We start from the raw sequence: 576,716 nt of genomic DNA, 5'->3' as shown, positions 1-576,716 counted from the left end.
CATAGGCCTTGTACATTTTCTCCAAAATTGAGGCAGGATCCCAGGGGAGGGTGGGCTTAAACAGATCCCAGAATTGGAGGCGGAGTGAGTTGGAAGAAGGAACCGAGAGGCAGAAGGGCCCCACAGGCGCTCTTCTGAGGCGTCTTTGATATTAAACAAAGTGACCTGGTGGGGAAAATAAGGAGTCACTGGATATTCATGGTTGGCCCAGAATAAATCAGTTTTCTTTCTGCTATTTGATAGGCCTGTATATCTTTGCAGACACTGTGGTCAAAATTGAGGTTTGAGAGAAGACAAAAAGCAAATGGATCTATTTCTGTTGTCTTTTGTTATGTAACAGACTATCCCAAAAGTTGGGGCTTAAAATAACAATGGTTTTGTGATTCTTCTTGCTCCTCTGGTAGGCTGGACACGGCTCACGTGGACGAGACAAGAGAAGTACCCGGTGCCTACAAGACAGGAAATGGACTGGACATGCAGGCAGTTGCATTCAGCTTGTGGCCTGAAGGATCTAGAAGGGTGTGTCACAAAGCCTTTCATCCTCCACCCGACTTTTCTCACTCCCTGGTTTCCTCTTCCCCCAGGGCAACCTGCATTTCCTTACTACGCGGTGGCTGGATTCTGAGACAGTGAAAGCAGAAGCTTCCCGGCCCAGAAGTGGCATGGTGTCACTTCTGCCATATTGTCTTGGTCAAAGCAAGTCCCCCAGACTCCAGTAGGGAGGAAACAGACTCCACTTCTCCCCGGGAAGAACTGTGAGTGGCCACACTTACAGGCAAACTTCTGTAAGAAGTTGATACGGATCATGGAACCCAGATGGAATGTAAGATGTGAAGTACAACAAATTTGGCTTATGCACAACTTTACAGAAGCACATTTGGCATGCAGAGTGAGGCTTATGGTTCATCTGCATGGGGCTGAAGCTGGGGTTCTACACGGCTGGCTTGGCTTGGCTTCCACCACCCTGCTTTCCTCTTCTTCAGATAGCCCCATCAGCAGGAGACCACTAAAGGAAAGAGAAATACACCAAGGCCAAGGTTATTAGCATCCCAGAACATTGGATTCTATTTCTGGCAGATCTGAGGTAGTTGGCAAACCTCTACCACCTGCTTCCCAGCTCAGCACTCAGAGGTAATGAACCCACTGTATTATGTGGCATTAGCAGAAGTGCCGGGTACCAACCAGGAGAGGAAATAGACTCCCCACTCTCCACGAGCATCACTCTGCACCTGGGGCTTGGGGTTCAGCTCTGGGCTCAGGGAAAGGCAACTCACATTGATCGAGCACCTACTGTTTGCCAAATGCTGCTCAGCACGTCCGGCCCCTCCTTTTCTCCTGAGCCTCATCTTGTACTATTTTCCCTCTCCTGGCTTTCCTGCCAAACTGAGTGTATTTCTGTTCTTCCACTGGGCGACTTTTTCTCATCCTTTGCCTGTCCTATTTCCTCTGCTTGAAACTCACTCTGGTCAACCCCAGTGCATTCCACAAATCACAGGCTCTCTCCAGGCTCCTAGCCAGGTATTCTCTAAGTGTCTGTTGAATGACTGAATGATGGCATGAATGACTCCTCATAACAGCCCATTTGACAGATGAGGAAGCTGAGGCAGATGCCATAAGCAAGGAACTAGCTCATCCAAGGTCCAGATATGGCAAGAGGCAGAGTCAGGATTTAAATCCAAGATCACTTGGTGGCCAAGCTTGTTTCCTTTCTACCACACCTGGCTCAAGGGTTGAATGAAGGGGTGGACAGTGATGGGGAATGGGGAGTGGGTGCCAGTGGAAAAAATGAGAACTCAAGCACCTCTCTGCCCCATTGCTCACAGGGAGTAATGCTAGAATCAGAGGTGAAAACTGGTCGCAGTGTTTGGCTGAGTCTCTGTGAGTTTGGCCTCCCGTGATCTCTCTTGAGTTGAGGGTTTAAAGGCTCTTCTCTGTAGACAAGAGGTGCTAGACCAGCAGCTCAGCTGACTGTCAGGATCCAGAGAGCCATGCTAACTCCCAAAGTCTTTGGTACCCTCTGGTTAAAGGGGCTTCACATCTTTGAGCCTCAGTCTTTCTTGTTCAGAAGATTAATGGTTGTTGAAAAAGTTAAAGCAGTTAATTGTGCAGCATGCTTAGTTAGGCCTGCCCACCCCCAGCTTGAGACTCACCTAAGAGAAGCAACTGATAAATATTAAGCTGGAAGGCCCATTGTTCTTCCATTACCATTGAACCTCTTCTGTCTCAACTTCTCTTCTGTGTCATGTTTTGTTCTGTTTCCCAGGGCTGTGGGAGGATCAGACGTGATAGAGGATGGAGAAGACATCAGTGGAGTCCTATCCAAAGGACAAGGCTAAAGGAAGTTGCGTTGCTCTTCTGCTTCCACCTGGACCACACCAAGTCAAGGCTAAGGGGCCCAATAAATACCTGGAGAAGAGCAGAAGTTCCATGAGCTTGGGAGATGATGATGATGATGATAATGGTAATAGGTATGATAACAGAGATGATGAGGGAGGAGATGATGGAGATGATGATGATGGAGATAAGCAGACAATGATGATGCTGATGAGGATGATGACAGATATGATGGAGGAGATGATGATGACAGAGGAGATAATGGAAATGATGATGAAGGAGGAGATGATGGAGATGATGATGGAGGAGATTATGGAGATGGTGATGATGGAGGAGATGATGGAGATGGTGATGATGGAGAGGGAGATGATGATGATGATGGGAGAGGTGCTAGAGATAAGCAGATAATGGTGATGACGATATGATGATGGGCAGATGGGTGCACAGATGAGACAGCTTGTAATAGCATGTTCAGGCCAAGCCTTAAGAAAGAAATAAAGGTACCATCAAAAGATCAAAGGACTAATTGTTCAAAGGCCTAGATATCTTTCAATCCAGGCTCTGCATCTTACTTGTCAAGTGACTTTGGGCAAGTCATTTGACATCTCTAAGCTTCGGTTCTGTCACCTATAAAACAGGAACAAAACCCCTTCCCTGCTGACCTCACTGGGAGCATATGTGGAGAGCAAGGCCATGGTCATAACATGCACACAATCAGCTGTGGTTGTTGCTATTGCCGTAACTGAGAGCAAACCTCGCCCATAGGCACACACTGCCACTCAGCGGACTTAGGGCCAGTACAAGGTCTTCCTCACCCACATGTCTTTAAGCCTCAAGTCCTCATTTACAAAGGAGGATACTAGTGCCATCATCCCCACATAGTGATGTGGCCTAGTTAAGTTGGGTTCTTTTGATAAAGGGATTAACCCAGTACCTGCGAGAATTGGGGGCTGTATAAACAATCCTTGTTGTGATTAATGTCTCTGGTTCATTCTAGTTTTTTCTTTTCTAGCACAGCCTCAGCTTGGCCTGACCTGGTATAATGATCACACCCTCCTGGTCATCACTGCTCCCTAAAAAACTTCCACAAGGGGCTGCCCTGTATGGTTGCGCAGGTTGCTCACTGCTCAAGTGCACTCAGCTAAGGAAATTCATCTTGTGTTGTTCCCTCCCAAAGCTGTGAGCCTCAGAGAGGGGCTGCCTCTGCCTAGAAGATGTGCCTTTTTCTAAATCTCATGAAAACTATACATGCTAGAAGGCACCTGAATCACCTTATAGTGGGATTTATTCAGCTTAGAAATGTGGAATCAGATGGAGCTTCAGAGGGGATCTGACCCAATATTCTTGTTGTAAAAAAGAGAACTATTCATTCAGTCATTCATTTATTGAACTTTTACTGGATATCTGCTATGTGACAGGGGTCCCCCGGTGCCTCAGTGGTAAAGAATCCACCTGTAACGCAGGAGCCACAGGCGACGCGGGTTCGATCCTGGGGTTGGGAAGATCCCCTGGAGGAGGGCATGGCAACCCATTCCAGTATTCTTGCCTGGAGAATCTCACAGACAGAGGAACCTGACAGGCTACAGTTTATGGGGTGGGTCGCAAAGAGTCAGACACAACTGAAGTGACTTAGCACACATGCACGCTATGTGACAAGTAGCATCTCTACGCTTAGCAGGAGGCAGAAGTGGTCAGAGGCAGAAGGTCAGGATGTGACTGGTCCAACTGTGCTCCTGCTGACCTCTGACCTGGGGGACACCCCTCTGTCCTCATTCTCCCACCTCCAGGGCTGTCTGGTGGGATCCTGAGATGCCAGGTGTGGTGCCAGTTGACTATTACTTGCTGTTCTCTGCACTTACTGGCACCTGACCCAGTGCCTTTGACCTAGCTGGGCTTGTACACTGGTACCCCACTGTCCTCTGCTGAAGGCTCAAGGCTGATTTAGATGCCAAGGTCTGCCAGGACCAGAGACCCAGTTAGGGGTCGCGTGGCCCTGAATGGTGCATTCAAGCAGGAAAGAGGAGTCAGAACCTGGGCTCTGGGTTTGCCTGTCATTAACATGTGTTGCGTTTTGTCAAGCCACAAACTCTCTGTTTGCAAGAGAGGTCTGAGCCACACGACATACAAGGCTTTGCCAGTTCTAATCTTCTGGTCACCGGTTCTCAAACTTTGGCATGGCAATTACCAGGCGGGCTGGTTAAAATCAGCCCTAGAGCTTCAGATTTGGGGATCAGGGGTGGGGACTGTGTTTGTCACAAGTCCTAGATGCTGTGATTCTGCTAGTCCAACCACTGCTCTAGCAACTCTGCACATTAGAATCACCTGGGGGAGCTTTAAACAGTGTGGATCTCAGGCCCAACCCCAGAGCAATTAAATCAGCATCTCCAAGTGGGAACTTGTGCTTTGTTATCATTTAAAAACTCCACACGCCCCCCCACCCCCACCCCGGGTGATTCAGGGATAGAAAACACTGTTCTAGAAAAGTGGCCAAGGATGTGATAACACACTGATTGGGTAAATGTGCCTTTGAAGAAATGTCTCTGAGATCCCAGCTCAGCCCCTTATTAGCTGCCTGGCTTTGCACAGTCTCCCTGAGCCTCCATTTCCCCTCCTGTAAGTGGTAGCTGTTAGGACCAAACTAATCTGCCTCCCCATGTCTGCCCTCCCCTTCCTCTTGTCTCCAAGGAGAACTTGTGCATTTCTTCTGCTCTGAGGCTGTTCAGCTGAGCACAATTCAATAAGCATTTATTAAAAACTCACAGTGTGCAAGATGCTGGCCTTAATGATGTGGGAACACAAAGATGAATCAGGCTCTGTCCCCTCTCCAAGGAGCTCACATGCAAGTAGGGGAGATGAGGCATGTGTCCAAAACATGAGGCAGGATGTGTCACAGGCCATAGAGGAAGTAACTGTGATGAAGACCACTATATGCACTCCCCCGTGGTGGGAGACCCTTTATGGTACATTGCATGATCCTCCCAGTAAGCCATGAGGTAGCTACTAGTATAACACCCACTTTGCAGATGAAGAAACTGAGGTTTAAAGGATTGGCCAGTTACCCAGGGTGCAAGAGCCAGGTTTTGCTGCCACAGGAGCCCAGAGGAGGATGAGAGTCACACCATGAGAAAGGCAAGGAGGCTTTGTCAGAAGAGGTGTGGACACTGTGGTTTGAAGGATGTGTAGAAGTTCAAAGGGTAGATAGGAACAAAAAGGTAGATAGAGAAAAAGGTAGAAGGATCAGCATCCCAAAAACTGGAGGAGGGAAATCCAAGCTTCTTTAGGGACCCAGAAGTGGTTTGATTAACTGAAATTCAGGCTAATGGTGAGGCATGGTGAGACTCAGATCCTGGTTGGAGGCTTTATGTACTGGGCTAAGGGGTTTAGATTTTGTAGCTCAAGAAGTGGGGAGCCACTGAAAATTCTTGAGCAAGGGATGGCATTTTTAGAAAAAGATGAAAGTGGTCGCGGGTTATGGGAGAGGGAGGGTGATAGAGAGCCCAGTAAGGAAGGAGATGGCTACAATAAGTGGTCCATGTGAGACGGTAGTACAAATGGGGGTTCGGGGGGTGGGCAAGGAAGCCTAGGAAAGTGAGCACATGGAGAAGGTGTCCTGTTGCCACATGAAACTTCCTTGGGCATCAATTCCTTATGTGCACCTGTTTATTGACTGAGCCACTCTGCACTGGTGAGGGGGGGGGGCAGGGGCAGGGGGGTCTCCTGGGGCCCCACAGCTCCATATACAGCTCCCCTCAAGATGGGGACATGGTCAGTGGAGCATGACCCACTCATGGAAGAGAACTGGGTTGAAGCAGCAGGTAATGGGTTCCTGGGCCAGGTCAGAGCTGGCCGCCTGCCATGTTTCCGGGATGGGGATGAAGGAACCAGCCCTGTGGCTTAAGTCCTCCTGACCCGAGCTATCCAGGTGAAACGTACCACCCTGCCCACCTCCTGCTGTGAAGTTCACAGCCAGCTCAAGGCTCACAGCCTCTGCATCAAGCTGAGCACAAACCCTCCTGGGCTAAGCCAGTTCTACAAGCAAAGCCTAGGTGAGGAAAGAGCACTGGGCTGGGATTCTGCCACTTGCCAGCTGGGTGGTCTTGAGTATGTCCCCAAAGCCTTTCTGAGGTCTGGATATTCCACATCCTCCGGATAGGGGACTGATCACAGTCAAGGAGTGTTAAGTGCTGAGTCCTCCATCTGGTCCCTCCACCTCCATCTACCCCATCTTCTCTGGTTAACTTCCCTGAAGAATCCCAAGACCACACAGAGACAAGAAGAGCAAGCCACTATTTACAGTCAAAGTCCAAGACCAGTTTGTACATTTGTCAGTCTGTGGACCTAGCATAGCATACCCATTTTAGAGATGACATAACCAAGCCCAGGTAATTTCCATAACTGGCCCAACTGGGCTCAAATATTTGAGCAGACATAGAGGCAGACTGAACACTAATGTCTCACCCAAAGAAGCTGGACCCTCACCTTGGTGCCCCCAGACCCCTCTTCCTCTCATGAGGTCTGAGAGCAGATTAGCAGACATCCCCCAGGTCCAGGGTTCTGGAAGCGAGGCTATAGCTCCCTGGCTGATACAAATGATGGTTGGACAGACACAGAACTGCATCCCTTCATTGTCCCTATACCTCGTCACACAGAACATTTTCTTTTCAGCCTCTTGATAACACTGGAGGAGAACATCACTGTTGGGCTAAAAGGTCTTTAACACCTCTCCCAAGCTGGCCCACCTCCCTTTTACACTGAGGGCACATCTCAAGCCTTGGAAGTCTAGTTTCCTGCTAGAATTTAATAACCTTGGTTTGTTTTCCTTGTGTTTATTTTTGTTCTTATCTTCTATTTATGGCAAGTGATACTGGTTTCCCATTTAAGGCAGTGATATAACAATTCTCCAGAAAACGTGTTTGGGGCAAGGAGGGGAGGAGTGGGTCGTGGAGCCAGTGACAATTCTAAGTAATAAAGATTGAGATCGGTCCTGGTTCAAGGTGGGGAGAAGCGAAGAAAGAGGTGCTCCTCAAGAGCACTCAGTATAGTATGTCCCCAGACCTGCGTGTCGCGCAGACCTCCATTCAGGCGCGCTTAGGCCAAGGTGACTCCGCGGCCCCTCCTGATGGCACGTGCGCGGCCCATGTGTCACCCTGCGGGGTCTCGCGGGCCCGGCGACCTGGGGAGGAAGGCGTTGGCTCGGGGCGGGCAGGCCAGGCGCCCGGGAGGGCCCCTGGGGTTTTCGGCGGAGGAGGAGGGCGCGGGAGCCGTGGCGCGAGGGCTGCCACCTGACCGGGAGCGAGAGGCTGGGGTCCCCGGCCAACCCGCCGCGGGATCCTGGCGGGTCACCTGCGGCCGGAGCGGTGTGCGTGTGAGTGCTTGCGCAGACGTCAGCCTCCCAGGCCCGCTCCGCCTTCCGCTCACCGCGCGCACCCCGCGCCCCCTGCCGCCCCCACCCTCAGCTCCCTAGCCCCACGCGCCGGGGCACGCGGAGCGCCAGGCTGCGGCGCCCGGGCGGCAGCGGGCGGGGCTGCGGGGCGGGGCCAGGCCGCGGGGCCCGCCGCCATTGGTCGAGCGCAGCACCCGGGGCGGGGCGCCGGGCGAAGGCGGGTGGGCGCGCTGGCGGAGGCAGAGGCGGGCGCCCGGCTGCGGGACTGGCTGATCCCTTGCCGCGGAGACGGCGAACGGGAGCCGCTCGACGGGTCCGGGGAGAACCGCTCGCAGAGGCGGCGAAAGGCGTCCAGGCCTAAGCTGGGCTTCTGCCGCTGGAACCGCCATCCGGAGCCTGGGCTCCGATCACTTTTCGGAGGGACTATTGACCTCGCCCTGCGGGAAGAAGAGGGGCGTCCGCCTCCAGGAGCAGGAAAGACGGAGGAGCCAGGGCCCCGCAGAAAGTTCGCCTCCTCTGGGGGACAGAGGGGGTGAAGTGGGAGGAGGAGCCTGTTTAAGGCGAACTCAGAGCTGCGAAATCTTAGGGCGGCGTTCAAGGCCCCCTCCCACACGCGAGCGCAGCAGAGCGCCCTGCTCCTCCTTCAGCCGCTGGCTTCACCTCGCAGGGAAAAAGAGCATACCCTCGGCGCCGGGGGAGCGGCAGAGCTGAGATCGAGGTCGAGTCGGGCAGGCACCCTCCACCCGAGCGATCCCCTTTGGAGCGGGCCGAGCAGGTGGCATAGGCAGTCGGGAGGATAGGTTCGCCCGCCCCGGACACGCACATACGCAAGCACCCGCAATCACTTCCAAGGGACCCTCCAGGAGTCTCTAAGGACCCGGAGTCACCCCTTCTGCCCTCTCGCCCCAACCCCGGAGCCCCAGGCGGGGACCCCGGGATCGGACGTCCCCACGCCTCCGGGCACCTGGCTCAGCCGGAGTCCCCCGGCTCCGGGCAGGGCAGGGCCGGCGGCGGCGAGCCGGAGCCCGCCCAGCGCCCGGGCCCCGCCGAGCCCTCGGAAACCGCTCATGGGGCACCGGCTCCCTGTGTCCCCTCGCCCGGCCGCGCCCAGCCCGGCGCCCCGAGACGCGCAGAGGAGGATCCCGGCGCAGTGACCCGGGAGCCGCCGCAGCCCCTGGAAGCCTCGGCTGCCGGAGAGGAAGGCTGCTCCCCGCACCTCCAGGCCCTTCCAGGCATCCCTCTGAGCCGCGCCAGAGGCCCGGCCCGCCATTCCCAGGTAGGAGGGAGACACCCCAACAGAACTGGGGAGGCGGGGAAGCCGGGGAGAAAGGTTTGAAGCTTTGGGGGGGAAGGTTAGGTGAAGCCTTACAGGAAGTGGGAAAGTCAGACTGATTGAGCCTGTTATGTGCCAGGATCACCCGGCAACTTCACTTACCTAGAGAAAATGGAATTAGTTGAGCACCTACTCTGGGTCAGGCTGGATGCTTATCCCAGGAAAGAAAGACTTAACTGAGTTTTTGTTGAAAGAGATCTGGAGTAACAGCATGTTTGAATATAAGGAAACTGAGGCTTAGAGAGGAAGAGGCACTTCCCTTCCCCTAACACTCCCTTCCTCCTTCCCAAGCTGGCTGCAGCCGGCAAACCTGGCTGAGGGTGGGGCTGGGGTGGGGCCAGCGGGTGGTGCCCTTGGTGAGGACCTCCTGAGAGAGCTTAAGGAGCGCCTTCCTTGTTTAGAGTTCTTTGAGCTTTGGGGGGAATTGGTGCAAGGAGTGAGTTTCCTGGGCGATCCCCTTCCCAAGATGGGTTTTCTGTGCTCAGCTGGCCAGAGGGCCTCCAAGCACCTCTGCAGGGCTCTCTCCTCCCTGCGCCCCCAACCCGGGGAGGATGACGAAGGGTATAGTCCTGGACCTCAGGGGAGGTGGGAGGCTGTGCTGTGAAGGGGCAGCCAGGTCAGAAGCCCATGATTCAGGTTTCTTCTGGCGTCAGAGGGCCATGATGGGGTCCCCCAAGACCTCTGCCTGCACTCCAGTCCCTCTGCCCCTTGACTGCCAAGAGGAAGTGTCACAGAGAAAGGAACCCGCTTGCTGTGTGCCAGGAGCTGTGTGGGCCTCTGGCTTCTCACTGAGCTCTCAGGGCCACGCTGTGGGTTTGTTTCTACCGTTTGATAGATGACCAACCCCCCTAGGTGCAGTCATTTGCCCAGGGCGACTGGACTGGTGAGAGGCAGATCTGGTCTGCCTCCTTTCTGCCACCTCAAGGGTGGTGAGATTGGCTTTGCAAAGCACCCAGGACTCCTCTCAGTGGGGGCATGGAGGCCAGTGAATACATGTGTGTGCCCAGAGACTGGGATGTGCCCTAATGGTGGAGGCTTGGGGTGTGTGGGAGGGAAGGAAGGAGGGAGAGCTCAGGGTATCACAAGGAGGAAGATGTGGCTGGACTCTCATCCTCTGTTCTTGCCCCTCTGACCCTTCCATCTTCCAGGCAGGCCCTGGGAGAGGGGCACGATGGAGAAGAAGGGGTGAACCCACAGATGCGTGGGGCAGGAGCTGGCTGCTGAAGGTCTGGGGGCGTCCCGGGCAGGGTGCTTGCCCCCAGCTATCTGCAGCAAGAGACAGAGTGAATTAGAAGGGACCTCTGGGCTCATTCCCCCAACCCGATGCCAGCTGAGGCTTCACTGAGTCAGACACTTTTGTAAAAGCCTGATTTTGGCCAGAGGGTGGGTTTTTTAGAGGTAAAAGCCCAGACTTTGGAGCCAACAGCCTGATTCTAATCCTGGCCCGACCAGTCATCTGTGTAAACTGGGGCAAGTGACTCAGCCTCTCTGACCTCCCATGTCCCCATGGGTCCAGCAGGTTGATGGTGGTCCGTTCTTCATGGGACTGCTGTGAATTCACTCGGATAGGGCACTTAGGCACCCAGCATGATGAAGATCTGCCAGGCTGTGGCAACCATTCCCCCAGCATGGCCCCACCACCTCTGCTCCAGGCCCTTCTGCCTCCCAGGTGCCCATAGAAAGACCCTGGGGTGAGTCACAGAGCTTGCATTCGGGTACCCATGTGCTACTACTGGTGGCTCCCACTAACCATGCTCGGGGCCTCCAGGGGAGGAATCTACATTCTCAAAGGGCCCTTTGAACTCCGACCCCTGCTTGCTCCTCACTGTAGGGTCAGCCTGGCTGAGGATAGAGAGAGGGGAACAGGAAGTGGAGGAGAGAAGCTGTGCCCACAGCACCGCCTGCAGAGCCTCCTCTGGGGGAGGAGAAGGGAAGAAGGATGCGGGGATGGGGGGCAGAGCCCATGGAGGTGCTGTCACCTGATGGCCAGATGTCTGGGTGCTTCACACAGCCCCACGTGGCTGGGGCCGTGTACAGACTCACAGCCTTCTCTCGGAGACGAAAGCCACAGATTTTTTTCCTCCATTGCCCTTTACAGATCCCGTATGTCCTCTCTCTGACCCCCTGCCTCCTCTCTCTGACTTCCTCATGTCTATTCAGTTGCTGATGTTAACACGTCTAATACCAAGAACTCTGAGCTAGAGGCTGGAGCAGGCAGTGAAGGAGACACACTGTCTCTGGGGGCTGCCAGCCTTCTTCTCTCTCTGTGTAGACAGAGATGACCAGCAGCAGAGTCAAGCTCCCGGCAGAGGGACTTGGGGAGGAGGCTGTCCTGGTGTGGGGCCTCTTCCCCCCCGCCCCCCCCCGCCCCGATCCTGGCCTCCATTGAAGGCCCAGGCTGGCTGTCTCCCAGCCTGGGAGGAGACTGAAGAGTTCACTGCTGTTGGCTTACACCTTCCTCTCCCTTGCTGCCCACCCAGGTGTGTGCTCAGTTCACAGCGACCCACCTCGGTGTAGCTCCTGGGCCAGCTAGACAGGGTGGAGGTGGAGGGCGAAGACCCCAGAAGGAAGCTCTGAATGATCTCCGGAAGGAGAGCCATTTGCTTCTTTCACACACAGGTCATTTATTGAGCACCTGCTGTGTCCATGGCACTGAAACCCTATGGTATAAGCTCATAGTTGGTTTCAGGCACAAATTGGGTGGGGTATGTAGGAGTTGTACGTTTGGAGTCACCATCCTGCCTCCCTTATTAACTAAAAGGGCCAGTCGTGTAGACTTTTAAGCATCAGGTCCTTACAGGGAAGGGAGTGCATACTTCATAGAGAGGTGGTGAGCAGAACCCCAGGGCATGGGGCAGAGTGCCTGAGACTGACGCCCTCCTTGGCAGGTTACTGGCTGTGTAACCATGAGCAAGGTACTAAACTTCTCTGTGGTGCTTCAGTTTCCTCATCTGTAAATTGGGGTAACCACCTACCTTCTGGGGATCCTGAAGGATGAAGTGGGTTAGTACACATTCAACTTAGAGCGCTCTGCATATATTAACTGCAAGATAAATGTCAGCTGTGATTATTGTTCTATACTTAGCACAGTGCTTGGCACACCGCAGGGCTTGTTACTGCTGATTGTCGTCACAGCTCCAGGGTCAGCAGTATGCTGAGCTGGCTTTTTGTGTGCATCCCTTTGCAATGCATTCATTGAGATCATCTTGGGAGCTTGGAATCGGCCATGGCGGGAGTTTGACACCATGAAATTGACAAATGCTGCCAATCAGAGCTTCTGTGAAGGTCTTTTTAAAAGACCACTTGACTGCATGGTGGCTCTCAATTGGGCAGGGTGATAGCACTGAACAGGTTGTGTGTGATGGCAACCCACTCCAGTATTCTTGCCTGGAGAAGTCCATGGATGGAGGAGCCTGGCGGGCTACAGTCCATGGGGTCACAAAGAGTCGGACATGGCTGAGCAACTTCACCCGCTTGGTGGGGTGGGAGGCAGAGGAGCCTTCAGAGAGGAGGTGACATTTGAGCCAGACCCTGATAAAGGGAAGAGGGGTTCTGGGGGAGGGGCTGGCATGAGTTGAGGGCTGGTCCCAGCAGAGCTCAAGCTCACTAGGGGTTCCAAGTTGGGGGGGGATTCTGGTGCGTGCTGAGAGAGGAAAAAGGAGGGTGGCTGGGCTGTGAATGGCCTTTGGGTGGGCCTGAGGAGCCCTTGGAAGTTACTTATCTCTAATTGGGCTTTGGAGCTTGGATCCATTTCAGCCTCTCCCACAAGGTCAAGAGGTTCCTGTAGAAAGTTTTCGGTATCCCCCAGAACCATAAACCCTTGGAACTATAGGGACCTGAGTCATTCTTGAGTCATCCCCTAGTCCAGGCAAACTCCCAGGACATGGAGGTTGAAAAATTGCTGGGCAGCCTGGTCCCCGGGCATGGAGGATGTGGTCTGGACCTGGCCTTTCTCTTCTTTCTGGGAAGGCCAAATGGCCATGGCACCCCCTTGCTTAAGAAACGCTCTCTAAAACCTTCCCCATGTCATGTCCCAGAGTCACAGGCTCCCGGGAAGCCAGAACTGCAGAGGACAGATGGTCCAGGCAGAGAACAGATTCTAACAAGAGTCAGCATCTTTGAGACCTTGCCACGTGCTGAGCCCTTTACAACAGCCCTGTGAATCAAGTCCACTTTATAGATGAGAAAAGCGATGCCTAAGGAAGTTAAGCTCCTTTCCCAAGAGGAGTAGCGAGTTAGGGGTAAATCGAGGAGTCCAGCCCCAGCAGTCCCATCTGGGAATAAATAAGTGGTGAGAGAACCCAGGGGTGAGTGAATGAGTAAGAATGGGTAGATAAGTGAAGGAGGAAAGAAGCAAGACAGGGATGTTCAGGCAGAACTCCACGGCCCTTAGAGAGACCCCAGTCCAGCTTTCCCATTGTACAGACAGAAAAGTGAGTGAAAGGCGCTCAGTCATGTCCGAGTCTTTGCAACCCCATGGACTATACAGTCCGTGGAATTCTCCAGGCCAGAATACTGGAGTGGGTAGCTTTTTCCTTCTGCAGAGGATCTTCCCAACCCAGGGATTGAACCCAGGTCTCCCGCACTGCAGGTAGATTCTTTATCAGCTGAGCTATCACAGAACCAAGTAGGAGGCTAACAGGGGAGGCCACAGCCTCCAGCACAGGCTGCAGGGCCAGGCCCCCGGCTTCCTGACACTTGGCCCCCTCTCTCTGCTGCAGTCCCGAGCCATGATGAAGACCTTGTCCAGCGGGAACTGCGCACTCAGCGTGCCTGCCAAGAACTCGTACCGCATGGTGGTGCTGGGCGCCTCGCGGGTGGGCAAGAGTTCCATCGTCTCCCGCTTCCTCAACGGCCGCTTCGAGGACCAGTACACGCCCACCATCGAGGACTTCCACCGGAAGGTTTACAACATCCGCGGCGACATGTACCAGCTGGACATCCTGGACACGTCCGGCAACCACCCCTTCCCCGCCATGCGCAGGCTGTCCATCCTCACAGGTGGGTGCCGGGGGGTGGACACGGGAGCGTGAGTATGGGAGTGTGTGTGCTCGGCGCTTTACAACTTGCAAAGTGCTGCCTCCATCTGAGATGAAGCTCGTGAGCCCCCGTGCACCACCCCGTGAGGTCGGAGAGGTATTGCTGCTTGCCGACAGAGGATGGAGCCAGGGCCCCGGATCCCTTCCCTCTGACTCTGGTTTGATAGATCGTGGCTGCCAGTGCTGCCTTCCAGATCTGTGGCTTTACCCAGGAACAGAGGGGCTCCTGCCTTCTTCCTGCCGCGGGTGACCCAGCAGAACTCCGGGGCCCAGGGTCAGTCTGTCAGGCTCAGATCTATTGACACCCGAGGCCTTTACTGCCTCTCAAAGAGGCAGGGACAGGACCCAGACAGTGATCAGCCAGAGAGGCTGGTGGGGACCTATGCATGCTGGGAACTCAGTAATAATCACAGTAGCGGCCATGGTGATTGCTAACTCTTACCAGGAGCTGCATGCCTGGGCCTCTTTCTAGAGCTTGGCATGTATTTAATTAATCCTCACAACTAACCTAGGAGATGGGTATCTGCCTTCATTTTACGTGTGGGGAAACTGAGGCCCCGAGAGGTTGAGTTACTCCAGATGATACACAGCTGGGAAATGGCAGTCTGGCTCTCCTGTAGCCTCTCAGCCAGGCTGGGAGTTGGGGGAGGGAGGGGAGCTTGTGGGGTATTAAGCGAGGGCAGATGGAGATGTGAAACTGGGCCATGCTTTTCGTCACTCAAGCAGTTTTGTGTGGTAGCTAAGAGCATAGGCCCAGAAACTGGTCTGCCTGGGTGCAAATTCTAGTTCTGCTGTTTCCTGGTTTTGTCCCTCTGAGCAAGTAACTTAACCTCATTGAGCCTTGATTTTCTTATCTGTTTCACATCTGTACCCATCCTAGAGGCCTTCATGAAAATTAAATGAGTTTATGTAGAAAAAGTGCTTGAGGAGTGGAAGGTGAGCACTCACCAAATATGGGTCTTCTGTGAAACCTGCATTTGCAGTGTGCATGGAATGGGCTGTGCAGTCATTTCCTAAGCCACGCTCTGCCGTTGCTGGGCAGCTGATGAAGGAAAGGAATCAGCAAGTAGTCCCCCAGCCATCACTAAAACAACTCCACAAATCAAAATACTTCTGCACCAAGAAACCCTTCCTATGCCCACCCCTCCCTCTACAGCCCAGCCAAGACCCCTCCACGAGTGCCCTGGGCATATGGCTTCCTTTTACAGCTGTCCTCGCTGACCATCTGACCCAGATCACACTCAGCCTGACCCACTCCACATTTTGGAGAAGAAGTTTGTGGACAGAGGGAGTCTGGGCTGACCTGGGTTCCAGTCCTGTCTCCACCACTTGGCAGCTTACACATGGGACCAGAGGTTCAGATCTCAGTCTTCCCAGCTGCACAATGGGTATAATGTTGCTTCGTCCCGGGGTGACTCCTCAGCCTACAGGAAAGTGCCAGGGGAGGGGGGCGTGGGGGTGTTTCCAGGACACGGTGAGGATTGCAGGAATGTCAGCTCCCCCTACTATGGGGAGGGGACACAGTGCCCACCGATAGAAATAAAGCTAACAGAGGGAGGGAGAGAGAAGATATGGAGAGGAACCATGTGCATGTTCCCAAACTTAAGTTTTAATTACACAAATAACACACAAAGGCATGCTCCTCTAAGCATATAGATAAGGGTAAAAAGCCCCCTTGACCCTTGCTTCCACCCCACCAGGCTCCTGCCCCCTCCACCAAGGTAGCCACCTCATCAGTCTTCCATACCCTCCATGAACATAATTGACATTCATGTTTGGGTCCCCAGAACAGAGTATTTTCGTCTTTTTTACGTGCATGTGTCATTCTGGGCACATCTGTCTGGCCACCCGTATTTTTGCTCGCCAGCCTGTGCCTCATTTTCCAACCTGGTGCTGATGCACAGCGCATTCTGAAAGCCATTAATTCTGCCGCCAGCTCTCCTTCCAGCTGCCAGCCAGGCGCCTCTGAAACTTGGCATGCAGCTTTGCATTTGAATGTGTCAAGGCCGCGGAGTCCTCAGGGGCCTGGGATTAGCCTACCAGGGTGGGTTTCACAGCCCAAGCAGAAATGGTTGCCAGGCCGGCACTGCCTTGCAAGTGCCTTTCTCAACAGCCCACACCACCTTTCATCATATCGCATCCCGTCCACGCGGCCAGCTTTATGAACACCCACCGTGCATCGTGACGAAGCCTCCCTTTGCTCCGGAGCGTGTCATTGGCAGGAACGCAATCCTGAATGTGCTGTGTGCTATTTTGGGGGGACAAATGGTATGCCCTGGGGGTCCAGAGAAAGGAGGCCGTGGGGCTACCAGAAGCTGGAATTGCTTGATTCTCCTCTTGAGAACATGGGCTGGACCCCGGCGCCTCTGAACCTCAGTTTCCTATAAAACAGGGATCTTAGCATCTCCCCACAGGTTCTCAAGAGTTTAAGCCAAACTGCAAAAGGTGCTTTGAGTGTGAGATTGTGATCACTGTAGTGAGATCTGAAAATCAAGGTAGAGGCACTGGTCTTCTCTCACCCTCCCCACCTCCCCATCATCCCTGTTTCAAAGACCTACACTGAGGGATACAGCAAGTTGTAGCAGGGGTAATGTGGGCCTCAGAGGGTAGTGTTCACTTGTTCATCCACCATGTATTCAAGAAGCAGCGGGCACCTGTGTGTGCCAGGCACCAGGAATCGGGTCCATGTCTCGGCCCAGCCATGCCTGAGCTGTGTGATCTTGGGCCAGTTGCTCACCCTTTCTGAGCCTCAGCCTGCCCACCTATCACGTGAAGGTAATGAAATCTCCGTCACAGAGGTTTCATGAGGAATCCAGGGGTACTCAGGTGGGTCTTAACACGTGCTTGTTCTCATTATCCTTTTGAGATACAAGTCACTGAGCCCATGTCACTCTCCACTTATTATCTCATCAGACCCTCAAAAGCATCCTGCATGGGACAGGTGGGGAAACAGGTTTAGGGAGGTGGCATGACCCGCGCGAGGCTGAGTGAGGGGGCAAGGGATAACCTAGGCCTGCCTCCTGCCAGCACTCTGGGTTCCTGGCTGCTCCAGGCCCCGGGGATGTACACTGAACAGCAAGAGCCCTGCTCTTGTGGAAAGTGTAGTAATTACTATTCTAACACAGTCCACACAAGCTCAAAATCACTCACTCTGTCTACGGCCCTGCAGGGAAATGTAGGGTGGATCCATTGTGTTTGAACCAGGCTGTGCCACGTATTAGCTCCGTGACAAGCGATTTAACCTCCTGGGCCTCAGTCTTCTGCTCTGGAAAACGGGAATAATAGCAGCTCCCCTAAAGAGTCACTGTGACAGTCAGGTCAAGGAGTGGGGAGAGGGCAGAGGAGCTGCCTGTAAACTTACCTCCCGGGGTTTCTGTCTCTGCAGGCGATGTGTTCATCCTGGTGTTCAGCCTGGATAACCGGGAGTCCTTCGATGAGGTCAAGCGCCTCCAGAAGCAGATCCTGGAGGTCAAGTCCTGCCTGAAGAATAAGACCAAGGAGGCGGCAGAGCTGCCCATGGTCATCTGCGGCAACAAGAATGACCACGGTGAGCTATGCCGCCAGGTGCCCACCACCGAGGCCGAGTTGCTGGTGTCCGGCGATGGGAACTGCGCCTACTTCGAGGTGTCGGCCAAGAAGAACACCAACGTGGACGAGATGTTCTACGTGCTCTTCAGCATGGCCAAGCTGCCACACGAGATGAGCCCCGCGCTGCACCGCAAGATCTCCGTGCAGTACGGGGACGCCTTCCACCCCCGGCCCTTCTGCATGCGCCGTGTCAAGGACATGGACGCCTACGGCATGGTCTCCCCCTTCGCCCGCCGCCCCAGCGTCAACAGTGACCTCAAATACATCAAGGCCAAGGTCCTCCGGGAGAGCCAGGCCCGCGAGCGGGACAAATGCACCATCCAGTGAGCGGGAGGGATGCTGGGCTGGGGCTTTGGCTGGGCCTTATGGGAGGTGGCCCCAGCGCCCGCTGCCCACATCCCCCGGACAAAACCTCAAGAGCAGTCACATTCTGAGACCTTTGGGGGGCCAGACCGGAGGACCCCAGCCTCCAACCTCTGTATAGTCTCCTGCCTTGAACCGCTTCCCTCTGATTCCTCCTTTCTGCCGCTCCCCTTGGGTTTCAACTTCTCCGTGGGGGGTGGATCTCTGCCGGGCTGGAGGCAAAGCTGGGTGACATCTGGACTTATGTCAGGACCCGAGTCAGAGCTTGCCTGTCCTTGCAAGAAACGCTGATGCCAGACGGGCCAGGGTGCCAGCTTCCAACGGAGACTCCTGGAACATCAGAGGATGAAAACAACACCCCGAGTCGGCTGGGAGGGGGCTCTGCACTCCTGGTGTAAGACACAGCTTGGTTTAGGTGGCAGCTGGAAGTCTCCCCCTACCCCATCCTGAACCACTAACCCTCTGGCTCAGCAGTTTCTATCGCCTGCCCCCTGAGTTGGCCCCCAGCTCTCCCTGACACTGAGCCAGGGGCGTCTCTGTGTTCAAAGTGGGTGTGGCCACATCTCCTGGACCACGTCCATCTCCTGGGCTGCCTCCCTCAGCCTCCCCTCCCAGGTTCCTCTCGTCTGCTGGTTGTGCTTTGTTGTTGCAGCTGTTGTGGCGTTCCTAGTAGAAACGGAAATTGTTGTACTGTAAAAGCCTAGTGATCCCTCGTTGGCCAGGACCTCCCCCCAGATTCAGATCCGCTGCCTCCATGGGGGACACCTTCCTCCTCGGCTCCCAGATGGGGTTCCCGTGGCCTGTTCGCAGCTGGACACTGCCCTCCTCCCGAGCTTCATGGTTTACACTTACATAGACGGGGCAGGCAGGCCGGGGCTGCGTCTCCTCCTGCCCCCATTTCACAGAGGAGGCAGCTGAGACTCAGAGGGCCAAGGAGCAAGCCCCAGCTCCGCCTCCTGGCTAGTTCAGGATGGAGCTCCGTCTGGAAGCTGGCTGTCCTCTGCTGTGCTTGTTCCTCAAGCATTTATTGAGCACCTCCTGGGTACTGGGTCCACTGTGCTAGAAAACAAAGAGGGTAAGCGATGCACTTGATGCCCCTAAGGCCGAGGCTCCGTGGCTCCAGCCTCTTTCCCTCCCCCAGCCTGGCCTCTGACTGCCCCTGCTGCCCTACTGCCTGTGTGCACGCAGCTGTGGGGAGATGTGGAAGAGTAGCTGGGAGCTAGAGCTGAGCCCAGGAGAGGCAGATGAGAAGAGCTCCCAGGGGGCCTTTTCCTGGCGCCTGGGATGGGGTTGTGCTGGGTACCAGGCATGGTGGGATTTGAACTTGTGGACCAAAGGCTCTTGTCATCAGCTCTTAACAAAGACATTTTGTATTTAAATCCTTGAAACTATTGAAGTTTAGAGCCACAAGGCGCCTTAATGATTGTCTAGTGAATCCGAGGCCCAGAGAGGGTAAGTAACTCGCCCCGGGTCACACAGCAAGCCTATGAGTGGCAGAGGCAGGGTTAGGTCGGGGCATTCAGCACACACTATGATGTGCCCCTCTCCTGATCCTGCCTCAGCCCCTGGGGCCTTCGGGGATTTGAGGTGTCGTCCTCCTAAGCCTCTCCGCAGATCGGCCTTTGAGGGCTCCTGTAGATCCTGTGTACATTGTACCCACGTGTATACCTGTACACACACGTGTACACACACGTGAACACCCAGAGAGACACGTGCCCTGGCCTCAGCTCTGCACACCCCACACCTCCCACCCGGCCCTGCTGCTTAAGGCAGCCGCTCTGACCCTGCTTCCGTACCCCCACCTGGCCCCAACCTGAACCCTCTAAGCAGACCAGGTACCCTGGCCAGGACAGATGTGTGGCTTGCTTCCCCGTATCTCTGTGTACACTCTCAATTAAAGTGGGTTTGTTTCTAAGCCGTGTCCTTGACCACGTGTGTTTTCTGTATTTCCAAGAGGAGGTGTGGCTCTTCTGCAAGCATAGCTGGCCTTTCCTCCCCAGACGGCACCTGCCTGGTGCCCTTGCCCTGCGGGTCAGCGCTGAGTCAGCCATCAAGGTTAATTAAGTACGTGGTGGGAGTGGGGAATAAAGCCCCCAGACCGGAGGGAATAACAGCCCCGACCCTTCTGGGCCCTCTGAGGGCTGTGTGCTGAGGTGTCTGTGTACCTCTGAGGAGTGACCAGGTCAGACAAGAGACGCCTCCTCCCCGTGGACCATCAGCCCTTTGTGATCACCACGCGTCGACTTCTAGGTGGCACCCAGAACCATGCGGAGAACATTTGGCAATAACGGGAAACAGTTGTGATTACCAGAACTGCGGAGAGGGGCGGCATGCTATTAGCTCCTGGTGGGGGATGTTGCTGAACACCCTCCAGGGGCCAAGGGCAGCCCCCACCATAAAGAGTTACCCCATCCTGAAGGTCGGCAGTGGGCAGCCTCCCCGCTTGGACTGTCAACCCTTGAGACCAGGACACGGCCCATATCTATGTGTGGTTGATACAACCTACACCTTTCTGGATGGTACTTCATAAACACTGGACATGCAGAACATGCCCTCGTGTGAAATGAGACAGGATGAGGGTGGGGATGGCAGGTGGAAGTGGGGGGAGGTGGAATGGAGGGAGGTTACATGTCCCTGTGTAACCCCAATGTGGCACCTTGAATGGAAGGTCTCCTTGGACGGAGGGGAGGGGATCAACCACACCCCTGCTGTGTGAATGACATCCCTCCTCTCGCTCCATCTTCTCTTCCAGCCCCATGAGAAACATGCTGCTCGTGTTCACCCTTCTTGTGGTGGGGAATTAGGCTCAGAACGCTCAATATCTTATCCAAGATGGCACAGCAAAAGGGGTGAAGTGGCAGATCATGGACTTGAAACGAGGGTTCATCTGAGCTCCATGGGGAGGAAAGGATTTTGCATCTGGGAGACGGAGACAGGTCTGTGCTTTTGATGGGTCAGCAAGTACCACTGAGCAGGAGGGCCAGGTCTGGAGAGGGAGGTTCAGAGAGAAGGAAGACAAGGTCCCTGTGGGCCAAGGGCTTGTGATCCAGAGGGAGAGACCCTGTGCGGGCATCCGGGTGAGCCTGGCTGCGGTGGAGGAAAACCAGCCTGGGAGAGCTCCCGGCCTCCACCTATGGAGGAGCCCAGCTTCCCTCCCATCCTTTGCCCACGCCAGCCAGAGAAGGTCCATGTGGGAGGCAAGTCATTGTGATGCTCTATCAGTTCTGGGTTTTGTAAATGTGAGATGTGGAGGTGAACATTCCTTTCTGCATTGCAGGTCAGAACCGCACCCTAGGAAGGGCTAAATGGGGAGGCAGCTGGGCGCACCCACACAAGGCTTCCACGGTGCACCAGAGCCCAGGGACCTCTGTCACACTCTGTCTCCATGGCGGAGGCGGTTGGGGGGTGGCTGTGAATACATCCTATCTCCTCCCAGACTTCAGGTTCTTCAGTTCTTAATGGGGAGTGGCGAGGAGGACAGCTGGATCAGACAGCACATTAACAGCCCCTTACAGCTCTATGTTCTCCGCAGGAAAGAATTAATATTCCCACTATATAACCCACAACATTCTGATCATTACTAAACAGAACACGTTTGCTCCAGTCCCGGCCCCAGCCCCACTCCGCGCATCCCACAGATTCACCCTGGAATGGGGTTAGCAAAAAGCTGTGGCAGAGGAGGCAGATGTCCCAGAACAACAGCCCTGGGATGGACGGTGGAATAGATTGTAAGAAAAGTTCCTCTCATGCAGAGAGCATTCACAAATAAGCCCAGGGCAGCCAGTTTAACTTCCATCCTAGGAAGTGAGCACTGGAAATCTGATTTCTGAGAATTCTGAACAGCAGACTCTAAGGACTTGTTCTGTTCCACCTCCCTGAACCTGTCACTTACTCCAAAGAAAAACTTCAGTCTGCATCCTGGCTTGGTGGGGGGCTGATGAGAGGCCACCGGGGCTCAGTGGCAGAGGCTACTGGGAATGCGGAAGGGAAAGGGAGCCGACCTTTGTTGCAGGCCCGCTGTGTGCCAAATACCATGCTCAGCCTGTCCCCACATCCTCTGATTGCATCCTCGAGGCAAAGCTATATGAATCCTCACAGGAGGGCCCTGAGGCCCAGAGAAATAAGGCGTACACCTGGAGTTGCACAGCCAGTTAAGTTGCAGAGCTGGGCTAGAATTCACGTCTGACTGCAAAGCGTGTTTTCTCTCTAGAGCTTTCATAGCTGAGCCAGATAGAAGCTGCTCTCTGGAGGGAGAAGCCAGCAGGTTGGGATGTGATATGCGAACATGGTTCAGAGAACTTGGGTCGATGTCATTCACAAGGAGTGAGAGGCCTGCCCCTCATAAACAAGGGCACAGCCACTGCAGCTGAGAAGAGCTTAGCTTCTCTCTCATGGAGAAGCCCGAGGTGGGCGGACTAGATCAGAGGATGGCTCTGCTCCACCGGGTCATTCAGGCATGCGGGTCTCAGGCTCCTGCATCTCTAGGATCGTGTCACATCTGCAAGGTCAAAGCCACTGCGACGTTCCGGTTCAGCCGAAAAGTTCAGGGAAGAAAGCGCAGACGTTGCACCTCTGCTGTTCTCAGATCCCTGGACACATCCCATCTGCTCACTTTCCACCGGCAAAACTCGGTCTTGTGTCTGAACCTCCCTGTGAGAAGGGCTGGGAAACACTGTTCCTTGCTGGCTGGCCCCGTGTCCAAGGGTGACTCGTAGAAGAAGACGGGGAGCGATTGGCCGGCCAGCTAACAGTCTCCACCCAGCCACCCTCACACAGTGGTCCAGACCTCAGGACTCATGTCCAACCTGTCTTCCAACAAGCTCCACACTGCAGACATGATCAGAAAGCAGCTCTGACTTCCCAAGGCTTCTTTCAAGTGTCTCTGGGTCTTACTTTCCCGATCCCTCCCTGAGAACTGGGACTATCCCATGACTTTTCTCACCTGTACCGGAGAAAATTTGGATGGCAACAGTCTCAATTTGGAGAAGGAAATGGCAACCCACTCCAGTATTCTTGCCTGGGATAGTCCATGGACAGAGGATCCTGGTGGACTGCACTCTGTGGGGTTGCAAAGGAGTCAGACATGACTGAGCAGCCAAACAACAACACAGCCTCAATTAAAAGTCGTTGGTCATGTGATGATCGACATTTCTGTCTTCATTCCAAGGAAAGAACTTCTCCCCTTCCTCCAGCTGAGCTCCGCTGTGCACAGAAAGCTAGAATTCAGGGGAAAGAAGGGTAGGCAGGTTCTCCTTTTTTTACTCTCCATCTTCCATTTTAGTGAATTGCAGTTTCTTTTTCCTCTGTTCTTGGGGGATGGGTCTGGGGAGCAGGGTAGGGGAGAAGTGGGGGAGGGATGTTCTTACTTGCAGGGCTCTCTGATATTGAGGAAAGACTGTCACGCTTAGAGCTTGGGGAATGCTTAGTGATGGTATTAAAGTCTAAGAGATTATTCTGTAGATTTTTCAGAGACCAGCCCACCATCACTGGGAATCTCTCATGTGTGGGAGCCTTGATGTAGTTCTGTGCATCTCTGTTTGGGGTACCTGCTTAGCCTTTCTGCAGGCCCTAGGACCGTTCTGGCATCCATGGATTCCCTCCTGCCCCTCCAGGATGCTCACTTGAGAAGGGTTGAAGGCATCCCCACAGCAGTGTTCTCTCATGGTTATCCCACATTTGCTCTATACCAAACTCACATCATTTGCCCCAATTAGCTTGACTGTAAGTTGATCTTAGTTCAGGCAGCTTTTTTATTTGGCTGCGCTGCTTGGCCTGTAGGATCTTAGTTTCCCAACCAGAGACTGAACTCATGCCTCCTGCAGTGGAAGTACAGAGTGCTAACCACTGGACAACCCGTGTTGTCACTTTAATGTTTTTTTAATTTTGAACTTATTTTTTATTATTTATCTTTTATTTTTGTTATTAATTAAATAATTCATCTGACTTCAGTAAGGATCATTAGCATCTAACTCAGACAGTCTATCACCCACTGGATTTATCAGGCAGGACAGGAGTCCACAGAGCCCTGGGCTGCAGGGACATGCGTCAAGCACTTGAGGCTTGAGATGAGGGCAGACACTCTCACAGAAGACCATAGCACTCTCCAAAAATTCTCTTTACCAAGAAATCCTCTCACTACCGACTCTTTCACATCTTTGACATAGGTAAGAAGTATGAGTGTCAAGTAGCTGGCTCTTGGCCATCTACATTGAAAATGTTGCTATTTATTTACATCTTGTTTTAGAATCTGAGAACAATCTTGTTGGGTCTCAACCAAAAAGAAAGGGAGAGGCCAGCCTCATCCGCCAGGAGAAAGGGGACCGGGAATGACACACAGGGAGGGGTTCCAGCCTCATCCAGGAAATGGAACAGAACAGAACAGAAAAGTGAGTCAGATCCCAGTGCAAAGACTGAGCCAGCGCAGGTATCCTGGGGACACATCTTAATGTGTGTCTCAACAAGAGAGGCAGAGCTTCTTAACAGTTAACAAATAGACTCTGATCTGGGGCTTTCTGGGTTTCCCTGGTGGCTCAGATAGTAAAGAATCTGCCTGCAGGGCAGGATGTCTGGCTTTGATCCCTGGGTTGGGATGATCCCCTGGAGAATGGAATGGTAACCCTCGCCAGTATTCTTGCCTGGAAAATCCCATGGACAGAGGAGCCTGACGGGCTACAGTCCATAAGGTCCCAAAGAGTAGGACACAACTGAGCGAATAACATGCCCTCTCACTCACTGAGACTTTCTGGGTCCAAATCTCAGCTCTGCTATTTTCAAGTTGAGTGTCCTTAAGAAAACTACTTTTGTATTGGTCAGCTTTCACTGCAATAATCCTGTGTAACAAACCACTACCAGATTCAATGGTTCATAACAAACATTTCTTCTTATACTCACTGGATTCCAGGTCAGTTGCAGTCTGAGTGGTTTAGGCTGGACGTTGCTGGTCCTAACTTAAATACTGATCCTGTTTTAATTTAAAATTTTGATGTTTTGCAATGTCTTATTCCATTTAAGCTGCTATAACAAAAGTACCATAGGCTGGGTATTAACAACATGCCCATATTACAAAATAAATTGGTTTATAAGCAAATTACATATTGATCACATAAACTGACTTATAAATAATGAACATATATTTTTCACAAATCCAGGATTAAGTACCGGCAGCTTCAGTGTCTGGTGAGGGCCTGCTTATTTTTACATAGATGACCATCTTCTCACTGTGTTCTCACGTAGCAGAAGGGTCAAGGGCGCTGTCTAGAGTCTCTTCTATAAAAGCACTAAGTCCATTCATAAGGGCTCCACCCTTATGACCTAACTTCCCAAAACTGCACCTTCAAATACCAGCACATTGGAAATTAGGTTTTAAAATATGAATGTGGTGGAGGGGGACACAAACATTCAGGCCAAAGCAGTGGCTATCTTGCATAACTTTTTATTTTTAAAATATTACATTACAAAATTACATTACAAAATTACAAAAATTACATTAAATGTCATTTAGCTTGGGGACTTCCCTGATGGTCCAGTCAGTGGCTAAGACTTTGAACTCCCAATGGAGGGGGCACCCAGATTAGATCCCTGGTCGGGGAACTAGATCCCAAATGTTGAACTAAGAGTTCCCAGGCCGCAGTGAAGATCGAAGATCCTACATGATGTAACTAAAACCTGGAGCAGTCAAATATGTAAATAGACAAATATTTAAGCTGAGCGCCGAGTAATTGATGCTTTCAAACTGTGATGCTGGAGAAGACTCTTGAGACTCCCTTGGACAGCAAGGAGATCCAACCAGTCAGTCAATCCTAAAGGAAATCAACCTGAATAGTCATCAACTAGTCATTGATGACCCTGAATAGTCATTGGAAGGACTGATGCTGAAGCTGAAGCTCCAATAGTCTGGCCACCTGATGCAAAGAACCAACTCTTTGGAAAAGACCCTGATGCTGGGAAAAATTAAGGGCAGGAGGAAAAGGGGGTGACAGACGATGAGATGGTGGGATTGCATCACGGAGTCAGTGGACATGAGTTTGAGCAAACTCAAGAAGATAGTAAAGGACAGGGAAGCCTGGAGAGCTGCAGTTCATAGAGTTGCAAAGAGTCAGACACGACTTAGTGACTGAACAGCAAGCTTGGACCCTGAGTTTATTGGTATCTCCTTAAATTTTTGCACCTGAGGCAATTGCCACCCTTACCTTATGCTGGCTCAGGTGTCCAGATAGGTTCTGGTCTGCCTCATATGCTTATTCTAGGACCAGTCCCCCCTCCCCAGGCTGAAGAACCTGTAGCTACTGAGTGTATGCACTCCCAAGATGAATCATAGAGCACAAAATGATGGAAATGTGAGACCCCAGCCTGGAGCTGGCCCACTGTCATTTCATCCACACTTCACTGGCCAAAGCAAGTCATACAGCCAGCCCACAACCCTTAGAGTGGGGAAATACTGTGTCCACTCTAGGGGACTTACATGGCAAAGGGTTTGCATGTATGTTCTAATACAGGGAAGGCATGAAGGACTGTGAATGTGACAATCTGCTGCACCTAGCCTCGCTGAGACTCGCTGCGGGCCCACCTAGGGCGGGTGCACTCCCGATGTGGTCCCTGCTCTGCGGCAGCAGCCCTGGCTGTGTGCCTCTTAGGAGCCAACCTCGGATGCATCACTTCTCTGCATCTCTGTCCTTCATCCTTGAACTTAGGGAGGACCACACAGGGAGGCATACACAAAAGCACTTGGCAACTTGTAAAAGGGGTGCAAACACGTGTTCACTGCAGGATTTTAAAACACAGCCCCCAAATACTTTGACACCCCTGTCTGCGAGAGGTAGGGTCTTTGGCCCCCTCCCCTTGATCTGGATAAGCATCTGACTGCTTCCACCGGTATCGTATGCTGGAGTGATGCTGTGTGTCTTCCAAAGCCAGCTCAGAAAAAGTCATGCGGTTCTGCCTGGTTTTCTTGGAACCTTCTCTTGCTCCCAGGATGCTCCCCTGCAGAGCCCAGCTGCTGTGCAGTGAGAAGCCCACTCCTTGTGGAGAGGCTGTGTCGGGGCACTCCGGAAGCAGTTCCAGCTGAACCAAACTGAAGGTCAGGCATGTGCAGACAGCAACCTTCAGGTGGTTCCCACCCTAGCCACCCCAGCCTTTCAGACTGGGCAGAGAGAAGCCATTCTTGCCGTGCTCTGTCCAAATTTCTGATCACAAGATCTGTGGGTAGAAGACAATAGTTGTGATTTTATGCCACTGAAGTTGGAGGGGCTTGTTAGCAGCAATATATATTTAAGACATTCACCAAACCCCTCCTCACGGTCTGGGTCTCAGAGCATAGAAATGAATCAGATGTGGTTCCTGCTTCGTAGAGAACCAGAAAGCAGCCCAGAGAAGCAATTGCACTGTATCCCGTTGTGTGCTATGTTAGGGGCTGTGGATGTCCCAGTGTGTCTGGACAAGGTTCTAGACTGCCTTTTCTGGAAGAGATGTTGCTGGAATTGAATCTAAGGGATTAATAAAAGCTACACAGGAGGACAAGGGAGTGTTCAAGGGACTAGAGCTGAATGCATCTTTGGCTCAGAGGGCAAAACCCACTGTTCCTGGAAACACCCCAAATACCCAGCTGCCGCAGGACCTTAGCACTTGCAGTTATCTCTTCCTGCTTCCTCTATAGTCCCTACTGGCTTGCTTGGTCCTTGCATTCAGAATTCTGCCCAGAGAAGTTTCTCCTTTCTTCTTCTTCTTTTTTTCTCTTTTCTGGCCACACCATGCAGCAAGTGGGACTTTAGTTCCCTGGCCAGGAATTGAACCTGCATCCCCTGCATTGGAATCATGGAGTCTTAATCACTGGAGCACCAGGGATATCCCTTCTCCTGACTTCTTGACCTAAGCTGTGTGTGTGTGTGTATTAGCAGCTCAGTCGTGTCTGACTCTTTGTGACCCCACGGACTGTAGCCTAGCAGGCTCCTCCATCCATGGGATTCTCTAGGCAAGAACACTGGAGTGGGTAGCTATTTCCTTCTCCAGGAGATCTTCCTGATCGAGGGATCAAACCCAGGTCTTCTGCATTACAGGCAGATTCTTTACCATCTGAGCCACCAGGGGAGCTGTCTTGACCTAAGATCCCCTCAATCCATCACTCTTTGCCCTCTTTTCCTGGTTCATCTTTCCTCATAACATTGATCATCACTTGCCGCTTTATAACATATATGTTTGCAAAGTGGGAAATACAGGAGACTAAGGCATGCTTCCCAGAGAAACATGGTTCCTGGCACACAGTAGGTCTTCAATAAAGTTATCAGGAGTGAGTGGAGGAACAAAGAGAGGGACCGGATCAGCCGCACATTTGGAAGCCCACCTTGGCTGCAGGGAATGGGTCAGAGGGACGTGAGAGAGGATGATGAGGAAAGGGTGGATGCGAGGTGATAGAACTGAAGACCTGATGTCCCAAGCCAGCTGTGGAGAGCTGCATTGGGTGGAGAGTCGATGACCAGTCTTGGGCAGCTTGGTATTTGGGCAGCTGGGTGGTGGTGCCAGTCTCCAAAACGGGGCACCATTAGGACAGGGTGCAGGTTAGAAGGAGGCCATGAGCATGGGGGATGGGACAGGAGGATGGGAAGAATGGGTTGAACTGGAGTCCTGTGAAGTTTGGAACCTCAAGTGCAATGGACTGGCAGGAACCTGGAGGAGAGAGTCCGAAGCTTAGGAGAGCAGTCCAGCCTTAAGCAGGGGACCTGAGGGTCGTGTCAGCTGGGGGAGAGCGTGGACTAGACAGACCTGGCAGTAAGAAGAGGACCCAGAGGAACACAGTGTTTAGGGAAAGACAGAGAGTGAAGGATGGCAGAGGGAGAGAGGAGAGGTGGGTGGAAAGCCAGAGTGTGTGGCCATGGCAGCCGGGGACCAGGAAGGTTCCAGCTGGGATAGGTGGGCAGTGGTGTCAAAGCTGCCACGAAAGGGCTACAAAGCACCCACGAGACACTGGAAGAAGCTGAGCGAAGGGACAGACTGTGTGTGATGGGACAGGGTGGTGAGCCAACAGTGAGGGTCCCTTTTCCACTTAAAAAAAAAATTTTAATAAGCAAATCTGGAAAACGGGAGAGAAACTAGAGGGAGAAAAGGGGTTCCAGAGGCTGTTCGTACTATTACCAATTTTGAAGACAGAGAGGCAGAAACTTGCTGAAATACTCTTGAGAAAGATCCAGAAGCGACGGAGGATGATGACACAGGAGAGGAGGAGGGGGTGACTGCTGGAGGGGGGGGTCTCTGGAGACGTGGGGAAGGCAGGGATCCAGGGCACGGGGCGGAGGTGGTGGCTTCAATCAGGAGAGAGGATGCCCTCAGAGGAGGGGGTAGGGGGAGCAGAGCCCACCCTGGATGGAGTGAGCTTCCTTGAAGCCCTTCCCTGCCTGCCGGAACAATCAGGGTCCTGGTGAGCTGCCTGCTGGGGACGGAGGCTGGTCCCCAAGAGAGAACATTCTCAGCTCTCTAATGTTTTAATAAGAAATTAAACCTCAAGAAGAAAAGCCCAAATCAACTTTAACCAAAGTGAGTAACGAGCAGAGAGGATGGCTGCAGTCCAGGAACGTGGGGAGTGCAATTCATAGAGACAACTAAAACGAAAAAGCCTATTTGACGTTGAATATTCACTTTACATCCCCAGATTGGTGCTAGGAGCTGAAGGCAGATGAATAAGGCCCCCAGGGAGTTTTGGGGTGGGATGGAGGGGACACAAATGTACCGCAATTCAGGTAAGTAAATGTTGACAAGGGAGGGAAATGTTCTCAGAAGAATAACAATTACAGCTGCCTCCTAAGGATCTATAGCCTTTTACCAGGAAGAACTTCCTGGAGGTGGAGAATCATATTATTCCACTTAATATAAGTGTAATTATATTTAATATAAAAGCTCTCAGCTCAGCACCTGCCATATCATCAGCCCTTGATATAGTTGAGTCTTTAAAATATTATTACTAATCATGTTCATGCATTTATAAGTTTGACTTCACCCAACTTCCCCTCCCCCATGGTGGTTTTTTTTTTTTTTGATGCTTTCGATCACTGTGAGTCCTTGACATTCACAAGAAATACGACAAGAGAGCTTTAAGAACCCCACCCTGGGAAATACTGTCTCCAGCATAAACTGTCCCTCTAAAGGAGCAGAGTGTTGTTGAAATCTGAAGCTGCTGTCTTGGATGTTTAGCGATGGTGATGTCAAGACTGAAGCCATTTCTGCAGTTATTAACGTGTGTTCCATCACACATCATACCTGCCTCCAGTTCCCACTCACTTGAGCTATTCCCAGAGCTGGCTCAGTGGCCACCTAGAACCAAGTGTAGAATCACTGCTCCTGGTTCCACTGAGAGCCGCCCTTGGTGGGCTTATCTGGAGCCATGGATCTAAGCCAGGGCTGAGTTCCACTCTCCTCTCTTTCATCCACTCCCTGCTTCCATTTTTTCAGACTCAAAGCCAATCGTGTTTAAGATGACTTCGTCTTTCTTTCCTTGATTAGTACTAGCAATTGAATTCTTCTGAGGCCATGCTCCTGAAAGGAACTGTGTTTATCACCAGGTGGCCGGCTAGGCTCACTCATTAGCTCAGTTCCCTGCTGACATCTTTTTTTTTTTGTTCCATCAAAAATATAAATTATTACAAGCCATGGACCTTTGGATCACTTGAAATGAGACCAAATTGCATGCTAAACCCTTGAATGTCAAGGACATCTTGGGGCTTTCTGATTGCCCTCTCTCTCCCAAACACAGCCTTTAAATCCCCTAATGTTCCACACCGCCTAACACATGCACACATGCACACACATGAACACACGCACACACACACAGGAACACCTGGGGCGTATGCCAGATGCACACACAGGCATCCACATTCAAACACAGACATATGAAAACACAGCACACACAACATGCTTGCACACACCAGCTCACATGCATGTTTGAACACACAGACACTGTATTCAGACTCACACATGAACACACAGTCATGCATGTGGCACACGGGCATACACACATCTCCCACCGCATGTGTATGCACATATGCAAATGCAACCACATACATACAGGCACACAGCTGCATTCACAGCCATACATGCTCACAGAAACAGACATGCAAATGATCACATACACATGTACGCACAGCCTGCCTACATGGATACCCCCTCACACACACTTGCACATAGGCAGACACAGCATGCCTGTAGGCAAGGCACACTCTTGCACACTCCCGCACACACATGAATGCACGCCTAGACGCTGCAGGCACAGGCAGGCCCAACACCCTGCCGAGAACAAGTGAAGAGGAGGAGGGGGAGAAGGCAGACACATCATTCTTCCCCTTCTAGTTCAGATGACTTCTTTTTCTTGGCATCAACTTTTGTTTTGATATCTTTTGTTACTTTTTTAGATCACGAAGACACGGGACTGGAACCGAATCCCTAAGTTTTACTGGTGGGAGATGCGATTTCTAGCAACAAATCTGCTAGAACAACGTGACATATCCAAAGAAGAACTTGGAGGCATCTCGGGGTTATTGTTATACCTGTGGAAGCCCAGCACCCCTGCCCTCCTGCAAGGAGGCCGCTCGCTGGACCAGAAGCCTTGCTCTTCCTTCTAGAAGCTCTGCCACTCCTTTGCTGTGTGCACCCAGGCAGTCTGCTCCCCATCTCTGGTCCTTCCAGCTTTGACGTTGGAAGGTTTGAGTATCTCCATGTAACAAGTGGAGGACCATTCCCACGGTTTCCTACGCAGAGCCCAAGTGTGTAGCTTTCATCCTGAAGCCAGTACTACAAGGCTTCTCACATTTGAATGTGCACGTGAACCGCCTGGGGATCTTGTTAAAATGCAGACTCTGAGTCAGTAGGCTGGGGCTGCCCTGAGAGTCTTTCTAACAAGCTCCCTGACGACGCCCATGCAGCTGGCCCAAGACTATCCCTTTACTAGAAAGGCCTTGCACTCTTCCAACACTTTTCATAAAGGTGAGATAAGGCTGAGTTTTGTACCCTTCTCATTACACCCCAAGCCCCTGACTGAAACAGCAGTGATGCCATCGTCTCTCATCTTGCCCCATCCTTCAGCTCTGGGTCTCCCCAGTACCACCCACCTCCCTTTTCGAAGCCAGGCCCTCAAATCGTACCCCTACCTTTGGAGCAGTGGGGTGTCAGAGGGATGGAAAAGGTCTGCATTCTGCCAGCCCTGAGCTCCCTACTACCAGGGAGGTATGCCCCTTCTCTCAGAGCCTCAGTTTCCCCATCTGGAGAAGAGGGGTTTGAACTTGTTCTCAGCCACACTTTGGCTCCAGCAGAGCTTTTCCCAAGTCCACTGTCCAGGTACCACTCTCTAAGATTTTATTTAATTGGATTGGGGTGAGGCCCAGGCATGGCGGTTTCCAAAAAGCTGCCCAGGTGATTGTAATGGATGCCAGGATAGAGAACCCCAGGGTTGGTGCTCATTAAGGGTCAGCCCAGCGCTGACTGCCAGCGTGTGGTCTGGCGGCTGCATCTGCACACCGACCCCTCTGCTCACACTGTCAGATGCAAGGCTTGGGAACAGCGCAGAGAAGCCTCAGAAGGATTTTGGCCCAGCTTTAGACAAGGTCACTTCCCACATGGGAAAGAGTTCTTGAAATGATGTTCAGAATGACGACCCCATCAGCGAGTTGAACTTGCTTTTCTTCTGACGGGCACATGATGTATTTAATTAAAGACTCAACCCCACACGTCAATCATCTGCAGACCTCACCCACCAACGCACCTTCCCACGGGAGGACTGGAAACAGCACTTCTGTGTGCACGTGGGGTGGGGTGGGGGAGACCTGGTCCACGGCTGCTGCGGAGCACCAGAAGTTAACCTGATGTCCTGGCCAAACAGGGGGCCCAATTAGCCAGAGCCCCCTTGGCTTCCTCACAGCAGAGCCCTAAATGCAGCCATGAAAAGGTTTCCTTGAAGCCAGCTGGTGGTACGGCTGGAGAGTCCCATGGTTTTCATAGCTACTTGCCTCTTCCTCAAGCTGACAATGGGTTCTACCACCGGGGGGATGGTTTCGGTATTGGAGAAGCCCAGCCCAGAGTGGGCCAGCTGGGCGCCTCTAATCTCAGCTCCATGACATTTGCTGGTGGCTTGGGAAACATCCTGGAGGCAAGGGAGAGAGAAGCCAGAATGGCAGCAGCCCTGTCCCCATGTCCCCCTCCCCCAGAGTATGGGAAAGCAATCATTAGGATAAGGACAGTCAGCGGGGACCACTGTACGGTCATTGGTGGTGCAGGATGGTGACCCAGCACTGGACGCTGGAGCCAGACTACCTGGGGCTCACATCCTTGCTCTGCCACCTAGCGGCACTAGGTCACTGTGCCAGCTACTTGAGGGCTCTGTGCCTCAGTCTGCCCACCTGTGAAATGGGAAAATAATACCATCTTTTTCTGAGATTCTTCTGAGGATTATGAGTTAATTAGGGGGAGTCCTTTCAACAGTGTCTGGCACACTGTAGCCTTTGGGTTTTCTCTCATTTATAGCCCCACTGTCTTAGACAGCGAGATAGTCTCCAGTCTCTAGGTTAGGAGGGCTCTGCTAGGGCCCCAGGCTCCTCACTGGCCAGGTATTAGTCTAGGGGACTTTTAATTATTCTGATTCCCGGTGCATCACAGGTCTACACCAGAATCTCTGAGGGTGGGACTCATGAATCAGCTTTTTGGGAAACTCTGTGAGGGTGATAATACTCAGTCAAAGTTAAGAATGGGTAGAAATCTGGAAGTATTTGCCCAGATAAGTTCCCTCAACCTGGGTCCCCGGCAAGCTCCTGAAATCAGAGTGGAATCTGGGGATGGGAGAGCAAATGGAGACTTGTATTTGCAGTCTTAAGCCCTCTCTGGGATATGGAGAACTTGCATGCTGCAGTCCCTGGGGTCGCAAAGAGTTGGACACGAATGAGCGAATGAACAACAATAAAGCCCTCTCTAGGGCTTCCCTGGTGGCTCAATGGTAAAGAATCTGCCTGCCAATGCAGGAGACATGGGTTTGACCCCTGGGTTGGGAAAATCCGCTGGAGAAGGAAATGGCAACCCACTCCAGTATTCTTGCCTGGGAAATCCCATGTACAGAGGAGCCTGGTGGGCTACAATCCATGGGGTCTCAAAGGAGTCAGGCATGAATTAGCAACTAAACAACCACACAGGTCCACTCTGCTCATCCATTCATTCCACAAGCACTTAAGTTCTTACGACCTGCTCATGGCATGCACACAGCCAGGAGTGAGGTGGGGACCCTGATCTCACTGACTGCGGGGAGGCAGACACACATCCAGCCATCACATCTGCAATCCCAAGTGGCCATGGGGGCCGTAAAGAGGGACCTAAGTGGCCAGGGAAGGCTTACCATGTGGCTTTGATATCTGAAGAACCCAGACAAGTTAGCAGGTGGGAGGGGGCGTACTCCAGGTGGAAAAATCCCACACGTGCCACAGATCCCGTGGCCAACCCCACATGACATCTTCAGGAAACCAGAAGACAGGTGGTGTGGTTAGATCTGGGAGAGGGAAGGTGAGCAAGGAGAGTGAGGGAGGCCTTGCAGATGATCAGGGTTGGCCCCACAGGAGTGTGGGGAGGCGGGTGCAGGCCAGCTGGGCTCTGCTCCTTTATCCAGGCAAAGCAGCCACTAACAGGTTTTAAGCAAGGGATGGCATGATCGGATTTGCAATTTAAAAGGTCCTTTTGGCTGCGGTGGGAAGAACAGACTGTCAACCTCACAACTGTGCTGTCAGCTGAGTCTATTAGGCAAGCGATGAACCTGAGGCCCAGGAGTCTGAGTCACTTGTCAAGGTCATGCAGCCAGCAAGCGACAGAGACTGGACTGCAGCCCAGGTCTCCACACCCAAATCTGGGTTCTTTCCACTCCCCGCCGTGCCCCCCGGCTCCCTCTCTGCTCCTATACAGCCCTCTCATCCCCACTCTCTCATTGTAAATCCCAGACTCCCTATGAGAACAGCCTGTTAATCCACACTGGATGACATTCTTTCCCAAAACCACTGTGGAGGTGAATCTTCTTTCTTTGGGGGATCGATCTGATTTTGAGCAATAGCCAAAGACCGTGGCAGCCGAACTAGGCAGGATAAAGCGGGTGATCACATTAGTCATCTATCACTGTGTAACAAATTACCCTCAAGCCTAGTGGCTTAACACAGCAACAAACACGCAATATTTCACACAGTTTGTGTGGGTCAGGGATCTCGGAGCAGCTCAGGTGAGGGGTTCTGGCTCAGCATCTTTCATGAGGTCAGAGTCAAGTTGTCAGGCAGGGCTGCCCTTGTCCGAGGGACAGACTGGGTCTGGAGGAATCACTTCCAAGGTGGCGCCCTCACATGATTGATGCTGGAAGCCTCAGGCCTCTCCATGTGGGCCTCTTCAGGGCTGCTTGAGTGTCCTCGCAGCATGGCAGCCGGCTTCCCCCTGAGCTATCAATCCAAGCCAGAGCAAGGGGGACGTGGAGATGTTTGTTATGACAGCCTCAGAAATCACACATTGTTTCTGCAGCACCCACTTGGCTACTCAGTGTGGGAAGAAACAATATAACCGTGTGAATACCGGGAGACCTTCTTGGAGGCTGCAACCATGGCGACCCTCTTGAGGATGTGGTTTGGGCTCTAGAACTGCAGTGACAGAGATGGGTTTGTTGGGCATCAACAGAAAGTATTTCACCTCTTTCTTGAGGACTGGAGGAGTCACACAGAAAATGCAAGCAGTAACTTTTGATGTAATCGCAGATCTGCCAGCCCTGATGAGGCACTTACTCTGTGCCAACCTCATCTCACCCTGACAACTCTGCTTGCAGCAGGCAGTTTACTTTCCCCTATTTTATAAATGAGGGCTTCCCTGGTGGCCCAGTGGTAAAAGAATCAGCCTGCCAATGCAGGAGACCCATATTTGATCCCTGGATCGGGAAGATCCCCTGGAGGAGGGCATGGCAACCCACTCTGTATTCTTGCCTGGAGAATCCCATGGACAGAAGAACCTGGTGTTCTACAGTCCATGGGGTTGCAAAAGAGTCGGACACGACTAAGCAACTAAACAACACTGACAAATTTTACAAATGAGGAATGTGAGGCCCAGTGGAAGAACTGGTCAGGGACCAGGTGACCTCAGGAGCACAGTGGCTGAGACCACCTAGGCTTGGAACTCCTGCTCAGAAAGCAGAGAGAAGCAGATCCCTGGGCACGAGACTATGGGGGAGGAGGTGGGGGAAGCCAGCTGCTGCTTTCTCTCCTAACCCGAATTGGGTGGTTCCCCTCCAGGATGCTGGGCAGAGAGACCTGAGCACAACTCAGGTGGGTCCATCAGCTGAGTTGTTCCAGAAGGAAGCAGAGGTCATACAAATGGGCTCTTAGGGAGAATTTAATAGAGACTCTTGAGAGGTACAGATAGGGTTGAGGGAAATCGACAAGAGATGGTGAAGCACCCAGGGACCGGGCAACAGCTGGGAGCCATTAACACCCCGCAGGACTGGAGGAGCCACAGGGGTTAGTTCCCCAAAACAGAGGGAGTTGTCATTATCATTGTCACTGTGGGAGAAGACAGACTCATAGGAGTTGGGGCCTTGCGGCCTGGGGCTGGGCCATTTATTGTTGCTCTTCAGTCACTAAGTTGTGTCCAATTCTTTGAGACCGCATGGAGCACACAAGGCTTCCCCAGCCTTCACCATCTCCCAGAGCTTGCTCAAACTCACGTCCATTGAGTTGATGATGCCATCCAACCGTCTCATCCTTTGCCTACCCCTTCTCCTCCCGCCTTCAATCTTTCCCAGCACCAGGGTCTTTTCAAATGAGTCGGCTCTTCGCATCAGGTGGCCAAAGTATTGAAGCTTCAGCTTCAGCATCAGTCCTTCCAATGACTATTCAGGGTTGATTTCCTTCAGGATGGACTGGTTGGATCTCCTTGCAGTCCAAGGGCCTCTCAAGAGTCTTCTCCAGCACCACAGTTAGAAAGCATCAATTCTTTGGCACTCTTTATGGTCCTTCTTTTGGACCTTCTTTATGGTCCAATTTTCACAGCTGTTCATGACTACCGGAAAAACTGCAGCTTTGTGGGTCATTTATACTCACTGTAAAACAACCAAGACTCACTGTAAAACAACCAACAACACTGTAAAACACCCCCCTCAAAATCTGAAGAATGTTCAGAACAAAAACTAAAAACAACACTTCCCTAAACCCGTCACCTGTAATTGGTGTCAGTGGGTTACAGAGTTACTATGAATCTGCTTGCAAATTCACTCTTTGCTTCACATACTTTGAAACTCAGAATCTAATAAAGAACATGCACACAGAACAAATCGGCAACTGACGGCAGCCCCTCACTTGGCAGCCTTGTAACCATCCTGGCAACGAACATTCGAGAATGAATGGATTGTCACCATACAGAGCTCCAGTAAGCGATGAGAAAATGCTCAATATCACCGATCACCAGGAAAACACAAATCAAAACCACGGTGAGATACCACCTCACACCCATTAGGATGGCTTGCTGCTGCTGCTAAGTTGCTTCAGTTGTGTCTGACTCTTGGCAACCCTGTGGACTGTAGCCCACCACTCCTCTGTCCATGGGATTCTCCAGGCAAGAATGCCGGTATGGGTTGCTATGCCCTCCTCCAGGGGATCTTCCCGACCCAGGGATTGAACCTGAGTCTTTTATGTCTCCTGCATTGGCCAGCAGGTTCTTTACCACAAGCACCACCTGGGAAGCCCTCTTTGGATGGCTTACTGTCCAAAAACAGAAAATTACAAGCATTGGCAAGGATGTGGGGAAATGGGGCCCTTGCGCCCTGTTAGTGGGAATGTGAAATAGTGCAGCCACTGTGGGAAACAATATGGTGGTGCCTTGAAAAAAAGTTAAATTAGAATTACCATATGATCGAGCAATTCCACTTCTGGGAATATACCCAAAAGAATGGAAAGTAGGATCTTGATAGTTGTATCAAGACATCTCCGTTCATGGGAGTAGTATTCACAAGAGCCAAAAGGTGGAAGCAACCCAAGTGTCCACTGATGGATGAATGGATAAGAAAAATGTGATCTGTCCATTCAGAGGAATGTTATTCAGCCTAAAACAGGGTAGAGAATTCTGACACACACTACAACATGGGTAACCCTTGAAGACATTATGCTGCATGATATAAGCCAGACATACACACAAAAACAAATGCTGTATGATTCCATTTTCAAGAGGTATCTAAAGTAGTCAGATTCACAGGGACAAAAGGCACCATGGTGGTTGCCAGGGGCTAAGCGGACGGGAAAGGGGACCTCTGGCTTCATGGGCACAGAATGCCAGTTCTGCAAGATGATGGATGGTGGTGATGGTTGAGCAGATGAATGTACCTAACGCCACTAAACCATATACTTAAAAATAGTTAAAATGATTGATGTTATGTGTATTTTATACCACAATGAAAAAAAATTGAGGAAAAGAACTCCACCATCATAAAAAAAAAAAAAAAAGAATGAGTGTTTTGTTCCCCAGGAATCCAATCTCAAGACAGGCCCTGGCCAGCAAGTCCTGATCCTCATGGGATACAGGACTTGAAAACACCCAGAGGCAACAGACTCATTTATACAGAGTTATTGGGACTTGGTGGAGCAGGGAAGACAACAGTGACCCATCCCCCCAGCAAACGCCCCAGATGAATGACAACCCTCACAGAGCTCATAATTGAGGGGGACAGATAGACCTCAGTCAAATAATCACAGAGGGAAAGGGAACATTGCAACTCCAGAAGGGCTACTGAAGGACAGAAGGGAGTTGGGGTGGGGGTGGGGGGATGTTCTAAGGGTGGGATACCTGGGGAGGGAACAGTTGAAGCCAGGGTACAAAGAGGGAACCTGGTAAGAATAAAATGAAGAGAAGAAAAGCCACCCCTCCAAGGACCTCATTTACTTTTTCACAGGAGGGAAGAGGCAGGGAAATTGATGGAAAGTGGAAAGGTCAGGAAAAAATTAGCTGGCAGATGCAGCTGGGCCCCGAGCATGGTCAGAATCACAGATGAGGGGCCCCGTCACCCTAAGGCCGGCACCTGGGAGGCACTCACAGCCGAGCTGGCCGCCCAGAGCAGAGCTGCAGCCAGAGAGCCATCTCAGAGCGCTGGCCCCTCCACCGGGAAAACCCAAAGTTCTGCTGTCCGTCACTCCTGGAGGCTGGCCCTGCCCCACTCTCCATCATTGCAGGAGGCTGGCCGCACCCTGCTCCAGCCCCTCAGCCTGATGGACCAGGACCAGTGCCCGCGGTCCTGGCTCACTCCCAGGGCCAGCCCTCCGTGAAGTGGGATCAAGCCTAGGACTGTCTTAACCACATGCTGAAACCAGCCCCCTGCTCATCTGAGCCACCAGCAGCCCCAGAGTCAGTGGCAAGCACCTCACTCCTTCTTAGGGGCCTCCTCTCCCCAGGTTCTCCACATAGTATTTACCTGGACAAGACAGCAGATCAAACTTCGCCCTGGACACAAACCAAGCAAAGCCTCCTGCCTCACTGGGCAAAACCCCAGACTCTCCTGTAGGGCCTCTGAGGCTTGAGCCGCATCCGCAGCCTCATCCCCTCCCTTGTTCCCACTCAGGCCCCCTGCTGCACCCCAGCCTGCCCCTCCTCCCCAGGTATGTGCCCACCTCAGGGCCTTTGTACCTGGTTTGTCCATGGACTCTTTCCAGACACAGGTGGTTTCATCTGTCACTCCATCCAGGTTTCTGCTTAAATTTCATCTATTTGCAGAGGCCTTCCGTAGCTACTCTCTCCAAAATGACCTCTCTGGCAATCTTTAATACTGCTCTCTGTAGTTTTTCCTTCATACCTCTCTTTGTGTGTGTGTATATATATAGTTTATTTTATTATCTGCCTCCCCTAGAATGCAGATTCCATGGGGTCAGAAAACTGGTTTTGTTCCTGCTGTATCACTGACGCCTAGAAGTTGCCCTGGCATAGAGGAGGCCCACTATATGGAGGATCAGATTTTTGCAGGTTTCTGAATGGCTACTTAGGAAAAACCTCCTCTTTGGTAAATGCTGGTTGATGTGTCTATTCTGCCAGAGCTGCTGAGATGAAAAACAGTACCTGCCTCCTTGAAATTTAGGATATCACACTCGGAGAGGAAAGAGTCTGACATGAGTAAACCACCATCCACAACACAGAAAAGCCCTCTTCATCTCAAATTCAAAAAGCATCTGTCATTGCTAGTTAGCAAGGCTGGATAATTTCTGAAATTGATGGATGCTTATAGCATACACAAGAAGAGGATCTTTGCAACAACAGACCCTTTTATCTGGCTTACAGGCAGCTAAAAACATCCCCAACTCAGGCTTTTTAGCCATCGTTATTGAGGCTAATTTTCACAAACATCATTTTGAAAAAGGGCCAAAGTGGGAAGAGCGTGCGTAGGGGTTTGGGCACATATTGCAGCCAGGTGTCCTGGGGAAATTCATTTCTTCTCTTCAAGTCTCAGATTATCTTCATTGTGGGTTTGGGTGAATAAAGAGGGCTGGACCAGATGATCTCTTATTGCTTTAAAGCTCTTAGGCTGAACCCAAAATTTCAAGAGTGTGTCCTTGTCCATGAGCTAAGTCCAAATGGCTTGCTTCCTTTAGGGGCAGGGAACTCAGAGGAGTGACCCCAAAGAATGCCCTTTCTTCCCAGCCCAGAGAAGTAAGACTGGGCCTCTGGAGGGCCTCCTCCCTGCCCTTCAAGTTCAGGATACCTAACCAGCTTCTAAATCACCGCCCTATCTCTACCTCTCCCTCTCTGACTCCATCCGCTTCCTCCCACACGCCAAGTTCACTTGGCCCCCGTGCCTTCTTCTCAAACATGTCAAGCAGGTTACAGCCTTGGGCCTTTGCACTCGCGTGCCCTCTGCCCAGAATGCACTTGTTCCAGAGTGCCGGGGTCTCCACCTGACTTCCCTCAGAGTCCAGGTCAAATGTCTCCCCCAGAAGAGGCCTTCTCTGATCCTCTACCTAACGAGCACCTGGGACACCCCACATCTCCATCGTCTGCTTGCCTCCCTTCAGAGCATTTCCTGACAAATGGAGTCTGACTGCCCGCTCCCGAACACCTGAGGAAGCAGGTATGGTCTCGCTCACAGCTGTACCCCCGACACCTAGAACTTGACATGTGGTAGGTGCTCCAAAGGTATTTGTTGGAGGAGTGAGTGAACGGACAAAGATGCAGAGCGGCAGAAGGGAGGCTCTGCCACCTCCACCTTCCCAGCTCCCGGTCCTGCCCAGCAGACGCCCTGCCTTCAGGCTTTGAGACACCCATCCCAGCCACTGGGCGGTCAAGCCGGGGTTTTCTCAGAGACCCGGTTGAACCAAGAGGAGACTGAAGCCTGAGGTAGAACAGGGGATCCCCTCCCTCGGCCCCGTGATGTCACAGAGCAAGTTGCCCTGAGCCACCTTCCTGTTGTCAGGAACCTGGAGCATCTTCACCTGCAGAGGTCCGCCCCAGCCCGCAGGGGCCGGGCTTCCAGCTGGTTGCCTCTGCTCAACTGTGACAAGATGCCAAAGGATGCTACTTCCTGTCTCAGGCCAGAAGCCCCTCTCCACCTCCCAAGGGGAATAGGGACGGGCAGGAATCGGCAGGGTGGAGAGTCTGCAGGGGGCTGGGTGTTTCACATCCCTGCGCCTTCTCCTATCCCGTGCACCACATCCCAGTGGTGTAAAAGCGAGTGCCCCCGTTTTGTGGATGGGCAAAGTGAGGCCTGGAGAAATGAAGGAGGGTGACCAGGTCACATGAGGCCAGAAGCAGCCCCACAAAACCCAACTCTGTCTGTGAGAAGTTAGCCTGCCAAAAGCCATCTCGGGGTAGGGCTGCAGCCCCCGGAACTCTGTGTCCCAGAGAGAAAGCCGTCAGTCAGCGGGGAGCTCATCCCCTCCTCCCGCCCACTCCACCTGCCAGCATCACATGTCACCGGAGGGCACAGAGCCTACGGGGGCGCCTCCCTGGGGAGGCCGTGCAGACAGCCCTGGGATCTGCACCTCGTGGGTGGCTGGGGAGTGATGTGAACACGTTCAGTGCACACACGTGCTCTCTCGCTTGCTCTCTCTGAAGCACTCTCTGGAGACAGGGCAGGCTGCCGGGTCAGGATGCCCCAGGCTGGGGGCACACAGGGAGAAGCCTGCACTGTCAGAGATAGCAGGAAACCCTGGGGAACAGTCAGGCCAGCCCCTCACCCTTGTCAATCCAATCGAGAGTCTTGTACGGCAGACTTGGGGCCAGCGTGGTATGAGGTTGGGTCTTTCGTTAGTCGCTTATTCGTGTCTGACTCTTTGCAACTCCATGGAGCCCACCAGGCTCCTCTGTCCCTGGAATTTTCCAGGCAAGAATACTGAAGTGGGTAGCCTTTCCCTTCTCCAGAGGATCTTCCCAACCCAGGGATCAAACCAGGGTCTCCTGCATTGCAGAGAGATTCTTTACCGTCTGAGCCACCAAGGAAGCCCCTCCAAGAACACACATTGAGTATATCCATTCAGTTTGAGGGCTCCAGTCAGACCACCTGGGTCAGAATCTGGTATATTTCCCAGCTGGTTGGCCACAGAGAAGTTCCTGGGCCTCTCTGAGCCTCCACTTTCTCATCTGCTTTAAGACAGTATTTACTGAGTTCTTGCTTAGTGACAGGCATGGTCCTAATTTCTGTCTCTGTGTTGACTCTTCTGAGCAGCCCTATGGAGTAAACACTTTTGTCATCTGATTTAAACCTGAGGAAACTGAGGCACAGAGTGGCTAGGTAACTTGCCCACGGTCACACAGCTGGGAAGGCAGTGGAGGCAGGATTTGATCCCAGACACAAGACATGCTATAAATGCTGCATGAATGGGTGGAAAGGCCAATAGACAGGCTGATAAGTTGGTTGACAGAGCAGTGGGAAGTGAGATGGGGAGATGGAGGCATGGGAGCAAGGTGGGTGAACTGGGTGGGTAGGTGGGGAAGTTAGGAAGAGGATTAGATAGATGGATAGACCAATGGACAGAATGAGAGGTTTGGGGGTAAACAATAGGTGGATGAGAGAGAGTGTAAGATGGATGGATGGATGGATGGACAGGTTGGATGCATGAGAGGATGGACCAACAGCAATCAGATAGAGACTGGTGGCTCTTCAGAGCAGTGGATGGATGGACAGACATGTGGGTGAGGTAACTGATTAGATGAGTGGATGGATGAATGCATGGACCAATGGGCAAGAAGATAGAGAGGGGGATGGGTGGGAGTCCAAAGAGTGGACTGATGGTGGACTTCTCCCCCTTGAACTGATGCTGCCGAGCTGGTAGTGGCTGCTACAGAACTACATCGATGCCCACAGATGGGGAAGAAAAAGCGGTCAGTAGCGTCTGGCTCCAACAGGCAATCCTGGAAGGGGGGCAGTGAGAGGTTGCTTATTGTATTCCCACATCTGTGCTTGGGAAGGAAGCCCCAGGGAGCAAAATGACCAGCAGGAGGGCAGGCACGGGGGCTGGACCCTCACGTGCACACATTCCTGGTAACCGAGTGGGAACGCTGCCCAAGGAGGGCACAGCCCCGGCCAGACAGCAGAGCACTGCAGCCTGGAAGGGCCCCTTAGTTGGAGAGACCTTTGGCAAAAGCAGACCCGGAGCATGCCCCTGGAGACTCCTTGGATCTGGACCAGAAGAACAAAATGTCCCTTTCACCGAGGGCGGTGCAGGGTGGGGGTGGGGCTGGGATCTCTTCAGCAAATGGGGAGCCATGGGTTGGATTGCTGACATAGCACCGATGCACAGCGTGGTCTCGGACAAGCCCCCACCCACTCCAGCCTCCTTTCCTCACCTGTAATTGCAGCCAAGCTGCCTCCTGGGTCCCGTGTAGAGCTGACATCTTACAGCGGGGGACCTGATTCTTGGGTTTCTAAGAGCATGGCAGGGAGGGACGGGCCGGGGGCAGGGTCCTGGGTGGAGAGGTGGTACACAGTGGCCATTCCACTCCTCAGAGGGTGACTCAGGGTCTCAGGGCCTGTTTCAATTCATGGGGGTTTATTTGACAGCAAGGACACCCCGTGGGGGCTCCCGTTTCACTTAATAGAGGCCTGCTGCTTAATCTCTTCGGTCGTGTCTGATTCTTTGTGATTCCATGGACTGCAGCCGCCAGGCTCCTCTGTCCAGGCGATTCTCCAGGCAAGGATACTGGAGGGGGTTGCTATGCCCTCCTCCAGGAGGTCTTCCCAACCCAGGGAGAGAACTTGGGTCTCCTGCATTGCAGGCAGATTCTTTACCACTGAGCCACCAGGGACACCAAATAGAAGCCCAGTTTGCCCAAAGGCCACCACCTGCCCAGTGGCCAGCACAGTCCAAGGCTCCATCCTCCCCCAACCAACTCTGCTTTCTCCTGCTGCCACTCCCTTGTCCTACTGGCCTCTGTGGAAGGAGGCACGTGGTCACCCCTCACGTTCTGCAGGACCCTTTATGCAGCACCCTTGCCCTCTCCCCAGCAGCTGCGGGGCCAGAGCTGGCCGGGCGGGGCCTGGCGGGCGGAGACAGGAAGGCCTCAGAGCTTTCCCAGGCAGAAGGCCACCAAGGAGCTGCTCCCGAATTCCTCCAGCACATCTGGACCATGCTGGACGTGGCTTTCCCAGAACCCGCTGGCCTCTGTCTGCTGGGGATAAACATGGCTTCCCCACCCATCCTACCCCTGCACAACGGGGGGGGAGGGGAGGCCCTGTGACAGGGAGGACTCCCTGGGGGGTTGCCACTCTCTTGGGGGGGAGTCAATTCCAGGCCTCAGTTTCCTCACCTGGAAAATGGGTTTGAATAAGACAATCGTCCAGGCTGCCCAGTGCTGGAATCCAGAAGAGAGCGAGCAGCCCCAGGGCCTGCCCAGGGGACAGCTCCCCACCCCACTCCCACGGAAAGGGGACAAGTTACTTCCTAACTCTGGCCGCAGGCTCCACATCTGTAAAATGGGCCTGAGCTGGAAGATCTTGGAAGCTGGTGCCCTCTCTGTTGTTTTGTTACAGCTGAATGAGGAAAGAGGGTTATTGCAGGGAAGGAAAGAGCACTTAGTGAGCACCAACTGTATGCCAGGCACTTCTTGGACATTATCTCATATCTGTGTATTAGTTTCCTTCTGCTGCTGTAACAAATTACCACAAACTTGGTCGCTTGAAACAACATGCATTAATTACCTTACAGTTCTGGAGGTCAGAAGTCAGAAATCAGTCTCACTGGGCAAAAGGTGTCAACAGGGCTGGCTCCTTCTGGAGTCCCTAGGGGAGAGTCCTCTCCCATACCTTTCTAGAATGGATGCTGACTTCATTCCCACATCACATGGCTCTCTTCCCTCTGCTTCTGCTGTCTTATCTCCTTCTTCCCACTTGACACTCCTGGGTAATTCAGGACAGTGTCCTCATCAGGAGGCGGGAGTGGTAAAGAACCCACCTGCCAATTCCTGTTCCATCTCTGGGTCGGGAAGATTCCCTGGAGGAGGGAATGACTACTCACTCCAGTATTCTTGCCTGGAGAATCCCTGTAGCCTGGCGGGCTATAGTCCATGGGGTCGCAAAGAGTCAGACACGACTGAAACAACTTAGCACGCACACAAGATTCTTAACTTTAATCCTAACTGCAGAGTTCCCTTGTCCATCTAAGGGAACACAAGTGTTTTGGGGGTTAGGATGGAGGTGTCTCTGGAGGGACATTACTCCCGTTACTATACCTGTCACCACCAGTTTCAAATCCCAGCTTCTGCCACTTTGTAGCTGCGTGACACTGGGCAAGGACTCAGCCCCTCCAGCCCTGTTTGGTCACCTGTGAAATAGAGATAATGGTCGAGGGCTGTTAGAGATAATGCCAGAAGAGCTCCAAACATAGCCCTACTATCGGTGCTGAGGAATGTACAATATATAGCAACCACAATAATGATAATAGTAATAATGAAATAATAATAATAGCAGCTCTTGTTATGGACTAGTTTTAGGCCCACGCTGTGCTGAGTATTGAATTTATGTAGAGGAACTAAATAGGCATGATCCTGGCCATCATGGAACTTAGAACCAAGAAGGCAGACTTCGAACAAATATCACAAATAATTAGGTAATTACCAGAGAGGCCTGAGGTCACACAGCTGGGAAGAGGAGAAATGGGTGGGCTTCACACCCAAGTCTGTCTGATTCCCAAGCCCTTATTTTCCATGATACTCCCAGTCCCTCTGGGCCAGTTGAGGCCAACAGAGGACCAAAGATGGGAAGGGACTTGCCAAATGCAGACCTAGATCTCTGGGCATCCTGCCCAAGGTTCTTCCCGGGGGAGATTCTGAGACTTAAAGTAGTAATGACTAGTGACAGACAGTGACAGCCCAGAAGGCAGGATGGACATTCTATGTGCCCTGATTTCATCCGATCTCTGTCATGCCCCAGGAGAAGAGACATATCTTGTTTTCCAGATGAAGAAACTGAAGTCTCAGGTCATAAAGCTTGCCAAAGTTCACCTGGCAAGCTAATTGCCAAGCAGAGTCCAGGACACTCATTAGGAGAAGGCTCTAGCGTGGAACCTCCAAGTTCAAGTTTGCCTGACCCTGAACCTGGCCCTTAATTCCGGGATCCCGTGCCTCCTCCTGCTGGCTTGTCTGCAGTGGGAAGATACGGGTCAGTGGTCTTAATCCTGTTGCGAAATGCTTCCTGAAGGCAGTCTTCAGGGCGATGGGTTACCCTCTCGCGCCACCTAGTGGTCTTATGGAAATATACCACTTCCCCCTGGGAGCCTCAAGGACCCTCAGAGGCACTGGGAGAGATGTTAGCACAAATTCCTTATCCTCCATCCAACTGGACTCTTTAGCAAATCAACAAGGCTGAGCTAAAAGTGATCAAAATGGCCATGATCATCTTGCAGCTGAGGATGCTGAGGCCCAGACAAGGGAACTACACACCCAGCCGGAGGGGCAGACCCAGGTGTCAGGAGGCACTGTCCAGTCTCCGGGAGACCAGAATGAATTAACTCTTCATGGTGCCTCTTGGGGTGGACCAGAGCATAGGAGGCCTTCCCTGGGCTCCCACCAAAAGCTAAGAGGCCAGGCTGGGACTCCACTCCACGCCAGGTCTATGTGTGGGTGGGCCATGGTGGACCAGAGAGGGAGGGTGGGTGTGCTCTGCTGGACTTTGCCAAGGGTGGACACCCCAGGGCTGGGAGGAGGGGTTGCCAGTAGGAGCTGATTACAGGCTGGGTCCCCTGAGGGTAGGAGAAAGCCGGCTAGAAAGAGAAACAGTGTCCAGGCTGAAGTGAGAACCAAGGCTCCTCCCACAGAGAGGTCTTGTGATTCTTAAGGACACACATGGCTGGAGAAATCCCATGATTCTTAGAGAAACATAGTACTTGCCCTCAAGAGGTTTGATCTTGCCTTGGCTTATTCAACAGTCACTGACATCTACTCTGCGCCTGCTCTATGAGGGGTGCTTAGGACCCCCAGAGTAACCACACCTGGCTTCCGCTCTGCAGGATCCCTTAGCCCAATGGGGCAGACAAAGAGATAACAGACCATGAGAACAAGATGCATCAATGAGGTCCCCAGGGTGGCCATGGGCTCTGCAGTCAGACAGATCTAGCCAATGATACTAGTAAAAATAGTGGCTAGCATTGAAATTGAATAAAATAGTGCCTTTTGCAACATCACGGATGGACGTAGAGATTATCATGCTGAGTGAAGACAGAAAAGGAGAAATATTGTATGACATCCCTTATATGGGGAATCTAAAAATAAATGATATAAATGAACTTATTTACAAAATAGAAGGAGACTCACAGACTTAGAGAATGAACTAGTGATTGTCGGGGGAAGGATGGGCGGAAGGGATAGTTAGAGAGTTTGGGACCGACATGTACACCCTGCTGTAAAGTGGGTAACCAACAAGGACCTATTGTATAGTGCAGGGAACTCTGCTCAATGTGATGCGGCAGCCTGGATGGGACAGGAGTTTGGGGGAGAATGGATACATATGTATGTATGGCCAAGGTCCTTTACGATGCACCTGAAACTATCACAACACTATTAGTCAGCTATACTCCAACACAAAGTACAAAGTTTTTAAAAAATAGTGGCTAGCATGTATTGAGCATCTACTGTATGCCAGGCCCTGGTGCCAACACTTTCCATAGATTAGCTAATTTGGGAGACTCTTGACTCCTTCTTACTAGCTATGTGACTTTGAGCAAATTACTTAACCTCCCTCATCCTTAAGATTCTCATCTTTAGAATGGAAGCCATAATATTTACCTTGTGAGATTCCTGTGGGGTTTAAATGAGATGGTGACTGTGTGTGTGTGCGTGTGTGTGTGTGTGTGTGCATGTGTGTGTGTACACATGAGTGTGTGTGCACGTGTGTGTGTGTGGTGCCTGGAATACAGCATGTACTCCATAAATGGTTGCCGCAATCAAAATAAATGCTCTAATGGAGGGATGCTGGAGGGGCCGCACCACCTCATGCTTATGCTAAGGGTCCTCTTATGTCGGGGATAGTTGTGTCTGAGGTCAGAAGAGGATGGGAGGGAGCAGGTAAGGGCAGACCCCTAAAAGAAGGGGAAATTTGGCCAGGGTCTGGAAAGGGTGGGGGTCCTGTCTTCTCCTCCTCCTCAACTCCCCCTTCCCCTCTGGGGCCCCCTCGCTGCCCTCATTCCCATAACTACTACCTTGGGCCAGGCCTCCCCATCTCCTGCCTGGGCCCACATTTCTACTGATTTCATTGTCCATCCCTCCTCCCTGCAGCCAGAGGGAGCTTCTAGAACACAAATCTGCCTGTCCCTGTCTCTCTCTGGCCAGCTGATCCTCTGCCTAAGGGAAAGTCTATTCAAATGTGAGGGTCAAGGCCCCCTCCTTCCTGGAACTGGCTTGTTTCCATGGGGACCCAAAGTTTAAGCCGCCTGAAGCCACAAGGCAGTAGCACCGCTCCCTAACGGATCCACGACTTCCCTCCTGGTGGTGTCCTCTGCCCACAACGCGCTCCGCTGGGCTGTTTGTCCCCCGCCTCATCTTTCCAACTCTCACCATCTCTGGGGGGAGCCTTCTCATGAACCCCTCCCCCGTAGTTCTCCCCACCACACACACACATACACACACACACACACACACACACACACACACACACACACACGTTTTGCTCCCTGACCCCAGGCCACAGAGTATTCCCTGCTTGGCTATTCCTTGTATCAGTTCATCTCCCTTACTGGACAATTGCATTATTTTTTTAAATTGAAGTACAATTAATTTGCTTCCCTTATAGCTCAGTTGGTAAAGAATCTGCCTGCAATGCAAGAGACCTTGGTTTGATTCAATCCCTGGACTGGGGAGATTTCCTGGAGAAGGGAAAGCCTACCCGCTGCTGTATTCTGGCCTGGTGAATCCCATGAACAGAGGAGCCTGGTGGAACAGTCCATAGGGTTGCAGAGTTAGACATGACTAAAGCGACTTAGCAAGGGCCTTATATGGCAATGAGTTCAACCCCAAGTTCATATGGGCTTCTCTGATAGCTCAGTTGGTAAAAAATCAGCCTGCAATGCCCGACACCCTGGTTCGATTCCTGGGTCAGGAAGATCCCCTGGAGAAGGGATAGGCTACCCTCTCCAGTGTTTCTGGGCTTCCCTTGTGGCCCAGCTGGTAAAGAATACACCTGTAATGCAGGAGACCTGGGTTTGATCCCTGGGTTGGGAAGATCCCCTGGAGAAGGGAATGGGCTACCCATTCCAGTATTCTGGCCTGGAGAATGCCATGGACTGTATGGTTCATGGGGTCACCAAGAGTCGGACACGACTGAGCAACTTTCACTTTCACTTTTCACAATTAATTTACAATGGTCTGTTTATTTATATATTTATTTATTTTTGGTCTGTTAATTTCTGATGTACAGCACATCAAAATATATTCTGGTGATCCAGAATATATGTATATTCTTTTTCCATATTCTTTTCCATTACAGCTTGTTATAAGATACTGAATATAGCTCCCTGTGGTATACAGTAGGACTTTGTTGTTTATCTATTTTATATATAGTAGCTTGTATCTGTTAATCTGAAACTCCTGATTTATCTCTCCCCACCTTTCCCTTTGTTTTCTATGTCTGTGAGTCTGCTTCCACTTTGTAAATAAATTCATTTGTATCACATTTTAGATTCCACATTAAGTGATATCATATGATACATCTTTCTCTTTCTGACTTACTTCGTTTAGTATGATGATCTTTAGGTCCATCCTCATTGCTGCAAGTGGAATTATTCCATTCTTTCTTATGGCTGAGTACTTTGGCCGCCTCATGCGAAGAGTTGACTCACTGGATAAGACCCTGATGCTGGGAGGGATTGGGGGCAGGAGGAGAAGGGGACGACAGAGGATGAGATGGCTGGATGGCATCACCGACTCGATGGGCATGAGTTTGAGTAAACTCTGGGAGTTGGTGATGGACAGGGAGGCCTGGCGTGCTGCAATTCACGGGGTGGCAAAGAGTCAGACACGACTGAGTGACTGGACTGAGCTGAACTGAACATTCCCCTATATACACGCACCACATCTTCTTCACCCCTTAATCCGAGGATGGCCACTTAGGTTGCTCCCGGGTCATGGCTGCTGTAAATAGTGCTGCTCTGTACACTGGGGCGCTGGTGTCTTTTCAAATCAGAGTTTTGCCAGATATGTGCCCAGGAGTAGGATTGCTGGATCATATGATAACTCTATTTCTAGTTTTTTAAGGACCCTCCATACTGTTTTCCACAGTGGCTGCACAATTTACATTCCTGCCAACAGTGTAGGAGGGTTCCCTTTTCTTCACACCCTCTCCAGCGTTGGTTATTGGTAAACTTTTTAGTAATGGCCATTTTGACTGATATGAGGTGATACCTGATTGCAGTTTTGATCTGCGTTTCTCTAATAATTAGCAATGTTGAGCATCCTTTCACGTGCTTATTGTCCATTTGCATGTCTTCTCTGAAGAAATTACATGATTACTTAAATGAAGCAGAAACAGCTATCTTAGAAATATCTCCATCAGCATCAGGCATTTCGCTTTCTCATGACACTCATGTTCCCAAGTTCTTACTTAGTGCCAGACAGCCTATGCTAAGAGCACCCCTCCTAGTAACACCCCATAGGAGGTAGGAACTGTTATTATTCCCTTCTACAGATGAGGAAACTGAGGCCAAAGAGAGAAGCAAGTGAGCATCAGAGCTGAGGTGCCACACGTCCATCTCATGGGATACAGTCTGTGAAGCACCCTCCCCTGTCTGTTCTATATTTGTTGTGTAAATAGGCATAGAGATATACTCCAAGTGGTAATAATAACTCCCCATCCCTGCGCTCTTTCTCTGTGCCAGGCATTGTGCTAGGTGCTTTACGTGTATTGATTCACGGTAAATGGTTACAAGAATCTTATGGTTGAAGAACCAGGTCAGTCAGTTCAGTCGCTCAGTCGTGTTCGACTCTTTGTGACTCCATGAACCGCAGCACGCCAGGCCTCTCTGTCCATCACCAACTCCCAAAGTCCACCCAAACCCATGTCCATTGAGTCGGTGATGCCATCCAACCATCTTATCCTCTGTCATCCACTTCTCCTCCTGCCCTCAATCTTTCCCAGCATCACGGTCTTTTCAAATGAATCAGCTCTTTGCATCAGGTGGCCAAAGTATTGGTGTTTCAGCTTCAACATCAGTCCTTCCAATGAACACCCAGGACTGATCTCCTTTAGGATGGACTGGTTGGAGCTCCTTGCAGTCCGAGGGACTCTCAAGAGTCTTCTCCAACACCACAGTTCAAAAGCGTCATTTCTTCTGTGCTCAACTTTCTTTATAGTCCAACGCCTTGACTAGACAGACCTTTGTTGACAAAGTAATGTCTCTGCTTTTTAATATGCTGTCTAGGTGGGTCATGACAGTAAGGCTAAGTAATGCCCCCAACAGCACACCAGCAGAGCTCCGACCTGCCCCCTGGCATCTGGGGCCACAGTGAACATCACACTGCCTGGGTGGCTCCTGCCCCATCCTAGTCCCCGCACTGCGCCTCTTGCCAACTCACAGGGGCTCAGGAAGGGGTCCCTCCTGCAGGCTGTGTGGTCCTGCAGACCGTGTGACCCTGGAGTTGAGTGGACACAGGCATCAGAGCTGCGAATGGCAGAGTTCATGACCCGGAGCCGGCTTCTCTTGCCACCTGCTGGGAGCACTGCCTTGTCCCCCCACCATGGATGCCAGCTGGACGGGACGGGAGGGGGAGGGCAGCTTGTGTTGAGTCATTCCCAGTGGAACCGAGTCGCTGTGTGGATGGCATGGGGGTCAGAGAGCTCAGGTTCCAGCCAACTTGTCATCATTGTGCTCTTTAGTAGATCCACTAAGGTGACAGCTCTCAGGGTGCTGGCTGGGCAGATGGAGGACCTCGGAGACTCCGTTGTCTGGATCCTGAACAATATGGCAGGGGCAAAGCTAAAATTAACAATGGGAAGTCACCAGCTCCTCTTGTCCCCTAAGGAAAGGGAGCTAAAAGAGTCTGCAGGCTTCTGGGGAGCATGGAGCTCTCACACCCATGTTTTATAAAATGGGAACCCGGGAGCACAGAGTTAGCCTCTTGTGAGAGGGTGAGATACAAGGGGCCTGGGCGCAGGCAGCCTGGGTCCAGATTGAGTTCTGCCCATCTCACTTACTGTGTGACCTCAGGCAAGTTGCTTAACTTCTCTGTGCCCCTGAAAAATTCATCCAAAAAAAATTGCGGTGGTGACAGCACCTGCTCCCCAAGAAAGAATGGATCTGGCATGAAGCACCAGGACCTTCAGCTTACCCCAGGAGTCTTCCCATGACCTTACAAGACAGGCATTGTGATGGCCATTTCCAATGAAGGAGCTGAGTTTAAGACTCTCTCTCAGGGGCCACACAGAGTTAGGAAGAGGCAGAAGCAGTCAGGGTTCAAACATGAACAATGTCCTTGCTTCTGTGTCACCGTGCCCCATGTTTATTTCTGAACCTTCTTGGCCTGCCACTGTGTGTGGCACCTGTTCGATGCAATCATTATTGTCAAGCAAACAGATAAAATGGTTTTGAGGACTAGTAATGAGCTCCCCATCAATCCAGAGGTATGCAAGCAAATCTGAGATTGGTTGGGGTCCTCAAGCCTTGGATTCGGGGTTGAAAAGCGAGAGTGAAAATCGCTCAATCGTGTCCGACTCTTTGTGACCCCATGGACTATACAGTCCATAGCATTCTCCAGGCCAGAATACTGGAGTGGGTTCCTTTCCCTTCTCCAGGGGATCTTCCCAACCCAGGAATCAAACCAGGGTCTCCTGCATTGCAGGTGGATTCTTTACCAACTGAGCTATCAGGGAAGCCCATATGAACTTGGGCTTGAACTCATTGCCATATAAGGCCCTTGCTAAGTCACTTTAGTCATGTCTAGCTCTGCAATGGACTGTTCCACCAGGTTCCTCTGTCCATGGGATTCTCCAGGCAAGAATACTGGAGTGGGTTGCTGTGCCCTCTTCTTAAGGCCCTTTGCTGCCCTTAAACCTTAGGGCTCATCTCTGTCCTTCCCTGGAACACAAAGAGGACATAGGAATTATTTGGCTTGTTTGACATTGGAGGAAACCGAGGCTCAGAGTCAGGATTTGCCCAAGGTCACTCATCCAGCCCGACATGAACCTGGGTTGGGGCCTCAGTCAAGGCAGGTGGCCAGCCGAGCCCACCTTACATTACACCCCAGCGGGCACAGGGGGTCAGAAAGGTGGGCTCCTGACCCTGAGGAACTAGAGAAGGGGGCTGGTGCAAAGAGGACCTGGGCCCTTGGGCAAGGCAGGGCAAGTTCTAGAACCAAAGGCGAGCCCTCGGGGTACGGGGACAAGGGAGCTGGTGCAGGCCCCCCAGAAATGGGGACTTTGGACTTCTTTTGGTCTCTTGTTGGACAACATGAGCAAATGAAGGCCCAGAGAGGAGCTTCTTTTGTATCTGTAACACCATGCAGTGCCCAGGACCTCTGAGATAGGAAGACAAGGAGGAGATGGGGAGGGAGAGAGACGGGCGGGCAAAGCCTGATGCTCCAGCAAAGGTGGAGGGAGGGTGATTCCCACCGGGCAAGGGTCTTCTGGCCCCACTCATCCCCCACCAACTCCTCTCTCCTACCAACAACAGAAATAGCCATGATGTTCCGAGCACTCGGGATGCACAAAGCCCAGTTCACTCACGTTCTGCATTTATCCTAACACAGTCCTGTGAGGGAAGGCCTGGGAATACCATCATCTCCATTTCTCAGAAGAGGAAGCTGCAGCCAGAGAGGTTAAGTCATCTGCCCTAGGCCACACAGCTGATGAGAGGCAGAGCTTGGAGTTAAGCTCTGGTGGGTGCTGAGTCCCAGGTCTTTAACCCACATCACCCTGGCCCCAGTGGTTGCCTTCTAAGGCTAGAGGATGCCTCCCTCCTTTCCCTCCAAGGTGATCGTTTCATCTGACCTTCAGGATGAGAATATCTCAACCTCAGCCTCCACCTTCTGGAAAATGAGCTGTGCTCTGGCTAAGAAACCACAGCCCTGGCCCAGGACTCAGGACAGATGGCAAAGGACCCAACCAGGTCAGCACTGTAAGCCTTGGGCTCCCATGTGTCACCCACCCAATGGGAATCTCCTTTAAAAAAAAAAAAAAGAACAGCTTTTAGGTGCTAGAACTCACATTCTGTATACTTCACACTGTTAAATTGCACAATTCAATGGTTTCAGCCTCTTCTCAAGAGAAACCATCCTGATGATCCCTGCTAGAACACTTTCATCATCCCCAAATGAAATCCTGCCCACCTGGGCAGTCACTCCCCATACCCCACCCCCGGCAATCACTAATCTACTTTATGTCCCTGGATTTGCCTCTTCTGGACCTTTCTAGAGATGGAGTCTTAAGGATAGTGGTCTTTGCAGGCATCTATTTTTGAAGCCTTGTCATCTCCTTTTGCAGGACGACAGTGTTTTCTTGATTTGATAGGGGAGGGAACTCTGGCTCAGAGTGGTCAAGTAACTTGCCCCAGGTCACCCAGCTTGGCCATGGTGGGCGGATTCGGACCACGTTTGTCTGATTTCTGAGACCCCAGTCACTCTTTTAGTCCTCAAACCCAGAGTGGTGTGACAGCTTCCGTGAGTCTGAGGTTAGGGGTAAGGGCGGGAGGAAGGCTGAAAGGTCAGGTGTGTTTGTGGGAATGGAGGGCCTGGATTGAGGGCCTAGGGGAGGCACTGGGCCCCACCACCAGGTGCAGGACCACAGGGAGGAAAGGAAGTGGGTGGGGTAGGTGGTGGGGTCAGGCGGGGATCGGGATGGTGGCATGTCCCCTGGGGCAGCGGTCTGGCTCCAGCTCTCTGCCCTCCCTGCTGGTTGGCCCAGTCACATACCCCTCAACCCACCTTCCCTGCTGCTGCCTCCTCCCCCTCTGGAAAGAGCTCTCTGCCCTCCTGCTCCCAGACAATCTCCACCCACCCACCACCCTCCGCCCCAAGAGGATGACTCAGCCTGAGCCCAGAACTGGCTGCCCTTCGACCACCTCCTCCCCCACCACCTGTTCCTCTGGCTGGAGCTCCCAGGAGGTATCACCAGTCCCAGGGGGTTGTGCCAGGGCCGCCTCAGCCCACACGTCCTCTGGGCCAGGCTCTGCCCACATGCCCTTCTAGTTAGGGTGCTCTGCCCAGCCTTCACTGGAAACCCCCCTTGGGGTGTGCACAAGAACCTTAGGTCCTCTTGCAATACTCTTTGTATTTTTCAAGTGATTTCCATATCTTGACCAAAAGAAACCAAGCTTTAGAATGTGCTCTTTCAGGCTTCTCTCAGTTTCGTTTCCCCCATCCAATCCATCCTACCAGCCCGCCTTGGGAATCACCAACTTGATAAGCCTCCCCTTTCATGCATAGGGAAACTGAGGCTCAGAGAGGCTTCCCCAAGGTCATACAGCTGGGAAAGGGGCACACTTGGAGCGTGAATGTGTATTCTTACCCCCTGGAAATGACATTCTGAGGGTTTGGTTGTGGGTTCAGCCTGCCAGTGTGTGGAGGAGGACTCCTGATCCCTGGTGGCTTAAGAGTCAAATGAGAGCTGCAGTTTATCATGCATAAGGACCAAACTTTTCTTCACTGTTTCACTCACTGATTCACGTACAGTCAGACAGCCTGGATTGGATCACCAGCTCCAGCAAACTCCATGCTCTGTGACCTTGAGCAAGTCACAGAGACTTGGTCTCCTCACTTATAAAGTGGACATGGTAATAATAGCCCTCTCGGACTTCCCTGGTGGTTCAGTGGCTAAGATTTCTGCTCTCAATGCAGGAGGCATGGGTTTGATCCCTCGTCAGGGAACCAGACCCCACATGCTGCAAGTAAGACTCAGCGTAGCCAAATAAATATATATATTTTTAAAATAATAATAATAGACGTTGTCTCATAGGGCTATAGTAAAGGCTGAATGAGTGAATATGTGTGCATTGCTTCAAAAGTACCTAGCAAGTGTTGATAAATATGAGCTGTTGTTATTATTATTCCCAGAGAGTGCATTACAAGGGTGCAGTTCAATGCCTCCTCCCCTACCTCCAGCCACAAGGAACTCACAGGGAACTGTGGGAAACTGTCTACAAAATAGGGCTGTTATGGTCCAAAGAGGTGGGGCCTGGAGTGAAGACTGAGGCTGGGCTTGCAGGACCTGGAAAGGGGACCTGACCCAGGCTGGGGTCCCTAGGAATTTCCAAGATGCTGTTGTTACTCAAAGAGTATGGCTACTTGCCCCCTAAAAGCCAAAAAACAGGCCAGGTTGGTGGAAAGGAAAGGTTGCTTTATTTCAGATGCTGGCCACTGGGGAGTAGGGTGGTGGACATCTGTCTAAAGGCCCACTCCCTGCACCCTGCCCCTGGCCCCTGACAGGCAGGGGGTGGGAGCTTTTATAGCCAGAGTGGGGAGGGGGCTGCTACATGAAGCATCTCTTAGCAGTCATCTTCAAATTGGTCATCAGTGGTCTGAGCAGCAGCATCTTAGTTGTTTTCAGTTCAGTTCAGTTCAGTTCAGTCACTCAGTCGTGTCTGACTCTTTGCAACCCCATGGACTGCAGCATGCCAGGCCTCCCTGTCCATCACCAGCTCCCGGAGTTTACTCAAGCTCATGTCATTGAGTCGGTGATGCCATCCAACTGTCTCATCTTCTGTCATCCCCTTATTCTCCTCCCTTCAATCTTTCCCAGCATCAGGGTCTTTTAAAATGAGTCAGATCTTCGTATCAGGTGGCCAAAGTATTGGAGTTTCAGCTTCAGCATCAGTCCTTCCAATGAACACCCAGGACTGATCTCCTTTAGGATGGACTGGTTGGATCTCCTTGCAGTCCAAGGGACTTTCAAGAGTCTTCTCCAACACCACAGTTCAAAAGCATCAATTCTTTGGTGCTCAGCTTTCTTTATAGTCCAACTCACACATCCATACATGACTACTAGAAAAACCATAGCCTTGACTAGACAGACCTTTGCTGGCAAAGTAATGTCTCTGCTTTTTAATATGCTGTCTAGGTTGGTCGTAACTTTTCTTCCAAGGAGTAAGCATTTTTTAATTTCATGGCTGCAGTCACCATCTGCAGTGATTTTGGTTGTTTTAAGTACAGTTAATCTTCAGTTCCGGGGTCCATTTGTTCCCATTTCTTTGCAGCCAATTCTAGGAATTATGGGAGCTCAGGTTCTGGGCATAGTCTGGTCATCATGTAGTTAGTTTCTTCACCTGGTGTTTTGGTATCTATAAGACAGCTCACAGGATATGGCTCAGAATATTATCTACAGCCCTTGAGAAAGAACTAAAGACCTTTGACCATGCTTAATGACATCATTATTATTATTTAGTCTCCTTTGACTGTTTTCTTTTGTTTCAGTGTTTCTCACTTCTCTGATGAAACTTGCTCTTTGACTAAAGTTTTCCACAGACAAAAGGCAGGCAGAGGATATAGCGGGGCGGGGGTGGTGCAAAGACCATAGGGTCCTGCTCTGTTTCACTGTGGAGGTACCAGCTGGGAGTCAGAGGCTGGAGTTCCAGCTCCAGCTCTGCTGCCCATCTGCCCTGTGACCTTGGGCAGGTCCCTTGCCTGCTTTGGGCTGCACGGTGGAAATGCTGGACCATCCTCCAGGGATCTGGGCAGTCAGACATCTGGGAGGACAGCCATGTCTCTCGGCTATTTTTACCAGGACCGTGGGCAGTCACATACTCGCCTTGGAATCAGAACCTGGGGGTTGCAAGGAAGCCCCAAGGTCACGCAGCTCAGCCCCTCCTATGTCTGAGGCTGGGCCGACTTACTCAGCAGCCTCTTGGGGCCCAGTCTGGTCCCATCCATAAAGCCCAAAGTGGGAGTATCCCACTCTCTCTGGTCCCCCCAGAACACCTCACAGAGGGGATTACAGCCTGACCTTAGGCACCTGCCATGCCTGGACAAGTTACTTTTATTTGAAGCTGTTTAGAAAGTCACAGACAAGTTATGGGATTGGAGAAGGGGAGAAAAGCTGAGCACAGAGATGACTGACACGGATACAAAGACACAGAGATGGGGAGAGAGAACAGGGAGACGGAGATGGAAACAAACAAAGATAGAAAAGGAAAGAGAGGTACCCAATCAGACACAAGGAGACAGAGAAAAGTAGAAGAGGATTTAAAGAAAGAGAGAAGGGGACTTCCTGGGTGGTCCAGTGGTTTAGACTCCCGGGTTCCATCCCTGGTCAAGGAACCAGATCCCACATGCTACCACTAAAGATCACGCATGCCACAACTAAGACCTGGCACAGCCAAATAGATAAATTAATTTCTAAATGAAACTATAATAGATTAAGAATTAAAACAAAAAGCAAAAAAGGAGGAAAAACCCTGGGAGTGGCGGGGGTCGGGGGGATGGTGAGTGAAGAGAGAGCGGGCCGTGCGGGAGATACAGGGCAGAGGCGGGGCCAGGCACAGGGTCTGGCCAAGCTGTCTCTGCTCTGGGCCTCAGTGTTCCCACCCGTACAACCCCATCTGAGCTAAGTGACCCCTAAGGGCCCCTGGACACTGCTGTTCAGACCCTGTGGTGTGAGGCATCTTGAGAATGGGTTGGGCGATGTGTCCTGCCAGCCTCCTAACTCCTCAGAGTTGGATAATACTTTACTATTCACTCCCCTTATGGCAGAAAGTGAAGAGGAACTAAAAAGCCTCTTGATGAAAGTGAAAGAGGAGAGTGAAAAAGTTGGCTTAAAGCTCAACATTCAGAAAACTAAGATCATGGCATCTGGTCCCATCATTTCATGGCAAATAGACGGGGAAACAGTGGAAACAGTGTCAGACTTTATTTTTGGGGGCTCCAAAATCACTGTGAATGGTGACTGCAGCCATGAAATTAAAAGACGCTTACTCCTTGGAAGGAAAGTTATGACCAACCCAGATAGCATATTAAAAAGCTAACAAAGGTCCATCTAGTCAAGGCTATGGTTTTTCCAGTGGTCATGTATGGATGTGAGAGTTGGACTGTGAAGAAAGCTGAGTGCCGAAGAATTGATGCTTTTGAACCGCAAGGATATCCAACCAGTCCATCCTAAAGGCGATCAGTCCTGGATGTTCATTGGAAGGACTGAAGCTGAAACTCCAATACTTTGGCCACCTCATGCAAAGAGTTGACTCATTGGAAAAGACCCTGATGCTGGGAGGGATTGGGGGCAGGAGGAGAAGGGGACGACAGAGGATGAGGTGGCTGGATGGCATCACCGACTCAATGGACATGAGTTTGAGTAAACTCCAGGAGTTGGTGATGGACAGTGAGGCCTGGCGAGCTGCGATTCATGGGGTCACAGAGAGTCGGACACAACTGAGCGACTGAACTGAACTGAACTGATTCACTCCCCACTGTTGGCTCAATATGACTAACCCCTTCAAGCATGTGGAAAGTTGGGGCTCAGACAGGGGCAGACATTTTTTTGAGGCCACACAGCTGACTGTGGTGGGATGGGCAGAAGTGAGCCCGCCACACACACGTTCTATCCATGCTGGCTATAGACCCTCTCTGAGCAACGGGCAAGGAGAGAACACATGTTCTGCACCTAGGCTTCCTTCTCCACCTTCCTCTGTGATACACAACAGCCTGGAACATCTTCACTAAGGAAAGAAATACAACTCAGGGAGAAGAAATAAAGAAATAAAGCCAGGGCAGGCTTCCTGCTATTGGGACATGACAACGTGCCCTCGCCGAGTGTCCGACACCCCAGCCCTCACGGCCAACACTGTTTGTTCCCTACCCAACAGCCCTCCTCTCAACTCCATACCACCAGCCATCTTCCCTTCCTTAAGAGTATCACATTAGTTTGGGGGTAAACCCCCCCCGCAAGTAGTGCTCAGGAAAGATGACTCCAGGTTGGCCCGAGAGGTGAGTTGCAATTGCTCTCAGGCCATCATGGTGGTCTTGCCTGTGACTGGCTTAGACATGGATATGTGATTGTGTCCTGGGAAAGGAAGGCTGAGAGGGAACTGGTCAGAGCAGAGAGAGAGGCGCTTCTAGGAAGTTCTTCCTTGTTTTCAAAAGGGGACACGAAGCAGAAACTTGCCTTTTCCTGCCTTTGGATGTTGAATGAGGATGTGATGCCTGGAGCTGTGGCAGCCATCTTGTGACCTTGAGGAGAAGGTGAATTAGAAGCAGACCCAGAGCCACAAAAGTGACCTTGAGTCAGAGTCCCCTTGCTGAGCCCTGTCAAGCCCAAGGGCCATGAAAGGCAATAATGAAATATTGAACTTTTGTAGTTTAAAACATTGTAGTTTGGAATGATTCATTATACAGCAATAAAAACCAACACAGTGTTTCACAGATATTTGGTGAGTTAATGTATTGGGTACATGATAAGAGAATCTATCTTTTTTTTTTTTCTAAGAGAAGCTGCCACATAAAAGAATCCAAGAGTTTCCATTGAGTGGCAGTGACCTCAGGTCCCCTGGAGTGACTCACTTCTGCTCCAGAGAGTTCCTCAATGGCCTCTCATGAACACTTCTACGTAAGGTGAGAGGTGAGATGTGGGTGACCCGGATCTGGCTAACCCGTAGCTTTTGGAACATCACCCATCGCTTAGGAAACTTGCCAGCCCAGTCTGCAGACACTTAGCGGGGATTTGGTCACTTGGCTTCAGCTGGCGGTTCAGTGAGTCTTGCCTGGAGAATATCACTGAATGTCAGCGGCTCTACCTCACAGTGCCCAAAGCACAGAGGGCGGGACTCCAGGACACAAGTCACTGGAAAAGGGAGCGTCAGCCTGTCCAGAAGGCACATCAAGATCACAGGCATCTGGCAAGTGACAGGGGCAGCACCAGAGGCCACCACAGGAGGACAGATCAGGGCTTCCAGACCTCTTCCCACCCACATTTGCAGACTGGACATGCCCTCCCCCATTGGACTGAGTTAGCCCGTGGACTCTAGGTCAATTCAGGCAGAAGAAAGGAGGCCCCGAAGGAGAAAATGGACTTCCTGCTAATTTGAAAGTGGAGGCTCAAGCTGGTTTTATCTTGAAAAATGTGGGAGTTGGGGTTCTATGAATCCCCCAGGGAACGAGGCATGTCATGCTGCTTCTGTAAAATCCCGCCATCCCATGAGGAAGGAAGCAGTTAAGAGTGAATACTCTGTGATAGGTTCTGCAGAAATTAACACTGTAAATCAACTATACATCAATAAAATAAATTTTTAAAATTCCATCAAAAATCAATACTGTGGTGAAAGAAAAGAGAGAGTGAATACTCTGGGTGCAATCTCAACTCTACCACTTCTCAGCCGGGTGGTCTTAGGCAAGTTGTTTAAACTCTCTGTGTCTTGGTTTCCCCATCTGTAAGATAGGGATGATGGTTGTACTAGTCAGAGCACTCCTGAGAAACAGAACCAACAGGATGTACAGAGAGAAATTTACTTTAAGAAACTGGCTCACACAATTGTAGAGGCTGGCTAATCTAAACTCTGTAGGGCAGGCAAGGAGCTTAGACAACCCCATCTCCACCACCTGCACACACTTCACCATCTCGTACATCTTAGCTTGGCACAGGGGACACCTGACCTCCCGAATTATCTAAAACCACCACTTCCTCCTTCACACTGGGGCTTCCCAGTGGCTCAGTGGTAAAGAATCCGCCCGCCAATGCAGGAGACCTGGGTTCGATCCCTGGGTCAGAAAGATCCCCTGAAAAAGGAAATGGAAACCCACTCCAGTATTCTTGCCTGGAAAATCCCATGGACAGAGGAGCCTGGTGGGCTGCAGTCCATGGAGCTGCAAAGAGTCAGACACGACAGAGCACACACGCACCACTTTCTCCTTCACACTACGGGCTGCAGCTCCACTAAGTTGCCTCCAGATGGGACCCGGTCCATCCCAGCTCTGCACTATCATACCTGTTCTCTCTTGCCTGATCCCCACCATAAGGATGATAAATTCCTGCCCATCCTTCAAGACCCAGAGTGCCTGATCCCCTCTTGGCAATATTGACTTTGTCTTCCCTCTCTGCTTACACCATACCCTGTGGACATCTCTTTCTTCCCCCTCCCCAACAAGACTGCAAATTTCCTGAAACTGGAAAGTTTATCTTATTCATCTTCTGGTCTCCCCTTGTCCACTTGTCCCTGGCACAAAGGCGTCTGATAAATGTTGCAGATGAATTAAATGGTTCATTCTTGCTTGTGTCTTTTGACAGGGAGTGCACTTCTCCCCAGGCAGCCTGTTCCGTTTTCAGAAACTCTAACCTGCTGGGATGGTACAAAAAGTATGAACATGGGATTTCTACAGAATCTCTGGCTCTCAGACCTGGATGAAGACCATCTTTCAGTTATTTGTCCATTTTTCGCTCTCCTTCTCTTCTTCCTAAAGAGGAAGACAATTTTTAAAATTACTCGAGAGAAGCTAATTTTATATATATAATAAAGTCATGGGGATGGAGAGAAAGATGAGAAAAAGTTGCTTTGGCAAGGAGTTTTAAGAAGAGAGGTGCCCAGACGTCCCTGGTGGTCCAGTGGTTGGGACGTCACCCTCCAATGCAGGGGGTGTGGGTTTGATACTTGGTCAGGAAGCTAAGATCCCAAGTGCCTCAATGCCAAAAAACCAAAACAGAAGCAATATTGTAACAAATTTCATATAAGACTTTAAAAGTAGTCCACACCACAAAAAAAAAAAAAAAAAGAAAAATGAGAAGGAGGGGAAGAAGTAGTGATGTGGCCTATGTTTTGGGGGATCTTTTAAGGGCCTTCAAGAAACTCAAGAATGGAATGGAATTTCTCCTTAATTGTTTTTTGTTGTTGAATGGTCTCATTTAAACACGACATTACTCTGAGACTGAGCTACATGAGCCTCCAAGTTTATCAGGGTTACAGCCAGTTACTGGTAGATTCATTTGTGCTCAGATACTGGTTTCTCTTTGGTGTTGTGACCTTTACTTGTGTGGATGCGCAATCATGTTGATGAGCATCTAGTTTAGAACCTGCACTTTCTGAAGTTTATTATCTAACTGTGCTGTAACTCTGATGAATATTTTCCCCTACAGCTCCCGCCCCAGCCTCCTCTACTACTGGAATATCAGAACAGTCGGCCCCATAGCAGAGGCCTCAGGATCAGTGATTGTCAGCGCTATCAGGTGATACTCTTTCTTTCTAACAAATATTTGGTAACAACTCCTTTATTATCCTAAAATGAACCTCATTGATAATATAATCTACCATATCCATAATTTTAAAAATTTAATATCATGTCCTAGCTATGATATGTATAAAGATAAAAAGAAAGTTTTTTAATGATCAAATAAAATGCTTTTCAATATTTAAATGCTGGGGCATGATGGCACCAGAGGACACGTGGAGCAATTCAGTGTTAGCACCTATTCATAGACTCACCACCTATGCAACACTTCCCAGAGAAAGTTTGTTGGATGGGGGACGGCATAGTTAGGACAGGCCGGGCTATGCTGCAGTGACAAACACTCTTTAATCTTCTCCCAACCCCTCCAGGGGATTTCTCACTCACATTTCACGTTCAGTGTGGTCAGGAGGGGCTCTGCTCGTCCTTGAGACCCAGCTAGACCACAAGCACCCCATCTAGACCAGCATGATCACCGCCGCCTTGACTGCTGCCGAGAAAACTCCTTAGTTCGTAAAACCTCCACCGGCAGTGACGCACACCTCCTCGCATTTCATTGGCCACACAAGCATTATGGCCGTACTACCTTGAAAATACCCTACCATGTGCCTGAAAGAGGGGATGTCAGATTCTGCCCTAGAATCCATAATCCATAGTAATGGCCACAGACACCAGAATCCCTTGGTGGCCCTGCCGTGAGGGGTGTCATTTTTCTGAAATGGTGAAAAGACTTGAAAAGTTCCCAGTAATAATTTTTTTCCCCCAATTTACACAGTAGCTGTATTCCTGGAACATTCTATGTATTTTTAAACAATTCAAAGACAGTGTATGAATAAGAAAAATTTATAAGTTCTAGAGTAAGGGTCCAGAACACAGGATAAACCTTCTCTGTGTGTTTTTTCCTGCACATTCCAAAACACCCAGCACGCCTCCTGCTCCCCTCCCCCCACCAAATGTCAATATTGGTGGAGCAGGAACCACTCCACCAATAGCCAAATGCCACCGCAGGGGACAATACAAGTCCCACTGAGAGCCCCTCCTCTAGGCTGGTGGTTGGGGCAAACCTTTTGCAACAGGATACCCTTATTTGGTATACTTCTAACAAAATATCATCAGACTCTAAATATTACTTGGCTGAAAGTCCTACTGCTCTAGCTGAGGCAGGGGTGCCCATTCTGCAGAACCCCTGCTCTGCCATACCCACTCCTTCCCATACCTGTCAGAAGACCCTGAGTTCCCAGTGCTCAAAACCTGTGCTTGGACTTCCCTGATGGCTCAGCGGTAAAGAATTCACCTGTCCACAGAGGAGACACGGGTTCAATCCCTGATCCAGGAAGATCCCACATGCTGCAGAGCAGCTAAGCCCATGCACCACAACTATTGAGCCTTCACTCTAGGGCCTGGGAGCCCCAGCTACTGAGCCCGCATGCTGCGGCTACTGAAGCTCACACCTCTAGAAGCTGTGCTTCACAGTCAGAGAAGCCGCCGCAATGAGAAGCCCTGGCACTGCAGTGAAGAGTAGCCCCTGCTCATAGCAACTGGAGAAACTCCATGTAAAGCATCAAAGGCCTAGGGCAGCCATAAATAAATAAATATTAAAAAAAAAAAAAACTGGATCTCCAAATAACCCTGTTTCATCATTCACTAGACACACAAGCTCACCTCCCGTCTGTGATGAGTGGGGGGCCGCCCCGCCCTCTGAGTGTTTTGAATTGGATAATTCACGGGAAAACTTTTGATGAGGTGGTTGAACTCTGCATTCGCCACAATGAAGGGAAAGGCCAGCAACTAGAACATGAAACATTCTGTACCTGGGACATGAGATACTCACTTTCCTTTGGTGAGTGGAAATATTTCCAGCAAAGATTCTGGTCTTCTAAATGTGGTAACACAGGTTCAATATTTTTCACTTTCTGTGGGAAATGTCAGCACAGAAAGAGTTTCATATCTGTGGGTAGTATATCTGTATACTTATGTGGTTGGACCAAGGCAACAGAATTGATGTGCAGAGGTGAAGTTTTTGTGGCTACATTTTTTCTTTAAAGATGCACCTTTCACTTGCTTGGAGGCAAAAAATGAAGCTTGTGTGTATGTGTCTGTGAGAGAGAGAGAGAGAGAGAGAGGGAGGGTGCAGAGTGAAAAAGAAAATGCGAGATATAATTTAAATTATGGATTACAAGGCAAATGTGTGTATGATATCTGGTAGACTTTATGAAGCCTGGCCTGTCATTTGTTTGGGCATCACCTGATACCTCCAGCTCTGCTCAGTTAAAGGTTTGCCAAGTCAAGCGCTCAAATGAGTCATCGCATACACAGCCCTTCACGGTTTATCGCTTAGACTTTCTCAGATCTTACCCAAGCCCTGATTTCTTTCATGTCCTCTCCAACGTCTCAGCCTGTCTCCACCCCAAAAGCCACAGTCCTGGCCAGAGACGTTAGAGCCGGATTTTAGAGTCCACAGAGGTCACCTCAGCTGTCCCAGGGGCCTGAGTCCCATGGATTTCAGAGCAGCAGGTAAAAAGTCAAGGCTGGACCTCACAGCGTAGGGGTTAGACAGATGTTCACACACTCAGACTCACACATAGAGCTGCCCACACTTCTGGCATCCTCACAGAACCACACACACACACACAGAACTCAACCTCAGGAACCAGATATTCAAAATCAGGCTCCACTGATGCTGTCTGAGTCATCTAATGTTTCAAATGTTCAAAAATAAAAAGAAATATATAAATGGGACTTTCCTGGTGGTCCAGCATTTAACACTCCTTGCTTCCACTGCAGAGGGCATGGGTTCAGTTCCCGGACTGGGAACTAAGATCCCACATGCCATGGATAAATAAACAAATAGAATGTTCTACAGTTGAGAACATGCCTGCATGTCCAAGAAAGAAACAAGGGTGGCTTCATTCCCATCTTCAATTCACACCATTTGAACTGCCATAATAGAGTGGGAGCTGGGCCAGGGGATAGGTACACAAAATGAGCAAAGCTGAGGGGATCCCCACCTTCTGTGTCTGACTGAGGAAACACAAAAAGTCAAAGGGGACAATCAAAACAGGGGGGAAAAACCCATAATCATAAATTGTAATAAAGATGTCCACTTCTGGAAAGATGGCAGACTAGATGGGGATTAAATACACACTCCTAATACCTCAATAATTCTGGATAAAAGAACATTTGAGAAATTGAAAAAAAAAAAGGTATAACTGCACAAGAAGATAAGGAAAATTCTTCTCAGGATGCAAAATAGCCATGAAATGGAAACTAGGAAAGAGTCATGGAGGAGGGTGTGAGCCAAGTGAGAAACATTTCATGGAGATTCCAGAAGGCGATGATAGAGTATATTCAGGAAAGGTGACACTGAAGAGGTATTTTATATATAAATATACATAACGTATGTATGATTGGCCAACAAATAATCCGCCATCTCTATGACTCGTCCCCAGGACTGGACCCGCCCAGTCTCCCCAGACTCTTCAAGGCTCAGCCTTCCCATATCCATACTTAGGGAAGAGCCCTAAGCCCATAAGCTTCCGGAAGATGGGGCCGGGCCTGTGGGCTTCACCAGGGCACTCTGGAGTGAGCCCAGGACCTGGCATGATGTAGCCCTCAATTGATACATGTCTGATGAATGCATTTTTCTGCTGCCCTCAAAGCCTAGCACAGATTCTTTCCTCTTCGCTTCCACTCCACAGAAGGTGGAGACCATGTTTGCCTTGTTTGAAGCTGGGACCCTTAGTCCCAAACCTGGGGCCTGGTCCATAATATTTGCTCAAGAAATATGCGTTAGGTTAATGCAGAATACGTCCCATTGCAGGATCACATTTAAAAAGTATTAGCCTGCATTTTCCCCTGAAACTTCCTGTCCTCCTTTGCTCTTTCCTTTTGAGACAGCCAGGTGTTTCTGTGCCCAAGCCTCGGGGAAAGACTTGACAGCTGAAAGCAAGAAAATCATGTCCCTCGCCTAGATTTGCAGATTCAAAAGCTCAGGCCTGAGAGGACCAGAAAGAACACACAGAAAGGGCAAAAAAATTGGAGGAAATCATGAGGCATCCATGCTGTCCAGGTTGGAAAATCGTTTTCTGAACCATCAGTAGGAAAGGAGTTGATAGGAAAGAATAAGTTTGCGATTGGTGGAGGTTACCAAAAAAAGTGGTTGTGTCTGTGCTAGAGGCCACTGCAAGCTCACAGAGCACCCTTATGTGAACGAGGACGAGGCATCCTTTCCCAGTGCACAGTTTAGCAACGAGAGCACAGACTGGGTCCAGCTTTATTAGTCCCCTGGTCAGGCACTCTTGTGCAGTGTACACCCTGTACAACTGTACCGGACAGCCAGGCATAAGCCCTGCTAATCCCTGCAGAAGGTAAGAAAGCTCAGGCCCGTGGGGTCTGAACAGAGGAAACTTCTGCCTCATACCCCAGGCGAAGAGCACTTGGGGTGGGTGTGGGCGTCCCTGGAAAGAAGTGGCACCAGGCAAAGGGAGCCTTGGGTGGCCTCAGAATTTCCGTAAGTGCCTGATGGGGACAATAACTCAAGACCAGGTGGAGTGCAGCACCCCTGAGGATACTACTGGGGATCAATGACAGTAGTGACCAGATCGCCACCTCCCTGCCCATATACACCACAGCCCGGCACATGTAAGCTTCTTGGAATTAATTAGTCAAAATCCCAGGGACATTTGGGTTGGGGGGGAGTGGAAAAGGGGGGTTTCTTAAAGAGATTGAGGTTAAGTATTTGCCATCCAGCCACACTGAGGATTCCAAACAAGAATTTGAGTTGTAGAAAAAAAAGGAAGTTGCCTTTTTTGCACATCAAAGGTATAAACTGAGCTTTTCTTACCTGCTGAGCTCCACAAATATTTGTTATGTGAATACTGAAGGTGTGTGACAAATACCTGGTACTTCTCTGCGACCCTGAATTTTGTTCAGCCCTCATTTTATCATCAGAGCACCCTGACAATTGCTTGAGAACAGGGACCAAATTATTCCTCTTTAAATCCCTCATACATATCCTACACAGAAGTATTCTTCGCTTGGGCCATCAGTGGAGTTACTATATAAATGCATGGAATTTTTCTCCAGGCTCCAAGATCCCCCTTCCGCTGTTTTCCCCTCCACTCATCTCTCAACGTATCAGATTGCGTAAGAATTCCCAAAGCCTGAGGCAGAGCAAGAGGACTTTAACTCTGCCCTCTGCTGCTGCAGCAGGGCAGGATGAATGAACGCGTTAAGATTTGAGACATGTCTATTTCTGAAGATGGGCTCTGGTCGGTTCAGTGGCTGTGAAACCTGGCATAGTCTGAGATTTGGGGCAGGGAGGTTGGGCTCATCACAGGGGTCTGACCGCCCGAGGGCAGGGGGCACCAGGTTGCCTGTCCTGAGAGCCCCTGGAGATGTATGCGGCGGAGGACTCAGGGGCTTCCCACAGATGGCGCCCTGAGTCTTGAATGCTCTTCAAGCCCCTCTCAGCTTGGGTACCTGCGTTGATCCAGGCCCCTTTCTGCAGCCTGCTCCAGCCTGCTACCTGGCTGCTGCGGCCACAGGCCAAAGTTTTATTCTAGTTCGCTGCAGCGAAACATACACATTCCACCCATGCGCTCGCTCAGCCTTTGTAGACATGGACTGTGTCTCTTGGCCTGTGTTGGTAAGTTGTTCTCCATGCTTCTGCCCTTTCTCTGTGGCCAGAAGGTCAGCCCTGCCACCGGCTGGCCGCCTAGCTGTCTCCTCAGCCGAAGTCCCTGCCAGCTTCCAGGCCGCACTTTAAACTGAGTTCTGCCATGTACTAGTGTCCTTGAGCATATTTCCTAAGTTGTGGTAACCATGACGACCATCTTCCCCTGAGTGTGCATCTTCCCTGGGCCCCCACTGCGCTAGGGCATTGGTCCCCAGGGATCCGTCTCATGGGAGACGACTTTTCCATGGACGGACATGAAGGGTGGAGGTGGGGGACGGGGAGATGGTTTCGGGATGACTCAAGTGCATTGCTTTTATTGTGCATTTTATTTCTATTGTTATTACATCAGCTCCACCTCAGATCATCAGTTATTAGATCCCAGATGTTAGGGACCCCTGCTCCAAGGGATGAAAAACACCAGACAGAGACTGTGACGTGAGAAATCTTTTATTAAACCAGGTGTCACTCCCCAACCTGAGAAGGAACACTTATGTTGCAGACACCAAGCCTTCACGCCTCCCTAGGGCTGGGTGTAGCTGTCCTACCCGGCCCACACCTCCTTCTCAGGGCAAGCCGACACTCAGCTGTCTTCAAGGGGCTAGGTGATGGGGTCAGAGAATTAGGCTGGAGTTTAGGTTGACAGCTTGGATTGGGGATTTAAGGTGAGTGTAAAGGTGTGGGTCAGTTTAGAGGTTGGTAGGAATTGGGTTGGCATTAAGGTGAAAGTTGAGTTATCCAAACTCAGCCAGCCACAGTCAAGCTTCTCCTGGGTTCCCAAGTTGATGACCCTCCACTGAAAGCCTGGTCCCCAGGCCCCTCCCAAGGCTCCCCCCGCCCCAACCCATCCACCTCTTCCACCCACCTCTCCTAAATGAAGCACACACTCAGAAGCAAACCCTATAACTACTTGGGATTCAGTCCCCGCCCCCGCCAACTAGGTGGGTGGGGTGAGGGGCACGGGGGTGGGGCTTAGCCTTGGAAGCCCAGCACCTTGTACTGGGCGGCCATGTCGTTCCGGAACAGTTCCAGGGCCTTGCTCATGGCGCCCTGGGCATCAGCACCGAAGTCTGAAGGATGCTTGGCATGTAGAACATGGATGATGGCATCTGAGATGAACTGCAGGGACAGGAGCAGAGGGGTGCTGGTCACCGGCAGGACAAGCCAGGGGCCAGATGGGAATCAACCCCAGCCCCAGCTTTGCTTTATTGCAGGGCCATTTACTGAGTACTTACTATATATCAGGTGCACTTAATATATATCAGGCACACTTCTGAGTGGCCTCCATGGATTAACTCCTTTAATCCCCACAACCCATGAGACAAGTACAGATGGGATAATAAAGGCCCATCTTAATACAGAGGAGGAAAGATCAGGCCTTGGGCTTGTGGTCAAAGTCCATGGCTTGGTGGGTTGGCTACCCTCGCCCCCAACCAGGGGCTTCCCAGGTGGCTCAGAGTAAAGAATCCACCTGCAATGCTGGAGATGCAGGAGACATGGGTTCAATCACTGGGTTGGAAAAATCCCCTGGAGGAGAGCATGGCAACCCACTCCAGGATTCTTGCTTGGAGAATCCCGAGGACAGAAATGTGCTACAGTCCCTAGGGTCACAGAATTGGACATGACTGAAGCAACTTAGCATGCACACACACTACCCACCTCTACTATATTCAGGATGCTCAGTCCTGTCAGACTCTGCAACACCATGGACAGCAGCACGCAAGGCTTCCCTGTCCTTCACTATCTTCCTGCATGTGCTCAAACTCATGTCCATTGAGTCAATGATGCCATCCAACCATCTCATCCTCTGCTGCCCCCTTCTCCTGCCCTCAATCTTTCCCAGCATCAGGATCTTTTCCCATGAGTTGGCTCTCCACATCAGATAGCCAAGGTATTGGAGGTTCAGTTCAGGATGAGGACCCAACCTATTACATGGTTTTAATCCAGGATTTTGCAATCAGAAAGTCCAGAAACTACTTCCATGTGTGTGAATTTAATTTTTGCATTTAATGGCTTAGGATGGTGATCTCTTTCAGTAGCCTTTTGGAGGGATGGTGGGGAGAGGGTGGTCAGAACATCTTATTTTCTGTGCCAAGCACGGAGCTGGTACTCAGAAGCATTGGTGGAAGGGAAGGAGAAAAAGGAAGAGGAAAGGGACCAGGCCTGTGCTCGGGCCCAAGACGGATAATATGTTACAGCAGCCTCACCGTCACTGTTGGCTCTACCATCCACATTGTCATGCCCAGAAAGATGGGCACAAACATCTTCACAGCACAGGGCTGCTTTAAGGGACTGAGCAACCTTATATAGTAAGAAGCTACTTGCTTTTTCAACGGTTCAGAAAGATTTGATGCCAATTTCAGCCGTGGCCTGTGGACAAGGGGTGTCATTTTACAGAGGCCCAGACTGAGGTCATGTTGCAAGTGGATGGGAGAGCTGGAATCTGCACCCAGGGGACTGTGGACAAACAACAGCCAGAGCCAGGGAGACAGAGGCCAGCACTGGTGGGTTTGTTCATATTCTCCGGCATCCAGGGTACAAGTGGCCAAAAGCTGATGCGTGGGGGTGAGGGGAGCACGTGCAGTGCAGCCTCAGAAGCACAAATGTCAACACCTAGTAAACCCTGCTTGGCTCAGAAGCCGGGACAGTGCCACAAACACCTACTGCCTGGCATCGAATGGGACATGTGTTTAATTCCCTTTTAATGTCATAAACGTAACAAAGCCAAGTAAGGAGATGAGCTGACCTAGCGAGAACTTGGAGACCCAGGTTCCAGGCCCAGTTCCACCCTGACCTCCACGGATGACCTCACGTGTAAGACAGGGATCCTGACCCCATTGGGTCCCTCAATTCACCCTTTCCTGAGTCAACTTCTGAGTCACTAATACTTAGAAAATTGTGGGCTGGGGCAGCTAGAAGACTGAGAAAGGACTTTAGCACCCAGCACCCTCTGGGGTCCCCTTGCTCATGGGTGAGAAAGAGCAATTTCTCATGAAGAACACAGACAAAGATTCCACAGTGAGGGGAACAGCAGACACGGGGCGCTGTCTTAATTTTTTGCAGTAGCTCAGACGGTAAAGCGTCTGCCTGCAATGCGGGAGACCTGGGTTTGATCCCTGGGTCAGGAAGATCCTCTGGAGAAGGAAATGGCAACCCACTCCAGTACTCTTGCCTGGAAAATTCCATGGATGGAGAAGCCTGATGGGTACAGTCCATGGGGTCTCAAAAAATTGGACACGACTGAGGGACTTCACTTCCACTTTCTTTTCAAACTTCTTTTAAGTAGACCAGGTTCTAGTCTGTTAGCTGGTAGTCCTATTCCTAGACCGCATTTGTTTCTCTCTAAGCCTGTCTGCTCATCCCCAGAGACGGGCTCCATCATTCAAGCTGGGTTGTGAGCCCCCCGCCTGTCACTGGGGTTCAGATGTGGAAGAAGCCAGGGTCTGACCTTGAGGAGCTCCTGTCCCAGGCAGGAGACAGCTGGGTAAAGAGATAAATTACAATACAGCCGGCAGGCGCCACGGCAGGGCTGGAATAAATGCCTTTGCCAGGGAGAGCTGACAGGTGGAGCAGCTGACTGCCTCGTGGGCCAGAACTGAAGAGGTGGCTTCTGAGCTGGGCCTTGGAGAATGAACAGGGATTTGCCGAGAGAAGATGGGGAGGTGAAACCACCACTTGTGCAGAATCCCAGGGGCAGGAACTGTTCCTCATGTCTGTGATGCTGAGATGGGCAGACAGAATTGTTTGTGTGTTATATGGGAGAGCAGATGGGGCTTCCCCAGTGGCTCAGAGGGTAAAGAATCTGCTTACAATGCAGGAGACCTGGGTTCGAGATCCCCTGGAGGAGGGCATGGCAACCCACTCCAGTATTCTTGCTTGGAGAATTCCATAGACAGAGGAGGCTGGACTGACAGGCTACAGTCCAGAGGGTCACAAAGAGTCAAACACGACTGAGCAGCTAACAGTTTCATAGTAACAGTTAGGAGAGCAGTTAGGGGAGCTGGATGGTGAGGTTGAAGATGATGGTGATGGTAATTGTTCATGGGAGACGTTGTACCATCAGGAATTAAGAGCGTGAATTGCAGAGTACCATAGATCAGACTGTACCTCCTGGCTTATAAGCTGTGTGACCGGGGGCAAGCTACTCAACCTCTCTGAGCCTTCAGTTTCCACATCAGTAAAATGGGGATGAGAAGAGTATCTGCCTGGGGAAGAGAATGCTATTTACCTGCCCAATGGCCATTTTCACCTTCTTCCTTGTAAGAGAACACTAGTTTGTGTTTGGAATGGCAATAGACTACAGTTCCCAGCTTTCCACGTAGATAGACGTGATCTCATGACTAACTTCTGGACAATGAGATATAAATAACATTGTTGGGTGAGATGCCTGGGGTTTCTCAAAAGAGAGCCTTTGTCTCTTCCTCCTGCTCTCTGTTTGGAATATGGACCAGAAGGCTGGAGCTCCAGCAGCTATCTTGGACCATGAGTCAACTTTGAGGATAAACACCATATGTATCCAAGGATGGCAACACAGAAAAAGCCTGCATCCCCAGTACCCATGGGCTCCCACACCAGCTCTGGGCTCCTGACCTCTGGACTTCTTTTGTGACAGAAAAAGACAACACTGAATGCAGTTTCTAAGCTCATGGGGGTAATTGTGAAAGTTCCATGCAGTGACCCAGGCAAACTGCTTCTCATAGCCCATCCTAACCGGAAGTTATCATGACTAACCTTACCTTCACGGCTGTACCAAACTGCCTGCGGCCCCCATTCTCAGGGGTGATAGCCACAGGGCCCTTTATCCCCCAGTTCCCTAGTTTTCCTTCTTGCCACATCCCTCCTCCCACTGGGTCTAGACACAGGACTAGAAACTCAGACTCTCCCCCGCCCACCCAAATTCTCAGTCTATCACAGGAGATTCAAGCCAATTGCTTCTGCCTCAGACACCTGAGGCGCCCTCTCTTCATCCGTAAAGATGCTAGAACTAATAATTTCCACCCAGAATTAAGCCCCAGCTACTGAACTGCTGCTTCATGAGTCCTGTATATGTCCGACATGCAGGGGCAGGGAGACTAGGAGCTGGGTTTCTGGAGGAACAGAGACCTAGTCTGAATCCTGGTTCTGCTCTGTGGTGCCTCTGTGACCAGGGGCAAGCTACTTAACCTATCTGTGCCTCAGTTTCCTCATCTGTCGGGCGGGTGTGATAATGGTGCCTACCCGTGGGCAGAATGCAAGCTGTGTACTTCACAGCTACTTCTCCCTCAGTAACAAGATACTCATTTGGGGGAAAAATATGTTTACTCTCAATGATCCAGGAGGAAGGCCAAGTGGGGAGCAGCCCACTTTACAGGTGAGAAAACTGGGGGGATAAAGAGCAACAACATAGGTCACCCAGCAAGTTATTACTGAGCTGGGACTTGAACCCGAATCTCATGTCTTCGAGGCCGCCCCTTCCATCCTCCCAGCCACCCGGGCCCCGCCACTCACCTCCAGGTACTTGACCGGGATCTTGTGCTTGTTGGCGTGTGACTCGGCCAGGTGCTTCACCTCCGCCTCGTGGTGACCCTTCTTCTTCAGGATGCCCCCCAGGGCCGTGAGCACGGTGTTACCATGCTTCTTCAGGTCCTCGGAGGCCTTCATCTCAGCCTCTGTCTTCAGGTGCTTGAACTTGTCAAATTTCTCCAGTGTCTCGGGATGACCTGTGAAGAGCCTGGGTTGGGGGAGGGGGGCGGTACAAGGAGGGCTTGAGTTAGACCCAGGGGTCAGGAGGTGGCCAGACTCAAGTTCAAGTCCACACCCTCCCAGTTGCTAGTTGTGTGACTTTGGGCAATTCACTTCACCTCTCTGTGCCTCAGTCTCCCCATCCAAGGAAGAGGGATAACGAGTCCTCCCTATAAAAGTGTGAGGATTAAATTGAAAGAGATGGTATACGCTGAGGGCCACACGGGAAGTGTCCTATAAATGCTTGCTATTACTATTTTTAGCATCATCATCTGCTTAACTGTTACTGTGAAAGCCTGGAAGGAAAAACATCTGCATGGTACCTGGCCTCACCCCCATTTGCTCTAAGTTGTTGGGAGCCGAGATGCCTAGATGGTGTCACAGTGGAGCAGGGAGGAGCACGGGGGCTAAAGGATTTGTGGAGCATGCGCTGTGTGCCAGGCCCGTGCTAGGCTCTGCACTTGCACTTCCCCTTGGGGATGTATTATCCCCATTTTACAGATGAGGGAACAGAGGCTAAGGAGTATGAGGTCTTAGCTCAATATCACATAGCTGGGATGCAGACGAGCCAAAGTGAAATCAGGTCTGAGTGACTCAAAATATAGTCCATGCAGTCCATCTCTGCAGCTTCCTGCTCGAGGATCATCCTTTGGCTGCTCAAATACTTCCGGCTCTAGGAGGCTCACTATTCCCTGTGACAGCTTTTCTAGTCTGAACAGCTCTCAGGCTCAGAAAGCTCTTGCTTATTTTGCTCTGCCTCCTTGTTCTTCCCAGGCCCCTCACAGTACTGATGGCGAGAATCTCTGGTGGGAGCCATCTGCCAAAGACCAGGTCCCCACTCCTGCCAGGGACCCAGTGAGCTGGCCGCAGTGATCGGAGGAGTCACCTGTTGCCTTGGACTTCAGTCTTTCATTCTGCAGAAAGGTGGGGATCGGTTAAAGAGAGTCGTACCTGCCACGGAGAGGATGGAGAGATTTTCCCCATTTCACTCATGGGCAAAGGGAGGACTGCAGAGGTAGGTGACTTGTCCAGGGTCACGTGTCTGGTCAGTAGCAGAGACCAGACACGAACCCACACTGATGGTTCCATAACTCATGTTCTCTCTTTTGTGTTGCACCCGGAAACCTCTGCTGGAGTGACCCTATCTGCTGGGCTTTCCCTCCTCTTGTCTGATGGCTTCAGATCCTTGAAAGCTTCCTCTTTTGTGGTTTCCTGGCTCTGGAACACCCTTAAACCTAACTGTGGACACACTCCAGTGTGCACAAGTATCTCACGGCACATACCCATAATCGCACGCGTGCTCACCTGCACACACACACACACACACACATAAACAGGGCATAGCCACAGACAGGGAGCGCCCCCTTCCCCCAGGGGCGCGTCCCTCCTGCTTTCCCAGAGCACCCAGCTGCCCACAGCCACGCTCAACGTCACTGCCTCATCTGGGGCCCCGGCCAAGCCTTCTACCTCACTGACAGCTCATCTCCAGCACCTTTCACCCCAGGGTCCCCGAGCTCCTGACTATTATTATCTGGCGACAATGATCCTTGAACTCCTGCCTGACAGATGCAAGACCCAGAACCCACAGGTGAAGGTCGGGACACTGGAGGGAGACTCTCTGGGGAAGAAGAGGACCGAGGACCTGGGACCCAAGGCTGCCAGAGATCTGAGACATCTTGGGAGTCCTCCGGATGTCTGGGGAAGAGATTAAGCACTGAGAATTATGAAAGCTGAGTTCTGGCCCCAGTTCTGCCTCTGCCGTGCTCTGTGATGTTGAAAAAGTCACTCAGCTCCTCTGGGTCTTGGATCAACTATCTGTAAACCAAAAGGTTGATTTCTCAGCTTCCAAGTTCTAAGGCTTGACCCCTCCAACCCGGACCTCACCCTACACTCTTAGCACTTGTCAGCCAGAGAGGGAGTCCCGGATTTACTTTAACAGTGCAGAAAAACCTGGCTCCTGAATGCCCAGCAGATCTTCCTTCCTACAGCTGCCTCCCTCTACTGCCCCCAAGGCCGGCAACTGGGAGTCCCTGGGAAGCCACAGAAGGCCCTACCTGGGTACTTGTGACAGTGGCAGCTCAGAGAATGAGCAGATGGAAGGCCCTCGCCCTGTAGGAATGGGGGGCGGGTGGGGCTTTTCCTCCAGTGTTTCAGAAGCACGCACTTGCCTTGCGCTTTCATCTTCAATCCTATCGTCAGCCTGCCTAGTTTATTACAGGTCAGTGGGAAAGGAGGCCAGTTCCCAGCTGCACTCTGAGCTGAGACCCAACCAGACACCCACATGAAAGACGGAAGATGCTTCCAGGCCTGCATAAATTCTTCTCTGCTCTAGAACCGAAGAACCAGATGAGGATGGGAACGCATCTCTAGTGTGCAAAGACTGTGGGACGATGTGGCATAGGGTTCAAGAGTGGGTGTGCTGATCCAGGCTGCTGGATTTGAACTCCAGCTTTGGGACTTCATGCAAGTCACTTAACCTCTCTGTTAAATGTGGGGATCATAATAACGTCTACCTCATGAGGTTATCATGAGGCTGAAATGAGTTAATATACATGAAGCACTTAAGACAGGGTCTAGCAATCAGTGTGTAATATAATACATATATGCTGTCCTCATCAAAATCTCTAGGACATTATCACCATCACCATCATCACCAGCTCCATCGTCACCATCATCTCCTCCGTCATCATCTGCATCATCCTCACCATCTCCACTATTATCATCCTCACCACCATCATGTCATCACTAGGACTGGGAATCTTGGGTTCTGTCTGTAGCTGCCATTGGTTGACTGGGACTCTTGAGCCAAGTTTCTTCCCGGTGACATGAGACATACTGGCCACCAGCAGTGACTTCCCAATTTTTCATGGCCTTGAAATCCTTTGTTCAAATGCAAAAACAAATAAAGCAGAAAAGATCTGGGGAAAAGAAGGAAAGGCAGGGGCCCAAAGCCCTCTTCAGCTGCCTCCGCCCTCCTAAAAACCCCCGCTTCCTGCAACTGACCTTCCAGCTATTATGTTCTAGGACATGATGATCATGTACTTGCAGTGAAGCCCTCAGCGTTTTATTAACCGACCGAATAGAATTTGCTCTCTGTCATAACCAGAGGAGTGGGAGAAATGACCTTTTCAAGAAGAGTAAGAAAGCCCAGGTTAGGCATCTGGAACAGAATCACAAGGTCATTTCTCACAGGGCACCCTGGGAGTCAGCATCCCCTTCTCCCTGCCCCTGGCCCCCAAACACCAAGAGGGCAGAAGCTGTCGGCATGGTTTCTTCACGTCTTCAGCTTAAGACGTGATGGGGCATCAGGCTCTCTGGGGTCTGCCAGGGGTCAGCAGTCTCCAGCATCACATTCTTGCCCCTGGCTCCTGGCCCCTGGCAGTTTTCTCTGATCCACCCTGGAAAGGGAGGAGCTGTTTCTCCCATGATACAATACCCCCAAGTCTCCTTCCAGACCTCCAAGTCACTGACTTAGGACTGACAGCCCCCAGGTCATCTGGGAAAGACTTCTGTTTGGCAAACTGGTCACCCACCCAGCAACCCTGCCTCCTCTCCAAAAGCAAGGCAGGATCAAGGACTCAAAGAATGCCAAGGCATGAGGGTGGGCAGGGATCTCAGAGAGCATGAAAGGCAATCCCTCCACTCAACAAATAGGGAATGGGACCCAGAGAGGACTGGTGACTTGTCCAAGGTCACACAGCCAAGGGAGAGCTGAGGAGTTGATGTCTACTTTGGAGAGTCTTCTGTCCAATCAAATGGGACCTGTTGCAGTGCCAGGAGCCAACCGACAGAGATGTAAGAGGAAAAGGACACAAAGGAAAACCCCAAGATGCCAGTTAGATTCAACAGGGAACTTGACCATCCTTTCTCATGTGTTTTTGGCATGGGCCACTAAGGACTGAAACTCCAGATAATAGAGCTTATAGCTTATGTCTGGGTCATTCTCCCAGACATGGGAGCTGGAAATGGGTGAAGCCTGAGGGAGGCTGAAAGAGAGGAAAACCTGCTCTGACTCGTAAAGAAGGAGAAATTCATCTATAAAGTGTGAACGACAATCCATTCACTCATGGCAACCAGGGCCCACCTCCTCCCAGGTGCAGAAATGTCGATGTACGCTTTGACTCACGCTGCCCAGAGCATGAGAAAGGGCCAGGAGGAGAGGGGAGTCTATCACCACTTGGGGAGGAAGGCAATGGAACATGAGGTTCTATTTCTGAACCACAAGCCATCCTCTGCATACAAAACTCGGAATTTTGTGGCGGGGGGCAGGGGGTTGTTTGTTTATTCAGGAGTCCCTTGCTAAAAAAGGCAAGATGTGCTTGGAGATTATTCTGAGCTTTCAAAAAGACATACCCAACATCAAAAGTCAAGAATAGGGACTTCTGTGGTGGCGCAATGGATAAGAATCTGCCGGCCAATGCAGGAGACATGGGTTGGATCCCTGGTCTGGAAAGATCCCATGTACCACGGAGCAACAAAGCCCATGCACCACAAGTAGTGAGCCCGTGCTCTAGACCTAAAGCCGCAACTACGGAACCGGCATTCCTGCACCCAGAGCCTATGTTCCCCAACAGGAGAAACCATTGCAATGAGAAGCCCATGCATGGCAATGAAGAGTAGCCCCTGCTCACCACAACTAGAGAAAGCAACAAAGACCCAACACAGCTAAAATAAGAATAATAATTACTATTATTATTATTATACTTTAAAGGGCCCAATCCTAAGCTTCATCTCTAAGAGTTACTGACACCTTTTGGAACTCACTCTATGCCAGGAATTACGCTGGGCCCCTTAGATGCAGCATCTTATTTAATTCTTACTTCTACTGTATAATGTAGACATTAGGATTTCCCCCCCATTTTATAGGAGAAGAAGCTGAGGCTCAGAGAAGTTGTGTGCTTTCCTAAAGGTCACACAACAGCTCGGTGGCAGAGCCAGGTGTAGAACTACATATCTCATCTTGAAGGCTGTGTCTTAATCCTTGACATTTTACAGACTTTAATGAACTTGTGACTCTGGGGTCATCCTTCCCTTCTTAGGTCCTTTGTGTCCTCATCCATTAAGTGAGGTGAGAAAGACCTCTCAGACCTTTCTCGTTAATTCTTGCTATAATTTTAGGATTCTTCCTGGTGGGCTCTAAGCATCAAGGATTTGATCATCAAAGCTCCTCCCAGCTGCTAGCACAGGTGTGAAATGGATTTGCTTTCCTGATTCCAACCTCTGACACATAAAAGCAAAGGAGAACCAAATAGGGGGTTTAACAAAGTTAATTAACACAGCAGCCAACTGGTCAACCCCGGGGCAAACGTTCCACCTTGCAGGCAAACATTCTTGACCTTGAGGAAGGAGGTGACGGGGGCAGTGGGATCTCTTCCTTTTACCTGATGAGGACCTCCTGCCCATGGCCTGCGACATCAGCCTCCACCTTCCCCCAGGCATTCAGCACCAACTGCCATTCCCCGTCGCTGAGCCCCATGGCGCAGTCTGAAGAAGAGAAAAACAAGGGCGGACTGACTGGGTGTCCTGTCTCCGACAGCTGGGGTTTGAGGCTGCCTGGCCCCAAAGGGATTTTATACCTTCCCAAATGTTTGACAGGGATCACTTGACAGCTCGTTCACTCTCTCTCTCCACCCCCCACCACCCCCCTGTCTCATGTAGGGGTCTAATCTTTTCCTTTCTCTAGCCCTCACATGGAAGCTATTTTGAGGCAGGTGCCATTGTGGGGAGGTAGGCCAACTCAGGTCACGGGTGTGGTGGTGGTGGGGTTGTGTTTGCGGAAAGAGTGGGGAGGAGGTTGGGCCACTGTCTGGGCTCTCAGAGGCCAACAGAAAGGGCACGGCTAAGGCCGATGCCAGTGGCCTGAAACCCAACTCCCCCTGCTGTCAGCCGTCCCGAGAGGAGACCCATCATGTTTGTAAGCCAGGGCAGCAGGCAGCCTGGCTTGGCCCTGGGACTCTCCTGGCCTTAGCGGTCTCTTTGCCCACCTTCTAGAAGCCCACTTTGCCAGAATGCCCCTCACTCTTCAGAGTGGGGGGAAGGAACCTTGATGGTTTCCTGCTTATAACTGGGTGAACCCAGGCACATCCATAGCCTCTTGGAGCCTGCATTTTCCCGCTCCATCCAGAAAGCTCAAATATTGCTCAGATATTTCCCTCTGAAAAATTTTGCTTCATATACCCCCTCAAGGCACAATTAACTGCCTGCCCTTTCCATTTATTCATATGTGTTCCTGTCACACTGCTTACCTCATTGCATCATATTTCTTTGTATCCATGCTGGCTCCTCCATTAGTACCCTAGCACCCAATACTCAGAGACTTTGCCAGGTGCCAGGCTCTATTCTAATCACTTTATATGTGGTAACAATATATGTGTGTTGGGTAGTCTCCCAACAGCCCTATATGATAAATATGTACATTACCCACCTCTCGTGGAGGGGAAGTTAAGGAGATGTGCCACGGTCACACAGATAGTTGATGGAAGAGTTGGGTTTTGAACCAGGAAGTCAGGCCCCTGGATCCATGCTCCCAAACACTTTACTTTGGTTATCATGTGCAGGAGCTTTGTTTCCTTCATCTTTGTGTTTCTTGGGCCTTGCACAGTGCTGTATACCAAGTTGAACTGAATAAATGTTCACTGAATTAAAAAGGTGGATGGCCTTCCCAGGAAGGCAAGAGAATGATCAACCTTTATTTTTCATTCATCCATCTTCCCATCCATCCATCATCCATTCATCCACCCATCAACCCCTCTATCCACTCACCCACCGTCCATCCATCTGTCCATCATCCATCCATCCATCTATCCATCATTCCACCATCCATCCAACAAACAGTTATAAGGTACCTACTGTGTGTCAGAAACTGCTACATGCTGAGGACACAAACCAGATAAAACACATCCTGGTGTTCAGTCTCCTAGGGGAGAGAGATAAGTAAGAGGAATAACATTACAGTTCAGTTTACATAGCGCTATGACCAGGGTCTACACAGAACTTTGCAGTTTACAAAGTGCCTCCTTGGGCAGGATTAATCTAGTCTTCCCAATGCCCCGGCAAGTTAGAAAGCATCTTCCCATTTTATATTTGTGGACCATGAGACTCAGCAAGGGTAAACATCAGGTGTCCTGGCCACCCTGGGACTGTATTAGACCTGTCAGTTGTGACTGCCCTACATACACAGCTCTTTCTAAAGATAACTGCCCTGCCCCAGCCCCTGAGGTCATGTCCTCTCCCAAATCCCACGGCTAGTCACAGCTGATTGAACCTAGGCTGGGACCTAATTAGAGGCGTGGCTCTGTCAAACAGCCAGTGTCCATTAACTATACCAATCAGATCGCCTCTTTAAAATGTGAACAGGGATGATTGATAAGAATTGGCTAGGTGGTAGGAAATGCTAGGTGAAAGGGTTCCATGGCTAGCACCAAGTAAGACCCCCAAACTCAGAGCTTCCCCAGACCAACCTTTGGTCTTCCTTCTGATTCTGGTAAAGCCTGCTCCCATTTCAATTCGAGGATGCCCATCACACTTCCTGTGTGACCTCTTGTGTATCACTGAGTGATCCCTATTTAGATATTGAGTCAGCGGACTCCTAACAACCAAAGAGACCAGAAACACATAGGCCCCTTCTGGACAATGTGCTCCTGAAACCACGCATGAGGTTCCATGTTAACCCAGGACACTAAGCTGGTATATCTCCAGTCGTCATTCAGCTTTCACAGTGAAAGTTTCAGTTGTAAAATGAGTAACTAAGGGACTACCCTGGTGGTCAGGTGGTAAAGAATCTGCCTTCCAATGATGGGGACGTGGGTTCGATCCCTGGTCAAGGAACTAAGAGCCCATGTGCCCGCTAAGCCCAAGCGCTGCCACTAGAGAGCCTGCACATTGTGACTACTGAGCCCATGCAGGCTGCAGCCAGAGCCTGGGGGCCACACAAGAGAAGCCCACGCACCGCAACACAGACCCAGCTGAGCATTTGTTCATTTGTCCATTCCCCATCCTGCTACTGAGGGCCGACTCTGTGCCAGGCTCAGGATCAAATAGAAAGGCCACTCTGAGAGAGTTTGCTGAGGTCTCAGCTCCTAGGTCTGGCTCCTTGCTGGAGGGTGAGCCCATCAGTATGGGAGGGAAGCGCAGAAGCAGCAGCTAGCTGCCCCCAGTCTGGACCAACCCCTGGGGCCCACTGGGGACACCCTTGAAAGAATCAGCATCACTGGTTCCGATTTAAATCCCCTGCCCCCTTGAGAACCTCAGCCCATCCCTGAGGGGCTGGCAGAGCCGGGCTCATTGTTATCCCACGTGGCTGTTCAGAAACAAAGGCTTGGAGACCTTGTGCACCCACCCGAAGCTGGTAAGCGGCAGAGCTGGAACCAACAGCCCAATCCACAGCCCTTGTCCCATCTCCAGCCTTCGGAGTTCTCCGAGGACGGCCTGAGTACTTAAAATCTCATCAACTTGTTACCAGCACTAAAGTGTTTAATATGAAGCTGTCACCCCCTTGGCAGGCACCCTCATTAACTGGCAAGTTCATGGAAACCCATGGCTCTGAAGTTGGTGAACCTTTTAAGTTTTACCTTTTAAGTTAATAGGAGGGACCAACATCTGTTTGTACTTACACATCTCTACAACAGAACTGGCGGTACCTAGCAGTTGCTATGGCTACCTGCAGCCGCCAGCTTTGTTTGGGGGCTATAATTATCCCTGTGACAGCCTTCTAATAGCCGGGGCAGGGAAACTGGAAAGGCACAGAATAGGAGAGTCAGGCTGCCTCTGCGTGCAAAGTTTTCTGCAGCCTTACACGCTCATGTACATACACACACACAGGTGAGTTAGTCTGACACCCAGTGGGGCAGAACTAGATCCCACCGAGGAAGACCTGCCTCTTCCTCTTCTTCCCTTTCATATCATGGAATCCTTTGAATGTGAAAATCTGAAATTTGTAGAATCATCCTCAAATCTTCAAATTCTGGGCACTTGAGATCCTAGAGTTACAGTTCTAGAGGGCCAGAGTCTTCAACTTTCACCACTCTGGAAATTTGGGTTCTACATTCCAGAGTCAGAAAGCTAAAGAGAAATCTAGAATCATAGGGACATAGGATCTTGAAACTTACAGAGGCCTAGATGGTATCAAAGTTCCCACTAAATCAGCAGTCCCCAACCTTCTTGACACCAGGGACTGGTTTTGTGGAAGACAATTTTTCCATGGACCAAGGATGGGGGGATGGTTTGGGGATAATTCAAGTGCATTACATTCATTGTGCAATTTATTTCTATTGTTATTACATCAGCTCCACCTCAGATCATTGGGCATTAGATCCCAGAGGTTGGGGGATCCCTGCACTAAATGCAGGAATTTTCCCTACAGATCATAATCTGCTTGAATACTTCTAGGAGCAGTGAACTCACTTTCTAAAAACCAAAGTATGCCTTATGTCAAGCTCACTCCCTTGTCCTGGCTCTCTGATGCTCCTTGGGAATGTAGAGAACCAGCTGAGAGAAGTTTCAGGCTCACTTAAGATTTTTCTTGTCCAGACTGCACATCCCCAAGGCTTTTTAACTGAATGCCCTCCACTGGCAAGGTAAGCCAGGAGCCTGTCTAGTCAAAAAAGGCCGTTCTCCTCTTTGCTCCCCGTGACTCCCACCTCTCCTCACTTACATACTCAGAACTCTCTAGCAAGGGGCTTCCAGCTCCCCCTGCACAAGTTTGAGGCCCAGGTGACTGTGCACCAAGCTCTCTCTTTCAAAGGTGACCTGGGAATTCATGAGCCCTTGTGCAGCTAAAAACTCATACCCCGCCCCAGTGAATCTGGGGGAGGGAAGAGGTGTTACACCTTTAAGACTCCACGGTGGGGAACCAAAGATGGCAAGAAAGAACATTTTGGATCTTCAGAATTGTAGGTCCCCTCAACCTTGGCCACCCCCCCTTCCTCCTCCACCTCCTCCTCCCGGAAGCCGTCCCTTTGGAGGCCAGCCCAGGCAGCGCTTCCCACCCACTCCCAGCTCAGCTTGCTCCTTCCTGGCAGAGTCTGCCTCCCGGACCAGCGCCATATGAGACTCAGAGCAGGGCTGGGGCCTGGAGGATCTGCTGAGGTCATGCATGAGGTTGAGGGCCCCCCCAAAGCTGAGGAACCCCCCCAGACCCCCAGGGGCCCGCCCTCCTCCCAACCCCCAGCAGCCCTTGCACTGACCACGTCTCCCCTTCTGCCCAGCTGTCCTTCTGGAGCCTTCAGCCAAGCGGGCTGGGGGCGGGGAGAGGTGTCTTATAGCAGCTGGGGAGAGGCACAGGGAACTAAAAATATAGTTTATATGGCAAGGCTCCTCCCTCCTCTCCCTGGAGGCCCAGAGGGGCTTATTGGAGGAGGGCTGGCAGGGACACCAGAGCCCAATATCCCAGTGGACAGGTGTAGCCCAGGGACACCTGCCTTCCCCCCACCTTCACCCTACACCCCCAGCCTCTGAGGCTTAGAGTCACCCCACAGCCCCTCCTCCTATCTGTCATCTGCAGGAGTCCCGCACCACCCCCGTGCTGCCCCTCCCTCATCAGCTCTCCCTTCCTCCGTCCTGGTGGGTCTCACAGAAGTGGCTCCCCCTCCAAGAATCCCCCCTCCCCATGCCACCCCTTTCCAAGCAGGTATGCCCTCTTCCTCCCCACCTTGGGCTCCAACGTGGATACAGCCTTCTTGGCTCTCTCTGCTTTGGAGCGCAGCTCCCCATTTCTACCCTGTGAGCTTCTTCACAGGTAGGGATGTAAAAGCCACAGACACACCACCCTTAAGACCCCTCCCAGTAGCCCTTTCCAGTAGACGCTTAAGAAAAAGAAATGGAAGCAGAGTTGCTTTCCAGCATTTCAGGATAGACCCTTTTATAAGCCCCACTCTTCACAAGGGGAGACTGAGGCACAGGGAGGTTAGGTTGCCCAAGGTCACAGGGCTAGGAAATGGGCCAAGCACGAAATTCAAAACTGGGCAGTCTGGTTTCAGAAGTTGTGCTTCACAGATAGGAACTGGTCTAATCGGGGATTCTTCCTCTGCTCCCTCTCACCTTTCTGCAGACCCCCTAGCAAAAAGGGCCAGGTCGATAAACTCTTGTTTTATTGAACTGAGTCCATCCAGGTTCCTGGCGGCGAAGGCAAAGACAGTGTGCTGGGAGGCTAACAATCAGGAGACCCTGCTGCCATCTAGTGGCGGCGAGGAGAAAAGCCTGCATCCCTGGCTCCGCCCCGCTCACTGCGTTCTTTTGTTCGCTCAGCCTGCCAGGCGGCAGGCGAAGAGAATCTTTTTCCATCTTTACTTCCGTGGCACCCACCAAGACTGGCTTTCCACGTTATTTAAATAGGCCATGGTCCTTGCTCTCAAGGACCTCAAAGTTGGGTGGAGGAAACATCCCAGTGGGATTAGAAATACAACAGAGATTTGAACAAAGAGCTGCAGGCAAGTGAGAAGGTAGCCCCCCAGGTCCACATGGAGAAGACCTGTTGGCAGAGGTGACAGCTGGACTGGATCTTAACGTATAAGGGAACTCCTGCAGGGTCTCCTGAGCAGAAGTAATAAACTGTGTATGCAAAAGCCCAAGGGGTTCAGGGGAAAGAGTTTCAAAGGAAAGGAGTGCTATTGTAAGACCCCTCCCTGCCAAGGTCCTCCTGCACCAAAACAGGAGATTTTGAATGGGGACTTAGAACTGACATTCCAGTTCCACGAACACTCGTGCTCACTGAGTGCCTGGTTCTGTGCTGCACCCAAGGAGACCAGGGTGAGCATCAATCGTCCTTGAGCTTTAGAGGGAATGGGAGGAAGGCATGTGTAAACAGATGATGACAGCACTGTGTGATGGGGCAGAAACAGAGGCAGGTCCGCGTAGGAGTAAAGACTTTGGAATCAGACATCTGGATTCGAGGTTTGGCTCCATCAGGTATTGTGTTTGTGATCGGGGGACTGTTTCATCACTTTTCAGGCTTTTGTTTTTGTATCTGTAAAATGGGAACTTTGAAAATAATTACCTGTCTCAAATGTCATAGTAAGGATTAAAAGAAGAGTGCATGTGTAGGATTCAGGGTAGTGCCTAGCACACAGTAAGTGCTCAATAATTGCTCCCTGTGAAGTAAGATGCAAAGGAATTATAAAGGAGGAAATTATTAATTCCATCAAGGAGCATGCAGCAGAGAAGGTGATGTCTAGATAGGAATTTGAAGGATCTACAGGGGTTGGAGCAAAGTGAGGAAAGAATATTCCAAGCACAAGGACTGAAATATTCAAGGACTTGGAAGTTGGTGTATAAGGACTAAGTTTTGGTTGTAGGTGGCAGGAAATCCAAAAAAACATGGCTTTAACAAGAGAATATTCATTTCTCTTTCATATAGAAGTCCAGAGGTAGTGGTCCAGGGTTGGTAGGGCACACAACATGTCAGGAACCCAGCCTCAGTCTACTTTAGTAGCTCTGTCATATCACACACATGGTCTCCACCTCCTGATCCAAGATGGCTGCTTGAGTCCAGTCATCATATCATCATTCCAACCAGCAGGAAGTCAAAAAAGGTGAAGATGCTTGTGTTCCCTACCTTTAGGGACACTTCCCGGAAGTTGTGATCAATACTTCCTCTCCTTAAACATCACATGGTCACACTTCTCTGTAAGGGAGGCTGAGAAATGTAGTGTGTATTTCTGTATGGTTATATCCCCAGAGAAAGACTGGAAAGTCTTTTACTTAGGAAAAACGGGAAATGTAAACTGGATGAAAACTAGACATTTCTGCCACAGGAGTTGTAAAGAACATGTAAAGATACAGGAAACTAAAAATATTTTGGTGTTTTCATGGTGGAAAAATTGATGGAGCAAGTAATGAAAAATGCAGCCTAAGAAATAAACAGAAGCTGAGGAAGGGTTTTGAGCACGATTGGACCATAATCTGATTTCCTGCATTGGAAACACCACACTAGTTGCATGGGGATAATGTAAGGGGTGGGGGAGGTGGAGGCAGGAGACATTTCTTCCCAACATTTCATTCTGAAAGTTCTCATGAAACTAAGTTCAAAATACAAAAAAGAGTATGTCAAGGCTATTTATTGACACCCTGCTTATTTAACTTATATGCAGAGTACATCATGAGAAATGCCGGGCTGGATGAAGCACAAGCTGGAATCAAGATTGCTGGGAGAAATATCAATGACCTCAGATATGCAGATGACATCACCCTTATGGCAGAAAGTGAAGAACTAAAAAGCCTCTTGATGAAAGTGAAAGAGGAGGGTGAAAACGTTGGCTTAAAATTCAACATTAAGAAAACCAAGATCATGGCATCCGGTCCCATCACTTCATGGCAAATAGATGGGGAAACAATGGGAAAAGTGAGAGACTTTATTTTTAGGGGATCCAAAATCACTGCGGAAGGTGACTATAGCCATGAAATTAAAAGACGCTTGCTCCTTGGAAGAAAAGCTATGACCAACCTAGACAGCATATTAAGAAGCAGAGACATTACTTTGCCAACAAAGGTCCATCTAGTCAAAGCTATGGTTTTTCCAGTGGTCGTGTATGGAAATGAGAGTTTGAACTGTGGTGTTCGACAGCCTCTTGAGAGTCCCTTGGACTGCACGGAGATCAAGCCAGTCAATCGTAAAGGAAACCAACCCTGAATATTCATTGGAAGGACTGATGCTGAAGCTGAAACTCCAGTACTTTGGCCACCTGATGTGAAGAACTGACTCATTTGAAAAGACCCTGTTGCTGGGAAAGATTGAAGGCGGGCGGAGAAGGGGACGACAGAGGATGAGATGGTTGGATGGCATCACCAACTCAATGAACGTGAGTTTCAGCAAACTCTGGGAGATAGAGAAGGATAGGGGAGCCTGGTGTGCTGCAGTCCATGGGGTTGTAAAGAGTTGGTCACGACCTAGCAACTGAACAACAACAAGTTAAACAAATTTTAAAGTGACCATCTTACACCCACCACCAAAATTCTACCAACATTTTACTAAACCAGTTTTCTCAGGTGTCAATCCAACCCTCCATGCTTCCGATCTTATTTCTGAGGCCTTTCAAAGCAAACTGCAGACAACTGTCCATCCACTTCTTCCTAAATACTTCAGTATGCATGTCATTAGTGAGAATTCTATTTGCATTTTTTTTCTTTTGATGTAAAATTAACATCCAATGAAATCCACACAACTGAAGTGGACTCTTGCTGAGTTTTGATAAATTTATACACCTGTGTAATGCGAACCCCTGTCAGGATATAGAACGTTATTATCATCACCCCCAAAAGTTCCCACAGGCCCTTTCCTGGTCAGTCCCCCCCCCCCCGCCCCCAGGCAACCACTGTCCAACTAATTTGGTTTTTATAAACTACAGATTGGTTTGCGGGAAAAAGTGAAAGTGAAAGTCGCTCAGTCGAGTCCTACTCTTTGTGACCCGGTGGACTGTATAGTCTATTTCTCCAGGCCAGAGTACTGGAATGGATAGCTGTTCCCTTCCCCAGGGGATCTTCCCAACCCAAGGGTGGAATCCAGGTCTCCCCGCATTGCGGGCGGATTCCTTACCAGCTGAGCCACAGGGGGCACCCTTTAAGGGCCACCTCTGGGTTGAGGGGGAGGCGAGGCGGAGGGGCGGAGGGGAAGAGGGGACTGGCTCCACAAGGGACGCTGAGGTGAGCTGAGAGCCCGGCACAGCGCCGGCAGCCCGAGCTGAGTTTCTGGCTGAATTAACCAGGCAGATGGTGGCGCTATTTACTAAGGCGGGCGGGGTACCGGGGAGGAGGGGATGGAGAATGACTCCCTTGGTTCCGAGGCATTTGGGCGTCTGTGAGACATCTGTCTAGCAGGCCTAAGGCGACACACGCGTCCCCGAGGCTTGCAGTGGTCGAGATGGCATCGGAGAAGTGGTGGCCGGGCCTCTCCAGAATCTCCATCTTTCCCCGGCCCAGCCCCGGCACCCACCAGACTCCGGCCTCGCAGAAAGGAAAAAGGGTCCCTCCGCGGATCCGCAGGCCACAGCCCTGCTTTCCCAGAGGCAGCCGCGGGAGGGCGGTGGGGACGGCACGGAGGCGGTGACTTCTGGTTGGCGGGATCCAGACAGGAACCCTCACTCCCGACTCCGAAGGCGGGCGGAGGAGGCGGGGAAGGCAGGCCCCTGAGCCCACCTGGGCGGTGCTCCCCTTCCCTCCTCCCTCCCAAGCGTCCTGCTGTCGAATACTTTTTCCTCTCTAGGACTGCCGCCCACCTCTTTCCAAATTCCTCTTCCCTCCCCTTTAAAGACTACCAAAGCCCAGGTCTTAGCTACTCAGATCTCCAGGGAGGAGGCCATTCGGTCTGCCTCTCCTGCGAGGACAGTGGAAGCAGAGAAACGAAGTGAAACACTGACCCTCACTCCCAGACCGCAGTCGGGTCCCCTAGCCTACCCAAAATCAAACACAGCTCACCCCAGCAAAGTCATTTCTTTCTTAAAAACCCCCTTGGGCAACAGGAGATATTCCTCTTTCCCCTGACAAGACTTGGACTTAACTCCTTGGGAGTTAAGGAATTCTGATTCTGCTAAGAGAGGCCTTGTCTCCACACCCACCCTCTCTGGGGCTGCAGCACAGAACATCGTGAATTTACCCAGCCATTTGGAGAATCATCTCATCAGACACAGGACCAGAGGGTGAGCTGTTAGCGTACATGAAGTGGCAGGGATCACCCTGGGAGAGAATGTGAGGGAAGAAAAGAAGGACCCCAAGGAACACCCCAACATTTAAAAATTGGGAAGGAGAAGAGGAGCCAGAGATGGAAACTTCCAAGGACAACGGGGACACTGGGAGATTATGGGGGGTGGGGAGTGACAGGGTCAGGATTGCATATAGAGGATGGATGGAAGAGAAGCCTTGTGGGACGCGAGGATGAATATTAAGAACTCCTTATGCACTAGATGTGGGTGAGGGCTGAACCACGAATATGAAGGCATTCATGTATTACAGCACTAGCCACTATAACAAATGTCCCCCAGATCTCGGTGGCTTGTTAGATCTTCATAGTGGCTCAATGGGTTTGGTTCTAATTTACCTCACTATCCAGTGCAAGGACTCTGCTCCACACAGTGATTCAGGGAGCCAGGCTCTGCCCCCAAGGACTTCAGAAACCTCAGATTCCTCCCTATCCAGCAGGCAAATAGATGGGTAAACAGTGGAAACAGTGACAGACTTTATTTTCTTGGACTCCAAAATCACTGCAGATGGTGACTACAGACATGAAATTAAAAGACACTTCCTTCTTAGAAGAAAAGCTATGACTAACCTAGACAGCATATTAAAAAGAAGAAACATTACTTTGCCAACAAAGGTCCATCTAGTCAAAGCTATGGTCTTTCCGGTAGTCATGTGTGGATGTGAGCTTTGGACCATAAAGAAAGCTGAGTGCTGAAGAACTGATGCTTTCAAACTGTGTTGTTGGAGAAGACTCTTGAGAGTCCCTTGGACTGCAAGGAGATCCAACCAGTCAATCCTAAAGGAAATCAGTCGTGAATTGAACTGAATTCAGTTTCAGTTGAAACTGAAACTCCAATACTTTGGCCACCTGATGTGAAGAACTGACTCATTTGAAAAGACCCTGATGCTGGGAAAGATTGAAGGAGAAGGGGACGACAGAGGATGAGATGGTTGAATGGCATCACCGACTCAATGGACATGAGTTTGTACAAACTCTGGGAGTTGATGATGGAAAGGGAAGCCTGAAGTGCTGCAGTCCATGGGGTCTCAAAGAGTCGGACACGACTGAGTGACCAAACTGAACTGAATAGATCCAGCAGGCAGACCACAGGAGTGTGTGTGAGAGGTTTCACAGGCCATGCCTGAAACTGAGGCTCACCATTTCTGGCCATATTCCATCAACCAGGTCACAGCCACGCCATGGGAATGAAATTTGTGTGTCCGGGAGGAAGAGAGACTGGCTAGGTGGACACACAGCATTGTGTCTGCCAGTCATGGCCTGAGATAATAAAATGTTTTTATAATCTAGTGGGAAGATGAGGAAGAGGAGCTGGGAATGAAACATTCCTATAAATCATGTCTTAATAGTTCACAGAGTAGATATTTCAGATTTATTAGGGCTGTTTGGGTCATCATCCTCCAGAAGAATTTTATCACCCCTGATAAAATACTTGGGAAGTGGGAAGGGACTTCCCTGGCAATCCAGTGGTTAAGACTCGGCGCCTTCACTGCTGGGGCCCAGGTTCAAGCCCTGGTTGAGGAACTAAGATCCTCCAAGCCACATGGCATGGCCAGAGAAGGGCTAGCACCCTTTCTGATGATGAGAAAGGCATTCTTAAAAAGGGGGCATCTGAATAAGGAGCTGAAAGATGGTCAGAGAGGGTTAAGGAAGCAGGAATGCATATGGAATCTACAGGAAACCCCGAGAAGACCAGTTTAGGAGGGTCAGAAGTTTCGTGAAGGGGATTGGTCATGGATGAGGCTGGAATGTGGGCTTGGAGCGGCTCAGGAATGACTTTGAACTTGAAGAATTTTGGCAGCTCTTCAGCAGGCCCTGCGGTTGTGGCTTGGGGTGGGGTGAGGTGGGGGTGGGGTGGAGGAGGAGGTTCCCAGCCATCTCGGATGAATCAGCAGGGTCAGTTAAAATTAGTCATGATGGCCCAGCAGAGAGACGCCAAGGCCAACAGTCACGTCGGTTCATGTGGCAGCCGAAGTTTGCTTCTCTGGGGAGTCTTCTGGTTGGGGGAGCCCAGAGCTGGAGCAGGTGCTCTGGGCTGTCAGTGAACCCTCTGGACTGTTGGGGAGCACCTCTGGGTTTCTGACCTTGACTGCAGGATAAGGGGGGTGCAGGTTGGCCCGACTCCCTGGTTGTCCTCTCTCAGACCACCTTGGCATGGAGTGGTCTTCCCTTCACCTTGCCAACCCCTTCTTCATGGAGCCTTCCTCACCAGTAAAACCTGGTTCTAGACTTTTTTGCTTGACCTAGGTAGTATTATTCACAATTATAATTGTGAACTGGATAATGGTCAAAATTTTTAAATAATGCTATTATTCAGCCAGTCATCTCCAAGGGCATGTCTCCCATCTCCTCTCTCCCATATATCTGGGTATCCTCTTAAAGTGGAGAAAGTGTGTGGTAGTTAGTGGTGCATGTGTGTGCGTGTAACCAGAGATACAAGCATGAGGAAAGATTGAGATCGCATTAATTGAATCATCTAAGTTGCCCCCAACACACACACACACACAGAGCAGTGAGGGGTGCTTACAGTCAAGTGGCAATGTGCTACAGGATCAAGGATATGGATTCTAGAGCCAGACTACTGATTCTGAATTCTGCCTTCATTGCTTGCTTGCTGTGTGACTTCAGGCAAGTTACTTAACCTCTCTGTGTCCCAGTTTCTTCACTTACTAAATGGCAATCATAACAGTGCCTGCCTCACAGGGTGAAATTTAGACTAGGTAAAATACCTGTAACTATGCTGGCACAGAATTGAGTAAACACTCCATAACACATGTGGTCTATGGCACCTATTAATAGTAATAAACCACTTTTTTCTCAAACATCTGAGTTGAAATTAACAGACTCTTGACTGTGTTATATAATTGGTGAATGAAGGTCCCTCTCCCTGATGGACTCAGGGGTCCATGAGAACATGTTTTAAATTTCCATTGTCCGGTGCAAGGCCAAGTTCAAGCTGATAATAACAGCTGTACCCCACCTCCCTCCCCCCAGCCCCACACTACTAGCATGCACTGCTGGCCTTCCAGGGCCCAGTGTGACTCCAAATCCTTTATATACGGAGGCCATTTAGCCCTCAGGACCACCCCAGAAGGTTCTTGATAAATATTTGTTGAATAAAGAAATGCCTGCCGCCCAGGAATAGGTAGATCCTGAATGGGAAAATGCTTTGCAAACTGTAAAGCATGCAACTTGTGAGAATGGAAACACTTAGGACCTCTTCCCCAAGGGCCTAGGATCCATTCCATTTTTGACTTCATTGAGTGCCTTGGGAACATATCCTGTGTTATAGAACTTTCCCTCCACTTGCCCCTCTATCAAAATGTAGTTATCTTGGGTATCATTTTCCCCTGTGACCTGTCTTAATGGTTACTAGTGGAATTCAACCCTTCTTACCTCCCCCCCAAGAGATTTTATTTCAACAAAGGCAAGCACCAGCTTGTCATCTAACCTTAAGAAAAACTCCTTACTCCCCTCTGCCCCCACCTGTTCAAAGCCCACCCTTCTCAACGTGTCACTTCCTCAAGGAAGGCCTCCTTGCAGAGCCCCAGCATCATATAGACACCTCCCTCCAGGCCCCCATCCTGTTCTTGCCAGCAGAATGCTAAGTGAAAGTGAAAGTCACTCAGTCATGTCCTATACAGTCAGTGAAATTCTCCAGGCCAGAATACTAGAGTGGGTAGCCTTTCCCTTTTCCAGGGGATCTTCCCAACCCAGGGATCGAACCCAGGTCTCCCACATTGCAGGCGAATTCTTTACCAGCTGAGCCACCAGGGAAGCCCAAGAATACTGGAGTGGGTAGCCTATCCCTTCTCCAGTGGGTCTTCCTTACCCAGGAATCGAACCGGGGTCTCCTTCATTGCAGGCAGATTCTTTCCCCACTGAGCTATCAGGAAAGCCTCAGAATGCTCGATATGCCTTTATTATATCTCCAAGGGAAGATTTTATCCATTTATTGATTCATTCACTCATTTGTGCAGTAATATTTGTGGCATCCCTCTTCCTTATCAGGTACTGTAGCACTTCAAGGATGTAGAGAATTATCTTGGTTTCTGAAGAAGAGGGGAGTATCAGCTACAGGTAAGAAGATGAGCAAAGGCATAGCAGTGTCACAACTTTAAAAAAAAATTTTTTTTTTAATTAAAAGGTTTTAATTTTGGCTGCACTGGGCCTTTGTTGCGACCCGTGGGCTTTCTGAAGTTGCAGTGAGCAGGGGCTGCTCTCCAGTCGTGGTGCGCGGGCTTCTCATCGCAGTGGCTTCTCTCACTGAGCACAGGCTCCAGGGCACTTGGGCTCGATAGCTTTGGTGCTCGGGCTTAGTTGCTCTGAGACATGTGTGTGTGTTCCTGGACCAGGCATCACCAAGTAAGGAGGATGGACTGAAAGGCAAAATCAAACAGAGAGAGAACCATGAGATATAGTGAGGTGGTGCCCAGGGGAATTTTTCTGATCTACTGGATTCAACTATGCCTGAAGTCAGTTGTATCCTGGGCCTCCCAGTTACATGTATTTGATCATTTGTTCATTCAACAAGTAGTTTCTGGGCTTCCCTGGTGGTCTAATGGGTCAGACTCTGCCTGCCAGTGCAAGGGACAAGGTCTGATCCCTGCCCCGGGGAGGGTCCACGTGCCGCGGAGCAGCCGAGCCTGTGTCGCACTGCTGAGCCCGCACGCTAAAGCCTGTGCTCCCCAGCGAGAGAAGCCACCGCGGTCAGAAACCGGTGCAGCCGCAGCTCGGGAGGAGCTTGCCGCGACTAGAGAAAGCCTGCGTGCAGCCACGAGGACCCAGCACAGCCGAACAAATAAATAACATGATTTCTCCAAAGGAAAAAAAAGAGAGAAAAGCCAGAAAAACAACTAGTTACTGAATGCTTACTATACTATTAGGGTTCTCCAGAAAGACAGAACCATTAGGAAATAGATAGATATGAAAAAACTTATTAGACGGCACTAGCTCATGCAATTAGGGGCTGTGAGGTCCATGATCTACAGTCAGTGAGCTGCAGACCCAGAAGAACCAGTGGTGAGAGTTCATTTGGAGATCGAGGCCCGAAAGCCAGGAGAGCTGATGACGTAGGTTTCAATCCAGTGGCAAAACCAAAGTCCCAGCTCCAGCCGTCAGGCAGACCGCACACTCTGCCTTCTCCACCTCTTGTTCTATTCAGGCCTCAACATATAGGATAAGGTCCACCCACGTTGCAGAGGGCAATTTGCTTTACCCAGTCTATGAATTCCAAGGTTAACCTTATCTGGAAACACCCCCACAGACCCAGAAATAATGTCCAGCCAAATATGTGGGCACCCTGGGCCCCTGTCAAGTTAATAAACAAAAGTAGCCATCACACCCACTGTGTGCAAGGCACACCTCTAGGAGGTGGAAATAGAGCAACAGACAAGGAGAGGGTGGTGTCGAGGAGGGGAGACGGTGAGTTAGTGTTTGCCGGGGACACAGTTTCAGTTCAGGAAGGTGACAAGTTTGGGAAATGGATGATGGTGAGAGTTTCACAGCAATGTCAATGTACTTAGTGCTGCTGGACCGCACAGTTAAACATGCTTGAATAGTATGTGTTATTTTATGTGACTTTTACCACAATTTTAAAAAAAAGTTAAAAGAAAGGACGAAAATCCTACAAGTGGAGTTTACTTGTAGTAGTAGGTAGTAGGTGTGGGGTGCAGGTAGAAAGATTTATACATAAAATAAGCAAATCATTAAAGTAGCATGTTAAGTGATAATAAACGTTATGGGGAAAAAAGGACAAAGCGGAGAAGAGTCGTAAAGAGTGTTGGGTGGGGAGTAGGGGGATACATTTTTAAATTTCGTTTCAAAAATATCAGGAAAATTTTAATTTAAATTTATTTGATAACCATCTAAAGGGGTAAAGAAAAAAAAAAAAGAAGAAGAAGAGGTAAAGAAAAGAACCAGGGATAAATATTGAGAATAATCATTCCAACAGAGGGAACAGCAATTGCCCTGAGGCAGGACCATGTTTTGTTTGTTCAGTTAGACATCACTCCTCCTGGCCTCCACTACCTACGGCCTGTTCCTGTCACATTTACTGTCTGTGCTCACCACCTCACACAGTTGCCTTTATTTGAATTCATGTGTGATTCAGAAATACCACCAAATACCTACTATTTGCCAAACAGTAATGCTCTCACCCTGGTGTCAATACGATCTCCCATTTGTGGGTGAGGTCAGGAAAGTTCAGAGAAGATAAGTAATTTTTTCCAGGGCAACCATCCCAGGAAAAGGCTGAGCTAGAATTCAAACCCAGGCTTGTCCACCTCCAAACCCCGCTTTTGCAGCCCTGACTCCCACGGTCGGTGGTTGAAGACGCTGCGTACATACTTGGGAAAAACACTGATTTCTTTGAAACTCATCTGTAATCCAAGCAACTGGCTCTGAGGACAGCCATGCCTTGAATAATAAAACTTCGGCCAACTATTCCATTAATCACTGTGAATATTAGCCCATTTCATTTCGTAAACCCCTTGTAAGGCAGGGATAGCTAAGTCTGTTTTCAGGTGGATAAAGTGAGAATCCAACCAACCTGCTGAAACTCACAGGTCAGCCTGGTTGATGACTGTCTTAGTTTCTGGTTCCCTAATCCCCTCCTCTCGAGTCTACAAAGCCCTTTGCCCTGGGCTAGGCTTTGCCCTCCGCATCCTTTTTCTGCCCTGGCAGACGGTCACCCCCTGAGCTAAGACCCCTGCACCTAGAGGCCCCTTTGCAGAGCCACTGCATCCCCTAGAAAGGATGCTGGCCCAGTGCTGGCCCCGTGGTGCTTTGAGCTCCCTGGGGGTGACCCTGCCAGGACTGACATCCCAGCCGCCCTGCTCTGCACCCTGCGGTGCTGGGGACCAATCCTTTTCCGTGCTTTGAATTCCCACCCACCACTCTCCCTGGCTGGGAGCACCCACCAGCCTGGGCAGCTTGCATTCTATGTACAAAGGGTTCATCAAGATGGCATTTCAGGGAGTTCCCTGGTGGTCCAGTATTAAGACTCCATGCTTTTACTTCCAAGGGCCCAGGTTCGATCCCTGATCTGGGAACTAAGATCCCACAAGCTGCGTAGTGCGACCAAAAAATTTTTTTCTTAAGTAAAGAGGGGCCTTCCCTGATGGTCTAGTGGTTAAGAGTCCTCCTGCCAACACAGGGGACATGGGTTTGATCCCTGGTCTGGGAAGAGCCTCCATGCCATGGACCAGCTAAGCCTGTGAGCCACAACTGCAGAAGCCTGTGCACCCAAGAGCCCATGCTTTGCAACAAGAGAAGCCATTGCAATGAGAAGCCCGAGCACCACAACTAGAGAGTAGCTCCTGCTTGGAGGAGCAAGAGAAAAGCCCGTGTGCACAATGGAGACCTCAGTGCAGCCAAAAATAAATCTTTAAAATATAAAGAGGATTGGCATTAAGTAAATAACTCCACATTTAAAAAAAAAAAAAGATGGCATTTGAAATGTAGTAACTGTGTGCAGGTTTTTTGGTTTCTCAACTCAACTGTGAGCTTCTCAGGGTGGGGGCCAAGTTCAGGTCTCTTACTTATTCTCTTAACCCATGGGAGATGTCCTGGCCTGATCAATAATTTTGGAGATGCTGTATTAGTTTTCTAGGGCTCCTGTAACAAATGGACACAATCTGGTGGCTTAAAACAACAGAAACTTATGCTTTCATAGTTCTGGAAGTCACAGGTTCAAAATCAAGGTGTTAGCAGGGCTGGTTCCTACTGGAGGTTCGGAGGGATGGTCTGTTCCATCCCCACTCTCAGCTTCAGGCAGTTACCAGAAATCTTTGGTTTGCAGCTGCCTCACTCCAGTCTCTGCCTCCATCTTCACACAGCCCTCCTGCTGTGTGTCTGACTTCTGTTTGGTCTCTCTCTCTCTCTTTTTAAACAAACAGCTTTTTTTAGCATTTTATTTTGTTTTAGTTTTCTACGTCCTTGGCCATACATCATGACATATGGGATCTTAGTTCCCTGATCAGGGATTGCACCCATGCCCCTTGCATTGGAAGCATGGAGTCTTAACCACTGGACCATCAGAGAAGTCACTCTTCAGTCTCTTTTAGGGATGCTGTCGTCGGATGTAGGGCCCACCCTAAATCCAGCTTGACCTCATCTTGAGAGTCTTAATTACATTGGCAGAGGATGAGATGGTTAGTTAGCATCACTGACTCAATAGGCATGAATTTGAGCAAACTCTGGGAGATAATGAAGGACAGGGGAGGCAGGCATGCTGCAGCCATGGGCTCGGAAAAAGTCAGACACTATTTAGTGACTGAACAACAACAACAGTGTAATCATTTGCAAAGACTCTTTTCCAAGTAAGATTGCATTCACAGGTACTGGGGGTTAGGACTTGGACCTGTCTTTGTAGGGTCACTAGTGCAGCACTGGAGTGACTTTAAAGAGACACCCCATATCCAAGGGCAAAGGATAAGCCCCAAAAAGACAGTAGGAGGGGAAAAATCATGTTTAGAATCAAACCTCATATCCCCAGAGACGCTCAGAGGACTCAAACAAACTTTCTGCATGCCAGGACCCAGAGACCCCACAGAGACTGAGACAGAACTGTGTTTGGGTGTCTCCTGAGGAGGTACGGGTCAGCAGTGGACTACTGCAGGGGCAGGGGCTCTGGGTGCAGCAGACCTGGGTGTGGCATAAGCCCTCTTGGAGGAGGTCACCATTAACCCACCATAGAGCCGCCAGAACTTACTTACATAGGACTGGGAAACAGACTCTTGGAGGGCACAAACAGAAACTTGTGCACACTGGGACGTAGGAGAAAGGAGCAGTGACCCCACAAGAGACTGACCCAGACTTGCCCGTGAGTGTCCAGGAGTCTCTGGCAGAGGCGTGGGTTGGCGGTGGCCTGCTGCAGGGTCGGGGCACTGAGTGTAGCAGCGTGTGCATGGGACCTGTTGAAGGAGGTCGCCATTATCTTCATTACCTCCACCATAGTTTGGCCTCAGGTCAAATAACAGGGAGGGAACACAGCCCCGCCCATCAACAGAAAATTGGATTAAAGATTTACTGAGCCTGGCCCCGCACATCAGAACAAGACCCAGTTTTTCCCCCTCGGTCATTCTCTCCCATCAGGAAGCTTCCATAAGCCTCTTATCCTTCTCCATCAGAGAGCAGACAGAATGAAAACCACAGTCACAGAAAACTAACCAATCTGATCACATGGACCACAGCCTTGTCTAACTCAATGAAACTATGAGCCATGCTGTGTAGGGCCACCCGAGATGGACGGGTCATGGTGGAGAGTTCTGACAAAACGTGGTCCACTGGAGAAGGGAATGGCAAGCCACTTCAGTATTCTTGCATTGAGAACCCCATGAACAGTATGAAAAGACAAAAAGATAGGACACTGAAAGATGAACTCCCCAGGTCAGTAGGTGCCCAATATGCTACTGGAGATCAGTGGAGAAATAACTCCAGAAAGAATGAAGAAATGGAGCCAGAAAAAAACAACAACACACAGTTGTGGATGTGACTGCTGATAGAAGCAAGGTCCGATGCTTAGGAGCAATATGCTCCTAGAGCAATGTTGCATAGGAACCTGGAATGTTAGATCCATGAATCAAGGCAAACTGGAAGTGGTGAAACAGGAGATGCCAAGAGTGAACCTTTTAGGAATCAGCAAACTAAAATGGACTGGAATGGGTGAATTTGACTCAGATGGCCATTATATCTATTACTGTGTGCAAGAATCCCTTAGAAGAAATGGAGTAGCCATCATAGTCAACAAGAGAGTCTGAAATGTAGTACTTGGATGCAGTCTCAAAAAACGACAGAATGATTGTTCATTTCCAAGGCAAACCATTCAATATCACAGTAATCCAAGTCTATGCCCTGACCAGTAATGCTGAAGAAGTTGAAGACCTACAAGACCTTCTGGAACTAGCACCCAAAAAAGATGTCCTTTTCATTATAGGGTACTGGAATGCGAAAGTAGGAAGTCAAGAAACACTGGAGTAACAGGGAAATTTGGCCTTGGAGTACGGAATGAAGCAGGGCAAAGGCTAACAGAGTTTTGCCAAGAGAACACACTGGTCATAGCAAACACCCTCTTCCAACAACACAAGAGAAGACTCTACACGTGGACATCACCAGATGGTCAATACTGGAATCAGATTGATTATATTCTTTGCAACCAAAGATGGAGAAGCTTTATACATTCAGCAAAAACAAGACTAGGAGCTGACTGTGGCTCAGATCATTAACTCCTTATTGCCAAATTCAGACTTAAATTGAAAAAAGTAGGGAAAACCACTGGGCCATTCAGGTATGACCTAAATCAAATCCCTTATGATTATACAGTGGAAATGAGAAATATATTCAAGGGATTAGATCTGATAGACAGAGTGCCTTAAGAACTATGGACAGAGGTTCATGACATTGTACAGGAGATAGGGATCAAGATCATCCTCAAGAAAAAGAAATGCAAAAAGGCAAGATGGTTGTCTGAGGAGGCCTTACAAACAGCTATGAAAAGAAAAGAAGCGAAAAGCAAAGGAGAAAAGGAAGGATATACCCAGTTGAATGCAGAGTTCCAAAGAAGAGCAGGGAGAGATAAGAAAGCCTTCCTCAGTGATCAATGCAAAGAAATAGAGGAAAATAATAGAATGGGAAAGACTAGAGATCTCTTCAAGAAAATTAGACAAAGGGAACATTTCATGCAAAGATGGGCTCAATAAAGCACAGAAGTGGTATGGACCTAACAGAAGCAGAAGATATTCAGAAGAGGTGGCAAGAATACACAGAAAAACTATACAAAAAAGATCTTCACGACCCAGATAATCGTGATGGTGTGATCACTCACCTAGAGCCAGACATCCTGGAATGTGAAGTCAAGTGGGCCTTAGGAAGCATCACTATGAACAAAACTAGTGGAGGTGATGGAATTCCAGTCGAGCTATTTCAAATCCTGAAAGATGATGCTGTGAAAGTGCTGCACTCAACATGCCAGCAAATTCAGAAAACTCAGCAGTGGCCACAGGACTGGGAAATGTCAGTTATCATTCCAATCCCAAAGAAAAGCAATGCCAAAGAATGCTCAAACTACTGCACAATTGAAACTACTCATCTCACATGCTAGCAAAGTAATGCTCAAAATTCTCCAAGCCAGGCTTCAACAGTACATGAACCGTGAAGTTCCAGATGTTCAAGCTGGTTTTAGAAAAGGCAGAGGAACCAGAGATAAAATTGCCAACATCTGTTGGGTCATCAAAAAAGTTAGAGTTTCAGAAAAATATCTACTTCTGCTTTATTAACTATGCCAACGCCTTTGTGTGTATCACAACAAACTGTGAGAAATTCTTAAAGAGATGGGAATACCAGACCACTTGACCTGCCTCCTGAGAAATCTGTATGCAGGTCAAGAAACAACAGTTAGAACTGGACATGGAACAACATACTGGTTCCAAATTGGGAAAGGAGTACATCAAGGCTGTATGTTGTCACCCTGCGTATTTAACTTACATGCAGAGTACATCATGAGAAATGCTGGACTGGATGAAGCACAAGCTGGAATCAAGATTTCTGGGAAAAAAATCAATAACCTCAGATATGCAGATGACGCCACTCTTACGGCAGAAAGCAAAGAACTAAAGAGCCTCTTGATGAAAGTGAAAGAGGAAAGTGAAAAAGTTGTCTTAAAACTCAACATTCAGAACACTAAGATCATGGCATCTGGTCCTATCACTTCATGGCAAATAGATGGGGAAACAGTGGAAACAGTGACAGACTTTATTTGGGGGGCTCCAAAATCACTGAGGATGGTGACTGCAGCCATGAAGTTAAAAGACGCTTGCTCCTTGGAAGAAAAGCTATGACCACCCTAGACAGCATGCTAAAAAGCAAAGACATTACTTTGCCAACAAAGGTCTGTCTAGTCAAGGCTATGGTTTTTCCAGTAGTCATGTATGGATGTGAGAGTTGGACTATAAAGAAAGCTGAGTGCCAAAGAATTGATTCTTTCCAACTGTGGTGTTGGAGAAGACTCTTGAGAGTCCCTTGGACAGCAAGGAGATCCAACCAGTCCATCCTAAAGGAAATCAGCCCTGAATATTCATTGGAAGGACTGATGCTGAAGCTGAAACACCAATACTTTGGCTACGTGATGCGAAGGAAGAACTGACTCATTTGAAAAGACCCTGATGCTGGAAATGATTGAAGGCAAGAGGAGAAGGTGATGACAGAGGATGAAATGGTTGGATGGCATCACCAACTCAATGGACATGAGTTTGAGTGAGCTCCGGGAGTTGGTGATAGACAGGGAAGACTGGTGTGCTGCAGTCCATGGGGTTGCAAAGAGTCAGACACAACTGAGTGACTGAACTGAACTCAACTGAGTCCGCCCACTGCAGACGGAGAAACACAGGCCCAGAAGAGAAGGGATTTTCTCAGGGTCCCAAGGGCAGCTTGCTCTCCAGATGCTAAGTCAGAGCTCTGTCGCCCTCCTGTATTGGCCTGAATTCCCAAGACTCTCTGGGAAAGCCTTCAGTGAAAAACCGTCTGGAGACTGACTGTCTGGGCTTCAGGGGAGCCTGCCCTTTCCTGCGCAGAGTGGCTGAGAATGTGATCAGAGAGGGAGTTTCCTTTCCTGTTGGCTCTGTGCCTGGGGCCTGGCGGGGCTGGCATGCAGACCCTGCTCTGCTCCTCCTCCCGCCTGCTCTCACAGTCACTGCTCCCTCCCTTCTCTCGCAGGCCTGAACACCACAGGGAGAGGAGAGGGACATGGTCCTTCTGACCTCAGGGTCAATTTCTTTCCAGGAGACAGCTCCTGCCCTCTTTGAAGAGAGATGAGAACATTGCATAGAATTTAAACCTGTAACTGACTCTGAATACCTGATTCCTAGAGGCTGTAGAACATCGTGATTAGGATTCTGGCCTCAGAATTCAGACAGCCGGGCCTAGGTTCAAGCCCCTGCCCTGCCATTTGCTGAATGTGTGGCCTTGGACACACTCTTAATTCCTCCAAGTCTTGCTTCTCTCAGTGGGAAGAGAGAGGCAAAGGCAGACAGACCTCCCAAGTTACTGAAAGGATGAACATGAGCACAGTAGGCTCTTATCCCAAAGTCTCTACTGACATCAGGAGAGATGACTGTTGTCCCCATGTGTGACCTGGAGTGTCACTGGACCTCGGGCTACAAACACGGTCAAACGTCAGCTGTGATCTAATTCATATGACCTCTAGATCTCAACTTTTCCTGGAAGCCTCTCTTCTCCCCAGGGTTTTGCTTTTCTGGCTAAATCACAACTCAAGTCCACACCAGTAGGGAATGGCCATGGGTCATATTAAGCCAATCCCAATTTTAAGAAATTCCAAGACAGAAAGATAGGGAGAGTCGTTTTTAGTCTGACATCATCTAATTCAGCGCTGGCCAGGATGGTGACTTCAATTTCTTGCCTTAATAAAATAACCTATGAGCAGGCCCTGATGCCTGTCATGGAGACCAAATCCTGTTGATAGACCATTTCTTCTGATGCATCCTCACTGCCCTGAGATCTGGGGGCCAGGCTGCTGGTGAGGGCTCTTGGGGTCCTGAGCAGTATGTCACAGTGCCCATCATGGCAGGAAGGAGCAAGGGGCTTTCTCCTTCTGTCCCAGGAGACTTCTTAGTCTCTGCATATTCACCTACCCGCTAGCCAGCAACCCTTGTGCCCTGTGCAGGGTGGGATGTGAGTCTGTGTTGTTCTGTGTCAGGCCAAACATTACCTTCCTTCCTATGGAATTTTAGAATCTAGACTGAGACTCTAGAACCTCAGACGTCAGCCTCCCAGTCGCCCAGCTTTGGGCCTCACCCTGCCAGCCCTTCCTTGTGGCCACATGAAAGAGTTCAGATCCATAGACAGAAAGATCTGCTGTCAACATCTTTCCTGGCAAGGTGACAGGGACCTGGCGGAGACTGTCTTGACAAACAAAAACTCCATTTGCTGTGTTTGTTCAGCCAGAGTTCCACGACAGCAAGTCCTTTCTCTCTGTGCCCTCTGACCTCTCCCCAGCTCCTTCTTCCCCCCTGGCCAGGCCCTGTGAACTTGATGTCATGCCTCAAACCTGCTGCCCCCAAGGACTGAGTTTGGTGTGCAGCCCCACCAGCTTTGCTCACGGAGAACAAGCTATGAGCGGCTGGAGCTCCCTGGAGCGCCACTGGATAACTTCCTCCATCTCGCTAGATTGGAACCACATGGACCATGAACTGTGGGATTTAGGTCACTCTGAGTCAACAAAGGTTCACTGTGCTAAAAGCGAATTGCCAAGGAGAAAAGATGACACAGAGGCAGGCCCCACCCCAGTGTCCGAAAGAAAGGGGCACAAAGATGGGAGAACGCAGTCTCATTTCTTCTGAAGCTCACTCCAGGCGAGGGCAAGACCAAATATATTTCCCATGGGTGGCCTTCTTAAGGTCAAGGGCAGTCTAAAAAAACAAATCTGCAGGACTGGGGAGAGAATAAGGCTTGGATCCAAACCAACAGCCAAGGACACAAAGGACTCTTCAGTTCCTAGGATCTCAGAATCACAGAATGTTAGAGTCTAAGGATCATAGAATCATAGCCAAAAAAAAAAAATCCTGGCTCCTACAATGGGCTTCCCAACTTTCACAGATGGGGCGGGAGTCTGGCAGTTTCAGGGGGAAGCCCAACAGGCTTCTTACTCATTCCTGAAGGCTAAGGGTCCACCCAGTAGAAGACACTCCCTGTGGAAGACACTAAGATGAAGTGATGGGGATCCCCTTCCAGCTAGAGCCCAACTGCCCAGCTTTGCAGGTAAAGTGCAGAGGAGGCAGAACTGGGTCTGCTGGTCCCCAGGCAGACTCCAGTGGCCCCTGGACTTTCATCTTTGGCCACAGTAGTTCTTCCTGTAGACACTCTCCCACCCCTAGTAGTGCCTTGGAGACATCAACAAAAGTCCCAGGTGAGATGACACCACCCCAGCCAAACAAGAGGGCAAGTTCTGGTGCCAGGAGGACCAGCTCTCTGCTAGGGATGTAAGAAGATGCTCAGAGGGCATCTCCCTAAGTCCCAGCTCTAGAGAGGGCAGCAGACATCCTGAAACAGTCTTCTGTTGGAGCAGAGTGGGTGGCTCAGCCAGGGACCTGCAGAGCCGCAGGGCACCCAGATACACACACACACACACACACACACACACACACACACACACACACACACACACACACACACACACACACACACACACACACACACACCTTGGAAGATCAGCTGCTTGGCAAACAGGCTACTTTGCAAAACGCTACCCAGGTGATCTGTGAGCCAAATCGTCAGACCCCAGCTCTTAGACCCCTGACCCTCCTCATGGAGGACAGTCATGAGCTGATTTGTCCAGAAGAGCCCCCCTGCCCTTCCCTAGGCTATAGGGACCTTATTTATTCCTCTGTTCAACCTGAGGGCTTTGGTGAGGACTTTTGGAAACAGCACGTTGTTTTCAGTATGGAAGAGGGAATGTGACCCGGGCTGGGGAACTTGACGATGACAGTCCTCTGGCCACAGGGACCAGCAGGACATGGGACGCAGGGTAACCCAGAGAGCTCTTTCCAAGGAATCTTCTTCTTGAATCTGGTGAGAAAACGAGCTTCCATCTGCACTGCAGGAATCAGAAAGACCTAAAGAAGAATAGGCCTGAGACTGTGTTCTCTCAGTTACGGGAAAAAAAAAAGAAAAAGCAATCTATGGACTTCCTGGGTCGTCCTGTGGTTAATAATACACCTCTCAATGCAGGGGACACAGGTTCCATCCCTGGTCTGGGAAGATTACTCATGCTGCAGGACAACTAAGCCTGTGTGCCGCAACTCCTAAGCCTGTGATCCGAAGCAAGAGAAACCACTACAGTGAGAAGCCCACACACTACAACTAGAGAATAGCTCCTGCTTGCAACAACTAGAGAAAATCCACACACAGCAATGAAGGCCCAGCACAGTCAAAAAAAAAAAAAAAGCCCCCCTGCAATAGGACAGAATGAGGTTGGAGGCTGCCCCTTCTCCCCTCTGAGGGAAGCCCAGAGTTTGGGGAAAGGAAAGAGTGAGCGAGAGAGCATGACCACCTATGATGGACTCCTGGTCTCAGGGCCTGCAGTTCCCGCAGCTGCCTGACACCCTGTAGGTTTTCCTTTGGTTCTGTGAGTGATTAGCACATCAGCAGCTCTGAAACATTCTCTCTATGACCCAGTTCACATGGCAATTCAGAACACACACACACATACGTGTGCATTATGATTATATGTATATCATTTTCATGAAACAATATGTAAGCCCTTATGCTGTATGATACATTCTGATACTTGCCATTCTATGCCATGTCATTTTCCTTTACTACTAGTTGAGATCCATTAAATTGATTTCATGATACACAAAAAGGGTTGTGACCTGCTATATAAAAATAACCAAGCCAGATCAAAAGATCCTTCCAATGGATCCCTGTTTTTGCCAACACTAGTTCAGGTTGTGTTTGTCACTTGCAACCCAAGAAAAGACTGACTAAATTCACTCCTCTGGCATGCCCTCTGCTCCCATTCCAGCCGCACCCATCCCTGGCCAGGCTTCCATAAGGAGCTCACTTTGCCAACTCACTTACTCACCCAGCTATGCAATGAATCCACCCTGGGTTCTGACCCCAGCCCTGGCACTTAGCAGTGGCATCAGATCTCAGGTGAGGGCCTCCACCCACCAGCCTCAGAACTAGGCTTGCGTCCCCTGCCTCTTAGAGGGAGCATGTGAATCAAATGAGACCCTGCGTGAAACGCTTAGACAGGGCTGCCCGTGTGGAGGACACTCTGCCGTGGCCATCCCCATCCTCCAACCCCACCAGCACAAAAATCTCGTTTTAGTGTGAGTTCAGAGCATGAGGGAGAAACACCCCTTCAAGAGTTTCTCAAGGACGTCCCTGGTGGTTCAGTGGTAAAGAGTCTGCCTGCCAACGCAGGAGACCTGGGTTCGATCCCTGATCCGGGAAAATCCCACATGCCGTGGAGCAACCAAGCCTGTGCACCACAGCTATTGAGCCTGTGCTCTAGAGCCTGAGAACGGTGAACTACTGATGTCTGGGTGCCCTAGAGCCAATGCTCAGCACCTAGAGAAGCCTCAGCCATCAGAAGCCCACACCCACCACAACTAGAGAGCAGCCACCGCTTGCCACTAATAGAGAAAAGCCCCTGGAGCAACAAAGGCCCAGCACAGCCTAAATTAATATATGTATGCTGTGTGCTAAGTCACTTCAGTCATGTCTGACTCTTTGTAGCACTGTGGACCGTAGCCCGCCAGGCTTCTCTGTCCATGGGGATTCTCCAGGTAAGAATACTGGAGTGGGTTGCCATGCTCTTCTCCAGGGGACCTTCCCAACCCAGGGATTGAACCCACGTCTCTTATGTCTCCTGCATTAGCAGGTGGGTTCTTTACCACCAGCGCCACCTGGGAAGCCCAAGTGAATATATATAAAATTATATATATATAAAAGAGTTTCTCGTATCTTCCACGAATGGAAAGTCCTGTGTACTTGAAAAGGGTAACAGCGCAAGAGTAACTGTTGACAATTCTTCCCTCTGTCCAGATAAACCTGTTTTACACCCGTAGGAAGTGGGTGAAATGGTGCTGGAGAGTTATTAGGACAGGCAGCCAGAGCCTGGAGCCCAGGGGTCCCAGGGCCAAGTTCAGTGACCCTCTCTCCCCTGAGACCGCTGCTTTCCTGCTCTGACGAGAACTGGACTCAGCTTCCTGGCAGAGCAATGAGGGTGGAGATGGTACTTTTGCTACATTTGGCAAAGTGGTCTCAGACAGCATTTATTCCAACTATCCTAAATGCCAGGGAGACAGGCAGCGATTCCTGGAATCCAAGGATTTGGGGGTCAGAGTGTTCCTTGGTCCCCTTCTCCGCCCCTCATGCCAGGGACTGTCACTGCCCCAGCCAGTGACAATGGAGCTGCCAAAGGGTGCCTTTCGGGGCCATGAACATGGAGTCACAGTTTGGGATTATTATAACCTTGGGCCTGAGAGTCCTGCTCTGAGCCACCCAGTGAGATTCGGGTTGCTGACTCTCCTGTCCTGGGTTGGAGGAGGAGCCAGTAAATACCTGTTGCTCTTGTTCAGTTGCTAAGTCATGTCTGACTCTTTGTGACCCCATGGACTGCAGCATGCCAGGCTTCCCTGTCCTTCACCATCTCCTATAGTTTGCTCAAACTCATGTCCATGGAGTCTGTGATGCTATTCAACCATCTCATCTTCTGTCATCCCCTTCTCCTCCTGCCTTCAATCTTTCCCAGCATCAGAGTCTTTTCCACTGAGTCAGTTGTTCGCATCAGGCGGCCAAAGTATTGGAGCTTCAGCTTCAGCATTAGTCCTTCCAATGTATTCAGGGTTGATTTCCTTTAGGATTGACTGGTTTGATCTCCTTGCAGTTCAAAGGACTCTTAAAAGTCTTCTCCAGCACTACCATTCAAAAGTTAGCAGCTGGGCTGGGCCATTTTCCAATAGCTCAGGGTGGGGAGGGAGCCCCTGTGTTCAGCTCAGGCCCTCGCCTAACAGAGAACCCCAAAGAGCCTAGAGTAGCATGTCCTTTGGGAGCTCTCACACCTTCACCATTTCTCAGAGTACCGTTCAGAGTCATTAAGTACATTCACATCACCACCATCCATTCACAGAACCCTTTCCATCTGCAAAACTAAACTCTGTCCCCATTAAACATCTTCCCCTTCCCACCTCCCCACCAGCCCCTGGAAACCAGCATTCTACTTCTGTCTCTATGAATTGGACTACTCTAGGTGAAATAGGAGGGAAGGGGGCAGGGTACAAACTCTAAAAGAATGACATAGCCCGAGGACATGACATAAACTGATTAGAACCAAATAAATTCAAAATGGCAGACAGGTCAGCTTCCACTAGACCTTGAGCCTCAATATAAACTCATTGTAACACATCAGCAAGCCAAATGCTACACCCACCAGCACCATGACAATTCTGAGGCCACCCATCAAAGGCCAAAAAGTGGCCCAATTCCTGGAAGTCCCAGCCCTTTCCCCAAAATTGTTGGAATAATCCTCCCACTGATTAGCCTATGAGATTACCCAACCTGATAACCCGTAGCCTTGAAGTGCTCTGGCCTTCTGAGCTGGCCCACACTTTGTCCATGGAGTGTGTTTCTCTCTAAATAAATCCACTTCTTACCTATCACTTTGTCTCTCTCTGAATTCTTTCTGCAGTGAGACAGCAAGGACCTCTGAGCTTCATTAAGTCCTGAAACCGAGTGTGGTCTCAGTCAAAAGACCGTAAGTTCAAGTCCCGATCTGAGTTACGTAGTTTCATTGGGACCTCATCAAAGTGGAATTGTGCTGTATTTGTCCCTCACTTATTTCACTGAGCATAATGTTTCCGAGGCTCATCCATGTTGTAGCATGTGTCAGAATTCCCTCCCCTTTTAAAGGTTAAATTATATTCAAGTGTGTGTGTGTGTTTGCTTTCCTTGTGTTGTCAATCCAAATTCATGTGCCCAAAGAAATACGAGGTCAAACAAACTGAAACATTGGAGTTTGGAGCAGAGAAAAGTTTACTGCAGGTCTGAGCAAGGAGGATGGGTGGTTCATCCTCAAAAATCCAAACTCCCTGATGGTTTCTGGGGGAAGTTTTTAAAGGCAAAACTGGGGGGAGGGTTGCAGGGTGGGTGGCCTCCCTCTGATTGGTTGGTGGGAGGTAACAGGGTGGGGCTCCAGGAATCTCAGGCAGCAGCCTTCTGATTCCATCCAGGCTGGGGTCTCAGCGCTTGTGCAGACCTGAAGTCACCGCTGGCCATGTGGGTGGGGGCCCACTCCAGTAGAAGAACTCAGAGTTGTCTGTTGGATTAAGCAAATTCCTTGAGGAGAAACTAGGACTCTTTCTTACTGCTGCACTATTATTGTTTCTTGACTGCTTTCTCTTTGTTTCTGCGTTCCCTCCCTCCTAATTAGTAGTCTAGTAACTAATCTGCCCTTTGGACCTCAGGGAAGATTTAGGAGACTGAAGACTTTTTCCTATAAACAAGAAATAGGGGACACGGAAAGGCTTTTGTACCCAGAAGTGTCCCTTAGGGTCCTGTTTGGTTTCAATCCTCCCCTTTCAGTCTCAAGGATAACAGGTGTGGGACAAGAAAGAGAATAATTTTTTTTGGATAGAGAGGTTGATCGTAAACTTGGCAGAGGAACTCAGTTTTAGGGAGGACTTTGTTTTACATGGACACTTGCTTGCTTCCATCCTTTGGCTACTGCGAATAACACTGCTATGAATGTGGCTGTACAAATATTTCTGAGTTCCTGCTTTCAATTCTTTTGGGTGTATTCCCAGAAGTGGAATTGCTGGGTCAAATGATAATTCTATTTTTACTTTTTTGGTAGAGCTTCCATATTGTTTTCCACAGCAGCTGTACCACTTTACATTCCCATCAGTAATATACGAGTGTTCAATTTCTCCACATCCTTGCCAACAGTCATTTTTTAAAAAATTTTATTTATTTATTTATGGTCGCACCAAGCAGCTTCTGGAATCTTAGTTCCCCAACTATGGATTGAACCCAGGCCCTCAGCAGTGAAAGCACATTCTTAACCATTGGACCACCAGGGAATTCTCCTCATTTTCTTCATTTTAAAAATAATAACCATGCTAATGATTGCAAGGTATCTAGGGAGACATCATGTGGTGGTGACAGGGAGCCCAGCTCTCCCCCAGCTCACCACCAGAACCTGGGACTCTAGTGAGTGCAGGAGGGATGGGGCAGGATGCTACTCAGAGGATCCTGTATAAGATCTAGTCCACGTTCAATTTCTCCCAATAATCAGAACACACGAGCCTGTTACCTGAAAACCAGGGTCACCTCTTGGTTCATGTTGAGCCAATAGATACAACCAAACCAGAGATCAGGAAAGTGAAAGTGAAAGAGATCAGGAGAAGGAAAGATTTATTACTTACAGTAAGTAAAGAGAACCCCAGAGATCTTTCCGAAAGCAGTGTCTTCCTGAACATGAAAATTAGGGAAGTTTTAAGCTAAGGTACATGAATATTCACTCAGAGGCTTGAGCAGGGGAGAATTCAGCATAGCACTGGGGCAAAGGTTGACAAACCAGTCCATCCTAAAGGAAATCAGTCCTGAATATTCATTGGAAGGACTGATGTTGAAGTTGAAGCTCTAATACTTTGCCCACCTGATGTGAAGAGCTGACTCATTGGAAAAGACCAAGACCAATTTTGCTGGGCAAGATTGGAGGCAGGAGGAGAAGGGGATGACAGAGGATAAGATGGTTGGATGGCATCACTGACTCAATGGACATGAGTCTGAAGAAGCTCTGGGAGTTGGTGATGGACAGGAAAGCCTGGTGTGCTGCAGTCCATGGGGTTGAAAAGAGTAGGACATAACTGAGAGACTGAACTAAATTGAACTGAAAGGTTGACAGACCTCTAGTTGATTCATGTCAGTCAGTTCAGTTTGAGTCAGAAGGGTCAGCATCACCATTCTGTCTTCCACGTGGGAAGGGGGCTTAGTGCCTGCAACACTCAAAGATATATTATTATGAAAATTCCTTGAGGAGGAACTGAGATTCAGTTTTATTGCTAAACTATTGTTTCTTGCTTGCTTTCCGTTGTTCCTGCAGTCCCTCACTTTCCTTAAGATCATTGATTACTGAGAACTGTTCAAGGGCAAGTATTGCAGCTAGGCTTACATCACAGAATGGCTTAGGCCAAACTGGTTTCTCTTACATCAGAAAAGCCATTCCTGGTTGTCATCTCTGGGGACTCCGTAACTTATCTGCTTGCTTACAATTCCATGACTTCTGGCTCTATTCCTTTAGAAAATTTAACTTGATATCCCCTCAAAAAAAAATCTCCACCAGTTCACCCAGTTCACCTAGTATATTAGATTGGAAGTTAAAAAAGGAAGCTGGCCTTTGTAAAAACATCACAACTTCACTGAGATAAATTCACATATACCATTCACTCATAAGATGAACAAGTTGGGGGTGTTTGTATGATCATGGATTGTGCAGGCATCACACTATCTAATTCCAGAACACTCTGATCATCCCCAAAGGAAACCTGATACCCACGAGCAGTCTCTCCCCATTCCTCCCTTATGCCTCCCTGGGCAACCACAAGTCCACTTCGGTCTCTACACATCTGCCTCTTCTAGACATTCCGTATAAATGGAATCAGACACCAATATGAGCAAAGGATGAGATGCCCTGAGCACCTGTCGCATTTGCCTGCACAACATCCTCTCTTGGTCTTTTCTGGGATCAGCGCCCTTTCTGTTGAGTAATCGCCTCTCCTCCACCCCACATAGTGGTGGTGGGTGTTCTGACCAACAAATCTCACCTTCATGCCCATCACCCCGTTGTAACCTGAATGTCTGTGTACGCACCACCCCCAACATTCACAAATTGGAATTCTGCATCCAATGTGAGGTTATTAGGGGCAGGGCTTTTGGGGGGTGACTAGGTCATAAGACGAAGGAGATGCTGGTTCAATCCCTGGGTTGGGAAGATCCCCTGGAGAAAGAAATGGCAACCCAATCCAGTATTCTTGCCTGGAGAATCTCATGGACAGAGGAGCATGTTGGGCTATAGTCCGTGGGGTCACAAGGAGTCAGACACAGCTGAGCAGCTGAGCAGGTCACAAGGATGGAGTCCTCCAGAATGAGATTTGTTGTTGTTCACTCACTCAGTTGTGTCCAACTCTTTGTAACCCAATGGACTGCAGCACGCCAGGCTTCCCTGTCCTTCACCATCTCCCGGAGCTTGCTCAAACTCATGTCCATTGAGTCAGTAATGTCATCCAGTCATCTCATTCTCTGTTGTTCTCTTCTCCTCCTGCCTTCAATCTTCTTAGCATCAGGGATTTTTCTAATGAATCGGCTCTTCGCATCAGGCGGCCAAACTATTGGAGCTTCAGCTTCAGCATCAGTCCATCCAACGAATATTCAGGATTCATTTCCATTAGGATTGACTGGTTTGATCTCCTTGCAGTCCAAGGAGAGTCCAAGACTCTCAAGAGTCTTCTCCAACACTATGGCTCAAAAGCATCAAGTCTTCAGCATTCAGCCTTCTTTACGGTCCAACACTCACATCCATATATGACTACTGGAAAAACCACAGCTTTGACTAGATGGACCTTTGTTGGTAAAGTAATGTCTCTGCTCTTTAACATGCTGTCTAGATTTGTCATAGTTTTTCTTCCAAGGAGTAAGCATCTTTTAATTTCGTGGCTCCAGGCACCATACGCAGTGATTTTGGAGCCCAAGAAAATAAAGTCTGTCACCGTTGTTATTGTTTCCCATCTATTTGCCATGAAGTGATGGGACTAGATGCTGAGATCTTTTTTGAAATGTTGAGTTTTAAGTCAGCTTTTTCATTCTCTTCTTTCACCTTCATCAAGAGGCTCTTTAGTTCCTCTTTGCTCTTTGCTATAAGGGTGGTTTCATTTGTATATCTGAAGTTATTGATATTTCTCCCGGAAATCTTGATTCCAGCCCGTGCTTCATCCATTCTGGAATTTTGCATGATATACTCTGCATGTAAGTTAAATAAGCAGGGTAGCAATATACAGCCTTGACATACTCCTTTCCCAATTTGTAAACAGTCCATTGTTCCATGTCCATTTTTAACTGTTGCTTCTTGACTTGCATACAGGTTTTGCAGGAGGCAGGTCAGGTGGCCTGGGATTCCCATCTCTTTAAGAATTTTCATAGTTTGTTGTGATCCACACAAAGGCTTTAGCGTAGTCAATGAAGCAGAAGTAGATGTTCTTCTGGAATTCTTTTGCTTTATCTATGATCCAATGGATATTGGCAATTTGATCTCTGGTTCCTCTGCCTTTTCTAAATCCAGCTTGAACATCTGGAAGTTCTCAGTTCACATACTGTTGAGGCCTGGCATTTAGAATTCTGAGCATTACTTTGCTAACATGCGAAATGAGTGCAACTGTGCAGTAGTTTGAACATTCTTTGGCATCGTCCTTCTTTGGGATTGAAATGAAAACTGATCTTTTTCCAGTTCTGTGGCCACTGCTGAGTTTTTCATATTTGCTGACATATTGAGTGCAGCACTTTAACAGCATTATCTTTTAGGATTTGAAATAACTCACCTGGAATTCCATCACTTCCACTAGCTTTGTTCATAGTGATGTTTCCTAAGGCCCACCTGACTTCACATTCCAGGATATCTGACTCTAGGTGAGCGATCACACCATCATGGTTATCTGGGTCATTAAGATCTTTTTTGTATAGTTTTTCTGTGCATTCTTGCCACCTCTTAATATCTTCTGCTTCTGTTAGGTCCATACCATTTCTGTCCTTTATTGTGCCCATCTTTGCATGAAATGTTCCCTTGGTATCTCTAATTTTCTTGAAGGGATCTCTAGTCTTTGGCATTCTGTTGCTTTCCTCTATTTCTTTGCATTGTTCACTTAGGAAGACTTGTAAAGGAGACTCCAAGCTCCCCTGGTGGCTCAGTGGTAAAGAATCGCCTGGCAATGCAGGAGACTTGGGTTTGATCCCTGGGTCAGGAAGATCCCCTGGAGAAGGAAATGGCAACCCACTCTAGTATCCTTGCCTGGGAAATCCCATGGACAGAGGAGCCTGGTGGGCTTAAGTCCATGGACTTGCAAAGAGTCAGACATGACTTGTTGACTAAACAACAGCAGAAGGAGACCCCACAGAGCATCCTGGTCTTTTCCACCATGTGAGGGAAGTGAGAAGTTAGTTCTCACCAGAACCTCACCACCTGGCTGCCTGACCTCAGACTTCCAGCTTCCAGACTGTGAGCAACAAATGTTGTTTACAAGCCACTCAGTCTACATAATTTCGTTACAGCAGCCCAAATGAACTAAGACATACCCCAACACACAGGGATGGCCATGTGACCTCAGCTAGCCAATCAGATCCTCTGGCAGGAACACAAAACTGGAGTGGAGGAGAGGGACAGGTGACCAAGTCACATGATGCAGACAGCTTGTGCATCAGTCCCGAGCTCCCGACAAGTTCCCAGGCTGCCTGCTTCCTGGTCTCTCCCGGCCTTGCTGGTCCAGCTGTACCTTTGAGGCTGGAGCTGTCCCGGCAGAGGCTTTCCAAAAGGTTCTTAAGTTTAAATGAGCTCTACTAGAATCCTCAAGCTGCCATGACTGAGCCCACATGCCACAACTGCTGAAACCCATGTGCCCTAGAGCCTGTGCTCTGCAACACGAGAAGCCTGTGCGCCGCAGCTAGAGAGTAACCCCACTCTCTTCACCTGGAGAAGGCCTGTGCACAGCAATTAAGACCCAGCACAGCCAGAAATAAGCAATAAATAAATACATAAATAAAAATGAGCCCTGCTGTGCTTGTGATTTAAATGAGCAATTATCTAATATTCTAAAGCAATTATTTCGTGTCCCCTTAAGATTTAGTAAATAAAGGGAATGAATAAAGCATTAAAATAAATAAATAAATAAACAAGCCAAAGAATCAATTTCTCTTGCTTGCAGTTCAAAGGACTTAATAAAATCATACCTCCAGACAAGTGTCTGATAATCAGCTCGATAAAGCTTCAGCAACAGTGAACGGGCCAGGCCCCGGGCCAAGGGAAGGTGACCAGGAAATTCTGATTTCCTGCAATCTGGCTGATTAAACAGATTGGCTTAATCCTATCTTTCCCAGTTAGGTCACAAGAGTGAAAATGTTGTGATTTGTTTGCTTGCTTGTTTGAAGATTCCCTGGAGGAAAGAATGGCAACCCACTCCAGTATTCTTGCCTGGAGAGTTCCATGGACAGAGGCGCCTGGCAGGCTACCGTCCACGACTGAGCAACTAGCACTTTAACAACTTTAACTTTCGTTAACAGAAGAAATTCTCTAAGCGTTTGACAAGTGTAACTAGGATGTTTTTTAAATACCCCCCCAAGGCATGTGGTGGTGGTTTAGTTGCTAAGTCATGTCTGACTCTTGTGACCCCATGGACTGTAGCCTGCCAGGCTCCTCTGTCCATAGGCAAGACTTCCCAGGCAAGAATTCTGGAGTGGGTTGCCCTTTCCTTCTCTACCCCCAATGCATAGTTCCCTTTATTTGTAAATTGTTCCCCTCCCCCAAACCCCGATCCTCTTCAACTTGGCTCAATCTCGTGTTTCGTTTCCCAAAGAATAAGAACGGGAGGACAAGTCCTCAGGGTACGGGAGGGTTGGACAAGGTTTAGGGAGTAGCTTTCCAGGAGAGGGAGGGAAAGAGGCAGAAATCACCTGCAGCTTCTCCCCATTGTGTTCAAACTTGGCGGAAGTGGCGTAAAACCTCCCAGTGGGGGCGGGGGGCATTGGCTGAGAGCAGTGAGGAGTGCTGTTTAGCTGGAGAGAGGGGCTGAAACACCTCCTGCCTCCCCAGCCTGAGTCCAGTCTTCCCCCTGCCCACTGCAGCCCCCAAGGCCTGAGTGAGGCCTGGGAGACAGGCTGAGGGATAGGGGACTTCACAGAGAGATGGGAGCCTGTTCTCAGGGTGGGTTGGATGCTGGGGGTGCAAAGGCCAAGAAGCTTACAGCTCCTCAGAGCCAGGCTGGCACCAGGGAGCTGGCAGAGAGACGCCAGGGGGTGTTTCACCAGCAGGAGGCAGCAGGCACCCAGCTGGAGGGTGGGGCAAAGGGGGCCTCTATGCAAGCCAGCCAGACCCCAGAGGGCCACACAGGCACCCCCAGCCAGATGTCACCCCAGGGCATAGCAAACTGCAGGAAGGGAAAAGCCCCTGTTAAAAGGAAACAGCAGGGCTTCCCTGGAGGCTCAGTGGTAAAGAATTGCCTGCCAATGCAGGAGACACAGGTGCAATCCCTGATCCAGGAGGATCCCACATGCCCCGGAGTAACTAAGTCCATGCACCGCAACTATTGAGCCTGTGTTCTAGAGTCGGTTCAGTCCAGACGCTCAGTCATGTCTGACCCTTTGCGACCCCATGGGCTGCAGCACGGGAGGCTTCCCTGTCCATCACCAACTTGTTCTAGAGTCTGGGGGCCACAAATACTGAGCCCCTGCACCCTAGAGTCTGTGCTCCGCAACAAGAGAAGCCACCCAGTGAGAAGCCCACATACCACACCTAGAGAGTAGCCCCCTCTTGCTGCAACTAGAGAAAAGCTAGCAAAACAGTGAAGACCCAACACAGCCAAAAATAAGTAAATAAATAAATTTTTTTTTTAAAGGAAACAGTAGCCTCCAAATGGAGTCACTCAGGTTAAACCCACAATGGCAAAGCAAGACTTAGTACTTACCCTAACTGCAGCATCAACCCCCCAGGAATGGCACCTGTAATCAGTCAGCCTGGTTGGGTGATTCCGTTCCCTTCAAGAGGTGCCCTTTGCCTGAAACAATGCATTCTCTGCTAATAATTTCCTTTTTCTATCTCTTTCCACCTTGAGAAACCTTTCCTTTTCTACAGTTCAGCTCAGCTTCTATTTGCTAAGTGGGGCACTGTCCAATTTATGAATCGATGAATGAAGCCAATGTGATCCTTACATTTACTCAGTTTTTTTTTTAATGCCCCGATAGGAAATTGGGGCCTGAATTTGCCTGAATACTCACCCACAAATGACTTACTCTGAAACCTCACCCAATAGGGTTAAAAAGCCCATATTGAAACTGTGCCCCTTAGAGTTAATAGAAACTGGTGACTAAGAAATTCCTGAGCTTGCATTTGCAGAACAGCAGGTAAGAACAGCTTGTTAAAAACTCCCCCGCTTGTAACCCGCCTTCCCTGACCAGGCTCGCCTTAATTATTTTCTGACTTCTTAACCCCCCTATGCAGATAAGTCTGCATATGGGTCGTTGTAGTAATAGGCAGATCGGCTTAAGTTGTTTTCCAAGAACTTGCGATTGACTCTGGTCAGTTTCAAGCTGGCTAAGAGTATAGGGACCACCTACCCTAAAACTGGACCTGCTCAGGTGTCCAAAGAACAACATTTTGACATCAAACTACACCCTCAGATCACCCTAAGAGCTTCCACTTTTGAACACACACCCCCCAGAGAAGGATGTGACTCAGATACACATGCACAGAACCCTGATCACCTCACCTTTTCGTCTACCTCCCATCTCCCTGCTTATTCATCCCATAAATATCTCAAGCCCATTGTCTTCAGGCAGGCACATCTGAGATTCATTCTCCTGTCTCCTCACTTGGCTGCCTTGTGAGTAACTCTTTCTCTGCTGCAAACCCCATGGTTGTCAAGAAAATGTTGCCGAAAAGAGTGTGTTTCATATGCAAGAGACGGAGGTAACTTGAGGCCAGTTTTTTTCTTTTCAGCAAGTTGGAGGTGGTTAGGTGAGTTTAAGGAAATGAACTGATTCATGCTCATCTGGGTTATAGGGTGTGCTTTCTGTCTCACCAGAGAAGCAGGTTTCCTGCAGGTGACAGGTAACTGGCTCACCCAGCATCTCTTGGGGCTATGGTTTCATAAAAGTCATTGGAGCAAACACACCCCGCTGCCCCCAATCCAATGGCCGGCCAGTCCCTGAGGCTCGCAGGACTGAGGATAAGCCACACCTGGTGTGCTGCCGGGGGAAACAGCAGAGAGGCTCGGATGGCCTGGTGGCCCAGGATTGGTCAATTCCACCCCCAGGACAGCTTCAGGTCAGAGCCTCCTCAGGTGTGGGAGGCCAGGACTCCAGGGCTACAAAAGTCCCCACGGGTCCCAGCTCAGGGCCCTCCAGCCTCTCATTTCTGCTCACGGGCCCAGGAAAAGCAGTCAGTCCCCACCCTGCAGACTAAGCCCGCAAAGCAAAGCCCCCAGTGTGGCCTCGGGGGTGCTGGGGAGAGGGCCTGGGACCCCTGGACATATAAACGTGAACAAACCACACAGCCCTAGGTTCCAGCTTGTGTGTGACCACACACACACACACACAGACACAAATCTCAGCCCATGACTACCCAAAAGGCTGTTCCCACAGACACAGGGCCTAGAACTGGGGTTGTCATTTCTTAGCTATATAACCATGGGGCAAGCCACCCCACCCTCCTGAGGTCTCAGTTTCCCCATTTGTAAAATGGGAGGGAGCATCAGGACCACAGTCCCATGTCTCAAATCAAAGGGGTCAGAGCGTTTCAGTTTCCAATTTGGGGGATTTTGGAAAGGTGCAGATATTATACATTATGTAACACCCCTGAAGCCCTCTTGTAGAGTAAACCCTAAACCTGGGGTTTTGTTGTTTGTAATGCAAGAGCCTGACTTAATCTTTGATTGCTGAGGCATCCGCTTCGAAGATGGTGATATTGAATAAACACTTTGGTAGCCCCAGCACTCAATTAAAAAGCCAGCTGCCTTCCCCACGGAGGCCCTTGGTTTTAGAGCTCTTGGTTGATTTGAATCCCTGACCATTTGGGTCACTTGCTCCTGTGCCTTCAATTTCCCCTCTTATGTTTAAATTTACCAATAAACAGGGAGCCCTTGAAGACTCAGGGCCCCCATCTCTGACCCCAGTAAAAGCAGAACCCCAGGCTCTTCTGCTCTTTTCTCCATTCCCCTCTTAACCAACACCCTACCCCAGGTCTTGTAAGTAATAAACCTTTATTTAATTAATTAATTAAATTTTTTAATTTTATGTAATTTTACAGTCCATGGGATTGCGAAGAGTTGGACACAACTGAGCTACTAACACATAAGTCTTAAACCTTTATTTATTTTTTAGTTTTTTGATGGTTATTGCTGAAGGGCATTTTGTAAGCATGAGGACCCCAGGGGCAGTCCAAACACAACATGAGTTATTATAAACTGAGACCGGGGCTTCCCTGGTGGCTCAGTGGTAAAGAACCATGCAGGGACCCAGGGTTCAATCCCTGGTGGGAGGATCCCACATGCTGTGTGGCAGCTAAGCCCATGAGCCACAACTACAGAGCTGGTGCTCTAGAACCTGGGAGCTGCAACTACTGAAGCCCATGTGCCTGGAGCCTGTGTTCCTCAACAAGAGAAGCCACTGCAATGAGCCACTCATGTACCCCAGCTAGAGAGGAGCCCCCACTCGCCAAACTAGAGAAAAGCCCACACAGCAATGGAGACTCAGCACAGACAAAAACAATAAATAAATACTGCTTTATATATGTGTGTGTGTGTGTGTGTGTGTGTGTGTATACCCTGAGATCAGCTCCCAAACACCCGCCTTGTTCAAACACTAGGTATATTTCCGCAGGGAAGCTGAATATTTAAAGAGAAGGTGGATACATCAAAACTATAAATTTTTTCCAGCTCAGGTCAGGTTTTACCACCACATGAATTATGAAAAAACATTTCCGTTTTCCAGAGCTTTGCGTTTCACAGTCACAGAAGAGAGGTCTTCGACTTTGAGGTCAACCCCCTCCTCGGAGAGCAGATGAGGGCTCTCATGGCAGGACCATGAATGCATCTGTTAGGGGTTGGTTCCACGCTGGGCGTCGCCTCATTTGCTCCTGGGCTCCTCACGGTGGCTCTCTGCCACAAGGGCTGTTTTACTAAATACCCATTTCACAGACGGGGAATCAAGGCCAAGGGCAGTTGAGAAAGCGGCTCACACAGCTCCAGATGGTCTGCTTGACTTCAGAGTCCTTGCAGGACGTAAGCACCCTCACCCTGCTCTTGGAACAGCTGGGACCAGGAGAGGTGAGACCAGACCTGACTCAGATTCAGCTAGCTCCTTCATTACACATCTGTTAGAGAAAGAAGCAGAAAGGAAAGTAAAAGTGCAAGCCATTGCTCAATAAGCTGCGGGGGGGTTTCCCCCCCCACCCTCACCCCCCCCACCCAAGAGCTGCTTTGGCATTGACACTTCTGCGCCTGCCTCACTGAACTTGAATCCAGTTTTGCAATCAGAGCCTCGGGTCTTTCCATGATGAGCAAAACCAGCTGGAGACTCTGCACTGTGTGTTTGTCCTCCTGCAGCCTAGACGCTCACAGCCCCCCGTTGGATTTGAGGCCCCTGGAGGGGAGAAGAAGGAAGGCCCTTGGGACCTGAGGCCACGGTGAGTGCTTCATTGAGAGCAGGTGGGCCAGGAGACCCAGGAGGAGGGCTACTCTGGGGCCTCACTTCTAAAGGACGATGGGCCCAAGAGGTTGCCCCAGCAGTTGGTTTGGGAAAAAGAGTCACTGTCAGGAGCCCCCATCCCATTCAAATCCCCATCCGGCCAGCTCCTAGCGTGAGCTTGGGTCTGAAGTTCAGTTTCTTTACTTGGTAAATTGAGATAGAAATCTTTTCCTCAGAGGTCATTTGAAGTTTAAATAAAAACTTGATTAAGCATGTGATTAGACCAACCAAGCTGCATCTTCCCCTCCATTGGCTGGGGACCCCTGGATCCTAGACAGAGAGAGAGAGGGGGCCTGGACCCTAGATCATATGAGATATCATGGGCCAAGGCATTTCCCTAGCTGTTCTCTACAAGAGTGGTTTAGGGGTATCATCTTTATAGGAAAGGATGCCAGCTGAATTGTCTCAAAATTGCCACCTGCAGTGTTTCTTGGGTTGTATGCTTATTTAGGGAGTTTGAGGGGCAGGGGCTGGTGATAAAGATTAAGGGGATTATCTCAAAGCTGTGTTCCAGAGTATCCAACTTCTCTGACATCAATGGTATATATGAGGGAGTTGGTTTGAGGGGAAGGGACAGGATACAGCAGAGCTGAAGGCTCCCCAAACAACAAAGTCTCATACATATCAGCTCTCATATGAAGATAACTTCTCTAATCCTCGCCCATCATTTCCATCCCTCTCAAAACAACATCCTCTGACATCCCCCGAGAGAAGGTCAGTAGTGAGAGGATGGGACCCGGTAGGACCAAGGGCTCCCTACTGTCACTCTAGCTCTTCATCCAGTGGGGCTAAAAGGGAAAATGGGGAGCTTTCAGGAGCTGCTGGTAAGGCCTGGGGCTCCTGCAGGGTTTCTCAGCCTCAGCACCACTGACAGTTTGGACTGGACCACTCTTTGCCATGGGGGCCATCCTGTGCGCCGTAGGGCGTTTAGCAGCATCTCCAGCCTCCACCCACTAGGCACCAGGAGCAGTGTCCCCTGACGCCCACCGCTGAATGTCTATGAGCATCACCTACCCCCCGGGGAGAAAGCTCATCCCTGATGGAGATCCACGGCTCGAGGCCTGACTGGAATCACGTGGGGCTCCTCCACTTACCAAGTGCTTGACATTTGCTTTGTGGTGTATCTCTATCATTATTTATTTTGGGCTGTGCTGGATCTTCGTTGCTGCCAGAGCTTATCTCTAGCTGCGGCTAATGGGGGCTTCTCACTGCAGTGACTTCTCTTGTTGCGGAGCACAGACTCTAGGGCATGTGGGCTTCAGTAGTTGCAGTTAGCAGGCTCTAGAGCACAAGCTCAGTAGCTGTGGTGCATGCATGGCCTTAGTTGCTCCCTAGCAGGTGGGATCTTCCCCGATCAGGGATTGAACTAGTATTTACCGCATTGGCGGGCAGGTTCTTTACCACTCAGCCATCAGGGAAGCCCTCTCATTTTTTGAAGTTACTGAATGTTTTTAAAACCATGACAACATGAAAGAATTTCACAGACATTGTATTGAGCGAAAGAAACCAAACAACTGATGCCATTGACGTGAAATTCAAGACCAGGCAGACAAATTAAAGGTCATAGAAATCAGAACAGTGATCACCTGTGTGGTGGGGTGCATGTTGACTGGGTTGGCGTTAAGGAAACCTTCTGTCCTTTATCTCGATCTGGGCGGTGATGACTCGGATGTGTGACGTCAAACTTTATCAAGCTGAGGACTTATTCTATATAAACTCTCCTCAACATCTAATGTAAAAACAACAGTTTTCAAATATTTAGTCCTTTATGTCTTCTTACTATTCGGATTTCACATCATCTAAAATCCCTCCACACTTGAGTTTCTTTTTTGAAGTTTTAAAACTCTTTTTGTCCACACCGCATAGCAGGTGGGATCTTAGTTCCCCGACCAGGGATTGAACCTGTGTCCCGTGCATGGGAAGTGTGGACGGAACCTTAACCCCTGGACTGCCAGGGAAGTCCCCACACTTGGATTTCACGTGATTTCATGGACCCTGCAGTAAGCTTGTTTTCTGTGTCTCCACCCAGGAGATCCTTTGAGTCGTGGTGACAGCTCTCCTTTTCCCATGGACAAAAGGAGCATGGATTTGATGCCACAGAACCTGCTGGGCGGGCAGGCAGGGAAAGCCTGCAAGACTGGTGTCGGTTTGCAAAGGTAATCCAGAGCCCTGTGTCCCTGGGGAAAGGGCAACGTCTGCAGAAGTGCTTAGGCATTCTCACGACATGTGACAAACGTGTCCCAGGAGAACAGTTGTAAATGAGGCCTGCCTTCTCCCTGGTCTCCATTATGTATACGAAGCTATGTCCCTGGAAGAAAAATATTCCATGGTTTACACTACTTTGGAGCACAAGTCAAGTTCTTGTTAGGTACCTGACCCTGGGCAACGGGACTCCAAGGGCAGAAATTGCCCCCTTGGACCTCACCTCTGTGAGGTTAATGTATCACCAAAAAAGCCCTTTAACATTGCCTCATTCATGAATTTAAGCTCCAGCGTGTGTTCACCAGCAGACATAGCAACGCCAGCCTCGCACAGGCCATCAGCCAATGTCTCCTGAGGGAATTAGGTGAGCTACACATGTGTAACAGAATTAGATTGTAGTTCTCTCTGTGTCAGGAGGCATTGCTGCCTAACATAGGATGCAGGCATACTCAGTCATTCAGTCATGTCCGACTCTGCGACCTTATAGACTGTAGCCCACCAGGCTCCTCCGTCCATGGCAATCCACTCCAGTATTCTTGCCTGGAGAATCTCATGGACAGAGGAGCCTGGTGGGCTGCAGTCCACAGGATCCCAAAGAGTTGGACACAATTTAGTGACTAACAATTTCACGCCCCATCTGGGCTTCTGCTTCCACCACAGAAAAGTAAAGGAGGAAGCTTAGATCTTCCCCAGGGCTCCTTCCAGCTCTGATATCCTCCTGTGGGCCAGGGAATCCCTGTCCTCACCTGGCCTTCTCAGCTCGCCCTGAAGGAGTTGCACCCAGGGCGCTGAGCTTGAGGAGAGCACCCGGGGGAGCGGCTTTCTTCCTCACCCCCAGACTGCTCTCCCATGAAGGCCACATGAAGATCCCGGCAAAGATCCCTCAGTACTGCCTAAGGACACGGAGAGGATGGGGGAGGGGAAGGGGTCCTCTCGTCCCTGACTTCTTCCACGAAGAATCAATCTGCTTAAGAGAGCGAGGAAAGCCAGTCAAGTGCCAAGGAGAACACTCAGAACATCAGCGATCATTTATCTCAGCCCCTCAGGGTGCGACTCCTGAGAGAAACAAAGGTACAGCAGAGTAACCGAGTTCCAGGTCATCAAAGTGAAGGATGAACTCTACAGCATGGTGCCTCTTCCCGCCGACTCACCTCCGTGCAAAGGGCTCCCAACCTCCCGCCCAGCACCTGGTCTCCTCTTCCTCCTACGTTCCTCAGAGCTTTCCCTGTCCCCAGTTAGTCCCAGGTTCCTGATCTTGACTAGGATCTTAGCATCTCCCATTGCCCCACCTCAGTTATATCTTCTTAGCCTCTTTGAGCAAGGTTGAAAAAGTCCCCTGATGCTAATCCGTTTCCTCCATCTCTTTGGCCAAGGCTCCATTTCTCTCATTTCCCTCCAGATGCCCCTCTTACATATTTCTTCTCTGAAGCAAATTAGCAGCTCCTAATGATGCTCTGGGACTTTTCTTATTAATGGTTGGGTTAGAGGTAACAGAGATGCTAGGAAGATGCAAGGAGAATGTAGTCTGGACTGGCAAGAAGATCCAGAAACCACGTGGGCTTGGCTAAGAATTTGGCTTTCCCATCTGGGGGACTGGAAATATTTATTTCACTCATCCACAGGGATGCGGATGACATTCTTCCGGGTGACGATGTGAAGCCGCAAGATAGTGACCTGTCAGCTGAAGAAAGAATATTTTTGGAAGAGTTTCCCAACCTGAAAGGGGAGCTGGAAGTGGACATCTGGAAGCTCCAGGCCCTTGCAGACCGAATTGACACAACAAACAAAACACTCACCAAGACCAGTGTGGTGGCCAGTTCCATCACCGTGGTCTCCGGAGCCATGAGCATACTGGGCTTAGTCCTTGCTCCGGCGACAGCAGGGGGAAGCCTGGTGCTCTCCGCTGCAGGTAGAGTTTTGGGGACAGCAGGGGAGGTCATCAGTATCTTGACCAACGTTTTGGAACGTTTTCACAGTCAAGAAGCCCAAGCTCAGGTGGGTAGCCTAATGCCCTCCAGTGGCCAAAAGGCCAGGCAAGCTGGGGTAGACTACATCATGGCCGCTGGAAAGGTGATTCAGAATTGTAGAAACGCCATCGAGGGTGTTCAGAAGAGCATCCGTGCCTTTCAGATCACCAAGTCTCACCCACGCCTGGCCACTGCTGCCAAGCGCCTCCTGACCACTGGCCAGGTCTCAGCCCAAAGGAGCAGGCAGGTGCAAAGGGCCTTTGAAGGTACCACGCTGGTGATGAAAACCAAGGCTCGCTTGCTGGGCAGTGCGATGGCTGGCTTTTCCCTCAGCGTGGACTTGGCCTCCCTCCTTAAGGACTGGAAGCAGCTGAAGGAGGGAGCCAGAACAGAGCTTGCAGCAGAGCTAAGGGCCCGGGCTCGGGAGCTGGAAAGGCAGCTGACACAACTCACCCAGCGCTACGAGATCCTGCAGCAGACGGTGAGGTGTGGTCCCTCATGGGTGGCGCAGAGCGGGGGGAAAGCTTTAACTGGGCTTATGGGCACTGGGGTCTATGGTAAGGGTGATGAGGAAGCCAGTGTGTGTAGTTTGCCTGCCTATTCCCAAGGATGTGGGGTGTCTGGTGGCCCTGGAGGTCCAAACGGTATCAAGTACATCTTGATAGTGTTCTGGACAGACCTGTCATGCCTTCTGTTTTCCCATCAATGCTTCTTTTTGTTTTTTAACTTGTACTTTGTTTAGAAAAACAACTTTTTATTTTGTATTGGAGTATAGTTGATTAATTATGTAATAGATTCAGGTGGACAGCAAAGGGCCTCAGCCATACATACACATGTACCCGTTCTCCCCCAAATTCTGCTCCCATCCAAGTTGCTACGTAACATCCATCAGTGCTTCTTGACGTCCATGTACAGGGAAGAGGATCTTGCCAGCGGTACAGAAGAGGACACTGAATCCTGGGGAGCGTTAGGGATTGAAATGTATCCCCCTAACCTTTATACATCGGAGAAGGCAATGGCAGCCCACTCCAGTACTCTTGCCTGGAAAATCCCATGGACGGAGGAGCCTGGTAGGCTGCGGTCTATGGGGTCGCGAAGAGTCGGACACGACTGAGCGACTTCGCTTTCACTTTTCACTTTCATGCATTGGAGAAGGAAATGGCAACCCACTCCAGTGTTCTTTCCTGGAGAATCCCAGGGACAGAGGAGCCTGGTGGGCTTCTGTCTATGGGGTCGCACAGAGTCGGACACGACTGAAGCGACTTAGCAGCAGCAGCAGCAGCAGCAAGCTTTATACATAGAAGTGCTAAGCCCAAAGGTGACTTTTTGTCGCTGGGGTCTTTGAGGAAGGGTGACTGGGGTTGAATGAGGTTGTAGGACTGGGGCTGTAATCCTCGGGGACTGGTGTCCTTATAAGAGGAGGAGGGAACCCAGGGGGCTCTCTCTTTCTCTGCCTACACCGGCACAGAGGATAGGCCATGTGAAGAAAGGCCATGTCTACAAGCCAGGAGGAGTCCCCTCACCAGGAACCCAACCGACCAGCACCTGAATACAGGGCTTGCAGCCTCCACAACTATGAGGACATACATTTCTGCTGTTCAACCTCCCAGACTGCGGTGTTCATAAGAAGCTTATATAACTTGCCAAATGCTTGCAGCAACGTGGAAGGAGAGTCAGAATGACAGCCAGGGAGCCTGACCTAGGAGCCGGGGCCTGGATCTCCAGGCTGAGCTGCCCTGGTGGCTTCACTCTGGTGTTTTTGTGTTTGTTTGTTTGTTTTTTTTTCAGAACCTCTTGCAAGAAAAAAAGCCTATGAGCTCCTCTTCAGAGGGAACCATGGGGACCGTGCCTCTGCCACCAGTCAGGCGTGGGGAAGCCGGATCCCAGGTGACAGGGGAAGATGAAGGCAATTGAACTCGGGGTCTCTGAGTGGAATCAAAGGGAACCAGGGAGGGGGTGGGCAGGGTTGGCAGAAGAAATGCCTGGAGACTTACCAGCTGGCAGGCCCACGAGGGTCCCCAGGTCTCTGGCAGCTGGTGAGTGTCACACTGCCTGCTAGTGGGAGTCAGTTGGTCCCCCCTCTTCCTTCCCGCATGTAACTCACTCCCTGGACTCCAGCGTCTCCTCCCCTCACACTTACTCTCTTGCACTGTTGACGCCAGGCTCTATGTTAAGTGCTGACATCAGACACAAGGGCTCCTGGGATGGAGGGTATGTTGTGTTCTCTCTTGTGTATCAACTCAGGTCGGGTTGCCCTTCTCTGTCCTTCCCCTCCTCCACCTGGGCAGTAATTGCCAGAGAAGTTCCTGGAGGTTTGCACAAAAAAGGATGTCACTGGAACCTGCTCAACCAGATTTGCATGAGGAAGGGGCCCCTCTGTCCTCCTCACCAGGCACAAGCGCTTGGAGCTCCTCAGGACCTCAGAACCTGTAAGGACTCTTCTCAATTCCCAGTTCACCCATCTTACATCTTTTTTTTTTTTTTTCTTTTCTGTGTTTCAGCTGCTATTTTAGAAGTCGTGCATGGACATTCAGCACAACTTTTTAAAATTCAGGAAAGTAATAAGGGCAGAAAATAGTGCCCCAGTCAAGGCTGACAGCTGCTGGTTATTTTGGTGGAGAATTCTCTTCTGTGCTTTTCTTGCTTTGGGCGTTACTGCCTGCTGGAGACCCTTCTTCAAGGTTGCATTGTAAAATAGATTTTTCCTATAACCCACTGAGTTTTCTTTCTTTTTCATTCTCAATTCCCTCATTTGTCTGCAGAGCTATAACCTTCCATTTTGCTGTTTTCACTTAGGAATATTTTCTACCATTCCATGTTTCCCTGTGTTTTTATAGACATTGTTTTTTTTTGTTGTTGTTGTTACAAACTATTTTTTGACTGTACCTATAACTTTTTAATTAGATATATATTGGTCATTACTGTTAAGTGGCCAAAACCAATTTAAACAGACTTATACAAAAGAAGAGAATTTATTGGCTCATGAACTTTAAAACCTTAAGGGAACAGTGAGCTTCAGGTGTGAGTGTGTGGACCCAGGGGATTAAAGTGATGTCATCAGGCATCTGTCTTTCCATTTCTCAGACAGACTTCTGTCAGGTTCAGCCACCGTGGCCTCATCACCCCCAGATGTGCCTGCTGCCGGCTGGGGGCTCCCACGTGGAAAAGGGCAGGGCAAAGTCTAGGGACGCACTCTGATTGATCAGTGCTGGTGCTGGTTTCTAAGATGGGCAATGGGAACTCTCTTATGATCCAGGGTTTTTAAATAGTTGTCTCCCAGGCTGTGGTTCCTGCTTTTGTTGCTGTCATTCCCTTTTTATAAATTTTTCATGAGCCTAACAATAAGTAAATAGCTTTCACCCCCTTTTAATATTGTTCTGTAAGTGTGCATGAGCATTGTTCAAGTTCTGAATAAATATTATCAATAATAATACCTGCATAAAATACTGTATTCACAAAACTTGGGGTTTTGTTTGTTTTGTGGAAAGTTTGGAATAAAAGAAAAGAAAGAACCAGACAATGGAGACTGGAGATTCACCTCTGAGGCTTATTGGCCTGGTTGCATTTCTGAGTTTTGGTTTGTTGAGCAACGAAATAAGCCATCACCTGAATAAAATCCAGGACTCCATCTGGGTGCAGATATGCAGCATCCATCTGGAAGAAAACACCTTGAAATAAGCTTGAATCCTTACTAGCGCTCCCAGTCAGCATGCAGGGAGGATGGAGGGGTGGGGGGGAGGCAGGGAAAGGGAGAGGTTCTCTGGTTCCTCCACTGGGGCAGAAGCTTCTGGAAAGAAGACTTTCCTCTTCTCCCCCCGCCCATTTCTGCATCCCTTCCTTCCTTCCTCATAGCCCAAGCAGCTTCTGTGCCGTCTTCCTCCCTGAAATGCCTTCAGCAGGCAGCACCCCTGCTCCACACACACTTCCCTATAGGGTCTACATCCCAGAAACACACTCATCTACATCACCTGGAATTCTGGTGAACAGATGCCTTCCCCTCATCTTATCTCCCCACTGGTTACATCTTTGTCCTTTTGGCCAAGAGAAGCCCATCTACTCCTCCTGTTACTTAGGGCAACCCCCACCCCCACCCCCACTGTCCTCTCCCTTCTGGATCGAGTGGGGTTCTTCATGGATGCCCCGGAGGTGGCACACAGCCCTCCATCACAGTCAGGAGTTCTGAGACACCTCTCAGTCCTGAGGCATTCTCTGTAAGATGAGGAAGGTGCAGTTACACAACCCAGTGAGAGCGGAGCCATCAGATACCAGATGTCCCTTGGATACCTACCCCTCTCCTCAGGGTCCTCTGCCTGCCTCTTGTCTGTAGAAAAACTTTAGCCTCCTACGCCTTTCCTGAGTTCCAAAGAATAAATTAGAGAAGTGAGAAAATGCAGAAAGACAGGAAATCAGTCAAGCAAGATAAAATAATAACAGTCTAGCCCACTAAACAAAGTCAAGAACCTTTAGTTCTCCCTCCAGGGCTATGGAGAATACTCTGAGCTCTGAGTCCTGAGTTGTTTTGCAGATACTGAAACCCCCACCAGGGAGAGGAAGTTAACTGTTTGCTGCCTGCAAGCACATGGATCCCAGGCTGGTCGGAACCAGATGGTTGACGATGTTGACAGTTGATTACCTTACCACCCGCCAATCAGAAGACTGTCCACGAGCTGGTCATGCACCCCACAATCCCCCTCCCTCATCCTGTCTTTAAAAACCTTACTCTGAAAGCCATGGAGGAGTTGGGGTCTTTGAGCACTAGCTTCCTGGACTCCTTGCTTGGAGCCCTGCAATACATGCTTAACTTTCCTTGGTGTCTGTACATTGTCTTTATTGCCTGCAGGTGAGTGGACCCAAGTTTGGTTCCTTCCATTACTTCCTAACCTTCTTTTAGAAAGATTAAAAGAGGGCCTTCCTTGGGGGTCCAGTGATTGAGAATCCACCTGCCAATCCAGGGGACTCAGGTTTGATCCCTGGTTGGGGAACTAAGATCCCGTATGCCACAAGGTGATTAAACCAGCATGCTGCAAATAGAGAGAGCCCTTGAGTTTCAACTAGAGAAGCTTGAATTCTATAATAAAGACCTGGCACAGAGAAGACATATAAAAATTTAAAAATTAAAAGAAATAAAAATCTTTTAAAGCTCAGAAGAATCAAAGACCAAAATAAAATTCTCTTCTAGAGTCCAATGCAATTTTTCAAATCAAGAAAGCATCCTCCCCAATGTCTTATTTTGACCAATTTCAGCTAATCGCATTCTTCTAGTATAGTTTTTAAATTTAGGAGTAATTTCAAACATATAGAAGTGTTCAAGAGTAGTGTAAAGAACTCCTGATTCATGACCATTATTTGCCCCTGTGCCAGTTTTCAATGTATTGCCTCTCTGCTCCAAATCCACCCTTGAGTGCACAGCCTGTGAGCGCAAAACTGGACCCTCTTGATGGTTCTCTGTTGCCAGTTGGCTCCGTGTTAAGCTTTGTCAGTACAGGGTGCACCAGAGGGGAAGGGGTGTGGGCTCATGTCCTTGTCCCTATGGGGCTCAGTCATCAGGTGGACTAGTGAATTTAAGATCAGCCCCAAGGCAACTTTCTGTGGGTTCCATGGATGCAACTTCTCACCTGAGGCTTCCCTTGAAGATGGCTTCTGCCCATTTGGATTGAGAAGGTCAACAGCAGCCCCCCACCTTGTAGTGTTTGTCTGCCCCTCAAACAGCAAACATAAGATGCCTAGTCAAGTTTCATATCCATTTTTCTATGGGACTGTTTGTCATTTTTTTTAGTGGACTTGTTGGAGTTCTTTAAATTTTCTGGATATGGGTCTTTTGAGGATCAGGGGACCATGCAGTAATGAAGATGGAAGCAGAGGCTGGAAATGGGGGTCAAGTCAAGCAGACCATAGGAGCCGCAGTAAAAAGCCTGGACTTGGACTTGAAAGCCAGGGGCATCCTGAGAAGGGTTTCTTGTCACTGAGTTTCTTGCCTAGTTTGGTCTAGGACTGGGGGCAGTGGTGCTTCCTGGGAGTTTGATTAGAAACGCAGAATTTCAGCCATCTGAAACCTAGTCAGCCATTGGACAAGACCCCAGGGGACTTGTATGCACGTTATGAGAAATGCTGCCCCATGAAGAAGCCTCAGCATCTCTGGAGCATCCCGTCTCTGTGGCCAAAAAGGAGGAAGTGGGCAGAGTTGTCCTCAGACATGGTTTCTGGTCCAAGGTAAATGCCCTCATTCCTGTGAGCTGTTGACTAGCTGAGCCCTTTTCCTGACTAGAGGGCTGAAGTATGGTGATGAGCAGCTACTCAGTTCCCGAGAGCTTTGTCCGCTGCCCAGGCAGCACTGCGGACGGCAGTCAGCTGTGGCCCAGACCCTGGGAAACCCAGCTCAAAGCTGCCTCATCTCATCTGCCTCGCTTTCCAATGTGAGAGACGTGACTTCAAGTTGTGGGGACCCAGCATAGAAGCAAAAAGTGGGCCAACCTGTGTCCACATGCTGCACATACCAGGAGAGACGTTAGGTGAGCATATTTCCCTTTTTTTTTTTTCATTTATTAGTTGGAGGCTAATTACTTTACAATATTGTAGTGGTTTTTGCCATACATTGACATGAATCAGCCATGGATTTACATGTGTTCCCCATCCCGATCCCCCCTCCCACCTCCCTCCCCATCCCATCCCTCTGGGTTTCCCAGTGCACCAGCCCTGAGCACTTGTCTCATGCATCCATCCAACCTGGGCTGACGATCTGTTTCACACTTGATAATATACATGTTTCAATGCTATTCTCTCAGATCATCCCATCCTCGCCTTCTCCCACAGAGTCTAAAAGTCTGTTCTATACATCTGCCCTGTCTCTTTTTCTGCCCTGCATATAGGGTTATTGTTACCATCTTTTTAAATTACATATATATGCATTAGTATACTGTATTGGTCTTTATCTTTCTAGCTTACTTCACTCTGTGTAATGGGCTCCAGTTTCATACGTCTCATTAGAACTGATTCAAATGTATTCTTTTTAATGGCTGAGTAATATTCCATTGTGTATATGTACCACAGCTTTCTTATCCATTCGTCTGCTGATGGGCATCTAGGTTGCTTCCATGTCCTGGCTATTATAAACAGTGCTGCAATGAACATTGGGGTGCATGTGTCTCTTTCAGATCTGGTTTCCTCAGTGTGTATGCCCAGGAGTGGGATTGCTGGGTCATATGGCAGTTCTATTTCCAGTTTTTTAAGGAATCTCCACACTGTTCTCCATAGTGGCTGTACTAGTTTGCATTCCCACCAACAGTGTGAGAGGGTTCCCTTTTCTCCACACCCTCTCCAGCATTTATTGCTTGTAGACTTTTGGATAGCAGCCATTCTGACTGGCGTGTAGTGGTACCTAATTGTGGTTTTGATTTGCATTTCTCTGATAATGAGGGATGTTGAGCATCTTTTCATGTGTTTGTTAGCCATCTGTATTTCTTCTTTGGAGAAATGTCTGTTTAGTTCTTTGGCCCATTTTTTGATTGGGTCATTTATTTTTCTGGAATTGAGCTGCAGGAGTTGCTTGTATATTTTTGAGATTAATCCTTTGTCTGTTTCTTCATTTGCTATTATTTTCTCCCATTCTGAAGGCTGTCTTTTCACCTTGCTTATAGTTTCCTTTGTTGGAGCACACTTCCTACTGAGCTGGCCTTCCTTTGGCTATAAGATGCAAGGAACATAAATGCACTGACCTTATGTGTTGTGTGGAGCAATGTAGGAGAAAACGAATGTAAAGTCCTTTATTAAATAATACACCCTTCAAAATACTCGTTTGTACAATGGCTGTCGTGGGTGTTGGAAGCAAAAGAGATTTGTGTCTTCTCTCTTGCTTATCTGAAGTGTTGGCATCTTTTATAAAAAAACAGGTGAAAGGTAAATGGGTTCTGAACACAAAGCTGAAAAGATGCATCCTTTGTCAGTTTCCAGATGATTTCTGAGTAGACCTAAGCTATCGTGAGTCAAACATGTTTTCTTCTAGAATCCTGAGAACTAATAGCATACCAAAAATTATCCTGGAAAATGAGAATTACAGAATTGTCCCACGCACACCCACTTGCAGAACCTCTGAAGATTTCTATGTGCTCCGTTTCTGTAGCTGCTGCTCGGTTGTTCTTGTTCTGGGGGTTATTATGGAAAGATTTTTTTTTTTTTTGCATTTATCTTTAGATGGGGCTTTCCCAGTGGCTCAGATGGTTAAGAATCTGCCTGCAATGAGGGAGACCTGGGTTCGATCCCTAGGTCCGGAAGATCCACTGGAGAAAGAAATGGCAACCCACTCCAGTATTCTTGCCTGGAGATTTTCACAGAGGAGGGCTACAGTCCATGAGGTTGCAAAGAGTTAGACACAACTGAGTGACTAACAACACCATATCTTTACATATTTGTTCTGTTCACACTTCTCGGGTTTCTTCCTCAGGGATTCCAAAGAGCATACGTTGGAGTTTTGCCTTTGTTTCATATATTTTTGCCAAATCTTTTCAGCATTTCATTTTCACTTCATTTTGCTCAGTATTCTCATCTCTGTCTTTCGTGTGGCTTTTTTTTTTTTTTTTAAGTAGTGTCTCTTTCCCCTTGTATGAATCCCAATAAGCATTTGGTTCTGTGACAGATTTATTTTTCTTTTCTTTTTTTGAGGGGTTGCATCAAGAGTCATGTGGGATTGTAGTTCTCAGACCAGGGATCTAATCCGGGGCCCCTGCAGTGGAATTGCAGAATTTTAACCACTGGGTCATGGGGGAAATCTCTTATTTTACTCTTCCTAAGTTCTATCAGTCGCCAGTGAATTTCCTCCAGCTGTCTGGCCATGCCTTCCCTCAGCCTGCAGATCTCTGTTTACAACCTTGTATTGTAGAGGAAATTGCTTCAGTAATTTTTTTTTTTTGCTTCAGTAATTAAAAAAAAATTAATTGCAAAATAATTGTTCACAATTTTAATCAGCTTTTAGCTTCACTTTTCTGGTGAGGATTCTTTATCTGTCATCTGTTTTTGTAGTTGCTGTTTACTATCTTCCTTTTTATCATTAATTTTTTTATTGTGATAAAATATATAATACCACATAAAACTGATCATTTCATCAGTGGCATTAAGCAAATTTATAGGGTTTTACAATCATCACCACCATCTATCTTCAGAATTTTTTCATCTTCTCAAATGGAAACTCTGCTCCCAGTAAACACTAGCTTCCCATTCTTCCTGCCCCTCGGCCCCTAGTAACCAACCATCCTTTAATTTTATCTTTTTTTTTTAAATTGCATTGTGTAACTTGCGTCGTCTTAGTTCCCTGTCAAGGGATCAAACCCAGGCCCCCTGCAGTGGAAGTACAGAGTCTTAACCACTGGACCACCAGGGAAGTCTCCAAATTGGACTATCCTAGGTGCCTCAGATAAATGGAATCATACAGTATTTGGCTTTTGAAAGTGAAAATGCAAGTGTTAGTCATATCTCTTTGCAACCCCATGGACTGTAGCCCACCAGGCTCCTCCGTCTATGGGATTTTCCAGGCAAGAATACTGGAGTGGGTTGCCATTCCCTTCTCCAGGGAATCTTCCTGACCCAGGGATTGAACCTGGGTCTCCTGCATGGCAGGTAGATTCTTTACCATCTGAACCACCGGGGATTTGTGACTGGCTTATTTCAATCAGTTTTGTTAAAATAACTTTCTAGGCTCAAGATGCTTCTGCCTAGCGTGCCATGTCAGTGAACCTAAACTTGGACAATTTCCCTGTGTCTGTAAATGGTCTGCTGACCAGAAACACAGTGTATCCAGTCGGCCAAACCCCAAACACCAAGCCATTCTGGGCCTTCTCATCCCAAACAAGGTTGATTATATGGCCCCAGCCAATCAGATAGTTTGCTTTTCTCGTCCTTGTTCTTGATTCTATAAAAGTTTCTTGCCTCCCACCCTGTTTTACACTCCTCTAAAAGGACACTGTCTGCTTCATGAAGTATTAAAGCTTATTTGTATCACCTAAAGTTTTTTCACTAATAATTTTTAAACTGTATCAATACAATGTCCTCAGTGTTCATCCATGTAGTTGTCTTGTCAGAAAATCACTTCTTCTTATGTCTGAATAATATTTCATGCTATGGATACACCACTTTTTATTCAGCCATTCATCCATTAACAGACATTTGGATTGTTTCTACCTGTTAGCTATTGTGAATAGTGCTAATATGAATATGTATATACAAATATGTGTTCTAGACCAGTACTTTCAATTCTTTTGGATATATACCCAGAAGTGGAATTTTGGGATCATATGGTCATTATAATTTTAATTTTTCAAGTCACTGATGTTCCGTTAGCAGTGGCTGCACCATTTTATATTCCTGCCAGCAACGCACAAGTGTTCCAGTTTCTTCACAGTCTTGACAATACTTGTTGTCCTCCGGAATTTTTGCTTTTTGTTTTCATTTTTCTGCCTCATATTGTGGGTATGCGATGGTATCTCATTGTGGTTTTACTTGGCCTTAATGGTTAGTGATGTTGAGCATCTTTTCATGTGCTTGTTGGCCGTTTGTATATCTTCTTTTCATCTATTTATTTTTTTTGGTTTTGCTGGGTCTTCGTGGCTGCTTGTGGGCTTTCTCTAGTTACGGTGAGCTGGGGCTACTCTCTATAGTCGCGATGTGTGGACTTACTGCAGTGGCTTCTCTTGTCGAAGAGCACAGGTTCTAGGGCACGAGGACTTCAGTAATCATGGCTCACAGGTTTAGTTGGCCCGTGGCGTGTGGGCCCTTCCCGGAGCAGGGATGGAACTTCTGTCCCTGCATTGGCAGGTGGATTCTTAATCACTGGACCGCCAGGGAAGTTCTATATATCTTCTTTTGAGAAATGTCTAAGTCCTTTGCCCATTTTTTAATTCGATTGGTTGTTTTTTGTTGTTCTTGGGTTAGTATTTCTGTGTAGACTTTGTGTTGGTTGCTTTTTTTCATGAGCCAGCTTTTTGTGAGACATCCAAATAGAGAAGAAGCCTGGGCTGTGTTCTTTCCAAGCTAGGACCTTCTACATTTCTGATCTGAAAGTGTTAATTGTTCAGTCGTGTCTGACTCTTTGCCACGCCATGAACTGTAGCCTGCCAGGCTCCTCTGTCCATGGAATTCTCCAGGGAAAAATACTGGAGCGGGTTGCCATTCCCTTCTTCAGGGGATTGAACCAACCCAGGGGTCAAACTTGGGTCTCCTGCATTGCAGGCAGATTCGTTAACATCTGAGCCACCAGGAAAGCCCATATTTCTGATCTAGGACCTTCTATTAACACCTTCTACTTTCTATTTCTCCTCAGGCAATGGAATTGGCCAGTTTTCAGACTGTTCACGATGCAGATTCTTCTTCTCCTTCCTGTCTTGAGGACAAACTGCTTCTCTCTTGCTATGTCTCCTCACTTAGTCATTTTTAAAAATTAATTGGAGGATAATTGCTTTGCAGTGTTGTCTTGATTTCTGCCATACACCAATGTGAATCGGTTGTAAGTATCTTGAGTGCTTCTTGGGACCAATTCAGATTTACTGAAAACCTTATTCTTACTATTTTTTTTTAAAGGGATTTTTTTTTTGTAGTTTTGTACTTTGGGAATGCCCTCCCCTTGAAAAGGCACAGTTTTTCCTGAAATCTTCAATCGTCTGCAATATGCAATTTTTTTTCTGCAATCTTCAATTAACGGCATCTTCTCCCCTTTCTTCTCAAAGCCCTGTTCCTTCCCATTGCTTTTGGCATCCTTCTAATCTATTTTACCTAGTTTCCCTATTTTCTAATAGATGGTGCCTGTATCCTTTCTTTGCTGCTTTGGATAATTGCCAAGAAAAGAGATACCGATAGCTTGATCCATTCTTCTTTACACAGAAGAAGTTTCTGAGCCTTATGTCAAAGTGGAGATAGGAAAGACTTGACATCAGAGGAAATACCCTTCCTCCTACTTTTCCTGCTTCTTGGGCAACTTCCTCTGAGTCTTTAAAGGGTTCCTTTCATTCCTTATTTCCCTCCCTAGTGTTTCATCCCAAGTTTTTTCCCTCACAGTTATGAACTCCCAGGCCTGAGTCACTGGGTCTCAGCACTATAGGAAGTCACCACCTCTCTGAATGACTGTGAAGTCTGTTTTCTCTTCCCTGGGGTGAAGCCACATCTCTGGCCCAGGACCCACTGTCATTTGTAGAAAGAGAAGCACCCAGGAACCTCAGAGGCCCCCTGACTGCAGCCCCGACTGGACTCCACTCAGGAAACCCTCTCCTTTTCCTGGCACATTCTTTTCACCACAGTGCACTGTCTCGACCAACAGCGGATGACACTGGGAATTGGGGAGTGAGCGGGCCCTCAGTGTGGGTGATCTGAACTCCTCAAGTGAAGGTGAGGGTCTGACGTCCCGCTTCTGCCCTATTTCCCTGAGGCCCAGCTCCCACTCCTCCTACAGTTACTGACATCTATCTCATCCTGTGTCCCTTAGCTTCAGGGACCGTATTTTACAAACTCTGAATCAGAAGGTATATTCAGAGCAGGATACAACATCTGTGTTACCCTCTCTGGCCCCTGCCACTCTCGGCTGGCAGGCTTCTGTGGTCAATTTGGGGGTCCTCTCCTGGTTGTGCAATCAGGACCCCCAAGAAGTGCTTGAACTTGGCCTTGGTCGAGCCACGCTTCCTTACTCGGTGGTCCTTGACAGAGGTATTAGCAGAAGGACATTGGTGGCGGGAAGGCAGAAAGCACATCCTCTTCTTCTGGTTTGTACCTGAACTTCCAGAGCAGAGTCTCTGGCAAAATGGATTTAGTGATGAGGCTTTCAGTCCAAGAGAGCCTCTCCTTTGCTTTAAATCCAAACCCAGGTCTCAGGAGCATGCTGGCCTCCAGCTAGTGAACAGATATGGGAGGGAGGAGAGACAGGGCGCGAGGCAGAGGAGCTCAGCCAGGGACCACACCCTGGTTGAGGATGGAGGAGGAAGCAGAGAGAGCTAGCGTTCTGAGCATTTGTGAGCGGGTCTTGAATAGAGTGGCCGTAGTTGGGGCTAGATGTGGCCCCTTGGTGTCAGGGAATCTAAGCCAGAGGACTACCATGCTGTCCTTGGGGGAACTGAGGAAAAGCAAGCTTCTTCCCAGGTAGTGGGGTATTCTGAGCTTTCCCAGCAGAAGATACACTGCAACTGCAGAAATGTGATGGAATACAGAATAGGATGACTCCTGAAACCAGCTGGGAAAGTGATGAAACATGGTCAGGGTTCCATCTCATCTCTAATCCTATATGTCGATCACAAACCTCTCAGAGTGTTTACTAAAACAGGGAAGGAAACAGCCTGGCCCATCTCCTGGAGACCAGAACCCCACCCCCACCATTTGACTTGACTCTGCCTTTTCTCTGCCTTAGTCCTGTTCACTCCCTCATCACCCCTTCCCCAAAATGAAGCAGAGTTCTCTCCCCAAGGCCTCTTCTAGGCCAGGACAGGGGAGACTGTCAACCATGGCAGTACTGTGAACTATGAGCCCTTATTGTAACGTGTCCCAGTAGCTGTCATTCACCAGAGGAGGAGATGGTTGGATGGCATCACTGACTCAACGGACATGAGTTTGAACAAACTCCTGGAGATAGTGGAGGACAGGGAGGCCTGGCTGCTGCGGCCCATGGGGTCACAAAGAGGGAGACATGACTTAGCGACTGAACACCACCACCACCAGGAACATGTAGATAAGAAAGCAGAGAGGACTTCTTTGGTAGTCCCGTGGTTAAGAATCTGCCTGCCAATGCAGGGGATGCGGTTTTGATCCCTGGTTGGGGAACTAAGATCCCGCTTGCCACCAGGCAACTAAGCCTATGTGCTGCAGTTACTGAGCGCTCACTAGTGCTCTGTAACTAGAAATCCCAGTGCAGTCAAAATTTAAACAAACAAACAAGGAAACAGAGCCATTTCTATCTTCCAAAAGCTGTTCTGGGCAGCATGCTAAACCACTCACTATATCAGCTGAAACCTACTCACCATGTGCATTTGTGAAGCATATAAAAACCAAAGAAATAAAAAGCAGGATTCTTAAAATAGACTGACCTGAATCAAAGTGGAAGAATTATGACCATTAGTTCAGTTCAGTTCAGTCGCTCAGTCGTGTCTGACTCCTTGCGACCCCATGAACCGCAGCACGCCAGGCCTCTCTGTCCATCACCAACTTCCGGAGTCTACCCAAACCCATGTCCATTGAGTCAGTGATGCCATCCAACCATCTCATCCTCTGTAATCCCCTTCTCCTCCTGCCCTCAATCTTTCCCAGTGTCAGGGTCTTTTCAAATAAGTCAGTTCTTCATATCAGGTGGCCAAAGTATCGGAGTTTCAGCTTCAACATCAGTCCTTCCAGTGACTATTCAGGACTGATCTCCTTTAGGATGGACTGGTTGGATCTCCTTGCAGTCCAAGAGACTCTCAAGAGTCTTCTCCAACACCACAGTTCAAAAGCATCAATTCTTCTGCACTCAGCTTTCTTTATAGTCCAACTCTCACATCCATACATGACCACTGGAAAAACCATTTTTTTAATGACCATAAGTAATAATAATTAATATTAATAGCACTAATAAGTAAAGGGTATCAATTTGGGTGAAAATCGGATTGGAATAATTTTCTGCCTACAAGAGATATCCTGAAATAAAATGCCACAAAAGTCTAAACTAATAGTTAGGAAAACTTATCACAATATAAACTTTTAAAAAGATGACAATATTAATATTTAACAACAATTTATCCAAACTTTATTTGTCTTACTAGGTGCTCAGTTGTGTTCCTTGCACTAAATACCTTTTATCCAAGTTGGAGATTTTATAGCGATAAAAGAATGAGTCATACAGATGTCACATTACTGTTTTTACTTTACTGGTTTTTATAACGAAAGCAGGACATGATTCTTGAGTGAAAGTCACTGGTGTGGGTCCCCCTCCCCCCAACCTCAACACCTCTCTCCCAAGCTGAGGCTGCTCAGCTGTATCTCCTTCCAGAATTTTCCCTTCGTCCTATACCACACATTTAATACTTAAAAATAATGGAGATTATATTCAACTTTTTTCTTTCCTTAATATATTCTGGGTCTTTTTCCAGGTCACTTTATGTAGATTTGCCTTGCTCTTTCTGTGTCTGTGTAAGCCTTTATTATTATTATTTTAAAGAATATATTTATTTGGCTATGCCGAGCCTTAGTTGCAGCACCTGGGATCTTCAGTCTTCCTTTTGGTATACAGGGTCTAGTTCCCTGACCAGGGATAGAACCCAGGCTGTCTGCATGGGGAGAGTGGAACCTTAGCCACTGGACCACCAGGGAAGTCCCAAGCCTTTGTTTTATATTGTTGTCTTTTAATGTAAACGGTTCCCCTGCATGCACATTTCAGATTGCTTCTATTTCTTTTTACCACTTCAAGAAACTGGTGGACATCCTTATATGTGTTTCTCTGTGTACATGCCATTGCAGGATGAATTTCTAGAGGGAGGGTGTTGACTTTCAGGCATATGTACTTTTTATGCTGTGATCACCGTTCCAGAAATTACATCATTTTATGTTCCCATGAGTGTTTAAGAGGGGACACTCTGCTCTTTCTTGCTCAGCAACATAAGTCGCTTTCATTCTTTTTACTTTTGCCAAAGTGATCAAGAAAACGGGGTCTTGCTGAGGTCTAAATTGCATTTTTGGGCAGACTAATGATGTTAAGTATCTTTTCATATATTTATCAGTCATTGTATTTCTTTGGTAAAACACCTTTTCTATGGGCATGAGAAATACCTTTTTACAGAAAATGAGAACCAAGTGCAGTTTGAAATGTCAAGGGTTTTGTTATTACTTCTTAAGTTTTTAAAAAAGAACAGGCGTGGAGACAGGCTGGGAGAGCCAGGCTTCAGGAGTGGGAAGGAGAAGTGGAGTCACGTGTATGAATCACACCAAAATCATAAAAAATAAAAAGTGTCCCATGAAGATGTGGTGAACCTAACTAAGCGAGTCTGTAAGTTTTTATAAGCTTTCAGAAAATAAGCAGTTTTCATGTTAGGAAAATTGTCCCAGAAATAGAAAACATAATATGCTATTGAGTTCATTTTTATGAAGCAAATATAACAGTAATAATAAACCTTGATTACCAAGAAAGACAACTTATTATCATTTGTTGCTCTAAGATGAACATATTGAACACACTGCTAGAAAATAAAATCTATAACAAAATTCTGATGCAAAATTCTGCAGTAACAAAGTTGAGGTTTTCATGAACTATAAGGAAAATTTGATATATGGAAATTTATGCACTAATATACTATATTCATGGGCTAAATAGGAAAGGAAAATTATGGTCATCTCATTGGAGTCTGAAAATTCAGCACCTAATCCTAATACAAATATTTAAATCTAGGAATAAAATATACTGCCTTTTCACAAAGAAAAGTAGTTTTTGTAAACCAGCTGTCAACAATACTGGAGTCAATTTCATAAAATTAAATAATTTAGGAATCAAGCTAATCCAATAAGGTATGGAACCAAAATAAGAAAAATAAATATTAAAAAATAGAAAAGAAAACCAGTATTAGGTATTCATGGAATATTCATTTCATAGTTATTATAATTAGTAAAAATTCAGCAAAGCACAAGGGAAGTATTTAAAATGAATAATATTTCTATAGAGTAACAAAACAAGTTAGAAAACACAACATTATAAGATATTATTCATAGTAGCCTCAAAACAATTCAAAGTACCAAGGAAATAATGTTAGCACAAATGCAAAGAAGCAACAAATCTTAAATGAAAAATTTAAACGAGAAGCCCTGGGGAGGCCATACCAAGAGACTATTATTAATCACACTATATACAGAAATTAAAAGATGCTTGCTCCTTGGAAGAAAAGCTATGACCAACCTAGACAGTATATTAAAAAGCAGAGACATTACTTTGGTGACAAAGGCCCATCTAGTCAAAGCTATGGTTTTTCCAGTAGTCATATATGGATGTGAGAGTTGGGACCATAAAGAAAGCTGAGTGCCAAAGAATTGATGCTTTTGAACTATGGTGTTGGAGAAGACTCTTGAGAGTCCCTTGGACTACAAGATCAAACCAGTCAATCTTAAAGGAAATAAGTCCTGAATATTCATTGGAAGGACTGATGCTGAAGCTGAAGCTCCAATACTTTGGCCACCTGATTCGAAGAACTGACTCATTTGAAAAGACCCTGATGCTGGGAAAGATTGAGGGCAGGAGGAGAAGGGGACGACAGAGGATGAGATGGTTGGATGGCATCACCGACTCTATGGACATGAGTTTAAGCTGGCTCTGGGAATTGGTGATGGACAGGGAAGCCTGGCGTGCTGCAGTCCATGGGGTTGCAATGAGTCGGACACGACTGAGCTACTGAACTGAACTGAACTGATATACTGAAATCTTCCTAATGGCCCACGTTTGCAAATACAACAGCAAATAACTTCCTGCCTCAAGTTTAACTAGAAAGATAAGCTGTCCCCATCCCCTGCATGGGTGTCATTGTCCACAGAAGTGCATGAAGCCAGAAAACAGAGGGGGGACGAGGAGTTGACCACTGGCCTGGTCACTGGTCAGAGTGGAGACATCAACCAGAACAGAATCAGTGCCATTTTATACAAAACCTGAATACCCCAACGGGCCACAACGAAGGAGTGTTTATATAGACACAAAGGTACATCCTCTCTTCTTGAAACAGCATAAAGTCATCAAAAATATCCTCATGACAATTGTGTAGCAATATGAAAAATACTTATAATATTATTACATTAAAAAAAATAAGACATATGGGGACTTCCCGGGTGGTCTGGTGGTTAGGACTTGGAACTTTCACTGCTGGGGCCCAGATTTGATCGCTGGTCGGGGAACTAAGATCCCACAAGATAGGCAGCATGGCAAAATAAAATAAAAGAAAGACACAAAATGATAATTATGTAATAAAAGTCATGAGGAAAAGAATATGCATTGGAAAAACAGGTAAATGAATAAAATCAAGAGTTCTGTTGTGGTCTTAGGAGAGGATCTTTAATTATATTGAAAATATATTTAAAGTGATTTCTGAGCAAAAAAAGGTGCAACAGAAGAGTCTTTAGACAAGGATAACTATGCAACCCTGTGTGCTTTGGGGAGGAAAAATAATTTGCCCTCTACCCTTCAGCGTTCTGGAGTGAAATCCCTGTAATAAAAGACGGGTTAACCAGAGAGAAACAGACAGAAGTTAAGGAGGGGGAGGCTACTGGAAAGTTGAAATCCTAGGTTCTTAGGCTAATTCCATTACTACTTGGCTTATAATCTAGGGGAAGTCACCCTGCCCTTGGGACCAGCTTTTTCCTCTGTGATGGGGAAGGTGGGATTCACTGATGGTGGTAGATAAGCACTTATCTTCTGTATTGGGCCCGCAGAAAGCATCACAGGCCAGCTGCAACATTCTTTCTCAAACAGCCTGGATGCAGTATCTCCTCGTGAAAGTGGTCCAGACACCCTCACCAACAGTGGCAGGGGAGTTCACGTCTCTTTGCCATCTATGTGCAGATGAGCTCTATGATATAGGCTGGAAAGGGGTTGAACTCCTAGGTGTATGGAGATGTCCAAAAGAAAATGCTAACTTAGCCTTTTTAAAAAATTGAAGTATAGCCAATGTAGCAATCTTAAGGGAGATCAACCCTGAATACTCACTGGAAAGACTGATGCTGAAGCTGAAGCTCCAGTATTTTGATCATCTGATGTGAACAGATGACTCATTGGAAAACTCCCTGATGCTGGGAAAGATTGAGGGCAGAAGGAGAAGAGGGTGTCAGAGGATGAGATGGCTGGATGGCATCACCGAGGCAATGAACATGAACTTGGGCAAACTCTGGGAGATAGTGAGGGACAGGGAGGCCTGGCATGCTGCAGTCCATGGGGTCACAAAGAGTCAGACATGACTGGGCGGCTGAACAACAATATAGCCAATGGACAATAGAACGTAAGTTGCACAAATACAATACAGTGATTCACAATTTTTAAAGATTCTATTCCATTTATAGTTGTTATAACGTATTGGCTATATTCCCTGTATTGTACAATATTCCATGTATGCTACTTATTTTATACATAGTAGTTTGTTCTCCTTAGTTCCCTCCCTGTTAATTGCCCCTTCCCCTTCCCTCTTTCCTCATTCATTTGTTCATTCAACAGATTTTAAATAAATGAGGCCTGTGACTGGACATGGAACAATAGACTGGCTCCAAATCGGGAAAGGAGTACGTCAAGGCTGTATATTGCCACCCTGCTTATTTAACTTATATGCAGAGTACATTATACGAAATGCCGGGCTGGATGAAATACCAGCTGGAATCAAGATGGCCAGAAGAAATATCAATAACCTCAGATATGCAGATGACACCACTCTTGGGGCAGAAAGTGAAGAACTAAAGAGCCTCTTGATAAAAGTGAAAGAGGAGAGTGAAAAAGTTGGCTTAAAACTCAACATTCAGAAAACCAAGATCATGACATCCAGTCCCATCACTTCATGGCAAATAGATAGGGAAACAATGGAAACAGTAACAGACTTTATTTTCTTGGGCTCAGAAATCACTGCAGATGGTGACTGCAGCCATGAAATTAAAAGACACTTGCTCCTTGAAAGAAAAGCTATGAGCAACCTAGACGGCATGCTAAAAAGCAAAGACATTACTTTGCTAACAAAGGTCTGTGTAGTCAAAGCTATGGTTTTTCCAGTAGTCGTGTATGGATGTGAGAGTTGGACTATAAAGAAAGCTAAGCGCCGAAGAATTGCTTTTGAACTGTGGTGTTGGAGAAGACTCTTGAGAGTCCCTTGGACTGCAAGGAGATCCAACCAGTCCATCCTAATGGAGATCAGTCCTGAATATTCACTGGAAGGACAGATGTTGAAGCTGAAACTCCAATACTTTGGCCACCTGAGGAGGAGAAGGGGATTACAGAGGATGAGATGGTTAGATGGCATCACCGACTCAATGGACATCAGTTTCGGTAGGCTCCGGGAATTGTTGATGGACAGGGAGGCTTTGAGTGCTCAGTCCACAGGATTGCAGAGTTAGATACAACTGAGCGACTGAACTGAACTGAGAGGGGCCAAGGATTTAAGGAAATGGTGGAATCACCTGGCAAGGCTTTAAGAAGTACTGACGAGTGGGTGGGTCTTACTTCCAGCGATAGGGATTTCATTGATCTGCGACATGACTCGGTGTGGGAAGTTTTCAAAGATCTGCAAGTTTGGGAACTGCTGCATTAAGGCGTGAGGTCCTTTTTTTCTGACTCTACTGCATAATATACTTTTACTCTGTGGATACATGTTTTAGCTTCTTAATAACCAGGGGGCAGGCAGATTTGGGGGGTAAACCATGAGACACAGGATTCAGCTTCTGAAGGGTCTTGCCGGTCTCTTCCCTTGCCTGTCACAGAGCGCAAGCTTAGGGAACATCCCACAGGGCACTGAAGACATCATGGGAGAAAATACAGTCTCTGTTCTATTGGCATTGGAGGCTCAGCAGGGGTACGTACCCCAGGTAAGCTTTTAACAGGAGAGGTAAGTGGTAGGAACAAGGGGAGGCCAAGGGGGATGGGGTGCTGTGGGAACCCCTCAAGGGGCATCTTCTCCTGGGATGGGTGGGCTCTGGGGGGCAGGGAGGGAGTACCTGAGGGTGAGAAGCTGGTGCCTTGCCATTCTGTTTTCACCACATGCAATCCTGGGCCTGGGCCTTTGCCAATCACCTCACTGAGCACTCTCTGCCCATTACCTATGTGCATTTCCAGCCAGAGGGGCTGTTCATTAAGTTATTTGATGCACACGTGTTAATTGAGTACCTCTGCGCTGGGCATCACACCAGATCCAGCTGTGAACTAGGCAGACAAGGACGGGGTACATGAAGGGAGAGCAGTACCTCACCCAGCCATGTAATCTCTGGGCAAGCATGCCAACCTTCAGGGAGATGCCAGTGATGCTACAGAAGTGAACACACTACTTCCTTCTCCTTTACGTCCTAGTCAGTCACCCTGTCCCATGAAAACCTTGTGTGGCAGGGGCGAATGCCAGTCTTTGACTATGCCCACAGACGCTCCCAGCAATGACAACACTGGCAGACCTGCCATGGTTCCTGATCGCCCCTGGGGACACCAGGAACACCTGGGATGGAAGGAAAGTTTGTCAGAGACCAGATTTCCAGTGTGTACAAGTGGGGCTGGAGACCAAGAAGACCTAAATATTCATGTGAATTTAAACTGATATTGGGACATATTCAGAACACATTTTCCAAATTGTATAAAACCGCACAGTATATTTATGACTAAGATGAAAAAAAAAATCCTTTAAAATCAACTGTGCTCTGCGACAGGTCTACATCCTTCCTTGCCCTGCCCCCGCCCCATCTCACATCACAGCCCGCAACACTGCTGAGATCTGATCTACTTTCCTGGTACCCCGAGAGGAAAAGTCAGCAATTTCAGAGAAGCCATTACTGAGAGACAGTTATCCCTTTATCTCAGAGGAATTTAGAACCGTGAAAAATTGGACACAGTTGAAACGTTGCAACACTAGGAGTCAAGACTTGTTAAATACAAACCATTCGTCCAGTGGAGAGAACATGGTGTAGTGATCAAGAGGATGTTCACGAGAGCCATTAACTGGATTCACACAGAAAATGTTTATTTTAGCAAGTAAGGTGGACAAAGCAAGGTGAACATTGTATATGCACTTTCTCCCTTAGGACCCAACCAGGGGAAACACATCTTTCAAACCTGGGAGTAGAGAAAACAAAACAAAAGCTTGCAAGGAAGCTGAGCAAGGTCACACTGCAGCGATGGTGGTGGCTGTTTAGTTGCTAAGTTGTATCTGACTCTTGTGATCCCGTGGACTGTAGTCTGCCAGGCTCCTCTGTCCATGGGATTTCCCAGACAAGAATACTGGAGTGGGCTGCCACTTCCTTCTCCAGGGGACCTTCCCGACCCAGGGATCGAATCCACATCTCCTGCATTGCAGGCCGATTCTTTACCACTTAAGGGAAGCAGGGAAGCTATGGTTATTTAGAGGCTGTTTGGCTCCTTTTTCCCTTTGATGTGATTCCTATGGTGTGAATTAGTTTTATGAACTGGAAATAGATAGTACATCAAAAATACTTTTCTTAAAAAAGAGGACCAACTCAGGGTCTGCTGGTCTTAACTCAGCTTCCTCCATCAGTTGAAGTCTCACCCTCACTAGTGTTGGAGGTCACAGTGGGAGGAGCATGAGTGTGTCTTCTTGGGAGGCCACGCCCATAATGCTCGCCTTGGCTGAAAACCATGATGCCGAGTCTTTTGGGTTTCTGGATCGAATTCTAAGGAAGGGTGGCTGAGGAAGTCCAGGAAAGAAGGAAAAGACTCGGGAGCTCGCGTGGCAGCCAGGGAGCCAGAGGAGAGGTGGCAGAGGGACATCACCTGGAGGCAGTTTCCGAAGCAGGTGAGGGCAGCAGCGAGGACACTTGGAGAGGATGGAAGAGCAAGAAGGGAAGGGGAAAATCTCACAGGGAGAAACAGCAAGGCAGCTCCTGAGGGGCTGGAGAGCAGGTCTCTCATTCTGGGAGCACTGCATCTGCCGCCTTCCTTTATCCGTCTTAGAACTCAAATCCAACCTCTATCTTTGGAGCCTCAGGGGGGAGGCAACAGTGGGATTGCTGAGGATCAACACACGCAGGCAGAAGAATGGTGTTTCTCTCTTTTATTTAAAAACAGTGCTTCATTACCATTTGCAAAGGCAGAGGCAGTGCTCTCCCTTCGCTTAGAGTTTATAAAAGCCAGCAACATGATCAATAATTTATACACATGGATAGTAATACAAAAAAAAAAAATAAGGAATCAAAGCTAAAGATCTAACTACTCCGACCTTCACAATTCCAGCTACTTGATAATAATAGGAGTAACCCAATGAATACTGTATGGTCTAAAAGCTACTATACAATATGATTCTTAACGAGAGGGGAGGGATTAGAGACTGTCACAAAGCCCTGGGTGCTTCTCTGGAGTTGGCAGGGAAACAGGACCCTGGGCAAGCAGCTCGGGTGTCCTAGGAAGTGATTCCGGGGGGCGGGGAGGGGAGGGAGAAAAGGCGAGGCAGTGGATTATACAAGCATCCCATGGGAGGCCCCCATGCCCTGCAGGTACCTGTTTTGCCATGGCAACAGGAGGGGGCCTGAGAAACTGCAAGTAGGGATGGTTCCGTCCCTGCCACGGGGAGCGGGGAGAAGAGGGGAGGTTTGCTGGCGATTTTAGCCTTGCAGAGATTTGGACTGAAAAGCTCAGAGGCTCGGGTGGGTCAGCCCGTCGGGGACAAGCCAGCCCGCCCTGTTCTCTCGGCACTTTGCAGCCCTAGCTTGGTGTGTCAGCCCCAGGTCTGCTCCAGCTGTTCACAAGCAGGATTGTAACACAAGGAGAAAACAATTCATATCCCGTAGGGGGGAAAAAAAGGATCAATTCATCACTCGATATATAATACAGCCAAAATGAGCTGCCAAAACTTTGCACACACACACACAAAATACTGTGAACAAAAAATACAAGAAAAATGAAGAAGCTGGGGGCCTGGTGGGGTATTGATGTTGCTTAAAGCACTCATCGGTCCCCAGAAAAACCAAACCAAAAAACATTTTTAAAAAAATTCAAAAACGTATGTACCCCCTGGGAATCTGGCATTGGTAACAGGGGCGGGGAGCGGGGGTGCGGGGTTGAGGGGAGAAAAGAGAATCGCTGTTCCCTTTTTGCTGGCGGGTGTGAGCTGGGCCCTCGCCACACCGGCTGGTGTGAGTCACTGCCAGGCGGGGCGCCTCCAGCTGGCGGTCCCCTTCAAGGCCAGGTCTGAGTGGCGGCCAACGAGCAGTTCTCTACGTTACCAAGCCCTGCCAACCAGCACTACCATGGCTGAAGTGATCGACCGTTTTCCTGAGTAAACTGTAACTGGCTACAGTTCTGGTAACTTGGAGAACTCAGCCGCTGCGGCCACGGGCCCACGGGCCGTGCTCGAGGGCTCCCCTGGACCCCTCGGCTCCTCCTTCCTAGTGCATTGGAGTTGGGAATTGGAGAATTTGCTGTGGCCTGGTCTGTAAGCCTTATTTTAAAGATGGGGGCCAGGGACTCGATGGCAGCCGCTGGACCGGAGGGCACCCCGCCGGCTGAGGACACCCAGAGTCTACTTGGAAAGGGCCCTGCTCCTCACTCCAGCTCCTGGATGGCTACTGCCTGGTTGATCAGTCAGGCGAGGATGAGGAAGAACACAGGAGAGGGGAAGGGAGGGAAGAGGCTTTCAGACAGTAACATTTCCAAAAAAAATAGTGTTTTATGCAACAGAGCATCAGGCTTCACCGGTGGATACTACAAACGGTCAAACATTTTCAAGAGCATGACAAAAGAAAAACACACAAGCTTACGTTGGATGTTCACCTTGCCCACTATATATTTTTTTTTTCCTATCTTAAAACAGTGCAAACAGTAACTTATGCTTTTAAAACACCACTACCCCTTCCCCACCCACCAAAGTCCCTTTCCTCCTATCTTCTGGGGAAAACAAGTCTGTGATTTTGCACGTTACTGTGCTATAGGGGGTTGCAAGCAGCAGAGAAGCGGCGGGCTTGGTGGAAGGGGGCGGTCCCCAGGGCTCCCCCTTCCCCTCCCTACGGCTCTGCCCTGTCCTCGCTGAGCTCATCCTCCTGCCAGAGGGAAGGGGGCTGCCCAGCCCTTCCTGCAGATAGATCTGGAGGGTGCTCCCGCCCCGAGTTCACACCTCCCTCCTATCTGGAAGTTATGTGACTAGTTAGAAGGTGGCGGTGACTCAAACTTCTCTGCCAGAACTCTAGGAAAGTAGAACCTAAACTAAGAGCAGTTCAGCCCCTGAGGAGTCACTTGTCAGGAAAAGCTGCTATCATTGATTTCTACTGAATAGAGCCCCACTAGCTCCCCTGAAACTAAGAGCTGAGCCCCAGTTCCCTTCTTTTTCAAGGAAAGGTAATATTGGCTCAATTCCACCTGTGGCTACTGGAGGAGGATGGTGCCGGTAGGTTTCGTAAAACCTGAGAGCCTTAAAAATGACGAATCACAACAGGGTCAGTGGGAGTTGAATTATGTAATATAATGGATTCTGGAGAAGCTCTGAGGACAGCTCTCTGGGCTGAAAGACGCATATTCAGATAAAGGTGTTTACTAGAGGATTCCTGGAAGGAGCCCGGCTTCTAAGAGTACGAAGCATGGTGTAGAAGTCTACACGGTGACCTATAGTAAAGCTGTTGCAGTCATTCATGTGATTCAGCGTGGGTAAGTTTTCTAGACTTATCCACCAGCATCCTCTAACAAACTCACGAGATGCCAACTCTCTTCTGACTTTGTTTCTGAGTCCACTGGGAATGAGAGTCAGAAGAAACAAGCACTGATGGTTCGAGGAACCTGCCTCTAATGAAGTTGCCTGTGTGGAGTCTCAAAGTTCAGAAGCTGATGGGGTAGGTTGATGCCAGTAAACTGAGGTGCTTCAAGAGCCCCAGTCAGTGCTGACACTGAAAACCGAAGGCCCTTTAATAACGATTTAGTCTTTCTTAGAAAAGGGAGCTGAAGGAAGCAGTGTTAACACCATCCCTGGAAGTGCAGCAGAGGCCCGATAGGAAACAGAGCTTGCCTACTGAGTCCTCAGCCAGAGCCAGCTGAACTGAAATGTACGAAAGCTCAGGCCTCTGCTTCTTTTTAAAAAGGGCTGTGGAAGCTGCCTTCCCTGCATTTCCCATCACCCTTCCCTCTTTCTGGAAAAAAAGAAAAGAAAATCCTTGAACTCACTGCCCTGTTCTCTTCTGCCATGGATACAACTATTTAGAATTTGGCCTCGTCTCCACTGAAGCAGTGGCCCACCATTTGTAAGAATGGCCCCTGTGTGAACAGGACACAACATTTCTCTCAGCTTCTTTAGTCAGTAAAAGCTCTCCCTCAAAATAAAAGCGAACGAAAGAAAGAAAAATCCTCTCTGCCCCCAGTCCCTCGGACTGTAAAAGCCCCACATCCCATTCCCCCACCCCAAACTGAAATATTTATATACACACAAGAAAAATTGTCTTAACAGCAACAAACCAAACTTTGGCTAGGGGAGGAGAACCCTTAGAAAATGGCCAATGGACTGGGCAGTCTGGCGCCCTCTAAGCGCGCGTTCCTCCCCAGAATCAGTAAGATTGCATCGAGGCCTCTAGCTTCCTTGATGTCTCTCCCCTGGTTTCAGGGAAGCCTCTCTCCCAGTTATTAGGAGAGAAAGGATTCTGAAGGGGGAGAAGATATGTATTATACATGACAGGTCAGCCCCCCCACCCCACCGCAAGACAGATCCCTCTGCTTACAAAGAATGCTTGATGCTGTCATACGTCAGTCATTTTAATTCAGGGACAAGAATCAGGATCAGGCAAGAACATGTGTGGAGGCAGGAGTAAAAAAAAAAAAAAATAATAAAACAACAAAAAAAACACAACAAACCAAAACAAACCCATAACAAACCAGAAGCTCCATGTCTCTGAATTGCTCCCTTTAGCAGCTATCCCTCGGGTGAAAGGTCACCCTAGTACCAATGTGAATAGACCGGGGAGCCAAATGGACCGTGCTTTTCCATTTGCTAATGCCTTCATTTTGGAAATCCTGCAGGACCTTTGCCTTTAACAGCTAATAGCGAGAAGAGAAGCACAGCCCCCCTGCCCTGATGACAGACAGAACATCGCAGCCGGGTAGTGCAGCAGGGACTCACGTGTTGGCCACACGAGTGGCTCTTTCTGGCAACATGTGAGGTCCTGGCCATTTCAGACCCCCGTCCCTGTACGGGAGGGAGGGGGGCAGCCTCAGGGGCTTCGGTTTCACGTCCTGTAGTGTTCACGAATACCAAGTGGTCCAGGTGCTCAGCTGGCTGTCTTTGGAGGATAGTGAAGCTGGGTGAAATGGCCATGAGGGCTCCAGACTGTGGACAGAGAAGTGACTTGTACAGGCTCTGGAAGATGAAAAGTCCTATGGCTTTGGAGCTTGTACAAAGTGCCTTTGCCTGTCCTTACATGCCCTGCTCACCAAACCTCCAGGGACAGTTGATCTAGGGCTCGGTGCTTTATCTTTTGCCAACAGAGCCTATATTACATGTTTTACACTCTGTGCTAACCTTCTGATGCAAGAGAAAGACTGGGAATACCAGGGCACCTTGTCAGACATCATCTAACACCCCTTTACTTGCCCTCATCCTCTTCACTGGTACTCGACAATCTGGACTTCTAGCCTGCAAGCCGTGCCCAGACCTCTGGGGAAATCTGGCCACTGGCTATTTCTTCTTCTATCCCTGGGTCCTAAATTCTTGAATCTTGAGGACATGGGAGCAGGGTGTTAGTAAACGGAGAGATGAGCTAAGCGGTGGTTCAAAGAAAGGGAAGAAGCCCAGCAGGAATGCTAGGGTTTGCAGGAAAGAAAAGAATGATCTTTCTCAGACTCCAAAGTTCATTCTGAGACCGGATGCCTAATGAGGTGTTTATTATCCACAGTCTGAGCGCATGTTTGGAAATATTAATACTATAATTCCAAAAACCATGCCAACTATCTCAGGCTGTGCATGTTAAGATGATTGTAAAAAGAATGGAGAAGACAGGAGGGAAGAGGAGAGGAAAGTGTCTTTGTGATTCTCCTGCTTTGCAAGCACACATTCCTATCATCTATTAGCATGTGGATTCCAGCCACAGCCAGTCAGAACGGCCTGCCAAAGACCAGAAGCTCAGAAGACTAGAAGGATATCCTGCTGCAGAGAGATCTCTGCTACTTCTGCTTGTCCCCCAGCCTGTCAGCACCAGATTCACTTTGGTAATCCTGTCTGCTAATTTCTGATCAGATGCATTTATCAGCTCCTAATGCTCTCCTTCCTCATTAACTGCCTCTTCCGTGATTGATAGAATAAGCTAAGCACGGACATACAGACATGGAAATGCATTTTTTTTTTTTTACCACAGTTAAAAAAAAAGAAAAAAAAAGAAAAAAATGCACAATCTTTGGAACAAAAGAATTAAAGGCAGAAATTTAAAGGAAAAATACATATTCAAAGAACATAGTGAGGTATAAAAAAGTATTCTCTCTTTTTTTGTGTTTTTTTTTTTTGTTTGTTTGTTTTTCCTCTTCATCTTGCTATAGAGTTCCTCTACTAGTAAATATTGCAATAGCCAGGCCTCATGAACTGGGGGGCTGTCCCACTTGCAGGGGTCTCACGTCACTTCAGTAGGGGGCAAATCGGCTGTAGCCACCTCGGTATAAACTCGCCTGCAATAATTAAAGACACAAAAATTATTAAAAGGTTGATGAGAGAAGCATTATGAAAGAAGACATATGTCCTGAGAAGGGATTTGGAAAAACAGCTTCCTTAGAAGCTTCAAAGCAACTGGTTAGATAGTGTCTAGTGCATGAGGTCGGGAAACCAACTTCTGTCTCTAAAATGCTCAAATTGGGACCCAAATATTTATTGCTGACCTGATATTCTCAAGGGAAGGGGATCATAACGATTCATTTCATTATTTACACAAATTAGCACAGAAGAGAAACTCTGTGCAGTTTAAAACCAGGTCTGTAAATAGGTGGATTTTGAAAAGCACGTGTGTTGTTTACCTTGATTATTTCAACATAATTGTGGCCTAAAGCAGAATGCTGACTTTACCTTCCTACCCATCACCTGACAATGGAGAACATGGTACTTTGGATCGCTATCACTGTCACATCCCATGCTTGAGATGGTGCTGGATTTAAACCCGAGTTAATCTTTCAATGAATAAAGCCTACTGCCTCAGTAATTTATAAAAAAAACAACAACCAGGTTGTTTCTTGACATATTTATTTTTATCTTTTATATATATATGTAGCTGGGGTTTTAGCTGGACTTTATTCCTTTAATCATTATCAAATGATTTATCTTTTTCAATCAAAAGTTCCTTAGGACCATATCACTCCTTGGGTCATTTTTTTAGTATAGGATTTATAATATTTGGGCACTAAATAAAACATTAGGGATTCCCATCCCTTTCTTTATATTGCATGTCCCTACCTCAATTCTGACACCTCCCTTCTCCCCCACCCAGACCCTATTACTTCCTCCTACAGATCCTCATCAGTAGATTCAGTGTGGAAAATGGCAGGCTCTCGAACATCCTTTATGTCTTAACTGGGACCCGTCATCTGCGTCCCTCTCAGACACGGTCACCCGTGTTCCCAGGCCCTTGCCTGGTGGCACTGAAGATGGCAAGAGAAATCTGGCACGAGGTGGCATCTCTGTGAACCAGCCACTGCTGAACCCAGTAAATTCTGGTCACTGGACCTGGAGGTGTCCTGGGGGATGAGCTCTATGGACGCTTTGCATACTTCTAAGAAAATACTGTATTTTGCCACAAATGCTACTAATAAAATATCTTTGGAAGGCAATTGCTTGGTGATTTCTAGTACTATTTACTGGAAGGCTTAAGAATAGGGACATCTTTTGGCATCTGCATTTGAAACAAGTCAAGTTTTCTGAAAGCTTTACTGTGGAAACTAGAGAGTCCTATGTCCCCAAGTCTTAGCTAACACCTATCAGTACAACTCTGCTCAGGCATGCATCTAACGTCTGAGGCAACATAAAGCAGCAGGCCCCTTTCTGTTGTCTTTGCCCAGGCCAGGGGCTCACATGAGCACACAAAGGAGCCACAGGAAATTTACAGGTGGTCCTACTGGATTTAATACTTTGGCAATGGAAACAGGGCTGAATTTATCACCTCCCTAGATCTTCTATAATCTGTAGGTAAAAGTCAGAAGTAAAATGTTTAAAGAAAAAAAAAGGGCACATCTACTTACCACAGCGCCAACTCCATAGCTAGCGGCAGGGGCAAGGGCATGGTAGGGGTCGGCTGTGTACACCCTGCCATAACTGGAGAAAGAAATCCAATCAGGGATAAAGAGAAAGGAAAGAGAGTAATCCCCCCCGCCCCAAAAAAACCCCGCAAAAACTTAAACATGTGTTTGACTGTCTAAGGATTTGTGAGTAACTTGGTCTTGGAATGCTATTAGGAAACTAGCAGAATGGAAAAAAAAATCTCTGTCTGCTCCTAAAGGCAGTAACTGAAAACTTCTGAACTAAGTCTATAAAATGGAAAAGGGCGTTGGTGATGAGGAAGTGGGAAACTGGGGTCAGAGCCAGAAGGGCCCAAGAACAAGAGGGAGGGAAGGGTCTGAGCTGGTGGGTTTCTGGCGGGGCAGGGTCTGGGGAGAAGGCCTGCAGAAAACCCAGCTCAGCAGCAGCCCCGTGGCCCAAGTGCCCTTCTGGAAAGGGTGTGGGCAGGGGAGGGGCTGGCGCACGGCGGCGGGCTCCCCCTCCCTGGCACCTACCCGTCGCTGTAAGCGGCTGCCGCGGCGGCAGCGGCGGTGGCTGCAGTCGCGGTGGCAGGCTGTGCGTATCTGTAGGCTGCGTACCCACCCTACAGGAGAGAAGAGAACTCACTTTACAGACACCTCTCCCCCCGGGGGACAGGTGCACACACACCCGCCCACACGCAGACGGACGGGACGCAGAGACAGACATGGACACAGACACACACGTGGGGAGAGAGTGTTTCAAACTGCATCAGTCTGCATGTTGCTCCTTACTGCAAAATTAAGCTCCGCCCAAAACAGGGATTTGTTTTGCAATTTGTAGTAGTAATATAAGTAAACTACACTGGAGTACCTGTTCTCAAATTTAAGAAGTGAAGATATGATTTACAATACTTGTTTTTAATTAAAATACAGTTGATGTACAATGTGGTGTTAGTTTCAGGTATAACGTAATTCAGTTATATATGTAAGTATCTATTCTTTTTAGGATTCCTATTATAGGTTATTACAAGATATTAAGTAGAGTTCTCTGTGCTATACACTAGGACCTTATTGGTTATCTATTTTCATATATATAATAGTGTGTATGTTTTAATCCCAAGCTCCTAACTTATCCCTCTTCCCCCCAAAATGAAGATATACAATTTTGGATCTATCTTTGTTGGAACTTTCAGCAAGGAAAATATTTATAGCAAGTTGGGAGAACTTTATCTGACAGGAAATGGAAACTTTAGAATTAAGACATGTAGGTTTATTTATTTATTTATTTATTTATTTTTTATTAGTTGGAGGCTAATTACTTCACAACATTTCAGTGGGTTTTGTCATACATTGATATGAATCAGCCATAGATTTACATGTATTCTCCATCCTGATCCCCCCTCCCGACATGTAGGTTTATATGTGCTACCTTCAGATTCTCTGACGTGTACTCGAACTGATCTACTGCTAAAAGACAGCAGTTCATAGAGAAAGGGCCCGTACACGTGCTCTGCCGTTTGTGGCCTAGCATGTTCGCCAAGAGGCGAGGACAACCAAATGACATTTAGAAGGAAGAGCCAGTGTAGACCAGGGGCTGGCACACCTCCACACGTGGGCCAGTGTGGTTTGCCACCTATTTCTGAAACTAGCTGTAACACAGACCGTATGGCCAATGAAGATGAAAGGCTTTACCACTTGGCCCCCTACAGAAAAAGTTTGCCAACTTCTGTCTATAGTTCAGACTCAGGCACATCAGATTACAAAGGGCTGGGGGCTCCTTGGGCTAGGTTCAAATAGATTAGGAAGCCCTTCCCACCTCCCCCAAGCATTTAACTGCACTTGCTTTTCTTCCTTAAAAGGTTTTGGGATCCTTACGTCCCAATCTCACAGCAGGCTCTGGAGCTTTTCTTCCATGGGTTCAAATATCCTCTTAGTCCCAAAAAGCTTACAACTCCCCTGTCCTGCTATTTTACCTCTGTTTAGATGAATCGAATACTCAAAAGGGTTTTACTGCCAGGGTGAAGCATGTGTATTTCTTCACCAAGTATTTCAAAGATAATCACAACAAGAAATGGCAAATGAGACAGGCTGCTGGAAAAAGTGGGAAGCCCTATGTTTCCTTCTTTTTCTTTACCTTTTTAGAATTCACCTATTTTGCCTAAACCTAATTCAGCTGTGCACTTATATTTATCGTCTTAGCTCCATCAGGTATAGCAAAATGTAACTATGCCCATCTGGGGGGCGTCTCAGCAGTGAGCGGCAGCCAGTCTCGATCCGTAGACTAGCACGTCTGTTTCTCATGGACACCTGAAGCTTTCGGCCCTGTGCTTTCTACTTTCGATCTCTTCAAATGCTCAATTTTTGCTAAGTCTACAAAAAATTTTTGAATTTTTCTGTATCGTTTCTTAGGATTGAAAACAAGCATTTTCTAATGGGACCTCTGGTCTTCTTAACCACCTTACTGGGCAGCTTCTAGCTTGCTGCTTTTATTTCTGTCCAAATCTTCTTCTAAAAATACCTGTAATTTCTTCTTACGGCTTTTTGCTTCTTTCTTATATAATTTATGCTTTCTCTAACTGAAGACACTGTACTGCGGGGTAAAGTATACTCCTGCTCTTTAAATTTATGCACCTCAAATTCATCAGAAGTAGCTGCAAATTAAAAAAAAATCCCTGATTGGTTTTCAGTGGTTTTATATTATTCCTTCCTTGTTCAAGTGAATGATTTGAACATTGCTTCAATTATAGATCTTTCCATAAATATTCATATAAATAAGAAAATTCTCATTAATATTACCAACACTGGTAATGGGATGGTAATGATAGGGCCATGGCAGGAGCACCCTCAGGGGCTAGCTGTGATCCACAAGCTTCCTCTGAGTTCTAGCCAGGTCTACCAGGACAGGCAGGGCAGACTGACTTGGGTAAAGCCCTATATCCAGCCTGTAATATACACCCTGTCATACATACACGCCTAAGTATCTACATTATATATAAACTAACTAAAGTATCTCCTTCCTTCACTTTTTTACAAAAACTTCTAAAAAAGAAATGAAACAGCAAAAGCAACTGTTAAACAAAACAAGATGTTAATCATTGTAGTTGAGATTTTAAATTTTGTATAAATCTCGAAGGTTCACTTTCCGTATCATTATAAATGGTTCCACTAGTTTAGAATTAAAGTTTGCTAGTGTGAAGTCTACAGCAGGGCCATGTTCAGGAAAACCTCTTTGTAAATGAGGATGATGCGGTAAACAGACATCAGGAAGTCTGTCCCTTCAGCAGGTCTTCAAAATTCAAAATAATCTCTAAAAATGGAAAAAATCAAGCTAATAAAAGCAACTAAAGCCCAATGTATACTACCTGGGTGAAACAACTAAAAACTTAAGTTCTATGCCATGGAGCAGAGGTATACGTTCCCATAAAAATACTAACTAGATTCGAAGTAAGTCCTGGTATGTCAGATATACTGGGGATTGTATTCAATCATTAGATTTGAGCAGTAGTGCACTAATTCTGGAAGAAAAGAGGTTCTGAACGAGGTTACTGATAGACATTTCTTCTTGGTTTCCTCAGCCTGCAAGAAGCCAGGGGAACCTCAGTGGTTTGGGGGCGATGCTACTGCTTTATATTTTTGAACTTTGTATTTTGTGTTGGGGTGCAGCCACCTAACAATGCTGTGACAGCTTCAGGTGAGCAGCGGGGGGCTCAGCCACACACGTGCACGCACCCATTCACGCCCAAGGCAGGAACGCCACTGTTGATCAAGGCAATTTCAAATGGATCAGGCTGTGGGAAAGAGGGCTCCTTCTAAACCAGAAGGAAATGCAGATAATCTACCTCCAGTCCTTTCCTTTTGCTTTAAGTGAACTCAGACTCTGGAGCCTGAATTTGTTGAGGGTCTTTTGCCATTCAAAATCAGGAGTGCAGGACAGAGATGCAAATATTTTATTGATAACAAAAGGCTCAAGAAGAATGTCAACAGAATTTTAAGAAAACGACATCAATTTGTTCTTCTAAAAAAGCAAATAATATTTCCACATGTCTACTCTTCTAATTACTTTACGATAATGGCGCTATAGACAGGCTCTTTTAGGAGGAGGGATCTACGTTTAGGACAGGAAGTAATATCCTAATTAACTTGTTAATTTCATCGATGACTATCCCTAAATTAGACAAGCTAAATTGCATGTCACGGGTTTACTCCTCTTAGATGTATTCTTAGTCCGAAGTATTTCTGATGGTTTTTTCAATTGGTTATTCAACAATGTATCTCACCATAATATAAGCCAATGAACATTCAGGTATATTTATTTCCAGTTTGGATGCTGGAAGGTATAAAGCATCCAGGCAGAGAAACCATTTTCTCAACTTTCACTTCTATGAGCAAATCTGAAGTTGTTTATGGAACATGAGAACAAAGTGCAGTTTGAAACACCAAGGGTTTCATTGCTGTTTCTCAGGTTTTTCAAAAAGAACAAGGGTTGGGGAGGGGGTAGGAGAGACAGGGTTCAGGCGTGGGGAAGGGGTATGGCGCCACATTTATTAATCACATTAAAAACTAAGCATGCCAACATCTGGAGCTAGAACGACCAGCAAAATCACCACGTTCAGACTCGGATTGGCTAACTCTATCTATCCCAGCATTCTCTTGGGACAGCGGTTCGCCCTAGGCTCTACCACAAGCTCGGTGAAGTACACAGCCTCAATTACTAGAGCGTGCAGCCACAACGACCTGGTATTACGGAAACAGTCAGTCACCACTCGAGTTAACATTCCAGACCCTAACGACTGGCCCCTCCCAGCCCAGAGAAAGAGTCAATCTGGCCCGCCCGAGCCCTGGCCCACACCACGATGTTAATAATTATAACAAGCAGTAACCCATCTGTTATATCAGAGAAGGGAACAGAGACTCCACTGAGAGATTTAGAGTGAGATGTTAACATTTCTTCAGCTGACTGCACAAACAAACAAACAAAAAAGAGGAGAAATAATTCATTTGGAGATATGAAGTCATGAGATAGCTGATGTGTATTGCTTTGAACCATGCACCAATGCAAAACTGAAGCAACCATTAATAATAAAAATTAAAAAGGACATATGTATTTACACACAATCAGACCTGTTTGATCTGAAGCACTTTGCAGATTCTATCTGTGTGTGATTTGAAATAAAACAAAAAATGGGGATTAGCATGGCCATAGCACACCCTAATGTCGGAGGGCAGACACGGACAGCTTTTTGGAACCTGACAGCTGGATAAATCTGTCATGGCTAAGCCTGATCCAAATATTCCACACACCCCTTTACAAACAATTACTTTCTTATTCCTTTGTAATGCATTCTGAATGACTCCTAATGCTCCCAACTGGGGCAGCCCAATTACCACTCCCCTAATCAATCTTCCTGATTCACTTCTGACCCACAGTGCTCACTTGTGTGCTTGCCCTCTGTCAACACCCAGACATACTGATCCAGTGTTCTAAAATATTTCCTGTGTTTAAGCCTTCTATCTTTTCACATTGCTGTAACACATCCCCGCCTTCAAATTCTAGCTTTTTCAAATGAAAATGCTGTTACCTTTAAGATCACTTTGTTGTTGTTAAACTCTCACTTTTCCGCTGCTCAATGTCACCTAGGGACTCCGCTCTGAACCAATTTTGTTGTCTAGTGAACTTCAGAGTGCGGCCAAGCAGACCACGTGACTCCTCTGCACAGGCCTGAGCTGTGTTTTAATTAGAACAGAGTGGAGGGTTCTACAGAACCTTTCCTCTTACACCTGGCCTTTCTCTGTCTCCATTTAACCTCTCCTTGTCTTGATTTTAACCTGGCCATTAAGTATATTACTACATTTTTGTTTTAGGATTTACATTAAAACAGGACTTTGGTGAGCATGTGATGTCAAGACACCTTCTTTCTACCTGGAAGACAATGACATTATGTGACACTGAGGAGAAGAATGTATATTTCAAGACCAGCAGACGAATGAAAGCTTGTTCCCTGCATGTGGCGTATGGATTTACAGAGCAAAGGGAGTGGGGCGGGAGTGGGTAGGCAGGTGGGGAGAATGGCAGGTGTGGTGCTTTGAATCACTATAGCAGAGCAGAGATCTAGTCCAACTGGCTTAGGCCTAAGGCTGTGCCTCTGGGGATCACTGTCTTTACATGATTCTAACTCCTTCCTTTCCCTCACCTCCTCCACTGAGATCCACAGCCCTGGACTGAACTTGTATGAGGAGGGGCTCTTCAGGAGATCAAAGATTCTTCGGTGGCAATATGGCACACTGGATTAAATGTGGGTAATACAGATGTGAATACAAAACTTGTAATAATGATAATATTGTTACTGCTTTTGACTGGGAGACCTTATCTACTTAGAAGAGTAGATAATGAAGAATTTTTAAGGAAAATATTTTAAATTTCTATCATTATTAAAATTGGGGTTAAGGAAAGGAATCTTTTTTTTTTTTTTAAGGAAAGGAATCTTTATGACTGATTTGGTATCTTCCACTTACTAATTTTATGATAAAAGATGATCTTCAACTGACTAAGCCTTTCAAACACTCTTCTTCCACATCTCTATAATCGGTTTACCTCCAGAAGCTCACTGGGTGGCCACATAAATAGACTAACTGAATTGTGACAAGTTACCTGCTGCTTCCCCTTTTGCTGAGCACCCAGCCACCAGCAAACTGAACAGGGCGTCGTGATCCACTGCCTTTGCTAATCTGGTTTTAAGGTGAAAAGGAGAAAGGGCCTGGGAAACACATGCTTCCATTTTAGAGTTCTAGTATACCTAGATTTTTAGGACAAGTTCAAACTTACATAGCAGCACAGCCCAACTACTACTATGATTTCACAACAGGGGCCAATTTGGGATTCAGAAATCCTGTCTAGATGGATTCTACTTTCTCTCTTTTCTCATTTCTTTCACAGAAGGAAGATGATGTCCCAAATGGCTAAGCTCTTCATAATATAAAAGACCAGTTTCAACACCATGGATATATGTGATTGACAAACTAAAAGAGGTGGCGGTGATGGGACAGTGCGTGGAACACACCTGGTGTGGATGTGCGGCAATGGGGCGGGAGCACGGAATTTTGGAGGAGGTGCCCTCATGTAAGGAGCTTGACTGGGTGCACTGCTGAGGTAGCAGGCCTTAGATCACACGCTCACAAGTCTTGATTGTCCAAAAAAGCCTCTGTTCCCATCTCTAACGTGGAGCTGGAATGGTTAGTATAATTCAATTTTTTCACTGCAATCCACAATCTGATTGATTGGCAGGTCACACTGGCACTCCTACCTGAGGTATTTTAGCGCTAATGATTGGTTCCTGTAAGACTATTCTATAACAGAACACAGGAAGAGCAGTTCAAAAAACACAGCTGTGGAAGGAAAACAATCATACAAAAAAGCCCGCGAAGGGGCCCACCAGCCTTTTCTTTCCTTTGGATGCAAGCATGCTTTTCACAGGGTGAGAATTAGGAGCAGTTGTTATCCCATTAAAAAAAGTGAACTAGGGTGAACGGTATCTTTCCTACTGATCAGAAAAAGAGGGGGCGGGCAGACACATAATCTACCTGTGACACTCCCAAATCTTAGCATGGGGAATCTCTTTACAAGTCATGGGCACAATTGCTAGATCAGTTCTCCAGAGAGGAATGTGCCATGAAAGACACGAGGAGGAAGAAAGTGGCCAGCAGGGGTTATGGCCTAAGAAGAGGACAGGGAGAGATTACAAACAAAACAAAACCAAAAAAACCTACAAAAAACACCTTCACAGTTAATAGCTTAAATTAATATAGCTTAAATAAAAGCCAGCAATTTAAACTCTTTTCCCTCATGTTGTCTCCTCAAGTTCAGGTTCAGGGCACTTTTTAGACTAGATAAACCAACCTCTCTATTTCTGATCTTCCTTTCTGAGATAACAAGAACTAAACATACATTAATAGATTTTCACAGAAGGGAAAATGTACAGAGAGAAGCAGAAACAAATTCAACATAAAATGATAGGGGTTTTTATTGTTATTGTTTGTGTGTTTTTTAAAGAAGCCTCCTTTGCCACCTCACACATAGGGTGGGGAATGTGCAGTTTTAAAAGCTGTATTCAAAGTTAACTCTGAGCCTCACTCAACAGTTCCCACCTCATGTTTTCTGGTTTTCCATTTGTGGGTTTGGGTATTATTTCAGCACTAGTAACTAACTTTTTCTTCTTTCCTCTAAGTAACTAACTGGTTTAAGATAACTAAGAAATAAAAATACCATTACTATTCAGTCTTTTCATCAACTAGAGGCCACGGGTCAAAAAAATGTTTTGGCAAGGTCGCTGAATTACTTCTGTTCAGCTTGATAAGGTGGTCCAATTTGTAGATGAAAAAAAAAATCAAGAGTATTTTCTCAACAAATGCAGAAAAATCATTTCTCTCTTAATAAAGTCATATATTGTAAACTAAGGAAATGAGAGAACTGTTAATAAATACTCGGTTGGATGACTTAACAAGGTGGAATGAGGCAAATCTTAATAAGGTAGAAGTACATTATACTTAAGAAATCCCCAAATGAGATATCAGAGAAAAAATTCCCAATTCAAGTGGAAGTGTACTCTAATAGACCAGATTTCAAGAAAACTTAAATAACATAAAGGTGAGCTTCATGAGACTATGGATACTAATGTATATGGGAGGATGTACATGCTTATAAGAGCTTATATAAATACATATATTTAGAAAAGTGCACTCTGGTGTAAAAGTAGGATATATTAATAGTTTCCTAATCTTCAAGTTTCACCGTGAGCATAAGAAAAAAAGATCTTTCATTTACTTCTTGAAGACCATCAGAGGAAAGATGTGGATTTTAACTAAATTACTATGAGAGGTAATGAAATATTGATTATTTGGGTTTTATGCTTGGATAAACAAACAATTTCGGTAATCTGGGTAAGTCACAATCTAAGAAACATATCCACAAAGTGAGAAGGTTGGACCAAATCATGGCAAAGGTTCCTTCAAGCATGTGTTCAAGTGTACTTTGAAGGTCTGCTCTAAACGGCCCCCCCCCCGTATCTCAGAGAACCACTCTCTCCTGTCTACTTCCAGCAATACAGAGTGCATACTCCACATGCATTCTGAGAGGGCATTAATGGTTTAATTGCTGGGAATCTCTGGCAGACTGTGGAAACAGTTCATTAAAAAGGTACCCTTATCGACTTTGGAGAAATTAGGGTGGAGAAAGCATTTCCAGACAATTCTACACTGTGCCCGAAGAATCATTTCATGCTGACAAGTTTTTCTCAGGAAACTATTTCTTAACGATGTGGGTAGTTAGACTAAGCATGCATTCAGAAAGAGATCTTTGGAGAGAGGTCCTAATAAAAGACTTGCAAAACTCAAAAACTTTACTCTTTTGTCAGTTAGATCATTTTGCCCATATTTTAAATAACATGTGACCACCAATCATGAGACTCAAATTATAGCTAGACAGTTTAAATCATGGATAGTAATAAAGATGTTACCATGGCTGGTCAAATCAACAAATCTTGTATGAGTCAAACGTTTGTAGAAGAGTGCAGATTGCTAACGATGCCATTTGTTTCCTTCTAGATGGTTTTTAAAGAAAGAGCCCCACTGGCTGTGGACCTTCTGATATAGAAAAGCCTTATGCACTGAGTATTTGGTTTCCTCTCATTCCTACCCACTCTCCACTGGCATCAATTCCTCACCTCACTTTCACAAGACAGTGCTCTCTCAAAGTATGTGAAACAGGAAAACACACATTTCAGGAAGCTTCTTGCCACTACAGAAATCAAAGCCCTAATGATCTAAAGAGGGATGTGAAATGAAAAGAAAAGCAGAAAAGGGAAAGGGCTGGTTTCAGGCTACGCTTGTCCTGTTATTTATGTATGCACATGAGACGACAGGAAGAAAAGACTTTAAACCTGCTGACCATCTCTCAAGTATATTCGTGATACATAGAACATCTGTGGGCATAGGGAAGGGAAAAGAATATGTCCAGTAGACTGATTCTAGCAATGACCAGGAAACCCAAAGGCTTAGTTTTTGCACCCAGGGGCAAGCGCAGTGGCAGAGAAGCATGCTTGCATTCTTAAATATATAAATATATATATATATATCCACAAGGAAAAAGAAAATAAAAATTAAATAAACTATATTAAAAAAAAAAAAACAAAACAAACCAAAGAAAAACAGAAAAAAAAAGGCTGGCTTGTCAGGGGATGGGGACGAGAAGGCCCCGGTGTGTGTACTTACATAGAGGTCAGCACCGTAAAATCCGTCCTGGTAAACCACACTGCAGAAAATCCACACAAAAACAAAAACAAAAAAACAAAAGAACAGAAACACATTCCGGTTATTGAGGACGGCAGCATGCACATGCGCTCTACACGGCAGGTGATGTATGAATACGGACCCTGGGCTGGAGAGGTTGGGGCGGCTCTGGGACAGGCAAGGCAGGGGAGGGTTGCAACCCTAGAAGGAAATGCCTGCCAATCTAGTAGTAACTAGAGTGGGATGAGAGAAATAAAGAGCATACCCAGAGGGCCAAGTATAGCTATGGAGAACCTGCTGGATTGGAAACACCAACCTTTCATATTGAGAGTATTAAAAAAAATAAGCTTGTCCTAAGAGGACGTTTTTCTTCAAAAGGGGTGTGTGTATGTGGGGGTGGGGCAGGGTTTGTGCAGAGAGGGGTTAAATATGAAAAAAAGAAAAAAAAAAAAAAACCCCAAAGAATCCCACTAGGGCAGGACCTGTATGCAAAGTATGCTTCAACATTATGTTTAGTATTTTGTTATCAGTTTCAGAGTAACGTGGAAATTCTTTTCTGATATCCATACATCACCTGCTTTTTACCCTGCACATTAGACATGCGATAAGATTTGGCTGATCACACAAGCATGCAAAGTATTATTATTCAGCATTTTAAGAACCAATGCAACACCTCAGAAAAACAAGTCAATCAATTCTGACCAAAGTAAACAGAGAAATGTAATTAAAAAAAAAACACAACCAAAAATACCCACAATGCATTGCTTTCACAAGCAGAGATAATGAGCTAAAGGTTAAGGTGATTGGTCCAAGGTCCAAGAATTGAAAGGTGCAGTGGGGATCCCAGATAGTAACAATATAATCCAGAGTGGGAGGAGTAACTGGAAGACTTTAAGGGTTCTTTTTTGACCATAAGAATATTCATGGAATTCTGAAAAATACAGTTGATAACTGAGGTTCTGGGCATGACCTGTTTTATTTAAATGAATAAAATCGAGAAGGTAGCTTGATTAGGAATAAAAAGATTTATTTTCCTGTTTAGAAAAATTTGTATTGAACAAAAAAAAAAACCACATGATTCTGTTTTTAATCCTAAGCAACACTAAACTATTATAATGAAGGTATAGATTTCAAGCCTTTTGAGGTATTTTGTGAATATAATTTCCCTAAAATGTTATTTTGGGACCAAGAGACACAGAATAGCAGTAGAGGAAAAAAGATAAAAGTCTTTTCACTAAATCAAGATTTGGTTATTTAAAATTAAAAGATCTGTTTATCATTTATTCAACTAAACAAGCTGGAAATTTTCACTACTACCTTCTCCACTATAATAAACAAGCTAGTAAGTGAGGTTATCAAGTCATAGTTTTAATATGAATATGAAAATAATTTCTTTTTTACAGGTAGCTATAAAGTTTCTGAATTTTACCCCCAGTGAGGTTCTGTTGTATTTACAGGACAGTATGATCACACTTTGTGATGCCCCAATTATTCCGTGCCTTTGTATTATACAATAGGCAAATCAAACTCATCTCTGAGGTCATTTAGGTAAATTCTGTCCATTTTCAGTCTCCAATTGCAGCTAAAATCTGAGGTTAGAAAATAATCTGCCTCTCAATTGCATTTTAGTAAAAAAGAGACTTGTTCATAATGAGAAGGCTGATAAAATGCCAAAGCATTGATGCCAAGTGGTGACTAATTAACCTTCAACTATTTTAGTAAGGGGAAATAGGCAAAGATCGAAAGTATTTCTCCTATAGAGAAGAGTGGTGGTATTAAAAACATGAGTAAATTTTACGCTAAACTGTATCACTCATTGGGAATAGTCACCTAAATTCTAGAAGAATTCCAATATTCCCTATATCAAATGCCACGAGGAGGCTAGAACACAATGATTAATGATGAAATTAGTTCACTAAGCTAAAAAGCAATTTTAGGCCATTCCCCATAAAATACTGGACTTATTCCTTGCCATCTTCCATGTAAACAGGTGGTTTAGTTAATAAAAAATAAAACATGGGAAATTAGTGTTCAATGTAATGCACAGAAATTGATGTGATTAGACATAAAGGTAAAATATCTTTGAGCAAATATATACCTGACACAGACTTGGTAGAGAATGGGTTTTCAAGTTTGGCCAATATACCGAAATGACCTATATTGAATAGGAATGAATTCAACCACTTGATAAAGTAACTCAGGAATATTACAAAATACAGTCCCATGTTTCTGGTGAGCAGTATCTCTTTGCAAACATGACAGTACAATCTTTTGGAATGAAATGGAAGACACTTTGTAAACAATTTTATCCAGGGCTCAGTTTTATGTTTTACTTGAATATAGCTTGATGAAACAATATTGTATCTTTAGTCACTGCTTTAAAAGGAGATGTCAGAGGTTGAAGGTCAAAGGTCAAGTTGAGAGGGGGGAAAAAGGATAAAATTAAAAGTAATGGCAGAAGATGGAGATGATGGAATGCATGGGATTTAAACATCTATAAACTGCAAACAAAGGTTTATTTCTAAGTAGTTCCCTTCCAGTGGCTTCTGGAGCCTGCCAATTTCAACACCCATATTTGTCTTGTCTGATAAAAATGCTTTAATTCTGTGTAATTGAGGACCAAATGGCATGTCCCTTTGGTCTATGACTGACCACTAAATCAGTACATCTCACAGTCAATTTTGCTGTTAGAAAAGGACCTACAAAGGAGACTCTTTCCCTTTACATTTTAACTAAGTAGCAATGAATAGGTTGCTCTACCACTGTTTATTCTTCAGTAAGTATGTGGGGAAAAAACCTGTCACAGGCAGAAAAAAGATGAGGAACACAAACATCACATCTTTGAAGAAAGAAAGTCCTGATAAAACTAACTTATAAAAGTCCACTCTTTATATAAAAATATACATTGTAGGCTGACCTTAAGAAACAACGGAAATCAAAACCTGCCATCTTCACTCCTCCTCCCCCATTCAGTCACAAAGGATTTATTTGTTGCTATGGAATCATTCCACTGCATGAGACACCCTCCATACAAAAATCAAAGGGTGAAGGATGCTCAGCTCCATCAGCTGTTTTACCATCATTCAGAAGCCAACTGTAGTTTTATTCTTCCTACTTCTCCCTTTCTCCCTTGATTCAATTGGACTTGGTTCATCTTTGAATTAACCTCTTTTAATCCGTCTCCTACAAAGAAAGCAAATCCATTGTGGGTAACTAGCTCTGCTGCTCACCACCCAGGCAGTGAAGCCACAAGGGAGGGCACGTGTGAGAGCCTCAGCCCCAGCAAGGGTGGTGGTGAGGGCTGAGCCCAGCAGATGCAGTCTCGCACTACGGTCTTGAGCTCCTAGTTTGGTTCTCTGCAGGAGTGTTAATCCAAATTCGTGCGATGCTGAGTGAACTCCATGCCAACACACTGCTAGTGAACACAGGACAGTTCTGGCTACTGTCTTAAGCCACTACTGTGAGGGCTTAAGGTGGCCAAGATGAAGATTTATATAATGCATTGATATTCTGTTACATTCTGACAATGGTATGGTTCTTGCCATCTAATCTGTTAATTTGCAAATATTCAAAGAATCTCTACTATGTGGCACGGCAACATCCCAGAAGTTATAAGAGGGCCATGGTATTCTGGTTTTATCCAGTCGCTTATTTGGGACTCTACTGCTTACCCTGGATAGGCGGGAATGGCTGCTGGAGGTACCGCTCGGACTGCGCCATATACCGTCCGCCCTCTGCCCCTCAGGTGGGCTCCTCTGAAAGCGGCCGCCGTGGTGGCTGCAGTTGGGTAAGGGAAGCCAGGAACTAAAGGGAGACCCAAAATACGACAGAAATGTCAACTTGCATTCAGCAGCATGTGTACCATCACAACCTGCTTTGCAACAATTACAGGAAAGATGAAAAGATACCTCCACATCACAACTTTTCTCAAAAAGAAATGGAAATACGCAATATGCCATAAGTCAGTGACACTATGCCTCATTTATCACAAATCATGAGTTTTCTTTGTTCCTTCCCAATTTTGGCCTTACAATGCAAGCTGATGAGAAACGGGTCAGGAAGCTCTTGAGAACTGCTGCCATAATGGAGACGAGACTTTTCATTCCTACAGACAGTTTAAGTTGTTTGATAAAACTCTTTAACTGACTATTAATCTCATTTCCAGATGTTATTACATCCATTTGAATAATTATTTTTCATAAGAACATCCTTTTCTGCTTTTGACATGCCGCCACATTCCAAGACACACTAAATAGTCTTCAGACACATCATGAGTCCACATAACTCTTTATCTAACATGTTTCAGTCCAGAAATGAGAGGTGAGAAGGAAACTGCCTCTCCCCTGCAGCCCTGTGTCCTTTAAAGAGGCAGACATTCTCCAGGGGCCTGTTTTAAGTGTGCTATCCTCTGGAAAGCATGAGGGGACATTGATTCCATATCCACTGAACTCTGTTTAATTATATCTCTTGCTGGAGCTAAATAGCTCAGGTCAAAATGACTTTAGAGATACCAACAGAGCTGAGAATAATCAATAAAACTCGAGCGGCACTTGAGTGGTATTCTACTCAAGGGCCCAGAGCTGACTTACAGACATCATGTACAACACGTTCCACCAATAATCCCTTCTTTGTTTGCTTCATTACAAAGTGCAGAATTAAAATTTTCTTTACATGTCCTCATCCTCTTCTACCTTTTCCGACTATTTATGCTTTGTGGCCATCTTAACATTTGATCAAAAAGATTCTAGCACAGGCTAATAAGATTCCAGCATAGGACAGGGCATTAATGATAGTATTTAACTCTCTCATGACTGCCTCCTTTTCAGTTATGTGTATTTGGGGGGACAAAAAGACCAATACATCACTGTTTACTCACAACAGTCAAACTCCATGCCAGGTCAACATAGGCTACTTACTGATTAAAGGAATGTAAGTGTTGATACCCCCTCTTCCTGACAGGGGCACGGCTGCGTCGTTGCCTAGGGACACATCTGCTTGGAAACTGGATGCTGAGTGCATTTAGGAAATGAAAAGGTGCAAAAAGATTACCAAGGAGTAGGAAATTGAAAAACAATAAATTCATGTATATATATATATATATATATATATATATATATATATATATATATACACACACACACGCGCACACACACACGCGCACACACACACGCACACACACACACGCACACACACACACACACACACACACACACACACACACACATATATATGAAATAGCACGAATGGAAAAATTAACTCAAATACTACCTGCATACAACTCAGGGCCATATACAGCTCCAACTACTGGGCTTAATTTCCAACCTAAAATGGAAGAAAGGACAGTGAGCAAATGTTTACGACTACATGAGGAACAGACAGAAGGTAAAGGAGGGCTTCAGACGCTCTGGATTCATTTTTGCCTGGTACCATCTTCTCTTTAGGATGCTGGTGGGGGTTTACACGAGAGAGTGATGACATCTCTGGACCTGACCCTCTTTAAGCAGGACTAGCACACTGAAGGGATAATGAATATTTGGCAGAGGGAGAGGCGGTGGGGGAAAGGAGGTGAGAAAAAAATTGAGAGGGAGGAAGGAAGGAAGATGGAGAGGGAATGAGAGAAGGAAAAAGAAATAGAAATAAATCCTGGGGGTTTTGTATACTGTCTCTCACAGAACTGCTAATTGACCTAGTCCTTGTTTAGAAGAAGGGAAAAAGGCACAATATATGTAATTCGGTATCCCACTGTGATGCACTGTCTTCTATATCATCTTCACATTGTTTACTACTATAGCTGTTTTATTATAAAACAGTATCCTTTGACTGAATTCAAATCTGACCTGGACCTCTGAACTCCATATTCATTTATAGCATGCTAATGGTATTCTAGGTAAATGGAAATCTTCTTTCATTAGGATTTCCCACTGGGATTTCACTGGAGTTAACCAAGTCACCAAGAAGAGACATGCAATGATAAAATTCAAGGTATGTTCCTAACTTTGGTGCATGTCTTCTGAGATTTTAATATGTAAGAAGTACATTTACATTAATCAGACTTTTGAGCTAAAGAATACAAGACCACTACAGAACGTTGGTGTAAACATTTTAAGTATTTCCAAACATTAGGTTTGATGTCACTTTAATTTCTACATTCCCTTTTTTATATTTATAGGGATATGGCAAGTGGTAAAAAAAAGAAAGAGAGAAACATTCTATTGCCCACTGATAGAGTAGCATTCCACATGAAAAATCTTAGTAAATATTTCTTGAATTTTATCATTTTATAAAAGTTATAAAATTTTTATAAATAAATAAACCATTTTATTTTTCTGAAAGATTGGCCCTTTGGTTTAATTCTTTTATAACATTGTAACATTGTGTCACTGCTACTCTATAAATATGTGACTGGAAAGATGAAAAGGCCAATCACCAGATTTAAATGACTATAAGCCAAGACATTACTCGAGAAAACCCATTCATTAGGAATCATTCCAATCCCCCATTCATTATTGTATGTGTTTATTATAGACATGCCTCTTCATTATTCTGCATGAAAATTTCAAAATTTGTCTTCAGATCCTACTGGAGTTGTAAAAGCACAAATGTTCTGCATTGTTAGACAAGTCAGGTGACTCAAAGCCAGTAAGAACATGCTGAGAATTCACCTTGAAGGCACCTAGCATGCTCTTTGCAGAATCTCTAACACAGCAGCTGCAGGTTTCTAAAGTCTGCTCTCGTAGACTTGAATAGTGATTTAGAATAATATTAAAAAATGAACTTTTCCTTTCCTACCACTACTACTTTAAGCACTCCCTTTAAATGCATACAATGGATGCACATGATAATAATGGAATACTGTCAACAAAAGCTTGAATATGTTTAGTTTTGTACACTTTATAATGTATTTTTACAGGTGTTTATGGCACTTGATTTTCACAAAACTGAAAGAGAGTGATAAGATAGGCACCACTTCTGGGACAATGAGTAAGTATCAATACTATATTTCCCTGGGCTTTATTTCCTAAAGAAAAAGCTAAGAAGGCTGGATTTTGATGACTAAGAGCCTGGTGGTGCTAAAATTCTGGCTGCCACTTGATAGAGGTGAAAACAGAAATGGGTTAGGAAACTGGCCCACTGTCACAGAGTAAAATGAAGAGACAGATTGAGCAGGAGAATTCCTGTCTTTTCAATTCCAGTCAGTAGCTCTGTCTGTCCCACTGGATCTAAAGGAAATCTGACATACTTTGCCTCTCCTTATTTTGTTCAAATTTGATTTTTTAAAAATCAAAATAGCAAAAACTTGTTTTTATGAAGCAGTGAAAAGAAGAAAACAAAAGGTAACTTGGAAGGTGATGGTATCCCAAGACACACCACTAGTAAAATGACTAAGGAAAACACAAGTTATGCTAATAAATGCAAATTATGCTATACTCTATTTAAAAAGCTGAGCTACACATATTTGTTGAAGGTCAACTAATACACTTCTACTTGACTTAAGACATTACCAGCACATACTGTCATACTCTAGCAATAGAGGGAGAAACTCTTCTTTTTACTCTAGATAAAATCTCATGCAGAACTCTAAAATATAGAACAGTGAATGAGGTTCTTCAAAGTGGAGCCATGGGCCTCAAGACCCAGTCCGTTCAGTTTTCTTCCCCACCAAGATGGTCCTGTGGAGCACAGTGTGTAAAACCACTCTTGTACTATAGATTAAAATTATATCCTGTCTTACTCAGGCAACATGAATCTAGATTAAATTTGACAACCGAAGCAAAAGTTCTGTTTTTGTTAGACAAAATATTTACAGAAAAATTCCCCCTTAATGAGAAACATTTATAAAACTCACTACATAACATGTAACCATCAAATACAAAATATTTTTATTTTTACACACACACATACCCCGTGGCTATTACCTCTAGAGCATTCCTTTAAAAGGAGAACAAGAGGTCAAGAATTATTCCACTCATGTTCAGATAAGTAGGATCTTGAACAAGCCTAACATATTACAAAGAACTACAGCAGCTAAAAGAGGGTTTTGAGCAGAAATCTCAAATGACATGTTCACACTATATAACATGGATTTTACTGAGACTAAGACTATAATAATTAAAAAAAAACAAAAAGGTAATTTATAAAAATTAACTCTGCCAGGTAAAAAAAATACTTCAATGTACATAAAAAAATTGAAAAATGAAATAAAAAAAGTCTTTGATGTCTGTGAAAAGTTCATATACCTATATAAGAATAAATGACATAAGTGACATTTTTCTGAAGATGATTCATAACCTCTTACCATTTGCATATGGTGTGACCATCTTCTTATTGGTCATTACACGTGCTGTAGCATTATTCACCTACAGGTACAAAGTAGAAAGGAGGGGCAGGGAGGAAGGAGATCACATTAGGGAACATGGAGGTGCTCATTCAATAACAAAGTATTCAGTTTACAATGTAAATTTCAGAGATAATTTATTTAAATAATTAATATAGCAATATAAAATATTAATATATAGTATTTTAATTAAAGTGTTCATTAAATGAGGCTAACAAGAGTAAAATACAGTTTCTTGGTCTTCAAATGGAAAACTAAGGCAACTTTACTATCCAGGACTCCAAAGAAAAAGTACATTTGCAAGTTCTTCGGAGATCTTTTAACAGAGAAGTCTCTGCACTCAGGAAAATATGGAAAAAACTGGAAAGAGCCCTGTTTGCATGTGAACTTTGAAGTTCATTAATAAAACAGAGGCTTGCTACATTGGTTCAGGAAACAAATTTACAGGAAGATAGGAGAAAAAAATCTGTGGACCTGATCTGTTCTCATGTTTATCATTTTTACATGCTTGTATAAAATTTTACTGTTTGAGGTCACTAAAAAAATATAGGAACTTAAGACTCCTATGTTGACAGGCTTTAGGACTATTTTGAATTTTCTAGATTATGTGCCCCACTCATTTAAGAAGAAAGTTTTCAGAAGGCTGTTAAATCAGGCACTTAAAAGAATTGGAAAAAAAAAAGCTTTATGTTTCTTTTGTTTTATGGTACTCTCTACCCTCATTACAGAACTGCATGATTAAAGCATTCTCAGAGCTAAGGTAAGTAGGCATTATAAAGATGGTGCCGATGAAGAAAAGATGAATGGCACTTAGAAGCCAGGATCCTGTAGTCAGTCCAGTGTCAGAATCAGCTTCAAAGTTCTTACAAGGAGGGTAGAGCCTTACCATAGAACCTGGTTATATACTATGTTATCAGGTACATAGAAACAGACCAGTTTTTAAAAGAATTATAAAACATAAAAATTATACAAAATATGTTTTATTTCACTCTGGGGATGTATATTATGTTAAATTTGAATAGCAATAAATTTGCTACCAAAATCTCCACCAATTTTAGGTGAAGTTGGAACCAAAAATGTTTTGTGTTTTTTAAGATTTGTATAGTGATCACCTTCCTATGTGAGGAAAAGAGCTTGAAACTTCATTTACTCTAGTTTGCCCACAAAATCATACCAACATTTCACATTTAAAAAGAAAGAATGGGATACAACAATGATGAGACTGAGAGCATGCAGTTAAAAAACACACACACACAAATAAAAGAAAGAAAAAAAACAATCAATTTTGGAAAGACAGGAGAAAGTGAAGAGCGAGGCTCTCACAGACAAGGATTAGAATGGGGCAAGAGCTTCCACTAGCTGCTAGAGCAGAAAGCACCCAAGCACTTAAAGGAAAAATGGCCAGAACCAATCAGAAACCACCAGTCAGCAAAGAGACCAATAGCTGCACAGAACAGAGAAGGGGCGGGAAGGACTAGGGCGGAGGATGGGAAGAGAGCGTGGGTCAGGAGAACAAAAAGCAAGGGAAGAGAAGAGAGAAAGTCAGGAAGGCTGTCACGGGCAGGAGAGAGAGCTGTCAAGGGCAAAGAAGGGACAGTCATAGCTACAAACAGAGGTCTGGGAAAGAGGAAAAGGAGGAAAGGAAGTAGGGGCAGGAAGTGCATTAATAAAACCAGCCAAACTGGAGTTCAGTAACTCTGAGTAAGATGTGCAAGGGGAAAAAAATCACCATGACGTCAGTACTCAAACAGCTCAGACGGCTACAAAACAATATGTACATCCAGAGTCCAGGCGGCATTACTCAACAGCAGTGAAAATAAAAGGGGGAAAGGAAAAGGAAGAGGAACAAGTCAAATCACATTTTGTAGTGTTAATGTGAGATGGCAGATGGACTTTTTCTTTCTTATTTGTTTGTAATTACATTTTAAAAAAGCTTCTTCTCTAGTGCTTTGGTTTCACTTACCGCCAACGGGCACCATCGCCAGCATTGTGTATAGTTACCATGGAAAGAGTGAGTCAAGTGAAGGGCCCTAAATGCTAAACCATTGGAAAGGGAGGGGGGAAAAAAAAGCAAAATATGCAGACATCTTACTCAAAATGGTGGCTTTTATATTTCATACTTTTAAAAACTGGGAAAGGGGAAAGGAGCCAGTTAACCTTCACTGCGTGATGAAAAGGGCCAGTGAGCACCAGGTGGCCAACTCAATCTTAGTTTTAGTATGTGCTACAGGTGGCCACCCAACCCTCTGCTGGAGAATTTTATCCAGTAATTGCTGAAATTCTGGATATTAAATATATTTAAAAACCACATGAGTTTTGGACTCTTTCCTCCCCACCTCCCAACCTCTATGATCTTTTATTCCTTACTTATTACACGCAGGTGGAGGCAAACTGGACTCCCAAAAGAGAGAGGATACTGGCTGGCCCCTTGATTCATTACAGGACACATTTCTAAACTGGACAGTTTTTAGACGTTTTCAACGTTAGTTTTATTTTGGCCTGATTACAGGACTTCAGAGTCTCGCAAACTGAAGCAAAGGAAAAAAATCAAGAGAGTAGAAGGATGAACATTTCAGAGGAAAAAAGTAAATGAAATCAAATACATATACATTCGCACACAGGTAAATTTAAAGGAAAACCCCCAAACAATCAAAAAATGGGGGGGGGTGGGGAGGATAGAAGTGTTACTTTTACAGCATTTTAGTGCAAGAAAGTGAAGGACACAGAGACACAAACACACACCACAAACAAGACAGGGTTCCAAATGTGAAATAAGTGAGGCAATACATAAAAAGAGAAATAAAAATATAAACCAGAAGTTGAATTATTGAAGACATGCACCTCGATTTTACGGCCCTCTACCACGGTGCCGTGTAATTTCTCCCTGGCCCTGTCTGCATCAGCACTATTCTCGAAAGTTACGAACCCGAATCCCTGCATGCAGCGGGAGAAGGGGGGAAAACATGCACATCGTTATATTGAAGTACTCATCTCTTGGTAAATAGAAAAAAAAATATCACAGTATGAAACTGACATCAGCAACAACTCAGCAATACTCTCCCAAAGTCACATTGTTGGTCCATGCATATTTTGTAAAGGGAAATGAAATCCAATAAAAGGATAAAGAACTACAGTAGTAGTGATAATAGTAATAATGTGATTAACAACAATAATAACAATAATGAAATAAAACAAAAAGCATGTGAGGCCAGACCAAAACTGAGGTATAGAGTTACTCGGATCAAACTAGTCAACCAAGAATCTGAACATTTAAAGATGATCCTATCTTTCTTATTTCATGCTGTTTATATACATGTCCCTTTATCTAATACTAAAAAATAATCAAATCTATTATTCCTCAGCAACTTCTATATAAAGCTTGGTATTTGGGTGCCAGCTTCATATAATGAATTTGTTAGGAGGTCTAACCATTTTAGCTCCACTTGGCCTATGGCTTACAGCACCATCAACTCCTCTGGGAACGGGATAATTTAAGACATAGTGAGGATGTTTGATTTGTGGATACTGGGTGTGGGAGAGGACAGCACTCATGTTCATCTAAGCAAATGAAAAGACCATTAGGCAGTGGTCAATTATAACTTTTCTTCAATGTGAATTTTAAACGAACAGATTGACACAAGAGTAGGAATATGTTCAGCTGGAGTTCAGAAACTGCTTATCCAGATCTGCCTAAATTATACATCTGTTGAAGTCTACTCAATGTGTTTGTTTTTTTCCGTATGTAAAGAGAAAAGGAATAGTCAAAAGACAGTGGGAGTGAGATCTAGTTAGTGACATGAACTGCATACTATTCAACAGGAAAGAATACCATAGAACAGCAATACAGTTGCTACTGAGTTAGGATTAATTTATTTGTCCACCGTAGATGCTGGAAAACAAACAAACCACGAAGCTTTAATTTGTCAAGCAGAAAACGCAGGAAACCAGGGAGCTAGCCCACTTTACTCCTTTGTGTGTATGTGCGTGTGCTGTCGCTTCAGTCGGGTCTGACTCTGTGTGATCCTGTGGACTATAGCCGCCAGGCTCCGAGGTCCACGGGATTCTCCAGGCAAGAGTACTGGAGTGGGATGCCATTTCCTTCACTTCCTTTGTTCACACTTTATCTGAAAAGCTAGTCTGGGTTATCATATCCTACTACCAATTTCAACACCAGCAGGATTTACTATGTACTGCAGGACTATTTCAAAAAGCACTACTTCAGCTTCACTCTAGGTGCTCTGTCCTTGTCTCTCTACTCAGCAACCATAACAATTTCTCAAGCTATCTACGTCTGTAGAGTGGTAACTTTCTTAGAATTTTCGGAAACAGTCCTCATTTCTCAATAGTTTCACTGTCCCTCTAGCATTCTTTGAATATTCTATTGTAGGATAACCTGAACCCGTTATTTTTACTGAAGTTCTGCTTTGCTGCTTAATCCATGAGCACTCCTATACATATGATGCATATTCTTAACTGAGATGGCCGACAATGTGCACTGTTCCATAAGATTTTATAAAGGCAATTCCACCATTCCGAAGGATCTGATGACTCAGCATCTAAATGATTATATGATTGGGTAGCAATCCGTGGAGGATTCCAATGGATTACCTCCAACTTCAATCTGGATATCTAGAAAGTGAAATGCTAAGCTGAAAAGAATTTTTTTGTAAAAAGATATGTAGCTTAGGATGTAATACTATGGGTAATTTTAATTAAAAATGTTCCTTTAAAATGTATATGTGTTGAAAATATCAATTGGAACTCATTTTCAGAAACAAATTTTGATATCAAGATGTTATAGCCACTTTGACAACTCAGTATGCACAAGGGCAAGTTACTAATTAATTATTCCATCTGTCACACTACCATCTGAAAAAGGCAGGAAGCCAGTTCTTCAAACCTGGAGAGCTCTCCAATAGGAAAGTCAAACCTTTTAAAAAAGGTTGCAGATTGTGTTGAGGTTTTGTATCACATTTTAAAAGTACTATAAGGTATTCCAACTGATTGTCACAGCCTCATACATTTGATACCTTCGGTTAAATTAGTGAACTATAAATTAGCAGTTGGACAGCAGATTATATAAAAGCTAGCACCTAAGTTTTTAATTCTAGCATTGACTATCTGTATCTACATGTCCACATACATACATACAGACTTATCTTTTAAATACACCCACGGGTAGAAAGGATTAACCTGTTGGTCCCCTTCTGAAGTAAAGACATGGAGTCAACCTGAGGTTAAGGACTCAAGCATCAACAAGGCCCAGCAACAGCAGGGTCTTCTTCCTTCTGTGTAGCTTTTTTCTACAGCTAATGGTGAGAAAGTTAGAAATTATGCTTTGAAATCTAAGTTCTGAATTCCACTGATTAAATTACATTACTCCCACAGTTCTTCTAATTTCTGTTTTCAAATCTAACTGTTAAACGTGTTATATGATCCTCCTTTCTGTAATGTGTTGATGGGCCATCTGTGACACAGTGGCTGCATGGTATCATAAGCATTGGCAGCTCAAGGTCAGCAAATGACAAAGTTTAACATTGAAGCCTACATGTGTAAGATTTTTTTCAATATGACTTTAGTATTCTGGAACAAAATTTCACTTTTAAATGTTTTTAAAATGTTTTATAAGGAAAGGTACTTATAAACTAAATGAAATTCTAATTAAGATATCACAGACTTAAAAATGAAGCCATCTTTACAGGCATATTTACTAGCATAAAAGGAGGAAGAAGGCCTTGTTGATAACTTTGGGACTTCCTGATAAGAAACAGATGTAAGAGGATTTCTTTCTTTCCTTTGAAGGTAAATAGACCTTGTGTCAGGCAGAGAAACACCCCCCAGCTGTCCATGTCCTAATCCCCTGTGAATGTGTTCCCTTACAGGGCAGAAGGGGTTTTGCAGATGTGATTAAGTTAACGACCCTGAGATAGGGAGACGATCATGGATTATCCAGGTGAGCCCGATGTAATCGCAAGGGTGCTTACAAGTGAAAGAGGAAAAGAGGAGAGTCAGAATCGAAAGGCTGGGCTGGCCATTGCTGACTTTAAAGGTGCAAGGGGGGCTTACAGGCCAAGGAATGTGGGCTGCCTCCAGAAGGTGACCAAGGCAGGCAGTGGTGTATCCATTGCTTAGCGCCACCTGAAGGAGAACAGCCACTGACACCTTGATTTTAGCCTAGAGAAACCCTCTTTGGACTTCCGATCTCTGGAACTGCAAGATAATAAATCTGTGTGGTATTAAGGCACCGTGTTTGTGATAATTTGTTCAGAAGCACTAGGAAATTAGGATACACCTCTCAGGATTAAGGTCTGTGATAAGGAAGGGGAGAAGCATCACCAGCATTTTTGGAGTATTGTTCTTAAGTACTTTTGTCTTGAGTGGAAATTTTAAACAGGTGATTTTCCATCAACTCAGTTTCCTGCCTGCTTATCTGTCACATTTACAATTTGGTTTTATGAATATTAACTCAAAATTTGAAAAAAATTTAAAGTACCGCTTCTTTAATAAAACTTACCCATTTTTGAGAATGTGCCAGGAATTGAGCTAAGGATAGTCACAGATTTATAATAAAGTTACTAACAGTAAAAGTCGCTTCTATGAAATTATGCTTAATGTCTCTTTATTCTTAGAAATCTAATTCATGTTAAGTCTGGTCATTTGGATCTCTTGCTTTGAAAAAAAAAATTCATACAATCATGTGTAAACCCAATGGTTTCCTTAGAAGAACTTCAAAATGATCACACATTTATCAAATAGGAAAATGTAATAACTCTCCGAATAGTCACAGACTCTTAGCAAGAATAACTATTTCAGGTATGTAAGAAGATAAAGAACAGGTAAACAAAAAATAAAGTTTTATTTTTAATTAAAAAAATTATGCTGACACATTTGCCTGTACCAGCACTATCTGATAGAAATGTAACATAAGCCACATACATAATTTCAAATTTTCTTCTAGCTACAGTAAAGTAAAAATATGTGAAGTGAATTTCAATAATGTATTTTATTTAAGCCAGTATATATGACATGATTGTAACATGGCATCATTACAAAATCCCTATTAGTGAGATGTTTAAGATTCTTTTTTTGATCTAAGTCTTTGAAATTGGCATCTATTTTATACTTAAAGCACATCCTCAATTTAGACTTGCCACATGTCAAATGGACAGTATGGCCACTGCACTGGACAATACTCTTACCCAAGGTTCTCGGTTCCCAAAGTTCTTCTATGTTAATAATTTAAACATATCAGTGTTACATTCATGATTTACCAGCTATCTTAGCTGTTTTTTGGAAATTAAGAGATGCTGTATTTATCAGGTGTATGCTTGTGGTTAAAACTTCGACAGAGTGTGACAAGAATTTTATTATCTGCCTTGACATCCATTTGTCATCAAGGGCACACAGGAGCCGAATAACTGTCACCTTTTTAGTCTGGCCTCAGACTGCAATAAATAACAAGCAATAGGATGAGCATTGTAAAAATATCTTAAAATTTGTATAATCTTTGAATTTTTCCATCTCAGAAGAATGAGAAAGAAAATTTACCATGTAACTTTTAAGGGAGAAATCAAAAGCAGATGGTTCTCCTGGGTATGGCCAGAACACAGAAATTAAAAAATAAATAAAAGAAAAATAAAACTAAAACCCATAAAATGGTAACAAAAGAAAATAAGACTTTTGGAATTACATGCACTGTTAATTCAGTTTTAAATATAATGAAAACATTTCATTTCAGCATTACCCATCAAACTTTACCAAAAATCACAAAGGCCTACTTAGTGCAATTTCAAAGACAGTCTTTCGACCATATTTAGAAATAAATAATTTCCCTTTGCATAAAATCAAGAGCCAGGGAAATAGGAGAGAAATTACAGCACACTTCTTGTGTCTGAGGAATGGGAATAAACATTTTATCTTCCCAAACTCCAGTCTAAACTATAGCTTAACCCAAACCCAGATTCCCATCATTCCAGAAAGCCACCGGAGAGAAGTAATGAGAACACATTAACTAAAAATCCACTAGAAATCTCAGTAACTGTTGCTGTGCTCTGTTTTGCAGCCCTTTAGTGGACTTAATAATTGACACTGTGAGGAAGTGCAGAGCTTCTACACAGTATTTGTAAGACATGTCCCTTCAAAAGTGACAACTGTACTTCAAAGTATGTTGACAAAACTCTATGGAAAATCTAAATGTTAGAATCTGTATATTTCTTTTAAAATAAGCTTGATAATTATCACAAATGAATTGCTATAGGGTTGGGTGATGGTGAACAGGATTGTGGAAGGTCTGAATTTTAACAATGGAAGAAACTTTTGAAAAACTGCTCAGTCATTGAAAGTGTCTAGCAGACAGTACAAGGTCAAGAGCACTGGTTGCTGAACTAGGTGACAACTTTTTAAGAGTTCTGTTTAAGATTCTATGTGAGATTGCTATATTTAAAATGGCTAACCACCAAGAACCTCCTGTATAGCACAGGAAACTCTGCTCAATGTCATGTGGCAGCCTGAATGGGAGGTGAGTTAGGGGGAGAATGGATACATGTATATGTAAGGCTGAGTCCCTTCACGATTCACCTGAAACTATCACACCACTGTTAATCGGCTGCACTCCAATACAAAGTAAAAAGAAGTTAAAAAAAAGTCTCTATGTTAAGAAAAACGACTGGAAGGAAATACATGAGAATATTGTGAATATTCTCTTTAATGAACTATGTATGCCCCCCTTCTCATTAAACATCATGTTTTCATTTTATAATGACTTTTTAAAGGGTGCTTTTTAAAAATTGTTACTTAAAGGATCTATGAGGAGAGTGAAAATATAATTTACTGTTCAAACTAAGACACTTTGAGGGAGAAAGGGGACATTAACAATTATGCTAAAACAACAGGTATAAACTAGAACAACTAGGTATAAACTAGGATATATGGCTGCTCTTGCCATACATTATCTTCTTATTGTTTGTGTTAATACTTTGTCATGACTGGTGAAATCTGGAGGATCAATAAAGCTATGCATATGTATAATCATCTTCTAGATTCTATTTGAGTATATTAGTTAATTTTTTTGGTGGGCGTACCATTTTTCATCATATATCTTAATTGAACATTTTCAGAAGGATAGTCTATCTTTATTTCAGTTAATCATAGAAAATTAAATACAGGTGACTTTGTGTCTGTACAAAGGAGTAGGGGGTAACTGCTGCTGCTGCTAAGTCACGTCAGTTGTGTCCAACTCTGTGTGACCCCATAGACGGCAGCCCACCAGGCTCCCATCCCTGGGATTCTCCAGGCAAGAATACTGAAGTGGGCTGCCATTTCCTTCTCCAGTGCATGAAAGTGAAAAGTGAAAGTGAAGTCGCTCAGTCGTGGTAAAAGGAAGATTAAAAAAAAGCCACATGAAATAATTTAAATAAATATGTATGTATATGCATGTTAATGAAATAAATTAATTTCATAATAGCCAAATTCAGAATATGCAGGTCAAAGGAGAAGAAAGGAAAGTAGTCAACAATAAAGAAGCAACTACTTTCTGGAACACAGAAATACTACTGCCTAGGCAAGCCAAAAAGGTAGGCTATTGGTAGGCAGGGAAGAAATGGGCATGGCAGCAAAAGTGTTCATTTTGTTTTTAAAGGGGTATATTCTCAAACCCAGGTCCAATACTGTCATAAAAAATAAGACATGGCAATAAAGAGATGCTTTTTGTCTTGCAGCCATTTGGTTAAATACTGTTTTGTAAGTATTACTTATGTCTAAAAACTTGTCAGTTTTTCCATTATTGTTTCAGAAAAAGTTCAATAAAGCTAATTTATGTATAGAAAAGCACTCTGTTAAAAGACTGAGCAATTCTTAGCTGAAAATATAAGTCTCCTTTTCTCTGGTTCCTTCCAAGACATGTTGTAATTTTATAGTTAAGTCCGGACACAAAAGAAATGAGAAACTAAATTTAATTTACAAAAATGAAAGTACTCATTACTTTATCTTAGGTGGATCCTGGAAGAGGCATCTAGGTTTTGACTCCAAAATAAATCTCTATTAATTAGCCTATTCCAGCAAAGAACTCTGGGTAACAGTTAAGAAGGGCAAAAGATGAAGACAGGTTTTGTATCAGTTCTGGAAGGCAGGTGCAAGGCAATTCTGAATTTTGTTCTTTTAACACATTTTCCAATCAGTACGTAGTCTGTCTACCCTTCAGTAGCCCAAAGAAAAAGGGGGCAGTGAGGACACAGCATCAAGCTGAGAGAAGGAACATATACTTTTAGATTCCCTAAAGAGAAAAGGAAGGCTTGTGTCATTTTAAATGAAAACTACAGGGAAGAAGCAATTGAATCGGATAAATTAAAAAATTTTCTGGTAGTAGGCAAATCCTTGAAGTCAGTGAAAGAAGCCTTAGAAAGATCAATTTCCTTTGCTTCACAAGAATTCAAATTATTTTCTCGGTAAGGAGCAAGTCCTCAATGCCTGATAAAATTTTATTGGGCTTCCGGCTGTTAGAGTCTAGCAAAGAGTATTTTAAGTGCATACACTTAAAACCAAAAACATTTAAACTACTGGTTTAGATAAACAGTGTGGTCAATAATCTTCACATATTTATTTCACATTCATGTGCTTCTTATCTCTAAACCATTGTCATTTTTTCACCTTGTATCTAAAAAGTTCACAAAAAAATAACAGCAATCTAAACAACAAAAGCATAGAAATCCACTGTGAGGCAATTACAAGTATAAATAGTTTTACTGGTTATGGTTTGAACAGATTTCTCTTTAAAAATACTTACCAAGTTAAGTGCTGGAGAAAGTTCTGTATAGGCATATTAATCTTTAATCTTTTTTTGTTTTAACTGAAAACTAAAGCTTAGAGTATAATTACCTCTTTAATAATTAACAAATAAATTATTATAGTCAGAATTAAACACTTATAGTGTTGATGCATTCTCTACAGGAAGGGAATAATAACCAGGAGCATAAGGAAAGTACATACATTTGTATTAGCACAGATGGGGGCAGAAAGTATTAATACATACAACTTTGTAGGTATGTTATCAGTTCCCAGACTATGGTGAATTTGGAGTAAGAAACTGAAGAGAGGTAAATATTAGCTCATTTACTTACTTTAGCTTTTCTCAAATTACATTCTTAGAGATTAAATCATAGCGAGGGGCTATGTTCAAAGTTTAGGAGAGATGACCAAAGGAAAATTAATTAAAAAAATTGGTCTAACCTTAAAGTGCAAGTAGAATGAAATGTAACACAGTAAATATTTATAAGCCTGGCCCACATCTGATTGTGTCTGTGGTGTATATTCCATTTGCTGAGGAGGAAGAAAACTCTCAAATAAAACTTTATGAAATTCAGTTCACCAAATATTTTTTCACAACACCATTTTACCATTCCCTCATTTCTAAAAGCACTGCTGCTTATTTTAGGGAATAAAATTCTAAATCATATAGATTGGGAATTTAAAATAGTAAATTATTAGGTAAATTATTATGCCCATTCTCACACGAAAAACTCCCAACTCATTTGTAACTGAACTGACGTGACTCAGTCTCAAGTCTCAGTGTTGAAGCTTGCATCTGGCTATAACTTAAAGGAGGAAATCCACAGTGAATACCGGAATCTCTTCTCCCTGTGTTTAAGCTTTGTCAAAATTTCCTGAACAGAGAGAGCAAGTCAACTGAATAACTGAAATATTACATTTCTTCTAAGTATGTAATTTTGAAGCTCTATTTTCAAAGCTGAATTGTTCCGGTAGAATTCTGACTAGAATTCTCACAGAATTTAACTTTTTTTCTGTCATCTCTCTCTCTTGTCCTTTATTAGTTTTATTTTTTTGGCTGTGTCCATGGCATGTGGGATCTTAGTTCTCTGACCAGGGATGGAACCTATGCACCCTGCAGTTTTAACCACTGGACCGTCTGGGAAGTCCCTCTCTTGTCCTTTAAAATAAGAAGCTTAGGCCAAATTTAAATTTGAGAAAGAGCTGGTGTCTTTGGCAGATTTTCTTCCTTACAGAAACACTCTCCCCTCAAACTTCTTACTTGTATCCCATCACTCTCTAATTTAAGATTTAGGAAAAAGTATGGCCACTTGGTGGTTTCTGTCTAGAGGTAATCTAATCAAGCTAGATTGCTGGGATACTTTTTGCAGGCTTAAAACAACAACTTGTTTTCTGACTACTCACTATTTAAAATAAAACTAAAAGAAACCAAGCACACAATACTGAAATGGAGCTTACCTTAGAACCACGTTCATTAAAGATTATTTCTACATCTAGGATTTTGCCAAACTGCTGCAGAGACAAAAATAAAAGCATTTACTTATGGTCAGCTTTTTTTCCATATACTTTACTTTCTTCTGAAAAAAGAGGTGTTTTTTTCTTTTTTCCCTTATTTATTTAACTTCCATATTTTTATTTGTTCGAAAGTTCCAATACCAGTTGATTTTTCCTCACCACTGAGCTGATAGTTCCTTCTTTTGAAATTCACTCACACATGCATAACCCACCTAAATACAGTGGAAGCTATTTTCACATATGCACAGTGTCACCCTATTACATGCTTCTTCACATGGACAAACTGGAGGTTTTCCTATCTGCAACTCTAACTTTTGAAATGCCTGTTTTAAGAAGTAAATCCTAAGTAGAAAGATAAACTATCAAAGGCTGTTTTTCTTCCCCCTTTTTTAAAAAATTAATAAAAGTGAACCATGTTCACTGAAAAACAAACAAAAAAACCCCCCAGAAAATATAGATAAACAAAAGGAAAAGAGGGCACAGAAAATTAAGATCATCTTTAATCCCATTATCTTAACATTTTTAAAAATTACGTTTTAAAATGTTTTTTACTTTTGGCCATGCTGGGTCTTCACTGCTGCGTGGGCTTTTCTTTAGTTGCAGAGAGTGGGGGCTACTCTCTAGCTGCAGTGGGTGGGCTCAGCAGTTGTGTCTCCTGGGCTCTAAAGCAGAGGTTCAACAACTGTGGCACTTGGCTGTCCTGTGGCATGTGGGATCTTCCGGAACCAGGGATCAAACCTGGGTCTCTTGCACTGGCAGGCGGACTCTATCACTGAGCTACCAGCGAAACCCCATCTTAACATTTTGGTATCACCTTCCCAGCTTTTCCTTAGGCATGTGTGTGTGTATAAAACTATAGACATCTGACATATTATACATATTGTTTTTATTACTTTCCTTAAACCTAGTATACTTTATAATATATTTATGAATCTGAGTAACTTTCCAAATCAATAAATATATATTTGTATTATTTCTGCTTTCAAGCATACCAAACATTCATGGACATTATGAATGATTCTATTCATTTACCACTTTATGTGTGGCATGTGGGATATCAGTTCCCCAATTAGGGATTGAACCTGTGCCCTCTGCAGTGGAAGCACAAGTCTTAAACACTAGACTATCAAGGAAGTCCCTCATCAAGAACATCTGAAATAATAACTGTGTTTTGTAATTAGTTAAGTACTTCAACATTAGGAAAATCAAACAAAGCTAAAAGCAAAAAACCTAAATAACTATTGCTAGATAGCCAAATAGCTGAGGAGGGGCATACACAAACACAGTAATTACTGTGAGGAGAGGTTTACATATAAGGTGACAAAACTATCTGTTTTAATCAATACCTGGATAAACTGAATTGAGGGACGGGAAGGGAATTGTACATTTTAAGAAATCACTGACAACTGGCGTAGGCAGATCTTCAGTAGACACTATTTCTCCACCTCAAGAGAAACCACACTTCTGACAGAAGAGGATGTACCCATTTTCACAGACCTCCAGAGATTACGGTTCCATACTATCTCTGATAATGCAGTAGAGAACCTAGTAACTCATACTCCTGGGAAGTTTCTTCTTAAATGTAACCTAAATTCTTTATGTTGCCCCTTGTATTTTCTGTTGCTCTTCTTCCTGTAGAGCTGGAAAACAGCTGGCTATCATTTTCTGTCAAAAAGCTCTTTCAGTGCTTCAAGAATATAATTAAATCTCAACCCTGGCCTTGTATGTGGTATAGAAAACACTTCCAGGAAGTCGTCTGTACGTGATAGAACTCTGCCCCAGGGTCTTGTCACCTTGAGGTGGCCACAGTCAAGACTTAGACAAGGGTATCTGCTTTTCTGACAAAGCACTTGACTGCCACACAAATATTCAGGAAAAAAAAAAAAAACCCAATCATTTCTTATTCCTAGTTCAAGTTAAGAGTTTGATCAAATTAAGACAAGCAACAACACATTACCCCAGAAAAAAATTAAGATTCTCAGTAGCCATTCACTTTTGAGTGATTTTGGGAGGAAGTAAAGAGCTGGAAGAACGCGTCAGGTAGCAAACTAACCCCATATACATGATTTGAGATCACAGATATTATTTCATTTAATTCATTGCCCTTTGAAAGGCAGGAATTACTATCTGGTCCTGATTTTAGCACCTGAAGTCTCATGTCCCAAGAAATCCCTCAGTCCCAGGCAAACCTGGTTCCGTGGTCACCTTATGTATGTGAGAACTTGCAAGGCTAATGTCCAGAACAGGCTGGGTGATGGGAATGTTTCTAAAGGCTGATGAAAACACTGATTTAGCTTATAATCCTCAGTGTATTTGTAGTTGGTTACCCTAAAGTATCAATACTAATGATGAGTTATACACCGGCAGATTATATTTTCATTGAAAAGCCAATAAAGGGACTTCAGAGACTTACCCCAAACATCTGCCGGAGGTCAGGGTCCCGGAAGCGGAAAGGAATATTAGAGACATGCAGCCGTTTAGGGGTAGATTTACTCTCTGAATTTTCACTACTTTGTGTCTGTGACTGCTGGCCATCTGTCTGTGCGCCTCCTTCTGTCTGCTAAGCAAAGAAATAAACAACATTAAGGAAAAAATAAATACAATTATTTCACAGGAATTACATAAAATATGGTCCTTTCCCATCCCAATCATTTTCTGTGTGTCTTTAAGCAAAAATTACAACTGCCCCTTCAAAGAGGAAAAAAAAAACAACAAAAAACCACAAAGATATTATCTGTGTTTAAAATGCTATAGTCTACCAAAAAATTTAGCTTCTTGCATATTTATAGTATGTTAGTAAAATGGGAGATAGAAGAAAAACTAAATGACTTGAAATATCACATGAAAATACATTAGGAAAACAAGATATAAGAAGAGTACATTATTCCTAGATTCTGCATCACTGACTCAATGGACATGAGTTTGAGCAAACTCTGGGAGATGGTGAAGGACAGGGAAGCCTGGCATGCTGCAATCCATGGGGTCGAAAAGAGTCAGACACGACTGAATGAACAACATTTTGAAAATAAAGAGTCTGTTATGAAGATTCTAGCATTTCTGGCTCATCATTTCAGGATATAAGGGAATATTTTTGTTATGTCATTCCCTCTAGTAGTTTCAGAGTTTATAGCTACTAGGTTACCAACGTACTCTAATATTATTTATTAAGAAGAGATACCTAGTGAGCAAGGGCGTTCTGCTTGAAAACTGAAGAAGCTTCTTAATGTGAAACCAATCATCTGTACTCTCCTTCCCAATTCATGCACTTACTGCTATTTTAGTAGAGGGAACATTCCTTCTGTAGCTCAGAGCAAAGCTGCATTTATAAAGTCTGTCGGGAAAAGCTTGAAGGAACCCTGATGAATCTACTACACACAAATACATGCTAGGTTTGTATGTATCAGCAGTGAAAGAATAAGGGTGAGTGTGGGTATGCATTTTTGTTTAATTTTTTATGGGTTAATCAATGATTAACAATGCTGTTAGTTTCAGCTGTACAGCAAAGTGATTCAGCTATACATATACCTGTGTCTATTCTCCAAATTCTTTTCCCATTTAGGTCGTTACATAATATTGAGTTGAGTTCCCTGTGCTGTACAGTAGGTCCTTGCTGGTTATCAATTTTAAATACAACAGTGCGTACATGTCAATCCTAAACTCGTTATGGGTGTGCATTTTCAATCTTGAATCTCTTTGCAATGTCCTAGGCATGTGTTAATTTAATTATTTTTCAATAAATCCTCAAAAAAATTGCTATGTTGAGAAATACTTTTGACAAATATCTAACCGGTTGTGATATACTTCAGGCACTCAAATAACATTTACTCTGAAGTATTAATCTGACAATTCAAGAACCTTATGGTTTTACTATTCCCTATGAAGTGCATGCCAAACTGGATGGCTTGCTGAGATCATTTAATCAACATATTTTTTTAAACAGGAGAGGTACCTGCTGTTCTTAGTATCTCAATTGAAAGAGCACTGAGAAACTCCAGCAGACTCTGGGTGACACAGAATGGATTCCCCTCCTCTACTTTAAACTAGTGTTCAGCTAAAAGAAACTAACCAGAGATAGTGCTGGCTCAGAGATGTTTGCAACCATCTTGAAATGAGGTCTGAGACTTTATAAAGGATAATCAGGAACGTACGCCAAATGAACACCAGCTTATCAAGTGTCAGTCTAAGGGATAGCAGCGTTTATCTCCTCTTCAGGCCTTGCAGATGGCTTCACTGTGCAATGATTCACATGATACAAAAACAGCAGAAAAGGGAAGAGCTGTATACAAACCCATGTTCTGCCAAAGTGCAAGGTTTTTAGTCCTCAATCTGGGCACAGTGCAGACTAAACAAAACACATTCCACTCAAAGAAACTCACTCAGTTACTAAAACAGCATCATGGATGCCAAAGCAACTAGCACAAGCATCAATTACGACTGATGCTCATTTGAACATCTGCCAACTTGCCTCTCACATCTCACAGCTGGATCACATAAAACTCTTTCTTCAACTAGTCTGTAGGACCACCAGATCTGAACTGCAGGTGAATTACTCTGAGAAAAGTAAAAAAAAAAGGCGGATTCTAACTTTAAATCACAGTTCTATACATAATTTATATATGCAGTCTGTGTAGTCTGTAAAAAGAGTATGTAAGGTGGCGGGATAAATGAAAACTAATCATTACTTCCAAGTATGTTGCCTGAGGTACTTATTTGTTGTTCTTGAGAATTTTTTTTTCAACTTATGAAGATACAACTTATAAGATACAACTTATGAAGAAGAAGCCAGATTGGTTAATTTTCCAGCCTTGTGGTAAGTACCTAACATTATTCAAAGGTATGAAATCTTTAATTCTCAGAAAACTTGTCAAGTAGAAAAAGCAAACCCATTAATTCCAAAATTCTTAAGCCTTCTGATTTTAAATACATTTACAAATGGAAGTTTCACATATCTAGCTAAAAATACATAAACCATAAGCATACAGCTGCATGAGTTTTCACAAAGAAAATACACTCATGTAACAGCATCACTACAAACAAAGCTAGTGGAGGTGATGGAATTCCAGTTGAACTCTTTCAAATCCTAAAAGATGATGCCGTGAAAGTGCTGCACTCAATATGCCAGCAAATTTGGAAAACTCAGCAGTGGCCACAGGAATGGAAAAGGTCAGTTTTCATTCCAATGGCAAAGAAAGGCAACGCCAAAGAATGCTCCAACTACCTCACAATTGCACTCATCTCACACACTAGCAAAGTAATGCTCAAAATTCTCCAAGCCAGGCTTCAGCAATACGTGAACCGTGAACTCCCAGATGTTCAAGCTGGTTTTAGAAAAGGCAGAGGAACCAGAGATCAAATTGCCAACATCTGCTGGATTATCGAAAAAGCAAGAGAGTCCCAGAAAAACATCTACTTTATTGACTATGCCAAAGCCTTTGACTATGTGGACCAAAACAAACTGTGGAGAATTCTGAAAGAGATGAGAATACCAGACCACCTGACCTGCCTCTTGAGAAACCTATATGCAGGTCAGGAAGCAACAATTAGAACTAGATATGGAACAACAGCCTGGTTCCAAATAGGAAAAGGAGTATGTCAAGGCTGTATATTGTCACCCTGCTTATTTAACTTATATGCAGAGTACAGCATGAGAAACGCTGGGCTGGATGAAGCACAAGCTGGAACCAAGATTGCTGGGAGAAATATCAATAACCTCAGACATGCAGATGACACCACCCTTATGGCAGAAAGCAAAGAGGAACCAAAGAACCTCTTGATGAAAGTGAAAGAGAGTGAAAAAGTTGGCTTAAAGCTCAACATTCAGAAAACTAAGATCATGGCATCCGGTCCCATCACCTCATGGCAAATAGACAGGGAAACAGTGACAGACTTTATTTTTTTTGGGCTCCGAAATCACTGCAGATGGTGACTGCAGCCATGAAATTAAAAGATGCTTACTTCTTGGAAGGAAAGTTATGACCAACCTAGACAGCATATTAAAAAGCAGAGACATTACTTTGCCAACAAAGGTCCTTCTAGTCAAGCCTATGGTTTTTCCAGTAGTCATGTTTATTTATTTATTTTTATTAGTTGGAGGCTAATTACTTTACAATATTGTAGTGGTTTTTGCATACATTGACATGAATCATCCATGGATTTACATGTGTTCCCCATCCCAATCCCCCCTCCCGCCTCCCTCCCCATCCGATCCCTCTGGGTCTTCCCAGTACACCAGCCCTGAGCACTTGTCTCATGCATCCAACCTGGGCTGGTGATCTGTTTCACCCTTGATAGTATACTTGTTTCAATGCTATTCTCTCAGAACATCCCACCCGCGCCTTCTCCCACAGAGTCCCAAAGTCTGTTCTGACGAAACTGGAGCCCATTATACAGAGTGAAGTAAGCCAGAAAGTAGTCATGTTTAGATGTGAGAGTTGGACTGTAAAGAAAGCTGAGTGCTGAAGAATTGATGCTTTTGAACTGTGGTGTTGGAGAAGACTCTTGAGAGTCCCTTGGACTGCAAGGAGATCCAACCAGTCCATCCTAAAGGAGATCAGTCCGGGGTGTTCATTGGAAGGATGGATGCTGAAGCTGAAACTCCAATACTTTGGCCACCTGATGCGAAGAGCTGACTAATTTGAGAAGACCCTGATGCTGGGAAAAACTGAGGGCAGGAGGAGAAGGGGATGACAGAGGATGAGGTAGTTGGATGGTATCACCGACTCAATGGACATGAGTTTGGGTGGACTCCGGGAGTTGGTGATGGACAGGGATGCCTGGTGTGCTGCAGTCCAAGGGGTCGCAAAGAGTTGGACATGACTGAACTGAACTGAACCATCAAATTAGGTCAAGCAACAGAACTCCAGAAGCACCCATGGGCCCCACTCTAGTCCCCACTCCCTTGCCAAAGGATCACCACTATTCTGACTCCTAACTCCACAAATTAGCTGTTTTTGAACTTACAAGAAAAAAAAAAAAAGGAATCACACTGTATGTACTTTTTTGTGTCTGGCTTCTTTTACACATTGTAACACACACACTGTTGTACATTTTATAAACATACAGAATTTTTATCTGAATGGCTTCCAGTTTTTAGCTATTATGGATAATGTTTCTATAAATATTCTTGGTACACGTCTTTGCGTGCATAGGAGCAGGCATTTCTGTTGGATGAAGACATCTAAGATTGGATTTGTTGTGTCAAGGATATATCTCAATTCAGCCTTCGAAGTTACTGTCAGTTTTGCAAAGTGGCTGCATTAACTTACACTCCATCAATGGTATATGCAACTTCTAGCTGTTCTTAGTAACTTTGCCTCATTTTAACTATTTGGGTGGGAGGCAGTGGCATCCTACTTCGGCTTTCATTTGCTTTCTTCTCTTTCAGCCTCAGACCTTTTCTTCTCTCAGCTTGTGTATTTTTGAATTTTGTTGAAAAATGAGAATTCCCTGTAAAACAATAGCTATTTTTTTTTTTTTTTAATAAACAGCAAAGAGATACTTTTTTGCTCAGATGTTAGCAACCACCTTGAGGAGCCTGAGGAATAGAAAGACAGCCTAAGTAATGGAGCAAGGACTTGAATACAAGCAGCCTGGCTCCAGAGTATATGTTCTTAATCACTACACTACACTGTACTTCACACTATTATTTTCTTCAAATCTCACAGCAATCAATGAGGCAGATACTGTTGTTGTTGTTTAGTTGCTGAGTTGTGTCTGACTCTTTTGGGACCCCATGGACTGCAGCCCACAAGTCTCCTTTGTCCAAGGGATTTCCCAGACAAGAATACTGGAGTGGGTAGCCATTTCCTTCTCCAGAGGATCTTCCCAACCCAGGGGTCGATCTGCATTGGCAGGCGGATTCTTTATCACTGAGCCACCTGGGAAGCCCATCAAGTACTATTATTGTCCTCCAATTGACAGAGGCAGAAACTGAGGCATGGTGAAGTTAAATTTATTGCCCAAGGTCACAGATTAAGTGGCAGTGTAGGAAGTCAAAACTAGGCAGCCCAATTTCATATGCTAAACCGTCCCTTTTTAGCACTGCACTCATGCTCACTTTTTTTCTCATTAGATTGGAGAACATGCTCCACTTTCTCAGGAACCCCACTTGAAGGAGCAAGGTTTCTCCTGGAGTGAAGGCAGGCATGAGGCTATGGGCCAGGGAAAGCTATTCAAGAGGTGATGTGACTTGAGGGAATAGGAGCAGGTCAGACCACGAAGGGAAGGAAAGAAACCAGCAAAGGCACACTGACATTTACGAAGGAAAAGAGTCAGAGGACTACTAAACTGATACTCAAAGGGGCTGAAAAGGTTTCTGTACATAGTGGAAATGGGAACATGAAATATACATTGAATATAGTTAAATGAGATATTTCCCATTTGTCATTCTCAACTTCATTTTGCTATAGATTACTAATTGTTGAAATACACAAATCAGAGCAAAAGTAAAAGTTTTAAAGCTGTATCTTTATAAAAAGTGAACAGTTAAACCGTTCTGAGAAAAATCTCAGTCAATGCAGTGCTGTTTTGCTTTATTTTCTATTGTTAGCTGCTGAGCAACTTTACTGACTATATAAATAACCTTCTGAGGTTCTGTTTCTCCCTTCTGTTTTCTGATCTAATTGATTCATGGGGCAGAGGATGCAATGGAAAAGGCTGGAGTCGGTGGACTGTTTACAGTGAGGCCTGACAGTGGTCCTGATGGATGTCACCATGTGACTAAAAGCCTATACATCCATTCTCCAGACATCCTGGCCTCCTCCCCAGCAAGGGCCACTCCACTGAGGGCAAGCCAAGGGCACCTGACACTGAAGAGCAAATCAGATTTTTAAAGCCTCAAAGCCTCATTCAAGAAATGCGGACTAAAAAAGTTTTAAATAAACTTTAAAAATTCTTATAACTAGAAAATGGATTTACCTTTCTGACTCGCCTATGAAACAATGGAAACATATTTTAACTATTTATACATTGTGAACAAATGTTCTGTTATGGACAGAGAAAGAACCCTGGGGAATATAAGATGAAGTAGTACTTTCTACGTCTCTGCTTTTGAAGTGTGGTGTTGGCGAAGACTCTTGAGAGTCCCTTGGACTGCAAGGAGATCCAACCAGTCCATCCTAAAGGAGATCAGCCCGGGGTGTTCATTGGAAGGACTGATGTTGAAGCTGAAACTCCAGTACTTTGGCCACCTCATGCGAAGAGCTGACTCATTTGAAAAGATCCTGATGCTGAGAGGGATTGGGGGCAGGAGGAGAAGGGGACGTCAGAGAATGAGATGGTTGGCTGGATGGCATCACTGACTCAATGGACATGAGTTTGGGTAAACTCCGGGAGTTGGTGATGGGCAGGGAGGCCTGGCGTGCTGCGGTTCATGGGGTCGCAAAGAGTCAGACACGACTGAGCGACTGGACTGAACTGAGCTACATAACCTGAGACACTAAGGAATCTCTTGATTAATTCAGGAATAATATTTTGATTTATGGATTATCTATTTTCTTCAATATTTATAATGTCTTCATTTCTTATTTTCACCTCAGTGAGGATGAAGGGGAAGAAAAAGAAAAGAGGACATTCAATTTAGCAAAGTTTCTTGAGAATCTGATTCATGTCCTAACCATCCCATTTTAATGACAGTTTGGGTACAGAATTCTAGGTAGGAAAAAAAAAATCCTTTGGAATTTCTTAAATACATTAAAACAATTTTTTAAATTAATTACTTTATTTTTGGCTATGCTAGGTCTTCGGTGCTGTGCACGGCCTCTCTTCTTGTGGAGCATGAGCTGCAGGGTGTGTGGGCTTCAGTAGCTGTGGTGCTCGGGTGTAGTGGCCCTGAGGCACATGGAATCTCCAGACTAGGGATTGAACCTGTGTCCCCTACAGTGGCAGGCAGATTCTTAACCCCTGGAACACCAGGGCAGTCCATCCTCCTTCAGAACTCTGAAGGTAACTCTCAACTGCAGCCTAGCTTCCAGGGCTGATGCTGAGAAATCTGGACACTGTGACTCTGTCTCCTTGTCTGTGACTTTTCCCATTTTCCCTCTCTGGTTTGTAGACTAACCAAATATATCCAGTGCTCTTAAAATTTTCACAGTGACATGCCTTAATGTGGGTTTATTTCAGTCTATTTTTCCGAGGTCTCTCTTAAGGTAGAAATTAATATCCCTCAGTCCTGGACCTTTTTTTGAATTACTTTGCTGATGATTCCCACTCTATCATTTTGTCTCTCTTTCTGAAACCTGTATTATTAGACACTGGATCTTCTGAACTGACCCTCTAATTTTCTTATTTCTTGTATTTTCCATCTCTTTGTCTTTGGCTCTGTTTTCTGGGATACAGGTACTTAATCCCTCATCTGAAAACTTTGGGTCCATACGTATATCAGAATCCAGAATTTTTAGAAGGGCAATAATGATTTAAACCCATATATAACACTATCAATGAGACATGAGGCAGTGGTGTTTCTGTAGCAAACTGTAAGCATATTTACATAAATGTGATAAAGACTGTACATAAGTTGTGTGTTTTACTGTAATCTTTTTCTGATTTTCAGGATTTTACAGATTTTGGAACTGTGGATAAGAGACCAGAGACTTCTACATCTTCTATCTCATCTTTCAATGCTCCAATAAAGTTTCTTTATTTTGTTACCATGTTTTTAATTTCGAGGGCACGTTTCTCTTCTCTGAATCTCCCATTCCCCAACTTCCTTTTTAAAATTATACTTATTTATTGGGTCTTTGTTGAGGTGTGAAGGCTCCAGAGTGTGTGGACTCAGTAGCTGGGATGCACATACTTAGTTGCAGTATGTGGGATCTAGTTTCCTAACTGGGGATTGAACCAGGGCCCCCTTCACTGGGAATCTTAACCACTGGGCTGCCAGGGAAGCCCCCTACTCCTTTTAAACTAGCATTTCATTCTTGTTTAGTGAATGCATATCTTCCCTTATTTCTCTGAGGATATCAATTATTGTTTTGATGGTTTTTGAGGAGAAAGGGGATTCCTTTTCTTCCAAATTTCTCTTTTTTTTTATTCGCTGTCTTCCATAGTGAGGTTTCCCCCATGTATCTAGTAATCTTTGGCTGTCTTGTTTATAATTAAGAGCTGAAGGGAGAAGGGTAGCTAATAAACTAATTAGAAGTTCTGAGTGGGTGGGATAGAGGGGCTTGATGACTTTGTGATTCATTCTAGGTTCAGTTAGGTAAGCAATTTTTTGAGAAACCCCTTGATTTGTACATCTTTAGGTCCTTCCTCCTGAGTTAGGTTTTCCAGAGAAGAGTTCTCCAAACTTCTAACTAGAGTCATGTTTCTGAAACTCAAATTTTTGTAGTATAAACTGAATCACTTGTTAACTTTCTCCCTCTACCAGCCTAGCGATAAATTCATTTTGGGTTGGTTCAGTTAGTTGCTAATTGGCCATCTGCTTTCTAGCTTCCAAAATTATTAATTCTCCTGTTCTTATTTTTTATATTTCTGAAAACATACAGACACAAACACCATTTACGGCAGTTTTGGAAGAAGCAATTAGATGGATGTATTCAAAAGTAACCTGAAATTAATAAGTGTTTAATAAAATCTTGTAATATGGTATGTATTTTATTGAAGGCAGCAAAATAGGGCAACACTGCCTGTGTTTGCTTTGAGCTGACTCCTATAAAATACTTTGGAAAACATGCATTGCTTTAGAAAATAATCTTAGTATTTTAAGAAGGAAGAGCCTTATTACAGCCCTTTCTCCAATGAAAGGCTGAGGTAGAATGAAGGCCTCAGAGATGAGACAATGTTATCAGCTAATAGCAAATCTATAAATACAAGATTTTTTCCTTTCTCTGTTCTTTAGACCAAAGAACTAAGAACTACTTCAGATATAAGCTGAGGAGGATTAAAACATTTTGGGATGGCACTTCCCTGGTGGTTCAGTGGTTAAGACTTTGCCTTCCAATGAATGGGATGCAAGTTTGATCCCTGGTAGGGGAGGGAAGATCCCCCAAGTCTCCTGGCCAAAACCAAAACATAAAACAATATTGTAACAAATTCAACAAAGACTTAAAAAAGGTTCACATAAAAAGAAAATCTTTAAAAGAAAAATACTGTGGGATAAGGAGACATGACAACTTACTGCAATGTGGGGTTCTGGTTTGGATTCAGAACAAAAAACTGGTGATTAAATAAGATCTATATTTTACCTAAAAATATTGTACCAATGTTTCTTATTGTCTGATTTTGAAAACTGTACTGTACCTATGGAAGAAGTTCATATCAGGGGAAGTTAGGTAAACAGTATGCAGAAACTTTCTGTACTATTTTTACAACTTTAAGTCTAAAATTATTTCAAAACAGTTTTTTACAAAAGAAAAATAGATTTTTGGTTTGTCAGATTCTAAACCCAACAAAATATCAGAACATGGCAAAGGATGTTCTGTTGGTTTAATGATTATTGTTGCTGTTCAGTGGCTAAGTCATGTCTGACTCTTTGAGACCCCACAGACTGCAGCATACCAGGCTTCCCTGTCCTGCACTCTCTCCCAGAGTTTACTCAAACTCAAGTCCATTGGGTCGGTGATGCCATCCAACCCTCTCATCCTCTGTCATTCCCTTCTCCTTCCACCTTCAATCTTTCGCAGCATCAGGGTGTTTTCCAATGAATCGGTTCTTCACATCAGGTGGCCAATGTATTGGAGTTTCAGCTTCAGCATCAGACCTTCCAATGAATACTCAGGATTCATTTCCTTCAGGACTGACTAGTTTGAACTGTGTGCATTCCAAGGAACTGTCAAGAATATTCTCCAGCACCATGATTCAAAAGCATCAGTTCTTTGGCACTCAGCCTTCCTTATGGTCCAACTCTCATATTCATACATGACTACTGGAAAAACCATAGCTTTGACTATATGCACCTTCTTCAGCAAAGTGAGGTCTGCTTTTTAATACACCGTCTAGGTTTGTCATAGCTTTCCCTTCCATGGAGCAAGTGTCTTAATTTCATGGCTGCAGTCACCGTTCGCAGTGATTTTGGAGCCCAAGAAAAGAAAATCTGTCACTGCTTCCACCTTTTCCCCTTCTATATGCCATGAAGCAATGGGACTGAATGCCACAATCTTAGTTTTTTTGGTATTTTTTGAGTTTCAAGCAAGTTTTTTCATTCTCGTCTTTCACTCTCATCAAGAGACTCAGGTTGTTGATATTTCCCCTGGCAATCTTGATTTCAGCTTTGATTTATCCAGCCTGGCATAAGCAGGGTGACAACATACAGCCTTTCATACTCCTTCCCCAATTTTTAACCAGTCAGTTGTTCCATGTCCGATTCTAACTTGCTTCTTGACCTGCACACAGGTTTTTTAGGAGACAGGTAAGGTGGTCTGGTACTCCCAACTCTTTAAGAATTTCCCACAGTTTGTTGTGATCCACACTGTCAAAGGCTTTAGTGTAGTCAATAAAGCAGAAGTAGATACTTTTTTGGAACTCCTTTACTTTCTCCACAATCCAACGTTGGCAAATTGATCTCTGGTTCTTCAAAGAGCCTGCCTCTTTGAAATCCAGCCTGTCCTTCCGGAAGTGCTTGGTTCACATACTACGGAAACCTAGCTTGAAGGATTTTGAGCATAACCTTGCTAGCATGTGAAATGACAGCAACTGTACGGTAGTTTAAACATTCTCTGGCACTGTCCTTCTTTGCGACTGGAATGAAAACTGACCTTTTCCAGTCCTGTGGGCGCTGCTGAGTTTTCCAAATTTGCTAACACATTGAGTGCAGCACTTTCACAGCATCATCTTTCAGGATTTTAAATAGCTCAGCTGGAATTCCATCACCTCTACTAGCTTTGTTCATAGTGATGCTTCCTAAGGCCACTTGACCTCACACTCCAGGATATCTGGCTCTAGGTGAGTGATCACACCATTATGGTTATCTTGGTCGTGAAGATCTTTCTTGTACAGTTCTGCTTCTGCTGTGTGTTCCTGCCACCTCTTCTTAATTAACTCCACGTCTGTTAGGTCCTTACTGTTTCTGTCCTTGATCGTGCTCATCCTTGGACGAGATGGTCCCTCAATATTTCCAATTTTCTTGAAGAGATCTCTAGTCTTTCCCATTCTACTGTTTTCCTCTCTTTCCATTCTTCATTTTAGAAGGCCTTCTTACCTCTCCTTGCTATTCTCTGGAATTCTGCATTCAGTTGGGTATCTCTTTTCCTGTATCCCTTGCCTTTCGCTTCTCTTCTTTCCTCAGCTATTTATAAAGCCTCCTCAGACACCCATTTTGCTTTGTTGCATTTCTTTTTCTTGTAAATGGTTTTGGTCACTCTCACCTGTACAATATTACAAACTTTCATCTATAGTTCTTCAGGCACTCTATCAGATCTAATCCCTTGAATCTATTTGTCACTTCCATAGTATAATTGTAAGGGATTTGATTTAGGTCATACCTGAATGCCCTAGTGGTTTTCTCTACTTTCTTCAATTTAAGTCTGAGCCTTGCAATAAGGAGCTCGTGATCTGAGCCACAGTCAGCTCCAGGTCTTGTTTTTGCTGACTGTATAGAGCTTCTCCATCTTTGGCTGCAAAGAATATAATCCATCTGATTTTGGTACTGACCATCTGGTGATGTCCATGCATAGAGTCATCTCTTGGGCTGTTGGAAAAGGATGTTTGCTATCAGTTCAGTTCAGTCGCTCAGTCGTGTCTGACTCTTTGCGACCCCATGGCCTGCAGCATGCAAGGATTCCCTGTCCATCACCAACTCCTGGAGCTTACTCAAACTCATGTCCATTGAGTCGGTGATGCCATCCAACCTCATCCTCTGGCATCCCCTTCTCCTCCCACTTTTAATCTTTCCCAGCATCAGGGTCTTTTCCAATGAATCAGTTCTTCACATCAGGTGGCAGAAGTATTGGAGTATTAGCTTCAGCATCAGACCGTCCAGTGAATATTCAGGACTGATATCCTTTAAGATGGACTGGCTGGATCTCCCTGCTGTTCAAGGGACTCTCAAGAGTGTTCTCCAACACCACAGTTCAAAAGCATCAATTCTTCTGCGCTCAGCTTTCTTTATAGTCCAACTCTCACATCCATACATGACCACTGGAAAAACCATAGCTTTGACTACACGGACCTTTGTTGACAAAGTAATGTCTCTGCTTTTTAATATGCTGTCTAGGTTGGTCATATGGAGAAAGCAATGGCACCCCATTCCAGTACTCTTGCCTGGAAAATCCCATGTATAGAGGAGCCTGGTAGGCTGCAGTCCATGGGGTCACTGTGAGTCGGACACGACTGAGTGGCTTCGCTTTCACTTTTCACTTTCATGCATTGGAGAAGGAAATGGCAACCTACTCCAGTGTTCTTGCCTGGAGAATCCCAGGGATGGGGGAGCCTGGTAGGCTGCCATCTATGGGGTCGCACAGAGTCGGACACGACTGAAGTGGTTCAGCAGCAGCAGGTTGGTCATAACTTTCCTTCCAAGGAGTAAGCATCTTTTAATTTCATGGCTGCAGTCACCATGAAATTAAAGATTTTGGAGCCCCCCAAAATAAAGTCTGTCACTGTTTCCCCATCTATTTGCCATGAAGTGATGGGACCGGATGCCATGATCTTATTTTTATGAATGTTGAGCTTCAAGCCAACTTTTTCACTCTCCTCTTTCACTTTCATCAGAGGCTCTTTAGTTCTTCTTCACTTTCTGCCATAAGTGTGGTGTTATCTGCATATCTGAGGTTATTGATATTTTTCCTGGCAATCTTGATTCCAGCTTGTGCTTCATCCAGTCCAGCGTTTCTCATGATGTACTCTGCATATAAGTTAAATAAGCAGGGTGTTCTCTTGACAAATTAAGTTAAATAACCAGCATATTCTCTTGACAAAACTGTGTTAGCCCTTGACCTTCTTCATTTTGTACTCCAAGGCCAAGTCCTTGTTTTTCTGGGCATCTCCTGATTTCCTACTTTTTCATTCCAATCCCCTATGATGAAAAAGACATCATTTTTGGTGTTAGTTCTAGAAGGTCTTGTAGGTCTTCATAGAACCGGTTAACTCCAGCTTCTTTGGCAGTAGTGGTTGGGGCATAGACTTGGATTACTGCGATGTTGAATGCAAACAAACTGAGATCATTCTGTCATTTTTGAGACTGAACCCAAGTACTGCACTTCAGCGTCTTCTGTTGACTATGAGGGCTACTCCATTTCTTCTAAGGAATTCTTGCCCACAATAGTAGATATAATGGTCACCTGAATTAAATTCACCCATTCCCATCCATTTTAGTTTACTGATTCCTAAGATGTCAATGTTCAGTCGTGTCATCTCCTGCTTGACCACATCCAATTTACCTCGATTCATGAAACTAATATTCCAGGTTCCTATGAAATATTTTTTTTTTTTTTTTTTTTACAAAATCAGACTTTACTTTCACCACCAAACATATCCAAAATTGAGCATCATCTCTGCCTCGGCGGAGCTGCTTCATTCTTTCTGGTGTGCTCAGGCCCTCTGTCGTGTCCAACTCTTTGCGACCCTACAGACTGTAGCCCACCAGGCTCCTCTGTCCAGGAGATTTTCCTGACAAGAATTCTGGAGTGGGTTGCCATTTCCTTCTCCAGGGGATCTTCCCAACCCAGGGATTGAACCTGTGTCTCCTGCGGCTCCTGCATTTGCAGTTGGATTCTTTACTGCTGAGCCTGTGGAGAAGTCCCGTTCAGTCTCTCTAGAACTCAGTAATTACCTTTGTTGTTCCCTAGTAGCATACTGGACACCTTCTGACCTGGGGGGGGCTCATCTTCCAGTGTTGTATCTTTTTGCCTTTTCATACTGTTCATGGGGTTCTCCAGGCAAGAATACTGGTGTGGGTTGCCATTTCCTCCTCCAGTGGACCACATTTTGTCAGAACTCTTCACTGTGATGCCTTCATCTTGGGTGACCCTGCATGGGCTCATGGCTTCATTAAGTTACACAAGCCCCGTCTGCCACCACAAGGCTGTGACCCATGAGGGGCTGAATTTTGTTAACAGCTTAAAATGTGCACAAAAGTGAAATGAAATTAATTTTTCTATATCATACTATTTCTGTTCTGAACCATTCAAATTTGTATTAAATATTAAATAAGTATTAAATAAGATGGTGATACATTTTAAATCTGAGAAAACCTAATTGAAAGGTCACTGCCCGAAACAGCTTTAACCACATCTAAACGATACATGTGTGTGTGTACATGTTTCAAAAGTTACACAGCAAGACTTCCCAAAGGGTAGATTAACACTTCTGCAGGATGCTAACTGGTATTTTGTAGAAAATGAGTTTCATGGTCAAACAAATTTGGGAACTACTGGACTAATAAAGTTAAAAGGTTTTCTATGAATTTTGAATAGAGAAAACTTACCCTTCTCCCTAAACCTATACATATTACTCATTCATTCATTTTATAGCAGGCAAGCTATAAAATTCACTTTCAAAAACACCTCTTTTATCAGAATGACCTTTAGAGCACTGGTTCTCCAGAGTATGAAGGTAAACAATGGCAAAATAGAAAAAAAATATATATATATAACTGGATAGCCTATTAATTTGTATTAAGTCAAGAACTGCCTATAATTCCTTCTTTGAAATGAAATAATTACATACTAATAGAATTATAGCTAATATTTATTGAAGATTTATTATGTGCCAGGTATTTCACAAAGTATTTGCTATTCATGTTTTCATTTATTGCTAAAAACAACTCTGTGAGTCAGGAGCTAGTATCACCAGTTTTACAGGTGAGGAAAATGAGCACGAGTGTCATTCTCTCATGGGTACACATTTAGCAAATGGAAAGGGCTGGGAGCTAACCCTAATTCAATCTGGTCTCCAAGCTTGAGCTCCCTCACCAAATATGATATAATAAAAACAGGTTTTTCAAGACTGCCTTAAAAAAAATTCAGTTTCTCCTAACAATGTTTTAGAAAGTTGGCTGGGATACTTTTCATTGTGTCATCTTGCACAGCCTTAAAGGAAAAATAGGTACTAAAATCCATGCTGACCCATCAACCAGACTTGGTAGCATTTAAGATTTAAAACATTTTTATAAATGTTTATAATGGAGTATATACTGGGTTAAAACTGGTAGAATTATATCTTATGAATTCCTTCTTAAAGAGTAAAAATCTCCTAACATGATAGAATATCTTTCTAAAAAGTGAAATCTTGGCTTATATACTTAGTTACCAACAATCAGGGTAATTTCATAATGCTAGAATAACATATCAAGAACACCTGTGCACATAAAATTACTTACCCAATACAACACCAAACACAATTTTGAAGGCATAAAAAATTGGATTTATATCTATGTAGAGCAATTCCTTGAGCTAAAGTACATATAGATTTAGTTATTTTAAAGATTAAAATTTTAAAGATTTTAAAGTTATTTTAAAGATTAATTAATTAAGTATTTCTTCTGTGTATTTGAATGTTGCTGTAAGTCAAATTCTGAGAATCTGGTCTTGCTTGGGCATTCAGATGTAAGCTAACATTTCCCCAAAATACTAGTAACTCAAGTTTCTTCAGAAAATATATAATTCTATTTTATCAATGTGTCAAAGTGTTATAAACCACAGCAAGTCATTTATTTTTTTAAGACCAGGAGTCAAGAATTATGTAAAAATTATTATGGAGAAACAGCAGAAACAATAACCTCAATTTTTAAAAGCTTTATACTTACCTGAATGATTCTTTTATATTTCAGAATGAAAGAAATTTGTAAGTATATTCTCGTTGGAGTTTTCACATTTAAAGTTGAAGAGCAAGTGGAAACTAAGAAGACAAGAGGGATTCCCAGGTGGCTCCATGGGAAAGAATCCACTTGCCAATACAGAGATGCAGTAGATGTGGGTTTGATCCCTAGACTGAGATGATACCCTGGAGTAGGAAATGGCAACCCATTCCAGTATTCTTGTCTGGAAAACTCCATGGACAGAGGAGCCTGGCGGGCTACAGTCCATGGGGTCACAAAGAGTTGGCCATGATTGAGTGACTGAGCATGAATACATAAGAAGTATAGATGTCTTTTATTTTCTATATTTACATGGGGAAGCAAAAAAAAAAAAAAAAGACCTTGACTTAAAGCATCTTCCCTGAGTCCCAACTCTGCTATGAGCGAGGAGCAATCTTGTTCAAGTCACTTAAAATTGCTGACTTCTGCTGTAAAAGGAAGGCATGAATTGATTTCTAAAATCCATTTGAGCTTTAAAATCCAGTGACTCTAATGAGTTTACTGACTTCAAAAGACAGTACAAAATACTTATGGAAAATGCACACCCCCTGTAAACAGGTTAAGAAAAACCATGCCACTGAATTAATCATTGGTGCTTCTTCAGCCTCACCCTAAGGCACGTGAGAGGAATAAGGGCCAGTAGAGTGGAGTAGGAGTAGTACTGTTCCCAGAACATTTTAGCTCTAGTTTCTGTTTTTGAGGGCTTCCCTTGCGGCTTAGCTGGTAAAGAATCCGCCTGCAATGTGGGAGACCTGGGCTTAGTCCCTGCGTTGGGAAGATCCCCTGGAGAAGGGAAAGGCTACCCACTTCAGTATGCTGGCCAGGAGAATTACATGGACTGTATAGTCTGTGGGGTCGCAAAGAGTTGGACATGACTGAGCGACTTTCACTTCACTTCACTTCTGTTTTTGAGGGGCAGGGTGGGTAGTAATAATCAACAATTAATAAGTAAATAAATAAATGAAGGCATGCAAAGGAGAAAAAGCAATAATCTTAACAATATTAACAATTTGCTGAAAGGGTGTCCTGAGTAAGAACCAAAGGGCAATTTTCTCTACTGAAAAACATGCTGCCTGCCTCTGAGTGTGGTTTTCTGTGGCAACTTTTACATTTCAGGCCAGGCTATAGTTTCCCCATTAACCCAGCTGTGAACCTGTCCAACTGCTCACAGGCATCAACACTCCCAAGCTGGACTGTATAAGTAATTGCTTTTTAAGGGTCAATCGGTAACAAGTGTGGGTAGTTTGTATAGGCTCATCATCGTCTACTATTTTTTGTATTTTGGGGAAAAATCAGGACCTCTCCTGGAAAAAAAAGAATCCCCTATTGCCCGAGGGCTCTAATTCCAGCCTGGAGATGGAAGATGCTAGTGATCATACTTACATGTGGGTCAAAGGTAATGTGGCCCAACAATACACAACGTGAAGTAAGGACTGGCCCCTATTTTTCCATTATATTCCAGAAGTCCTCCTTTGGGGAAATGGACCCACTGTTCAGGGTTATAGCTGCTTGGCTACATTTGAGTGGATTATTTATCCACAAGGCAAGTTCAAGTAAGGGTTAGTGGGTAATTCCAAGTGAGGATGATTAGACTGATCTTCTGACAGAAGAAATACAAGAAAATCTGGCTTCAACTCCAGAGAAAGGGTGTACAAAAAAGAGAAGAAATTGAGGATGATGAACAATATGGGGTCTGAGTCATCTTTACTTGGAGGTGTGCTCCAAGATCCACCAATGAGGAGGACTGTAAAACCTACAGTGGACTATGACACAGTAAGGCAAGCCACTCAACTAGTCCTCAAATCTCTGCTGTAGAGGCACCAGCAACTTACTTGGAATGTTTTTACTGACTGGTGTGTTCCTCTGGCTTAGAAGCTTCTTTTATTTCCCCCATTCAGAAATCATTTACTAAATGTCCGTTATATACCACTGGGAGTAATAAGAAGAGGGACCAAGTAATAGTTCCTGCCCTCAATAGGTTGCAGTAGGTTGGCTGCAATAGGTCCAGTAGGTTGGAAGAATGTGTACCCAAATATAAATCTTGTATCTGAAGATCACTCACCAAAGTTCGTCTACTTCAAATACTTGGGTTATTTATTCCTGCTGGCATTTGGAAAAATATCTAAACATACAGGAACTGGGAACCTTTCTTCTCTGCAGGCAGGCTCAGTGATAATCAAGCCTCTGCAGACCCAGGTGGGAGACCCCTAACTGCTCTCTCTCTTGCTTATGCACAGTATGGGACCAAGTGACTGTCAAAACAAGCTCTCACATTAAGAACATGAGACACTTCTAGCCCAATGTTAATACCACCTAAAACATTCTGGAAACAAAAATTCCAGATTTCCTTGCTTATTTCTCATTTTTATGTCAGAAATCCTTTCTTTTTGTCTTCTCCATCAACAAGATGGAACTATCCAACATAAACAAGAGATCTATATTAAAATATAGCAGTTGAGTTCAGTTGCTCAGTCGTGGCCGACTCTTTGTGACCCCATGGACTGTAGCACACCAGGCTTCCCTGTCCATCACCAACTCCTGGAGCTTACTCAAACTCATGTCATTGAGTCGGTGATGCCATCCAACCATTTCATCCTCTGTCATCCCCTTTTCTTCCCTCCTTCAATATTTTCCCAGCATCAGGGTCTTTTCAAATGAGTCAGTTCTTCGCATCAGGTGGCTAAAGTATTGGAGTTTCAGCTTCAGCATCAGTCCTTCCAGTGAATATTCAGGACTGATATCCTTTAGGATGGACTGGTTAGATCTCTTTGAAGTCCAAGGGACTTGCAAGAGTCTTCTCCAACACCACAGTTCAAAAGCATCAATTCTTCGAAGCTCAGCTTTCTTCACAGTCCAACTCTCACATCCATACATGACCACTGGAAAGACCATAGCTTTGACTAGACGGGCCTTTGTTGACAAAGTAATGTCTCTGCTTTTTAATATGCAGCAGTAGCTCACAATAATAAAAAGCACAAATAAATGACATTAACCAGGACAAATGATTTTTAAAAAGATGATAAAAACAATTATTTCAAAGAACTATTTAAACAAGCAATCTCCATAGCTTCTCTAATTTATTCTCACTTTAATACTGCCAGGTAGGCATTACTACCTTTGTTTGATAGATGAAGAAACTCCTACCTGGGAGGGTAAAATTATTTTATTCAAGATACATTTATTGCATTAAGGATGAAAAATCTGACTCTGATCTCATTTTACTCATCCAACCAGCTGTCAAATTCTGTTTATTCTATCCTCATAATTTCTCTTTAACGTACTTCCTCCTTTATATAGTCACTGCAGCCCCCTAGTCCAGAACCCCATTATCAACTCCAACCACAGGACCCTTTCCTAACCAGTCTTCCTGCTTTTCTACTATCTTGTATATGCAAGAGATCAGTTGTCTGAAGCACCCTTCTACTCGCTTCCATTTCCTGCTCAAACACCTTAACAAAGTCATTTCTCAGTCAGGCACTCAGACACTCTGCCCAATCTGTGCTCTCAAGTGACCTTTCTCCCACCTTATTTCCCACTCGTCTCCAGCAAGCACCCAAGCTTCAATCAAACAGAAACCCATGCTTTTATTCAAAAACATTTTGATCTTTTTTGTCTCTCCAACTTTGCTTTGAGAAATGACTCCTAATTCTTCCCACCACACCTAAGCATGTCTGAATTCCAGGCACTCACAGTACAAGGCCCACGTCTATGCCTTCTCCACCAAGGAGCCTGAGCTTCTCTATCCTCAGGCTGCCCATGGCACACCTCTATCTTCTTTTATTCCCCTCAAGAAATATTTACTGTGTAACTATTAAGTGCTAGTAACTACAGTAAATCAAACAAAAAAACCTTACACCTTAGTTAGGGAGTAAAAAGTGAACAAAAAAACCATCGCATAAGGCCCACAGAAAGTGGTCAGCTCAGGAGTCTACCTGAGCCTAAATGAAGGGTACATGAATTCGGCTTTGCCTAGGAAAGTCAAGCAGGGCTTCCCAGGAGAGCTAATACTTGACCTGAGTGGGAAAAGATGCACAAGTGTCTGCTCAGAAGACCAGTGCACATATATACAATCAAAGGCACGAGCTGGACATGCAGAGCCACAGTGGCAGACTGGATTCTCCTAGTATAAAAACAATAGCATACCACTGCAAAGGGCTATTTTATGAGCCACAATAAAATGTTTGTGGAAGCAAGTTTTAAATTGAAAACTGCTTTACAAATTTAAGATATCATTTATCTATTAAGTTAAAGAAAGTGAAGTCGCTGAGTCATGTCCGACTCTTTGCAACCCCATGGACTGTAGCCCGCCAGGCTCCTCCATCCATGGGATTTTCCCTGCAAGAATACTGGAGTGGGTTGCCATATCCTTCACCAGGGGATCTTCCTGATCCAGGAATCGAACCTGGGTCTCCTGCACTGCAGGGAGACTCCTTACCATCTGAGCCACCAGGGAATCCCTCATTTATTTATAAATAACATATAAATGCTTCTCATCTACCTTTTGAATGTAATTTAATATACTGCTCTACTGCTCAATTTTGCTCTATGCACACATCCTCTCACCTAGAAACACACCCATACACAACTTCCAAAGGTAAAGGGCTTGAGCAGTGGATCTACACTCACATTTAAAATGTACACTTAAAAACATAAGTAGAATCTTCAACTAGAGCTTCCAGATAATTTCCCTTTTTGCTGTTAGCAACTTCCTAACATGACAGGACCTGTGCTCGGTTTGTAGGCACAAGTCGAGAAGTTTCCATTTTCTCCACAGCACCAAGGAATTCACAATCTATTCACAAGGATTCCTACTCTTACTTCAATATATCTTCAGGAACTCAAATATAAAATAATACAATGAATAGCTTGTAATATGGATGAAGAACAGAAGTCTAAACTGTATATATTAATGTGAAGGAACAGAGCTCACTGTCATTAGAAACACACACTCTGGGATTCTGAAACCGTGGGAAACTGTGGCAATGAGAGAGAGAAAGAAAGAGTAATGGGCAGGGGTGAGGAGAGGAGCATTGTGCCTTGTACATGACCAGGAAATGATTCAGGGAAGGGACTCCTGGTTCTAATGGCATGAACAGGTTAGTGAATCCTCTCCTCAAAACAATAAGAAAACTTCTCAGTCATTTCAGGGTTTAGGAAATCAATCAAAGGCAGAAAACAAATACAGAAATTTCATAAAAAGTTGCTACAGCTTTAGGGTTAAGACCAGCAGGAGGCTACAAACCTACTGCCTGGGGCTATTCCAACCCAAGAACTCCACCCTCTAATCCTCAGCTCTGCCAGGAGAGCTTTCAGGATACAGCTAGACCAAGAAGACTCTTGAGAGTCCCTCAGACAGCAAGGAGATCAAACCAGTTAATCCTATAGGAAATCAATCTTAAATATTCACTGGAAGGACTGACACTGAAGCAGAAGCTCCAATACTTTGGCCACCTGATGTGAAGAACTGACTCATTAGAAAACAACCTAGGGGAGGAGCCAAGATGGCGGAGGAACAGGACGGGGAGACTACTTTCTCCCCTACAAATTCATCTAAAGAACAATGGAACGCAGAGCAAACTTCACAAAACAACTTCTGATCGCTAGCTGAGGACATCAGGCGCCCAGAAAAGCAGACCACTGTCTTCGAAAGGAGGTAGGACAAAATATAAAAGATAAAAAGAGAGACAAAAGAGCTAGGGACAGAGACCCGTTCAGGGAAGGGAGTCTTAATAGAGGAAGTTTCCAAACACCAGGAAACCCTCTCACTGGCGGGTCTGGGGGAAGTTTTCGAATCTCGAAGGGCAACCTAACTGGGAGGAAAAATAAATAAACCCCACAGATTACGTGCCTAAAAGCAACTCCCAGCAGAAAAGTACCCCAGACACCCACATCCGCCACCAGCAAGTGGGGGCGGAAGGGAGAGGAGCTGGCGGCATTGCTTAGGGTAAGGACCCGGCCTGAGTGCCCTGAGGGCAATCGGAGGGAGCTTTTGTGAGATACCAACTTAAACTGTGGGATAGCAAAAGAGAGAGAAAATTAACCGGCTCGACACACTGCCGGCCGTTCGCAGAACAAAGGGTCTGAGCAAGTCCAGAGAAGAGCTAGCCGGATCCCCTACCACACTGCAAACAGGCCTCCAGTTTCTAACCAAAGACTTCCTGAGATTCTGGATGGTCGACATCCGCTGGGAGGGTCGCGGCTAAACACAAGGCGCACACACCTGACTGGCACGGGCGGAAACAGGCTGGGACCGCAGAGGGGAGAAGGTGCACCGCACCCGGGGAGAGAGCGCCCGTCAAGCTCCTGGCTGCCTGAGCTACTCTGGCCGGGGAAGGCACAAAACGCAGGCGCAACCGAGTCCGCGCTTTTGTGGACTACCCGAAAACTGGAACAGTACGCAAGGCAGGGCACGCTCCATACAGAACAGCCGGGAGCCTGAGCAGCGTAGACGGGGAAGACAGCGCCCCCACCCTCCCCGCAGCGCGACGGAACTAGCGAACCTGAACAAGAGACCACCTCCGCCCGCCTGTGTCAGGGCGGAAATTAGGCACTGAAGAGACGGGCAAACAAAAGCCAAATAAACAAAGGGAACCGCTTCAGAAGGGACCGGTGCAACAGATTAAAAGCCCTGTAGATAACACCAACTACACCGGAAGGGGCCTATAGATATCGAGAAGTGTAAGCTGGAACGAGGAGCTATCTGAAACTGAACAGAACGCACACTGACCCCAACAGCTCCAGAGAAATTCCTAGATATATTTTTACTTTTTTTTTTTAATTAAAAAAATTTTTTTCTTTTCTATTTTTTCTCTTTTATTTTGTTTTAAAATTCCCTATTATTCCCCCATTACTCCTTAACTTTCATTTTCATATATTTTTACGACTTTTTTAATTAGGAAAAAAAATTTTTTTCTTGTTTTTTTTTCTTTTTCTCTTATTTTCTTTTAAAGTCCTCTATTACTCCACTACTACTCCTTAATTTTCATTTTCATTTCATTTTAACCTTGCAAAAAAAAAAAAAAAAAGAGAAGCCCTAGTTTTAAACCAAACTGAATATATATTTCTAAAATTATTTTTGTTTTTTGCTTTTGTTTTTAATATTGTATTTTTAATAGTCTAACCGCTACTCTAGATTTTTAATCTTTGTTTTTCAGTATGTGATATACATTTTGGACATTTAAGAATCCAATATTCAGTTCCCATTTTTATTCAGGAGTGTGTTGATTACTGTCTCCCACTTTTGACTCTCCACTTTCTACCTCAGAACACCTCTATTTCCTCCTTTCCCCTTCTCTTCCCAATCCAATTCTGTGAATCTTGGTGGGTGTCTGGGCTATGGAGAACACTCTGGGAACAGACAACTGTGTAGATCTGTCTCTCTCCTCTTGAGTCCCCCTTGTTCTCCTCCTGCTCATCTCTATCTCCCTCCTCCCTCTCCTTTTTCATGTAACTCTGTGAACCTCTCTGGGTGTCCCTCATGGTGGAGAATCTTTTCACCATTAACCTATAAGTTTTATTATCAGTGCTGTATAGTTGGAGAAGTCTTGAGACTACAGGAAGAATAAAACTGAAATCCAGAGGCAGGAGACTTAAGCCCAAAACCTGAGAACATCAGAAAACTGACTACATGGAACATTAATTAAGAAGAGACCATCCAAAAGCCTCCATACCTACACTGAAACCAACCACCACCCAAGAGCCAGTAAGTTTCAGAGCAAGACATACCATGCAAATTCTCCAGCAACGCAGGAACATAGCCCTGAGTGTCAACATACAGGCTGCCCAAAGTCACACCTAACACATAGACCCATCTCAAAACTCATTACTGGGCACTCCATTGCACTCCAGAGAGAAGAAATCCAGTTCCACGCACCAGAACACTGACACAAGCTTCCCTAACAAGGAAACCTTGACAAGCCAATCGTCCAACCCCACCCACTGGGAGAAACCTCCACAATAAAAAGGAACCACAGACCTCCAGAATACAGAAAGGCCACTCCCAGACACAGCAATCTAAACAAGATGAAAAGGCAGAGAAGTACCCAATAGGTAAAGGAACATGAAAAATGCCCACCACGTCAAACAAAAGAGGAGGAGATAGGAAATCTACCTGAAAAAGAATTTAGAATAATGATAATAAAAATGATCCAAAATCTTGAAAACAAAATGGAGTTACAGATAAATAGCCTGGAGACAAAGATTGAGAAGATGCAAGAAACGTTTAATAAAGACCTAGAAGAAATAAAAAAGAGTCAATTAAAAATGAAAAATGCAATAAATGAGATCAAAAACACTCTGGAGGGAACCAAGAGTACAATAATGGAGACAGAAGACAGGATAAGTGAGGTAGAAGATAAAATGGTGGAAATAAATGAAGCAGAGAGGAAAAAAGAATCAAAAGAAATGAGGACAACCTCAGGGACCTCTGGGACAATGTGAAACGCCCCAACATTCAAATCATAGGAGTCCCAGAAGAAGACAAAAAGAAAGGCCATGAGAAAATACTCGAGGAGATAATAGCTGAAAACTTCCCTAAAATGGGGAAGGAAATAGCCACCCAAGTCCAAGAAACCCAGAGAGTCCCAAACAGGATAAACCCAAGGCGAAACACCCCAAGCCACATATTAATCAAATTAACAAAGATCAAACACAAAGAACAAATATTAAAAGCAGCAAGGGAGAAACAACAAATAACACACAAAGGGATTCCCATAAGGATAACAGCTGATCTATCAATAGAAACCCTTCAGGCCAGAAGGGAATGGCAGGACATACTGAAAGTAATGAAAGAGAATAACCTACAACCTAGATTACTGTATCCAGCAAGGATCTCATTCAGAAATGAAGGAGAATTCAAAAGCTTTACAGACAAGCAAAAGCTGAGAGAATTCAGCACCACCAAACCAGCTCTTCAACAAATGCTAAAGGATCTTCTCTAGACAGGAAACACAGAAAGGCTGTATAAACGTGAACCCAAAACAACAAAGTAAATGGCAATGGGACCATATCTATCAATAATTACCTTAAATGTAAATGGGTTGAATGCCCCAACCAAAAGACAAAGACTGGCTGAATGGATACAAAAACAAGACCCCTATATATGCTGTCTACAAGAGACCCACCTCAAAACAAGGGACACATACAGACTAAAAGTGAAGGGCTGGAAAAAAAATATTTCACGCAAACGGAGACCAAAAGAAAGCAGGAGTCACAATACTCATATCAGATAAAATAACTTTCAAATAAAGGCTGTGAAAAGAGACAAAGAAGGATACTACATAATGATCAAAGGATCAATTCAAGAAGAAGATATAACAATTATAAATATACATGCAGCCAACATAGGAGCACCGCAATATGTAAGGCAAATGCTAACAAGAATGAAATGGGAAATTAACAATAACACAATAGTAGTGGGAGACTTTAATACCCCACTCACACCTATGGATAGATCAACTAAACAGAAAATTAACAAGGAAACACAAACTTTAAATGACAGAATGGACCAGCTAGACCTAATTGATATCTATAGGACATTTCACCCCAAAACAATCAACTTCACCTTTTTCTCAAGTGCACATGGAACCTTCTCCAGAATAGATCACATCCTGGGCCATAAATCTAGTCTTGGTAAATTCAAAAAAATTGAAATCATTCCAGTCATCTTTCCTGACCACAGTGCAGTAAGATTAGATCTCAATTACAGGGAAAAAAATTGTTAAAAATTCAAACATATGGAGGCTAAATAACACGCTTCTGAATAACCAACAAATCATAGAAGAAATTAAAAAAGAAATCAAAATATGCATAGAAATGAATGAAAATGAAAACACAACCACCCCAAAGCTATGAGACACTGTAAAAGCATGTTCATAGCATTTACAGGCTTACCTCAAGAAACAAGAAAAAAGTCAAATAAATAACCTAACTCTACACCTAAAGCAACTAGAGAAGGAAGAAATGAAGAACCCCAGGGTTAGCAGAAGGAAAGAAATCTTAAAAATTAGGGCAGAAATAAATGCAAAACAAACTAAAGAGACATTAGCAAAAATCAACAAAGCTAAAGCTGGGTTTTTGAAAAAATAAACAAAACTGACAAACCATTAGCAAAACTCATTAAGAAACAAAGAGAGAAAAACCAAATTAACAAAATTAGAAATGAAAATGGAGAGATCACAACAGACAACACTGAAATACAAAGAATCATAAGAAACTACTACCAGCAGCTCTATGCCAATAAAATGGACAACTTGGAAGAAATGGACAAATTCTTAGAAAAGTATAACTTTCCAAAAGTGAACCAGGAAGAAACAGAAGATCTTAACAGACCCATCACAAGCAAGGAAATCGAAACTGTAATCAGAAATCTTCCAGCAAACAAAAGCCCAGGACCAGATGGCTTCACAGCTGAATTCTACCAAAAATTTAGAGAAGAGCTAACACCTAGCTTACTCAAACTCTTCCAGAAAATTGCAGAAGAAGGTAAACTTCCAAACTCATTCTATGAGGCCACCATCACCCTAATTCCAAAACCAGACAAAGATGCCACAAAAAAAGAAAACTACAGGCCAATATCACTGATGAACATAGATGCAAAATCCTTAACAAAATTCTAGCAAACAGAATCCAACAACATATTAAAAAAATCATACACCATGACCAAGTGGGCTTTATCCCAGGAATGCAAGGATTCTTTAATATCTGCAAATCAATCAATGTAATATACCACATTAACAAATTGAAAGATAAAAACCATATGATTATCTCAGTAGATACAGAGAAAGCCTTTGACAAAATTCAACATCGATTTATGATTAAAACTCTCCAGAAAGCAGCAATAAAAGGAACATACCTCAACATAATAAAAGCTATATATGACAAACCCACAGCAAGCATCACCCTCAATGGTGAAAAATTGAAAGCATTTCCCCTAAAATCAGGAACAAGACAAGGGTGCCCACTCTCACCACTACTATTCACCATAGTTTTGGAAGTTTTGGCCACAACAATCAGAGCAGGAAAAGAAGTAAAAGGAATCCAGATAGGAAAAGAAGAAGTGAGACTCTCGCTGTTTGCAGATGACATGATCCTCTACATAGAAAACCCTAAAGACTCTACCAGAAAATTACTAGAGCTGATCAACGAATATAGTAAAGTTGCAGGATATAAAATTAACACAGAGAAATCCCTTGCATTCCTATACACTTACAATGAGAAAACAGAAAGAAATTAAGGAAACAATCCCATTCACCATTGCAACAAAAAGAATAAAATACTTAGGAGTATATCTACCTAAAGAAACAAAAGACCTATACATAGAAAACTATAAAACACTGATGAAAGAAATCAAAGAGGACACAAACAGATGGAGAAATATACCGTGTTCATGGATTGGAAGAATCAATATTGTCAAAATGGCTACACTACCCAAAGCAATCTATAGATTCAATGCAATCCCTATTAAGCTACCAACGGTATTTTTCACAGAACTAGAACAAATAATTTCACAATTTGTATGGAAATACAAAAAACTTCAAATAGCCAAAGTAATCTTGAGAAAGAAGAATGGAACTGGAGGAATCAACCTGCCTGACTTCAGACTCTACTACAAAGCCACAGTCATCAAGACAGTATGGTACTGGCACAAAGACAGAAATATAGATCAATGGAACAGAATAGAAAGCACAGAGATAAATACATAAACCTATGGACACCTTATCTTCAACAAAGGAGGCAAGGATATAGAATGGAAAAAAGACAACCTCTTTAACAAGTGGTGCTGGGAAAACTGGTCAACCACTTGTAAAAGAATGAACCTAGAACACTTTCTAACACCATACACAAAAATAAACTCAAAATGGATTAAAGATCTAAATGTAAGACCAGAAACTCTAAAACTCCTAGAGGAGAACATAGGCAAAACACTCTCCGACATAAATCACAGCAGGATCCTCTATGACCCACCTCCCAGAATATTGGAAATAAAAGCAAAACTAAATAAATGGGACCTAATGAAACTTAAAAGCTTTTGCACAACAAAGGAAACTATAAGCAAGGTGAAAAGACAGTCCTCAGATTGGCAGAAAATAATAGCAAACGAAGCAACAGACAAAGGATTAATCTCAAAAATATACAAGCAACTCCTGCAGCTCAATTCCAGAAAAATAAATGACCCAATCAAAAAATGGGCCAAAGAACTAAACAGACATTTCTCCAAAGAAGACATACAGATGGCTAACACACACATGAAAAGATGCTCAACATCCCTCATTATCAGAGAAATGCAAATCAAAACCACAATGAGATACCATTACATGCCAGTCAGGATGGCTGCTCTCCAAAAGTCTATAAGCAATAAATGCTGGAGAGGGTGTGGAGAAAAGGGAACCCTCTTACACTGTTGGTGGGAATGCAAACTAGTACAGCTGCTATGAGAACAGTGTGGAGATTTCTTAAAAAACTGGAAATAGAACTGCCATATGACCCAGCAATCCCACTTCTGGGCATACACACCGAGGAAACCAGATCTGAAAGAGACACGTGCACCCCAATGTTCATTGCAGCACTGTTTATAATAGCCAGGACATGGAAGCAACCTAGATGCCCATCAGCAGACGAATGGATAAGGAAGCTGTGGTACACATACACCATGGAGTATTACTCAGCCATTAAAAAGAACTCATTTGAATCAGTTCTAATGAGATGGATGAAACTGGAGCCCATTATACAGAGTGAAGTAAGCCAGAAAGATAAAGAACATTACAGCATACTAACACATATATATGGAATTTAGAAAGATGGTAATGATAACCCTATATGCAAAACAGAAAAAGAGACACAGATGTACAGAACAGACTTTTGGACTCTGTGGGAGAAGGCGAGGGTGGGATGTTTCGAGAGAACAGCATTGAAACATGTATATTATCTATGGTGAAACACATCACCAGCCAGGTTGGATGCATGAGACAAGTGCTCGGGCCTGGTGCACTGGGAAGACCCAGAGGGATCGGGTGGAGAGGGAGGTGGGAGGGGGAATCGGGATGGGGAACACATGTAAATCCATGGCTGATTCGTGTCAATGTATGATGGGACCCACTACAATATTGTGGGGTGACTGGCCTCCAACTAATAAAAATAAATGAAAAAAAAATTTAAAAAAACAAAACAAAACACACCAACCTAACGCTGGGAAAGACTGAAAGCAGGAGGAGAAGGGGATGACAGAGGACAAGATGGTTGGATGACATCACCAACTCAATGGACATGAGTTTGAGCAAACTCCAGGAGATGGTGAAGGACAGGAAAGCCTGGTGTGCTGCAGTCCGTGGGGTCGCAAAGAGTTGGACATGACTGAGCAACTGAACAACAACAAAGGCCATGAAAACCAGTAGTTTTGCTGTCAGAAGGGGCAGACTCAGCTTGGGGTACTGGGGTGGGGTGCAGTAGAAGGCCACAGCTTTGTCAGCTAAAAGTGGCAAACTTGGTAGGAACCTAACTGGTTCTTCTAGCTTGAGGCTGTGGTCTGACTGGTGTGAGTGGCAGATCAGCTAGAAATATGAAGGGAAGATCCTGGAAATGAGAGAACTGTAGAATAACTAATTATGTTCTCCTGACATTCCTGACTGACTGTGAAAATACTGGGCTGTGGAGGGGGAGACAAAAGAGGGTACAACAAAAAGAATAAGCGAAGGCATACTTGAGAACTGGCTGGACTCCAAATGTACTTCCCAAATCACAAACAGATCAATAGAAGGTAGAAGCTTTCCACACTCCAGGTGCTCAAGCACAACTTATGCCCAAATCACTGTCTAAGAAGAGAGAGGAGTGACTCCCAGCCAGGATAAAAAGTAAAAAGGAGAATAAAAATCACTAAGCAGACACATCAGTGACCATGCAGGAGTCACACTCCACAGTTTAATCCAGGTAAAGTACTAAAAACACACACAAAAACACTCATCTCTATGCTTCTCAAAAACAAACCCAACAAACTTCAGTGTTAAAATATATTACACTAAAACATCCAATTTACTAAAAAGTTACAAGACATGCAAAGAAATAGGAAAAGTGTGGCCCTCACTCAAGCAAACAAGCAGTAACTAGAAACAGGCTCTTAGCAGGCCTAGATGTTGGAGTTAGCAGATGACTTCAAAGTAACAATCACAAATGTATTCAAAGAATTAAAGGAAACATGACAAGAATGAAAGGAAATATTCCCTAGTCAAGTAGGGAATCTCGACAGAACTATAGAAATCCTAAATGAAAATTCTAGAGTTGAAAAGTACATTAACTAAAATGAAAATTCACCAGATGAGCTCAATAACTGATTTGATCTGGTGGAATAAAGAATAAGTAAACTGAAACAGATCAACGGAGATTATCCAATCAAAAGAAAAGAGAGAAGAAACACTTTAGAAAAATGAATAGACCGTTAGATCCAGCTTAAAAACAAACAGAATCTGAACCTGTAGAGAACAAATAAGCGTCCCCTGCCACTTTTGTGGCAGAAGTCCCAGAAGAAGAGAAGGAAAGAACAAATATTTGAAAAAGTTATGTTTAAAAATTTCCCAATTTTGATGGAAAACAATCTGCAGACCCCCAAATTTCAATAAACTGCAAGTATGATAAAAACAAAAGTATCTATCCTAGATGTATCAGTGTCAAACTGCTCAAAGCCAAAGAAAAACCAAAAATCTTGAAGACCGCAAGAGAAAAACAGCTCAACACATGCAGGGCCACAACAGCAGCGTTAACACTGACTTCTCACTGAGGTCACAGGGCTGAGGAGACGGGGAAACTGTCAGCCAAGGGTTCTACAGCTAGCAAAACTATCCCTCAAAAACGAAGACCAGAGAAAGACATTCCTAGATACACAAAAGCAGAATATCTGTTTCAAGCAGACCTAGCCTCCAGAAAATCCTACATGATGTACTATCAGCTAAAAGGAAATGACATTAGAAAATAACTCAAATCCATAGGAAGAGACGAAGATCAATGGAAATGGTAAATTTCTTTAAAAATAAAAGATTTTTTAAAGCAATAACTGTACTCCTATATTGTTTCATTTCATGTGACAATAACCCTGCACAAAGGATGGTAAGGGACAGAACTCTACTGGACCAAATTGCTATATTTTATCAGCAGCATAACACACACACACACACACACACACACACACAGAGCCATCAGTAGGCTGTAATAACTCCAAGATGTAATTCTTGATCAAGAACTAAGAAAATACAAAAATAACAACAAAAATAAATAATTTTAAGAATTGCAAAGGGATTCAAAAGATACAGAAAGAATCATTTACTATAAATCAGTAAAGAAGGAACAATACAGTAAAAGAGACATATAAGAACAAATAGTAAAATGGCAGACATAGATCCACCTATATTAACAATTATATTAAAAGTAAATAGACTAAATACTCTGATAAAAAGGCAGTAATTTTCAGACTGGAAAAAGAAGTAAGATCCAGATGTTTGTTTTTTTTTTCCCCCAAGAGATATACCTTAGATTCAGAGTTTGAAACTAAATGAAGGAAAAAGATGTCATGCAAATAGTAATTAAGAGATAGTTGCAGTGGTCACATTAATATCAGACAAAACAAACTTAAGACAGGAAATACTAACAGAAACAAAAAGGGACATTTCATATTGATAAAAGGCCTAATTGGTTAGGAACATTCTGTAGGACAGACCATCTTATCTACTAAGCCATAAAACAAGTCTCATTAAGTTTAAAAAGACTGAAATCATACAAAGTATATTCTCTGAGAACAATTAGATTATAAAGAGAAAGACTTGGGACATCCTTAGACATCTGGGAATTAAACACACTTCTATATAAGCTATGACCAAAGAAGAAATCATAAAGAAAAATTTAAGAATATCTTGAACTGAATAAAAATGCAAACACAATATATCACACTTTATGGGATGCAGCTAAAGGGAAACTTAAGGGGAAAAGTGTAGCTTTAAACACATATTAGAAAGGATAACATTCTAAAATCAATGACTTAAGATTACACATCAAGAAGCTAGGAAAATAAGACCAAATCAAACCCAAAGCAAGCAGAAGGAAAGAAATAATAAAGTTCAGAATGGAAATCAATGACATACAAAACAGAAAAACAATAGATTTTTAAAAGTCAATGAAATCGAAAGCTGGTTTTCTGGAAAAAGCTGCAAAATCAAAAAACCTTACCTAGATTAACCAAGAAAAAAAGAGAAGACATAATTACCAAAATCAAGAGTGAAAGGGTGAGTATCACTACGAATGCCACAGAAATTAAAATAATCAATGTAATTATTATTAGAATAACTTTATACCAACAAAATAGCTAATTAACAGGTAATAGAAAAATTCCAGAAAAACACCCATTACCAAAACTGATTTAACAAGAAATAGAAAATAGAAAAAACAAAAAAACTGACAACTAGCAAAGAAATAGACTTAGAAATTAAAATACCTTGATAAAGCCTCTGATTTATTATATTTTATTCTTTCTTTTTCCTTTTCTGGTACTTCTGTTAAATCTGTAAGTTCATCATCATCTGTACGTGATTTGGAAATGCAGCCAGTACAGCAGCCTGTGTATTTTAATTCTAGAATGGATGCTATAGAAAGCCTCATTTGTTACCATCATGCCCAGACTTTTCAAATAAATTGTCTATTACAGTCCATTACCTATGAAGTATAAAATTATGTGCTTCTATGTAACTCTGACTGACACTGATAAGATAACATGTCTTCAAGGGAAGAATGGATTTTTCTTGGTGGTCCGATAAAAGAAAATGGGAAGTATTTGCTGGTTAAATCTATCCTTATGCAACAAAAGCTTCCCCTACAAGGCTCTTTACAGGGAAGTAAATCTTATCAAGTGGTTTAAAGATTGAGTAAGGCTCTCCTCCTGATAATCTGATACAGAAAGGTAAAAAGAAAGCTAAAAACTAGAGAGAGATCTTTCTATGCAGAGTATAGGACATTTTTATCTTAGGAAATATACCACACAATCCCATAAACAAAATGATTTCCTGTAGGATGTGATAACATACCTATTGCAATTTATGATGCTTCCTTTACTTGCTTACTAAGTTAGTAGTAACAGGTAAAGTCGAAGAGGTAGGCTGGGGCCAGGGATTAGTAAACCAAGTACAAGTTTGGATTTTATTCTAAGTATGTTAGAAAACCATTAGAATCAAACAAGAAAATAGCATTATTTGCATTAAGAGAAAAAAGATCTTGTCTGCTATGTGATAAATTAGGCAATAGTAACAGAAAAAGTGAAAAGGTTTGTATTAGAGTGGTGACAATGATGATCAACACCTCACATGAATTAAATTCTAAGTCTCCTAAAAGCCACTTGAAATAGGTGCTACTGTCTTCATCTTGCAGATGAGCAAGTGCCAAGGCAGAGAGAGATTAAATAACTGGCCAGAGGTCATACTACTAATTAGAGATGATATTAGGACTCAGACGTAAAAAATCTGGTGGAAGTGCTGAGCTCTTAATTATGGACACTGTTCAGCTATGGTCTTAAGATGAAGCGAAGAGGCTGAAGTAAGAAAATATTCTAGAGTCATGGTGACCAAGACTTGCCAATGGATTGGATGCAGAGATGATGGAAATAGAGAAAAAAATCATTCATAGGTTTCGCTTGAGCAACTAGGTAAATTTAGTAGTATTATTATACAACAGAGAGAGGATAAAGAACAGGAGGGAAAGGAGTCCTAGGACCCAGCTCCGGAGTACTACATTTAGAGCTGAATAGAGAAAGACAAACCAGCAAGAAAGACCAAGAAAGGACTTTCAGCGCCTAAGAGGGAACAGGGAGCATCATGAAAGCCAACAACTCAAGTGTTTCAAGGAGGACGGAGGAGGCAGTGTGTTGAATACTGCTGACAGATTGTGGACAATGAGGACAGAGAAGCACCGTGAGATTTTGGCAGAATGAAGGTTTCCCATAAAGCTGAAAAGAGCAGCATCCTGCTAAGTTAACTCTCATCATCACACGTACCTTGTTTTACTGTCTGTCCCATCTCTAGACTGTAAGCTCCTGGGCAATGACCATGAGCTTTATCCTAAATCCTTATCTTCTAATTACAAAGCTTGGAGTAGAATGGAAATTACATTAGTGCTATGCAATGTAATGTAAATGCAAAATTAATTCAAAGGGTTTTTGGGTGTGATGATTAAGAAGATTTCAACAGGACGATGACACGCCTCCTTCTGTTTGGCCACCTCATCACTCACGTACCGTCAGAGATCCGTTCTGCGTGCTGGGTGAGTTGCTGCTCTGCTCCCCGTGGGCTTGCGTGCTTCCGTACAGTGTCAGGTTGTGCTCACTGGTCTGGCCGGCGTAGTCCTGAGTGTGTGGCACTCCATACTCTGTGGGAATTCCATTCTGTGGAGGTGGTGGAAATGGGATGGTAGTAAAAGGCTGAACCATTGCGTCAGGAGTTGTTGTTGGCTCCTGGTTACCCTGGAACAAACAGAGAAAGAGAAGATAAGACTAAAAAAAAAAAGTTGTCTAGTTACCAAAGGACCAAAGATTATCCTTTAAATCAAACTTTTTTAAATGCAAGGATATTTGTTACAGAAGATAAGTTACAAGATTTGAAATTCGTTTGAGCCATTACTGTTTTCTTTAGTACACTCTATTCCTTTAGTGATTCTTAGGGGAAAACAAATTAATTTCACTAAATTACAATTCTTTGTAATTTATTTGTAATTTGTTGTAAACTCCAATATTTTGGCCACCTGATGCAAAGAACTGACTCATGTGAAAAGACCCTGACGCTGGGAAAAGATTGAAGGCAGACGGAGAAGGGGACGACAGAGGATGAGATGGTTGGATGGCATCACCAACTTAATGGACATGAGTTTGAGCAAGCTCCGGGAGATGGTGATGGACAGGGAAGCCTCATGTGCTGCAGTCCATGGGGTCGCAAAGAGTTGGACACAACTGAGCGACTGAATTGAAATTACAATTCATAGCAACAGGTAGAATGACAGTATAAATTAAATTCTCAAAACCAGATGATATATACCTCTAGATTTTAAGAACACAGAGTTCAGGAGAAAGTATACTGTTAACAAAATTAATCTTTGAATTTCAAGGTAGAGATTTATTTAAGTCTTGGCCACTAGGTTAATTAAAAAAACAAACAAACAAACAAATAAAAAACCTTTCCTTAAATTAGAAACTAGACAAAGAAATTTCCTAGACAAAAACCTTGAGTTTTTCATAATTACTGCTGGCATTTCAAGGCTAGCAGATACCTCTCCACATGGCGCCCATCCCCAGGTGCCTACCTGGGATCTCACGTGGTATCTCATATATCACTACAGCACAGACAGTCACTCAGGAGACCGTTTGAAGCCGTTTTGACTCCACAGCCCGTCTTACTTCTGTTCAGTCTTTAAGTTCAGATACAAACAAGGGGTTAAATCTTGTGTAAGAGATTTTGTAAAATCCTCCCTTCTCAACGACTTACCTTCTGACCTCCCATTTTAGTCCATAAAAGGCAGAGCCATTATTTTACTAAAAACAAACATGTTGTCAAGTCCGGGGCCACTATCCTTTTGAAGTAGCTGGTAGAGATGGTCAATTGCTTCAAAGTGGTAGCACTTTGATAAACCCCTTCCCCCATATTTTAGACATCAAATCATTAGGGATCAAAGAAAATCTGGGTTTACATCATTTGGATTCCTCCTAGTCATGAACATCACTTCCTTCAAACAACAAAGTAATTATTCCTCTTTCTTCCTCAGTTATGGTTATCCTTCTTTCCCCTCAATTTAAGAAGGGATTCTCTACCTACTGAGAGCTACAGGAAACTGAACTTCTAGCCGCACTGTCTACACCATTCCAGGTTTTTAGCATTAATTTGATGGCCATTAAACTCACACTATCACAAACAAAATGAATCCAAAACTGGAGAAAGATTTCACATTACTTTTTAAAGGAGGGTTCAACTATCCTTTAAAATCTGCCTAAAATAGAACAAATTTACAAAGGCTATTATAAATAGAGAAATATATGATCATAGATTGGGGAGCTGGATATTCGTAAAATGACAATGCACCCCAAATTCCACAAACCCAATCAAAATCTCAGCAGGTGTTTTTGTATAAAATTTATATGGAAATGCAAAGGATCTAGAGTAGTCAAAACATTTTGAAAAAACACAGACTGGAAGACTTTCACTACCTGAGTTCAAGACTTACAAAGTGATGATAACCATAATAGTGTGGTACTGGTTTAAAGACATACAATAGATAAATGAGATAGAAAAGAATCCAGAGACAGAAACAAACATTTACAGTGAATATTAAGGCATCAGTCAATTCATCAGGGGAACGGAAAGAATTTTTAATAAATGAAAAACTGAATACCCAATGAAAAAAAATAAACCTCAACTCTCATCCTATATTTGTAAAAGTTAACATGAAAGAGACAAAAGACCTAAGTGTAAGAGCTAAAACTATAAAACTTTTAGAAAAGGCAGGAAAATCTTCACAGCTTTGCCGAAAACAAGAAATTTTGGGGACACAAAAAAATTAAGAACTATTAAAGAAAAAATGACAGACTAGATTTCACCGAAATTAAAAAACAATTGTTCTCCGAAAAGCAACTTAATAAAGAGACAAGGCAGAGACTGCGAGACAATATTTACAATACATATATCTGGTAAAGGACACTAGAATCTATAAAGAAATGTTACAGATCACAATGAAAAGAATAAGACATGTTTGAAAGAAAGTTAACGACTTTTTAACAACCACGTCCCACATAAAGATATACCAATGGGCAGAAAATACTTGAAAAACTATTTTAAAATACACGAATGGCTCTTTTAAAACTAGCAATAATCATTTATTCAAAAGAGTACCCAAATTTAAATTATAATATAAAACATACAATATATAAGATCTGAATAAATAGAAAGGTATATTTTATTTCTGAGTAATAATAAATATAAAAGGTTAATCGTTCCCCAAATAAAATATAAACCTAGTATAATCTCCAATTAGAAGCAAATCAAATGGTGCCTAAAGAAGGAAACAGGACCAAATACTTTTCTAACTTGCATATGAAAAACTTACTAATAAAGTCTGCAAAAGGAAAAACTATGAAAGAGGAGATGCTCTATCATATATTAAAACTTGCCATAAAACTACTATGATTCAACAGTAGGAATATACAAAATGATTAAAGGAACATTGATAATCCTGATTCAAGTTTATATGGGAATTCAATAGAAGATAAAAGTGGCATTTCAATTCAGTGGAGGGGATGGTTATTTATCATATGCTATTTGTTTTGAAGAGGATTCCCTGGTGGCTCAGATGGTATTTGTACTGAATAGAAGTTGGCTACCCACCAAAAAGAAAATACTCATGCTCCATGCAAAAAAACAAAAAAAAAAAGGAATAAAATATAATTAAAACTATGAAAATATAAGAAATATTGGGAGTGTTACTGGGGTGGGGAGATTCTTAAGTAAGACAGGGAACCTAAAAACCAGAAAGGTTAAAAAAAAAGATAGATTTAGCTATGGGAAGACAAGAAGAAAAGAAGAGAGAGAGGAGGGGGAGGAGGGAAAAAGAGAGGGGAGAAATGGATTTTAAAGTCAAGAAAAAACAACTGGGGAAAATATCTGCAAAGTAAGACAGACACACACTGGTAACCATCACTAAGTGCAGGTTATTTAAACTGATGAGAGACACACACACATCAACAGAAAAAGAGGCAAAGAACACAACAATTCACAGAAGATGAAATACAAATGGCTGTATGATTAAAATGCTTAATCTCACGAACAAACTAAAACACATATTAACGGCAAAATAAGTCCAATTTTTTCACCATCAAATCATAAAAAAATAAAAAACCGTTTTATTGACACAGTTATAATTGACATATACAGTTGGCCTTCTCTATCTGTGGGCTCTGCAGTGTGTATTCAAATAACCACTGATTTAAAAATACTAGGGAAAAAAAAAATCCTAGAAAAGTAAAGCTTTACTTTGCCATAGTCCAGCAACTATCCACATTGTATTTATAACTATTTACATGACATTTACATTGTACTAGGTATTATAAGCAATCTAGCCATGATTGAAAATATATGGGAGGATGTGCACAGGTTATATGCAGTTACTAGTTATGTCATTTTACACAAGGGACTTGAGCATCTGTGGATTTTGGTATCTGCAGGGGGTCCTGGAATCAATCCCCTGTGGATACGGAGGGACAATTCTACAATAAACCCCACTGATTTATTCATAGTGTATGCTTTGGTAAGTTTTGACATGTATATGTACACTCATGAAACCATCACCACAACCAAAACAGTGAACATATCTATCCAACCCCCACCCCCCGCCAAATTTCCTCATGCTCCTAATAAGTTTATATTACTTTTGTAATAAAGCCTACAAAGTATTTTTTAATATAAACAGAGAATGGTGACTAGTGTAATCAGTAAAGGGAAACCAATATACTGAAGCATTGCATTACTGTGCTGTTCTTAAAAAAATGACATTGACATTACCTACAGAAGTTATACAGCATCAAAGTTCAGCTGTCTCTAGGGTCTAAGAATCACATCTACAAAGTAATAAGAACTGCTTTACATAAAAATCCTTCCCTTTACTTAGTTCTTAAAAATTATGCTAGTTTTTACCCGTAATTTTTCAGGAAACAAAATCCCTGTCGTTTATCACTATATAAGTTCTTTTCATGATCTCAAGGTCAGGGTATTGTAAATGATTTCTCTTTAGCTATTCTGGGTGTCCTAAGAAGGAAATAAAATAATTCTGCCCCTTCTCTTTCAAATTATTCAGTGTTATCTAACTATCTACTTACCTACCAACCTACATGAAGCATACTACTTCAGAAATCCTCATGGGATTTACTGGCCTGAAGACAGATAAGAAAAAATTCTATTTCAGGTGGGTTGGTGAATAAAAGGGAATAAGGGCACCAGAGGTATTCACAGACCTACACTCCAACTCCAGGCATAAACAGAGACACAGGACAGGTCTACTAAATAACCCGTAAAGGCTAAGGACACTGTTGTGCGTTTATGAACACAGCAAGGGGGACCTCTAATACCCCACTGGGCTGCTCTCAGACTCTCCTCTTTCAGGGCAGCCTCCATCCTCCACTTCAGCTCTGCCGGGGAGGATGCTCTGGCACACAAAACACAATGTTAACTCTCCCCCAGAGGCAGCCTTGACAAAGCTGGCTCAGTCAACTGAACAAACCTGTCAATTAGCAGCGGGAGACGGGGGAAGAAGGGTCAAAGCTTCTAAGATTCGCTTGCGGCCTTTGCACCATGTGTTTCAAAGTAATGCAAGACAGGTAGAGGCTGAACTGTTTCTCCCTCAAAAGGGAAATGTAAACCCTTATCAGGAGATCAAGAAGAAACTCTTGATAGTTTATTTTGTTACACACAGGAATTTTAATGTTATTAAAAAACACTATGTTTATACACTACAGGTAAGAAACTGGAATAGGAGTGATTTTGCATTTTAGCTCATACACTCTGCAGTGTCTAAAAATTTCCCCAGGTAAACATTATTATAATTTAGAAATGTTATATGGTTTTCAGACTTCCATTCAATTTCCAGGCTATATCCCGAAGTTTTAAGTTCAGAAGAGAAGCACTATAGCCTGCAGACAAACTGAGATAATAGTCAACATGATTACTTCTAGGAAAGAATTTACCTCTTAAGTTTATATGAAAATGCTTTAATATCACAGACTAAACAGTTTAAGTATATCTCATTTGACAAAATGAATTAACTTTTTCTTGTAGCCCTCAAAACTAGACATAACTTCTTTTTCTTAATTTAACAGTCTATAAACTTTCTCATCCACAAGATTAAAAAATTGACAATAAGGAGTACAATGCAAATAAAATTTCTACCTTGCCTAACAAGACTCTAATAAAGATTTATCTATAACTCCTTTCTTTCCTAGAATACAAACTAAGATTTTATGTGAAAGAGAGGAAAAATAAAGGACCTTTTAGTTCTTATCAGTGTATCTCATTAAAATGAAAGAGAGTTACTTTGTATTCTGCCTCTCATGTTGCCACAGGTATTCCAGCATTTGTTGACTTGTACACCTCCCTGACATCTCTGCTCAAACGTCAACTCCCCTGAGCATTCCTTTTAGAACTTCAACCCCTATTTCCCTCTAACCCTTCATAACAACACTTTCCAATAAAGCAGAATGATGTCCCCATTTTGTGAAAAGCTATGAGGATAGGAAGAGCAGGATGCATCCAATCCTCCCACCATCCACATGAATTCACTACAGTGGTTGGTAGGATATTACAAATAAAAAAAATTCTTTGGTTTCCAGAAGCAACATAATTTACAACTATACTAAAAAGTCAGATTTTCCAAATTTCAGAAAAACCTACCTACATTTCTAATTCTCTGGTTTAAAAAGCAAGACATAAATGAGTGAGAAGAGTTTTTCTAAAGCTATTTTCAAATGACTGGGGAAAAGAAAAACCCCGAAGAGAGGTACATGAAACAGACAAATCTGGGTTATATTTGATATTTTGACAAACTGATTCAAGACTGTCATCTCATCGTCATTATATTACCTACACAAAAGTTTAAGGGCAAAAATTAAATATTAAGAAGATAAAAATAGTATTTATTTCACATAGAATGCAGACCACTGTGACTCAATGATTTTAGGATGTCATCTTTGAGTAAAGTTCAAGATGATAACCACAAAGAAATGTGTAAGTTATGAAGACTGATAATAATTTTTGAAAATGTACTATTTGCCAATGCAAACAAATTTGTTTATTCCACTACTTACACACTACCTAAAATTTTATCAAATTCATCTGAGACCCAACAAATTTTGCATTTCACAAAGAGGAATGCTGGAGTGTATGGTCAGAACATAACTGAACCTCAGTTCTGTCACTTACTATAGCTGTAAACAATTAAATATGCTATAACCTATTTTCTCTGTGCCCCATTTTCTTAATCTATAAAACAGCAATGTTAATGTCATTATACTGTTGTGAAGAACTGGTAACATAAAATGTGAAGTGATTAAGACTCTAGACTCTCAATAAAAGTTGTTTTCAACAAAGACAAGCACCAGGTAGACCAGTGGGGCCAAACTTCGACAACTTGGAAAAATATTAAAATCCTACTGGATGCCACTGTAATGGATGTCACGTGAAATAAAAAAACAAACAAACATCATTACCATATACTTGTGGGAACAATATTTAAGAAAACAAACTACAAGGATTTCCCCGGTGGTCAGTGGTTAAGACTCTGTGCTTCCAGTGTAGGGGGCGTAGATTTAGTCTCTGGTTGGGGAACTAAGATCTCATACGCCTCACAGCTCAGCCAAAATAAAAAGAGAAAGAAAACAAACTAAGTGAAAGTCACTCAGTCGTGTCTGACTCTTTGCGACCCCATGGACTACACAGCCCATGGAATTCTCCAAGCCAGAATACTGGAGTGGGTAGCCTTTCTCTTCTCCAGGGGATCTTCGACCCCAGGGATCAAACCAAGGTCTCCGGCATTGCAGGCAGTTTCCTTACCCACTGAGCCACCAGGGAAGCCCAAAACAAACTACAGATATACAAAACTTATTACAGTGACAGAGAAACCAACTTGCAAAGAAGAAAAATCCACTGAAGAAGTTTTTAGAATGATCAACTAGCTGAAACGGAAATGAGGAGAGAGATTTGAAATCCAATTTCAATTTCAATTCCAAAGTGAAAGTGAAGTCGCTCAGTCCTGTCCGACTCTTAGCGACCCCAAGGACCGCAGCCTACCAGGCTCCTCCATCCACGGGATTTTCCAGGCAAGAGGACTGGAGTGGGGTGCCATTGCCTTCTCCAATTCCAAGATATGTGCTAAATAACTACTGTGGGTCCACAGCTGTTTTAGGCACTGAAGACGTAACAAAAATTCAAAATTTGCCTCTAAGGAGTTTATAAACACATAAAGGAGGTTACCATGAAAGTATGCAAAATTTCAATACAATTCAGAGCAATATATGTGTGCACAAGTGACACCCAAGATTCACTACTGCCTACTAAATATATTTGAAAGTATATATTCTAAATATATAGAGGGTCTATATTTTAGACCCTCTTTCACCTATATTAGCAGCTTATATTTAATGAATGTTTCTTATGTGTCTGGCAAAAGTCTAAGCACTTTGCATATATTAACTCATTTAATTCCCACAACTCTAAAAGGTAGGTATTTCCACTCTTCTCCTTTTACAGGTAGAAACTGACATTTTAAATGGTTAAGAATCTTATCAAAAACCACTCAGCAAACAGCTGACATATGCAGACTCTAGTCCAAATCTAAGCCAATTCTATAGCTGGGGTTGCTAGTCACTACCCCTCATAGCATCTCCAGCAGGGTTCTCAACACAATACATATATGTCTGTATTGTATTGAATCTAGAATATTCCCTAAATACAGTGCTTTCCCAAGTCACAGCCAGACTGCAACAGTAAGGATCAGGGTCTTTCCCAGTGCTGTCTCCCCTCTATCACGAATATTCGTTATACTGAAAAACTAAGAAAATCAAGTAATACCTTCTCCAGGAAGCCATCCTAGAGGAGGATGGGAGAAAGCAGGAGTCAGCTGCAACTCCTCTACTGTCACAGCTGAAAAGCAGCCACAGGTAACACGTAAACAAGACTGTAGCTGTGTTCCAGGAAAATCTCCTTTACAGACACTGAAATATTATTCCTCTTCTGATTTTTTCTCAACCATTTAAAAATGTGAGAATATCACAAGCCTTACAAAAGCAGGCAGTGGGCCCAATTTGGCCCACAGGCCATAGTCTGTTGACATCAGGTGTAGAAGAGAGAGATTACACTTTAGATCTAAATAAACCAGGGATAGAACCCTAACTCTGTGATCGGTTACTTGTGTGACTTTGGACAAGACACTAAGCCTCAGTTTTGTCTACTATAAAACGGATATAACAGCACTGACCGTGAGGCTGAAAGGAAATTAAAAACAAACAGCACCTCGTACAGTGTCTAATACGGCAGACCTTCAGTGAGTGAGTGCACTCACCCTTTCCAGTTGGAAACAATTTCTCCTCTCCTGGATTCTCATAGCATTTAAACTGTACAACTAAGGTCTACAGATATTTAAATTCAAAGCCTTATATTTAACATATCTAGATACGAGTTCCATCTCTCCTATCAGATTAAAAGCTTCATCATAATGAGTGGGGTCACTTTTGCACAATGCAGAATTACATATGGTACCTAATAAATATTAAGTGCTAACATTTTTTAAATAAATGAAGATTAAGAGGGAAGGTCACATGTATGTACACAGCAGTAAATTCTTTTGTTTGGCTAGAGCAGAGAGCCATCAGGAAGGATAGTATGAAATGAAACAAATGTTATCTTGGGTTGATATGAAGTGGGGGAAGAGTGCTGGGAAAGGAAGTGAGAACTGGTGGAGCATCGTTAGTAATGAAAGGAATCAACATTTACATGCTTATGCTTCAGGTATGTGGTTTTGCAAATACAAGAGTTAAGGATGATGTCTTTCTCCTTTAAATCACATGGAGTAACAGAGGTGAAACATTATCTATGGTTTTCTGGTGTACAATGTGAAACATGTCTAATGTCTTAATTTTAAATTTGAATGTACTATCACAGTCAACAGGCCCCATCAAACAGGAAAAATGTATAACCTAAGCACCAAGCAAGACTCAACCCTTTTATCAGTCAGTCTATTCTCCCACATCAATCCCAGAACTCCAAGTCACCTGCCTAGGAGTGACTTCCATATATTTTTTAGGTCCAGCCATGCCCATTCTCCCAAGCCTGACCCTGAAAGACAGACCTTGGTTCAAATTCTAACCATGCCTCTTACCAAATATGGATGAGTCACTTTAAGCATTTCTAGCCTGTTTCTTCATCTGCAAACTGGCTTGTTTACTTAGAAAGTTGTGAGGATTACACGAGAATAAGTGAAACTATTGACCTGGGGCCCAGCTTCCCAGCTGATCAGGTCCAGGTCTTCTGGGTAAACATCCCCTCTTAGCATCCCACTAACATGACAAACTGTATCGAAGAACTGAATCTGTCACTTCTTTTTCGGATTTCTGCTGATGAGTTAACCGCCTTTCCAGTCCAAGACTTATTTGGAATCTCTCCCTCATCCTTTGTGATGTTCTGTTCTGTGTACTGAGTATCCCAATATCCCAATACTTAGATACTGATGATTTTAACTATTATTCCTCGGCAGTGAAGAACTGTTCAAATAGGGGAATAATAGAATCACAGCTTATAATATTAGCAATACATGGAATGTACTAGAAAGGGGGACAACTAGGAGGCTTTTGTAACATATTGGAGAAGATAGGTGGGCCTAGACAAATGTAGTAGGGCAAAGGAAATGGAATCAAGAGATGCTGTGTGATGGAATTATAAGAACTTGGAGACCAACCAGTTATAGAGAAGTAGGCAGAACAGGTGATTTTTTAAGACTTGTAGTTGCAGACTCATTACCCATGACCTATTAACCCACTCAACTTTATCAATACTTTAAAGAAAAAATTTTTCACTCTTTACAAGTCACACTGCTTAGGGTAAATGAGTCAAGTTTTGTTATCATTCCTTAAACATAGTCTCTGTTCTTAATGAATTATTCTGCATACTGTTTGAAAAGATTACTTGCCAACATTTAAACATTTATAACACTCTCTTCAACACAGTGGGGAAGGGAGACAAAAATAAGATTTTGCTTTTGTAGGATCAAACTTAGAAATTGAGAAAGGCACATAAGCTAATAATTACATCAATGTTATCTGTGCTACAAATAAAGCTAAGCATAAAGTACTATAAGAAAGGCCCCAAATATAATCATCTTCATTTTCCTAGGGTAATAAAAGTGTAAGTAATCTTAAGGAGAGAAAGGTTATTTTGTGTGTATCTTCCAATTTACTTTTCAACTTCATTCTAATTTTTTCAGCTTGGTTATCTTGAGTCCCATTTTGATACTAATCTGCTGTTGTGTTACAAATCACAGGCTACAAATCCTATCTTAAAAGTTTCCCAATTCCCACATTACATCTGTGCTCAGAACGGGTCACCGACAGAAACAGACCAATATTAATTTTATTCAAACCATCATAAAAAGAATCACTTAGTTTTTTAGATAGAGCATCTTTATCACTGCCAATGTCACTAATCATTTTCCTAAAGCTGTAGATAAACGAACATTAATTCTCTAGGTTTGTAATAGAGGAAAAAATATTTTTATATTATTTTATAAATTATATCATTTTTATCCCTTGGGATTTTTCAGACAGGCTCAGATTTCAAACTCTACCTGCTTTTGTAAAATAAGTTTACGAAAAGCTCTCAGTTGAGAATAACTGAGCAGAGGACTTTCACTCTTCTCATATCTTGTACCAAAGCACTGACTTCTGCCCAGATGTTTGTGACCAAAGGGAAGAAAGAGCTATAAAACTAGTAATGCAGAAAGATAAGGACAGAACACTGGATTTAAGATGATCCAGAGTCAAAATTAAAATAATTTTTAAGAACTCTGTAGAGAACTGACACAGAGAAGGCAATGGCACCCCACTCCAGTCCTCTTGCCTGGAAAATCCCATGGACAGAGGAGCCTGGTGGGCTGCAGTCCATGAGGTCGCTAAGAGTTGGACAGGACTGAGCGACTTCACTTTCACTTTTCACCTTCATGCGCTGGAGAAGGAAATGGCAACCCACTCCAGTGTTCTTGCCTGGAGAATCCCAGGGACGGGGGAGCCTGGTGGGCTGCCTTCTATGGGGTCGCACAGAGTCGGACACGACTGAAGTGACTTAGCAGCAGAGAATTGACAGGCCAAGAAGAAAACCCAGAGAAATAAAATAGATGAATAAACATGTACAAAGACAAAAAAACACCAGTTTACTAGGCAAAAAGTGAAATTCATTCTAGATTCTCAACTTACCTACATGATTATGGCAAAAGTTAGATAAAAATAATGTATTTTCTCTGTTACAGTAAATATAAATTATACCCAAAGCCATAAGATATCAGACAATCTGTAGGTTAGTTAGAAACTGGGAGGAAAAACCTATACATGAAGTTTCTATGCAGCCTCCAATTTTTATGGTCAGTTCAATTTCAGCAGTTCATTTTTCACTTGGTTGTTTGTAGCTTAGTAGATGGCTGGGACCCCAAGGAAACTCACAAAAACAGATGTAATGATTACATGATAATGACTGCACTAATAAAAGTACAATCACCAACTGAAATATTAATTTTAAGGGAAAGTATTTCTGATTCCAAGAAAGGAGTCCAGGGCCACATCTATTCCAAATGCGGTCTCAACGATTCTCAACAATAAGATCACCAACCCCACACGGTAGGGACACAGCCCCTCACACCCACAAACTCATCTTTTACCTGGTTCCTTGAAAGTAGAGATTCCGTATTTTATTGTGCATAACAACCACTCTGGGGACATACCTTTAACAAATCATAATACTGATACTACTACAGTAGGTGGTTTGGGCACCACACTGAGAAACACTGCTTTTAGAGGCTTTGGCTGGGTAAAATGGAACAGAATGACGGTGGCGGCAGGTGCTTATAGAAAATACCCTGAAGCATCTAAACCTCCAGAAAGGCAGACCTTAGGGAAGGAGTAGGCTGTGAGAAGAAGGTAACAGTGGCCATAAATGTAGGTTACCTGAAAGGAGACAATTACTTTATATGGAATCCACAGATAAGAGAATAAGCACCAATTTTGTTTTGCTTTTTTTTTTTTTTTTTAAATGCAAACCTACTGAAATGCAAGCCTAACAATGGGCTCTTGCTCTAGAGTGGGTATAACTGAGGGACCAGGACCCAAAGTGAGAGTGTTCTGTAGCCACATGAAGGGGAGATGGAATGCTGGAGGAGACTGAGGGCAATTCTGAGCTCTGCAAACAGATGATAAATAAAAATAAAACAGGAAATACAATATACTTTACCTTCATGCTTAGACTAAAAGTCAATTTCAGGATCTGGTACTAGTACTAAGGGAGGTACAGGCTTGGCCAACAAGAATATTGCAAAATGTGTGTTAGTTGCTCAGTTGTGTCTGTTTTTTTGCGACCCCATGGGCTGCAGCCTGCCAGGCTCCCCTGTCCATGGAGTTCTCCAGGCAAGAATACTGGAGTGGGTTGCCATTCCCTTTCCAGGGGAATCTTTCTGATCCAGCGATTGAACCCAGGTCTCCTGCACTATGCAAACCTGCCACCAAATCATTTGTCTTCAAAATACAAACACACCTCCCTCTTTCAAACTAGTAAGAGAGAAAAGCCAGCCTGACCTCTCCCCTGAGGCTAAGTTCTACCATATCAAAACAATAAATATTTAAACAGAAAAGTAAATATTTCAGAACAATGTCATTCAAACCAATAGTCTATTAGGCTAAAAATGACAAACCCTGTAATAGTCTTAATGTCTCCAACCTCTTAAGAGCTCTTTCTTCCAGATCTCCTTAAAGCAGTATTGAGAACCTCAAACATCTGTGAATCACATCTTCTACTGGCACCAACAGACCACAAGAGATACTCTGGGTCAGCTACCTGCTTCCTTTGAAATGAAAGCATCTTACACACAATTAATGGTTGACTGTTCTATCCAATGTAACTGGTGATTTATACAGTGCATGGATAATTATTCTTTTTCTCAACCAAACTTTTCACTCCAATTTAAATTAATTTAGTCTTTATTGTGTCTTCATGGGCAATTAAGTTTTGTGTCTTCTCTATGTTAAACCGAAATATCCTTAAAATTATCCACAACTCACATTTAGAAGAAGACATCAGCAAGATTTTGTTGTGTGTGCTGAATAATAAAATATTTAATCATTCTTCATAGATTTTTGCACTGGATGTTCTATTATAGTCTACCTCTTTAAAATGAGTAATTTGTATGATGTGTATATACAATAATAAGACAAAATTTTTCCCCATATCCTTTACAGGACAAAACTGCATTTTGCCTCGCAACCACAGTTAACATGATGGTTTATATTTCCTCTAGTCATTTCATGAGTAAAGCCCCTAAACAGATTAGGGACTGAGTCATATACTACTTTACAGTAGCTTCCTCACCAAACAGTAAGCACATTGTAACTGATGTTTAAAAAATACATGCTAAACAGAATTAACCAGGTAGCTGAATATCTGCTTCTGAAGTTGTCTGTAAAAAAAGATACGGACCTTTCTCTCAATAGCTTAGGAACTCTGAAGGAAGTTCACTACAGTGTAATCACTCATAAATATTTACTACAGAAGGAGTTATTCATACATATACATATTAACTGAGAAGCTACATGTGAGAGTCCATGCTATGTACTGTGGCAAATGAAAAGAAAAATGAGTCTCTGCTCCCAACAATTCTCACCCAGGGTAACCCAAGAATCTTTCTTTTAATAGTTCTCCTTTCTTCCAGCTTAACCTCAACCTAATGAATTTTCCAAGCAGCTGCCAGTGAACTTTCTAAAATAAAACCTAAATCAGGTATTGCTAATTAATTCTCTTCTTATAATCCTAGATTCCTCAATGCCTACAGCTCAAGTCCCAAACTTCTGCATGGAAGTTATCCTCCCTGCATAATTCAGCTATTTGGCTCCAGTTCTTGCCATCAAATATTTACTGAGTACTTACCATGGATTATTAGACACTTTGTTCTAGGTGCTGGGGAAGAGTGATTAAAAATACAGGGTTCCTGCCCTTACAGAGTCTATCTTCTAGTAGAGAGACGGAAAACGAACAGGCGAGTAAAACAAGAAACAGGAGGAGTGGTGTGGAGAGAAACTAAGCAACAAAGTGGGCAGGGGAAAATCAGTTTGGAGGGGCAGAGAACCCTCTAAACTACTGACTAGATTTTATCTTTCAATATTTTTCCCCCAAGTATATTCTAAAAAGCTTTTGGTATTTATTTCCAGGGTATTTTGGATAATCTATTTTTTGTTTTTAAAGTTGATTTTTATTTTTATGAAATTATACATGTACATGATAGTGAACCCAATGGATACAGAAGAATTTATGACAGAAAACGGCAGTCTCTCCACCCCCCGCCCTCCTTCCCTTTACCAGTCCTCTTGGGAACGACCCTCTGTTAACGGTTTCTTAAAAGGCAGAGGCTCCAAGGCTGGAGGCTGTCTAGAGCATGTGCTCAGTTGCTCGGCTGTGTCCAGCTCTTTGGGACCCCGTGGACAGCAGCCCGTCAGGCTTCTCTGTCCATGGGATTCTCCAGGCAAGAATACTGGAGTGGTTAACCTTCTCCAGGGTTCTTCCCAACCCAGGGACCAAACCCAGGTCTCCTGAATTGCAGGCTCCCTTAGAGTTACTGACTCCTCTCACCTCTCCAGACTCAGATGTCACATCAAGCTGCAGATGTGTGCACACAGAGAGTAGGACTTGGCTTCCCCAAGAGGCCACTGAAGGGGTCAGGTGTGGTAACCGTTTGAACAGCAAACTTTGACCAAAAAGTGGGATGAACAGGAGGTGAGAGGAAACGAGTAGATGAAAACACAACCCCATACTCAGGGGGATGGGCGAGAGGAGCAGTAATCTTAAGACTCTTAAGACTCCTACGGAAGCCAAGGCATCAGCAATGTCTTTGCCCAACCTTTCTCCTTTGTTCTCTCTCCCCTTTCCTCGTCCTGCTTTCCTGAGATTGTATTCCCCGTAAAGTACTGTCTCAGCTCTGTTTTTAGGGCACATGGGCTAAGGAAATCATCTGAGACTTATCTCTTGTGTTTTCCATCTTTGCATCTTGAAGCTTGCATTTTGGGAAATATCTTTACTTTCTTTCCTTTTGTGGCCTGTTTTCTTTTGACTATCACATTCTTAATCTCTTATGCTCTTTCACATTCTCAAATTGTTCCCTCCTCATTGTACCCAGTACTGGTTTTAGGCATGCCTTCTCTTCTTTAACCTTACTATGTTAGTTTGAATGCTTCTTTAAATTCTCCTCTGCCCCCTGGATTAATGTTTCCATTAGGGTTAGTTCTTCTTTTTGTTTCTTCTCTTCCCTTTCATGCTGAAAGTGTACTGATGACCCAGGTATAAAACTTGGTTAGCTGCTGGGGTTTCCTCTGCTATCCTATAAGGAAATCTGTTCTCTTCCTGGGTCTCCTCCTAGAATTTAAATTCTAATTGGGAACTCAGTGTGAGATAAGGAAGAGCACGGCAATGGTTTTCAGGCTTCTTTTCAGTGTATGCAACGACCTCCTCCTAGGCCCCAAATATCAGATTAAAGAAGGGGTGCCAATATTTAATACAAAAAGTTAAATTTCGCCAAACATTTTTGATCAATTTATTTGGAGTTAAACAGCCTGGGGGTTTTGATTTTCCCTTTCTTTTTTTTTTTTTAATGCTGGAGAAAAGAGGCAGCAATAGTAAACAACTGGCTACTTTCACTGGGAAGGGGCTGGAAAGGCTACATTGAGGCCAAGCAGTTGAATCAATCTTTGTAGAATGCAAACGAAATCCCTGTTGTCCATCCCTTCTTCACCCCTGCTCTGAACCCAGAGCCTCTCGGGGTTCCTGCTAGGCAAACCAGCTTCCACACCACTCACAGCCTCCTGGTAATAACCGGCAGGCTTTAGCTTCTCCTCCATTCCATTGGTTCCTTTTTGCTTTCTTTTAAAGAAAACTGTTCAACTTTTATTTATAACAACTCTTCACCCTTTTCTGTTAGTGTTTGTTGTTCTTGGTTTATTTCTTTTTGCACTTTTATATTGTTATTTCAGTGGAGTCTTATAAGAGATTTAAGGCAAGTAAGGTATCTATCATTCTGACCCAGAGGTCATAATTTATTTTCTGGAAAGGATTTCAACCATAAGTAAATTACAGAATTCCAGCTTCCTTTTTCATTTTGAGAAAGGACATTGGTTTAATGGACTTCTATGTTTCTTTAACCATTTAACAATACTAAGATTTATTAAAGGCAAATGAGAGAAGTTAAAGGAAGATGAGAACTGTTTAGCACAATTGTAAAAACAGCCCTTTTACTTACACTTTAGATACATTTAGATTTAGACACAATTAGATACATTTAGGTTACAGGAAGTAAAAAAAAAAAAAACCTCAAAGAAGAGCAGAAATAGATGTGTACTTTACTTCTAGTCATAGTCCAAGAGCCATGTACAAGTACATCTAACACCATGTGTTAAACATTATTCTAAGTCCTGAAAAACAAGGCTTTCAAGGGTCTAATCACTCTCAAAAAATTAGCAAAACAAAACCCAAGTATTTATCAATTAAAATGAGTAACTCTTCATCTTCCTCCTTCTTCACAAATGTAGTGGTGGCCAATATCAGAATGCAGTTTAAAGGAAGGAAAACAATTCCCATTATTCCACTGATCTCTTGACACACAAGTCAGTAAGGTACACCACAGACTCCCACCCCTCAGGAATGGCAGTGAAATATAAACTAACAGCTGCAATATTTATTCCTTCCTCAAAATGAGGCAAATAAGTCTAGAAAAGAAACTAAAAGTCCTATGTTGGGAGAAGTCATGAAAAAAATCTATCATGGAGAAACCGTCATTACTAACCAGGAAAACCTAGTCCTATCTCAAAGTAAGGGAGGATATTCAGCTTCAGAAAGGTGGCGTGCAGAAAACCAAGAGCGGAGATCTAAAATCAGTTCCTGAGAGCACTAAAAAGAAGCTATCTATATGGATGTGAGAGATGGACTGTGAAGAAAGCTGAGTGCCGAAGAATTGATGCTTTTGACCTGTGGTGTTGGAGAAGACTCTTGAGTCTCTTGGACTGCAAGGAGATCAAACCAGTCAATCCTAAAGGAAATCAGTCCTGAATATTCATTGGAAGGACTGATACTGAAGCTGAAGCTCCAATACTTTGGCCACCTGATGCGAAGAACTGAGTCACTGGAAAAGACGCTGATGCTGGGAAAGACTGAAGGCAGGAGGAGAAGGGGATGGCAGAGGATGAGATGGTTGGATGGCATCACTGACTTGATGGACATGAGTTTGAGCAAGCTCCGGGAGTTGGCAATGGACAGGGAAGCCAGGTGTGCTGTAGTCCATGGGGTCGCAAAGACTGGGACATGACTGAGCGACTGAACTGACTAATAGACTTTAATGATTGCTTGGTAACAAAAACACTCCCAGATTTCATTCCACATTTCCTATTTCCAAGTCAAGACAAATGCTCAAAAAGCAAACAAACCCAGAAAATCTTCAAGCATTTCAAAGGGCACATTTATCTCTTCTTGCTTATAATCTTTCTTCCTTAGAACTTCATTATCACTATCACATCAACTAGACTATCCAGCTTCATTCAAGAATAATTTTCCAGCAAAGAATGCCCAAGACATGTGAAGTCCAACTTTTAACTCATTTTCATATTTTTCCCTCTAGGAATGAGGGGCATACAGACTTCATATTTTAGCCTCTACAGACGAAGCATCTTTTATTGAAGGCCTGGAGGTTTCTAAGAAGATGTTCTGAACGGGGGAACTAGCTCCAGGTCTGCTGTACTAAGCTGTGACCTTGGACAGCTCATTTCCTCGGGGGTTCTGTTTCCTGATTAGTAAAGTGAAGCTCATTACAGCTCTTAGAACCTGATTCTGTGAGAAAGAGACCTTACCCAAGGGACAGAATACAGTGAAAAAGAAGAAACACCAGTTATACCATGTGATGCTGTGTTTTCTTCTGTAATAGTCAGCAAAGTGCCATTAAAAGCCTACCTGTTTCCTCGCCCAAAATGGCTAAGAGCTGCTCAAAAGAGACAGTGCTTTGATCTCTCTCTTACCCTGTACAAATGCTCCCACGTGAAACACTAAACTATCAAACTGTAAGAGCTGAGATAAAATTTCAGGAAATGAAAGTTATGTATAGAATAGTTAAATTGATCAATTCTGTACTTAGCCCAGAGGAACCTAAGGCTCTAAGAAAATTAACAGACATTTCTCAAGGTTCTGGCTAAAGGTAAGTTACAGAGATTTTTCTTATGTTAAAGAAAAAGTTAAATAAATATTAAGGTCTGTATCCTTCATATGATACTTAAGGTAATGGCTATCATTTAAAAAAAAAAAAAGGATAGAAATAGCACAAACGCTGGAATAAGCTAAATGTGGATTCAAATCCAGGCTTTGCAAATTCCTCAATATTTTTATTTGTAAAATGAAGATAGCTACCCAGTGGGGTATCTACAAGAATTAACTGAGAGCATGAATACAAAATTATTTGCTTTTGGCTAAAAAAAAAAAAGTAGTAGAATAACTACCTATTGTGAAGGAAGAAGAAAAAAGGGGGAAAAAATATACAGTCCACAATATAAACCTAAGAGCTGTGTTATAACTTTAAAGTTCTTCAAGTTCTTTTTCACACAACAGCAATATCACTATCAATGTTGGGGGGTAATGGTGTTTGTTTGGTTCATATTCTTTTTACTAAAAAGCTTTATAGAACATATAGGCCAAGTGAAATGAACCCAAACACAACTCATACATTCCCAGTTTTTCCAAAATGTCTCCTGGTTCCTCAAGAGAGAAAATGTTACAGCTACATTTGGCTGAATTTCTGTTCACAGTTACTGCACTAGTAAGTGACAGGCAACCATTACAACTCAAGAAAGCTCCATTCAGAGCCACACCACTCACTTTCTCTAGCAGGTACATGTTTAGTTCAACAGCGCCCCCGCCCCACTTAAATGTCTAGATAACCTGAAAACCATTTAAATAGCAATGGCTGAAAGCCTAAAGGTTGTTTACTAAAGGATTTCTAAAGATCCATAAATCTCAGACCAATGCTCATCATTCTCACTGTCCACAGCGCCATGCCTTCTCTACTGCTGAAGGAAGCAGATGGTTCTCCCTTCCTCTTCCTGTTCTCCCTTCCTCTTCTGCTAGGACTGCAATGACAGGGAAGCACAGGACAAAGGCATCTCTCTCCTTTTCCACAACAGACCACAAATCACCCTCAACTACAAAAACACAGAAACTCTATTCTTCCTGTGATCTTAGCTATGTATTCTTAAAAAACTATTTTTTACCTGTGATTAGATTAGTCCTAGACTCTCTCTGAAATTATTCCACCACTGAGTCTCACTCACTTAATACTCAAAAATTTGCTTCTAGATCCACCTAATATCTTACTAACACATACACACACAATATGCCATAGCCTCCTCTCACTCCTTCCCTTTCTGCCAAACTCCCCAACTAATTCTTTTCTCATCTGAACTTCTAAAGGTACTTTATGGACATCATAGCCATGTAATTTACCATATTCTACCTTGGTATTTTAATTATTCTTTTGCATCATATGCATTCTTCTCCAACACTGCTTGAAATTATTGTTCAGCTGATTTTCCATTCATAAATTAGGAATACATTAAATGAAATATCATGTAATTTTTTTTTTTAAGTAAGTGTTCTCATTTCTGCTTTCGATTAGGACGGAGTAACAAGGACAAGATTTATCTTGCCACCTCAAACAACTAAAAACAGAAAAAGTACATGAAGCCTGGAGAAAGTTCTCAGGCTGTGGCACAAAAAGGGAAGCCAGGCAGTGATCTCCATGAGATGAGGAGATAAAGCTTCAAGTCCAGGGAAGTCAAGACAGCTAGAGGTCACAGGGGAGAGCACTGCAGGACAGAGAACGGCACAGAGAGAATTCTCAAGACCCACACAGGGTTCCCCTCAAGAACTCAGTTAAATGATAGAATATGTGAGAAACTACTGAAAGAATTGAAGGGAACAGTGCTAAGAGCTCACACAGTGTCAGAAATAGAGCCTGTTCTCCAAAATGAGTGGAAAATCTGATAATTTAAAAAGTTACAGTACTAAGAAGAGTCTTGCCTCAAAAGTGAGGTAGACTAATAAACACAGCTCTGATCCTATCTAACAAAACTTAAAAATAAGTCCTGGAAGGATTAAACTATTCCTAAGAAAGTCAGCTGTGTTGTAGACAAAGCTCAAGAATATTTATAAGCAGAAAAAAAGGAAAAAAAAAACAAACCAAAACAACCCAGCTAGCATCTAACAAGGTAAAATTCACAATGTCTGGTATCCATTCAAAAATTACCATGCATTCAAAGAAGCAGAAAAATACAACCCATAATGATAAGAAAGATCAACCAATTGCAACTGATCCAGAATGAATATAGATGTTAGAATTAACAGACGACATTAAAACATACATATTCCACATGTTCAAAAAAACTGTATGTTAAAGAAAATTGAGCATGTTAAGAGACATGAGAGATACAAAAACATCTGCATCAAAATTCTAAAGATGAAAACTATATTATCTGAGCTTAAAAAAATTCTATTGGACTAATAATGACAAATTAGACATTGCAGAAGAAAAGATCAGTACACTAAATACAACAGAAACCAACAACAGAAACCACCCAAAGGAAATACACAGAGAGTAGAAAAGACTAAGAGCAATGAACAACAAGCCTTGAAAACAGCATGGAATGGTTATGGTCTAATAGATACTGGTGATGACAGCTTTTTTCAAAATTGAAGAATAGCTGATTTACAATGTTGTGTTAGCTTCAGGTGTACAGCAAAGAGATTCAGTTTTATGTAGATTCTTTTTCAGATTCTTTTCCACTATGGATTATTACAAGATATTGAGTACAGTTTCCTGTGCTGTACAGTAGGTCCTTGTTGTTTATCTATTTTATATGTAGTAGTGTGATTTGTTAATCCCAAATTACTAATTTATCCTTTTCCTGCCCACCACCTCCATCTTCCCCCTCCACTCCCTCCCTAAACTTTTTAAAAGAATCTACACCTGGTCATCTTGAGTGGAAAGAAAAGGGAGAAAGAGATAGCTTGCAGTCAATATACCACATTTGGTATACTTATTACGGGTTATCAGTCCCTAAAATTTCACTGGCACCTTTTCACATTCTTTGCCTTTCTACACTTATTGGAGTCATACTCTTTCCTTTCCTCTTTGCTGATCTCTCAAGCCAGAGCTACTATGCCATTTACCCACATTCTACCTTCTGGATATAGGCAGCCTTCCACTGGAAGATTTACAAGAGATTTGTGTGTTCCCCAAACAGCTGTTTGTGCCCAAAGTCCTCCTTTCTTCTTACCAAATAAAGCATCCATTTACAAGATGACATTATATTTTAAGTATTAACTGATTAAGTAATAAACACAAGAATATATGTGACTTTAACTCTTCTGGTTTGAACTTGTCATGAAGTAACAAAATTCATTAATTCAATCAAGAAGTATTAAATTGAACTAGATATGACAAACACAGGTGATACAGTCCCAATCCTAAAAGAAGCTACAGTCTGATGGAAAAAAAGACAAATGTAATCACAATTAGAGTAACACATACTGTGGACTAAGAGAACAATATAGACACAACGCCAAGGAAGCGCAAAAAGGGACAGCTCCGTGAGACAGGGCGAGGTTTCTGAAGTGGGTGACACCCAAGCTGAATCGTTAAGGCAAGAAATACCTCATGTGGGAGAAAGTAATAACATATGAAAAATAATATATTACCATGAAGGATTATATGAAAAGCAGGAAGGTACAAAGTATGACCTACTTGGGGAATTACAAGTGGTTCAGTAGAGTGGAGGGAGAAAGCAAGTGAGGAAAGGAAAAGAATCGTCAAGATTTCTAGGAGGCAAAATGAGAGAAGCAAATCTGGTACCTGTCAAAGCTACTAGAAACCATGTCCCCGTCATCAAGTTAGATGGGAAAGCTTCCCCTCTACTAAATATCAGGGTGAACTGCATCTCTCCAAGTCAGGGGTTGGCAAGCTATGGCTTTCATCCAAAGCTGGTCCATCACCTGCTTTTGACAATCTGAAAGCTAAGTGTAGTTTTTACATTTTCAAATAGTTAAAAAATTCAAAAGAATATTTTGTGGCACATGGAAATAATATGACACTAAAATTTCAGTAGTGTTTATAAATAAAGTTTAACAAGAACATAGCCATGCCCATTCACTTACCAGTCCTGGATGACCACTCTCATGTCACAACAGTAGAACTAAATGGCTGTACCAGAAACGGCATGGCTTGAAGAGCCAGAAAAATTTACTATCTATCTAGTCATTAATGGAAAAAGTTTATGGATTTCTGCTCTGAGTCTTTCAAAATCCCATCTCCTTCAATTAAATCTCAGCTTATCTGTTAAGAAGTTCTTATAAGAAACCTCATAATATTAGATAAAAGACTAATTATATTATTTGTGGATATAAGAATATTATTTTTCAATTTCATGAAGTAATTACTGATTTCCATTTCTGTATTTTTTTCTTAAGTATTCCTTTACATATGAAATATCAAATTTTGATTGCGGAACTTTATCCTGCAATTCTAAATGAATTAAATATCTCTAGTTATATGATTTCAAGTTAAAAATTTTAAGACTGTATTTCCTTCTGTTAATAGCAGTCAAGCTGTACTTATTTCCTGGGTCATTAATTAAATAAATGTTATTCTAATATTCTGAAACTGACAGAGAGGCTTTGAAAAAATTCAAGAGGAATGATGGAAAAAATAATGTATCAAAATATGATAATCTAAGATTATTTCTAAAGTATTTGATTTATAATAAGTACTATTAAATCAGAATAATTTCCCAGGGTTTAATTTATTTTATTGGGTGTGTTTTGCTTCTATTCTCAATACAAATAGAACATCATGATTTATTGTTTCTATCGATTTAAAAGACTCTAATGCCCAATTTTGGCTCTTCAACACTTTTTTGATACAATTTCAACATCTCAAAGAGGGTGATCAAATTTATTTTTGCTGATTTTTAATATGTTATTTGTTGATCCAACTGGCATCTTCAAAACAGAATTTTTTTCAAGAAAAAAAAAACAAGTTTAAAAAGTGAAAATTTCAGTGTTAGTAACCTTTGAGGGATCTGGGCAAGATCTAGAAGTTAGAAGGCAGGTAGATTCTCACCAATTAGCTGACAGTGTACATTAAAATGGAGAAGAAAACAAATATTCTACTTAAGAGGTGAGGGTAATAAGACCATATTTTGAAGTTGTGAATTGCTGACAACATTACATGGTCAATAGGCTTTGAAAACTGAGTAAACTCAACATGCTGTCAAAAAACAACAAAAAATAACATGCTGTCAAAACCTATAACAAAGATATGCTATTTAATAATACTCATAACTACTTAGTAATTAGATATATATGATAAACCATTCATATAAATTGTCATAATTAGACTAGAACAATAAAGACTCTAGAAACCATACAGTTTCATATCTGTGAGGAGTAATTCAAGGAGGCAGGTAAGATGAGCACAGAAAACAGATGATCAAAGGGAACATGTAGCAGTTATTTTCAAATACCTGGGTTTCATGAAGAAGAGAGATGAAACCCCTCTGTGTGAGTCTGGATGACAGAACTAGGAAGAAGGAGAAGACAAGAATGGAGACAGACTTGAGCTCACCATGAGGAAATGAGAAGTCAACAATGAGGAAAGTATTTCAACTCTGTAATGGCCAACAATGGAGCGATTTATCTGTGAGGTTTGTAATATAACGGAAGAATATGCACATTTGGAATTAAAGGCATCTCTCCCTGGTGGCTCAGATGGTAAAGCGTCTGCCTGCAATGTGGGAGGCCGGGGTTCGATCCTTGGGTCGGGAAGATCCCCTGGAGAAGGAAATGGCAACCCACTCCAATATTCTTGCCTGGAAAATTCCATGGAGTGAGGAGCCTGGTGGGCCACAGTCCACGGGGTTGCAAAGAGTTGGGCACGACTGAGCAATTTCGCTTTCAAATCTGAAACCTATTCGTATCCATTCCCACAACTAACTACCAAGTTGCTTGACCTCTTGAATCTTAGTTTAACGTATAGGAAAAAAATGGGAAAACCACCACCTACCTCAAAAAGAGATTGGCAAGTGATATATGATATCAGTAAAACAATTTTATGTATGTAAATGTGCACCTGTGCAGGTATGCTAAGTCTCTTTGGTCATGTCCAACTCTTCGTGACCCTGTGGGCCATAGCTCACCAGGCTCCTCTGTCCATGGGATTTGTATATAAAACTGGTACAAAGTAGGTATGCAAAAAGAAAAGGTTATTTCAATAACAGTAATTATTAGTGGTGGTCAAGAACAGGGAAGCTGAAGCCAAACTCTTTGGTTTAAATCCTGGAGCTGCCAACTTAACTTCTTTGTATTCCTGTTTCCTGATTTCTACAATATGGACATAATAGTACTTATGAGGCTGCTGAAAGGAATTATATAAGACACTGATGATAGTGCCTAATGAATAATACATACACTATAATGTTATTGCATGTGTGCTCAGTCACTTCAGTTGTGTCCAACTCTTTGTGACCCTATGGACTATAGCCCGCCAGACTCCTTTGTTCATGGGATTTTTTCAGGCAAGAATACTGGAGTGGGTTCAGCCACACCCTCTTCCAGGGGATCTTCCCGACCCAGGGATCGAACCTGCATCTCCTGCCTTGCAGGTGGATTCTTTACTTCTGAGCCACTGGGGAAGCCCAACCTATTATTATGTAATATCAGAAAAATAAATTCATTTAGGAATTCCTTGTTATTGCAAGTATTCTATCAAAGCCTTGAACATGTAAAGAGATGGAAATTTCAGAAGTAAATAGAGTCTCACCTAAATTTACTCATTTACACAGTCAACAAGTATTATATGAATATGTAATACTTACAAGGGGCATTAGAGCACAGTGGTTAAGAGTACAGATTCCTAAGCCAGTCTGTGGATATGTATCCCCACAGTATCTCTTAGTAGCTTATAAACTGGGGCAAATTACCTAATCATGGTATTCCTCAGTTTCTTCTTTTGTCCTATGAGGGATAATTACAGGGAAAATCCTGATGAGAGGATTCAATGATCTCATGTAGGGACTTCCCTGGTGGTCCAGTGGCTAAAACTCCATGCTTCCAAAGCAGGTGGCCTGGGTTCAATCCCTGGACAGGGAACTAGATCCCATCCACATGCCTCAACTGAGTTCCCAGGCCACAACTAAAGATCCTGCATGCCACAACAAAGACCGAAGATCCCGAATGTTGCAACTAAGACCCAGTGCAGCCAAATAAATAAATATTTTTAAAAAATGAGTTAATGTAGGTAAAGTACTTAACACAGTATTTGACAGTAATACATCATATATAAAGATTAGCTGATTATTCTTTTTTTTTTTTTTTTTACTATATGACAGGCACAGTTCTAGACACAACAGACTTCTGACAGGGTCCCTGCTTCAAAGACCTTACATTCTTTGGAGGGGTGGGGTAGCACTGATGATAAACAAGCAAATAATAAGTAATGACAAACAAAAATATCAGTGATAAAAGAAAACAGGTTAAGGGGCTAGGGAGAGATTGGGGAATTTGAGTTGAGTTAGGGAAGTCAAAGGAGAGCTCCTGAGAAACCTTGAAGATGAGCAATTCTATGACTGAAGAGAAAAACAGAAGGAAAAGTTCTGAGCAGGAGAAGGCAAGACATGTTAAAAGGAATAGCAAAGATGTCATTGTCAAAGGGCAGCAGGAGATAAGGCTGGAGAGAGACAGCCAGGTTCCCGATCACTCAAGGCCTTAAGAGATCAGAGTGAGGACACTGGATTTTATTCGGTGTCTGAAGGGAAACAAGGTTTAAAGCACAGGAGTGACAAAATCCAACGTGCACTTCAAATGACTCACTCTGCCAATGACCTCTAATGAATTATTTGGCTCCAAGGCTTTCTGAATATAATCATACTACTACTAATGGTGGTTTAGTTGCTAAGTCGTGTCTAACTTGTGCAACCCCATGGACTGTAGCCTGCCAGGCTCCTCTGTCTCTGAGATTCTCCAGGCAAGAATACTGGAGTGGGTTGCCATTTCCTTCTCCAGGGGATCTTCCTGATCCAGGAATCGAACCCGGGGCTCCTGCATTGCAGGCAGATTTTTTACCAACTGAGCTAGGAGGGACATTTTGCGTTTTTGGGAAATGGAAACAATATATCAAGACAGCAGACTGAAGTATTCCTGACTGCTTGAAAGTCAAGCATCCAAATCCAATAATGAAACTGCTACATTCAAAACAACAAAGCATTTACTGCAGGAGAGCATTCCATTTGTGCTTGTTAGATTTCACATATGAAGTACTGTTTAGAAATGTTTGAGAAAGATTTGACAGCAGTTTTGGGATGCTGGAAAAAAATAAAAAAAGACTGAGAAGTTATGATTCCAGAAGGGAATGCTTGAGATATCAACAACATAAGATTCCAGAGAGGAACTATACACCAAAAGGAGGGCTAGAGGGCTGTATCATCACCACAACAACACACAGAGATGACCAAGAAACAAACCAAGGTAAGAACGACATGAAGAGAAATTAAAATGTGAGCACTCCGTGAACCAAAAGTCTGAAGAGAAATGAGACTGTTTCCATGTGGCAGGCGATCTTTTGGAAGTGAGTCTGAAGATTTTCAGGGAGAGATCAGAACAATGGAGGAACAAAACCAAGACTTTGAGCTGAGCCACTGACCAGGATGAGGAGTGGCATCTCCTTTTCAACAGGGAGGTGTCCTCCACAGCAAGACAAACTTGAATTGCAGACTGTCAAACACTAAGCTTTCCTAGTCTCAGCTGCAAAACTAAGCAGAAGGATAAAGAGAAAAAATTTAGCGAAAGGGTCAAAAAAATGTGTGTGTTTTGGGGGATGGGAGGTGACCAAGAAGAAAAACCATTCGATATGTCAAAGTTGCTCAGATTTATGGGATTCTGGGTATCTTTTATGGAATTCTAGGTATCTTTTCAGGGGAGCTAACTAATTTTTAGAATAGCAGTGTTTTTCAAGAGCCAGACTTGGCCATGGCAAGGAAATGGTTGTAAGTGAAGATATGTAGCAACGTAGAAGAATTCTGAAAGAAACCAAAGCTCTGGAAAAAGTGAGGCTTTTTTTGGGTTCATTGTAAAGGAACATAAATTAGTCTCAAACCCACAATCTCCACCTACCCTCCAACTTCCCAGAGTCCTACGCAGCCCACAGCAAGTGGAAGTGTGCCAAGACCAACAGTGTGGACTGAAGCTCTGTGGATGAAGGGTGTGATGGGCTCCGGTGGACCTGGCGGGCAACCCAATGGGATCACTTGCAAGCAGTGCCACAAAATGGAGACTAAACAATCACTGAGGACAGTCAAAACGCACAGAACACGGGGCACGCTGAGCAAAATCAGGGGACAGATTCCCTACTCCAACCCATTAAAAAAAAACAAAACTAAACCCAAAAAAATCCAGATAAGATAGGAGGAAATGAAACAAAGCAACAAAGACCTGCCCCCTTACCTGCCTTTAACTAAAGCATAGAACACCCTCCCTCTTCTCTCCTCCCAGCCACCCTGGAACAGAAGAGGGGACTAGCCATAGCTCAGGTGAAGACTTAGGCCATCTAGCTACACAGAGGGGAGACGGCAGACAATGGAAGTGGTGATTCATTACAAAAGAATACACTCCTAGCAGCCTGCTGCCTCATGGGCTCACTGCACTATTTAAAGGAACAGCAACCCCCTTTCCAACCTCCCTTATTCTTAACACCTTCCCTCCTCTTGGTCCTGATGGAAAACAGATTTTGAAGAAAATGCCAGCAAAGCACTGAGCTGTCCAAGAAAGGGAGGGCTTTGTGTTCCCCAGAAACTGGCAGTCTTACTCTAGAGAAGAGAACAAAAATTTTCTTTCACTGTAAAATCTTCCTCTCTGTCTAGGATACTTTCCCTTTCGATAGCAAATAGTATAACCTTTTCTTATTAATTGGAGTTGAGGCCATTTACAACTTTGCCTAATTTGACACGTATTACAAGGATGATTTCTCTTCTTCCTTTTATTCCACACTGTTATTTTCATAGACGAGAGGAGATGCAATATTTTGGTTCATAGGCTCTGAAAGAAGACAGCATCTCAGTGAAATACTCCTACAACATATACAGGAATGACAAAGAAACCTAAAGTTATTTTTTAAAAAATCACATGAGCATGTGTGTCTACTATACTATAATTCCATAATTAAATGGCCATCCACTTTTTTTCTTTTTAAAGCAAAACTTTGATAACTTATTGCAAATAACCGAGCATTATAAGCCAAAAACAGGCCTTATGAAACCAGAGCATATATAACAACAATGAGTGCACACCATGCAGCTGCTGACACAGATCTAAACATGTGATGAAAATGTCATCCACTGAAGGCCCTTCACCTTCTTCCACCAAGTGATGGATGGAAATGGGATACAGACATGTTAAGATCAAACATGTAAAGAACCTAGGTGACAAAATGGTGAAAACACACCTAAATGCCTTTCCTAATATACTTGCTGAGATATCAAATACCACAATGAACTGTTTGATAACTTGAACCATAAACAATGCAGACATTTTCTACTCAGAAAGCTTTATGTGACAGATCATTATCAAATATTGGGATTCTATGTCTGGCTCAAAAAACCAAAAACTAGCCTTTCACCCTCCCCCCAAAACCCCCAGAGAACAAATAAAGATTTGGCCTGTTTGGCTACTTGCTTCATTTTTTTCCTAGGTTATTAACAACTATATATGTTACATTAACATAGAAAGTGTATACAAAAAACAAACACATTGGAATACCAAAACTTCATAAATGTGACATTCTTGTATTTTCTATTTGTATACATTCAGAATGGGAAAAACTGAGCTCCTGCTTTCCCTTCAGCATTCACACACACTGAGAAAATCATTAATGAGTTTCACTCATCTATTAGAATTCTTAACCACTCCAAACTCCTTCTTTCCAGTTTCTACTTATCTCTTCTGCTTCATTCCTAAAATTATAGTTTCCTTAAATACTGATTATTAAGACCAAGTTATTAAGTGTGCAAACACTTGTGCATTCTAACTGGGGCTTGCACATGCTTACTCAGCTCCTCTAGAAACGAAGGGGACAGGCTCCAAGAGGTCACGGAAAACCTGATTGTAAGAAGTCCTGGTTTAGGTAACTCTTCCACTGACTTAAAAATACACATAACAAAAGTCATATTTACATAAAAAGTATATATATATAATGAAAAGTCAAGTAGTTGAAAAGGCTCCAGTAATAGCTGAGAAAGAAGAGAGCTGGTACCCTCTAATATGGTCAGTTAATGAAAACTGAATGAGGACTCCAAGGTTAAGAAGTATCATCTACCAAGCAACAAAGAGAAACCAGAAACAGGTTCTCTCTTTTTTTAAAATTTAAGCATATTTCAAAAGAGTTAATCAGGCTCATGACAAAGGGATAAGAAGTGCAACAGAAAATATTTCAAGGGTTTCTCCCCTTTCCAGAGGAGGGAGGGGTCTCTTAATAATCTCCAAACTCAAATCTGTTGAAAAATTATTTTGCAGAGACATATTCTTTGAAACTTCCCTTTCCTCCAGGTCACGTTGGGAAAACCTCCCTAAAGCTTTACCTCCTTCCAAACAGCACTGCGGGGCATTATATAACATTTAACGGAACAGGGATCCAGCTCCTAAAATCATGCCTCTATCCAGATAGCCAGCTGACTCTCTCGCCCTCCGGTGGTGACTTAGAGAGGAAAAGAGACAAGAGAATACAAAAAAAGGGGGCAATCTCCTTAAAAGGAAAGCACTGTCCAGTGATGAAATTTCCCTACAGAGCATAAAACCTGGAGTGAAACGCATCCTAAGTCTGAGACCAAAGGATATGAAGTTCTACAATGCAACAATGCAAATAATTCTAATTGATAAATCACAGCCTCATCATTTCCTCTCAACCTATACAAAAAGAAAAACGGGAAAAAGGATCATACGGAAGGATGCCAAAAGGAAAAACAGCATCGCAAGGGAAAATCAGGGAAGAGTATTCACCTTTCTGTTTGTCAGGAATGACTTGCTAAAATGCATATATTGCCTGGCACAAGTAGAGACAGGCAGAGAGAGGGAGGGAAGGAGGGAGGGAGGTCTTCCATTTCCTACTCCCTCTCCTTCAGATGTCTTTTAATGCCCCCGTGACTGTCACTTATACATTCAGACCTGCTCTCCCGCCAGGGAGGGCTCTAACCTGCCTGTGCTGCACCTGGATGCTTCTACGGTTCTCATGGAAAACAAACCATGCAGTAACAAAGACAAGAAAATCAAACGTATTTTTTCAAGCCTTCATTTTTAATAAGCCCTTTAGAGCAAAGGCAGCAAAACTGCAATTCCATCGCCTCTTTGGAGACACCGAAGTGAATCTGAAATCGGATTTCCTTACAACACAGATTCTTCTGCTATTCTTAAAAGGAAGTCAATCCCGCTCCCCTCTTTTTGGCTGTCTACAAGAATCTCTTCCTACCTCTGCAGTCTCTCTCTCCCTCCCTCTTCTCAGAACCAAGACAAAGAGGTAGACAAATCCCCACAGGGTCTTTCCTGAGCCACAGCTGCACAGTACAGGAAACAGGAATCTGCTATGGAGCTAAGGGAGGGGGAGAATAAAGGATTCGCACACAACACACACACACACAGACACACACGCACACACACACTCTCTCTCTCACGGACCCACAACAGGCACAGACTAGCTTTCCAGCTGATAACAATAATTCTGACCCTTTCTAAAAAGACAATAATAATTAAAACTCCGGTGACTCTGCCCCACCCACATAGCTCTTTTTAGACCTCGGAAACAAGAAAAGAAGCAAAGGGAGCAAACGCAGATCTTACCTGAGTTACCATTTTCTTTTTCTCCATAAACCAAAGGGAACAGATGATGAACGCTCAGAGCAGCTGCGCTGGGGGGACACCTTCCACGGCTTTCTTTCCACCCCCCTCCCCCCCCAGTCTAGCTTGTTAAGGGCGGGTGATTGTTCTCCCTTTATCTCGTTTTCCTTCCTTTTTCTTTCTAGTGTTTCTTCCTTTCTTTTCTCTTCCTCTCTGGCAGTCTCTCCCCCTCCTTCTTTCTCCAGCTCCCTCCCATATCTCAGGCAGATGGCTGAAGGAAGCCCCACCCCTGAATGCCTAAGGTAATTAATCAGAGTAGAGCCCCACCTCTTCCTCCTCCCCCCACCCCCTCCGGGCTGGCTGACATCTCCCAACTCCAGAAACAGGCCTGCTGGAGAATGGCAGTGTGGTGTATGCTTTGCGCACGCGTGTGTGTGTGTGTGTGTGTGTGTGTGTGTGTGTCTCTGTGTGTGCGTGTGCGCGTGAGGAGAGGAGGGAAGGAGGGGGAGAGAGGCAAGGGCAGGCGCCATGTGCAGGCATATTTTAAGGAGTGAGATTCTGCGATGGTGGCATTAATTATATAGCACGGGAAGTATTCAGGGCAGCTTACCATAGTTAGTACAGATTTAAAATGTTCCATCTAAGAATACCTGATAATATGAAATAAGACAAATTATTTTTTAAAAAAACATTTCCACAGATGTATAGTTTATAGATGCAGTGGATTTAATAAAAGATGAGAAAAGCTGCTCAATGACAGTTGACTGGAAGGTTTTCAAGGAATGGAAATATGCAAGAACCTGCTTGTCCTAAATCAGCCTAAAGACTTCAAAAGACCAAAACAGAGAAGGGAGGTAACTTAAGTGCATATTTTTTCCACTGTAAAAAACCTGGGGATTCTGAAAAAGGTGTCTACAAACATGAAGGCTTATGAAACGTAGGGTGGATACTAATTTGACTGTTCAAGGCCTCCAGCTTCATTACAAATTCTGGTTAACTGAGAATTCACCTTTTGTGTTCCTCAGCCTTCTGCAACTCAGCCTCTAGTGAAAGACGTAAACCTTTCTTATACATACACTGGACAACTGTGTCATTGCTATTACTAGTTATTGTTACTATACAGTGCTAGAGATACAGGAGGTGTGGGAGAATGTTTATTTAATATAAGAGTTTCTTTTAAGTTCTCTTAGTAGCAAATCAGGTTTGATTAAAGGGTTTCCAAGGTGGCTCAGTGGTAAAGAATCTGCCTGCCAATGCAGGAGATGCTGGAGATGCGGGTTCCATCCCTGAGTTGGGGAAGATCGCCTGGAGGAGGAGATGGCAACCCATGTCAGTACTCTTGCCAGGAAAATTCCATGGACAGAGGAGCCTGGAGGGCTATAGTCTGTGGGAGTCACACAACTGAGAGACTGAACACACACAGTAAAAAGCCATAATGAAAAAAAAGCATCAGAGGTGCGATTCAGTTCAGAAGCCCTGGTCGGAGTCCTAATTCTGCCTTTTATAAGTGATCTTGGAAAAGTCTTTGACCTCTGAATATAAATGTCATAATCTTCCTATTATTAAATATCCAAATAAAGTTATCTATGTGAATGTTTGATGAGTTCATGATATGTCTCATAACAGTAACAATTTTCTACTTTTTTAGTATTCTAATAAATAAGATCCTATATTAAGTTTTTTATTATATATTTTAAGTTATGCTATATTTATGTTATAATCTCTAATAGATTACTTGAAGGGCAAAGAGATTAATTCCAAAGTTAAGCTTCCTATTTTTAAAATAAATGCATAAAAAAATCAAAATTAAAAATCACAAATCACACTGAGAATACATTAAGTTTTTTCTGTCTCAATGAGGATTATTTGGCAAAATATATAACCAGGCTTTAAAAACAATGTACATATAATAAGGTTGGTTGGCAGACTGCCAATATAACATCATCATAAAGTGTTAGTCACTCAGACGTGTGCAACTCTTTGCAACCCTATGCTCCCATCCAAATTAGTAACCATTTTAACAATTCGGAAAACACAGAAACTGCCAAACAACCTGAAGAACCTGGCACAGTCATAGCTATTTACTGAGTACCTACAACACGCCAGGCAGTATTCTGGGCATGTTACAGATACTGAATACTTTTAGTGTATGTGTAAAGAAATACGTACAAAAGAATGGGATCTGTTAACATTAGGAAAAACAACATTAAGAGAAAAGGGATGGATCAGTTCTGGACTTGTTCTTATTTAACATTTTTAGAAATGATCTAGAAGATAGAACATACTACATTCTCTGAGTCTGTGACTGAAAAGCCAATCTGGAGATAAAACAGACAAAAAAATTTAAAGACAAAGTGAAAGTGAAAGCCGCTCAGTCATGTCCGACTCCTTGTGAACCCATGGAATTCTCCAGGCCAGAATACTGGAGTGGGTATCCTATCCCTTCTTCAGTGGATCTTCCCGACCCAGGAATCGAACCGGGGTCTCCTGCATTGCAGGCAGATTCTTTACCAACTGAGCTATTAGGGAAAGACTAAGTGAGGAAGCAGAAAAGAGTTCACTGGAAGCAAGGGCAATGCAGTGTGCTTTGGTGAAAATCTAAATCATATTCATGAGATAATTATTTATGCTTTCAGTTCTAATATAAGAAATAGACTGAGAATCATTGTATACCATTCTCTGAATCCACTGGCCCATGACAGTGCTAGAGGCCAAAAACCTGGAGCACAGAGAAGGCAGAGTCCCCCATTCCGCACCACACACACACACACACACACACACACACACACACACACTCTCACACACGCTACTCTTATGAAAACCATAGCTGTCTTGAAGTCTGCAAACCTCCATACATATGGAAAGACAACAAGCCCCAAGAGATCTTTTTTTTTTTTCCCAAATAAAAATGAGGGATTCCCACACGCAAAAAGCCTAGGATTTGGTTTCCTTAGGTCTGGTATTCATGCCTCTTTTCCACACTTAGGACCAGTATTTTATGTTGCAGATAATAAACTTGAAAATATTATAATTTTCCTAAACTCACTGATTTCAGTGAGCACTGCACAAACTCAAGGCTATTATTGATGCGCATCCCTGACTTTAAATGCTGTAGTTATAGAGGACAACATGCTCCCTCGTGTCCAAGAGAGAGAAGAGCAACTGAACACCCTGGATCTGACCCAGCAAAATGCATGAAGTCCCCTGGTGGCTGAGTGTGCCCAGTGGTGTACCAAGAAGAAACTCATTTCAGGGCATTTTCTGGGCAGGAGGGAGGGGTTTGGGGAGGGAGGCAGGCAAACAGACAATCAATGTCAGCTAAAGGAGGAGACCATGTCCACCCTTAAGGATCAACCCTCAGCTTCCAGCACAGGGCCTGACATATGGCAAGTACTCAATAAATATCTGGTAAATAAACAAATGAACTTCTAGTCGTCTCAATGTCTTCATTGTTTCCTTGGGGCTTCATGTAGTCCCCAGAACGCTAGCTTCCTTTCCCCCGTAACACTCAGTGGAAATTGATCTTATCAAAGTCACCAAAGAAAGACCTCGGATGGCCAAATTCAATGGACAGGTTATATCTTCTTCTTTGGCGTCTGGCACTCCCTCCTTCTGGAAACTTTTATTCTCAGCTCCAAATGAGACCAGTCTTTCCTGATCCTCCTCTTTCCCTGTTCACTCGCTTCCCCATCTTACTCTTCTTCCTCTGTTGTTGTTGTTCAGTCACTAAGTAGTGTCTGACACTGGGACGCGGTGGACTGCAGCACCATAGGTTTCCCCGTCCTTCACTATTTCCCGGGGTTTGCTCATCATGATCATGTCCATTGAATCAGAAATGCCATCTAACCATCTCATTCTTTGTTGCCCCCTTCTCCTCCTGTCCTCAATCTTTCCCAGCATCAGCGGCTTTTCCAATGAGTCAGCTTTAATTAGGTGGCCAAAGTATTGGAGCTTCAGCATCAGTCCTTCCAACGAATATTCAGGGTTGATTTCTTTTAGGATTGACTGGTTTGATTTCCTTGCTGTCCAAGGGACTCTCAAGAGTCTTCTCCAGAACCAAAATTTATGGTCCAACTCTCACATCCGTACATGACTATTGGAAAAACCATAGCTTTAACTGCCAACCTTCAGTGTTGGTCTTGCTCGACATGCCATCTTCAGACCTCTTTAACTACATACCACAGGTCCTTAACCAAGGTACTGAGTATATAGTTCCTCACACAGGTGCCCAGTGGAAATTGTTTTCTTATGTGCAATTCTGTGCAGAGAGGATTTACGGTATTCATCAGATTTTCAAACAGGTACACAACTCAAAAAAGTTAGGCAATGGTCCTTAATTCCCAAGGCCTCCTGTTAACTAACATGCTTGCTCTGGGTGGTGTAACCACTCCACTGCTTCAACTACTACCCACTTACCTTGGTGACCCCCCACATTGCTATGTTCATTCCAGACATCTCTCCTGAACTCCAGACCAAATTATTCAAATGCTGAACAATGGTTATTACCATGTAGATATCCAACAAATTTCTCTATTTTAAAAGTCCAAATTAAATTCTCAAAATGGAATCACTAATTCATTTAGCAAATATCTGAGTGTGTATCATGTGCCAGGCACTGGGGGTGCACAGTAATGGACAAAGGAGATAAACGTCCCTGCGTGTGTGAAGCCTGGATTCTAGGACTCACTCTGCCATGTCTAACTTGGTGAAATGTGGTTAAACTTCCTAACCAGTAAGAGGTATCATTTCTTGAAAACTCACTCTGTGGTGGCTTCTTATCAGGCCACTACATATATTCTTAGCTTACTTCATCCTCAGGACAAGATGTTTTAATCTCCTTTGCAGAGAGGAGGGAACCAAGACGAGGTGTATGCCTGGGCGGGTGACTCGCCCAGTCACCCGAGCTGGCAAGCTGAAGTGCCCAGATTTAAACCCAAATCTGATGGAAAGTCTGGAGACCTTCCAGGACTCCTCCTTCTCACCTGACACCACACCAAACCAAATGCAAGTCCTTTTGATTTCTCTGAAATCTGCCCTTTCTTTTCACCCTGGTACCACAAATTCAGCTCTGACCTTATTATTTTGCATTCAGCCTCCTACTAGCTCTCTGCCTCTGGTCTACCCCTCTTCCTGTGCAGGCCTCTCACCACTGCCAGAGCTTGATCTTTTAAACACAAATCTCATCATGCCACTTCCCTGGTTAAAATCCTCAACTACTGCCCACAGCCTGACAAGCAGGACAGTCCTGACAGTTACGGAGACACCTAACACAGACAACGTGGCTTCAGCCACCTGCCCAGAGCCCCTGCTTTCCCTCTCCCCACCCACGGCCCCTCTCTGCTCCCACCACACTTCACTGTGTGCACTCAGCTCCTCCACAACTCCTGTTCTTTTCTGTTTCTCACGTCAGGCACCTCCTGCTCCAGAGAGCCTTTGCTGCCCTAACCTGCACCCACACGTGGGTTAGGGACCGCTCATCCCTGTGCCTTGGCACCTGAGCCACAGTTCACGCTGTTCCTGTGTAACTTTGACCAGACTGTGAGTAATCTGAGGGTAGGAACTGTGTTTCACAATCTTTTAACTCAGTTCCTCACCCAGCACCTAAATATCTAATAGATGAGTGAATGTTTGATGAAATCAAACTATGTAATGCTTTGATTTCTACCTCTTGCCATTTATATAACCAGAGGGTACCTAAGAACAAAAAGCATCTCTGTGGTTATCAATATACTATAAGAGCAATCTTTTATTCCCAAAGAGTACTTGGAAATATCTTTAAATTTATAAATTTACTTTAGTATTTTAGAAATTTGAAGGGGAAAGGAAGATGTACAAGATGAGAGGATGGGAGAAAGGCCTTATTTTCGACTTTATTAGAATAATTTAGATTCTAGAGAAAACAATCAGTGATTTAAATCAGTGATTTTAAAAAAACACAAAAAACTCACGACTTCAGGTATCTTGCTCCTCACAATTTTACACAGACAGGACACAACCTCCCCACCTCCCACCCACATACCAGCAATGCTCTAAAACCAGGTCCGAGAGTCCCTGACCAGAAGGCATACTTTCCCAGGCTGCTGCTAACACCCAGGTGAAAAGCAACATTAAAGGGATGGCATTTCCTGCAACAATAAAAACTTGTTAGTATAAAAGCACTTCACTGCACAGCCCCCTCACCCATAATCTTAAGTGTAAATAACAATTTACACCTAACAGATAAAAATACCTTGGCAGAAGCATCTCTAAGACACTACTACTATAATATCACTTGCCCCAGCATTCCCTTTAATATAAATGATGCCAAATTACAGATAATCATATTATATCCTAGTTCATTTTCTCTGACTTAGGCAGTGTTCAGTTATATATAACTCACTCTAGAACAAAAGATGAAAGGAAAATTTGAAATCAACTGCTTTGGACCTTAAATGTTTATAAAGCCAAATAATCCTCAATTTATTTCCTGTCTCCCCAAAATCAAACCTTTAGAACAAGATTACAAGTAGTACCCACTGAGACATAAGTGAGGCCAGAGAAACTAGAAAACATAACTTCATAAACTATTAACTTAGAGTTGCATAACATATTCTTTAAATCTCTTTAAATTATCCCAAACTCTAGACAACTGAGTCATATATACAATTGAAATTACGTGTACATTCTCTGTATTCTCTGAGAGATTAAGGAAATGGTTCTTAGATAAATAGTAAAAGAGATGGGACATAAACACATTTATTAATAACTGGATTAACAAGAAAATACATGATTAATCTGTGAAAACTGAACTGTACTGTTTTTCCAATAATAAAATATGCCACATCTCTACTGCTAAATTACTGGAGATTCTGCTGGTTTCTCCACCACTAAATCCTTGTGCCTGGCATAGTATCTGGCACATAGTATGTACTCAACTAATTCAAAATGAGAAATTAAAGTGTATGTATATATCCCTCTACATCAAGGTCACCTGCCCACAAGGAAGTGGGCAGTCTTTGGTCTAGCTCACTCTACAGCACTCTATACAGTCCCCAGCATTCTCTAACATTCTCTAATGTATTTATTAAACAGGTCACTTCTGTCTCTCGATCTTCCAGAGGCCTAATATCCTCCAGCTATACTTTACTCTCCTAAACTCTCAAACCATGATACACAGCTGCAACCCCCAAATGTAAGACCCGGCTTCTTCTCCCTCCAACTGCCCTATTCACCTCAAAATGACAATCACTGCCAATATGGGTGATTGGCAGGTTAAGTACCGTGGCCTCAGGAAAAACTGTGATAAAAGATGAACCCCTAACTTGCAACCAGTTATCACATAACATGAATTTACCGTCTTAGTCATTTCTACGGTTCCGTGGTATTAAATACAGTGGGGCTCTGCAGAACACGAGTTCGAACGATTGTTAAGTTCACCTACATGCGGATTTGTTTTTTACTGAACATATGCACAATCAATGGTCAGTTGAATCTAAAGAGGCAGAACCACAGATATGGTAATTCTACCTTTAATTTTTTAGGAACCATCAAACAGTTTTCCACAGTAGCTGTACATTCTTACAAACAAATGCACAAGGGTTCCAATCTTACCACATCCTTGCCAACACTTGTTATTTTCTGTTTTTCTTCCTTGTTTTTTTTTTTTATAGTAGCCATCCTAACAAGTTATATTTTAACCATTCAGTCAGAGGCAGTAAATGTACAATCCAAAAGACTAATTTCAAAAACAGTTTCTCAAATAGATTTCCCTCTGATTTGGCCACGCTGTGAGGCTTGAGGGATCTCAGTTTCTGGATCAGGGATTGAACCCAAGCTCTTGGCACTGAAAGTGTGGAGTTCTAACCACTGGACTGCCAGGCATGCATGTGTGGTTCAGTCGTTCAGTCATATCCAACTTTTGGCGACCCTGTGGAACTGTTGCCAGCCAAGCTCCTCTGTCCATGGGATTTTCCCAGTAAGAAGACTGGAGTTGGTTGCCATTTCCTCCTCCAGGGGATCTTCCCGATCCAGGAATTGAACCTGCATCTCCTACACTGTAGGTAGATTCTTTACCATTGAGCCACTGGGAAGCCCCTGGACCGCCAGGGAATTCCCTCAAATAGATTTTTTATAGGTAGGGAGACTATACTTATTATCCTTTAAGTCATGTCTAGCAACCCCCTACCTACTTACTCTGCCTGTATTTTAAACTGATTTGGCCCAGATTTGGTTCTGCAAAAATTATAACTAATAAAATAACTAATTTAAATTGCACACTCTTAAGATAGGCATGATTTTATGAACAATAGGAGCAATAAAAGGTCAAGTACCTAAAATACTTCATTGCCCTATGTTGAGAATTCACTTTGTTTCATTATCTTCACATTAGCAATTCTAGAAATTTAATCTAAAAAAAAATGTGCAAAACTTTTGATTTTTAAAAAATACTGTTCAATCACCTCCTCAATAATGTCCAATTGCATAAAGCATTGGCACAAAACCATAAGCAGCAGGCAACAAAGAGCTCTGATTTAATTAAGTACAAGAATATAACAGAAGCTAAAAAGAAAATTTTATAACTATAGTGGAGATAAGAGTTTGGAGAGTAACCAACCATCATAAATGCACCAACATTTATAAATGTACTAGAAGAACCTGTTACCCTAACAGAATTAAGAAATAAGACTGTAAGACAGTTTGGGATCCTTCAACATAAAGTTCATTTTTCAATCACATTAATTTCCCTAATGTGGTGGAGAGTGTACTCTTAAATTTTAGTATCCCATTACCTGCATTTCTAAGCTATCTTAATTTCAGATAGAATGACCTAATAAATGGAGCAAAGTCGGGAAAGTGCAGTTTTAAATCCTGAGCACCACATTTATCAGTACTAAATCTTAATGACTGAAAAGATTTGGGGTGGCAAGTTCATTTTATCATAAATGAATAAAATTTTAGCACAAAGACTAACAAATATGTCATAATTTCTAAACAACAACCCTTTAATCCACTCTACCACTTTTATTTTTGGGGGGAATGGCCAATTTTATACATTGAAAAATTTATTTACAAATTACAATTATTTTTCTCATAAATCTTCAACACTTCAATCTTCTTTGGAAACATTTTTGCCTTTTCAGTTTTTTTTTACATTACTTATAGTTATTACAAGTCCCTTACTTTACTAGCTGGGTCTCAGAAATGTACTGTTCACAGATGTTTGTCTTCAAAAGCACATCAATATTTACTTGTAAGAAATTTTGCTTTTAATCTAGTCTCATGACACTTTTTACACTGACCCATCAATTGTGTTATGCCAGGAGAGAAATAGCTCACACATAAATGAGATACATAAATACTTTAAAACTCATTATGAAAAATACTTGCTCAATCTGAATAACTCAAAATCATAGAAGATTATATAGTTAATACAAAACATATGGTATAAACCAGTGCACTAGAATATAGTTAAAGAAACATAACCATATCCCCTCCCACATGACGTCCATACTGGTGGCTCACAACTTGAAAGAGAGCTGTGAGTTTACACTGGAGCGCTTATCCAATAGGTCCAATTAAATATAGCTTGGTTTAGCCTTTAGGCCCAACCTATCTAATAAGATATACTGGGGTTTGTCACTTCCCTTAACCCTAAGGATTTCTGTCAAAACCACAACTTAGGAGCTAATTACCAGAGAAACGGCTGTCTGAAAGAAAAAATTAAGTGCCATGAAAACAAACCAAACCAAACTGAGAAACCAAATAGTACTGATAACTCAGAATTAATTGTATCGACTATTTTTGTTTTTCTAGTCTAGATTTTCAGCACAATCACTATTTCAAAGAATCATGACATATGAAAAATAACCTAGTTCAATCTCTTTATTTTATATACAAGTAAAGTGAAGTCAAGAAAAATGAAGTTATTTGAACATGAATATGGAGGTTTAATACTATAGCTTGAATCAGAATCCATAATCATAACATTTCAACTTCATTCACTATACTGCTACTAACTTAACTTAAAGGCAAATAGTTATTCAAGAGTATGGCTGATAAAGGCCTAAATTTTTATGATTCTGGATTTCAACAAGTCAATAACTAAAATGGCAATAATATCACAGAATAATCTAAATGCTCAGTGTGGAGAGAGCACCCTCTACTGTATATTACCTCTGACAACTACGGCAACAGTTGGAAGCTGTCATCTGTGCCTCTCGTCTACTCAAAATGAGCCTGAAGTTACTATAATATACACTGTGGCTTAGTTATGTTACAACTATAATGCCAAGCCCAGTATTTAAAACATACATACATACACATGGGTTGGGTAACCCTCCTCTGGGTAACCCCCCCAACTCCCCGCCACACACATACACACACATACACACACAAATCTCTGAAGCTTCAGAACTTCTAAGACTGAAAGCAACCACCCCCCTGCCCAGCCATCAATACTATAAATATCAAAATTCCTGTTACAGCAAATTAGCAAATAGCTTTGGGAAATCTATGCTCTGAATGGTACCAGGTCAGAAGACAGGACGCTTATAAGCATTTCTTCCCACCATAAAATTCTCACATCAATCAAGCACTATCTAGAAAACAAGTTATAACCCTCAACTTACCTGGACAACAGGATATTGATAATCCATACAATATACACCATACATAGCAAAGAGGAAAAAGATCTTCAGATAAAGACAGTACAGAAAGTATTTAAGCTTCTGCCTTGTTTGATGTGGGTGTCCTGTCCAAATGAACCTGGAAACACCAAAAAATCCTTGGCTGACTTCCAGCCTACGCAGATAAGTATGTTGACTCAGATGACGAGGAAAGAGCTTGGTTCAGCCCAGGCTTCCACCCCAATAAGACTCAACACTACACAAAAGAAATGTTCAAGGAAAAGCAGACAGTTCCAATGGAATTACTAGCTATAGACTGAAAACTACACTAGAGGTTTGCTGTTACTGTTGGTTTTAAACTGACAACTTCTCCAGAAACTCAAGAGGTAGAGAATGACAGCCAAGGAAGGGATCGTAGGCTCCTTAAAGTGGCACAAAAAACGGTAGGAAGCACAAAGTATCCAGGATCCAAAGTGATATATATATTCCAGGCTTTAAGTACGTCAGAGGGAACACTCCCAATCCAGGAGGTGGCAAAGCAAATGGGACTCGTATTATTTCCCTACTTCTTCTTGGGCGGGGACTGCGCACACGCGCATGCACGTACACACACACACACACACACACACACACACACACACACCCTTCTCACTGTCTCCGGCACAGACAGGTGTTAGGATTAACAGTATAAAATCCTTCTGCTGTGGAAAGAAATGGGAAAGAAATGAAGTCACACTGCTATACGCAGTGAAAGGAGCTCTTTCATGACATTGTATGTTTTTGTATCATTTAACATCTCCTCTGCTGGGCTCCAGCAGAAGCTCGGACAGCTGGCAGGATCAGCAGAAGAAAAGAGGAAGGTGGCCCCGACTCTGAGGCAACATGAGTCCACTGGAGACCTTCAGATATGCCAGAGACTCTCTCAGCTGTTCCAGTCAAACATGGAAGGATTAAGTGCGGCTGCCTGCAGAAAGGTGGGGGTGGAAAGGTCTTTTCAGAAAAGCCAGTTGCTTTTCCCCTTTTAGGAAGCTGCTATACCCACCCTACCATTATATACAAACACACATGTGCACACATATTTCTATAACAGATATTAGAAGCAGTAACAAACACAGACAGGTGTCAGGTCAGTCTGACAATGTAGGGCAGGTTAAAGAGTTGGCTTTCAGAACCTAAATGGCCCTTGTAAAACCAGGGAACTGCTAAGCAGTTCTTAGAAAATTGAACATAGAGTGAGCAGAAAGTAAAGATAAATGCTCAGTAAGAGAGACACATTTAGAACTATCATTGCTAAGAAATCCCCTAGTTGGGGCAAACATTCAAAAGTTCAAAATGACAAATAATTCTAAATTAGTTTCGGGGGCTCTGATCTCCCTAATCTTGGAGAGAGAGAGTAATATTGTAACATGTTTTAGTAAGATTAACCCATGAGGATTATCTGCAACTGTGAGGCATTTGTAAGAGTCTAAGTCTTACCAAGTCCACCCCACCCCCAGTGCAGTTTTTCTCCTTTTATGGTCACTGTAATTTACTTTAGTATTGTTCAGGAGAAATTGCTTTTTAAGAGTCAAAATGGCCTTAGTACGTTTAAGACAGATCTCTTAGTTAAGCATTTACATTAATTCGGTTCTTGGAGATCAGATGGACCACTACAACGTACTAGATTATCTTTGCATTACTGGTACTGATTCTATGTGTATTACACATAAGGGACAATAATAAACCAATCCAGTGCAATTAAAAAATTTACTGATCTATTATACACAAGGTATTGTGCTAAGCAATGGAGAAATGAACAGGCACAGTTTTGTTGTTGAGGAATTTGCAGCTTGTGGGAGAATAGACGAATACACAGGTAAAACCAAAAGGCAAAACAATGCTACAGTTCCAAAATTAAACATCGTGAGCAATTTCTCACTCAGGGAATCATATTTTTTAAATGCTGCTCTTAATGAATACTTCCACAGTGTCACTTTCTTACCACTAAAACTATGAGACCCTGCTTCATCAATTCTTAACATAGATTGTCTGAGCCTGGCCTGTAACATACATTCTACTTGTCCCAAGAATCCCGTGGACTGCAAGGGGATCAAACCAGTCAATCCTACAGGAAATCAACCTTGAATATTCATTGGAAAGACTGACACTATAGTTGAAGCTCCAATACTTTAGCCACCTGAGGCAGAGCTGACTCACTGGAAAAGACCCTGATGCTGGGAAAGATTGAAGGCGGGAGGAGAAGCGGACAACAGAGGATGAGATGGTTGGGTGGCATCATTGACTCAACGGATATGAGTTTGAACAAACTCTGGTAGACAGTGAAGGACAGGGAAGCCTGGTGTGCTGCAGTTCACAGGGTTGCAAAGAGTCGGACACAACTTAGCAACTGAACAACAACAAAGAAATAACAAAAGGGATGTTTCTGTAATAAAACCTTATACTAAATTTTCCCTGGGGTCTTCCCTGGTGATTCAGTAGCTAAGACTCCATCCTCCAATGCAGGGGGCCTGGGTTTGATCCCTGATCAGGGAACTAGATTCCACATGTCACAACGAATTCACGTGCTGCACCTAAAGACAGATGATCCCAAGTACTGCAACTGAAGAAGGAAGATTTCATGTGCCGCAGCTAAGACTTGGTGCAGCCAAATAAATAAATGTATAAAATATTGCTTAAATAAATAAAAATAAATACTACAAATAAAAACTAAAATTTCCCTTCTAATCAAATCAAATAATCCTCCAATCCTCCTTCTTCCTGTCCATTCTGCCATCCCACCTCCCTCCACTTCAGTTCATATCCAGCAGTACAGTGGTACTGGCCACACAAACACTTGTAAACTAGCATCTTAATCACTATTACACCTTCTTGATATGACTGATATCAAGATTCCCTTGATATAAAGACTGGAAAATGATGACACTCATAAACCATAAGAGGGCATTGTTAACCATGAACTATAACTGACAAACTTAACTTTCATGAGTTAATAACTCAGTTCAATATCTGATGAAGTAATCACAGAATATGGATTTTTCCCAAACTGTACTATATCTAAGATGACAGACTGTAACTGAAACTCTGGAACAACTAACCTAATTTCAACCTGAAAGTGTCCCCAAATATGTTATTGAGGGCCTCATCAATCTCTGTAGCTTTAAGTTCTTATGGATATATCTATACAGACCTGGTGAAAAGATATGACTGATACATTTTTAAGTGAGAAAAATTATACTGTTGAATAGTGGTTAAAGCAAAATCCTGTAGTTCCATATTTGTAAATGCATATATATATATCTGTGTGTTTGTAAATAAATTATATATGCAATTTACAAGCTTTATGTGTCTCACATATAAGTTATATGTTATATATTTATATACACATATAATTTATTGGTTAACACACACACCAATATATGCCATACATAGTTCATATTTACATACACACATATTATAGGCATAGGACAAAACCAAAACCTCTAAGGGGTGAGATAGTGGTTTTCATTTATTACCTTAAAATAAAATTCGAATTTGTTTAAATACATTTAAATGAGCATTTAATGTTTCTATAATTCATCTTTTTTTAAGTTTAAGGGAATCAGAGCAGATTTTATTTTGAGTACAAGTACTTTAAAAACTGGGCTTCCCTGGTAGCTCAGCTGAAAAAAATCTACCTGCCAATGCAGGAGATACAGGTTCAATTCCTGGGTTGGGAAGATGCCCTGAATAAAGGAATGGCAACCCACTCCAGTATTTCTGCCTGAAAAATCCTATGGACAGAAGAGCCTAGCAGGCTACAGTCCATGGGACCGCAAAGAGTTGGACACGACTTAACAACTAAACAACAACAACTTTAAAAATTAGTAATATTCTCTGTCTCTATGTTATCCCATTTGCTTTACCTAGCATGATGACATAAATATAAACTCTCATTTAATACTGGAGGATTTAGATGATAAACAACCAGTACCCAGGTATAGTTTAAATAATGAGCCCTTTGGAAAAATGTCAAAATATTTCAATATGTGAATTGTAACTCCTTGTACTTCTGCTTGTCCTTTTACTTATCTCTTTCTACAGATTTTTTGAAATCATAATTTAAGGCCAATAATTTAGACAAACAAAAATTCTAAAAAATCCTTACAGAAAGAAAGGTGAATCTTTCACCAGAAAGAAAGCATACTACAAAAGATCAAATTACAAATGTTCGGGTTAAGAGTCAAGCTTCTCTCTTTTCCTGACATACAGTCTTTCTGTAGACTAATGGAGCCTTAGTTACTAATAGAGATTCATCGCATGGGTCAGAAGCTGAACATCGTTTCAATATTTTTCTGCCATTTCCAAAGATTTAAAAAATAGAAACAAAAAATATGAACATTTTCAGTTTAAGTTAGTACTAAGTGTGTCCCTCCCTCAGAGGAAGCAGTCTGGGTATTTCCTTTAGATTTAAATACTATAATATTTATTAAAAATAAAATTCGAAAAATAAAAAGACTATTCTCCACAATAAGCTCAGTCATTTGCTGACAATCCCAAATTACACCAATAGAAAATATGCAATGCAACATCATGAACGCTTTTTAGTGCTAAAGTTTTTGTGTACTGATCAATTAGAAACATGAATATAGAAAATGGTCTCCATATAATTCTATATATTTCATGAGCAGAGACATGTAGTCTATAAGTTTCAACACTTGGTACACCTAGAATGTGTCTGTTAAATAGAATGTAACGATATAGAGAGAAAAAGACCTAGTGAGGGAGTGCGCTATCTAGAAATGATCTCGAGATTTAGGAAATTTAAATTTAGCTAAAGATAAAGGAGACAATCTGCAGTCCGATGCCAGAGACAGTAGCTGGTAACTGTAGTGTAAACTGTACTATCTACAACCCTAGGGATCTCAAGACTTACTCAATACTGGATAATCAGAAAATATCTGAGATTCTTCGTATTTCTACTCTCTCATTCTTGTTTTCTTCTCTCCTCTTCTTTCCCTTCTGCCTATGTCATAAACCTATGGCATAGGTGTTGGAGGATGTGTTCAGTGTTCAAAGATAACTAGCTAGGCCTCTGGGTAGAATGCTTTGGCAAAGACTGTAAACACCTCTGCCCTAAGGTATAACTGATTTTAGTAGCAAGCTAAGAAGGTTCCAAAGATTGCTGTGTAGTGGAATAACACATAAGTTCAAAAAAGAGATAGAGCTTGAGATAGATGAGGGTGGAGGGGATGGGACAAAGAAAGATACATATGTAGGCAAAATAATATAGTTACATATATTTAAGACTTACATAGGGATCAGTGTGGCCAGTCTATTGGACTATGGGTAAACAGTGGCAAGCAAGAGGAGTAGGTCAGGGTCACTGTGGAGGGCCTAGGCCATCAAGCTATGTATTTCAGACCTTTAAACAAAGGCCCGTCTAGTCAAGGCTATGGTTTTTCCAGTGGTCATGTATGGATGTCAGAGTTGGACTATAAGGAAAGCTGAGCGCTGAAGAATTGATGCTTTTGAACTGTGGTGTTGGAGAAGACTCTTGAGATTGGCATGGTATAGTCTATGGGGTCACAAAGAGTCAGACACAACTGAGCAACAACAACAAAACACATAGGGTCTAAGAGAGCAGGTAATTAAATATAACACTAAGGTTCTCAGTCTAGCTGGCCAAATAGGGATAACATTGCTAAAACAGGGAAGTCAGAAGCATGAACTGGTTTGGAGTTGTGAAAGGACATCCAATAGAAAATGTCTAACTGGAGAATCACCACTGACAGAGGAGTCTGGTGGGCAGAGGAGTCCATGGGGTCGCAGAGAGTCTGACACGACTTAGTGACTAAGCGCAGCACAGCACAAGTACTCAGAATTGTAGGTGGCAGCCCCAGAGAGAGGTCAGGGTTAGAAATGAAGATCCAAGAGAAGTATGGAAGAAACAGTTAAGGCCATAAAGATTTAGTCCACAACATGTCCTGAACATCAAACATAAGCTTCAAAAAGGGAGCGCGGAGAAGGGGAGGGAAGGAGGGACAGAGGAAAAGAAGAGGAAAAAGACAACAGCTGATACAAGGCAAAGGTCTGAAAATAGAATCTTAAGGAATACACACTTCTAGACGGCAGAAAGAGCAACGAAGGATTAAAAGATTAAGCAGGATACTGTGCTATTCACAAAAGCCAGGACACAGAGGACATGTGCTAACTTTTCTTCTATCCTGTGTCTCTTACAGTAGGGAAAGCATTTAATAAACTGATACCAGATATGAGTATTTAACAATGTCAAGCAGATATAGAAAGGTTAAAGAGAATGTAGAAAAGGTGATTGAATTTAGCAAATAGGAGACCAAGAGAAGTTTTGAGAGAGCTATTTCAGTAATATCAGTAAAAAGATGGCAGCAAAATTGATAAATACAGGATCAGAATGAAAAACAGACATGATGCCTACTTTAACAAAATTTTCTACCTCGGGCTGCTTCTTTGTCTTCCAAGTGGCAAGTAAATACCAAAATTATTATCGATACATTCAACTCTCCACTGTTGTCTCCATCAAGGCAGACTTTTATGTTGTTTTGTTTCTTTGGTTATATTGTTTCCTTACTCATTTCAAAATATTCACATCTGAAAGTGACTCCTTCAAGGCCTACCTTAAATGCTATCTATCCCACAAAGCACCTCCTGATTATTTCCAGCTAGAAATCATTTTTATTTTGTCTGAACATCAAGATGCTTTATCTGTAGCCGACTTAACAGCACTTAGCACTTTCTATAAATTTTAAGGCATACTTTATTAACTGGATGATTTCTTTAAGAATGGGACCTGTCTATTCATCTTGGTATTTCTCCCAAAGGATGAAGCCAGTAACTTTTACACAGATACAGCCATCAGTATATGAAAAGGGAGGGTGTGCATTTTATTACTTGAGAATACAAACCAGAGGTAAATGAATTAAACACCAGGCACAGACCATCTCTTATCTGTTCAGTCAACTTTCATTCATTCAAGCAAGAAGTCCCCAGTAGTGAAGTCCTAGGAATTCAGAAAGCTCTCAAAGAGCTGACAGTAGGGGAGAGAAAGTAGAAAATAGTAAGTACCAAAGTACCATGTGATTAATGCCATACCTATCAGAACATGGCTCGGGAGAAAGATTAAGAGGCAACTGCTGCTGCAGTCACCACTACCACCATCTAATTTCCCAGGGTGGAGTCACCCAGGAATAGCTCACAAGCAGTTAATGCTGGAAAAGAACTGTGGAAAGCTAGTAAGAGTCTTCCAGATGGACTGGAGTCGATGGGGAGCTTGGAGGCAGTATTTGACAGCATTCCAAATGCACACACCAGCATAGCATAAGCAAAGTCATACTTAAGGTGCTTACAGAAAGGCAGGCAGGTAAATATATGCAGACAGTCAAATGTCTATTCAGAAATATTCATATGAGTTCCACTGGTTCTCAGGTCCTGTAAGAATCATTGAATCTTCTATACCAATGGAAATGCTTTGCATTATATCTGCCAGAGAAGAGCAAATCAAAATGAAGTACAGAAACACTCCTTTGTGGGACACGTGGCAGAGAAGGAAGGATGGGTAATGACAGGGTGTGCCACGCTATGGCTGAAATACACTCTTCTATTGATATTTGGAGTGACAGACATGGCATACAGTCTGTGAGGCCAGGAATTAGTATCACTTTTAGAAGTGTCTTTCAACTGCTCTTTCATTCTAAATCAGTATTATTAAGAGGTAAAATGTATCTATAAATCATGGGACAATAGACATTCACTTTACATCCATAAAGACAAATAGTATACAAAAAATAAGGGTAAAAAGATACTACCTTTAAGACAGAAAATAATTGTAAATATTCTCATACTGTTAAGGAAATAAATCTACAAATGATTCTACATAATTATCTTATACCATAAGAGACTTTTACTCTCCACAGAAACTTTCGTCTCAACTACCTGATAATATCTCTGTGGTAGATTACAAAAATGGTCACAACATTTCACAGCCCCCCGCTTAAGAGACAGAATTTTCCCTCCAGCCCTGGAGTTTGGTCTCGGCTTTGTGACTCGCACTGGCCATTGGGACATCAGCAAATGAGACACAAGCAGAGAGCTGACAGGGGCTTGTCCCAGGGGCTGGCCCTCTCCTCCTGTCTAGAACCCTGAGCTGACCACAGGAAGAACTGTGAAGAACCAGAAACCAAGTAGAAGAGGGCTGACCTGTTCCAGCCGAGCTCCCAACCAACTAGCTCCCCAACTGCCGGACATGAAAGTGAGGTCATCCTAGACCACCTGCACCCAGCCACCCCAGGTGAGAAGAGTCACCCAAATTCCTGACCCACAGAATTGTGAGCAAATAAATGATTAATGTGGTTTTAAGCTATTAAGTTTGGGGGAGGTCTGTTATGCCACAAAACCTAACAGACACAATCTTACTGCAGAACATTAAAAGGGATATCTCAATATTGGCACTAATACGACATCATCTTAATTACTGTCACTTGAAATCAGGCTGTGTTAGTCCTCCAACTTTGTTTTTCTTTTTCAAAGTTGCTTTGGCTCTTCTAGGTCCTTGGCATTTCCACATGAATTTTAGAATCAGCTTACTAATTGTTGTAAGAATCTGGCTTGGATTCTGATTGGCATTACACTGAATCTACAGGTCAGTTTGCGGAGAATTATTATCTTATGAATATCAGGTCTTCTAGGCCATGAACACAGTATATTTCTCTACTTCATTCTACTATTCAAAAATAGGTTTTAAAATATCATGATTATCTTTTCTTTTTTTTTTCTAGCATGTGCTAAAAGCAAATGCTATATCTGAGGTACAGCACATCTTATTACCACTTTCCTGAAGTCTGCTAAATCCCATAATACTCACATTCCTATAAGACAGTGTGGTATTGGTGTCAAGATAGAAAAATAGATCAATGGAACAGAAGAACCAAAAATAGACCCACAGGTGCAAAGGCAACTCAGTGGAGAAAGAATAGTCTTTTCAGCAAATGGTATCAGAACAACTGGATATCCACATGAGATAAAAATGAACCTAGATCCATACTTTATGCCATATACAAAATTTAACTCAAAACAAACCACAGACCTGAAGTGTAAAACACGAAACTATAGCGCTTCAAGCAGAAAACTTCTGTGACCTTTGATTCGGCAAAGATTTCTAAGATGTGATGCCAAAAGGACAATTCACAAAAGAGCAAGTTAATAAACTGCATTTCATTAAAAACTTCTGCTTTTCAAAAGACACTGTGAGGACAACAAAAAGACAAGTCATAACCGAGAGAAAAGATTTGCAAAGCATGTATGATAAAGGACATCCAGAATACATAAGAACTCACCAAGCTCAACCGTAAGAAAACATGCAACCCATTTTTTTTTAATGGGAAAAGATTTGGATACCTGACCAAAGACAAGACAGGGATGCTAAATACAGTCTTGAAAAGGTGCTCAATATCATTACCTATTAGGAAATTAAAACCACAACAATACTACTACCTTCCGATTACACTAAAATTAAAAAAAGACTGACAATACCAAGTGTTGACAAGGCTACAGAGGAACAGAAAGTCTCAAACACTGCGAAGGAATGTCAAAGGTACAACCAACATGGAAATAGTTTGAAAATCTCTCAAAAAGCTAATTATACCCCTATCACATGATCCATGCATTCCACTTCTAAGTATTTACCCAAGAAATACGAAAACATACATCCATATAAAGATTTGGAAATGAATACTTCAAATGGTTTTATGTGTCATAGTGTAAAACTGAAAATGAATGCAAATGTCCATGAACAGATAAATGATGAATAAACTGTGGTATATCCACATGGACAATTACTTGGCAATAAAAATAAACAAACCATTGGTATATAAAATAACATGGATGAATTTCAAAATAACTACACTGGGTGAAAGATGCCAGGCAAAAAAAGTATTTACTGTATTATCCCATTTTTATAAAATACTAGAAAATGAAAACTAAGCCACAATGTCAGAGAGCAGATCAGAGGTTGCTTGGAAATTGCTTGGAATGGGTGGGGATAAGAAGGATTACCAAGGGGCACAAGGAATCCTTTGGAGGTGATTAATATATTTATTGTCTTGGTTGTGGTTTCATAGGCATATACATATGTGATTTCATAGGCATATACATATGCCAAAACTTAAAATAAGCTTTACACATTTGCAGTTTATTGCATTATTAATTATACTTCAATAGAGCTGTTTAAAAATTGAAATAAATGAACTGCAGCCTTATCTACTGCAATGAATTTGCAGAGGGCTAGTTATTTTCTTTTGGGGGAAGACATGTAGACCGGTAAGGGGCTGAAGGGGAAGTATGCCCTAAAATATTATAGAAAAAGTCTTTCAAAAGGAAGATTATGGGTACGGTGGTAAATCAGGTGTAAGGTACAGGCAGAAGAGAAAGGGCGGGTGTTCTGAGAATCACCTTGACTTAGTCCAGGCTGGCCCCCGCCACACGCCCCTTAGCACTCATAATACGTCCTTTCCAACTTCTCATACACATGATTTCTGCCTCTCCCACTCCAGGAGGGCAGGCACTACAGAATCTGTCTTATTCCTTAAAATATCCTTCATGCCCAGGAGAGCATCTACTGGGTTACATAAGCAACACACTGTGTAGTCAGGAGTCCAGGGTTCTGAAGCCAAACCCCTGGGATTCAAATTGTAGTTCCATCACTTCTAGCTGTGTAACTGGCTCAGAAGGTAAAGAATTCACCTTCAATGTGGGAGACCTGGGTTCGACCCCTGGGTCAGGAAGATCCCCTGGAAAAGGGAATGGCAACCCACTCCAGTATTCTTGCCTAGAGAATCCCATGGACAGAGAAGCCTGGGGGGGCTACTGTCCATGATGCTGCAAGAGTTGGACACGACTGATGACTAACACTTACACTTCTAGCTGCATAACTCTGGAAAAATTATTTAACACCTCTGCCTCAGGTCCTTCATGTGGAAAATGAAAATAATAAAAATTCCTACTTCAGAGGGTGGATGCAATTATTACATCAGGTAATGTATGAATGCACTTAGCGTATAGCAAATAGTTACTGTTATTGTGGTTGTCGTTGTCATTGTTTCCAATAATTTAAGAAAGGCATTTAAAAGAAATTCAGAATTACCTGATTTATGAAGCCAGATGGATATCTGAGGAAAAGCGGTCTCAACAGGAAGCAGAAAGTATGTAAAAGCCAGATGATTGTGTCAGAAAGAGGAACAGGTGCTCCTTGGCACAGGCAGTGAAGGGCAGTACATTTCTTTTGAATGAATTTCTCAAAGTGAGAAGACCATGCTTGACCAAGAAGGCAATATTAGTAAGTAAAGCAGCAGAGACAGTACACGGGATTTTTATCTCAAAGCAAATCTCCCCAAGTGGAAGGCAGGTAACACATTCTCTGACCAGTAGTACCAAAACAATGAGAAACTGTACTCTTGTGCTCAAAACAAAAAGCTAATCAAAAGGCAAGGCCATGAGGTCTCGAACATGTAACTGGCTCTCTTCTCAGATTGTGTTCGTCATGCCTACGCCTTCTAGATGAATTGTCAGGCATCACTTGACGCTTGTCCCCACTGGGGATGGGAGCAGGGCTCTGAGAGCAGTGATGCAGCAGTGTGGGAATCCCTGGGTTGGCATAAGCCCCTTGCTTGATTCAGACCTATAATCTCTTCTGACTTTGATTTAATACAGCAATTACTGGTAATGTGTTTTGAAGGAGATAAATGCCCAGTGTAGCCGCCCGTCGCTTACTCTGCTTATGATGCAAGAACATTCTTTAATTAAAATTCTCTTTATGATAAAAGAGCTGCTTCACTGAATGTTTCTGTACAGCCCTGATACGGAGCTTCCCCCAAAGCGGATTAGAAATCCAGCTGCCCCTGCTCACTTCCGGCAAAGCATCTAGATACACAATCACTCCATCACCTAAAGTGAGTTCCTTAACTCCCCAATTTTCCCATTTTTATAATTAGATCCTGGTAAAGAACCCACTTGCCATTAAAGATCTAAATTTAAGACCAGAAACTATAAAACTCATAGAGGAAACAAAAGGCAAAACATAGGCAAAATCATAGCAAGATCCTCTAAGACCCACCTCCCAGAGTAATGGAAATAAAAGCAAAAATAAACAAATGGGACCTAATGAAACTTAAAAGCTTGTGTACAACGAAGGAAACTATAAGCAAGGTGAAAAGACAGCCTTCAGAATGGGAGAAAATAATAACAAATGAAGCAACTGACAAAGAATTGATCTTAAAAATATACAAGCAGCTCATGCAGCTCAATTCCAGAAAAATAAATGACCCAATCAAAAAACAGACCAAAGAACTAAACAGACATTTCTCCAAAGAAGACATACAGATGGCCAACAAACACATGAAAAGATGCTCAACATCCCTCATTATCAGAGAAATGCAAATCAAAACCACAATGAGGTACCATCTCACACCAGTCAGAATGGCTGCTATCAAAAAGTCTACGAACAAATGCTGGAGAGGGTGTGGAGAAAAGGGAACCCTCTTACACTGTTGGTGGGAATGCAAACTAGTACAGCCACTATGGAGAACAGTGTGGAGATTCCTTAAAAAACTGGAAATAGAACTGCCATATGACCCAGCAATCCCACTTCTGGGCATACACACCGCAGAAACCAGATCTGAAAGAGACACGTGCACCCCAATGTTCACCGCAGCAGTGTTTGCAATAGCCAGGACATGGAAGCAACCTAGATGCCCATTGGCAGATGAATGGATAAGGAAGCTGTGATACACATACACAATGGAATATTACTCAGCTATTTAAAAAAAAAACAACACATTTGAGTCAGTTCTAATGAGGTGGATGAAACTGAAGCCTATTATACAGAGTGAAGTAAGTCAGGAAGAAAAACACCAATACAGTATATTAATGCATATATATGGAGTTTAGAAAGATGGTAACGCGACCCTATATACAAGACAGCAAAAGAGACACAGATATAAAGAACACACTTTTGGACTCTGTGGGAGAAGGCAAGGGTGGGATGATTTGAGAGAATAGCATTGAAACATGTATATTACCACACGTAAAATAGATCACCAGTCCAAGTTCGATGCGTGAAAGAGGGCACTCAAAGCCGGTGCACTGGGACAACCCAGAGGGATGGGATGGGGAGGGAGGTGGCAGAGGGGTTCAGGATGGGGGACACATGTACATTCATGGCTGATTCATGTCGATGTATGGCAAAATCACCACAATATTGTAAAGTAATTAGCCTCCAATTGAAATAAATTAATTAATTAAAAAAAATCTGCTTGCCAATGCAGGAGACGCAGGTTTGATCCCTGGGTCGGGAAGATCCCCTGGAGAGGAACATGGCAGCCCACTCCAATTTTGCAGTAATTCTCCAGTACTCTTGCCTGGGAAATCCCACACACAGGGGAGCCTGGCGGGCTACAGTCCATGGGGTCGCAGACAGTGGACACGACTGAGCGACTGAGCAACACTACTATTCACAGTCACAATGTCAGCATTACACTATTTCCAGTAAGACTGAGTTCTCGTTTTTGCAAAGAAGATCCTCTAATTTTCTTCTTAATAAGTATGCAAAGTAAACATTCACAGACATACATGTATAAAAAGACTCTGGACCCATTTCATTGAAAAATATAATACAGCTGAATATACCAACAGTTCTAAAGTCCAGTTTTAATTTGTAAAGCAATGGTTTGTTACACCTTTTATATATAGGAATCCTTGTATAATTGTCATAAGTGAAATAAGCAGAGAAAGATTAATAGTCTATCACAGTTGTCTTTGCCCACAACATAAAACCATCACGTTCTAGGAGTTTAAGGAATGGACGTCAGGTATTCCAACTGTTAGTTAGCCAACAACAGCAACAACTACCCAACAGCTAGAAGGAGAACAGTATCTACATGGGGCCTCCAGAAGGATCATCTGGTATATGTTTACTAGCTCCTGAATCAACCAGTATAACTTTTGATCCAGTTAAGACTTTCCACTCCTAAAAGTAGAGGTTAAAAAAGAAAAAAAAAAAAAAAGAATTTACAGTTAGCTAGGATCTGTTATTTTGATTGCCTTGGAGAGGATGGTCATTGACAATTATCCTTTTCCTTTAAAAAAAGGAGAGAAAGAAACAGAGAACACAGGTCTAAATCAGTTCTCTTCTGCAAAGTGGAAGCAAAGAGATCGAAGACCAAACACGCACTTTCTTTTCCCCTGACACAATGTACAATTTCAAGGTGAAGGTCAAAACTTGAGAACTATTTTCTGTTCTATTATGGGGGAGCGGTGTCTCAATTACAATCAATCCAACAAATATATTCTGACTAAGAGCCTCTAAACTCAAATAATATCTTCTTTCAGAAAAGTGCCATATGCCTCCCTCAGGAAATACAAGAAGACAACTAGAGTCTCCTCTCAGGAGGCTATGCCAAGACCCACTTTCATCTTATGCGTACGACATAGACTGATGTCATCCTTGCAATAATACTAATGCTACTTCAGAGAAGAATGTGTGTCTCTCTAGCTCTGTATGAGAAAACTGATCTTTTTTTTTGAGAGAAAAGGGGCTGGTGGAGAGAGATACCTTGGAGAAACAACTATATGAATATATACACTATATTTACCCAAGCCCTTGGGAAAATGGCCTGGCATAATTAACAAGATTAAAGAGGGATTGAGGATAAATAAGATGAAAGTTAGTCTGATCCTTACAGGATTAAACTCAAAATCCTAATTCGAATCCAAGGATTTTTAAGATCAACACCATATAACAGGATTAAACCAATAGCTGCTTTTGTTTCTGTACTGGAAACAATCACAGTTGGCAAATCCAGGCCTAGAGCAGCACCTCAGCAGTCAGACAGCCAGGAGTTCAGGTCTAAAAATAGCGGCCTCTGCTCTAAATGGGCTTGCTGAGTGTCTGTCTCCACAGGCCCACAAGCCCTTCTGTGTAAAATAAGGTCCAAAGAGCTTGGAAAACTGTTTCCTTCTTTCTACTCCCTCTCCCTACCTATCTTTTTTTTGTGTGTGGTGGTGGAAGAGAGATCCATTAGGTGATGAAATGGGACCCAAACACTGTAATAAGAGTGAATATTAAAAATCATTTAGCTGTAAATATATGAATGAGTGTGATGACTAGCTATCACCCCAACTAGGGGTGTGACCCTAACAGAGAGTACATGTACTGCTTTTCCTTTCTAAAATATAAGATTCCAAATTATAATAGATAGCTGACTCCAAAGGTCTCAGATAAGGACTGTGGGAACTGGAATAACTTTCTAAATGTGTAGTTCTTTACCTTTAAAGAGGTGGCCGTGACATGAACAATGGCACATCCAGGGAAATAAACCGCTGACACACTACGCAACAAGAGGTCAGACCGTGGCTGTCAGACTGCAGCCGGCGGCCTCAGGCAGACACACGCTGGGGGTGAATCAGAAGACACACAGACCTCGCGGGACCAAACATGCCACAGGCTGGTGATTACATTTTACTAATGGTCGGAAAAACAGTATATTTTTGAGGAAATTTTCTCAAAAGTCTAGTTTAGGGGTAAGTTTTTAAAACTTGCCATAAATCAAAAGAAACAAAAAAAATTTGGGGGTGGGGGTGAGGGTGGGGGTGGGAGGTGGATCGTATACCAGAAGAGATACCATGAAGGCCCCATTCAATAGCATTATTAGATAATTATCTATTTTCAGAAAATCTCTGGAGTCCTATGATTTGTAGAATTTTAATTCATAAGAAAAGAAAAAATGTAACACAGAAAGACAGTTTGGAAGATAATACATGGACCATTTATTTCTCTTGAAACATTTATATTGATATATATGTTCTCTTTGACAGAAATACTATCAATTAACATAAAACAAAAGGAGTGACATCTGCTTCCCAGGAGTACATACACTTATCCCTATTCCTTCCATTAGATACAGTTTAAGACCCTACACATTTTATATATTAAACAAACATAAGACACCTCTTAGAGGTGGAGAGAAGATAGCAAACTGGACCTGGACCTCAGAAGATGGTGGTGAGTTCCATGGGTTTCCCATATGCCTTCTAGACCCCAAACTTGTAGCTAAACAACCTGGAAATGCCAATGGTTCAGACAAAAGAGCCCCAAATGACTGTAAGCAAAGAACACAGAAAGGGCCACCCTAGCAAGACGGAAAATCTTAAGACTGCTCTAGTCCAGCCATACCCCCATCTCACTCCCACACACAGCAGAAAAGGCCAAGTGGAGAGCTGAGACTTCCACCCTCACTAGGCTATAACCAGGCTTCCCAACACCTCTGCCCAAGTAATATTCTAGGGCCGAGAAAACAAAAAGAGCCTTCAAAACTCAACAGTGAAGAAACAATCCAATGAGAAGCAGGTGAAAATCACTGATACCACAAAATGATTACGCCTAATATTTATAATTATTATATCATATGTTCCTTCCTATGGAGTTACCAAAACATTATGGGCTTTACAAGGTATTCTTTGTGCTCACTAGACACATAGTTGCCCTTATCAAAGGACAAAAGCAGTATGCAGACATTGTCTCTTTAGAGTCATGTTTCTTAAACATACTAACTAAAGGTTTTGCTTTGGAAAGCACTATCGGAATTTAAGTACAGGGAACTATACCCAGTATTTTATAATAACTTATAAGGGCAAAGAATTTGAAAAAGAAAAAATATATATTTCTTTTACAGAATACATATATTAATATATATGTTAGTTTCAGGTATACATATATATATATAGTATATATAACATTGCAAATCAACTATATTTCAATTTTAAAAAATTTTTAAGAAGAACTTAAGAGATGTTTAACTTAAGAGATATTTCCTTGGTTAACATGTTTGATAAGCTTTTTTCCATTACACTCCTTGAAAATTATTTTATGCCGAAAAGAAATAAGGATTCACATGTTCCATTTGATCATCAGTTTCAAGTCAAAATCTTTTGTTTACTATCTCCAGAGTAAGTTCCCTTCAGTAACCTTAGCCAAAACAAAACACAAATATAAGAAAACACACTTTTAGATATGATTATTTTACCAATGTAATATCCAACACTGCATATCACACCACTTTTTTAAAAACTATTTTTTATATTACTTATATAAACCATTAAAACTGAAAGAAAGAAAGGAAGAATTAAAACAGAAGATCTGGTTCAAATCAATAAAGGAACAATATGTAGAATCTTTTCTAGAAAGTTTTGTAGTTAGTATTACAGTACTCATTACTTCCTACTTAAGACAACAAAAGGAAAGGATCTATCACAAAGACTTTGAAATCACCTTTCAAAACCAAAATACCATGCATAAGATTCCCCCCAAATATCAAAAATTATGATATTATTTACCACCAAATCAAAAGAGTCTAGGAAAATCAACCCTTAAGTTCTAAAATATTTGTGAGGGCAGGAAGGAATAACTGTTTTATTTACTGTCTCCTTCCTTTCATTCCAGCCAGACTGTCTCGCTCCAAACTCTGCCAAGCTTTAGGCTGATAAGTTTAGGAACTCATTCCTACTTTTACCAAAAACATATAAAAGTAGTTCTTTGATGAAGCACTGGTTTGATTGATTCAGCATCAAATCAAAGATGCTGCATATTCCTAGAACTGACAGCAGTGCTTGGCCCACAGTAGGTTTGCACAACATATTTGCTGAATAAAAGACAAATAAAAAAAGGAATAAATGGGGTACAAAACCTATTTACTAAAGAGGCCTTGAATCCCTAGTGCTCAGGTACCTTACTCAAGAGTGAAATCTCTAACAGTCTGCCTGGGCTACTTGCCTCAGCATGAAAATTCACCTCCCTCGACTAGTACACTTGGGTTCTAGACTTTGGCACATGAAAGGTCAATACCACCTGACCTTTCAGTTCTTAGCCCCAGTGAGTAAGCCCACCACAGCTTCAGTTTTCTTACATATACAGGAAAGGAAAGTGAAGTCGCTCAGTCGTGTCCAACTCTTTGCGACCCCATGGACTGTAGCATACCAGGCTCCTCCATCCATGGGATTTTCCAGGCAAGGGTCCTGGAGTGGGTTGCTATTTCCTTCTCCAGAGGATCTTCCTGACCCAGGGATTGAACCTGGGTCTCCCACATTGCAGGCAGATGCTTTACCATCTGAGTCACCAGGGAAGCCTTTACATATCCAGGACCTCACTCTAAATCCATGACCCGATCCAGCCTGCTATCTTCACCTTAACTACAAGCTGCCATGCACAGAAATCTTCAATTTTGTATTAGCCTCTGAGATCTTGATTCCCTGGCTTGTAGTTCTATGATGCCTGTGGTTTTAACATGGAAGTTACATGACTTGGAGCACCTCTGTATGTGCTGCTTTCAGTACCCTATGATTTAGTTTGCTAGCATTATCTATGGTGCATGTTTTTATACAACAGGACAAATGACTTACTCAGAGTCGCAGTGAATGACAAAGCCTGGATTGCAGCTGATTTTCCAGGATCTTATGTCCAGCCCATTAAATAATATATATCTCCTACTTCAGTTGTATCAATTACCCTTTTTTAATTTTAAGTACTAAACAGAGAGACATGAAAAGAAAGCAAATTCTTTAAAATCCGGATTCTCTTGTTGCCTGGCACAAGAGTGTGGGTCTAATGCACACATACACTTTTTACCTTGAATTTACTCCATTCTTCACCACATGTCAGCAGTGTTAATCACCTCACAGCATCCCAATACTTCCCATGGCCCCAAGCTCACTATATTTTGGCTAAGTCTGGGCAGCAGCAGCTGACAGAAAAGTTAATGTGTTCTCAATATGGTTGGGCTTCACAGGACCTGTTTGTCCTCTGAAAACTGTACAAAATGTTGTAAAAATGTACATTGTTCTGGGGACCTGATCCAGAGCTTTCATTTGATTCTCAAGAGGTTCAAGATCCAAAATAAAGATTAAGAACCCAAAGGCCAGAAAACTAACAGGGTTGTGATAATTCCTTCTTTAAGAAGCTGTTCCATTCAAACACTCCTATTTTTCCTTGGTGAACAATTAATATTCTGATATACGTATTTTCCCCAAGTTCATGTCCTAATCCTAACTCTGATGTTTCCTTTTGATTAAGGTCCTTTACTTTCATTTATAACCCTCATCACCTTTCACAAAATCCCCAAGCTCTTTCTCTCCCAAGAGTTAGGCCAGAGACCCAAATCCTAAGCCCACTGTAATTTTTTCAAGTCAGGGACCAACTGACAAGAAACATTCCGGCTCCAACATTCCAACTGTCTTACTAAGGGGCTAAAATAGTAAGAGAGACCTTTGTTGTGTGTGTGTATGTGTTTTGCTTTTTATTAAACAGTTGTTTAAGCCAATCTGGCTACAAATCCTCAAGGGAAAATCTGGGGTCAAGAATCTATTGCCCCTTTCTGGTTAGGCCTGAACTTTCCTCAAGCCATCCCACATCTTCTGAGTTGAACAGGCTCTAATGACATACTTTACTGCAGACTTACAAGTGGAAATTCTTCTAGTCACTCTGAGAAAATCAGAGTCTAAATAAGTGTTTCTTACTCACTTTAAAAACACTTGTATTACACTATTTATTGACTTTTATCTTCTGAATCCTCCTTCATCAGCCCAGATTATTATACACAGCCTTACTTGCATAATATGTTCATTATGACTTGGAGGTCTGAATATTCTTTTTTGAATTGTATACAGTCTCTCACCCCAGCTCTGAGATTCTGATTTATATCTCCTTCTCATTTCTAACTGAGATCATGGCTCTAAACACACTTTTGGACTTCTGTGACAAGCTTCTTTCCAATGCTTCGAAATAGTAAACTATATGCAAAAGGAGAAGGACACCAGAAAAGGGCTTTTCAGTAACTTAGGCACCTTACAAGAACTAGTAAAGCTGAATTTTAAAAAAATACAAAAGAAACCCCACCATCACAGAACTTTCTGGCTAACTGAGAACTGTTGTACATGAGAATCAATAACACAGAACTAAACTGAAGATATCTGGATCATGTTATGAACACCAACTATACTACAGAGAATATGCTGACAGTGCAGGAGACTCGGCTGAATTTATACCAAGCATACGCCTTACTGGATAAACGGTGGATAAAAGCAGGTCTCAATTTCCTCTCAAAATGGTAGGATGTGTTATGTTTTTAGGCACTGACTTCCAGATATTTGAACTGTCAGGATTTGTTTGGAGGCAACAAGAGTTTAATGAACTATATTCTTTTGACCTTTTGTTTAGAGATGTGTAAGGAAACATGGCTTAGTCTCCTTAACAATACAAGGAGGGACATGGCCACACAAAATGTAAAATTAAGGAAAATCACTCACTGGGGTTCTCTGCATATTCTGGATTGCCTTTATTATCTTCACAATAGATCTTACCCACATCTGAGTCACCCCCTCTCCCCTGCCCTTCCCCCTGCCTCTCTGGCTTCGGTGATTTTAAGGGTTTACTCTTTGTGCTCCTCCTTCTTCGTGCCACTTGGCTCCCAATCGGCAGCATCCTAAGGGAACTGGGATAATGCTCCCTCCCTTGAAAACTACTCTAAAAGGTCACTATTTTCAGTAAGGTGAAGGGGAGGCAAGACGAAGGGAAACTGAACTTCGGCGATACATAAACAAGTTTCAAGACCCATACTCTGAAATACAACTGGTTTCCCTAAGTAATATGTGTTGTGTGGGTGGAGGAGAGGGGGACAGAAGACACGTAGAGGTAAGAGAAAGGAAGACAAAACAGGAGGAAGCAGTGAAGGCCCAGAGCAGAGGGAACGGAGTTCTGAACAGCAGTGAAGAGAGATTCAGGGTGAGGGTAACATCAGTAGGCAGCACGAACATATAGGGAGATGGTGAGTTACTCCTACGAGCAAGGAATTATCACGTGGAAATAAATAAAGCAGTATAAATGGGGAAAGACGTATCTAATGGAAAGAGGCCAAGATCCAAATCATTCAGGCTTCCAGCCATTATCAAACTAGCCTAATCTGAGGTGTCCTCATTCAACGGGTGCAGTGTGAGAGGACAGGCCAAATCTCACTTTTCCTAGTCACACAAGAAGGAATGCCATCCAACTCAAAGAATAAAAAGGGAATCAGGATCCAATATATCAAAGAAACATACCAGTCAAGGGAGTCCTCTGTAAACTGAACCGGGGTTCAGTGCTGGGTTCAGGCCCCAAGAAAAACCAGGGCGGCATCATGTACCAGAATAAAAAGACCAGGCGAGGAGATAAGCCAGTCTAACTAGGGTCATGTTTAAACCCTGGCACACAGGTAAGGAAGCATCAGATTATTTAAAGACTGTGCTGAGCAGTGGGAAACTGGCTCCGTGATGTAAGGCCAGGATAAACTCTCTAACTCAGAGATTTGAACTTGCATGCTTTCTCTGGCCATGGCTGGGCAGGGCAAGCACAGGTGGAGACTGACAATTCTAAGCAAGATGGTTTGCCAGAGTTCAAGTCGATTCAACCTTTACCACTGAGTATCTGATATACATTCAATCCTAAGCTAAGTGCTGGGACACAGAGAATTCACTCCCGACTTGAAAGAGTTCACAGGGAAAACTAGAAGAAACAGCTTGAAAGTGTGCAGAATTTGTTTCAGAATGATTTGTTTCTTCAGATTCTGCCCATCAAACTAAGAATTTATATTACAACTAGGGTACGATTACAACTCCCCACTGACGATCTAGTTCTTATAATAGTCCAGGTAACACTGTTTCTGGCAAACTTTCTCCATCAGTCATGGGAATGTCAGCGCCAACACAGTCTTGCACCCATGTTACCCATGTTTTTTTTATAACCTGTGAAGCTGACTTCAGAGATCATTGCTGATCCTCACAAAGGAAGACTGTGGAACAACTACATTCTTTTGTCACAAATCAAAAGGGAGAGATTGGAAGGGCTAGCACAGGTCATTCCTTCCCCTGAAAGTGAAAAGTCCATTGCTGTCATCATTGTTAAGTCAAACTAATCTCCCACAATGAATCTGAGTAAAAGCATACATGAAAAACAACACCCCTAGCCTCCATCAGGCTAAATTCTAAGAAAAATAGGAAAATAATCCAAAAATGTCTTGAAGTGGCTAAAAAGCAATTTAATTCAGAGTTGATCAATCTGATTTAAAGATTTGCAGTATATTTTAACAGAAATAAATATAAGACATTCCATCTACTTGTTAAATTTTTGCACCAATAAATACAGTAAACTTAAAAGTTCTTAGAAAATATGTCCAATTCAGGGAAGAGTGGATGGAGATAGAAGGCAGAACATGAACACAAAAAATACAAAGAAACAACAGCAGAGGAAAAAAGGGTAAAAACAGAGAGGACACCTGAAGCAAAATCCTAAGTGTACCAGGGAAAGAGGAAAATAAGAGCAAATGAAAATGGAACTAATATTGATGGAGGTTGAGTGAATCATGGCTACTGACAGGTTCGACCCTTTGTTTTACAGATAAGCTGTGGCCTAGTGAGGCTGAGTCACTGCTTTGAGTTTACATAGTGACAGACTTATTTTCTTGGGCTCCAAAATCACTGCAGATGGTGATTGCAGCTATGAAATTAAAAGATGCTTGCTCCTTGGAAGAAAAGTTATGACCAACCTAGATAGCATATTAAAAAGCAGAGACATTATTTTGGCCAACAAAGGTCTGTCTAGTCAAAGCTATGGTTTTTCCAGTGGTCATGTATGCATGTGAGAGTTGGATTGTGAAGAAAGCTGAGTGCCAAAGAACTGATGCTTTTGATCTGTGGTGTTGAAGAAGACTCTTGAGAGTCCCTTGGACTATAAGGAGATTCAACGAGTCCATCCTAAAGGAAATCAGTCCTGGATATTCATTGGAAGGACTGATGCTGAAGCTGAAACTCCAGTACTTTGGCCACCTGATGTGAAGAACTGACTCACTGGAAAAGACCCTGATGCTGGAAAAGACTGAAGGCGGGAGGAGAAGGGGATGACAGATGATGAAAGGGTTGGATGGCATCACCGATTCGATGGACATGAATTTGAGCAAGCTCCAGGAGCTGGTGATGGACAAGGAAGCCTGGCATGCTACAGTCCATGGGGTCATAAAGAATCAGACACGACTGAGCGACTGAACTGAACTCAACTGAGCTGGACAGTGGCAGGACTAGAAAGGAGGTCAGTACAGAGTAACTACTCAAATTTGGGATGAATTAAGAAAATAAGCGAATGGTCTGAATGTTGGTGGGTCCCTCCCTGGCAAAATTCATGTGGTGAAGTCCTAATCCCCAGTGCAGCTACGTTAGAAGACAGGGCCTCAGGGTCCCCAAACTGATAGTATGAGTGTCCTTACAGTGGAGAGTTGACCTCCATGAGCACCCAAATTCCTCCTCTCGCTCCCCCACAAGGCATGCACAAAGATGAGGTCAAGTAAGCACACAGGGAGATGGTGGTAGCCTACGAACCGAGAGACCTACCTGGTAGGCACCTTGATCTGGGACTTCCCAGCCTCCAGAAGAGTCAGAGAGAAACTTCTGCTGTTTAAGTCATGGTTCTCTGTTAGAGCAGACCCAGCGAACTAAAACAGAACTGAAGTCCTTTGGCAAGGTATTCAAAAGGAAAGCTACACTCATTTGTTAAATCTAAAATATAAACACATCTTACCCTTCTCCCTCTCATCTTTTCTTTCAGTTGAAGAATGAGAATGAGGCCACTGGCTAGCTTTAAGCAAAAATTCAGGTAACATTCTGAGAGGCAAACCAGAAAACACCTACACATCGGAGAAATTAAATAAAATCAGTCAAATAATGGTGGTCAAAATATGATTCTGTGCTTAGGAAAGTAACATATCCTTCACCTAGTCTCCAAACTATGCAAATAACAAATGCTCGAGGTAGGTCTGCGCGCGTGTCTATTCTGCAGCCAGCACCATAAAGAGGCAGACTGCCATTTTAAGAATCTGGCCAAGTCCCAAGCACCCCTTTCAACTTGCCTACCCTCCGAGCCCCTTCTTATGCCATGGGAATCTATGACTGGACACTTACATTTTTACATATTATTAGCAAAACAAAATAGAATTTTTCATTACCAAATTTTTAAGAAATTTGCTTAATATATTTCTGTTTGGTGAAATAGTAAAAATACAAGTAAAAAGCTTTACTGCCCAACTTGAACATATATTTTAAAATTTTATTTATTTGATTAATAAATTAGGCTCCTTCTTGGTAAAAGAGAATCTTAAGGGATCAAAGGAAAATAAAAATTAGTGGAGGGAGGGAGGAGAAAGGAGGTTTAAAAGGGAGGGGACATGTGTATGCCTGTGACTGATTCATGTTGATGTATGGCAGAAACCATCACAATATTGTAAAGTAATTATCCTCCAATTAAAAATAATTTAAAATAATAATAAAAATGAAAACACAACAAAAAAAGTTACTGGAAAAATGCAAATTACTTTATGCTTTATAGTACTTCCCCAAAATGGTCACTGACAATCAGCAAGGATGAATGAATGGGCTAACTATGTAACAGAAAAACAGTAAGAAGAACCCAGAGTTCATACATACAGACAGGACACTTTTAATTAGCATTTTAATCGTCTTTGTTTATGAAATGTGCCCAGAAAATGCTTAGACCAAGAAAAGGGAGCAAAAAGAGTACTGTTTTCCTCTTAACATGAATTAGGTAAAACCACAGCATACCCAGATTAAAAGGCCACAGAGTTTCAAAATAAAACCTCTTTAAATAGATGCCTAGATGGGTCCATCTTGTCTGCTCTGAAAAGAATTTTATAGCCAATATACAATCTGTCTAAAATTTATAAAGTGGGTCATAGTCTAAAAATCCATCTTTATTTCAGAATGTTCACAATTGATCATATTTCTCCATTAAAAGAAACACATACACACACACATATTTATAAACGGTGGCTGGGTTTCCAGACCAGACCACGAAAGCCCAGTAATGTAATCAGGGAGGGGTGGAGGGGTGGAATGGGGAGAACACAGGAGTCCATGGAACCAGTAATGGACATGAACTACCGTACATCTAAAATAAACAGGAGGACAAGATAGCTAAAACAGTAGCAAATTACAAGTAATGCCAATGTAATTAAATAAGAAATGATGTGTTTTTTCCAAATCATCTTGCATATTGGTTAGAAGTAGAAGACAAATTTAATCCACTAAGAAAGTGGAGACTTCTATGGAGACTCAGAGGAAGGAGTAGGAGTACTTTCAAGCCTTTTAGCGATGGGTGCAATTTTTTTGGGGGGAGGGTGCAACTTTTAAAAATACAACTTCATTTTCAATCCACATTTCCATTTTCCTTGATACAAATGCACTTATAATCAATCAATCTTAAGGAAGGTAATCTGTTTACTTTGTAAATGGGATAAAAAGATGGAGACAAGGAAAAGGAAACATAGGAAGACAGAACAGAATGGGGAAGGGAAAGTAAGTGCTTAATTAAATATTTGCTGAAATGAGAGGAGGGAGAAATCTAAGAGTGTGCTGGCAGTGGGAATAACTAAAGTTTAAATAGTAAAAGAAAAAGAGGTAAAAAGGAGAAAGACAGACCCAACATACCCATACTATTTTCAAAGGGGGAAGAATATAGGTGTTAAGTAAACCCTGAATCAGAGTTCTCGGTACTGCCATTAGGAATGTCACTGACTTAGAACAGTCCGGATGGGTCTAACCAGGTAGCAATCATGGTATCTAACATAAACTGAACATTTATCATATACCAAGAACTGAGAGCTTTTACAGGCTCAAAACAACCTTCTGAGATACATACTATTTTTGATGTTCTAATTTTATAGTTGAAGAGGCACAGTAATATACCCAATGTCATTAAGACAGAATGCCAGACAGCCAGGTTTGAAAACTCGTCAATTTGGTTCCAAAGCCCGCACCATGAAGCACTACTGCCTCTAGAGTATAACCATCACAGAGGGACAAATGGCCCTAGTATATGAGAGAACAGGAAAAATACAAAGAGAGTTCTGCACTAAAAATTTCTATAGTTACTAAATATTCCCTTGTCAATGAAAAAGTAGTAAGTTAGAAAGGGCTTCTCAGGTGGTGCGAGTGGCAAAGAGTCTACCTGCCAATGCAGGAGATGTGGGTTCAATCCCTGGGTCGGGAAGATCCCCTGGAGGAGGGCAAGGCAACCCACTCCAGTATTCTTGCCTGGAGAATTCCATGGACAGAGGAGCCGGCGGGCTACAGTCCACGGGATTTCAAAGAGTGAGCACACCCTCTTTCAATGATTGAGTCCATACACACACACCCAGGAGGAATAAAACCTCTGGAATTTACCACCCATGTGACAAATATTTATTGAGCATCATTCACTATTCTAGACACTGGAGAAACAGCAATAAACAAACCCGACAAAAACCTCTGTAGGTGAGGAAAGCAGTAAAAGAGATGTTTTTTATAATATACTAGGAGCTGGTGATGGCTGTGGAGAATTTACAATAAAATGACTGAAAAAGTACTAAATGCAAAGGTAACGTGAGCAAAGATGTGAAGAAGGAGCGGAAGCCGTACAGGAGGGTATCTGAAAAGAGCACAATCAGCAGAGGAAAGCAGTACTATTACAGAGTGCCTGGCAAGTCCGAGGAGCAGCGAGAAGGCTCGGGTGGCTGGAGGAGTGTGAGGAAAGGGAAGGACAGAAGGAGACAGACATCCAAGTGGTACCCAGTAGCCAGTTCAACAGAGCCTTGTAGGGACTCTGCCTTTTCTTCTGAGTGAAACCCATCAGTGGATTTTTGAGCATGGTCAGATTTATATTTTAAAGGTTTAAGTCAGATGGGTGTGCTCAGAATAAATTATTTGGAGTCAATGGTGGAAGTGGGGGAGACCAGGTAGGAGACTTCTGCAATAAAACAGGTGAGAGAGGATGGGGGTACTGAGCCAGGAGAACCACTGCAGAGCTAGTAAAAAGAGATCAGATTTAGGTGATTTTTGAAAGGCACAGCCTAAAGGATTTGCTGATTAATAAGACTGGAGTGAGGAGAAAGAAGAGTCCAAGACAGCTCCAAGTTTTTTTCTGGCCCAAGGAACAGAAAGATGTCATCTGAGAAGGGAAGATTGTAGCTGTTCCCACAGGTACGAGACTCAGTGAAGGCAAGTGGAGACCAGGAGTCCAGCTTGGCCAAGTTAAGTCTGAGGTAACTATGAGGTATGGGAATGTCAAGTAGGCAGGTGGATGTAAACTTCCTGGGATGGGTCTTCTTTTAGAACGTGACAAAATTTACTAACACCTGAAACAGTTAATAAGCGGCCAAATGCTGAAGGTAGATACATGTATAAAAGTAGCTGGAAGAAAACAGACAGTACAGAAATGAAAAAAAGGTTCTGGATTGATCATTCTAAATACTGTTTTTATAAAAATAAAAATGTTTTGCAATCATGAAGCAAAGAAGATCATCTTGTCAACACAATTATGTATTGTCAAAGGATTTCAAAAAAATCTTTAAATATTGCATTTAGACTATGTAAGTATGGGAAGAAGAACCAGAAGCAGTAATTAACTAGAACCTATTAGAGGTTATGTTTGGAATCTGGAATCAGAGCTTATAAGATGGATATGTTCCACGTTAATGAATGACTGTTCATAAGCAAGTAGATTATATTCAAAGGAAGCTGCATTTTTAATATATGCTTTCAAAACTAAGGAAAATTGGGAATAAAAACTGGGACAGTGCATGTCGGTGAAACATCATAGATTTGGAAGATACAGATCTACACAGATAGAGCTCTACAAAAGGACCAGGAGCAGAACAAAGGGTCAAAAGAGTACAAACACTGACACAGAACCTAGAACTCATGGCATAAATATAACTTGTGACAATTTTGGAACAAGTTTGGGATTGGCTTGAGTACTACTCAGCAAAAAACTTGCTTCAGTTAGAGCTATGAGGAAGAACAGGGCTAAATTTCAATATATTTTCACAGATGGAAAAGGAAGAGAAATCAAGAGTACATTAGTTAGATTTCAAAGAGAGCAATGATTCTTTCTGTGCTTAAAAAAACTGTAACATTCTTCTCAGCTCAGTGTATTAACTATTAATAGATTCAAACACCACTTTTAAAAAAATATCCAGAGATCTTTTACTATCAACAAGGGTAAAGAAGGGGTAGACACAATGATGAGTTAAAATCTGCACTTGCAAAAGAACGGCTGGAAGACAGCTTATGTCTGTTTTTTTCAATATGATATTAGTACAATAAATGCTTTCATTTTACAGGAGAAGCTGCAATTACAATACTGCAAATTAGTAAGACAATTCCTCACACAGCTAAGAATGAACTTGGAGGAATAAATACAGAACTAGAAAGAGAACATCTACCCTTCTCAACCATAAGCACGAGTCTGGGAGAACAGGAAGAAAGGGAGAGGATACAAAAAGGACAGAAAAACATGAAGCACTGCAAAAAAGATTTTTAAAAAAACCATGAATAGTATTCAAATGTGACTTGTAGTCATTACAGGAGAGATATGTAATTAGTTGCATGAATGAATTTTTTCTTATCTCTAATAAAGTAATTTTTCACTCTGATTTCTTAATTTCTTAAGGCAGATTCTTTACCATCTGAGCCCCTAGGGAAGCTCTCATAAAGAGTTAAACAAGATAAAACATTAGAGCGCCCACTGGACCCAGATGATAAATGGTTTTGGCTATTTGTCCTGGTTAACTGAAGAGCTAAATCTATGAGACTAGATGAAATCACTAAATAAAAGAATCAAGAAAAGTGGTCTAAAGACTTGGCCCAGAGTATGACAACTTTAAAACAGAAGAAATCACCAAAAAGGTAAGAAAAAAACCAAGAGAGTATAATGTCCTGGAAGTCAAGTACCCAAGAAAGTGTGTCACAGAGAAGGAAGTAATCAAACATGTTCTGTTCTACAGGTGGGTCAGGTAAGAGGAAGACTGAGACCTGACCACCGGGCTGAGCAGCATGGAAGCTATTGGTAAAACTGACAAGAGCCATCTCAGTAGGATGGCGGCAATAAAAACCTAACTGAGTGGGCTTAGAGGCAATGAGGAAAAAAATTGGTATGTACAAACAGAGACAACTCTAAGGGAAAATGAATTTATCAGTAGCTGACAAAAGTGAGGTTAAGGGCATTAAAGTGGATGAAAGAACACCTTAATTACATGTTAATGGAGCTAATCTAGAAAAGAGAGAAAACCTGATGATCCCAGAGAGAGGGGAGAGAATTGCTGGGTCCAGGTCTTGAACAGGCCAGCAGAGATGGGACCCACTACACAGCTGAGGGGTTGGCCTAATAAGGAAGGCAACTGTTTCATGTACAGTAATAGGAGAGAGGACAAGTTCACTGACACCGATGGGAAAAAGGGGGTCAAGTGTGGGGATGGGAAAGCCGATTGCTTCAGCTTTCTCATGTATACTCTGGCAACTAGAAGATCTGTGACCAAAGCTAAAAGGAGGAGTGATTTAGCAAGGGATACAGCATTCTGGGGAGACTGGCCTAAGTGGCACGGTATCAGGGCACCCTTCTCATCTGCCCTCTAGGCTTCTGGAACTCTGAAATCTCTTGTAATCTCCAAATGGCATAACTTCTCCAAAGGGGAGAACAAAGGAGTCACTGGTCCACGGTGATGCTGAAATCTCACTGGGCAAATGCTGGGAGTTCCTTGATCAGGTCTCAGGTTCGGGTAGGAATTCTCTGTGGCTCTTGACTTTGAATCATCCTTCCCTTTTCAACGAAAGGTAGCATGTGTTAGCAGCTGAGTAATTTTCTCAGCCTGCTTCCTGCCAGAACAATTTTGGGGGTTCAACAGCCTCTTTTGTTCCTTCTCCTTTTCAGCTGTAGCTGCAGTGGACCTCCTATGACCCTTGCTGAGATTATTGCAAGAGACAAAAGCTACACCCACAAACACCTTCAAGATAAGCCCTTCTCTACCCTCTCTCCTGCTAAAATGGCTAGAAGTCCTAGTGCTTGACTGAGAAGTCTTCTGTGTGACTCTTAAGGCACTACCTCTGGTTTCTCTCAGGTCTTAACAAAAGGTTTTACAGCCACACCCTCAGCTTCATCTTTAGACTACCATTCTCCTGACAGTGCCTTTGAACTGATCTTAATTTTACCATCATTTGCTCTGCATAAAGTCTGAAAATTTTCAAAACCATCACGTCCTGGCTCCTTTTTTAACAGTCTTTTCCTCAATTTATTTCTCTCTTCTTACTCTCTACTATAAGCAGCAAGAAGAAAGCAGTGGGCACCTTCAATGTTTTGCTTGAAAATTTACTTAGGGACATCTCCCAGTTCCTTAGGCACACGTTTCCACTTTCCACGCAACTACAAACAAGAATACTGCTAAACTTTCTGCCACTACATAACAAGGATTCCCCTTCCTCCAGTTTCCTTTCCTTTGAGCCTTCATGGCAATCTCCTCAAGGTCCCCAACTTTAGAAACAACACAGGTACTCTGATCTTTCACTGAAACTCCCCTCAAAGGCCGCTGCCCCATTCCAAAGTCACTCCGCCACTTTACACTTCCTGTGCAGAAACACTCACTTTGGGTACCAAAATCTACAGCTGTCCATTTCTCTTTGACAAATCATTCTCAAACAACAGCTTAAAACACTACTTTTTATCTTGCAGCTTACGTGGATCAGGAAGCCAGGTGAGCTGGAGCTGGGTGCCTCTGGCTCAGGGTCTCTCACTGGTCTCTCTGTCACTGAATCTTTGGCAGTGACGTCCTATCACATTTGCCACACTTTATTAGGTCAAAGTGAGGCACTAAGTTCGGCCTACACTCAAAGGCAAGAGACTGCGTAAGGGAGTGAATACCAAGAGGCAGGAATTATGGGACTATCTTAGAGGCCGTGTATCAGAGACGAGATGGAAAGCATGGCAGCAGGCTGATTAACAGTATTGACTCTGAAACAAAACTACTATCACAATGTGAAAAAAGGATCATAAAGTAAGACAAGAGTTGAAAAAGGACCTGACTTTATAAACACGTGGCACTTGGGAATTTCTGTTCCCCTCTCTCTTCCAATCCTGTCTTTAACCACCTTGAGAATTTCCCTCGTATTAGACGTAATCTGCAAGCACCTGGTGCCAGAGAAACATGCAAAAACATGATTTTGACTGTCAATGAGTCCAAGAAATTTATTTTTAATAAATTTAATAAAAACAAACAAGAAGACAAAAGGATAAAAAGATCCAGAATTAATGAAACAGAGCAGAGGGGAATCTACACACAACAGCACAAGGGTGGAGGTTTGTCCCTCCCCCCCAAGCCCCCGCCCTAATTCTGGCATCTGCTTTTAAACTGTAATGCCAGTCTTAATAAAAAAATACCATACCACTTTTTCTCTAATTGGCAAATAAAAGTACAATAAACAGAAGAAATAAATCATTAAGAATGATTTAGATGCTTTTATTTAGATGTCAGTTTATACGACAGCATTCAGCAGTAACACTGGGGAGTGACATCATTCCCATTTTACAGATGAGACACAAGAGCGTGAAGATCATGTGACATGTTCTAATGACACAGAAGCAATAACAACTGAGCAAGAGCAGAAGTGCTGTCAGCATGTGATGTGATAGACAATGAAGCTACAAATGATCAGTTTTGATTTTCACGGATACAGTGATCTGGCTGAGACGGCCGGTGATTAAGTGTTTATTTCAGTCAGGAAAAATAACTGACACTTAAGTAATGAAAGTCCCGTTTTGATTACTTAACCTCTAAATTAGTGGTCAGCAAATAAAACACCATATGAGCTAACATGCAAATAAGATAGCACAGACCCTACAGATATGAATTAAGTTGGATACTGTACTACACAGATAGTTCATTATACTAAGAATATCTAATTAACCTTTCAATTAATGTATCTGGAGTGTCTATTCTATGCAGGTCTTATATTACAGATACTGTATATTATCTCATTTAATATCATTAATAATAAAGGATGCTGAAAAAGTGTTTGGGAAGAGGAGCCACAAGCTCACCTTCAGAGAAGGAATAAGAATGCAGTGCTTGAAACCAGCTCAGGAGTTTTATTAAAAGCAGCACATACTTCCAGAACCAAAACGTGGAAAGGGGGCACTACAACTCCTAAAATGCAATTTCTTCACTGCAAAAAGAAGTGAAAGAAAATGCATTTTGGGAGTTACAGGCTCCGTTTCCCTCCCCTCCCCGTTCCCAAGCCAGTATGTATGTTTTACCACATTGATTTTCTACCCCTTCAAGCACACAATTAAAATCTTTAAAAAATGAATGTTTGCTTAAATGGTTTCAACGTCTTATTCCCTAATTTATAAATTTTACAACAACAAAATTCCACATTATGGTTTGAAAAATGATAAAGGATACTTGCTTGAAATTAAATGCCACATTTAAGACAAACAGCATTGAAACATACAAAGACAGGCAACTTTCTTATATAACTGGAAGCACTTCTCGCTCAGCATTCGAGCGTCCGCCATCATCTCTATCTAAACATGTTATTCACACTTCCAAACCCTGATCCTAAGGCCTTTTACTTCATACCTGTACAAGCCTATAGTTGCTACCCAACTAGTGCCCAATAGTAATTGATCTTCCTGCTTCTAGTCCCTCTCCAAATTATTCTATCCACAGAATCTAACAGCAAAGCACTCTTTTGAGAAGGTTAAATATTGCTGTACTGGAAAATTTCGGAATTTCTTATTTTCTATAGAATAGTGTACTACTATTCAAGATCTGCCAGGTTATCCATCAAGCCATTTCTTCCATTCCTATCTCTCCAGTAATACTGGACCCTTCACTATTTCCCCAACCAAACTTTCTTTCCTCCTTTCTTTTCACTACGCAATGTCTGGCCAGTGCCTACTCTACATAGGTGCAGAGGACACACCAGTGCCTTCATGGAGTTTACATTCTGGCTGGAGGAGAAAAGCAATAAACAGACAGACACAGCGAGTCAGATGGTGGTAGGTGCCAGGGAGAAAAACAAAGACCAGGAAAGGGAATGGGAGATGTTGGATAGGGGAGTAGGGAATTACTATTTATCTAGGATGCTCCTGATAAGGTAACCACTGAGTAGAGATTTCATATAAGTAAGAAGTCAAGCAGATACCTGCAGAAAGAGCAAGCCAGTGGGCAAAACCTAAGGCCCGGGGGCAACGGTGTTGTTTGAAATGTTCAAAGAATAGGCAGGAGTACAGAAAAACAGGAGGTCAAAGACAGCCAAGGGAACAAGCCATGTAGGGCTTTACAGGCCAGTGCAGGGCACTTGACTTTTATGCTGAGTGAGATATGAAGCCTCCGGAGAGTTTCGCCAGAGGAGCAATATAATGTGACATATGAAAGGATCACTCTGGCTGCGATGTTGAGAACAGACTTCAGAGAAGGGGTTGAAGAAGAAGAGGAGAAGCAGGGAGGCTAGGTAGATAATTATTACTATAATACTTCTTGCCTGGAAAATTTCATGGACAGAGGATCCCTACAGTCTGTGGGGTCGCAGCGGGTTGGACATGACCGAATAGCCGGGCACACACATGCGCGGGCAGCATGGGAGCACGGGGACTCACGAGGAGCCAGCCGTACGGTTTGCTGGTCATTCGTGACACCATGTCTGCTTATGCCCGTTCTCCATCTCTTGTCTTTATTTAGTTCTCCCGGAATCTAGCTTAAAGCACATCTCCTTCAAGAAACCTTCCCCAATCAATTCTATCTTCAATGATTAATTTTTCAAGCTCCTGTTGACAACTGCCCAAACCACCTACCAGTGGGCATGTCGTCTTTGCTGCAACATATGGCTGTTTATCAATTAACTTCTCTGTCCCTATTTTGTCCCATTATCCTTGAGAAAGAAAATACTGTATAACTCTCAGTATCCTCATTTTGCTGCAAAAAACAGATATTCAATAAATGTCCACTAATAATCAAACTGCATCACCCAGAAACTACTATCCCTCAAAAGAAATGATCACAGACCTTTCACTGCCAAAGTCAAAGAGAGGCCTGACACAGGTCTGCTATCACCAGGCCACATAACATCTGGAGCTTCAGTCTGCAAGAGTGGCTGACTTACCCACAACGAGATTCTCTGGACCAGTGGTTCTCAAAGAGTGGCCTCTGGCCCAGCAGCAGCAGCAGCATCACCTGGGAATTTATTAGAAATGTAAATTCCCAGGTCCACTCAGATCTCAGGAATCTAAAACTCTGGAAGTGGGCCCAGCAATCTGTGCATTCTGATGCACCATAAAGTTTGAGAATTACTACTCTGGCTTGAAGGTTTAAGTAATTACCCTGTTTTTCCACAAGATTTCTGGAACGATTCCATCCCGGCTCACATCCTCACTCACCTCGACCATCAACAGAAGCCCAAGCCTTCCAGATGGCTCATCCTGTGCGACCCTGCACAGCCACTTCTTTGATCCCAGCTCCTGCCCTCCCTGCCCTCCCAAGCCCCCGCGGTCATGAGTGAGCCAGCTCTTCTCTGCGATGGTCCTGTCACCCTTCCGCTCCAAAGGAAGCCTGACTGCTCGCGAGAACACTGCTGCTTCTTCAGTAGAAGCTTTCCTCTCCTCAGGCTGGGCAAGCATCCTCCATCCCCCGCACTGCCATCTAGTACTGAACCTCACAGGTATCTTCCTAGCTTCTTCCCAAGCCCACTTCCGCTCTCTGTCCAAACTGCAGACCCTCTGAAACAAGTATCACCCACCCATCTCCTCAAGTCTTAACACAGGGCTCCCTCTCTTCATCTCCTTTAACACTTTTATAATTCTTGATGACCTCAAAATCCACAAAGATTATTCATTAACTACTCTAGCCTCCAAGCTGTTGCTGTTATTGTTCTAATGCGTATTTTTTTCACAACTTCACTGAAGCCACTGACCTCACACCATATCCCAGCACTGCCATGTCATTCCCAATAACTGCACCAACATCTCAAGCATTTCAAGCCTTCTCCTCTCATACCACGCCTGAGTTTTCCCACGCCAGCATTTCTCCAGCCTCCTTTGGATCTCTAATCTACGAGTAGATCCTATCACTTTTTCACCAGTCCTACTCTTCTCCTCATGTTAATTCCCTCTCAAGCCAGTTTAGATTTTAGGGTCCAACACTACACATAATCTTTTTCAAAATGTCTTAACTCCCTTGCCCCCTTTTCCCTTAGTCTAACTTAACTAGTAAAATCTCAATTCCTGGTTAAGTCCAACTGTTTACTTAATCCTCTCTTGAATCTAAAAGATTGCCAGCACTCACTCAAGTTTATGACCACAGATTTTAAGCATCCTGCACCTCTCCAGTAAGTTCACTTCCCAGTTTTGGGGGGATGACTACCATTTCACAACCTGTCCTCTCTCCTCAAACCAGCAACACTTCTCCACTCCCTGCTCTAACACTTTCAGCTATGTTCATCTTACACGTTAGAAAGAAAGCAGACATGCACAGAAAACTCTCTCTTCTGCCTGAAGCCAATGCCACCAGCCTACATGGCTCTAAACCCATACACTGGTCCCTCCCTTCATATTAAGAAAAGAGGCCAATCCCTCTTCCATGTGCGGGTTATAACAGACTTTGTTCCTGCAATCAGCCTCTTTCTTTTCAGCACTCTCAATTCGTCCCCTACTGGATCTTTCCTACTGACGTAAGACATGCCTTCACATCACCTATCTTTTCAAAACGGTCCTTTGAACACACACGAACAAGCTGCCCCAATTCTTTGTTCCACCCTACAACTATACAATATTTCACTGTCTCAACATCTTCACCTAGGGACTTCCCTGGTGGTCCAGTGGTCAAGAATTCACCTGCCAATGCAGGGGACAAGCATTTGGTCCCTGGTCTGGGACGATCCCACATATTTTGAGGTAGCTAAGCCTGCGTGCCACGACGACAGAACCCAGGTGCTGCAACTAGCAAAGGCCACATACCCTGGAGCCTGGGCTCGGCAACCAGAGAAGCCACCGCAATGAGAAGCCCCATACCACAATGAAGACCCAGTACAGCCAAAATAAATAAACGAACAAACAAAAAATGAAACATCTTCACCTACCAATTAACAATCCCAGTTGGCTTTTCAATCTCCATCATTCCAATTCAAACAGCTCTTACCGAGCTCACCAATGACTACCATCCAACGAACTTGGCCTACCAAGACCAATGACCCATTATTTGCTCCTGAGTAATAAAAACCCAACAAGCCCTCCCCAGAGCCTGTGGTGTCGCATATTTGTCTTGTTTCCCCACCACCTTACCCAGTTTCCAGTATTCTCTGACCTCTAGTGACTTCCTCAGGACTTCAGCCTCAGCCTTACCCTCCAGTTACATTTTCTCCCAAGGCTTTAAATACGTACTGATAAATTCTGACCTTATGCTTTCAACTCACATCTCTCTTCTGAGCTCCAGACTCATATGAAATTGCCACTGAATTTCTCCACTTGGATACCTACTATACATGAAACAAGACCAAACCTTAAATACTGTTTTGTTTTTTCCTCTGTGTACTCTCTTATTGTTACAAGGAAAAGCCCCTTCCATCCTAATTCCTTCAACCCCAAAGTTGAATAACCCAGATTCCTCTTTCATCTCACCCACACACAAACCATCTTTAATCTTATCAAATTGCCCTCCCAAGTCTAAGCCATCACCTCTTGCTTCTTGACCTCCCTTATCACTTTTCCTAAAGAAAATCAACTCTCCTGCTGAAAATCTCCCAATACCTTCCCCCACTTTACCCAGAACAAAATTCTAATCTCTACCATGGGGAATGGTCTGGACCTCACCTACCTCTCCAGTCTTATCTTCCTCCATGCATTTTGTTCTCTACACTCCAACCACATCTCCCCTTTCTGTCCTTTAAAAGCCCCAAACTCATCCCATCTGAGAACTCTGGATTTGCTATTCCTTCCGCTTATAAAGCTTTCCTCCCACAGTTAGACAGGTTGGTGTCTCCTATCACTCAGGCCTCTCTCACTCTAGATGAAGCTCTCAGGGTCGAATCACCTTCTCTCGGTAGCACATATCAATTCCAGAATTTACCTTGTTTGCTTACATGTTTACAACGTTCTTTTTCCAGTTTAAAAACACAGACTCCCTGGGAAAGAACTTCGTCTCGTTCCTGCTCTTTTCTCACCTCTTAGAAAGTGATCAACATACAGCAGTCATCAATAAATGTGTTAACTGCTTGAGTCTCATTAATATAATCCTTTAATTAGTTCCTTACAGTTTCCTGGGCTTTTAAAATATACATCAAACCAATTTCATTCAAAGTGTAAATATAAATTCTGCAACAATAATAGAAGCCTCCTGTTATCTTTCTATATACAAATCTGATCACACTTGATCCTGCCTAAAATCCATCAACAGCTTCATTAGAATAAACAAACATCTTAAAACTGTTCAGATAATCCAGCTTCTAAAATTTTTTTGTAATTTTAGCTTTTAGAAAGAACTTCATTGAAATCTGTATGCAAACAAACCAAGAATCCAAACTGCCTATCTTTTCATTAAGTCTTTGTCTATATATATATATATTCAATGAACCCACACTTTTAGTTATGTTATAAATAAAATTTTATGTTACTTTTCCACTTGACATACAGTACATATCCTAGCCTTTAAAATTTTAATCTTTCATCCATCACTATCCCACTCATCTCACACATAAAATTATATATGGTTCCCAAACATATTTCTGAGATCCCAAAGCTATTTTACCAATCCATCCCTTTTGGAGAAAGCAATGACCCCTTCCACTCCTCACTTGTCTATCTCCTCCTCTGTAAAGTCTCTTCTGAACTCCTAGATGCTGTTGGCTCTTCTGTCCTTTATCTGCTTTGTCTCTTGTTAAATAGAAGAGTTCTCCCTACTCCTAAAGCTAATTCCATCTTCTTAAAACATAAGCTCAATCCTTTCTCCTCCCATATACTCCACTTTTCCTTCTCAAATGAACTTGTTCAGTCAGCTTTTAAACACGACCAGGTCTCTTTTATTTAAAATAGAACATAAAACTTTTCCCTACCCCACATACTCTTCAAGCTCCCTCTATATTCCTTTAAGTCAGTGAAGTTTTTCCAACAATTGTCTACACTATTTCTTTCTCCATTTCCTTCTCCCATCCCTCCAATCCCCCACCAGGAACTCCTGAACTGACGCCATTCCCAGGCTTCTTTTCATTAGTCCATCAAAAGAACTCCTGCAAAGGTCATCAATGACCTCCATGTTGCTAAGCCCATGAACATACTCCAGTTCTCTCTTCCTGCCACTGTTTTATCTTAGGTTCCTAACGTCCTGGTCCTCCTTCTGAAGAACAAGCTCTCTGGAACCTGGCTCCTGGCCCCCTTGCAGGCTCATCTCCTCTACCAGGCGTCAACTTCTCCTCTTGCTCTACTCCTTAGGCCAGTGTCGTCTTAAGCCACTGAGTTTCAACATCATCAAACATTCCCACATCTTCAATTACTAATGCATGAAGATTCCTCACAAATTTATAGTTTAAGCCTCTATTTTTTCCCTTGTATTTCCAGACCTGGATAGCCAATTATGTAAGCAGTATTTCCCCTTGAACATCTCTAAGTTACCTAAAAGTACTAAATCCAGAAATCAAACTCATGAGACCCTGCATCTCCAAACACACTTGGCCCTCCTCCACATCATGACACCAGCCTGCTGACTGTACTGGGGCATCTCTTTCAGGCAGTCCGCTTTCCCTAGCACGCGCTACCACTACCACTCTCTGTTCCTTGGACTATTACTCAGCCATCACCTAAGCTCTCTCTACACTCCTACCCCTCTCTTATCTGTGTAGGTATCATTTCAAGAAAACAAATCTAATTATAAACTCCACTTCACCCTATTTCCAACTCTATTTAAACTCTTTTAATGACTTTACACTGCCAAGCATCTATTCACAGTATCTGGCCTCCAATGTTAACTGAACTGAACTATGTCTATATTTTGTGATAACTCAATTTACTAAGTTCAGTTTTCTCAATGTGTAAACCAATTAGAGTGGCAAAATAGAGATTAGAAAGTGAGCATTTAAAAATTAGCCTGACTACAACCTGAATAACAACCTGAATTGCTGCTAGTATTATTCTCTTATATTTGCTTAATACAAAATAGCTTACAAAAATAGATTATTTCAATAATCTGTTAGGTATTAGTTGTCCCATTTTAAAGATTAGAAAACCAGTGCTGGAAAGGTTACACACTGGCAAATGGTGCTACTATTTCTCTGTTGTATGATAAAACTTTCACTTACTGACTAGTTTGTTTCTAAAATGGCTACATGTGCTTTTCTAAGATTACTCCATTAACGTTCTCAAGATCTATCACATCCTTCTCACAACCTGGAAAATCAAGATACATACAATTAATAACTTGTCTCAAGTAGTTAACGGAAATGGAAACAGAATTTAGGCTACCTTATTTTCATTTCCCTACTCCAGCCTACATCAGGCTGAAGGGTAGCAGTGATAAACTGGACACTACTGAAAAAATAGTGTCAGACTTTTTTTGAAACAGTTACAGATTTTATTTTCTTGGGCTCCAACATCACTGCAGATGGTGACTGCAGCCATGAAATTAAAAAACGCTTGCTCCTTGGAAAAGCTATGACCGACCTAGACAGCATATCAAAAAGCATTCCTTTGCTGAAAAAGGTCCCTATAGTCAAAGCTGTGGTTTTTCCAGCAGTCACGTATGGATGTGAGAGTTGGACTGTAAAGAAAGCTAAGCGCCAAAGAATTGATGCTTTTGAACTGTGGTGTTGAAGAAGACTCTTGCAAGTCCCTTGGACTGCAAGGAGATCAAACCAGTCCATCCTAAAGGAAATCAGTCCTGAATATTCATTGGAAGGACTGACGCTGAAGCTGAAGCTCCAATACTTTGGCCACCTGATGAGACGAACTGACTCAGTGGAAAAGACCCTGATGCTGGGAAAGATTGAAGGCAGGAGGAGAAGGGGACGACAGAGGATGAGATGGTTGGATGGCATCACCGACTTGATGGACATGAGTTTGAGCAAGCTCCGGGAGTTGGTAATGGACAGGGAAGCTTGGCATGCTGCAGTCCATGGGGTTGCAAAGAGCCAGACACGACTGAGTGACTGAACTGAACTGACTGAACAAATAAAAGATGGTACTTGCAGTGTAGGAAGCTCTGAGGCCAAACAGATCAGGGTTCAAGTCCTAGCTCTGGCAATTCTAAACTGTGTGACTTTCGCAAGTTACTGAAATTTCTACTTCCTCCTCTGAAAAATGAAGATAACAACTAATTCTCACATGAGTGGAGAAATAAGTGAGGTAAATGCCTACTATATATGTTATTACTAAAAAAAAAAAGTTTAAACAAGATAAAAGTTAGCTTCTCCCTTCCAAAAAAATAAGAAACATAGAGTTAAAAAAATAAAGTTATGAAAGTGAGTTTCCAGCCTTGCCACTTACTGTCATGTACTCTTGGTCTCTTCCCTCTTCTGTACAACAGAGATACTGATTCTGGGCCCTCAGTACTGCTGTGACGATGAAATAAGATGACATATAAAAGTACTTCCTTAATTGAACAGCACCATGCAAAAATCATTATTATCTGTGTACACATACTGACTACCACTGTGTTATAAATTCTTTAAGGGCATGAGACTCTTTAATCATCTCTGTATTTGTAACAGCTAGTAACATAGTCCTCTGCCCCTCTAAAAGCATTCATTATATGCTAGCTGAACTGATTTATCGAGAAGATAGGATTGAACTACGACAAAGCAATAGTTCAAAATGAAATCCAGAAGTTCATCCACATGGAATGTGAGTAAAAGAGTCTGACACCAGTCTAGCTAAGATCATCTCAGACAGGGAGAGTATATCGTGACTTCTGGGAATTTAAATACGTGGTCCACAATTTTGTTTCCTGGACTTACCCTGTACACTTACTAAACAAGTAAGCTCCCTCAGCACAGGAATCACGTGTCTCCCTCTCTCTTCCCTGCCTCTGCCCCTACTCTCTCTGCTGCCCTCCCTGTTTTGGACACTGTTTTGGACACATGAAGAGAAGATGGGGAGAATAAATGACACAGTAAGTGCCCAGCAGTACTGCACCCTCTCAAAAACAAGTTTAGAAAAAGTAGTAGGGACGTTCTCCATCCAGAGGCAACTTTGAGGACAGTTTTCTAGTCACAAGTACTTAAAAAAACTGATTAATGGGAGACATTAACATAAAACTAATTTGTGTTTATCAAAGTTCTCCCTGCATGCATTCAAAGGCATTCTTTACATGCTAGAGAAAATGCTATGGAGTAATGAGTGGTCTGCTGAATGTTCAAAGCAAAAAACCTGGCTCACACTGGCTATTTACTAAGCATCTACTCTGTGCCATACATCATGTGAAGCACGTTTCATAGCTTATTTCAAATCTTTACAGTAATCCTGTATGACGGGCATTATTTTCCCTATGGACAAATGAAGAAACTGAGGTTCAGAGATCTTAAGTAACTTGTTCATGGTCATACAACTGGGAGTGAGAGGTGGAATTTAGACCTAGTAAAGTCTTTAAAAGCTATATTCTTTGTGCCATATCATGCTGACCCCAATGACAGCAATTTCACTATAAAGAAGGGTGACTGACAGGAAGGTAGGGAGGAGATCTGACAAAAAGACATGTATAGAACAGAAGACAGAGTTCTATCTCAGAGTTTTAGATGCACAGAAGCAAATAAATGAGTGATGTCCAACTGCACAACCCAAAATGCTAGTATGAGCTTTCCCTATTACTCTTCAGCTCTACATGTTCTAAGAGTGTCCACATCACTCAGAGGTACTGACAACCATACACAGTTCAGCAATTTTTCTAGAATGCTTAGAACAGTGCCTTTAAGCTATTGCTAGTACCAAACCAGGCAGGTGATTAGGGTGACATATTTCATATCTCTCTCATGCTCTCCAGACACTAAACTTTCTTGCACAATGGAGTGTCTCCCTGGAACATCTATAAAATATCTAATTCTTTAGAATTAGGAGGGATATCTTATAGATGTGGAAACTGAGGTCAGAAGACTTCAGTGACTGTCCAGTATCCTGTAGCTGGATGCTGGCCTGGACAAAATTCTGATCCCCTATTCCTCGTCCACTAAGTTGTCTCCGCAGCAGCCCCTCAGGGCCTCCCAGTAATCACTTGACCACCTGGGGTTCCTTTTCTAAGGAAACGACCTGGATGTCACACAGCTATGGCTCCTCCTGGACATTTTCCTGGAATCTGACAAGGGTGTGAGGCACTGGGCAAGAAGATGTGATCATAAAGAGAGTCGACACACTTACCCCTCTATACAGTGCTACCCCACCTTTCAAGTGTCATGGCACACACAGAAAATGGTAGTATTTTTATGGCACAAAATGGCAAACTAGAGTGCACACAGACCACGTGATCAGGGGGATCCTGAGTCCCTCCTGGCTGCTCCCGGGGTAGAGGGGAACAGTCATCTTGGTGTACATGTATCTCAACCCTGCATGTGGTACTCTGGATGAAAAGTCCTGTTCTGGGGCTAAATAAAGGGGATTGAGACAAATTTACAAATAAGTGTAATATAAGCACAAAGGAAATAATTAAGGAGACTGTCACTGTCTGCTTTCATCAAACATGAATTGAGTGCAAATGAGACTAATTCAACTTGCTTCCTTTCATAATTCCTCTTCCAAACAAATCAAAAGACAGAATAACCAATCCTCTGGCCAACAGATAAGTCATCAGTCCGACTAACAAGGCTGCAAAGACCCTGGACACAGACTCCTCGTTCACAGAGATGAGAACTACTTCAAGGACATAAGTGTGCCAGAAAAGTTTTTTGACTTCCTCAAAATACCACAAAAATAAATCAACAGACGGAAGGAAATTAGATTTTAAGGTCATATTCAAATATGAAGGGGAAAGCAAGAAAAGCAATCCTTACACACACACACACACACACCCCTTTCTGACCAAGCTCCATTGCCATAAACCTAGTTAAAATTCTGCCGTCTGATATTTATAATTTAGTCTGCCTGAGCCAAGTGGGTTTCTGCAATTCCAGACATCTAGGATGAAGGGCAAAGGGCAAAGTGAAACTTTCAAAAGCTGGCCAGTAGCCAAGGGCATCACATCTAGGAGGCTCCCTTAGCAACACACAAGAACTCTCTGCTCAAGAGAAGACACCGCCATCTTTGCAAGGGATTATGGATGTTCTTGTTTTCACAACTAACAGCAGGAATTTCCCCCCCTGTATTATTTTCCCAGTCATTCTCCTAAAAGTTATCACATTTCATAATTTAAAAGTCTCTCTAATTCCAGTGTGGTTTCCTCCATCCCAAAGTACAACACGGGAGTTAACAACTAAAATAATGTACGGTACTAAGTTCCTGGCAAATAGAAACTGCTTTGTAACGTTTGGTTATGAATTACTATTCAAGCCACTACAGACTTGGTTCCTAACTATGAGCAAGTCACTCTTTTTGACTTAATTACTTCCCTCATAAAATTTTAATAACAACAGTGACCTACTTAACATCTCTATTGTGAAGGACAATAAAAATTATTAGATAAAAACTTTCAAAGGCTTATTCCTAATTAAGAATCATGCCACCTACTGGCTCTTAATATCTGAAGAGATGCTTTGGCTATCAAGGTCAGTGTCCCCCAAACAGAACACAGGCAGGCCGTGGCCCGCTGGGAAACCTGCAGCTCCTGGGGTGACCGGCCCACTTTCCTGCCCCATGTGCCTTCTCCAAACCTCCCAAGCCCTGGGGATGGAGCTGCACTGGGAGCTCAGCCCGAGCGCTAAGTCAAACAAGGTAAACAACATTCAAAAAAAAAAGCACAGGCCAATGTCACAATCCCTGAGAGGTTTTAAAACCTTCACACCTGTGAGGAGAAGGGGCTGTGGCAGCCCGCGCGCGCTCCGTGGGGAAGGCCATTCGTGCGGGAGCAGAATCTCACAGCTTTCCACTCCTTATATGTGCAAGTGCAAGCCCTCACCCGCAGCACTCTGTACTCACCCAGAGGTACATCATGTCAGACCCGGCTGCTCAAACTCAGCGGCCAGTTGATCTTGGACTGCAGAAAGGCCCTTCAGTGGACTGGAGGAGAGGAGGTGCCAGAATGGGGGGCCGAAGTGCAGGGTGGGGAGAACCCCCCCAAAATCACTTGAGTTTAAAAATCTAAAACGACCGGTCTCCTCCCCCCTCCTCCCTCCTCTCCAGCTGACTGTTCTGTTGTTCTCTCCTCCCTCTCGCCCTCCCTCCCTCTCTCCCTCTCTCTCTCTCTCTCTGGGAGTTCCCAGCCCCGTGTGTCTGAACCCGAGTGTACAGCACACTCTCTGTGTATCTGTCTTCAGGGACTCTTTCTGTGTCATTCTACTTCGAGAAACACAATCATCGCTCACAGAGATTATTGCAAAAGGCAGGGATGGGTGGGGTTCCTAATAAACTGCCGGCACTGGTTTCTAGTAGCTGGACAACTAGAATAAGACGGCTTCTTTAAATGTGAATGGAGCAATCAGAAAACCTCTGCCCTCCAAGATCAAGGGGAATGAGCCCAGGCTGCCCTCTGCCTCAGTTCTTCCGGAGCCCCGTGCAGAAGCCGAGCGCGAACACAGAGCCTGCTCAGAGGCTACATTCCCTCCCTGCTAGGTCAGCCTTATGCCATAATCCTATAATAATTATCAGTCTATCAGTCATAATTCTGAATCTTAGAAGATTTTAAAACATGGGGAAAATTTCAAATAAGCTTCACAAGTTTTTCATCTTTTTTATTACTACCGCCCTAGTTCAAATCGAGAGAGCTTCTCCTCTTGCAGATTCTTTACCAGGCATGGGGATGGGTCAGGGTACAAAGCCTGGGCTTGAAATCTGGTCTGTAATTACTGTCACCATGGCCTGGAGCAAGTTATTTAACCTGTCGAGGCCTCTGTTTCCTGAAGCAAAAACCAGGTATAAAACTCCTTTTGGAGTTGCTTAGATCCAGTGATAACACTATGTAACCTGCCTGCCATGTACCTGGTGGCCATGATTTCTACTTGAGTTCAGTTCAGACATTTACTGAGTTTCTCCGGTATGCCAGGCACATTTTTGGCCATTATGTTCGGTGGTGAACGACAAGTATTATCCAGTCACCTGTCCTGGTGGTTTCTCTACCACAGGCCAATGCTCTCCTTACTTCCCTCCCCATTTTTCCATGTTCAAATCCAAAACCCATCCCAGCTGGAAGCGACATCTCCTCCCAAAGTTTGGTGTCTGTAAAGTGGCATTCACCAACCCTGCCAGTTACTTTCACAGGTACTTACCTGTACCTACCAATCTTACCCCCTTTATTCACATTTTTCAGGGTAGAGTTCATCTCTTGTGAGCCATGGCATCTTTGCACAGTACCTTGCACACAGTAGGTGCACAATACATTCTTAGAGGGTTGTGTGTCTTGAGGACTATTTTACGCCCTTAACTCCTTAAAAGAAAAACAAAATATAACAAAAACAAGAGGTCTTCCGCCTTTCAGCTGCCTCAGGGCTCTATTCCCCTCAAACATGTTGAAACAGCTCTCTCCTGCTCATAAAATCTCCAAGTACGGTCTGCGAGTCTCACAGTCAAGGCAGGCCCGGTGCAGGTCCTCAGCACCTTCCCCTCCCTGTATAATGCTTCCGGCTGCAGAGACAGCTCCATCTTAGTTTGCTGTGGTGGATTGTCTTTTTCCCTCAGAGTAGAAGTGAAGTCACCTGTTCCCTTCCACACTAAACATGCGCCTTTCTCAAGAGAGCTTATACTTTGTCCCTTCTCCCACCTCAGACTCCCACCTGGAGAGGCAGGGCAAGTATTCTTCTCAGCCTCACCCAAATCTTTTCTTTTTCTTTATGCAGAACTTTTTTGCATCTTCTGAAGTCAGGAATACCTCAGTTCCAGTACAAAAGAGAAGAAAGAGCTTCCAAGTCTACAACAGAGACGGCCTTCTCTCTAAAATGGGAAAACAAATCTCGGCTTTCTATAAACTGCTGCTTGGCGTCTGTTATATAATCAACGTTCATAGGCAACTCTCCGCTCTAGTCTCACAGCACATGCCCTAAATCATAAGTCACCAGACTTTCCTATACTCCATTCTAAACAACTACATTAAAATCACGCTGTGAAGAGATTATAGTCGTTTCAAACTCTTTGAAGACACAAAATTGCAGGGGGCTTCCCTGGTGGCTCAGGTGGTAAAGAATCTGCCTGCAACGCAGGAGACTTGGCTTCTATCCCTCAGTCAGGAAGATCCCCTGGAGGAGGGCATGGCAACCCACTCCAGTATTCTTGCCTGAAGAATCTCATGGACAGGAGATTAGTGGGCTACCCATAGGAGCCTAGCAGGCTACAGTCCATGGGGTCACAAAGAATCAGACACGACTGAGCCACTTTCACTTTCCCTGACAGTCCAATGGTTAGGACTCTGTGGTTTTACTGCTGTGGGTCTGGGTTTGATCCCTGGTCAGGGAACTAAGATCCCACAAGCTTTGCAATGCACCCAAGGGAAAAGAAAAAATTAAAAAAAAAAAAAATTAATACTCATTCTTAATCAAGCATCGAAAACAAATACAGTAAAATATTACTGTCATTTTATGGTTTTATCTTTTAATCAAATTTGGGATGGTATAATGGTACCCCTGTTCCCCTGGAGCAAAGCAGGAGAAAAATACAGAGAAATGAGATCCCTGAAATGAAATAAGAAAAGATTAAATACATCACAAAAACCTGAGAACTACCTCCAAAACTCCCACGAGTGGAGTCACTGTAAACTTCTTTGGAACCTCAGGGAATTCATAAACTTCTACTCTGAATGCACGTCTTCCTTTTCCGAGCATAATCTTAATAATCCGATGAACAGTCTGCTCTCTGTGTTTTCTTCACATTAAAAACAAACAAACAAAAACCCTTCAAAAGCCCACAGGCAAAAGAAGTGGATCATGCTCCTGCACGTCCACGTTTCCCTAATCTTAAAAAAAAAAAAAAAAGGAAGAAAAGGAAACAAAGAGGTAGGAAAAAACAAAATTCTTTCCAATCAAGTCAAATAAGCTCTGCTTTATCGCTGTGCAGGATTCAGATTAAGAGACACAAACGTGTAACAACTGCACATGACGAAGACCCTCTCAAAAGGATCCCAGTCTTACACACAGGATGAGGACGCACGCATGCCTCCTTCTATCAGGAGAACACTTTATCAGGCTACATAACGGTTCTCTGAAGCTTATCAGCCTCTATATTAGTTTGGAGGAAAGAACGTGTGAATTAAAGCATCAGAGAAGGCACTCTTCTCGGGAGGGCCCACAGAGGAAGTCTGGCATGCTTGCTTCTGGGAAAGAAAAATCAGATTATATGGGATAGCAATATGGGTGCTGCCAGTAATTCTAACCTGATAATGCATCTTGAATTCCTGCTTCTGAAAGCACTGGATGTTGTAATGTGAAGAGTCTGGTGGGTAAAAAGGGTTTGAAGCCACATTTCTGACTCTGCCTCAAAGTCTAACAATTAAAGAGGCTGCATGTGTTTTTTTTTAATTAAAAATTTTTTTTAATTTTATATTGGAGTATAGCCAATTAACAATGTTGTGGTAGTTTCAGGTGGAGAGCAAAGGCACTCAACCATACACATACATGCATCCATTCTCCCCCAATCTCCCCTTCCATCCAAGCTTCCAAATAACATTGAGCAGAGTTCCCTGTGCTACACAGTACGACCTTGTTGGTTATTCATTTTAAATATGAGACTACATGTTTTATGCCAGTATTTCTGTTGGTGTAAAAGGCTGATGCAGGGAAGTGCGTACAGCTGGAGAACCAACACAATTTTGCAAAAATATTCCTGAGAAGTCAGGCACTGAAAATTTTTCTGAAGAAATATGAAGCAACCCTCTCTACATTATATCTACTCCTTTCACTTCCAGGACCTGCAGAGATAATAGAGGACTCACCACAGCAATGAGCTATAGAAATGGGCCATATGAAGTTCAACTGAATTTGACTCCAAAAAAAAAAAAAGTTGAAAGAATGGGGCTCTTTTAACCTCATTTCCTCTCAGCTTAAAATAGCAAGGATTCCCACAGGGCAGTTCTCTAATAGAATCTTGCTACTCAAAATGTGACCCACGGCCCAGCATCAGCAGCATCAGTGGCAACTGGGAGCTTCCCAGATAAGGAAGACTCTCAGCGCCATCCGAGCCTCTCAGAGTTAACACCAACATGATGACAAAAGCCACAGCTGGGTCACAAGCACACTGAAGTCTGAGGTGCTGGTCCTCATGCAACAGCACAGACTCACGCAGGACAGGATAGCCGCGGCTGTCACTTTCCAGGGACGGCATCTACACCGCTCTGGAGCACTAACTGGAAAGACTGTTCCATCGCCGCCTGCTGATTTCAACGTAATACCACCTGTGCTGTGCTCAGTCGTGTCCCCCTCTTTGTGACCCCAAGGACTGTAGCCAGGCTCCTCTGTCCATGGGATTTCCCAGGCAAAAATACTGGAGTGGGTTGCCATTTCCTTCTCCAGGGATCTTTCTGACCTGGCATGGAATCTTTGCCTCTTGCATCTCTTGTACTGGCAGGCAGATTCTTTACCACTGCACCACCCGGGAAGCCCCCATAATGCCACCAACAGGCTATTGTGAGAACATACTATGTGCCAGAGCTCTCCTTGCATCATCTCACTGCATCTTCATGCCATCTCTGTAAGGAAGGCCCTACTTTATCTCTTTCACACATGGAAGAAAACTGGGGCTTAAAGTGGCTGAACACTTTGCCCATGGTCTCACAGCCAGTGAGTAAAGGTGCCACAAGCTAAACATAAATTTGTAAGAGTCCAAGATCAGTCCTATACTACACTTTTTCACTGATAAAATCAAACCAAGACTGCCAAGATCACAGGAAAATTTTCCCTGGACAATACCCTAGCGCTCTATTTCTGCTCATTACCAAGACTTCAAACAATAAAGGACAGAGATAAGGCTTGGAACCCAGTGAACACACACTGTGAGTGAGTTTCCGAAGGCTGTGGCTCTGGTTGAGTGCTACTGCTACGACAGGTGTCATTACAAGTACGGTTCTGGAAACCTTCTCTGATCGGTTACCTTCTATGATGTTTAGGGAGCTCTAGATGCATATACAGAGAAAGGGGGACATCCCAAAGTTTACCTCTTAGAAAAGTTACCAGCAAATAGATGTGTCAGAGCTCTGACTGCCAGGTTTAGGGAACTCACAGTGACTGTCCCTAAAAGATGAAAAATGTACACTATCTTAAGAGCTGTATTCCCCTTCACTGTGTTTCAATCATATTCTCAAATAACCTCCCATCCTTCCAACGAACTTGCTCTGGTATCCCCTCCGCTACAAGCTCCGACCTGCTCAAAGACCTGTTCATTATCTATCCACCTCAGTCCTGTCTCTTTTTTTTTTTTGACATAGACCATTTTTAAAGTCTTTATTGAATTTGTTATAATATTGTTACTGTTTTTATGTTTTGGTTTTTTGGCCACAAGGCATGTGGGATCTTACCTGCCTGACCAGGGATTGAACTGGCACCTCTTGTGTTGGAAGGCAAAGTCTTATCCACTGGACCGCTAGGGAAATCTCTCCATTCCTGTCTTCTACTCCCTTGTATGTCCAACTCTGACTCTATGGTCCATGATTATAATCCCTCCCTTGCAAATATCCTCAATCATTTGCCCGCTCCATCACTGGCATATAGCATAACTCCAACCCTGGTCTACAAGTATCTGCCTTCTCTGTGCCTGTTCCCAACCAGCTAAATGTTGCCGGAGAAAAGTCACATGACCAAGCTGACTGACTTCACTATATACTCATGATCACAAACCTCAACTGGTCCCTTGGCAATGCTGAACAGTCCTACCAAAGCTGCCCCAGAAGCTTTCTCACTCTCCAAAATGACTGTTTCTTATCTTCTCCTGAAACCTACTTCATTCTTTCCCTATCAGCTGTTGCTCTACTGAAGCACTTCACTTTAAAAGAGAAGTATTCAGTCTCATCTGTCCACCAAATCCACAATCCTACCTAGAAATGCACGCATCTCCTCCCCCTTACATCCTGTTACAATGGCAGAAGTGTGCCTCGCATCAAAGGCCTGTTTCACTACTTGGGCTCACATTCCATCTGCCAGCACCCATGTAAGAACCCTGCTGCTCTGCTGATCACCTCCTCTCTCCTGCCTCATAACTTTCTTCCCTTTCCACTTGCTGTCAGGCCAGCAATAAACATATGTCCATCTTCAGAAAACCTCCCTTCTGCCCTCACACACTGACAGAGGAAGTGTACGTTGGCAGCATCACTCTGGGAGTCTGTCTGGCCACATTTATCAGATTCTGAAACTTTCATGGCCTGTAGCTCAGCAATTCCACCTCCAAGGAACCTATCTTAGAAAATCCTCACGAGCGTAGAAGGAAGTTCGCTGTAGCAATCTAAGAGCAAAAAACTTAAAAAAAAAAAAAGTCTGATAATAGGCAACTGACTAAATGAATCAAGGTGCAAAAAATCCTCTGTGGACCCCTCACCTCCCGCCAGCCACTCTCTCCTTTTTCCCTGCTCACTATTTCACAGAGAGTGAAAGTCTCTCAGTCGTGTCTGACTCTTTGAGACCCCATGGACGGTCCATGGAATTCTTCAGGCCAGAATACTGGAGTGGGTAGCCTTTCCCTTCTCCAGGGGATCTTTCCAACCCAGGGATGGAACCCAGGTCTCCTGCAATGCAGGCAGATTCTTTACCAGCTGAGTGAGCCACAAGATATGCCCAAGAATACGGGAATGGGTAGCCTATCCCTTCTCCAGCAGATCTTCCTGACCCAGGAATCGAACTGGGGTCTCCTGCATTGCAGGCGGATTCTTTACCAACTGAGCTATCAGGGAAGTCCAACTTTATAGTAAATCTTCTCATAAAAAGTATCTATACCTGCTTCCACTTCTTCACCTTTTATTTCTTCTTCAGTCTACTCAAAACAAACTTTCCAAGCCCTCCACTCTATTAAATTAATTGGTCAATGGCAACTAGTGGGTTAGCCAAAGAGTTCGTTCAAGTTTCTGAACCATCTTACAGAAAAACCCAAACAAACTTTGTGGCCAATCCAATACATCCATGTTACTCAACCTAATGGACATTTAGCTGTCCTCAATTTATCTGACCTCTTCAACAGAGTTGGCAAACTTCTTAAAACATGCTCTTCTGCTAGTTTCTGAGATGCTACAATCCTGTTTTTTTTCCTGCATCACTGATTACTTCTGCTCAGCCTCTTTTTCAGCTTTTCCATTAACAGACCTTTAAAAAGGAAGTGTTTCCTGGGGCTCAATCCTGAGTCACCCTTTTCTTTTTGAGTTCTCTCAACCTATCCCATTGCTTCAAACACCATCATGCTAATAATTACCAAGTTAGAGCCCTATACTAGAACTCTTCTCATGCTGCAGTATGACTACTTAGCTGCCTCACAAGCATGTGAAACAAAACTCTGGCCAAACTGGGCTCTTAAATACCACCTCTTAACACCACCCTTGAAACTGGTATGTCCTTGGTGTTCCCTACCTCCGTAGGTGGTACTACCTGGCAATTACGGAAGTGAGAGACCCTCCCTTTATCCCTCACCCCTCACATCAAACCCCTTGGCATGTTGTGTGTGTCTGACTCGTCTTGATCTCCACTCTACCACCGGAACCCAAGTTCCAATCACCTCTTTCTGGAACATCACAGGAGTTCCGCCACTTTCACTGCTGCTCTCCTTCAAAACACTCATCACATAGTAGCCAAAGGGACTTTCTAATCCAATCATATCACGCCTTTGATTCTGCAGCTTCATGTTATGCTTAATTTTTTTCTATCTCAAGTCCTTATAATGACTCTGAAGGTGCTACATGATTTACTTGCTAACTGCCCACCTCTCCAACCTCATTTCATATCATTACATCCACTTCAGTCACTATGGTCTAAATACACTGATCCTGTGCCAGTTCCTCAAGAGAGAAAGACCATCCCTCTCCTGAGCACACTTTTAGTCCCTTTATCCCGTTCTTGAAATCCCTTCTCAGGCTGCCTTCATTCTCCGTAAGGCTGGCTCCTTCAGATCTTATCGTTCAGATCTCAGCTTAAATAACACCTCCTCAACTAATGCTCTCCAGACCACTCTCTCTAGTAAGAAGGCCTTCCCCATAGCCCTTATTCTCTATATCACTATACTGTTTATTTTCTTCCTAATAGTTACCAAAATCCATAATTAGTTAATATACTCATTTGTTTCCTTATTTGCTACAGATTTCTCCATTAGTAAGTAATATTTTTCATATATAGCATACCACTGAGATCTTCTGCTATGGGTCATTTTATTCTTTGACTTTTTGCTAGGGAAGGTCAAAGTTATTTGTAGGAGTTTCTGGCACTCTGATTAGGCAAGTGTCTAACCAAGTCCTATAAATAAAGTTAGAGCGCAACTAATATCACCCTAGTTACCAAGAGGACTCAAAGTCTTATCACAGCTACAAACCATAAACATAGGCCAGCACCAGTGGCTTTAGAATGTTACAGCTTGAAATAACCATAACATTAACATGAAAAGCAATTTCAAATTAATTATTTACCTTAAGCTAATCCGAGTTGCTGTTGTTCAGTGGCTCAGTCATGCCCAGCTCTTTGTGACCCCATGGACTGTAGCACGCCAGGATCCTGTCCTTCACCATCTCCTGGAGCTTGATCAAACTCATGTCCATTGAGTCGACAATGCCATCCAACCATCTCGTCCTCTGTCGTTCCCCTTTCTTCCTGCCTTCAATCTTTCCCAGCATCAGGGTCTTTTCTAATGAGTCAGCTCTTCACATCAGGTGGTTAAAGTATTGGAGCTTCAGCTTCAGCATCAGTCCTTCTAATCAATATTCAGGACTGATTTCCTTTAAGATTGACTGGTTTGATCTCCTTGCAGTCCAAGGGACTCTCAAGAGTCTTCTTTAACACCACAGCTCAAAAGCATCAGTTCTTCAGTGTTCAGCATTCTTTATGGTCCAAATCTCACACGCATACATGACTACTGGAAAAACCATAGCTTTGACAACATGGACCTTTGTGGGTAAAATAATGTCTCTGCTTTTTAATACGCTGTCTAGGTTTGTCACAGCTTTTCTTCAAAGGAGCAAGCGTCTTTAATTTTGTGGCTGCAGTCACCATCTGCAGTGATTTTGGAGCCCAAGAAAATAAAGTCTGTCACTGTTTCCATTGTTTCCCCATTCTACTTGCCATCAAGTGATGGGACTGGAATGCCATAATCTTTGTTTTTTGAATGTTGAGTTTTAAGTCAGCTTTTTCACTCTCCTCTTTCACTTTCATCAAGAGGTTCTTTAATTCCTCTTTGCTTTCTGCCATAAGGGTGGTGTCATCTGCATATCTGAGTATCTAATCTGAGTGCTACATTCCAAATTGCCTTCTTTCCAATACTATAAGTATGCATTTTGCTCAGTACAATAAAATAACAGCATCCCAACCCAAGATTCCCTATAATCAAGCTTATCATTAATTATTTAGTCTAGAACCATACATCCAACACAGTAGCCACTAGTCATGTGTGGCTATTTGATTTTAATGAAGATTAAAATTTCTGTTCTCCAGTCTCACTTGCCTCAAGTCTCAAGTGCTCAAGAGCCACAAGAGCCTAGTGGCTACTAATAACGGACAGGGCAAATATAAAACATCTCCATCCTCACAGAAGATCCACTGGACAGAGTTATTCTACAACATGGTAATAATTAGGAAACAAAGTGAAAGTTGCTTAGCTGTGTTGGGCTCTTTGCGACCCCATGGACTGTATGTAGCCCACCCAGCTCCTCTGTACATGGGATTCTCCAGGCTAGAATACTGGAATGGGCTGTCATTTCCTTCTCCAGGGAATCTTCCCAACCCAGGGATCGAACCCAGGTCCCCTGCATTGCAGGCAGATTCTTTACCATCTGAGCCACCAAAGGCCCTCTGAATATCCTGAATATCAAAATGCTCATGCACTTTCATCAGCAGGAAAGCGTGGCCAGGCCTTCTTTGAATCTTTTTTTTTTAATTTTAGAAATATTTCTGTCCTGATTATCTGGCTACTTACCCACTGAACATTTAAAAAGCAAATTAGGAAAGGGAGCTAAGAAATAGTAGGGAATAAGTATCAGAGGAAAGAGAAATATTATGTGAGAGGCAGCCACATCAGGTGCAAGAGACCAAGAAGGAAAAAATCTAAAAAGCAGGTAAGTTATCAAAAAGCAGACAGATATTAAAATGAGGTCATTTAGCAAGGCAAAAACCATGAAAAGCTCTTAGATATCACTCTTTTTTAGTCATAAGCAATAACTGATGTTGACAACTCTGTTAAATACATGTAATTCCATGGCTGATTCATGTCAATGTATGGCAAAAACCACTACAATATTGTAAAGTAATTAGCCTCCAACTAATAAAAATAAATGGAAAAAAAACCATTAAGAAAAGTATAACTGTTAGAAAAACTGTAGTTAAGTAATAAATTTTAGAAGGATTAAACTGTATAGCTAAGTAATACATTTAAGAAGAACTTACATCCAAAATAAATAATTCTTAAACATCCCGATGCTTAAAGAAGGGAAAATCCTCTCAACTAGTTGGAATACTCGACCACTAAAAATAACTCATTTCTAAAATACTCTGCATAGTCAAATTCAATCGAAGAGTTCAGTTTAACCAATATGAATGAATGTTGCTTACAGAGCAAGTACAGACATAAGAACAAGACAAGGTTCTGTTAATGAATCATAGTTCACCCAGACAATGGGACACTATATAGCCTTGCAGGGTGGACAGGGGACATGGCATCTCTTCGGGTGGTAAAAGAAAAGGTTCAGAACAATGTATAGCACAGTGCCACTGAATTTCTGTTTTTTTAAGTAGGAACTATATACAAAAGGGAAGACATCCATTGCTTCTAGGGGAAAAACACTGGGGACTCAAGGTAGGAACTGGGGAGCAACCGTTCACTATATGGCCATTTGGTACCTTTTGAGTATTAAATCATTTAAATGTATTATTTGTCCAAAAACCATAAAATCTTAAATTAAGAAAAGCAAGTTCTCTATCCCCAAGAAACATATAATAGCTGATCCAGGCTTCAAAAAACTGAAGGAAAATTTACACTTTTTCCTTTACTAATGACTGGACACCTGAATATTTAACATTTAATTTTATGCTTACTAAAAAGCTCACGTTATTCTACTTGTAGTCCCAAAAAACTGGTTTCAAAAAACTCAAAGTCGAACTTGAATGGAAATTTCAATGATCCTTATTTTCTATTAACTTAAAAAAAAAAAAGTATTTACATAAAGGTATATACATCTCAAGGGAAAAATCACTTTATTGGACAACACAGCAAAGATTGACTGAAAAGCTCCCAAGGAAGCTACATAATAGTCTTCTGCACCATATGGGAGGTAAAGTCATGTCATTCTGATGGTCCCCGAGGTTGAGAATGCTAGTGGTTTCCCAATATCCTTTCTTCTTCCTCAGTAACAAACCCCCAGTTTTCATCCGAGGATTAATACACACACCCTCCAAGAAAGGGCTGTATCTTCCCAACCTCTGCAGCTGCTAGGTGTGGCCATAGGCTAAGTTCTGGCCAATGAGATATGAGTAGCAATGTTATATGGGACTTTTTGGAAGGTTTCTTAAGTAGGGGAGGGGAGCTCTTTTCCTCCTCTAAACTGCTCCATGGAAATGCAGAAATGATGGCCGGAGCTGTAGCAACCATCTGGGTCACATCCTACAGGCAGAGAAGCAAAGAGCAGTGAGGATCCTGGATCTTTGATAACCACTGAGCACTACCCCAGCCCTGAGCTGCCTACTTCCAGACTCTGTTTTCATCAAAGACAAAGTCTTGCTTAAGCCACTTTGGGGTAAGGGGAAAGGAGGAGGGGGATTCTGTTGCATGTAGCTGAACTTAATTCTAAGTGATACCTTTAACAATTATTTTACTATAACTTTACAAATCAAAGTTCAACGTCACAGAAAGCTCTATACACATTAATAGTGTACACGCCTCATGACAACGACAGAGACTGTCAAAGAATCCTGAAATGTCCAGGCTGAAGTCTCAGTCAACAGTCAACCTGTCTATCCCTCCAACCTGCTGCTCCTGACCATTCTACACTAGTATGACAGAAATGAAAATTCAACTTAACAATTTCTGAATTTTAGTAATGAAAAAAGTCAAATATATATACTTTCATTTTCATCATCTGTAAAATGATAGTAATGACACAGGGTTTTCTTCAGACCCAGATACAATAGAGTATGCTAGCTATTCTGAAAACAGAGCATGATTCACTATCATTGCCATTACCACGATAACAGCTGGCTGATAAGTGTGAGACACAAGAAAAATTAGATGAAAGCAATGAGGCAGAATCTTCAATTTGGGACTCAAGGAATTCCATGAACTTGTCGAACCTCCTTCACCAACTTTCTTATCTCTTTATCTGTCAAAAAAATACTACATCAGGAACTTCAGTTTCCTTATTAAAAGCACTGGGAGAAAGAAAGGAATTGAGTGGTTATAAATTGGAAAAAGAGACCAGTAGTAAAGGGTTTAAAGCAATTTGTGAATATGACATGTAAAATATATTACCATGTTTTCAGCATTTCACGAGCTGTCATTAGGTAGCTTGACAATTTATAAATTGATGCTAGTAATATTTCTTCTATTTGATTTATTTATTCAAAAGAAAAATACTAAATACATGTATATAGTTTCTAATGCATATGCAACAACCTATCATTTAAGAGTGAGATGCCATCTTTGAGAAACAGGGATAAAATGTGAAGTACTACAAGCAGGAAAAAGATTTTTAACATATGCACTAAGGCATAGGCAGTATATTAAAACAAAAACAGCTTAACTGTGTTCATTTTTTAAATTGCTTTTATTTTTGCAGTTAATGATTTAACTTCTCCAAAGCTAGTTTTGAAGTCTGAAAAAAAGTAAATGATTTCACTTTTTGAAGGCATTAACTCAATTTTGAGACCATGTCTGGTGACCAATCCACAAACACAATGTACATAAGTCATACTGCACTCTGCTGTTCATGTCATTAGATTTCGAAAAGAATCCCATGGTCACATAACTTTGGGAAATATGCTTTAAGCAGTTTTAATATTTACTGAATTTCAGCTTTTCCTAGTCTTCTCATAGGATACTAAAACTAATAGATGCTTCTTACTAATTTCAAATATACTCACAGGCAGAGAAGAAACTATCCAGAGGCGTCAGAGACTGGCTGACAGGCAGCTAGATGCCAAGTATCTGCTGCGCAATTTAAAGGACTACAATCAGGATAAGGACAGTGTGAGAAACAAACTCAGACAGCTTGAAGGATTTTTTTGTTCCGCAGAAGGGACACCAAAGGTATGGCCGATTCATACGTTCTTCTACTCTGACCGGCCATAGCCAAGCAGCTTTAACAAAGCGGTAAGATTTCTGAAGAATTAGAACTACTCTGTCTTTCTCAGTTGATATACTTATCATAAACTGCCCATTTATGAGTCTGAATATATAACTAGGGTTTGAGGGACTACTGGACTAGCAGAAATGAAGTAACACTATCTTCTGAGAAGGCAACCTACCTAATAATCCAGAGTAAACTGGACCAGACCATTTGATCTCAGATCTAACCGATGGATGGCTTCAACATCCAAGTTCTCCCAACAGTTAGTATGCATCAACCTCTATAAACTTATTTTCAGGCTATGACTACATTTTTAATAACATAAATGAGTTCAGTGGGACTTACTTTAATCGCTTCTGAAACACAGTTTATTTTTAGTAAATATAATAGTCCTCCACATGGGAAGCTACAACCACGCCAAAAATGTCCTAAGAGGAGATAAAATCCTCTATTTATAGGCCTATCAGTTGCTCCTTGCTTAGGTTGTAACATAGTTTCCACTTTAAGCCTGATATGACCTCCCCTGACTTCTACAGTCTCTAATGTTCTTTTCATCCTGAAGTTTCTCACATTTATCTTTATCTCCACAGGGTACTTAAATTAAGCTACTATGGAGTAGGGGGAGGGAGAAGGAAGAAACTTCATTCCCTCCACCTCCTCCCACCTCAGAGTTTTCCGTAAGTTTCAGGAACCTAAAAAAGGAAAAAGAAGAGCTCTTCCCTGGGTGGGCTTTGTGGAGGGACCCTCATAAATATGCAGCAGTCATTAAAGACAAGGCCACCGTGAGCCATGCACACAGCAAACAGGCCTACTGATGTCTCTGTCTGTGTAGGACTCAGCTTGAAGTCTTCCAACTTTTAAAAATCCAACAAGAGTAAATGGCAAGGGATTTCTAATATAGAGAATACTGTATTAAAAAGCTAAGGGGCAGGGGGCGGGGGGATGCCAACCTGGGAACCAAAATGTAAGAGACTTAAGCTTTTTTTCCCTAAAAATGCAGTTTCCGCAGGGATTAAACTGTTGTTGTTGTTTACAATGGCTACTGTCAGCTTCACGCTCCCCCTTTAGAATGCTAACTGTGGAGTCTTCCTTCCACAGTCTCTGGCTACAGCTCCATCAACAATGTTAGGATACTTACCTTAATTCAGTGAACCGTTTCCATTGTCTTCAGTGACAAGACCCAAAAAACCTCACCTCATCCCAGCTCTACCCCGTTGCATACCCTGGATGAAACTGTAAAGGAACCCTGTCTTTACCACTCTAGCAAGTCCTACCTTTCATCTCAGAGCCCCAGTAAAATCTGCTGTCCCTAGTTCATTTATTTTTTAAATATTCTTAAGCATATACTGCCTTCCATTATTAATTCTATGTTTATATGCCTTGTTTCCTAAATGAGACTAAATTCCACTCCACTATGAGATCCTAAAGGAATGTCTTATTCATCTCAGAATCATCAGTATTATGCCAAGTAACTGGCATATAGCAGACACACAAGTAAATGCTGCCGAAACGTTTGTTAGGCTGACATGGATGGCAGAGACTGTGTAGTGAATATACTTCTTTTATGTGAATCTCTCGTTGCACACAACTGGCAAAGCCCAGCATCGCTGTGGCAGAACGGAATCATAAGCAATCCTTGAAAAGAGTTAGGGCGAAGCAAATGGCCGTTAAGTAATACCAACCCATCCTCCACTGGATTCTCAACACCATCTTAAGGTGCTCAGAGAGATGGTAGACACAGGCTGTACCAAATGATGGAGCAAATGACAAATTCCTTACCCCAAGAAAATTCTGCTTTTCTCCATCTACTCATATACAATTCATCCTCTAAGGTCCTCCTCTTCCTGTGCACCCCAAACCACAGTGGAAACCCCTAACTCTCTGGAATCTGATGATGAACAGCCACCAATTTAGCATTTTCACTTACAATTAGATGCGATTTAAATTTTAGTAAAAATAATTCAAACTAAACATTAGTAAAAGTTACCAGATTATAAAAGTTGGCAAAGACCAGAAAATACTTCCCTTAATTTTTTTTTCCCCAACTGTGAAGTTTATCATCTAAAACTGTACTTCTCTTTTAAAAAGAAGGCATATGGATTTTCTGGGGTGATCAGAGCTGAGGAATGGGCATGGATGATTAAATCAACTTTCAAGATCATCTTCCAGAAGCAGCATGGTACTGAAGAGACAGCTTAGGTTTGGAAGTGAAACAGATCTGGAATCAAAGTGCCAAACCAGTCACTAGCTGTGACCTGAGCAAGTACTATAATCACTCTTAGCTCTGTTTCTTCATCTGTAAGTGCAGGTTTATCATGAAAATTAGAAATTATGTACATAAAACACCTGGGTCAGTGCCTGGCTTCATAATTTACAACTGTTAACAGACTTGCTTATATTTTTCTTAACCCACAACAAAAAGAAAAAATGACTCCTTAACAAATCTGACATTTTAGGGTTACTACTATAATTTATTTTAAATCAGCAGCAGTAACCAATAGAAAAAGAAAGTTATTTTCTCTTTGGATTTAAAAGTATTCAATTAAACTGCAGGAAGAGAAACACAGGATGTTTCATGGGGCAAGATGTCCTTCAGCCAGATAGCTAGGATAATTTATAACAAACTGCACTGAAAATCAAGCTCTCGGATAGAGGGAGCTCCTGACAGGGCTATATATATCACAGTGATTCCAGGTAGGGGTAAACACAATACTGTGTCTCTAGCTCACAGAAAAGCTTTGAATAAAGGGGATTTTAAAAAAACTCCTCAAAATCTCACCCCTCCCTTAAACCAGAGATCCTTACCCAACTATCAAAACCCAAGGCAAAGAGAAAAAGGAAGTATTAATACCTATATATGCATGAGGAAAGGGAATGCTGAGGAAGCAGGAGATGCTGGCCCTAATTAGGAATCCCCAAACTCTGGGATCTAATGCCTGATGATCTGAGGTGGAGCTGATGTAATAATAATCAAGTGTACAATAAATATAATGCATTTGAATCATCCTGAAACCATCCCCCCACCCTCCTCCATGGAAAAACTGTCTTCCATGAAACCAGTCCCTGGTGTCAGAAATGTTGGGGACCGCTGCTCTAAAGGATGAGGACTTCCCTGTGATGCAAAGAGAAAACTGATGGCTGCACCATCTTCTTTTGCTGCTTTCAGGAGACAGCAGAAATGTCATCATTTCTGAAAAGTTATTCACCTGCTCTACTAACAGGGCTGTGGAAAGGGAGACAGTAGTCCCTCTACAGGGCAGAACAAGAAGCTATTAAGGAGTTAAAACTTTCAGAGTATTAGAATGAAAATGCTAGAAGGACTCTGACGGCCTTTCGAGCCAACCCAGTGGCATGGAAGAAAGTGTGGGCATTAGAGCCAGATGAGCCTTCCTAGCTATTTGACCTTGGGCAAGTTGGACAGACTCTAGCCTTCACTCTTCTCATCTATGAAACTGGGTGAACAGCACTTGCACTGCTTCAAAATAGGCACTCAACACAGGTTAAACGCTTTTCCCCAGACCTCAGGCTAGCTGTACATAAAACTGAGACTCTGGTTGGTGACTTGTATACACAGCTATGTCACACATGTTCATCCTGTCCTCCTCTCCCTCTAACTTAGCAGAAAGGGGATCAAGTCCAGGTAGGAAAAGTAACTTGCCCAAGGTCATGCTGCTGGTTTTGGCAAAACGAGGGCTTCAAAGACCAGCTTCTTCAAGCTCAAAGCACGGCACTGTGCCTCACTAGGAGCCTTCCCTTGGGGACAGGGTAAGCTTACTTAACATTAGATGGGCTCAGAGAGGCAAAGCGAACAACAGAACGAGCTAATGGCAACGGCAGGAGCTCACTGAAAGTCAGACACCCAGGAGTTAAACATCCTGCCAGCGAAGGCGGCTCAGAGAACTGCTGCTGGGCACACTCTTCAGGGAGGAGGCCTGAGAGGCCCTGAAATCCATTCCTTGGCGTGATTGGTTGGTTCCCAGAGGGGTGGGGAAGAGGGAAGGGGAGAAGAATGTCACCCGATCCCCACGGGTAAACAACAGCAGGAGCATCTGCTCAGGTTTTCAACGAAAACTGTAAAATATTTCTGAACAGTTGACCACAAAACTCAGAAGACTGGGACCTCTGACCTTCGTGAACAATCCTGTTCTTGTTCTCTAACGACCAGATCCTTAGTGATACAGTCTGGATGAACAAATGCCAAGGACAGTTGACCATTTCTCTAGCACAATCTTAGCACCCGGCGCTCACGCTAGATGCTGGAGATCACCCGCCACCCTCCCCCTGCCCGCCCTTCCAGAGGGAACGCGGCCTGCCCCATGCCACTCAAACTCTTGAGTGCTGCGTTCCCTCCTCTGAATTCCTCTCCTTCTTCTTTAAGAGGATCCCCCTCCTTTGTAAAAAGGCTATCTTATTGCAAGATGCAACCTCTCTCTAATTGTGTTAGCACACATGTGCAGAGAGAAGGGAGGGTCTGGGGAGAAAGAAACCTAACACCGTGCCAAATCCACTGGGAAGTTTGCCCGAGTTATTAAGCCAGGACGGGGCCACTTAACTGAATTGGTTGAGGCGATGCCCTTCAATCCTGGCTGCATTCTTCTCCCCAGGGAGAATGCAGGAAGGGCTGTCTCCTCCAAACCTTATTATCCCAACAACTCTCTGCCCCTCAGAAGTTTCTCTCTCCCATTTAAAGGATATACACAGAATGTTCACGTTCTGAGCAGAGAAAGAGAGAAAGCCCCTCAACCCTAGAGTCCCTACAGGGACTCCACAGGACTGACACTAAGAGCTGCTGAAAACTGCATTCCCTTTGTTCTTAGGTGAGCCGCAACTAAATCCTCAGGTCCCAACGACTCACAGGGCGTGGGTGCAGGACTCAAGAACTGAAGAGAAAGGCTCCTGCTGAATGCCTAAAATAGGACCTTTAAGAAGCCAAGTCAGTCCAGGGAACAACTGCAGCCCACCCGAGTGGCCCAGGGAACCAGGACTAGGCCCACCCTAAGCAATCTGGAACTGCTGGGCAGGCCCATGTCTCAGGAACAATCTGAAACCACTGTGGCCTCAAAAGAGCAAGGATTCCTCCACACTGGGCCAAAGTAAGCCAGCTTCAGGAAGTGGCTGAGGATCCTGAAGTCTCCCCTTTGTTCCTATCCTGTAATCCCAAAGCCAAATCTAATCTAAACTGTGCTCTGAATGCCCTTTGCGAACACAGACATCTCATTTACAAGTCCCAGGGAGCACAAGTGACTCAGCTCTTTCTTGCAGGAATGTTCAGCAAATTAACTGCTCAAGCAGGTTCCGCATGGTTATTAAAAACACAGGCTTTGGTGTCAGACAGGCCTAGGTCTTGATGCCGTTTCCCCACTTTCTAGCTAAACCTCAGTTTCTGCAGCTGTCAATATGGCTTCTGCCATCTCCTGACAGGGAGAGCTGTTGAGAACAATGAGGAATTCAGGGTGTGTGTACATGAACACTGAGCGCAGTAAGCATTCAATAAATAGTAGCTGTCACTATAACTTATTACCAAGGACCAGGAAACAACTTCTATAGAGAAGCTATGCTGCCAGCTGTCAGCCGTATTAGCCTTCCCGCACCTCACCAGTCATCAGAGGGGGGTCAACAGCGTGACGATGCCAGAGATTATTTCTATCTGTGGAGCACTGTGCAGGGGAAGCAGGGGAGAGAGTGAAGGACATAACCTCTCCTATGGAGCAGCTCCCGGTGCTGAGGGTGAACGTGGTGGGGAGGAAGGGAAAGTTCAGAGGGGGTCTCACCATGGGCCTTCTACTCAGCTTCTGTGTGCCACTATGAAGGGGCTGCTTTTACTTCCAGTCCCAGCAGTTAGGGTCCGGCTGACTGCTGGCTCCATCAGGGTCCTGGGCAGGGGGCCCTGGGAAGCGAGGCCCCTCCTACAGTTCCACACCAAGAGGGAGATGAAGGGGAGGGTGATGATGGACGGTGGAGAAGGGTTTCAGTCTTCTCACGTGATACCGGGTAACGTCACCCCAAGCATGGAGGCAGCAACCATGAGCCAACTACAAGATGACTGCTTGATGGGTTAGTGCAGCAGCATAGATACTTCTGGGTGAACGGACATGGGGTCTCAGGAATTACAACCATGTGATCAGAAACACATACACTCACTGGACAGAGTACACGGGGAGGGCCAGAAGGGCTGCATTCTTTGGATCAGTGGCCCCCAAACTCATTACCCAGTGCTCTTGCACAGATTTCTACTATCCCAGTCCCCACCTGCCAAACTCTTGCACACACCTTAAAGCCTGAGCCGCAGATGCGCGGAGCAGGGCTGGCCCCTCACTGGTCAGGAAAGCACTCGCCCTTCAGGTAACAGCATGACGCTGGGGAAAAGCACTGAGCTGAAAGTGAGGGCTCATACCACACCCGCAGCTCCGCCCTGGCAAGAGCTCTGAGAATGTAAGCCCTGGGACGGCTGTTTGGCCTCTCTCGGACTCAGTTTCCCCATCCGCAGTGCCAGGGCAACGTGATAAAATCCTGCTCTGACATTCGAAGGACCTGAGTGCCACACTGGTGATCCCGCCCCTGGGTTCCTGTCTCTGTGTTAGGGCAGATGGGCCTTGGAAGAGCCAGGGTATTAAGACAAGGGAGTACAAGTCACTCTCTAAACTATCTGAAGGCTCAGACACGGTAGAAAGTCGGCCACAGCTTCTCTGGAATTTAAACAGAGAAGTTTTAGAACTGACAGTTCTGGCCCCAACCATTCACTTTCTGCAGGTCAGGACACTCTGTTCTTGGATAGCAAGTCAGGAAAGAAAGCACAGAAGACAGCAACAGGACGACAGTATGGTCACCTGGCACCTGGAAGGGCCCTCCAAAGACTACACTGAGAAGGACGTATCGGGGACCTCTGGGTAAGTGTTCATTCTAATAATACCGGCATGACAGTGGCTATTTCTGGCCAATGGATCAGGACCTGAAAGATGGGTGTAATCTCCACTGCACAGATCGTACAGTCAGAAATAACCTTGCAACTGCCAGCACTCAACACACTGGCGGCTCTTTAGAGAGGACTCTCTGGGGACCCAGAGCTGCAGTAACCAAGGGAAATGGATCCAGATTAGATCAGCGAAGGCCTCTCCGTTTCCTCACGGGGTATTGTAGGGGGCAATGACACCGGCCAATACACAAGATTTACACAATGAGCTCCCTGAATGCTGCACATGTCCAGGTCAGGAGAGCTGCCGCTGAGCGGCAAATGGCTCCTGGAGCAGCCGATGCCAAGTGTACTATTTACCTCTGCCTTTGGTTACAATTCCTCAAGAGGGCCTGAGAGGTTTGCTTTTCACAGTATTGCCTGTTTCGTCCGTTTTAAATTAGGAAGAATTTCTGGTTGTTTCATTCCCTTTACTTGTCTCTTTCCAACATAAAAACATAAATAAGAGGTGGTATAGCCATACAATAGGATATTATTTAGTAACTAAAAAGAATGAAGTACCGATGCATGCTACAACAAGGAGGAACTGGGAAACATCATGCTAAGTGAAAGGAGCCAGAAACATAGGACTGCATACTATACTGAGTCTATTTATAGGTAAGATCCAGAACAGGAAAATCTGTAGAGACTGAATGTAGACTAGTGGTTGCCTAGAGTTTGGGGGGCAAGGGAGACAGAGAGACTACGTAATGATGACTAAGAGGTACATGGTTTGTTTTTGGAGTGATGAAAACTGTGAATACACCAAAAAACACTCTGACCTGTATACTCTGAATGAGTGAATGGTAGAGTATCAAATTATATTTCAATAAAGTTGATTAAAGGTGCCTCAAAGGAATTACAACCTCCTTCAGGAAGGGTCATTTCATGAGTGAGCTCTGACTCTCCTGACCATCGCTGCTCCATCCTATCAGTGGCTCATTTTGCTAGTCGGCCCCGCAGTATATGGCAGTATACAACACAGGCTTATACCTTACCTGAGACAACTGGGCAGGTGGTAGCTTTGATGGATCTTCAAGTCTAATCCTGCTCTATTATGACTTTAGTGTCCTTCCTCCCCCATCTACATTCCCTCTGTCCCTGAAGAGATAGTGAAACTACCCCCCACCTCCCAGCAGTGGGTGATGACCTGCCACGTCGTGAAAAAAGAATGAAGATAAATGATACTATAAAAGCACAAGTTTGGGAGTTTGATCAAATCTGGGTTCCAATGGAAGCATCTGAACAAGTTACCTTAAGTCTCAATCTCAGGTTCCACGTCTGTAAAATGTGGGAAACACAGCTTAATGTATTGCATGCATATGGTTATTATAAAAATTAAATGGTAAAGTCTATATAAATGATTAATATGGTGCCTGGCACACAGATGGTATGCAATAAATAGTAACTGTTATTTATGAAAGCTTTATGCCAAGACTTCCCTTGAGGTCCAGTGGCTAAGACTCTGCACGTCCAATGCAGAGGGCAAGGGTTGGATCCCTGACTGGAGAAATAACAGCCCACATGCCACGCGGTGCGGCCAATAAAGAAATGAAAAAAAGCCTTATGCTCAGTCTTGTCATGCTGTCACCTGGCAGGTCAGCTTCTATTGCAAAAAGGCAGTAATAAAAGTAGGCCACTGGCACCCTCAAAAGGCTTACAGTCATTTTCCTATTTGTTTTAATCCACCCCACTCAACAGATCCCTAGTCTGTTCCTACTACTTCTGTGTTTTTTAGTTTAATTTTGTTTTCCTGTTTCTGGGCTCAATTTAACCCATACATTAGGCTTATTATTGCCTCTCTAGTTCCATTTTCCCTCCTCAACTTTAGCCTGTATCTATCACTTTAATTACAATACTTTAAGGCACTCAGGGTAAGCTATTTGCCCAGAGTAGCACAGCACTCGGTATCCATGTTGTGACTGTTGAGTCACTCAGTCATGTCCGACTCTTTAAGACCCCATGCACTCCAGGCTTCCCTGTCCTTCACTGTCTCCTGGAGTATGCTCAGATTCATGTCCATCACTGACTCAATGGACTCAGTATTCCAGTCCTCTTAAAGGCCTATAACAGGATCAAAACAACTTAAGACAGGCTTGAGAGAGAATTATGATAGAACCATAAAATGGAATACTAGGTAGCTATGTAAAACAATGCTGCAGAAATATTTAATGACATGAAAAGATATTTACAATGCAGTAGGAAGGCACTAGACGCATATTATAAAGTTTGTACCAATGATGAGATTATGCAATTTTATAATGCATGTATATGCAAAAAGAGCTACATAGAAATAAAAATAGAACAATAAACAATAGAAAGTTGAGATAAAGTTAATATATTAAGGCAATTTTATTTTATTCTTTTGGCCTACTGTATTTTCTAAATTTTCTTTGGTCAGTGTATGTTTTTTTCCTGAGAAAAAGACTGACAAAAATATGAATTTAAACAATACAGAACCTCTTCACATTTTCTTAGCAGACACTGTGGCATAGCTCTGGAGTCAGAAAGACCAGGACCCAAATCCCGCCCCCTACCACTGGTTAGAAGTCTTACTTTGGCAGTCACTGAGCCTTTAGGTGTGGTGTGGTTACCTGGAAAATGAAGATGCACGTCCTAGCAAAGTGCCGGTACCTGGCCTTCAGCAGGCTCCATATCCTTACTCTTTGGCAGCGGTACTCAGCTTGAATGTGCATCAGAATCACCTGAAGAGCATGCGGAGCCACATGGCTGGGCCCTGACCCCAGAGTTTCTGATGCAATGGGGGGGAGGAGGATATCACGAATTTGCATAAGTTCCCAGGTGACACTGATGCTGCTGGTCTGGTACCATGCTTTGAGGACCACTGCTCTAGGCAATAATATACTACACAGATATTACATGCTCTTTCAGAGAAACATTTCCAGAATATGTGCTCACTGGAAACTGAATAACGTAAGAGCCTAATACCACAGATTCACCCAAAAGCCCAGACTTTGCAACACAGGATCATTCACCAAGACAGTGAGGAAACTGGGTTTCCATTATAGGTGAAAGCAAATAACAATTACTAGGACTGCATTTAGGTAGGAGACAATCTCTGCAAATGTGGACCGGATCAAGCAATACGCAAGAGGCAGACACAGTGTGGATCCCCTGCTCGTGAACCTGTGCCTATGTGGGGAGGAGGGCGGCGTACAGCGTGGCACAGAGCCACAGAGCGCTTGCTTTGCTCTGGGCGCCCTCTGTTGACAAAAATCGACATGGCCACTAGTTCCACTGCCCCCTCCCCTTTCTCCTCCCACCCCAGGAGAGCCAAGAGTTCTACGTGTGACTCAGACTTGAGGAAAGGTTTCCACTTAGGAAACTGTCCTAAACCCACACGAAGTCAGGACAGGCCTTTTCTTCTTCCGGTTTTCCCAGTCCCCTTCTCTCTGTATCTGCAGCTCATCTCCAGATGGGTTCACAACTACGGCAGCACGGCAGTCGTCTTAACAGCATGTGGAATTTATATCGCAGTTGCTGGGCTGGCATTAGCAGTGGGAATAAAGTCCTGTTGTAAACAGTCTTTAATACTCTGTAAGGCCCAGTTGGTATTTTTGAAAATACACTAAATGGTGAAGTCCTTAAGAGTTTCTATAAATGAAAATTGTTCAATAGCACCCAGACAACTAAAAATAGAATGAGAGAATTTTAGAGCTGGCAAAGATCTCCAATACTATGATCTTCAATGATCTCCTATGATTTCCTCACTTTTATGAGGAAACTGAAGGGCCCAAAAGGTAAACTGACATATAAAGTCACAAAACTAGTGACAGAACCAAGTTTCCAGACTCCTCATGACTCATCATCTTTCCATCCTACTATTCGGATTTTATTCAGAAACCTTATTCATTAGTCATTACCAAGACAAGTGTAACTGCATTTTAATCACGTTATGGAGGGTAAAGAAACTAATGAACATGTAATGATTCCTGTTCTATCCTTTTTATTATAAAAAGCCTTTCCTAGTACCAATATTTTTTTTTGGCTGCACCACGTGGCTTGTAGGATCTTAGTTCCTCAACTAGGGATTAAAGCTAGGTCCTTGATAGTGGAAGTGCAGATCCTAACTACTGACTGCCAGGGAATTCGCCACTGATACTGCTTTAACAGCAATCACTTTAGTTCACAGGATCAAAGGCTGCACTGATGACCAACAAGTGATGTCTAAACTGGGCATCGCCAAATTTTGGGCCATGGACCAAGTCTAGCCTGTGCAACCCACATATAGTCCATGAGCTAAGATGGTTTTTACATTTTTAATGACTGAAAAAAAATCAAGAATCTAATATTTCGTGATATATGAAAATCATATGAAATTGAAATGCTAGTGCCCACAAAAAACGTTCTGTTAACAGTCATGCTTAGTCATTTCCATACTGTCTGTGGCTGCTTCTGTGCTAAAGCGGCAGAGGTGATTGGCTGCAACAGAGACTGTGTGCCCCAAAGCCTAGAATATTTACTCTCTGATCCTTCACAGAAAAGGTTTGCCTATCCCTGTTCCCTCACAGCTCAGTTGGTAAAGAATCTGCCTGCAATGCAGGAGACCCTGGTTTGACCCCTGGGCCAGGAAGATACGCTGGAGAAGGGACAGGCTACCCACTCCAGTATTCTTGGGGTTCCCTTGTGGCTCAGCTGGTAAAGAATCTGCCCGCAGTGCGGGAGACCTGGGTTCAATCCCTGGGTTGGAAAGATCCCCTGGAGAAGGGAAAGGCTACCCATTCCAGTATTCTGGCCTGGAGAATTCCATACAGTCCATGGGGTCACAAAGAGTTGGACACGACTGAGTGACTTTCACTTTCATTCCTGTTTCCAGATGGTGATAGCGGTAAAGAACACGCCTGCCAATGCAGGAGAAGGAGGAGACACAGGTTTGATCCCTAGGTTGGGAAGACCCCTTGGAGAAGGGCATGGCAACCTACTCCAGTATTCTTGCCTGGAGAATCCCATGGACAGAGGAGCCTGGCGAGCTACAGTCCATGAGGTCTCAAAGAGTTGGACAGGACTGAAGCAATGTAGCACACATCCCTGTTCCAAACTATTGATAAATGTGATGTGTGAGCCTTTGGTCAAGTACAAAGTTCTGGGTAGTAAGTCCTGTGGAGGCCCAGGCTCACCTGGGAACCTCCCAAGTTTAGCAGGAGGCCCTCACAGGGTGAGTGGCTGACCTATGCTGCCCTTCGACCTGATCTGTCCTCCGCAGAAGTCAAGGGCACCGTGCTAGGCTTGGCCTGTTTTTCAATTGATGTTTATCAACAATCCTATGAAAAGAGCACTGAACATGAGAAGTGTACCCATTTTACAAATGAAGAACCAAACCTAAGCAAGGGTAACTATCAGGCCCAAACTACAATTTGATCCAGATCTATCTGGCACCAAAGTTCGCTCCTTCCCCAGTGGCTTTCAACTGTGTTCTGGTCAGCTGAGGGGCCTCACGGGCACGGGAAGCCCAGAGGTGGGGCGCCAGGCCCTTCCCATCTTTTCTACTAGGACTGACCACTTACATTTTTCATATTGTATCCATATAACTTGTTTGAAAAAGAAAATTTTCTGCTAAAAAATTTAGCCTGAAGATCAGTGTTCCTCTTTAAAACAAAAGCCAATTTCAGTAACACTTATTATTACCACCTTCAACAAATCTCTCACAAAACTGGAAGTCCCAATTTCCTCATCTGCCAGTCACGATTAAAGCCCTGCCTCCCTGCATGCAGACCAAATTGGTTGAGTGGGGTCTCACCACTCCCAAGATCAAACGAGACTAGATATGAAGCCATGTGTAAATGAGAGGACTGCAGAAACATAAAACAGAATTTTCATCCCCTCCCTAAAGGGCAAGGAGGGGAGCAAGCTGGGAAATAACACTTGCTGCTGACCAAAGAAAAATCAAACATGTAAGTAAAATGTAAACAAAATAAATGTTCAAATAAGAGTAAACAAATAAAAGACATGTGCATGGTGGAAATATCATCAACTCTGAAATCGAACACATTTAAAATCCAGCTTCCCTAGTTAACAGCTACACAGCCGTAGGCAATGGCTTAAACCTCTTTGACTCAGGGTTTTCTCACCTGCAAATGAGATGAAATAATACTTCCCCAGTGCTTTATACAGGGACTGGCACCTAATGAGTCAGTGTTTAGTACAGGTTAGCTCTCTTTTCACGGAGACCTGCCATTTATTACTAAGACCCACCTGCTAGAATTAACGAGTGGGTTCCCTGTAAAAAAGTAATGGAATTAAGGCGGTAGGAGTATCTTTAGCTGAGATGATTCTATGAGCCACGCAACAGTACAAAGCTTGTGTGAGCACAGGCTGGAGGCACTCTAAGGGAACAATGAAAGGTACTAATAACAGGAGATACACAGACCATCCCCTGTTGAAAAGTTCTACTAATTCAATAACGGTATTTATTGAGTGTTTTAAGAGCCTTCTATGGCTCCATAAAATGACAGATTTACATTGAACATCCACTTCACCAAACCCATTAAACTTGTAAGAGGCACTCTCTTGCTGAAGATTAGATATCTAGCTTCTTAAGTATTAATTTTTCATACTGCTTTGGCAAAGCAAAGGCAACAAACCTAGTTAAAGTCTGAACAGAGTTTTTGCTTTCCTTTGTCCACAGGAAAAATCTCACAACAGAGTAGTCTCTCTATTTCATGAAGGCTGAGATGACTTTACTTTTTAATTTGCCCATTTACCAAATTCTCACTGAGCACTTACTCTGTAAAAGGACTCAGGAATATCAAGAAGTACTGACAGGATAGGGTCCTTGTCCTCACAGGACCGTGTGAGTCATCCAACTTGTCTACCACCACCCAACAGGCAGTAGTGAAGTGCTGTTACAAAGCAGGAAAAATGTGCCTCGGGGGTTCAGTGGGCATTTACTAACAGTCTGTACAAGAAATAAGTGCGCTAGGCAAGACTTCATGGAGCGGGGAACATCTGAGGTGGGATTTAAAGAATGAAGTATATTTAAACAGAGAGAATACAATAAAGAAAAAACTTAGAATTAAAACCCATATTTGATTTCAAAGCTACATTATCCCACCCCATTATGTGCCTAAAACACAGAATGCCTTACACAAAACAAAAGGAAAAAGACAAGGGCCAGATCATGGAAGGCCTAGAGTAACCACTAAAGGGTCTTCAGCAGACAAAAGCTAAGCAGAATATGAGCCCCAGTGAAATCAGAGTTGTGCCTTTAAATGCATGATTATGCAGAACTTGCTGAAATTATTTTTTGGATGCACCAAATTTTGTAACACAAAACCTTAAGTCATCTGTTGCATTCCCCTACCTCTTTAAGTCAACCCTAAATCAGCTCAGTATAATGGTATACAGCTAATACTACTAAGAAAATAAAAATATTTGACCTACAACTGAAACGCACAACTATATTGTCCAACTACAACACCTTTGGCCTTATCTTATATTTGACTAGTTGGTTTCATTCTAAATCACTGGTCACGGTTATCTGTTGAAGAACAACAGGTTGAGGAAATATACCAAGCTTCTTAAAAGTAACTTACCGAGTGTAACCAGGGCTGGTTGAAGAGACCACCTGCTGCTCAATGGTACTACCTACCAGAGCAAGATGATCCTACTAACTAACTACTTGGCCACTCTAAGCAATTCTAGACCGGTGAATCTCCTCATATTGAAAATTGCTAATAAAGGAAATTCTATAATTTTCCTTTTATAAATAGTCCCAGTGATTAATAATCTTTAGTCATGTAATTCTTTTTGATGGCCACGTTAGATCTTTCATCATAATACACATCAACTGTATACATAGTATTAGGTCAGTCTACTACAAAGTCAAGCAGTGAAGTTATGATCAATCTGTTTACAAAATACATACTAAGCACTTGAGTCAAGAATGGATACAAACTGTTCTACCAGCCTGAAATCACAGCAAGCCCAAACTGAGTGAAAGGAGGCAAAGTAGGGGAAGAAGTCAAACTCCTGCATAAAAGACAGGACATGCCAAGAAACCAGCTACAGAAGAGGGGTGAGAAGGAAAGACAGCCACACTTTTCATTCTTTGGACTCAAGTCACTCTCTCATCTATCCAGAGCCATAGCAACCCTGTAGATTCAGAGGGGAGAGGCTAAGGGACAAAAACTGCCACTGTTTCCACAATGACGCGTGACACTCCCAAGTACCACAAACGCAAACCCATCACAGCCAAAACAGCCCTGAAAGGAAAAGAGGGAAGTTGAGCCCAGAGATGAGAAGAGTTCTTCTAGATTCCAAGGAAAGCTAAAGATAGTGGTTAGTAAACAACATCAACCAATAAGACACTTTTTACCTAAGAAGTTTTTAAAAATTTAACCTTTACAATCACTTTACAGACATAGACACTTACCCTCACTTTCACAGAGGATAAAACTGAGCCTTAGAGAAGTTAAATAATTTGCTCACAATCTTCACAGTATTTCCCAAACTGCCTTGATCTGAACCTCACGGAAATGTTCATATAGACATGTTAAAATGAGTTCAAATGATTAGTGGGAATTAGGAAAGATTTCATAAAGCAGGTTAAGTTGTGGCCAGAGATCCTAAAGGATACATAGGACTCTGCTAGGAAAAGGAGGAACATTTCAAGCAAAGGGCACTAGAAAGAAATCAATGTCCAGGAGAGAGAATTGAAGGACTGAAAGAAGACACACGGAGCAGAAGAAATATGTGGGTAGGGTAACAAGGAGCAAGGTGGTTGCAGAGAGCCTTCAGTGTCTGCTCAATTTGAACCAGATTCTATTCAAGACATGAAAGTCTCAAAAATGACTCCCTCTTTCTATTTATGTTGCCAAGACCCATAATGAGTGAGGCAAATAAACTTACACAGATTTCATTTCCCTCACATTGACATATTTTTTCTTGGAAATATGGTAAAGCCATGTTCCTGCACTAGAAATTTCAAATCAATACATGTAATTCATTTCACATGGTGAATAACTAAGACTCAAAAAGAAAATGAAAAACAGACTTAAATCAGAGACTGTGAGAACTAATCATTTCCTTATAAAGCTTCCTTAAGGCCTCTTTCCCATAAAATAGAAAAGAAAAATAATTTACTGACCCTATTACATGTCAAGAAACTTACAAATGTTATCTCAAATCCTACAACAACCTTTCACAGTAGATACTATTCCTATATTACAGAAACTGAGACTTAGAGAAAGCTCAAGAAAAAACTTGTCCAAGATCCTCTAGCCTGCAATGGCAGAGCTGATACTTAAACCAAAAGTCAGGGATGCGGGTGTGTGGGGGTGTGTGTAGGGGGTGTGTGTGGGTGTGTGTGGGTGTGTATCTACAGAGGAATTTCCATGAAATAACTTTACACAGAAGCTACAGTATCTTGGTTGGGGGTTGGGGGAACCCAATGAAACTGGCTGATCCCTTACCATATCACATCCCTTCAGACATGCAGAAAGTAGCATAATTTCTCTTAACTACATTACGGGCTTTCTTGCCCAAACATGCCTGCCACTAAGCATCTGGAGAAGACTGTCTCAACCAAACACAAAGCCACTATAAACCTGCCAATCTTTTTAGAGCAATTGCCAGGCCTGAAAAGAGGTAATCAAATGCCTGTTTACATAGGATGGTTATGCAGAGTTTATTCAAACTTAGCACATAAGAATCAGTTTTGTTTTATTGGGGGAAGGAAGATTTGTCTTGCAAAATCTCATAACTGGGAAAAAATATTTCCAAATTGTAAATATGACAAAGAACTCAAATCCAGAGTATATAAAGAACTCTTACAATTCAACAGTAAAAGAACAAACAAACCAAATATTTGTATAACCAAATAAAACTAAATAAATGGGCAAAAGACTTGAACAGACATCTCAACAAAGAAGATACATGAATAGCCAATAAGCACATGAAAATGTATTCTACATTGTTAATCATCAGGGAAATGCAAAGTAAAACCACAATGAAATAGCAATATATACTCACTATAATCAAAGAGATGGATAAAACCACACCACTTTGGAAAAGTTTGGCAGTCTCTTAAAGTTAAGCATAATACTTTTTATAATTTCTTCTATCATATTACTACATTGAAATTTTTATAAGGTTCAGTCAAATATTTAGAAATATTTTATTTTCCTTTCAAATTGGATTTAACCCTTTAATTGTCTAGATATTATTTTGATTTGTAACAGAAAGAAAATGAGTTACTTGAGTAGTTTTTAAAAATAACTTTCATTAAATTGTTCAGTGATCCTCCCCCCAAAAAGCTAAGCATAACTTTACCATAAAACCCAGCTATTCCACTCCTAGAAATCTGCCCAAGAGAAATGAAAACATACATCCATACAAAGACTTGTGAGTGTTCATAACAGCATTGCTACTGCTAAGTCGCTTCAGTCGTGTCCGACTCTGTGTGACCCCATAGACGACAGCCCACCAGGCTCCTGTCCCTGGGATTCTCCAGGCAAGAACACTGGAGTGGGTTGCCATTTCCTTCTCCAATGCATGAAAGTGAAAAATGAAAGTGAAGTCGCTCAGTCGTGTCCGACTCTTAGTGACCCCACGGACTGTAGCCTACCAGGCTCCTCCGTCCATGGGATTTCCCAGGCAAGAGTACTTGAGTGGGTTGTCGTTGCCTTCTCCCCATAACAGCATTATGTACTCATAAAAACCAAACTGGAAATAAGCCAAGTATCTATCAACTGGTAAATGGATTAACAAAATGTGTACAACCACTCAACAGAATACTATTCAGCAATGAAAAGTAATGATATGGTGATACATATGATGACATGGATGAATCTCAAAAACACTATGATAAATGAAAGAAGTCATACAAAAAACATTACATACATATTATATGATTGCATATATACGAAATGTCCAGAAAAGGTAATTTTATAGAGTCAGAAACAAGTAGATGGTTGTCTGGGGCTTGGGTGGGAGTAGGGATTGATTGCAAACAAATTTAGGGGGATAATGAAAATATTCTAAAACTGGACTGTGGTGATGGTAATATAAATCTATAAATCTGTCTATAATAAAAATCCTTGAATAAGAACACTTACATTGAGCAAACTTCATATATTATATCTCAATAGTGCTTTTCTGGCCTGGAGAATTCCATGGACTGTATAGTCCATGGAGTCACAAAGAGTTGGACACGACTGAATGATTTTGTTTTGAAATTCCCTCACAGCTCAGTTGGTAAAGAATCCACATGCAATGGAGGAGACCCTTGTTCAATTCCTGGGTCGGGAAGATCCACTGGAGAAGGGATAGGCTACCCACTCCAGTATTCTTGGGCTTCCCTTGTGGCTCAGCTGGTAAAGAATTTGCTGCAATGTGGGAGATCTGGGTTCGATCCCTGGGTTGGGAAGATTCCCTGGAAAAGGGAAAGGCTATCCACTCCAGTATTCTGGCCTGGAGAATTCCATGGACTGTATAATCCATGGGGTAGCAAAGAGTCGAACATAAGTGAGTGACCTTCATTTTCACTTCATGCTTCTTAAAAAGTAATTACTAAACATATATATGGATTTTCTATACATATATACGTATGTATTAAATAACTCCAGTGGAAACCAAAAAGTATACAAGAAAGGGAATGTAGTCATAATATTTTATGGTTCAGCTATATTCACTCATAATAATGTATATATTATGTAAACATAAATAAATAATGAACACTGATTTAACAACAACAAAAAAGGCTTTGTTAGAAGGAAGGGGAGAGTGTCTATAAAACTGCTAATTTCTCGCCTCCAATAGTAAGTAGGAAGCCAAAGGATAGAGCTTCAAACTGATAAATCAAGAAATATCAGAACAAGCATGTGATTTAGGTGCACGGTTGTAAGTAACAAAAGAAATAAAATGGTCTTTCCTAGGAGAGAGAAAATTTTATGAAGTTTCTACAGGATGGAATGATCTAAAAGGCAATATTAAGCCTGAAGCCGATGAACAGTTTGAAGCTGCAGCACTTACCAGCCCTTCATCCACTAGAGGGTGTAAGGCAACACTACACAAGGACCTGAGCCGCTGACGAGTGACCCGATGTCTGATACTGAAGAGAAGCAACATTTGAATAAATTTTGCATAAGGCTGAAAGCAGGGTTCTAGGTAACCTACTAGGAAGAAAAGAAAGCGATTGCATACTTTTTGTAATTTAAAAGCAAAGTATAATTACTCTTGATTGTGAGATATAAGAGAGGTATGAAGGAGGAAGGAACAGTTAGGCAACTTGGGATGGACATGCACACACCGCTATATTTAAAATGGATAACCAGCAAGGACCTCCTGTATAGCACAGGAACTCTGTTCAATGTTATGTGGCAGCTTGGACGATAGAGGAATTTGGGGAAGATAGGACACAGGTATACAAATGGCGAAGTCCCTTCACTGTTCATCTGAAACTATCACAATACAGTTAACTGGCGATACTTGAGTACAAAAATTTTTTTTAAGAAATTTAAAAATTAAAAAAAAGAAAGAGGTATGAAACATTTTATTTCTAAATCTGTCATTTTAATCCAGTCTCCAACTGGGAAATGGCAGTGGGGTAAAGCTTCTCATTCAACAACTAAGTGCTAGCTGGAACTGATACTAAACACAGCAAATGAAAAAGTTGTCCTCTAGACAGTTGTAATGTTGCCTTTTTTTGGGGGGGGTGGTTGGGGGATTCTAAGTATTCATTCATTACAGCAACCACAATGTAGCTTTGAAAAACATAAAGCAGATCATGTCATTCTCTGCTTAAAATCCTTCAAAAGCTTCACATTAAACTGAGAATATTTTTCGTTTATTCATTGAACAAATACTTATTGATCTCCTCCTACACACCTAGCTCTGCTCTAAGCAATGTCACAACTTGTACAGAACTTATATTTTAGTGGAAAGAGACAGACAATAAAGTATACACACTAGATAATTTAAGATAACAATGAGAGAGAGTGAATGGTCAGGCTATGTATATGTGGATAACTTTAGACTGGTGTGGTCTGGGAAGGCTCCTCTGAGAAGTAAACTTTGTCCCCATGATCGGAATGAGAAGGTGAAGATCTGGGTCAAGAGCACTGCAGATCTGACAGTGATTCCACACCTGAAGCTAAGATCAAGCTCCATAAGTTAAAAAATGAAAAGAATGCCCAATGCAGCTGAAGTTGACACTAAGTAAGAGAGGGGTAGGAGATGAATTACAGAGGTAGGCAATAAGCTCATATAAACATACTCCTAAATCCATACAATGAGATATTCTACCAAAAAAACAAAGTACTTATACATGCTACAATATGGATGAATGTTGAAAACATTATACCAAGTGAAAGAAACCAGTCACTAAAGACCAGATACTGTATGATTATGCTTTCATTAAATGTCCAGAATAGGCAAACACACATAGACAGAAAGCAGATCAATGGCGCATGTGTGCAAAGAATGGTAAAGTGACAGCTAAAGGCTATGTATGAGGTTTCTTTAGGGTGGCATTTTTAAGAACAACAATTACTTGAATCTTGTTTTTCAAAACTGTAAACTGCAATCCATTAGTGAGTTCAGGAAATCAATTCTGGTCAATCAATTGTTAGTCACAATCAACAGTTTTGGTTTTTTTTTTTTTTTAATGGAATAGAATGGAAAATATCACAGAGCTAAGAGTAACAGGCAAATTTAGCCTTGGAATACGGAATGAAGCAGGGCAAAGGCTAATAGAGTTTTTACCAAGAGAACGCACTGGTCATAGCAAACACCCTCTTCCAACAACACAAGAGAAGACTCTACATATGGACATTACCAGATGGTCAACACCAAAATCAGACTGATTATATTCTTTGCAACCAAAGATGGAGAAGCTCTATACAGTCAGTAAAAGCAAGACTGAGAGCTGACTGTGGCTCAGATGATGAACTCCTTATTGCCAAATTCAGACTTAAATTGAAGAAAACCACTAGACCACTCAGGTATGACCTAAATCAAATCCCTTATGATTATACAGTGGAAGTGAGAAATAGATTTAAGGGACTAGATCTGATAGACAGAGTGCCTGATGAACTATGGACGGAGGTTCACGACACTGTACAGGAGACAGGGATCAAGACCATCCCCATGGAAAAGAAATGCAAAAAAGCAAAATGGCTGTCTGAGGAGGCCTTTCAAACAGCTGTGAAAAGAAGAGAAGCCAAAAGCAAAGGAGAAAAGGAAAGATATTCCCATTCGAATGCAGAGTTGCAAAGAATAGCAAGGAGAGATAAGAAAGCCTTCTTCAGTGATCAATGCAAAGAAATAGAGGAAAACAATAGAATGGGAAAGACTAGAGATCTCGTCAAGAAAATTAGAGATACCAAGGGAACATTTCATGCAAAGATGGGTTTGATAAAGGACAGAAATGGTATGGACCTAACAGAAGCAGAAGATATTAAGAAGAGGTGGCAAAAATACACAGAAGAATTGTACAAAAAAGATCTTCATGACCCAGATAATCACGATGGTGTGATCACACACCTAGAGCCAGACATCCTGGAATATGAAGTCAAGCGGGCCTTAGAAAGCGTCACTATGCACAACACTAGTGGAGGTGATGGGATTCTAGTTGAGCTCTTTCAAATCCTGAAAGATGATGCTATGGAAGTGCTGCATTCAATATGCCAGCAAATTTGGAAAACTCAGCAGTGGCCACAGGACTGGAAAAGGTCAGTTCTCATTCCAATCCCAAAGAAAGGCAATGCCAAAGAATGCTCAAACTACCGCACAATTGCACCTATCTCACATGCTAGTAAAGTAATGCTCAAAATTCTCCAAGCCAGGCTTTAGCAATATGTGAACCATGAACTTCCAGATGTTCAAGCTGGTTTTAGAAAAGGCAGAGGATCAAATTGCCAACATCCACTGGATCATCAAAAAAGCAAGAGAGTTCCAGAAAATGTCTATTTCTGCTTTATTGACTATGCCAAAGCCTTTGACTGTGTGGATCACAATAAACTGTGGAAAATTCTGAAAGAGATGGGAATACCAGACCACCTGACCTGCCTCTTGAGAAACCTACATGCAGGTCAGGAAGCAACAGTTAGAACTGGACATGGAACAACAGACTGGTTCCAGATAGGAAAAGGAGTACGTCAAGGCTGTATATTGTCACCCTGCTTATTTAACTTATATGCAGAGTACATCATGAGAAACGCTGGGCTGGGAAGAAGCACAAGCTGGAATCAAGACTGCTGGGAGAAATATCAATAACCTCAGATATGCAGATGACACCACCCTTATGGCAGAAAGTGAAGAGGAACTAAAAAGCCTCTTGTTGAAAGTGAAAGAGGAGGGTGAAAAAGTTGGCTTAAAGCTCAACATTCAGAAAACTAAGATCATGGCATCTGGTCCCATCACTTCATGGCAATTAGATGGGGAAACAGTGGAAACAGTGACAGACTTTATTTTTTGGGGCTCCAAAATCACTGCAGATGGTGACTGCAGTCATGAAATTAAAAGACACTCACTCCTTGGAAGGAAAGTTATGACCAACTAAGATAGCATATTAAAAAGCAGAGACACTACTTTGCCAACAAAGATCTGCCTAGTCAAGGCTATGGTTTTTTCAGTGGTCACATATGGATGTGAGAGTTGGACTGTGAAGAAAGCTGAGCACCGAAGAATTGATGCTTTTGAACTGTGGTGTTGGAGAAGACTCTTGAGAGTCCCTTGGACTGAAAAGAGATCCAACCAGTCCATCCTAAAGGAAATCAGTCCTGGGTGTTCATTGGAAGGACTGATGCTGAAGCTGAAACTCCAGTACTTTGGCCACCTCATGCGAAGAGCTGACTCACTGGAAAAGACCCTGCTGCTGGGAGGAACTGGGGTCAGGAGGAGAAGGGGATGACAGAGGATGAGATGGCTGGATGGCATCTCCGACTCGATGGACATGAGTTTGAGTAAACTCCGGGAATTAGTGATGGACAGGGAAGCCTGGCGTGCTGCGATTCATGGGGTCACAAAGAGTCGGACACGACTGAGCAACTGAACTGAACTGAACTGAAGAACACAATATGGATAAGTAATTTTGGTAAGACTAATTTAACTCTTATGTTTGTGTATGTGTGTGTGTGAGTGTACTGGGTCATGATGTAAAAGGTATCGTTTACTAGAAATTGCCATCTTTTTTAAGCTTGAAAGTGCTGAGCTAGACCTTGAACACCCTTACTATGTCCTCCATTGCAAACCTCCCCAAGGAAAGAAAAACAGCCATCATTTCTTTGCCACTGAAACAAATGAGTGTGACAGAAAATGCACTTACTATTGCCCATGGCTCCCAATCAAAATAAGCCCTAAAAGTTCATTTGCAAAAAACTGGACAAAAATAAAATTCATTCCAGGGATTAAAAAAAAAAAAGATAACTGGTGAGAAAAGGGGAAATTAAAAATCCTCAAGAAGAAAGAAAATACTTTTGGGATAAAAATCTCTTAGGTAAATTTATAATCTTCCCTCTAAATTAAAAGTAAGGCTGCTACTCCATATTTAAATCCCTAATTATCTCAGTCACATCTGTCATCTTTTTTGAAATTCCCATTTTGTCGGAATCACTTTATCATGTTCATATAATAGCTCTTCGACAGATTTTTAGAAAATTGAAGGAAAAAACTTTTTAAGGAGCCACTGAGTAGCACTTAAAAAATCAGAGTTCTAACACTGTGACATTAATTTTCTTTATATTAAAAATCAAAAATTATAACAGGAAGTTTTATTTCAATCCTCATGGGCATGTTCTTCTTGACACTCCCAGGAAAGCAGTGTTCTCTAAGCTAAACAGCAAATCATAATCATAGTCCATAGTGTAGCTAGCAAGTAAAAGTAAGTAAATTCATAAAATAAAAAAAAGATAAATTGTAGACTGTAAGTTATTTTAACAAACAAAACAGGAAGAAAACTTGACAGAAGTTCAGTTATGTAAGGAACTTCCAGTTCATATGAAGACTTTTCGTGCTGTTACATTCTCCAAAGATTCCGTAATATCTTATCTTGCCATAGGAAGATGAGAACATCCCCATTTAAAGAGGAGAGAACGCTGACAGAAGAGTACAAGAGGAAACTACAAGACACAGAGGCTGAAAATCCAGGGCTCAAGTCTAACTGTGCCGCTAACTATGTGACAAGGGGAAATTCATTGAAAAATCTCTGCTTTGAGGGACAGGGTGGGTACAGAGGGAGAGGGGGGTTCAGGATGAGGGAACACATGTATACCTGTGGCTGATTCATGCTGACGTATGGAAAAAACCATCACAATATTGTAAATTATCCTCCAATTAAAATAATTAATTTAAAAAAAAAGTCTTTTCCTAGTAAGTCCAATGCTAGGGGTTTCCTCAAAAAAAACAAAACAAAACAAAACAAAAACTCTACTTTGGTTTTCTTAGCTACAAAAGAGGGATAATAAAGCCCGACCTTCCTAGTAGAGCTATTGTGAAGATCAAAACTGAATATACTGACACCTGGAAGCACACACTGTAAACTGCACAATAATTTACTAACATTCCGGTTCCTTAGCTGATTCAACACCTGAACCCAACCAAGAGTCTGTGCTCTCATCTCCAATGTCAATGTCAATACTTCATGCCCATAGGTCGAGTGTGGGCAATGCACCAAGCCATAATCCCAAACCTTATCATCCCAGTTAAGGGGTGCTTAGCTGCTCACTCATGTCCAATTCTCTGCGACCCCATAGACTGTAGCCTGCCAGGCTCCTCAGGCCATGGGATTCTCCAGGAGAGAATACTGGAGTGGGCTGCCATGCCCTCCTCCAGGGACCAGTTAAGGGGATACTCACTCTATTTCTTTAATCATAGCTAGGATGACCACACATCCCATTCATCAAGATCTGCCTCAGACTATTCAACGGTAGCATCCCTCTTCTCTCTCAAAATTGCCCCAACTTGAATGATAAACTATATGCAGTCACCCTAATTACAGCAGATATAACACTGTAGCACCAAGAGGTGACAGGCAAGGTCTAGGTTTAGGACTCCCATTGTAGTTCCTAGGGGCCCCTGAAAACCATTCCAAACAAAAAAAACCAACATTAGCAGAAATAATAAGTTTCCTATGCAGAACTAAGGCCCCTTCTAATCAGTCTGCTGTTCCCAGGTCCCTCCTGAATAAAAACTCTGGTGCTAATGCACACAAATATTCTCTCCTTCAGAGAACATTACAAACCCACAAAATATTCCAGCCTTAATCAACACTTGGGAGCTCTATCATAAACATGTGCATATACACATAAATCACAGAGCTAGGAATCTAAACCATGACATTATGTCATCAACCTAAAATTCTGCATGGCCTGAGATAAAACATTCAGCCTTTCTGAGCAGGTTTTCACTTCTGCTAATCTAGAACATGTCTGTCTCCTCCACTTCCACGGAGAGACCACATCAGCAAACACTGTGATGTGCTCGGAGTGCTTTGTAAAAGCAATGGAGTGCCATCCTTGAAAGCCTTTAACTGATTGGGAAAGAAGGCTGAGCTGAAATTGCATAAAAAAGCAAAACCTCTACAAGGGGACAGGTGGGTTTTTCTCCCCACCTCTCCTTCCCAGGTTTTTGATTCAAATGTGTTACCAGGGGTGTGTGTAACAGGGTGAAAAGTGTCACCGTAACGGTGAAATGCTGGCCCACTTAGTGCTAAGGAACTTTGTTGTTATAATTCTTAACCAGGGTCATGGACTCCAAGATTTATAGTTCAGTGTCAAGGGATCTATGAAGCCCCCAAATGATAAATAAATAAAGTGAGTGAGCAGAAATACTGCACATGACCACATTTTTCTTTGGTAAGTCAATAATGGCCAGTATAGAGGAAAGGACACTCAAAAACAGAGGACAAATTTCAGTGCTAATTCAGCTACAAACTTGTATTGTTACCTTGGATAAATCACTTTAATCTCTGTGTGCCTGTTTCTTTATCTTTCCAAAGGAAATACTTGCCTTATCCATTCAAGAGGTGGCGGTGAGGATAAGAGGAGAAAATACTGATGAAAGCCCCACTTTGCAACAGTCAAAAGATTGTCACATTTATCTCTTTGAAAATCACCATTAGAAGCTGAGAGGAATTTTGTCTGGAGATGGTTCCTATTTATTTAGAAAGGAAATGCCAAAAAATAAGGAAAAGCAAATAAAGATTCACATAATTAAAGTTCACCTTCAACTCCACTCTCCGGTCTCTGGATGTGCTGAGCCAAAGCACTCTGGGGAGGTGTTCAGTTTCTGCCCAGCTCAGGCTGCTCAGTGACCAGTGTTTCACACTGATAAATGCCTCCCAAATCTCAGAGCACAAAGTGAGAGTTCGCAAGGTTAGGCACATTAATTAGCAGGATTCATCTGGATTCTGTATTCATCAAATGCAACAAGCAGCCATTCAATATTTGCCTCTTTGCACTACACTAAGGTCTCTAATTCAAAGATCCAGACAGAAAAACAAAATAAAACCCAAGAAAGTAAACTAAAATAAACCTGTCACCATCAGAATGTGCCTCAAAGTAAATTAAGCAGCTTTAAACCACAGCAAAAGGGTCTGCATAGGCCCACAGCAGAGACAGTATGAGCAATAAATGTGCAGGCTACAGAAGTGGGTCCCACTGCAAAAGAAAGGAAAAATAAAGTAGTTCTAAGCAAAGACTACTTTTTGTGCTTTAACAAATTCTTCTTAATTCCTTCTGCTTAATTACTTACTGATCTGTAATCCCCACAGGAAGACACATTATACAGTACCTTTTCAGATTCTTTTAAACTTTGTTAAGTCTGTTCCCCATACTTAACTTCAATTAGTTTTACCTTCCTATATCTAAAATAAGCCTATATCCAAAATAAACAACATTTGATAAGCAAATATTTGCATTAGTACACAAAAGTAGACTCAGAGACCGACCACGATCCCTTATGTTTTAAAGGTCCTAGGTGAAAAGTACAGGGTGAAATAGAAAATGTCACTCATTTCAAAGCAGCCCAGAGGATTGTAGTGTTTTATTTTGGCTGCAAAAATCACCTGGAGGAATTTCTAAATACCTGAATGGCTAAGCCCAATCTCAGACTCACTCAATCAGAACCTCTGGGGCCTAGATCTCCAGGCAATGGTACTTTTTCTGTTATATGGCCAGGATATAGAACTGCTATCAAAGGACATGAATTTCACAGTTTACAGAAGCTCTAGGGCAAATCTAAACCAGAAAGAAAAAAGGAAGACCTTCTACATTATCTTTAGGTCTGGGGTAAATGACCATCTCTTTCACCAGAAGCTCCCATAGGGAAGACCTTCAGTGCCAACAGGGATCCCACTGGGAGATGAACACAGAGAGGAATAGCACTTTCTCTCCCCTCCTTTTTGCCATACCCTACCTGGACCAGTCTGATGCCAACTCAACACCAGAAATGCAAGAACTGAGCCAATACTTCCAAATCTGGAAGGCCCTCAAATAGTGCTGTTGACTATGGCGCCATCCTGGTTTTTAAGCTCAGCTTCAGGGGTTTTGATGAGATTTAATTAAGTTCTAGGAAGGGAAACTAGGTCAACCCCTTGGTCGAGCATTCTGATAACGCACATCCCTTAATGTGCATTACTGGACAAGTCTAATAATGGTGATTTTTTTGGACAACCCTATAAGGAATAGTGGATAGGCATTCAAAGATACACATGATGGCTAGAAATTCAGAGATATTTCTAGGAGCTACCCTTTTAAATCTCCTGAAGAGTTTCAATATCTTCAAACAGCAGGAGGTAAATTCCAGAGGCTAGGTGTCTTACATCATTTCTCTGAGGCAGCCTAACCTGTTCTACCCTAACTCTGTCAGCCTCACCAGATCCGAAAAGCACAAGGACAGGGAAGGCATTTTACACCCTTGCCTAAACCATACTGAGGATGTCTTGGCGGGAGATGGTTTTGCTCTAACCCACAAATGGGACCCGGGCTTTCTCCAATCATCCTCCCTATCTAACAAAGAAAGGCAGCAGAAACTTCCCTGATTAAAACCATAAGGCTGAATTCTCCCAGGGACAAGAATGGAATTTTCTTGTTGCTGATTACTGCAGGGACTCCAAAAATCTGTGCAGGCAGGAGCTAAGTGGCTGGGAATAAACAGACAAGTCTAACACAAAAGTATGAGACATTAAGAAAATCAAGTTAAAAAATTATCATGTAGCCTGTAGAAGAAAAAACAAAAGCAATTACAACTGTGCTTGAGTGACTTTCCCCCAATAATATCCACAATTTCAATAATGTGATTACAATACCTTTAGGGTTAAGAAGTATGTTTTATATATTGCTAATGTAGATTCGTTGCTGAAACTAACCAAATCACTCTCCAAAATAAATAATTCCAGGAAATGCTCTCTATCATGTAGCATTCTTAGATAAAACACACATATACCACATCTGAGTTATAAACAACTTATACCAACCTGGCTGTCCCGTGTTGGGAATCCATGATAACCTGGGGTCAGAGGCTCGTTCTGAGACAAAGAAAAGAAAAGAAAACCATAAGACAAAAGACAGTGTTAAGAATCATCAGAATCATCCACAATGATCAGACATAAATTCCTGCAGTAGTTCCTAAGGTATTCCATTACTCTACTCCACTCTACCTATATACATCTCTGAGTTAAGCATGCAGGATAGCAAAAAAATCAAAAACAAATAAAAAACAGTATTTGCTTAGGAGCACTATCCATAAAGCACTGTGTTCCTCCTCGTCCACCTAAATGTTTGCTTCTCAGTGCCTCTCCAACAGAGCACTCCAGGGATTTGGGGCAGATCAACTCCTAACTTCACACTATGGGACTCCAGCATGTCTGGCCCCTGAACTCTAAAAGCCAGTAGCACTCCCGAACACTGGACAACGAAAAACCTTTACACATTTCCAAAAGTACCCTCGTTGGGAAGGGGACAGCATCACCCCTACTGAGAACTGCCTCTTGACCTGGACAAGTTTTGTCCCTTCCCTCTATCAATCTGCTTTCCTTCAGTTTTGCCCCTGTTCCAGACTTCCTCTAACATCCTACATCCTATGGACTCAAGTGACTCCTAATATGTATATGTGTTAAATTTATTAGGTTATTTGCACAATTTACTTTCCATATTATTTATAATTTAATTCATCTTTTTGTAAAGGTGTATCATACTGAGTAGGTCTTCCCAGGTGGTGCCAGTGGTAAAGAACCTGCCTGCCAATGCAGGAGACGCAAGACACATGGGTTCAGTCCCTCGGTCAGGAAGAACTCCTAGAGGAGGGCATGGCAACCCACTCCAGTACTCTTGCCTGGAGAATCCCATGGACAGAGGAGCCTGGCAGACTATAGTCCATGGGATCGCGCAGAGTTGTACACAACTGAAGTGACTTAGCACGCACACACACACATCATACTGAGTGCCTGATCTTCACATTAACCATTAAATCAAGATCCTTGTGGGCTAGAATGGTAACCAATAGAAGCTATGCAAACCCTAATTTAGTATAAGGTCATACAATATGAGCACTCACTAATGGCTTACTTGACTCATTCAGTCATACACTGAGTATCTAATATTTTGAAAGAACTGTTTAGATGACTGACAGAGTAAGAAAGATGAATAAAACAAGACCCTTGCCTCCAGGGGAACTTTAAAGTGGGAGGAGATACACATGCACATAAAGATGTAAATGTGTTTTTGTAGTTTTTTCAAGGTACGCAATACAGCTACCTGAAAGATATTCATCCTCTTCTTCAATTCATTTGTATTTCCACTCCTACTAGCAGAAGGTTAAGTTAAGAAGAATTTTCATCAATAGGACCTTCTTTTATGACAAAAGAGTGAACCTTTCATCTAATGGTACATCTGCTTTGATTTTATCTACATCTTTGATCATCAAAAGTCCACACTCCTTTCAAAAATATGAAAGCAAGGTGTCAACTTAAGCTCCGTGCATAGACCCCCATGTCTTGTTCATCATGATTTCCCCACAGTTAAGCACAGTGTCTAACACATGCTGGACATTCAAAAGAATGTATAAATAAATAAATGAGGTTCAATAATGAAAAATTATTAGGCATCCGTTAGAGCATAGAAAAAGCAAGAAAATTCCAGAAAAACATCTACTTCTACTTCACTAACTATGCTAAAGGCTCTGACTGTGTGGATCACAACAAACTGTGAAAAATTCTTCTAAGAGGTCGGAATACCAGACCACCTGACCTGCCTCCGGAGAAATGTGTATGCAGGTCAGGAAGCAACAGTTAGAACTGGACATAGAACAACAAACTGGTTCAAAACTGGGAAAGGAGTATGTCAAGACTGTATACTGTCACTCTGCTAATTTAACTTATATGCAGAGTACATCATGTTAAATGCAGGGCTGGATGAAGCACAAGCTGGAATCAAGACTGCTGGGAGAAATATCAGTAACCTCAGATATGCAGATGACACCACCCTTATGGCAGAAAGAGAACCAGAACCAAAGAGCCTCTTGATGAAGGTGAAAGAGGAGAATGAAAAAGCTGGCTTAAAACTCAACATTCAAAAAACAAACATCATGGCATCCAGTCCCATCACTTCATGGCAAATAGAGGGGGAAACAGTGTCAGACTTTATTTTTTTGGGCTCCAAAATCACTGCAGATGGTGACTGCAGCCACAAAATCAAAAGACGCTTCCTCCTTGGGAAAAAAGCTATGACAAATCTGAACAGTGTATTAAAAAGCAGAGACATTACTTTGCCCACAAAGGTTCGTATAGTCAAAAGCTATGGTTTTCCAGTAGCCATGTACGAATGTGAGAGTTGGACCATAACGAAAGCTAAACGCTGAAGAACTGATGCTTTTGAGCTGTGGTGCTAGAGAAGACTCTTGATGGCATCACCAACTCAATGGACATCAGTCTGAACAAGCTCCGGGAGTTGGTGATGGACAGGGAAGCCTGGCGTGCTGCAGTCCATGGGGTCACAAAGAGCTGGGCACAACTGAGTGACTGAACTGAACTGGACTTCAAGGAGGTCAAACTAGTCAATCCTAAAGGGAATCAATCCTGAATATTCATTACAAGGACTGATGCTGAAGCTGAAACTCCAATACTTTGGCCACCTGATGCGAAGAGCTAACTCATTAGAAAAGACCCTGATGCTGGGAAAGATTGAAGGCAGAAGGAGAAGAGGACAACAGAGGACAAGATGGTTGGATGGCATCACTGACTCGATGGACATGAGTTTGAGCAAGCTCCAGGAGATAGCGAAGGACAGGGAAGTGCTTCACCTGTCCTGGAGTGCTGTAGTCCATGGGGATCACAAAGAGTCAGACACGACTGAGCGACTGAATAAGCATTCACAGATGATCACTGACTCACAGACAATTCAAGTTCTCTTTTTTTATTCCTAAGTCTCTATTTTGGACATTTATAAATTGTCTTCCCAAAGACAGTACACCAAAGATAATTGCCTTTAAAAATGATAGGTGCCAAAAAAAAACAAGTGATAGGTGCCAAAACAATCATGAGAAAGAACATAGTTGAAGGGTTCACATTACAAAGTTACAGTAATCAAGACAGTGTAATACTTTTAAGAACAGACAGACAGACCAATGAGGTACAACCAAGAGTCCAGAAATAAACCCTTGCAGTTATGATCAACTGAGTTTTAAAAAGTATGCCAAGAAAAGTAATGGAAGAAAGAATAGCCTTTTCAACAAATGGCACTGGAACACTTGGATATCTCGTGTTGAAGAATAAAGCTGGAACTCTGTCTTACACCATATACAAAATTAACTCAAGACAGATCACAGACCTAAAATCACACAACACTTAGAAGAAAACAAAGGAAATCTTCATGACCTTTGATTAAGTAATGGTTTCTCTGATATAACTACAAAAACACAAGTGACAAGAGGGAGGTGGGAGGGGGGATCAGGATGGGGAACACATGTAAATCCATGGCTGATTCATGTCAATGTATGGCAAAAACCACTACAATATTGTAAAGTAATTAGCCTCCAACTAATGAAAATAAATGGAAAAAAAAAAACACAAGTGACAAAGGAAAAACAGATTAAATGAACTTCATCAAAACTTAAAACTTCAGTACTTCAAAGGACACCATCATTTCTGGGGATCTAATACACACATAGTGATTACAGTTAACAAGACTGTATGATATACTTGAACTTTGCTAAGAGAATAGGCTGTAAATGTTCTCACCACACAGACACACACAAAGATAATTATATGACATGATGCAGGTGTTAGTTACAGCTATGGTATTAATCATTTTGCAATATACAAGTGTATCAAACCAACAAGTTGTACACATTAAACTTACACAATGTTAATGCTAATTATGTCTCAATACAGCTGGGGAGGAAAAGATACCATCAGGTTAGACAACAGAATGGGAGAAAATATTTGCAAATCCTTTGTCCAACAAGGGACTTGTATTCAGAACATAAAAGAACTCTTAGACAAATAATCCAAATTTTTAAACGGGCAAAAGTTGTAAGCAGGAAGTTCTCCAAAGAGGATATACAAATGTCCAATAAGCACATGAAATCAACACTGTTGGTCATTAGGAAAATGCACATCAAAACCATAATGAGATAACACACCCACTAGGATGGCTACAGTCAGTCAGACAATAACAAGTATTATCAATGATATGGAGAAACTGGAATCTCACACATTGCTGTTGGGAATGCAGAATGGTGCAGGCTCTGTGGAAACAGTTTGGAAATCCCTCAAAATATTTAAAAAAAAAAAAAGTGACCATGTGATCCAGCAATTCCACACTATGTGTAACCAAGAAAACTGAAAACATACATCCATAGAAAGCCTCGTACACAAATGTACATAGCAGAGTTATTTCATAATAGCCAAAAAGCAGAAATAATCCAAATGTCCATCAACTGATGAATGGAGAGAAAAGTGTGGTACATGTATAACTGAGTATTTTTAGCAATAAAAAAGGAATAAAGTATTGATAAAACAAAGATGAACTTTAAAATCATCATGCTGAGCGAAAAAAATCAGAGACAAAAGCTACAAACTATAATTTCATTTATAGGAGATATTCAGAATGGGCAAATCCATAGAGAAAGAAAGAAGATTAGTAGTCTAGGGACTAAAGGGGGTGACTGCTAATGGGTACTGTGTTTTACTTTTGGTGATGAAAATGTTCTGGAATTAGTGATGATGGATTCACAACTCTGATTTTGCTGAAAACCCCAAAACACTAAACACCACTAAAAACACTTTGAAAGGGTGTGATTTATGGTCTGTGAATTATAGGTTAATAAACTTGTTATTTAAAAATAATAATAATAGGCAATGTTGGCTGGCTATTCTCACACTAATTTTTACAGGGGAGACACCTGTGGCTTTGTTGTTTTACTGAGTTGCTCAGTCATGTCCAACTCCTTTGTGACCCCATGATTAGGATCCTCTGTCCATGGGGATTCTCCAGGCAAGAATACTGGAGTGGGTTGCCATTTCCTCCTCCAGGGGATCTTTTCAACCCAGGAGTCAAACTCACATCTCTTGCGTCGGCAGGCAAGTTCTTCAGCACTGAGTCACCTGGGAGGCCCACCTGCAGCCTAGACCAGAACAAAAAGAACAGAGCTCCTTCCAGAATCCCCAAGAGCCGGGTTCATTCCCTCCAGATTTTAACAATGCTGATGATAAAGATGATGATATTGAGCAATCAATCAGGCACGGTTTTAGGATGATGAGGAGAGAGGGAAGAGAAAGTGGCAAAGAGAAGAAGATAATAAAACACAGATAATAGGTGGGAAAGGCAAACTTTCAACCCAGGTCTGTTGGATTCCAAAGCCACTGTTTGTCCCATTTTATCAAATTATCTTTTCTAATCATGCCATATTATTCCTTTACAATAATAATCATGCCATGTCATTTCTTTACAATAAATTTCAAGACTGAGAAAGGAATTAGAGGAGTAAGAAAGTCACCAAATACCCCAAAAGCACCATTAACAAAGATTCATCACTCCCAGAGAGACTATCCCATGTATACACTCTTTGAGTTCAACAATGCACAACACTTTTTATAAGGGAAACAAAACAAAACAAAACAATCCTCCTACAAGCAAGCACTGTCAAACCTTTAACAGCAAAGACAGGTGTAATAACAGGTGCACAGAGGTGTGCCAGAGGAAGTGGACTTCCTCCTTCACCTGCTTAGCAAAATGGCTCTCCTTTCTCCCCCACCTCTCACCCCCAGAACTCTCCAGCCCTCAGACACGTCCTGCCTCACTGAAGGCGGCCTACTTAACGACACAGGCTTGTTTTCCTTTTTACTTTTACGGTATATATACCTGTCCCTTCAAAATGCATGAACTTTGCATGTTTTTGAATTTTATAGAAATGAATCCTATTGCATAGCAATTTCCTTCTTTTCTCAATATTCTGAGATTTATCTCCACTTATGCATGTCACTACATTTCACTAATTTTGACCACTGCTTAGTTTTCTATATTATGACTATGTCACAATTTATTTATCCCTTTTGCTTTCCTGTTAACAGACTTAAATTGTTCCCAGTTAAACTCACTAACCACACTGCCTGTGAACATTCTTTCAGAGCTGAGGTATCACCTTCCACCCATACACTGGCAAAAATAAAAATGTGACAAACTGGCAAGAAGAGGCAATAGACATCTTCACATCTAACAGTACGAATACAAGCATATTAGGAGTACCCTTTTGGAAAGCAACTTTACAATAATTATTAAAATATTAAATACTCATACCTTTTTGTAATTTCATATCTCTGATTTCTTTATCTACTCTATAGAGAATCACCTGAACTTGTGCTCAAAGAAGCATGTTGGACCATAACAAAAAGAACAGGGATCGTTCCAAAATCCCCAAGAGCCTTGTTTGTTCTGGAGTCTATACATTTACTACAACACCATTTCCTATAGACTTTAACAATGCAACTGCAAAGGGTTTTTTAATTCAGTGCTATTTGCAATACTGAAAAACTAAAAAGAACCTCAATTATAGGGAAATAGTGTTATCAACTATTGTATTGTTTCAACATCCTCTGTTGAACTCTGCAAGCTTTTTATTTTTTTTTTTCATTTATTTTTATTAGTTGGAGGCTAATTACTTCACAACATTGCAGTGGGTTTTGTCATACATTGACATGAATCAGCAAGCTTTTTAAAAGGTAAAAAATCTCAACAAACTATCTCAAGTCATACTGAATGACAGCAAAATAGTCGGTTGCTATTCCTTTAAATCTCAATACAAAAGAGGTATTTCTATGGGCTTCCCTGATAGCTCAGATGGTGAAGAACCTGCCTGCAATGCAGGAGACCGGACTCAGTCCCTGGGTCAGGAAGATCCCCTGGAGAAGGGAATGACAGTGAAATAAATCAGTGTGCTATTCCTTTAAATCAAAATACAAAAGAGGTATTTCTACATGAATATAAAATCATAAATAACTGCACAGAGAAGATCTAGAAGGATATACAACAAAGTTCTAACAGTGGTTCCCTCTAGGGAGAAGAGTAAGATTTGTGGAAGGTTGACAGGGCATTCTCTATGGGAATTATTTGAATATACAAAATGTAAAATTCATGTATTAAGAACCAAAACAGTCACTATTACCAGTGTTTCATAATGGTTTATACAAACAGGTATTTTGTGCAAAAACACCTTCATATAATCTTATTTAGTCCTCACAATGCAGAAAATGGGTTTCATAACCCTCATTTTACAGGTGACAAAACTGAATTTCAGAATGATTAAGTGGTTTGCTGAAGACCAAACAGCTAATGATAGTGGTCAAGCTGCCTTCAGATTCAGGTCTTTTAACTGTATACCTAGTACTCTATTACCTCATGACAACCTGTACAAACCAGTACTGGTCCTGGGAGAGATTGATATAATTGTCTAAAAACGTGCAGATCTGAGTTTTTTAATCAGAGTGAAAATAGTTGCTGAAATGTATTATTTTTTAAATTTTTTATTTCATATTGGAGTACAGTTGTAACAATGTTGTGTTAGTTTCAGGTGCATGGCAAAGTGATTGAGTTATACATTAATAACAAATTTAAAGAGGAGATGAAATTACATGGAACAGATGGGACAGAAATCAGATGTGTTTAAACTCCAAAAAGGAAAGGCTTTAGCAGCTGTATTGCCATGAGCAAGAGTTATTGACCTAGTAAGACTGGAAGACTTAGAAAATGACCGCCAAGACATAGAAGCTGCTCAAAAAAAAAAAAAAAGAAAAAGAATATGTAAGAAATAAAATACTAACCATAAGAATTTTACTACAGGTCAACAATTAAACCTGTTTAGAAGCTTCTGATTAATTAATATATGTAACTGACAAATAATTGTGATGGATCGTGAATGTACAACAGACACTGAAAGAAGTGAAGAAAAATATTACCTGATTTTTATATTCTTCACTGGCTGCTTAGAAGCTCCCACTGCATCTATGTTTGAAGAATCCACTTAAGCAGAAGCATCCTTCATTTATTCAGTAAAAGTGGATTTAACAACTGCTTTATGACAAGTACGGTGCTGGTATCCCTGCCCTTGAAGAGCTCTAAGTCATAATAATAACAAGATAATGTGATTGATAACACAACTAACATCTATAAAAAGAACTACAGGACTCCATAAGATCTTTTGGAAACGTGTGTACTGAAGTTGGGGGTGGGCGATAAGTGGTAATAGCCTCTAATCTCGTATCGGAGGACAGGATCTCCACACTGTCAAGGACCGAAGAATGCTGAAAAGACACAGTGGATTTTAAAACCACTCCTCTAAATGCATTCTGAAAATCATCAACATCATTTCTAAATGATTAAACACATACAAAGAGCCAATAATATATTTGCGTGTTCCAAATTAAAATCACCTAGAATACTGAGCCTATTAGGTACAATAGATCAGCTTACCTAAGCATGCTTTTTTAAAGAGAGGCACTAAGAGGACTCAGTAACACTGAAGATCAAAAACGTCCTGCTTTCAGTACAGAAATACAGTAGTGATATAACATACTAGCTATAAATCCTAAGCAATGATCAACAAAACTCTGAGGAGTCTAAGGAAGATGCAACTCTGCCAGCCTCCCCTGGTTTCACCCACTTAACAGGCCATGTGTTCAGCAGCCAGAGATTTATCACAAGAGTATTTTTTTCACTGGTTTCTATCAGTGATGAAGGTTGTCTAGGAACAGGAGCACAAAACTGAAAATGTACAAGAAAGCTACATTAAGCAATTAGAAAAAAAAAAAAATTAACCCACCTTACTGTCTTTCTTTTGTATCTAACAAAATCAAACCCGCTTCACAAAATGGAAGAGGAAGAAAAATATTGAGACTGGAACAAAATAAGTTCTTACCATCAGGCAATTTGGGAAGAGGAAAGGAAAATGAAGCAAAGGAAAGTAAGAATGAAGCTGTCCTCTGACAAACAAGCCTGATCAACGGTACTAAGTTTTTCATTGACTGACTTACTCTCAGTTGAAAATTAATTTCATATTACCTTACATACATTTAACAGTGGAGGGAAAAATTGATTTAGACCATATCAGCCAGGGAAGAAAAGCAAATCAAGTTTCGCAGGTATTTCAATACCTTTGTTTTGCAGCCCAAGTTACTTGAAGTCGTAAGCCTATTTTTGAGTGGGGACACGGAAGGGAACACCACAGGAACTGAAGAGGCAGCAAAGTTCCACATGTTATTATGTACAAAAACCAACCCTAGCAACAAGTACTTCTGAGTTAGGAAGAGAGACTGCTTAATAACAATAGATCATTATTCTGTGTCCAAACCATACAAGGCTCAAGGTATCCAAAGGTAAGAGGACTTATAAGGGATATGAACCTGGTAGTATCTAACAACACAGTCCCAACAGAAAGTGCAATGGGTAACTGGCAAGCTAAACTTTCACACTACTATATGCTGGGCTTAGTCGCTCAGTCATGTCTGACTCTTTGCAGCCCCATGGACTGTAGCTGCCAGACTCCTCTGCCTATGGCAATTCTCCAGGCAAGAATACTGGAGTGTGTTGCCATTTCCTTCTCCAGGCATCTTCCCAACCTAGGGATCAAACCCACGTCTCCTGCACTGCAGGAGGATTCTTTACCGTCTGAGCCACCAGGAAAACCCATAATAAAACAAAACATAGAGTAATTCATCCCACCTCCCCAACAAGAAAACTGACAGCCAATACCTCTTTGTTACATTCACCACTTCCACCCCAAATATCCCATTTTTTTTAAGAGCCAGTTCATTCTGGGGGTGCTTTATCTCAGCCCTAGGGCTGGTTGCTATTATAATTCTTATAATATTAATTTAAATATTAACTTAATATTAAAATTAATTTTATGTTAATGATATATTATCATCTATCACATTATTACAGTATATCTGTTACATCTGTTATTCCTTAGAGTTCATTCTACACCTTACAAGCCAATCCCTTATTACTTCAATCTGCTGTTACAATAAATGATTCTTTATGTTAAATTCCTTGTTTAAATTACTTATAGTCTCTTTGTCCTGATTGGACCCAGACTGATACAGATGAACTGAAACAAAATGGTAATAGCCACTGATTTCACACAGGACAGACATTATGTTTCATATTTTATATACATTATCACTCTATATTCTCACTAAAACTCTATAATGTATCTCTCAACAGTAAGAAAACAGGCTTAGAAAATGAAGTAATTTGTTTATGATAATGCAAATCCAGGTTGGTCTAATACTCCAGCCCCTGCTGGTTCCCTACTATAACATTTATTTTTCCTCACAGAATCTAGCAACACTTTTTAAAGAACTAAACATCTATGTCCTGGAGAAGAATGAACAAAGCAGTTCTGGCTGCTATACTTAGAAAGGGCAGCTTCCAAGGTTGGCCCTGAGTGGTGCCTGGGAACTGAGATTTCAGGAGGGTTCTATTCCCAGAACAAGTTAAGAATGGCTCACTGTGCCTAAACTGTGCAAACCATATGGTTGATGCTGAACACTGCTTTCCTTCTGGGAGTCAAGAATCCGAGCACATGCTAGGCAGAGGGTGCCAAAGTGTACAACCCTTCCCAGCTCTGCCCCAGAAAGAAAAATTTCCCCACTAAGGCTCTAATGAGCTTCCCCAGTAGACAACATTGCCACCACTGGCTGAAGCAGAGAAGCACACCCCGTGTGACTGCACTTTACCACCATGCACTTTCTCCCTTGGTGATTTTGCTTTGTATCCTCTCGCTGCTATAAATCATGGCCATGAGTATGTCTAGACACTGAATTCTGTAAATCCCAGCAAATCACTGGAGCTGGGGTAGTCTTGGGGACCTCCTAACACAGCCTGTGACATGCCAAGTATTTTATTAAATGCAGAGGACACGAAGATGAATGGGGCCTTTCCCTCAAGGAATTTGAGAATCTATTTAAATTTCCCTTCTTTCACTTCTCTGATCTTCACTTCTCAGTCTGTTCACCACTTAAAATAGATCAGATACATTTCCTTGAGCTAAATCTCATTCTTGGTACTGAAATGATGCTAAATATTTAATAAGTCCATCAGGCAAAATCTGAGATACAAAGCTCTAATAAACTCGAAGGCCACACATATTTTCTTTTTACCTTCCCCATCACATTGTGTTCCTCATTAAAAATGAATTGACAAACCCTTGTACACTGCTGGTAGGAATATAAAATGGTGCAGCTGCTACAGAAAATTGTTTGGCAGTTCCTCAAAAAGTTAAATATAGAAATACCACATGGCCCAGCAATTCCACTCTTAGGTATATTCCCCAAAGAATTAAAAATAAGTACTCTTGCCAGCACTTGTACACCCTATGCAAGAGCTGAAAGGTGGAAATAACATAAATGTCCATCAGTGAACAAATAAATTATTGTATATACATACAAAGGAATATTATTTGGCTATAAAAAGGAATAAAGTGCTGAAATATGCTATAACATGAATGAACCTTGAAAATATGATGGTATATGAAAGAAGCCAGACACAAAAGGTCATGTATTATGCAATTCCATTTATATGAAATATCAAAAATTAGCAAATTTCTAGAGGCAGAAAGCAGACTGGTGGTTTTCAGACTGGAAGGAAGGGGAAAGTGACTGCTTAACAGGTGTGGGGATGCTTTGGGGGTGATAAAAATGTTTGGAACTAGAAGGGGGGTGGCTGCGCCACATGTGAATGTACCAAAGAAAACCAAACTGTTCACTTTTAAAAGGTTAATTTACATGTTATACGAATCTCATCTCAAAAACAATTTTTGCAAAGCAATACAGTATACAATATGGCAATAATGATGTTATTTGAATGGGTACTTGTAGCTTGAAAAAAAAAAATCAACAATGACTACAATAGACATAGATTCAAAACAGTGCTGTATCTCCATATACACCCTAGAAAACTATCTGAAAACTCAAGGTGGTTCTAAGATATGGTAGAGCATGTATAACTGATGTAGTGGAGTATGTATAGATTTTCTTCCAAAACTCATAGAAAATAAAATTATAACATTACTATACATTATAGTTATTATAACTGTATTATTGTAATTATGAAATATTATTATATAATATTGTATATTACTTTGAATAGCATGCATGCATAAATAAAATCAATATTTTAAAGACATTTGCCTATTTCATCAACATCCCTAAAAATTTATATATTTTGGTAGGCTGATCTTTTCAATGGAAAAACAATTTAAAGCCTTATATTTGGGGTTTCCTCATATTCAGGCATTTACAGCACATATACATAACTTTTTTTCCCTCTTAAGTCTAGAAGGATGTATCCCAAAATGTTTAGTGATCATATGTCTTGGTGCTAAGGTGGGTTAACAGAGTGGTATATATATTTTTTCTTTTCCCTATCTGTATTTTCTAATTTTTCAACAATGGATACATATTATTTTCACTCAAAACCATCAAAAAATAGGCCCTTTTATTTGAACCAATAGGGTTCACTGATGGTGTCTCAGATGGTGAAGAATCTGCCTGCAATGCAGGAGATCTGGGTTTGATCCCTAGGGAGGGGAAGATCCCCTGGAGAAAGGAATGGCAACCCACTCTAGTATTCTTGCCTGAAGAATACCATGGACAGAGAAGCCTGGTGGGGTACAGTCCATGGGGTTGCAAAGAGTCAGACATGACTGAGCAGCTAACACTTTGAAGGATTCTGTAAAAATTAAATGAGATAATACACATAAAGCCTTTAACACAGTACTCAGAATGTTGTAAGTATGCAACAAACATTAGGAAAAATGGATATCATTAGGTTTCTGTTTTTGAAAATATTCCTCAGGAAACATCTTTTATTACCTACAGCAAAAGCGTTTACCTTAATCCAGGCCTGGGTCACCTGAGTCAAGCCGAAATAACTCCACAGTTTCTCAGCTGGCCCAGCAGCCTTCACCCAGCTCTTCCCAGCTTCCTCACCAGGGCCAGGGTTAACTCCACAACCACCACTCACAGCTCTCCCATGCTAATGGCTCTCCACTGCTTACAGGATCAAGTTCCAAAGACTCTAAAATCTGGCCTCACCTGTTCATTTCTTTTTTCTCCCTATTTATTTATTCCCTCAACAAACATTTACTGAGAGACATTCATGTGTCTGGTACTACGGTAGAAACAGAAAGACAAATTAAGTTACTGACTCTTTTCTCGAGGAACTCGTAGTCTAGTGAGAGAGACAGGCATGTAAACAAGCACAATATGAATCATGCGATAAAATGTAAACATCAGGCCCAAAAGGAACAAATGTACAAGGCTGACAATGCAGTGAGAAAAGCCTGAAGAAATCACAAAGAAGGGACATCACAGGAGGCAAGATCTGGATGGGTTTGAAGATCTCAACTTGACTCAAGTGACTTCACACTTAAGAGTGTTCTCCCACATCAACTCAACTCAAGTAAGATCGAGCAAAGTCCTCCTTGCCTTCACAATGCAATTCCTATCTGGCTCAGTATACTTTCAAACTGAGTCAAGACCCATTCACGACTGATTTAAGAGATCTCAATCATTATTATAAAATCAAAAGTTAAAGCAGCAGTTCTCAACTATCTGGTCTTAGAATCTCTTTCCACACTTAAAAATTACTAGAGATCCCAGAGAACTTTTGTTTATGGGAGTTAATAAAGATTAGTATTTGTCTATTAAAAACGAAAACTGCAGTTTTAAAACTATTTGTTAATTCATTTTAAAATACCAGTAACAAACCACTATGCTAACATGAAAGCTTTTACAAAAATTAACTGTATTTTGATACAGCCACTATGGAGAACAGTATGAAGATTCCTTAAAAAATAAGGAATAAAACTAACATATGACCCAACTCAGCTGGTAAAGAATTCATCTGCAATGTGGGAGACCTGGGTTCGAACCCTGGGTTGGGAAGATCCCCTGGAGAATTACATGGACTACAATCCATGCAGTTGAAAAGAGTCTGACACGACTGAGCGACTTTTACTTCACTTCACTTCATGACCCAATAAACCCACTCCTGGGCATTTAAACCCTGAGGAAACCATAACTGAAAAAGACACATCTACCCCAATATTACTGCAGCACTATTTACAATAGCTAGGATATGAAAGCAACCTAGATGTCTCTCAACAGATGAATGGATAAAGAAGTTGTGGTACATATATACAGTGAAATAGTACTCAGCTATAAAAAGGAACACATATGAGTCAGTTCTAATGAGGTGGATGAACCTAGAGCCTATTATGCAGAGTAAAGTAAGTGAGAAAGAGAAAAACAAATATCGTATATTAACACACATATATGGAATCTAGAAAAGATGGTAGCAGGGCAGCAATGGCGACGCAGACATAAAGAACAGACTTGCGGACACAGTCGGGCAAGCAGAGGGTGGGACAACATATACAACGTATATTGAAATATATACATTACCATCTGGAAAATAGACAGCCAAGGATATGTGACAATCTACAGGGGTGGGAGGGAGGTCCAAGAGGGAGGGGACATATGTATACCTATGGCTGATTCATGTAGATGTATGGCGGAAACCAACACAATATTGCAAAGCAATTATCCTCCAATTAAAAATAAATTTAAAGGAAAGAAACATACAAAAAAATGTAGTGAGAACAATGCTACTGTCATACATTTTTCTGCAAATATCTTTCACAGCCAACTTAATAGAAGATGGCTAAGATACCTGCTTCTGTTGTGATATTTTATTTTGGTGAAAGTATATGAAGAAAATTTGGCCTCCTACAGATATGTGTTTGTAAAAAGTAGGAGTACTTTCACATATCTATGAATATTCTTCCTTAATATAATATCAAAACTTGCAAAGTGACAGTTCCTTAAAGTTAGTTGCAGTGTGGCAATGCATATCAGTGAATTTTTCATAAAATCCATTGGCCTGTCCTGTATTTTGAACAATTTTTTTTACCTATCACGATTATGTAACATCATGCATTGCTCATTTATAAAATACTGGTTCACTAAACTATAAAGATCTTCTCAATATTGACACATTTCATTACATGACAGCAATGAAACTGGCTTTCCCCCCCTCTCCTTTAAGTGCAAGACTGTGGTGGTGAAAAAAATAATGACTACTAACCAGTACAGTTTGGTGCCGGTGCCTTGATTCACACTAGGATGACCCATCGTTGCTTATACATCAGTGCAAATGTCAACATAGTAGGGAAGGCAAAGAACATCTTAATGTTATGAAGAATTTTGACCTTGAAGACCTCCTAAAAGGTTCTGGTGCACCTTGCGGAGCGGGGGTGGGGAGCTGTCCATGGACCACACTTTAAGGTCAGTATACTGGACTACAATAGAATTTTTAAACAGAAAGAATCAAGTACCTCATGTTTTAATAATAAGGGTAAGAATTATTCCATGAAACGTGTTTTGGTCACATATATACAGATAAACACCTAACTATACTACCTTGTCATGTAAAATGGATCTCTTATCTTGGGTCAAGGTCAAAATCCCATGGTCAAACAACTCTTACATTGTGATATTCAGTTGAAACTGCTATTTCACTAAACTGAAGACTTAAAAAACAAAAACAAACAAAAAAAACCTTCTAAATTAGCCTCAAGAGTATAAAAGAAATATATCCCAAAAGGATAACTGCAGCATTCCAAAATTCCTTTGAGACAGGCTAACATGTCAATCCTTTAGTCCAAGGGGCAATACAGACATAATGAATTGTACTTTAACTGGCATACAATAGCTATTTCAATTTCACTTTTATAATCATTTCATCACTCACATTACTATTCAACATGATTCAGCTCTGTTGTTATTAGTTGAGTAACTTAGGGCAAATTACTCATCCTCGCTGATCTACTGTGCCGGTAGAGATGTTAAGATAAGGGCATAATATATACAAAGCACCGCGCCACCCTCCAGAGGACAGCTACTCTAACAATTCTGATTGTATGCTTTGAGTTCACAGTCCTCCCTGAGTCCTCAGTCCCGTAAGACATGTATGGCTGAGTGACAACAGGCCTTTCTGTTTCCTACTCTCGCTGCTGCTTCCAAAGCACTACTGTCTACAGCTAACAGTCCTCTGACCTGAACTCTTCTTCCCCATCTACTTCTGGTGTCCCCAGAGCAAGTCCCCAAACCTCCTCTTATCCTGTAAATTTCCTGGTCAGAAAGAAGATAATGCTCATTATAATTCAAAGATCTTCTGATAAACGCCATGTCAATTCTTGCCTGGAACTAGCCTAAACGACTTCAAATGAAATCACCTGAATTTGTGGTGGGTTTTTTTTTTTTAAACAGTAATTTTTTAAAAGAACACACAAACTTAAATTCCTAAAACAAATGGTCAACTACTATGAATTTATGCAAGGGCAGTCTCTATCAGATCTCATCACACCTTAATTCTTGAACAAGCTCCACTCCATTATTTCATGGTCCAGGTGTTATTTCCATGATCAGTTGAGGACACTTCAGAGAGGCTGAATGATTAGATCAAGGCCAAATGGCTAATAAGTGGTAGGGCCAGAGGCACAATTATAACTCTATTCTTTCCATTACTCAGTGACGTAGTCCAGAAAAGTGTTTATTTCCAGGCTAGGCAACAGGGAAGGGACGTGCAAGCTCAAACTGGCTTAGCCTGACTGTTTCTCTTCTACCAATGAGAGTAACAGAGATAATCCAATTTTTTTTTGTGGGGGGGAGAGGGGACTTCCCAGGTTGTGCAGTGGTAAAGAATCTACCTGCCAATGCAGGAGATACAAGAGATGCAGGTTTGATCCTTGGGTTGGAAAGATCCCTTGGAGGAGGAAACAGCAAACCACTCCAGGATTCTTGCCTAGAGAATGCCATCACAGACGAGCCTGGTGGGCAATAGTCTATGGGGTGACAAAGAGCAGAATATGACTGAGAAGACGCATGAGCACAGTCTACCTTGTAACTTGGAGTTGTCACCCAGTTACCCTCATTGGTGGAGGAAAATCAGTGCTTCTTAAATTTTAACATGCATACAGGTCACAGCAGGGTATCCTGTTAAAAATGCAGATTCTGATTCAGTGGGTTTGGTGGGGTACCTGAGACTCTGCATTTCTAGTAAGATCTCAGGAAATGATGGCACATCTAGTGCGGGGGCCATACTCAAAGTAGATTAAACGCAAGGGTTCTCAAACCTGGCTGCTCATCACAATCATCTGGGAATCACTGAACAATTACAGATTCCCAAGGCCCACCCTCCTGGACGTTCAGTGGTGTCTGAAATCATCTACTTCATAATTTTGTAATTCAAAGAAATGTATAATTATTAATGACAACAGCCAAACCAAGCACTGATTGAGCATATACTAAATGTTTAAGTGGTTTTCGTATCAGTTTACTTACCCTCAGCACCATACTGTAAGGCTGGTATTCACAGCACTACCATCCCTGTTTTAGACATAAGGAAACCAATGCACCACGAGACTGCTACCTGCCCAAGGTCAGTCACTGAGAAGGAGAACAGGGTGCAGACCTAAGTCAACCTGGCTCCTCGGTCTGTGCCCTCAGACACACCGCAGAACACTCTTCTTCCTCATAGGCTGTCATCAATTATGTAGCCACTGCTAAACTACATAATCTAGGAGCTCTTGATCTGAAAATGAAAATACCTTCAGAAACTAAACCTATGACTTTAAATATCCTTAAGTGGGACAAAAGCTCATCGTTTGAACATAGATTTGATTTTTTGACAACCCCAAATCAGAAAAAGCCAATTCAAAGAAAGCCAGAGTCTGATCAAACTAGGTATTCTTTTTAAATAAAAAATGCGGTGTCAGATATTAAAAATGTTTTCCTCATCACTCATCTCTGAAGCTGATTCCAAAGGAGAGTTCTTTATGTTTTGCACAGTGGTTATATCACCATAGTCAAAGTGGCTATTTTGAAGGACAATATTCACCTGGATGCACAGATTCAGTTGTATTTGTTTTTTAGAATATTTGGCCCCTCAGTCATTCCAAAAGAAACACATTTGCCCTTCAGCATCAGTACAGACACGCACGCGTATGTTCAGAATGACTGTCCTGAAGCATGCAGTTTTCTGCTGCAAAAGCAACACTTTGATTTTCTTTCAGATTTTTAAAAAATAAAAACTGTGCTTTATTTATACACACCGATTCGTAGAAAAATAAATACAACATCAAGCATTAATAATAAAGCACTGAACTGCATGCAGCACCATAAAAGGCATCCTACAAAGGCAACTATAGATCCAAAATAGGTGCACAAATACCCTCACATACAAGGGATAAAGGCACACACAAATACTACAGGGAACAGAACTCTAAAAAGGTATTATATTTCTACATCTAGATTAGCTCCTTTCTTAAATGACTATATCCTTTCAACAAAGAAAATATTCTGCAAATTCAGAATGATTTACAGATTTTTAAAAAGCAGGCATTAACTCAGATCAGCATGATTCCACACAACCAACCTCTCTGCTTGAACTGGACTCCCCACACCTTAGTGAAGCCACAATTCCCTTGCACAAATGCCCATCCACCACCCCCACGCACACCCAACTCCCCACCAACCTCACAGGGGTTCCTGGGCTGGTCCATGGAATCTGATGACATCACTCTCTCTTCCTTCCTGGAATTCTAAACCCTGCTGCTCTCTCCTTGCACACAGCTACCATCTCCATGGCAACCTCACCTCCTCCTGCTTCCCTATTGGCTTCATGGAGCAGGATACACAAAAAGGTTTTCCGTTCTCCCCTCACCACCCGCCTCCAAAAAATGATGCTTTCAACAGGAACCTGTGCTAAATTTAGCTACTTGGGATTCAGAATCCTATGACTAAGAAAACACAGAGAAATGTCCTTCTTCCTACATTCCACCCTCCTCCTTCCAACCCCACCCCAAAGTGGCTGCTTCACCTCCTCCTCTCTGGCCCCCAACCCAAAGCAAGTAATGGTATCTGCTGAGCATTAAAAACATCTGGACCGTCCCACATATAAGGCTGGCACAGAGAAAATTCTCACAGCCTCCTCTTCTCGCAACAAGGGGTAAGAAAAGAACAAAAATAAAAGTACGCACTGGTCAAAAAAACAGTTAGGACATGTCACGGATTGGGATATCAGTCTTCTGCTGCTTTCTTCCATCCCAAGCCAAGGATCCGAAACTCTGTGCCTAGAGGCAGAATTCCTAAGTCTCTAACCACTTAGAAGACCAATCTCTCCCTATTTGCTTGATATTATTTCCTCCAGCAGAGGGAAAACAGGAGGAAGAAAAGGGGAGAGAGATGAAGTTGAAAGACTGCACACTTAAGGAACCAAACAAGCTAATGCTAGAACCACAAATCCTGGGTCAAATTTTCCATCCCAGAGACTGACCTGCTATGTAAACTGAAGCAAGTTCTGTCATCCCTCACGTCAAAAGAAGCTCCCACACAGGGATGTTATAAGAATTACTGACAAAATTAATGTAAAGTAGTTCAAGTCCCTGGACCAAAGGGAATGAATAGAGAGTAAGCTGACATCTCAGCAGTAGTGAAATTCTCGTGGACATTAACAGAAATCAACTATCCACCAAGGAAGAAATGCCAACTTCTAAATAATTATCCTTTCATAATCACAGATACAGTACAAAGTACACATAACTTCTCGAATCACAGAAAGCTCCCCTGAAGGTCTCTTCTGTGAAACCCAGCTGAGTTCTGACTGGTTCTCAGCTTTGGAGCTGGCCCTGCCCTTTCTCTGCCTGGTCCTAACTTCAATTTTGAAACTGCCACTCACTTTCCCTAAATGACTCAAAATGGACCAAGGTTTCATTTTCCAGTGCAGCTGCCCATTTCTAGGGAAATAACTTTTTCTCAGAGCCATATTTGATAGCTAAACGCTGAGTCAACCCAGTGGCCAGTCATATATGACTCTAAAGGACAAAGCATTGATTGTAACCAAGTATAAGGCTCCAAGCAGGTCAGAGCCTTACAGTATGAAAGGGACTGGATTAAAATAAGATACACCCAGAGAAACTTGTGTTTTGGGTTTGCAGAGCAGAGACTCTGCTCCAGGGCACCAACCCTCCAGTGAAAAAACAGACATGAAAGGAAAATGATTTCATGCAATAAGAAATAGTCATTTGCCCCAAACAGAATTTAAACAATTTGGAACTTTCAGCAAAGTCCAAATGCCCCACTAGTTAACACACAGGCATCCAGAATAAGCTTCACAACTGCTACAGAAGACAGCAAAGGGCATAGTATTTGCTAATAAACAACTGAAACTCACATGCGGAGGAGGATAAGGGGAGGAGGAGGCGGAGGAGGAATACAGCATACAGGAATACAGTGTTATGTCCATCTCTGAGATTCCTGCTTCCTTATCTCACTCCACGTGGACTCCGTAACAAACTATTCCCTGTGTGATACCACTGGTCAGATGGTTCCACAGGCTAAATATGATGAACCCTCTTCTAACAATTCTCCTTAATACTCTTAAAAACAAACAGAAGGTCACTTACTTTACTCCACAATGGGAAGACTGAAGCACAGTTTCCAAGACTGCCCATCCAATCAACTACGGAGCTTGACTTTCGTTAGCTATCATCATGAAATCTATCACCAGTGGCCTGGACTAAGCTGACTACTGCAAATAAAACTGTATTTATGTGGCTCAGACGGTAAAGCATCTGTCTACAATGCGGGAGACCTGGGTTCGATCCCTGAGTCAGGAAGATCCCCTAGAGAAGGAAATGGTAACCCACTCCAGTACTATTGCCTGGAAAATCCCATGGATGGAGGAGCCTAGTAGGCTACAGTCCATGGGATCACAAAGAGTCGGACATGACTGAGCAACTTCGCTTTCGTTTAAACACCCATTAAAGTGCACTTATCATATGCCAGAGGTTTTATACGGACTGTTATTAACTCTCAAAAATAAGTAAAAAAACTACAAGTTGCATATATTCTTACCTCCCTTAGCACACAGAGAAACAACAATTCCAGAGATGCCAATGTGACCACGATCATATAACTCGTTATTTAATTTTTTTAAAAGCCAAGATTCTAACCCAGATCTGTTTGAACTCACAGCCTGTCTTTTCTGCTTGGCCTCCCATTTACAGACAGTTGGGGTGGAAAGAAACAGTCAGAAATCACTATGTATCTGTGTTTTCTTATATCATCAATAAAATACAGGCTGCTTAACATCAAGGTCAAAGTCACACTTTTTAGGTAACACTAATAGTTTTAAACCCTGAGCAGGCACTCCATACTTATTCATTTCTTAATCTAATCCTATTAGTCCAAACTTCTGGACAAATGGCAATGATTCTACTCACATCTTTTAAAATTAAAATTGGCTTGAGAAATTACATGCTGAAGTGAAATGATAAAACTTCAGATAACATATTCTGGAATTTAACTTTATAATATTCAAGATGAACAAAATTATCACTGGCTTAATGCCTACACTGGCCCAATTATAACATCCTGATGCCGACACAGTCTCATCTGCTGGTTTTAATCTGTAAACCCTGTGCAGTCAAGATCTATATGTTAGATTTATGATTTCTAAATTCTGCATATAGAACCAGAACATTTCACAGTGTTTCTCCAGAGATTCCACCAAAATTGTATCAGCTGTTAGAGGACAATGCTAAAGAGGCCAAGGTTACAGTCTGACACCCATGTGAATCAGTCAGCATCACTCTCTCCTCCTGTCACAATATGCCCTCTGCTGTAAATACACACTCCTGGGTTTACTGAAAAATTAGCCCAAAGTACCACTACTTCTGAAAAAAGTTAAAATGTATCTGACAATATCAAATATTATAATTGACTTCTAATCTGCAGAAAACTGCTACTGTCTTTCAGAAAATATGCCCAATCATTCATCCTTTCAATATTTATTGAACCTCTACCACAGGTCAATTAATAAATTTCAAAAGACTAGTACTAGAAGACAAATAAACACTTATGTGTGGTATGTGACATGGCAGAGACGAATATATACGGTAAAGTGAGAGGACACAAGAGACATGGGGACCTCTAGCAAGTGTCATGGGAAAGGGATTTCAGGAGTTCCCTGAAACAGGTAAGGGCCTGCCAGGGAGAGAGAATGAATTTTCACAATGGTATGATCAGAAGACAAGATGCAAGACTTAGGAGGACTTTCAAGTATTTAACTAAGGCCAAACAGAGCTGAGAGAGATGGCCTGTTGGGAGAAGTCAAGGCAACAGGATTTTCTACCTCAACCAGGCTAGGTTTTCCTAAACTGCCTTATTTTGAGTTAACTTCCAGAGTAAAGGACGGAATTTTTTTTAATATCATGTGAAGAGTTCCTATTTTTTAGTTGCATGATAAAGGTCAATAAAAAGCCTCTCCACAGCAAAAGACACCACCAACAAAATGAAAAGGCAACCTACCGTACAGAAGAAGAGATCTGCAAATTATATATCTGACAAAATATAATATCAGATGAGGTTAATAACCAAAATACAGAGAGAACCCGTATCAGGTGGGGTTAATACCCAAAATATATAAAGAACCCATACAACTAACTTCATGGCAAACAGATAAGGAAACAGGGGAAACAGTGGCTGATTTTATTTTTCTGGGTTCCAAAATCACTGCAGATGGTGACTGCAGCCATGAAATTAAAAGATGCTTATTCCTTGGAAGGAAAGTTATGACCAATCTAGACAGCATATTAAAAAGCAGAGACATTACTTTGCCAACAAAGGTCCATCTAGTCAAGGCTATGGTTTTTCCAGTGGTCATGCATGGATATGAGAGTTGGACTATAAAGAAAGCTGAGCGCCAAAGAATTGGTGCTTTTGAACTGTGGTGTTGGAGAAGACTCTTCAGAGTCCCTTGGACTGCAAGGAGATCATACCAGTCCATCCTAAAGGAGATCAGTCCTGGGTGTTCACTGGAAGGACTGATGTTGAAGCTCAAACTCCAATACTTTGGCCATCTGATACAAAGAGCTGACTCATCTGAAAAGACCCTGATGCTGGGAAAGATTGAGGGCAGGAGGAAAAGGGGACGACAGAGGATGAGATGGTTGGATGGCATCACCAACTCGATGGACATGGGTTTGGGTGAACTCCGAGAGTTGGTGATGGACAGGGAGGCCTGGCGTGCTGTGGTTCATGGGGTCGCAGAGAGTCGGACATGACTGAGTGACTGAACTGAACATACAACTCAATAGCAAAACAACAAACAATCTGATTATAAAATGAGAGATCTAAATAGACATTTTTCCAACGAAAACCTAGATGGCCAACAGGTACACGAAAAGCTGCTCAACATTCACAGATCATCAGAGAAATGCAAGCCAAAACCTCAATGAAGTATCATCTCACACCTGCTAGGATGGCTATTATCAGAAAGACAAGAAATAACAAGTGTTGGCAAGGATGTGGAGATAAGGGACCCTTTGTGCACCGCTGGTGGGAATGTTAACTGTTGCACGCACTATGGAAAACAGTATGGAGGTTCCTCAAAAAACTAAAAATAGGACTACCATATGATCCAGTAATTCCATGTCTGGGTATTTATCCGAAAGAAACAAAAGCACTGCACTAATTCTAAAAGTATCCACATGCCCAAGTTCACTGCAGCATTATTTACAAAAGCCAAGACATGGAGACAACCCAATATCCACTGATGGACGAATGAATGAAGAAAATGTGGTGTATAAATATATAGGATAGAATATTATTCAACTATAAAAAGAAGGAAATCTTGATGTCTGCAACAACAAAGATGAATCTTGAGGGCATGAGGATAAGTGAAAAAATTCACACAGAGAAAGATGAACACTCTAAGATCTCACTTACATGAGCAATCTTAAACAAACAAAACAAAAAAAATATCCTAACAGAGAACAGATTGATGGTTGGGGTGAGAGATGGGTGAAGATGGTCAAAAGGTACAAATTTCCAGTTATAAAATAAATAAGAAATGGGGATGTAAACAGACAGCAAGATGACTACAGTTAATAATAGAGTACTATATATCTGAAAGTTGTTAAGAGAGTATAGATCTTAAAAATTCTTACCTCAAGAAAAAAATTTTGTGTGGTGATGGATGTTAACTAGCCATATTATAGTGATCATTTGCCATATATACATATTTCAACGTTATATTTCAATTACACCTTAAATTTTTATAAAGAGTAAAGGTTAAAAGGAGGTGCCTTCTTCTGGAAATGAAGCCTTTAGTGACTGAGAACATTGAATGAAGAGGTTCTTCTATTTGTAGAGCAAATTCCCAATTTGCTGTTCTGTGAGGCAGAGTGAAAGTTTCCTTATTCTTCTCAGAGAACTGGTTTAAACAGTGATCGCGGAGTTGATTCATCATTTGAAACTTGGTGGGTTGACTATTTGACAAGCATATTTACATTAATAAAAGAAGCATCTTCATGTCCATACAACATCTCTAATACATAAACATATAAATGCATGTGGGTACCCACAACCTAAGCATCCCAGGTGGCACAGTGGTAAAGAATCCACCTGCCAATGCAGGAGACTCAAGAGACATGGGTTCAACCCCTGGGTCGAGAAGATCCCCTGGAGGAGGGAATAGCAAACCACTCTAGTATTCTTGCCTGGAAAATCCCATGGACAGAGGAGCTTGGTGGGCTACAGTCCATGGAGTTGTAAGAGTTGGCTACAACTGAGCGACTGAACATACAGACAACCTGCCAATTTTGACAAAGGAGTAGTGTATGTATGACAGACCCTGATACTGAGAAAGACTGAAGGCAGGAGGAAAAGGGTTGACAACAGAGAACGAGATGGTTGGATGGCATCACCAACTCAATGGCCATGAGTTTGAGCAAACTCAGCAGATGGTGAAGGACAGGGAAGCCTGGTGTGTTGCAGTTCATGGGGTTGCAAAGAGTTTACACAACTTAGCAACTGAACAACAACAACAATGTATGAAAGAGAAAAAGCTGTCTATAGGCTAAAACAATCACAGGTCAAAAGTGGAATCTAATCTTTAAGCAAACTTTTTACTGAAGTGATTATCGTATACAGAAATGGGGAAAAAAATCAGAAGTATACAACTCAGTGAATTTCCACGAAGTGAACCCACCCATGTAAACAAGTTTCTAGGTTTAAAAAGAAAAAGAACATTATCAGCACCCTGTATGGAGAAGCTCGATGCCGTCAGCAAAAACAAGACCGGGAGTGGACTGTGGCTCAGAGCATGAACTCCTTATCGCCAAATTCAGACTTAGATTGAAGAAAGTAGGGAAAACCACTAGGCCATTCAGATATGACCTAAATCAAATCCCTTATGATTATACAGGGGAAGTGAGAAATAGATTCAAGGGATTAGATCTGATAGACAGAGTGCCTGGTGAACTATGGATGGAGGTTCATGACATTGTACAGGAGACGGGTCAAGACCATCCCCAAGAAAAAGAAATGCAAAAAAGCAAAATGGCTGTCTCAGGAGGCCTTACAAATAGCTGTGAAAAGAAGAGAAGTGAAAAGCAAAGGAGAAAAGGAAAGATATACCCATTTGAATGCAAAGTTCCAAAGAATAGCAAGGAGAGATAAGAAAGCCTTCCTCAGTGGTCAATGCAAAGGAATAGAGGAAAACAATAGAATGGGAAAGACTAGAGTCTCTTCAAAAAAATTACCAAGGGTAATTTCATGCAAATGGTACCAAGGTACCAAGGGAACATTTCATGCAAAGATGGGCTCAGTAAAGGACAGAAATGGTAGGGACCTAACGGAATCAGAAGCTATTAAGAAGAGGTTGCAAGAATACACAGAAGAACCATACAAAAAAGATCTTCACAACCCAGATAATCATGATGGTGTGATCACTTACCTAGAGACAGACATCCTGGAACACGAAGTCAAGTAGGGCCTTAGGAAGCATAGCTAGTGGAGGTGATGGAATTCCAGTTGAGCTATTTCAAATCCTGAAAGATGATGCTGTCAAAGTGCTGCACTCAATAAGCCAGCAAATTTGGAAAACTCAGCAGTGGCCACAGGACTGGAAAACATCAGTTTTCATTCCAATCCCAAAGGCAATGCCAAAGAATGCTCAAACTACCACACAACTGCACTCATTGCACACGCTAGTAAAGTAATGCTCAAAATTCTCCAAGCCAGGCTTCAACAGTACGTGACCTGTGAACTTCCAGACGTTCAAGCTGGTTTTAGAAAAGGCAGAGGAACCAGAGATCAAATTGCCAACATCCACTGGATCATCGAAAAAGCCAGAGAATTCCAGAAAAACATCTACTTCTACTTTATTGACTATGCCAAAGCCTTTGACTGTGTGAACCAAAACAAACTGTGGAAAATTCTTAAAGAGATGGGAATACCAGACCACCTGACCTGCCTGAGAAACCTGTATGCAGGTCAGGAAGCAACAGTTAGAACTGGACATGGAACAACAGACTGGTTCCAAATCGGGAAAGGAGTATGTCAAGGCTGTATAATGTCACCCTGCTTATTTAACTTATATGCGTGCACAAACACATACACACACACACACACACACACAAAACTTTATATGCAGAGTACATCATGAGAAACACTGGCCTGGATGAAGCACAAGCTAGAATCGAGATTGCCAGTAAAAATATTAATAACCTCATATGCAGATGACACCACCCTTATGGCAGAAAGCAAAGAACTAAAGAGCCTCTTGATGAAAGTGAAAGAGGAGAGTGAAAAAGTTGGCTTAAAGCTCAACATTCAGAAAACGAAGATCATGGCATCTGGTCCCATCACTTCATGGCAAATAGATAGGGAAACAGTGGAAACAGTGACAGACTTTATTTTTTGGGGCTCCAAAATCACTGCAGATGGTGACTGCAGCCATGAAATTAAAAGATGCTTACTCCTTGGAAGAAAAGTGATGACCAACCTAGACAGCATATTAAAAAGCAGAGACATTACTTTGCCAACAAAGTTCCGTCTTGTCAAAGCTATGGTTTTTCCAGCAGTCATATATGGATGTGAGAGTTGGACTGTAAAGAAAGCTGAGCGCCAAAAAATTGATGCTTTTGAACTGTGGGGTTGGAGAAGACTCTTGAGAGTCCCTTGGACTGCAAGGAGATCAAACCAGTCCATCCTAAACGAAGTCAGTCCTGAATATTCATTGGATGGACTGATGTTGAAACTCCAATACTCTGGCCACCTGATGTGAAGAGCTGATTCATTTGAAAAGACCCTGACGCTGGGAAAGATTGAGGGCAGGAGGAGAAGGGGACAACAGAGGATGAGATGGTTGGATGGCATCACCGACTCAATGAAGATGAGTTTGAGTAAACTCTGGGAGTTGGTGATGGACAGGGAGGCCTGGCATGCTGCAGTCCATGGGGTCGCAAAAAGTCAGACACGACTGAGCGACTGAACGGGACTGAACTGAACTGATCAGCACCCTGGAAGCCCATTCAGGGCACTGGCAAAGTCAGTCCTACCAGCTCACAGGAATGACTGTAACACCATAGATTCAATCTGCCTGTTTGTTTGTTTTTTTTTTTATCTGCCTGTTTTTAAGCTTCATATAAATGAAATCACACATTATGTACTTTGGGGCTGGCTTCTTACACTCCACATCATATTTGTGAGAGCGTTTCATCTGCTGAACAGAGCAACAGTTCATTCATTATCAATACTGTCAAGTATTCTGTTTTATAAATATAATTTTAACTTACTGAAAAATGTTTTAGTATCGTTGAAAGGCAACTATGTTATTTCTAGTTTGGGGCTATTACTAAAAACACTGATATGTACATCCTTGTACATATTCTTTGGTGCACATGTGTACACATTTTTGTTGCGTATATCTGGAGTGGAATTGCTGATCACAGGGCACACTGACGTTCAGCCTTGGTAGATATTTCCAACTGCCTATTTTTCAAAGTTGTTCCAACAAACATCCTCAGTAGCAGTGCGTGAGGGCTCCTGATGCTGAACAACCGAGTTAACACCTGGTAACGTCTGTCTTTTTCATTTCAGTCATTCTGGAGTTACTGTAGCAGCATCTCACTGTGGTTATTTGCTTTATCCTGAAGATTAATTTGATGATAACCACTTCAGAGGCATTTGGATATCATCTTTTGTGAAGTACCTACCTTCTTTTTTTTTTTTCCTGGCCTGTTCAAAGATTGATTTATAGGACCTCTTTTATATATTGATTTGTAGAAGTTATTTATATGTTGTGGATCAGAGCCAGACACCTATATTGCAAATATCTTCTCCTACTCTGTGGTATGCCTTTTTATTTTCTTAATGGTGCATTTTAATGAAAAGATAGCGCTAACTGATTTGATGGACATGAGTTTGAATAAGCCCTGGGAGTTGGTGATGGACAGGGAAGCCTGGCGTGCTGTAGTCCATGGGGTCACAAAGAGTCAGACATGACTGAGAGACTGAACTGAACTGAACTTAATTCTAATGTAGTCAATCTATCATTTTTTCCTTTACAGTTATTATTCATGTCCTGGTTCAAGTAAAGAATATCATGAAGACATTCTCATAGATTTTCTCTACAAACTTTAATAAAGTAGCATTTTAAGTGCATATTTAAAAAATTTCCAGGGACACCATGTATGTATATAAAATGCACAACTGAAGTTTTCCTCCAAAACATAGATCAACTCAAACAATCTGTGAGTTACACACGATCACACTAAATTAAATTTACTGAGCACCTCTTATGTGTCCAGGATTGTGTTAGCTGTTACAAGAAACAAAAGCGATATATAAGAGGTGAGTCCTGACCTAAACGAATATTAACCTTTGTTGTTGTTCAGTCATTAAGTCATGTCCGACTCTTTGCAACCCCATGGACTGCGGCACGCCCTAGTAGCTCAGAAATGAATATTAACCTTAGCTGGCAGCATAACACTTAAATATTAACTGTGAGGAAGGACTGATGCTGAAGCTGAAACTCCAAACTCCACCTGATGTGAAGAACTGACTCCTTGGAAAAGACCTGACGCTGGGAAAGACTGAAGGCAGGAGGAGAAGGGCATGACTGATGATGAGATGGTTGGATGGCATCACCAACTCAATGGACATGAGTTTGAGCAAGCTTCAGGAGTTGTTGATGGACAGGGAAGCCTGGCGTGCTGCAGTCCATGGGGTCGCAAAGAGTCAGACACGACTGAGCGACTGAACTGAACTGACTGACGTCAGAGCTCAAAAATAACAATCCTCCACCACCCGCAACTCTCCAAGCACATTTCTACTTCACTAAGGAACAGTGAACTGTGGTGCTGGAGAAGACTCTTGAGAGTCCCCTGGACAGGAAGGAGATCAAACCAGTCAATCCTAAAGGAAATCAACTGTGAATATTCACTGGAAGGACTGATGCTGAAGCTCCAACACTTGGTCACATAATGCAGAGACAACTTGTTGAAAAAGATCCTGATGCTGGCAAAGACTGAAGACAGAAGAGGGCGGCAGAGGATGAGATGGTTAGATAGCATCCGACTCAAAGGACATGAATTTGAGCAAACTCTGGGAGAGAGTGAAGGGCAGGGAAGCCTGCGTGCTGCAGTCCATGGGGCCGCAAAGAGTTGGACACAACTTGGCAACTGAACAACAAGAAAGAACAGAAGGACAAAGAATTACTTTATTACAGCTACTGCTTCAATGTGCTGTGCTATGCTTAGTCGCTCAGTCATGTCCAACTCTTTGAGACTGCATGGACTGTAGCCCACCAGGCTCCTCTGTCCACGGGGATTCTCCACGCAAGAATACTGAAGTGGGCTGCCATGCCCTCTTCCAGGGGATCTTCCCAACCTAGGGATCAAACCCAGGTCTCCCACATCGCAGGCAGATTCTTCACCATCTGAGCCACCAGAGAAACCCATGAGTACTAGACTGGGTAGTTTCCAGGGAAACTGCCTCACCCAGGAATTGAACCAGGGTCTCCTGTATTATAGGCAGATTCTCTACCAGCTGAGCTACCCAGGAAGCTCTACTGCTTCAATGAACGCATCTAAAAACCATACCATTTACCAGCTTTCAAAAGTGTAGAGCAAATGCCCTATTAAGATCCAGTTCAGTTCAGTCACTCAGCCATGTCCGACTCTTTGCGACCCTATGGTCGGCAGCACGCCAACTTCCCTGTCCATCACCAACTCCCAGGGCTTGCTCAAACTCATGTCCATCGAGTTGGTGATGCCATCCAACCATCTCATCTTTTATCGTCCCCTTCTACTCCTGCATTCAATCTTTCCTAGCATAAGGGTCTTTTTTTCTAAGGAGTCAGTCCTTTGCATCAGGTATCCAAAGTACTGGAGTTTCAGCTTCGGCATCAGTCTTTCCAATGAATATTCAGGACTGATTTCCTTTAGGATGGACTGGTTTGATCTCCTTGCAGTCCAAGAGACTCTCTAATAACTCTAATAAGGTTAACAGCTACAGTTTTAGTATTTTATAGCTCAACTACCTTAAAGAAATAGCTGAATCCAGAAATCATGCAATTTTTTCCAGAATAAAAAAAATATATATCATTCTAGTTACAGAAGAATGTGGCAGAAAAGGGGAACATAAATATACATGTATATACAAACACAGGCTTCCCAGTGGCGCAGGGGTAAAGAATTCACCTGTCAATGCAGGAGACTCCAGTTTGATGCTTCAGTTGGAGAGACCCCCTGGAGAAGGAAATGGCAACCCACTCCAGCATTTTTGCCTGGAAAATTTTATGGACAGAGGAGCCTGGTGGGCTACAGTCCATGGGGTCACAAAGAGTTGAACACAGCTGACACACACCCACACATACACACTCACACCCACACATACACACTCACACACCCACATAACTCTACACTTTTTTCCTATATTGTTTTCTAATTTTCTTGCCCACTATTACTTAACTGTTTCTTCCTGGACTTGGGGACAAAGATTACTTAAAAAGGAAAAGCCAAGTGTGACCCCTTCACAAAGAATTTAGTGACTTAGTGAAGTTGCTCAGTCGTGTCCAACTCTTTGCGACCCCATGAACTGTAGCCTACCAGGCTCCTCCGTCCATGGAATTTTCCTGGCAAGAGTACTGGAGTGGGTTGCCATTTCCTTCTCCAGGGGATCTTCCTGACCCAGGGATCGAACCCGGATCTCCCACACTGCAGGCAGACACTTTACCATCTGAGCCACCAGGGAGGCAGGGAAGGTCAATTCCAGGATAAGAAGTTAAAGAGCCAGGAAACCAATTTATATGAGCAGAGAGAGTTTTTAAACCAGAGTCACTGAGCTTTCTTTATTCTCTTTTGTAACAAGCACTAAAATAGAATTATGCTACTCTTCTGAACATGTAGAACAGGAGAGAAATGAAGAAGTCTGCTAATTTTAGAGGTCAAGGTAGACCAGATGCTTCATGGCCTGTGATTCTAAGCCTTAAACATATTTTCTGAAATGATGCAAGAATCCATTAGCAGAACTTAAGTGATGACCACAAGATAAGGTGGTTTACTAATTTATTACAAGAAGAAAAGAATACTAAGGGATTAAAACTCTTTTATCCAGAAAGTTTTCAAGTCTCTACTCTGACCTAAAATAATAGGCAAAATAAAAGGCAACTAAGAGTTAAGCTTTTCAGCAGGAACTATAATTTCCCAAGATATTTATTCATTCAAAAAACTTTTATGATATGTACACCTACTAGCCTAGTTTCCATGTATACAGTATAAAAAAAGGGCACAGTCCTTGCCTTCATAAGTATAGCCAAATTGGGGGAAAATATTTTAACCAAGTAAATAAACAAATATTTAGTTACAAATTACAATAAATGTTTAAAAAAAAATGGTGGTAGATGTACTTTAGGTTAAAGACAGCCTCCTTAAGAAGATGACATCTAAGCTAAGAGGAAAACAATGAAAGAAGTCATCCTAGTGATCCCAACCAAGCTGCCTGGTTGATTCACCCCTATCAGTTCCAACTCACTTCTCGCAAGGTCTATGAGTCCACCCCCAGCCCCCAATGCAGCCCTCCATTCTGAGTCCTGTCTCTGCCCAAACACATCAGCAAGGCTTCATGGTGTGGCCTGCTTGAACCAAGGACTGAAACTGGGCGCTCCTCATGCTAGAGCATATCTAGTATTTGACACATGCGCAAACCAGAGTGCAGACAGCCACCAAGGTGAGCAGAGAGCTCAAGGGCCCCCCATCTAGTCTTCCTCCACTATGCCTCAGAAGACCAGGAAAGGCATCTCTACCCACCTCTAAGTCAGAACCTCTGCCTTCTCACCATTTCAGAAGTAGCTTTCGTACAACTGCATGTGAGTCTCCAATACCCTCACAAAAATTCCAATTAAAAAAAAAAGAAAAAAAGAAGCAGCTTTTTAAGACTCAAAGTCTCTCTATGAATAGTAAACAACTGGTCCACCTCCTTCCTCTCTCCAGTGTCGGCTTTACATCAAAGGCATGAAGTTAATTAGCATGCCTAAAAAGGGACAAGGATGATAATAAAAATAAGTTTAAATATGATCTTTTTAAAAATGTCAATCACTACATTCCCTTTAGAAAAGAATTTCTGAGAAGAGTGTAGGCCTCATATGCAACTCAGAGTGGAAGAATATATACCACCTTTGGACCCAAAATGGGCTGGACCTCTCTCTCTGACACTAGCTTTGTGACACTGGGCAAATGCAGTCTCCTCATCTGCAAATGAAATTAAGGCCACTTCATATTAAATGTGGGGCTTCCCTGGTGGCTCAGTGGTAAAGAACTCCCCTGCCAACGCAAGAGACCTGGGCGGCGCAGATCCCCTGGAGAACGAAATGGCAACCCACTCCAGTACTCTTGTCTGGAGAATCTCATGGACAGAGGAACCTGGTGGGCTACCATCTCTGGGATCGCAAAGAGTCGGACACAACTCAGTGACTAAACAACAACAAAAATTCATTAGTTTCAATGCTGTATTGCTAAGACTCGCTGACCAGAAGGGTGACCACATGGCCTATCTTAAGAAATCCCATTTTCAAGCTTTATTTCCACTAACATCAAAATATTCCAGAAATGCAAATACTTTCACTTCCAAACTACATCTCCCAGACAACCTGCATACCTAAAAACAGCACAAAACTTTTTCATTAGACAATATAGCCCACATTTAGCACAAGAGAAATATGTGGCCATCACATTTACAGGAAGACAAAAGTGACACTAAAATTATGGGCAGGTCAGGAAGAGCAATGTTGTTGAGAATTTTATTCCTACACATAATTTTACACATTTACAAGAGCAATAAATTCACATTTATGCAGCAACATGAATACAACAGCCAAATGGATTGGGATGAAAGTGCAAGGACCCAGATGAACCCCTGAGCCCACACAGTTTCTGCAATCATCAGCTAGATCCAGAAAACTGAGATTCAAACACCAAGCATACATTTGAACCAAAGAGTCTTAACAGCCATCGGCAGAAAAAGAGGAAATCCAGTTTACACATAAAATACTGACACAGCCCTAGGTGGAGTCTGAAAGGCCCACAAGAATGACTCAGTAGCTAGAGCTGAGCATCACCTCTCTCTGCACTTGTACAGAGTGCCTGAGATGCCCTGCAGTAGCTGAGGAGCTGGCCAAACGCAAGCCTATGTCAGGGCACAGAAGTAGGCATCCTCCCCTGGCAACAATGCTACAAGAGATGTGAGCACAAGGTATCTTTCTGTCTCTACTGGGGTTTAAAGTCGCTGTCAAACTCGCCCTACGGCACACAGCCAGAGACGGCCAGGGATACTCAGTTTATAACGTAAACAAACCACGTTTTATTCTGAACCCTTTGGAAAGGATGCTGGGATTGAAAAAATTGAAAAATGGAGTTGGCTTAGTTTTCCCTGTCTGCTTCACGTTCTCATGTTCCCAATACCCACTTCCAGCAAACAGCTCCCGGGTCCAGAAAAAAAGTCTTTCAGCATCTGGCTTTAATTTGGCCGATCCACCCTCCTCCCTCCTTCCTCTTCCTTCCTCCCCTTTCCCCTCCCCCTCCTCCCCACGGCTCCACCCCATGAGGAATATGTATGTCCCCATATATATTCGGAGAAGAGATTAGAGAAGAGAAAACAAACAGAGAAGAGATCAGAGAGGAAACGATGGGGAGATAAACGGGCAGGAGAAGAGGGTGGTTCACAGAAGCGGGCACAAAGACAGCCGGGATGGCTGCTCGCGAGGCCCCGCGGTAAGGGCTGTTTCTGATTAGGTGAGTACAATTGCCGAGCTGCACAGGAAGTGCTCGGGGCCCTCTTGGTCCGCCCCATCCCAAACACACTGGAAACCTTTGTACTGGAGCAGGCCCATCTGGAATCAGTTAAGACCAGGCTCCTAGCAGGCCTTTCCTTAAAATAAAAAAAACCAACCCTCTCTAAAACCACTAGGCTGAGCTTTCCCGCCTGCAACTTTCTCATCCCTTCCCCCCAAGTCACCCTTTAGAGGACATTTCTCCGGTTCTGGGGTCACCACACACAAAAGAGTCATATAAGAACATAAAGCATTCAGAGAGCCAGCATCCTCCCCCAGCCCAGACAACCCCTCCCACCCTCGCCAGAAAATTACAGAATTCGTGAAACTAAAATCCCTTTTTACACAATTTTGGGATTTTTTTAAATGTTATTTTTGGGAATCCGAAGTGGCCTACTTTTTCCTTTATGCATTTAAATGAAGCGTGCATTTGATGAAACTTTTATCTTTTTGTCCTGTCTTCTAAATCATGCAAAAAGCAGAGAAAGAGAAACTTTGGGACAGTTATAGCATTCAAAAGGGAAAAAGGCTTTGTACTCACATTCCTAAGTTAAATTGCCACTATTCCTTTCTGCAGAAAGTCAGGTTTTACTGATGCTTTCTATAACAAAAAAATTAAAAACAAACAAACAGGCCTGCTCTGGTAAAGTGATAAATGCCCAGAACTAGGCCTTAGCAGACCTGGAGGACAGTCTTGGTGGCTGACTAATTCACCACGTGGCTAGAAACTAGTTGACCTTTCTGGGTCTCTATTTTGTCACTGGTAAAATATGGGGTTGAGGAAGAGTCTCTAAGATTATGTCCAGCACCACTACCCCCTCAAATTCCACATACCTAACAAAAATATGAGTACATACACAATTAGCCTCCAGCTTCACCTAGGAATCATCCCTTTAAGGTAAAAAATTTTTTAATTGTCCCCAAAGGCCATACAAAGCTTCCCAGATAGCTCAGTGGTAAAGAATCTGCCTGCCAATGCAGGAGATGTAGGAGACACGAGTTTGACCCCTCAGTCAGGAAGATCCCCTGGAGGAGGAAATGGCAACCCACTCCAGCATTCTTGCCTGGAAAATCCCACGGACAGAGGAGTCAAGGGGGCTACAGTCCATGAGGTTGCAAAAAGTTGGACAAAACTCAGCACATACACACACAGGTCAGACGGAAAGGAGTTAGGTAGGTATGTGGTAGAGGAGGATGGGCTGAGTCTCAGCTAGATGTACTTATGACTGTTCTATAAACCACATTCCTGCCTTCACTTTGCTTAGTGATAGCATAACCAAGGCAGAGGATAAAAAGTTTAAAGCCAAGTACCAGGCTAGTCATCTGGGCCCAGCAACCTGATCAGAGAAGTATGGCATGAAGACCTGGAGAATCAAATTCACAAACTACTGAATTAGCACTCTGTCCTTTGTACTTAGTTTAGAAGCTGCTTGTTTATTTAATTGATCTCAACAAATATTTATTGAAACTACCAGGAAGACCAGACTCTCTGGGCAACCCAAAACAGAATCTCCTCAGGAAATGTATAATCTACAGAAGAGACAGAGATGTTTGGACATAATTGTAGTTCCAGACTTGATAACCCTGGGATAATTATACTGTATTGTGAAAGATCCCCGACTGCTGCTTCCTCCATGTGCCTCATTCTCTTATCTGTCTCCTTCTGCTCAAATGTTAAGAGGGTTCTAATAAATCTGAAAATTATCAAAATTACTTCACCATGAAACTGAAAAGCTAGCATTATAAACTGCCTAAACGTATCACAGGGTTCAATAAATGTTAAATAAGTAGTCTGTACCCAGAGAGAGAAGGGCAGACCTATGTAAGTCATGCCCCAATCCTCGCTGACACCAGCACAGGAGCACTGAAAGCTGTCTCAACAGTCACACCCAAGGCAATCCAGAAGCCAGTCTTGACCCAAGCCTGGGTTCCGGGGATTAAAAACCAGTAGAGCAAATGAAAGGTTTGCAACAGGACTGTCACAGGGCCACAACCCTTGGCCCCTGGCCACAACCAGAATGGCAGGAGTTACTGGAGAGCACAGGTAAGAGACGTGTGCCACGCAGGATCACCGGCCTCCATCTCATGTCAATGCGAACAGTTTCCTCACAACTAAACCAGGACAAACAAGGGTCCAGTTAGAGGGCCTATTTTGCCATTTCATAAAAAGAATCCCACAAAGCTGATACTAGTTTCCTTAACCTCATATCCTAGGTAACCTGAAGGACGTAGATTTCTTTTCCTGGGTCACTCATCAGGGTATCGCATTCTGGGCCAGTTCCCTAAAAACATACTCCGGACAGTGAGTTAATGTCCCCCCTTCCCTGAACTGGCAAGACTTCAAAGGCATTCGGAGAGAAGGAAGAATCCGTGACCCAGGGCTCCAGAAGCAGCAAGGTCACATTTCCTCCTGAAACAAGTTGAACTGTAGGAGGCGCGTCTAAGGGCCCTGGCCCACACCCTCAACACTAACACATTTCGAGACGGATGCAGAGAACTTGGCAGCTCAGCTGACTCCTGACCAGCTCCGAACAAAACCGGACCAGTCAGGATTCTTCATGGCAAACAGCCACAGAGAGGGCCGATCAAAACTCTTGGCCTTGCCAAAACACAGCAGCCTTTTCCTTAAAGGGAAAACACTTTAAGGTGAGTGTTCATGTGTGAGTATGTAGTTGTGAAGAGAGGAGGAGGTTTGAGATTTTCTGAATTCCTACCTTTGGTTAACTTTATATCTATAAATTCCTTTTCCTGTATTTGTTCTCCTCTATGACAACACCAGCATTGCTGCAGACAGTAATAAAAAGCAGGTAAGGGCTCTACAGAAAGGTGGCCAAAATCCAAACATTTGACCACAGGAAGCGCAGGATCCACCATCATCTTAGCAGAGACCTGAGAGTCACCTTCCGCTACTTCAGGGCAAGGTCTAGAGCGTTCTCCCAGAGAGTCTCCCTAGACCCTCACCTTCCCCTCCTGCCTCTTCCCCTTCTATTGACCCTGTCCCCGCTGCCACTCAGAACTCAAGAGTCAGCTAAAGTGCTGGAGCAAACTGCCCACTGACGCAGTACCACCAACAGGCAGCCTGGCACAGTGCATCTCAGACGAGCTGCAGTGACCCTTTTCTTTTCATAACTCCCAAAGCCATCAATAGAATGATACTTTTATAATAAAGCAATAAAATGAGCTAACAGAAACAATGAAATTAAGGACATGTACACACTGCTATATTTAAAATGGGTAACCAAGAAGGACCTATTGTATAGCACAAGGAACTCTGCTCAATGTTATGTGGCAGCCTGGATGGGAGGGGAGTTTGGGAGAGAGTGGATACATGGATATGTAAGGCTGAGTCCGTTCACTGTTCACCTGAAACTGTCACAACACTGTTAATCAATACAATACAAGATAAAAAGTTTTTTTTTTAAAGACAAACTATGACTAAAGAAAAGATGAAATTAAAAGAAAAAAAAAAAACCGAGACATATAAAATAAAGCCCAAATGTTTTAATTAGACTCAACACTCACATAATTATTCCATCAAAATGTTATGAAAAGTCAATATTGTGTAATAACCTATGATGGAAAATAATTTCAAAAATAATATGTGTGTGTTTGTATAACTGAATCACCTCACTGTGCACCTGAAGCATTGTTAAGTCAACTATACTTCAGTAAAATATATATATGTTTTTTAAATGTTATGAAAGTTTCCACATACTCACCATCAAGCTCTGTTCCTACTCTGTAGTGAGTCGGTAAATCAACAGTGGACTAACACCAGTGTTCAAATTACACTGATCGGCAATGGCACAGTAAAAAAAGAACGCGTTTTGACACCACCCAGTCTTGGGGAGGAATCCTATCCACTAGGTATGCGACTTTGGCCCTGTCACTTAACTTGTCTCAATCTCAATTTCTGCATTTATAAAATAAAAATGTAGTATCACCAAATACTCTGCAGGATTATGAAAGGATTAGGAAAATGTAATGGCAAGGAGCATAGCACAGTGCCTGAATTAGACTAGGACTCCAATACTATTATTATCAGGCTTTCCCAGGTATTCCCCAGGTATTTCCTTTCATCATTTTCTTTTAATCAAAAGGCAATTCCAATTCCAGTAAATCCTAACCTTGGGAGCTACTATTATCATAACTAACTGTAACTAGCAAAAGCCAAACCTATGATTTCTTATTGTCTTTAGCATCCTCTTTCTCTTTTGATGTCAGGAAGAACCAAACATAACTGTTGTGCCAAAAAATACTTTCCCATTTGATTTCTAACATTTTCTGTTTAATCCAAAATATATTACAGTTTGATTTATGGTCAAACTCATACCAGTTCCATCAGCAATTCTGCCATCATTCCAGCTTTCTTAATGTTTTACTGAATACTGAGTAGATACAAGAAGAATATTTAGAAATTATGTAAAGGATATAAAGAATAACAAAACCATGTCACCCAACTTAACATTCTCATTTTCTCCCATCCACCCCCTACTCAATGTGCTGCCCTTCTTTATAACTGTTTTTAAGATCTCAGTGTAAGGCCCAGCTCTTCCGTAAGTGGGCTTCCCAGGGGCACAGTGGTAAAGGATCTGCCTGCCGCCGCAGGGGCCACAGGATACGTGGGTTCGATCCTTGGGTTGGGAAGATCCCCTGAAGGAAGAAATGGCAACTCACTCCAATATTCGTGCATGAAAAATTTCAAGGACAGAGGAGCCTGGCGGGCTATAGTCATGGGGTGGCAAAGAGCGGACGTGACTGATTGAGCACACGCACACAGCTTCAGTTAGTGACGTCCTCTCTCTAAGCCTCTCTTACCTACCAAGTGACGCTCCCTGTTTGATTTCATTTAGCTTTCACACTCTCCATGTTAATCCCATGGCTCCTCTGAGGCTCCTTACCCTTCTACTGCAGACAGTTCTAACAGCCATCCTCCCACCCCTGAACTGGTTATACTGAATTCTCCTACCAAAGGCCCTGGCCACCACCCCCACTCTTATTTTTCCCTCAGCTCTTCCTTCCTTTTCACAAGCACCCTTCGGTACTTTTAGGGAGGCAATTCCATATGATCCTCCAAGATCCCCACTTCCTCTCAAGTCTAGATTCATCTTCTTACATACACTTATCTTGGGTATTCATAACAGGGAGGCTCTATGGAAAGCCCCAAAGAATCCAATCCAACATTTTGATGCACTAAAGAAGCTACCTTTATCACTTATAATAACAGAATGGGAGAAAATATTTGCAAACATGTAGCTGACAATGGATTGGTAACAAGAATATATAAAGAACTCTCAAAGTTCACCAAGAAACCAACCAACTCAATTTTTAAAATGAGCAAAAGGTTTAACAGACTCATCATCAAAGAGATATGAATGGCAACTATGCAAATGAAGAGCTGCTCAACACCACTGGAATTTAGAGAAGCACCAAGTAAATTCAGGCTTCCCTGGTAGCTCAGCTGGTAAAGAATCCACCTGCAATGCAGGAAACCCTGGTTCGATTCCTGGGTCAGGAAGATCCCTGGAGAAGGGATAGGCTACCCACTCCAGTATTCCTGAGCTTCCCTGGTGGCTCAGATGGTAAAGAATCCGCCTGCAATGCAGGAGACCTGGGCTGGGAAGACACCCTGGAGGAGGGCATGGCAACCCACTCCAGTGTTCTTGCCTGGAGAATCCCCATGGACAGAGGAGCCTGGCGGGCTGAAGGCCATCAGGTTGCAAAGGGTTGGACGCAACTGAGCACACACCAAGTAAAACCACAAAGAGACAGCACTACATGCCTAATGGAATGACTCAGATTTTTAAAAAAGGAAATTAACAATATCAGATAGTGCAAAGAATGTGGAGCAACTGGAACTCTCTCATACATGCGGACAGGAATGCAAAAACGTTAACATGCTCAGTTTAGCAGTTTCTTAAAACATTAAACATATACTTTAGATATAACTTGGCAATCCCATCCCTATGTATTTACACAAGCGAAGTGACAACATATATCCACACAAAAATCTATAGACAAATATTTACTGCAGTCTTATCGATAGTTGTCAAAAGCTGGAGACAAACCAAGTGTCCATCAACTGGTGAATGAAAAAAAAAAATGTGGTATAAAGATAAATAAATGAGTGCTCAACAATAAAAAGGAATGAGTTACTAATCCATAAAATAGCATGGATGAAACGCACAAGAACACAAAGAAGCCAGACTCCAAGGACCACACAGTGAGCAGAGCTCAGATCAGTGATTGCCAGCAGCTGGGGTGGAAGGAAGCCCTGACTAGAAAGGGACCCAAGGGAACTTTCTGTGGCGGTGAAAGTATTCTGTATCTTGACTATCTATGGCTATATTACATTTGTTAAACCGACAGAAACGTATACCTTAAACAGATGAACTTTACTGCATATAAATTATACTTCAATAAAGAAACAAAAAGTATATAATCTCCCTCAGAAAAGAATAACAGCCCACCTCCAGCACAGAGGCGTTAATGCAACAGGTAAGGACATGGGTGGGGTAAGGAGGTGAGGAATTTTAAGAAGGCACAGGCCAGCAGGCCCAGAAGCCAAGGATACGGGGCACCTGGGGGTGGCGGGGAACCACCAGGAAGGCTGGGAACTAGAGGGGACACTGGGAGACCCAACGGAAGACGGAGCAGAGAGCCCACTGCCTAAGGCCATGAGGAGTGGGATAAAGAGTTGAAGAAGACAGTCACACCAAGCAAATAAGTAAAATGAAATAAGTAAATATACCGAGGATAAGAGTAACCCAATTTTTTCCCTACTTGGGAATGTATTTCCAAAAATGGAAGGAGGTTGGCTGGATTTAAGACGGAGTTATAGGTGTGAACTTTGGTTTTTACAATATAAATAAAACTCAAGGTTTTATAAAATACCTAATATATACACACATATACACACACCTATAAACATCACACATTTGCACATACTACATATATATACAGAGAAATCTAGAAATAATTACAGATGGACATGTATGGTGTGTGCGTATGTGTATGTACAAATTTACTTACATATATTTTCTAGCTCTGTCTGCTGAGAGAGTCAAGAGGCATTGACACCCCAGTAGCACCCAGACTATGGTTTCTAATCTCTCTCATCCACTTAAAAGAACCAAGCTCCTTGGAAATGGCTGATTCCAGGGCTAGGGCCGGAAAAGAATATAGTAAGCTTGGAAAATCTTCTTGTGCCAGAACGTCAAGAGACACTGAAGAAGCCAGTATAAAATAGGTCCTACTGCCCAAACTGGGAACAGCATGAAGATTAAGAACAATTACAGAAATGGATTTCAAACCATAGAACACAGTAGGAATCCATGAGTTCATACTGACAGAAATAAACAAAGAAAGGAAAATTCTTCTTTATAGTAGAATGGCAAATGATAAATATAGACAGATTGATAGAGAATCACAATTTGGCAACTACTACAGAAGTGGCAACCCACTGCAGTACTCTTACCTGGAGAATCCCATGGACGGAGAAGCCTGGCAGGCTACAGTCCATGGGGTCGCAAAGAGTCGGACACGACTGAGCGACTTCATTTTCACTTTCAGAGAAGTGGCTGGTTCAGGATGTTAGACAGAGCTCTGATGAGGAATAGGCTAGTGGTATAACCTCAAAGTATCTTGCCACAGATAATAATCATTAACCGTAAGAGAAAAAATGGTGAACTTAATGTGGAGAAACCTGTCAAATACCAAATAAACCAGGAGACCAAGGTGACCGTCACTGGTGGTAGCATGGGTATACACTGCCTGCCCCCAGTCTGAGGCACTGGGGAGAGCACAGCCTGTTTCTGTGCCATTCCTGCCGAATGAAATGACATGAACTGTTGTCATGGAGAACCAGCCAGAGCCAGGCCTAGACACGTCAAAAATGTCAAGGACATGAAAGAAAGGCAAAGACTAAAGCATTGTTCCAGATTGAAAGACTGAGGAGATACTAAATGTAACACACATTCCTAGAGAGGATCCTGGACCAAAAAGGAAAAAGAGACACTATAGGGCCAACTGGCAAAATGCTAATGGGGCCATGGATGGATGGTAACATATCAACAGCGATTTCTGGATTTGGAGAGTTATATACTGGTTACGTAAGAAAGTCCTATTTGGGAGAATACACATTGAAGTGTTTGCTTCAAAAAAGCTCAGAAAAGGAATAATGATAAAGCATATATGTACACATACACACACATATATGAAGAGTGGGCAATGAACCAAAAGCAATAAATTACTAACAACTGGGGAATCTGAGTAAAAGGAATATAGGATTTTTTAGTTTTTGTTTTGGCAACTTTTCTCTAATGGTTAAATTATTTCCAAATAAACTATTAGAGGAAAAATAATAGCCACCTACTGCCCGGAATTGTGAAGGATGCAATAATTTTATCTTCACAACAAAAGCTGATCTTAAAGCTCAGAAGGTTAAAACCTGGTCCAAGGTGCCCCAGCTAACAAGTGCTGGACCCATCCTAACCAAGGTCCACAAACTCTAAAGCCTTCAATCTTCTACCACACCATGCTGCCTCATTCCACAAACAGGTAAGCACTGTTTACCGAGGGACAGGCCAGCATCTGTATTGATTACTGAGAATGTGAAATGAATCAGATCATTCCGGCCCTCAAGGTACTCAGCCTGAAAGACACAGACAGACTTGTGAAGTAGTAAAGGGCTGTAGGCACTATCTGTCATTGCTTGTGCAGCTGGTCCTCACTCTACCCCAAATGAAGTATGACCCATTAGAGGGTGGGAGGTAACTTCTGAGATGTATAGGACAAAGAGACCATGGCCACGTGGGGTAGGCTTAGGTCACACAAGGGAGAGGTCCCTCTCTGACCACACACACACACACACACTCCCTCATTCTCTTTCACTCTGGTTTTTCTCTCCCTCTACTCCCTCCCTCCTCCAAGGCCTGAACAGCCCAAAAGAAAAAAAGGGGGAAGGGGAGCAGACATCCAAGTATATTTAAGGAGTCTCAAACTATTCTTCCCCTTAGGTTTTCATCATCCCTGGAGGTGGTCTGTGTTTTGTTTAAAGGGGTCCTTTTAATAACGAGTAGTAGCTGTGGTGGGACTAGAGCTGCTGGGCCCAGCTGACTGGAAAGGATCACTGCCAAGTCATACCTTTGCTTTCCAGTGGTTTTCTACTCAAGAGCAAAAAACAACTCTTGTGTATGAAAGAGACCAAAAGTCTGAATCTCTACCAAAGTACAAGAATCAGGTTCACGAGGATCCCTGCTTCGCTGACTCTAACAGCCCAACTTACCCCCACAGGAAGTGGGTTTTTACCATCAATTATGTGCAAATTAAGTGGTTTTCTTTTCTGGTTATAAATCAAGTGTGGGAGGGAGTGCGTGGGAGAGGGGGGCGGGGGAGGGGGGGTGCTGTGCCTCTTGGTACTGTTCTGAGTTTCACGATAGCTTGGGTTCAGACCACACACCACCTAAGTCCAGGGGAGGAGGGAGGCACAAAATGCACACTTGTTACACAACAGTACAAAGGACAGTCACTGCCCTCAGAAAACTTACTGTTTAGCAGGGGACAGATAAATTTTTAAAAAGAGTACTGTGGAAGATCTCCAAAGAATACCTTCTAGATTGCAATGGGACCAGGATCAGGGAAGGCTTCCTTGAAAAGGGATCACCACTGAGATGAGATCCAAGGAACAAAAGTGCACTGACCTAAAATTGCCAGGTCTGTACATGTATGTGTTTTCTTTGCTGGAGAATTTTCTGAGAAGGTAGGTAAAAAGAAATATAAGAAAAGTATGTACAAAAGCAAAGAGGGAAAAGAAACAGCAAGTGATGCCATCTTGTTGGGACATAAATACACAGAAGCCTGGGAAAGGTTTTTAGTAGTTTCATAATAAATATTTGATCACAGCAATTCTATGGTAGTTATTATTAGCTTCAGTTTACTAATGAGAAAACAGAGGCTTGAGAAAAGTTGGGTCAATTGGACAAGGTCACACAGCAAATGAGGGGCAGACTTGCTGTAGAACCCATCCTCTCTTTCTCTTCTACTCCCCTGCGAGTTCCACCCAGAACGTGGCTAATTCCTTGGATTCCCAAACAAACCACCTATTCCCTGGGTATTTAACCCTTGCTATTTAACACTTTCAAAATCCAAACAGTCACCAAAGTTAATGTTAGCTCCACTTAGAGGACAATCCTTCAGTTCAGTTCAGTTCAGTTCAGTTGCTCAGTCGTCTCCAATTCTTTGCGACCCCATGAACTGCAGCACGCCAGGCCTCCCTGTCCATCACCAACTCCCGGGGTTTACCCAAAATCATGTCCATTGAGTCGGTGATGCCATCCAGCCATCTCATCCTCTGTCGTCCCCTTCTCCTCCTGCCCTCAATCTTTCCCAGCATCAGGGTCTTTTCAAATGAGTCAGCTCTTCGCATCATGTAGCCAAAGTAATGGAGTTTCAGCTTCAACATCAGTCCTTCCAATGAACACCCAGGACTGATCTCCTTCAGGATGGACTGGATGGATCTCCTTGCAGTCCAAGGGACTCTCAAGAGTCTTCTCCAACACCACAGTTCAAAAGCATCAATTCTTTGGTGCTCAACTTTCTCTATAGTCCAACTCTCACATCCATACATGACCACTGGAAGAACCATAGCCTTGACTAGACAGACCTTTTGTTGACAAAGTAATGTCTCTGCTTTTAATATGCTATCTAGGTTGGCCATCACTTTTCTTCCAAGGAGTAAGTGTCTTTAAATTTCATGGCTGCAGTCACCATCGGCAGTGATTTTGGAGCCCCCCAAAATAAAGTCAGCCACTGTTTCCCTTGTTTCCCCATCTATTTGCCATGAAGTGATGGGACTGGATGCCATGATCTTAGTTTTCTGAATGTTGAGCTTTAAGCCAACTTTTTCACTCTCCTCTTTCACTTTCATCAAGAGGCTCTTTAATTTTTCTTCAGTAAAATCTAGTAATACTCATTTTTTGTTTTCCCCAATGCAGATTTCAATACAAAAAAATAAAACATTTTCCCCCTTATGCTGCAGAGACCTCAAAAGCTTAAGGCAGCAGTAAGAAGACAGCCCACGCAGAATTCATTGTATACTCTGCAATGCACAACGCATCACCATCTATTTTCTCTGCAGCAGGAAGAGATACAAGTTAGGGCCCCACAATTATCCCTGTAGAAAGGCACAGCAAAGGGCATGGAGGCATAACAGCTACAATAATGGTAACACAAATAGCCATCTGTACTCAGAGCCAGTCACGCCAAGAGCTCTCAGCCACCCACATCCCTCACGGCTCCTCTCCCCCCATGCAGGTGGGCCAATTCCTTGCCATTCTTCTCCATCCCACATAATTCCACAGGAAGAGAGACGCTGCTGCCAGGAGTGGGAAGCAAGTAAGCTGCTGTACTTCTGAACACAAAAGCCCCAAAAGTAACGGTCCTACCTCCCCACCTTGCGTTCTACCCATTAAGGCAGGATTTCCCTATTTCTTCTAGAACTGTCTAAAACACAGAGACTTGTAGCTCCCCTTAGGGCCCCCAGGTCCTGTTCTCTGACACTCTCCCATCCCAGTTAGGCTGGGTACTCTCTCCTCTACACCAGCATCTACTCACCTCTCTGCACTGAGCACATCACAGGTCTGCCCAGCATCAGTCTCCCCATCACACCAAGAGCTCCCAAGGACAGGGGCTGTCCTTCAATCCGCCTCCCTGTACATGGGCAACAGCTAGCACAGTGCTGGCCATACAGGGGCTGAATTAGGTTCACGGGATACATACAAGGACTGCAGAATGAAACAGGAAGTGGGCAGTGGAAAAGGAAATGGTTCAACAGTAATCTGAGGTCTGAGGATCCAGGATGTCTGAACAGACAGCATGGTACGGTCTCTACACTGGACCGACACGTTGAGTGCAAAATTTACATTAAAAAAAAAAAAATCAGCCTTTCATTGTCTTTAATAGAGTGCTCTAGAACAAAAGATGCCACAAAGAGTATCATTTAAAGAAAGAAAGAAAGAAAGAAAAACCTAACTAACCATAATTATTAGTGTGTCCCTCAACTCAAAACAGCAATAAGAGAGTGTAGCCTACAAACAACGACCACAGCCCTACCACTCTGCCCCAGTTCCCAGCACACACAGCTTTTCAGGGTTCTTTGGGAGGGTGAGGGGGGGAGGTACTTTTTGCCCACCGCTTCCTCTTACCTTCCCCACTCTCCCTTCCTCCTAAAACCTACCAAAGAAAACAATGACTGTACTGCAATACCCAAGAATCTCCAGAAAGATACATCTCCCCAATTCTCCTAAGCTCTCCTTGAGGGCTGCTGGCAAGATAAGCAATTTGTTCCCAATTATAGCAGACTTCATCTGGGTGATGAATGTACTCAGAAATTCAACAAAGTGCTAGAAACGATGGACGATCTCAAAACCAGGCTCTGGCAGCACATTCCCAATCCGCCTGCAGCTCCACGACTGCTGGGTTTAACCAGAGTCTTCTTTTGCTCTAACCCATCAGCCACTTCCTCCCCCAGGGACATCTGCTCTCCAGTATTCTTTACCCATTCTACTTGTCAAAATCAAACAGAACCTGCTAGAGAGCTAAGACGGGGAAAGGATCTAATAAGGTCCCCAGGTTGTTTCAGTTTAAGCCCTGTGGCCATACTTTTCTTGGATTTTTTTTTTCCTACTGAACAAAAATTACAGTAATTACCTTAGAGAGGTGCCAATTTTTACTAGATTTTACTTGGAATCACTGTAATGAGATATCTGAGACGAAAGCAACCTCAAAAATAATCTCATCATAGCCTCCCATTTCACAGAGGGAGAAAGACTCAGAGACGTTAAGAACTGCTGATCTCCAGTCACACAAAGGAATTCCCTGCAATGTCAGACCCTAAAAGGCAAGAGTTGTATCTAATTCATCTCCAGGGCCGACACAGGGCTTGATGAATGGCGAACTGAACAGAACACACACAACTGACTAGTCACAGGACTATGAACCCATGATGTCTGACTTCAAGTACACTGTGTTCTCATCACCTGTGCCTAGAAAGCTAGGATCTATGGATGATGGTTTACACACACAGCGGACTCTCTGGAATTCAGGCTCTCTCCCTCCTCAACCACTAGGTACACTCCCTTCATCTCTGACACCATTCATAAGATTTCCAACCTCTTTACGTTCCAACTGTTCTAAAAAGCATACACATTTCTAAACTGATTTCCTAAAATATCTTCCACTTGGATACTTTTAATTCTCTTCAACTGCCCTCTTAATCTCCTTAATGACTATCCTCTTTGGGATTCCTCCTCATGTCTTCAGCAAACCACAACCTGTCTCACCTCCCATGTCAGCCCCCCTAAGCCAAAGGTTCTCAACTTTGACTGCATACTGAAGTCACCTGGGGAAGTTTTCATAAAACTACTGATTCCTGGGTCCTCCCCTCAGAGTCCCTGATTTCACTGGTCTGGGTTTCAGTTCAGTCCAGACAGCTCAGTCGTGTCCCACTCTTTGAGACCCCATGGTCTGGGTTGGGTATGGCCTTTAAATAAGCTCCCTAGGTGATTCTAATGCACAGCTAGCTAACACTGAGAACTTCTGCCCTGCACCCTCAGAAATTCACTGCCTGGGCCATTACATACTCCAAAAATAACTAGTGCTGACTGTCCTAGACTTGCAAAATGTTAGACTACCCTGTGCGTGGCACATGTGCTGCTAGACAGAAGGTACCTTAGAATCATGCCCTGGATTCACATCTGTCTGATAATAAAAATGCTTTGGTAAATATGTCGGCAAAGCTCTACAAATCACTAATGATGATGAATGGCCAGATCCTGCTAAAAGACTACACAGGGGAAAAGACTGTATTGGAGTTTTCTGACTCAGAAACACATTTAGTTTCTGATCTTTTACCAAGAATTCAAGGTCTCTCAAATCCAGATGGTCTTTTCGTATCAAAAACAGCCTTCTGTGGCCAACCCCAAAGAAGCACATGATACGTCATGTATTTTCATGCCTCCATGCTTCGGTACATATCAATCTCTATCTGCTTGAAAAACTCCTAATCATTCTTCAAAGCCCAGTTCAAATGCCTCCTTTAGTCATTCATTCAACAAACACTGAGAATCCACTAAGTGGCAGGCGTTTCTCTAGGCTCTGGAGATAGAGTGTTGAACAAGACATAGTTCTTGTTCACTAGTCTCACAGTGCCTATATTCTACTTGGGAAGCCAGAGCGTAAACAAGGAGACAAATTAAAATATTTCCAGATGGTGGTTAAGTGATATGAAGAAAGCAAAATAACATACCATTATAGAGTGATGATGGGTGGCAACTCCCCAAAGGCAGACTCACTGTGTATCTCAAGACCACATCAAGAACAAGGGGCTTTACCATATTCCTTTTACACTCCCAGCATGCACTCTTAGTACATACACAATGAATATCTTGAATGAATAAAAAACCCAGGGTAAGGAAAAAGGTAGAAGTTTTAAAAAAAAGTTTCACAATCAACTAAGAGTTAAGAGACATGAACCCTCACCTAAGTTTCTCCCACTACCTACAAGATTTGGGGCAAGGCCCTTCCTCCCTTGTATAAAATAAGTAGACTGGATTAGACTGGGGCTGTTAACGCTCACCAGAGGAAACAGAAAAGAGAAGCATGCATGTAGAGCCCTGCAGTGGTGGGGCTAGTAAGTTGTTTCTAAAGCTCCAACAGAGTGGCCCTCACAGGAACCCAGGGCCAATATGGCGGAGAAAAGCCAGAAATCTGTATTTCATGTGAGCTCTGCCAGTAAACACTGGCATCCAAAATATTACATCCAAAAGTCTTTAAAATACTGTGATAGCCAAACAAAACCCCTTGTGGAAGGGCCAGACCATAGACTTACAGTTTGCAACCTCTATACTAGATTGCCTCTGAGTCCTTCCTAGTTCTAAGAGTCCATGGCTCTAGAATCAAGTATCTCCTTACAGAAAAACACTAAAGAAGACACAACAGGATTAGAGGACAAAAAGAGAAAAGAACACACGTTTCTACTTGTGTTCTACTTAGATCATAGAAGAGCCTTCTTCATAATTCATCAGTCAGTAAATCCTCATTACTCGGAAAGAAAATCTTGCATCCTGGACAATAAAAAGACTGACTCCAGCCTTTCCAAGAGCCACGCACATGTGCTTAATAGATATTCCTATCCCAAGCAGTCAGGAGTGCTTAAAGAGGCACAACTCATGTGCACACACACAGACACACACACCCCACAAAGCAAGGAAATCAATTATGCTGAAGACTGGCAAGATGCCCCAAAGACGCAGCAGGAATTTGATACGAACAGCGGGATGAGGAAGGAGAATGAATAATTCAGTCTCCCTGATTCACTTAACCAAGTGCTGTCAGGCCCAAGCTGAGGCCCACAGCTCTGGGGCTGGGCTCCCACATCTGCAGGCAACACGAGCTCCTGTCTGAATGGAAAGCCAACCAAGCCGGCTCAGAGATGGGAGAGGGAAGACACGACTGACTGGCACCCAGAATGAGTCACGTCCTCTTTCTTTGCCCAATTCATCACAAAAGACCACACTTGAAAGCGAACAATGTTTTCACACTGCCATTAGCAAAGGAAAAAGAACATGCATATTTTATTCATGCCCACCCTCTTCAAGGAGGCCTCCATTAGACAAGAAAGCCAAAGCAAATAAGATAATGGGGAAGGCAAAGAAAAAAATGGCCAGTATATAAAATATGGCTGAATGGCTGACAGTATATACAGACACCTTCCTTGTGGCTCTGACATTAAAGAATCTGCCTGTAATATGAGAGACCTGGGTTCTTGATCCCTGGGTTGGGAAGATGCCCTGGAAAAGGGAAAGGCTACCCACTCCAGTATTCTGGCCTGGAGAATTCCATGAACTGTATAGTCCATGGGGTAGCAAAGAGTCAGACACGACACAGCAACTTTCACTTTTCCTTACCCCTCCTACTGTCCCGCTTCCAAGGATGAATAAAGTTCCCAATGTTAACTACCTTTAAATTACCAATGATAACCGGTTTATGAACAGTTCATTAATTGCTTAACCTAAGTTCCACAGTCTTTTTAGACACAAGCTATTCTGAAAACATATACAGAACTATCCCGAGTATCAATCAGTCATCACAAAATCTGTTTGTTGGAAACCAGGACTTGGCACTGTAGATTTAAAAAAAAAGAAAAAAGCTGCTACAGAAATGACCTAGGGAAGAAAAAAGAAAACAGCCCAACTTGTTTTCATGTGTCTCTATGACAGGTTTGGTGTTTTATCTTCCTTTCTGTTTGTTTTTAATGACAAGGATGAAATATTTGTAATCACTCAACATTTAAATCCCTCAGATCTACAATACTCACTGAGGCAAGTAATTCTTTCAGCCTTGCAGTGGTGAACAACACAACAAGAATGTATTAAATTCTGAACACCACAGTACTAACATCGTGCTGGTATAAAAATTAAAGAAAGAAAACAAATATGTGAGGTTCCTCAAATCCTTCTAAGGCTGCATGTGAAGATACACAGGTTCTGTGCAAGAAATGGATCTTAAATATTATACTCATTGAGTAGCAGGAAACAGATTTTATTAAGCAATTACTACCACAGATAAGTGCACTCAAGAATGAGCTCACACTTTAAAAAAACATTTAAAAAATTAACCTGATTCCTCCAAGTTACCAAAAGCAACCACATCTCTAAAAATCTCTAAAAATCAAATGTCTGAAACAGAGAAGATCCAGCCCTGAAAGCAAAGATGAAATAGTATTTTTTTTTAAAGGGGGTAATTAAATAACAATGTGTTCCTTCTGGTGCTAATAACCAAATTTCCCTATTTACATCAGGTCAACCCCTGGGAATTCGTCTGTGAGCCTGTCATAAAGAGGTGTGCTACATACAACAGCAGTGACTCGGATCACAGACCCTGTCAGAGGACACCGGCGACTACACTGGATAGAAACCTTATACTCACATCCTACATTACAGATCACAATCCGAGGGTTCACAAGGCAAGTTCCTGGGGGTCGCAGACAGAAAAGGGCCCCTGATTTCAAAATGATTAACAACTGGTGCATCTAGAAATTAGATAATACAAAGTCTTACCTGCCATTTCTTTTGTCTTGTCAAAGAGTAAATAGTAAGGCTGCTGTTGATCAATTTTAATAAGCTGGAAATGGATGACAATCTTACCAGAATAAAAATAAAATTTATTCTCTTATTTGGTGAGTTAAGGGCAATGGAATTTTTTTTTTAAAGCTCCCCAGAAGATGGGCTTCCCTGTGGCTAGGTCGGTAAAGAATCCACCTGCAATGTGGGAGACCTGGGCTCGATCCCTGGGTTGGGAAGATCCCCTGGAAGAGGGCATGGTTACCCACTCCAGTATTGTTGCCTGGAGAATCCCCATGGACAAGGAGCCTGGCGGGCTACAGTCCATGGGGTTGTAAAGAGTTGGACACGACTGAGCAAGTAAGCACAGCACCCCAGAGGATGCTAGTGGGCAGCCAAGACTGAGAAACATGGGCCTACCGGAACGTGGAAACTAACCACTTAGGGTTACTTAACTAGTGGAACCAAAGGTAACGCATTAAGAGGTTTGGCTTGTGAATACAGCTTAGCTTGAAATGATTATCTCCAGCAAAAGAACCAAATGCCACACAGTGAGCATTCACCCTGAAAATCCAGGACATGTTTTCTATACAGATAGGGTTCTTTGAGTTCTGAAATCCTATCATCTATCCGACCATTAACCATCCAGTAAGTAATGGCCCTACTACATAGCAGCTGTTGTGCTAGAAGAGGATAATTTAAAAAGGAAAAAAGACCAAAGCATAGTCCTTACCCTCAAGGAACCTACTGGTACCAGATCAAAGTAGATGGGCATTTATAACACAGTGAGATAAAAGCTAGGAAGGGAAAAGTACAAGCTACTATGACAGCAGTCAGGAGAGCTCCTGCCCCATTCAAGACATTTGACAAAAGGTTTCCAAAGAAAACTGACCTCTAAACCAAGACTTCAGAGATGAGGGTAGGCAAGTACAGGTGGAAGAGAACCTTACAGCGGCACCTCCAAGCAGAGGGGCATGGTCTATGTATAAGTGGGTTGAGGGTTTGGGAGATGAGGTAGGAGCCAGATCACCAGTGTCATTTAATGGGACGAAAGGCAACAATGTGTGATGACAGCTGGTGTAGAAGGATCACTCTCAGAAAGATCCCTGCGATGCAGTGACGTGGACACAGAAGACAAAACTAAAGGCAGAAAGACCACTGTGGAAACGGTGACACCAGTCACGGACTTACACCAGGGCAGAGTTCTGTAGAGAGAGCAGATGAGAAGGGGTCAGTTTGAGACATGCTGGCTCTGAAGGAACCATGGGGCATCCACGCGCAGATGCAGCTAAGCATCCGAAGACAGACACCTGAAGTGCAGAGAGGAAATGCAGGCCATGTGGAGGCTGTCAGCATAGAGATGATCAATAAAGCCTTAGCAATGGAGAACATGTGTAATACAGACAGAAGAAGGCCTAGAGAAACCTAAATAACAGCAAGTTTTAAAATGGCAGGTTGAGGAAGAGATTAAGAGGACTGGCAGAGAGAGAAACATTTTTTAAGGATGTTGCCAGAGAAGTTTGGGAGAAGAGGCATTTCAGGGACACAGAATATAGAAAAAGAGAGTCATTGGATCTAGCCACAAGGGAGTTACTGGTGACACTGGGGGAAAGAGTTTCAATATTGTGGTTGAGGAAGAAACTTGACTACAATGGGTTCAAAAAGTACAGACAATTATTTCAAGAAGTTGGTTTGCAGAAGAGAAGAATAAAAAGGAGTTGGAAGGTGAAGGAGACTGAAGGACTAAATATGGTAGATCATATTTATTTTTAATGAGATAAGCATGCATAAACTTGATAAGAAAAGATACAGAAGGGCAGATTTTAAAGTCTAAAAAAGAGATTCAAGTAGGATTCACCATAAAAATAAACAAAAATACATCTTTCACTACAACAGATGAAATTTGTAGGTTTGGGGGCAGGAAGATAAAAAATTTCCAATTTCATAGCTTCTATTCCATCTACCTGCAATGCAGGAGATGCAGGTTCAGTCCCTGGGTCGGGAAGATCCCCTAGAGAAGGAAACAGAAACCTATTCCAGTATTCTTGCCAGGACAATCCCATGGACAGAAGAGCCTGGTGGGCTACATACAGTCCACGGGGTTGCAAAAGAGTAGGACGTGACTTAACAACTAAACAACAATTTCATCTATAAAGTAAGAGGCAAGATTTCTTTCTATAAGTGAAGAGACAGTGAATGTAGGATAATGAGGAACGTCTGAAACAACCATTGTGTCAAGTTCCCAAGAGAGGTCACTCAAAAACAGAAAGACTGCCAGACAGGAGTCAAGCGTCCAGGAAAGGCTGGAAATCATGAAGGCAGACATCTGTATCGATCTAGGCCTAGGGTTTGCTAGGTAGGGAAAACCAAATGAAAACAAAGAGAGGATACCGGCCAAAGAGCTGTTTAAGCAAAGGACTCTGAAATCCAAACAAGACAGGGAAGGAAGCAAAGAGAAGGGAGTCAAAAGACAGAGCAAGAGCAGAGAAGACCAAGGCTGTACATTTCTCAGTGACATTTTGGAAAAAGATGCGGTGGGAGTAAATGAAAGAGAGAATTGAAGAGTCTTCATGAGAAAATAAGATGCCCGTCTACATTTTCAGAAATGAAGCAGTTCCAGACCGACAGGACCCAAAGCATGTCCTCAGAATAGGTGGTAAATGGGCAACTCACGGAAGGGGAGCTGATTAATTAAAGAACCGAGAAACTGGGACTAGCTAAGGTGCTGGGTCCATCCGGGCACTCTCTGAACACAACAGCATTACTTGAGGTAGGGCCAAGGTATCAAGATCCAAGGGCCAAGGTAGTTTTCTTCTGTTTTTCAAATAAGACAAGGTAATCAATAAGTCACAGCACCTAGTAAGGGAAGAGGGCAGATTACTAGCCAGATTACTAGAGTTTGAACGGAGCAGAGAATTTCACCGAAAGACACGATTCAATAGGAGTGCTGGAGAGGGAAGAGAGGGGACAGGATTCTGACCTCCCCATTGCAGGGGGACAAGAGGGACATACCAGGTCCTTGGAAAGAAACCACATGAAGTCAAGAGAAATGAGTAGAAATAACATGCAGTTAAACGGCTGAGGGTGAAAAAATCTGTTTACCATGCAACAGAGAAAATGGGATAGTCGATGAGGGAAGAAGTCACTGGAAGGTCAGGTCAGGAGAGAAAAACCATCAAGTCAGGCCTGAGATCACAGGGATACACAGATGGCCATCACTGCTTACATTCTGGATGCCGACCAAGGAGTGCAGAGTTGAGAGGAATGATCTGTTTGGCTGCTGCAAGACTTCTAAAAAAAACTAAAAACAAGAGAGTCCCAACAATTCCTTAATAGAAAACTGGAGGGCGCAGAAGGGCTTGGGCTTTTTGAAAGGAGTCAGCATTAGCCAGGTTTCAGTGACCCAGAGGCTAAGCTGTAGGCCGAAGGAAAGTTCTGTGAATCCCACATGACCTACCATGTATTAAAAACAAAACAACCGGCAGCCTCTGATGGTGGGAGAAGGGGGGATGGCCTCAGGCTCTGCAAGGAAGAACCTGGCCTGGAATATCTATTTTACCACAGCAGACAAGAAAATTCTCTGAGTGGAGTCAGTTATGACCTGGACCCACGTGGGCTGACAAGGACAGGCACGAGAATCAGGCTTCTGCTGCTTCCAATAAATAATGTCAAATAAATTTTATGAGAGGCCCGAGATTCAAGAATTTTGATGCCTCTAATTAAATAAATGAATAACCGATTAATTTTTTCACAAATCTAACATATGTAACTGCTCATGTGCTAAGTGCTTTACTTGCAGTATCTCATTAGTTTTCACAACCCTATGAGGTGGAAACTATTATTAACATTTTACAGATGAAGGGACCAAGCCTCAAAGAAATTAAGAAACTTGCCCAAGGTTATAAATGTATTAAGCAGCAGAGCCAATAGGATTCTAAACCCCAAATACTTACCCATAAGCTCTATGCCTGACTCTCACCACACCAGTGGATGTTGACAATACATCTAAGCACAAAGCTTGCAATGTGGGATACCTGGGTTCAATTCCTGGGTTGGGAAGATCTCCTGGAGAAGGGAAAGGCTACCCACTCCAGTATTCCAGCCTGGAGAATTCCACGGACTGTAGAGTCCATGGGGTTAGAAAGAGTCGGACACGACTGAGTGACCTTCACTTCACAGAGCCTCTCGAATACACAACTCAAAATACAGTTACTAGTAGGGAAAATGTAAAGAATTAAAAGGCATGACCCTCAAGAAAATTAAGTCTAGTAGAGAGACAAGGGGCTTCCCTGGTGACTCAGATGGTAAAGAATCCACCTGCAATGCGGGAGACCCTGGTTTGATCCCTGAGTTGGGAAGATCCCCTGGAAGAGGGCGCGGCAACCCACTCCAGTATTCTTGCTTGGAGAATCTCCATGGACAGAGGAGCCTGGTGGGCTGCACTCCACAGGGTCGCAAAGAGTCGGACATGACTGAGCAACTAAGCATAGCACACAGAGAAACAAGAGAGAGTTACCAAATAAAAAAAAGGGGAAAGCAACAATTCAAAACTACTTAAGTGCCAAGATCATGATAAGGATAACAAAGGTTTAAAAGACAGCTAGATGGAACAGATTTTTAATTCTCTCTCCAAAGCAATAAACTTTCTAACAGCCCATTCACTTAAGCTTTCAGACTTCCCAAACGTGAGAAGTAACGTTAAATTCCTTAGGAAATACCCGAGTAAATCATACCAAGATACTAGAAAAAAATTAAGTGGATTGAAATGAACACTTGCTCTCCTGAATCTTGAACCCCATACTAACCCAACTATTTTCCACTAGCATACTTAGTTTCCATGTACAAAAGCTCTGTTTTGACCCAGAGCAGGCAAAAATCAACCTTCACTGATTATGTCTAAAGGATCACCCATATCCTATGTCTTACGTCTCGCCACAATCTAAATTTGAGGAGTTTGAAGCTAAGCCAAAAACAAAATAGCCACCAGGAGGGGAGGCGTGGACGAACCCACCACTGGGAACAGCAGCGTGCTCTAAGCACACTCCTCATACAGTGTCTTAGTTCCCATACTACATTTTAAGCTACCTGTGAGCGTCATCTGTGTTTTCACCTGGTACACCTCTAGCCCCTCACAACACTTTCATTCCGTCTCACAGGTAAATGAACTCACCTCCATTTCCCTACTTGTAGAATAAAAAACAGAATGGTACCCTGCTTTCTGTTCAGACCTCTCAGAGGTAGAATGAGTTATGGAACGGTTCTTAAGTGCTCTGAATCTCACCTAAAAGGAATGTGATATGCAAGTTCACAAGACATTCACCAAAAGAAAAAGAAAAAAAAAAGACATTCACCAACTAACACCCAAACAGCGAATTCCACTACTCAAAATCGCACACGTGAACAGAGGTACATACCAGTGCTCAAGGTTCAGGCAAAGCTAAACTCATCTTTGCCCCTGACCCCTGAAGGGCCCAATTTGATTATTAGGTCAGAATTTGCATTTTCAAAATGAATAGAATTGTTCCAAATTATACTGTGAAGTAGCAGTTGAGGGTAAAATGGACTTCAACCACTGGACTCTGACCATCACCAGAGGCAGTCAGTGAAATATGGGTATGCCAACAGGGGAAAACAGAAGAAAAATGGGAAACTGGAGTGGTTCCAAAATATAACCACAAATTATTTGACCCTATTCCCTTCAAGAGGTGGAGACTAATTCTCCTCCCCTTGGGAGGAACTAGATTTGGACACTTGCTTCTAACAGATAAGTAAAGCAGAAACGACAGTGTACACCTCAGGAACGAGATCACAGAACAGCGTTTCTTCACCTGCTCGCTCTCTCTTCACCTGATCTCTCACTTAATCCCACCAAGGAAGTTAACTCATGCAAGGAAGATGCTCAAAGAGACAGTCATGTTGGGGCAGGAGAGGGAGGGGGACCCATGCCTCCTGCCAAGAGCCAGTGAGGCACTGACAACACATCAACAGCCATGAAATGAGCCGTCTCAGAAGTGGTTCCTCCAGCCCCGGTCCAAACTTCGGATGATGGCAGCAACCCAGCCAACAGCTTGACTAAAACCTCACGAGCAATTCTGAGCCAGAACCACACAGCTAAGTTGCTCTCAAATTTCTCACCCACAGAAACTGTGAGATAGTAAACATTTGTTGTGTTAAGTCAGTAAGTATGAGGTAATTGGTTACGCACGCAGGGAAAAATAACTGCAGCACACTAGGTTGTGAATCCCAAACTATCATTAAAGTCCCTCCAAGGTTCTGCAAACAGATACCACCAGAGAGAAGCACACCTGGACTCCAGCAACTTCCTCTTCTCTTCTAGCATGACATCTAACAAATATCCTGAAAGCCAGAAATAGGGGCCATTTATGTAATTTAAAACTTTCTAGTAGCCACACTTAAAAGGAACTAGATGAGAATAAATTTAACAGTATACTTTACTGAAACTAACATTCAAAATACTAACATTGAAATTTCAACATGTCAATATAAAATATAGTCAGTATTTTAAAAATTCAATGAAATTTTTTTTGGACTGAGTCTTTAAAACCTAGGGTACATTTTATACTCCCAGAGCATCTCCCTTCGGTCAAGTCACATTTCAAGTCCTTGACAGCCACGCGTGGCTACTGTGTAAGTCAGAACAGGAGGCCTGCATGGTGGCTCAGTGGGGAAGAATCTGCCTGTCAACGCAGGAGACACAGGTTCAGCCCCTGACCCAGGAAAACCGCACAGGCCACGAAGCCACCAAGCCCGTGCATCCCAACTCCTGAGCCTCTCCTCTAGAGCCTGAATGCTGCGAGTACTGAGCTTGTGCGCCCTGGAGCCCACACGCGCCACAAGAAGCCCACGCACTGCAAGTAGACAGCGGCCCCCACTTGCTGACACTAGAGAAAAGCCAGCACAGCAACGAAGACCCAGCACAGCCAAAAACAAGTGAATTATAAAAGTAAGTCAAATCTTAGAAAAAGAGCAGGTCTAGGATTTCTTCTACAGCTTGTTGCCCTTTCAGGAACATGACTGTGGAGATCAGAGGTAAAAGGAAGAATTTTTTTAAATACCTAAAGGATTCTTTTTTCTCTCTCTCCCTACTGAAATCTCATTTACATAGGCTCCCAAGCGAGGAAGGAGTGGTCTTCATGAAGGAAAGAGGGAGGGGGCTGCTAAGAAAAGGAAGGACCACCCTGAAAACCCGAAAAGAAACTAATTCCACCGACAAAACATCAACACCAAGAAGCAGGGTGAGTACAGAGCACATCACCCCGATTTCTGATGGCTGTTTCCCTCATCATTCATTTACCTTCCCACTACACACACAATCCTAGATCCAACTGAAAAGGAAAGATGCAGTTTGCTTCGAAATGGAAGGTCTGAAAGGGGTGGGCGGGAGCAAAGAAGAAGAACATTTGGCTTTCTGCAAAAACACTTTCTCCAGCTCACACATTTGCCTCCCCTCCACCAGCAGTGTTAGCTTCTAGGATCACTGCTTGAAAGGAGGACAAATCAAACCCAGAGCACTCAGCAGACAGTAATCTCAACAAGAAGATCTGTTCCAGTGCAACCAGAGTCACCCTCTTCCTCCTCCTGCTCCTCCTTCTTGAGAAGCTAGATTCAGACCATTGTGGAGAAAAGCCCAGCTGTGTGAGTCACCGCAGCCATTCCAAGCGGCCTGGGCAAAATCCAGCGGACAGCTGGAAACAGCTGCTGTGAGATCAACTGGGCGGGAAGGAGGAAAAAGAGGCTGAATTCATAGTTTATCACACACGACCCCATTCTCGCCTCAGAAAAGCTGGGTTTTATTTTCTCTCCCAAACAAAGTTTCTTCTCCCTGCTTACTTAGGATTCTTCTCCTAATGCAGGAAACAACAACAGGCTCACCACCCTGAGACAATGATCCAGTGCGGGACACCACCTCCACCGCGTGTCTCCCACGGTACAGGGTAACCAAGAACCCATCACGGGAAGTGAAGTGAGTAAAAGGCACTTCAGACGTGTCCTACTCTCTGCAACCCCATGGACTACAGAGTCCATGAAATTCTCCAAGCCAGAATACTGGAGTGGGTAGCCTATCCCTTCTCCAGGGGATCTTCCCAACCCAGGGATTGAACCCAGGTCTCCTGCATGGCAGGCAGATTCTTTACCAGCTGAGCTACAAGGGAAGCTCAGGTTCAAGAACCATCAGGTGGGTAGCTGTGAAGGCAAAACACTATCGACTTCAACAAAACTCTTAAAAAAATAAAATTAAAAAAACCCAGGAAATATGAGACTGCTGAAATCTGTCAGAGAAATAGCCCCAGAGAAAGAGGAGTTCCATTCTCCTTACACGATAATGATGTTATAAACACTGTTGATTAAGGAAAAATGAAAAACTGCCAGAAGCAGAGTGCTTCTCTGCACAACCAGAAGGCAACAAGCCTCTAGACCTCTAATCCACTTTCCTACTAGCCAAAAGGATGCAGATCTTCACACATTAGTCCTTGAAGAAAAGGAAGCTGACCCCTGGTCCAGAAACTGTCCTAAAACGGGCAGTACACCAACAGGTACCTTTCCTAAACCAGAACTTCTTAGAATCTCATGGCTAAGGGAACAAGAGGGATTCACTGGCATCTGACACATTTAAACAATCAGTAATGGGCTCTGGTCATGAGACCCAGGCAACTCGTGAGCACCCTCCTCTACTGGGTCTCTGAACCCCCAGCCATCCTTCAAAATCCCCGTGCCCACAGTTCGTGGTTTTTTGTTTTTGTTTTTTTGATCAACACACACTCCAGGGTGGTCAGTCTTAGATTCTTTAGTCACTTTAGACATTCACATGGTAGAAGCAGCACATACCCTCCTAATTCACCAGGCTGATCATCCATGAGTAGAGAAGAGCTGCAGCCTTCAGAAGGGGGCTCCAGAGATTTTAAAAACCAATGAAAAGCTCCTTCAGCTCTCCCTGCTGCCCTCCTGCCAGCAGTAGCGCTGTTTCTAAAGAAAGCTACAAAGACTTAAAGCGTCTCTATGCCTTCTCCTCCTGAGTGCTGCTTTTCACTACAGGACTTTAGTTATTTCTTCCACAAATATTTTTTTAAGTATTTATGATATTACATCATACACAGGACCTCCTGCAACTAATTACTGAAGCCGGCCATTGGTGAACCTATAAATCGTGGAAGGAACTGAGATGGGGAAGGAGCCCAGAGGGAAGTCTGAGTCAGCTTCCAGGACCAAGGGAAACTTTTCCTTGGCCTCCCAGGTTTAAGATTAAAATAATTAGTATGACAACTTTTGTTTAAAAAATGTAAAAGTCATAAAAACTTCTTCAGCTGCCACAGGTTACATTTTGGATCCCCTCTTATTCTCCTTTATGTTTTGTCTTTTCAAGCATACAGCAAATCCAGAAAGACAATTGTGGTACAATTTTGTAGCATATATAAACTTTCTCACCAACAAATTAGCATATGTGACACCATCAACTTCAACTGTTATTTAATTTTGGCTGAGTTTATACAGCACCTACCCAACTGAACTGAAACCCTTGACAGAGCACCCCGGGATCTTCCTGTCCATACTACCTCACAAGAGCAGAACCTCAAACCACCACTTCTTGATTAGGTTTCACTTGACATAAAATGAGTGCAAGGATGAGATGGAAAACTGGATCTAAAATGCACAAAATGAAACAACAAAAGTGATTCTTTCCCAAAGAAACCACCCTCCAGAAGAGGAAAAGAAGAAAGCTTTTGATCAAATCTGAAAGGTGACAGTGAGGCCTCTGCAGCCCCCCATGAGAAGCCATCTACTAGCAACACAGCTAAGCTGCCAAAACCACTTACATCTGCAGCCCCTTCTCCTTCAGTATGTATTTCTGATAACTTCCTTTCCAACTAGCCCACGGTGACAGCCACTGCCATGATAGCCAGTCGTGATTTTAATAAATCTAGTCATCTGTTTTCCAGGGCAACCTGAAAAAGCCAAAAAATAAGCATGGCCTAGGCCAGCTCTGGCGGGAACCATGAAGCTAAAAAGGTAGAAAGGGGTTTGTAAGATTACCATCAGCTAAAAAGTCAGAGTGTATTCAATTCAAATGTGTGCATGGTAGTGATCACAAGATTTTTTTTCTTTTCCCCCAACCAAAGCAACAAGGGAAAAGAAATCATACTTGGGGTCTAAGGGGAAATAGATTTTTAAAAATAAGAGGTGGAAACAAATGAACACTATATTCTGGAGGAACTTGTCATATTAGAATTTTGATTAACTTGCATTGCTGGATGGGTATAATTACCTATACTTAACAGACAGGTAAGAAGTTAAACATCTCAGTGCAACATTTCACAGAAGACAGATGTCCAAAGACAGAAACTCAATTACTTAAAGGCACAATTTATGGGGAGAACTTCTTAGACATGGAATATAAAACATATGGGAATGCATTATTAATTTTACACACTTAATACCTAAAAACAGGATATGCAAAAGTTATAGTCCTTTTAACAATGCTAAAATATATACACTATATTTAAAGACAGAATTTTAGAGCTGGAAGGGATTGCTAGACAATAAATCTGTATAACAGCAATTCTAACAGACACTTGTATCCAAGAAGTTCAAAGCACTTGGCTTTAAATGCCATATATGTGCAGCATGAGTAAGACTTTGAAGCGTTAACTTCTGTACTTTATGATCTGTGCTAATTTATAACCTCTGTATTACAGTCAACTTTATTAAAAAAAAAAGAAGGAAGGAAAACAGGCAGAGATATGAGGAAGAAAGAGGAAAAAGGGAGGGAAGGAAGAAGGGAGAGTGAATGAATAAAAGTGCCCAAAATGTTTTAGACCTCCTGTGATAGGAAAAATTCATCCCACTGGGGTTCCAGGTATCTCCCTTCCTTGTGTCTGTTTTCCTTTGCTTTTCCTCTGTTTCTCTAGGTCTTTTGTCTCTCATTGGCAGCCCTGGTTTCCTTCTCATCCTCCTTTGTACTTCTGCTCATCGCCCTTCCACGTCTGCCTGCCTGCCTCTGTACATCTTTCCCTTTGCCTGACTCCAACTCCACATCCCCACACAACACAAGAGTAAATCCCACCCAAAAGCAAACAATAAGTTTAAAAAAATCCTTTACAATGTTACAAATCAACAGCTCAAACCCTTCCATCTTAGGAAACTGAGGTTCTGGGAGATTATACAATTTGCCCAGTGTCACAAAACTAATAAGTGACAGAACCGAAACTAAAATCCAGCTTTTCCCATTCAAGTACTAAAAGAAAGCACAGAATGTTATTTTTAAATCTCAGTAGATAAGTCTCTCTCAGAAAGAAACAAGATCCAAAAACTTAAAAATAAATACCTTATATAGTTAATTACACTAAAAATTTTTTATCTGGCTTCAAAACACACATAAACACATATATACTGCAAACAAACTGAAAAAACCAATGACAAATTAAGAAATTTTGTAACATGAATGACAAAAGCTAATTTCCTTAATTTTATAAAGTTCTCACCACCACCACCACCAACAACAAAACCCCACCATTCTTCCTTAGTTTATGACAAAGAAATACAAATGACTTTTAGATATCTTTCTTAAAACAGATCCTTTTTATTACAGAAGAACAAAAGATCATGGTACCAGTTTTCACATATCAGAGGACTGGTTAAAATCAGTGTATGGTAACATACAGTTTGCCAAGCTGATAGGAAAAAGTCACTCCACTATACATGCAAGTATACAATTTTGAAGGCTGCTTGGCATACCTATCACAAGTTTAAATGAACATACCCTTAGAACTCCAACAACTCCACTTCTCAGAATCTGTCCTCATGTACTTACTTATATGTACAAGAACATATTACATATAAGCAGCATGGCTTATAGTAACAAAAAAGATTGGAGGCAACCTTAAATGTCCAGCAATAGGAAATGTTTAAACAAATCACAATTTTAAAACTACAACAAACCTTACTATGGAATACTAAATGGTCATTTCAAAAGAATGAAGCTGATCTGTACAAACTGAAACAAAATGTTCTCCAAGATGTTCTGTTCAGTGAAAAACAATGAAGAGACTTCACGTACATAAAGGAGTGTACATGCATGCATAGAATTTCCCTTAAGATAACAGAAACTACTAAGGTTTCTATCACACAAACTTTGCAAAAGGAACTTTAGGGCCCTTCTAGTTTCAAGAAGTCCTACATTTTAAGTTCTTCCTGACAGCTAACGTGCAGTAACTCTCCTAGAAGACCCATCCCCACTACCTCTCCTGGAGCTCTTAAACCCTGGATAGAACGATGACTCTCTTCTCTGCCTTTCGACCAGTTCAACTGGGCACCTTGGTAGCCCCCTTTCCACTTCTCTATAGCTTTGCATCTTTCTTCACTCTCTCAATACTTCTCCTATATCCTAACATTAATTCATTTTCTCCATAAATATACCTCACAGCCTTCCAAAGCCTAAAGGCCATTGCTAGCAACTGGCATTCTTTCTGCTTCCCATTGCTGCTTTTCTATCAATTTCATTTGTTACTCAGCAAACACTTATTGGGTAACAACCGTATTCCACATATAGTAAGTTCTACCTAACACGTGGTCCCTGTTTTAAGAAACTTGCAGCCTAGGACAAATATTCAAAAGCAAACCTCTTGGCATAGCATGTAAGAGGGAGAGAAACTAGATGAAGAGGAGGTAACCTTCCAATGTTTACCTACATATACCAAGTTCAGAGCCATGGATACGTCTTAAGGAAGGAAGAGAGATTGGGGTTGGTGGCCAAAATGTCCACTGGCTTTTATGTGTTTCAATCTTTAGGTTTTTATCTGTAAGAATATATTTGTATATTAATTTATAATTAAAACATAAGACTTTAAAAAGGAGGCAATAAACCCAAGCATGGCGCCTGGCAGATAAATGGAGCTCCATAAACGATCACTAAACATGTGTTCAGATTCCACAGAGTGGAGTAGAAGGAGAGAAAAACCATATTCTGTTGCCCTTACTCAACAACTCCTCTTTTAAAGTTAACACAGGGTTTCTCGGCCTTAGCACTACTGACCTTCTGGGCCAGACCACCCTTAACTGTAAGGGCCACCCCATGCATTTTCAAACATGACAGCAGCATCCGTGGCTTCTACCCACTAGATGCCCACGGCACCTCCAGTTGTGAGAATCAAAGATGTCTGAAGACATTGCCAATGTTCCCTGGGGGCAAAATCTCTCCAGTTGAGAACTACTGAGTTAATGCTTACACATTATGCTACTTCCTCAAACTCAAATTGACAGCCCTTCCAAAGCCTCCAAGCTCTTCAAATCACTTATTTCCAGGGGACTTGACCTTTATCACAATCATCCATTTGATTACCATTCCTTAGGAATCATCACTACCTAAACTCTTCTAACATCAAGATCTCAAACTCAAGTCACAGGCCCCCTCTCTTTTGTCTTCTCCCACTCTTTTCCTCCAGCTGAATCTGTCAGTCCCAGTTTACCAATGCTCAGCCCAGGGTAATGTGCACTTGGTCACACTTGTGGACTCCTGAGTACTGTTTGATAGATTTAAGAAATCACCAAGACCACCTCAATGCAAGCTGGCACTTAACTGAGACTTAACGATCTTTTTATTCTAGTTTTTAACGAATGCTTATTACACTGAAACAGCACTTACCTCTAAAATGTCCCTACCTCCTCAAAGTGTCAACATAACCCCTGCCTAGAGGCTACTACTCTTTTCTACCTGAAGGAAGACAGAGGTCTTCTGACATGAGCCCGGTCAACCTCCCTTCTCATGACCTCATACGCAACAGGTGCTCAAAAAATATGTGTTAAATTTAGGAAGGAAAAACATCATGGTTTTATATTGGCTCTATTTAAAAAAACAATCTTTATGAGGGAAAAAGAGCTCTGAATTTCATTCTAATTTAAGACTTTATTCTACAATACTAAAGCAACCTGAAGAAGGGTCAACATGCCTTCTCAAGGCTACCAATAGCAATCAATGGTGTAAACTGCTGCTCCTAAGGGACCCTCTCCATAATCATCAAAGCACACTAAATATAAATATAAACTCCAATGACAAGGAATCACACTGCAAGTAAAAACCGCTGCCCATAATTGAGAGTGATTCCTAATTCCACGATTCAGTGAGATGCAGAGAAGTAGCTTAACAGGACGACAGAGCATCAGTGGCAGTGCCATGTGCTAAAGACCCGGCACTCAGCTCTCTGGGAAGACCAGCAAATATTCTCTGAGAGTATAAACTGCTCTGCCACAGGAGATAGGGGCTTTAAATAATTAATCAGCATAAGCAACTGTACAATATCTTTAGAATTAAGTGTCCCATTTTCACCTAACCCTAATGCCTCCCATAAGTAGGAGTTTACTATCAGAAGAAATGGGTAGCCTCTATGTTCCACTTAAAGAATGTTGAGGTCCTCGCTGAATCTAAGGCATAACACTTTCCTCCAGCTTTTGTCTCCCAAGGTAATTAGGGAAAAAGAACCTTGGCACAAGCTTTGGCAAAATAGAGCCAATCATTTCTCAAAACGTGTTCTAAGCCTTTTTCTTGACCTTCAGCTTATGGTAGCTTAGACAAGTATCTTAAAAGCATTTCCAGTCAGCCATTTTTGGTAACTTGTAAGCAAAATTATTTTTAGCTGAAAAAGTTTATTTCAATCCCTCTCTCATAACTCAGAAGCATCTGACCAGGTTTGGTTCAAGCTTTCCAGAATAATTTGTCTTTGAGTGGATTCAAAGCATAGGACAGTTCAGCTCCAAAGGGGAAAGTTTCTCCTTAAGAGGCATGAACCACCAAAACATGAGAATATGTAAGATATGTGGGGGAAGAAAGAATCACTTGACCACCTGCCACCTACCCTGCATACTATGGAGATTAAGCACTTAAACACTCATAAAATGTTTAGAAAGCCTCTGATGGACAAAACATTTTGTTACAGCATTCCATGCTATGAAGAGCAAAATGCTTGCCTGTGTGGTAGAAAGTGCTTCACATAAATTTAAATATAATGAAATGGAATATAAGGTTCAAGTTGTTTCCATGCAGCATTCAAACTGTGATTCCAAATAGAGGGAAAGTTTCTTCTAGGAGGAAGAGAGCTGAAAAGAAAGTATCAGTAATTCTGCTAGAAGGCACCTCTACATATATATAACATATACGATTAAATACAGGTTTTCTTTCTTCTCTCCTACAATTTTTTCCTTTTCTTTTTTCCCTGCTTTGGGATGAACTAAGACAGTGTCTCTACTCTCCTACCACTATGAGATTATGCTCCAAGAGTGGTGGGATAATCCATTACCGTCATCCAGTCAGCCTTGGGAACAATGGTACATGAGTGCAAGGGGATGGCTGTCTGGGGATGGACTAACTGCGAAAGACTTGGGGAAAATCTGTTGCCCTCACACCCTCTGTCCCAACTCCACCGGCCCACACAGTTCCTCTCCTACCTGCTCCTTGGACAGTGTGCTTCTCCTGCCTGGATGGCATGTGCCTCCCTCTCCCGTGCCTGCCTAAGCCCTGCTCACCAACGGCTCCTGCAGAGTGCTCTCCTTGCACCCATCCCAGCCTGGCTGGATAAGAATCCCTCTATTATGCTGCCATAGAAACCCTGTACTCATCCTATCAGGGTACAGAAGCTCCTTTATTTACCATCAGGTTAGGTCTGGAATGAAAAGCAGTTCCTAAATCCATTAGTTCATAAAATTCCAACATGAAAAAAATCCAAGGAATCCACGGATGCGCCTCTAGTAAAGGAACATTTCTTAAGAAAACTAGAGAGGCTTACGGTAGTGGTTCTGACTTGTTTTGTTTCTTAACTCACTTTATGATTTGCACATGGCCCTTTATATCATCTGCTGTTGAGTGAATCATCCCATACACATATTAACATTTATCATCTCCTAATTTCACCTCCATTCTTATTCATCTCTATATTTATCTTCTTATTCATATGAGCACTTTCCTTATAATCAGGTTTCATCCTTACTGAAGACAGTTAATAATAAATGTAATAAGACATAGTTAATAAGCACTGGAAACATTCCATACACCAATAAACAGCGTGACAGACAATATTAAAACGACCATGTGCCACCACGGTACTACTGTCTCTTTGCTTGTGGTAAGCAGAATTGGCACACTTGTGTTCTAACATGTAACTTTACTCATTTTTCTCTGAAAACTAGCAAGTTTAAGGATCATAAGTAAAATAGCTCCTGTGCTTATTTCTATATAATTTCAATAACCTATTTTATTTTTAAAACAACACATGCATGTAATACAAAATTCAAAAGGCACGAAAGGTATACAGTAAAAATTAAATCTTCACCTATACCCACTTCCTCCATCACTCGTTAGCCCTCCCAAGAGGCAACGAGTGTTAACCAGAACCTTGCATTTCCTGGCAAAGAGATTTGATGTGTACATGGATACATACTTTTTTTCATTACACAAATAGTAACAAACTATACCCTTTTACAGCACCTTGACTTTTTATACTTAATGTATTTTAGTGTCTTCTAAATGCATTCATCTAGAGCTAATTCTTTTTAATAGCTGCATGATATTCCATTTTATGAATGTACCTTATTTTAATTCACAGTTCTCCTGTCAAAGAGCATTTTTATTTTTTTCAACCCTTGGCCATTTCAAATAATGTTGTACTATATATTCTTATATAGAGAAACAAGAGTATCTGTAGGATCAATTCCTAGAGATGGAATTGCTGGATCAAAGAAAACATGCATTTTACATTTTGGCAGACATTATAATAGTTCTTTGTGGAATATATGTGACTTTTCACCCCCCAGCAACATGAGTACCTATTTCTCTACCTACACCTTACCAATATACAGTGCTACTAAATTTTTCTTCCCATGTAGAGTTGTTCCAGAAACCTCCCCTAACAAGCCTCATACATTCCATACGAATCTCCTTTAACTCATAATCCTGGCATCTAGCATGTTGTAAGCATTCAAATGTTGAATGAATGAATGAGCAAAAGGGGAATTATCTTTTGTATAACATGATAAATTTACTTTTAATATAAAGAACAAGGAAAGGGATTTAAATACTAGCAATTTTTCCCTTTTGAAGAAGAAGGGAGAGAGGAAAGTAGAAAGGATGGATGGATGGGTGTATTCTGTTCTAAAATGCTTTCTTCTAGAGGTTTCTAAAAAGCAGGAAAGATGCCTGTCTGAAACAGTCAAGTACTGTCCTACCTTAAAGGAAGGTATATAGTCTATATTCAAAATGTCAAGAAAGCTGAAGGGCCTAAAAAGGAATAGCAAGATCCCTTCTCTGAAATTGGCAGGGGATACTGAAACCTCTCACATCAATATTCCTTTTACACGCTTTCCAAAGAATTGACTCTCATCATGTATTGTACACAGTCACACAGCCGGTTAACACTTCATTTATTTGCTTCTGTGCAGGTCTTAGTCACTGCTAAAAATCTTTCACTGAATACAGTAACACCAACCTCTGCACTGCCCCTGGTTAGGGGTTTGCCGTGACAAACCCAGGTTTGTCTGGTCTGCCCCTCCAGGTGCTGTAACAACCACTGTAACAACCATCTGTAACAGACAGCACCTACACAGTGCTTACCATGGACCAGGTACTCTTCCAAGCATATTACATTTACTGTAATAACTCTTCTAATATTCACAGCAAGCTTGTGAGAGTTATTATTATCCCCATTTTACAGATGAAAAACTGAAGCACAGAGGAGATAAGGAACTTGCCCAAAGGACACACAGCTAAGTAGATGGAGAGAAAAGAATTTGAATCAAGGCTGTCTGATAGCAGAACGGCATCTCTTACCCCAGTATTTTAATACAGTGTGATCACCGCTCTGAGAGAGTTTCACAGAGTATATGTTACCCAGAGCACCAGGCTGTGACATATGCACAGTTAAGCCTCTATCACAGCAATGATCACCTTGTATTAAAATCATCTGTATATACATCCACTTCCCCTCTGCAGGTTGGTATTAGTCCTCACTGTGCCTAGCACTGCCTGACAATAAATCCTTCAGCTGGGTTTTGGGTTCAGAGGTGGAGTAATAAATCACCGCTCTCTTCCTTGAACCTGCACTTCATATTTTCAGTGCTGGTGCTGCTCCTGCTGGGAGCCACCATTTCCTAAGACCCATCTCCTCTGAGGCAAGATGTGCTTCCTTAATTGCGCTTCTTCCCCAAGATGCCAGCCAGACCTCTCAAACTGCCTCTGGGTACCTTCTTGGAGTCCTAGAACACCAGAGACCCACACCACCATTCCTGCTGGACAGGGCACTGGCAGTCCATCTCCCACACCCATCCCCAGCAGCCACCAGCCTGCATCAGTGGCTCTTATCAGGAACATGGAGTAATTTGAACCACCTGCCAACCCATCTCTCAACTGCTAATACCGGCGCTTTCTGCTCTCAGGTTGCACAAATGCCTGGAAACCTTACACCAGGTGTGCAAGAAGAAGCAAACAGGAGAATCAACACAGCATCTGGTGCCCTTCCCTGCCGGCCAGAGACCTCAGGAACAGAAAGGCTGTATGGTGAGACGAACATAACCGCACAGTGGAGGTGAGCATTCATCTAGGATGCAAGACACGTCCCCACCGGCCTCATTCTCCAAACAGCTGGAATGTGACCTCCTCTATGATATTTTTGTGGAGACAAAGGTCCACTGCAGAAGCCAATTTTGAAAAGCATTGTTTTTAGTTCATATCCTTAAATGCAGACATGTATACAGGTTAACCGAGCTAGAATCAAAGCCTTAGCTTGAAATCTTTAATTCTATATCTGAATCAGAATCCACTACTGTCCAGTAAAGAAAAATATGCCCAGTTTGTTGACCCATATCTGTTTACCTCCCATTAAGTCTTAGTCACAGAGTGGTCATATTCCAGGGATGAAGAGCACTGCCTCAATCCTGAGCTTTCCACAAACAGAAGAGTGAAGTGAAACTAACAGCAATTATGGCTGCTGAGACGCAAACACCTATCAGGAACCAAATCTTTCTTTCTCACAATTCAGCACCAAACTTGGTTCACTGAACAGTCTCCTGACAGCAGTAACATTCAATCAGGATAACCCTGGGCATTTTGGATATGTCTCGTATAGAAGGTGTCATAATGAATAAAATCACATTGCAGTTAAAGCTTAAATGCAATGACTCAAGGCAGATCCAGAGTATCATTACTAACTCAATGACACATGGAACATCTGACCCGAAATGGGCCCCACAGCCACAAAAGGACAGGACCAGGAGCAGCTGACATGGGCAGGTGGAGAGAGGAGGATGCCTACCTTGTGCTCAAGCATCTTTAAATGGTATCGTCCATCAAGGATTTATGGGTATTCACAAGAAAGAAGATGCACATTAGGTCTCTAACCCTGTGATTCCATAAAAACACAGGCTCAGACTTTATGAGATCCTATACTAATCAGAGTCATTCTTACCAGAGACATTTAGATATAGTTATCTCAGTAGACCTGAACAGAATAATCCTAATTCCAGAAACCTAACAAATGGAGAAAAATGTCAATATAAGCTGATATAAAATGATCTCCAAATACTTCAGGGAAAAGTATATGAATATTAACACTACCATTTGAGTTTTTAAAATGGGGGGGATGGGGAAAATATTATGCAAGTACTATCTCTGGACAGATACTGAGATAACTAACCATATTGGTTACTTTCAAGGAGAGAAACTACGTAGCTGGGAAAGGCAGAGATTTTTTCCTCTTCAACCTTTGCACAATTTGAATCATCACCCATGTGAATACACTATGTGTTTAAAAAAATAAATGTAAATGATGGAAAAAACCCTCCATATAAGAAACTCCCAGAGAAATCACATCCAAACAGTAGAAAATCATAAGAAATGAAAGATTCCACTTCGTCCCAAAGCTGAAAATCTGAGCATACTGCTCACTCTCATACCTCCTCTGAGCCTGAAACAACTTGTCCATAAAAATGCGCACAGCTTCTACTTCATCTCACTGAAGCAGAGAGCTGATCCAGGAAACTTTGAGATGACCTCAGCTCTCATGATTTCAAACTATCCACCATTACCAATCCACTGATTTAGCTATTGTTCACCCATTATTTGATCGGCAATAAAACTACAGACTGATAACTTTAAGGCAAAAAAATAAAAGCAAAAACCCAAAAATAACATCTACCAAATTCTTATTATAATATATCCCTGGTACTGATGGAGAAGCCAAGAAAACACAGATTAAGATTTCAATTTCCTGCCTGTAAGAAAGTGAAAAAAGTACTGAGATATAAGAAAACAGGGCTTGGTAGATACACCTACTCAGTGTCAGACTCTGAACTAAGCACATTACATACATTATCTCTTTTAATTCTTATACCAATTCTATAACATATTTTATAAGCAAAAAAGCTGAGCCTAAGAAAAGTCACTTAACCAAGATCACACAGCTGTGATGTGGAAAAGCTAGGGCTCCAACTCAGGTCTCTCTGTCTGCAAGTCCATTCTAGTTTTTATAATCATGGAGTGGGAAAAACTTTCCTAAGTATCACACACACAAACTCAGAAATCATTAATGAAAATATTAATAAGCCCTGTTACAATTAAAAAAGAACCCTCTGATAGAGTAAAGAAAGGTGCAAAAATAATGTATGGAGTATACTAGTGTTTGTGTGAAAAGAAAGGGGGTGGAATAACAAGAGACTAACAAGGGGAAGAGGGAAGAGAGGAAGATGCTTCACTGAACATGATTCTATAAATTTAGTCACAACATCTGCTTATGAAAAGCAAAATGAGATAGCTTAAATTTTGTTTAACTCTATTCCAAAGTTAAATGACTTTGTGTGTGTGTGTGTCAGAATGACACCAGTTATCATTTCGCAAAGGACAATCAATTAAAAAACAGCTTGGGATAATATGAAGTAGACCATTTCCTTGCTTAAAACAGGATGCTGGATCAATCTATTTTTTTTTTTTTTAAGGTTTCTTCAAACTCTGGGATACTGTAAAACCAAAGAAATATTTACTATTTGCCTAAAATGAACACTGCAGAAAACAATTCATAATGAAGCTAAAATTCAGTAAGAGTGAATGATCCCCTACACCAACCTCAAGAAAATCAAATATAAAGGTTTCTTGAAACAGGCTTCCAAGGATTAAAATGCAAAGCCTACTGGGGAACACTTAATCCAAACTACTGCTAGAGAGAGCAGTGCCAAGTAAGCATAAAGGAAGACTGCTCATGCACATGGACACATGGGTATGGGTTAATCACAGCATTTTTACATAACAGACAAAAATCACGAATGGTCCGTGGTAAGTATCTCTGAAAGGCTTCTGCTTTGTAGACACCACATGCCAATTAGCCAACTGATCTCCAACACTGTAAAACACAGTCAGTTCCGAGCCAAAATGCTGCAGCAGAAAGATCTATTTAGGCCACAAAACAAGCAGCTAAAGACACGTAACACCAAGAGCAGGGACAAAAGACGTATCGCTAATGCACAGCAAGTGGAGCTGGGGAGGGGAGGCCACCGGCAGAAGCGGTGACCTCTAAGCCCTGAAGCAGACCTTTCATGGGTAAATATGACCAGCATCACTTCCAAGTCCAGGGTGATACCAAATCAGTTTACTAAAAGTCAGACTATGGCTTCAAGTGTAAATGCAACATACAAAATACGCCATGAAGTCTGGACGTGAGACAGCAAACACAAACAGGAGACGGGCCGCCTAAGTGAGGGCTGTAGAGCACGACCCTCCCTTCTTCAGACAAGGCCGCCTCTTCCCTCTCACTGCGACGGGCAGTCGAAGACCAGTCACACTTTCAAAACAAGCGATACCAACTCCCCTTAGCTTTGCCAATGTTCCCACTATGAGAGACTGCCATTGTGGAGACTTCCTGAAGCTCCAACAAAGTCCCCAAGGCCATCAAGCCGGCCACTGACAGTGTTCCTGGAAGTCAGTATGAGGTGCAAGCCCATGAGCTCAGCTTTGTAGGTGCTGGGAGCCACCACAAAAACACCGTCCCATTTTGCCAGTTCTTGTTTTGAAATCACGATCCTACTACCCCACCCCCTGGAAACCAAGAAATAGCAGGTGAAAGCTGTGAAAGCCACAGATTCAGATGGATCAGGAGATGGGCCAGTCTGACTAAGGGATAAGCGACCTCCTTTGCAGATTCTTTTGCAAAGGATGGGGTGGGGAGGGCTGGGCAAGAAAGGGAGGTGGGGTAGGGAGCCAAACAATTCTTGTCTTCTACCCCAAATTCTCTGGCGTCTCAGTGGTAAAGAATCTACCTGCCAATGTAGGAGACGCGAATCTGAGCCCTGGGTTAGGAAGATCCTCTAAAGAAGGAAATGGCAACCCAGTCCAGTATTCTTGCCTGGAAATTCTCATGGACAGGGGAGCCTGATGGGCTACAGTCCACAGGGCAGCAAAGAGTTGGTCACGACTTAGAGACTAAACAACAACACCCTAAATTATTACCCACCTTCCTCAGAATTTTTATGGAGCACTCAACTGCAGAAGGAAAAAGGGGGGAGGGGAGAGGCAAAGAAAATCTTAAGGCTGTAAATATGACTACAAAAATCCCCAAGAGGATGACCTACGAAACGAAGCTCCTGTAACAAGGGCTAACTGTACAGCCGCTTTTCTACTTGCCTCCCTGTCCAAGATAAATAGAGCAGCTCACAGAAGCCCACCAACTTCCAGGAAAATGGAACCGAAGTCCTCTTGACTCCCGACAAGCCACATACCCCTGAAATAAATGCTTAAATGAAATCCATACGGGTCTGCTCTGGAAACCATCCTGGCTGACAGCAACTAACGCCCCCTCCTCCACACAGCTGCCAACGCGGAGGAAAAAGCTGCTCAAAATAAAGCAATTGGAAGAACTTCCCGTGAGCCTCGGCTTCAAAAGTGTTCCAACTCAAGCAGCGACTGGGGCCCACACGCAAACCCCACGGTGCCCCCAGACCATGTCTGCAGTTCCCCTAGTCCCCGGCGTGGCTCCTGCTCCCTGCCCCCAACCCCAGAGCTGAGAGAGTCCCTCGGGTACCCCCCTGCCCACCCTTTACAGTAAATCATGCTTTGCTTGTGGTATTTACAATTAGGATCTGACAAAATCAATGCAGCCCTGAAGAAAAGTAAACAGTGTGCCTCCTCAAAAACCACATGCCTGGAAAAAAATATCCAGTGCTCAGAGCAAAATCTCTTTCCCTTGGCAAAGGAGAAACCAGGGAACCAGCCTCTCTGCGGGAAAAATCCCACATACCAGGATATTATCTGGGGACTTAGGTCCCTAAAAAAACCTAAGAATTGTGGCTGAACACACCCATGTGGAAGCCTAAACTTCAAAGGCCCGGTTTCCACCCTTGGGAAAATAGGTTTTTAAGCAGTTACTCAACCATTATCATTTGGCAATTCAAAACTGTCATCTACTTCATAAGTGGTATTTATCATGTGTGCTGTGCCTTAAATCCTCAACTGAAATTTCTAGATGCCACGTATGTGCAGAACACATCAGAAGGAAGTGATATAACTGGTTGCTCTCGCTCTCATTCCCGTTTTAGAATCTGCTTTATTCACCCAGCATCTGAACAACCAGAAACACTATAAAGTATGCCCATTTCGCCTTTAAAGAGGCCCCAACTAAACTGGCAAGGGGAGTCTCGAGGCTGGAGAACAGGCGAAGATTAATAGGAGCACAAATCAGAAGATGAAGGAAAGGAGGTGGGTATGACGAGAGCCAGAGAGAAAAGATTCCTGCAAAATACTTCTATGAACCTGTCTCCAAAGCTGAGATTTACAAGAACTGTATTAAGTTTCCCTGTTTTCAAACATATCCAATGAACCATCTGAAAAAGAGTGTGCATTCTGTGAGGTGTCTCAGGTATTTTTCTGCATCCATAAAAACAAGCTGTAAGAGCTTATGAAATTCATTGGTTGAGAAGGGAAAGGTGAAGGTCCACAGTTGATCAAATGGGCTTAGGCCCAAGTGGTGGTAATACATCTGAACCACAGCACTCCAGAAGCTCTCAGCAGCGCCGCCATTGAACGGCAGGTCAACAGACTGCTCCAATGAACCGGAGGAGGTTAGCTCTAATTGCCCTGTCCTCGCGTGGTTCCGCTAGTTCCTCAGTCACAGAGGCACTTTTCATACATACACACGTGCTCTCAATTAATATCTGAGCACAGGAAACCTAACGTCAGGTTGCCATGCCCACCCGGCACATTCAGCAGTTAAACTCCACCCCCTCTAGAGTCACCTTTAACCCTAATATCAATGGAAAGATCAGGCACCATTCTCAAATCCCACAACACCTAGTCTTTGCAGGAGCTGGAGAGCAGACCAAGGGCCAGACCCCCCAGGGATAATCTGGAAAAATAATTAAAGCCATCTGCTGGCTCCAACGGAGGAGCAGGAAGACAAAGTTCAGTTCAACAAAAAAGACAGTTTCTTGATTAGTCAGATGAGGGCAGTGCTAGATCCTATGGATCCCAAAGGCTCCCTTGATCACACAGTCTGGGGGATGGGGGGTGGGGGGTGGGGGAGGGGCAGACAGCTGAACAAATGTTAATCTAAAAAGTCCTAGAACAGAGCTCTGGACACGACCTTCTGGAAAGCAGCAGGAATGCGGGAGGGATGAAGCATAGACAAAAGGCATCCAGGAGGAATCAGTATCCCAGCTTATTCCTGAAGACAGCCTCACGGATGAGATGAGAGGTGTGAGGTAGGAATTTCGGAAAGAACAGAAACAAAAGCACCGAGGTATGAATGAGCCTGAGCAGCACAGCCTGCTCAGGAAGCTACCAGTCCCTTGACACAGACTAGAAAGGAGCTAAAAAGGAAGGCACAAATCAGGCCAGAAGGACCGGGCAGGCCAAACAAGAGTATGGACCTTATCCATTTGATAAGCTCTCAAATGATTTTAAGCTCTTTTAGATGGATAACGATGTTAATAGTCAGAAAGGTGGGTTTGAAGAGACTGGAAGGAGAGCACAAGAGACAAACTCATCCTAGCTCAATTTCTCAAAAATGAGAACAAAATGCCATTTATTAGATGCAATACATTGAACCAACAAACCTTATAAAATCTGGAACACAAATGACATTTTCACTCCTGCATCCCATGTGCTGTCAAAACAGCCAGTGCCTCTGTCATCCACACTCCCAGGAAAGATCCCATAGATTCCTGAAATGTCCACACACCCCATGCAGGAGCCCTCTTAGTCCTTAGCAAGGAAGTGAATGTCTCCTCTTCCTCTCACTGGAGGGACCACCACGACCAGGTTCATACACCTCTTCACCCACGTCAAACCAGTTAGATTTCCCAGTTTAGTACACTGCTCATCTCAGGTAGCTCCCAACTCTGTCACTTAATCAATCAGAAGCACGTTAACCACTCCATGCTGATGGAGCAGTGAGCAGGAACTCGTGGAATACAGTGTAGCAGGTTATAAAGGAGGCAAGAAATAAACATTTACTAATGGGTTCCATGATGGGAACTTTAAATAATCTCAGTCTGTGATTATAGCAGCTCATGAGAGGATGCAGTAATTCCTCCAGTTCACAAATGTGTAAACAGGAGCTCAGATGCTAAATATCTTACCAAAGGTCATTTCAGCTGGCTGGCAATGGGAAGAACCAGGATTCGAACCCCAATGTAAGAAATTCTAAATAGTGTTTCTTGCACTACACCATACTTCAAGTATGTATGGATAACAAACATAATGATATATCAAAGTTGGTAATAATGATAACATCTCCCCTTTAAAAATTGAGAGGCAGCGCACATAATTCAGTCTCAGATGAAGGGATCACTCAGAAAAGACACAATCGAGTGATCACAACTGGAATCTCCAAATGTTCCCAAAATGTCACTCCTGAGCATGAGAGACCAAAAAGTGTTCAGACTCAAATAATCAAAGCAACCTGACTATACTCCAGAGAAATGTGTCAAATCCTCCATCCACTTCCCCTCAGGGTCCCCAGGACAACATGTGGAAACACTCCAGGCTGATGGTGAGCTCTGGCTCCTAAGTGATTTCCCAAACCGATTTACCACCCAAATTACAGAAATATGTCCAGGATTCACAAGGCAGTTCTGATCCGATTTGCCCCAATCCTGGCTCAAGCGGCTTTGCACTACCCTCCTAACTAGATCAGCGCTAGCCAATGGGTTTATTCAAGCCGATCTTTGATGGATTAGATAATGAAACCTTAGCCATGTAAGCTGCCTGCTTGCACTGGGACTGGAGGGGCAAGGAATAGGAAACTGGATACTCGTAGGGGCCACCTAAACACCACACACACTAGTCATCCCACCTCCATCTGTCTGCTCACGCTCTAGTTACTGCCATTTCCTTTCCATCATCTCGAGGGCTCTTCCCTCCTGTCTTTAAAGGAAGGGTACATTAGCCCCAGAAAAAAAGATGTGCACTAAGCTTCACAAATGTAAAGAAAAAACAATTCAAACAAGTCCACTCACAAAAACAACCAGCTTTATTGGGTTGTCTCTGGTAGCTCAGCTGGTAAAGAATCCACCTGCAATGCAGGAGACCCTGGTTCAATTCCTGGGTTGGAAAGTTCCCCTGGAGAAGGGGTAGGCTACCCACTTCAGTATTCTTGGGCTTCCCTGGTGGCTCAGGTGATAAAGAATCCGCCTACAATGTGGGAGACCTGGGTTGGGAAGAGCCCCTGGATGAGGGCATGGCAAACCACTCCAGGATTCTTGCCTGGAGAACCCCACAGACACAGGAGCCTGGCAGGCTGCAGTCTAAGGGGTCGCAATGAGCCAGACAGGACTGAGCGACTAAGCACAGCACACATTGTTTCCATAAATCATTAAAGCCTGATACCAGACTGATGGCCTGAGAGATGTCAACCCAGAGATTGACTAGCAACATTCTTGTTTACACCAAGCAGTACACTGAATTTCTTTCTCAGCCCTATAATCTTGAGGCCTGTCTGCACCAGTCTGCTTTATATCAAAATGAAAGTTAAATCTCTAGTTAGCTTCTGCTGTGTTCACGTATCAGTGTGAAAGAAAAAAAAAAAAGACAGTGACTAGAAAAATGGGAGAGGAAGTTAGAAGACGAATAAATTCAACTCAGGATAACCTCTTGAGTCACCCTGCAGAATAACTCTATTTTGAATTCAGATCTTTCTGCCTCTCAGATATTCCCAGTTATACACTCCCAAGCTGCCCTGTGAGGCTGGGGGGAAAAAATTAGTCATTTTTACATGACTGTGCTACCTCAGTTTCTCCAACTACAATACTTACCACTCTCGTGGTAAATTAGGGACTGTATTACGGGCTGAGTGTCTGTGTCCCCTCCCCCTCCCCGCAGACTAATATGTTGAAGCCCAAGCCCACAATCTGATGGTAATTGGAGGAGGGGCCATTGAGAGGCGATTAGGTCATAAGGGGAGGATCCCACCACCACCATTGCATCCCATGATGGGAGCCCTTATGAAAAGGAGATTCTCTCTCCCTCTCTCTGCGTGCGTGTGTGTGTGTGTGTGTGTGTGTGTGTGTGTGTGTGTGTGTGTGTGTCCACTAACATACATGGAGAAAAGGCCATGTGAGCCCTTATGAAAAGGAGATTCTCTCTCCCTCTCTGTGTGTGTGTGTGTGTGTGTGTGTGTGTGTGTCCACTAACATACATGGAGAAAAGGCCATGTGAGCCCTTATGAAAAGGAGATTCTCTCTCCCTCTCTCTGCGTGTGTGTGTGTGTGTGTGTGTGTGTGTGTGTGTGTCCACTAACATACATGGAGAAAAGGCCATGTGAGCACACAGCAAGAAGGCAGCTGTCTGTAAGCCAGGAAGAGAGCCCTCATCAGACACCAAATCTGCCAGCACCTTCATCTTGGACCTCCAGCCCCAAAAACTGTGAGAAACAAATTCCTGTTGTTTAAGCCACCCAGTCTGCAGTCTGCTTGAGCAGACTAAGACATGCAGAAATGAAAAATTCAGTAATTTTAGTGAAAGACTGTTCACAAAATCACTTGGAAAGAAAGCATATTGGTAAGTCTACTCAAATGGTAGCACCCATGTTCAGTTTCAGCACCAGACACTCAAAGTCCAAAGAGACTTCCACCTAGGAGGAAAGAAACCCAGAAATGAGCAATTGAAAGATAAACTAAGAAATGCAGTATCTACAAAGCAATTACAGGCTACCTGCAAACCCTTCCCTGAGACCAGAAAATCCTCCTACTACTAGAATCAAACACTAACATGAACAACTTCTGAACTCACTTAGCTATACTAGACTTATGTTACGATTCTATGGTCAGAAGCAGTCAGTTAGCCATGTAATAACCACATTCCGACATTTCACTATCATAAAGAATGTTGCTGAAAGCTATAAATAATAATTAAGGTGCACCTTGCTTTATGAAGGTGAACTTTCTAAGTTCCTAGAAAGCTGCACAAAAATCTGAATTTTTGCTCATCAAATTGTTTATATTCACTAGAGGAGCTGACCAAAAGAATTCATTCCCTGGTATGTCTCATAAGGCCCCAGTTTTTCACACATATCAGACTTGCTTAAAGTGAAACAAATCTCTAATAACTCACTTAACTTTCTACCAGGTTAGAGTACAGTATTTCCAAATACCCTCTTTAACAAGTCACTATATTTCTCAAGCTGTGTTTCAATTTTCAGGTGGAATTTGTCTCTTCCCTCCTACTCTGCAGTTGAGGGTTCTCTAAACTGTTTCTAGGGCTGTGCCGACTCCTCTGCCACCCACATAAGTCTTCTGGACACTGGCCTAGAAACGAGCGACCCTCCCTCTTCCCCCCCACCCCAGGGGTCCTTCTTAGCACAAGGATCATAACATAAGCACCACAGACTCTCTAATGTCCCCAGTGCTCCATTTTGGGAAGTAATGATTTATCGCAAAAAGCTCAGTGGCTATAACTTATCAGGGTTCAGCCGTGGAATCTGCAGCTTAGACCTGTATCTCCATTTAGTCTGTGGTCTTGGGAAATTAACCCCAGCAAATGACTTCTGTTAGAAAATGGGTTAATCCTTAGACACTCAAAAGGTCAGGATATTTCCTGAAAGTACTCTCACCCCTAAATTTCATGGTATTTTTTCTATCCCTTAATTATTTTAAAAAGGCAAAATTTCAACTTCAGTTTAACAGGCAATGAGCACTTACTATGTACTCAAAACTGTGAGGTATTATAAAGGATAAACACAAAGAAAGTATAGTTCATGGCTTCTAGAAGCTTACAGTATCACTAAGGAAACAGGAATAAAACAATGAGAAGACAATACAAGATGATGCATAATTAACCACCAATACAACAGGAGGCAAGAGGTGGGTCTGACTGGTGCGAATTAAGCTGTCAGGAGGGAAGGCTTCCCAAAAGAAGCTATGACCTACAAGAAATGCCATTTGTGCTAAGATATAAGAAAAAAAAAACAAGTGCTTCAAGACAAACCCATATACCAAAAAGCAAGCTACTCTAGAATTTTTAAATGTCTATTTACATGAACCTATAGACATGTCTACAGCACTGATACCACTTCCTAAACCTGCTTCGCCCCTGCATTCTCCTCCAGCTCCACTGGTCTCTTGTTCTCAAACACATCAAGTGTACTCTCTCAATGCCTCTGCACCCACAGTTCCTCTGTCTGAACCCCCTTCCGTCAAATTCCCCCAGGTTACCCAAAGGTCACCCATCACAGAGGCCTTCCCTAACCACCCTCTTCACCACTCTTCTGCCTTTCCCTGCTTCATTTTTCTTCTCAGCACTTAAAGTCACCCAATAATAGTGGATTTCTTTATTGTCTGTCTCTTTCAATTAGAATCTTAGTTCCATGAGAGCAGAGTCTTTGTTTTGTTTACTACTATATTTCCTAGGCTCTAAAACAGGGCCTGGCACTTAGCAGCTGCTCAATAAACATCAGTTAAATGAATATTAAATATCCTATCATAATTATCAGAATGATAGGAAGGTCCTAGAAATGTAGGTGACCTAGGCTTAAATTTCATCTTTTCAAGAACATTACTTTTCCTTTACTCCCAATTAGATCTCAAATTTCAACTTCTCCATAAAGCCTTCCTTGACCATTTCAGCAAGAACAACCATCTTTTGCTTCTGGCTCCAATGGCACGAATCCTCAGCATACTTTGGTCTTAAAGTTTGCAAAGCCTGTGACAAGAATCTGCCTTGTGGCATCCCTACTCTTGTTCCTCTGGAACTTACCAAAAAAGTCATATATACATACAGAATATACATACATACATATATATGACACATATACATACACACACTTTTTTTTTTTTCCAACTTTTCACCCATTCTGGCTCCCTACCTAGACTGCAGACACCAAGTTCTTTAAAGTCAAGGAACTTTCTCTATCTTTTTAGAGGTAACTTATAAATCACCCTTTACAAACACTGTATTTTACAGCTATGGTAATCAGTTCAGTCGCTCAGTCGTGTCCGACTGTTTGCGACCCCATGAATCACAGCGTGCCAGGCCTCTCTAGAGGCCCCCAAAGAAGGGACTTTCCCAGAACCATGCAGATTGTTGCGGGCAGGGGGCTAAGTCACTGATGACGTGAATCCCTGTGTGACATGGTGTACTGGTGCTACAACAAAGAGAACGCATAAAGTGAAAAATAAATAAAGATCCACAGAGTGAAAAAAGCATTCTCTGTGGGATAGTTCTAAGGTGCCCATCTGTACCCAGAGGACCTAATCCACAGCTTCCTCTTCATACTCCAAAGTCCCTATCCACTGCTCCATTTCCAAATACTGCTATCCTCAGCCAATTTGAAGGCAACCAGCAAATAATGTGCCCCAGGAGGAAAGAGGGGGAAGGCAGTAGGAGACTCACTATTAACTGTGATTGACAGAAACAATTAATGGACACAGATATATACACACACCAGCACCCAAACCCAATCTTCTCTCATCTTCCAGTGTCAACCCAGATCACCTGAAGTCTCCCTATATTCCTCTATATTTTTTCCAAGGCCCGGGGTGTTTACTTCGCACAAGCCCCCTGCCAGAGGGAGTTCAAATGGAGAACAAAAGCAGGCAAGTGAAACAAAAGAATTCAAAAATAAACACCAGGAGGGTCACTTTACCCAAGTCAACACAAGTAATAGAGTGGCCGCTGCAAGGGAGACCAAGAAGCACAGAGCAAACACGCCAGGCTTAAATACAGCTCCGTCTCTAACACAGGAAGTCAGACAGAGCCTTGAAAAGCAGCGAGAGCAGCGCACAGGAAGTCTTTTAGCACTGCAGAGATTTCCAAGAGTGCTGTAATGGAGAGAGCACAGGAATAGGAATCAGAAGTCCAGGCATCGAGCTCCAGTTTCACTACCAGCTAACTGGGTGGCCCTAGGCAAGTCACTAGTCTGCTCCAGCTTTTTTGATTCCTCATCTACCTAATGAGGTTGAAACATTTTGGGACTCGAATAGAAAAGATGAAAACTATTGACTCCCTCTCACCAGAGAGTATCCATAAACTATTCTGCAGAAGAATCTTCCAAGTCTCTCCAAGTTAAGAACTCCAGGGCAGATGATTCTCTAATATTCTATGATGCTAAGAGAACTGGGCAGACTGCTGGTAGGGAAACCCACCATTTCACAGCAAGTATGTTCTGAACAGAGACCAAATCTAAAATCAAATCAAGGAAGGCTTCAGGCTCTTCCCCCAACTACAAAGTCAACTGACATGGTCACTACATTTGCCAGTCCCTTTCCAAACCAACCAGCTTCTCCTTGAGTCCACAATTCAGAATCCAATCTTCTAACAGTCCTATAAATTTTCTTTTATATTCCAGGACAATAAAGATCTGGTCAGTGTCCTAAGATACAACTGGCCAGGTCCTGTGTCCCCAGGCTCACCAGATGCTCCGCGAAGCTAACGAGCTTCAGCACCACAGTGTAGCCACAACGCTACCCAACTCCTCGTACTTCTCACACTCCTCATGTAACTGATTTAACCCACAACCTAAGCCACATCCCCTTTGGGCTCTCGAGGAGTTTTCTCGCTTTTCACTCCTCCCTTCTATGCCGATCCCGTTCTCCATCCCAGTTGTGTGTCCAGGGCTGCCAAAAAACGGTACTCCCTCTTTTGGGGAGGTGTCCCACCACTGTCCCTCCCCAGCCCCCGCCCCCCCCCAGTCTTCGATTCGGTCCCCAGCTCTCCGGGCAACGGACCAGGATCTCTCGGCTTCCACTCCCCGCCAAGGAACTAAAGAAGGGTGTAAAGAAATGGAATCCATCTCAAGCACGTTCGATTTCCTCTCAACACCTATTCGTGCTACGTGCCCCCCTCGGCCCCTCAGAGATCACGACCCTCCAGGGCACACCAGGCTCCTCCTGCACCCTTAGCTTCCAAGTCGGGGCTCGCCCCACCTTCCACGCAGGCCCCGACCGGCCCCCTCCCACCTCCAAGCCGGGACCCCGGGCAGCCCTCCGCCCTCCAAGCCCCGCAGCCCCGCGCCGCTCCCGCCGCACCACCCCCGCACCCCGCCACGGTAACTGGGCGCCTGCCCTGCGCGGTCACCTGCATCCCGCCGCCGTCGGCCGCCGCCTCCTCGGTACGCGGCCTCTTGCTCAGGCCGGGCTCGGCTCCGTCTCCTCCCCCTCCGGGCACCGGCAGCTCCAGCTCTGACTCCCGCTTCATCCCCCGGGCAGCGGCGCCGGGCCCAAGCTGAGGCGGCTGCTGTGGCTGGGCGCCTTCCGCCATCCGCCCGAGGCCCCCTCGCCTCCGGGAGCCGGGCGACCCGCGACAGGCCACCTCCCCCTGGGCCTCGGCCCCGACTGTCGCGACAGGCGGGCGCGCGCCTGCACCCGCCCCCGCGTGCGTGCGTACGTGCGCGCGCGCGCGCGCGGGCCCGCTGCCCCCTTCGGCGGCGGCGGGCGGTAGCCTCTGGTCTCTCGCTGGTCGGCTCCCTGGCTCGGGGCCGCCGGCGGGTCGCGACGGGCACTCGCTCGCGCCCCCACGCGCACACGCGACCCCCGGCCCGGCCCGCTGCGCGCCCCGCCTCGCTCACTCACGAAGCTGGCCCGCCGGCCCGCGCTCACTCCCTCACACTGGCCCTCGCCACACGCCGGGCAGAGGGAGGAAGGGGGCGGTCCGGGCTCCAGAGGCTTGGGGAGGGGTGTTTATTTGGGGGGAGGAGGGGCTGGAGGCCGGAACGAGCTGACTGGCCGAGATCCTCCGACCCGCCACTGTGGCAGCACCGGGAAGGCGGGGAGAGAGAAAGGAGGAGGGAGGGCCCGGGATCTGGGACTCCAGCCCGCGCGGGAGGCCGGGGTGGCTGGGGGAGAGGGGGCGGTGGCGGCCGAGCCCGCGGAGGGGGCGGGGCCAGCGCCCCTCGGCAATCTCCGCCGCCTCCGCTCCCGGAGGCCGAGGGAGGCCGGGTGGAGATCGAGGGAGTTCGGGAAACTCCGGCTCGGGCGAGGGATTGTCCTGGAGGCACCGCGCCTCTGGAGTTCCAGGGCGAAGGGGGCGGAGTCTGTTCCCTGAGGGCGGGGCCACAGCCTAGAACGGGCGGAGCTTGAGTGGCCGGAGGGCAGCGTAGTAACTCCCTCTGGCGGGACTCCTTCGGAGTTGTACCGCGAATTCGCCCATCTGACCTGGTCGGTTCCAGGCAAGGGAAGAGGTGCTCTGAGGGAGGGAGCTCTTTACTTGGTCCCTCTCCCGCAAAAGAATGGGGCTCTCGAGTTGGAAGGTCCAGGAATGAGGCCACCGCTACAGGGCTCTCCCCAGTCCTGAAAGCCTTTAATCATAATTTTTATCACATTTCTGGTCATCTTACTAATACCCGATGACTGTAAGAGCGTCACAGTTTGCACAATGAATTCGCAGACCCGTTTTGGACCGGGTATAAGCAGAGTATATATGAGCTCTGTTTCATTGGTGGTGAACCTGAACCTTGGTTAAGCCCCACAGATAAAATCTGGCAGATCCAGATCTCAGGAAACCAGATTCATATTCTCTTTCTCTGGACCTTGCTGCCTAACACTTTCTTGCTTATCAGCTTCGTACAATTAAAGCTATTTGTGCAATAGCTTTTCACTCGTACTAGACTGTAAGGACTAAGATAGCATCTAATTTCCTCAGGTTCCATGTTGTGCCCTGTATATTATAAGGACACAGTGATGTTGCATGAACAACATGGATTCGGCTAACTAGCTTAAGCCAGTTGCTTCATCTCTTTGGACCCCTGCTCCATTATTTGCAAAATGAGGAGAGAGTTCAGATCAGTGGTTTCAAACCAGGGACGATTTTGCCCCTTTCCCACTTTCCCCGGACATTTGTCAACATCTGAATATATTTTTGGTTGTTACACCTAGGGTGGGGTGGGGGTGGGAGTGCTGCTGGTGGATAGAGACCAGGAGGGTTGTTCAACATCGAAAAATGAACAGGACAGTCCCCACAACAGTTATCCAGCCCAAAATGTCAGTAGTGCTAAGGTTGAGAAACCCCAGGTTAGATGATTTCTAAGTCCGTTTCAGATAGGTCTATGACTTGTCCTTTGTACTGGGGTTTAACCCAAGTTAAAAGTTAGTGCTGGAACAGTGCAGTGATAAAGATTCCTTCTTTGAAGTCAGAAACCAACCCAGCTTTGAATCCAATCTTTACCACCTACTGTCCATGTGATGCTGAACCAGCAATGACTTAAGAATTTTTATTTTATTTTATTTTGACTTAAGAATTTTTAAATCGAAGGGAATTAGAACCGGCAGACTGGTTGCAAGGGAGGACTGGTGGCCTTATCTTGAGGTTGAGTTTTCATAGCAGGCACATTGTTTTAACTAGACTGTGTTATAGCCCAATAAAAATAGCCAAGTTTTAGCTCTGCCACTCACAAGTCATGGTACTTTGTAAAAGCTGCTTTAGCCTTTCTCTGTCTTCATCTGAAAACCTAAGACCTTCCTAAAAGGATTATTGTGAGGGTTTAAATGAGTTATCATTATCACACATTAAGAATGTTGAACAGATGGACCTATGAGAAGCACTCAATAAATAGTAGGAATATATCAGTATCACTACCATTGTATGCATGCTAAGTCACTTCAGTAGTGTCGAACTCTATGCAACCCTATGAACTGTAGCCCATCAGACTCTGTCCGTGGGAGTCTCCAGGCAAGAATACAAAAGTGGGTTCCCATGCCCTCCTCCAGTGTATCTTCTTGACCCAGGGATCAAATCCATATCACTTATGTCTCCTGCATTGGCAGGCAAGTTCTTTACCACTACTGCCATCACTACCATTGTTTTTTTAAATTTTGTCTTATTTTTGTCTTGGCTGTATTACAAGGTATGTGGACTCTTAGTTCCCCACCAGGGATCAAACCCATATACCTTGCAGTGGAAGTGTGGAGTCTTAACCACTGGACCGCAAGGAAAGTCCCATCATTGAGTTTTTTAAATTCTTTTTTTTTTTTTTTTTTTAGTTTTTTAAATTCTTAAGGTGACTTTGTGAGGCTGCTAGAGATCAAGATGGGCAGACCAGGCTCCCCAGATCAACCTTTAGTACAGTGACTGTTGGGCAAATTGAGTCTTTTCACCAAACCTTCAATTCCTTGTTTGTAGGTGACAATAATAGTGATAGTGTTGTTCTAAGGATTAAATGAGACAAAATAAAGCACTTAGCATAGTGCCCAACAGATAGTAACTGTTTAATAAGTGGCAAATATTTATCATCTAATTCGTTTAGTGATAGTAAGCTACTGGCAGGGACCCATGGGGTTGGAGAGAGGAGCCTAGGCATCTCTTCATACTGCTGGTTGGGCCATTGTGTTGGGAATCCAAGTACCTGCAAGCTTGTTCTTGAGCTGAGTTAGGCAACTCCACAGCAGATGGAGCCTCATCCTGTCCAACCAAGCATTCTGAATTTGAGGGAAAACCAGGATGTTTTCTGATGGCCTATGAAACAACAACGGCTTTTTTTTTTTTAATCTAGGGACATCAGTGTTTGATTTTCCAAAAAAAGTTTACCTTCTAGACTGGTATCTTAAGAATTCTTTTCCCCTCTCAACTCACCTTAATACTGGAATCTAAATGATGCTAGGTCCTTCCTGGGCTGCTCCATGACCCAGAAAAAAAATAAGATTTGGGATCAGGGCTACTTGTGCCTCAAATTATTGTTATTCCAGTAGTGTGCATGTCCCTAAGAAGTAGAGCAATGTGGTATGGTTATGTTTGAATGACCAGGCAGAATAAAGAGAAATTGGACCCTGCTCTGTAAACACACATTAAGCGTTTAGGGAGGGAGAGAACAGAAGCCTATAAATAGTGGCCAAATGCACCCATGGGGGCACAAAGACCAGGATCATTACTTTCATATACACCTGCAGCTACCTGTTGGCGAACAGGTGGCTACAAACCATTACATAGAAAGAGGACAATTTAAAATTTTTCCTAGGAAGAATTTTGAGCTGCAGAAACTACTGAAGTCCTAACATTTATTCATTTATCTATTCAACAAACTATGGGCAGGAATCTGGGATACCAAAACAAATAAGTAGCTCACAGTCCAGGGAAGAAGGGATGAACAAATAAAAAGACAATTGCAATGCATCATGTTAAGGAAGTAATCTCTTATAGTGGTCAAGATCGTGGACTCTGGCATCAGACATGGGTTTGAATCTGACATGGTCATCTGTCTGATCTTGGACAAAAAGATCCTTAGCATCTCTAAGGCCCGGTTTTTTCATTTATGTGACAAGCACAGGTAGCAACCCAGTATTCATTCTCCTCTTATTCTTTACTAGCAAAACCTTAATTTTGTTCGGGGCAGAAATCTGCCTAGCTTAAAAGAACAAAAAAAGGTGGGGGCTTCCCTGGTGGTCTAGTGGTTAAGAATCCACCTGCCGGTGCAGGAGACACAGGTTCGATCCCCAGACCGGAAAGATCCCACATAACGTGGAGCAACTAAGCCTGTACACCACAGCTACTGAGCCAGAGCTCTAGGGCCCTCAAGACACAACTAATGAGCCCACATGCTGCAACTACTGAAGCCCAACACCTAGAGCCCGTGCTCTGAAACAAGAGAAACCCCTGCAATGAGAAGCCTAAGCGCTACAATAAAGAGTAGTCCCACGTTTGTTGCTACTAGAGAGAAAGCCCATTGCAAAGCAACAGAGACCCGGGGCAGACCAGGAAAAAAAAAAAAAAGAGGGAGAGAGAATTCTCAGGCTCCCTGGTAGGTAAGGGTGGCACATGACACAATTCTGGTCAGAGAGATGTAGATAGGGGATAAGTATACCTTCTCAACTAATAAAAACCACAAGAGGGAAAGGCTCTTTGCCCTTCACCATTTGCTTTTTGTCATTTATCCTTCCTCCCTCCTGGAACACAGACTGGCAAAATGACAGCCATCTAGTGTCCACAGTAACAAAAACCAAAAACTACATGCTAAGAATGGTACCATGGAGTTGCCATAGCAGCCCTAGGCCATTGTTACTTGAGCAAAATAAGTTTCCATTCACTTAAAGCACTATGGACAGGTTTCAGCGTGCAAACTCAACTCCTCACTGATACAATCTGTAAACTGAGGATAATAATAGTATCTCCCCCGGGGGTTCTTTTGAGCATTAAATAATGCATGTAAACCACTTAGCATGACACCTGGCTCATAGATACACTCAATAAACAGTAACTTAAACCTTTTTACTACTATTATTACTCCTATTATCCTTATTAATATGGTTAATAAATGTGCCAACAGCTATAAGAGCCTATAGGAAGATGTAATTCCCCCTGCCTGGGGGAGACAGAACAAGCTTCCACGATAATGTTGTTTGATCTGGGTCTTTCAAAATGAGGAGTTTCCCACGATGTGGTTTCTGATCAACAGTGAGCATATTCCTGGGTGCCTGCAAGGGCTTAGGAGATGTTCATTAGTGTTCACCAGAAAACTCTGCTAAGGGGGTAATAGTGCTGGGATGGAGGTCAGAGGGCCAGAACTAGAGTCAGTGGTCTTCAAACTGAGACTGGGAGAGGTAAGTGGGTGCAGGAGCGCCCAGCCACAGGGCCATTGTGAGCCCATAGGAGATAACATCATAATTCAAATATCAGTTATTGTTAACCCTGTACCCTGGTTCTTGACCACCATCAGAGGAGCTGGTGGCACAAACCTCTGTATTTATAGGCTCTTTGAGAACACGAGTGCTTTCTTAATCCTCTCCTTGATGTCTGTGTATCCCTAGCTCCAAGCACACAGCTTGACACAAAACATGTGGCTATTCTAACAACTTTGAAAATATTCAGAACCGCAGCCCTACATCTCACATCCCCCTGAAGACCAGATAAAGACCCAGAGCAGAGCAGAGGCTCTTAGAAATGCTGTCTTAACCGTGTACTTTCTAAATAGAGACCTGAAGTCCATCCCCAAACTGTATCATCTCTTTAATCAGAGGGAAAAGAGTAGATATAAATAGAAGAGAACGTTTTCTACTCCAAAACTTTCCTTTCCCAAAAAAGAAAGGTAGAGAATACCCTTGATAATTCATCAGCCGGATGAAGGGGAAACCACTCCTGCCATGTGGCTGGCTGATCCAGGAACAGATACGGAGCCTAAGGAGAAACTGAGTTCATCGCAGGAGGAACGTGTGATGTTTAAGCCTCATTAGGATTATAAAACCAGCTGTCCAGACACAAACCCCACCATTGACTTTGACCTTACTTTCCTACCTCCCCCTGCTCCTGGCATTATTGAACCTGGGTTTTTCCTATAGGCCAGAACCTTGCCAACCCTTTTGCCCTTCACATAATGTGTTGGTCTGGTTTCTATTTCTGTAGTTTGATGAAGGATGATAGCAGGGTATTGAATGGTTGTTTTTCATCTAGTGCTGTCGCCGCCTTTTCTCTGTCCCCTGCCCCCCGCCCGCCTCTCAAGTTGGCGTTTCCTTGTCCATTTTGTGCCTTGTCCTTGGTTTTTATTGTTTCCTTACGGAGTAGGGAAGGCACTTTATTTTCCAGGCCCTGTATACATAGCCTCCTGTATGCATCTTTCCCACAAAGAATTATCATGTTTTGAAACTGGAAATGACCTCAGATGGGAAAGACAGGAAAGGTTCAGGTATTCACTGAGCCCCTGAGGTGTGCCAGGCCTGAACCAGGGCTTTTTTTTTTTTTTTTTTTTGCATTTAATCCTCACAAGAAGTCTGTGAAGCGGGTAGTATTACATCTCATTTTACAGATGAGAAAACTGAGATCCAGAGAGGTGAAAGGACAAGTTCAAGGTTGTACTGAATGGTTACTGACAAAGGAACTCCCATTCCCCCTTCTCCAAGCCCACCCCCCTCCATGCCTCAGTTTGTCTTTGAGGACTTTTTAGGGTGTTTTATTTTATTTTTTCTTTTAAGGAAAAGCTTTATATGTTAATATCTTTAATATAGCACTTTTTCCTTTTTGAACATGGGGCCCTGCATTTTCTTTTTTTAAATTTTTTATTTTTTTAAATTAATTTATTATATATATATATTTTTTCATTTATTTTTATTAGTTGGAGGCTAATTACTTTACAATATTGTAGTGGTTTTTGTCATACACTGACATGAAACAGCCATGGATTTACATGTATTCCCCATCCTGATCCCCCCTCCCACCTCCCTCTCTACTCGATCCCTCTGGGTCTTCCCAGCGCACCAGGCCCGAGCACTTGTCTCATGCACCCAACCTGGGCTGGTGATCTGTTTCACTTTTTAGGGTGTTTTAAATTGGGAAGGTACACATCTTATAGGGAACAGGGAGCAAAAAAACAGTATAACTTTTTTTTGTTTTCTGAAACAGAAGGCAACTATCTTGAGCCTGCATTCGCCCAGGGTATAAACTCCTAGGCCTCTGTTGGTCAATCAAGACATTGGGTCTTCGTTGTCTCTGGCGTCTGCTCAGGTGTCTTCTTCCAGGTTCTTGTCTGTCTGTGGATACCATGCCAGCTGGCCTCTGCTGAGCTGTCCTGTCTGGTCCTCCATGGTTGATCCACAGAGAGAGCAGTTTACCCAGGGCCTCTCCAGGCAAGGCTCTGTCCTGTCAGCTTCACACCTCTGTCAAGGGCATCGGAAAACCTCAGCTGTTCCCGCACTGCTTCGGGGCCTCGGGAATCTCCCAGAGGCTGTCTCGAGTCCCTGCTGTATAAACATAGAGGAGGCATCCCTACCTCTCATACTCTTGCTGGAGATTGTTGTTGTTGTTTAGTCGGTAAGTCATGGCCAATTCTTGTGACCTCATGGACTGCAGCCCACCAGGCTCCTCTCTCCATGGGATTTCCCAAGCAAGAATCCTGGACTGGGTTGCCATTTCTCCAGGGAATGTTCCCAACCCAGGGATCGAACCCAGTCTCCTGCATTACAGCGAGATTCTTTGCTGCTGAGCCACTCGAGAAGCTCCCCGCCCCCACTTTGCTGGAGGGGAATCCTGCAAAGGAGACAAGACACAGACCTCCTCTCCTATCAGATACCACAGTGACCCAGAGCTGCTTCTCCCTGTCTTCCCCAGGACTCCACCCAGGAGAAGGCAGGAGGCAGGGATCCTCAGAGACCCACCATGAGGCTTCTGCTCTGATCTCCTCAGGGTTAGCCTCTCTCTTCTCAACCCTTAACACATTTGCCTCTCCTGGGTGAGGGCAAAAGACTAGTCCTGGCTGATTCCAATTCTGGAAAAAGCCTCTAGATTTTGCAGGGTATAGATTTCATTACTGAGTCATTCAGGATTTAGACTTAGGGAATTAGAAAGACCAGGCTTTTAAGTCACTGAGATTTTTTTCTCAAGCTATATGTTTCAAAAGTCTTTTGAAGTTCAAAAATCTGGACTCTTCTTTCTCTTTGTTTTTCCACTGAAACAGCTGTATTCCTGAAAAGAAGGGAGGGTGGGAATAGTGGAAGATACCAGGGAGAGGGGGGAGAGAGAATATGAGTTAATATTTCTGTGACAAAGACAGTGTCTGCACTGTGTCTTCATCCTGGGAACCCAGAAACTGATCTCAACCTCTTCTGCAGTTAGGATGGGGACATATGACAACATTCTGGCCAATGGAATGTGGGTAAAAGTTTCAAGGCTGGCCTCTGAAAACATCCCAGTCAATCCTGTTACCCCTCCACAGCAGCAGTGGAGACCATGAGCTAAAGAGAGTAATCTCAAAGGAGGAAAAAGGAGCCTGGATGCCCAAGTCATCAACTGGAGGAGAGCTGCAAAAGAATGCAATGTGAGCAGAAATGAAACTTAATTGTATTAAGGCACTGAGCTTTACTTAGGTTTGTGTGTGTGTGTGTGTGTGTGTGTGTGTACGTGTGTGTCTTTTTTTACAGCAGCTTACATTACTCACCCTAACAAAATAACTAAATGTTCTACCTCAGCACCAATGTGTAAAAAGATCAGAGTTGGAGAATCAGAAATTTGAGCATTTTTATTAAAATCTATGAAGCTGAAGTTATTTAAAATGATGCCAACTCTAATAAAACATTATCTTTGGACAATATTCAAAGCTTGACATTGAAGGAGAAGTGATGGGAAAAAAACAGGAATGATATAGATTAATAACAAGGACTAACTGCATAGCACAGGGACTATATTCAATATCTTATAATAACTTATAATGGAAAATAATTTGAGAAAGAATATATATTACAATATTACATATGTATCTATTACACATAATATAATGTATAATACATAATATATTATGTACACATTATTATTATGTTATATATGTTGTGTATATTATATATAGTATATATTTGAAAATAGGGCTTCCCAGGTGGCGCTAGTGGTAAAGAACCTGCCTGCCAATGCAAGAGAAGCAGGAGACATGGGTTTGACCCCTAGGTTGGGAAGATCCCCTTGAGGAGGGCATAGCAACCCACTCCAGTATTCTTGCCTGGAGAATCCCATGGACAGAGGAGCCTGGTGGGCTACAATCCACAGGGTCAGAAAGAGTTGGACATGACTTAAGTGACTTAGCATGCACATGCACATATTTTATAATATAATATACAATATAATGCTGCTGTTTAGCTGCTAAGTTGTATTCAACTCTTTGTGACCCCATTGACTGTAGCCCACCAGGCCCTCTGTCCATGGGATTTCCCAGGCAAGAGTACTGGAGTGTGTTGCCATTTCCTTCTCCAACACAATATAATATTATTAATATATTGTATATTATATGCTATATTATACTGTATATATTATATACTTTATATTATAGACAGCATATATGGTATATATATATATATATATATCACTGAATCACTTTGCTGTACACCTAAAACATTGTAAATCAACGATATTTCAATTTAAAAAGTTTTTTTAAATACCACAGTAAAAAAAAGTGATATCTCGAATCCTTTCTTTTGACCAGCCTGGCATAAAACCTGGCATACTGAGCTGCTTAATAAGTAATGATTGAGTGAATAAAAAATCCATTAACCTATCAACTCTGCTTACATCCAGAGTTTGACAGGGAAGAGCAAAGGAGGTAGAGATAAAGAAAACAGATGAAGAGGGAAAAAAAGTTGGGACTAGTGAGAAGGTGAAGTGGAAATAACTTTCCACAAGGCAGACATCCTCCCCATCGCCGCTTTTGTGATTTAACATACCGCTTATCATCCAGAACTCCCTGTAACTTGGCTCTCTTCATGCTCACAGACACACAAAAGTAACGTTACAATTCCTGTGTATTATTGATGTTAACATACAAAATGGCAAGTGCCACAATGAAAGGCAGCCAGAAGCTCTGTGTGTGGGGGGGAGGGGGGATCTATTTTATCTCTGAGATTTGGAATCACGCACAGAGGCTTCTGAGGTTTGATGAAAGTGAAAGTGAAATTCGCTCAGTTGTGCCCCACTCTTTGCGACCCCATGGACTACACAGTCCATGGAATTCTCCAGGCCAGAATACTGGAGTGAGTAGCTGTTCCCTCCTCCAGGGGATCTTCCCAACCCAGGGATCAAACCCAGGTCTCCCACACTGCAGGCAGAATCTTTACCAGCTGAGCCACCAGGCAAGCCCAGAGGGCTCAGTAAATTGTGAAAATGTCAGTCGCTTCCGTCGTGTCCTACTCTTTGTGACCCCATGGACTGTAGCCCTCCAGGTTCCTCTGTCCATGGAATTCTCCAGGCAAGAATACTGGAGTGGATAGCCATTCCCTTCTCCAGGGGGTCTTCCCAACTCAGAGATCAAACCTGGGTCTCCTACGTTACAGGTAGATTTTTTACTGTCTAAGCCTCCAGGGAAACTCTTCCCTATCAAGTCAGGAACTGATTCACAGAAACACAGAGAAGAAATCAAAACCTTTACTACTGATAAACACTAGCTTTGAGTGTGCAGCCAAACCTAGGGAGTGCTGGGAACCTCCACCCTTGAATTAGACAGACTCAACCACCAAGCCACTGGCATAGCTGGAAAGCCACAAGCTGCCCCCCAAAGGGACAGGCTCCTTTCTGCATGGCTTGACCCTCTCAGACTCCAGCAGATTTGAAGAAAGAGTAAGGAAGTTGCTGAGCCAAGCCGTGTTCAGTTCTTCTTCCCAAATCACTAATCAGAGAAATCAGTCTCTGTCCAGTCGGCTTTGGCTAAGATATGTGACAGCAACAAATGCCTCTGATTTCTCAGTGGTGTAGAATTACAAGGATCTCTTGTTCACACATCCTTGTGAACATCGAGTCAGCGGACATGAGTTTGAGCAAGCTCCAGGAGATGGTGAAGGACAGGGAAGCCTGGCGTGCTGCAGCCCGTGGGGTCACAAAGAGTCGGACACAACTGAGCGAATGAACAACAACAACAAAGCTGATTCACGTTGTTGTCCAGCAGAAACTAATGCAGCATTGTAGACCAATTATACTCCAATTAAAGTGAAATTTAAAAAGCTGAATGTAAACTCAATGTAAACAAAAATAAAATAACCATGTGAGGCCGGTACCATTATTATCATCCCCACTTTGTGGATGAGGAAACCGAGGCTCGGGGGGGAGGGCCACCTCGCCCAGCACTTGCAGGGAAGCTTCTGACGCCTTGTCCAACCGCCATGACTTTGTGGCCATCTCAGCTGGTGTCAGCTGGTCTCCGACTTAGACATCTTGGTGCCTCTCTTTCTTTCCAGCCTGTAATTTAGGATTTCTCAGTTGTCTCTGTGCAGCCACCATCATGCCTCAGACACAGTTCATTCACGTTCAGCAAGTGTTAGGCGGCTCCTAAGTGGCAGGATTGTTGTAAACAACGGGGAATATGACAGACCAGGTCTCTGCTCTCATAAGGCTTATTTTCTGGTGAGGAGAGAGGGAAAATCAGCTATAGAAATGTTAGCTGGTGGTAAATGCTACTCAGAGAATCAGACCAGGCTGATGGGATCGAGGGAGAGAAGGTGGCTAATTTTTTGCTGGGAGACCAGAGAAGGCTGTTTTTCTGAGAGGGTCACTTTTAAGCCAAGAGCTGCATCACAAGAAGGTGTCAGCCATGGAAAGATATGGTGGACGAACATCCCATGCAGACAGCACAGCATAAGAGAACTTCCTAAAGGGACTAGTGGCCCGAGGAGGGTGTTAATAAATAATAACCACGGACTCTGGTGGCTTAGCAGTCAAGAATCCACCAGTCAACACAGGAGTTGCAGGTTTGATCACTGGGTTGGGAAAATCCCCTGGAGAAGGAAATGGCAATCCACTCCAGTATTCTTGCTGGGAAATCCCATGGGCAGAGAAGATTGGCAGGCTAGAGTCCATGGGGTGCAAAAGAGTCAGACATGATTTATTGACTGAACAACAACAATAAATAATAACACTTGTTCAGGGCATATGTGTTCTTTAAAATTTATTTTATTGAAGTATAGTTGATTTACAATGTTGTGTTAATTTCTGGTATAAGTCTGTTTCTGCTCCATAGAACTTCCCAGGTGGCGCAATTGGGAGATGCAAGTTCTATACCTGGGTCAGGAAGATCCCCTGGAGGAGGGCATGGCAACCCACTCCAGTATTCTTGCCTGGGGAACCCTCATGGACAGAGAAGCCTGACAGGCTACAGTTATTAATAGGGTTGCAACGAGTTGGACATGACTGAAGCGACCGAGCATGTATGCATGGAAGTGATACAGAATTTGCCTTCTGTTTCTTACTTCACTTAGTATGAAATCTCTAGGCCCATCCATGTTGCTGCAAATGGCTTTATTTCATTCTTTTTTATGGCTTTGTATACATATACTACATCTTCTTTATCCATTCCTCTGTCTATTGGCATGTAGGTTGCTTCTGCATCTTGGCTATTGTATATAGCACTGCAGTGAACATTAGAGTGTATTTATCTTTTCAAGTTATAGTTTTGTCTTGATATATGCCCAGGAATGGGATTGCAGGATCACATGGCAACTCTATTTTTATTTTTACTTCTGAGGAATGTCCATACCCTTTTCCATAGTGACTGCACCAATTTACATTCCCAGTAATAGTGTAGGAGGGTTCCTTTTTCTCCACACCTCAAGAGGGTCACTTTTAAGCCTATAGCTGAATCACAAGACGGTGTGAGCCATGGAAGGATGTGGGGGAAGAGCATTCCACACAGAGAGAGGAGCATCAGAGGAGGTCCTAACGGGAGTACTGGCTTGAAGAAGATATAACTAGGTGGATGTTAATCAATAATAATACATGCCTTCAGTGGGTATATGTTTATCAGAGTCAAGCCACATTGGGGTCCTGTGCTTTGAAGAATTAACACAGAGAGGGCGGACTCCCAGCTTAATCTCCCTCCCAACCCCTCCTGGTTTCCCCACCTGTTTCAGCTGATTCTCTGTCAACACTGCTTGGAATGTGGTCCAATTCCTAGCTTAGGTGAAGTGAACTGTTTCTTCAAGACTCCACCAGGGCACTGGAGCACATGCCATGGACAGGGCACTGGACTTCTGCATTAACTCCCTGCCGCCCTCCTACACTCGGGGCTCGGAGGGAGCTGGGATCTCTCCCTCCCTCCCTCTGTTCCTCCCTCTCTAGCCTTTCTGGTTGTGCAGCACTCACAGAAAATGTGCTAAGCATGTCCCCTTAGCACTTTGCAACAGTTCCAGTGAGTCTTTAACACATGGTTACTTATTAACCTAACTTCCTCTCCAGCTGTTCATCAAGGGTGGCAGATCCAAACGCCCAGAGGGCGCAGGCAGGGAAGGGACGTGACCGTAAGGACTGAAGGCAACTGGGAGGCAACGGCAAACTCACTTTCCTGGAATTCTGGAAACTTGGATTCTTAATGTGAAGTCTCCAGATATTTACATGTTGACAATTATTTATTCAGAAAAGAAATGAGCTCTCAAGTGCATTTTAAGTGCATTTAAAATAAAATGCATTATATATGCATTTTATTCATAAGGGTTTTCTCAGTATCTCACATACCAGACAAATAATATCTGCTCAATAATATTTGTTGAATGAATGAATGAATGAAAAAGATAAACTTAATGGGAATTAATCAGATCTGCTCTTCTAATTGGAGTCCACCTGACACTCAAATTGTCATCAGCTGGCTTAGTCAAAACTGGATTCCAGATGAAATGTAGGGTGGGCTTAGCTTTCTTTGTTACATCATGTGATGGGATCCAGTATGTTTACTTGATTGCTTTACTATACTAAATGACTCCAGTGGCCCTAGGCTTTCTGGGCAGGAGATCAAATGTCTCCAAAGCCCACACATGGCTCAGCTGGGTTCACACACTAATCAGAGAGACAACTGATAACTAAGTGCTTAGGATCCAGAAATGTTGACATTAGTAGAACCGTAGAATATTAACCCTGGAAGCATCACCTAGGGTCCAGCCTCTAGTCAAGGAGCCCCATTGAGCAGAGGAAGAAACTCATTTGGAAACTGACCCCCTCAAGGTCACATGCTTCTTGGGCCTGAGGCATCCCTCTCTCCCCGCTTTCTTTGGCTCTGCTCAGAAGCCCCATGGACTCATCTTTCCCCATTTCTAACACCCTGACCAGGCTCTGTGAGAAACACCCACATATGTCACAGTCCTCCGGACTGGTTAACAGTGTGGGCTGGCTGGCAGTAGACTCTTCTTGGACTAATCCCAGGACTGCTGCCCTAAGAGTGTTTCTAGAGAAACAGCATTAGATTGAATGCAAATATTCTACTATCAGAAGCCCAGAAGGCATCTGAGAGATGTGATTCAAGGAGAAGGATTAGGTCTTTCCTACTTTTGTATCCCCAGGAGCACCTAACGGAGGGTGCTCTGTGTAACAGACACGAGGTACATATTTGAGTGGTGCCTACTCTGTGCTGGGGTTTCCCAGGTGACTCAGGGGTAAAGAATCCATCTGCCAAGCAGGAGATGCAGGTTTGATCCTTGGGTCAGGAAGATCCTCCAGAGAAGGAAATGGCAACCCATTCCAGTATTCTTGCTTGGGAAATCCCATGGACAGAGGAGCCTGGTGGGCTACAGTCCATGGGGTCAAAAAGAGTCAGACACGACTTAGCAACTAAACCAACCAACAACTCTGTGCTGGGCATTGTTCCAGACAGTGGTTCTCAAAGTAGAGTTCTTGGCACTGCGGGGGCCCCAAAAGCCCTTTCAGGGGGTCCTCAAGGTCAAAAGTATTTTCATAACAATACCAAATGATATTTACCTCTGCGTTCTCATTTTTTTCATGACGGTACAGTATTTTCCAGAATCTATATGATGTCTGACAGATTACAGAATGTGTGCTTGTGATCCTTGGGTTTTGAAAACTTCTCAGTATTAACTTCAAATATAGTAAATATCAATAGATACAACCCACATAAGAGTGTTTTGAAGTTCAATAATATTTAAGAGCATAAAACAGATGTTGGAACCCCAAATTCTGAGATTCACTATTCCAGAGGATGTAAGAAGCTAATAAGTACCATGAAAAAAAGAAAGAAAAAGTAGAGCAGGGTAAAGGGAATTGGAAGAGCCTGAGAATGGGGGCAGGCACAGATGATGGAGGCAAGGAAGGGGTGATGGGTGAGGAGGAGCAGCTTCCAGTATTAAATGGGGGTGATACAAGTTGGCCTAATTGAGAAATAAATCTACAAATCAAACATCTGACAACTCTGGGTTGCCATTTAAAATCCCTTCATTTACCCTGAATTTAAAATCTTTATTGCAAATTGAATCATGAACATAGGACTTCCCTGATGGCTCAGCAGGTAAAGAATCTGCCTGCAAAGCAGGAGACACATGAGACTCCGGTTCAATCCCTGGGTCAGGAAGATACCCTGGAGGAGGAAATGGCAACCGGTTCCGGTATTCTTGCCTGGAAAATCCCATGGACAGAGGAGCCAGCCGGCTACAGTTCCAAGGGTTGCAAAGCATTGGGCATGACTGAGCCATTAAGCAGCAATTATGTGCATGTCATTTAAAGAAATTGGTTAAGAAATAAGAATACTTCCAGTAGCTTTAAAATTCCACTGCGAAGATAGGGTCAGTCTCCTCACCAGGGAAAGCCTTATCCTAATTTTTTTTTAATTGAAGTACAGTTGATATACAAGGTTGTGTTAGCTTCTGCTGTACAGCAAAGTGATTCAGTTATATATGTACATAGTCTCCTGATTTTTTAGTTAAATTCTTTCATATATTTTGGCAGTCTTACCATCTGTATAGGATATGGGATCTATACAATAAAGTAAGTCTTGTTTAATTTTGGAAAACCAAGAAGCAAACCAGCCCAAGCCACTGTAAGGGAAGAGCAGTATTACTGCCAATAGATGAAGTCTTCCGGGAGAAAATGAACTGGACCAAGTGAGGCATCACAGAGTATTTCCTCTTATTTACAAGAGCTGCTTCCAGAGAAGTGAGTGAGTAACAGCAGGGTGTTTGCAAGGACTGTAGGGCAAGCCATGCACTGTAGTCTGGCAAAAATACATTCACAGGGAGAGGGCTACTCCATGTTTCACTTTCTTTTGTTTGGTTTTTGCTTTTCAGCTCCATGATCTATCTCTAGGTCTCGGGAGTGGGTCAAATCTGAACACATGTGGAGCTGAAACAATTGCAAGGCACCATTGGGAGAGCAGGGACTCCACCAACACCCAGTCAAGACAAGATCTAGAAAAGAATCAGAGCTCTGCGTATCTGGGTGGGCATTCTCTTCCTTCAGCTAGGATCTTGGTAATAATGCCCAAACATATCTGTCTTTATGCTCTAAGTTCCAGGTCTCCATTGGGACTGGTTGAACTGGTTGCCCGTTGAGTCTGGGGCATAGCTGTCACTTAGTAGATCTCTGATTTACTGAACACACATCTTTCTATTTAGTGATTTACATTCCGTTTCAGTGGAATTTAGCCTCCAGTAGCTTGCTGAGATGGAGAAGGCAATGGCACCCCACTCCAGTACTCTTGCCTGGAAAATCCCATGGACCAAGGAGCCTGGTAGGCTGCAGTCCATGGGGTCGAACAGAGTCGCACAGACTGAAGCGACTTAGCAGCAGCAGCTTGCTGAGAAAGGCTACACGGAAAAGAATTGGGATCTTGGCAATTTGAAAATGTTTCTGCCAAAACATCATATGTGGGTAATACCTTCACTGAGAATAGAAGTCTAGTTTTGAAGATTACTTTCATTCAGACTTCTGAAAGCATGGAGCCATCAGTACTGCTATGAGAAGTCTGATGCTGTTCTAAATCTGTTTTCTTCTTTTATTATGTTTTTTTGTTTCTCTCCTGAAAATCATGAATCTTTCTTTTTTAAATCTCAGTGATCTGAAATTTCAGCAATATGCCTTGATTTGAGTGTATTTTCATCCATTATAACAAGCTCTTGGTTCTTTCATTTTGGAAATTGCTTTCTGCAGGATTTCTTGAGTATTTTATAAACAGTTTCCTCCTCTCCATTTTCTCTGTTCTCTTCCTCTGGAATCCCAATTATTCTGATGTTAGGTCTCCTGGTCTCTCCTGGTCTGGACTTCCTTTTTTTTTTCCTTTCCTGTTTTCAATCTATCTTTTTGCTCTAATTTCTAAACTGTTTCCTTAACTTGATTTTCCAACTCTTTTATGGATTTAAAAAAAAACTCAACTATCATATCTTTAGTATCTGAAGCTCTTCCTAAATCTTGGAATGTTTTCTGATGGTATCCTGTTTTTGCTTCAGTTCAGGGATGCATGAATGCTTTCTTACTTCTCTGAAAACAAAATATATTTTTAAAAACTCCCTGCACATTATCTGTTTCTCTCAGGTTGCTTTATCCTGTTTGTTTTGGTCTCTCTCTTCCATGTTATTTAATCTGAGGCATTTCTTAGATCTACTGTCAATGAAATACTAAAAAAAAAAAAAAAATTTGGAAGCTTTGAGTGCAAGAGAGATTGTTCACTTGGAGCTTCCCAGCAGGGTGATCTGCGGATCTAGGTATCGGTAAATCCAGTATGTCAGTGTGTTTAAGTCTTTCCTTTATGCTAAACATCTTCCAGCCTAGTCCCTGGAGGGGAAGGTTTGGTTTCAGAATTCTAGGAACCCAGCTGAGGGTGAGGGTTGGAGCCATGGGGGTGTGCTGTTTCCACATTCACCATAAAAACACATGCTGTGTTCTTGTGTTGTTTAGCCTCTAAGTCATGTCTGACTCTTTTGCGAACCTCTGGACTGTAGCCTGTCAGGCCCCTCTGTCCATGAGATTCTCCAGGCAAAAATACTGGAGTGGGTTGCCATTTCCTTCTCCAAGGGATCTTCCTTACCCATGGATCAAATCCCTATTTTCTGTGAAATGCCCACGTCCTCAGCGGTGCCTGGCATCACCAATCCAGAGAAGCTGTGCTTCACCATCTTCCAGGTGGCACGAGGGGTAAAGACCCCGCCTGCAAATGCAGGAGACACAGGTTGGATCCCTGGGTCGGGAAGATCCCCTGAAGGAGGGCCTGGCAACCCACGCCAGTATTCTTGCCTGAAGAATCCCAAGGACAGAGAAGCCTGGTGGGCTACAGTCCACGGGGTCGCAGAGTCAGACACCGCTGAAGCCGTTTAGCATGCACGCACCCTCTCCCGAGAATAATCTTGCAGACTTCTTCCAGTTTGAGGGAAAATCAGCCGCAAGGAAGTTGGGTGTGGGGAGGTTGGTGTGGAGTGGGGGTGGACCCAGGATCTAATTTCTTCTTAGATACTCCCCCAGTCCTTCCTATCTAGCCTCCGCCCCTCCCCCGCCCCTTCACCCACAGAGAAACCTGGGACAGCCAGTTTCTTTGTCTTGGGCCCAGTCTGCTGTGTAAATCTGGCTTGTGCTCCACCCTCCCCTTGACTGCCTTGGACTCTGCTTTCCCAGGACTGCACAGTAAGTTACCACTGTCCTTTTCTTGCGGCTGTGGTTTCTGTTTTCTCAACATTGTGGGTTTCTTTTTAAATTTTTTTCAAAAACTCCTCTTCCGGAAATTCTAATGGGGTTTCAGGAAGGAGCAAAATTGGAGGCATGTGTTCAATCTGTCCTTGTAACCTGAACACTACCCTAGACTTCTGAAGTCCAATCTGCTCCTTAAAATTTGGTGTGGGAGCTCCCCATAGAGTTATGGAAAAGTCATAAATTCCACTTATTCTGCAGACTTTGCTGTGTGTGACCACATAGCAGGCACTCTGTTGGAATCTGGGAATACAGATGTGTTTAGGACATGGTAGCATCCTCATGGACGTCAGTTAAGCAGAAGAGACAAACTCACGGGAACGTAATGCTAGTCCACAATCCCTCATCCCGAACCCTCAGGGACACAATGGGTCTTGGATTTCAGAATTTATCAGAGTTAAGAAAAAGATGCATGCATTGTAAGTCACTTCAGCCATGTCCAACTCACCAGGCTCCTCTGTCTATGGGATTCTCCACGCAAGAATACTGGAGTGGGTTGCCATTTCCTTTTCCAGGGGATATTCCTGACCCAGGGATTGAACCGGCATCTCTTACTTCTCCTGCATTAATAGGCGGGTTCTTCACCACCAGTGCCACCTGCGATAACACAGGGCATATATCGTAATTCCCATAGCACCCAGTGGGTCCTGTAGCAATATCTGAGAATCAAACACATGTGTATTGCTGCCATGAAGCATGCTGATATTTGTATTAAGTAGGGTAAAAAAAAATAAGACTATAAATAGTCTCATGTACAAGCAGGGCAGATTTTAAAAGTGAATGATTTGACAAGCCAAGTCCAGTTTTCAGTGTGGGGATTTCTGAGTTGTTGATGAGGACCTGTGACCCTCTACGATGTACTAAGTTCTATAAATGAAGTGTACAAAGTCCTATGGATACAGGCTGGAGGGTTCAAGGAAGGCTTCACTGAGGAGGTGATATTTGAGCTGGACCTTGAAGAATGAATAGGAGCTCCCCCGAAAAGAAAGGGGCTCTCACACTGATGGTGGGAGTGTAAACTGGTACAGCCACTATGGAAAACAATATGGAGGTTTCTTAAAAAACTAAAAATAGAGTTACCAAATGATCCAGCAATCCCGCTCCTGGGCATATACCCAGACACAACTCTAATTCGAAAAGATATATGCACTCCTATGTTCATTGCAGCACTATTTACAATAGCCAAGACATGGAAAAAGCTAAATGCTCATAGACAGAGGAATGCATAAAGAAGATGTGGTACATACATAATGGAATATTACTCAGCCATAAAAATGATATAATGTCATTTGCAGGAACATGGATAAACCTAGAGATTATCATACTAAGTGATGTAAGTCAGAAAGAGAAAGACAAATACCGTATGATATCACTTATATGTGGAATCTAAAATATGACACAAATGAACATACCTATGAAGTAGAAACAGACTCACAGAAAAAGACAACAGCTTTGTGGTTGCCAGGGGGAAGAGAAATGGGGAAGGGAAAGGTTGGGAGTTTGGGATTAGCAGATGCAAACTAGTATCTAGAGAATGGATAAACAAGTTCCTACTGTATAGGATAGGGAACTATATTCAATATCCTATGATAAACCAGAATAGAAAAAATATATATATGTAACTGAGTCACTTTGTTGTACAGAAATTAACACTATATTGTAAATCAGCTATACTTCAGTAAATTTTAAATACACACACACACAAAAAAAAAAACAAAAGGAAAGGGAATTCTAGGCAGTGAGCAGTTCAAGCAAAGTCCCCAGGGTTGGAAGCATGAAAGAAAGTCACTTTGTTTCCTGCTCCGGGAGAAAATGAGCAGTTAGGCAGCTTGGTTTGGGTTCTAGAGCCAGGTCTCTTCCCCTACAGGATGAACCCACTCTTTTTAGCCAAATTGTGAACTTCAGCAGGGATGGAAGAATATGAGAGGGGTCTAAGGTCGGTAGGGGTAGTTCATGGACAGCTGTCTGGGCCACACCAAGAAGTTCAGGCTTCACTCTATAGGACAGCATTACTCAAAGTGCTCCCCAAACCCTTTCAAGCTGTCTAAGAGGTCAAAAGCATTATCATAGTAACACTAACACATGACTTGACTTTTTTTGGGGAAAAAAAAAAAAAAAAAACAAACCCCAAAACTGTTGACATGTACAATGATGTGAAACAATGTTGAGTAAAGTTGCTGACACCTTAAGCAGGAATCTCGGTACAAACTGGACTGTTAAGTTATTCTACGGTTCACCACAGGGCCCTTGCAAATATCATCATCATCATCACCGTCATCTTCATTATTATTATCTTTTTTTGGTTGTGCTGCGGCAAGTGATGTCTTAGTTTCCTGACCAGGGATTGAATCGGGCCCCTTGTAGTAGAAGCTTGGAGTCTTAACAACTGGACCAACAGGGAAGTCCCTGGGTCCCTTGCAATTAAAAAACAACAACAAAAAAAGCTTCCTTTACTTACAAATATCCTTGCTGAAACAGTAAAATTATAATTTTTATTAAGGCTTGACTCTTGATTTTATGACTTTTCTAAATTCTGTTTGATGGAATGGGATATATCCATCAGGTAATTCTGTTCCATTAAAGTATCATGGTTATTTCTAGGAAAAGCACTTAGACAATTGTTTGAGTTGCACGTGAAACCAGCCGTTTTTCAGGGACCACTTTTACTTGAAAGAACAACCACCAGTTTGGGTATTTGGCAGACATTTTCTTGAAAATGAAGGCAATGACTGTCACTTCAAGGAAAAAAACTGACAGTACTTGTTGCCAATAATAAAATTCAAGCTTTTGAGCAAAGATTAAAATGTTGGAAATTTCACAACATGGATTTGACAGCTTCCCAATATTAAAAGAACTTGCTGATGAGATCAATGGTAATAATATCAGTGATAATATTAATAATGAGATTTTTCATTATAGTATAAAGAAACATCAGTGTCTCAAAGTTTTGCATATGTCAGTAACCCAGTATTTTCTACAGGATCGATGTATAATGTTACAAAATCATAGAGGAATAAAAGATCTATTGAACATGCAATATAGATCAATGGATTTTAATGTGACAGAGTAAGAAAAGTTCATCGATATGGTTTCAGATTCCACATTACAACCCTTAAGAAACTATCACTCATTGAATTTTCATGTAGTATTAAAGAAGAATATTCAAAATTATTTGAAAGGACTATTCAAATACTCCTCCTTTTCCCATGTACATAGTTGTGTGAGGTTCAATTTTCTTCATACAATTCAACCGAAACAATATACTGCTACATACTGACTGTGGAAGCAAAGATGAGAATCAAGCTGTTTTCTATTTAAACAAGCCAGTAAAAAGATTTGCAAAGCTGTAAAACATTGCCACATTGCTCATTGGTAATTTTTGTTTGGGGAAATTTAGCCTTTTTTTCCTTAAAAAAAAAAAAAAAATCCTATGTAATGGGCTTGCCACTTTTGTTTTTTAATTACCAAAAGTATTTTAAATATTCTCATTTTTAATTTCTAATATGGTAACTGTTGAGACATATAACCCACATAAACAAAAGCTCTTTGGGGATCTCAGTAAGTTTTAAGACTGCAAAGAGGACCTGACTGAGGCCAAAAAATTTGAGAATATTGCTGCAAGCCAAGAGAAGTCACTGGCAGATTGGAACAAGAGGAGAGATTTTGTTAGATCCTTCTAAAAGCAATGTGGAAGTGGGCGAGATTGAAACGAGGTTGCAGGTAGGTGCTTCTATCAGGGACTCAGAAATGATAAGAAAAGAATGGGTGTGACAATGGGGACGGGAGAGGAAAGGGTTTTTGCAGGAAACATTCCAGAAGTAGAAATGTCAAAATGTATTGATTATCTGCTCACCCTCGCCCCACCACATCTCCTACCTCAGTGAGCATCACTTTCATCTACATTCCTTTTAGTCTTGGCTGACCGGTCTAATGGGCATTACGTTTCATGTTCTGCAAAACGGGCTCTTGATTTCCCCAAACCCCGACCTGCTTGTCTTACAGATGAGGAAACTGAGGCTCACAGAACCTAAGAACTAGTCAGGATCCTGGGTATAAACAGAAACAAGATTCCACTCTAGTTTCAGGTCAGCTTGTTTCTGAAACTCCAGTTAACTCCTTCTCTGACCCCAGCCTGGCTCTCTTCAAGCACAGAGTGGCCTCTGGGATCTGACTGACTTGCACGATTCTCCTGAACTCATTGAAAGCCCCCTAGGGTCAGGGAACTTGGGCTTCCTGTTGATCTCCCAGGTAGGACTGGAGTCTGAGGACACCAGCTTGGTCCAGAAATGCTGACTGGGGAGTTGGTAAAGGGGGAAGAATTTTTAACATAGCTCCACGTAATGTCCCTTTTTATCCTTTCCTATCCCTCCAGCCTGCTCTGGCTAATGTCAGTCACTGCCAAGTAAGTTAAACATCATTAGCAGAGAGGCCGGCCAGAGATCCTCAATTAATTTAACATAACAGCAAAGTCCTTTAAACCACCAGACCCTGCGACCTGAACTCACAAGAGCTGCTTTCCAATCAGGCATCTCAGTGTGGTCTGTAGAGGCTAAATGGAAGCTCCCTCCTACATCAGGGAAAAGGGAGACAGGCACAATCAAATCTAAAGACGTGCTTATTCAGGGACTAAAGTGAAGTGGGGCAGAGGTCCAGCAATCCAAGAAACTCACAGCCCAGTTAGGGAACTGGACAGACTCACGTGACTGGTGTCCGTCTCCCGCCACGCCGCCCCCTTCCCACTCCTCCGCCTCCTCTCCCCTCTGGCTGGCAGTGCAATGCAATCGCGACCACAGTAATACCCTGGATCACAAGTTCTCGAGGTCCCCACCCATTTCTTCACAGGAAATGCAGTATTTTCCATGAGGTTTCCAAGAACGTGCAGGGCTGCGGACACGTGCCCGAGTCCTGCGAGCGGCGCGCCCTCTAGAGGCTGCCGGCTGCCGGCTCCTTCCCACTGTGGACAGAGGTGCTGGGGCTCCACCTCTGTTAGAGCGCCTGGTAGCCCAGAAAGCACCTTCCAAAAGGCATCTTTTGAAGTGAGTGGGAGAAGAAAACGTCTTCCCTTTATTTTACTCTCTGTCCCATAGCAAAGCGGCCAGGGTCCCAAACCACTGTTTCCTTCCAGTTCCCTCTATTTCCTCTGGGGGGCGCGCACTGCCAGCATTGGTTTGAGGGTGAGCTGTCCACTTGCTTAATGTGTCTTCTCCAGGCCCCTGGGCTGGCCTTGTGATGCTCAGACAGGGGAATCTACAGGCTCCTTTTAAGGGTGGATGGAGATCTGGGAGCAGCCATCTCAACCACGCTGAAAGACCCGAGTTCCTGCATCCAGCATGGGTAGAGAGCACAAGAGAATATTTACTGAACCCTTGGTGTCCACCATCATTCTAAGCACTTTTACATGTTCTTGCCACTTTGATCTTCATAGCAACCATATGAGGCAGACACTGTTATTATCTCCATTTCACAGTCAGACTTGGGAAGGTTTAGTTACTTGCCCAACGTAGCCTACCAGGCTCCTCTGTCCATGGGATTTTCCAGGCAAGAGCACTGGAGTGGGTTGCCATTTCCTTCTCCAGGGGATCTTCATGACCCAGAGACTGAACCCAGGTCTTCTGCCTTACAGGCAGGTGCTGTACCGTCTGAGCCACCAGGGAAGTTCTGCCGATGGCAGAGGTGGCTTCAAATCCAGGCCAGATGGCCCTGCAGGCCACCCTGTGCCGGGTTGTGAGGAGTTGCACTGGCCTGAGGCACCCCAGGAGGCTGGTGGGGAGGATGGCTAGAGTGGAAATGATGGTGATGGTCAGATTTCTGTGTCAGTGGGAGGCTGTGGTCTCCGGTTAATCAAACACTAGATGTTGCTGTGAAGGTATTTTGTACATGTGGTTTGTCTATAATCAGTTTACTTTAGGAAGGGGAGATTGCCCTATGTAATCTGAATGGACCTGACTTGATTAATTGAAAAGCTTTAAAAGCAGAACTGAAACTCCCTGAAGAAGAAATTGCGCCTGTGGACGGTAGTTTCAGCTCACACTAGAGAGTTTCAGCCTTTCTGACAACCTGCCCTGCAGATTTGGGACTTGCCTATCAGCTCTGGCGGGCTTCCCAGGTGGCTCAGTGGTAAAAAATCCACCTGCCAATGCAGGAGATCTGCACTTGATCCCTGAGTTGGGAAGATCCCCTGGAGAAGAAAATGGCAACCCACCCCACTATTCTTGCCTGGGAAATCCCGTGGACAGGGGAGCCTGGCGGGCTACAGTGCATGGGGTCACAAAAGAGTCAGATATGACTTAGCGACTAAACAGGAACCAGCTCTCACAATTGCATAAACTAATTTCTTGCAATAAACCTCTTAGTATCTCCTACTGGTCATGTTTTTCGAGTTGAACCCTGACTGAATCAATAAATGAAGTCCAGGCAGAGGCCTGTGAGGTTGGATAATGATGCCCCTCCCTAGAACTTGGTTCAGTGTGAGTCCCCTTCAATGGCTAGCTGCCATACTGGGAGGGCTGGAAAATCCCCAATCGAATGAGATAGAAAAAAATCTAGCTCAGATATTGCATGATGAAGAAAGAGACATTTTTTAACTCCCAAGTGTATGCGCGAAGTAGATCCACACCTATGACACTATTTTATCATCCTAGATCTCCTTCATGGAGCAACAGAGGAACAGAGACACAATAACACTAACCAAACCCTCATACTAAGAGTTATAACTATCTTATGGTAAGAGATTATTGGGTGTGCGATATTGTACTTTGCTTATATTATCTAACTTGATGCTGACAACGACCTTGTGAACTAGGGATGGTTGTTGTTGTTTAGTCATTTAGTCACATCTGACTCTCTGCTTCCCCATAGACTATGGTCTGCCAGGCTCCTCTGTCCATGGGATTTCCCAGGCAAGAAAACTGAAGTGGGTTGCCATTTCCTTCTCCAGAACTAGGGGTGCTTAGGAGCCCTGTATATGAGACAAACTGAAACCTGAAAAGATGAAATGATTGCCCCAATGTTCCATGGCTGGTGAATGAGAGTCAAGATTCAAGACCTTGCCTGTTTGCCTCCAAAGTTTGCACTTTAACTCCGATTCTATGCTGGTCTCTGGCACAAAGGATTGGAATTCCCCGTTTAGATCTACCATTTCTCCTTCAAAGCTCCTGGAGACTCATAGGTTTTCTTCAGCTACTACCAGAGACCTCTTTTTCTCCCTCTTGTCTTCTGTCCCGTGTCCTTTGATCATCCCCACTAGGATGTGACCAGACTCTGTCAGTGTCTCTGCTCCAAGTTGAAGATGCTGTTTGTGTCATTGCCTATAGACTGGGTTCCTGCCGCTGCTCAACTGGACACCAGCAGTCTTAGCCAATGATCACTCCCTCCTCGTTCTTCCTGGCTAGCAGCATTATTCACAATAGCCAAAAGGTAAAGGAAACCCAGACGTCCATCAGCTGATGAGTGGATGAAGAAAAATGTGATCTATTCACATTGTTCAACCATAAAAAGGCATGAAGGACAGATATATGCTACAGCATGGAGGAATCTCAAAAACATAGTGCTCAGTGAAGGAAGTCAGACCCAAAATGTCACATATCATATGATTCCGCTTGTATGAAATATCCAGAATATATACATCAATGGGGAAAGAATGTAGACTAATGATTGCTAGATACTAGCAGGAGGAGGATATGGGGCGTGATTGCTTCATGGTTACAAGGTGTCCTTCGGGGTTGATGAAAATACTTTGGAACCAGAGATGGTTGCACAATTGTGATTGTACTGAATGCCACTCAACTGTACATTTTAAAAATGACTAATTTTATGTTGTGTGAATTTTGCCTCAGTAAAAATACATGCACACAGAAATAAATCAGTAATGCTAGTGTATATCCAGTTATATCACCATGTCATCTGACTTTCTTTTGTCTTCATGTCAGCCATCCTTACAAGATCCTGAGCTGGGGCTGGCCTGGCAGCATTGCCCTGGTCAGCCTGATGTTCCCCTGCCCTCTAGTCCCCATGGTGTCAAGTGAGGAAAACTGCCCCTTCAGGGGACCTCTCCCATCTGGTGCCTGCCAAGGGTATCAGAGTGTCTATTAGCCTGGGCTCTTTGCTACAAGTGGTAGAAACACATTCTGGCTGATTAGGCAGAAAAGGAACTTATTAAAAGGGTATGAACTCACAGAATTAGTTGAGGGACTGGCAGACCTGACTTGAGGCTAAGTTTCCTGGATTGATGCCCCCAAAATATCCACTGCTGCAGCTCCTCAAGGACATTTCTACACCAAGATTTCACCCTAAAGCTGAGCATCTGGAGCCACTCACCACTCAGAGCATCCTTCCTTAGCCTCATCTCCCCGGGTGAATCTGATTGGTAGAAATAGGTCACTTGCTGGTACCTTAGCTGAAAGGAAGGCTGGGAAGTCAACATTTCTGTCTTCCGCCATGGGGGTGATGAGGCTCATAAAGTTGGAGATTTCTCAGATATTGCAAGGTGTTGAAAATGTGGCAGAAAACATGACAAACAGCAGACACAGCATTTATGATTCCTGAGCTGTTTGAAGGACCATGTGGCAGCCATAGCTCACTTGACATCATCTCGAGGCAGCTGCAAGCTGCAAGCTGAGTCTTCTGCAAGCTGAGACCCAGCCTGGTGCATTCTGGTTTTTGACTATCCAAAAACTTTACACCTTCCCCTTCATCTCCCATGAGGGGAGGTCTCATGGGGCTGTCAGTTATAAAGACCACTCACATCACTGACCCCTAGTTATGGGGTAGGTAAATAACTTAGATTGGATCAGCCATTGTATCCCGTTTTTAAACAAGAGTGGTTGGTCCAAGGGGGCCCATAATCAAAATCCCTAGGACTGATGTACGATGATGCATGTATGGGTAGAGAAGCTCTCTTTTGCCCTGGAGTTCTTAATCTGGGAGAAATTTATTTATTGCAGTTGGTGGCTATCTTCCCTGGCCATGAAAAACTATATGCAATAGGAGAAAATTAGTTCAGCCTAGAGTGAAGCAGAGATGAGAGATGATGAGACAGCCAGGAAAATGTGGTTTCATCTCCTGGATCCAGCTAAGCCTGAAGTCATTCCATTTCTGTTTTTTAATTAAATGAGCCCATAAGTTCCTTTATACAGCTTCAGCTACTTGGAGTTGGATTTCTATCATAACTGAGGCTGTAATAAACCACCTAATCCCTAGTGGGAAATTTACTATGAAGCACTTTTCTGTCCATTATTTGATTATGGATTTTAGAGTAAGGAGGAGAGAGTTTTAGTAATAAAAAATAATATTATTATCATCTCAATTTTACACAGAGGAAAATGTGAGCTCAGAGAGGTTAAGGGACCTTGGGGTCACAGAGCTAATTGTGGTCAGACTTGAATTTGAACTTGGTTCTTTCTGCCTTAGTGTTCAGCACTTGTCCTAGAATGTCTAGAGTCAAATTTTATTTTTAGAACTAATTCCATTCCTCACAGTTTTCTCTAATCCTTGGTGCACTGGGCCTTTCAAAGTCAGATCTCAGCTCCTGATAATGTAAAAAACTGAAACAACTTATGGAGTTCTTCTTCTTGGGGTGTTTTTATTTTCAAAATGTGCAAAGGCCAAGATATAAAGCTTCAAAGGAGAACTTTCAGTCATTGGTTGTGTGTGAACAAGAGGAACTCAGAGCCTCCAGAAACTCATTCCCCATATCAATAATTATGGGACACCCTGGCCAAAAAGGCCTTTTCCTAGATAGAAGATTTTTTTTTTCCTGGCAAACCTAAGACTTTCTAGACAATGGGAAGACACAGTGTCAACATGTCTTTGCAGCCTGATATAATTCATGGGACCCTACTCTCACCAAACCAGGTCATCGCCTGGAGGTTAGTTAGTTATTTGGGAAGGAAAGGTGATAGAGAAGGATCATGGGAATTAATATTCATTGAGCTCATGCCAAGGATGGCAAACGGTTCATTTCCACCCTCAACTTCACTCATGCATTAAGAAGAATGCCAAAGCAGCCTCCAGGCTCAATTAGTAATGTCTGCCCTGGGTGCAGAAATGGACCTGGTAGCCGGGCTGCCAGTAATGTGCCCTTTCTGGCTATGAGCTTTACCTCATTAACCCCACATTCTCACAACAGCCTCTGAGCTGGGAGTTACTTATTTTCTGGAGGAGGAAATTGAGGTTTAGAGAGGTTGTTACTTACCCCTTGGGAAAACTGTTAAGTGGATGAGTCATTAAGAACTCACAAATAAACAACACACCACCCCAACACAAACAGCAGCATTATGTGTCTTTTAGTGTGTGCCTTCTACATGCAAGACACTGCAATAAGCCTGTTGTGTGTATTATCTTAGTTTGTGTCCCAAAAGGTTGATGGGGGCAATGTGCTGCTAGACAGATGAGGATACCAGAAAATTGAGAATTCAAGTGTCACGTCTGATGTCACCGGCTCATTGGAAGCAGAGCGGAGGTGGACGCTGGGTGTGCCCAAGGCTCTGTTAGGTCACACTGGGTGATTTTCATCATGAGTTGGGGTTTGGTTGGGGAGGGATTCCTGAGAATGTGATGGACTGAAATACAACAATCGTGGCAAAAGCTGGCTCAAGTCACCTCTGGAGAGGTTTTCTAATAAAGCCTACTGCAGGGATGGTTCCTACACATCAGGCTTGTTCAGAACCCATCCCTTGTGGCCAGCCACCCATTTAGGCTTTTTGAGCACCTGACTCCCCATCATGGTGCCCTCCACTCTGCCTGCCCCGGCCTTTCCCCATCTGGTTGAGTCAGAGGCCTCTAGAACTTTCTGCATGAGGAGAGTGACTTGGGAAAAATCTTCCGGCATTTTGTATCCAAAACATGCAGCAGCTTGGTACTGTAGCAGGAGCGTGGCCACTGCTCCTGGCTGGGTGACCTTGGGCCAATGGCAGTCTCCTCACCTAGAAAGCAAGAAGGATGGCCTACATGACACACAAGTGACTCGGTTTCTCTAAACTCTGTGGAAGGCCTGAGTCCATGGACCCTCTCTGTGGTCACACTCAGACCCTGTTCACCCTTGTTCTCTCTCCTCCCCTCCCCCAACACATGCTAATTTTTCCAACATCTTATTAAGAAAAATTTCAAATGAACACCAGAATTGAATCCATTTTACACTGAGCACTCATGGACCCACCCGCTGGATTCCACCTGGTTCTCTTCAGTTCGTTTCCCTGGTGACCACAGAGGCAGAAAGCCCCCCAGATGCACCTCCTTGAGCACAGGGTGGGATTCAGAACCCCTTCTTCCCCCCAGAGTTCATATGCCTCACACATCCCCCTTGCTCTTAACTCCTCTGATGGTAGCGTCTCTGCCTGCTAAGTCGCTTCAGTTGTGTCGGACAATTTGCGACTCCGTGGACCGTAGCTGCCAGGTTCCGCTGTCCGTGGGGATTCTCCAGGCAAGAATACTGGAGTGGGTTGCCACTTCCTTCTTCAGGGGATCTTTCCAACCTAGGGATTGAACCTGAGTCTCTTACGTCTCCTGCATTGGCAGACGGGTTCTTTATCACCAGCGCCCACCAAGGTTCTCTCTGGCCCTACACATGACCATGATCTGCAGCAGTGACTTTGGATGAGACCCTGGGGGCCCTTCTCACCGGACTTCAGAGGGAAGGGCTTGCCAGGTGGGAGGTGGGGCAGGGCACCTATTTCTTAAGAGGTTACTTTGCACCAGGAAACTTCCCTATGTATGCCTTTATTTGTATAACATTTCTCCCCCAGAGATGCAGAAGTAATACATAATTGATGTAGAAACTTTGGGAAATTCCACAGAAGTCTAATAAAAACCTGAAAACCATCCCTGAGCACCGTCCACAGACAGCAGTACTAGCGGGTCCCTTATTGAGGGCCTACTACGTGTAGGGCATTGCGTGCGTTACATGTATTTCCTCAGCAACCATATTCAGTAGGTTGTTGTGGTGGTTTAGTCAGTAAGTCATGTCTGACTCTTTTGTGACCCCATGGACTGTAGCCCACCAGGCTCCTTCTGTCCATGGGATTTCCCAGGCAAAAATACTGGAGTGAGTAGCATTTCCCTTCTCTATTTCTATTCATATATTAATCCTCAAAGTAACCCTCTGAAAATAGACAGTGTTATTTACATTTACAGATGAGAAAATGAAAGGCTACAGAATTAAAGATGGAAAGTAGAAGTTCAGAGAATGAAATGACTTTCCCAAGGCCATGGTAAGTGGTGTGATGGGATTCAAACTTTGGACTGAAGCTGGTAATCCCCACCCTTGCACCCCTGCCTCCCACATCCAGGGGTGGGGTGCAGCCTGCAGGTGGTTGAGGAATGCAACTGCAAATCATTTTCTTCAAACCTCCCTATATTAGATCACACTTAATTGCCAGCTGAAGCCTGACTGCTTGCTTTCTTGTTCTCTCTGGAAGTGGGGGCTGCTTTGTTTGAAGTCTGTCCATCCAGGCGGGACACTTGCCTGTCTCTGCCGGAGATGGGAGATGGGTCATTTCCCAGCAGAAAAAAGACGAATCCAAAAATTAAATGAAGGAATGTATCTATAAATTCTAACACTGTAGGAGTGCAATAAATGATATCTAGTCACCCTTAGCATCATCATCTTCATCTCTGTGACAATAACAAAACTAGTCAAAACTGTGTCCCCAAGGGTGTCTTTATAAATTTCACCACAAGGTGGCAGGTTGCTATCAGACTGTGTATTTGCCGCAAGAAGCATGTGTGCATAGCAATCTCTATGGGTCATCTGGGAAAGGCTGGGAGGTGGGACATATAAAAAATAACCCCACAATTCTTATGTTGGGATTTAGCTCTTACTTCTCTTGGCCTGACTGGCTCCCGCTGGCCCCACTACATGTAGTTTTGAAAGCTTTCTCATGCCTCCCTGCCTTTACTTAAGCCTGTCTTCTGCTGCCATTCTACTCTTGTCAGATCTGACATCATTCTGGAAGCCTTTCCTGACCCCTCCACCTAGACCCCAGGTAGCAGGTCCCAGGTAGCATAGCCTCTGTCATCCATGCTCTCCACTATCGCAGCCTTTGATTCCACCCTCTGTAGACTCCGATCTACAGTAGGACTTGGGGGACTGATGGTGATTCTATAAATATTTATTGTTCTCCCTCTCTGCACCTGGAATTAGGTGCCAGGGATCTGCTGGTGTTTTCTTTGAATAAAACAAACCAGACCTGAAAAAGAGAGACGGCCAAGGGAAATCATCAGTGTTTGAAAATCAGAAGGACTCTGTTCCTCTTTTCACTTCTTTATAGATGCAATATATAAGACATATTAAATAATAAATAAAATGATAGGTCCTAAATATTTTTTCTGTGTAATTAAAAAAAACCTTTTGCATTGTAGGTAAAATGTGCATAAGATTTACCGTTTTAACCATTTTTAAGTGTACAGTTCAGTAGCATTAAGCCATTCACTTTGTTGTGCAACCATCACTGCTATCCATCTCCAGAACTTGATTGCATCATCCCAAACTCAAACTCTGTACCCATTAAACAGTAACTCCCCATTCATCCCCCCAACCCCCAGTCCTTGGTAACCACTATTCCATCTTCTGATGTGTATTTTATGACTATTCCACACACCTCATATAAATGGAATCATGCAATAAATATTGTATATATTCCATATACGTGGAATAATAAAATAAGTATTACATATATGTCTTCTCATGTCTGGCTTATTTCACTTAGCGTGATGCCCTGGAAGGTCATCCATGTTGTAACTGTCTTAAGATTTTATTTCTTTCTAAAGCTGAGAGTGCTTCATTGTTTGTATATGCTACATTTTATGTATTCTTTCATCAGTTGATGGATATTTAGGTTATTTCTACTTTTTTGGCTATATAAATAATGATGCCATGCACATTCATGTACAAGTTTTTGTGTTCAGACATATGTTTTCATTTTTCTTGGGTTTATCCCTAAGAGTGGAACTGGTTAGTTGTTTGGTAACATATGTTTTACTTTTTGAACAACTGTCAAACTGCTTTCTATAACAGCTTTCCCACCAGCAATGTAAGAGAATTCCAATTCCTCCACATCCTTACCAACATTTGTTATTATTCATTTGTTCCCCAGTGGGTATGAAGTATTATCTCATTGTGGTTTTGATTTGTGTATCCCTAAAGACTAATGATGTTGAGCATCTTCTCATATGCTTGTTGGCCATTATCTTGATTAACATTTTAATTTTCTTGTTGATTTTTTTTGTTTGCTACATTTTCGAAGTCTTTTTTTAAAAAAGACTTTTTTTTAGCAGTTCTTCTGAGGATTATAGTTAACATCTCAAAAACAATCTAGTTCAGATTAGAACTAACTTAATTTTAATCATACACAAAAACTTTACTTCAGTGTAGATCTGTTCTCTCTCTCCACCCTTGTGGCATTGTGGTCATACAAATGACATCTTTATGCATTTTAAGTCAGTCTATAAACATAGATTTATAATTATTGCTTTTTTTCCATTTATTTTTATTAGTTGGAGGCTAATTACTTTTAATTATTGCTTTTGTTTTTTAAGTCAATTAGAAGAAAATTGTTACATATGAAAAAGTATGTATGCTGTCTTTCATATTCACCTACAGTTGCTCCTATTGGTGCTCTTAATCTCTCCTGCCTGCTCCAATCTGCTGTTGAGCTCCTCTTGTGAAACTATTTCAGTGATTATGCTTTTTAGCTCCATAATTTCTATTTGTTTCTTTTAAAAATATAATTTCTATTTCTTTAGTTGATTTTATTCACTTAATTTCCCATACTGAATTTTTAATTAAAATTTTAATTTATTATTTTTTAAATTTGTTATACAATTTTAAAAAAATTGTTGTTGCTCAGTCACTCAGTTGCATCCAGCTGTTTATAACCCCGTGGACTGCAGCACACCAAGCTTCCCCTGTCCTTCACTGTCTCCTAGAATTTGCTTAATTGAGCTTATATCCATGGAGTTGATGATGCCCTCCAACCATCTCGTCCTCTGTCACCCCCTTCTCCTCCTGCCCTCAATCTTTCCCAGTATCTCTCTTTAAAAGATTATACTCCATTTACTGTTATTGCAAAATATTGGCTGCATTCCCCCTGTTGTACAATACTTCCTTGTAACCTATCTTACACCCAAAAGTTTAGTTGGTATTCTTTATTTGGTGAGACATCTTTCTCATACTTTATCTTTGGACATGGTTTTCTTTAGTTCTTTGAATACATTTATAACCTAATAATAATAGCTGATTTAAAACTGACAGGTAGCTCTAACATCTGGGCTTCCTGAGGGGTGGTTTCTGTTGATGATCTCTTCCTGGGTATGGTTTCAGTTCAGTTCAGCTCAGTTGCTCAGTCGTGTCCAACTCTTTGCGACCCCATGAACTGCAGCACGCCAGGTCTCCCTGTCCATCTCCAACTCCTGGAGTCCACCTAAACCCATGTCCGTTGAGTTGGTGATGCCATCTAACCATCTCATCCTCTGTCGTCCCCTTCTCCTCCTGCCCTCAATCTTTCTCAGCATCAGGGTCTTTTCCAATGAGTAAGCCCTTTGCATCAGATGGCCAAAGTATTGGAGTTTCAGCTTCAACCTCAGTCCTTCCAATGAACACCCAGGACTGATCTCCTTTAGGATGGACTGGTTGGATCTCTTTGCAGTCCAAGGGACTCTCAAGAGTCTTCTCCAACACCACAGTTCAAAAGCATCAATTCTTCGGTGCTCAACTTTCTTTATAGTCCAACTCTCACATCCACGCGTGACCACTGGAAAAACCATAGCCTTGACTAGATGGGACTTTGTGGATAAAGTAATGTCTCTGCTTTTTTTTTTTTTAATGTCTCTGCTTTTTAATACGCTATCTAGGTTGGTCATAACTTTCCTTCCAAGGAGTAAGTGTCTTTTAATTTCATAGCTGCAATCACCATCTGCAGTGATTTTGGAGCCCAGGAAAATAAAGTCAGCCACTGTTTCCCCTGTTTCCCCATCTATTTGCCATGAAGTGATGGGACTGGATGCCATGATTTTAGTTTTCTGAATGTTGAGCTTTAAGCCAACTTTTTCACTCTCCTCTTTCACTTTCATCAAGAGGCTCTTTAGTTCCTCTTCACTTTCTGCCATAAGGGTGGTGTCATCTGCATATCTGAGGTTATTGCTATTTCTCCCAGCAATCTTGATTCCAGCTTGTGCTTCCTCCAGCCCAGCGTTTCTCATGATGTACTACTCTACATAAAAGTTAAATAAGTAGGGTATGGTTTATATATTCCCATTTGTTGTTTTGTTTGCAAGTTTCACAACGTTTTTGTTGAAAACCATACATTTAATATAATGTAGCAACAGTAGAAGTCTGCTACTCCCTCCCTCCCTAGTCTATTGTTGCTACTATTTTGGTTGTCACTGTATTTGTTGCAGTTGCCCTTGTTTATTTAGTGACTTTCCTGGACTAATTCTGTGCAGGCTGTATTCTGTGTTATGTGCATCCACGGACATTTCTGCAGGGTAATTAATCCAGTAGTTGAAGTGATCACCTAATGATTAGAGGTTCGCTTGAAATGCTTTAACCAAGAAGCCTCATATCCTCTGCTGAAGGGCTCTCTGCTCTGTATGTTGGGCATGTCTTCAGCGCTCCATCCAGCAAGAGGTTTACAACTTTGCCTTGGCATCCACTTCCTGGTAGGTCAGCCAGAGGTGAAGTATGAGTGTCTTCTCAGGTCTTTTTGAGTATATGTATTTCTGTACATGCCTGTGGCCCTCTGGATTCCCAGGGTCATGTTAGAGCTTTTCGAAGCCCCTGTGAACATTGTATCCCCAAAGGAAATGACAACCTGCTCCAAAATTCTTGCCTGGAAAATTCAACAGACAGAGGAGTCTGGCGGGCTATAGTCCATGGTGTTGCAAAGAGTTGGACATGGCTGAGTGTGCATGCACACACACAGTCTTTCTTTGAGGTTTTTCACACTCTCTCCTTTACCCTAACTGGAATCGGCACCTCAGAGAGTTGTGATATTAAACAATTGCCACTGATTCTTCCAACAACAATCTCCCAAGACACAGGGTTTTTCTCACTTAGTGAGCTCTGAGTCAAATCAATAAAGACAAACTAAATAGGGCTTTTCCTGGGAGCTGCCAAACAGGTGGAGTGACAATCTTCTCGGTAGCTCCAAACCCATTCTGCCCCCTGTTGTGACTATTAGGCTGCTGGTTTTCACAGCTATCTTGGTTACGAGCTGCTAGTTTTCAAGGCTATTATGGAACTGAGGGAAGTAGATAGCAACAGGACAAGTTAAAACAGCACAAAGGTCATAGTTCTTTTTGAGATTCAACTGTTTTTCTTGACTAAACACTCATCAGACTGTTACAAGCCTTTGATTAATTTCCAGAATTCTAAAAAGTGGATGTTTTGCTAGTGTCTTCACTGCATTTATTTTCAGAGGTCCTTGTTCTGCTATTCTGAAAGTGATCCTCAGGCTATACATTTTAAATACGTTAAACCAATTAGATGCCATTAAGCTAATCTCCTAAGAGTAGTACTTGAGGAAATAGGGAATATCTAGTCTATACTGGCTTGAAGGCATGAATTCTATTTTATTATCTCTGTTTATTAATAAGAGGCCTGAAACAGTGGCTGATGCAGAATAAGTAATTATTAACAATTTAAATGAATAACTACAAATGTTTTATTTGAATTGTTGATTTGAAATTTACAAAGTGCTTTCTTACAATCTTTTTTAATATAGTGTAATTTAATTCACCTATATTTCCTGTTCATTAACTACATACCAGTCAGTGTATCAAGTATCAAGAACAGAAAGATAAGTAAGACAAAGTCTTGCACTATAAGGTATTTTCAGACTAGTTGAAGACACAAGATGCAAATGCATAAAACAAAACAAATAATAATATGGAATGTTAATTCCATGGGGCTTCCCTGGTGGCTAAGTGGTTAGGAATTCAACAGCAATTCAGGAGACTTGGGTTTGATCTCTGGGTCAGGAAGATCCCCTGGAGAAGGAAGTGGAAACCAACTCTAGTATTCTTGCCTGGGAAATCCTATGGATAGAGGAGCTTCTGGGCTACAGTCCATGAAGTTGCAAAAGAGTCAAACACAACTTAGCAACTAAACAAGTTCCATGAGAGTGGGTATCATATCTGTCTTGTACTACATTGTATTTTCAGAGCATAGAAGAGTATCTGATATCGTGAAGATGTTTTTAAAGAGAAAAAGTGGGTTGCCTATAAAGAAACATGTTTTGATAGGGTCAGAAATTTAGTCAGCACCACTGAATGCTCAAGGACCATGGAACGATCCCTTCGAAGTTCTGCAGGAAAAGTGTTTGGAACTTTAAAGCCTCTGCCTGGCCAAAAATCATTTATAAAAGGGGGGGAAATAAAGACATTCATAAACATGCCAGAGCCTAGATCCAGAGTCACTTTCAATCAAAAGGAAAAGTGGATCTAAGAGTGAGGTTTGTAGTGCAGAAAGCAGGTGGCGAAGACCTCACCACTCCCCAGGACTCTGCTCGATTCCTCTCTTTATGTGCTGCTGACCCCTGCTGGTCCCCAGCGGTCTTGCGTCCCTCTGAATCTCACCAACCAGACATTTAATCGTGAGCTACCCTGAGAGGTGGCTTACAAGGCCACAGCAAACCTTTCCCCTCTTGCTCTGCAGGTTAACTATTGATGTGTTTGCTTGGCCTTCCTGCCTGGATCACAAGCTTTCATTAATAAGGACCATATTTTGTACACAATCAATAAATATTCACCAAACTTTAACAAAATCAATCTCTCTCATTTCACACAGTATTGTAATTCCCTCTGTTCCCAGCCTTTCTTTTCTCATCTAAACTGCTCCAAACACCTTCTCAGAACACAGTCTGCTGTCTGTCCTCTCTCTTTCCCGTCTTTTCCATTCCCAGCTCCATTTTTCTTTCTCCTAACTCTCAGTCCTTTCTTTTGCATGCTGGTCTCTGCAACTTCCCGGGTGTTATGCAGTCATTCTCCTGATCAGTGTTAACTAAAGCCAAGAGCCAAGGAGGTAGAAGGCTAATCATCAGGCCGCCACGTGCCAAGCAGTGTTCTAAGCTCTTTGGGTGGGTTAATGAATTCCTGTCTCGCAGCCGTCCTATGGGATAAGGACCGTTATTCGTCCCATTTTTCAGATGGGGAAACCAAGGCAGAGAGAGGTGAAGTAACTTGCTTGAGCACTCACAGAAGTTCATATATGGAACTGGGGTTCTAAATCAGGCAATCTTGCTTTCAACCATGATACATTTCAGAGGCATTGCATCTCAACTCTTGTCAACCAGTAAAAGCCCAGAGATTTAAAAACAAAGGGGATAGGGACTTCCCTGGTGGCCCAGCGGCTGACTCTGTGTTCCCAATGCAGGGGACGCAGGTTCAGTCCCTGGTCAGGGAACTAGATCCCACATGCTCCAACTAAAGATCCCTTGGGCTACAACTAAGGCCTGGAGCAGACAAATAAATACATAAATAAATGCTTAAAAATCAAAAGCACGTGGGATATATTCAGCGGGCAGAGAGTGAACAAGAGAACAGAACTGGAGAATTAGAATTGGTGCTAATGGGTGACAACAAGTTGAGAGTTAGAAGATGGGATATACAACAGAGTGGTAATGTGTGACATGTGACAGGTATGCAGTTGTAGAGTTTACAAAGCATATGCTCATTTCATTGATACTGATGACAACGTTCGGAGAAAGCATTCGAGGAGATCATTGTTCTTGACATTTTACAGATAAAAGTCTGATGCTCAGAGAGGTTAAGTGACTCCTTCAAGGTCACACAGCCAAGAAATGGCAGAGCAGGCACTTGGACACTACAGATTCCTGACTCCAGGCACGGATAACTGGAGCATACGGTGCTGAGTAGAGGTACAGAATGCCAGTCAGCTCATGAAATATTTAACTGATTCTCTGCAGTTACAGAACATGCTGCTTCTATTAATACACCTACTGTTTGTCTGCTGGGGGGAAAAATAATATTTTTGTTTAGGGTTCCACAGAGGAAGGATTTCCTTCTCTGTCCATTCAAACTAAATTGCTCCTGCCTAGGTGGCTGCCTACCCCTCTCCAAATAATCTGAGTTTGGAGCAGATATTGGACAGAAGAGGGCAGAGAAGAAAAGGGAGCCTGAAACCAGGAGACGGTCTTTGGAGAACTATTCCCATGATGCAGGAGTAACTTCCATTCCCATCTCATCAGATAGTTTTAAGATGCTCCATATCTTTTTCCAGTTACCTGGCGGTTTGGGTAGGTGGGGGCTTCCCTGATAGCTCAGTTGGTGAAGAATCCACCTGCAATGCAGGAGACCCTGGTTTGATTCCTGGGTTGGGGGGAAGGGAGGAGGGAGCTGGTGGCGAGACCGAGGCAAGGGCCCACCTTGACATTTAAACATGCCACGGGAGGCTTGTGTTTGCACAGAGAAGCTGCTAGAAAAAGAAATCGTGACCGGCACTCCCCCTGGAGCCAGAAAGCCTGCACCCAGCACTTACCTTGGCACTTTGTTTCCTCTTGGCCTTGGCTCAGGGTCCTGTAAGGATGAAGGCTGGGAGGCCAGGCCCCAGTGCTGCCTGAGGCAGGCAGGTCCCATGTCCCTTCTGACCACACGGGAAGGCCCCTTCAACTGGCACTTCGTGAGTGCCTGTGCTTGCCTGGCCCTGGGGAGGTGGAGATGTGTAACACCTGGTCTTCATTCTTGCCGACCTTGCCACTAACCAGGGAGGCACGTGTGCATCTCGTGGTTCTTATTTGGCCTCATGCTTGAAGCAGTGGCTCTGGGGGCCTGTGGGGCACGAGGAGATGAGGCCTGGCTACCCCACAGGACACACTTCTGCTGTCTTTGGGGCTGGAATTCTGGCGAGCCAGCTTCCTAGTAATGTGACCCAGGGAAAAGCATCTGACTTCCTCAGTCTGGGCTGCCCCTGCTCTGAAATAGAAAACGTAATAATACTCACCCTGCAGGTTGTTGAGAGAAGTGCAGTACCCTAAGGATGGGGGTTGGGGGGCTATTCACGACCCAGAGCAGAAAGGGGGACCGAGAGCCTGGGGACAGAAGGGTTAAGCCAACGAAACCACCCCTCCCCCTAGTGGCTGGGAGCCAAGGAAAGGTTTGGAAAGGAGGGGAGGTGTGTTGGGCCCAGAGGGCAGGGGATTAGGGTCAGGGGCCCTTGTGTGTTGCTGACTGTGGGTCCACTCTGCCCTCCCACCTCTGCCCAGGCAGGTAGCTTCCTGCCAGGTTGGGAAATCGCTTTGGCCTGGAATTTTTCTGCTGGGGTGGGGTGGGGTGGGGAATGCTTTTGGAGACAGGTTCAGAACCTCCAGTTACCAGCATTCCTGAGACAGATCCAGAGAAGGCGGGACAAGGATTGCACAGTCTCCGGTGGGAGTGGAGGAGGAGACCGGGGAGGGGAGGAGGAGTTGGCCGTGCCAGACAAGCCTTCCCAGCTCCGGAGCCCCCCCGGGGCCCTCTCCTGTGGCCACCATCTCTCCTTTCTCCTGTGCCGCTGGTGAGGACAACGCTAAGGTACATAACAGGCACCCTGAATCCTGGAACGCCAGGGTTGGGAGAGCTTCTGATCAGCCCACTCACTTACCGGTGAGGAGGAGAGAAAGGACCACACGTGGTCAGGCTCTCCTCCACCCTCGAGGGTCCCCACCGAGAGCAGATCTCATTAGCAAGCTGACTGGAGGTCCCAAGTACCCCCTGGGACCTGACGTGTCACCTCTGGGGAGTGTGCTAGACTCACAACAGCTCCGACGCTTAGGATAGCGTACATTATCTTCCCCATTTTCCTGGTGAAGAAATTGAGACTCTGAGAGGCTGGCTTACCTTGCTGAGGTCATGACTGTAGTTTATGGGGACCCAGGTTATTTTGTCTCAGGGACCCTGCCCACCCACTAGCTCTGGGAGCCTCTCTAAGGAGAGGGGTCACCATGCTCCAACCTTAGAGACTTTTCTGCCTTTTTAAAGCAGCTGAGATGCCAGCAGGCCCCTGAGGACATCCCTTCTGGGCTGCAGGTGCAGGCATCTGTGTCTTCCCCTGGCTTTCTTCTGTGTCCCAGCAGCACCCCCTGGATCAGTTTAGGTTAATACCACAGATTTACGTACCCTCTTGTGATGCTGGCAAAAGAATTCAGGCTCATGACTGCAGATCTGGGTCTGAGTCCTGTCTTTGGCTCTTGCTACTGAGTGACCCTGGTTAGGTATATTTCAATATCTGTTTTTGATCAAGTCATAAAAGTCCATGTTACAAAATTCAAACATGTATAAAATGAAAAATAAAGCTGTCTCTCAGCCTTACTCTCCCCCCCCCTCCCCCCGCCAAGTTCGTCAGGTGGTTCAGCTTGAAGACCTCCTGGGTTTGGAAGGTGGGTAGTGCTCCTTTGGAGACAAACCCTCGCCAGCACCACCCCTCCCAAAAGGCTGATGGTGCCACTCACTTCACCCCTCCCCTAGCCTTACTCTACCCCTGTGATTAGACTTCCTTATGCAATCGTTCCTGGTTTTCCTACCCAAGCAGGATTATCTCAGACAATTGCAGTGGAGACTCCATAAGCCTAGACATAGAGGTCTGGGTGGGAAAGCAAAAGCAAAAGGATCAATTCAGGTATCAAAAGCTGGCTTAGAGGAATGCAACAACTAAATACAATGTGTGATCTTGGGTTCATTTTTCCAAATGAAAATTTTGGCAGAAAAGCAAAAGCTGACTTAGGAAGCCAGGAAATCTGAGAAAGAACAGGAGTGGAATAAAAGCCTGAGGGGTTGGACAACTGCTGCAGAGATGGCATCTCTGCTGTTGGTTTCGACATTCTAGGAAGGGTATGGGGTGCGGTCCAGCTAGGACACAAACCAGCCGAGTGCTGAAACTTTTTCCAGTAAATCCATCACTAGGTTTCTTATCCCTCTGTCTTGGGTGGCCCTACACGGCATGGCTCATAGTTTTACTGAGTTACACAAGGCTGTGGTCCTTGTGATCAGATTGGTTAGTTTTTTGTGATTGTGGTTTTCAGTCTGTCTGCCCTCTGATGGAGAAGGATAAGAGGCTTACGGAAGAGAGTGGAGAATTTTGACAAAATGTGGTCCACTGGAGAAGGGAATGGCAAAACACTTCAATATTCTTGCCTTGAGAACCCCATGAACAGCATGAAAAGGCAAAAAGATAGGACACTGAAAGAGGAACTCCCTAGGTCGGTAGGTGCCCAATAAGCTACTGGAGATCAGTGGAGAAATAACTCCAGAAAGAATGGAGAAATGGAGCCAAAGAAAAAACAACCCCCAGTTGTGGATGTAACTGGTAATGGAAGTAAAGTCCGATGCTGTAAAGAGCAATATTGCATAGGAATCTGGAATATTAGGTCCATGAATCAAGGCAAATTGGAAGTGGTCAAATAAGAGGTGCAAGAGAGAACATCGACATTTTAGGAATCAGCGAACTAAAATGGACGGGAATGGGTGAATGTAACTCAGATGACCATTTTATCTACTACTGTAGGCAAGAATCCCTTAGAAGAAATGGAGTATCCATCATGGTCAACAAAAGAGTCTGAAATGCAGTACTTGGATGCAGTCTCAAAAATGACAGAATGATGTCTGTTCATTTCCAAGGAAAACTATTCAATATCACTGTAATCCAACTCTGTGCCCCAAGGAGTAATGCTGAAGAAGCTGAAGTTGAATGGTCCTATGAAGACCTACAAGACCTTCTAGAATTAACACCCAAAAAAGATGTCCTTTTTTTTTTTTTAAAGATGTCCTTTTAATTATAGGGGACTGGAATACAAAAGCAGGAAGTCAAGAGATACCTGGAGTAACAGGCAAGTTTGGCCTTGGAGTACAGAATGAAGCAGGGCAAAGGCTAATAGAGTTTTGCCAAGAGAACACACTGGTCATAGCAAACACCCTCGTCCAACACAAGAGAAGACTCTACACATGGACATCACCAGATGGTTAATACCGAAATCAGATTGATTATATTCTTTGTAGCCAAAGATGGAGAAGCTCTATACAGTCAGAAAAAACAAGACTGGGAGCTGACTGTTGCTCAGATCATGAACTCCTTATTGCCAAATTCAGATTTAAATGGAAGAAAGTGGGGAAAACCACTAGACCATTCAGGTGTGACCTAAATAAAATCTACGATTATACAGTGGAAGTGAGAAATAGATTCAAGGAATTAGATCTGATAGAAAGAGTGCCTAAAGAACTATGGACCGAGGTTTCGTGACATTGTACAGGAAGCAGGGATCATTATCATCCCCAAGAAAAAGAAATGCAACAAATATCTGTGAATAGAAAAGAAGTGAAAGACAAAGGAGGAAAGGTAAGATATACCCATTTGAATGCAGAGTTCCAAAGAATAGCAAGGAGAGATAAGAAAGCCTTCTTCAGCAATCAATGCAAAGAAATAGAGGAAAACAATAGAATGGGAAAAACTAGAGATCTCTTCAAGAAAATTAGAGATACCAAAGGAACATTTCATGCAAAGATGGGCACAATAAAGGACAGAGATGGTATGGACCTAACAGAAGCAGAAGATATTAAGAAGAGGTGGCAAGAATACACAGAAAAACTGTACAAAAAGGAACTTCACGACCCAGATAATCACGATGGTGTGATCACTCACCTAGAGCCAGACATCCTGGAATGTGAAGTCAAGTGGGGCTTAGGAAGCATCACTACAAACAAAGCTACTGGAGGTGATGGAATTCCAGTTGAGCTCTTTCAAATCCTAAAAGATGATGCTGTGAAAGTGCTGCACTCAATATGCCAGCAAATTTGGAAAACTCAGCAGTGGCCACAGGATTGGAAAAGGTCAGTTTTCATTCCAATCCCTAAGAAAGGCAATGTCAAAGAATGCTCAAACTACCGCACAATTGCACTCATCTCACATGCTAGTAGAGTAATGCTCAAAATTCTCCAAGCCAGGCTTCAACAGTATGTGAACTGTGAACTTCCAAATGTTCAAACTGGATTTAGAAAAGGCAGAGGAACCAGAGATCAAATTGCCAAAATCCGTTGGATCACCGAGAAAGCAAGAGAGTTCCAGAAATCATCTACTTCTGCTGTATTGACTATGCCAAGCCTTTGACTGTGTGGATTGTAGGGAGCCGGCCTGAACGTACAGGCCCCTTACGGCCCTAAGAGAGAACAAAGGGTCTCTCTTTGTCCTGCCACCCCTTCTTGTTAAAGTATAAACTGGCATTTGTCTCCTTCAGGGAAAAAACACACTGGTGACCTTTTGCCTGTTTTTCTGGTGCTGATAAGCTCATCATGCTCGAAACCTGTTTTCCATCTAGATAATGTTCTATTGATGAAGCCTGTTTTCTATCTAATGTTCTATTGATCTTAATCATGTTGGGCGCTAGGGTAATTAATGCTTTACTGATCTTAAGTGTGGGAATTTAAAACATCTGTAGCTCTGCACGTATGCAAACCCTCGATCTATTCTTAGTAACTCCTGTTAGCGTATATATAGGCGTGGTATTCTTCAATAAAGTTGGCGGAGTCAGATGCAAGCGGACTCTGTCCCTCTCAACCCCATCTTTCTCTTTCTGAGTCTTCTTTCTGAGTCTTCTTTTTCCTAGGTACTCTGGTAATTGCGTTCTCGACCAGTTCGTTTGCCGGCAGGCTCCGGCAGTGGATCACAGCAAACTGGAATATTCTTCAAGAGATGAGAATACCAGACCACCTGACCTGCCTCCTGAGAAACCTGTATGCAGGTCAAGAAGCAATAGTTAGAACTGGACATGGAACAACAGACTGGTTCCAAATCAGGAAAGGCGTGCCCTGAATGTCACCCTGCTTATTTAACTTGTATACAGAGTACATCATGAGAATTGCTGGACTGGATGAAGCACAGGCTGGAATCAAGATTGCTGGGAGAAATATCAATAACCTCAGATATGCAGATGACATCACCCTTATGGCAGAAAGTGAAGAAAAACTAAAGATCCTCTTGATGAAAGTGAAAGAGGAGAGTGAAAGACTTGGCTTAAAGCTCAACATTCAGAAACTAAGATCATGGCATCTGGTCCCCTCACTTCATGGCAAATAGATGGGGAAGCAATGGAAACAGTGGAAGACTTCATTTTCTTGGGCTCTAGAATCACTGTGGATGGTGACTGCAGCCATGAAATTAAAAGATGCTTACTCTTTGGAAGAAAAGTTATGATACACCTAGACAGCATATTAAAAAGGAGAGACATTACTTTGCCAACAAAGGTCCATCTAGTCAAAGCTATGGTTTTTCCAGTGGTCACGTATGGATGTGAGGATTGGACTGTGAAGAAAGCTGAGTGCTGAAGAATTGATGCTTTTTAACTGTGGTGTTGGAGAAGACTCTATAGAGTCCCTTGGACAGCAAGGAGATCCAACTAGTCCATCCTAAATGAAATCAGTCCTGTATATTCATTGGAAGGTCTGATGCTGAAGCTGAAGCTCCAATACTTTGGCCACCTGATGCGAAGAACTGACTCTTTGGAAAAGACCCTGATGCTGGAAAAGATTGAAGGCGGGAGGAGAAGGAGACGACAGAGGATGAGATGGTTGGATGGCATCACCGACTCAATGGACATGGGTTTGGGTGGACTCCGGGAGTTGGTGATGGACAGTGAGGCCTGGTGTGCTGCAGTCCATGGGGTCACAGAGAGTCGGACACGACTGAGCGACTGAACTGAGCTGAACTGAGGTTCCTGACAGCCACCAGGGGGCAGCAGTGAAATGCAAGGATCAGGCCGCACAAGGTCATATTGTGGTTTTAGTGAGCATTTCTCCCTTTCTAATGATCTCTGTTGGTCATTCATTGTCTCTGAATGCCTCTCTGCGCCTTTTGTCTGTCTTTCCACTAGTTTGTATTTTCCTAATGATTTGAGGAATGCCTTTTATATTTTAGAGATTAATCTTATGTCACTCAGGTGTTAAATATCTTCATCTAATTTGAAATTTGTTTTTTTCTCCTACATTTATGGTGGGAAATTCATCTTCTGATTTATTATGTGTTCAAAGGTATTGATCTTGAATGATCTGTGCTTTCCATGTCTTCAGAAATCCTTGACCTGCCCCAAGAGCATAGAGATATTCTGTATTTTTCTTCTGAAAGTCTTAAAGTTTTGCCTTTCACATTACACCTGTAACTGATTTTGTTATGGTGTGAGGTGTGGGCCTGTTTTCATTTTTCTCTTTGGGTACTCACCACATGTTTGCTGACCTGCTGGGAAACAGTCTCATGTTGGAGAAACCAAGCCAGGGAAGGCTGGGACACAGGGCTCCAGCAGCGAGCTATGCGAGGAGAGGTATATGTCATCCAAAGTGGTCCTGATGTAAAGGCTGTGGAAGCATCTTCCCACCTCACACAAAAGCAGGAGCTTTGACTAAGCCAGAGGTGGTTCTTAGGTTAGGCTGCAGGGAGATAGGAGGAGCTGAGTGAGGAATGGAAGATCCATTCAGGAGGAAATATGGTTTCAGTCACTGTGGTGACCCCACAGTGGCCTCTCAGACACTCAAGATAGTCACTGAACTGAGCTGCTTTCCAAAGGCAGCCAGGAGTCAGGCTGGACAATGCCCGGGGTCTGAGCAGAGACCCCAGTCCACTCCTGCCTGCCCCTGCCCCAGTTTAGCATTGCTTGGACTAATAGGCTCTTTATCTTAATAAGGGAGCTTCCCTGGTGGCTCAGAGGTTAAAGCGTCTGCCTGCAATGCGGGAGACCTGGGTTCGATCTCTGGGTCGGGAAGATCCCCTGGAGAAGGAAATGGCAACCCACCCCAGTATTCTTGCCTGGAGAATCCCATGGACGGAGGAGCCTGATGGGCTACAGTCCACAGGGTCGCACAGAGTCAGACACGACTGAGCGACTTCACTTCATCTTAATAAGGTTCCCACCTTGCCCTGGGTCTAAGCTCATCCATGCAGCTTGGAGCCCCTTGGACCTGGGGCAGGTCGGCTGGGAGAGAAGGTTCTAATCACTGAGAAGGGGCCGTTAGAGAAGGCAGGTGTGGGGGGAGGGCTCATCACTTCCTATAGAAGGAAGCCTGACCTCCCACAACTTGCAGGCACAGAACACGGGCTCTGGGCCAGACTCCTTGGCCCTACGGGTTGTATGACTAGGGGAACTGACTTCATTTCTGGAAAGTGAAAGTGAAAGACGCTCAGTTGTGTCCGACTCTTTGCGACCCCATGGACTGTATAGAATGGCCTGAATTCTCCAGGCCACAATACTGGAGTGGATAGCCGTTCCTTCTCCAGGGGATCTTCCCAACCCAGGGATCGAAGCCAGGTCTCCCGCACTGTGGGCGGATTCTTTACCAGCTGAGCCACCATCTCCGGGCTTCACTGTAAATGGAATTCTAATGGCAAGCTCCCCAAGCAAGTCACTGTAAGTTCTACAGATAATGAGGTAAACAGTTGATATTCAATACAGGAGTGAAATTCACCACTTGCATGAATTTGCATAGCTGATAACCAAGCCCGATAACAATTTCCCCACAACCTGTTTTCGTGGACTTATTTCTTATAACTTTCTCCATTTCTGCTACATTGAGCCACACTCACATGCTGCAACCGTTTACTTTTGGGATCTGGTTACCCATAGAATGGAACACCATGTCGCCGTTAAAAAGGGGGTATACCTGAACCAGTTGATGAAAGATGTCCAGATATGTTATGAATTGGGTGAGACAAGGCACACAACCTATGTAAAGTAGGATGCTCTAATGCCATACTTGCAAGGATATTGCTATTGTACATGGGTGCACATGCACACAGACACACATGTGTGTGTGCTGGTATATGCATAGGTTATCTCCTGTATAGTTCCACGGGGAGATGTTAACACAGATACCTTTTGGGGAGAGGGCCCAGTAAAGTAGGTAGGCATTCGCTATTCTTCTTACTCTTTCTGTGCAATTGACACCCCCGCCAGAAGCAACAAACAGCCTCTGATGAATTGCTTCGTTATCTGTAATTCTTATTGTCCTTCCATCCCTTCCTGCCCACAGCCTGGTGGGAGGCACAGGTGAGGGAAGAATGGGACTTTGGAAGTCCATTGACCCCCATTCTCACCTCAGCTCCACACAAGGTCATCTCAGGATGACCTTGGCCCGGCCCCATCCCCTCCCTGCCCCCAGTCTCCATCTGGAGAGCTAGGACGGTGCCAGAACTAATGACCTCCACGGGTCCGCCTGCTCAAGGATTCTCTGGCTTTCTCTGGTCTATTTTTGCCTGACACCTCTCCCAGGGGCCTGTGGGTCTGAGCTAATTTCCCTGGCTGGCCCCGATCCAGGCAGCTCAGGTGGATAGTGCCGAGCTAATGAGGCCAAGGTCATGGGCCAGTTAGTGGCTCTTGGAGGAACCCATGGCCAGACTGCAGCGGGACTGCAGCTCTCCCGCCAGTCTCTAGGCTCAGGCACAGGGGGAAGTGACGGGAGCTGCTCCGGGGCCCAGTCCAGTTACCTTCTGTGACTGCAGCACAGTGTCCCCCCAGTCATATGACGAAGAAGGGGGTATGTAGGGTAGGGGTGGGGAGAGGACCAGATGGTTTAAAAAAGTGCATTCCCTTGCCTGCAAGCAGGCCACACCTGATCAAGCCAGGAGGATGTGAACCAGTTTTATTTCTTTAAAGCCAAAGCAAGAGGGTATGCCCACATTCTCTTGGGCCCACCCACAGTGTGTCTTGTCTCCCTCTTTCTGAGTCACATCCTTGCCTCCTAAGCCAGGGTGAGGGAGAGGAGGGCTTCCTCTTTTATCACCTGTCACAAGGACAGGGGTTGTCTGTTTTATTCAGTGCTGCACTCCTAGCACCTAGATGAATGCTCGGCATGCACAGTAGGAGCTCAATAAATATTGCTCAAGTGCATCAACTCACCTTTGTTCAGAGAGGCTGTCGACTGCGTTCAAAAGGACTTGGCATTGCTAATGGGTTCTACTTGATAATTTTCAAATATTTCTATTTCAAAGAGTCTGTGGAAACTTGATATTTAGAGAAAGACCCTGTGAAGCCTCTAGGAAAAAAAAAATAATTCCTTTTACAGTAGGCCACGCCTTCCTAACTTTAATATTTGGCAAGTTTGAATTTTCTTCTTCCAGGTTTTTCAACTCAGTTCAGTGACTGTTTATTATTAGTTATTGTACTATATTATTAATTTTTGAGTTCATCCCATCAGCCAGGCTTTGGGCTAAGCACAAAACAAGTATTGATTTATTTAATTTTCATAACAACTGTGTAAGATGGGTACTGCCATCTTTCCCATTTTACAGATGAGAAAACTGAGGAAGACCAAGGTCAAGGAATTTGATCAAGCTCATGTGTACGGTGAATCAAACTCCAGAACCCATGCTCCTGATCACAACTAGTGCTGGGACTTATTTTGCGTGCAATATCTATCTACGAGGTACTGGTGATTTAACAATGAATGAGGCCTTTGATAAGTGAGAAGTTAAACAGACAATGATACATCTACACCATGGAATACGACTCAGTAATGAAAGGGAAGGGGTGGTTGGTACATGCAGCAATCTACGTGACTCTCCAGAGAATTATGCTGAGTGTGAAAAGGCAGCCCCCCAAAGTTTCATACTACATGATTCCATTTATATAACATTCTCAAAAAGACAAAATTATGGACATAAAGAGGAGACTGGGTAATGCCAAAGACTATGGAGAGATGGAGTTGACAAAGAAGTAGGCTATGAAAGGGCAACATGAGGGATCCTTGAGGAGATGAAAAGACTGTATCTTGATTCCATAAGTGTTGACCTGGCTGTGATATTGAACAGGAGGCAAAAGAAGCAGTATTTGGTACAATAAAAGACAGAAGCCTTTAGTCCCAAAGTAGAGAACTGTCCGGATGCATGCTAAATCTTTTTGAGTATGTGTGTTTGCACATATGGCATTTAAATGTTTATCTGCCAACATTTAAACATTTTGCAAGATGTTACCATTGAGCGAAACTGGGTAAAAGGTACATGGGATCTCCTATTATGTTGTACAGATGTGAAATAGAGTTTCATTTTAAAAAAGAATGAGTGCATTCCTGCCTGCAAGGAGCGCTCCTGTGTAGGGAGTGAGATCCCATGCCACATGCCCAGGTAAATTCTGTACATCATGGTGGGGTGACATGGCGGGCCCAAGAGGGCTTCCAATGCAGCGACGGTGGAGCTGAGTTCTCAAGCATCAGCAGCTCAGAGGGGAGAGCAAGGGCGTTCGAGGCAGGCAGGAGAGCATGAACAAGCAGGGCACCTGGGTCTTCTTTCCCCAAAGTCCCCTCTGGGAGCCACAAAATCTCAGACCATCCCATTGCAAAAATGCATACAGTGGGCTAGTTCCCACCTTGTATGTACAAATGTGAAGTGATGGACAGAATTATCGCCTTAAATTTTTTGTTCAGTCTTTGGTGCCTGCTGAATTATTATCCAGTAGAGCCCAATCACAGGAGAAAATGACTCCCTTGTCAAACATCACACCAGAGAGCAAGCATCTTTGTTCAGCCTGTCAAGATCAGCTTTCGCGTTCAATTTAGTAAAAAAGCAGATGTTAATGTTCTTCCTATTAAGAGATAATTTCTTTGTTAAATGCGTGGGTTTTTTTGTTTTTTTTTGACTTGATAGATCTAATTCTACTTTACATGTAGTAGCAGCTGGGTGGTGGAAAGAGTCAGAGGACCCTGCATTTGAATCTCAGTTCTACCACTTACTAGCTCTGGTCTTGACCTTCATTCTCCCTGAACCTCTGTCCCCTGATCTCTGCAGTGAGACTAATTATACTAAACAGCCCTGCAGTACCGAATCCATAGTGAGGATTGATGAGGAAACATTTGCCAAAGAGCCTAGTATAACGCCTGACACATGGTAAGCACTCTATAAATGACACTCATTACTACTAATAATTCTACTTTATGTAGAAATTTAAAAATAGGTACCTTTTATGGTGCTCTGCAAATAATACTATATCTTCAGGGTTTTGTTTGTATCCGTCAGGATAGTCAAGGTTATGCTGTAGTAACAAACAACCCACGGATCTCAGGGGTTTACAACAACAACAACATTTATTTCTTGCTCACACTACATATCCACCGTGGGTCAGGTGCAATTCTGCTCCTGTAGTCTTCTCTCCCGGACCCAGGATAAGGGAGCAGCCAGTTGCTGGCACATCAGTGGTGGTCATAGTAGAGGAAAATGGTCTTCTAATCAGCATTAAATACTGTGTGGTTTAGAAATGACACATACCATTTGCATTCAAAACTCATAGGTCAGGGACTTCCCTTGCAGTTAAGTGGTTAAGACTTTATCTTCCAATGCAGGGGGTGTGGGTTTCATCCCTGATTCAGGGAACTAAGATGCCATATGCCTGGGGGCCCAAAAAACCAAAACATAAAGCAGAAGCAATACTGTAACAAATTCAATAAGACTTTAAAATATGGCCCACATTAAAAGAAAAATCTTAAAAAAAAACTCATTGGTTAGAACTGGTGACACATTCCTACCGCACCATAAGGCAGGAAGTAGAATCCTGTCTTGTGTCTGGAAGGCAGGGGAGTAATCACAAGAATGTAGCCAACAGCTCTCTGACAGCCACAAAGCTTTTGAGAACCACCAACCTGCCCAGAGGGACAGCTGAACTGGGAAGGAGGCAGGGGGCTGCAGACAAGCGGCTTCATCAGCAGCGATGTTTGTGCCGACAGCGCCACCTCCTGTCCCTTCAGAGGCTGCTGGCAAAGTCCGGCGCTCACAAGGCAGCCCCTGCAGGGGGTTCAGCACGAGTCCTGCTATAGGGAAGCTGGGGTGGCCTGAGTGGCAGCCCCATCCATTCCCTTTCCGACCCCCATCAACGGTCTTCCAGATTCCTGATCTCGGGTCTTCTTCTGATCTTAACGGGTGCCGGGCCTCTGCCTTGAAACCTCTAACCACCACTTTCTTCTTCATCCTCCTCCACCCTCGCTCAGTCTTCAAATGTGAGCCCAAATGCCATTTCTTCAGGGAAGACTTCCTTGATTTCTCAAACTAAATGGAGTCCCCCGGCATGAGATCTTTCCCCTACATGTTGGATTGGCAGGTAATAATGGAGGGACCAAAAGAAGGGACACCCGTTGGTCAAAAGTATTTCCAGACAGCAGATTCTCCATATTGCTTGTGAGACTTGACACTTCGCCAGTGACAAGCTGCTCACACGTCCTTTGCAATCTTCAGGGGAGAGGGGTAGACCTGTCAGATGCATTGGCCTTGGTGAGAAGCCTCTGTGGGTTTCTAGTTTGCCCCCATACCCTAATGCAGGTACATGGATGTGTTGACCTGACCGGCTGGGAAAGGAAGCTTCTGTGTTCTGTTTGCCATGGATGACTCACAGCTTCCCTGGATGAGGGACAGCAGCTATTTTCTTGCCAACGGGGAATCTGGCGGAGGCCAGGAAAGGCAAACCCAGTGCTCTGGGGCACGGCCCCAGAGTTTCCCAATCAGCCCAAAGCTGATTGTCGTTCCAGCATTGTTCCTACTGTATTTTTAAAAGTTGAGGAAACTCGGTAACAATACCCACATTCAGGCATAGGTGGGCAAATTAGGTGTGGGCTTCCCTAGTGGCTCAGCGGTAAAGAATCCACCTGCCAATGCAAGAGACGCAGGTTTGAGCCCTGGGTTGGGAAGGTTCCCTGAAGAAGGAAATGGCAACCCACTCCAGTATTCTTGCCTGGGAAATCCCATGGACAGAGGAGCCTGGCGGGCTACAGTCCATGGGGTCGCAAAGAGTCAGACACGGCTGAGCGACTAAACAACAACAGGTAAATTAGGGTCCGTCCTTACTAGGGAATACTGGTGCCTGGAGGAAAGCATGCATCCCATGGTTGCTGTCTCCTGGGGTCACCTGTCCATGCCCTAGGTGGCCTGGGAACCCATGCAGAGCCTGGGCATCTCTTAGTCAACCCCACCCCTTTACCCTTCAGAGGAATGTTCTGGTGATTAGTGGCTTAGTCATGTCTGACTCTGCAACCCCATGGACTGTAGCCCACCAGGCTCCTCCGTCCCTGGAATTTTTTCAGAGAAGTATACTGGTGTGGGTTTTCCTGCCCTTCTCCAGGGATCTTCCAGACCCAGAGATCAAACCCACGTTCCCTGTGTCTCCTGCATTGCAGGTGGATTCTTTTATCTGCTGAGCCATCGGGGGCATGGAAAGAGCAGTTCTGAATCCAGGCTCAGCTATCTTCGACCTGTTACCCAATCTTTCTGTGCCTCAGTTTCTCCATTTGTCAAATGGGGACAATAATCCTGTTTTCAAAGGCCATGTTCCTCCTCCCCCTGTCCCCATGTCCCCAGGATGACTAATCAGTGAGGCCTGGCTGTTATCACCTCTGTAGATCCCAGTCCCCAGTCTGAGATCATGGGTCACTGAGTTATAACCCCACCCTCCCTCCAGTATCCAAGATACGCCCGAAAGGGAAACTGAGCTCACACAGAGTAAGTCCCTGGGCACCAGCCTCAATGTCAGCCCCACCCCTAGGCTGGCCAACACAGAGGACAGTCCAGGTTCAGAACCGCTGTTCAGACCCGGTTTCAGTGGGTTCAGATCAGCTGGGGTTGCACAGGCCCTGGCACTTCGTGACTGTGCGACCTTAGTTTCTTGTTCACTCTGGGCTTGTTTCCTGCTGCCCCTTCTTCAACCCCAAACCCACTTCATCCCTGGCTCTTGGCTTGCAGCCTGGGATGTAAGAGGTCCTCAGTGATACCATGCATGACGTTTGTTGTTTGGGCTTTTTGTTTGTTTTTTGTGGTTTTTCACTCAAGCACCTCTAGTAGATTGATGCTGGTATAAAGTGGGTTTCCCAGTGCTCAGTGACGATCTAGAGAGGTGGGATTGTATCTAGGTTGCGGTGGGAAGAAGGTTCATGAGGGAGAGGACATACGTATACCTATGGCTGACTCATGTTGATGTATGGCAGAAACCAACAAAACATTGTAAAGCAATCATCTTCTAATTAAACATACTTTTTTTTTTATTTTAAAGAAAAAGGAATAAAGCTTATTTTATACCCAGGAAAAACAATAAAGTGGGTTTACCCAGCACATTCAAGTTTTGAAAGCAATCTGGGGCAAGTTTTCACACGATCAAACAGAAAGGCTTGGCAAAAACTGACGGTCTGCGGGACATGCCAGACCATCTTTTCCTGTCACCCTGCAGACCTGAATGGTTCCTGGCTGCCCACTTCTGTACAAGTCGTGGCTGGTCGAGTGGCTGCAGACACTCTGAGGTTTCTATGACTTAAACTCTTTGGTGAAGCTGTGAGTACAGATTGAGAGGCTGAGTAGTCATTTCCCACTGCATTAAAATGATGGGTTAATCCAGAAGGCTACACCCAGGATCTGATTTTTATTTTGGAAGAAATAGTCTCCATGAGAAGCAAAACTCACCAGTACTTACATCCGGAAGAAAAAAATCAGGAGCCCCAGGACCCAAGGCTGCAAAGCGTTGCTGGGCGGTGATGTTAGACACATGTTTATGCGGAGGTTTAACCAGGGAGGAATTTTTAGCAGGATTGTTATGATTCTGGTTAGTGTGTGTCTTGCTGTATCTCGCGGTTCGCTTGACCCAGGGTAGGCAAGGCGTGAGCAGGGAAGCTGGAGGGAGAGAGGAGCGGTAGGAACGGCAGACGTATTTGTTTGAAGCAGCAGGTAGACAGGCTTTGCTGTAATGGCTGAGAGTAGCAATGACGATGATGACAGCTCCACAGAACTCCAGGCACCTCGACCCACCTCTCCTCACCTACAAGAGCGTTTCAGGTGGTGCTTACATGGGACCACACCGTGATGTGCGTGTGCAATGCCAGAAATGATCCCAGCTGTAGGACAGGAGTGGGGTGGGGTGGGAGAGCCTGACCACCGCCACCTGGCCAAGTGCTCTCTCCCTCCAGTGTGCCAGTCAGGAAATTTCATAGGTTTGGAGGCATCTTTCCCAACCCCTCTTTTTCATAAGCCCTGTTAGCTGTGGTGTAGGAACACACGTGGGTGTCAGACCAGAAACAGCTGTACTGATGGTTGTGTCGGATAATGTTTACTGACTGAGTGCATCCAGGTGTTTGCTCATGCCATTTCCTCCACTGGAAACATGTCTGTAACCTGGAAAGATCTAGGTCTTCCTCCAAAGCCCAAAGCAGACAAAACCTACTTAAAGCAATCTTCCAGAGTCCTCCCCGGAGGGTTCCTCCTGGCCAGTATCCTTCTACTAGATTCTGATGACTAGACTGTGGCTTTCCCAAGTACATCCATGTATCCTCAGTGTCCTGAGCAAGACCTAGGCTTGAGTGGGAAGAGGTGAATTGCGTTTTGAATGAAAGTAGAAGTTAAAAAGCAGGGTTGTTGGAGAGTGTTGCTCAAATGCACACCGAGGCTCCTGGGAGCCTGTTTACAGGAAACTTGAATTTTTCTGCAGTGGCTTATCCCTGTTTGACCACACATCCTTTTCTCAAGAAACAGAGGAAGCTGAGGGAGTGGTAAGGATTCAACTTGGAAGGGACCAGAGGAAGGAAAGCAAATCCTGTTTCCTGCCTGCTGATTGTGGAGAGCAGTGATTCACTGTGGAAGGCTTGTGATGCTAAGGTTTTGTTTTTTTTTTTTTTTGGTCACTTTGCAGCATGTAGGATCTTAGTTCCCCGACTGACAATCAAACCCTTGCTCCCTGCACTGGAAGTGCAGAGACTTAACCACTGGGTCACCAGAGAAGTTCACTCAGGTCTTTATAAGCAGTTACAAATTTAATTTTCTCATCCACTGCAGGAGGGAGGTACCCATTTCAGAAATGAAGACATCAAGGCTCAGGGACTTCACTGGACAAGCCTCAGGTGGTCCAGTGGCTAAAACTCTGCGCTTGCAATGCTGAGGGGCCAGGGTTCAATTCCTGGACAGGGAGCTAGATCCCACATACTCCAACTAAGAGTTCACAGGCCATGGCTAAAAATCCCCCATGCAACTAAGACCCAGAGCAGCCAAGTAAATATATAAAAAAAGAAAGAAATCAAGGCTCAGAAGAGAAACAACTTATCTAAGATCTCAGGGATAAAAAGAAAAATAGAAGCCCAGGTCTGACCCTAAAGTCCTTTCTTCACCATTCTGATTTATGTCCAAGGGGAAGGGGATGGGAGGGGGGGCTGAAACACCGAGGTCCAAGGTCTCCCTCCCCATAAGGGCCTGCTTCCCTGGTATAGAGGTCATGGGGTGCCCTGGACCCTGGAGAGCCTGTGGAAGGACAGGAGGAGTGAAGGGTATGATTCTATCAGAAGAGCGCTTGGCCATTTGCAATACATTTACTTTTTTATCATGTGATTCTCCTGAGGAGGGGCAGAATTATTATTTTATTATGTAGATAGGGATATAGGCAAAGGCAGGGACGAGACTTGTTCAGATCACACAAGAAGTCAGCGAAAGAAGTAAGGCTCAAAAATCATTTCAGACAGGCTCCTGACAATCAGACTCTCTTGCAGGCAACAACCACACACTCTAGACCTGGTACAAAGTACAAAACACAGAAGTACAGAGCTCAAAACCGCCATGCGAGGGCTCAGGAGGAGCAGAAAAGGAAGATTTTGAGGGGAGTCAATAACCCTAAATATTCATTGGAGGAATAGTACTGAAGCTGAAGCTCCAATACTTGGTTACCTGTTGCGAAGAACAGACTCACTGGAAAAGACTCTGACACTGGGAAAGAGTGAAGGCAAGAGGAGAAGGGGGCAACAGAGGATGAGCTGGTTGGATGGCATCATTGACTCAATAGGCTTGAGTCTGAGCAAACTCTGGGAGATAGTGAAGGACAGGGAAACCTTGTGTGCTGCAGTTCACAGGGTCACAAAGAGTTGAACACGACTTAGAGACTGAACAATGAACAACAAAATATGGATTGAGTGATGGGAAGAGGACAAGTTTGTCATTTTTTTTGTGTGCTTTCCCTTGAAGGAAGCTGCAGTTCTGAGACAGATAGAAGGGACTGAAACTATGATAGAAAGCCTGCTATTTTTCTGGCCCAAAAACAGCCCCAGAGGGCAGAACCCAGGGCAACCAGGACTGTGGGAGGAGGAGAAATGGTTAAAGAAGAAAAAGAAAGGCAAGGCCAAATTCTGTGCACAATTTCTACACTGTGTCTGATGGATCCTTACCACATAGCATTCTACAGACTAAAAGAAGTCTGAGCTAAGATGATAGTTGTCTCTCATCACAGACAAGACAGATTTGCAATATCAGTCTAACCAAGTGAATTGTCTGCCAAAGGGGAAAAAATTATTATTGGAGGAATATAATTGGGTTGGCCAAAAAGTTTATTCAGGGTTTTTCCATATCATCCAGTGGAAAAATCCAAGCTAACATTTTGGCCAACCCAATTAAAGAATAGGGCTACCCAGGTGACTCAGTGGTGAAGAATCTTCCTGCCAATGTGGGAGTCACAGGAGACACAGATTCCATCCCTGGGTCGGGAAGATTCCCTGGAGAAGGAAATGGCAACCCATTCCAGTATTCTTGCCTGGGAAATCCCATGGACAGAGGAACTGGTGGGCTACAGTCCATGGGGTTTCCAAGAGTAAGACACGGCTAAGCGACTGAGCACACACATGCACACACACACACACACTAAAAGAATCCATGGCCTCTTCAAGATAATATTCATAACGTCCAGGATATTTAAAAAAATTACTTGACCTAAAGCAAGGAATGAAAACGGACCTTTTCCAGCCCTGTGGCCACTGCTGAGTTTTCCAAATTTGCTGGCATATTGAGTGCAACACTTTCACAGCATCATCTTTCAGGATTTGAAATAGCTCAACTGGAATTCCATCACATCCACTAGCTTTGTTCATAGTGATGCTTTCTAAGGCCCACTTGACTTCACAGTCCGGGATGTCTGGCTCTAGGTGAGTGATCACACCATTGTGATTATCTGGGTCGTGAAGATCTTTTTTGTACAATTCTTCTGTGTATTCTTGCCACCTCTTCTTAATATCTTCTGCTTGGTCCATACAATTTCTGTCCTTTATTGAGCCCATTTTTGTATGAAATGTTCCCTTGGCATCTCTAATTTTCTTGATGAGATCTCTAGTCTTTCCCATTCTGTTGTTCTCCTCTATTTCTTTGCATTGATTGCTGAGGAAGGATTTCTTATCTCTCCTGGCTAGTCTTTGGAACTCTGCATTCAAATGGGAATATCTTTCGTTTTCTCCTTTGCTTTTAACTTCTCTTCGTTTCACAGCTATTTGTAAGGCCTCCTCGGTTAACCATTTTGCCTTTTTGCATTTCTTTTTCATGGGGATGGTCTTGATCCCTGTCTCCTGTACAATGTCACGAACCTCTGTCAATAGTTCAGTGTTATGCCCGATGTCCGAATTCCCGAGCGGGAAGAGAGAAGGCTTCCAAGACAATGCAACTCGCAGGAAGGGAAGTTTATTACTGACTCGAGCCAGGACTCTCCGCCCGCAACCAACGCAGTGGTGCGGGTCAGAGAGCCCCGAGCCCAAGCTGTTACACAAATTTATAGGGTGAGAAGCGGATTGGTTACACATTTGCAAAGCAATTTCATTGGTCAATACTTTCGCGTGCACGGGACTTTCCTGGGGGTTTCCGCCAGTTCCTAATTTCCTAATTGGCAAACAGCAGACAGTATTAAGTGAAAGCTAATTGGTCCTAATTGGAAAACAGTGGTACCAAGTAGGAAGGTCTACTCCTAATCTAAGCTGTGTTACTTCTGCTTGCCTCACATTCCCCCCTGTCTGTTGTTCAAGTAGAGGAATCTTCCTCTTTTCCATCTTGGGCCGCTGACACTATAAGTGGACCCAGGAGGGTGAAATTAAGGTAGTCAGCCAGGGGGAGTGTTGAAAACAAGACTCAAACCATCTCTGCTGGGCTTCCCATTCTCTCTTTCTAATCAAGACCACCTCAGACGAGGAAGTCAAAGACTTCTCTAAATGACTGATTGCTACAGCAGCTCGTAGGGAGGAAAGCCCTTGGCCTTGCAGAGACAGTAAAGCTTGGTTCACCCATATCTGAGGTACTTGGCCCTGTGGGTTGCGCCACACTCGGGGCTACCAAATCTCTGTTTCCTACGTCCCATTCCCGGGGCCCATCACAAGAGGTTACACAGCTTCAGCTCCTGCCATAATCAGGAGAATTAGGAGACCTCCCGGCGGAAATTAGGAGACCTCCCGGCGGAAGAGTTTCAGTTTCAAAGGATTTGACGGGTGAGGACTCGCCTTCCATTCTTCTCGCGCTTTTTCCTGTTCTTCCGGTGTGGCTTGCCACACGTGATTGCAGTGAACCCAGGGTCCAATCCCGTCGACCTTGACAGCAGTAGCAGTGGTAAGGAGAACAACATAAGGGCCTTTCCATCTAGGTTCTAATACTTTAGATTGGTGCCGTTTTACCCAAACCCAATCACCTGGGCCAATATCATGTGAGGGGACGGCCCCCTTATTTTGACCCTCGTGTATCTCTCGAATCAATTTCCAAACGTGCTTATGTCAGGCATTTTCCTTTAAAAATAGGACACGCAGGAGGGGGTCTTCCATACAGAATCTCAAAAGGGGTAGTGCAAAGGGAAGGAGGGTCACCCAGTCCCCGCCAGTCTATTGCCAACTTTGTCAAAGTTTCTTTTAGGGTCTGATTCATTCTCTCAACCTGTCCTGAGCTCTGGGGATTATATAACTTCCATTTTGTCCCAAGAGCTTGGGACAGCCCTTGTACAATCTGGCTCACAAAGGCAGGTCCGTTATCAGAGCCCATAGTCACCGGCAGCCCGTACCTAAACATTATCTCCTCTAAGGTCTTTTTAGCAACCACTATTGCTGTCTCTCCCTCAGCGGGGAAGGCTTCCACCCACCCTGAGAAGGTATCTACCAGAACCAACATATAGCGATATCCATACTTGCCTGGCCTTACCTCAGTGAAATCTGTCTCCCAGTGTTGCCCTGGCTCTTCCCCTCAGTACCTCGTTCCCATGTGCTGCTTTTTCCCTGTCCTCATCAGCTGGCATGCTTTGCAAGCCTGGATTATTTCTCGTCAACACGCAGATTCAGTCCATATTTGCTTTCATTTATCTACTGAGTGTACCCAAGCTTCTTCTTCAGAGACTCTGGCATCTCAGGGGGAGGAGGGCGAGGGAGCCTGAAGTAGACCTTCACAGAATCATAGATAGCGCAGTCAGAGTGCCGATCATGATGATGCGGGCAAAGAGTCCCTTCCATACACCTCTAAATCCAAGTCTCCTGAGGACCTGAGAGGCATTGCTACCCTTCTCTTTATGCAACACAGACACCACGGAATCAGCAACAGTACGTTCAAAGCAGGCAAACTTCATCATGGTGTATGGTATCTGTCTAATCCAAAGAGGAGCAACCCCCTTGTAGAACGCCTTTAAGCCTTCTTCCTTACACATTTTGGGAGCTGCATCCCTCAGAGTGTTAGCATAACCTGGTTGGGTTTGAATTCAAACCTTAGCAGCTTCCATAGGAGCCAGAGCAATGTCAGCAAAGAATTCAGCACTGGCAGAGGCAGCCAAATACAGTGATGTGCGCCACAGATAGGCATTCTCCTCTCCAAGCATGTACTTCATAAAAGCCAAACTTGCAGAGCCCCTGCAGGGAGTAGCCAATGAGGGTCGGGGCCCATCCTTTGGCCAAACCACGGAAACCATTCTCTTTGAGTGTAACTGAAAATTCATTAAGAATGCCCTTGTACTTCTGTGGGTCCACCTGCATACGGCATTTCACTAAATCCAGAGGAACAACAGCAGTGTGTGTCAGACCACAACTTAAGACCCCACCAAAGCCACACAGTGCATAAAACTTCGCGGAGCCATATTTACAACTGTACTCTTCTACCGCGGCGGCTCCCGCTTTCCTTTGCCCATCTTTTACATAGCTGCTCCCATCGGTGAAACATACTAGCTCACTGTTGTCTAGGGGTACATCAGTTAAGTCTTTTCGTGCCGCCAGGGCCTCAGCCAGTATCTCACTGCAATCATGGAGCTACAAACAGCTGGAATGGCTTATTTGGGTTAGGCAGGGCAAGGGCTGGGGCTTCTAGTAGGGCCCATCTGAGTGTCTGGAAAGCCTGTTTCATTGGCTCAGTCCAAGTCCAGTTTGGGGTCTCTTTACTTCCCTCATACAAGGGCCGGGCCTTCTCAGCAAACCCCATGATCCACAGTCTGCAATATCCAACAGTCCCCAGAAACTCTCTCACCTGGCGGGGGATCTTGGGCCTTCATGGTCTGGGTTAGCCACCTTTGCCCCTGCCTGATCTTATACCCCAAACAAGTGACCTCTTGCCGGGCTATTAATTGTGTAGCAGAAGGACCTCTGGGTGGCAAGTCCGATATTCGTAGAGGTCCTCACTCAGAGCCTCTTGAACCTCTGTGGGATTACTGGTTGGCCTTCCCCCTCAGTCCACTCAAAGGCAAATACCTCCCGGCTCTGGGCCGCCAGGGGTAGGCTGAAAGGCATCTTTCAAGTCCAACACAGTGTACCAAGTGTACTCAGGCAGCAAACTGCTCAGGAGGGTATACGGGTTAGAGACAGTGAGGTGTATGTCACTCACCCGTTTGTTGACTTCTCGCAGGTAATCTATCCCCCCTGGCTTCTTCACCAGCAGTAAGGGGGTGTTCCAAGGGGATTGACACCGCTTGAGAATTCTGGCATCCATGAGACATCGAATGTGGGGAGTGATCCCCCGCCGAGCTTCCTGGCTCATGGGGTACTGTCTCACCCTCACAGGAGTTGCCTAGGCCTTTAGCTCGATGACGACTGGATGTCTGTTTGGCCAGTCCCATCCCTGCCATTTCAGCCCAGGCCAACGGGTATTTATTCATCTCTTAATGCTAAGGATAAGACATGTGACTGTCATTCTCCCAGCTCTGTAGGCTTAACTGAATAAAACCCAATGGCCTCTCCTTTCTTCCACAGAATCTTAGCATAATCAGTACTGCTATGACACAGGAATGGGATCTCATTTCTCTCCATTTCCTGCTTTAACCACTCTCTCCCCAAGAGTTCTCACCTGCTTAAGCCCTTCTCTAGAAGGGACAGATGTTTTCACAATATCATCAATAACCCACCACTGATCACCAAGGTAAAGTGCCACAGCTGTGAGTGAGTCCTCAGGTGCAAAAGAGCAAGAACTTTCTGGGTCTGATCTCCACCATAGAGAGGTACAAAGTCTACATTTGATAGGCTAATAGGCAGCAGAATTTTCCAGTTCCTCATGACTGCAATTATCCAACATATACCCAGGACTTGGGGAGGGGTGCCAAGTCTTGACTCCCCTAGTCACTGTCTTCCCCCGCATATAGTTCCAGGGGAGATTCTCTCTCTGGGTCGTACCTCTCCTCAGGTCTCTCTTAGGGCACTCATTTTTCCAGTGCCCCTGTTCTTTGCAGTAGGCGCACTGATCTTTCTTTAGGGCCTGCCTTTTTGATTTCTGTTTTTCTCCTGTCGAGGGGTCTTGAGGTTCCCTCAATTCTGTTCCAGCTTTTATCCCCACAAAAAGAATCTGGGCTAGCTCCCTCTGGTTCTTCCGGTTTTCCCTCATTCTATATTCTCTATCATCCTTCCTGATCTTCTCAGCTAATCCCTTTCCTCTTGTCGAATTCGTTCTTCCCTTTCTTCTGGGGTCTCCCTATTATTAAATACCTTTTCAGCTGCTTTCAATAAATCCTGTATCGTCTGTTCTCCCAATCTGTCTATCTTTTGTAATTTCTTCCTAATATCTGGGGCTGCCTGATTTACAAACGCTAACAGAACTGCAGCGCGTGACTCCTCAGCCTGGGGATCCATAGGTGTATATTTCCTGAAAGCTTCCATTAGCCTCTCTAGGAAGGCTGCTGGGCTCTCAGTGGGCTCTTGCCTTACTAAATTTACCTTTGCCAAATTTGTCGGCTTTCTTGCTGTGGCCCGCAGGCCAGCCATCAGAGTCTGGCGGTACACTCGGAGATGCTCCCTACCTTCCGCTCGCTCAAAATCCCAGTTAGGCTGCAACAGAGGAAACCCCTCGTCCACGAGATGAGGCTGGGCGGTTGGCCTCCCGTTGGCCCCTGGGACCCGTTTCCGCGCTTCTGCCAGAATTTGCTCCCGCAACAGCTGCTGACAATCGTAGTGAAAGGAGAGTTTCACCTGGTTGGGCTCTAGTTACTGAGGCTCACTTATTGTAGGGCCTTCAGAGTCCGCCAGAGTGCAGCCCAGGCCAGGACTCATCAATTGCCCCCACAACCGCTCACCTGTTCACTGAAACTCCTGAAAAGAGTAGGAACGAGACCAGAGACAATGCCGGCACACACATAAACACGGACAAACACGGAGAGCCGAAGATAAACACACAGACAGACAAACATCGGCCAACAACACAGCGCTGGGTTTTTGGGCCCCCTAACCAGACTCGGGATCAGGAGAAGAACTTTCCTTCCCACAGAGCCGGCTGCCTTCCAGTGCGCTCGCTGGCCTCGGCCTTACGCCAGCTGGAGAAAGCTTTCTCCTGTGCCAGATACCTTCCTGCTTCACAGCAGGGCCCCAGAATTTACTCTGGACTTCCTGTGCCAGATACCTTCCTGCTTTACAGCAGGGCCCCGGAACTTACTCTGGACTTCCTGTCCTGCCTGAGACAATGCCGGCACGCACACAAACACGGAGAGCCAAACACAAACACACGGACAGCTGACAACACAGCGCTGGGTTTTCGGGCCCCCTGAGTTTTCCTGAGCACCGGTGCTATTATCTATCCTTCCCCTCTGTCCTGGAAGTGTTCTCTTCCCCCAGTAAAGGAATCCTGGACGAGTCCCCAAATGTTATGCTGATGTCCGAATCCCCGAGCGGGAAGAGAGAAGGCTTCCAAGACAATGCAACTCGCAGGAAGGGAAGTTTATTACTGACTTGAGCCAGGACTCTCCGCCCGCAACCAACGCAGTGGTGCGGGTCAGAGAGCCCCGAGCCCAAGCTGTTACACAAATTTATAGGGTGAGAAGCGGATTGGTTACACATTTGCAAAGCAATTTCATTGGTCAATACTTTCGCGTGTGTGGGACTTTCCTGGGGGTTTCTGCCCCGTTCCTAATTTCCTAATTGGCAAACAGCGGTCAGTATTAAGTGAAAGCTAATTGGTCCTAATTGGAAAACAGTGGTACCAAGTAGGAAGGTCTACTCCTAATCTAAGCTGCGTTACTTCTGCTTGCCTCACAATCAGGCTCTCTGTCTATCAGATCTAGTCCCTTAAGTCTATTTCTCACTTCCACTGAATATGCATAAGGGATTTGATTTAGGTCATACCTGAATGGTCTAGTGGTTATCCCTACCTTCTTCAGTTTAAGTCTGAATTTGGCAATAAGGAGTTCATGATCTGAGCCACAGTCAGCTTCCGATCTTGTTTTTGCTGACTGTATAGAGCTTCTCCATCTTTGGCTGCAAAGAATATAATCAATCTGATTTCAGTGTTGACCATATTGCACTCATCTCACACTTTAGTAAAGTAATGCTCAAAATTCTCCAAGCCAGGCTTCAACAATACATGAACCAAGAACTTCCAGATGTTCAAGCTGGTTTTAGAAAAGGCAGAGGAACCAGAGATCAAATTGCCATATCCGCTGGATCATCAAAAAAGCAAGAGAGTTCCAGAAAAACATCTATTTCTGCTTTATTGACTACGCCAAAGCCTTCGACGGTGTGGATCACAATAAACTGTGGAAAATTCTGAAGGAGATGGGAATACCAGACCACCTGACCTGCCTCTTGAGAAACCTGTATGCAGATCAGGAAGCAACAGTTAGAACTGGACATGGAACAACAGACTGGTTCCAGATAGGAAAAGGAGTACGTCAAGGCTGTATATTGTCACCCTGCTTATTTAACTTATATGCAGAGTACATCATAAGAAACACTGGGCTGGAAGAAGCCCAAGCTGGAATCAAGATTGCTGGGAGAAATATCAATAACCTCAGATATGCAGATGACACCACCCTTATGGCAGAAAGTGAAGAGGAACTAAAAAGCCTCTTGATGAAAGTGAAAGAGGAGAGTGAAAGTGTTGGCTTAAAGCTCAACATTCAGAAAACTAAGATCATGGCATCTGGTCTCATCACTTCATGGCAAATAGATGGGGAAACAGTGGAAACAGTGTCAGACTTTATTTTGGGGGGCTCCAAAATCACTGCAGATGGTGATTGCAGCCATGAAATTGAAAGACGCTCACTCCTTGAAAGGAAAGTTATGACCAACCTAGACAGCATTTTGAAAAGCAGAGACATTACTTTGCCAACAAAGGTCCGTCTAGTCAAGGCTATGGTTTTTCCAGTGGTCACGTATGGATGTGAGAGTTGGACTGTGAAGAAAGCTGAGCACTGAAGAACTGTTGCTTTTGAACTGTGGTGTTGGAGAAGACTCTTGAGAGTCCCTTGGACTGCAAGGAGATCCAACCAGTCCATCCTGAAGGAGATCAGTCCTGGGTGTTCATTGGAAGGAGTGATGCTGAAGCTGAAACTCCAATACTTTGGCCACCTTATGCGAAGAGTTGACTCATTGGAAAAGACCCTGATGCTGGGAGGGATTGGGGGCAGAAGGAGAAGGGGACAACAGAGGATGAGATGGCTGGATGGCATCACCGACTCGATGGGCATGAGTTTGAGTAAACTCCAGGAATTTGTGATGGACAGAGAGTTCTGGCGTGCTGCGATTCATGGGGTCGCAAAGAGTCGGACACGACTGAGCGACTGAACCGGAAGCAAGGAAAATGTAATCCATTCTCAAAAGAAAAGACTATCAACAGAGTTCAACACTGAATGATCCAGATATGGGAATGAATAAACAAAAATTTAAAGGCAGTTATTATAACTATGCTTGATGAAATAAAGAAAATTACATGTGTATGAAAAGATAGAAATCTCAACAGAAGAATAGAAAATACCAAAGGACAAAAAAAGAGCAAGAGAAAATTTTAGAACTGAAGTATACGGTACCTGAAATTCTAAAATTTAATGTTTGCACTTAATAACAGAATGAAGATGGCAGAGAAAGAGTGAGTTTAAACATAGATTTTAAAAGAAATTATCCAATCTGAGGAAACAAAAGAAAAAAGTTAAAAAAAAAAAAGCCTTATGGACTTGTAGGAAAACATTAAAAGGTATAAAGTTAATAGGTAATTGAGGAATTGGGTTCCCAACTGGAGAGAAGAACAAAAGGAGTAGGGGAAGATATTTGAAGAGATAACGGCTGAAAACTTTTCAAGTTTGGTGAAAGAGCTAAATTTACTCGTTCAAGAACGGACTTGTGGACACAACTGAGAAAGGAGAGGGTGGGATGGATGAAGAAAGTAGCATCGACATAGTTACACTCTCGTGTGTGAAACTGGAGGAGGAAATGGCAACTCACTCCAGTATTCTTACCTGGAGAATCCCATGGACAGAGGAGCCTGATGGGCTACAGGCCATGGGGTTGCAAAGAGTCAGACATGACTGAGTCTGCACACACATGTGTGTAAAACAGATACTGGGTGGGAAGGTGCTGTATAACAGAGGGAGCCCTGCCTGGGCCTCTGTGAGTACCCTAGAGGGATGGGATAGGAGCAGGGAAGGTCGCCCACAAGGGAGGGGATCTATGTACAGTTAAGGCTGATTCTCATTGTTGTAAGGCAGAAACCAACCGAACATTGTAAAGCAATTATCCTCCCACTAAAAAAAAAAAAACAAATGAAAGCATTGGAGGTGCACTTTACAGAAAAAAACAGAAGAAGAATTTCTGTGAGGGACTTCCCTGGTGGACCGTGGTTAGGACTCTGCACTTTCACTGCCGAGGGTGCAGGTTCAATCCCTCGTTGGGATCTAAGATCCCAAAAGCGATGTGGTATGGCTAAAAAAACAGTTGTGTGAACCTCCAAAAATATAAGACAGTCCTTCCCCAGACAGTCTAACATTTTCAAACTGGGCTGTGTAACAAAGTGGCTGGTAGTCAGACTACGTCTAACCATACATCATGGGCTGCCCTTCATCAAAGTTGACTTGGAGCCTAATGAATTTAGCCCTCAGAAGCAGTGGCCTGAGATATCACTGAACTGTCCTGAAGGGGACTCAGTGCCATGTGTCCTGAAGAAATATCTTGAACGCTTGGTTTGTGGTCTCATGGAATGTGTCATGCTCTGAATCCACATCCAGTATTTAGTGCATTTGCTCCCATGTCCATGTTTTATGGATCTAGGAATTAAGAAGTTAAGACAAGGTTGTAAATTTCATGGTTACACATTATTCACTTCAGTTCAGTCCAGTCGCTCAGTAGTGTCCAACTCTTTGTGACCCCATGAATCGCAGCATGCCAGGCCTCCCTGTCCATCACCAACTCCCAGAGTTTACTCAAACTCATGCCCATTGGGTCGGTGATGCCATCCAGCCATCTCATCCTCTGCTGTCCCCTTCTCCTCCTGCCCCCAATCCCTCCCAGCATCAGGGTCTTTTCCAATGAGTCAAATCTTCGCATGAGGTGGACAAAGTACTGGAGTTTCATTATAAGCCCATCTCAGTTTTTGTTTTCAATGCTCATGATTCTGGATCTTTCTGGGCTAGAGGTTTTAGTACTAAAGAGGGGAATACCTCTGCGAAGGCAGAACAGAAAGTTTTGTTGAAATGCCATATCTGATTCCTCATGCTCCTTGATTTGCAGATAACAATGAGGTTATGGGTCAGATGTGGTAATGACCTTGGTTATCAAGAGAGATTTATACAGTTGCTACACAGGAGGGTGGTAGGAATATGAGTAGAACTCCAGGGATTCCTTCTACTCATGGGTCTCTTCTAGGAATCCTTCTTGGATGACCAGGACAGATGATACAGGTTAACAGAAAACTCCACAGTCTTACTGAACTGGGACCAACAAAGGGCTCAGGCTCCACAGGAGTGAATTTTCCCACAGGAAAGAGGAACACTGAGTGAGATCACCCTTAAGGACTGGTATCAAGGGAGCAGTGCTCCTGGAGACCGGGGTCTCTACAGCACCTCCCTGTTGCCTGCACATATATAATATACATGCAAACTACTGAGAAAGGAGCCCAATGGAGCAGGAGAAGCACTGGAATCGTCCTTCACCCCTGACATCACTGCAAGATGCAGCAAGTGGAGGTGATTCGTGTTTATCTCCAGCTGGGGAAGTGAGCAGTGTATTTACTGTTGTGTGTGGGGTGCTTGGACCCAGAACAGGGTGAGGAGAGTCACTTCTGTTGATCTAAGAGGGCACGTGTACATCCAGGAAGCACTAGATCTGGAGCCTCTTGACCTGAGAATTTCTCTCAAGGGTTCAGGTCCCTATTACACATTCCTCTTCCTCATCCTTCAGCCTGACCTATTGGTCCAAGAATACAGTCCTCTGACCCAAGTTATTCTGTGTTGTGGGAACTTGACACTGGGATTCCGGATGCTTGGACCTAAGACCCTGCTGGCAGGGACCTCTGGGACAGACCGTGAGCTCCCGCAGGGGGACCTGTCCTGCTTCCTCTCCTTCCTAAACTGTGCAGGTTTGGGGCTTCTGTCCATTCTCTGACCTGGCCTGCATCCCTCCAGTGCACGCTCTTCTGTGCTCACTTAGCCAGACTCAGTTTCTCTTGCTCAGACACAGGAATGGTTGTAACACTCAGTGCCTGAAACCCTGCCCGGGAGAAGTCTGTGCAGTATGGGAATTCTCCAGGAACTGATGAAGAATTGACAAGGAATGAACTCATATTTCTGAAGGTCGGGCAGGTGATGGCCATGACTGCTGATGTCTCCAGGAAGGAGTGGAAGGGCTGGTTGAAGCCTCGGGGTAACACTGGCTGAGAGGGAGTCAGAGGCACTGAGGAACGTCTTCCAAGGGAGGTTTGGACAAAAGTGTGGAGAAGGCTCTGCAGCACGTGCAGAGGGACTTAGGAGACATCCTGGGATCAATTCCAGGTCCCGGGTCTCTGGCTTCCAGCCCTGGGCTCCAGGTGTGGGAGCCTGTTAGGTGCTCACATGCTCCACACATGGAAACCCAGAGAGTCAGTGCTCTGTGGAGCAGGCCCGTGGGCATGAGAGCAACACCCAGATGCTCCCCTCTCCTCCCTGGAGAGGAGGAGCCTGAGGCATCCCATGAAGGCTCCTCAGAAGGTCCAGGCAGGTGCAATCTCAGATGGGTGACCAGGTCAGAACATGGCATTGGATGGACATTCCCTCCTTCCTGCCCACTTACCCCAGCCCTTCAGTCCTGCTCCTGGGGATGGAGTTAGCCTGGCCTTCAGCTCTGCCCTCAGGGACCCCAGGCCCCAGCAGAATACTTTGGGCTGCATGTTGTATTGAAAGCACGTCCGTTTGCCTGATGCACAGTGTGGTCAAGCAATAAGAGAATGTCAGAGTTTGGAGCAGAACAAGTTTTATTGCAGGGCCATGCAAGCAGAGAGGCAGCTTATTGTGAGGCGAGCAGAAGTAACGCAACTTAGATTAGGAGTAGGCCTTCCTACTATCAGGTAGCTTTCGCTTAACAATAACCACTGTTTGCCAATTAGGAAATCAGGAACGGGGCGGAAACCCCCAGGAAAGTCCCGCGTGTGCGAAAGTATTGACCAATGCTTTGCAAATGTGTAACCAATCCGCTTCTCACCCTATAAATTTGTGTAACAGCTTGGGCTCGGGGCTCTCTGACCCGCACCACTGCGTTGGTTGCGGGCGGAGAGTCCTGGCTCGAGTCAGTAATAAACTTCCCTTCCTGAGAGTTGCATTGTCTTGGAAGCCTTCTCTCTTCCCGCTCGGGGATTTGGACATTGGGCATAACATTTGGGGGCTCATCCGGGATCCCTTTACCGGGGGAAGAGAACACTTCCAGGACAGAGGGGAAGGATAGATAATAGCACCAGTGCTCAGGAAAACTCAGGGGGCCCGAAAACCCAGCGCTGTGTTGTCAGCTGTCCGTGTGTTTGTGTTTGGCTCTCCGTGTTTGTGTGCGTGCCGGCATTGTCTCAGGCAGGACAGGAAGTCCAGAGTAAGTTCCGGGGCCCTGCTGTAAAGCAGGAAGGTATCTGGCACAGGAAGTCCAGAGTAAATTCTGGGGCCCTGCTGTGAAGCAGGAAGGTATCTGGCACAGGAGAAAGCTTTCTCCAGCTGGCGTAAGGCCGAGGCCAGCGAGCGCACTGGAAGGCAGCCGGCTCTGTGGAAAGGAGAGTTCCTCTCCTGATCCCGAGTCTGGTTAGGGGGCCCGAAAACCTAGCGCTGTGTTGTTGGCCGGGGTTTGTCTGTCTGTGTGTTTGTCTTCGGCTCTCCGTGTTTGTCCGTGTTTATGTGTGTGCCGGCATTGTCTCTGGTCTCGTTCCTACTCTTTTCAGGAGTTTCAGTGAACAGGTGAGCGGTTGTGGGGGCAATTGATGAGTCCTGGCCAGGGCTACACTCTGGCGGATTCTGAAGGCCCTACAATAAGTGAGGCTCAGTAACTAGAGCCCAACCAGGTGAAACTCTCCTTTCACTACGATTGTCAGTAGCTGTTGCGGGAGCAAATTCTGGCAGAAGTGCGGAAACGGGTCCCAGGGGCCAACGGGAGGCCAACCGCCCAGCCTCATCTCATGGATGAGGGGTTTCTTCTGTTGCAGCCTAACTGGGATTTTGAGCGAGCGGAAGGTAGGGAGTGTCTCCGAGTGTACCGCCAGACTCTGATGGCTGGCCTGCGGGCTGCAGCAAGCAAGCCGCCTATGGACCCCCAGGCTGAGGAGTCAGTGCTGCAGTTCTGTTAGCGTTTGTAAATCAGGCAGCCCCAGATATTAGGAAGAAGTTACAAAAGATAGAGGGATTGGGAGAACAGACAATACAGGATTTACTGAAAAGGTATTTAATAATAGGGAGACCCCAGAAGAAAGGGAAGAACGAATTCGACGGGAGGAAAGGGCCGGAACAGAATTGAGGGAACCTCGAGACCCCTGGATGGGAGAAAAACAGAAACCAAAAAGGCAGGCCCTAAAGAAAGATCAGTGTGCCTACTGCAAAGAACAGGGGCACTGGAAAAACGAGTGCCCTAAGAGGGACCCGAGGAGAGGAACGACCCAGAGAGAGAAAATCTCCCCTAGAACTCGAGTTCTATATGTGGGGGAAGACAGTGACTGGGGGAGTCAAGACTTGGCACCCCTCTCCGAGTCCTGGGTAACCATACATGTGGAGGGGAAACCCGTTGGCTTCATGGTAGATACTGGTGCCCAACACTCTGTCTTAAATAAAAAACTGGGACCAATGTCTAAGAAAACCAGCTTGGTGCAAGGAGCCACGGGGACAAAAAGATATTACTGGACCACAGAATGAAAAGTAGATCTGGGGACCCACCAGGTGTCCCATTCATTTTTGGTGATACCAGAATGCCCAGCCCCTCTACTTGGAAGAGACTTGTTGTGGCCGATGGCATTCCCTGTGGATATGTTGGATAATTGCAGTCATGAGGAACTGGAAAATTCTGCTGAAGATTACATGTTAGATCTGAGGTATGGGGACCCTGAAAATCTGGAATGTTTTCGTATTAGCCTGTCAAACGTAGGCTTTATACCTCTCTATGGTGGAGATCAGACCCAGAAAGTTCTTGCTCTTTTGCACCTGAGGACTCACTCACAGCTGTGGCACTTTACCTTGGTGATCAGTGGCGGGCTATTGATGATATTGTGAAAACATCTGTCCCTTCTAGAGAGGGGCTTAAGCAGGTGAGAACTCTTGGGGAGAGAGTGGTTAAAGCAGGAAATGGAGAGAAATGAGATCCCATTCCTGTGTCATAGCAGTACTGATTATGCTAAGATTCTGTGGAAGAAAGGAGAGGCCATTGGGTTTTATTCAGTTAAGCCTACAGAGCTGGGAGAATGACAGTCATGGATGGACTTGGATCCCTAGCCTTAAGAGATGAATAAATACCCGTTGGCCTGGGCTGAAATGGCAGGGATGGGACTGGCCAAACAGACATCCGGTCGTCATCGAGCTAAAGGCCTAGGCAACTCCTGTGAGAGTGAGATAGTACCCCATGAGCCAGGAAGCTCGGTGGAGGATCACTCCCCACATTCGATGTCTCATGGATGCCGGAATTCTCAAGCGGTGTCAATCCCCTTGGAACACTCCCTTACTGCTGGTGAAGAAGCCAGGGGGGACAGATTACCTGCGAGAAGTCAAACGGGTGAGTGACATACACCTCACTGTCTCTAACCCGTATACCCTCCTGAGCAGTTTGCTGCCTGAGTACACTTGGTACACTGTGTTGGACTTGAAAGATGCCTTTTTCAGCCTACCCCTGGCGGCCCAGAGCCGGGAGATATTTGCCTTTGAGTGGACCGAGGGGGAAGGCCAACCAGTAATCCCACAGAGGTTCAAGAGGCTCTGAGTGAGGACCTCTACGAATATCGGACTTGCCACCCAGAGGTCCTTCTGCTAGCCCGGCAAGAGGTCACCTGTTTGGGGTATAAGATCGGGCAGGGGCAAAGGTGGCTAACCCAGGCCATGAAGGCCCAAGACCCCCCGCCAGGTGAGAGAGTTTCTGGGGACTGTTGGATATTGCAGACTGTGGATCATGGGGTTTGCTGAGAAGGCCCGGCCCTTGTATGAGGGAAGTAAAGAGACCCCAAACTGGACTTGGACTGAGCCGATGAAACAGCCTTTCCAGACACTCAGATGGGCCCTACCCAGCCCTTGCCCTGCCTACAGATGGGCAAAGGAAAGCGGGAGCCGCCGCGGTAGAAGAGTACAGTTGTGAATATGGCTCCGCGAAGTTTTATGCACTGTGTGGCTTTGGTGGGGTCTTAAGTTGTGGTCTGACACACACTGCTGTTGTTCCTCTGGATTTAGTGAAATGCCGTATGCAGGTGGACCCACAGAAGTAGAGGAGAATGCCTATCTGTGGCACACATCACTGTATTTGGCTGCCTCTGCCAGTGCTGAATTCTTTGCTGACATTGCTCTGGCTCCTATGGAAGCTGCTAAGGTTCGAATTCAAACCCAACCAGGTTAACACTCTGAGGGATGCAGCTCCCAAAATGTATAAGGAAGAAGGCTTAAAGGCGTTCTACAAGGGGGTTGCTCCTCTTTGGATTAGACAGATACCATACACCATGATGAAGTTTGCCTGCTTTGAACGTACTGTTGCTGATTCCGTGGTGTCTGTGTTGCATAAAGAGAAGGGTAGCAATGCCTCTCAGGTCCTCAGGAGACTTGGATTTAGAGGTGTATGGAAGGGACTCTTTGCCCGCATCATCATGATTGGCACTCTGACTGCGCTATCTATGATTCTGTGAAGGTCTACTTCAGGCTCCCTCGCCCTCCTCCCCCTGAGATGCCAGTCTCTGAAGAAGAAGCTTGGGTACACTCAGTAGATAAATGAAAGCAAATATGGACTGAATCTGCGTGTTGATCAGTGTTTGAGGAAAATACAACTGGACGAGAGATAATCCAGGCTTGCAAAGCGTGCCAGCTGATGAGGACAGGGAAAAAGCAGCACATGGGAACGAGGTACTGAGGGGAAGAGCCAGGGCAACACTGGGAGATTTCACTGAGGTAAGGCCAGGCAAGTACGGGTATCGCTATATGTTGGTTCTGGTAGATACCTTCTCAGGGTGGGTGGAAGCCTTCCCCGCTAAGGGAGAGACAGCAACAGTGGAGGAGATAGTGCCTAGGTACGGGCTGCCAGTGACGATGGGCTCTGATAATGGACCTGCCTTTGTGAGCCAGACTGTACAAGGGCTGGCCCAAGCTCTGGGGACGAAATGGAATATAATCCCCAGAGCTCAGGACAGGTTGAGAGAATGAATCAGAACGAAGTTGGCAATAGAGACTGGCGGGACTGGGTGACCCTCCTTCCCTTCGCACTCTTTCAGGCACGTAACACCCCTTATAAGCTGCCCTTTTGAGATTCTGTATGGAAGACCCCTCCTGTGTGTATTAGAACCTAGATGGAAAGGCCCTTATGTTGTTTTCCTTACCACTCCTACTGCTGTAAAGGTCGACGGGATTGGACCCTGGGTTCACTGCAATCACGTGCGGCAAGCCACACCGGAAGAACAGGAGCAGAATGGAAGGCAAGACCTCACAAGTCAAATCCTTTGACTTGTCTGCCGGGAGGTCTAATTCTCCTGCTGATTATGGAGGAGCTGAAACTGTGTAACCTCTTGTGATGGGCCCCGGGAATGGGACATAGGAAACAGAGATTTGGTAGACCCGAGTGTGGTGCAACCTGCAGGGCCAAGTACCTCAGATATGGGTGAACCAAGCTTTACTCTCTCTGCAAGGCCAAGGGCTTTCCTCCCTACGAGCTGCTGTAGATGACCTGATTTTTCTCCAACAGGGTAGGGTCTGCGAGGTTTCTATGCAGACCATACAAGAGTGGTAAGAGAATCAATCAGTCATTTAGAGAAGTCTTTTACTTCCTTGTCTGAGGTGGTCTTGATTAGAAAGAGAGAACGGGAAGCTCAGCAGAGATGGTTTGAGTCTTGTTTTCAACTGCCTTAATTTCCACCCTCCTGGGTCCACTTATAGTGTCAGCGGCCCAAGATGGAAAAGAGGAAGATTCCTCTACTTGAACAACAGACGGGGGGGAATGTGAGGCGAGCAGAAGTAACGCAACTTAGATTAGGAGTAGGCCTTCCTACTATCAGGTAGCTTTCGCTTAACAATAACCACTGTTTGCCAATTAGGAAATCAGGAACGGGGCGGAAACCCCCAGGAAAGTCCCGTGCTCGCGAAAGTATTGACCAATGAAATTGCTTTGCAAATGTGTAACCAATCCGCTTCTCACCCTATAAATTTGTGTAACAGCTTGGGCTCGGGGCTCTCTGACCCGCACCACTGCGTTGGTTGCGGGCGGAGAGTCCTGGCTCGAGTCAGTAATAAACTTCCCTTCCTGCGAGTTGCATTGTCTTGGAAGCCTTCTCTTCCCGCTCGGGGATTTGGACATTGGGCATAACACTCATGTGTTAAAAACCTCAAACTCCAAGTTCCAAGGCTCAACTTTCACCCTGAGGTTCAGGTCCTAGCTAAGAGGTGGCTTTCCCTGCGAGGGCTGGTTACCCTGACAGGGACCCTTCCTCCAGCACTCAGGTTTAAGTCCTCTTGCCAGTACCCAAGCCCTGCTGAAAAGGCAGATCTCAGCTGCTCATGCCCTTTAGTCCCCAGAGCCTGTTCAGTCGTTACCACTGAGGGAGCCAGGCACCCAGCACCAAGCCAGCCCTCAGGCTTCTAGTTTAACCTGGAGAGATCATTGTATAGGATCCATAGGAACATGTGTTGCAGCAAATGCCCTTCAGGTTAATCCCTAGCTCCCAACTGTTGTCCTTCTTAGAGAACAGCCCCCACCACAGAGTAGACCTGAAGCAATGCTGTGCAATGTCCTTACCACTTAACCCTGACCTCTGGCACCTCCTTGGGATCGACAACTGACCTCAGCTGGACCAGTTCTTGGAACTTGAATGGAGTGACTGAAGCTGGTTAAAGCTGTCACCTTAATGACAGTGACCAGTTACTCCAGTTGCTGAGGCCTCTGTGGAAGGGGACCCATGGAGACCTTCACCACCTCAGGTCTCAGAGGTGGGCATGAGGGAGAGGTTCACTGCCCCTCAAGGATGGTCCTGGCCAGTTGGGGGTCAGGCGAGGGTCTGGAACTCTGCCTGTCCCCCTCCCTTCAGCTCACCTTCAAGCCTGAGGCTGGAAGGCCTGGAGGGCTGGGGAGAAGGCCGCCATCCCCCTCTTCTAACACTCTACACTGTGAGGACACCACTGCCGGGTGACTGTTGGAGGGAGGGATCCGCAACCACCCGCTCCTGGTCTCCTGCCGACAGTCTCCTCCTAACTGTCTCCAGCTAACAGCTGTGCGGCCCCCAGCCCTTTTATGTGGAAGTTTTGGGCGTCTGTGCTCAGAGTCATGGGTGCCAGGGAAGAGCTGGAAGCGGGTGTTGCTAAGGTCGATATTCTTAAGGGTCATTTTAGTCCCGTGTGGGGAATAGACGGGTGGAGGTAGGGCAGTGCCCCGAGGTAAACACAGGAAGACTATTCTGGAAGGTCCTGCAGGAGTCCTGGTGACATGTGAAGGCAGCCTGGGTGAGGCATGTGCTGTCTCTCTGCCCCTCTGTTTATGGCTGACCCTCTCTCACACCTGCACACAGGCCGTCTGCTCTCAGTCACCCTTGGGGGCCCCATGTCCATCCTGGTCCCCGGGGCTGGAGGAGGAGTATCCCCATGCTCAGCCCAAGTCAGATGACATGGGCTCCCCCGGGGGTCCCATGGGGCCTGCAGGGCTCCAGTGTCTGAGGGAAATGACTGGATGGGAGCCCAGTGGGCAGGCAGGAGGATCCATGGAGGACATGCTCCCTGAGATCCTGGGAGACAGACTCATGGGGAAGGAGGTCAGGCATCTGGAGCCCAGGTGAGCCCATCAGTCAATGCAAGGAAGCCTCAGTGAATCAGATCGTATTTATTGAACCAGAGTCTAGAGAACCCTAGGTGGGGAGACCCAGGCAGACCTGGAATATCTCATCAAGCACCAACCTCACCTGAGGAAGAAATGGAGGTTCTAAGAGGCTGTGTCCGTTGGCCCCAGGCTGGTTGACTTCCTTGACTCACTGCAAAGTTCGTGACCTGTTGCTGCCTGCTGCTTTCATTTTTCTTCCTTTTTTTCTAATCAACCTCGGTTCCCACGCAACATTTGGAATTTCGCGGGAAATTCACTGGTTTGTTGCTTCTCTCTGGACCCAAAGAGCCCCTGGCAACTTGTCAAATGTTTTATCCACTGTGTTATCATCATCATCATTGCTGCTGCTTCCATCATTACCACCATCATTATTTAGGAGTCACTGCCTGAAGACGTACATAGATGTTTCTTCAAAAACATACAGGTGACCAGCAGGCACATGAACAGATGCTCAATCTCATTAATTATTAGGAAAGTGTAAATCAAAACTACAATAAGGTATCAGCTCACACCAATCAGAGGGACCATTATCTAAATGTCTACAAATAATTAATGCTGGAGAAGATGTATAGAAAAGGGAACCCCCCTACACTGTTGGTGGGAATGTAAGTTGGTACAGTCACGATAGGGGACAGTATGGAGGTTTCTCGAAAAACTGAAAATAGAGTTATCAGATGATCCAGCAATCCCACTTCAGGGTAAATATCTGGCAAGGGGAAAGCTCAAATTTGAAAAGATATACGCACCCCAATGTCCATAGAACACTATTGACAATAGCCTAGACATGGAAGTAACCTAAATGTCCATCGGCAGATGAATGGGTAAAGGCAATGTGGTACATATATACAATAGAATATTACTTAGCCATAAAAAAGAATGAAATAATGCCCTTTGTAGCAACACATATGGATTCAGAGCTGATGATACTAAGTGAAGTAAGTCAGACAAAGACAAATATATGAAATCACTTATTAGTGGAATGTTAAAAATACTAAGGGAATTCCCTGGTGGTCTTTTGGTTAGGATTTGGTGTTTTCACAACCATGGCCCAGGTTCATCCCTGGTTGAGAAAACTGAGAGCTCACAAATGGCTTAGTATGGCCAAAAGGGGAAAAAAAAAAAAAAGAGTTCAAATGAACTTATTTACAAAACAGAAATACTTACAGAAAGCAACCTTATTGTTACCGAAGTGGGGAGTGATAAATTAGTATGGGATTAACTGATGCATACTACCATACATAAAATAAACAAGGACCTGCTATATACTACAGGGGATGGTATTCAAAATTTTTAATCTGTGATGGAAAAAAATGAAAAAGAATATAGATATATACATAAATACATGTATAACTGAATTACTTTGCTGTATACCCAAAACTAACAGAATATTGCAAATCAACTTTGCTTTAATAAAAAAACAAAAAAGAGTAGTCACTGCCTAATTAAGATAAGCCTGCTGGGATCAAAGGTGAATTGATGCTGGAGAAGGAGGGCTAGAGCATCACCAGGAGGAAACTCTTCCTGCTGGGGCATCAGACCCTGGGGAGGGCGATAGAGGAGCCCTTGCTACTTCTCCTGGACCCCAGCAGTCCTAACTCTTGGGGTTTTCTCCATTTTCAACCCTTCTCTATTCCTGATCTCTCATTGCTAGTTCCTGTGCCCCTCCTGTTATTCTGCCCCCAGTGTCTTCTTTAGTCCAAAATAAGTGGTTTCTCCCCATACCCGCACCCCCCAGTTCAGGCTCCTTCCTACTCTCTCTCCATCTACCACCTGCATGCACCCCTCCCCTGCTGTGCTCAGCTACAGAAACACCAAACTCCTAACACTCAGCTCCACCAATTTTGTTTTGCAATCTCACCCTCTAGCAAGTTACCTCTGGGGCTTGGCCACTCACGTGTTCCTGGTCCCTGCACTGCTCTGGGATGCCCGAATTGGGGCCTACTTCAGACGCTCATAGATCTGGGTGAGCACCTCCAAATTCATCTCCAGCTTCTGGGCCTGTTCCCTCAGTCTCTCAGCAGACTCTGTCTTTGCCCTACCCTGCAAGTCCTGTGAATCTTTCACCAGGGACCATATGCCAAATGGGAAGAACAAACCTGCAGAGACTCCACCACAAATGCGGGCTCTTCTGGTCATTGCAAAAGCCGTGCCTCCAAAAGCTGCTCTCACTGGCTGGGTGCTTCGGCCAGAGACTCGCCCAGCTACTAACTGAGGGCTGCTTTTGGCCATCCTGATGGCACGGATATGCTTCCTAAAATCTTTCACTTTGTAGAGGCTTTTCCCACTGGAAATCTTCTGGGCTATTCTGTGGAAATCAAGTTGGGCTTCTACAGATGACGTGTTCACGAGTTCCACAATGCTGGTGGACACACCTGTCTCAGCAGCTGCTGCTCCCAGCCCTAATCCAGTGGCTGAGAGTCCCAAACTGATGCCCGCTGTAAAGGGTGCCAGAACCAGGCCAAGGATGGTCAGGATGCCAGATGCAATGCTGGTGGAACTGGCTACCACATTGGAGATGGTACAGTCCCTGTGCGCCTTGTCAACATTGTCTGCACATTCATGCAACTTTTTATGCTCTTCTCCAGCTTCTGTTTAATCTGAGGAAACTCTACTAAAAACCTCTTCTTGTCCGGTTGGTCCAGATATTCATGTAGTACAACTGCCTCTTCCTTGTAACAATGAACATCAAAGGATGAAGAAAGACAATTTGCTTCTCTGTAAAATCGGCTCAACAAGATCTACCTTGCATAAAACAGAGATTATGAATTAAGTGGAAAATTTATTGTATAAATTAAATGAAAATAATTTTGCAAATTAAAAAAAATTTCAACACTGAACCCATGTTTGGACATTGTTGATGCTCCATGTACTTATTCAATCATGGAAAAAATAAATAAAGAATCTTAGGATACTCTTGACTTCAGAGAGGCATTTGACAAAGACGTCTCAGAAGCAGGTCAACACCAACACTTACAAAGAGCTGGTAGAGTGGTAACTCCACAGATAAACTAAGAGAAGTGGGATTAGAGCAGAAAACCTTCACTGAAGGGCCTCAGCATGTGGTGAGGAGTCAACCTGTTCTTTGCCCTTGGCTATTGGGAAGTGGTTCCTAAGCCCCTAGATTAGTCTGGCCGATGCGAGTGTCCTCATCTGCCTGGGCCTTTGGCCACTGGGCAGTCTGGCAAAGTGACATAATGGGGTCTTGTGTCACGTGGTATCAGTTCGGACCTCTGGAGGAGCTGGACTCTAGGGCACTTGTCTGACCTCAGGGAGGGGCTGGAGATGACAAGTCACGGTAATTTGTTTTTAAACAGGGTGAGCATTCCTGGTGAGCAGTGCTCTATGTATCCTGCCACACACTGAATTCAGGAAAGTAACTCATCCTGAGGACAATGGAAGCTTCGTGTGTGAAACCCGCCCAGACTGCCCTGTGGCTGATGGGAACCTGAATCCTGTCCTGTCCTTTCAGTGATCCTGGAGCATCCTTCTAGGGAAAACTCAAACCTGAGGGTGGTTTTTTGGACCCCAGAAATTGACTGTTGGTGTCAAACATAAGGACAGTCCGGGGGACTGTGCCCTCTGATTTTGCAGACTGGTTACTTCAGTGTATGGAGAATTTTTTTAAAATCAAAACTTAGAGCTAGAAGGACCCTTAATGATCATTTTGGTTGGCATCTGCTCTCCCCTAAGCCTGATGACCTTGGCTTTCACAGAAGGTCACTGGGTCCATCCACTGCCCCAACTGACAGGGAAGCAGGAGATGTGCCCTGAGCCCTGGTTCCCCATGGCTCTCCAGCCCACCTCACTGACTCCTGACCCATCACCCAGCTCCTTGACCTCTCAGGGGTCACCAGCTTGCCACCTTAGCTGTAACTTGTCCTGAGCACAATGGAAGCTTCGTGTGTGAAACCTGTCCTGACTCTGTCCTGTGGCTGATGGGAACCTGAATCCCACTCTGCATTAACTGTAACTGGAATTCTGACATCTTCCAGTGCTCAGCACCCCTGACCTCGCAGGTGTCACCAGCCTAACTCACACTTTACCTGTGACAGCTTCACCTGACTGCACCCCAAGGCCATGTGCGACTTTATGGAACATCTAAAGATTCAAGAGGCTTGAGGAAACACCCATCTGAATGGCTGAGCCTGAAGAGCCCAGCACTTGCACAGCTGGTGGAGGAAGTGTTTTCTCTTGGGTGGGGATGCACGAGGCTCCTCAGAATCCCTCAAATGACACACAGTCACAGCCACTCACTGTGACCCTGGAGGGCTCACTGAGTCACACGGCCTTCCCACTGTCAGGGCAGCTCCATGTAGATTAGAAGAGGGTCCCGGATGGAGTGAGAACCCAGGTCCCAGGCAGGTGTGCAGACATGGTCACCCAGGGCCCTCTAGTCCAGCAAGGGGAGATCCTATCAGGGAGGAAAGAAATGTCCCACCTTCCACTCAGGGGACCTCTGCTAGGGTCACAGCCCCTTCAGTTCTGTGTCCTCGGGGCCCACTCTCCTCACTCTCGTTCTGGTCCTGCTGCCCAAGCCTGCCTACTAGTCCTCCAACCTGGACCCTCTGCTCCACCCTGACCCTGGGTCTGACCCTGGTCCAGGCCTCCCTGGGCCTTATGACTGCACTTGGTTCCCCACCTCTGACCTGCAGTTCACTCTGAGGCCATCACCACAATCCATTAGACTGAATTGCTATTCCCACTGGACACAGGACAGATCTGAGGCTCCAAGAAATAAACCCAGAGCCCCAGAGCTGGGCAGGACTAGAGCCAGGACCCCACCAGCTCCACCCAGTTCCTCTCCAGCCTTTCTGTCTTATCGGCCAGCAGGATCCTTCAGGGTTGGTACAGTTCCTAAACAAAGGGCTCAAGTCAGAATCCCTGGGAATGCAAAGTGATGTTGATGTCAGGATTTCCTGACTTTTCACAAAGGAAGTTCTACTTGGTTCTCATCTCCTGGAAGAAGGCCACTGGCCCCTGATTCTTCCCAACAAGATTATTTTAAAAGTTAATATTAACTGAGCACATACTCTGTGTCAGCCATGATGCAAGGTACTTTTCATGCATGATCTGTGTCTTCTGAATAAAACTGAAGTGATGAAGAAAGTAATGGCAAGTAGATCAGTAACTTGTCCAAGGCCACATAACCTGTTCCTTCCTTACAGGTTTCATCTCTTCTTAGTCCGAGGCCATTCACTGATGTGGAGGAAACATTCTTCATGGATTCTCGAGAAGGAACATCCTCAAGCCCACCACACCATAGGATCCTGCCAGGAGGAGGTGTGCCTGCCAGGAGGAAACCAGCCTGGGGCCTGAGGATCTGGGTGACCTTCCTGGTGCACCTGTGCAGTTTACCTGGACAAACTGACCTCAGCCACAAAACTCTCCCAGGCTTTGTCTTGAGCAAGCAGTTGTTGCAGTTTAAGCAAAAATATTCTGAGTGCTAGACAGAAAAAAAGAAAATTGGAGAAATTATGGGGGAAGGTAAATGGTACTGAGGATCAAGTGATCAAAGTTCATCTTTCTGAGCAGCAATGACCTGGGGTACTCTTGGTGGAATCACCTGGGGTTACAGATGGAACTGTTTTCCCCCCACCCCTCAATTCATATGTTGAAGCTTTAACCCTCTGGTGACTATATTTGAAGATAGGGCCTTTAAGGAGGTAATTATGGTAAAATGAGGTCATAAGTATGGGGCCCTAATCCAATAAGATTGGTGTCCTTATTAGACATCAGATCTCTCTCCCTTTCCTTCTGTCTTTCCTGCAACATGAAGTGTTCTTAGTTTTTCTCTTTTTCCTGGATCACTAAGGGAGAAAGGAACCTAGGGCTCACATGAAGGGAAGCCAGAGCACTAAATCTGTGTATTGATTGATTGGGGAGGGGGTGGGCAGGGGTAATAACTGAGCACCTGGGGATCTGCAGGGATATTTGATGCAATCACTTGGTAAGCAGGTGCTTATATACAGGAGCACTGTACAGGTGCCCTAACACAGCTAGGGGAAGGGGTGATTCTGGGGGAGGGGAGAAATTTCCACCTAGAACTAACATATTCTAGGTAGAGGGGACAGCACCACACCTACGCAGAACCTACTGTGTGTCAGGCACTGGCCCAGGCCATGAACACACATTACATTTCATCCTCATAATAATAAAGGGATATATTATTCCCATTTTATAGATGAGATCAGATAGCTGTGCTCCAAGTCACACAGGTGGGAGGCAGAAAAGACCAGATGGGGGTTCAGTTCAGGATCCACTGACCCTCGCAGAGCAGCTGGGTGGGTGGCAGGGCAAGAGTTGAAGGAAAGGCCTCTGTGTTGACGTCCCAGGGTCTGGGGAGCAGGAGGAGGCTGGGCCAGGGAGAGGGCAGGAGGAGCTCCAGGGACCCTGGTGGACCTCCTCTCGCTGCCCCATCTGGCCCTGGGGACTCTCTCTGCTGTCCCCCTCCCCATGGGCTGTCCTGGCCTCACTTCTGAGTCACTTGCTAGAGGGCAGTGGGGGAGAAAGTGAGCACCTAGCAAGTGGATCCCCAAGGAGAAGGCTGGGAAAGAGGATCTGGGGACACTCCCCCATTGGGGGAACTCCACGTGGCCCCTCTGGGGGAGCTCCAGGATGCTTATCCCTCCTCTTCTTGGTTCTTAATTCCTCTGTAGGTTAACTCTGCCTGGAGGAACCACCCTCAATTCTAGGTCACAAGTAGGAACCGTCCAGAGAAGAGGCAGCCAATTACCTGAGTGGTAGATATTAAAGCTCATGGTGGCAGCAGCAGGGTTTCAGAGATGTCCCTTCAGCTCCTTGTCTGAATCAGGCTTGAAGAAGGTGTGGCTTCACCCTTGGGGATGAGAAAACGGGTGGTGGGCTCCATCACCAGTGAGCAGGGGCTGCAGGGAGCAGTGAGGGGCAATGTCTCTGGTGGGTTCCCCTGGGACGGCCACCAGTGCCACCAGGGACTTAACCCAGTGTGGTTCTCTGTCTCCTGGGCTCTGCTGGCCACTAGTTAAGGAAAGCTACTCATCTCCCACCAGTTCTCTCCAAGTCAGAGTCCTACTCTCCTGTTGGGGCACAAGGAGAAGGTAATCAGAGAGGAGACAGCCATCTGTGAAGTCATAGGAGCAATAAAATCAAAGACAAGAACCGCTAGGAAGGAATACTCTGGAAATTCCATGAGGTTGGGAACATTTTCTTTAGTCTTTGGTAATAACTAGTACTGATCCAGAGTCTATGACATGCAGGCTCCTGAAATTCACCTAAATTTCAGTTAGTCCAAGTTTTCATGCTGGTGCCAGAGCCTGGACTTGAACTAAAGCCTTTCTCATCCGAATCCCAGGTTTGTGATGACTATGCTCTACTCCCTTTAATGTGGGCTTCCCAGGTGACCCAGTAGTAAACAATCTGCCTGCCAATGCAGAAGATGCAAGAGACTCAGATTATACCTGAGTTGAGAACTCAGATGCCCTGGAGGAGGAACTGGAACCCACTCCAGTATTCTTGCCTGGACAGAGGAACCTGGTGGGCTACAGTCCACAGTTCACAAAAAGGGACTGAATTTGCACTCCCTTTATTTTTTTTTTTTGCACTCCCTTTAATGTAGAATAATATTTATTTGTGGATAGCTGTTAGTTGGCAAGTGACTCCTTTTATTCCCAAATGACATTTTCCTTCCTTTGCTTGAGTCTCCAACTTGATAAAGCTGGTGCCACAGCCCACACCCTCCTTGTTTCTGCAAAAGCCTTTCTGCCACAAGGGCCTGGAGTCCACTCAGTCCTGGCCTGGATGGCCCCGAACCTGTTTGGGGCCAAGTCCTCTCCACTGTCCTCTACTGACTATTGAACTTTAGGTTGTTTCTAATTCTTTATGTAAGTATTCGTGTAAGCAACACTCTTCTTATATAAAACTTTGCTTGCCTTTTTTTTTTCTATGTCAGATTTTATTATTCCAAAATTAAATGAAAGGGAATATACTTCCTCAAGGGACATTCAGTCCTTGTTTCATCTACTCTGATCTCTTAATTTTCTTCAGGCTCCTTTATAGAAAGTTCCATGTGTGTTTAATTGGGTATGGGACTTAATCTTCACCACTCTCTCAGAAATTTGTACCTTCATCTTGCTTGATGGGAGGAAAACCCAACTATCTCACAGGCCCCAGAGAGGGAAACGAGGCTCTCAAGGAAAAATGACCGAGATGGAGATGGGAGAGACAACAGGGCAGCTAAGCCAACAAGAAACAGGAGTCAGGGAAAAAAATAACAGAAAATGTATTTAAAAACAGACTTCTCCAGTTAGCATTTCAAATGAAATAGCCAACAGTTAACTCCAACCCGCTGTACTGTGTCTATGCTCTTGGAGTTCTCTTGAAGCTGAAACTCTAGCAGCAGCACCAGACATAAATCTGCTAACAGAGAGGTATTATTAAATCTTTTGGTGGTCATTTTTTTTCTCAACACAAATGGACAAATTCTTAAGCCCTGTTACCCATTTTGGCTTCCCTGGGGCTCAGTCAGAAAAGAATCCACCTGCAATGCGGGAGACCTGGGTTTGATCTCTGGGTTGGGAAGATCCCCTGGAGGAGGGCATGGTAACCCACTCCAGTATTCTTACTTGGCGAACCCCCATGGACAAAGGAGACCGGTGGGCTGCAGTCCGTGGGGTCTCAAAGAGTGGGACCCTGTCTCTTCTCTGCTACTCCTCCTGTCCAGGACTGGCAGGGCACCCCCTGCCCTCCTAGATACAGCCTGGCTAAAATATGAGGTGTGGTGACCCCTTATGGGGACATGAAACAACCAGCTTCTCAAAGACACAGCAGAATCCCTGTTGTACCTGCAGTGCAGTAATTCCATCTGTTTTCCTGGTCTGTCTGGATGAAAAGCTCTTTCTGACAGACAGTATTATCAGATTTCTGAGTGTATTTCCTTTATAGGCATCCCCTGCTTTTCAAAAGATTAGCCTCTGCCAATAAACTGTGATGTGAAACCTAGATTGTCTATGCTCTGTGCCATTTTGATCTGCAAAATTTTCATAGGAACCCTGTACATTCTGGTGGCAGGAAACACCTTATTTCCTCATGTCTCCTCACTCCAGCTATGATAATATTACATGAGAAGAGAAAGAGAGAACTGTGGAAAAACATGGGACTTATCTAAAATTTGATACATGCCTGACCCTTGGTTCAGACATTCCAAAGCCTGGGACAGGCTTCTCCAGAGTCCTCCTGTTTCCCAGAAACAGCCTTTCCAGGAAGTGGCCTATCAGAGACTAACAGAGGAGAACGCCCCATATTGTAATCCAGGGCCAAGCGTGGCTGTGGGGCCCAGCTCCCTCCAGCTTCTCGCTCTCTGTTCCCTAACTGCTGCTGCGGACGTCGAGGGGAGAGAGTGGAGTCATACCCAGACTGCCATGAGGCTGCTTTGAAGACCCAAGAAAGGGTGTGCTCCTTTTTGACTGAGCGCTGGAGTGGCTTGCCTTGTCCTTCATCAGGGGATCTTCCTGACCCAGGGATTGAACCCACGTCTCTCATATCTCCTGCATTCGCAGGCGGGTTCTTACCACAAGTGCCACCTGGGAAGACCTTGACTGAGAAAAGCACCCATTAAATATGTCCTGCTTGAAAGAGAAGAAGGAGAAAAGGAGAAAGGGGAAGGAGGAGGAGGAAGAGGAAGAAAGAGAAAGCTTCTAATCATTCCATCAGTGAGTCCCAAAGAGATCTAAATGTAAGCCAGAAGGAAAACACTACAAAGCCCTAGAAAAAAAATGTTCAAAATAAGATTGATTTGAGGAAACCTTTCTAGTCAAGACACAAATCCTATAAGCCATAAAGAAAAGTCTGATTTATTTGTCCTCTAAATATTAAAACATGCAAAGGACACCATAAACCAGGTTAGATGCCAAGGAGAGACCAGCAGACACTTTGCAATACCTAGAGTCAACAAGGTGAAAATACACAAGAGAGGGCCTAAAATCCACAGAAAAAGACTGAAACCAGTTTTTAAAAATTGAGTAACAGGGACTTCCCTGGTGGCTCAGTGGTTAAATCGCCTTGCAATGTAGGGCACGTGGGTTTGCTCTCTGGTCAAGGAACTAAGATCCCACATGCTGTGGAGCAACTCACCCCATTTGCTTCAACTAGGACCTGACACACTCAAATTAAAAAAAAAAAGTATATATATGTATTAAAAATTTGAGTAAGAAGCTGAGGAAACAATTCCCGGGGAGGTGACTTGCCCAGGGTCACACAGCTCTCCATGGGCAGAGTGGAGGCCAAGATCAGACTTTCTGACATGCATATGTGAGGGGGAAACATGGTTTTTGTAACCCCAAAGTTTCCAGCATTGTCTCTGCCTGTAAAACACATAGATCAAAGCCCATGTCCCTCCTGTTAGACTGATGTGTTCACAGTTTGACTTTTTGTCTTAAAATTATAAAACCGAGTTCATAATGTGGGCGTTGTATAGCAAGCCCTGCGTCTCCCCACTTGGGTCTCCTGTTCCTCCCCTCTCAGGCCTCAGATCCCCCCGCAGGGGCTGGCACTGCGCAGGCATTCAAGAGACAAGGTGATGATACACCTGGATTCCTTGTATCTCAAGAGGAAGCCTTTGCTCCATCAGCTGCAGTGAAGCACCTGCGGGCAGCCTCAGGGTGGCCAGGCCGCAGCAGGGGGGACTCTGTCTCCTCTTTCCTCCTCCACCCCTCCATTTCCTCCAGTTTCCCAAAGGGCTGAGCACCTGCAACTTACATCTTCCTTCTGGGGTGTCGGCTCTCGTCTCAGGAGCCCGTGTTCCAAGCTGAGCCCACTTGAGCAGGCATCACCCTCCCTCTGCACTGTCCAGGGGCCCAGGTGGCAGGAGGAAGCTGCCAGACACACCTGCCTCCACATGCAGGCTCTGCCCCTGCTTAGCCTGCTGCCTCAGCCCTGACCTCACCTCTCTGAGCTTCCTTTCCTTCTTCTGTCAACTAGTGACAATCATCATTTTCTTAGTTGTGAGGATGGGGAGGTGGACGGGGGCCCTAACTCCCTGCTTACCCAGGAATCTTCTCTGGCCGAGTGTGAACAAGATCCAGTTGTTCTCAGCTTTGCAAATGCAGCCAGAAGCTGTGTGTCTCTGCAATAAACCACACATCCTGTGGGTCCAGATAAACCTGGAGAACCGAAAGGGGAAATTGAACACACTCAATTCTGAGTCACTTTTGTCAAATATTCTGCCCACCAGGACCCACCCTGGGCTTTTCCCACCCTCCCACTGCTCCCCTTAGAGAAACAAGCCCAAGCTTGACATTCTAGGTCATTCTTGGCTCAGTTCATCCGGCTCTGCGCTCCTTGAAAAAAGACCTGCAATCAGCGCACTGTGAGGCCCTTGGCCTCAGCCCATAGGCTTCTTCCCAGCCCTCTCTGCCTTCTCTACCCACCCACACTCACTAGCCTGCTTGCCTTATTCACCTTCATGCCACCAGTATGAGACCCAGTCCCAGAAAATGCCACCTGCTCACTCCATACTGGTCATACGGCTGCTGCTGAGTGTCACTCCATGAGGATTCTGGGCACTTACTTACAGAGGACCTTCTGCCAGGGTCACCTGCTGCAACCACCTGGGAGATCATGTTCATGCAGCAAAGCCCAAATCTGACATCACCTCCCCTGAGAAGCCCTCTAGGACCTTCCCCTGTAGAGTCCACAGTCCCCTGCTCTGCTCCCATGGTACCTGGGTGAGGGGCCTAAGGCCACTCCTCTGACACTCTGTCCATGCCCCTCCCACCCCTTCTGATCAGATCCCTCTAGACCTAGCCCTGCTGGCAGGGATGGAACTAGTGTCTTTGGTCCCAGTGACCCACAGGAGGAGGCCTGGTCTTGGTGGTCACTGCCATTAGGTGGATGCAGAAGTTCATGGCGGGGGCTGAGAGCATGCTGTCCTTTTCTCCCCTGGCTTATCTCCACTTGACAACTTGATATTTTCTCTCCAAATGGAAGGTTTTTATCAGAAAATCAGCGTCCTGGCGACTCAGAGAAGTCTACAACAGAGAGTTGGCCCTGTCTCCGTTTGGTTCCTGAGCAATGAGCCTCTGTGGATGGAGGGCTGAGCGTGTGCCAGGCGCTGTGCCTGCACCGTCCATGCCTTTCCTGTTGAACCCACATCAGCTCTAGGAAGTACTGGCTCCATTTTACCGGGAAATGGAGAAGCAGAGGTAACTCAGCCTGAGAGTCTTTATACTCAACTGCTGTTGGGCTTTTTCTTTTAGTCCCCAAGCAGAAGAGGCTGCAATGGGCCTACGCCCTTCAGGGAGGCCAGCCTGACCTTCCATTGGGTTGCTTCATCCCAGGAAATGTCCCTGGGCCATCATGGTCACCTGCTCCCAGGTTGAGGGACGGACAGAAGAGTGATGGGTGTTATTCCATGAGGACCACACACTGCAATTTGGTCTTACAATCACCCATAACAAAGGCCAGAAATTTGATCTGATTTTGCAGATAAGGCAGCCTTTGTCGGGGAGAGGCGGGGCCTTTCTTCAAGCAACTCAGAAAACCACTGTTGTTGGGCAGAAGAATATCAGCAGCTCATGTCCTGCAAATGTCCATCTGTCCAAACACCACACTCTCACGCTCTCTCCCCAGTGCTCAGGGCTCAGGCTGGAAGCACTGACACAGAGGGGTCAAGGGGTAAACACGCAGCTGCTGCCCCTCCTGCGGTCCTGCACAAGCCTGCCCTGACCCCACAGGAGTGGTCAGGACTTAAGGGCGCCTCCTCCCTGGAGCTCGGGGTCCTCTGGGGACAGCCGGCGCTGGGTGTCTCCCCTACGGGAGGGACACAAGGAAGAAAGGCAATGGCCAGGGGCTTTCCTGGAAGGACAATCTGAGTACAGTCACTGCTCCCTCCTGCTCACTTTAAACCTCTGGCAGAAATCCAGGAAGCAGGGGGCAGGGAAAGCTACCTGGGTCTCCCCAGGGGACACCTCCTGCCATGAGGGCGCCCAGGCCCTGCTTCCTCAGTGCCCTCCACTGCAGGAGAGCTGGGGGGTCACGAGCAAGGTGTGGGTGTCCCGGGACTCACTTCCTGGCCAGGTAGCCCCTGCAGCAGCCCTGAAGCCGATGATGACGTCTGTGATCTCAGGTCCCACTCCTCCAGGTGGGCCAGCATGCCGGCCTGGAAGAAGACCTTGCTCTGGCCCATGCAGTACAGGCTGCTGCAGAGCTCCAGGGCTTCAATCCAGGGGATGAGAGGTGGCTACTGACCATGTGCCACCACGGAGCCCTGGAGCAAGGCCAAGGCCAGGGGAGGGGCCTGGGGCCGGGGTTGGCCATGCTGGTCTGTGGGCAGCCTCCTCCTGGTGCAGGGAGAGTGGGGGGTAAGGGGACGCCAAGAGGAGGCAGGTGGGGGCCAGCAAGGGGCAGGTCAGGAGTCAGACTCGCAGAGAAACGCAGAAACTCAGCCCTGAAGGCCTTACCTGTGGACGTCTCTGCCCACGTGCATTTCTCACAAAGGGGGTAGCGGACATGGGGGCTCAGGTAACATTGCTTTAGGTGACGAGAGAGACAGGGTTGCTTTTTTTAAAAGGGTAGTTCAAAGTCAAGAGTGACCTGACATACTTAGGAGCCAGAGGAGCAAAGCGCAGGAGGACAAGCGTTGCCAGGCCAGATGTGGAAGCAGAGGGCGAGAACCACATGAGGCTTGAGAACGGCACTGTGTCAGCAGAAGGGTCTCCCCATCAGTGGGGAGGCAAAGGGCAGCCTTGCTTGTCAGGGAAAGGGAAACGGCTTATCCGAGATGTCAGAGATGTAAAGAAAAATAGAAACCCAGGTCTGACTCTAAAGTTGGGATCTTCGCCATTCTCATTTATGTCCAAGGGGAAGGGGATGGGAGGGGGCCTGAAACACAGAGGAGAGGTCCAAGTTCTCCCTCCCCATAAGGGCCTGCTTCCCTGGTATAGAGGTCATGGGGCGCCCTGGACCCTGGAGAGACTGTGGAAGGACAGAAGGAGCATAAGGGTATGATTCTATCAGAAGAGCGCTTGGCTATTTGCAATTCATTTACTTTTTTATCATGTGATTCTCTTGAAGAGGGGCAGAATTATTATTTTATTATGTAGATAGGGATACAGGCAAAGGCAGGGACGCGACTTCTTCAGATCACACAAGTCAGAGAAAGAAGTAAGGCTCAAAAATCATTTCAGACAAGCTCCTGACAAGCAGACTCTCTTGCAGGCAACAACCACACACTCTAGACCTGGTACAAAGTACAGAACACTAAAGTACAGAGTGCAAAACCGCCATGTGAGGGCTCTGGAGAAGGAGCAGAAAAGGAAGATTTTGAGGGGAGTCAAATACAGATTGAATGATGGGCAAAGGGTGAGATAGTCATTTTTTGTGGATTTCTCTTGAAGGCAGCTACAGTTCTTGGTTGGATAGAAGTGACTGAAATTCTAATAAGTCTGCTACCCTTCTGGCCTGAAAAAGCCCCAAGGACAGAGCCCAGAGTAGCCAGTAATCCTCAGTCTTCCCCAGCATCAGGTTCTTTTCCAGTGACTCGTCTCTTCACATCAGGTGGCCAAAGTATTCTTGCCGCAAGAACCCCATGAACATGAACATTAACAGGACGAACTATATGAAAAGGTGGTGCACTTGCTGTTGTGTGTGGGGTGCTTGGACCCAGAACAGGGTGAGGAGGGTCACTTTGTTGGTCTGAGAATAGGGCACATGTGGATCCAGGAAGCACTAAATCTGGAGCCTAATCATCCTACTCATTACCTATTCATCCTTATCCTTCAGCCTGATCTATTGAATCAAGAATACAGTCTCCCAGCCCAAGCTCTTCTGTGCCCTGGGATTTTGACTCTGAATTCTAGGTGCCTGGACCTAAGCCCCCCTGCTGGCAGAGGCCTCAGGGGATAGACTGTGAGCTCCTGCAGGGGGACCTGTCCTGCTTCCTGTCCTTCCTGAAATGCACAGGTTTGGGGGCTTCTTTCCATTCTCTGACCTGCTCCGGTTCCCTCCAGTGGGCCCTCTTCTGTGCTCACTTAGTCAGACTCAGTATCTGTTGCTCAGAACCACAGGGATCTCACCTGAGACAGGGGTCACCATGGGATGGGAACCTGTTTGGTGCTCACATGCTCCACATGGAAACACAGACAGTTGGTGCCCCGTGGAGCAGGCCCACTGGGGTGAGAGCAACACCCAGGTGCTCCCTTTTCCTCCCTGGAGTGGATGAGCCTGAGGCCATTCCATGAAGGTTCCTCAGAAGGCCGTGGCAGGTGCAATCCCAGATGGGTGACCGGGTCAGAACATGGCTTTGGATGGACTTTCCCTCCTTCCTGCCCACTTTCCCCAGCCCCTCAGTCCTGCCTCCATGGATGGAGTGAGCCAGGCATCCACCTCTGCCTTCAAGGGACCTGAGGCTCCAGCAGAATACTTTGGGCTGCCTGTTTTATTGAATGCAAGTCCATGTTTCCAACACACAGTGAGACCAAACCACACCAAAATTTTGGAGTTTGGAACCAAAGAAGGTTCATTGCAGGGCCACACAAACAGACGAGTGGCTCATGTGTTAAAAATCCTGAACTCCCTGAAACTCTCAGCAAAGCCCTTTCATGAGAGAGGTAAGCGAGGGTCCTGGTTAGTGGTTGCAACCTTCTTGGTGTTAGAGCCTTTTTTCTTGATGTCAGGTCATGATGTTCCTGTGAACTTCCAGCAATTAAATTATTTTCTTTTATGATAAAAAAGAGCAAGGTCCCAAAGCTCAACCTTCACCTTTTGAGGTCCAGGCTCTGGCCAAGAGGAGAGGGGAAGCTCCTGCAGGAGTCCTGGTGAAACATGAAGGCAGCCTGGATGAGGGATGTGCTGTCTCTCTCTGCCCCTCTGCTTATGGCTGACCCTCTCTCACACCTGCACACAAGCCCTCTGCTCTCAGTCACCCTTGGATGCCCCGTATCCATCCTGGTCCCTGGGGCTGGAGGAGATCTCCGTGATCAGCCCAAGTCAGATGACACGGGCTCTCCTGGGTGTCCCATGGGGCTTGGGGGCTCCAGGGTCTGAGGGAAATGACTGGATGGGAGCCCAGTGGGCAGGAAGGAGGAGCCATGGAGGACGTGCCCCCTGAGATCCTGGGAGACAGGCTCATGTGGAAGGAGGTCAGGCATCCGGAGCCCCGTTGAACGCATCAATCAATGCAAGGAAGCCTCACTGAACCAGCTCATATTTATTGAACCAGAGTCTGGAGAACAAAAGGTGGGGAGAGACAAAGGAGCCTGAGTGTCTTGCCCAGCACCCCCCCCCGCTCCACCACTGAAGAGGAAACCGAGGGTCTGAGAGGCGGCCTTTCCTCACCGCAGGCTGGTGATCTCCTTGACACACCACACAGTTCCCTGGTCGGCTGTTGCCTTCTGGCCCCATTTCTTCTTTCTTTTGTGATTTTTTTTTTTTTAAACCAACCTCTGTTTCACACAGTATTTGGAATTTCATAGTGTCTTCATTAGTCACTCAGTGATCCTGGTCCCAAATATCACCTGCATCTCGACAAATGTCCCACCCACTGAGTAGTCTTCACTGCCACCACCACCATCATCATCAGGAAGGCACTGCCTAATTAAGGTAAACCTGCTGGGATCAAAGGTGAGCTGACGCTGGAGAAGGAGGGCTAGAGACCACCATCAGGGGGAGACTCTTCTTGCTGGGACAGCAAACCCTGGGGAGCGCGATAGAGGAGCCTGGGATGCTTCTCCTGGATCCCAGCTATCCCTCCTCTTTGACTTTCTCCCATTTTAAACACTTTCATATTCCTGGCCTCTCGTTGCTAGTTCCCCTGCCTCTCTGTTCTGCCCCCAGTGTGTTCTTTAGTCCAAAATAAGTGGTATCTCCCCTCCCCTCACTCTCTTCCCTTAGTCCAGGCTCCAGGCTCCTTCCTTCTCTCTCCCCATTTTCCAGATGCATGCATTCCTCCCCTGCTGTGCTCAGCTACAGAAATGCCAGATTCCTAACACCCAGCTCCATCAGTGTGGCCTCCCTCTCCTTTCCCCTCTAACAAGGTGTTCTGATCCCTGGTCTCACATGTGTCCCTCGTTCCTGCACTTCTCTGGGGGTGGGGGAGTCAGGCCTTACTTCAGCCTCTCATAGGTCTGTATGAGCTCCTTCAACTTCTTCTCCAGCTCCCTGGCCTGCTGCCTCAGCTTCTCAGCCAACTCTGTCTTTGCCCCCTCATGCAAGTGCATCGACTCTTTTACCAGGAAGCCCACACCCACTAGAAGGGAGATTCCTGCAAAGCCTCCAGCAATGATCCGGGCCTTTTTGGTCATTGCCAGAGTGGTGCCTTTGAAAGCTTCATTCACCCCCTTGCTGGTTTGGACAGAGACTTGCCCAGTGCTCGTGAAGCTTTTAGCTTGGGCTGCTAATTGAGAGTTGTCTTTCACCAGCTTTGCAGCATGGACATTTTTCCTAACCCCTTGCATGGATTTGTAGACTTTCGCTGTAGAAAAAGCCATCCCAAGTGCAGACAGACATCGAGCTCCCACAGACACCTTTTCCTTGATGCTAGTTGACAACAGGCCACTGGCTTCCGTTTCTGCTGATGACCTACTAAAGTGTTCCACGATGCTGGTGGACATAGTGGTCACAGTAGCTGCTGCTCTCAGCCCTAACCCAGTGGTCGAGAGCGCCAAACTGGCCCCTGCTGTCACGGGTGCCAGAGCCAGGCCAAGGATGTTCAGAACACCAGACACAGTGCCGGTAGAGTTGGCCACCACCCTGAAGAGGGTACAGTCCCTGTGCAACTTGTCAACCCTGTCTGCAAGTGCATAGAGCTTTCTTATGCTCTCTTCCAGCTCCTTTTTCACCTGAGGAAAGTCCTTTAAAAACCTCTCCCTGTCTAGCAGGTCCCGTTGGAATCTCTCTTGGTCTTCCATAGCCAAGTCTGTCTTCCACTCATTCAGAAATTCACATAATGCCTCCACTTCTTTCCTGTAACAAGGAACATCAAGGGATTAAGAAGACAATTTGCTTGTCTGTAAAATAAGCTCAATGGATCTATTCTGCATAAGCCACAGAGATTTTATTATAAATCACAAGGGAAGAGTTTTGCAAATGTAAATTATTTTCAACATTAAACACATGTTTGTACCTCATGGATACTCCATTATTCAATCATGAAATAAATAAGCAAAAGCCATTTTAAGATAGTCTTAAGAGAGGTATTTGATAAAGATGCCTCCGAGGCAGGTCAACACCATCACTTCCAAAGGACTGGTAGGGTGGAAAGTCCACAGAGAAACTAACAGAAGTGGGATTTGGGAAGAAAACCTTCATTCAAGGGCCTTAGTTTGCAGTGAGGAGTCAACCTGCTCTTTGCCCTTGGCAACTGGGAAGTGGTCCCTGAGCTCTTGGAATATTCTGGCTGATAGGAGTGTTCTTGTCTGCCTGGGCCTTTGGCCACTGGACAGTCTGACAAAGTGACACATGATGGTGCCTTTGGGTCAAGTAATATCTGCCCTGACCTCCAGAGGAGCTGGACACTAAGGCATTAGTCTGACCTCTGGGAGTAGTCAGAGAAAACAGGTCAGGGTATTAATAATTTGCTTTTAATTTTTTAGCTTGGAAATAATAACAGTAATAGACAAATAAAACATCACCATAATAAATAAAAGATTGAAGCCTGGTCCTATTCTCATTCAACCTCACAAAAAGGTTTTTTTTGTCATGCATTTAAAATTCTTTAACACCTAAATAACTTACTGGCAACTAACAAAAAAGAAAGACTATCACAATACAAAGAGAGACACAAATTGAGGACTGTAGACATTACACAAATAAGTAAAAAACATAGTACACATATCCAGAACTTTCTAGAAATCTCATCCTATGATAACTCACCAATTTATTTGATGTTATATTTCAGGCAAAATGAACATTTTTTTAAAGACGTTATAATTTGCTTTTAAGCAGGGTGAGCATCCCTGGGGGCCGGGCTCTGTGTGTCCTGCCACACACTGAATCCAGGACAGTAAGTCGTCCTGAGGACAATGGTCCTGGAGCTGATGGGAACCTGAAGTCCGCTCTGCAATAAACTGTAACTGGAATCCTGACATCTTTCAGTGCCCAGCATCCCTGACCTCTCGGGGGTCACCAGCCTAACTCACACCTTACCTTTAGACAGCTTCACATACCTGCACCCTAAGGCCGTATGCAACTTTATGGAACCTCTAAAGATTCAAGAGACTTTAGGAAACATCTATCTGAATTGCTGAGCTTGAGGAGACCGGCACTTGCACAGCTGGTGGAGGAAGTGTTTCCTCTTGGGTGGGGATGCGTGAGGCTCCTCAGAATCCCTCAGATGACACACAATCACAGCCACTCACTGTGACCCCGGAGGGCTCACTGAGCCACAGGGCCTTCCCACTATCAGGGCAGCTCCATGCAGACCAGAAGAGGGTCCTGGATGGAGGGAGAAGCCAGGTCCCAGGCAGGGTGTGGAGGACACAGTCACCCAGGGCCCTCTAGCACAGCTTGAGGGGATCCCATCAGGGAGGGAAGAAATGCCCCCATCCCACTCAGGGGACCTCTGCTAGGGTCACAGCCCCTTCAGTTCTGTGTCCTTGGGGCCCACTCTGCCCACTCTAGTCCTGGTCCTGCTGCCCAAATCTGCCTTCTAGTCCTCCAGCCTGGACCCTCTGCTCCACTCTGACCCCTGGAAGAGGCCTGCCAGGAGGAAGCTAGCCTGAGTGGCAGGGATGTGGGTAACATTCCCGATGCACCCGTGAAGGTTATCTGGGCAAACCAGCCTCAGGCACAAAATTCTCCCGGGTTTTGCCTTCAGTGAGCAGGTTTTGCCTTCAGTGAGGAGGTTTTGCAGCTATTCATTGCATACTCTCTTCTGGATATACTCAATGATATCCTCAAAAAAAGTTTTTACCCTAGGTGGATAAAAGACTAAGATGAGAAGAAATTACGCTGTAATGTAAATGGTAAATGGTAATGAGTATGAAGTGGTTAAATTAATCTTCCTGAGCAGCAGTCATCTGGAGGTACTGTTGATGGATTCACCTGGGGTTATGGGTGGACTGTGTGCAACTGCCCCAATCATATGTTGAAGCCATAGCCTCACCCGCACCTCAATGAGTCTATTTCAAGATAGAGCCTTTAAGGTGGAAATTACAGTGAAATGAGGTCATAAATGTGGGGCCCTAACCCAAGAAGATTTGTGTCCTTATTTGAAGAGGAAGAGATACCAGCTCACTGGCTCTCTGTCTGTCCTGCAGCATGAAGGGTTGTTAATTTTTTTTCTTTTTCCTGTTTTAGTAAGAGTGAAAGGAACCCAGGTCTCATATGGAGGGAACCCAGAGCACCAAATCTGTGTATTTATTGATTGGGGTGTGGGTGGGTGGGGGAAATAACAGAGCACTTGGGTGTCTCCAGGGGTGTTTGAGATCAGTAGAGCCAGAACCTGCCTGAGGTGTCAGACCTGGTAAGCACATGCTTATATATCAGATCCCTGGGTGGGTGTGGTGACACAGCATGGAGAGAGAGGTGATTCTGGGGGCGGGGGAGTTTTCCACCTGGATCTAACACTTTCTAGGTAAAGGGGACAGCACCATACTCGGCAGGACCTGCTGTGTGGCCCAGGCCACAGAGCACATTACATTTCATCCTCTTAACACTATATGGAAATATTCTTCTCATTTTACAGGTGAGGTCAGGTAACTGTGCTCCAGGTCACACAAGGGGGAGGTGACAAAGACCAGACTGGGGTTCAGCTCAGGGTCTGCTGATCCTTGCAGAGCAGCTGGGCAGGCGGCAGGGTGAGAGTTGGAGGAAACAGCTGCTGTGATGATGCCCCAGGGTTTGGGAACAGGAGGAGGCTCGGACAAGAGAGAGGGCAAGAGAAGCTTCAGGGATGCTGTGGGACCTCCTCTCCCTGCCCTGTCTGGTCTCGGGGACTCCCTCTGCTGTCCCCTCTGTCTGTGGGCTGTTCTGGCCTCACTCCTGAGTCATGAGCTGGGATCTGGGGGACTGGGAGGGAGAAACTGAGCACCTTGGCCATGGCTTCCAGAGAAGAGGGCCAGGAAGGAGGTGATGGGGACAGACCCCAGGGTAGGGGAAGTCCCCTTGGACTCCATAGGACTCGAGGATGCTTATCTATTCCCTTCTTGATTCTTCTCTAGGTTAATTCAGATTGTTGGCAGCATCTCAGTTCTGGGTCACAAGTAGGAACCATCCAAACAAGAGACAGCTGACTAGCTGAGCAGTCCCAGAGGTCTTTTGGGTTCATGGCAGCCGCAGGATCTCAGAGATCTCCTTTCAGCTCCTTGTCTGTGTCAGGTTGGAAGGAGGTGTGGCTTCACCTTTGGGAAGGAAAAACAGACTGTGGGCTCCATCATGAGTGATTAGTGACTGCAGGAAGCAGTGAGGGGTTTGGTCTCCAGGGGTTTCCACTAGGACGGCCACCAGTGCCACCATGGACTTAACCCAGCATGATTCTCTGTCCCCTGGGCTCTGCAGGCCACTAGTTAAGGAAAGTTACTCATCCTCCCACTGCTCTCTGCACCCTGGGTTAGAGTCCTGCTCTCCTTTTGGGGCCCAAGGAGAAGGTAATCAGAGAGGAGACACTAATCTGCGAAGTTATAGGAGCAATAAAACCAGAGACAGAAGAACAGATAGGAAGGGATACTCTGGAAATTACATGAGGGAACACTTGTGTGTACTAATTGGTAATAACTAATATTGATTCATTACCTATATGACATGCAGGCTCCTGAAACTCACTTAAAATTAGATCAGCCCAAGTTTTCATGCTGGTGCCAGAGCCTGGTCTTTCCGATCTACATCCCACATTTGTGATGACTATGCCTTATGCCTTTTTTAATATAAAAATATGTGTTCGTAGATATGTTTATTAACAAACGAGTGTTTTCGTTCTGAAATGATGTCTTGCTCCCTGTGCGCCAGTCTCTGCTTTGATAAATTTCCTGATGCTGCAGCTCCTACAGCCCACAGCCTCCTAGCTTCTGCAACAGCCTTTATCCCACAAGGGCCTGAAGTCCCTCCGACCCCGCCCAACCCCTGAAGCTCTGCCCAGGGTGGCTGAGGACCCTTGATGGTGCCCAGTCCTCTCTGCTGTCGCACCCTGACTGTTGAACTTTTAGGCTGTTTCTAATTATTTATGTAAATAATAGTGCAAAGAAACCTTTCTTGTAGAAAAGTTTGCCTTCATTTGATAATATTTCTTTAAGCTACTTCTGGAAGCAGAATGAGTGGGTCTGAGGGTATCAACACCTAAAGATTTTTCATGCATAGAGCCACACTGTTATGCAAAGAAACTACCAATTTATATTCATACTCATGAAATAGGAGAGTGGCATCCTTTCAATCTTGTCAGTTCTCAGTTGTCTTTATTTTATTTTAAGCAGATCTTTATATTGAGAGGTTTTCTTTTGGTTCTGGTTGTGACTATCATGTGCTGGGAGGTAAAGAAAGAAAGCAAATATTGATTATGTTTAACCCCTTTTTAGAAGGCAAAAGAGCATTTATCAACTACCCCTCTTGAGACCTGACTGAAATGATAGTAAAGATCCTTATTGATATAGCAACAGCTATTGATGAGAGCCTCAAGTGTTTCTGATTTTGCTCTACACTCAGTTGTTCTAAGATTTTATAAATTAAAATGTATATTATCCCATAACCCTGAGGTGTGTACTATTGTATTCCTGTTTGAAGATAAGGAAACTGAAGCATAAATGTTATGTGATTTACCCAAGGTCAGAAATCTTGCTCATGGTAGACTGGGTTCCAGTTCACTCTATGGGCTCAAGATCCCATACCTGGCCTCTCCTCATTTCAGTTCAGTCCTTCAGTCCTGTCTAACTCTTTGCAACCCCATGGACTGCAGCATTCCAGGCTTCCCTGTTCATCACTAACTTCCAGAGCTTGCTCAAACTCATGTCCATCGAGTTGGTGATACCACCAACCAGCTCATCCTCTGTTGTCCCCTTCACCTCCCGCCTTCAATCTTTCCTAGCATCAGGGTCTTTTCCAATGAGTCAGTTCTTTGCATCAGGTGGTCAAAGTGTTAGAGCTTCAGCTTCAGCATAAGTCCTTCCAGTAAATATTCAGGACTGATTTCCTTTAGGATTAACTGGTGTGAACTCCTTGCAGTCCAAGGGACTCTCAAGAGTCTTTTCCAGCACCATAATTTGAAACAATCAATTCTTCAGTGCTCAACCTGCTTTATGATCCAACTCTTACATTCATTCATGACTACTGGAAAAACCATAGCTTTGACTTGACAGATCTTTGTTGGCAAAGTAATGTCTCTGCCTTTTAATATGCTGTCTATGTTGGTCATAGCTTTTCTTCCAAGGAGCAAACATCTTTTAATTTCATGGCTGCAGTTACCATCTGCAGTGATTTTGGAGCCCAGGAAAATAAAGTCTGTCACCATTTCCATTGGTTCCCCATCTATTTGCCTTGAAGTGATGAGACCAGATGCCACAATCTTAGTTTTTTGAACACTGAGTTTTAAGTCAACTTTTTCACTCTTCCTCTTTTACTTTCATCAAGAGGTTCTTTAGTTCCTCTTTGCTTTCTGCCATAAGGGTGGTGTTATCTGCACATTTAAGGTTACTGATATTTCTCCCAACAATCTTGATTCCATCTTGTGCTTCATCCAGTCTGGCATTTCTCATGATGTACTCTGCATATAAGTTAAATAAGCAGGGAGACAATATACAACCTTGATGTACTCCTTCCCAATTTGTAACCTGTCTGTTGTTCCATGTCTGGATCTAGCTGTTGCTTCCTTACTTACATACGGATTTCTCGGGAGGCAGGTCAGGTGGTCTGGTATTCCCACCTCTTAAAGAATTTTCCAGTTTGTTGTGATCCACACAGTCAAAGGCTTTAGCGTAGTCAATGAAGCAGAAGTAGATGTTTTCTGGAATTCTCATGCTTCTTCTATGATCCAATGAATGTTGTCAACTTGATCTGTGGTTCCTCTGCCTTTTCTAAATCCAGCTTGAACATCTGGAATTTCTCTGTTCACATACTGTTGAAGCCTAGCTTGGAGAATTTTGAGCATTACCTTGCTAGTGTGTGAGATGAGTGTAATTGTGTTGTAGTTGGAACATTCTTTGAAATTGCCTTTCTTTCTGATTGGAATGAAAACTGACCTATTCCAGTCCTGTGGCCACTGCTGAACTTTCCAAATTTGCTGGTGTATTGAGTGCAGCACTTTGACCGCATCATCTTTTACGATTTGAAATAGCTCAGCTGGAATTCCATCACCTCCACTAGCTTTGTTTCTAGTGATGCTTCTTAAGGCCTACTTGACTTCACACTCCAAGATGTCTGGCTCGAGGTGAGTGACCACACCATCGTGGTCATCTGGGTCATTAAGACCTTTTTTGTGTAGTTCTTCTGTGTGTTCTAGGTCAAAGGACTAGAGCACCCCCGCCAAATCCCCTTCCTTCTCTGGTCTCCAGTCACGTCTCAGGAGGCCACATCCTGAGCTGAGCCCACCGGAACGGGTGATGCCCTCCCTCTGCTCTGTTCAGGGGCCCAGGTGGCGGGAGGAAGCCCTCAGACACACCTGCCCCCACATCCAGTCTCTGCCCCTGCTTCACCTGCTGCCGCGGCCATGACCTCACCTCTCTGAGCTTCCATTTCCTTCTTCTGTCAGTTAGTGACAACCATCCTTTTCTCAGACATTCATCCTGAGGATGGGGAGTTAGGCGGAGTCTTAACCCCCTGCTTACCCAGGAGTCTTCCTCTGCCCAAGTGTGAACAAGATCCAGTTGTTCTCAGCTCTGCAGATGCAGCCACCAGCTGTGAATCTCTTCAATAAACCACACACACCCTCTGGGCCCAGATATACACCGGGAGGGAAAAGCGTAAGTGAAAGCCCTCCTGTCTGAGTCACTCAGGCCTGACCACCCACCGGGCCCCACCCTGGGCTATTGCCTCCTCCCTTTTGACCCCTTAGAGAAACAAGCTCAGCTCTGACATGCCAGGGCCTTCTTGGCTCAGCACATCCTACCCGGGATCTGTGAAGGAAGACCTGCCACCAACAGACTGTGAGGCCCTTGGCAAATCACTCTCCCACCGCATGGGCTTCTTCCCAGCCCCTCCCTCTCTCCTCCTTTCCCACTTGATACACGCCTGCCTTGCTGACGTTGCTCTGGCCAAGGGGTAAAGGCTGCTGTCCAGGTCTTTGATCTAGAAGAGGAGAGCTGGATGCTTATCCCATACCACACCCCACTCCCCACACCAGCACCCACCACTGGGCTCTGGAGCAAGGCCAAGGCTGGGCGAGGAGCCTGAGCCAGGGTCAGTCCTGCTGCCCTGTGAGCAGGCTTTTCCAGATACGGGGGAAGCAGGAGCTGGGGGTCTAGTGGAGAAGCGTTGGGAAGAGGACAAGTTGGGGTCGGCAAAGGGGAAGTCATGAGTTAGACTTGCAGACAAACACAGAACCTCAGCCCTGAAGGAATCTCACATCTGGGTGTCTCTGCCCATGTGCACTTCTACCAAAGGTCTCGGTGGACATTGGGATTCAGGCAGCTTTACCTTAAGTAATTAGAGAAAAAGCTTTTTTTATTTTTTGTGGTTAACAGGTAATATATAGTCAAGAGTGGGTTTAGCAGCCTTAGGAGACAGAGGAGCTAAGCAGCAGAGCTGAGCAGGGTGCAGCCACAGGCAGGAGCCGGCTAGGACTACACGTGGTTTGGAAGCAGGGCTGTGACAGAACAAGTCTCTTATCACCAATTGTCATTGACAGGGAGATGGGGCCCAGCCCAGCTCATCACTCATCTGAGTGTAAACTCTTTGTAGATACTCTGTGCAAGCAACACAACTTGCCGAAAAGAAGCAGCTTTAGTGTAAATTCTGACCTCTGCAGACTTAGCACAACACTGCTCAGTTAGGTTTAAGCCCCAGGAAGAAGTCAACAGGAGGCTGTGTGCAGCTGGTGTGAAAGCGGCTCTGAATTGCAAGGTACCTTTGAGACATGGGAGCAGCAGCTTAAAACCACCCAGTGCCGGGGCCTGCAGAGAAACTGGAAACCACCAGCAGAGGCCCTGCTGGGAGGGACTCAGGTCCTGGGTGGTGGGCATGTGCGTGCAGCACAGACCCCTGCCCGTCTCTCCCCACGTGGGACAGGACAGCAGGTGGCGACAGACAGCCGTGTGACCTGGGCTCCAAGAAGGCAGGTACATTGCCCCGGACCCAGGACATTTGTGCTACAGACATACCATGTGCTTGCTTTACTTCCTCCTGGGACAGGACACCCTGTGTCCTCCCGACCAATCAGCTCAACCTGGATGCAGGAAAGAGGCTGGAAGCACACAGAGGCCCCATCCAAGACAGTCCTTCCCAGGCAGGGGCCAGGGCCACATTCCTGGACCCTGGGTCCAGCTTCCTCCTGTTCTCCGTGGGGGTGATACCACCTGCTCTCAGAGGAGCAGTGAGGATCTGATGAGGACCCAGGTGATGGTGCTGACACAGCGATGGCCCAGCCCAGGCTCCACAGGGTGAATTTCCCTGCAGGGAGGAGGAACAGGGAGTGGGATCCCAGTGAAGACTGGTGTCAGGGGAGCAATGTTCCTGGAGGTCAGGGCCCACTGCATGTCCCTGTTGCCTGTACATATGTAACACATGCAGAACACTGAGAAAGGGGCTCAACAGAGCAGGAGAGGCACTGGCATCACCTGGGGCCCTTTCACCCCTGACATCACTGCAATATGCAGCAGGTGGAGGTGATGCGTGTTTGTCTCCAGTTGGGGAAGTGAGCGGTGCCCTTGCTGTCGTGTGTGGGGTGCTTGGACCCAGAACAGGGTGAGGAGAGTCATTTCTGTTGGTCTGAGAAGAGGGCACATGTGCATCTAGGAAGCACTCAATCTGGAGCCTCTTGACCTGAGACTTTACCCCCAGGGTTCAGGGTCGCTGTTACTCATCCATCTTCCTCATCCTTCAGCCTGTCCTACTGGTCCGAAAATATAGTCCCTGTATCCCAGCTATTCTGTGTCCTGAGAATTTGACACTGGAATTCCTGGTGCTGGGACCTAAGCCCCCTGCTGGCGGGGGCTCAGGGGACAGACCGGGAGCTCATGCAGGGGGACCTGTCCCGCTTCCTGTCCTTCCTGAACTGCGCGAGTTTGGGGGCTTCTTTCCTTTTTCTGACCTGCCCTGCTTCTCCCAGCACCTCCTCTGTGTCACTTAGTCAGACTCAGTCTCTTGCTCAGAATCACAGGGCTCTCACCTGACCCAGGGGTCACCGCAGTATTGCATCAACCACACACTGAGCTAAGTGGGGTCCAGCTCTGAGGGTTCAGGGAGACATTGGGGTGGACACTGAATGGATCTGTACCCAGCGCCTGAATCCCTGCCCAGAAGTCTGTGCAGGATGGGAATTCTCCAGGAACTGATGAAGAACTGATGAAGGAATGAACTCCTATTTCTGAAGGTCAGGCAGGCGATGGGCATGACTGCTGATGGTTTGATCCCTGAGTCGATCCTTCTGCAGATCCCCTGGAGAAGAAAATGGCAACCCACTCCAGTATTCTTGACTGGAAAATCCCATGGATGGGAGAGGCCAGCAGGCTACAGTCCATAGGGTCACAAAGAATCAGACATGACTGAGCAACTTCACTTTGCTTTTATTTTTTCTGACATTTTCAGGAAGGAATGGAATGGCCGACTGAAGTCTCAAGGAAACACTGGCTGAGAGGGAATCAGAGGCACTGAGGAAAGTCTTCCGAGGGAGGTTTGGACAAAAGTGTGGAGAAGGCTCTGCAGCACGTGGGGAGGGATGTAGGAGACGTCCTGGGATCTTTTCCAGGTCCCAGGTCTCTGGCTTCCTGCCCTGGGCTCCAGGTGTGGGAGCCTGTTAGGTGCTCACATGCTCCACACATGGAAACAGAGAGAGTCGGTGTCCCGTGGAGCAGACCCGTGGGGGTCAGAGGACCATGCAGATGCCCCCCTCTCCTCCCTGGAGAGGAGGAGCCTGAGGCCTCCCATGAAGGCTCCTCAGAAGGTCCAGGCAGGTGCAATCCCAGATGGGTGACCAGGTCAGAACATGGCCTTGGATGGACTTTCTCTCCATCCGTGCTCCCATCCCCCAGCCCCTCTGTCCTGCTCCTGGGGATCGAGGGAGCCTGGCCCCCAGCTCTGCCCTCAGGGGACCCCAGGCTCCTGAATGCTGCTTTGGTCTGAAATTAGGCTTCGGCATCTGTGCTCAGAGTCACGGGTAGCCGTGGAGGAGGTGAAAGCAATTGTCGCTCAGGTCGATATTCTTCTGGGTCATTCTAGGCAGTGCGGGAAATAGACGGGTGGGGCAGGGCAGTGCCCCAAGGTAAACACAGGCAGACTGTTCTGGAAGCTCCTGCAGGAGTCCTGGTGTGAGGCAGCCTGGGTGAGGTGTGTGCTGTCTTTCTCTACCCCTCTGTTTATGGCTGACCACCCCCCCCCCCCCCCGCCACACCTGCACACAAGCCCTCTGCTCTCAGTCACCCTTGGGTGTCCACCCTGGTCCCCAGGTCTGGAGGAGGATTATCCCCGTGCTCAGCCCAAGTCAGATGACACGGGCTCCCCCGGGCGTCCCACGGGGTCTGCGGGGCTCCAGGGTCTGAGGGAAATGATTGGATGGGAGCCCAGCAGGAGGCGCTATGGAGGACGCGCTCCCTGAGAACCTTGGAGACAGGCTCACGGGGAAGGAAGTCAGGCATCCAGAGCCCAGGTGAACCGATCAGTCAACGCAAGGAAGCCTCAGTGAATCAGCTCATATTTATTGAACCAGAGTCTAGACAACACAAGGTGGAGAGAAGCAGAGCAACCTGAAATATCTTCTCCAGCCTCACCCCCAGCTGAAGAAGAAAGCGAGGGTCAGAGAGTCGTGTCTGTTGGCCCCAGGCTGTTTCATCTCCTCACTCACCGCAAAGTTCCTTGGCCTGTTTCTGCCTCCTTGTTTCATCCTTCTTTCTTTCTTTCTTTTAATCAACCTCTGTTCCTACTCCACACTTGGATTTTCATGGAAACGTCAGCGGTCTCTCAGTCACTCTGGACCCAAAGAGCACCTGGCGACTTGTCACCTGTTCCCCCCACGGTGCTGTCACCAGCGCCAGCATCATCATTGTCATCAAGAGTCACTGCCTGGTATCTATATAGGCAATTCTCCATGCAGACGTACAGATGGCCACAGGTACATGAAAACATACGCAACATCACTAATCATTAGAGAAAGTCAAGTCACACTACAATAAGTTATCTCCCCTACAGCATCAGAGGGGCCATCATCTACATCTACAATGCTCTGAGGCTGTGGAGAAAAGGGAACCCTCCTCCACTGTTGGTGGGAATGTAAATTGGTGCAGCCACTATAGAAGACTATATGGAGTTTTCTTAAACAACTAAAAATAGAGCTACCGTATGATTTAGCAATCCCACTTCTGGGCATATATCTAGAAAAAATTAAAGCTTTAATTTGAAAAGATACATGTACCCTGATGTTCATGGCAGTACTATTCATAATGGCCAAGTTATTATGTTAACCTAAAGGTCTGTTGACAGATTAATGAATAAAGCAAATGTGGTATATGTATACACACCATAGAATACTACTCAGCCATAAAGAGAATGAAATAATATTATCTGTAACAATATGTATGGATCTACAGATTATCATACTGAGTGAAGTAAATCAGACAAATATGTGATATTAACTTATATGTAGAATCAAGAAAATAATACAAATAAACAAATGAATAGAAATAGACTCATAGACATAGAAAAGGAACTTTTTACCAAAGCTTTGGGGGGACAGATAAATTAGGAGATGGGATTATCAGATACACACCCGATAAACAAGGGCCTGCCTACTGTAGTAGCATAGGAATAGTATTCAATATCTTGTAATAAACTATAATGGAAATGAATAAAATAGAATATAGATATACACATGCTCAGATGTTCTGTCGTGTCTGACTCTCTGCAAACACATGGACTGTAGCATGCCAGACTCCACTGTCTATGGGATTTCCCAGACAAGAATATTGCAGTGGGGTGTCATTTCCTTCTCCAGGGAATCTTCTCTACCCAGGAATCAAACCTGTGTCTCTGCTTAGCAGACACATTCTTTACCACCTGGGAAGCCCAGATAAATACATAGATACCTGTATGATTGAATCACTTTGCTGTATACCTGAAATTAACAGAATATTGTAAATCAATTATCCTTCAATAAAGCAAACAAACAAAAGAAGTCACTGCCTAAGTAAGATACATCAGCTAGGGCCACAGGTGAGTTGATGTGGAGGAGAGGTCCAGAGACTTCCCACCAGCAGGGGAAGACTCTTCTTGCTGGAACATCACAGCCTGGGGAGGGCGATAGAGGAGCCCCTGCTCCTTCTGGATCCCAACAATCCTAACTCTCTGACTTTCTCCCATTGTCAACCCGTTCGTATACCTGGCCTTTCATAGCTAGTTCGCCTGCCTCTCCCTTTATTCTGCCTCCAGGGTTATCATTAGTCCAAAGGAAGTGGTTTCTGATGGGAGGGGAGTTAGGGGGAAAATGGATGCATGTATGTGTATGGCTGAGTCCCTTTGCTGTTACCTGAAACTATCACAACACTGTTAATCGGCTATACTCCAACACAAAATAAAATGTTCTTAGTATGAAAAGAAAAGTCGTTTCTCCCCGCCTCTTATTCTCTGGTGCCCCCTCCTCCCTTAATGCAGGCTCCAGGCCCCTTCCTTCTCTCTCCTCATCCATCACTACATCCATCCCTTCCCTGCTGTGCTCAACAACAGAAATGCCAAATTCCTAACCCCCAGCTTCATTAATGTGGTCTCCCTCTCTTTCACTCTAACAAAGTACCTCTGCACGCTAGCCCCTCACGTGTCCCTGGACCCCTACTGCTCTGGGGATGGCTAAATCAGGTCCTCCTGCAGATTCTCATAGATCTGGGTGAGCTCCTCCAACTTCCTCTCCAACTCCAATGCCCGCTGCCTCAGGCTTTCAGCTGCTGCTGTCTTGGCACCATTGTGCAAGTGCTTTGACTCCTTCACCAGGAAGCCCACATCCACCAGAAGGAAGACCCCTGCAGTGGCCAAACCTGCGATCCGGACTCCTTTGGTGATTGTTAAAGCTGTGGCTTTGAAACCTGCCTGTATCTGCTGGATGGCCGGGCCTGAGATCCTCCCAGGGCTCATGTAGATGTTTGCATTGGCTGCAGAGTCAGGGTTGGCTTTGCCTGTTTCCATGTCTTGGATGTTCGTTTCAATGCATTGCACAGCTTCTCTGAATTTCTCTCTTGTGTCAACAATGTGGGGGTTGCTCTTGAGTACCTCTAGGAGAAACTTCCATTTCTTGACATCACTTGACATCATGTGACTGGCTTCGGTTTCTGCTGATGACCTCTTCACATGTTCGATGATAGTGGTGGACACTTGGGTCACAGCCGCTGCTGCTCCCAGCCCTATCCCAGTGGCCAAGAGCACCACACTGGCCCCCGCTGTCACGGGTGCCAGAGCCAGGCCAACAATGGTCAGAATACTAGACACAGCACCGGTGCTGTGGGCCATCAGGTTGGAGATGGTACATCCCTTATGCACCTTGTCAACCTTGTCTGCGAGCTCGTGGAACTTGCCTATGAACTCCTCCAGCTGCCGTTTCACCTGAGGAAACTTAATCAGAAACCTCCTCCTGTCCAGCTGCTCTTTGGTGAGTCTTTCCTGGTCCTCCTCAACCAAGGCTCTGTTCAATTCCTTCAGATATTTGTGTAGTTCTTTGGCGTCTTTCCTGTAACAATGAAGGTCAAGATATTAGAAAGGCAGTTTGCTTGTCTGTGAAACTGGCTCCATAATATCTATTCTGCATAAACACAGATATGTTACTATCAATCAATTAGAGAAGAAATTTATAAATGTGAACTTTTCTCTTTCAACCTTAAACACATTTCATACTTTAGATGCTCCATCTTGACATAGCTAAACTTGGAATAGGTAAACAAAAGTCACCTTAGGATTCTTGCAACTTAAGAGAGGTATTTGAGAGAATTCCCAGGTGGTCCAGAGGTTCCAACTCTGCACTCCCACTGCTGGGCTTGACTCAATCCCTGCTTGGCGAATGAGGATCGCCAGGCCATATGGCTCAGCCAGAGAAAAGGTATGTGGTAAAGACGTCTCACAGGTGGGTCAACACTATCACTTCGAAAGAGTCTTTGGAGTGGGACTCCACATATAAACAAAGACATGTAGCACTGGAGGAGAAAACCTTCATTTGAGGGCCTTGGTGTGTAGTGAGAAGTCTCCCTGCTCTTTGTCCTTGGCTACTGGGAAGTGGTCCCGAAGCCCCTAGAATTCCAGCTGATAGGCATGTCCTTGCCTGCCTGGGCCTTTGGCCACTGGTCAGTCTGACAAGGTGATGATTGACCCAGGGTCTCTGGGTCTCATGGTGTCAGTTCTGCCATCTGGTAGAGCTGGACACCAGGGCAGGAGTCTGACCTCCAGGAGGGGCTGGAGATGAGAGGTCAGGGTAATCTGGCTTTTAAGCAAGGTGAGTGTCCCTGATGGGCAGTACTCCGTGCATCTTGTCACACACCGAATCCAGGTCAGTAACGTGTCCTGAGGACAATGGAAGCTTCATCTGTGAAACCTGCCCTGACTCTGCCCTCTGACTGGTGGGCACTTTTCTCCTTCCCTGTAATAAACTGTAGCTGGGATCATGAAGCTTTCAGTGAGTCCTGTCCATTCTATAGGGAATTCTTGAACCTGAGAGTTGTTTTGGGGATCCCCTAAATTTGCCATTGAAGTCAAAGTAAGGGCAGTCCTGGGCACTGTGCCCTTATACTTTGCAGATTGGCTGTCTCTATGACTTAGAATATTTTAAACCCCAAAAGTCAGAGCTCGAAGGCACCTTATAATCATTTGGTCTGCCATCTGCTGTCTTCTAAGCATTGTGCCCTTGACCTTCTCAGCAGAAGGTCACAGGATCTACCCACTGCCCCAACTGACAGGGAAGCAGGAGATGTGCTATGAGTCCTGGTTTCCCTTGGACTCTCCAGCTCACCTCACTGACTCCTGACCCGTCACCCAGCACCCTCAACTGTTCAGGGGTCACCAACCTAACTCTCAATTTACCTGGCGATAGCTTCACCTGCCTGCAGCCCAAGGCCGTGTGCAACTTTGAGGAAGCTGTAAAGATTCAAGGGACTTGAGAAAACATCCTTCTGAACGCCTGAGCCTGAGGAGACCGGCACTTGCACAGCTGGTGGAGGAAGCATTTTCCTCTTGGGTGGGGATGCATGAGACTTCTCAGAATCCCTCAAATGACACATAGTCGCAACCACTCTTTGTGACTCTGGAGGGCTCACTGAGCCACACGGCCTTCCCACTGTCAGGGGGACTCCACGTAGACTAGAAGAGGGTCCTAGATGGAATGAGAACCCAGGTCCAAGGCAGGGTGTGCAGACACGGTCACCCAGGGCCCTCTAGCCCAGCATGAGGGGATCCCATCAGAGAGGGAAGAAATGTCCCCCCCCTCTACTCAGGGGAACTCCGCTAGGGTCACAGTCCCTTCAGTTTTGTGTCCTTAAGGCCCACTATCCTCACTCTAGTCCTGGCCCTGCTGCCCAAGCCTGCCTACTAGTCCTCCAACCAGGACCCTCTGCTCCACCCTGACCCCTGGGTCTGACCCTGGTCCAGGCCTCCCTGGTCCTTTGGATGAGATGATTGCACTTGGTTTCCCACCTCTGACCCTGCAGTTCACTCTGAGGCCATTACCATAATCCATCAGACTGAACTGCTATTCCCATTGGACACAGGACAGATCTGAGATTCAAAGTCTTAAGCCCACAGACCCACAGTTGGGCAGGGCTAGATCCAGGATCCCACCAGCTCCTCCAGTTCCTCTGTAGCCTCTCTGCCTTATGGGCAAGCAGGACCCTGCAGGGTTGGTACAGTTCCTTACATGAGGAATAGAAAGACTGTAGGCAGAAGCCCAGCACACAGATGGTGGTGTCAGGATTTTCTAACGTGTCCCAAAGGAAATTCTGCTTGGTTCTCATTACCAGAAAGAAGACCCTTGAGCCCTGTCTCATCCCAACAAGTTTTTTAAATGTTAATATTGACTGAGTACTTACTCTGTGTCAGTCATTATGAGAAGCACTTTACATGCATGATCTCGGTGTCTTCACAATAAAATTGAAAAGATGAAGAAACTAAAGCATAGAGTAGTTCAGTAACTTGTCCAAGGTCACATAACCTGCCCCTTCCTCACAGGTTTCATCTCTTCTCAACCCAGGATTATTCACTGTCAGCAAATGACATGGAGGAAACATTACTGATGGGATCTTGAGAAGCGAAATCCTAGACCCCAACAATAGGGTCCTGCCTGGAGGATGTGTGTCTACCAGAGGGAGCTAGTCTGGTGCTGGGGGACATGGGAGACCTTCCTGTGCACCTGTGCAGGTTACCTGGACAAACTGGTCTCAGCCTCAATTCTCTCCAGGAATTCATTCAGCAGGAGGAGCAGTTCCTCTTTGCTCAGTTTGTCCCAGAGATATTCAATGACCTCCTCAAAAAAGATCTCAATATCTAGATGAAAGAAAAGGGAATCAGATTAGAAGAATTTGTGGTGGAACATAAACGTTAATGAGTATAAAGTAGTTAAAATTCACCTTGCTAAGCAGCAGTCACCTGGGGTGCTCTTGATGAGGTCACCAGGGTTATGGATGGACTGTCCCCCCATCTCAATTTGTGTTGCAGAGTAAACCCCCAGGTGACCTTTGTGAAGATAGGGTTCCTAAGGAGGTTAGGTGAAATGAGGTCCTACATGGGATTCCCAGGTAAATTGAAGCCATAAGTGGGATTCCCAGGAAGTTCTAGTAGTAAAGAATCTGCCTGCCAAAGCTGGAGATATAAGAGATGCAGGTTTGATCCCTGAGTCAGGAAGATCACTTGAAGGAGGGCATGGCAAGCCACTCCAAAATTCTTGTTTGGAGAATCCCATGGATAGAGGAGGCAGCCAGGCTGCAGCCCATGAGGTTGCAAACAGTTGGACATGACTGAGCAACTGAACACACACACACAAAGAGAAGAAAGAGCAAGTGTGATCTGTTAGTTACCACTTCCAGAATAGACTGGCAGCAGCCTATAAATGAATGCTTTCATGTTTGGGCAGTGAAACAATTGAATACTCAAGTTAAATGCGATAAATGAATGTAATGACTATAAATAGCCTCAGATCACTGCAGGGTAAGATTACTCCTCCATGAGTTATCAAAATCCCTGTGTGATTTCAGAGATCTGGAGGTTATGGACTTGCAGGTAAGATATTGGTGGCCAGGCTATATATATGTGTGTGGGCTGGGACGTGATATAAAATGTGTTTCTTGCTAAATCCACACAAAGAGACATTATTCTTATTTCACAGAAGAGGAAAGTGAAACTCAGACAGGAGAATGGGCAGCCCAAGGCTACAGAGCCGAAAGCTCTGAGGTCAAATGTCAGACATTTCTTGGACGTGACGTTGAATCCTCCTTACATTTAAAACTCCTGTGATTTGTTCATTCTACTCTATAGCACACAATGGGGATTCTTTGCAACTCATTTTTGGTGGTGAGCATGCAGTAGTGTATATAGGAGTAGAAATATAATGTTGTACACATGAAACTTTGAAAACATTACAAACTCATGTTACCTAATTTTTAAAAAGACTTGAGGACCACACACCATTGAGTAAAACTACCATGTGAGAGGATTCCTGCTTCTGACCACAGACTCTAGGATGGGCAGGGGAGGGGATCAACCACGTGGAGGAGGGGTGGAGCCAATATGATCCTCATCACTCCTCCCCTCCAGGTGGGAGGCGGGAAAGGCCAGACTGGCTCTTAGTGCAGGGTCCACTGACTCTTGCAGAGCGTCTGGGCTGGTGGCTGGGCAAGAGCCAGAGGAAACAGCTTCTGTGGTGATGGCCCAGGGTCTGGGAGCAGCAGGAGGCGAAGGTCAAGGGAGAGGGCAAGAGAAGCTCCAGTGATGCTGGAGGACCTTCTCTCCCAGGCCTGCCTGGCCTCGGGGACTCCCATCTGCTGTCCATGCTCCGCGTGTGCTCTCCCTGCCTCTGTTCTGAGTCACTTGCTGGGTGGTGGGAGAGGCAGGAAGTCAGCACCTTGGTCATGGATCCTGAGGAGAGGGCCGGGAAGGAGGATGTGGGCAGACCCCAGGGTGAGGGGAATCTCCTGGTCTCTCTTGGAAGCTCAAGGATGCCTATCCATCCTCTTCGTGGTTCTTGATTCCTCTGGAGTTTAACTCAGCCTGGAAACACCACCCTCAATTCTGGGGCACAAGTAGGAACCTTCCAGAGAAGAGGCAGCTGACTACCTGAGCAGTTTCCAAAGTTTTCTGAGCTCATGGTGGCAGCAGGGGCTCTCAGAGACCTCCAATCAGCTCCTTGTCTGCGTCAGGCTGGAAGGAGGTGTGACCTCACCCCTGGGGAAGAGAAAGCAGACTGTGAGCTCCACTGTGAGGGTGCAGTGGCTTCAGGGAGCAGCAAGGGCCAAGTTCTCTGGTGGGTTCCCCTTGGCTGGCCACCAGTGCCTCCAGGGACTTATCCCAGTGTGGTTCTCTGTCTCCTGGGCTCTGCTGGTTGTTAGTTCAGCTATGTCATTTACCTCCTACAGCTCCTTCCAAGCCAAGTCAGAGTCCTGCTCTCCTGTTGGGGCACAAGAAGAAGGTAATCAGACAGGAGACAGACATCTGTGAAGTTACAGGAACGATCAAACCAGAGACTGGAAGAACAGATAGGAGGTGATACTCTGGAAATGAAGTGAGGTTGGGACACCTGTGGTTTTGAATTGGTAATAAATAATATTAATGAGAACATTGATCCATGTCTTTGACATGCAGTCTCCTGAAACTCACTTGAACTTAGCTCAGTCCAAGTTTTCATGCTGGTTCCAGAGCCTGGACTAGAACCTGAGTCTTTCTGATCCAAATCACACGTTTGTGATGACTATGCTCTACTCCCTATAATATATAAAAATATTTATTTTTGGATATATGTTAATTTGTAAATGTCTCTTCATTCCAAAATGATGTCTTGCTCGCTATCAAATCTCTCCTTGATAATGTTTCTGGTGATACAGCTGCCACAGCCCAGGTCCTCCTTGCTTCTGCAAGAGACTTTTTTCCCACAAGGGCCTGGGGTCCCACCAGCCGTGCCCCAATTCCTGTCTCCCTGCTCTGAATGACTGAGAACCTCTGCAGGTGTTCTGTCCTCCTTGCTTTCCCCTGCTGATTATTGGACTTGATGTCGTTTCTAATCCTTTATGTAAATAATAGTGCAAAAAATATTCTCCTTGTATAAAACTTCACCTACATGTGAGACTGTATTCTTTTTTTTTCTCCATTTTTTTTATTAGTTGAAGGCTAATTACTTTACAATATTGTAGTGGTTTTTGCCATACATTGACATGAATCAGCCATGGATTTACATGTGTTCCCCATCCTGATCCCCCCTCCAATCTTCCTCCCTACCCCATCTCTCTGGGTCTTCCCAGTGCACCAGCCCTGAGCACTTGTCTCATGCATCCAACCTGGGCTTTTGATCTGTTTCACCCTTGAGAGTATACTTGTTTCAATGCTATTCTCTCAGAACATCCCACCCTCACCTTCTCACACAGAGTCCAAAAGTTTGTTCTGTACATCTGTGTCTCTCTTTCTGTTTTGCATATAGGGTTATCGTTACCATCTTTTTAAATTCCATATATATGTGTTAGCATACTGTATTGGTGTTTATCTTTCTGGCTTGCTTCACTTTGTATAATGGGCTCCAGTTTGAGACTGTATTCTTAAGCTATATCTAGAAGTAGAATTAAGATCAGATGGCATCAACACCTAAAAAATTTCCATACCTAGAGCCACCATGCTATGCAAACAAACTGTATCAATTTATGTTCACACTTATAATATATGAGGGTGTCCATCCTTTCAAAAATACCCATCCTCAGCGGTCTTTTTAAAAAAAAAATCAGATCTTTATAATTAAATAATTTATTTTGATTTTGCATGTGCTTAACTTGCTGTGGGAGATGAGGGAGGAAAGCAAGTGTTGATGATGTGTAGCTACTATTTTTAAGAAAGCAATAGAGCATCTGTCAACCACTCCTCCTGAGACTTGACTGAAATGATGGTAAAGGTATATATTGGTAAAATACCATCTACTGATAAGAGTGCGTGGTTTCTGTAGTGCAGTGGTTATCACGTTCACCTAACACGCAAAAGGTCCCCGGTTCAAAATTGAGTGGAAACAGCTTCTCTTGGGCTTCCCTTGTGGCTCAGTGGGTAAAGAATCCACCTGCAATTCAGGAGACGTCGGTTCGATCCCTAGGTTGGGAAGATCCCCTCTAGAAGGGAACGGCTACCCACTCCAGTATTCTGGCCTGGAGATTTCCATGGACTGTGTAATGCAAGGGGTCACAAAGAGTCGGACATGACTGAGCAACTTTCACTTTCACTGATAAGAGCAACTTGTGTTTGTGATCGTTGCTCTGTATTGGTATCGGCTCTGAAACTTTACCAATGGTACCTCATATGTTATTCCATTAATTTTTGAGATGTGTACCATTGTATCCTCATTTACAAATAAGGAAGCTGACACATAGATGTTACCTGACTTACCTAAGTTCAGAAGTCTTGCCCTTGGTACCCTGGGACCACCCCACTCACTGGCTCAAGAACCCATAGCCTGTCTTTCCTCCCTCTGCTGTTAATAAAAACAAGCATGGGAGCAATAGGAGACCAGAGTCTTTAACAAATATTTGAAGACTCACTGGATGGGGAAGTGATAGCTGAATAAAGAGGAGTGCAGTAGAGGGAGAGAAACAGGGAGCGTGTTCACAGGAGAGAAAACTGGTCTGCTGGGCAGAGCCCAGGGAGGGGGCAAGATGAGAGGGAGTCTGAGGGGAGAGCAGGGGACAAGCTCACCAACCCCACATCCCATCCCATATTCACAGCAGCCGTCACTCTTCACCAGACATTTAGAAGGTTACTTGAGAATGAGATGCAGGAAAAAACATAGATTACGTCTATTATGGAGGAAGGTAAAGGATACCAACTAGAGTGATAGACGTGGGATCCAGGAATCAGGAACATCAACCCAGTGGGAAAGGAATCCAAGGATCCCAGCTGGGCGCACAGCAGACCTAGAGAGAAACCAGTCCAGAATGGGATAAGAAGTCCAGAGTCTGTGGGGATAGGGGGCTCGGTATCCCATGAGGCACAGTTAGAAAGAAATGGAGGAAATGTTGAAGAGAAACAGTGCAAGGGGTGAAGATGAAGCCAGTTAGAAACATCAGGAAAAACTAAAGCGCAGGAGGAGAAGGGGATGACAGAGGATGAGATGGTTGGATGGCATCACCGACTCAATGGACGTGAGTTTGGGTTAGGCTCCGGAAGTTTGTGATGGACAGGGACTCCTGGTGTGCTGCAGTTCATGGGGTCGCAAAGTTGGATACGACTGAGTGACTAATCTGAACTGAATGGAACAGCTGAGAAGCATGTGCAGCTATATGGTGCAACTTAGCTTTTAAAAAATGTATTAAAATATCACAAAAAATGTAAACTCTTTTCTTTGATTTTTAAAAAATATCTAAAGTAAATATAGGTCCTTTGGCGACTATTTTAAAACTGAAGTAATATTAATATACATAATATGATATAACTCACAGGTGTATAACATAGTGATTCAAAAATCTTAGTTTTACTTCATTTATAGTCGTTATAAAATAACCTTTAAATTTTAAAATGAAACAGAATGTTTAAATATGTGAAGTAAATGTACTTGTCAATTTGAAAGTCAAAGTACACTTCTGGAACTTGGGAGCCGAAGCACTGAAGGGAGGATGAAGATTAATATCTTAGTTTACAAAGCTGTGAATCAAGAAAAAGTAGGTCCAGTCGAGAGCATAAGAAACAAAGATGTAAATAAAGTGCTTACAAGTAGAAAGCTTCCTAACGGAGGATATACAATTAGTGGAACTAGGATATATGGAGAAGAAGGGGACAGGTATAATAGAAAGTATAAAAATAAGTGAAATCCTTATTTTTCCTAATAAGAAGTAAATAAATACTATCAAATTTAAGTCAAGAAAAAGCAAAATGCAATACCTACTACTTATTAGTGATTGTGGTTGATGACTTCCCACTTTGCACCAGGCACCTTCCCAATTGCTTGGTATGAATTCACCTCCTTTTAGTTCTCACAATGATCCTATTAGAAAGGAAACTGAAGTTTAGAGAGATTAAGAAATTTCCTCAAAGCACACAGCTAGTGCTAGAGCCAGAATCCCTATACAGGTTCCTGTCTCCTGCACACACATTCTCACATTATTCCACCTCCCAATGTAGTAATATCATTTAAAGAGATTGATTAACTATCTAAAGAAAAAGCTTTTCCTTGGGAAGGAATGAGTAGAACCCTGTGTACAAATTGATCTGTTTTAACCATATGCCCTTAGGACTGGATTGTTTTACCTCTAAGACAACAGAAGTCACTTTATAGCAGTCAGTAACCCACAAAAATGGGGTGGTTGCTAGTGCCACCACCTTAAAGATGATGGAAGCAGCTGAATTAAATGCCAACAAGAAATGGGTGACTCCTGCTGTGACACCTGTCAGTGTAGGGGACATGTTCATGTTGATGAAATGTAGTTCTCTGGAAAAGTAGGCGTGAAAACAGAGTTAAACCAGAATAATGAGAGTGAACTGTGCCCTTCAACAGATGTTGTCCAGCAGCATCTTGCCCACCCACACGTGCACCCTCGGGCTTCCGTCCACTCAATGGAAGGAAGACCCCTTGCCGGGGAGGTGAATTTCAGAGACTGGCATCTCTGCTTCTGCAAAGACAAGGATGCTCTTGAAGATGATCAGGGAAGCGGTCATAACAGGGCACCCACATATAATAATAATAATGAAAGATAATGATTGCTATGAATATGTTTCATTGAGGCAGGCTGAGTCTGTGAAAGGGCCATGAGTTCATGATAATATTCAAATGAGAGGACTTTAGAAAAGTGTGGCCAAAAAGAGAGACATAAAGGTTAAAAAGAATGCTAGTGGTTATGCAGGAGATGCAAGATGAAAGAAATATGGAATCGATCCCTGGGCAGGGAAGAGCCCCTGGATGAAGAAATGGCCGCCCACTCCAGAACTCTTGCTGGGAAACCCATGGACGGAGGAGCTGGGAGGGCTGCATCCATGAGGCTGCGAAGAGCTGGACACACCTGAGCGGGTGCCTTTCTTTTGTCTCTATGGTGCAAAGAAGAGTGAATGTGATGGGAATATTCTGTGTTAATTGAATTTAATAATAAGAGGTGTCTTGACGTCTATGGGTATATTCCTCTCTGTTTATTTACATGAATGTTTATAAAGGAATGAGAAAGAAAGAACCCCTGACATCCCGGGGCTGACCTGGTGTCACAACAGGGCGATGCTCTTCTCCTGTTGGATGTAAAGGCTCTCACAGAACTCCAGCCTCACACAGGGTCACCCTGACAGCAGGAGTGAAGGGGACAGCAAACACCCATCACTGCGCCCTCACCCACACCTCGCCCCCTCCCTTGGCTGAAAAGCATGACTGCTCCTTCTTTACCCATTACAGCTTTATCCTCGCTCTGGTCTCCCCTCTCCATTCATGGAGTTCTGAGACCCCATGGTAGTGCTGCCCACCATTCTCTGCAGCACCCAATCTAGAGCAACCCCATTTCCTTAGAGCTCCCCCCAAATCCCCTTACCTAAGCACTACTCCTAGAATCTTTCCTTCTACCCCTTTGTCCGTGATGTGCACATCTCTCCCTCAGGAAGAGTGACCATCAGCTTGTGTTTAGGGGGTGTGCCTGGTGGCGAAGGCTGGAGGCAGTGTCATGTGGATGGGAGAGAATTCACAAAGGTCCACCCTCCTCCAAGAGGATGGGAGAGGAGAGCTGGCTGGTCCCCTGCTTCCTTCTCTGCCCCAAAGCTGCAGGACCCCAGGAGCCAGGTCAGCCTATTGAAATCATGAAACATGAGAACAGAGTCAAGTCAGAAAGAAGAGGCGGGCTTGGGCAGAAGTGCCGGCTCCTCGATGATGACAAGCAGTTGTAAATGCATTGAATACTGGACTCATCTTCTGTCCTTCCCTCCCATTCCTGTCCTGGTCCTGACCCTTGTCTGGGGCCTCAGCTGGGTGTGGATGTGGTCAGTACTTCCTCTGCTGGATTCCTGTCCAGGGCATCCTCCTCTGTTTATTCTGATTGGTCCCTTTCTGGAAAGGCTGTTGGTGGGAGGGGGGAGGACCCCGGAGAAGCCTGTCCCTGCCCAGCTGCGTGGCCAGTCATGCATCCCTCCCCTCCTCATGGGCAGACAGATTCTCCCCAACCATCTCCCTCATGTGCCTGCAGTCATGCTCCCTGGGAAGGGACAGGGGTGTTAAGAACATCCCTAGCCCAGAACTCAGACCCTCCCAACGTCCCCAGCTCCTGTCTTCCTCACACTGTCTGTCTCCACAGGGCCTGCTGCAGGAGTCTGACTCCTCACTTGGCACAGGTTGCCCCTCCCCATGAAATGTGTTTCCCCACTGGCCTCACTATGTGACGCATTACTTGACCCTGGAGGCCCAGCTCCAAGCCTCCCTCTGCCCCATTCCTCCAGTTCCCTGCCAGCTCCTCTTGAAGGTCACACTTTCCTGGTCATGGTTCTCTTATTGCTCAGTTCCTCCAGGTCTGAGAAGCCTACCCACATCATTAGGGGCCCTGTCTGTTCTCTGCTGCTACTCCTGTCCAGGGCCTCTGGGTACCCTCCATCCTCCTGGGCACAGTCTGCCAAAATATGAGGGGTGGGACCCCTTCTGGAGACATGAAACAAGCAGCTTCTTGCTGACACAGCACAACCCCAGTTCCCCCTGTGAAAGTTAGAAAGGGAGGGAGGGTAGAAGGGGGACAAAGAGGAAGAGAAAGACATGGAGAAGAAACTAAAGATCCTAAGCAATTGATCATTCAAAGGATCCAATGTAAACCAGAGAGAAAATACTGAAGGGACTGAAGAAAGCATTAAAAATAACATTGATTTGAGGAAACCTTTCTAAATACCCACATTCAACAAGGTATAAAGGAAATTCTGACCTACTGGACTCTTGGAAATTAAAATTGCCAAGGATCCCATAAACCAGGCTAGAAAAAACATCCATACCCACAGGGAAAAATGGAAATTAGCTTTTAAAAACTTAGTAAGAGGAACAACCAATTCCCCAGGAGGTAGGTTGCCCAGGGTCATACAGCTCTCTGTGGGCAGAGAGGAGGCCAAGACCAGGCCTTTGGATATGGGTACGAAGGAGGGGTGGGAATGTAGTTTTAATAACCCAAAGTTTCTAGGGTTGTCTGTGCCAGTAAATAACATAGATCTAAGCTCATGTCCCTCCTGTTATACTGATGTCTGAAGAGTCTGGCTTTTTATCTTAATATTGCAACAGAGGGATTATATGTGGACCTTGTGCAGTGAGCCCTTCCTACTTCTTCGAGCAGGGCCATCTTCCCCACACAGAACCTCCCATCACCCACAACCTGAGCAGGGGGCCCGGCGAACATAGGAAACCAACGCCCTTTGACTTCCCGCTTGTTGTCCTGTCCATATCCAGGCGGCAGCCTCCTCCAGGGACTGGCACTGAGCCTGGCACTCAGAGGCAGGGTTTTTCAACAAACCTTGATTCCTTGTAACTAAAAAAATCCCCTTTCCCCCATCAGCCCCACCCTAGCTCCCTGGGGGCAGCTTCAAAGAGGCCAGGCCATAGCAGGCGAGGCTCTGAGTCCCCTGACCTCCTCCACCTGCTCTGCTTCCTCCAGTTTCCCAAAGTACTAAGCACCCCCACATCCCCCTTCCTCCTGGGCTCACTGCTCACGTCTCAGGAGACCGCGTCCTGAGCTGAGCCCACCTGAACGGGTGCCACCCTCTCTCTGCTCTGTTCAGGGGCCCTTGGCTGGGAGGAAGCCCTCAGACACACCTGCCTCCACATCCAGGCTCTGCCCCTGCTTCATCTGCTGCCACGGCCATGGCCTCACCTCTCTGAGCTTCCAGTTCCCTTCTTCTGTCAAGTAGTGACATTATCCTTTCTCAGACATTCATCCTGAGGATGGGGAGATGGGCAGGGTCCCTCCCCCCTGCTTACCCAGGAGTCCTCCTCTGGCTGAGTGTCAATAAGATCCAGATGTTCTCAGATGTGCAGATGCAGCCGCCGGCTGTGCATCTCTGCAATGACCACACACACCCTGCTCAGATATACTCTGGGAAGCAAAACTGAAAGCAAAGCCCTCACTTCTGAGTGGTTCAAGTCAAACAAACACCCTGCCCACCAGGCCCCACCCTGAGACTATTTCCACCTCCAGCTGACCCCCTTAGAGAAAGAAGCCCAGTCCTGACATTTAACATCCTTCTTGATACAGTCCAGTACGTCTCAGGCTCCATGTAGGAAGACCTGCCACCAACACACCATGGGTCCCTGGCAAGTCACTACCCCCCCCCCCCATTTCCATCTTCTCACCCCTCCAACCTCACACTCACCAGCCTGCCTGCCTCATTCACCTTCCTGCCTCCAGAATGTGGTACAGTCCTAGAACAGACCAGTTGCTCACTGCATACTGGTCATACTCTGCTGCTAAGGCCACATCCAGGTGGCTTCTAGGATTCACTCACACTTTTAGATTTTCTGCCAAGGAACCTGCTGCATCCAACTGGGAGAAATGATTTCTGCAAAGCCCAAATCTGGCATCACCCCCTCTGAGAAGCCTTCCATGACCTCACCAAAGACCCACTCTTTCCTGTTCCCTTGGTACCTGGAAGATGGGCCTAAGGCCACCCATCAGCCATTCTGTCCATGCCCTTCTCCCCATCACTTTTGATCAGATCCCTCTAGACTAAGCCCTGGTGGCAGGGACAGAACTAGTGTACTTAGTTCACATGAGGAGGGCCGGCCTTGGTGGTCACTTGGTGGCCATAAGGTAGATGCAGAAGTGCTTGGGAAGGGCTGAGAGCACGCTGCCCTTTTCTACCTCGGCTTATCTCCACCTGACAACAGATTTTTTTCTCTCCAAATGGAGGACTTTTATCAGAAAACCAGTGTCTTGGCAACTCAGAGAAGTATACAATGGAGAGCTGGCCATGTCTCTTGTTTGGTTCCTGAGCAAAGAGCCTCTGTGGACAGAGAGGTCAGTGTGTGCCAGGTGCTGTGCTTGCACCGTCCACGCCTTTCCTGTTGAACTCTCACATCAGCTCTAAGAGTGTTGGCTCCATTTCACGGATGAAGAAATGGAGAATCAATTTCCCACAGTCTGAGAGTCCTGCAGCTGGACTGCTGGCGAACTTCTAGGTTTGCCTCAAGCAGACGTGACTGCAGTGGACCTGGATGCCCCATGGAGGCCGACTTGTCCTTCCCTCAGGGCTGCTTCACCCCAGGATGTGTCCCTGGGCCATTATGGTCCCTTTCCCCCAGGTTTGAGGGAGGGACAGAAGGTTATTCCATGAAGATAGCCAACCATAGTTTGATCTTAAAGCCCACTGTTATGTATCTGATGTGTTTCACAGGTAAGGGAGCTGAGAGGAGGGGGTGTTCTTCCAGGAACTCAGGGACTTGTGTTTGGTGGGAGCGTGTCAGCAGCTCACGTCCTGCAAGCATTCATTTGACACCCTGTTCCCAGGGCTCAGGGCTCAGGCCAGGACAGCCCCTGAGCCCAGACACAGAGTCTTGGTCCTTTATTGGACTGGAACCTGGTGGTCTGGAGTCGACGATGAGAAAGTGAAAGAAGGAAAGAGGCTAATATTTCCTGGGTTATGCAGCTGGCTTTTGCGTTCCAGGGAGTCAGCCAGAAATAGAGATATGTATATATATATATAGAGAGAAAGCGAGAGAGAAAGAAAGACACAGGGACTCAAACTCTGATGAAGCAAAGGTGTTTTAATCAAGATGGTGTGGGCATATATACTGTCTTACAAGGTAGTTATTCTCAGCAAAGTTAAAGATTAAAATCCCAGACTTATAAACATAAGGTAATACAAATTATTATTATTTTTTCCATTTATTTTTATTAGTTGAAGGCTAGTTACTTTACAATATTGTAGTGGTTTTTGCCATACACTGACATGAATCAGCCATGGATTTACATGTGTTCCCCATCCTGATCCCCCCACCTGCCTCCCTCTCCATCCCATCTCTCTGGATCTTCCCAGTGCACTAGACCTGAGCACCTGTCTCATGCATCCAACCTGGGCTGGTGATCTGTTTCACCCTTGAGAGTATACTTGTTTCAACGCTATTCTCTCAGAAAATCCCATCCTGGCCTTCTCCCACAGAGTCTAAAAGTCTGTTCTGTACATCTGTGTCTCTTTTTCTGTTTTGCATATAGGGTTATCATTACTATCATATTAAATTCCATATATATGCATTAGTATACTCTATTGGTCTTTATCTTTCTGGCTTACTTCACTCTATAAAATGGGCTCCAGTTTCATCCATCTCATTAAAACTGATTCAAATGAATTCTTTTTAATGGCTGAGTAATATTCCATGGTGTATATGTACCACAGCTTCCTTATCCATTCGTCTGCTGATGGGCATCTAGGTTGCTTCCATGTCCTGGCTATTATAAACAGTGCTGCAATGAATTTTGGGGTGCATGTGTCTCTCTCAGATCTAGTTTCCTCGGTGTGTATGCCCAGGAGTGGGGTTGCTTTGTCATATGGCAGTTCTATTTCCAGCTTTTTAAGGAGTCTCCACACTGTTCTCTATAGTGGCTGTACTAGTTTGCATTCCCACCAACAGTGTAAGAAGGTTCCCTTTTCTCCACACCCTCTCCAGCATTTATTGCTTGTAGACTTTTGGATAGCAGCCATTGTGACTGGCGTGTGATGGTACCTCATTGAGGTTTTGATTTGCATTTATCTAATAATGAGTGACGTTGAGCATTTTTTCATGTGTTTGTTAGCCATCTGTATGTCTTCTTTGGAGCATTGTCTTGTTAGGTCTTTGGCCCATTTTTTTTATTGGGTCATTTATTTTTCTGGAATTGAGCTGCAGGAGTTGCTTGTATATTTTTGAGATTAATCCTTTGTCTGTTTCTTCATTTGCTATTATTTTCTCCCATTCTGAAGGCTGTCTTTTCACCTTGCTAATAGTTTCCTTTGTTGTGCAAAAGATTTTAAGTTTCATTAGGTCCCATTTGTTTATTTTTGCTTTTATTTCAATATTCTGGGAGGTGGGTCATAGAGGATCTTGCTGTGATTTATGTCAGAGAGTGTTTTGCCTATGTTCTTCTCTAAGAGTTTTATAGTTTCTGGTCTTACACTTAGATCTTTAATCCATTTTGAGTTTATTTTTGTGTGTGGTGTTAGAAAGTGTTCTCATTTCATTCTTTTACTGGTTGACCAGTTTTCCCAGCACCACTTGTTAAAGAGATTGTCTTTTTTCCATTGTATATCCTTGCCTCCTTTGTCGAATATAAGGTGTCCATAGGTACATGGATTTATCTCTGGGCTTTCTATTTTGTTCCATTGATCTATATTTCTTTCTTTGTGCCAGAACCATACTATCTTGATGACTGTGGCTTTGTAGTAGAGTCTGAAGTCAGGCAGGTTGATTCCTCCAGTTCCATTCTTCTTTCTCAAGATTGCTTTGGCTATTTGAGGTTTTTTTTATTTCCATACAAATTGTGAAATTATTTGTTCTAGTTCTCTGAAAAATACCGTTGGTAGCTTGATAGGGATTGCATTGAATCTATAGATTGCTTTAGGTCATATACTCATTTTCACTCATTGGATATTATTCTTCCAATTCATGAACACGGTATATTCCTCCATGTATTTGTGTCCTCTTTGATTTCTTTCATCAGTGTTTTATAGTTTTCTATGTATAGGTCTTTTGTTTCTTTAGGTAGATTTATTCCTAAGTGTTTTATTATTTTTGTTGCAATGGTGAATGGTATTATTTCCTTAATTTCTCTCTCTGTTTTCTAATTGTCAGTGTATAGGAATGCAAGGGATTTCTGTGTGTTAATTTTACAGCCTGCAACTTTACTATATTCATTGATTAGGTCTAGTAATTTTCTGGTAGAGTCTTTAGGGTTTTCTATGTAGAGGATCATGTCATCTGCAAACAGTGAGAGTTTCACTTCTTCTTTTCCTATCTGGATTCCTTTGATTTCTTTTTCTGCTCTGATTGCTGTGGCCAAAACTTCCAAAACTATGTTGAATAGTCGTGGTGAGAGTGGGCACCCTTGCCTTGTTCCTGACTTTAGGGGAAATGCTTTCAATGTTTCACCATTGAGGATAATGTTTGCTGTGGGTTTGTCCTATATAGCTTTCATTATGTTGAGGAATGTTCCTTGTAGTCCTGCTTTCTGGAGAGTTTTTATCATAAATGGATGTTGAATTTTGTCAAAGGCTTTTTCTGCATCTATTGAGATAATCATATGGTTTTCATCTTTCAATTTGTTAATGTGGTGTATTACATCGATTGATTTGCGGATATTAAAGAATCCTTGCATTCCTGGGATAAAGCCCACTTGGTCATAATGTGTGATCTGTTTAATATGTTGTTGGCTTCTGTTTGCTAGAATTTTGTTAAGGATTTTTGCATCTATGTTCATCAGTGATATTGGCTTGTAGTTTTCTTTTTTTGTGGCATCTTTGTCTGGTTTTGGATTTAGGGTGATGGTGGCCTCATAGAATGAGTTTTGAAGTTTACCTTCTTCTGCAATTTTCTAGAAGAGTTTGAGTAAGATAGGTGTTAGCTCTTCTCTAAACTTTTGGTCGAATTCAGCTGTGAAGCCATCTGGTCCTGGGCTTTTGTTTGTTGGAAGATTTCTGATTACAGTTTCGATTTCCTTGCTTGTGATGGGTCTGTTAAGATCTTCTATTTCTTCCTGGTTCAGTTTTGGAAAGTTACACTTTTCTAGGAATTTGTCTATTTCTTCCAAGTTCTCCATTATTCTTGTCATAGAGCTGCTGGTATTAATCTCTTATGATCCTTTGTATTTCAGTGTTGTCTGCTGTCATCTTTCCATTTTCATTTCTAATTTTGTTGATTTGGTTCTTCTCCCTTTGTTTCTTAACGAGTCTTGCTAACGGTTTGTCAATTTTGTTTATCTTTTCAAAAAACCAGCCTTTAGCTTTGTTGATTTTTGCTATTGTCTCTTTTGTTTCTTTTGCATTTATTTCTGCCCTAAAATTTAAGATTTCTTTCCTTCTACTAACCTGGGGTTCTTAATTTCTTCCTTTTCTAGTTGCTTTAGGTGTAGAGCTAGGTTATTTATTTGACTTTTTTCTTGTTTCTTGATGTAAGCCTGTAATGCTATGAGCCTTCCTCTTAGCACTGCTTTTACAATGTCCAATAGGTTTTGGGTTGTTGTGCTTTCACTTTCATTCGTTTCTATGCATATTTTGATTTCTTTTTAAATTTCTTCTATGATTTGTAGGTTATTCAGAAGCATGTTATTTAGCCTCCATATGTTGGAATTTTTAATATTTTTTTTTCCCTCTTGCAATTGAGATCTAGTCTTACTGCATTGTGATCCAAAAAGATGACTGGAATGATTTCAATTTTTTTGAATTTACCAAGGCTAGATTTATGGCCCAGGATGTGATCTATTCTGGAGAAGGTTCTGTGTGCGCTTGAGAAAAGTGAAATTGATTGTTTGGGGGCGAAATGTCCTATAGATATCAGTTAGCTCTAGCTGGTCCATTGTGTCATTTATAGTTTGTGCTTCCCTGTTAATTTTCTGTTTAGTTGATCTATCCATAGGTGTGAGTGGGGTATTAAAGTCTCCCACTATTATTGTGTTATTGTTAATTTCCCTTTTCATACTCGTTAACATTTGCCTTACACATTGCAGTGTTCCTATGTTGGGTGCATACATATTTATAATTGCTATATCTTCTTCTTGGATTGATCCTTTGATCATTATGTAGTGTCCTTCTTTGTCTCTTTTCACAGCCTTTATTTGAAAGTCTATTTTATCTAATATGAGTATTGCATCTCCTGCTTTCTTTTGGTCTCCATTGGCATGAAATATTTTTTTCAAGCCCTTCACTTTCAGTCTGTATGTGTCCCTTGTTTTGAGGTGGGTCTCTTGTAGACAGCATATATAGGGGTTTTGTTTTTGTATCCATTCATCCAGTCTTTGGCCTTTGGTTCGGGCATTCAACCCATTTACATTTAAGGTAATTATTGATAGGTATGGTCCCATTGCCATTTACTTTGTTGTTTTGGGTTCATGTTTATACAACCTTTCTGTGTTTCCTGTCTAGAGAAGATCCTTTAGCATTTGTTGAAGAGCTGGTTTGGTGGTGCTGAATTCTCTCAGCTTTTGCTTGTCTGTAAAGCTTTTGAGTTCTCCTTCATATCTGAATGAGATCCTTGTTGGGTACAGTAATCTGTGTTGTAGGTTATTCTCTTTCATTACTTTAAGTATGTCCTGCCATTCCCTTCTGGCCTGAAGAGTTTCTATTGATAGATCAGCTATTGTCCTTATGGGAATCCCTTTGTGTGTTATTTGTTGTTTCTCCCTTGCTGCGTTTAATATTTGTTCTTTGTGTTTGATCTTTGTTAATTTGATTAATATGTGTCTTGGGGTGTTTTGCCTTGGGTTTATCCTGTTGGGACTTTGTGTTTCTTGGACTTGTGTAATATTTCCTTCCCCATTTTAGGGAAGTTTTCAGCTATTATCTCCTCGAGTATTTTCTCATGGCCTTTCTTTTTGTCTTCTCCTTCTGGGACTCCTATGATTTGAATGTTGGGGCATTTCACATTGTCCAAGAGGTCCCTGAAGTTGTCTTCATTTCTTTTCATTCTTTTTTCTTTTCTCCTCTCTGCTTCATTTATTTCTACCATTTTATCTTCTACCTCACTTATCCTATCTTCTGCCTCCGTTATTCTAGTGTTGGTTCCCTCCAGAGTGTTTTTGATCTCATTTATTGCATTATTCATTTTTAATTGACTCTTTTATTTCTTCTAGGTCTTTATTAAACATTTCTTGCTTCTTCTCAATTTTTGTCTCCAGGCTATTTATCTGTAACTCCATTTTGTTTTCAAGATTTTGGATCATTTTTATTATCATTATTCTACATTCTTTTTCAGGTAGATTCCCTATCTCCTCCTCTTTTGTTTGGCTTGGTGGGCATTTTTCATGTTCCTTTAGCTGTTGCGTATTTCTCTGCCTTTTCATCTTGTTTAGATTTCTGTTTGGAGTGGCCTTTCTGTGTTCTGGTGGTCTGTGGTTCCTTTTTATTGTGGAGGTTTCTCCCAGTGGGTGGGGTTGGATGATTGGCTTATGAACGTTTCTTGGTTAGGGAAGCTTGCGTCGGTGTTCTGGTGCATGGAACTGGATTTCTTCTCTCTGGAGTGCAATGGAGTGTCCAGTAGTGAGTTTTGAGATGGGTCTATGTGTTTGGTGTTACTTTGGGCAGCCAGTATGTTGACACTCAGGGCTATGTTCCTGCATTGCTGGAGAATTTGCATGGTATGTCTTGCTCTGGAATGTATTGGCTCTTGGGTGGCGGTTGGTTTCAGTGTAGGTATGGAGGTTTTTGGATGATCTCTTATTAATTAATGTTCCCTGTAGTCAGGAGTTCTCTGGTGTTCTCAGGTTTTGGGCTTAAGTCTCCTGCCTCTGGATTTCAGTCTTATTCTTCCAGTAGCCTTAAGGCTCCTCCAACTATACAGCACTGATAATAAAACTTCTAGGTTAATGGTCAAAAGATTCTCCACAGTGAGGGACACCCAGAGAGGTTCACAGAGTTACATGAAGAAGAGGAGAGGGAGGAAGGAGATAGAGATAAGCAGGAGGAGAAAAGGGCGGACTCAAGAGGAGAGATACAGATCTATGTAGTACTCTGTTCCCTAAGTGTTCTCCATAGCCCATAACACCCACAGAGATTCACAGAATTGGATTGAGAAGAGAAGGGGGAGGGAGGAAATAGAGGTGATCTGGGGGAGAAAAAGGCAAGTCAATAGGGGGAAAGAGTAATCATCACACTCCTGAGTAAAATGGGTACTGAATATTGGATTCTTTAAATGTCCAAAATTGATATCAAATATTGAAAAACAAAGATTAAAAATCTAGAGTAGAGGTTAGACTTAAAAATACAACATTAAAAACAAAAACACAAAAAATTTATATGAAGTTCCCTTTAAAAATAGCATTTTTTTTTAATTTTTGCAAGGTTATAGTGAAATGAAAATGAAAATTAAGGAGTAATAGAGGAGTAATCAGTTCAGTTCAGTTCCTTTCAGTCGGTCAGTCATGTCCGACTCTTTGCGACCCCATGAATCGCAGCATGCCAGGCCTCCCTGTCCATCACAAACTCCCGGAGTTTACTCAAAATCATGCCCTTCGAGTCGGTGATGCCATCCAGCCATCTCATCCTCTGTTGTCCCCTTCTCCTCCTGCCCCCAGTCGCTCCCAGCATCAGGGTCTTTTCCAATGAGTCAACTCTTCTCATGAGGTGGCCACATATTGGAGTTTCAGCTTTAGCATCAGTCCTTCCAATGAACACCCAGGACTTATCTCCTTCAGGATGGACTGGTTGAATCTCCTTGCAGTCCAAGGGACTCTCAAGAGTCTTCTCCAACACTACAGTTCAAAAGCATCAATTTTTCGGTGCTCAGCTTTCTTCACAGTCCAAGTCTTACATCCATACATGACCACTGGAAAAACCATGGCCTTGGCCAGACGGACATTTGTTGGCAAAGTAATGTCTCTGCTTTTTAATATGTTGTCTAGGTTGGTCATAACTTTCCTTCCAAGGAGTAAGCGTCTTTTAATTTAATGGGTGCAGTCACCATCTGCAGTGCTTTTGGAGCCCCAAAAGATAAAGTCTGACAGTGCTTCCATTGTCTCCCCCACTACTTTAAAAGAAAATAAAAGAAAAAAAGAAAGAAAAAGGAAAAAAATTTATTTAAAAAATAGTAAAAATGTATGAAAATGAAAACTAAGGAGCAATAGAAGTGTAATAGAGGACTTTGAAAGAAAATAAAAGAAAAAAGAAAAAAGGAAAAAATTTTTAATTAAAAAATAGTAAAAATATATGAAAATGGAAATTAAGGAGTATTAGAGGAATAATAGGGAATTTTAAAAGAAAATAAAAGAAAAAAGTTTAAAAAAAGAAAAAAGAAAAGAAAAACTTTTTTTTCAATTTTTAAAAAAATTGTAAAAATATATGTAGGAATTTCTCTGGAGCTATTGCGGGCAGTGTGGGTTCAGTTCAGTTTCAGATAGCTCCTTGTTCCAGCTTACACTTCTCGATATCTATAGGCCCCTTCCGGTGTAGTCGGTGTTACCTACAGGGATTTTAATCTGTTGTCCCTGTCACTTCTGAAGCGGTTCCCTTTGTTTATTTGGCTTCTGTTTGCTGGGCTCTTCAGTGTCTAATTTCTGCCCTGACACAAGTGGGCAGTGGTGGTCTCTTGTTTAGGTTCGCCTGTTCAGTCATGCTGTGGAGAGGGAGGGGCACTGCAGACAAATGTCACTGGCGTGTGTGGGGAGCACTCGCAGTGTTCCGGCCACACTGGGTTTGCCCCCACTTGCAACATGTTTGCTTTCCCTGTCTACACTGCTCAGGCTCCAGGCTGCTCTACAGGGAGCGGGCCCTGAGTTGCGTGCGGTTCCAGTTTTTGGGTACTCCACAAAAGTGCAGACTGGGTTGGGCCTGCGTTTTGTGCCTTCCCCACCGGAGCAGCTCAGGCAGCCAGGAGCTTGACAGGCGCACTCTCCCTGGGTGCTGTGCGCCTTCTCCCTTCCGCGGTCCCAGCCTCGGTTTCTGCGCGCGCTGGCTGGGTGAGTCTTGTGTCTGTTCTGGGGAGCTGGTCTCTAGCTGCAACCCTCCCGGCGGATGTCAACCATCCAGAATCTCAGGAAGTCTTTGGTTAGAAACTGGGAGCCTGTTTGCAGTTTGGTAGGGGGTGCCATCTCTGGGGCCAGGTTTGCCCCTTTCCCCGCCCCACTGCCTCCTGCCTCCGGCGGGAGATGGGCCAGTCCGCCGCCAGCTAGCTCTTCTCTGGAATTGCTCATTCTTTCTTTTTTCTGTTAACGGCCGGCAGTGTGTTCGGTTAGCGTGCTTTTCGCCGGTTAATTTTCCCTCTCTCTCTTGCTATCCCACAGTTTAAGTTGCTATCTCAAGTTAGCTCCCTCCGATTGCCCTCAGGGCACTCAGGCCCGGTCCTTACCCTAAGCAAGGCTGCCCGCTCCTCTCTGTTCAGCCCCCACTTCTTGGTGGTGGATGCGAACGTCTGGGGTACTTTTCTGCTGGGAGTTGCTTTTAGGCATGTAATCTGTGGGTTTTATTTATTTTCCCCCCAGCTAGGTTGCCCTCTGAGATTCAAAAACTTCCTCCAGACCCGCCAGTGAGAGGGTTTCCTGGTGTTTGGAAACTTCCTCTATTATGACTCCCTTCCCAGGACGGGTATCCATCCCTAACTCTTTTGTCTGTCTTTTTATCTTTTATATTTTGTCCTACCTCCTTTTGAAGACAATGGCCTGTTTTTCTGCGTGCCTGATGTCCTCTGCTGGTGATCAGAAGTTGTTTTGTGCAGTTTGCTCAGTGTTCAAATGTTCTTTCGATGAAATTGTAGGGGAGAAAGTGGTCTCCCAGTCCTATTCCTCTGCCATCTTATCTCCTCTCCCCAAAGGCGATACATATTAAAGAGACAAAGTTGTAAACAATCACTTTTACCATATGGTTCATAAGAAGGAAGAGGGTACCTATCAACGTGTTGAAAAACTAACGAAGGAGATGGATGGATTCCTCAGTCCTGGGAATGGCTGGCCTTTCCCCTTAACTCCTGAATATTCAGGAATTAGTAAGGAACAGAGGATTCCTGACAGATCCAAAACAGCACACAGGAAGCCTCCTGTTAGATGCTTCCTGACAACAGCGGAGTCAAGGGGCACACGGGTAGCTGCCCTGCCCCCTGACCTGCACAAGTCCACTCCTGACCTTACTGGAGCTGCTGGGACTCAAGGATGCCTCTTTTCCAGAGCTTGGGGTCCCCTGGGGACAGCCGACTCTTGGTGTCACCCCTACAGAAGGGACACAGGGAGGAACAGTGGGAGGCAGGAGCTTTCCTGGAGGGAAAATCCAAGCACAGTCATCCCTCCCGCCTGCTTACTTTAAACCTCAGGCAGAAATTCAGGGGCAGGGAAAGCCATATGGGCCTCCCCCAGGGGAATCTGACAGCATGAGGGTGCCCTGGCCCCACTCCCTAACTGCTCTCCACCACAGGATAGCTACGGACCCCGAGCGAGGATCAGGCTGGGTGGGGTGGGTGGCTCGGGACTCACCTCCTGGCCAGGTAGCCCCAGCAGCAGGCCTGGAAGCCGATGATGATGTCCGTGATCTTCAGGTCCTGCTCCTCCTCCAGGTGGGCCAGCACGCTGGCCCAGAAGAAGACCTTGCTCTGGCCGATGCGGTACAGGTTGCTGTTGAGCTCCAGGGCTTCTGTCCAGAAGAGGAGAGCCCGCTGCTGACCATGTGCCACCCCGCCAGCACGGAGCCCTGGAACAAGGCCAAGGCCGGGGGAGGGGCCTGGAGCCGGGGCTGGCCCTGCTGCTGTGTGGGCAGCCTCCTCCTAGTGCAGGGAGAGTGGGATTGAGGGGACGCAGGAGGGGGCAGGTGGGGGTTAGCACGGGACAGTTAACGAGTGAAAGCCACAGAGAAATACAGAACCTTGGCCCTGTAGGGACCTTACCTGCTGGAGTCTCTGCCCACGTGCATTTCTGACAAAGATGGCAGTAGATAGTGGGGCTTAGGAGGCATTACCTTAGGGAAACATTAGGCATTCACTAGGGAAACAGTGTCCTTATTTGTTTATTTGACTGCCTTGTGTCTTCATTGCTGTGGGAGCAGGGGGTGCTTTCTCTAGTTGCAGTGAGTGTGCTACTCTTTGTTGAGTACATGGGCTTCTCATCACAGTGGCTTCTCTTTTTGCAGAGCACGGGTCTAGGGTGTGGGCTCAGAAGTTGCGGTGCCATGAGCTTAGTTGCTCTGCAGCATGTAGGATCTTCCCGGACCAGGGATCAAACCTGTGTCCCCTGTATTGGCAGGCAGATTCTTTACCACTGGACCACCACGGAAGTCCCAAAAGGTTTCTTTTGAAAAAGGTACTTTAAAGTCAAGACTGGCTTCAACATCCTTCAGAAGCAGAGGAGCTAAGCAGGTGTGGCTGAGCAGTGTGGGGCCATGTGCAGGGTGATGGGCACCTGTTCAGTCGTGCTGTGGAGAGGGAGGGGCACTGCAGACAAATGTCACTGGCGTGTGTGGGGAGCACTCGCAGTGTTCCGGCCACACTGGGTTTGCCCCCACTTGCAACATGTTTGCTTTCCCTGTCTACACTGCTCAGGCTCCAGGCTGCTCTACAGGGAGCGGGCCCTGAGTTGCCTGCGGTTCAGCACAGGCGGCTTGAGAGCCTCACTGGTCAGTACAAGGTGCTCTTCACCAATTGTCCTTGTCCGAGAGGCTGGGTCCAGACCAGCTCCTCAGGCATCTGAGTGTAACCAGGTGCTAGATACTCAGTGTCAGCAGCACATCTTCCTGAGAACACTGGTGTATTCTAAGTATGGACCTCTGCAGACTCAAGACACCCCTATTCTCTTAGGTCTAAGCCCTGGGAACAAGCCAGCTGGAGGCTGGGTGCCAGTGGTATGAAGGCAGCTCTGTAAACTTCAAGGTGTCTGTGAAAACTAGGAGCAGGAGCTTAAAACCACCAAACTCAGGGCCCAGCGAAGAGCTAGAAACCTCTATACAGGCCCTGCCAGAAGGGACTCAGGTCCTGGGTGGCAGACAGACCTGGGCTCATCTCTCCCCACGTTGGAAAGGACAGCAGGTGGCAACAGACAGCCCCGTGTCCTGGGCTCAAAGCAGGTGGGTCCACCAACCTGGGCCCAGGATGAGTTGTGTTACAGAAACACCACATGCTTGCTTCACTTCCTCCTGGAACAGGACACCCTGCATCTTCCTGACCAATCAGCTCAACATGGATCAGGGAGGAGGCTCAAGGCACCCGGAGGCCACACCCAGGATGGCCCTTCCCAGATGGGGGCTGTGGCCGCTCTCCTGGACCCTAGGCCCAGCTTCCTCCTTTTCTCCGTGGGGGTGATACCTCCTGGTCTCACAGGGGCAGTGAGGACATGATGAGGACCCAGGTGATGGTGCTGACACAGCGATGGCCCAGCCCAGGTTCTGCAGGCATGTATTTCTCCACAGGAAAAAGGAATAGGGAGTGGAATCCCAGTGAAGACTGGTATCAGGGGAGTAATGCTCCTGGTCGTCCTGGTGTCTATTGCACCTCCTTGTTGCCTACACATATATAACATGCATGCAGAACACTGAGAAAGGCATCCAACAGAGCAGGAGAAGCACTAGCATTGAAGTGGGACCCTACACCCCTGACACCCCTGCAACACATAGCAGGTGGAGATGATTCGTGTTTGTCTCCAGCTGGGGAAGTGGGTGGTGTACTTACTGTCGTGTGTGGGATGGTTGGATCCAGGATAGGGTGAGGGGAGTCATTTTCGTTGGTGTGAGAAGAGGGCACGTTGTGCACCCAGGAAGCACTAAATCTGGAGTCTCTTCCTGAGACTCTCCCCCCAGGGTTCTGGTCCCTGTTAACCATTCAACTTCCTCATCCTTCAGCCTAACCTATTGGTCCCAGAATATAGTCCTCAGACCCAAGCTCTTCTGTCTCCTGGGAACCTGACACTGAGATTCCAGGTGCTTGAACCTAAGCTCCCTGCTGGAAGGGGCCTCTGGGGACAGACTGTGAGCTCCTGAAGGGGGACCTGCCCTACTTTCTGTCCTTCATGAACTGTGCAGGTCTGGGGGCTTCTTTCCATTCTCTGACATGGCCTGCATCCCTCCAGTGCACGCTCTTCTGTGCTCACTTAGCCAGACTCAGTCTCTGTTGCTCAGAAGCACAGGGATCTCACCTGAGACACAGGTCACTGTGGAATTGCATCATCTGCTCATTGAGCTGGATGGGGTCCAGCTCTAAGTGTTTCGGGGTACATGGGGATGGACACTGAATGGTTCTGTATCCAGGCACTGGATCCAGAACCCTCCCCAGGAGAAGTCTGTGCAGGATTTGAATTCCCCAGGAGCTTACAAAGAATGAAAGAAGGAAAGAAACTCATGATTCGGTGATCAGACAGATGATGGCCATAACTGCTGACATCTTCAGGAAGGAATGGAAGGGCTGACTGAAGTCTCAGGGAAACACTGGCTGAGAGGGAGTCAGAGGCACTGAGGAAGGTCTACTGAGGGAGGTTTGGACAAAAGTGTGGAGAAGGCTCTGCAGCACGTGCGGAGGGACTTAGGAGACGTCCTGGGATCATTTCTAGGTCCCGGGTTTCTGGCTTCCTGCCCTGAGCTCCAGGCGAGGGAGACTGTTAGGTTGTCACAAGCTCCACACGTGGAAACACAGAGAGTCAGTGCCCTGTGGAGCAGGTCTGTGGGGGTGAGAGCAACACGCAGATGCCCCCCTCTCCTCCCTGGAGAGGAGGAGCCTGAGGCATCCCGTGAAGGCTCCTCAGAAGGTCCAGGTAGGTGCAAGCCCAGATGGTTGACCAGGTCAGAACATGGCCTTGGGTGGCCTTTCCCTCCATCCCTGATCCCATCTCCCAGCCCCTCAGTCCTGTTCCTGGGGATCGAGTGAGCCTGGCGTCCTGCTCTGCCCTTGAGGGACCCCAGGCTCCTGCACATTGCTTTGGTCTGCATTTAGGCTTCGGCATCTGTGCTCAGAGTCATGGGTAGCCATTGCGGAGGCGAAAGCAGTTGCTGCTAAGGTCGATATTCTTTTTTTTTTTTTAATTTATTTTTAATAGTTGGAGGCTAATTACTTTACAATATTGCAGTGGTTTTTACCATACATTGACATGTATCAGCCATGTATTTACATGTGTTCCCCATCCCGATCCCCACTCCCACCTCCCTCCCCTCCCATCCCTCTGGGTCTTCCCAGTGCACCAACCCTGAGAACGTGTCTCATGCATCCAACCTGGCCTGGTGATCTGTTTCACCCTAGATAATATACTTGTTTCAATGCTATTCTCTCAGAACATCCCACCCTCGCCTTTCCCACAGAGTCCAAAAGTCTCTTCTGTACATCTGTGTCTCTCTTTCTGTTTTGCATATAGGGTTATCGTTACCATCTTTTAAAATTCCATATATATGCATTAGTATACTGTATTGGTCTTTATCTTTCTGGCTTACTTCACTCTGTATAACGGGCTCCAGTTTCATCCATCTCATTAGAACGGATTCAAATGAATTCCCTTTAATGGCTGAGTAATATTCCATTGTGTATATGTACCATAGCTTCCTTATAATTGGCAGGACATGGAAGCAACCTCAACGCCCATCAGCAGACGAATGGATAAGGAAGCTAAGGTCGATATTTTTATGGGTCATTCTAGCCGGTGTGGGGAATAGATGAGTGGGGTCAGGGCAGTGCCCCAAGGTAAACACAGGAAGACAGTTCTGGCAGCTCCTGCAGGAGTCCTGGTGAAACATGAAGGCATCCTGGGTGATGTGTGTGCTGCCTCTCTCTGCCCCTCTGTTTACGGCTGACCCCCACCCCTGCCCCCACACCTGCACACAAGCCCTCTGCTCTCAATCAGCCTTGGGTGCCCCGTGTCCATCCTGGTCCCTGGGGCGGGAGGAGGAGTATCCCCGTGCTCAGCCCAAGTCAGAAGACATGGGCTCCCCCGGGTGTGCCATGGGGCCTGCAGGGCTCCAGGGTCTGAGGGAAATGACTGAATGGGAGCCCAGCGGGCAGGCAGGAGGAGCCATGGAGGATGCGCTCCCTGAGATCCTGTGAGACAGGCTCACGGGGAAGGAACTCAAGGCTCTGGACTCAGGTGAGCCCCATCAGTCAACACAAGGAAACCTCAGTGAATCAGTCCTATTTATTAAAATAAAGTCTAAAGAACACAAGGTGAGGAGATCCAGTGTTAGTCATCTGTCGTGTCTGACTCCTGTGAGACAGGCTCACGGGGAAGGAACTCAAGGCTCTGGACTCAGGTGAGCCCCATCAGTCAACACAAGGAAACCTCAGTGAATCAGTCCTATTTATTAAAATAAAGTCTAAAGAACACAAGGTGAGGAGATCCAGTGTTAGTCATCTGTCGTGTCTGGGCTGCCAGACTCCTTTGTCCATGGAATATTTCCAGGCAAAAATACTGGAGTGGATTGCCATTTCCTTCTCCAAGGGATCTTCCCAACCCAGGAATCGAACACTTGTCTCCTGTATTGGCAGGTGGATTCTTCACCACTGAGTCACCTGGGAATCCCATGGAAAAGCATGGAGTTTCCTTAAAAAACTAAATATAGAGTTATTGTATGAGTCAGCACTTCTGGAAAAGACAAAAGCTCCAATTCAAAAAGTAACATGCACTCCAGTGTTCAGAGCAGCACTGTTTATAATAGCATGAAAGCAACCTAAGTGTCCATCAATAGACGAGAAAAGATGTGAAATAACTGGCATAGTACCCAGCCATAAAAGAATAAAATAATGCTGTTTTTAGCTGCTTGGATTGACATAGAGATTATTGTAAATGAAGTAAGTCAGTCAGAGAAAGACAAATATTGTATGACCTCAATTGTATGTGGAATCTAAAAAGTAGTACAAATGAACTTATTTACAAAACAGAAACAGACTCACAGACAAAGAAAACAAACTGATGGTACAAAATAGGAAAGGGGAGGAAGGGTAAATGGGAATATGTGATGAACACACGCACATTACCATGTATAAAATAGATAAACAATCAGGATTTACTGTACAGCACACAAAACTACATGTATAATCAATACATTTGGCTGCACACCAGAAACCCACACAATACCGTAAGTCACCTACACTTCAATAAAAACAAACAAACAAACAAAAGAAGTCACTGCCTAATTAATAACAACCTGCTGGAATCGAAGGTGAGTTGATGCTGGAGGCATGGGGCTAGAGAACACCACCAGGGGGAGACTCTTCCTGCTGGGACGGCACACCCTGAGGAGGGCGATAGAGGAGCCCCGGCTACTTCTCCTGGATCCCAACAGTCCTCACCCTTTGACTTTCTCTCGTTTTCAACCCTTTCGTATTCCTGGCCTTCCACAGCTAGTTTCACCTGCCTTTCCCTTTATTCTACCCCCAGTGTGTTCTTCAGTCCAAAAGAAGTGGTTTCTCCCCCCCCCTCACTCTTTAGCCCCCCTCCTCCCTCAGTCCAGGCTCCAGGCTCTTGCTTTGTCCTCATCTGCCACCTGCATCCATCCCTCCCTTCTCAGCTCCAGAAATGCCAAATTCCTAACACCCAGGACCATCAGTGTTGTCTCCCCTCCTTTTCTCCTCTAACAAGCTGCCTCTGAGACACCCAGCACATGTCCCTGGTCCCTGCACTCCTCTGGGGGTGGGGGAACTGAGCCCTTCTGCAGATTCTCATGGATCTCAGTGAGTAACTCCAATATGCTTTCCAACTCCCAGGCCCGCTGCCTCACCTTTTCAGCTGACTCTGCCTTTGCTCCATCGTGTAAATGTATTGACTCTTTCACCAGGAAGCCCACATCTATCACAATGCCAATACATGCCATGATTATGCCAGTGATACGGGCTCCTTTTGCCATTGCTGAAGCCATGCCTCCGAAAGTTTTCTGCACCTGAATGTTGCCATGAATGAAGGTTTTCCCTTCGGTCATGAAGAACTTGACTTTGACTGCTAAGGCAGGGCTGCCTTCTATCACCTTGATGAATTGGAAATTCTTCCCAATGATTTCTACCACTCTGATGAATGATTTCCTTGCGAGAATAATATGAACTTTCCTTTTATGGAGTACATCCTTGATTACCTTCCATCTCTTCCTGTCACCAGACAGCAGTTGAGTGTTCCGATTTCTGCTGATGACGTGTTTCTTTTTTCCACGATGCTGGTGGACACATGGGTCACAGCAGCCGCTATGCCCAGCCCAAATCCAGTGGCCAAGAGAGGAAGAGTGGCCCCCATTGTCAGAGGTGCCAGAGCCAGGTGAAGGATGCTGAGGATGCCAGACACAGTGCCAGTGGAGTGGGCCACCACCTTGGAAATCGAGCAGTCTTTGTGTACCTTGTCAACTTTGTCTGCAAAAACATGGAGCTTTTCTGTGTCTTTCTCCAGGTCTTGTTCCATCACAGGAAACTCCTCCAAAAACTTCTTTCTGCCCAGCTGGTCTTGTTGGAGTGTGTCTGGGTCCTTTCCACTCAAGTTTGTATTCAGCCTGTTCAGATATTCATGTAGTGCCTTTGCCTCCTCCCTGTAATAATGAAGGTTAAGGAATTAAGACAATTTCTTTGTAAAAATAGGCTGGACAAGATCTATTCTACATAAATTACAGAAATCGTTTAATTAAATGTTTATAAGTGTTTCTTTTTACATTAAGCACATGTTCGGACATTGTAGATGCTCCATATAGTTATTCAATGGTGGAAAAAATGAGCAAAGGTCATATTAGGATTCAATTAAGGTAGATATTTGGTAAAGACACTCGGGGCAGGCAAAACCATCACTTGCCAGGAGTTGGGGGTAGGAACTCCACAGAGAAACAAAGAGAAGTTTGATTGGAGCAAAAAACCCTTCATTCATGGACCTTAGTGTGTAGTGAGGAGTCAATCTACTCTTAGCCCTTGATTCTGGGAAGTGGTCTCTAAGCCTCTAGAATATTCTGACTGATAAGAGTGTCCTCATCTGTTCGGGCCTTTGGCCATTGGACAAACAGAAAAGGTGACATTCGCAATGGGGGCCTCTGGGTCATGTGGTATCAATTCTGACCTCTGGAGGAGCTGGACTCTAGGGCATTAGTCTGACCGCCGGGAGGAGCTGGAGACCACAGGTTAGGAAAATCTGTTTTTACGTGAGTGAGATTCCCTGGCAGAGAGTGCTCTGTGTGTCCTGCCACACACTGATTCCAAGGCTGGAAAGCATCCTAGGGACAACGGAAGCTTTGTGTGTGAAACCCGCCCAGACTTTGCCCTGTGGCTGAAACTGCATCCTTTCCTGTAATAAACCATAACTGGGATGCCGATATCTTCAGTGAGCTCTGAGAATTCTTCTAGGGAATTTCAAACCTGAGGATGATTATGGGAACCCCCATACTTGCTACTGGTGTTAAATGTAAGGACAGTCCTGGGAACTGTGCCCTCAGATTTAGCAGGTTGCCTAACTCTGAATACTTAGAAAAAAAAAAACACCAAAAGTCAGAGGTAGAAGGCACCTTCAAGATCATTTTGCCTGGCATCTGCTGTCTTCCAAGGCTTGTGCCCTTGATCTTTCCATTGAAAAGTCACTGGGTCCATCCACTTCCCCAGCTGACAGGGAAGCAGGAGATGAGCTGTGAGCCCTGGTTCCCTTGGACTCTCCAGCTCACCTCACGGACTCCTGACCCATCACCCAGCATCCTTGACCTCTCATATGTTACATGTTAGCTGGTAAATGGGCCTGCACCCCAAGGCCATGTGCAACTGTATACACCCTCTCCAAGACTCAAGAGACTTGAGGGAACATCCATCTGAATTGTTAATCCTGAAGAGACCGGCACTTGCACAGCTGGTGGAGGAAGTGTTTTCCTCTTGGGTGGGGATGCATGAGGCTCCTCAGAATCCCTCAAATGACACACAATCGCAGCCACTCACTGTGGGCCTGGAGGTCTCACTGAGCCACACTGCTTTCCCACTGTCAGGGCCGCTCCACGTAGACTAGAAGATGGTCCCAGATGGAGTGAGAATTCAGGTCCCAGGCAGGGTGTGGAGGACATGATCACCCAGGGCCCTTCTAGCCCAGTGTGAAGGGATCCCATCAGGGAAGAAATAAATATTCTCCCTCCCACTCCTGGAACCTCTGTTAGCACCACAGCCCCTTCAGTCCTGTGTCCTCGGGGCCCACTCTCCTCACTCTAGTCCTCGTCCTGTTGCCCAAGCCTGTCTACTTGTCCTCCAACCTGGACCCTCTGCTCCACCCTGACCCCTGGGTCTGACCCTGGTCCAGGCCTCCCTGGGCCTTTGGACGAGATGATTGCATTTGCTTCCCTACCTCTGACTTGCATTTCACTCTGAGGCCATCACCATAGACCATCAGATTGAATTGCCATTCCCACTGGACACAGGACAGATTTGAGACTCCAAGACATAAGTCCAGAGCCCCAGAGCTGGGCAGGACTAGAGCCAGGACCCCACCAGCTCCACCCAGTTCCTCTCCAGCCTCTCTACTTTATGGGCCAGTTGGATCTTGCAAGGTTGGTACAGTTCCTAAGATGTGAAAGGAAAGGGCTCTAGTCACAATCCCCAGGTGCACAAAAGGATGTTGGCAGGATTTACTGACTTGTTTGAAAGTGAGCTCTGCTTTGTCCTCATCTCTAGGAAAAAGATCCTTGGCCCCTATCTCTTCCCAAGAAGTTTTTTTCAAAGTTAATATTAATTGAGCACCTACTCTGTGTCAGCCATCATGCAAAGCACTTTGCATGCATGATCTTAGTGTCTTCACAATAAAACTGAACAGACTAAGAAACTAAGGCCGAGAGTAGTTCAGTAACATGTCCAAGGTCACATAACCTGACCCTGTAGCAGGTTTCATCTCTTCTCAATCCGAGGCTGTTCACTGCCAGCAAACGACATGAAGGAAACACTGCTATTGGGATCTTGAGAAGGGACATCCTTGACTCCAGTTATAGGGTGCTGCCTGGAGGAGGTGTGCCTGTCAGGAGGAACCTAGCCTGGGGCAGAGGGAGCTGAGTGACATTCCTGGTTACCTGGGTAAATTGTTCTTAGCCATAAATCTCTCCCAGTTTTGGAGTAGGAGCTTCGGTTTCTTTTGTGTGATGTGGGAATGCTCAATGACTACTCGAGAAACAGTTCACTCTCTAGATGGAAAAAGAAAAGAATAAAATTAGAAGAAATTGTGGTGGAATGTAAATGGCGTTGAGTAGTTTGCTCCCTGGAAGAAAAGTTATGACCAACCTAGGCAGCATATTAAAAAGCAGAGACATTACTTTGCCAACAAAGATCTGTCTAGTCAAAGCTATGGTTTTTCCAGTAGTCATGTATGGATGTGAGAGTTGGACTATAAAGAAAGCTGAGCACTGAAGAATTGATGCTTT

General features: G+C 44.3%; 6 protein-coding genes and 1 pseudogene across 46 annotated transcripts; 2 read left to right on the top strand and 5 right to left on the bottom strand.

The window, feature by feature from the left end:
* The first annotated feature begins 7,950 nt into the window (after positions 1-7,950).
* RASD2 (RASD family member 2) lies at positions 7,951-19,961 on the top strand. Its single transcript, XM_043882237.1, has 3 exons — positions 7,951-8,993; positions 13,772-14,051; positions 17,475-19,961. Exons 2-3 carry the CDS (start codon positions 13,781-13,783, stop codon positions 18,002-18,004), a joined length of 801 nt encoding a protein of 266 aa, XP_043738172.1. The 5' UTR covers positions 7,951-8,993; positions 13,772-13,780; the 3' UTR covers positions 18,005-19,961.
* A 49,737-nt stretch (positions 19,962-69,698) lies between these two features.
* MB (myoglobin) lies at positions 69,699-85,275 on the bottom strand. 4 transcript variants are annotated; one of them, XM_043881542.1, is made up of 5 exons: positions 85,172-85,275; positions 81,837-81,903; positions 80,369-80,471; positions 74,754-74,976; positions 69,699-70,385 (listed from the first exon to the last, which is right to left on the bottom strand). In XM_043881542.1, exons 3-5 carry the CDS (start codon positions 80,461-80,463, stop codon positions 70,239-70,241), a joined length of 465 nt encoding a protein of 154 aa, XP_043737477.1. In that variant the 5' UTR covers positions 80,464-80,471; positions 81,837-81,903; positions 85,172-85,275; the 3' UTR covers positions 69,699-70,238. The 4 variants fall into 4 exon arrangements, with proteins under 4 accessions (XP_043737477.1, XP_043737479.1, XP_043737478.1 ...); XM_043881544.1 differs by lacking the exons at positions 81,837-81,903; positions 85,172-85,275 and adding an exon at positions 80,678-80,696; XM_043881543.1 differs by lacking the exons at positions 81,837-81,903; positions 85,172-85,275 and adding an exon at positions 80,564-80,611.
* A 36,201-nt stretch (positions 85,276-121,476) lies between these two features.
* LOC122680761 (apolipoprotein L6-like) lies at positions 121,477-130,542 on the top strand. 4 transcript variants are annotated; one of them, XM_043882433.1, is made up of 6 exons: positions 121,477-121,633; positions 123,725-123,851; positions 125,520-126,345; positions 127,653-127,751; positions 128,109-128,293; positions 130,390-130,542. In XM_043882433.1, the coding sequence occupies exons 2-6, from the start codon at positions 123,763-123,765 to the stop codon at positions 130,394-130,396; spliced, it is 1,206 nt and encodes a 401-aa protein (XP_043738368.1). In that variant the 5' UTR covers positions 121,477-121,633; positions 123,725-123,762; the 3' UTR covers positions 130,397-130,542. The 4 variants fall into 4 exon arrangements, 2 of the variants coding, with proteins under 2 accessions (XP_043738368.1, XP_043738369.1); XR_006336777.1 differs by lacking the exons at positions 128,109-128,293; positions 130,390-130,542 and adding an exon at positions 128,366-129,274 and having other exon boundaries at positions 121,480-121,633; positions 125,520-126,350; XR_006336778.1 differs by lacking the exon at positions 130,390-130,542 and having other exon boundaries at positions 121,480-121,633; positions 125,520-126,350; positions 128,109-128,249.
* Positions 130,543-148,552: 18,010 nt separating this feature from the next.
* Positions 148,553-436,029, bottom strand: RBFOX2 (RNA binding fox-1 homolog 2). 27 transcript variants are annotated; one of them, XM_043880679.1, is made up of 15 exons: positions 435,444-436,026; positions 351,521-351,571; positions 223,597-223,821; positions 189,021-189,167; positions 186,551-186,604; positions 177,152-177,244; positions 174,272-174,332; positions 171,244-171,297; positions 170,892-170,984; positions 169,647-169,779; positions 165,958-165,997; positions 160,816-160,847; positions 156,229-156,317; positions 155,698-155,770; positions 148,553-154,140 (listed from the first exon to the last, which is right to left on the bottom strand). In XM_043880679.1, exons 1-15 carry the CDS (start codon positions 435,624-435,626, stop codon positions 154,086-154,088), a joined length of 1,383 nt encoding a protein of 460 aa, XP_043736614.1. In that variant the 5' UTR covers positions 435,627-436,026; the 3' UTR covers positions 148,553-154,085. The 27 variants fall into 27 exon arrangements, 26 of the variants coding, with proteins under 26 accessions (XP_043736614.1, XP_043736612.1, XP_043736613.1 ...); XM_043880677.1 differs by having other exon boundaries at positions 169,647-169,791; positions 435,444-436,025; XM_043880678.1 differs by having other exon boundaries at positions 169,647-169,791; positions 189,021-189,164; positions 435,444-436,025.
* A 77,492-nt stretch (positions 436,030-513,521) lies between these two features.
* LOC122679988 lies at positions 513,522-525,042 on the bottom strand (annotated as a pseudogene).
* Positions 525,043-527,993: 2,951 nt separating this feature from the next.
* Positions 527,994-537,757, bottom strand: LOC122679987 (apolipoprotein L3-like). The gene is made up of 3 exons (XM_043880823.1): positions 537,541-537,757; positions 536,195-536,219; positions 527,994-529,517 (listed from the first exon to the last, which is right to left on the bottom strand). The coding sequence occupies exons 1-3, from the start codon at positions 537,755-537,757 to the stop codon at positions 528,659-528,661; spliced, it is 1,101 nt and encodes a 366-aa protein (XP_043736758.1). The 3' UTR covers positions 527,994-528,658.
* Positions 537,758-540,304: 2,547 nt separating this feature from the next.
* On the bottom strand, positions 540,305-555,836 carry LOC122680081 (apolipoprotein L3-like). Of its 9 annotated transcripts, none has more exons than XM_043880984.1 (6): positions 555,733-555,836; positions 553,328-553,578; positions 551,703-551,805; positions 547,917-548,024; positions 546,011-546,131; positions 540,305-543,336 (listed from the first exon to the last, which is right to left on the bottom strand). In XM_043880984.1, exons 4-6 carry the CDS (start codon positions 547,945-547,947, stop codon positions 542,466-542,468), a joined length of 1,023 nt encoding a protein of 340 aa, XP_043736919.1. In that variant the 5' UTR covers positions 547,948-548,024; positions 551,703-551,805; positions 553,328-553,578; positions 555,733-555,836; the 3' UTR covers positions 540,305-542,465. The 9 variants fall into 9 exon arrangements, with proteins under 9 accessions (XP_043736919.1, XP_043736913.1, XP_043736918.1 ...); XM_043880978.1 differs by having other exon boundaries at positions 551,707-551,805; XM_043880983.1 differs by having other exon boundaries at positions 551,710-551,805.
* Between the last annotated feature and the right edge of the window lie 20,880 nt (positions 555,837-576,716).

This window comes from Cervus elaphus, chromosome 22 (assembly GCF_910594005.1).
Source record: "Cervus elaphus chromosome 22, mCerEla1.1, whole genome shotgun sequence".
In the NCBI taxonomy this organism is placed as follows: domain Eukaryota; kingdom Metazoa; phylum Chordata; class Mammalia; order Artiodactyla; family Cervidae; genus Cervus; species Cervus elaphus.
Note: the sequence above shows the minus strand (reverse complement) of the source record. Positions and strands in the feature narration are given on the sequence as shown.

What these genes read in the sequence shown, in the direction of transcription:
- RASD2 (XM_043882237.1), top strand. Translation starts at nt 13,781, where the DNA reads ATGATGAAGACCTTGTCCAGCGGGAACTGCGCACTCAGCGTGCCTGCC. An exon ending in CAGGCTGTCCATCCTCACAG is followed by an intron (nt 14,052 to 17,474) that starts GTGGGTGCCGGG and finishes CTGTCTCTGCAG; the next exon opens with GCGATGTGTTCATCCTGGTG.
- MB (XM_043881542.1), bottom strand. Translation starts at nt 80,463, where the DNA reads ATGGGGCTCAGCGACGGGGAATGGCAGTTGGTGCTGAATGCCTGGGGG. An exon ending in GGGCAGGAGGTCCTCATCAG is followed by an intron (nt 74,977 to 80,368) that starts GTAAAAGGAAGA and finishes CCCCCAACCCAG; the next exon opens with GCTCTTCACAGGTCATCCCG. An exon ending in TCCCGGTCAAGTACCTGGAG is followed by an intron (nt 70,386 to 74,753) that starts GTGAGTGGCGGG and finishes CTGTCCCTGCAG; the next exon opens with TTCATCTCAGATGCCATCAT.
- LOC122680761 (XM_043882433.1), top strand. Translation starts at nt 123,763, where the DNA reads ATGGACAAAAGGAGCATGGATTTGATGCCACAGAACCTGCTGGGCGGG. An exon ending in ACTGGTGTCGGTTTGCAAAG is followed by an intron (nt 123,852 to 125,519) that starts GTAATCCAGAGC and finishes ACTCATCCACAG; the next exon opens with GGATGCGGATGACATTCTTC. An exon ending in ACGAGATCCTGCAGCAGACG is followed by an intron (nt 126,346 to 127,652) that starts GTGAGGTGTGGT and finishes TTTTTTTTTCAG; the next exon opens with AACCTCTTGCAAGAAAAAAA.
- RBFOX2 (XM_043880677.1), bottom strand. Translation starts at nt 435,626, where the DNA reads ATGGCGGAAGGCGCCCAGCCACAGCAGCCGCCTCAGCTTGGGCCCGGC. An exon ending in CCGACGGCGGCGGGATGCAG is followed by an intron (nt 351,572 to 435,443) that starts GTGACCGCGCAG and finishes TCTTTGTCTCAG; the next exon opens with AACGAGCCTCTGACCCCAGG. An exon ending in GCCATTCCCGCCTATCCAGG is followed by an intron (nt 165,998 to 169,646) that starts GTAAGCAGTAGA and finishes GATTTTCTGCAG; the next exon opens with TGTGGTTTACCAGGACGGAT.
- LOC122679987 (XM_043880823.1), bottom strand. Translation starts at nt 537,757, where the DNA reads ATGTACCTGCCTTCTTGGAGCCCAGGTCACACGGCTGTCTGTCGCCAC. An exon ending in GCTGCTCCCATGTCTCAAAG is followed by an intron (nt 536,220 to 537,540) that starts GTACCTTGCAAT and finishes ACTAACTGACAG; the next exon opens with AAGAAGGAAATGGAAGCTCA. An exon ending in GGAAATGGAAGCTCAGAGAG is followed by an intron (nt 529,518 to 536,194) that starts GTGAGGTCATGG and finishes TCCTTGTTACAG; the next exon opens with GAAAGAAGTGGAGGCATTAT.
- LOC122680081 (XM_043880984.1), bottom strand. Translation starts at nt 547,947, where the DNA reads ATGAGCTCAGAAAACTTTGGAAACTGCTCAG. An exon ending in AAACTTTGGAAACTGCTCAG is followed by an intron (nt 546,132 to 547,916) that starts GTAGTCAGCTGC and finishes TCTTTCATCTAG; the next exon opens with ATATTGAGATCTTTTTTGAG. An exon ending in GCTGAGACCAGTTTGTCCAG is followed by an intron (nt 543,337 to 546,010) that starts GTAACCTGCACA and finishes TCATTGTTACAG; the next exon opens with GAAAGACGCCAAAGAACTAC.